Source organism: Aphis gossypii, chromosome 3 (genome assembly GCF_020184175.1).
Source record: "Aphis gossypii isolate Hap1 chromosome 3, ASM2018417v2, whole genome shotgun sequence".
Lineage (NCBI taxonomy): Eukaryota > Metazoa > Arthropoda > Insecta > Hemiptera > Aphididae > Aphis > Aphis gossypii.
The window spans coordinates 33,167,747-33,612,035 of NC_065532.1; the positions used below are offsets into that span (position 1 = coordinate 33,167,747).

The following is a 444,289-nucleotide window of genomic DNA, read 5'->3' on the forward strand; positions in this document are numbered from 1 at the left end:
GTTTCACCTTACCACTATTCTTATCCTAACTTTTGAAAAATATTGATTTAGGTACCTAAAAATTATTACAGCGATTCATATTAAAATTAATTCTGCACAAGTCATCCAAAAAAACTATATAATTTGGAAAATGAAAATATTATTGTATATAATTTAAAACAAAAAGTCAATTATACAGCACTAAAGTTGCACCATTGCTAAAATAAAATGTAATATGAAACATATTATAATAATTTTGTTTGTAACACAATAACAGTATTCAAACAATAATATTCTACTGGTTATATTCACATGTATACATAGATGTTTAAAAGCCACTTAAATGAATATTTATATGTATTAAATTACCACAGTTGAGTTTTCTTAGAATCTGGTTGCATAGTTGCTTTGGCTAACCTGAAGTCTAAAGTACTAAATTGACTAGTTAGAAACATTGGTCACGAAAACTATGATTATAAATTAATATTTATTTATATTATGTATCTTGTACCAATTATCTTTACTTTTCAATAACTTGCATTTTATAATATTTTCATTAATTGTTTTTGTACAATTCAAGACAGTGCACCTAAAAAATATGCATGAAAATGCAATGGAATTCGTTTTTGAAAAAAGTAAATCATATAAAATATGTGAACGCTTTCATATTTACCTGTAACAAAAAACTACCCAATCAGTAACCTCTCATAAGATATATCTTCTTATAGAATTATTATGTACCTACATTACATGATTTGTACGCATTTTCGTAGTATAATTGAATAGCAAAAAACAATACAACGATGCGTTTTTTAGTAGAATCTGAGAAAAAAATCTTTAGGATTTTTGGTTATAATATAGAGACCACCCTGGAATTTCTATACGCGGTTTATATTACGAGGTAGTAACATCAAAATATATTTTGATTTCAGTGTAGAACAATAATGTAAGTACCTATCTACTAATATTTTACCACTTTTTATGATTCTTGGATGATGAGATTGTTGGTTCTAATTTTTTTTTTTTAATGAACCATAGAAAAAAGTTAGCTATCTTTTTAAACTTAATAGTTAATTCCAATTCACTGAAAATAATATTAAGTAAAATGTTACGTATCAATGTACATTTTCTAGACATTTTACAAAATGTCTGGATTTGATAGATGTGTAATGTATAGGTATATTGTATATTACACTAAAACGGAAAACATTGACGGTTCTGATTATTTCTTTGGAAAAGAAATATAATTTTCTTTTGAAACTTTAGATATTTTAAGTCATTTTAATTGTGAAAAAAAAACAGTATGTTTCAAGTATCTTAATGTTGAATAAGAAACAAATATGTTGTGCCTTTGGCAGTAATGCAAACAAATGAATGGTTATTGAGTTCAACTTTTATGTATTCAATATTCATATTATATTAATAAATGTTTACTTATATAGACATAATTGTATCTACAAAGTTGCTATGCACTTATATACCTATTTGAAATATATTTCGTTATAACCACTCAACGTTGCTATTATAGTGTTGTTTATTCACCTCGCAGGTAATGAAAAATAAATTTATAATATAACATCGTATGATAATTGAAATTAGTATATTATTGTGTTATCTAAATTGTTTACATATAAAATATAAAATACAATATAATAGAATAATAGAATTTAAAGATTTCATAAAATCAATTACACAATTTTTTTTTAAAGGTTTTTTTTAATTAATTTCAAACGTTTTAAACTTCAGTTTTAAAAATATTTATAATATTAAAAATGAATGAACAATATTGGTTTAACGAGTGAATAAGAAACATGTTTAGGGCAGATTTATTAAAAAAGAAAACAATTAAAAGTAGATATAATGTAGAAAAATATTAATCGTAATACTCATACGTTTTATTTAGATATATCATATCTTAAAAATGCAATATATAATTAAAAGTATATCAACTTTTCAGTAATTTTTGTAATCTCACTTTTTCGTTTATTTTCTGATAATCTCGATGCATAAATGACTAGGTAGTAGGTACCTACTTAAAATGTAATTAGAAGCAAATTATTTACCTACATAATATAAAATTAATTTGTATAAACGGGCGATTGTAAACTTGGCCCGTGTTTTTTTCACGTAAACATAATTTAGATGTTAACTCGGCCCGAATAAAATTGTACATATAATTCTCTTATAATATTTCTGAGAACCATTTAGCATACAAAAAAACATTTTTTAAGTTATAAATATTTCGAAAATAAGTATTTTGGAAAATAATATTTCAAAAATAGTTTTTTGGTAAAAAATATTTCGAAAATAAATTTTTGGTACCTAAAAAATATTTCAAAAATAAGTTTGTTTGTAAAAAAATATTTCGAAAATAAGTTTAAATAGTCGAAAACATAACCATACACGTATTAATATTAAGTTTTAGTATACATAATTAGAATTATATAATTAAGTTTAAGTCTGATTATTGAAATATTTAAAATAAAAGTAGTTCTAGTAATCACACTTTATCGTCTATATTTCTGACAATCTTCCTGCAATTACGATGACTCAATATCTAATTAACATAAATTCATTTACAGAATAAATCCCATGGTTGTGAACGATATGAGTATATATTATCATCACCAACATTCTTAAAATTTCAAGAAATGAATAATACTGTGAGTTTATATTTTTTATTAGTAATCCATCAGATTCCAAAATATATGAAAAATTAATTAACCCTAAAATCTTGCCTAAAATTAATATAGGCTCGAGGGTTGTCTTGAAAACGGTTGACATTTTAGTAATGTGTATTGTAGGTAACTAGTACGGAAGGAGAATTAAATTATTGACTCATTAAAGTGAACTCATGAAAATTAATATTATCATACGTACATAATATAAGAATATACGATTATTTACATAATAAATATATATCGAGGTAAACAGTAGCTTGTAAGTTGTATGTAAATAAAATGTCTAATATTTTTATTTATTATAGATAATAAACGGATAATAGATATTTAATTTAGATTTTAATAATAAAATGATATAGGTATTTGTGGTATTTTTTTAATTTTTTAAAATTAAAAATGAAATATAATACACATATTTATGAGTTACGATTCATAATTAAATTAGTAATAAATATAATATAATAACTTTATCTATACAAATTGAAATAATATAATATAATGTATAAATACATGTCTAATATATTATATTATTAAACGTTTTTATTTACACTTAACCAGGAAATATCTACTTGAATAAATTTCTGATTAACATTAAAATTAATAAATCAATTACTATAGGTAATAGTTTAGTATTTCATTCAACAACTATACATCGCAAACTTAAATGACGTACGATGTGGTATTTTAACTACAGAACTTTTTATAATTATCATGTTTAACTATTGTTCTAAAATAGGTATATGTTTTTTTTTTTTAATTCCAACTTGTCGAAAGTGGTGTATTATTGTCTTGACATGCTGTTATACCAATTTTCCTAGAAAAAAAAATAATAACTATTTGAATAAATAATAATGTCAATTATACGTATCTAGAAGATTAATATTATTAATAATATACAGCTAGATTCCGCGTCTCATTGGTATTCTTCAAAACAAATATTTTTAAATTGACATTAAAAATATGTTTATATAGGTGTCGACTACATAGGTGCTCGGGGGCCTCAGTCCCCATCGAAAAGATTGAGATTTGAGTTTAATTTAAGAGGAAACAGTTAAAAATATAGACATAAGTTGTCCACTTCCTGCATCTCTACTATTTAACCACATATATTTAAATTATTTTGAAGGGCAAAAGTTAAGATAATAATTAGTAAATTCGGCTCCTGCTATTGGCATTTACAAAACCTGGCGCCTATGTATGTTTATAAATATAGATTTCGTAGAAATGTTAACACGCAATTATTAAAAAATTAAAAATTAATATATAAATTATCACATGCAGGTATTATTAAATAAAAAATCTTCTCTTTTAGATATAAAGTAAATTATAATAATTGTTTTTTTTTTTTTTGATTCAACTACAGAATCTAGATATTTAATTTAAGCGAGGTAAAATACAATAACTATTAATATTTAGTATTTACTATAGAATTAGATTCTATTAATTTTATATAATATTTTTTTTATAGATTCGAACCTATGATATCTTATAATCCATCATAGTTCTATATAATTATTGTACTTATTCATTATTGTTTTATTTATTATTAAACATACAAATTATTAAATGATTTTCTTTATCCAAATTAATTTTGTTACATAAAGAATACAGAAGATTCATCTTGAATTTGAAATATTAAAGAAGAACTTATTATTATCTTGAAGGTATCTACTTTTATCTTTGTTTTGATTTTAAGTATTTTGGATAAGATATTATTTTTATAAACAAATAAGTAGGGAGGTGCATGTTTATTATAAAAGAATTTTCATTAGTTTCTTACCCAATCTTTGAGATCCAAAAGAGTATTATTATAAAATTCCATTACAATGGAATGATTCTTCATCTGTAAAAATGTTATTATTCCAGTAATCAGTAATACAAGTATTTGCAAAATAAATATATATTTTAGGTTTTATTTTTAAGTATCATTAAGTCAAATGAAAAATAATCGATATTGTTCTTGATTTTTAAAGTAATATTTTTTTAATGTATATAACTCCAATAATAAATATCTCTTAAATAATTATAGCACTATTATAATACTCACTGATACAACTAGATTCAAATTTATGTTGAAAAATCCAATCGCACTTATTTCATCCCATTCCGAAATTGATAATTGAATCATAAACATTTTAATCTATTTAAACATTGACAAATAATTTATTATTTTTAATGAAATATTATAATAATTGTATTTTATTTGAGTTTTTATGTCAACGGGTAAATTAAAAATCCGAATTAATCATAAAAACGATATGATTTTCTTTTTCTATAATAACAATAATTAAGTTAAATAATGTTATACACTAAAATATTTAAAAAAAAACTACAAAGTTTAACTCAAATCCACGTTTATTTTTTATATGCGTTAGTAATTAAAATTTTGGCATTATTGAATATTTCTTATATACTTTTTAAAATATTCAGACTTCTTTCACCATGAACCTGTATAATTATATTGACACTATTATACATAGATATGGTCTCAATATTAAATTGACTAATAAAAACAATAATATGTAGGTAGGTACATATTTGTTGTTTTCATGAAAATATTCAATCCATTTCAATAAATTACAAATAAACAAATGAATTATTTATATTTATATAGGTACCTACCTGAAAACTATTTTAAAATATCAATAAATACATTTTATTCTGACACGCCAAATCTGCTTTGAATATTTTTTCGTGAGTAATTTCTTATCATTGAATTTAAATTAAATATATATATGTTACGGGCAAAGTATATAATTTGGGCATTTTACACAATGCCCGGGCATTTTATACATTGTCCGGACATTTTATACAATGCCCTTCGTATATTGGGCAATATAGAAAACGGATGAAATGATTTAACGAATAATGATAAATCGTAAAACATGGCTAAAGTAAAGTCAAATTATCATTTAAAAATTATTATCTGTCACTAGGTAGTTTGTTAGTAAGTTCTTATCGTATTTTTACAATGGGGATGTCCGCTTGTCCACATATTATACGTGTGTACGTGACATAATATATTACCTATAACTATATTTACTAATTTATAAGTTAAATTATATTATGTAGTTGTAGTGCTTATCATGGAGTGCCACAATCGGCCTTTTAACTATTCTCAAAAATAAACTATTTAGTAACCGCGAATCGTTTGTACGTTTATAGTGCAGGTTAATTGATTCAGTGCGTAACTATTGTTTCGAATATGGAAAAGTTTAATGAAGATTTAAACAATTTGTTAAAAAAAAAAGGTTAGCCAGCTAAGTTACACGAATAAAAAAAAAGTCTTCTCGTGTTCACGAAATGAGCCGATTTATTTTAATTATTAACAATACTGATTAAATGTCTAATGCAAAAAAAAATAAATAAATAAATAGAATTGTTTGACATAATGCACGATTACAATAATATAGGAGTAATGCCATAGATATATTGTATTATAAAACCAATTTAGCTATTTACATATAAATATATTCTGGCCACAAAAACAATAGAAATGTTGTCGTCAATGAAATGATTTTTCGGTGTTAAAATATATCTATTCATTCCTGTTAGACATAAAATTTCGTCAGTACTATTTTGAACGTTCAACCGTAGACATCTGCAGTATAAAATAAATTTAACTCGTCTATAATATAAAGAATTCATAATTTATATTTGCATTTCACATTTGACGTGGTATTCATAAAATATAATTTTGATTAATCATATTTAATTCGAGTATCTACTTTTCTTTTGGCATTCTAGCATCCTATTCGAATAGTAAGCAATATTGAACAATTGTTTAAATTGTAAGTATACATTTAATTATTTCAAGAGTGTGTTTTTCAATAATCAAACTCGCCTACGTAACTTTACACAGAGATAATTACTAAAATGTATTATTAACCTACTTTTATCAGTTAAATCAAAAATTGTATTTGTTTGAAGGTGCTATTTCAATTGTGCTTAATTCATTCAAGATGAATTTTTTGAACTCCTTGCAAAAAGTAAAGACGTGGTCGGCAGATTCATATTCGTTTATTCAACGGTTATTAGGAATCGTGTATTTATTCATTCTGGACTCACTCGTGCCCCGCGAAGTCGATGTCGCCGATGCGCCTCAATCGACAATTGACGAGCGCATCGGTGCACTGGAGGACGCCGTCCGGTCACTCTCGGCCGAGTTCGAGCAATTCAAGTTTAACCACGCGCTTACAAACCAGGCGCCAACAGTTCAAGGGTCAACAAATCGAGCGCCAACAGTTCAATCAGCAACAAATCGCGCTCCAACAAATCGCGCGACGCCAATTCAAGCGCCAACCAATCGCGCGCCAACAAATTGCGCGCCAACAAATAATATGTGGACAAGCGGACATCCCCATTGTAAAAATACGATAAGAACTTACTAACAAACTACCTAGTGACAGATAATAATTTTTAAATGATAATTTGACTTTACTTTAGCCATGTTTTACGATTTATCATTATTCGTTAAATCATTTCATCCGTTTTCTATATTGCCCAATATACGAAGGGCATTGTATAAAATGTCCGGACAATGTATAAAATGCCCGGGCATTGTGTAAAATGCCCAAATTATATACTTTGCCCGTAACATATACATATTACATAATGCATAACCAAGGGCACATTTGGAAAATTTGCGCCTCTGGGTAACATATTTTTACCACCCCACCCTCTCTCTCTCTCTCTCTCTCAAAAAAAAAAAAACAGTTAATCGTATTAAATTTGTAGTCTTTATTAATAATTATAAACATAATGTAGATTTTGAGTTAACTGAAAAGTTATAAAAAGTTATAAAACAGTTTTTTATTTTCTGGCAAAGACAAATATCAAGTACGTAATTTTTCAATTATTCTCACGACTCATTTTGTGAACCAGTGAGATTTTCTTCGATGTTATTATATTTGTATCTTGTCATACCTGAATTATACCATTTTATTTTTAGTTATACCAAGTTATAACTGAAAAGTAAATAGCACTAAACGACTAAACGTCTCAAACCCATCAAAACCGCATCAGCATAAATGCATAAAAAATGAAAAATTAATACAGACAACTTGCTTGTTCATGTGTACACAAATTAATTGATTGAGTATTGAAAAAAAACGTACTTTCGGGTTGAATAAAACTCAAAAATGTTAGTTGAAAAGAAAACTATTGAAATGTAAATCGAGTTGATGATGACCAACGTCAGATCACGCCTCCGGTCGTCTCCACTCCCCCGGTGGCGGTGGAGGCTACTGTGGCGTCTGCGTTTGCGCCCTGCGACTCAGCGTTTTTGCCTCGACGGCCGCGGCGTCTGCGGCGCCTGCGGATCGATGGCGTCCTTGGCATATCCTGCGGATAGACTCCAACTCGTTTTACTGTCATCACGGAAGTGACTACAGCCATGGAAGCGACTCCGGCCACCGCCGGGTCGGGCGTGGTATATTCGACGATGAAAGTTTGTGTAAACCGCTCGGTTGATGCCACGATAAGCAGCTGGCCAGACGGACACCGGACCGTCACTATCGACTGGACGAACAGCGATCGGCAATCACCGTTGTCGTCCTCGATAGTGCCGGTCTCCGGTGCCGCCACCTCATCAAACAGTTTCCGGATTTCGGATATTCCCGTTGCAACGTACCGCTTCCCATCCATGTCTAAAGTACAGATCGCGTTCTCAGCGTAAAAACGCCAGACGTCGTGTGGCTCGTTGTACCATTTGGTTAAAAAGCTTCCAACTAGCTGGTGGCCGGCCGCGTTGTCCAGTTCGTAGTCCTCGACCGATCCCAAGCCATCGCCGCCGCCGCTAGAATTCAGCTCCTTCACAAAGGCACGATGCTCGCGCCGTTCTTCTAGCGGCGGCGGGTCAGTCTGGACTTCGACGGTACTCGATAAAGCGGGAACAATATCTCCGCCGCAACCGTTCGTCCACCAAGATTTTCGGAAAACCGTTTGTCTCATTATAGTGTTACCCATTTTTGTTTGATTTTTATTTGCTGAGTGAATTATAACGATGTTACCTCCACGCAACGAAACAATTGACAGAGCAGTCGACCGTTGTTATTATTGAAACTATGGGTAACATACTCGTATAATTATTAGAAAATAATATTATACTAGCCAGCAGCGATCTCTCACGAATCAACATTCAGAGCGTTATTTTACCACATATTATTGACATTTTTATTGTTCGCGAGTTTTTCGATCTGATTCGCGGCAGTTTGTTATATGTTTCCGTTGGACAGATGAAAAAAAAATAATTACTTTTTATTCGTGATACTTCATAATTATATTATATAAGTCAACATTTTAATTGATAATTACTCATTGATTAATCGGCATTATGTTTTTGCTTAATGTTTAGTCTAGTTTTTTTTTGTGTTTGTGTACAGCACAACCTTTGGAAAAGTTATTGGAAAATTTATATTGGAAAAGTCAAATCAATGGTCCAGATCTAGAATGTTAGTAATCAAATAAGTAGGTATACTATGGACGTTGACACGTTGTATGATAGTAATATTATGTGAGTAAAGTCAATATATATTTAATTATTACTTATGTGTGTGGGTATAAATTTGTATTTAAATGATTATTTTTTACTTAAATATTTTCTTTTTCAGATAATAAATTCAAAGTGCTGCAGAGAAATTTCATTACTTAAAACTCAAAAACAAACCGTAAAATAAATCAATTCCATTACGAAAACAATACCATTACAAAGTTATAAACGTTCAAGCAAGATCCTATACATTATTATGTATTATACATAAATAGGTTTTAGCTGTATGTGTATATAATCATGAATTACTCGTAAAATACAACTTAATTTAAGTTTAATTTTTATATCTTTATAGATGAGCATTTCTAAATCGAAAAATAAGTAAATTAAAATTATCTACTTATACTATACCCGAAATAATGCGTTAACGACCAACGTAAGTAGGTACAATGTAATAATTTCGAGGAAATGACCGACATAATAACAGACTTGGGTAGTATTCTGAATATTTTTTTTTTAAGTATTCAATACGGTATTTTGAATACTTCTTACAAGTATTCTGAATACAGTATTCGAAATACTTTTTTAACGTCCAATCACACTTAAAAAATAATTGTACTACTTTTTTCGTTATTGAAGCTTTTGCACTTGTATATAACTATATAAATAAAACGAGATTATTATAATATTCATTTATAAACAATGAATTGAAAAAAAATATGTTTTTGTCATTGAAATCTAAATCTACTAAAAAAAGTATTCGAAAAATATTATTATAAAGTATTTGGAATATGTATTCAAAATACTTTTAAAATGTATTTTACCCAAGTCTGTATTTAATTAATATAGGCATACATTCGGTTTTGCAGTCATTAGTCACTCAACACCAACTCCATTTTTATTTGCTAATGCATAAACTCTATAATTTTTTCTAAAAATTATTTTAAAGTAGTTATCGTATAAAATAATAACAAAATCGTTTACAGCGTTTTCCCTCATTGACTCAGTATTAAGGCTGACCATTCATGGCAATTGAGGAATATGAATAACTATGTACAATATATTTATAATAGATATTAAATTATATAATAATATATAATATAATTATATAGTATTATATTATATTATTTTATATTAAAGTTCTATTATAAAACTTTATTATAGTTGACTTAATGTGTTCTAATTCTTCTTTAAGTGACATATTTTGGTACAGTCTTTGCACTTATATACTGCTTTAAAGATGTTTATTTTTTTACAATGCATACATTTTCTAAATCGATAAAAAAAAGAGTAGGTGGTTTTACAAAATCGTGTCTTCATTTATTTTTCAGTATTTACTAATATATTATGTCACGTACACACGTATAATATGTGGACAAGCGGACATCCCCATTGTAAAAATACGATAAGAACTTACTAACAAACTACCTAGTGACAGATAATAATTTTTAAATGATAATTTGACTTTATTTTAGCCATGTTTTACGATTTATCATTATTCATTAAATCATTTCATCCGTTTTCTATATTGCCCAATATACGAAGGGCATTGTATAAAATGTCCGGACAATGTATAAAATGCCCGGGTATTGTGTAAAATGCCCAAATTATATACTTTGCCCGTAACATATATATTACTTATACGGATATATTGAAAAATTACGTTTTTATTTTGGGTTATCATCAGGGATAGGATTTATATGCAACAGCATATTTTTTTGCGACTTCTGATTATTAATTTTGTCTGTACTATCCACGAATCACTTTATGATGAGATAGATGGTGGTGTTTTTATTTTGCATGTTTTTGCATATTTTGGATAAACTGCTTATTATTATTACATGTATTGAATAACATGAATATTATTGCATATTTCGATTATAATAATGCGAAAAATTCATGTTTTATAGTATATTTCGTATTTAATTCATTTATATTAGACAATTTAAAAAAATATGTTGTCGTAGCATGTAACACTATTGAATGTGAATTATAAATTTTATCTCTAAATTATTTTATTTCATTTCACAATTATATTATATAATAAAGATAGACAATTTTTTTTTGTTACTATATTTTTGTGTTTATCTTATAAAAATATTTTATCCACACTCAATTTATTCAATCAGGCTGGTTTTATAATTTTTTTTAAAAAAATGATGTTTTTGTAATTTAGTAGCTTATTAATTATTATATATTTATATGTTTGTTATAATTGTCGAAACTAATGGTTCAGATCAAGTTTCTCAATAAAAAAAAAAAAACAAATCTTATAAAAATTTAAATGCATATTTTTGCATATTTTGGTAAATAAAATACATATTTTACAATTTTTTATTGCATACAAATCCTAGCCCTGGTTATCATTATTATTGGACGATTTTTAAGATGAAAGTTCTCTGATTCGTTATACTACATTGCCACTTTTATCTACACATGGCTGAATTACTGCACTGGTTCATAAATAATTCAATAATACATTATAAAGTGTATCTATTTGTTTGTTTATAAATTTATCAAAATGTTAGTTAATTTTTAACTTATAAAATATGAATTTTTATTATTAATAATAAATTGTACCTTTACATCTATCAAGAAGCTTGCAACGATGATTGACATCATAAAAATTACTATTTGTAATTCATAAAAGTGTAATGGTAAACTACGTATAATAATTTCTATAAATCTAACATTCAGTTCCGAAAAATCATGCTTAATCACTACATAAAATGTAATCATAAAATCAATAAAATGAAATACAAAAAAATGTAAGAGCAATAAATGAATAAACCGTAACTCAAATTAAATAATTTTAAAATTTCAGATAACCTAACATGTAATATTATAATGTCTTCTATCCACATAACTATTTCATCATGAGTCCATTCTTCTGGAACAGCGATTAACCCATCTGGGAGGCATTTCCAATAATTATTTATTGTTTGAAATCTATATCCGATATTGACGAGAAAAAAAAATACTGTTATAAAAACCATTTAATCAGTAATATATGGTGTACCTACCAAAAAAATACATGGAAATAACGTAAATGTTAATTTTAATTGGTGGCCGTGCATTAAGTTGATATACTTCAAATCCAATAAAATATATGAACATTGAAATTAAGATATAATTCCAATTCGTTTTACTTAGTAACCACTGGCGATCATTGAATATTACTGGTGGTAGTAATAACTGCATTTTTTTATCGAATTCTATGATGCTATTGATTAACCTAAAAAAATAAAAATCGAAAAATCGAAAACATGACCATACACATATTTATTTAAAGTTTTAAGACGTATATACATAATTAAAAGAATCGATTTTAGTATACAACTGTGAACTGAATAATGAAATATTTAAAATATAAAAGTAATTTTAGTGGTCTCATTTTATCGTCCATTTTTCTGATATCCTTCCTGCAATTATGACGACCCAAAATTTAATTAATCGAAATTCATTCATATAATAAAATCCATGGTTGTGAATGATACATGTACAATGTACATATTATCAACACTAACATTCTTAAAATTTCAAGAAATGAATAATACTGTGAGTTTATATTTTTAATTAGTAATCCATCAGATTCTAAAGTGTATGAAAAATTTATCAACCCTAAAATCTTGCCTAAAATTAATATAGGCTTGAGGGTTGTTTTGAAAACAGTTGACATCTTAGTTATATGTTTTGTATGCAACTAGTACGGAAGGAAAATAAAATTACTTATTTTCAATAAATGTACTCATGAAAATTAAAATTATCATACATATGCATAATATATGAATATATATACGATTATTCACATTATAAATGTATACTTACCTATCTAAACCGTAGTTCATAGGTAAATAGTTTGTTTAATGTTCTTATTTATTTAAATACACACGGGTAGGTATTGAAAAATTTTATATCTTTGTTCATTTCATTATTTTACGAAATTATTGATATTATTGTGTACAGACTACAGATAAACAGACCAATTATTATTATTGTTATAATTTATATGAATTATGTAATAGTGCACAATATCAATAGTTTCATTGAATAAATAATTTATTTTAGAGCTAAATTAATAATTACATTTTTTTATCTTATTATTTTTTATTTAAAGCCATATTCAGTTGGGGAAGGGATTACAATTGACTACACACCCGGTCTTAGCTTCTTTTAAAGAGTTAGTATACAATTCAAGCGAATTTAATTTTAGATAAGGTAAGAGAGTGGGAAAAAACCACTCACCAGTAGGTACTGTAGGAGTGGGAAAAAACCACTCACCAGTAGGTACTGTAGTAGCTAAAATATCTGAATATGACTAATGCAAGTTTAAAATAGATATATTAATTTTGAAATAATCATACATCATTTTAATGATATAGGTAATACCTATGTATATAATTTACAATTTTAAGCAAAGGTGATCTACAGATTATCTTTATCGCTAAGTATAAATTCTGATATGTAGGTATTTTGATATTGATATTTAAGTACAAAACTTATTTTACTATTATAATTATTAATTATGGTAGAATAATTTAATTTTTGCTGAAAATATTGCATGTTTAATGTTATTTATATTTCATTATTTTAAGGATACTAGCCAATCGGTATGTATTTAAAATTAGTTGGGTACAATATAAAATGGTTGATATTAACTTTTCAGTCAGTATTATTTCACATTTTCACTATAAAACAGTGTGATTATGTCCTTGATTGAAATAGGCAATATATTTAAATTAATATTCATATTTTTAAAACTGTAGCTAAATTCATAATATATGTATAAGACTTATAAGTCCTTATGAAGTGTCAAAAAATATATTTTGAATTATGACAAATTACTCAACTAAAATATATATAATATATAAACACTTAATTATGTCAATGTACTCATATATTAAATAGTTTTAAACAACTATAATAACTTATAAGGAATCTTTTCTTAATTTTCAATATTATTGCAGACCATTCGAAAAATATAGTACAATTAATAAAATAAAAATGTTTTAACATGTGTAAATTATTATTTTATAAATGGATAAATCACAAAACACATGAATCTGTAAAATATATTCTTATTAAAAAAATAATAATATATACTATAGACATATTATATAATATATAAATGTTTATTTTAATTTAATATTCGTACATGTAAATAAAATATTATATATATTATAATGTTATTAAAGTCTGTTAGTTACAATTCTTATACAATTCAATTTGTTAACTTGAATTTTAAGTACATTTATTCACAAATAAAAAGCACAAATTTATTCCCCAGAACATTAAAGTAAACATATTAACTATAAATATATTTCAGTATATTTTTAGTGACACAGCCTCAAATGTAAAAAAGCATCAATTTCCACTCAAATTGTAAATTAAAAGGTATTAAAAATATATATATATATAATATGTTAAGACATCACTATGTTTCTTCATTTATGCAGTTTTTGAGCTTTAGGTACAGTACTTATTGAAGATTTTATAGCTGGGCCAATGGAGCGATTGAATATGGTACTAGTTATAGATAGAACCGGTGCAAATAGTTTCAATCTAAAAGTAAAGAAATAGTATTTATAACATTTAAAAAGTGTATTTTATTTTATACTTTTACATTTATGAAAATAACTCTTACCTAAATACTTTAATCTTAGATGGACTAACTTCATTTGCACTGATGATAAACACAGGAAATAGAATAGAAAATAGACAACCACTAGAAACAAGAAAACAAAAATAGAGTTAAATAAAATAATAAATTAAAAAATAAATAACCTATATTACCTAATAATATATGATTCTGGCAAAGATGTGACAACTGCTAGTGGTAGCCCAAATCCAAGGAAATATGGCCAACAGTTTTCAATAATGGATAACCTTGAGTTTAGCTCCATACCCATATTGCACCATTTATATTCAAACGAGTAAAGTGAATACAGTAATGATAAATGCAAAATACTGAGAATATTGCTAAGAATTGTTGATGGCACCATACTTACTAAGTAACTCTAAAATACACAATATTCAAAAGATAATAGATGGAAAATAAAATATTGATTTACTTGAATCAGAAATAAGAATTGAACAACTATACTGAACGAAAAGTCTGCAATCACTTTACTGATACGTGTCAACTGTTGTGGATCACCTTTTTTTTGTTTATATGCTATGTCTGCAATGTCCTAAAAAATCCTATAGTATAGTTGAGTATACAATCATGTATAAAATCATTTTAGATGTTCATATATAAATATACATTACTTGAAACCATAGGCTGTTTATTATTTTGCTTAACAAAAATATTGGTAAGACCCATACAGCTCCAAATGTCCATGATAATAGCGATCGGGTCCATAACCAAATATTTTCATTAAAATGCCCAAATATAATTGACATTATAGAACCTAGAGAAGGTAGAATAACATATTCAAAAATAACTATACTTAAACAAAATATGCCACCATTTAATGTACAACATTGAATTATTCGTTGTAACATTTTTTGATCTCTGAAAAAAAGTAAGTAACAAATCTAATATTAAAATACTAAAAAATAAGTATGTAAATTGAATGATTCAAAATTATCATATATTTCAAATATTATAAATTATTATTAATCAAAACTATAAAATAAATTTATTCTAAAATGTTCATTTTTATATACTTAAGTATAAACTATAGATGAACAACATATTTCAGTTGAACTGACTAATTATTTTATCAACTTAGTTATATTATTTCTTATAGTAATTTATACAAACGAAACTACAGGTCAGGCCATGGCCTGACCTAATACTGGCTAGATATCATAGTATCATACTGACTTAGTAGTTAGTAGAATTTAAAATAAAAAAAAAAATTAAGGTACGTTTTCCTTGTAGTGTCCTAACGCTGTACTATAAACATATGTATTTTGAATGTGACACAGCGTCTGGCGACAGCACTGGTCTCGGACCAGTATAGAGCGTCCAGCCGTGTCTGTATGCTACAAGGAAAACGTACCTTTAAAATTGTTTTTTCATATTTATCACTTGGCCTGTCTTAATAAAATTGTCTAGTTTCACCTATGGTAATTTACATAACTTATTAGAACTCATCAATACGGTTCATGGCATGGAACAATAACATTTAAGTATATAAAACTACTTTATGGTACACAAAAACTAAATAACTTTATAAATTAACATTCAATAACAATTTTTAATATTGAATTAAATAATAAATTCTCATATAGTTTCAAATTCAAAACATAATCATGTAACAAAATAATAAAGTACCTACTCCTTAAGATTGTAATCAATGATTAAGTCATTTGCTAAAAAAAAATTTTAAAATAACATAACCAAGATTTTAGTTAGGTATTATGTAATATTTAAAATTAAATTTATAAACAAATGGCTATGAAACAATTGAGAAGTTTATACTTAATTACCTAATAAATCATAATTTATTTTACATACTTTGGTGAGTTTACTGGTCTGCCAACTTTCTTTGGTCGTTTGTTTTGAACAAACAATACAGTGACACCTTTAAAACTGTCCATAACACCTTTAGACACCGTCCTAGATAATACCTGCAAATGAATATTGTGCCATTGACATCAAAACAGTATTGAGATAAATATATATACACGGCTAAATCACATGTTAATAACTTACAAATATATCATCCATTTTCAAAATAGATCTATAAGTAATGGTCGAATTTTAAACAAATATAATAAATATATAATAAATAATGAATAAATGGAGTCAAAAAAATAAAAAATAAATTAGTTGACGCGTTATCACTACGTTTTGATATATTATTGAAATATTAACATTATTATTTACAAATTATGAACCATTTTGTTCATGGCAGCAAAGTATACAGTATCTACTATTTAATTTCATTTTTTTTGACGATTTATTTTCAACTAATTCAACTTTACAAGTTTCAATTCTTTATACTATTTTTATGCATTATTTGACAATATTTGTTATCATAAACAATCGCAGTTAGTTATCAGTGTTATCACCAAGAATAAAATTACGCACATCAGTCCAGTATTGCCAAACCTGCGGGTGGTTGGCTAGACCATAAAATATCATCGATTGTTTGGTCAATCGCGTTTTTTAATCGTTTTCATGCGTTTATTATTTAATAATATAATATATTATATATTATTTGTTAAAATAATATAAAATATAATAACATAGTTCGGCTTTATCACCGTCAATATTGTCCTCACGCCTGTAACCGCTTAGAGTTGCGAATCTATTAATCTAAACGTGTGTTCGCCGTTTGTTGTCATCTATCAAATAGGTTCGCAGAGGTACGTATAACGATCAGCGAATAATAGTTATATAAAAAAAAAACCGGGAACTGTGGATAAATCTGTTGTCGACGGCCGTTCACCATGACCACGCACGCGGATATCGAAGCGCAAATACGCGAGATACAACAGCGCAAAAAAGATGAGAAACAGAAAGAGGACGACAGCGACGTGGGACTCGGGGCATCAGGATTTTTCGACCAAGACATCTATAACGGTGGTGGAAAGTTCGAGGGTTATGTCACGTCTATCGCCCCCAACGACGAGTACGATGTAAGTACTCACTTAACCGACATACTGAACTTAGTACATCCAACCTCATGTAATTCTCACGTACCTACAAGGTCTATGACTTAGGTTTATCAGGGTGTTACGTTGTGCCTGACCACCATCATTTTAAGTGTTATGTAGGTAGCTTGGTCGCGTTTTTGCAACTGACTGAGATTGTTATTGTTAGTTTTTAATCTCAATAATATTTTTTAATTATCTACATCTACTGTGTAAATTACTTGTGGTCAAAGTCAAGTTTTAACAGAGATTATATTTAATTGGTACATGTTAAGAAGAAATTAAGCATCAAATAAGTTTTATAATTGATTTAACTATGCAACTATAGTATTAAAAGGTTACACATTTCCATAAAAAATTATTTAAATTGTTTCCTTGTGTACTACTCAATAATAATAATTGGGTATGTTTAGTTGGAGTTTTGTTATTCATCTAATTCTTCAATATCTCTTGTCATTATTTCATTAAATTATACCAACTTTAAGTGAATCATTTCTGTATTATGTTCTCAATTGAATAAAATAGGTCATGTCCACAAAAAAAAAAAAGTCATGGGCGTAAAAAGATATATCCTAGTAAAATGAGTTATAGTTTGGACAAAATTTTATTGCCAAATACCACCATTAACCCTTAATATTGTATATTTTGAAAATAAGTTCTTTATTTTGTGAGTATCTATATAAGTTACGCTATGTGTATTTCTTAAATTATTGACAACTAATAAGTTACTAACATATTGATTTTACCTACCTACCTTCCTAAATTTATATCATACTTAATGTTTTAGGATGAAGATATTGATGATCAACATTATAGAAATAAAAAGCCTATAACAGCACCAGCAGCTGCTCTTAAAGAAATTGCACAGGTAAGCTAGTGAATTTCATATTATTTATTGTCACCTTGCATAGATCTATTTTTAAATTTAAAATGTTTTATATTTATATTAGGCTAGAGATGACGAAGATGACTATGATCCATTTGCCGAAAGAAAGCGTCTTCAAAAAGCAACAACAGACAAAGATGATGATACTCGTCAAGTTCGTAGACCTATGGTTATATCACCAGAACGTATTGACCCGTTTGCTGAAGGTAATGTTAATTTTTTGTTTTATTTAAACTAAATGAACTGTATATTATCATATAAGTCAGATTTTAATATTATTCTATGTTGGAATGGAATAATTTTAAACAATTTCTTTATGTAAAAAATGTTATTTGCTTTGTTTTCAATTATTATCCTACTATTATTGTTCTTTTCATTTAAATCAGCTTTTCCCAACCTTTTACCTTCGTAGCACACTAATCCAAACCCATATTTAGCCGTGGCACACTTGTCACTTACTAACAGTAAGTTCCCATTACAACAAACTCCAAAGTACTGAATTTTTTTTTCGATATAATGGAAATTCCGTTGTAACAAAATAGCTTTGGTATGTAGCTTTTTGGTAGGGAATCTCTATGACTTTCTTTATAACGGGATTTTTTGTTTTTTGGTATTTGTTGTAACGGGAACTTATTGTATATGTATACGTATTTTTTTATAGTAATCTTTCATCATATTAATTATTAATACTAAAGTAGTTATATATCAGAATATTACTATCAAACAATTTAAAATAGTATATTTATTTAGGATAGAAAAAAATATTATATTTTAACCAATTACCAAAATTTTATGTATGATTTAAATTCTTCATATGACCTTTTTGTTAGTAATAGTATGCATTATAAACATTTTGTTTTATTTTTTCTTAGGTGGCAAAACTCCAGATGTTGGATCTAGGACATATTCACAAATTATGCAAGAACAAAAATTAAAGGGTGAAGAGAATGAAGTACGAAAAACAATTATAGATAAAGCTAAAGACGGTAATCTTAAAACTAATGGCGATGCTAAAGGTACAGTCAGAAAAAGAGGACGATGGGATCAAGTTGTGCAAAATGGCGATTCTTCTGGAGTACCTGCCAAAAAGAAAACTAATTCTACTCCTTGGGAAGAAGTAAGTACATAACTAATTATTTTGAAAATATAAAACATAACATAGTAGAAACTAGAAATTATTATCAATTATCATTATTTATTTCAAATATGTATAATTTTTCAAATTAAATCTCAATCTATTTAATTTTAGACACCTAAAGGAGGTTTATCACGTTGGGATGAAACTCCTGGACCGACTAAAATGGGAGCAGAAACTCCTGGCGCCACACCTGGTCAAAGTACTAGAATGTGGGATGCAACTCCAGGTCATACTACTCCAGCTGCAGGAGCTGCAACTCCTGGTCGTGATACTCCAGGACATGTAGGAGCTACACAAACATCAGTGCGAAGAAATCGTTGGGATGAAACTCCTAAAACAGAAAGAGGTATTTTGTAATTATTGTGGTTAATCAGAAGAAACATTTTTTTTTTAAACTTTATTGTTTAGCTACACCTGGACATAATAGTGGATGGGCTGAAACTCCTCGTACAGATCGTGGAGGTATTGATTTAATTCAAGATACCCCAACACCATCAGCTAGTAAAAGACGTTCACGTTGGGATGAAACACCATCTCAAATGACTCCATCAGCTACACCAGGTAGTCTTACACCGGGAGCAGCAACCCCTAAAGTAGGAGTTACCCCATCTGGAGCTTCTATGACACCTACACCTGGTGGTATGACACCTGGTGCTACTCCTATGACACCAATGGTACCCCGTACTCCTGTACTTTCTAATAGTGCTGCTACACCAATTGGACATACTGCCATGGGTATGGCAACACCAACTCCAGGTATGCACGAAAACTATTATTGTAAAATATTAATATCTTTTACTATATTTAATTATTTGTTTAGGTCATTTGTTGTCGATGACCCCTGAACAATTACAGGCTTATAGGTGGGAACGTGAAATTGATGAACGCAATCGTCCATTGACTGATGATGAGTTAGATGCAATGTTTCCACCTGGTTATAAAGTACTTCAACCACCTGCTGGATACATACCAATTCGAACTCCAGCTCGTAAACTAACTGCTACTCCAACACCAATAGCTGGCACACCAACAGGGTTTTTCATGCAAGAATCTGTTGACCGTCCTACTAAATCACAAATAGTTGACAATCAACCTCCTGGTAATCTTCCTATGTTAAAACCTGAAGATGCCCAATATTTTGATAAATTGTTGATGGATGTCGATGAAGAAAGTTTAACATTAGAGGAACAAAAAGAAAGAAAAATTATGAAATTGCTTTTAAAAATTAAAAATGGTACCCCACCAATGAGAAAAGCTGCTTTAAGGCAAGTTACAGATAAGGCTAGAGAGTTGGGCGCTGGTCCATTATTTAATCAAATTTTGCCTTTACTTATGTCACCTACACTTGAAGACCAAGAACGACATTTATTGGTTAAAGTTATTGATAGAATTTTGTATAAACTTGATGACTTAGTCCGACCATATGTCCATAAAGTAAGTCATATTCAATTAATATTATACTAATTTACATATTATAATATTTATAGAATCAATTTTTTTTTTTTTTTTAATATTCAAAAATATTGAAGTTAAGTATCTAGTTATGCTAGTATTTAAAATTTGAATACTAAGTTACTAAATTTGATTTTTAACTAAAAATAATAGTTTTTGGTTCCTTGTTATTAACAAAATGAATTCTTTTTTCTTTATCAGTTATCTATAAACATATATCCCCCCCTTAATTTCTACTATGATTTTTTTGTTACTACCTTCAACTATAGATCAGGTATCACTATTTTAACATTTATTTTATATAGTAAAATTAAGTAAAAAAATAACCAACATTTTTGCTTATCATGCTATAATTGAAAACTGGTTAAAATTAAATATTCACATAACTACCCATTTTAAATATTAAATACATCAGCTAATAAAAATGTAAGTATTAACCAAATGATTTAAGTATTAATTTTTTCTTCAGATACTGGTTGTAATTGAACCACTTTTAATTGATGAAGATTACTATGCTCGTGTTGAAGGACGTGAAATTATTTCAAATTTAGCTAAGGCAGCTGGTTTAGCTACTATGATATCTACTATGAGACCTGATATTGATAATATTGATGAATACGTCCGTAATACAACAGCTCGTGCATTTGCAGTAGTTGCTTCAGCATTGGGTATTCCATCACTTTTGCCATTTTTAAAAGCTGTATGTAAAAGTAAAAAATCATGGCAAGCTCGCCATACAGGTAATAATTTTCATATTATTATATTATTGTCATTTTTATCTAATATTTTGATATATCTTATCTAAATGTAGGTATAAAAATTGTACAACAAATTGCAATTTTAATGGGATGTGCTATTCTACCTCATTTACGTTCTTTGGTGGAAATTATTGAACACGGTTTGGTAGACGAGCAACAAAAAGTGCGAACTATTACAGCTTTAGCTATAGCTGCGTTAGCTGAAGCTGCAACACCTTATGGTATTGAAAGTTTTGATTCTGTTCTTAAACCTTTATGGAAGGGTATAAGAACTCATAGAGGAAAAGTAAGCTTATATCATAAAAATTATAATTTTAAAATATTGTTAACTGTTTTATTTATGTTTTAGGGTTTAGCCGCATTTTTAAAAGCTATTGGATATTTAATACCTTTGATGGATGCTGAATATGCTAATTACTATACCAGAGAAGTGATGTTGATCTTAATTCGAGAGTTTCAGTCTCCGGACGAAGAAATGAAAAAGATTGTATTGAAGGTATTTGATAATAGTGTTTTTTTTTGTTTTTAACTATTCTTGACTAGTAATTTATATTTTTAGGTTGTCAAACAATGTTGTGGAACAGATGGTGTGGAACCACAATATATTCGTGAAGACATTTTACCTCATTTCTTTAGACATTTCTGGAACCACAGAATGGCTCTTGATAGACGAAATTATAGACAAGTATATTATACTATAATACATAATAATTATGAAAGTTATATTTTTATAAGTTTATTATTTATTATTATTTAGTTGGTTGATACTACCATGGAAATAGCAAATAAAGTTGGAGCATCGGAAATTATTAATCGCATAGTTGATGATTTAAAGGATGAAAATGAACAATATCGTAAAATGGTTATGGAAACTATTGAAAAAACAATTGGTAATTTAGGTGCTGCTGATATTGACTCTAGGCTTGAAGAACAGCTTATTGATGGTATTCTTTATGCTTTCCAAGAACAAACAAATGAAGTATGCATTAAAATTTCTTAAGTTTCTACTTAATGAATAATTATATGTATTTTATTAATCTAATTTTTATTTTATTAAGGATGTTGTTATGTTGAATGGTTTTGGTATGATTGTTAATCAACTGGGTCGACGTGTTAAACCCTATTTACCACAAATATGTGGTACAATTTTGTGGAGGTTAAATAATAAATCAGCTAAAATCAGACAACAAGCTGCAGATTTGATTGCTCGAATAGCATGTATTATGAAAATCTGTCAAGAAGTAAATACCTTATTACTTTATTAATTATTTTTGAACCTGGGTTTCTATAATTATTGTTGTATATGTTTTAGGAAAAGTTGATGGGGCATTTGGGTTTAGTGTTGTATGAATACTTGGGTGAAGAATATCCAGAAGTGTTGGGAAGCATTTTAGGAGCATTAAAAGGTATTGTAAACGTGATCGGAATGACAAGAATGACTCCGCCTATCAAAGACTTGTTACCTCGGCTAACGCCAATTTTGAAAAACAGACACGAGAAAGTCCAAGAGAATTGCATTGATCTTGTTGGTCGTATTGCTGATCGAGGACCAGAGTATGTACCTGCCAGAGAATGGATGCGAATATGTTTTGAACTACTTGAACTATTAAAAGCACACAAAAAAGCTATCCGGAGAGCAACAGTAAATACTTTTGGTTATATTGCTAAAGCCATTGGGTAAGCATTTAAAATAATTATCAAATCATTCACTTGATTTCTATGAATGGGAATATAATTTCATTGATTATTTTAAATAACATACTATTATTTGTCTACAGACCTCATGATGTATTAGCTACACTTTTGAATAATTTAAAAGTACAAGAACGACAGAATCGTGTTTGTACAACAGTTGCTATTGCTATAGTGGCTGAAACGTGTTCTCCATTTACTGTATTACCTGCATTAATGAATGAATACCGTGTACCTGAATTAAATGTTCAAAATGGTGTTCTTAAATCACTATCATTTTTGTTTCAATACATTGGTGAAATGGGCAAAGATTATATTTATGCTGTCACTCCTCTTTTAGAAGATGCTCTCATGGACAGGTAATAAAAATCAAATATTCAGATTTGGAAAATTTTTTAATTCAATTAAAATTCAATCTATCTATATTCTTGATTAACACTATAATTTTACAATACAGTAGAAACTTTTTAATGATACCGGTTGTAGTGATATACCAGGCTTAATAGCTTAAAATTAAAGACCTTAAGTTAAGCTAAAAGTTCCAGTAAAAAGTATGTTATTTATGTTTATTTATATCAGAAGTATTCAAACTGTGCGTCGCGGCTCCCAGGGGCATCTTGGGAGTTGTCGAAGGGAGCCACATCATATAATTGAAAACCAATAAATATTTTTAGGAAAAACGTTTATTATTATCATTGAGGCACATCAGTTAGGAAACGTTGAATTGTCTACAATAATCATTCGCTAAATATAGCTTTAATTTGTTTCTATAATGTTATGGCGATAGTGATAAATTGAAGTTTTATATTTATAGTACTTTATTATTACAACCAGTTACTATTATTATAGTAATATAGCGGCTAAATTGTTTTAATAATAATAGCCCACGTGTAAGTTTGTAACCATCGACCGTCATTGTTAAATTATCAGTGCGTATTTCGTGTTTGGCAGTACTAGTCACGAGTAATAAATAATTAATATAAATTATAAAATATAAATTACATTCATACAAACATTGATTTTTTTGTCATTTTTAATTTGGGAGTTGTCAATATTTTGTGAAGACTCAAAGGAGCCTTGGGATGAAAAAGTTTGAATACCTCTGATTTATATTGTTTGTTATGATACTCTTAATAATAATACATTTTACATGAAAAAGTAAAAACAGAAATACTACTCAATTTTTTTTTAAAAAAATATGTTGCTTACAAACAAATTAACAGATTTTTTAAATTTAATAATGAACAAACTCAACTTTTAATAATATGTTTATATAGGTAGAACGACTTGTAATTTAAATATAATAATATAATGTACTTTTTTGTAATAACTTTTTCACATTCTGGTAGTTTTGAGTTATAACTTATAATTATTGACTATTATGACCTATTTTTTACTAGTTTCTTGAATATTATTATAAACAATTTCTCTTGTAATATTCTAATATCCATGAGCATTAAAATAAAAATAGCAGTTTTTCTTTTTATGCCAGTTTTATAGTAAGTACTTCCAAAACCTAATTAATATATGTGTATATTTTTATAATAATTATTTAAATGAAATTAATAACTATACAAACAAAACTTGTGTTGACTTATAGTAATCAAGAATGTTATTTGTTCATTATACCAATATATTATTATGTTCAATTTCATAAATGACTATATATACTCTATTCATTGAAAAAATACACTGTTTTGCACTTTTTCACTAGACAGCATGCAATTATGCTATTAAGCCTAGTTCCCCAATGGAAGGGTGTTATGTGGGTAACATAATATATTCACCAGACAATGATGTATTTCCTCGCTGGATAGAGTATATACAATAAAAATAATCTTTATTTTTTTATCCATTTATGATATGTCTTTTAAAATTAATTTAAATGTGACATTTTTTAGAGATTTAGTACACAGACAAACAGCATGTGCAGCTATTAAACATATGGCTCTTGGAGTTTTTGGTTTCGGTTGTGAGGATGCCTTAATTCATTTGTTGAACTATGTCTGGCCTAACATTTTTGAAACATCTCCTCACTTGGTTCAAGCTTTTATGGAGGCTGTTGAAGGTTTGAGGGTTGCCCTTGGTCCTATAAAAATTTTACAGTATACACTTCAAGTAAGTAGCTACAATGAAATGTATTTTAGTTTTACAATATATTATTCTATCTTAGAGGTCTTTAACCTGTATCCTATAATACTTTTAAGCAGAAAATAATCAATCTTTAAACATTTGGTAATTACAATAAAATAATATGTAATATATATCTTATATTTTTAGTCTGTGAGATTAAGACTAGATATAAAAATAATTCTCTCCCAAAAACCCTTCATCTACTTGGAATAAAAATATGACAAAAAAAATATTGTGTGTTTGAGACTAAATAGAAATCAATTGAATATTTGGTTGTTAAACTATAAATCAAACTAATTTATTTTTAAATATGTTAAAATCTTAAAACATAAAAAGATGTTTTAAATAATTCCTATATTTATTATAATATTACTTCATGTGGACTTAGGATATCTGATGGCTCTTGAATTAAATGTTTCGTAGTGGCCTCACAGACTGAGATTAATAAACAGAACAATACATTCTTAGATTATTGAATAAAACTAAATGTTTTCAACTTGCTATTTATTTAATTTATTTTATAATAAATTATAAAAACTTTTACATACTTAATAATAATTAATAAGTAATACCTATAGTCTTAAATAAAATATTGTGTTCTTATACTCTTGTGAGGTGTTTAAATTAAATATATTTTTCTGTACTTATCATTAAACAATAAATTACAAAATTGGAACAGGCCATTCAATACCCCTAAAATTAGCTTTGACAATAAGAATGCATCTGTTAGTTGCTGGTCACTTACTGTTTTATTTTTTCAGGGACTTTTTCATCCTGCTCGGAAAGTACGTGATGTTTACTGGAAAATTTATAATTCACTTTACATTAGTGCCCAAGATGCTTTAGTCGCTGGATATCCACACATAGAAAATGATGTTAAGAATCAATATGTACGATATGAACTTATGTATACGTTATAATTCTGTTGCATTAATATTTCTTAAATAATTATTATTATCATTTTTTTTTTTTTTTTTGTAAATATTCTATTTTAATGTGTTATAATCCCATCACCCTTTTATGTATTTTACAATGTACAAAGGAAAGGAATATTGATATTTCAGTTAAATATATCTTATATATTCACCTTACATCATACATTATATATTTTTATATATATTTATTTTGAGGGTAGAATAGCTTAGGGTTCTATATTATGACAACAATATTGTCCACTATTATGTGTTTTTTTATGAATGTCCATTATTTGTATTGTGTTAAATACATTAATATAACCTTATAGGACAGCACTAATACTATTTATTTATTACAAAAGGGTTATAAATGATAATATGAACGTTACATATTTATTAATAATCTATAGTTTGTATTTAATATTAAATATTAATATGAAACTTTTATTTTTACATAGGTATATTGTAGTAGGTAATATTTTTACTTTTAATGTTTCATCGATGAAAAAACATTCTCGTAAAATAAAGTATTGATATTCATTCTAAACATATTGCTTTGATTAATTAGGTGTTTTAATTTTTTAATATGGTACCTATGGGTTATTTTTTCTATGGAAATATTTTAATTATTAACCTGTTACAGTAAAATCTCGATTATCTGAACTAATCAAAACCACACAGAGTTCGGATAACAGAAATTAAAAAAAATATATTATTTGTACAATGAATATAGAATTATTATTGTCGACTTATTATACTTATTATTCCACTTTACGTATTATGTTATTACTTATAACAATGAATATTATATATTATTAAATATTATAGACTTGTTTTGTTCCACATAATATTTATCATTATTTGTTTTTCACAAATTTTCAATACATGAATTAAAATGAAATAACATTCGGCAAATAGAGCGTTCGTGTAGTGGAGGTTCGAATAATCGAGGTTCTATTGTACCTAGTGTAAGTGTCCTTATTGTTGCTATAGTGCCTACTGTTTGTATTTATCTGTTTTAAAATGACTCAATTTTTCTTAATTATTTATTACAATTTTAAATGCAATGCAATTGATTACCTATTAAAATCGTTTTTAAAAATAAAACATTTTCCAAGGCGTTATCACTTATCACTAACCATTGTCTACATCCTTTTAAATGTATGAATTACAATGTAAATATTACATAATATAAACATAACAATTAATTATTGTATAATGTACAAGGAATATTAGTTAATAATTTTACCACCGATGTTGAGGGGAAGGGTAAAAATTGAATGTCGCACAGACACAATGATTGTATCAACAATTAGTGGGTACCTGATCGATAAAATAATTATTATTGCATAATGTTGTCTGTTTAACATCATTACAATTTATTATAAAAAAAAGCCTGTAGTCGTTATAATATTCGGTTCGAGGAGAGGAGAAACCGAACTGCCAAATATAAGATTTTTCAAGTATCTGGATCGCTGAATTTACGTAAGTGTCGACCCCTGAGCCGAGGTGTAACTATTATCTACTAGTACTTACACGACAAATCTTCACATAACAAGTATATTATAGTATATGTCTTTTTTATTATATTATATTTATGGATATATCTACCCAACACAAATGTGTGTGTTTATGCGGATGGCTAAAATATATTTAATTTGTTAGTACAATAAGTATAAAAGCATTACGTATTTACGTACCTATATTGATTATTATATTATTATATTTACTTTAGATAGCAATGGCATGCCTTCAGTATAGTAAGACTCGGCAATGCCCCGGGGCCCTGGACTTGGAAGGGACCTGGACCTTCGTAAACACAATTTTTATTTACAGAAATTTTTCGGTTAGTTAATTTATGTTTTTAAATGTTTTATTAATTAATAAGTCTTAATCGTAGAGTATGAAAAAATGTGTTTGTATTGACTTAAGTCCCAAATTTCTGTCTGAGGAAAAGATAAATGGTACATTGTACATAGGTATTTTACTATAATCTATGATCAAAATGGCTTTTTCGCCATCAAAAATAGCCACAGCTCGAGCTACCAACCTCACTAAATTTCTTAAATGTCTATTAAAGTCACGCCTTAGCTATTATGCTATTATCGTATTATTAGTACCTATTTATTATATGTGTATTGTGTGTGGCAGTGTCAACAAAAGCCAACCAATATTTAATACGGTTATGTGTTTATGACTTCGATGGCCGAAGATATAGGTCGTTTTGCGAACGAAATATTTAATATTAATTGACGCAATGGACCCTTTGTATGGTCAGAACGATTATGAATTACCTACCCATTTATTGTCAATAGCGACGAGTCTATACGTTGGTACATTATGACGTTCGATTGAACCGACTCAAACCAGACGTCTAATAAACTGCAAAAACACAAACTCGTATTATATATTTTAATATTTATATATATTATATATTACCTATCTCTTTAAACGGGCATAAATGTTTATCGCCAAAGTGACTTTCGACCATTATCTTCATATTCACTGTTTTTAATTCCATTAAATTGTAACAATTACGATACTTAGATGACTCGTTTTACCCATTATCTCGTATAGTTTCAATATCATAATATCGAAATCAATATAATATAGATAGTTTAGCCTTAAAATAATACATAAAATTAAACAAATAATAGTTGAATAAAATAATATTATTTGTACAGTAGGTACTGATGTTAATTAGGTATTACAAAAATCACTAGCTTAGACTTTAGAGTCAACATAATATTAGGTATAATAAATTTCAATGCCGTGCAAAAAGTACAACATATTGTTAATTCGTTAAAAGTGTTACATACTATAGGAAAATGAGACTTTATTTTTTGTAGCACTTTTCATCTCTCTCCATAGAATTGAAAACCATAGGATTTGTGTACAGGTAACTTAAACTATTTTAAACATGGTACATCATGTATATACGCACGTATGGAATGTCTGTATTTGTATCTGTTGAACACAGATAATTGATCAGTGCCGTACCGACGGGAAATTTTTTTTAGGGATTTAACCTCCCCGTACACTATAAGTAAAACATTTACCATAATGATTTCTTTTATTTACATTAATCCAATTTTTTATATGTATAAACCCCATAAACGAATTCTGAGTACGCGTTACTGTAATAATTGATTCGTATTTAAATTCGCGTCATATATGATATATATCATATTATCATTACCTATGTGTGTTTAACCAACGTGATTTCATGACAATCGTCCACGATGGTACGAGTGTGAATAGCGCTAAATTGTAAGCGTATAGAGTAGTATCATGAGTAGGACCGAAAAACTGTTAAGACTGTGCACGACAGGTGTTAAGACGTTTCATTACTTTTTTTATAATATTCGTAAAAGAATATATATATATATTAAAACTAACTAGAAGATTTATTGTAAAATTCCCTGTATTTTTTGTAGTACTTCGATTGTTGTTTTTAAATTAGCTAGGTAGGCACTGCAGAGAAAGTCATCAAAATGGTTCACTATTCTGTAATACGATCAATGAAAATTTATTTTACATTGAATATATTATTTAGACGTCGTATGAAATATTGAAATCTATAAGTTTCTTACTGATCTAAAAAACTTTTCAAGATTAACATATATTTTTATAAATGTATACACTAATAAATCGTATTCTGGATTTGACGTTGTTACTGGGATTTTCAATATTAAAGTGACTAGTGACATGATAAATATATATATATTATTATTATTATTGTATAATTGTACGCTTTATTATAATTTATAGGTATATACTTTTTAACAGTAGTCAATCGGAATTTAACCATCAGAGGATATTATATTTGACTACTTTTACTGTCCACAGAATCACACATTGTGAGTCTTGACTAACTCCTTATTCTGTATTCATCCCCTATTAAAACTATTCGTTTAGTCGTCGATCGCTGACGTTATAAGCACTGCCTCACTGCAGGGTGATTAAATCGCTCTTAAATATTTCGACTACTGCAAACTAGTTAGTGGTGGCTAATAAGATTTTAAATGTATATATTTATATCACGAGATGAATATTGTAAATTTTATAATATTTATCAATAATATAATTACATATAGGTTTAGCGTTCCGTCGGGAAATGTATGGTTGCTCTATTAAGACGAGGATATAATATACAAGGTATGAATTCGTTCGAGTTAATGATTTTTCATGAACTATTATAATTTATAATGTCAGAACGATAATGCTTCAGACGTATCTCTGTGTACCTATATGATTTGGTACACGCAACGCATATCTTGCATTTGATCGATTTTTCGTTGCGTTTGCACTGTTCGCAACAACCAGCTATTATATTACGAATTTAAGATATAATAATACATAGGTAGCGGATTAGACGCCTTTCTCATAATGAAGTAGGTACCTATGTATTAAGAATTCGAAAACTTAAATATATACCGTATCTATATTCCATATTATATAATAATAATAATAATAATAACATCTATAGGTATAGGTACATTTATAATAATACTATAGAATCAAATTCACGGACGAAAACATATTATCTTAGCAATCCGCATTCGATGATTAATTGTCAGCGATGAAATTACATATATTTTAAATTCAATTTGAAATTTAAAAACATTTTGATTCAAAAAAGTAACAAGAATACATGATATGATAGAATAAAAAACGTACTTATTCTATAATTAGTTATGTATAATAAAATATAAATTTAAGTTGTTATCGTTTGCCTCTAACTTGTACACCTTCAGTTATTAAAATATATAAAGTACTAAAGTATATACATATAATATGTAGGTGCATAGATTTTTTTAAACATGGTGCGTGTAAGAGAAACGTATCTTATATTATATAAGCGTAACGTAGAACATTTTGTCCCTTGCACAATTTTAAATATTTCATCTCAGTATTTTTTTTCGTGTTTATATTATGTATACAAATCTCTTAAATCCATTCTCTCTTGTCTATTTCATACAGTAGGTAAGTATTCTCACTGCATTGAATATTGTATCATAAGAACAATAATCTAATTCGTATTTCCACGTTGTAAATCTAGAATCCAGTAAAATAAAAAACATATTAAAAATAGCACATCAGCTACTGCAATTAAAAAAAAAAAAATTCTTCATAACACAACCGACCATTTTACTACACCATCTGTACCTACACAATTATACATACGATACGTATCTAATCATTTTAATGCAACTCAAACGATGGCCTACAACACGACTTAAAAATAATTATAATTTATAATCGTGTTTAAAATACTTGGGTATAAGATAACATAAAATAATATTAATTAAATAAATATTAATATTTATAATTAATACTTGATAACATCAAACACGTATATTATAATATATATTTAGAAGTCATAATATTTAACCCCATCCCATTCCAATGATTTCGTATATCGGGTCAACCACCCAATTTCATAAATTTTATATTCTAACGTAATACTATATGTACTATAATAATATTATGTGTAGGATAAAAACCAAATTAAACAGATAACCGATTGGGCCGTAATGTTTTTATAATATTAATACCTACCTATATATACGATGTTCCGTCGTGTCTGATCACATCATCATCATCATCATAAATTATTATGTGCCACGGATAAAACACAAGAGTTATATAATATTATATGACCCTGTACGCATATGCAGCTTAATCCAAACTAATCGAATAATTTGCACCACCGAAGAAATGTATATACATAATATATATACGCGCGCATATACATTTCATATAGGCACCTACACATAATAATGTATGATAACGACAATAATCGTGAAATTACTTTATTAAATTGTATACGTGCGTCGATATGACACGTAGTTCGACCGGAGGAATTGCAATTTTTTTCACCTACACAATACGCCTGGTATACTAATAATAATTGTATTTTATTCCTTCGTGACCGAACTAACAAACCGCATTTACATTGTGATACCATACCTACGTATTATAGGTGTATATAAGTACAAAACGTTCGTTTTATAGATTTTCAAGTGCCAGCGCGCAAGAGATCCCGCATGCATATAAGGCTGAATGAACCGCGCGATTGGTATATTTACACGAACGTATAATTTTATAATGCAGAAACACACGCGCGTATGTGGTTTTCCTACATATTATGGTGTCATCGGTCAATCGATGCGTGACGTAATAATATGTACATTTTAACTTAGATCTGTGCGGACCGGGGAACTTAACAAACACCAAAAATAAACTTAAAATCGACTTTAACTTTAAGCTCTACGACTTATAATATTTGTTTAGTGTAATTTTGGAAAAATAAGGGGAGAAAGCTTTACAGCGTGAAGTTGACCTCCACAATGCATCTTGTCTACAGTTTATTCGAATCGATAAACTTAAACATTTTTTTTTTTTAACGAGACAGTCTTAAAAAATCATCTTACAGTTTGTTTACTCGAAAAATTCATACTTAAATGTAATTAACCTTAAATAAGTGTTTCCAGAGACGTATTCAGACCGTTATTTTCCCACTAGCATGTCATTATATTATATTTTATTAGTCGGTACTAAAGGAACCATCGAGAACCAGACAAGCAGGTCCTAAACAGTCGACAGGCATTGCTTTTAGAGATGACCTATACTTAATTGACAAGACTACAGTAGTTTTCTTCGTACTTTACACAGGCTTAGGAGTGTCTAGAATAACTAAAGGTATGGTTAACACGTTCGTGTTGATACTTGCTAATAAAACTATATAAAGTATAAGTAATAGTAGCAAATATACATTATTTTTCAATACCTATAAACTGATAATAATAAAAGGTATGTTTACGATAATATTTAAGCCCAATATCAAAGAAGTCAAATGTGATAAAAATAAATATTAATAAAATAATAATAATGTGGTAAGTATACACATAAACAAAACGGTTTTTACGATTTGTAAACTTGAAATTTGGCGGTCGTTCAATTTTTTCATTTATTCTATTCATCAATTAACTTTTTCTTTTTGGTTGTTTTTCTTTACTTTAAGTGCAGTTCTTTGTTTTAGGATGTATTTCATATTGATCTCTTTAAATTTAATACAAATGTACACGGGTGAGCGAAACAAAATTCTGGATTAAGCTTTTCGGTTTGCAACAATAATATGTAATTAGCCCTATCGTAGAAGAAAATTATATCCACGTTTTTGGTGGAAAATCATGTCATCGGATGTTGGTAATACTACCTATTTTTATCTGTGGGAATCGATTTTAATAGTCAAGTCATATACAGTTATGATATAAGTATAACACGCACACCTAGAGAGCCTATATAGGCTCTCTACTCATACCCATAGTGTTGATTTTGACCTATGAAGTGGGTGGACTGTATTATTTTATATTCAGTATTATTTCCCGGTGAAATGATTCAAATGGTTGTAACGATGCACTTAATGATAACTGGATTGATGTACAACTTAAGTAAGATTAAATTCTTCGTTCTTAAATATGCAAAATTATATGGTGTTTACTTTTGAAGATTGTGATGGGTTCTTACTAACTATAAAATTCAGCCAATCGTGATTACTGGGAGTGACAATTTTTTGTTTTTGTTTTTCACGTGAGCGTGGAGTTTTTACATTTACGTAAACTATATAATTAACTGCAGTCGCCTTGACCCGTTACAAAATATATTCGGTGACGGCTGTTGGCTCGATCGATCAGAGTATAAATTTGGTGATCGCGTGCGATCAATATCGTAAGCTGTACGTGTATCTACATCAGTATACTCGATAGTGAGGATAATCGATACATTTTCCGTTTAAGTCACTATACCATGTCGTGTCTAGACAAATATCTTAGGTGTATGTTACCAATATATTTTGGTTACCACATATTTGATAAACAAAACACACAGAACGATACGCCTTACAGCAGTACCACGATGGTCACCACTGGTGAACACGCAATAGCATTATCGTTTTGTAGTTCGACCTTTTGTTTTCACTATGTCATCGTCGTCGGCTACTGTGTTAGTAACAATACATAATATTATAATGATATTATGTGTACAAAGTATGATAAAATTTAATCGGAACGAGTATATTGTCTGTATACTAATATAACGACATTTTTTTTTTTTTTGATTATTAAAATATTTTGTTTTTGTGAAATTATAACTTTTTATAAGATATTTTATTATTTATACTTAATATAGAAACATAATTACCACATAATGCATAAGCTACCATTTTATTTCATTGTTCAAGTATACTTAAAGCTTGTACACACCACATTACCGCAGTATACAATATATATCCTCCATACACACCTATTACCTACATAAATAAATAACACTACTCTACACCATTATAATATTATAATATATCTACTAGAAATCTTGGCAACTCCTTTGACGTACCTAAGTTTGATATATGCATAAATAGAACATATTTCATATACTCGTAAATTAAATACAAAATACAAATATTCACGTGCGCCGCTCGCTAAGTAATGCGTGAAAAAAATAGTTAACCTGATATACGAACTAAGGACTATAATATTATATATTCGTACTTGACCTAAACATATCCATATAAAATAGATTGGTACTTTAAAATTGTTTTATTTATTATGAATATGATGGGCGAGTGCGTAGGAATTTCTCTGTATGTATGTATCTATACAAGAACGTATTATTATTGGAACTTTGATTAATGTAGTACGTTTAAATATGTATACATAATAAGTACTAACGTAGAAATTAGTAGGTACTCTTTAGTCTATTCAGTTATTCTAGATCGTAAAGTTCATTGTTTCATTATATAGGCATCCAAATTACGGCAAAGTTCCATTATATGCATATAATAGTTAAGGTATTCATTTCACTATATTGTGTGTAATCACGCGAAGTGCAGTAGAAACCGCCATCGAGCTGTTTCATTTTGTAAAATAGATGCAAAAGTCGTCCATTTAACGAAATGGATAATTATGCGATATGGATTCTGTATACAATACACAAATAATATACATGCTTAGTACATACCGATCGTATATGTTAAGCTATACTTAAATGTTCAAATATTATGTTAAATATTTAATGATGATAATATACATATAATATAATTCACAGACTACTGCAGAGTCTTCCTCCCTACCTCTTTCTCGAATACGGTTGACTATATACGGCATAAAAGGCGTTTTTCTCGAATAAAAATATTTTTGCATTTATAAAAATGTTTGTCGACACAACGTTATTGCACTGCCGCGTTGTTGTTTATTATTTTTGTTTAGCGTACAAATGTTATTATAAATTATAATGGTCGTCGCTGTTCTATTCGTATATAATATTATTATGATACCAATTATACGTATTTTATGATATCTTTTTACGTTATTTCTCGTTTTTGTGATAAATAAAATCTTGTCATAAACAATTTTTTTTTTTTTTTTGTGGAATATATTTGAAAATAATGTAAATATACATTAAGTATACAAGAATTGTCTCTTTGTAGTTAGTTTGTTTGAAATTAAATCTAAACAAATAACAATTACTTACCACGAAATAGTCTTCATTCTACTGTATGGATTACGAGCCAAAATTAAAATCCCCCAGAGAGGTATACCTCGTATACGATGTATAGTGTATACGTTATAATATTATAGTATACATTGTAAAATAATTGATACATTTTTTTCTATTTTAGGATATATACTGGTAGCTATAATGAGACGTATATACATATTATATTATAGTATGTGAATATTTCGCTGTTCAGGAAAATTAATATAACGTAAGCCACGCATTCAGTATCAAAAAAACAATAATAAAAAAAAAAGTAAGTATGGAGTACGAATATATGAGTAGAAGTTTTATAATAAATATAATAAATTTTGTAGGTTTGTAAAATAAAGTCAACAAAATATTCAAGATTAAAAAACAATGTTATATGTTTCTTATTATGAAATAATAAAAATAAAAGAAATGAACGCAATGAGTTTTTCTAAAAGTTTTCGAACTTTATACTATATAAGTATAACGATATTTTATTGTAAAATGAACAAATGTTAATAACATTCATTTTAATGCACCTACTACTCGGATATTACTATAGCACAAAATAGCTATGATTGAAGTAGCTCATTCGGTATGATACTTAACTTCTTTATAATTTGACATTTTTTGTCATACTTTGAGTATGATTTGACATTGGTATAATATTATAAGCAGTATAAAACCTAATAAGTAGGTACGTGGAATATCGTTCGATCATATTGACAAGTAACATGATTAAGACATTTTTCTGATGGAGCATATTCTAATTATCCTCTATAAAAAGCTATATTAAGTATATTAACAATCTATTGACGTTAATTGAACCATCTGAATGTATTTGTGGCGTTCATTTTATTGCCAATGAATAGTTTTAAGAAAACACTAAAATGATTACGTGTTTTCTTGGAAACCGAAAAATCTTGACTTTATAAATTACACACCGCCGCCGTAATCCTCTTCCTTTTATTATTTTAATCGAATCAACTAAGCTAAAGTTTAGTGTTGCACTATTGCTAATAAGTTCATGCCCATCAGATCATTGGCATCTTAAAACGTCATCATGACGGGTCAATTCTCGTCAGCCACCTCATGCGTATTACAAACATCCTTGGGAAGATTTCCAAAAAAAAAAAAAATCCGACCACATTTAAAATATTTTTTTGATAAATAAACTTGTGTTAAAATTACCATAATAATCATTAGACCCGTAGTTATATTCATTATTTGTTTTATGTTTTTTTTTTATTTCTCTTTTAAATATATACAATCCTACATTACTTTTTTTAAATACCATTAATTGTGAACATATAATTTATTGTTTGTTGTAGAAAGCTCTAAAAAAAAAAAAAAAATTAAAACTTTATGTTTTAATCGAATAATATATAAAAAAATAGATAAACAGCTAGTTTTACAGAGTGATCATTTACTTGTTTATTATTAATTATCTTTTAATAATTAATTTATTCCAATTCTGATTTTTAGAGATTTAATTATAGTTAAGGAATATAATTATTAGGTATTTCATACAATTTTACGATTATCACAGGATACAGGATACAGGACACAGGACATTTTTTTTCTAAAACTGAAATTTCCCTATAATTATTTTGATGGATTTAGATATAAATTTATATGAACAGCTTTGTAGTTATTTAACTTTTGTATTCTAACAACAATGGGTTCATGATTATGAGCTCAAAAGATATATGAAGCTATATGATGATTTGAACATTTTATTAATTAATATTTAATATACCTATATAATACGTAGAATAAACTTTTTATATAATAAAAATATTGCCTTAGTATAATAAATAGTATATCCAATATTATATATAAATAATAAATATATGTATTACTAATAATCATTGTTAAGGACAATTATCTTTAGTATAATATACATAAATTACTTAGAACCGAAGTACACGTTTTTATGAAATTGATTTAGTTACATAAAAATGTTCAAAAAATCATCTACTCAACAATTTGTAGCGAAAAAGATTTGTTCTTATTTGAAAAAAATAAGTTGGTATCGTAATAGAAAACTTTCAAATGGTACAAAAACTTAAAATAATTAAAAATTTTGTAGTTTAAGTATACGTTAAAGTCACAAAAATCAAAATTCAAATAAATTCAAAAATAAAATGTTGTAATCTATTTTTAAAATTTCGAATAAATAGGTTATTATAATAACATAATTATCTAACACAATCGCATAATATGAGTTAGTTTGAATAAATGTCTAAGGTAAAATCAGTTCAAAATTATAGGTAGTTATCAATTTTAATAGTTCCAACAATTTATTAAAATATATAATGGTATAGGTAGAAGATATGCGTATATAAATGTTGTGCCTTCAAAGATATGTGGTAAAGTTGTACTAGACGTCAATAAATGGTTATCGTTTATTTAGCTTTAAGTATCTTTATTTTTTGACGACGATTGATGGCTGCACAGTGCATAGGTACATTGCTTATTTTACTGTGTAACGTACGTGTTCAGGCGCATAGATTATTATATAACTACTATCGTACGAATGATTGAGTGACTCGCCTTTAAAGTTCGGACCCATCTCGTTTGACAAATCTCGCCGAGCACAAATAATCAACAATGTCGATTTATGAAATTAGTTATGTAGTTAATTCATTACTTTTTTTCCAACTCATTTTTTTTCTTTCTTTTAAATTTGATTTCTGAAAATAATTATTGTTTGAAAGTATTAAAATCTATATTATTTTTACATTATTATACCAATTTGTTTTAAAACATGTCCCAGTTGAATTACCTAACTATATTTTTAAACTCTTATTTTTTTAAATAATACAAATGGTTGGAAAACAATTATTTCTGTTTTGAGTCAAAATAAAGACACACGACTTACTGCAGTATATTGTGTACTCATACTTAAGCTAAAATTAAAATATGCTATATTTTAAATAAAATATTATCGCATCTAACCTTATCCCAAATCATTGCCAACGGTTCGTTAAAGTTCATCGCGCTGGGTCGACGTACACATAATAGTTTACCCATTTGTTATTTATTTAAAGATTAAAGGTATCAATACTGCAGACAGAAAAATAATATACATTTTTTATAGGTGTCTAATAGTAATTAAAATGTGTAATTTTATCGTTTGTTTTATTATCCATTAACTGAGTACATAAAACACGACGACGTGACGTATAGAACAATAGCCGTGTATTTTTATAATATATTCCATTGACCATATAATACAGTACCTATAGTCGATATAGATATACCTAGTGTACCATATGGTATTATCTGTTCTCAATGATATCACGTTTATTGTTTTGCATACATGATACATGTATTGTATATTATAGTAGGTATATTAAAACTTATGTTTGTTCCGAATGCAAAACAATAATCGAATGTGTTAAATGTATAATAATATTATGCGTACGAATATTATACTAACCTTAACCTATCGATTCGACGCGATTCCAACAATACGTACTAATATATTATATTGTTGTCGTTAAACGTATATCTGACATTCTTAATGATTTAACAGTCGAGTGTATTTCCAGTATAATGTGTACACAGTGGCTAACCGCTGGATAATAGCCATATAATAGAGTATAGAGTATGATGGTCAGTCAAACGGAAACGACGGTATAGAGCCAACGACGTATATTTTCTCCAGTACTGTTTCAAACCCTTCCGAGTAAATTATTTTGAAATTATTCTCAAATCTTATTTCATTTTTTTTTTTTTTTGTAATTTATACTTTATTATAATTGGTTTTGTATTCATTGTTTTCGACTTATAGATCCCGTTTTATAACAGCAACCATCACGCTCAATTTTGAATCACCAATCAGATTAAATCATTTTTTCTAGTACATAACGTGAGTTCAGATACGTACACAAAAAAATATACATCGTTAATTATTTATCGATCCTTTAAAATGATGCTAGATTTATCAAAGTTATAAACACTGTTTTTTTAGCTAAAAGTAAACGTACATATATTGTTCATTATTAATCTCGATGGGTGTCTCAAATTTTATTGGCCTAAGAGATAAAAACAATTCCATAACAGTATCATGTCACTGCGCGTGATCCTTAAATTATTTCACTATTGAAAATCCAAATAGTTGAAAATATTTATTAATTTATATAATAGCCTATATAGTACATATAAATAAATATTGTAGTTGGTGAAGGATGCGTGAAACACAAGGGGTGTACGTAATACGTAGGTAATAAAACTTTATATTAATATTATAATTTATATTAAAGTGTGAGTACGTAAATATTATGTATTATTATGCATAATATACGCTTACTCCAAACTTGGTTTAACCATAACGGATTTGATAATATCAAACACAAACATTATGCATGAGTATACCGGTATGCACTATTGCATTATAATATTATATTACGTCGTTTTTAGATAATCGTTTTTCACTGTTATCCCTCAACTCTTTCAATAATACTTTGTCGTTAATCAATATTTTTGAAAAGTACTATACCCACTGTTAAGTCACGTTTATTGACATTTTAAATATTTGGTCCGTCCGTAATCCGTATTCAAAAGAAACAAGTATACCGTAATTTTGTTTCCGTGTTACATAAAAATGTAATCTTAACACAGAGCTGGTAATTTGAATAAAGTATAATATTTTAATAGTCAAGATTTTTATTTTTTATTAAGTACTCGGGTTGTCTAGTATATTAGTAGTCTAGCTAGCAAATCTAGTTGTGTAAGTTTTAAACTTTTTAGTCATGCGGTGTATTATAAGTACAGCAGCTATATATGTATTATGTGTAGGATAAGTAAGCGAACATATAGGAATGTATGAGAACAAACACCGCTCGAAACTATGGGCATCTACATTATACAGTACAAATTTCATTATATTAGCCGTAGGCGTCCCACGAACCGAAACAGCGTACGCGTAAAGTAGATACAGTAGAAATTAGTTAAGTAATACGTATTATACCTACATAACAATATGCATTTTTAATAAGAATTGCCGTATGCATTTCATCTCATTAACCGGGATCTAATAAACAATAATATATTGTTAGATCCAATATCAAGTCATAATATTATATTATAGTTGCATACTATTTATTAGGTATGTATGACCTACGTGCGGTATCACGTCTTAATGCCATCGAATTGCATATTATTGCTGATTTCTGCTGTAAATACCGATATCGTAATGGCACTCGAGACTTTCAAGCAGGTTTATAATATATTATAATATATAATGACATATTATTATCATTTGTCATTATGTATCATCGTGAGACCTGTAACACTTGCCAACCATAGAAATATTTAAAAGAAAATTGATTTTCTTCGTAAAAAAAAAGCAATAATAATAATAATAATACATCGATTATTAAATATAGATAGTAGCATGTGAGCGACAAGTATTGATTGGAGTTGCTAAAGCTGATTATTATAATAATATATATCTATTATACTAAGGCATTTCAATTTTGCTCAGTAATTTTATATTTTGATATTACTATTATTATTATTTTCATAATCATAACGTGGCCTTTGACACCGATGTTAAAAAAGTCAATTCTATTAGACAAAAAGTTTGTTAAAAATTTAAAATACACTACTTCTTAAATTATTAATATTATACTGTAATATAACATCATAATTATTGTTTACTTCATTTTTTATACCTTGACTCTCCTATTAATAATGACCTACTATGTTTTTTAATAGTCCTGGTGGTGAATTTTCCAGTTTATGTAAAATAAAGACGAATATGTAAATTAATGTCGATTAGCCGTGTCTTAGAAAGTTAGAAGCCTTTAAAACTATATTCTTTGTAATTTAAAATCGAATGGTGCGTTAAAATTTAAATGAACCATTTGGTTACTTTTATGGACACCTTAGTTTTGTACTAAAATTATATGTTTCTAATCTTAAGCTTCTTGGTTATCTTTAATTTTGTTTCTTCCGTGAGTTAGAAATTATTTTAATTTTTAGTTATCGTTCTGCATACTTTTCGTTTTCTTTTTTTAATCTAAACATCATATTTTTATTTCACGGAAATTTAAGCCGATTTCACGAATACGAAAATTTGGTTTTATTCAACTTTATAATTATTTATATTATTTATATAAATTATATATAACTATTATATTTTTATAAAATAGAAATCGAGACTTAGCCTCTCTAGAATCAACAGATTCTCATTATAGAAAATTTGCAAAATGGAAATACCATACTTATTTACATCTACAAATATATCTTTTATATGACATTTGTTATTATACAATTAAAGGTTCGACGCATCTGTTGCATGTAATGCATTACGGGTAATAATATCTTATTCTAAATATTAAACGATTTCAATCTGTTACTGTGTTATTATATTATTGTTAGTAAGTTCAACAGGTATGTGCAAATGAAGTAAAAAATCTAATAATTATTTTTATACTATGGCGAATGGTGATAATATAACGTGAACCTAAAAAACGGAAATACTATCATAGAGTTTGCATTTATCTTTAAAACTAAAATAACGTTTTGTTACGATACTCTTTTGTTTGTTAATATAATCCGTGAGAAAATAATAAATCACTGCAATTTACAGTCTACAATTAATGTAGATAATAACATATATTTACGCAATTCATAAAACCCATTTTGATATTAATTGCATAATTTAAACCACATTTAGTTTAGAAAAGTAATTTTCAGTAAGTGCACGATTCGAAAAACAAAAATATAAATATAAATCTAAAAAAGATATGTTTCGATTATTGAATAAAAAAATACCCTGTTCGAAAAAAATGTAATTTCCATTAGTGATACAATTCAACTTAAAAACGGGAAGTAAACGTTTATGGTAATTATAAATCAATATTGTATTTGATTGCTAACAACTTGTAGTATAACGTCGACGTGGTACATTTGTCGATTTGTGTTTGGCATTTGAACATTTATGAAAATACGATCCTACTACGACCAGATGCGTTAACCACGTCATGGAAATTTTCTCTCGAGGAAAATTACTACAGTTGTCAGTTATAGTTAAAAAAATAAAGCTTCCACTCTACATAAAATTTGACTAAATTCTGTTTATTGCAGAAGAAAAATTGACATGATATGCATACAAAATATACAATAATATTATTATCAATATCATGTTCATGTATGGTCGTATTATGGCATCCAAACTCAACGTGGTTTTAAGTTATTTAATAGTGTTGTCATTAAAAATTAAATGTTATTGTATCTTTATCATAAAAACAATGTTTTTTTAATCAACCCGTTAAATAGTTTTGTACACACTTTTCCGAAAACTATCTATGCGCATATTAGGTAGAAATATAGGTGGTCAAGCAAACTATGCAATATGGTCGTGAAATCGTGAAAACGAATAATGACTAAGAGTGAACAAAAAATAGAAATTCCGAGAAGATAGTGTAGGTACGTGCTGTTAATTATAATGACGCACGTTATTGTCTTGTGTTGATTGCCTGAACTTATGTAATAACAACAAAAATTAATATTTTCCAACGTTTCGAACGGATAATAGCGAAATTTCGTTATTATGATTTTTTCGAACGGTGCAGTGACGGTACTCTTATAACACTACACGAATAAAGTAATAAATAATACTTAGATTTTATATGTATTATTTTGTATAAGCCTGTGAGCTTTTATAGTGCATTGAAATTTCTTCAATCACTAAATAAAGAAAATAGCATCAAGGATAGTTTTTAAACTCAATTTTTTAGTTTTACGTTATAAATTGTATAAATAGATAATAAGTGAATTCATTAATAATTGTATTATAAATACATATTAAAATGCTTATTTATAAAGTAAAAATATTTCAGCTATAAATATTTAGTGTTACTTGGTAAGGACAGATTATGTTTAGCATTATGACATTTATAATGTATTAAGATTTAGCAGATTCTAGCTATATTTTCATACTTAAGAACAGAAATAGATATTAGTCAGTTTAATATTATTATAAACAGGATATGTTTGTATTGAAATAAACATTAGAGTAAGTACAATTTTGTTAATTATTATTGCTATAAAATATAAATGAAATTTCATTCAAAAATTATAAATTGTATTATTAATTATCACGTTCCCTGAGATTTTTTTAATAATATTTTCAATAATCAACATAATATAAAACTGCTATGGAAGCCAAATAGCTTCATCGATCACCAGAATATTTTCAAAATGATTGATTTTAATTATAAATTGATTTATAATAACCTAATGTTGTAAGTTAATAAGTTACGAGTATTTGATTCATTGTTGATATGTTGACACTGTTTAATAAGTCTACTGTAATTCTTCTATTGGTTTTATTTCTTCGTTACACCATACATTAATGTTGATTTCAAAGCCATTTATTTTTTGTAAATTTTATATTTGAAAGGTACCAAAAATTGAAATTTTATTTGATCATATAACAATATTTTCTATTTTTGTCGGGATTTATTTTTACTATTATTAAAATTAATATTAACGTATAAAAATTGGCTCTATTTGAATTATCAGACTCACTATATTTTGGTTGTGAAAATATTAATTTGCCATTTTTCACGTGTTTATATAACATTTTCACACTACAAATGTATTATACCAGGCTCAACTGGTGGTTAAGGATCGGTGCAAATTGGTTAAGCCCAATCCATTTTTGAAGTTGAACGTGAAGCCAGTTCGTCTAATTTTAGAGGAAATATCATTAGGTACGTACCGATACATCCTTGTAGTGCATGTCTATGAATATTTATATATATTATATTACGAGTACATTATACTAACATACATTAAACCTATACATAATATATTATGGAAAAATTACTATGAGATACTACAATTTATAATTAAATGTTGGTAATTAGAAAGCAAATCCAGCAATCGTATAAATTACGTTTTTTTTTTGCTCATAACAGCTGGTGCAGGCGTTGGCGTAAACACTACCTATATAACGTTAATAAATTTCGTCTGACACAATGACACGTGAAGATTTGTTGTAAACACGGTCCTAGTGGAAGTGTCAGAGGTTAAACGTTTGTCTTTTTCAGCTTTCTCGTAAATTCTTGCAGGACGTCGATAGTTCGCAGTGTAACGAAATATTATAATAATATGACTTTATGCCTGTTTTTTTTTTGCTATTAAATAATAACCATACACCATTTAACATGTCCATATAAAATAGTAAGTCTTAAAATGTTATGTCATTCTGAGTGGATTTACACATATGTTTGGAAAATAATAATCGTTCAAGGTTGCGGTACATCAGTTATTATTATAATATAATATTATTATACTTACGTATACCGCTATGACCGAGTATACAACTTCGCGTTCAAAACCAATTATTTTTGTTTCTAAGACGTATTTCTGAATGCATTTTTATCGGCAAAGTATGACATACATACACCTACTTATAAACAGTTTCATGGCATATACACGTAGAACACAAATACATAGACTTGTAAATATTATGTAAACATTATTAGTATACGTTATAACTTATAATTTATGATTTATAATTATTATTTTATGATTTCAGCCTGTATTAGTTTTAAATATAGTCGCAATATTTCAATAATACATATTTTAATCAACGTGGATCGATGATATTTATAGTTTTTACTTTTCTACTTAAAATTCAAATGCATTTTACTTAGTAACATGTAGGTATATGCATCGATAGATCTCTAATTAATATCTACTTTTTCTAGTATAATAAATATTTTAATATAACACGATGTTTTTTTTTTTATTCATAAGGGTGCGAGAAATTTCAACATTCATTAATAACGACAAACTTTATTACCTTGTTTCCTTGAACAATCAAAAAGCGTAATCACCTACGGATGATTCGTTTTCTTCTTTTTTTTTTTTTTATAACGACCTGTTGAATAATAACTATAACAAATCATTGTGTGGCGGAAAACGGTATGCAAACCAATTTAAAATAAAAAGCAGGTAGGTACGCAGACATAAATCATTACGATATATTATATAGGTCTGATGTTCTTGTTGTTTATACGCGTACACATGAAAAATAATAATCTATCATGTCAGTATAGTAATTACATTTAAACAGGATGACTGTGGTCTCTTTCAAAATATTCGTGATTCAAATTTGATTATTTACAATCCTCTCAAAGACAATCATCAGTATAATGGTAGTACTCACTTTTCCTTTTTAGCACAAATAACGATTGGTATAAGATATTGTGATTTTTTTAGAAGTTATTTTTCTCGGAATATTATTAGAATTAATATTTTGTTTTCAGATTTAATTTTAATTGGAAAAAATTATGTTTATAGAAAAAAACTTTTGTATCTGTCGTATAAGTTGTTATCACATTTTAAGATAGTACTATAATTAAAAACTGTCTTAAATCGTATTTTTGATGTAAAATGAAAAGATAAGTATTTTTAAATTGGTTACAGCTACAGTGTTGAACGTGTTTACCTATAATAACCCACAATATCGAAAAATCGTAGCTTCTTTTTATCATGATTCAACATTTTATTGTTGGGTTAAAAATAGGTATTGGACTGTGATACACTTTTAAGTGATTGGATTTTTTCGGCCGGTTGCCGGTAGAAAACTAAGCTACAGAGGTTGAATTGAGTGAAGTGACTCCAGTAAACGCACGGTCGAAGGATCGCAGTAACCGGCCGGCAAATCTGTCGTCTATTTGGAACCTATGAAATGGAAAGTCGCGACGAGATATAATTTTATTGAATTGGTATAAACACTATTAACATACTCAGATATAATATTTTATTGTAATATTTGGTATTGTTTTTGTTATTACTTATTATAACACTGTAATTATATTCATATATAATACTATATACGTGTATCGTGTATTATAGATACAGTACGTGGCTCGTCCATGCCAACGTATGATTTGGTTTCTGCTGTTGATTGCAACATTATAAGTATGTATATACGGTATGTATTATGTGGTGAAATCTAAAGTTTAACATAATAATCTAAAAATTGATGGTTTAATGCTCAATACGGAGTTGAAAATACTAATAGTCGTTTGACTATTCATGACTCGTTGTTCATATATTATTTAGTACAAAATCGCGTTACCTACCAATTTAGTTACTTTCAATATTGCATAATCTTATCCATTTAATTAGTAATTAGATATTATATCCTCTATGGCAAATATATAACCCTTATGGCTAATATATAGCCTTTATGGCTAATATATAGTCTCTATGGCATAAATATAACCTCTATGGCTAATATTTACCCTTTATGGCTAATATATAACATCTATGGTTAATATATAGCCTCTATGGCAAATATATTACCTCTATGGCAAATTTATAGCATCTATGGCATAAATATAAACTCTATGGCAAATATATTACCTCTATGGCAAATATATAAACTCTATGGCAAATTTATAGCATCTATGGCAAATTTATAGCATCTATGGCAAATATATAACCTCTATGGCAAATTTATAGCATCTATGGCAAATTTATAGCATCTATGGCAAATTTATAGCCTCTATGGCAAATTTATAGTATCTATGGCAAATTTATAGTTTCTATGGCAAATATATAACCTCTATGGCAAATTTATAGCATCTATGGCAAATTTCGAGCCTCTATGGCAAATTTATAGCATCTATGGCATAAATATAAACTCTATGGCAAATTTATAGCCTCTATGGCAAATTTATAGCATCTATGGCAAATTTATAGCCTCTATGGCAAATTTATAGCATCTATGGCAAATTTATAGCCTCTATGGCAAATTTATAGCATCTATGGCAAATTTATAGCATCTATGGCAAATTTATAGCCTCTATGGCAAATTTATAGCATCTTGGGCATAAATATAAACTCTATGGCAAATATATTACCTCTATGGCAAATTTATAGTTTCTATGGCAAATTTATAGCATCTATGGCATAAATATAAACTCTATGGCAAATATATTACCTCTATGACAAATTTATAGTCTCTATGGCAAATATATAACCTCTATGCAAATTTATAGCATCTATGGCAAATTTATAGTTTCTATGGCAAATATATAACCTCTATGGCAAATTTATAGCATCTATGGCATAAATATAAACTCTATGGCAAATATATTACCTCTATGGCAAATTTATAGCATCTATGGCAAATTTATAGCATCTATGGCAAATTTATAGCCTCTATGGCAAATTTATAGCATCTTGGGCATAAATATAAACTCTATGGCAAATATATTACCTCTATGGCAAATTTATAGTTTCTATGGCAAATTTATAACCTCTATGGCAATTTTATAGCATCTATGACAAATTTCGAGCCTCTATGGCAAATTTATAGCATCTATGGCATAAATATAAACTCTATGGCAAATATATTACCTCTATGGCAAATTTATAGCATCTATGGCAAATTTATAGTTTCTATGGCAAATATATAACCTCTATGGCAAATTTATAGCCTCTATGGCAAATTTATAGCATCTATGGCATAAATATAAACTCTATGGCAAATATATTACCTCTATGGCAAATTTATAGCATCTATGGCAAATTTCGAGCCTCTATGGCAAATTTATAGCATCTATGGCATAAATATAAACTCTATGGCAAATATATTACCTCTATGGCAAATTTATAGTTTCTATGGCAAAATTATAGTCTCTATGGCTAATATATAGCCTCTATGGCATAAATTTAAACTCTATGGCAAATATATAACCTCTATGGCAAAATTATAGCCTCTATGGCTAATATATAACCTCTTTGGCAAAATTATAGTCTCTATGGCTAATATATTACTTCTATGGCAAATTTATAGCATCTATGGCAAATGTATAAGCTCTATGGCAAATTTGTAGTCTCTATGGCTAATATATAGCCTCTATGGCTAATATATAACCTCTATGGCAAAATTATAGCCTCTATGGCATAAATTTAAACTCTATGGCAAATATATAACCTCTATGGCAAATTTATAGCCTCTATGGCATAAATATAAACTCTATGGCAAAATATGTATAACCTCTATGGCATAAATATAACTTCAATGGCAAATTTGTAGCCTCTATATATTATATAATTAGGTATAAAAAAAGTAAATATTGTTATCTTTTACTTTTGATAATTTATTGACAACTGTTTGGTCACTGATTGTCAAACTACCAAATACTTTTAAAATTATAATTTTCTTAACTCGCAAAAACTTTTACTAGGTAGTAGCCAACTTATATTTTTATTTAAAAATAATAACCTGTGGCCTATAGGCTTACATTACAAAAGAAAACATTGTGACTTTTTTTTGTACTACTGCTCTACAGTTTTATTTCTATTGGTTAAAATTATACATTTATCGGTATGCAATAATTTACCATGAATCTACTAATACAACTTCATGAAATGTTCATAACAATCATAACTTAATAATAAATACCGAGTAGAAATTATAATCATTAGTCGAAAATTAATAACAATTTGATGAAGTATTGAAGTGGTCTATTGATACATTTTGTGAAACCACTTTAACGATACATTAATTTATCATATTTCACAGTATTAATCAATATCAATATACTATCATACAAGATAAATGAAATAACACTATACTCAATGAAATAAATACGAATTTATTTAAAATCTTAATGAAATGGTAAGACTTTATTGAAACAAAATTATCATTTATATGTGACTATGTAAAACATTCGAAGTATTATTCATTAGAATAGTTTTTTTTTTTTATGTATTAAACATATTATATTTGTTATTCTTATTTGTTCACCAGGTATCTGCACGAAATTGTTATGTATATATTATATAACATTTATGTGTAGAAACAGTTTAAAACTTTCTGTTATCAACTTTTTAAGTCTGTATCGTTATATCTTAATGTTGAAAAAAGTTAAAAGTGAAGAGCTTAAAATACATTTTTGAACAATAATTACTATAATTAGTTTATAAAGTATTGAATACCTTCAGTTAATATATAAATGTTTCTGAAGACAATAATACAGTTTACTAAAATATTTATTTCATGATCATAATAAATTAGTTTCGTTTTGCGTATAGATATAATAACGAACAAAGTTTCCGAACGATAACCGTGACATTCTGTAAGCGTGCATGAAATCATCTATGACATTTCTGTCATGTCTTCTTGTATTTCCTTTCCTGTCGATTTTGTAGAAAACTCCTTCCTATCTTACTTACTGATCTATCTCTCGATATTAAACTTCTTCACAGCTCTTCTATAATTTCCTTTATTGATAGCCTTGACTTCATTTAGTTCATTCCCTAATTTCAGTATTTTAATTATATTTGGTTCTATTCAGTTAATGTACCACATTATCAACAGTCAAATTAATTTTACTGCTCAAATTCGATAAAAAGATAAAAACTCAATGACGTGAACATAACTAGATTCGTATCGAAATATTTAAAAAACATTTATTGTCATTATTCAAAAATTGATTAGTCTCAATTAAGGTGTTTAACTAATATTAAGTAGTCATTTTTTCTAAGGGATGTGCCTAAAAGCTACCTAAGTGTCATGCACTGGAATATAAAAGAGTGGAGACTTTAATATTCTCTTTTAATATTTTGAATAACTTTAATAGACTTTAACCATGTATTTTGTACTACTTGTAACATGGTGTGCAAATCTCTTACGCTCTCTGTTTTAAAACGTTTTTTACCCCTGTAAACCTGCACTTATAATATAATATTTAACGACGGAGAACAGAAATGCGAGACTAAATAAACGTAAACCATGATTTTTTTATTAATGCCAGTGGGTTTTGAGGTTTTGTTTTAATGTTTTATATAGTATACAGATACATATCAATCACTGTGAATATAATTTGAACAAAGTATCCGTGGAAACAAAACAGAAATTAGTTTACCATTTAATATAATTATTATACTAAGTGTTTTTCATTTTAGAGACAATAAAGTAGTATTATAGCTAGCTCTCTGGGACTTATTTAGATAGTATTTATGTACATTTTATATGGTTTATTTTGGCATATTTTAGACGATAACCAATGTAGTATAATATTTTTTATCCTAAAGGTTAGAAGTACTATAAGCTACATTATAGTAATATAATCATAATTGTATAATTATTCTTCTATTAAATTTATTTAATTTGTAGAAAATAAAAAAAGATAGAAAAGTTTTGGTCTGAATCATATCTTTGAACCTGAGGCATCAGGGTAACTAGTAGGAAACCTGAAAGTACGAGGAACCGGTAATAACAGAATATTTTGTTTATAGAAAACTATAGAAAATAAAATAGTTAATACTATTATGCTATTGCCTATTACTATGAACAAGTTTTACTGAGTGGTACTGGCGTAACTTACCTTAATACCAACGACTTATAATAGATTATGGAGACGGGATGTGTCGACTGCGAAGCGATTTTCTGATAAATATTTATAGTTTATACCCCGTATAAAAATATGGCCAACGGCGAGATGAATATTATGACGTAAAAAAATTGTGGGTGACCTCGTCTACGCGGCTCATCGAAGAGCACGACTATACGGTAAACGCAACGACTAGCTTTCTCCGACTGTTCAGCATCAGAAAGAGCCGCCCTTCTGATTTTATACAAAATAATGTTCTTAGAAGACCACTTGTCTCGCGTCCTTTGGGAGCACCTCGAGGCCGTTTCCGGTCCGCGAACCGCAAATACCGGTTTCCGTGGCATCCACCCGCACACTCCGGTAACTATTATGATGATCACCGTCTCGTCAATCTCACAGCTGACTGCTGCCACCACCTTCAACTCTTGATGGTTTTACACATCTATTTCATATTTCTGCTAGTGAAAGTATAAATATTAAAAAGCTTGAATACATATGTTTGCTTATTATTAATAAATATTAATTTATAATAGGAAATATTTTAACAAAAAATTAATAAAAATCGTCGTCTTACAGTTCAATTATTTTACCAGTTTTTAGTTTTTACTATTATTTTACTTTCTGAGCGGAGCAATGTATTATTAATGTTTCAATTTATTAAGTGAGTTTTTTTTTGTATGTGTAGAAAAAATGCTTTGATTTTAAACTTTGATATCTTTTCTGATAGGAAAAAAAATTTAGTACTCTTTAAAATAATCGAAAAAAAAATTAGGGAAAAACAAAAAACTTACTCGAACTAGTTTTTGATAAAATCGATTTTCTTATTTTCTTATAATTCATTAAATAATTTCTGTAATTATTTAAAATTTTCACCAAATATTTATACTTAGAATTGTCTATTCATTTATAATTTTCAAAATATTGTTTCCTTTTAAACTATAAATATTTAAATTTTTCGATTTTTTCCAAATAAATGTTGTTTTTTATGTATTTGAAGTTTATTATTTTATACAATTTTACAAAATGTAAATTATATAAACTTTTATGATATTAAAAATTTAAAAAATACACTAGCACTATTTTTTTTGTAGATATTTTAAGTTCAAATTCAGGTGAAACGTAGAATTATTATTAGGTATATGTAATATGTATATATATAAAAAAAATTAAACTGTTGTTGATCTTTACAAAAGTTCACTTAACCAGATTCCGGTCGAATGATAATTTTTCGACATTAAAATCACAATAAAATAATTTTATTATTTAATAGAAATCCTTTCCACAGTTTTATTATTATTGTGTTGTGTCCACGGCACGACCACCGCTCGCGTTACGCAACCGCACGTCTGCACTCAGGGAGCTAGGGAGCACCGCGTACGGTCGTCGTCGTACTGACACGTGTAATATATTTTTTATTACTTTTATATACATACCGCATATCGTATATTATTAGTTATTATATGCCGACCACCGACGAGCCTCGAGGTCGTATAATTACAATATTATAATATACCTACTTAGGTCCACGGGGATTTTCTTATGTCGCAGAGTCGATGCATACCGTCATTGTCTATGTATATAATATTATTATAACGAACGCAATAAGTTACGTGTTCGACTGCATCGCAGTAATATCACCCACATACGTATCACAGTATTAACACACACATATATTTTACTATTTATCTATATATATATATGTTATAATATTACGCTTTTTACGATCATTTGCTAGTTCGTGACCAGACCCTGCGCAGTGCTTATTGTGGTCTGTTTTGTAAGTTATGACGATTACTCGCATAACATTATTACGTCGAACGCCCGTGAGTTGGTACCCTCATCGTATAATACGATAGCCGATAGGTATGTGCGTGGACGGCGGCGCGTTGGTACGATTAGATTATTTTTTATTATATGTTCTTAAAAAAAAAAAAAAATCGCCGTACGCAGACGACGCAATAAAACGATCGCTGGTCCTTGCGGGCGGGTTAAAAAATAAATAAATAAAAAATAAAAACCGTAGTCCGTCATCGTTATGTAAGTGGAAACCGCACTGCTCTATTTGGTTGACGTGATAAAACATTAAATTCATTTCGTACGTGTGCTTATAATACTATTGGCTAGCCATAGTAACAAACATTTTTATCTCTACAAATCCCCGCTTAATGAAAAAGATTATACTATTATGCTCGAGGTAACCGCGTGACGCAACTATGATGACCTATAATATTGTACGTAAATACGCACGCGACACTGCTCCGCGTAGTATAAATAACGATAATTCATTCGTGTTTTACGTTGATTGAATAATCGTAATGGATAATAATATTTTCACAAATAAAATTGATGGGTAACGTAGTACGTGCAGTATTTCATGACGGACGTAAAAATATATATGTATATATTATAATTTAAGATCATTCTAATGGATATTGTCGAAAGTACCATTTTGTTTGTGGCACTGAAGTATGAAACTGCACTTTTTTTACAAATAGATAAGTCATATATATATATATATAAATTATGTCCACGATGGAATATATTCAAAATCGATCGGTTAAAAAAAACGTTAAAGATTTTTAATTATTTTTTCTCATCTTAGTATAATAATATTATATACATTTGTTGATCTCAACTAATTATGAATTTTGAGTCTAAAGTGTATATATGTGTTACATTCAATGAGAGATAGTATTCAAAACTTCTAAACTCGTTATTATATTAATCATATCGTATATTTGGTGAAATACAATTTTCGTATATAATTCGAAAATTCTACCTCATAATGAAGTGATCATCACAGCCATAACAGACGTACACTATTAAAATGATTATTAACTTATGTTAGATTAATCTTCGAGTTTATTTGACTTTAATTTCATCTGTAGATCTTTTTGAAGCTTTGTGAAATTGTGTTGTTAACTAAACTCAATCTAATTTTATGTAAACACATTTTTACTCGAGTAAAAAATGTCGAGAATTTTAAGATTGTACAACCTATAAAGTATTGTTATAATGGAGACTAGAGTATTTGATAAAATATGGACACTGTATATCGTTACTTGTGACTCTGTTAAGTATATATTTTATACGTAGGTAATACATATTATCAAAATATATTAATATTGTATGATTGCGTTTTAAAATTCAAAAAGATCCATAAAGATTAATATGTAAAAATTTGGAAAATCGCTAAATTGAATAAACACGATAGGTAACAGCTGATATAGTTGTAACTTAGACATAATATTATATAGTAATGTACACGGGAAATTTATAACTTAAACTAACTGCAAAGCGTTCTACTCATCTTAACTGACGGGTGGGCGTTTTAGACGGACATGCTACGAGTACGAGTATAGACGGTTTTAATCTAACCGGACGTATATAGGTGTAATGAAATACGCAGTTCGAGAGGAAATGATTCGGACCCGTCTCGAACACATCGCGGTCTGGTGGGTCAAGTAGGTACTCTTGCAAATACTGCAGGTATCATACCTGTGGGTAAACATCGTGGTGGTGGCGGGCAAGACAGACGCTTCGCCGTCGATTGATTTCACTCCGCGCCCATGAGTGCCGCAGTATAGGTACTTCAGGCCAAAAATAATATAATACTCTCGTTCTGTTTAGGCACGTCAATAATAAATTATAACATCATCGATGCGTATTGTGATGTAGTGTGCCCACGACGGACGTAAAATACGAGATTTAAAAGTTCGGTCGGTTCTTTAAAGAGAATCGAAAGCGTACGGGTGCAGCCATCACCACAAGCAACAGGTCGTCTCCCCGTCGTGATCCACGCGGAACGATCTATAGCACGATAAAGGGACACTCCTGCACACCTGTTACGCGAGCGTTGTTTTTTTTCCCACATGGCGTACGCGTAGGTCCCACGACACGCAGAAAATCCTATAAAAGGATCACGTACTGAACGCGTAGTGGTATTGTAATAATACGCTTGCGACGAACACTCGAACGGCGCTTTCGACACTTTCAGAATCGATGATGTTTAATATTATTATTATTATTACTATATAAGTGCCGTAAGTACTTGTCGACTCGATGGCGATGTTTAATCACGCGATACGCTGCCGTGGAATTTCCGGCGTTATAGTAAGTGTACGCGTGGTACATGCATTATATTATATTATAGCGTGTGCATACGGCGCACGCTTTGGGGCATTCAACGACGGAATCATTGTCGATCAGTACTATGTATAGTAGTATTATTATTATATTCCTCGTTGACTTTCTAATGGGTTATTATTATTACTTATATCGTCGTACAATGCCCGGTAGTGTGTATATGGAGTTTATTATGTATTTATTATTATTTTTTTTTTTTAATCGCGAATGTAAATTAATTATTCACACAATATATATGTAAAATACACATACTATATAATATTATGATGCACGTCTTCTGCGGCGTTGATGAACTTCGGAAGTATGTGCCAAAACACTGCCGCGCGTGTACGGCAAATTTCTATTTTACGTATCCGACATCACTACTCGTACTATGGATACGCGGATCCACATGCCTTTCTCACGCAACGCATCATACAGTGTTATAGTATCCCGTGACGTGTATGGGAAACGTTCGGCTGTGTTCACGAATTTTAAAACGCATCTATGAGCACTGAGATCGGTGGCTTTCTTCGTATTATTTGATCATTTCGTTGCAAGCCATCATCGCCGTCACCATCATTGTCTTCGTGTCTGTCTCGTCCGAGAACGGCTGAACGACACGTCATAATACAGAACTGACATTAAACGTCTTATAGTTAATGGTCGTTTAATTACGTATTTATTATAATTGGAGTGATGTTGTTGTAACTGTTAAATCTTTTAAAATTATCATTTAAGTTTGTAATTGGAAATTCTCTGTAAACCTACATTAACAATTTTCATCAGGGTAAGGCGTTAATAAACAAATAACTATAAAGTAATAATAATTTTTATATCACAATATTTGAGATTGGCGCTTTGAAATCTTTAACGTTTTAACAAAATCATTAAACTTTGTTTTGTACCGATACGGTACAATAATTAGTTCAAGATCGACATAATATTCTTAACAATCAAGTTCGTATATTATATTACAAGAAACGTAATCAACGGGAAATTTTGATTATAATTTATAAAATATAGACTTCCAACGAGCACTGATAAGGTGGCTACTAGATATTATTGTAGTACTAATAATTGCTAAACTATAATAAAACTTTGTCAGTCACAAAAAAGGTGTACCTATGTAGTATAATATACTATATTATAGTAGTTCAACATTGATGAAGGTTAAATTTGAAAATTTCATACATAACGAAAAATTATATAGTTGATTATACCTTAGTATTTGTACAACTGCCGTCGTATGTACCGATTTGAAATGACTGTTGACATATAAACTGTTCTTCAAAGGTAGGTAGTACCCAAAAGCATAAATCGACTTTTTTCGATAACCCAAATAAAGTGAAAAATGAATTTGCGCTTTTGTACCTTAGTAGTGGGATAAAAGCGTAAAAAAATGTATTACCTGATACCATATTTTACCCGTTTCACGACAGATTGTAACTACGGTTATTGCATTGTCTGTGTATTTTATCGTAACAAATTTATTACGATTACGAACACAAAAAATCTAGTTATCTACAGTACTATAACATGGAACTTGTCTACAGAAAAAAAAATTCCCGATTGGAATACTTGAAAACTGTGGGCTTCAAATTTAAGGTATCATGATACTTGTATACATTTAAAAAAATACTCATTATAATTTTTTTTCCTAACTAATTTTAATATCACTATATATGTTCAATTTAATATTAATAATAACTACTATTTCAATGAAAAACACTTTATTAAAAAAAAAAAAAATTATGGGTTGTTAAAAAGGTAATTTTTTTTACACTTGGCTATAACTGTTCGAACAACTTTTAACAAAAAAATTTAAAATATCCTCATGAACAAACGGGATATATACTACAGCTGCTGTAGAGAGTCTATTATGTTATGTGTATTGTGTACATAAATACAAACAAAGTATATGCAGTGGAGCATAACATCGTACTATTATGCCCAACGGCGACCGAGATGCACAAATAGTATATATACATGCTTGCTTGTTGTGGACGGAGATGCTTTTATTTAGTTTTAGCGCTATTACTAATTTTAACGTTGAACCTTATAGACATTTTTATACTTTTAATAAAATCGTGCTTAGAAAAATATTTTCAAAATTAATTCTCATACACGCGATAGAATACAATAACACCTGCACATATTTTGTTAGTACTGTAGGTTTAATCGTTTTATATTTTTGTATACACTCTCAATACACACACAAACACACACACACACACACGCACACATATATATATATATATATAAACACGTTATAACTTATACTAAATGCTTATTCAGTTCTCGCATGGACATAATAGTTGTGTATTGATATTTTGAACTATCGATATATTATGCACTTAATTAAAGCTTGCACAATATTTTAACGGTTGATTTTTGTAATATTGTTCATTATCTATCATCTGTTTACTATAACAACAATGATTATAATTGCTTGAACTGAAATAATATTCTTCAGTCCAATTCATCGAGAAATCGATGCTTAGTACACGTGGATTATATCGTATTTGACAGTTAGAAGAAAATTAAAATTGAAATTGATTTTTTTTAATTCATTATTTGACAGTGAAAATGAATTCTAAGCTCTAAATAGGTAATATAATCTAGTTTCTTGTAAGTAAAACATTAAATTCATTTCTGTAATCAATGTCTAAAAAATAATAACATCTGACTATTTACATAATATAATAAGCGTAATTGTCTATTGTAATATAAGTCGTCAAAGACAGGTGAATATATAAACCGAAATCGTTTGATATGGTGTGGACATATTTTCATAATGTAATAATGCTAAATTATATAGAGAACATCTAGGCCGACTCAGTAATTTGAAATGATACGTCTCGGAGATAACTAGCAGTTAATAATATTACACGTATGTACGATGTTATATATTTTATGTTGTATATTATGTTGAATGTTATATTATAGTGAATATATAAATGTATATATTGCAAGTAACTAGAAATGTATTTTTTAATCAAATTAACATCTCCGGTTCACTATGTCATAATCAACCACAAAGTTTACTTGCGGTGTAGTGTGCCCGACCTGTATAATACGTCCATTACACGTTTAAAATCGCATTTAAAAAAATTAACCATGATGAATATAATAAGTTTAATCGTTGTACTTATAAAGTGTCATCCATTAATAAGTCAGAATCGTTTACCTCCACTATTCATTTTCCTCTAAAACAATAGAAAAGTGCTTTTGACAATAATTTTAACTCAATCATATTTTTTTCTTTTAAGATAACGTGAGACTGTCATTTTGTCATGCCGAAAAATCTTTTTGGATAGGTACTTATCATAATACATTCTTAGGATCATAATTTTTAACACCATATAGTGGTTCTAAAACTATATATATTCGAATTGTGGCAACTGTAATATTACACTCACAAGGCGAACGTTCGTTACTACTATATAGTCTAGAAATCATTACTACACTGACCAGAGTTCGCGGAGATTTGACAAGAAGATTTGGCGAATTCGTAAAGTGTGTACAAATGTACATGCAATATAACGTGTATTTATTGTTCTGCCAGCAGAAACAATGACCGAAAATCTACCGGAATAATAGCTAAATAAAAAAAATAAATATATGTTAAGTCGCCAGTAGATACTTCGGTCAGTGTGGTTATACAATATTTTAATCTCATAGTTATGTAAGTGATTTTTATGAAAACTATACATTCAACGAACGGTGTGATTTTTTTTTCTTACGAATAATGATACTTTTTATGTTATTCTCCACGTACTAACATTTTTTGTATACCTACATAATAATATTACCATGATATATTAAACGCTTACTGCAGTAGTGTGTACATCATTCGTTTCAAACCATATAGGCATAATAAAATCTATTGGTATACGACGAGTTTTTATTACCTACCTAGCGAAATTGTGCGATCTAGGCGAAGGGGTCGTGTGAATAATGCATTATTATACAGGTATTATAGGTATGTTTCCACCGGACATCATGAACCTGTCTAACGTGTGAATATGTTCACAATTTACGATCGCGTATTCGCGTAAGTATTATACACCTAACCACATATAATTGTAATTATACCATAGTACTTGACGACAATGAATGAAATACCTTGGCAATAGAAGAAGAAAAACCACTGACGGCTCTTCTTTGTATAGTATTTGTTAATTTTTATTATAATATCACAATGTGATAGCAATGTATGCGACACCGATTCGAGCGAATTTAGTCCAAATGCAACAACGTCGTATTTATAATGCTTTACCATAAAAGTTACTTCCAGATAATAATAATATTATTTTATATATTGAATTTTCATCTCGGTCCTCCAAATTTCGAGTTATTCAGAGTCTACTGTCGAATTTTAAAAATAAATGTACAACACAGATAATGGATAATAATGACTTTTCCTTTGTAGAGAGTTTAAAACTTTGTATGTTTTTGGAAGACCAATTAGAATGAATTTCCTACGAAACATACAATGAACGTACTTTTGGTGTGAACACAACGTGAATAAGAACAATAAAAATTCCAATTTATTGAAATAACGCCAATAAATGAACTATAAGTATACAAAGTCTTTGTTATGGTTTTTAAACTGCTGCAGTTTATTTAGATTAGAAGTAGTTTGGCAAGTAAATCCCCAATATGATTTACAAACCAATTGTGACCAAAAATAAAATTGAATAATACTGTCAACTAAAGTTTTGTAATTTTTAATGGGCGTAACACTTCCCCCACCAAATGTGTTCCTTCCTCTTTTCCACTACTAATCGTTTTTACCAAATCAATGTTTATATCATTAAAAGCTGTAATACAGTAAGTGTATTTAAATAATTAAATAACTAGGTATATAAGAATAATATTGAAAAATATTAAATAATATAGGTACTATACCTTTGTGTTAGGTTATAGATGAAAAGACAATTCGTTGTCAGTTTACGTATCAACTGTTATATTATTGTCAATGAAACATACAATAGCTTAATTATGTAACTGGATACGCAAATATACAGGATACTAATCAGAGCATCACAATCACATTTTATTTTTTGGGTGTATAATCTGCTTTTATTTAATATGTGATTGTAACACGAAATAGTTATTATAGAATTTTTACAATTGTTAGAAATAAAGATTTTTTTTATGATACGGTAAAAACCAACCAAGTTACAAGAATTAACGATTATAGTATTTAATTCATAAAATATAATATTTAGAAAACAGGCTATACCGTTTGAGCAAACAATAAACACAGTTTAATATTATAACGCGTGCTCGTCAGACATTATTTAAATTTTCATTGTTTATATTTTGATCTGTCATATTTCATTTAAAATGACGTATTATCTTTTTGTATATTATTATTATTTATTATGTATACATGGTATCAAAGAATATGTAAATTATTCTATCTATACTATAACGTACTATAATAGAGGTTAAATTTATTCGGGTTCTGTGAGAAACATACCATATTTGAGTAATATAAATATATTACTTAATACCTATCCATTTTTTATTTAATAAACGTATAACATTTTGTTCAATACTATCAATTGTTTGAAAATGTCGTCATATATACCTATAGAAGATTAGGTTAGGTGTTTTTAGTGCTATATTTATTTTATATGAGTAGGTGTGTATTGAAAACATTGAACCGAATCAAAGAGACAATAACATATATATCCACAAACTATAAAAAGAAAACATAATATTAATGAGTAATCAGTGTGTTAAAATAATTTAGGTGCTTCGATAGATATATTAAATACTGCATCATTAAAAATATTTGAAACTTTATTGTATGTATGTAAATGCAAAATAATAATTATTATATTTTGAATGTTATCACTGTAGTTAAGCAGTAGATGTTGAGTATACCTTGTTATAAAAGACTAAGACATTGCATTAATGCATGTATTAAATTTGAACTCAATGATAAATAATTTGCATAAGAAAAGTGATTCTTAACGAATATGGGCCGTTAGTCTGTACTATTAAATATATTTTATGATATATTTTTATTTCTATTAAGGTAATTCATTTTACTAATATCGAGTAATATGGAAAGTTGAATAAATTAATATTAGTCAAAATGTTGTATTTTATAATGTTATAGAGTGTATAAAATACTTTAAAGGTTTCAATACTTTTATAAAAAAAAAAATTTGTTTAAACTTATTAAATTGGTAACAGAATGAATTACTTGAAAGAATATTTATAGAGTATTTATTTAATTACCTATAACATGTATAACATGATTTAAAAATTTTCGGAATTATGAAAATTTTTTTAATATTCTAATTTTATATATTTAAGAATCAAAAAAAATGCTTTATCAATTTATCTTTAATATTTTTGAATACCTAGTGTTTTAAATATTTTTGTGTAGAAACTTATGTTAAATTTGTGATGGATCAGAAAAAATACACATCGACACATCATTGAAAATCAATACCTACCTTAAGTTTAGTATCTAAGAAACTTTCTACATGTGTATTTGTAAATCTCTCATAAAATAATATAATATTAACGTTAGATTTTCACAAATTATTATTAACGTAACTATGCACACTACATTCACTGGGTAATGTGTAGTGGCTAGTATACTACGTATACTTAGGTACATTTTTATTTGTAATAGGTATTATTGCATTATATAAAAAAAAAAATTTAAATTAAAATATAGTAATTAAACCATAGATAACGAGTTTGAGTAGAAAAAAGTAAAATACTTAGAATTGTAATTATATATTTTGCTTGAAAATAACGTGAAATAATAATATATTAAATGTAAACTTATATATAAACAGCATAACTAATAGTAAATTATAAGTGAGCTATCCAAAATTCTTAAAGATTTCCTTTTTTTGTTTTTTTCTCAATCGGCGTTAGATATTCAAATTTTTTTCTACTAGGAACTCACATATTTGTATATTTTTTCTATTTTTATACAGGTATAGTCATTAAAATTTAAACCCTCTTCTTAGAAAACATTACTTTTAAACAAAGCTGAAAGTACTTTTATTAGCTTATTTATTCATGTATGTAAAAACAGCACTTGATATAACTCAAAACATAGATAAGTATACATATTTATATTTATAGCGTGAGTGCATATGTGTATAAAACTTTAAAAAATATATTATTCATTTTAACGTGAAAGTTTTTGTAAGCAATTTACAAATAAATAAATCATTTATGTAAAATCTTTGACATCGAATATGATTAATCTTATATTTGTATCTGTTGTAATACTCCATCGTCTCCATCGACAATTGACAAGTCCTTATGCTTGTGCAATCTATAAATTATTATAATTCATAAAAGATAAAAGGGTAGATAGAAATAAATGTACATTATATAATTGTTTAGTTTGAACGTTTTATTTTTAAACTAAGGAATATAATAACACATTTTAATATTAGCACAAAATAAATCGTACAATAGCAAATATTATTAGGTGTATAGTATTTACTAACTATTTTAGTTTATTGCAAAACACAAAAAGGTCATACTAAAATGTAAAACTAAAAACTGGTATATTTTTAGAATCATTTCTTATATTATAACGACTTTAATAAAGTTTGTCAGCTTGTCCTGAAAATCATGAATTATATACATATATAGCACCACAAATTTCACGAATATTTACAAATATAACCACGCATGAATAATTATAGAACTTTTGAGAAAACGACTCAGTTAAAAATATCAGGACAAGAATTAAGAACGAACACTATTACGCAAATTTCTATTACTTAACGACCATTCAAACTTTTGTTGTCTAGATTTTCGAACATTGATGATTTAACTTTTAAGTGAACCCGTGTAAAATATTTCACACGATAGGCATATATGTGAATGAGCAGAACGAGGAAAGTTATAAAATACCTAATTTACTTAACTATTAACTCTAATGGCCACTATTTGAAATTGTATCTATTAAAATTGATTACATATCATTTAATTTAATCAAACGATTAAAGTTGATTACATAGAATTTAATTCAATCAATATTTTCTAACCTAGTTACGAATTACAAGTAGATATTATAGATAGGTAGATAGGTACCTATTTTAGTTTAAATGTTTATGACTCTTAAAATAATTAATTCATATTTTGTATGTTGTAAAAACAATCTAGGATCGAATCGATCAATTTTCAAACATCGCAATGCGTAGTGTTAATCAGAAATTCGTATTATGATGTTACTTTAATTAAATTTCAGTCTCGAAAAAATCATTTACAACACATCGATTGCGGGTTACCGCGATAGTCAAAAAATGTATGTCGGACACGATGTATTATGAATGTTAGATTTTATAAATTTAGAACGTCTTGCAAGAATTTCACTTTTTCATCTACCTATATATCTCTTACAGTAAAAAAAAAAAAAAAATTGTATTATTTATCGTCGGTGTAATGATTCGGTATCGTCTAACGCGTGTAATAAAAGTTCCCTTTCTCTCGACCGGGTGCGACTTCCGTTGGACGGATCGTACTTTTTTTTCTTTTAAACATTTTTATTTTACATTTAATAACTTAAGGTTGGTTATCTTTACTACTATACGGACGGCATCATCGGTTGCAGTGGCGTTGGCGTCGGCCGCCGCGACGACGTTCGTCTGTAGTGCGCTTGTATATAGAAAGGCGGATAATAATTATACGGGCCAGCACTTACGTAAAATGCGGCGGTCAGCGGGGTCACACGACCGATGCCCGATGGCTTGCCTCCAGATGGACGGCGAAAAAAAATAAATAATATTATCTTCTCTTGAAAGGCGTGTGTGTAAATGTGTGCGAGTGTGTATTATAGTGGTTGAAATCGAGATACGCTTGTCCGGGGATAGTGGATGGCTAACGATATGGCAAATAATAATACACCGTTGGGAACAACATTGATACAATAATTGCACTGTGCATGACGTTATGCGGCGGTTGCTATTTTTTAGGCCCTCCGGGGTCGAACGATATAGGAAACGAACTCGCTAGATTATAATAAGTATATATATATATATATATATATACATATTCATGCACGACGTATACATAATAGTTAATATAATACACGTATATTTCGCGATCCCCGAAGCTCGTCGATAGCTACGTAATATTATTACCGCGATACGCGGATGTCATCGAACGGTTTAATATCTTACACGACTCGCAATATAAATAGATTTACTGATATCGGTGTACGTTTCAATTAATTATGGAAAACGTTGCTTTATAGGCTGTATTATATAAATTATGTTAGAGAGTTAGGTAAAAATATATATTTATCAAAAACTAAAAAACTAACGACAGGTATTAGGTCGTGAGGTATGTTACATCTGAATTACACGTCGAAAATGATTTCTTCAATTTATTAACCGGAGAAGAAACTGAACTCACCTATCAGTTTTACCCAAGATTGATCAACGAACGATTTTAAACGGAGTGGTATAAAATAATTTCTACGATAATATAAACATTTCAATTATATTTTAGTTAAAATATCCACACCACACGTCTTCATAATAATATAACATATTGTGTATAATTTTGTAAGTGCTTGTGACTGATATACACATACTTCGACTGATTTCAGTTATATCTGAGCAGAAAACAGGTGATAACGTTATAAAAATAAAACCGGTTAACTATTTTGGATTCACTGGTACGTTTTACAAACGTATAACCATGGAAAAGCTGTTTCAATTAAAATCCTTGGTCTCGTATATACATCAGGATAATAATATCGTAAACAGAAAGTGAATACTGAATATAGGTACCTAATAAAATAAGATGTTATTTAAACGTTGATGTGTAAGTTTAAACATTTAAATATACATAGATATATGCTTAATGTATATAATACATACGTCATACGTGTTAAGTTGCAGCTCACACAATATTTAATTGATCAATAAACCAGTGTTAATAATTATGTACTCGGCATTTTCCGGATGCGCACATCACGCACATAGGTATTTAAGTCTTTATATGCCAGTTAATGTCATAACTGGCCATCGTTTTGGATTATAATATACGATATATTATGTTTATATTTTTTCATATACTAAGACGTGGCTCTAAATGGATGCATATTATAGTAATTATTACTATCGAAATTAGTTTTTAGTCATAATCATTCATTTAAACCAGTTAGTGAAAGCGTAGCATCTTAGGTCGAATGGGATCAAAATTAAACCTATTGTAAACATAACATTATATAACTCAATTGCATCATGTTACTATATTGAATATTTGCTATTGCATGTAATTAATAAAAAAAAAATAGGATAATACTAAAAAACTTATGCATTTATTCATTTTAAGCTTTACTTGAATTTATTTTAATTTTATTATTATTTTTTTATTTCTATTTAACTTAAGTGTAATTTAAAAATAATTAGAACGAAATAGGTATAGAGTGAATTCAATCAGAACAAATCACTGAACAGCACTTATTATTCTTTTATAAACGGTTTATTGCATATTGACATGTAAGTACTAAGTAACAGAAAACACTTTATCATAACAATTGTTGTCAATAGATACGATTTGTAAGAGATAAAAACATTTTATTATAATGTAATTAGTTGTATTTTATTCAGTACCATTCATACTAGACTTTTTGGAAAAATGTGAATGTTTAAAAAAATAATAATAAAAAAAGACGTTAAGTCATCGTTATTATAGATAATAGAATAAAATGAGCTTTATAAGTATGGCATTCGAAAACTAATTCTGTTTAAAGATTGCATGCTACATGTTCATTTTTCTTTCTCCTTCTCTTTTTATATATTAAACTTCAATTTTTGATTTTTAAACTTCCATTATATCAACTGCTGTATATTGCTTAGACTTTAAGATTTGGACTTTATAAGATCATTATTATAAATAAAATTAATTAATTAATTAATTAACCTAACACTATGTTTTGAGATTTAATATATTACAGTACCAAATATTTATAAAATAGATATAAACAGTTGAAATTTTTTTTTAAAATTAACTCGTTATCAAAATTATGTATACAATATAAAAAAAAATAAAAAAAATAAAAATAATAATATAATTAAATAATTGTCCACCCGTATGTGGAATATTGTCATTTCCGCGCATTCCTCTGTTTCAATTTGTCAAGAAAGAATGCATCTGTGCTTCCCCTTGGCAATTCTCTAAATTTCAATTACTGTAACAAGAAAACACGCAATACCAAGACTTAGGATACGTCGTGATATTCAAGATATGCAATTACAGTAAATCATTATGTAGTTTTTCACATAAAATTACCGCCATTACTACCCGTTGAAAACAATTACTATACCAAAGTCTAGTCTTTATGTTTTCAGTTATATACAGTTACAAAACTATAGTGATTGTGGGTTTTGACTAAATTAAATTAATTGTATTGATTTATATTTTAATTAAATGTATGGTAACGACTTTAATATTATGTTAATTGTTTAATTATAGCGTTGTCTTGAGTTCCTTGACTTATAATAAGCTATTGATTTAACATTTTTGACTTTAAAATGACGTACTATTACTATTTTATTATGTAACAGAGAAGGTATTTAAATTCAAGTACCTATTTATATTTTTAAATACCTATGCTTCCACGAATAAAGTCATAGATACGTATTTTTAATACAATATAAATGGATCTAATTCTATCTTTGCTTTCTCCAACAAGATTCCTTTCTTATTCTTTAAAAGTGATTATCATTTATGATTTATATGAAAAGATAATATTATGTTCTTAAAAATGTACATTATAATTCTAGTATAATCTATGTTAATTATAACTTAAAATTATAATTAAACATTTTTAAAATAACTAACGAAAAATTTACATTCAATCGTATTTTATTTTTTTTATGATAACTAAATTCGAAATAAATAATATCGTTATCCTATTTAAAAAGTTTAAAGTAGTAATGTATACATCATAAATGCTATTTCAACGATGATTGCACTTCTTTTATATATGTTAAGTATTTTATTCAACCATGAAATAACTGTATAATTAATATTAAGTATATTGTAATTTTTTTTAAAAAAAAAAAACTTATGCTCAATGTTATATATTATGTAGTATTGTGCAATAATAGTCTATTAAATATTTTTATAAATATTTTAGATGTAGATCATAATTATTATTAAGTTTATCAAGTTGATCATGATAAAAGTTATTGTAGCAGATCTATATTCTAACGGTTTAACAACTTGGAGTGAGTACAGAAAAGTATAGGCGCCAGTGACCTATAAATTTGTTAGTTTGCAAGACTTTAAGATGAATGCAACAGACCGAACAATTTAAATGTATTGATTTTGCAATTTATACTAGACTTTATTTGGATTATTTCCAAAAAAAAAAAAAAAAATACACTCAAACCTAAATGGTATTAATAACTTCGCATTGTATTGAAAACCAACCATAATGCATAACGAGAGTTTGTCGTTTATTTCTAAAAATAATTTCCCAATGTTTATTGTTGTAGTTGTCGCGTTTCTATAACTTTTACGGGCTTTGCAACATATTACTATGGTTTAGCGCATAATTTAATCAATTATTTTTTACGGGACTTAACTAAAGCAACTGACCTATTTTTTTTAAATTCTTCAAAGTGTATCACTTTTTTTTTCGATGTTCATATCGTTAATCGAATCGACGACGACTATCATACAAATCGTATGTCGGTGAATATGTGAATATATCATGAAAAATATGGAGTATCTCAGTATCTGCGTACGTGACGCATAAAACTATTCGGTTGGGGAACGAGAAAATAATAATAATAAATAGGTACTCATATTTATATTAAAATACATTACGCAATGTAATATAGGTGTGCTCGTGACGGCCTCGCGTCGAAGATGATTTAATAGAGCCATTAACATCGGACATAATAATCGCAATTAATAATCATAATTACATCGATACAGTATATGGTCGCGGACACCGAGTCACAAACAATCGACTGTAGCAAAATCATACTACGTGTGTGTTTACGAGTGCCGATTACTTGCCCGCGTAGGGCCAAGACCACAGCTCAGAATATATACGACGGACGACCGCGACTTGTCCGAAATCCACGTGTTAAGGACTGTATTATTTGGGTATAATCGTAAGTTAATATAATATTGAAGAGAAAAAATATTAATTACACATCTGATACGAAAGTGCATGGCTGTGGCGTGTTCGGGGACGACGGAAGGCTATATAGACATACGAGTGGCGGTGGCGGCGTCAGACAGGAGTTAATATAATATATCTATCTATCCTTCTGTGGAAATTATGAAACGCGACTTATATAAATGTGTTTAATACGTATATATGTATATGTATTATTATATACTTGAGAAGTGTGCGTTTTTACTTTTTGCCGCAGATGCGGAGTAATAATAATAGTAATAATAATAATATAGTACGTTCGAAACGAAAATCGTGTCTCGCCGTGATATCATGACAGTCATATAACGATATATAGGTATATAGGTAACTATAATACCTATATATGCATACTCGTGAGCGTGTGCGATTATCTGGACGCGAAATCGGGAGGCCCGATTGGATAAGTAATTTATAATAACAGTTGCAGTACGGTCATCTCGAATATCCGGAAAAAACAAGTCCTCGAGTGGCCCAGGAAAGTAGGGGATTTTTAGAGGTGGGTGTTCTTCGGTCCGGGTCACCAATTCCTAAAAAAAAAAATTCGTCATTATTAATTATCTATGATTTTAACATTGTAACATTGGCTTATTAAAAGTATAATCACCTATAATTTTAATAAAATAAATGCTTATTAATCTAACCACACGTCATAAAATTATCTTAAGTAAAGTACAAACACGTTAATAAACATCAATGTACCTATAGAATAGAAAAATGCTTATATATTATGTTCCGGCATTATAGAAATATATGAAAGGATAATTGTAGGAAGCAGATGAATATTGATCATTTTTGTACTCAAATAAGTGTAAACTTGGTATAATTATTTAGGCTGAACACGGAATACGGATGGGACTTGAGATTCACGAGCTCCTTATACCCCTTTAATCCGGGATTATGCATATTATGATGTCGAATTATACCGATGCGTTCGGTCAAATGGTTTTCGATATTATCACTTACTGATGAGGAAGATATACGCGTAGAACTATATTATGCGTTCATTAAGTATATGTATCGATTATTTTAATCATTTTATATCAGATAATGTAGTAAGCCCGCAGTGTACCCTACATCCGAAACTAGACCGTGAAACAAACACTCCTATGTATTATAATATTATATAATACAATATTTTATTATAATTATTATGCTGGCGATATCGATAAGATCTCCAGACATAACACTTTGAACAATGTAGTCCGATTTTTCTGTACCCATTTTTACGCCGATATAATTATTATATCATCAGCACACCGTAACGTCAACAATATTAGGCGCATGTTGTATAGGTATATTATAACTTCGTGGCATATAAGATGCGCACGCGCCATTGCGCGTAGAAAGCCCGAAGCCGTTGTCCGATGGACAGTAATATGCAAAAATCATTTACATAAAACGAGTTTTAAAACAATAAAATTAGATTCACCTGTACGTCTGTAATTTACAACGTATATTGTATAGGCGTACGGTGTAGTCAGTATTCGTCTCGGTCATTGTAATACTCGCCTGAGCTAATAAATGATAATTTCTCACGGTGGTATATCATTACAATACATGCAATACGAAGTCAATAGAATATAGTTTATAACTTAAACGTAACGAGTGTAATTTTTCCAGTAAAAAGCACCTACGAGGGAATCGGACGTCGAGGTAGCTACAGCGACGCAGATTATTATACTGTGGGTCTAATATTATATAAACCGTATATTTCGATTGAGTATAATATTTTTTAACTCTGAAATAACTATATATCATATTTTTAGACTGGTTTATATCCTTTATTGAGTACATGATAATATAGTGTAATAAATTGTATGTCTGCCGAGGCATTTAAAAAATACTCAACTATTTCAATATCGAAAGGTCAATATAATATAATATTCATATTTCTGTTGGGAAAAAGTATAGGTACTCGTGTATTTTACTATTTCCTAGAATTATATAACAATATTACTAATGTATGTACATGAAACGTCGTTTTTTCTATACACAAACATTCTGTGCATTTTCAAAATGGAAACTAGTTTTTATGTTTTAGTATTCTTTAGAACTTCTTTTATGTTGAATATATTATTATTTACTTCTTAAATTCTATAAAACAGATCAACGAAAACGAGAGTACTTTATTATGGGGATAAAATCGTAGTCTTAGTTTATTTAAAAAAAAAGTCATTTTAATAGTATATAAATTATATTTTTTAAGTTTTAGATATTTAAATTTTTATTTGCAATCAAACTAGGTATAGGTACATTTTAATATTTTAATAGTTATATATTATAAAGTATATAATAATATGATTGAACTTTGTAATTTGTATTGTTGTTTCTTTACAAGCTTTAACAGATTTAGAGTTTACAGATAACTGATAAAGGGATTATTTTGACTGATATATACCTACTAATTTCTATCGAAAATCTTTCATTTATTTGCTCCTGTTTTTGTAGGAAATAAATAAAGTCTTTAAATTGTATTTTTCTATCACAGTCTATTGCTCTTCGTTTATATACTAAATCTGCTTATAATTATTTCAAATCAGTAGGATGCCCATGTTTTATATAGAAAAAAAAGATAATATCTAGTAGAACTTCCATTAAATGTACACATTTAGCTAACTTCAACTCTAGTATTTGTGAAATCTAATCTGATGTAATCAATTATTTATAGCACTAGTAATTTTTTCATTGTTTAAAAACTGTCTTCATATTTCAAGTCTCAGCCCCTGGCGATTTGACGATTTGAGATTTCTAAACATATTTACGTTATTATTATTCCATATATTATGTTAAGTCATTAATTGTAGCTTATACATATCTACGTATTTTTATTTTTAGACACACTTATTTATATTAAAATGTCGTATTGTACTTATGTACATAATATGACGTATTTATGTATTTTCGATATCTTATATACTGCCGGAAAAAAAAAAACTTATGAGGAATATTGTTTTGAATATTTAAGCTTTTTGTGAATTTAAACTGTGAACAAAAAAAAAAAAAAAAATATTAACACAAATAGGAAATCGCAAAAGTAAATAACTAGCTTCAAAAAAATTGCATTGAATGATCATTTTTTGATTTCAAGCATAAATCAAATTCAGCGATCTGTGATTAAAAATTGAAAAACTTATTAAATTTCTTCACCTATTAATTCGAAGTTTTTTATATAATTAGATATCGTTTAAACTTAATATTTAAGTTTATTTCAAATAATTATCATTATCTAAAGTTTTCATCTTTCAAATGAAAACATAAGCTTTTAATTTATTATTCCAAAGCAGAGTATTTTTCAGATTACTTCAATACATATATTGGTAGACTACACGTACAATTCTGAACGAGTAATTAAGTATTATGATTTATAGATATTTAAAGTTTTGATAAGAGAAGTTGGGAATCAAAATTTTATTGATACACAACTGTAACTATCACAACTCGTCGCTTATCTAAACTTGAAATACTTATAAGTAATATCAAATTAAATAATTGTTTAAAATGTGATTTTATGTATGAAAAAAACGTTAACAAATATTCTGTTTAGGAGTACAAGCATTAAATTATAAATGTATGCGTCATGAAAGTAAAAATTTAAAAAAACGATTACAATAAAAATTATAAAATAATACCTATATAATTTTTTCTAAAAATGTTTTTTTTCAATGACATTAAATGATGTACAAAACAATATTTTTCAATTGAACGTTCTTAGAATAATGAGTGTAGACCTTCAAGACCTTGTATAAATTCAATTTTATCTAACGATACTTTAATATAAGTTTTTAATTATTTAATAAATATAATACTATATTATTGTACTAAACCGTCGAAACTTAACCTTACCATGACACATAGACTGAGATTCGATCGTCTGTAGCGCGTTTTACTAGAAAACTCGTATAATAATACTATAATAAATTCAACTGAAGTCCGAAGATGCGCCATAATAATATTATTTGATACGCCACACGTGCAACGTTATTCACACGCACTCGAGAGTGCATAATAGTAGGTTTCAAGTGACAAATTTTTGTGAAATCGAAGTGACCAAGAAATAAAAATGTATTATATCGTGTATATAAATATACTATAAATATTATAATATTATATTACTGATTCTGTGGTTATCGCTATATGATAGGTAAAAAAAATCAAATTATTAGAATTGCGTATGGCCCCGAGATGACTACTAAACGCCTAATCAAGCTGTCTACGGGACCCGCTAAATATTTAATATGTAATGATAAGATGGTAGGTTAAAACACGTACGTTATACATTATGCCATGTCATGCATATACTTCGCTTGTTGTGATGCGCTGATTATTCGGTTGGACGTGACGGTATGACGTCAAATTACGATAAATTGAGAGAGTTGAACAATTACACTCCTCGTCTAAACCAAAATGGTCGAATTTGTTGTCATACAGTTATATTCGGTTTTGAATTACAAACACTAATTAGTAATTATATTTATTTTTTTTTTAATTTTCCTCTATTGTTACACTTAACGTAAAATGTTAATTGTTATTACTAATACCATTTAAATCATAAACAATATAGTACCTAATACTGAAAATTGCATTACGAGCGGGATCGTTCATGAACGACACAGCTCTCCTGCAATAATGGGTGCAAGTGTGCGGATAAAAATATTGTTCTGAATTATATACTAAAAAAATAAGTTTCTCTCACCGTTGTAGGACATTCTTTAATATATCTTTGTTTTTTTAGGATTCGAGTACTCAAATATATGAACTTTCCTTCACCACGAGCTTATTATACTGTAAGTTATGTCGGGCCAGTCGGGGTGTATGTATTCCACGCGGATAATTATTTACAAATAGATGACATATTAATGCGTTATTATATTGCTCACAAAAACAGTTTCAAGGACCAGAATTCGAACGAGTCCAAGAGATGAAAAACAAAAAAAAAACGGGAGCTATAGCGTCACGCTAGCGGTGAATCATCCAAAATACATTGTACGTACACCTAAACAGTGTATAATATTTAAAATATTTCGGGAACAATTTTATCGCCGTTGCAAAATGCTGGTGATGTGCGCAGTCATATATCATCTTATAATCTCAAAATTACATGTATATATATATATATATATATATATACGTTCACGTCGGTATAAATATTGTGCTGCAGTGTACTACACGCGTACGTCGCGCGAGTAGCTTTCACCCTCGGGTAGCGCTGCTCAGCACGGCTCTGATTTATGACGGCGTATTACGTTCGAAATAACAATGATTCGTAAAAAATTCACGTGCATAACTATACGCTACAATGGCAAAAATATTATTGCCGTATATGCACACAAACGTTTATGTATATATTATATATTGTGTAGAGGAACGGTCGCTTTTGTTTTCGTGCGATTCTCTCGCCGGTTATTTTCTCTCGACCCGTCGGCGCGGCGCTTTGCAGCTTGCTTGACCGTCGCCGTCTGCCCCGCGACGACGTTCAACAATATAATAATATGTGTAACACATAACACGTAACGATTTAACACTGCCGCGGCGGCGGTTGGCGCCAGGGTCATCGTTGCCCCGCGAAGCGCCAACATCGCCATAATAATAATGACGATATAGTAGATATAACGTATATACGGGCGCTAATTGTTTTATTACTAAACACTTATATTGTATCGATATTACATAAATATTTTATATTTGTTCGTGCAGTCGTTACGATTTTTATATTTTTTCTTTTTTCTAAACGGCAACGCGAAGTTTCGATTTCTAAGCAGAATATGATATTTTCTAAACGTTTCAATGTTAATTTTTCAAAATTTTAATGCGACTAATTTAGACGGAATACTTCTCAAGACTATAATTGTAAAAACGTCTCGCTTATTATGATTCACCGCGATCTTACTATCACGATTGTTTATCAAATCCATATATTATAATATTATACACTAATAATATTAAAAAAACATTAAAATATAACATCTTTTATTGTTTTTATCGCGGTATAATTACTGTAATAAAAACACGAACACACGCATCAGCAAGAAGATCGCTTCTTTTGTACACAGAACACGAACGCATTAAGAGATTTTCGTTGGTTTTATTATAACTATATACTTACAAAACGCATAGGCATACAAAATAATATAATTTATTTTTATATATTATGTGTGTGAAATTACATTTAGAACAAATTATGATGGGGATGAATGCAAAATACGCTACTATCTTCGACGTAATTCGTAAATTTACTCGTAAAAAGTGAATACTAATTTATTAAACGACCCGTGGTGGTCATAAAAATCCTGCATTTCCGAGAAACAGGTCTCGTTGTGTGGTTCGTATGATTCCTTATAAACGAGATTATTAACATCATTTCATAACGATGCAAGCTGGTTATATGTGTAGACCCACTAAAAACTTGCATTTCCTATATACAATAACAGAAACATTTAAAGTGCCAACGTATTATATTTTGTTAGAACGTTTTATTTTAAACAAACTAAAACGTGAAAGGAAATATGATTAAGTGTAGGGATATTTATATTGAAATGAAACAGTATAAATAATGTATTTTTTAATTTCTTGCTAATTATATTATTATATTATTTAAGCATCAACCATTATAATACATGGATAATGTGTGTATAATTATTATTAGTATACATTTCATAGTTAAAATTTAAAATATATCATAATATGTTATGGTAGGTAGGTATATCAAATATAAATTATTGAGATTGCTTAACTTTATTTAACTCAGTATCTAATAACACAACGATTAACTATAGTAGGTATACTCTAAGTTTATATTTTTACATACATAAATTATTTTTATTTTAAACCATTACAAATAATTATAATTGATAGTAATAATAATATTTTTAAATAGCTATAAATTCTATATTACAATAAAAAAACTTAAATCGCTTTTCTTCGTTTAAATATCTAATTTTGATCAAATTTAAACTTAAAATGTCTATACCTATATAAATATATATATTATATGTATAAAAAAAAAAAAGTGTTTTTATGTCTTGTGCTACAACATAAGTTCGGCTTTATAGTTTCATACCAATAAGTGAACAACAGTATTAATATAGATATTGATGAATTCAAAACCATTTAGATACTATGAGTATTTGTACTACCTGCTCATGCTCACTGTTGACACAATTTACAATTGCCGTGTAGTCGAGTTGCGCCTTTACAAGGATAAGTTAGGTTAGTGATTCAGCAAACTCAAGTATCACTCCACTCTTATTATTTTATAATTTCATACTTAATAATACAAATATAAAAGAATTATATAAAATATTATATGTAATACAAAAAGAGTAATTAACAAGTAGCCAATTAACAGGAACTACAGATATTTTTTTCATCATAACAGCCGTACAATTAATAATGTTACTTATGCGATTCACATATTCTATAGTGTGTTAGTGCGTATGCAATAAACAATAAATATCTAACTAAAATAATATATAATATTTAAATAGGTATTGCCATAATTATTATTATTAATAAACAATACCCGATGATTATTTTTACGAAACTTGATAAATTTTAACCGTAGGTATGGCATTTTGTTTTAAAGAATTATTTTATACGAAATAAATAAGTTATGATATTAATCATATGGTATTATACAACTAAAACATATATTAATAAGCAACTAAAAATTATTTTTTAAATTGTAATAGGTAATAATTAAATTTCTTTGATTCTTAAAAAGTTAACATGTGTTCATGAAACCGTACAACACACGATTTTCTATGCAATGAAATTAATTTTATTACAATTAATATAAAACGCATCTATGTCACGAATCATTATTTATAGTTATTTATAGCCTATAATACAATATTAGTGTTAAAATAGCATAAATTCGGAAATTGAATAATTATCCAATGAACATTTGAAGCCACACACAGTATTATAATATAATATATAAAGATCAATGCACTATTACTTGTGCAGTTTATGAACAAAATATACTCTTTAATTTCAACGATTTTAATACCGTTAAAGTTAAAAGTGCTAGTTTATTTATGTGGAATACACTTTTAGATCGAATGCAGTCATAATAGAATTTGGTGAATTAAATTTATTTCCAATATACATATATATTCAAAAAGTGTAATAAATATTACTACTGTTACCATGAATGACATAACAATAATTCATGCCATCCACTATTAAAGTAAAGACTGGCGTCCACCGTGAATAATTTTATAGAATTTGTAAAATGCTGTATTAGTTTATTTTATCAATTGTCGTTTTGTTTTTATACAACATTTTGTGTAGAACTTAATTTTAGATACCCATAAATGGAATGTATGAAAATTATGTAATAAACCTATATTAATTAGTAAGTTCAAAATAAAAATGTGTTAATCGCCTTAATAGCTGTGTAATATATATTATAAACAAGTACGTTATAATTTTATATAGTATGTAAATAACGCTTTATTACGTTAAAGGAATGTTCCAAGTTTTTTAATACCTATATAATCGTATAAACTTTTATCGCTTTTATGAGCAATTTAAAATATTTTAGTTTTTTTTTTTTTTTTTTTTTGTTATCTTTAATTTGACTATAATAATTTTTGTGATTTAACTTCAGAACAATCACCACATACAAGTAAAATATTTTTTATTTATTTAATAATATTAATCATAAAACAATATAATATTATATTTTATTAATTATCTAAAACTTGGAATAACTATTATATTTATAGCTATTAATTTTTATAATATAATAAATGTACATAGATAACTACTCAATTCTCAAGTATTGCAGAAAAAATAAACAAAATGGTATAGCTGCACTTGTCCTAAAACTATTGTAAAATTTTAACTTAGTAATTCTAATGTGTTATTGTTTTAGAAACTTCCATATTTTTATGTAAGCCTTTAAATATAAGAACGTGCAAAATGTATGTTATAATATTTACTGTGTAAGCATAAAAGAGTTATACATTTATAGTGTAAGACGTAAGTATACAATATTATTCTATTGAGTTTTATACATATCTCTATATTATTACAATGCATACTTACGATGAATAATCATAAACAAATGCATTTTGCTTAATTAGGTTATTAAAAAGTGACATTGGGGGAGGATTAAATGAATTATGTTAGATTAAAATAAACTATAGTGCAACAAAAGAATCATAAAAGTATAAAAGTAAGATTTTATTTATGAGATTTGTATTAACGTTTTAAAAACTTTTTTGTAAAATAATATTTTCAAATTATTTGTTTTATTGAGGAAAATAAGCTAATAAGCTAAATATGTATTTTCAAACATTAGATTTCTGTTTTAAGTAAACATTTTTCAATCGTTGTCGTTTTCTAAAATTCAATGGTACGTAAATAGTTATTACACTTGAAACCAATTTCAATGAAATTTATAGAGAATCATTATAATAATATAATAAATATAGCAATAGACGAGACAAATGAACTGAAGAGAAATTATTTTGAAGATTTAAGTAACAAATAATGTATTTGATTAATGCTCAAGACGCTAGACGACTGCTCACATTAAATGGAAACTTAATTTGTTATTAGTCTTTATTATACATAGAATCATTTAATTATATTTTAAAGTATTAAATTTGGAATTACTAACACTAATTTTTTTTTCAAGATTTAAACATTTTAACATACATACTGCAATCAACACAATTTCAGTTAGTTATGTGTATTTTATAAGATGTTAATATTTATTAACAGGTAGGTACTGTATTTTTGGATGATTCAGTTCGGTTGTTTTAAATCACAATTGTCTAATAATAACAAAATATTGATGTAATTTTATTATTTTTTAGGAAATATTATTCAAAATTAGGATAATATCTTACGATATATCTACGTAATTTAAAGAAGCATACTTATGTTCAATGGTAAATCGAATAATCCAATATACATTTTTATTAATAATTTCATTATTTAACGAACACTATTCTTAATAAAACAGTAAGATAGTATACATAGTTAAGAGTTATAAAAACAAATAAATAATAAATAATATTGAATAGACTTATTTAAAATATAATATTATGTCTAAATTGTATTTTTAGTTGTAAATGCATCATATACTTTTTACCTAATATTTAATGATTTGTTAATACCTACAAATAATAATGATTTTCGCAATTTCATTTAAAACCATTTTAAAATTGTAAAGAAGGAGGTATATCAATTTATAATTATTTATTCATTTTAAATCCTAAATGAAATATTATTGTAATTTCGTTAGTTATATCATATGATATTATATCTATCTACATAATAATATTATATTGTATTACATAAAGTTTAATATCTTCATACTGATTAATTCAATAGGTAATGCATAATAACATATATGATTATTCATGAATCATAATACCTACATTAATAAGTATTCAAATGTTTTATGTTTATTTGTATGTTAATTTTTTTAAAACTTTGTCTATTACTCAAGAGTTAAAATTTAGCATGAAATTATATTTTATAAATTACTAATGTTTAATATTGAAACTCTATTAATATGAAACTTCTTCAAATATTAATTTACAGCAGTTTTTATACTTTTTAAGTGAATAATATAACGGAGAGGGCAAAATAATACCAAGAAAAATGAACAGTTCTTTCCAAGCTCTATTTAACCTTTAAGTTTTTAGATTATTTTCATCAAAATATATTATTTTTTTCCAAAAACGCAATTTAATTCAAATAATACATGTGTACTGAATTATCACTGTTTTATAAATAATAACTTAAAATATTTAATCTATTTAAATGATATATTTTTGGTACTTAAGAAGTTTAAAAAAAAATCTTTTGAAAAAGTAAGGCAATTATTTTATCTTTATTTAAAATATATTTCAAGTGGTTGTGATTATTTAAATTATCTTTGAAGAAAGTAAAATCGTATGTGCTTTTTTGTTATCTTTACATTTAAATTGATATTTTAAAACACTTTTTGAAACAGTAATTTTACTCATTTTATCAACATCAATTTGAAAAAAATTTTGATCATTAGTAATTAAAATATTTCTTTGTAAATGCGAAAAAATAATATTATTACAAATTATATATACTTATAAAACTGTAAAACGTTGTATTTATAAATTTATATTCTTAACGATATTAAACAGATAGGAATTATTTTTTTTTATTTACAGTTAGTTATAACAAAACACCAAACGCACAAATTATTATTCCACAGATCTTATATAATATATACCTACGTCTTATACACATAAATAAATAGATAGTATAGAAAATATATTAAAAACATAAAAATTGACTAATATTATTAACATTTTTTAATTTAATTTTTTTTTTTTTTTTGCGGTATTTTATTAAATGTAGTTATTCCTATCTATTATTGTAAAATGGTGGTTGGCCGACAGGGTCAAAGAAGCGCACTATCACAAGGTGAACGAAAGAAAGAAAAATTGAGAAGGAGAGTGATAGTTGATGTTACTAAACGAATTACAAAAAGTGAATGTTTTGCCCGCATCCAAGTTGTCCGTTTCCCAGGTGTATAAGAAGCATCGTTAACTTTAGCTCATCATCAGTTAGCCGTTCTACCGTGAGTGAACAACTATCAGTTTATTCTAGTGGTGCATTTGTGTTTAGCTTGTGTTTAAAATATCCAGCATGATGAAGACACGCTTTGTAGTGAGTACCTACAACACCTTATAGATTTACAAACGTTAAATTCTTTAAGAGTTCGTTTTAAAATAAAAAAAATACTTAGATTTTTTCATCGTCAAAAACATTATTAGACACTTTATTTAAAATATAAAATTTTAACCGTACAGTTTTTATACTTACTACTTATTCAAGTAATAATTATTTAAAAAAAAAAAAAAAACAAAAAAACATTAACATTTTTCTAAAGCCAAATTTCATTCCAACTACAATAATATATTTTTATTGGCACAAGTTTGATCATGTTTTTAAAACGTAAAATCTCAAATCTGATTTTTATAAGTAGCAGGACAATTTGATGTTTAAAAAATAGTTTGGCATTGGTATCTAACTGTGGAATATTTCGTATTATTATAGGTGTTGGCGTCGCTCGCGACATTAGCACTGGCAAGACCCGAAGCTGGATACTCTTACAGCTCACCGTCTTCCTCAGGTGGCTACTCGTCTGGAAGCACCGGCCTGAGCTTCTTGGGCGGCGGTGGCGGCGGTGGTTACTCAAGCGGCGGCTCCGGTGGATACGCCAGCGGCAGCTCCGGTTACTCCAGCGGCCCAATCAGCTCCGGTGCATACTCCAGCGGCCCAGTCAGCTCTGGTGGATACTCCAGCGGTGGTAGCTCCGGCGGATACTCCAGCGGTGGTAGTTCCGGTGGATACTCCAGCGGCTCAATCAGCTCCGGCGGATACTCCAGCGGCGGTTCCGGATACTCCAGCGGTGGTTCCGGATTCTCCAGCGGTGGCGGATACGCCAGTGGATCTGGTTCCGGATACTCATCGGGCTACAACTACGCTCCGGCCGCCCCAGTCGTCCAGAAACACATCTACGTTCACGTTCCACCCCCAGAACAAGAATACGTCGCACCCCCACAAATCCAACAGGTCGCCCCACCCCAGAAACACTACAAGATCATCTTCATCAAGGCCCCAACTCCACCAACCCCAACTGCCCCGATCATACCACAAGTACAACAAGACTCTGAGAAGACCTTGATCTACGTTTTGGTCAAGAGGCCAGAAGACCAACCACAAATCTCCATCCCGACACCAGCACCAACTACGCCATCTAAACCGGAAGTATACTTCATCAAATACAAGACCCAAAAGGAAGCCGGTGGTTACGCTGCCAGCTCCGGCCCATCCAGCTACAGCGGACCCACATCGGCGGGTGGCTACAGCGGTGACTCAGTCGGACATTCCGGCATCTCATCCCTGTCATCCAGTGGTCCAGGTTCCAGCTACGCTAGCCCATCGCCGAGTTACGGATCCCCAAGCGCCGCCAGCCCATCATCCAGCTACGGTGCCCCAAGTTCCAGCGGATCTTACTAGGGTGCTCAATACGAACGTGATTTTATGATATCGTCATCATCTTTGCGTACACGCTTCGCACCGGTGGCCGCGGGAAACCGTTGATTGTTACTTTTCCACGGTCAGTGAATATTTCAAGAAGCGTGGCCACCCTCCAATCATAATTCTCCCCCAAACATCCTCTCCCCGTCCCTCCTTAATACTACATCCCTAGACTCAATTCCGGTGCTCCTCCCTCCCACAAATGCAATTGTAACATATTATCCATGTAAACTATTTTATTTGTGTTTTATATTTTATATATTTTTTTTAACGAAAATCGCGATTTTATATTATATTTTTATTAATGTTTATTAGTCTCAAGCTCAATTTTCTAAACGCGTATTTATACAATATAATACGCTATCGTAATTTTACTAGCTGACTTATATAAGAACACATAATATAATATTGTTGTCATGATTTATATATTAATACGAAATATACAATTCAATTTTTTTATAATTATTATTTTTATCTTTTACTCGTTTCTATGGTTGTATTGTTGTACATTTCCAGCGCGAAAAATCTCAATAATGTAAAAACCGATATAATTAGGCTCCCGCGATCGACAGTAGGTACTACGAGAAACGCCAACGCATAATGTTCTCAGGACCTATCGCAATAGCTGCATTGGTTTGCTGTTGGTATCGTAATTTGCATATTTTCTTTCGCTATACCTTGTCACAGTCATGTAAGATATTATTATATAGGTAGAGACAGCAACATCGCGGTGTACGAATATACAATTGTAGCCTATAATAGCTCTGCCGATTAGATCGGCCGGAAGACGAATCCTTCGAATTCCGTCCCACCGATTTAACCCGGAGACTTTCGCCTACCGCTCCGCGATTATGTATTTTTTTTATTTTTCATTTTTATTATAATAATTAATACGACAGCGGCGATCGGACCGTGGCGGCGAATCGCGCAATGGGAAACGCGAAATAATAATAATAATTTATACTATGGTTGCGTTCGCCCCGTAACGATATGGCGATGGCGCGCGGTGACCCGCCGCATATTATTATAATCACGCGCCGCGTTCGGGTGTCTGATAATGATAAAACAACAAAATAACAGAAATCAAATTAAATACGAAACAACACGAAATTTCATCCGAGCAGCACTTTCGCCCATCACGACTGCCGCACACACCTTTCTCCGCGCCGCGCAACTATACGGAATAAAATATAATGCGTATGCCGCTCGTATATACCTATACACATAATAATGTAATACATAACAGTGGCGACGCGACGACCCCGACCGGTGACCCGTGTGCGATGTGGGCGAAACGGAGTGAAAATACGAGATAAACATAATATATCATAATATTATTACCCGTCCATATTGCCGTGCGCATTTAGAATATAAGCCCATATACCCGTGCAGTGCCTTCAGTTGCTGTAATACCACTAAATATTACTATTACCAGATGAGCGTTTCCCGGTGACGACCTTCGGGTGCCATCTTCACGGATCGTCCGGCCGGCCGGCCTTCGTGAGAACTGTGACCTGAGATTGTACATGAAAACGAAATTACATAGTACTTATTATACACCCGTTACTGCGTAGACCGATTTACTGATGATTTTTCATTGCACGTCCGCGTCGCCGCGCTTCTCTGATGCTTAAGATATCGGATATACTATTAATATGTTTTGCCCGACAATTATATTGAGCTTTCTAAGGAGGTCAAAAAAATATACTACGTTTTTAAAGGGTCTTGTTTTTAATTTCCTAGGGATTTTATATAGAATCTAAGGATAATCCTCAAAAAGTCTGTTTCGGGATATTCCTTTTTTTCCTGAAATTATTCAACTTAGGCTATAAATGCATCATACATTCAATGATATAATATTCAAATATTAATAGACTGTCTAATTGACTTATCTACATAAATTAAAATCCTAACTCGTAACAAATTAAATTTGTTTAAACTTAAAAAAAAAAAAATAAAACATGTTGTTTGATTTATAAAAAAAGATTTTATGCTGCCAAAAGATAGTCTTTAAATGTAAAATAAGAAATCAAACTATTTTAAAAATAAAATAACGCATTGATTCTTAAAATGAGAATTTGAATAAATGCATAACAATGGGGTGATAATGCTTGACGTGGTCACGTACTCACGTTAATTCGTTAAACTCCATAATATTATATTAGCACCAGTCTGTGTGTGTGTGATTTGTGAATACAGAATATTGCGTAAGAAGTGGTTTTAATATTTTGAATTTATAATATAACATCTGAGTATTATGAGTAGATAACGAAACGCCCACTTGACACGTTTACAAATTACGTTAAACGGAAGACAATCTGCTATACACAATAATAATATTGTAGTTAAAACATGATTGTATAACATATATATTTTTTTAGTTAATAAAGTACCTACCTATAATAATCATATGTAATAGGATTATGTCTATTACCTACGGCGTCGCATTAAATATAGCATTATATACGCGTCGTATATAGTCAACACATATAAATGTTATTGAAATTGACACGGAATTCGCGTGCAATATAATAATGTGTGCGACTATTTAAGTGATTTCCGGATTAGTATGACTCGATGTACGTTATAGGTAATAATAATTAACCAACGTAATATATTATTATTGCTGTACACACAATATTATTACAAGCGTGTTTTTAAGATTATGTGATGTTATAACGGTCTAGAATGTCGAGACCATTTTTTTTTTTTTTTGGCGAAAAAACCAATGACTGATTGTGTTGGGTAGAAGAACGCACAGAAAAATAATCTAACATACAATCCATTTTAATTGGTACACAAACAAACGGTTGGTCACGATGTCAATATGCGTAGTTAATAGTTATAAGTTATAACTTTATACGATCACGAGCGGTGCTCGAGTTTGGTGGGAGGGGCGCGCAAGAGAACGCCCTATTACCTATATTGTTTTTACATTTTTTTTTTGCGTACACAATTATTTTATTTTTTACTTGGATGACTCAAGTTAATACCAAAAATAACTTTTTTTAAATGTGAATTTAAGGTTTTGTCATTTGTATAACAAATTAAGTAGAAGAAAAATATATTTGATGTGAAGCTTACAATTAAATAATGAGATTAATATAGACTAAAAAAAAATAAATAATATATGACATTGTTGTGTCAAATCATCTAATGAAGTATGTTGTTAGAAAAAAAAATATAAGGTGAACAACATACTTATCAAAATATGTAGTCGCTTCTGAATCAAAAACAATAATAGTTATCAATTTTTTTTATTTATTAATAATATTTTCATTTAGCTATTTTAGTATATTAAATAAATAAATTGATAGTTAATATTTATGTATTTTCTTCTGATCTACGTATGTAGGACCAAACTAAGGGGAAGTATGGTGATGTGGGGATTAACTATAGGTGGGCATGTATGGACGAGAAGACGAGGATACATCCTATATTATAATGTTAGTGCATGTATGTAACGTATATGATACATAATATTATACTATGCGTTAAACAGGCGTTATTTTCTTGCTGGGATTAAACACAAAATACACATTGTATTATTATTTTCACTTCAACAACTGTAAGTCTTATATAACAGCAACAGGTTAAGTAGATACCATTCGTTGAACCCCCGAGAAATATAAGAATGTACAATACGCATGGACTATATATTATCTATATGATTATGTATAGGTAATATTGTATATACTGACCTGCAAAAGGCCAACGACATCGTCACCGATGTTATATAGTGACATGAATAGTGGACACGATTGTTTTTAATACCTATTACCCATATCCGTAACTAATCCTAGTTGATTATTTATTTATACGCAATATTGTAAGTTGTGCAATATTTGCTTCTTATTATTATTCCAATATAATATACATCTACATGATGCACTTTTAAAAAGTTAACGTTATCTCTTTAAAATATAGAACTGTATTAGAGAATAGAGATCGCTATAATATCAATAGGTACGTACCTACTTACCTAAATTAAGTATTTTATGATTTTAGGTTATTATTTTTATTATTTTTTTTTTACCTAGGGAAAGATTATCTCATCATATTAATATACACAATACACAATAAACAATCATATTAAATTAATACAATAATATGTTAGTATATTATAGACCATACGATAAACATATTTAATGTAACAAATCTATTTATTCACTGTAAAATGTGAATAAATAACATAATATTATCTCACTCCATTTATCCATAAATGCGTTAAATTGTTATGTTTAAAAATAAGAAAAATGCTTAAATAAATAAATACATTTATCGGATTACTATAAACATATTATAATTTATTTTATCAAGTGACAAACTTATTATTTAATTATTTTTTTAATGGTAAAAATATTTTCAAAAATAAATAATTGTAAAACAGGTAAAACAGTATATTATTATGCTCTTGCTCTTGCATAATAGATAACTTAATTTTTTTTTAGAAATAAGTTAATATAATAAACTTAATGGAGATGATTATAATACAAATTTATAAGCGATGAAAATAAAACAAATTTTAGAGTTGTTAGCAACTTTCTTGCACAGTAATAAAAATTGTACTACTTTATAAAATTGAAGAATAATTTGTAGGCGAATATTGTATATAACACGTCATGAAAGTTTTGAAGTACTACTTTTTAATAAAAACCATATTTTCTAAAATAAAAATACATTAGGTACTTATCGTAAGACAAATTACTTTTTTACACCTAAAATTTTAAACGATTTTCATACGTAATTGAACACCAAGAATTCTCATAGGAAATAATAACCTTAATCTATTTTTTTCCTGTATTTATCTTAATAATAGCCATCACTTATTGATATTTTTAAAACGATACCTTTCACAATGACTTAGAAGTTTTATTGTAAACATTCTCTTTAATGTTTGTTATATATCATTTTAGATTCTTAGCGAAGAAAATTCTTAACCATTTGGTTTTACAATAATGTTCATAGTTTCATATTTTGGTAGACTAACACATTTAATTTTAAAAAAGTTCTTAAAAGGTAGAATGATAAATTAAAAAATTAATCTGAAAATACTTAAAATTCATTTTTCAATTTTCACAATATTCTCTAACTTCTAAAGGACCTAAAAATCTGAAGAAACTGTCAACAAAACCTTATTAAAAAAACTAGAACATTTTAGAATTTGTTTTTTAATTAATTGGTACCTATCATAATATAAGTGCATAATACTATTATATTTATATCAATACAATTTATATAACAAAATATTATAATGCATTTTCTTAGGTGTAATTAATACAGAAATTATAAAACCACAATATGTAATATAATATAGAGCGTTTTATAAATTTGAAAACGGTCATTAGACTAATTAGGACAGATGAACGTTAATAATATTATGATATAATTAATTAGGTGTTTGAATATTTTGCACTATAAATATACAACAGTGTTATCTGTTATTATTTCATGTAGCTATTAAAATATATTTACAGTAATTAAACATTTTCAAACTTATTGAACACCTGGTATTAGCGTTGAAATGGCTAACTGTAATTTAAAATATTCAATATGAATGAAACCGAAATTTATTTAACAAAACAAATTTATTTCGATTCTCAGTATTTAGTCTGAAATAATGTTTTCACATATATTACTTAGAAAATGGTTTGAACTTTATACTTTTTTATTGAATTGCGCTTAACAATAAATTGCTGTGCAATAAATATTATTACCAGACCGTATTCGATAGAATATATATATATATATATTATTTAAAAAAAAATAAAATGCAATTTGTTATAAAAGTATATACATATTAATAAACCTATCTTATATTTTAGTATATACTATAATACACTAAAGTATTGAACAGTGTAATTTGTTTGTATATACATTTCTTCTTTATGGTTCTGAGTTGCTTTTGTACTCAACACTTAAATTATTACTTATTGGTTCGTTGCACAATTTATTATAACTCAATTTATAAGTGATCTTTCCAGTACTCAATCCAGTTACGTTTAAAAATCAGAATCATAAATGAATACAATTATCTATTACTGATTTCAAATTATAAATCAAAAAAAAAACCTGTGATATTAACCTGATCTACACTAAATTAAATTATAAGATTATAAACACTCGGTATCAATAACTCGAGGAATGATTCATATCTAATGCTGAGAAATCAATTGTTATTAATTTAAAAACAATTACGGTACAAAAAAATATATTTGAAAAAATTCTTTAGGTAACTTATCAACGTACCCAAATAATTAAATTGAATAAATATGATAAATTTGTGATTGTAAAATATGTAGATTTATTTTACACAATATCTATTATAATACATTGTAGTTATTGTACATTTTAATATAAATAAAAAATATACATATATATATAATTATAATTTATAAGCAAAATTCATAATGGAGTACCCACATTCTAAGTAGAGTAGGTACTGCAACTAGGTACTACTACTTAAGGTTTGATACCTGAGTTTGTCTAAAAAATACATAGTATTAGATATAATAATTATATTTTCTTAATATAAGTATTACCTATTATAAATCGTATAAATCGTCATAAATTTAATGTTGAATCGGTAATAATACAATACAAGTACAGAGCAGGCCTACACAGCGTCCCTGGCCAGAATTTTGTTTGTTTCGTATGCCGATAAATTTTTTTTTATCAGCTTACATATTTTTAAAATTAAGATGATTATTATAATTATTTTTTCATATAAACGCGTTTCAGTATCATGCGTACATATAGCACTTAAAACTCACTTTACAAAGAATGTGGTAATCAAAACGTCCGATAAATGTACAAAATATAAAATAGGTTGGGCTTTTGCGTTTACGAGAAAACCGTCGTACTGTAATTACGGTAATTCAAAAAGAAAAACTAATCACAAAAGTTTTGATGAAGGCACAAAATGTAATTTAACAGAAAACAAATCAATTCGTGTGCAATATGCTTTATATCTAAAATCTACATAATATTTAATATAATAGTTATATAACTATTTATTAGTTTTTACCCCGTGACCTTCTCGAGTAGATTTCAAGGGTATAGTTTGTTTAGGTAACGTTTTTTAAAATATTTTTTTTCCATAGGTTAGGAATTATTTTTACTATTTATTTTTATCGTTATAAGTCTTAACTTGTTTGAACGAAATATACATTTTTACTTTAATCTTCTGAAGCAAAACCCTAAAATATGCTATTATTATGTAAAATAAAAATGTACTATGAATTCGCTGTGTTTCATGAATCGTAAATATATATATTGCTCCCATTTAACTGCATACACTAGAAATAAATACGTAAAAATCATAAAAATTCATCCTGTTATCATAAACTACTCATCCAAATTTTGATTTTTGTGTTCAAAAATACTTAAAATAATATTCCGATTCAGAATATGAAATTACAATTATAACAATAAGACGTATTTATCCTCAAGTATATATTTATAATATATAACCAAATTATAAACTGTTGAGTATTTTCATGTTCAAATGTTAAATAAAAACATGTTTTTACAACTATATGGTACTTTATAAAATATTATTATTATATTATCTGATAAAATATCGTTATAAGATTTTCACAATCATCATACTTTTAAGCTGTAGTACTCGTTGGTCAATCAATTATATAGTTACTGATTTACTCACTTTACCTCTACTGTGAGTTATTTCATTGTGAATATTTGTAAATGTTACAAAATTTTACTGCACGGAGTTGCTTAATTTTATATGTAGAAGCACAAGCCACAAAAAGTATAATAAACAATTTTCTCATCAGATTTCATAATCTGATAAAAAAAAAATGACAGTCATCAACTCATCAATCGATTAAATGTTTGTACAAAGTTATATAAGAAAACTTTATTGGACATAACCTTTTAATTTATTTTCCATACTTATTTAAATATTTTTATTTATTCATTAGATATTATTTGTCGCACTCATATAAATAATGTTATTTTATTTTGAATTTATAATAATTCTTAATAATATTCAAAAAAATGTATATAATTGTATAATTATTACCATACTAACTTACTGTTAGTAAAATTGTAAGAAGTTTAATTGGTAATTTAAATATGCAACAAATATTTAAAATTCTTTACAAATGTCTTATAGTTATTGTATAATTTAGTATATTTAGTAAGTGTCTATTTTTTTTTTTTTAGAAACCGTTTATCAATTACTGATTAACTTCTAGAAAGCGGTTGTATATTGATGAGAAAGTTCATCAGATAGAAAACAATATATTTAAAAATTAACACTTTAAAGGAAAATATTTCCGTACTTTAAGTATAAAATTATTGAACTATTTATTGATAAATATTTTATGTAACATAATAAGTAATAAGTGTCTGTACAGTCTTGGCCGGTTTCGGAGAATTCGGAAAACGTAGGTGACGGAATGATGATCCTAGAAGTAAAGGATGATAGTTGTTACACATTTAAACGTATACGGTGGCCAGTAGGTAGTATACTAGAAAAATATGTGGAACCACGGTTACTTATTAGTACGCAGTCTTCGATTTCTTTCCCCTAACGATTTCGATCATTATTCAACAGTGATAAATGAAGATTGGATGGAGTAGATATAAATTAGTAAAAGTGGTTGATTAAAAAAAAAAAAAAAAAACAGATAAAAATAAACACCAATGTTATAGTCACGTATATAAATTCATGTAATAGAGGTAACACGGCACTCTCACACACTCGCGTGAACAAACGCTATCTCACACATGCACAAAGTCCGAGACTCGTCAAAACGTATTTCACAACGATAATTCTCGGCCTCCCCACTGGTCCCGGCCAACGGTCTGACATCACGAATTCGATAAAAAGTTTCATAAACGTTTCCAATGATAAATCGCCCGGTTTATATACGGTCTGCAGTCCACTCTTTTCGGCCACCGGCTACCGTTTCGTTGCGTATAGTTACCTACGTATTTATAGATTTATCACGAACCATCGTTTTCACCATTATTCCATCGACTTTTGACAGTCAGCTACACACAAGAGGGCCATAATATTATGTGCACGCGCGTGTGTAGATGTTGTTATAACCACTACCGTGAGTAGGGTCAAGCATATACCACACTACACAAAGACGTGTATTGCACGCAGTTAGGGAGAAGATGAAAATATATTATATATCTAATACTCAAACATACTGAGCACGTGGTGAAAACTCGGAGGGAGTTCGAGAGTGAAGAGAGTTATTATATCCGTCGTAGATTGTTGTTGCAACTTGTAGTAGTAACAGTAGTAGTGGTGGTGGTGGTACTGTGATAGACGATGGTAAACGTCCATTTATAATATAATAAATCAATGTCATCGATATAAATATTATGTGCTACCTACGATTCTACTCTAGCCGTCAATCGATTGTCTTGTTATGAACAACGAGATAATATAATTATATAAGTAGGTACATAATATATTATATTATTAAAACATTGAATTTATCGAATAGGTAGTATAATGTTTTTGGAATTTTATTTATGTTTCATTTGACGTCATGACAAAATAATAATTTTAGAAAAAAGTTATTTCAGTACTTTGTTAATGATTCAATATAATATGTACCTAAATCTATAATTATTGTACCTACATTTCAAAGCAGAATATTTTTATAAGATTTAAGATAGATGTATAAAAATCCAATTTTAAAATTTGAACAAGTAAATTATAGTTCGTTATTATTAATTAGTTGTATAACTATAACCTATACCTATTAATTGCTTGGATGTGTGAAGTGGATTGGTATAAATGGCACAAGAAAATCCCGAAAAATGTAAGTCCAATACATGTGGTCTTCCTACATCCTCGTCATAATTTATTTCCTGGTTTAGTTTATTATTGTGTCTTCTTTGAATGATACTTGACGTCACATAAAATTTAATAGATAAATTAAATGACAAACGTAATTATATAAAATATTTTTTTTTATAATAAATTGGGTTTTTATATATCTATCTAAAAACTTATAAAAATAGTCTGCTTTGAAATATAGGTACAATTATAGATTTAGGTACATGTTATATTGAATCATTAGGTAACAAAGTACTGAAATAACTATTTTCTAAAAATATTATGACGTCAAATGAAACATAAATAAAATTTCAAACACATTATACTATTCGATAAATTCTATGTTTTAATAATATAATATAATATTATTATATTATCGCGTTGTACATAACAAGACAATCGGTTGACGACTAGAGTAGAACCGTAGGTAGTACGTATTTATATCGATGACATTGATTTATGACGTTTACCATCGTCTTTCACAATTGGGGTAATTTTGAATGCAAGTAATTGGGGTTTAACACTGTAAAGGTTTCAGTTTAACATTGTTTTTAATGGACATGGTCATCAGATTGTTCTTACATTTATAATATATTTGTATGAATATAATTTCATTTCGTCGACCTTTTTCAGATAATATGATAATATTGTTGTCGATATTACCTATTATTTATTATTATGTTTTTTGTTGTATTTGAGATCTAGAAACACCTCTAGAAGTTTGATACATTAATCGTACAATACCCTGTATAGTGTATATTTCATATTTGTTTTTCATTCTATCGATAATCAGTTATTGGATAATACTTCTTCTGCCCACAATAAAGTTTTCGTATACATACCAGTAAATTCTTATAATTTTCTTATATAAAACAATATATTGTCATTTATTGAAAGTAGTACATTATAATAAAATGTGTATAAAAAGTGTTTCACTTATCAGTTCTTTGGTTAACGCCTTGTTTTTTAGAAACCTAACCTCAACGTTAAATAAATAATTACTCTATAACTAACTTTTTTGGTTCAATATAAAATTCTATTTGTGACAAAAATATGTTTTATTATCAATAATATAATACATCCATAGATTTTATACACATACTATTTTCTTGTAATTCATCAAGTATTCTCACCCTCATTTTTCTTCCAGGATATTTTAATTATTCAAAATCTAATTTTTGAAGTTTTTAAATCTACCTACTGAAAGCCATACTTTTAATTTATTGAGATTTTTTTATGTATCTTGTAGTCATACAAATTCTCGTATTTTAAATGAGAATTCTCTTTTTTATTCTAACTATTAAGTGAAAAATTTTTCTGAACACTTTTGTCTCGATGATGTTATTTGTTATTTATATGAAAGTTATGGTAATTTGAAATTTGTTAAAGTTAATTTTAATCTATAAGTCCTTAAAATGTTTAAAAATTATAAAATATAAAATACACTATAGTCAATATCTTTGTAAAGCTATTTATAAGGGCTATAATTATTGATATAAACATATCCATAAATTTAAATTTACTCATTTAAATTTGAAATTAAGTACATAAACATTTAAAAAAAAATATGTATATTTATTAAATAGTTCCCAAAAAAGGGTCTATATTATTTGAAAAAAAAAACAAAAGTTTTGCACTATTTTGTGTCCACACACTTTTAATATAGTAAATTAATTAAAAAAATTTAAAAAACGGCTTTTAAGTATATTATAATATTCTAAGAATCAAAATCTGGATAGATTTATTATCAAATGAAAAAATTGAGTTGAGCATACTTGGTGAATCACTCTATATATTATATATTCATATATTTCAACTTAAATGAGGAAATGAGTATAAAACACTCTCTTTTCAAATATACAACATATTTCACCACAATTTATTTTAACAGGATTTTCCTATGTTATGGTTATGATCCAAATCATAAACATTTGCTTTGTTATTTACATTATATCGTATGAGTCACGAGTCACAAGTGTATAACAAACATAAACGAATATCGTTAACATCGCTGTTGTTTACCGAACTTACTCGCAGGATAATATCTAAATTCATTCAGACATTCTACATAAATAATTATTTTATAGCAGAAAAAAAATAAGGTATACTGTACCATGACTTTATTTTTAACTCATATATATGTTTTTTTTTTTTTTTACATATTTTATCAACACGAATATAGACATGTAGACGGCGACTTTGTGTTTAAAAGATTCAGTAATTTTTAAATTGTATTTTACCTAAAATCACTTCGTCATTAATCACTCACAAATTGCAACTATTCGCTTTCCTAATACCGAGCACAAGACGTTATAGAAATACATATATAATTTACCTTCGATATCTTTGGAATTGACATACTAATATATTATAGTATAGTTATATCATTTTTCATGTTTCTGTATTTTCTAGATTGCAGACATGAACATTTTTTTTATACTTTATAAATTATTTATTTTTATTTTGTAAACATTTTCAAAATATGTTGACAAATATTATACTCTTCAAAGTATTATAAATCATGAAAAATCAAAGCCGTTAGCTAATATGTAAATCTGTTATTATTATAACAGCAAAAATATTATCTATTTTGACTACTGAAAATATTTTATCTTTATCTTACATAATTCAAGTATAATATAACTCCATATTATTATAAGAAAGAACAATATTATTATTATTTTAATGTAAAATTAATGCAACATGTTAGTATAAATTAGCTGAGGAGAGCACATTAATTGTTTAATTAGTTATTATTAACTTGATAATACATGAATATATCTCATTTTAGAAAATTAAGGATAGGTAATATAATATATTATGCAGAACATCACATTTTTAAGTATTTTTTTTTTATTTAAATGTTATAAAATTAAATTTACTATTTTAGGTTATAAGATATATATAATCTTAAAATAAACGTAGTTTTTAAGAACAAAAATCAAATGTATTAGGAGTTAAAACTTGAATATAGATAGTTATAATAAATAAATGCACAATTTATAAAGCATTTATAATATGGAAAATATGACTTGTTTTAAACAAAAATACTTAATCTTTAAAAATCTTAACATTATGGTTGACTGGTTCTTATTAACCTAAATAAGAAAAACTAATTGTAATACTATACTTAAATAATTTACATTTTTATCGTAGTATTTTTAATATTTTTGGAAAATTAATTCATAATGCAGTAAATTTAGTAGCGATTTATTTAAAAGTTTAAAAATTAATTATTATCTATGCATCGTGAATACTGAAAAGACAATATAGGTTCCTGTATTATTGTTAAATTATTGTTTTAAAACGTATATGATAGTTAGGTATAATTCAAAACATATCACAATTTATTATCAAGAACGAATAATTAACAAAATATACCTATTTAATGTAAAGCATACATAATGCTAACTGTATTACATGTCCCCAACCAGTAAAGGGTTAGAAGTGAATATAGATATCTTGTTTTTAACGGGCAATCCTTTGTTAGTATACCTAGATAAGTGAACAAATTCGACCGAGATGAACAATCCACCTGTGGTGAATTGGATTCAGCGCTCGGTATGTTATGGTTTTCAAGTAATAACTTCATTAGCAAATCGGTTTAGATGATGTACGTTTACTTGGAAAAACAAAAACACAGATTATGTTCGATACGATAAAGTGAAAATGGTTCCGTAGACATTTTTTTTTTTTTTTAAAAACCATCGTACAATTATGACAAATAATTTACTATATATTATGGTTGCTGTATTCAAATTTGATCGCTAAATTTTCTGAGAAAAGTATTTGAAAATGGTGACAATGGTATATCTAAAATTTAACCAAGAAGGGATCAACATTTTGTAATTACTTCAATATATAGAGAACATTTAAGTTTTAAAAATACTTAATATTGAAATGTATTGAATAAAACTATTATATTAAACTTATTAATTAATAAATTTGTTTAACGCAAATGCATGAAATCCTTATAATATAATAATTTAATACCATATTGCAGATTATATGATAAAATCTTAATTAGTTATAAAGTTAAAGTCTTAATTTAATTGGCGCTCATAAACTGGTTATTGAAGTATGAAACTAGAATTGCTGGACTTTCTATTACTATGTTATAATTATATTAAATAATAAGTAATGATAAGACTGAATTAAATTATGCATTTTTTAGCAACGAATACCTACAATTTTATTTTTATTTTATTTTTTATAATGAACATTTATTATTCAGATAGTTAAATTAAATTTACATAATTTTACATTATATTTTATATTTTTACGTGGTGCAAGATAACTACTGATTTTATAATATATCTGTCTAATTTGGAAATTTAACTCTGATGTATATTGTACTTCAGTATGAACACATAAAATATATAACCTAAAAATGTTGACAATTTTTTGAATTAACCAGAATGGTTTTTAATTTTAAATTTAAAGATACTCTGTCTCAGCTTTTATATTACATTAATTATTATTTGATTAAAAATTGTAAAACACATATTTCACAATAGGTACTTAAATTATCATAATAATTATAAATATTAAAATATTTCAGAGAAATATAACTTAACCAATTTAACGTGATGGCACCTACCTACACAAAAAATGAAACAATTGTACAGCTTTATCTTTCCTTGTGATAGATAATTATTAAATATTTATTTTTAATACTTATAATTGGCTTAGTATAATAGTATCATACGTTATGAATAAATAAATAAAACTCTATCATAGTATGACCTAGGTTATAATATTATATTTTCCATGGTTTTTATAAGAATATTGTATATTTTCAAAAAAGAATATTAAACATTAATAATATTTTACTCGGGCATATGCAATATCCCATATTATGAAATTCACAGTTAAATCTAATAATAGTTTAATATTAAATTAATTCAAAATTGAAAATATACATAAAATAACTATATATATATATATATATATATATATATATATCAGGCCAGGTTTCCTTTTATTATTGACGTCTATTTTTTACTTATCGTACTTTTTCGTCTGCATACGAATCATGTGTTTACTAGGGTACTTATTACATAACTTAACCAAATTATATATTTCACTCATAATATAAGCCATCGATTTTCCATCATATGCCATTTGTATCATGCCTATTTAGATATTGTATTCATGACCAATATTACTAAAAGTCCAGAACTACTAACAGTCGTGAATCATTCCACTCTAAGTTTATTATTAATAATGCATTTAAATTATAATTCAATAATATATTCTATTCATTTCATCATATTCCGATTATTCGATATTTTAACAAAAAAACCAGAAATATTTAAAATATGTTCTCGTGTTAAACTGCGAAGTGTTCTCATAATTAACAGAATACATTAAATATTAGGAAAAATACGTACAAAACAAACGAATAAACAAATCAAGAGATAAAAATATATCGGGACATAATTCATTTTCTTAAAATAATAATGTACTTTTTGACAAAAAGGTTTGACTAAAACGCATATCATACTTATATATAATACTCGAATTAATCATTTTGTACATTATAACAACTCACAATAATATAATAGTATATAAGAACATCAAATAAATAATAATATTGTAGATAAAATAAAAGAATGTTTTTATTTACTCCAATAATATTAACTATACAATATAAAATAATTCAGTTTATTCGTCAATCCAAACAGCATCATATAGTTCTTCTATTTGTTTTTCTTATTTTTTTTTTAATTTGAGACGCTAATTAAATTTGTTTTCTCTCGTTATAATAATGTGGATAATATAATTTAGCCAGTACTACAGTGCAACACCACATTAGTGCGCCATATTATCTCAAAGTCAAGTCACAGCGATGAACAAACCGTATGAGCGCGTGTAGAGTGAGTGTGAGAGGTTATATAGTGTATATATATTTTTTCCTCGACCTTTTGGATGTCACTTGGGCGGTGAAACACTATAGCGCCAGAGCACAAGAGGGTCGTGTCGGTAGTTTGCGGCGCCGCCGGATTGTCTACTCGGACCCTGCCCACTGCGCGTTCTCTCACCCTCGTCTGTTTCCCTATCTCACCGTCGCCAGAACAGTATAATGTAACGGTGACCGAGGCACCGTTTTCTCCGTACATTTTCGCCTAGAGCGTAGGGGGTACGACGACGACGACATTCGCATGTTGTCTGCAAAAATTATTATATTGTTGCCGCAGAAAAAGAAAAGAAGGAAAAATAATAGTTTTATTTTCGTACGCTCACGCCAAAGGATTTATTTTCGCAACAAAAAGTGAATCAGATATATAATGCAGGACGCTTGAAACGTTTTTGTTTTACAAGGGTCGATAATTTTAATGATCGAAAATTTCCTGGTGGTTTCTTACGATTTTTCCTGGTAGGCTCCGACTTGGCGTCAGATACTATGACGAACAACAACAATAATCATTTACTACACAGTACGATACAATAATATATAAATTGATTAGTCGACGAATTCAGACGATTATTATTCGCCGAAAACATCATACTTAAAACTGTAGTATTATATAATAACGTCGAAATAATTGCTCGAGAACACAAACACACTCAAATGACATTATAATATGACGTGTACGTCTTGCACGTGCATGTGGGTAGGTAAAAATTGTGTGTTGATAAAAAATATATAAGGCATAATATAATATAATATTACGTACTATAGTTATGAGTTATGACTTGCCTAGTTGTGCTCTTATCTAGCACTAAGTACAAGTGACCGAAACATTAATATTTCTGTTAGTGCGTTTGAGATCATATTGTTCTGATTAGCATCTGATACACATATGATATATTATAATATGCAAGTACGCCCACGGTCAATTTATTACGACAATATACAAACGTAATCGCGTCGTAGATTTTCGGCCACGGTTGTTTTAATAATAATATCGTGTTACGTGATCTTGCTTGGGTCCCGAAGCGATGAAATAATTTTATCTCGTGCAATATGGAAGATTCGGCATAATAATATACAACACAATATTATTATGTACCTGTAATCATTGTATTATTATTATTATTTGTTATAAAGAACTGTATCACTGCATTCGGCTTCTCAATGATTCGTTAATAATAATATAATGACACTATTGTTTTTTTTCTTTTTTACATCGCTATATGTATTACGACAAAAGGTAGTTAAATAGGTACCTATTGTTTATCATACATAATATTTATACATGTGTATATTCTGTATAGATGATATTATCTAATAGGAGATTAACTTGTTGATGCAATAATAACAATACTAGATTTATTTTCATATTCGAGTAAATCTGATTTATTCGTTTGGCTCGATTACAATATATTTTATTATATTGCTCTTGCATATTTATATTTATATGAATCAGTATTTGCTTATTGCTTGCATCTTTTATATCTTCTAAAATAAAATAAATCTTGTAAAATCTTAAATCGTAAGTTTGGTTGTATACTAATATTTAAATCTATTTTAAAAGATTACAAAAGTTTAATGCGCGATGTATATCTATATATTTAAAAGTTATTTTTCTTGGTAAATAATTTTACAGTGTTCATGATATTTTTATTGGACGTATTGAAAAATTATGAACAAAAAGACAGAAAAAAATTGTAAAATTTTGATTATAAACATATAGAATAAATTTAAGTTCAATTATTATTTTTTTTAATTAAAAAAAATTAAAAATCACTAGGTTTAATTTTTCACAAGTTACACTATTATATAACGTTATATATTATAAACGTGATTTTTTTTTCTATCAGATGAATTAAAGTAAATAAATTAAGTATTTTATGTATATTATTTCATATTAATTTGTTTAAATCTAATTTATGTATTTTTATTTTAAAAATATAACTAAAAAGTTCAAATAGTTATATTGAAAATGATGATGTTCTTTATCATTTTATGATATAATTATACGATTTCTTTAGAATGTTATATTTTTTACAAACAAAAAACAATTTTCTTTATAAAACATTTGAAAAATATATTTTTTAATTGGATTTTTAAATCATTATAGGAACCAAATGGCATACATTTTGTTTGAAATTTTAAGTCTAAGAAATAAAGAAAACAAATAAAATAATAAAATCTAAAAAACATGATTTTTCGTAGCATTTAGAAAATATATTTACAAAGAAGATAGATGTAAAATAAACTTTATACAAGAAAACTAAATATCTAATTAAATGTTAATTTGTTTAATTAATTAAATAATAATTTATATCATACATATTTTGTAGTTTAAAATTAAGGTACGTTTATAACCTAGATAATAAAATTTAGTTATTGAATGTTTAAATTACCTGATTTTTAACTGTTATTAACAAATAATAAATACATATATATATATATATATATATATATATATTATATTATTATTACTTATTTTATTTACCAAATATATTTGTTTATTTAAAAATAACTTATAAAAAAAATTTCGAAAAATTTAACGGTAATGTTACATTTCTTAAAAGTAAATTATTTATTAATTTCAGTCTAGACATCCAAGTCAATTCAATTATCGTTAACATATTATAATATAATATAAGTATGAATTTGATCTCACAAAAAATATTATTCTTCATAAATTATACTTTATTGTTAACTTTAAAATGTAACAACAGTTATTTTGATAGACTAATTATTTCTTATTTTTATAAACTAACTTATAATTTATTTCATAGTGATAAAAGTTTTTTTTTTATATATCTTAATAATTTCATTACCAGCAATTATAATAAATTAGGTACTTATGCTGGTAATTTTCTTTTTCTTTATTTTCTTAAAGAACAATTTTATTTCTGAAATAAAATCTTTTTCTTTATCTAATACAAAAACTAAATTGATAGTCAAACATTAAATTTAAATGTAGTGAATAGTTAAAAGACAAAAAATGACGTTGTATTACATTTTTTATGTCGTACAATATCCTGGTACATATAAGTAGTATTAAAATTGTATAAAAAAACGATTTCAAAGTAAAGAAGGTAATAAAAATAAAATACACTGAAACAATTATTCAAATGTATATTATTCTAGAAAATATATTTTATACTATAATATTCGTAGATTATGTAAATAGCGGTATTATCTAATTTAATAGTTATGTATTTTATTAAACTTATGTTATTATGAAATATCATATTATTATAGATATAATTTTTGAATTTTTTCTTCACTAGTTCAAATATCTTGTATTTTGTTGAACATGCAGCAAACACGTTTAAATCAATTTTATAGTTTATGGTTCAACAAAAATATTTCACAGGATTAACAGTTTGTAAGGAGATCTGAATTGATAAGGTGCACTTTTAGCCGAGCATGGATCAGTGATGACTATAAAAAAATATTTATTTATTTATTGCATTTTAGGACCAGTGTAAAAATAATTGTGATTACATTTTTGTCTTTAACTAACTTTTACACAATTTCACATTCATACAAAGTAACTATTAATTGAAGCAATAAAATATAATACAATACAAAAAAATTATATTTTTGAATCATAATAACTATTTTACTATTTGTGACCACTGAAGACATTTTTGGTTTTCATGAGCTAAAATAATATCATGCGTGAGTCTAAAGTTGTCTAGATTCATTAAACGATACAACATCGATTAAAATAAAAAAACTAAAAGATGTTTGGTAAGTCGAAATAAGAACAATTCAAGTAATGGATTCAGTACATATAACCACTATATTTAAAATATCATTAATAATATCTCTATTTCATTAGATTTCTTAGAGGAATTTTCACTCATGTATCAATAATAATTAGAGATAAGACTTCATGCTTTAAAATAACTTAAAATATGCATACATTAAATCTTGAAAATTATCATATAATATGTTCTATAAAAAATTCAAAAATGCAAAAATATTTTATTTTTCATTAAAAACAAAAAATTATTAAATTAATTTATTATCAAGGTATTTTTCTTTAGGCATGTTAAATTAAATTAAAAAAAAAAAAACTACTAGACATCAATTGTCTATATTTAGCAAATTCATTTGTAATCGATTGTATGTTTTTCAAAATATACAAATAATTGAAAAACACGTGATACCTAGATTATTTAATAAATTTATATAATTATATTTAATAGTTTTAATTTATTTTTTCCCAATTTTTTTGAAAATAACTATTAAATGTAGTATAGTACGAATAACATATTATTCTCTATGTTATGTATTATTAATTTTTTTTTTAATAAATTTTATTAAATGTGTACTTACTTAAATACAAATTTAACAAAATTTGCACTTATGTGGAAAAAAGAGCTGAATTTGCAAAATATGCAAAATAATCATAACTTTAAACTTCTAGTAGATACTTGGCAACAAATTTATAAATTATTTTAAATTATTATTAAAAAAAATACAAACTTATAAGTCCCTTATAGCACTATTACTTAATAGTAATTAAAGTATTATTTAAATCTGAATTAATGTTAATATCAGTGATTTTACACAAACGGTGGAGTTTTTATTGTATTATAATCTACAGACCACAGGATTATTAACTATCATTCTTGGTAAACTATTTTATTAATAACAAATTAATTAGATCTTGTATTGGTGGTTAGTTTATATATTATAAAATATGTCATATACATTGACATAATATATTACTATTTTAGTCATTTATTGATTTGGGCATATAACATATTGTCAATCTAACATTAATAATAGTAATTATTATTATTCGTTCCGATATGAGAATTAATACTCATATATGTATACACAAATAAATCTAATTATTCATGTAATTGAAGAGTGCTTTAATATAACACAAAATATATATGTATACAATATACATACAAGTAAAAATTTTGAATTACATAGCATTATTATAATATAATAATATCTATCATGTTAAATTACATATTTATTTTAAAACATAATATTTTTAATTAATACTCATGGTTTAAACCCGTCACCTACGTTAAATATCTATTAAATATTATACCAATATACTTTCTATTAAAAATCAATAATATATTTAAACTTATTTAGGTAGATAATTTATTTTCGTAAAATTTTCTTTTCATTTATTATATGTTTAAGATATACTTAAAATTATATTTATGATAATATATACTAAATAAATATACGTAACACTGATCAGTTTTCTGGTGAATATGCTCTCTACACTCACTGCATTTATTCGATATAGTAGTGCTTTACGATCACGAGTAAAAACAATCCATAAGAAACTAAATTTTGCCCAAATGATGTACCTATTAACCTATTAACCTATTAACATTATAAATTATAGATAACTTGTTTGTATTATTATAAACCGTTTATGCTACTTTTTATTAATTACATCCGGAAAAAAAACCCACTTATGGTTTTACCTTATATTATGTTACATACCAAATTATTCGGTAATTGGTTTAAGTTTTCGATGATAATAGTAATATCATATAATACTTATAGAACGCGCAAATTATTACATGTTAATAATATAAGAATAAATTATTTCTCTATTACTTTAAATTTAATTAGCTGGAGAAAAAACGAAATCAAAATTTTAAATTCCTTCAATTTTTGATTGATTTTTTTTTTTTTTGACAACTCGATTCTATTATGATCATTATAATGATGGCAGTTTTTCTGCTTATTTAATATAAAAAAAAAAAAAAAAAACTATAAAATTTCGTAAACAAAATGTATATTTTAATTAATTATTTGAATATATCAGTAAAATACCAGTAACGTGTTAGTATTAAATGAAAAATAATTAATTTTATATTGGTTATGTATAATAATATTTACCGTGTATAAAATTATATAACAATTACAATGGTATTTATATGAATATAATATGTTCATTAAATTTAACTTTTCTTAACTACCTATAACAAATATTAACTGGTATTAAACTAAATTAATAACAGTACTGTGATATGACCAATATTTTTAAAAACATTCTTAGTGCTCAATAGTAAGTTATTTTTAATTTTTAAAAGCATACTATTTAATATTTAGAATTTCAGCCATTAATAGTGTTATTAAAGTATGTATCAATAAAATGAAACACCATAAATATAATATAATTATATAGAAAAGTAAAAAAATTATAAATACATTCCAATATAATAACATTACAAGTGTTTACTTTACAATACACAACTTCAGTTAGCTAACAACTGCATGGTGACGTACATGCATCTGTCTTGCCTACTCAGTACGCCGTATTAAACTTAAAGTTTAAAATGAATAATAAATGTTGATAATGCAGTACAATATTTTACTAGGCACAATAAAGTATAAACTTATAAACCGTTGCAAGTTGCAACTGAAAAATATTTTTACTTTTACTGAAACTTTTTAAATAGATAAATTACTTATAAAAAAAAAATGATAATATTACAAATAAAAAATAAAATGATATCATATTATAATTTAAATTTGGTATTTATAAATTATAAAATAATTTCACATCTATTTATTTTATTTTAAATAATTGGTGATATTATAATTAAAATAATACTAAAATATATATCATTGATTGATAGGTTGATAGTTAATTAATTCAATATAAGTATGTTGTGTTTTTTGTCATTTATTTTATTTAGTAAAACTTTCGGCATCAGCGGTTATAGTGTACTGAAATATTTATTTTGAAATTGTTGGTAAATTCTTGAGCTTAAAACATTTCTTCTACGAAATGTAATTTTTCAGACAGCTTCTTTTTCAAAATATTGGTCATATTTTTAGGAAAATAAAATTATATCATTCATGCTAAATTAATATCATATAATATTTAATTAAACCCTATTTTGACTTTATCAAATAAAATAATAATATATAAAATTCTTCTTGCTTCTCATAATCTCTAGTTCTTATACATGTCGTTTTTTATTTTTCTGTCAAAATTTACATTAATGGAATTAGAAACATTTATTGTTATTACACGTCATGTTGTTAATTTTAATTTTTAAATTTCCATGCATAATATCAAATATTTATGAAGTATTTACTTACAACGATATAACATTCATAAATGTTTCCATATCATCAATAACTAATTATCTAAATTATAAATAAAATTATTTTAATTAAAAAGTTTAAAATGTTACACAATATAAAAAAATATATATTCTTCCTTGCTTTTCTGAGTTAAGCTCCCCAGTTAAAAGTAAAGTAATAAATAGATAAAGTATAAAGTTGATCTGTACAAAAAGCAAATCTTAGGTATGGAATCTAAATTGGGAAATTTATTGGAAACATAATGTTTTTTGCTTCGCAATGATTTGTTTTTATAGGATGTATGACGTATATATTCGTAGAGGTTTATATAGTATCAATAAAACAAGAGAGATTTGTTAAGTATTAACCAAGATAATACACACACTAAAGAGATAAACCAAAGTTCTTAAGTGACTTTTCAATTACCTACATCGAACTATACACTTATTTCAAAACATTAACCATCTCTGAAGATCGAAAACATTTAAGATAATATCTAAATTGTTTTTTATTTGAATGATTGAACTGAAAACTCAGTGGTGATTGGTTAGGACAGTTTTATAGAAAATAAAAGGCCAATTTTTTTTTTAATAGTGTGATATAGTGAGTACTTAATTATTTTATTTTACTTTAAAATAGCTATTACGACTATAGTAGTTAACTGTTTAATAAAATAATACGTGATTTTCTATCCACAATGAATATAATAAGCATTTATTAATGTCATTACGTGTTTAGTGTCTTAGAACTAATAGGTATATCACGCTTTTAGAAAAAAACCATCATAATTCAAAATATAGCACTTTAGTGTTAGATATATATATCTATACTAGTCTATAAAATATATTGTATCAAATTTTTATTTAATGGAAAATCATTTTAAAAGACTATATCTTTATGATTCAAAAAGTTTATTAACTCTGAAACTCTATATACAAATTTCAAAATGTCAATTTATATGCATCTACATTAACAAATCTGCATAACAATTTACTGTGTAAAAAGTAATTAACTATCGATGAGTATTTTTGGTAAATCATCATTTAGATATATTAATTGAAATTTGAAAGTAATGTTTTTAAGATTTTAATTATAAATAGATAAAGTATTATTTTTCATTGTTAGAAATAGAAATTAAAGATACGCATTTCAAACTATAAGAAATTGAAATAAACAAACTTGTATACCTAACACTACTACTTATACAAATATGAAGTATGACATGTTAAAAATATTTACATATTGATCTTTAAAATTTATAATAAACCCAATGATTATATTGAAATAAATTTGAAGTAAAGAATAAAGATTTCCATCTAGTTATAAAAGGTTAATGATAAGTCTGTAAACTAATACTTTTTTGAATAACTTCAGATCTTCAGCACCAAATGTTATATGGCTGTACAGTTTGAGTTTGAGTATGTTTGAGCTACTTGGAGCACGTGGAAATTATATTGATACGAGCTCAACAAAATATACTTGATATTTTATTAGTAGGTACATCGAGACTTCTATAGTTCTAATTTATAAATTAATTTTATATTTTTATTAAAATAAAATATATTTGTTTATCGAAGCTAAAATCCAAAATCTTTGGTCAATATACAGAGTTGAATATAGATTGAATAGCTAAAATGCATTTTATACAAAAGTTTTGTACTGTCTAAATTATATATTTTTAAAATAAACACCTTTATTAATTTTTCAGCTATTTGCATGTATATATTTTATAAGTTATATTACCTGCACGAGATCAAAATACACAATAAACTGGCTGTAAAAATAAAGTCCCCATTTTCATGATAATTGAAAGTTGCATAATGTGGCCAAATGGCGCTAGAGGTTATTTTAAATTATGAATCATATGACCATCTTTATTTTGTTTTTTTTTTTTGAAATTACGTCATACACGAACACCGCACAGCTGACTAATTTTATAATCAACATATGTTACCAAACCGAGTCGGGGGCGTATACGAGTACCATTGCCCAGGGACAAAATATATATAATACACCCAAAAAACCTATTCCGTAACCAATTTCCCTTTCCAAATGTTTGATATTTTTTCTTCTTACATAACACGCAATTCGTTTTGATCAATTAACAAGAAATAAAATCACAAAAGTGTACCCATCAATTGATGTTAGTCTTCACAACGTTAGCTCCTTCGTAAATAATTACTACTGAATTGTGTCTAAAAATTATAAATAGGTATTTTATATATATACACGGACAGTAGTTTATATTAATTATTATTATTAAATGTTTTGTATTCGATTATAAAATATGTTAACCACATATGTATATCGTCAAATAACTCGCGTGTAGAGGATTTTTTGAGAATTGGTCATTATACTATTATATATGACGTACAGCTCTGTTCGTAAAACACGATTTACAAAATGTTAAAATAGATATAACGATTGTAATTTGTTTCGATTAATTATTTTCATTATAATCATTACGACAACACTCAACAATTACCTAATTGAAATCACACTCTATAGTGTTACTATAAAATGAACTAAAAACTTGTAATTAACTGAATTTTATGTTCATTTTAAAATTTAACATTGAACGGTAATGCATTTAATACAATTTGATTACAGTTTAAAAGATATATTTATAACTTTATCTACCTGAGAAACTAATTATAGCTGTAAGATTTACAATAATTAATTAATACGATTTAAATATAAATGTGTATCATTGATGTCGCAACAAAATAGTAGTGTGATAATATTATAACAACAATAAATATAATATTTAACACTAACTTATTCCATTTTGAACAGTTGATTGTCTTAAAGCTTACTTTTCCCGTACTTTATAAACACTGCAGTGTATGGACTTTATTTATAACAGTTTGCTAATAGAAAATAATTCTTTTGAATTTTGAATCGTTCAGTAAGTTCCGATAATAATGAGAATCACCTACAGTTTTATTAACATCACGTTGATTTTCAGTACTAATATAATTTTCCAATTGCAGTGATTTTTTTTATAAACAACAGTTATGATTTTTTATTTATAACTTCAATATAATAACAACTATAAAAATGTAATAATATATTTAAAATTTGTTTGTATAATTATATGAGCATTTATATCAATGTAGTATTACGTAAATATTAATTCATAAATAATTTAGTTTGAAAATATACTAGATTTTTTTGTTTTTATAATATTGAAATATTGTAAGTCAATTTCTTATAAAATTCAGTGTAGGAATACCAATACAATAAATGAAAGACGTGCACTTTGTTAGCCCTTAAATTTTATGTGAAACGTTTTTGAAAAATAATTTTAAATTGCAAATTATAATAAATTATTTAATTTTACTTCTTAAATAATTGCAATATTAATTACTGATAATAATTTAATGATCACTCGTGTCTCGCAATAGCACATTTTACGAAGGTTGTATATTTAATGTATAGGTTTACATATTGTTATAAAATAAATTTTATATTAAATGTATAAGGTTTGACCGTTTGTCTAATGAACGCGTGCTTTTATACTAAGTTATGTAAATACATGCATATTTATAATACATATAATATTATTATGATGTAAGTTTAGTTATTTAAGTATTACAAATAAGATATTCAAATTAACTGTTTGATTAATTTTAATTATTCAGTCAATGCGATTTCGTAAACCAATTAATTTCTAAATACAAAACTTAAAAAACTAACGAATATATAAATAATAAATTTGTATTTTATACTTGTAGTTTGTTCTTATTTGTTTTAATAATAATTATTATTATTACGTACCGTAATATTACAGGTGACGATTAATTTAATTTTCCTTCAAATAAAAAATCTCATTTTAAAATATTTTTTTTTTTCCCAGTTGTTTGCTAAAATCGTAAAAAAATACGTATGATAGTCTTTTATAATTCTTATTAAACACTTCTACGTCATAACCCAATTAAAAACATCCTAAAATAGTAATTTATTTTAGTACAGTACATCAATTAAATATTTTTACCAACCTTTAAGTAATTTTCTATTGATTTTTACTGTTACTTTCCAATATGAAAATGTATATCATAGTTTTAATCTCCCACTGACAACTACTATATTGTTTGTAATTAATGTTATATCACGGCCCAGTAATCCGTATAAGTATGTATTATTTGCTTGAATGATGGACTCTTGTAGTTTTGTATCTTTAAATGGATATTGGATAATACATAAAAAGTATTTCAAATCTATGATCTGCAAAAATATATTTTAATATTATTATAATTATAATATATAATTGCTAATTTCAATATAAATATACCATAAAATATTCTTGATAATATAGAATGACCGACAGTGTCAGTTCACAATCGTTTTTCGAATGGAATGATTGAATTAAAATGTAACACATTCGTTATACAGTAATACACTCACTGATAAAGTTTATTCAAATTTAAGAATAAAGTAGATTATCAATTTTTCTTATTTATCTTTAATATGACAGGTATGTATTACCTTGAGCTACATGACGTTTTCCAACAAGACTTAAATTATTTGCTTTTATAAATTAATAAATTATAGCAGTTAGCTACATGAAACATTCTTGTTCTAACTAAACAAATTACCCATTAAACACATATATTACACACATATATATATATATATATATATAAGCTTAATGAAAATAAGGCTAAAATCTACTCGGAATTTGTTAGATTGCTTCAATGTTTGAATTGAAAAAGGTAAAATATACTTAACAAAAGTATAATGTACTATACAGTATATGTTCTATAATGTATAGTTATACTGTTATAGTATAGTCATTTTGAAATAACTTATAAATTATGGTAATGTTTAATCATATTAGTAAGATACAATATTTTCTAAAAGTTAAATTCATATTTATGTAAAAATGTGGTCACTATAAAGTAAACAAACTTTTGTTACTGAAATTAATTAGTTATTTATTTAGTCTTATATAATATTATAATGCATATTGCATATGTAATGTATATTTAAGTATGTTGTGGTGTACAACTACATGATTTATGTGAAATAAATAAACAATTATATTTATGAAAATATTGATTTATATATAAAAAAAAACTATGTATAAAATCTTCATGAATAAAATAATTTATAAAAATATCATTAAGTAGAGATACTTCGTCAAGAAATACATTTTAAATAATATAAAAAAAAATATTAACAAAATAGTGAACATTTCACGTAAGTTCGAGATTTATCACACATGATTAATGATTTCGATTTCAATATCCGTTATTGCCGACCTCCATAACTTCTACAAATGTACTCCAATTCGAATTAAGAATGATAAAATCTAGTTAAATATAGTTAAAGCTAGTAAATGTAATCATAGATTTTTCGATGATTTATATTAAATGGATGTCCAAAATCCTGAAAACCAATCGAGATTAAAATATATATATGTATATGAAAAAAGTTAAAGAAAAGTAGCATTGAATGATAAGAAATTTTAATCTTAAAATTATGTGTAGTTCAATATTATAGTATATTTGTAACTGCTTTATAAGATAAGATAATAATAATTGCATTATTTGGTGAAAATGCTCAAATTATTTAATACTTATTTTATTTTATAGCATTCTTATTGGTAAGATACTATAAATTACAAATGATAATATTTCAAAAACGTTTATGTAATTATAATAAAATACATCGACTCATTAAATTCATGAATTTGAAAAAAAAAAACTAAATAAAATAATTAAAAATTATCTTTATAGACTAGCATAACTATATCGATAGAATAAACTATTAAAACATATAGCATTTCAGAATTTCATCCAAATATTTTATTTATAATATAAACGCATTAAGTTTTTATAGTCTAAATAGATATATGTACCGTCGATAAACGAATAATAATAATAATACGTGTCATTTTCAATTAAAATTATATTTGGTATAGATATATAAATATATACAATTATAAAACTCAAATCAAGTAAAAACCAATGTAAAAATCACCTCGCTTATTATGTAATTATGATGTGGCAATTCACTTTTAAGTATATAAAACTGAAAGTATTATTAGTTATTGCGAGCAATTATATGTCTCTTTTGATTTTAAATTTAACGAATTGACGTCTACAATATTACACCGGCAATAATGTACGCGAAACCTTGGTCTATTCTCTGCGTATATGACCTGTTTTGTCCTTTACGATTGCAATTTATACTTTACTCGTACATTTTTATGTATTTTAAAGTTTAGAAATTTAAGTTGCAATCTCACAAAACAAGTTGCACAATATACAAAATTATCTCAAAAAAAGAAACAAACAAGCGTTTTAATGGGTTTGTACATACTTTATAAACTAACAAATGGACCAAAGGTGAATCGTTGATTTTATTGTCATACATAAAAAAGACTAGTTATAGTGTTATACTCAACCCTAGCATAATTTACATAAGGGGCAACCAACTCAGAGCACCACTTGAAAATGTTTTGTCTATGCACCGTACACAAAGCGACCATTTCCGTTTTTGAACTTTTCTGAAACACATACGTGAAAAATCAACATTTGCCTCAATGTGTTGTTTTGTTTAAATTTTCGTACGTTGCGCAACGTATGTGTTAAGAAAATAAAACATTTCCTGTTAAAATATTATTATTATTGTTGTCGAGATAGAGAAAAGAAAGAATTGAATCTGTGACGTATACGAAATAACATTTTGGTTATATTTTCACCACGTACGAAACCAAACACTAGACTAAAATAAATTAATATTTTTATTTCAAAGACCCAATGACGGCAATCTAGTCTGACAACTAATATGACAGCTGTGTTTATGGAAAAAAGTATACTATCAGTGTAATTGTGTTTTTAAGGCGCCATTATTCCCTAGAACAAACTGTAGCTAACAATATTAACAAACGCGAAATGCAGCGGCACAGTGCACACTATATTATATTTTAGTGTTTTAATATTTCACAGTGACTATAATTTTCCCAAAAATAAATAAAAATTAATTTTTTTTTCATAATTTGGTATTATTCATTTAATAATATAAAATTGTGTATTCGTACATTGAATTATTACATTGTTACTTATAAACAAGACTAGTAGTCGATTAATCGTATTAAAAATGAATTAAAATTAACAATATTTAAACACAGTAGGTAAATAATTTGTAGAACCATGTAACTATGTTTTTAAAATATTAATTATTCGTTATTTAAAAGTATCATATTATTTTATATTTTGTACAGTTAGATAATGTTTCAATGAGATTAAAATATCATCATAAATCATAAAAATATTCCTTAAAACATGTAATTACTTTTCAACAATAACACGCCTACTTACATTTTGCCTACACGATACCCGCCAATTGTTTATAGTAATAAATTATTTATTAAACACAAACAAATTCATATAATCATAATTATTTATTACCTTTAATAATTGTTATGATCCAGATAAACGGTAATTTATTAATTTGGAATTTCACTGTTATAATATATTTTAGACACCTTGTATAATCATTATATTATATTATATTTATGATACTTGAATATCATAATAAAGTAACTTAACAATAGTACGTCACTCACAGTTTATATTACAACCATTCATATAATTGTTCAAGTATAATAATATATATTTAAATAATGTATTACATTTGCATATTTTTCACTACCTTATTCAGATTTATAATTTCCTGAATGAATCCCTAACCTTAATAAACTTTTATTATACTTAATTATTTGAGATTCTGTGAAGTAATTTATAAATTTTATTACTATCATTTATATTAGAAAATAATATTATGAATATTATACATCACGTAGTACGACTTATTATATTAGATTAAGTATTATTATATACACTATGTCATGAGATGTTTATGATAAAAACTAGTTTGATCTCCCATAACATCATTACTTATTACTAATATAAAAATTAATTAGTATTAGAAATATAAATCCTTAGAAATATAGATTGACGATTTATATTCATAATCGGTTTTTATATGGAATAATTTGTCATAAAATTTAAATTTAACACACATCCATTACACTGTTTCAGTCACTTCCTATCATTTCTTTAAAATTGTTTTCTCTATCATCGCCTTTAAAGAGCTTTTTGGTGTTAAATTTGATATAGTTCTAACTTCTGATAATTTTATTAGTTTAATAATATAAGTTTGAATAATATAAATGGTAATAATAAAAAAACAAATAGAAAAAGTTTTAAAAAGTAACAAGAGCTTTACTATGAGTTTTTTGAAATCAAATGAAAATATCGCAAATGTATACTCACAATTTTTTCTATAAACGTTTAAACTACAAAATTGAATTAAATTATACTATATAATTAATAATATTTAACTATTAACAAATAAATTTTCAAAATATAAAAACTAATTTTAATTTGTATCATGTTTATACAACGATTCATTTAATGATACTCAATATTGACTTATAAGTTAATAATAATAAATAATCATTTTCATATGATATTACAAAAACTATTAATACAATAATTAATGCGATATTTTTGGTAAAGATTATTTCACCATACTCCTCATTTAAAAAAAGAAATTACTAATACTACATAAATCAATTATAAAATATCCTTACAAATAGAAGATGACATACAAATCAAATCATTTTTCCCGTGCAATAAATAAATTTAAATTTAACACACATTCTACAGTGATCTATTCAATTTTTGATATTGATACACTTAAAACCTACCATACATCAGAACGATTTCCACAATATTAGTTATATGCTTTTATTAACGGTACTATAACATATGTTTTCATGTGACATTTATGTGATGTAATATTATGGTATTTGGTAAATTTATTTATTATGTTTATATATTTACGCTATTGGTTTTTAAATGTTGGTACAGATCGTAAAGCCCATTATACATTTTGCACAAATCGTGAATAAAAAATATCTAGTTATTGTGGCAACAATGTCCAAAGAAAAAAATGTCTCGTTTAATTCTCTTCTCTGATTAAAATAAGCATTACAAGCAATATTAAGTTTATTCACGTAACCATATTTTGAAAATATAACGATTATAATTTTTTTTTTTCTGAAAAAAAAAACGGTCGAATAATTTTTGTAATCAACTTATACAACTTATAATTTGATCACAAATGTTCCAGTTTGTAGCCTGTATATTATAAATATAATATTACTACATCATTATAACAATAAAATATTGGTAATTTATTCTGCATTTACTGCATTTAAAATAGAAGTAATTAAAAAATACTGCTCGTGATTCTACACCTATTGAATACAATTTAGGATTTTATATGCTTTTAAGGATTTTATAAAATATTAAAATTTATAAAATACCGAACACAAAATATTCAAAAATCATGCACAGCTTTAAACTTGGACCTAACTATAATGTATAGTTAAATGATTAATTTATAAAACGTTAAATACACATACAATAACTAAAAGACAAGCAACTTCTTTAATAAACTGTACAAATAGTTATATCTCTTATCTAAGTATTATTTATTATTTATACGTACAATCTACATAATTATACTACATAATATAGATGATGATTCACTTCTTTTGTAACGGATTTGTTCGAATTCTAATAATTTGAATTTTGAATTTACATATTTACATACTAGATTTTCAAAAGCTTATTATTTATTTTTATTATTTTTTTAAGAACTATATCACATATTATTACCTACATATTTTTTATATTTGATGTCAATTTTAAATTAATAAACAAGTATTATTATCCTTAATACGTATATCAAGTTTAATAACTTAAATACAACTCAAATTCCTACGAAGTGCATCAACATTTAAAAAATATTATCTGCAATAGGTTACAAATTTACAATGCGAAGGCTAGTTATGTATATATAAACGAACTAAGTATGTATTAAAAAAAGTATTTAAAAATAAAGAGTGTAATTATAATTGTAGTTTGTTTAAATGCATTATTTATGGTAAAAAAAGCAATAATCATACTTGATAAGTCGCTATTTAAAAAATAAACTATTGCATACACTTGAAAAATATAATACGTACTTTTATAATACATTAATAACTTAAATTTTTAATATGAATTGAGTTTTGAATACATTTTTCTAGAAAAACGTATGGTTAGGAATATAAAAAATATAGTGCATACTTGTAATAATATACCTACTTATGTTTGACGATCGCCGTTTAAATATTAATACTGGTATTATAATGAATAACATTTATTCAAAGTAAATAAAAACTTTTCTGTTTTTTTTCCAATTTTAATTTTTTTTTTAGTTAGTAAATTATAACTATAACTTTTGTTTTTATTATTATATTTATTAATAAATTAATTACATTTTTGGAGTTGGTTTTTATTAAAATTCTAAAAATTCAAGATTTAATTATGTAAAATGATGTTTTAATTTTATGTGTTTAAAAAACAACTTTATTGATTAGTCTATTATATATTATTATTCCGAGTAAAAAGTTGCATAATTTCTTTAATGTATAGGTAATAGATATAGAATTACATTATTATTATTATTATTATTCATGCTTTTCTTCGCCTGACATCAAAGTGCCCCTAAATTTCCATTCACCTACTGCATGTTATTAAATATCATATTTTTTAGTCTACAGTTAGTAGTTGATGCTAGATTCTTAATTTATGATTTTTTTCTATTTTGTTTTTTTTTTTTTATTTAATGGCAAATTATTGATACGTATTTTATATTATATCATATATTTATCATTTATAAAAAAAAATTGTAATTATGTTTAAGTATAGCCAATTTATATAAACAATTGACTTTTAAAAAAAAAAAACCAAATCACTGTTGTGATACTAAAGGAATGTAATAAAATTGTACTCTCATAATGAATAAATTAAATTAATTGTCATCGATTAGGTATAGTTTAATAATTTAAAAGTACTTACTGGTAATAGAATTTTTTTTATTCGACCAAAGTGCAATAATAGTATCGTGTGAAAAAAATAACATTATGTCAACGATAAATTGTAGATTTCAAAGAATCCAAAATTAATACTGTAACACGCAACACACCTATACGGCTATACAACACTTTAAAAATACACGCAGCACTCATACTCATAATTCATACGGACTTGAACGTACGTATTTTACTGTATGCATTTTACAAAATCACAATTTAATCTAATTGGAAAATGTAATGTTAGATTTTTATAATTAACGTTATTATTTTTTGCGAATTCATGTTGATAACTCGTATGTTAGTTAAGAGTTAAGTTGACGACAATACCATAGCCCAAAAAAATATAACCCTCGATATCCCTGATATTTTCATAAAAATATATTTCTTGTTATTTTGTTATTGCATGTTTATTGTTGGATTGAGTGCAGTCTTACGATTTTTGAAGCATCAACTATTTATTGCGTTATTTTGAAGTATTTTACCTAATGAATAGGTTACTGGATATGAAAGTTAGATAACTTGGATACTATTATTTTCATTCAACATATTACTCAATTAGACATAATTAAATAAATAACGACGTGTCTGTATTCAATACCGGTTACTTACATTGATCACAGCTAAGCTTCTTATTTTCTATAACTGCGACTTAACAGAAATTCGTAGTACATGTAGTTCTTTAAAAATAACTTTTTGTCTAATAATGAATAATGTCTTACATTTTTTTTATACCTGACATAATTTCTTAGATTTATTTAGAATACGACAATTCTGATTTATTGTGACACAACATAATATTATGTTTAGAATTTTAAATGCTTAGATTGTATAAGTATAGTGTATGCTATATGCATAATTCACATGATATTTTTATTACATCTACGCTGTGCATATTTATTCGTACAAAAAACAAAAAAAAATACAGTATAAGTACACCATACGTAATGTAGAAACAAAACCACGAATATCTAGGTACATAATTTAAGACATTATTTTGGAAGTTATTTATAATAAACTTCACATATACCGATATACCTAGTACATTATCTGTTCAAACTTAAAAAAAAAAAAAATATTTTAAAACAGTTTTTTTTTATCACATCTATGTAAACTCATTTTTTTTTTTAGCAACAAATAAATTAATTTAAAATAACCATTGGAGAACACATTCAATAATTTCGCGGTGTGAACTATTGTATTGTTATACCGATACACCACATGATGACTACTTAAAATATTTTTCAAATGTGTAAGCAATGTCATAATGGTGTTGGTTTCCCTTATAGCATCCCTCAAAGAAAACGATCTGTCGATATTTAGCGAAAACGACGACGACAAAGCACACGCAGCAGTAGATCTAAAACGTATATAATAATAATAATAATATCAATATCAATATCGTACGAGGGAGTATTATTTCGCGTGTGGTGGACTCCTCGTTTTGGACCATGAATGAACTTCTTTTCGGGGCGGAGACAATCAAAAGACGTGTATGTGTGTGTGTGTGTGTGTGTGTGTGTGTGTGTGTGTGTGTGTGTGTGTGTATATGTGGGTAGAGGTTGTAGGGCATACCGGAATAACAACGCTGCCACATATTTTATCGACTTACGAGACACGATAAAAATAAGAAAACAGTATCAGTGGGCAAATTGGTAGCGTTTGTACAACTTATATATATAACATAATAAGTCGACTGTACAATACACAGGCCATATTAACACACACACACACACACACACACACACACACACACACACACACACACACACACACATATATATATACATTTAATATACATAATAGTTGGTGGTGATAGCGTGCCCAGCGCTGGTCGCATACGACCCCGTCGTCGTGGGGGTGTGGCGCTTACTGGGTATGACTCACGGCCCGCATTGGCCGTTAAAGCACGTGATATCGGAGCACCGTTCATTCATCGCAGACCTTATATCGTACACCCACTCGCAACCCCGTGGAGTACGGCGGCCGTCACTATAAAAATCTGCACCCGAAGCTCGCGACTCGAACTCTTCCGATCGCACGGTCAGTCGGCGCTCGTGGTTGTACCCATAGAAGACAATAAGAATATAGCCTACGACAAATATATACATATATATATATATATATATTATTGCTGTTATTATTACGATTTGGTTTTCTCTCGTTGATACAAAGGTAGGTGTTTAATTTTTATCAATAGACGAAATCGTAGTGATACACACATTATGGTGTAATGATTGTCGTACATGACCGTGCAAACCCTCGTATCCTCGAATCGAAAGCTCTTACTTAAGATTTATATTTTTTCCCAATCCTGTGCACCTGTTACAAAAAAAATATATATATTTAATTATTAAATATTAACTTTTTTTTTTTTTTGTACTTTTTATTTTTATTCTATTTTTTTTTTTTCTAGACGATGGCAAGTAAATTTTCCGTGTTATTTGTCGGGTTCGTGGCCGCTGTGGTCGTCGCCCCGTACATGATGACAGAGGCGAGATACCTACCCACTCGGGGAAACGACGACCGGTTGACCAGATTAAAAGAACTGCTGACGGACGTAAGTAACTATTATGTTTCACCTTTTGGAGTAAATAAAAAATTATGCTGATCACGTCGTCAACGTTCGATTTGAGTAGGTTCACTAAAAAGTTATTTGTATGCAAAATATAAAATGGATCTTCGTAACTGATGTTTATAAAGTGTAAAATAATCATAAAAAAAATTAAATAATAAATACTTGCGTTATAACGACAAATTTAAAAATATATTCTTATAAATATATATATATATATTTATTTCGTACTTACCTTAACTTTTTTTAAAAATAGATAAATAGGTATTTTGTATAACACGTATGCTTTATTCTACGTAATAAGAAGTATAATAAAAAAAAAAGTTTGTTAAATTATACCTAAAAAACATATTTTTTTATTTTTATTTTTTAGAACTCGAAATTAATGGAAAAAATCAAATAACTGTTTGAATAATAAAAAATAAAAATAAACAACTTTTTTAATTCAATTCAATATTTTAATCATTCATAAATTCATTTCATATAAGCCATGAAATCAAGGCGTTTTATGATAATTTATATTTGTTGCATATTCCTATTTTATAAAAAAAAACTAATCCAAACAACGAATTTTTCATGCATTTTTTTTTTTTTTTATACAGACAACTATAATATTGACAATTTATTAGGTTGTATGGGTAACTAATGTAGTAATAATTTTTAATATTCATATTTTCCATTAATTATTTGTTCATCATTATTTTTTATATTGTAATATAATTCGAATATTAATAGTATTTTAATGTCAATGAAATAAATATAAAATAGAACTATCTTCATACTAAAAAATTAAAATGTTTAAGTAATTTTATGCTATTTAAAAATAATAATTGATGAATTTTCAACTACGTGAACACATTCAGTTTTATTTTTTGTTGTGCATAATACATATAAATATTTTTTAGCATAGTATAGTATAATAATATATGCATAATACACAGCATAAGACGTGATGAACTGTTGATCTATAAACGTTTTACCATTATGAAAAATGGTAATATTTAATGTATCCACACATGCAGTCTGGACATGCATTGTGTTTTTTTTAACAATACCTTTATAAAAATATTTTTAAAAAAAAAATAATCGTTGATGACTTAATTACTGTTGGGTGAATTTCTTTTCTTTTATTTTTAGAATCTTTTTGAGTTTTTGTTTATTGTTTTTTATTTTACTAATTGGTTACTATGCGAATTAGTGAAGCAGGTAGGTAAAATACTAGTACTAATTGTATCTACTTACAAGGTCAATACACGTATATAAATAATATGTAATTTATAATTATATAATTGTGTTTATCCTTTATTAAAACCATACAGGGAGAATTTGGGATAATATAAAATTATGGTTTTAGAACAAAAGACAAAATTGAATGACCAAATCAACATAGCATAGAATTTTGTAACATAAATATTGTCATTATTTTTAAACGTAATTACACCAGTACGTGTATAATAACTAATAAGCATCATAGAAATATCGTGTAATTGAATTACGAGTTATCTCTTACGTGTTTGCTATCTATAAAATAATTACATGGTCGATAAATTATAATTTTAATGCAAAAAATTATCATTTTTAATATGATCTCAACGCGTAGATAATACTTTATAAACTATGGAAATATTTGTTTTTAATACCTACTTATTAACAAGTATTATTAATTAATTATAATAAATAATGATATTTGATAATTATTATTTAGATACTATGATAATTATGTTGCATTTTTTCATTTTTAAGGGGTATTTATATATTTTATGCATTGTATTATCTGATGCCTGATGGATAGTAATTAACTATATGTAGTTATGCAAATTGAGAATTCAAATGCACTAAAATATAATATTGAATGAATTAAAAAAAATTCTGTTTTTTTTTTAGAATATTGAATTAAAAATATTTTTTAAAAGTTCCATTTTTACACTATAATATAACATAATCTAGCTCAACTTTAACTCGTTACCTGAATACAATTATTAATTCAGTACATCAAAATAAACGTAACAGAATCTCTGTACATTACATTTTATTCTAACACGACAATATGACCGAACGAGATATTATTTTTTATGGATATTTTACAAGCGACAAACAATGTGAATGTATTTTGAGAAGTTATTTGAGTATTCGAGGAACAAAATCATTGATTTTGACATTTTTTAATTACTTACTGTGTATGCTATGAAAGAAGACAAATGTTTTATAAATTATCTTTTAAATAATTACTAATTATTATGAGTTAGAGAAAAATGATTCGCCTAGACTGGCCAATTTCAAGTTAGATGGAGTAATGAGATATGTCATATATTGTGATGTATACTTATTATAATAATTTATAGGTTTATGGAATTATTAAATATTTATATGATTATATTTCGTATTAGAAGTCGAATGTTAATATTGTTTAAAAAAAAAGTTGTCACTTTATTGTACTCAAAATAATAAGAATCATGATACGAAGTCCTATTTATTTTATTTTTAAAATTGGAATAATTTATAATTTTTTATCCTACAAAGTACAAATAGGTATATATTAAAACCAAACGACACGTAAATGTATTTTATTTTCACCAATAAAAACAATTGAACTCTTGTAGAGTATATAACTGTAGCCCGGAGGATGATGTCCTGCGTGACTGTGTAAGACAGTTTTTTCATTATTTTATATCGTTTTGAGTTTGGTGACATAAATGATAACAAGTGATTTAGTTATAGAAAATAAAATCAACGTAAACTCTAAGTATGAAGTTTTTAAATTGTTTTTAGAAATTTACATAAATCATCTACCTATGTGCATTCAAACACAATTTTTGTTTTAACTTTTAGCCCATGTTTTAAATAATTCAAAAATTGATATACATATTCAAAGTTATTTTCTACCGTGCATTTAATTATAGTTATTTATTTTTATATGTTGAAATTAAATAGTATTCAATAATATTAGTGACCATAATACTGTATTAAAATTTAAATATCATATTCATGTTCAACGTTGGTATTTAATTTGTTGTAATCAGTTGTCAAGACGTATCGAGAACCAATATGAATGGAATTCGAACTGCATTTAGGGCGTTTAGGCAATACTATTTGCCTATCGAATATATAATAGTTTATATTCCCTAAAATCCTATACTACACAATATACATAATACATATTATAATAATATGTTAATTTTACTTGATAACTGAGTTTCAATAACCTGGTTGTCAATACGTAGAATCGTGAGTTTTTTTAATATCAAAGTTTATAAAATATGAGATTTTATTAATTTATTATTGTTGTCCAGAAGTTATGTAAACCGGCCGTTCTTTGCCAAAAAGCGTTTGTTATAAATTCCTGTTAATAAAAAGAATAAAATATTATTATTTTTTTCATAATTTTTAATTGTGTAATTTTTGTTGACTCATTATGAACAGTTTTCTCACGTGTAACTTTACAATGCAATTTTTACCCGGATATCGTTTATGTTGTCCAATTATATGGGTGCTTGCACAAAGTAGTTATTTAATTTATCTAATTAGCTGGTTAAGAACATATTTAATACAACTTTCACGTTAATAGTGAAGTAAATTAATTATAGAATTATATATTTTTTTGATACCAGGAAAAAATAGTAAAGAGTTAAAATCAAAATTCTAAAATAAACTAATTTCTAAAATATAATATTATAATTAAACAAGTATAATATTATTCTTTATTTCTTTTTTATACATATCTAAATATTTTATTTTATAATAATACAAAATGATTTTATATTAATTGAATAACTTACAAATACACAACCTGCAGTTGTATGTTTTATCTAGACAATAATGTTGAGTTAGTTAAAACAAGTATAATATAATTTATACTACTCAATAGATTTTTTAAAATGTTTTTTACCTATATATTGTGCGAGTATAATGGAAAACAATTATTTTAGAAATAAAAAATGCATAGATATATTATCATCAATTCATTAAGTTACTTCTTATGATTGAAAATTTCTACAGAATGCATTTTTAAATACAATGGCATAACATAAATCCACATTGTGTATGATATAAATGTATTATGTTATTGAAAAAATATTAACGGAAGGACAATAATAACTTTTCATCAAAATCTTATAAATAAAATAATTAAAAGCACAATTATTGTACTCTATATTTCTATCACGCTGAAATCAGGATTTTAAAAATTTTCTATGAACGATTTCGGAATTAGTCGAATATAATATAGTATACATATATTTCTATATACCGTATAATTATACAGCTAATATAACACAATATTAGGATGTAAAACTGAGTATGTCTGCAGACAATATATCTTTTTTTAATTGGTATGTTTATTTTATGGTGTGATTTCGGAAACGGAATACACAGTTTGACAGCTAAAGACCGATAACGTGATGCGATCTCATTTGATGAAATGTATAATCATTGGGAATGCCTGATTCATCCTTGAGACTTTTAGAAATAAAACCTAAAATAATAGTGTATTAATACTTAATAGAATATGTTATAGATTAGTGTGTTTTTAGTCACTTTTATAGTTTCACGTGGAATAGTTTATTGTAGATATTTTAGTCTTACACTAATTTATGGTTTTTTTTCAACTTATAAGTAGTTAGTCGGAACTTTTATTTCTGCACTGAAGTCGAGTCACGGAAAGAAACAATATCGTTATATGATTATCTATTATAAGAAAAAGCGTTTAAAACCTCTCAACCTATAAAATAAGTTATAAGAAAATAAAAATGAAAAATTCTACCATTGTATTATATGTTTTATTATTAATATTCAAAGAATTTGCTCGGGTTTTCAAGCAGTGCTTTTAATTGTTTACTATAAAAATGGTTATAAGCACTTAAATTCACTTAACGATACAGAATTCAAATTGAAATTATTCGTTATATTAATCTTAAAGTCACTGATCATCGTCACTAACTTCCTATATAGATGACGTAGGTGTATAATAAAAGTTATTATAAATGCATTTTATAATAGCTTTGTTTCAAAATATTTTCACATAAATTTATAAACTCGATACTATTCCATACAAGATCTTAATTCTAAATGATTATTGACTTCAATTATATTAAACAGTTTGATTCAATAGATTACTTAAGTTAAATATCATATTATCACTCTGAGTGGCATTCTAAATACAAATATATAATTGAAACACCATTTTTTTACACTTCCATTATAATATATATATATTTTACCAACTGTTACATATTTAAAATCATTGAATAAATTAAAAAAATAATGAACAATTATAAATTAAAAATGTAATTATTGAATACTTAACAAAAATTCAATAGTTATCACTAGCCAGAAAAATAATATAAATCTTAAATCATAATCAAATCTAAAGAAAAAGCTGTTTTTAAGACAATGTTATGTTAAGCTAATTGAACATTTGTGTACCATAATAATTACCATATCGTATTATAGTTTTAAACAAATTAAATAACTACTATTACAAAAAGTAATTTCATTTGTAGAAATAAACTTATAAATTTTGAAATTAGGACTCAAAGGGTATAATAAGAAAAAATTGTTATTTTGAACTGTTCTATAAATCACATGTTTTTATTTCTGACTACACGGTTTCATGTTTTCAAAAAAAAAAAATCTATGGATATTGGGTATGGATAAACTATTTATTTTTATATTTGAATTTTATTATTTTGACACCTAAATATTGAAGGAATGAATGAGTTGTTTATGATTAAAGAATAAGTTCATCTACGTAGGCGGTACATACAAAAGATCCCACTTCGCGATTAAGTCATAAATTATTTTTACCTGATATCTACACCTAATATATTTTACAAAAAAATAATTAGAGTGATAATTTATTTATATACAATATAGAGGTCAAACTGAAAGAGTACCTTACTAGTATAAAACTATTTGCTTTCAGATTAAAAGTTAAAATACACTGTCCAATGTCCACTGACATCTATAAAATAAAACTACTTTTCGTGTAATAAATAATAATAAAAAAAAAAATTAAAAGAAACACTTTCCAAAAGTATAAATTCACATGAGTTTAATCGTTTAAATCATTACAAAATTGTTTTATGAACAATGTAATCCAAATTTTCACTTTCTTCCGTACATCAACTTAGACGCACGCAACAATCTACAAACTTTTCAAGGAAATCTTTATTTCCCACGTTTATTATACGGGTTTACTTTGAATACATTCAAACCATTAAAGCATGTATTATTGTTATTAATTATTATATTATGTGATGTAGTATGCACTTATAATAGTTCGAATTTAAATGAAAATAATCAAAACTGTAGATTTAAGAAAAAAAATACACATTCACTTAAAAAAAAAATGAATTAAATAGTACGTAGTATCTTATTACGTGTGGGTATGAAATAAAAAAACTGACTTAACCATACTTATATTTTTAACTATAGACGTATAGTAATATTGGGTAATCACTTCTATTTTGGTTAAATAAATCCAGTCACATTATTATAATTTTTAAATTCATCTGGAACATTTTTTTTTAGAAAGTTCATATTTATGTTATATTTTTCGTCGTCAGTACACTATGGGGTATCATTATAGTATAGGTTTAAGTACTAATACCAGTTAATGTAAACAGCTACAACAATTTATTAATAAATTAACAAGTTAGTAAATATATTATAATATTAAAAATGTATTAAGTAGGTAATGTAGTTATTTTTCATTAATTACTTTAATTCTATAATAAATTATGGACTAAATTATTAATGATACGCTATAATATAAATAATAAATACTACTGTTCATTAAAAAATTGGAGTTATCCTTGCCTCGAATATTATTATTTCATAATTTGAACTAATATCATTACCAAACGAAAAAATAAAATAATTACTTAATTCACGAAATTAATAAGATATAATTATTAGTTACGTTAATGTACAAAGATGATAAAGGATAAAAGATAACTGTTATAATAGTATATATGTATAAATTAAGTACTTATGGAAATTATGTAACAATTGTACTACTTTTCATGAGCTGTTAAGTAGAGTACGAAAAAAAAATACTATACTTAAAAACAATAGTTGCAATCCTTTCAATATAATTAACATGTTCAGTCTTAAATATTTCGTGTATTATTTAAGCTATAATTGTATAGACGAAATAAAAAAAAACTATCATGATGCACCAGCAAAACTATTATAATTATAGTAAGTTGTCGAGTATCGTTAAAATTACAGGGTAAAAAAATTATAGTTATAATTTACACTGAATGTGTGGAACAGTAATACAGCATAATGTTGATTATAAAAAATAATATACAATTACATGCTTAAGTACAATAAGTACAGTTTTACACCTACTTGGTGATAATATTACATTACAGTTTATGAATTTCTATTGAACAAAACTACTGATTTTTATGTAAAGTAACTCGTTATAGAGTATACTGGATGATTTCATGAGCACGCTTAAGCCCCAAAAGAGTGATTTTTGCTTGAAAAAAAAAAAGTCAAAGATAAAATAAATCTAAGTATTTGAAAATGTTGTCCTTAATACTTCCTTAGTAATTTTTAAAATAATTAGAGTTTATATTATTTTGTTATTATAAATAAAATGAGAATGATGCTTGGTGAATCACTTTGAATATTTTATAATATATGATTAAAGTTTTGAAAAAAAACTGTTTATACTTTATCAATGTCATATTTTTATTTAAAAAAAAAAAAAATCAGGATATTTTTTCGTGGTGATAAATTAAAGCAACTAATCAAAATTCCTAAAACTACTATGGTAATACAAGTAGGTATATATATCTCAGATCAATGATCTCATTAAAATAGAGATAAGACTGTTTAAAGATTGAGCACAATTAAATATTACTAGATTTATAATTATAATGTATACCATGTAGTAGGACCATAATTATACTAAGCACTAGTTAGTAGTTGGTTTATAATATCTAGATGAAATTAGTAAAAAACGGCTAATATTAATATATATATATATTATTAAGTCTATATGTCTATTACAGAAATTCAAAAGTCAAAATTTGAATAAATGTATAATTGATGAGTGGGCGTGCTTGGCGAATACATATAGTTATTTTCGTGGCGTACTTTAGGCGCGAACGAGTCAGTAATAAAATTCGATTAAAAAATTTAATTGCAATATTGCATCGAGTCCACACATATCGACACTATAATTACTACACCCGATACAAGTAGGTAGGTAGTTTTATTATACCCGACACTATTTACTTGTTGTACATTAAAGGTGGATATAAAATAGTTCGGAGGGCCCGATAGGTACTCGATCAACGGGATTTACAATTATGTCGACATTTCAACGACGACAGCAATAACAATTATAACTATTGTAAATAATTAGTGTGACTAGTGCGATATTTTACCATTTGTGTGGTACACGTATGTGTATAGTGGAGAATACTGTTTGTATACTGTTTCGATTTTCGTCCGTATCATAATCTTATGTATTAAAATAGTGTATTGCGCACTGTTATAATATAATACGGTGTTGTCGAAGTCTCTGTCTCGCAGCGCTGAAATGGCCTAATGAATTAAAGCATACTTAATATCATTATTTATTTTTATCGATCAACAATCATAATGAAATTTTTATGAAACTCGCTGGCGGGTAATCGTTACGTTCTTTAGAACTGTATATTGTACTCGAACAAAATATAAGAATACTATAGGTACTATTATCAATGGTTATAGCTATATTATATCAGTTAAGTATAATCGATAATACTTATAAGTGTATTGTATACCATAATAATTATAGATGTAATTGCTGTGAATGATCGATTCAATAGGTTTTAAATGGATGTATTCTCGACCACTACTATTTTAAAACAAATTGCAATTTCCCAATAGTCTAAACTCTAAACATGGAATTAAGCATGGAATTAAGTTAATTGTTTGCTATTCGAAACTGCTAAACATTATTATATCCACATGGAGATTAAAAAAAAATCTCTATCGACTACTCGTATACAGCTACTTTTTTAAATGCGAACGAGATTCTGTACAATACATTTTTTTTTCAATACCACGATTAATGTATATTAAGCTTTACAAAGCTATACATACTTCCGCATTAATTATAATTTAACTTATATACATAAATATATCGATTTTTCTATGATGATAATAAATCGTTTTTGTCTTGTTATAAGTATCCCTCTCCAGCATTTAGATTTATAAAAAAGTATTTGTAATATAAAAATATACAAAAAAGAGAATAAATTATAAACAACCCTTTAAGTGATTAATTTTACAACTTATTTATTAACTTTGAAGCGATGATAAAATTGACTATTGACTTTGTTGCATCTTGGAAGGATAGTGATATGAAGTTTTTCTCTGAATGATTGCTTTTACTCTGAATTTTTCGTATGTAAGGCATTCCATTAGTGTGTATTAAATACTTAAGTTAACTTCGTATGAAAGACAAAAATATGGATCTTCTTTTTTAGAGAGTTTTAAAATATTTAAGAATTAATAATGAGAAGCCTGTTTATCACTACCTCAATTGTTATTGACATGTCCGGTGGATGTGGCAAAGGGCTAAGATGATATATTTTGATTTATCTTATGGAGTTTGATAAATTGAAGATTTGACATTACTTGTATGATAACATTTGATTTTAATAAAGAATTTAACATCATTTTTTAATATTATTGGAGTGGAGCATGGAAAGATCAATGATTTTTTTTTGGTTTTAGATCTGATTTTTCGTTTCTCTCTGTAAGTAGTATTAGATTTTATTTATCAAGATTTAAAATAAGTTATTAATTTTAATTAATTTCACCACTAAAATTGTAAGTACCTATACAGTATACTGTACATAAAAAATTATAAAGACAAGTATAATATAATAAAATTCCATTGTATCGTCATTTACCTGCATAAATTGTGTTACATATTTTAATATATTAATCATATAATCTAACAAATGAACTATAAAACAACAAATCTAATTCAGATTATTATTTTATTATTATTTATTACGATTATTCATGTTTAAATAGAAAGCCACTTATAATTGTAATTTTATAATTATTTTTTTTCAATTCTATATCAAAGAAAAAACAATTGAAGGCATCTTAAAAATATCTTAAGAAAATTAAGAACGACAATTCAAATGTATTTGGTGTCCAATACTGTATAGCGATGCAAATTTATTTCAGCAGTGTTTGCTTTTGGCATATTTACACTTTATAAAAGAAGACCAACCGATATACTATATATGTGCAGCACGTTTTTACTTTCACCAAAACGCTTTACAAATCCAAATCGACGTTTTGCGTTCGTGACCAAGGTTCAGACATGTGAAAATTGTTCATTTTAAATTAAAGAAAACAGTTTTGACTAAATTATTACTCATTAGTATTCCTAACAAGCATTGAGCTCAACAGGTTTCAAATTCCAATAAAAACAAATCAAAGAATTTCGTTTTCGAAAACTTACGTTTTTATTGAACTCCACATATTTAATAATAATCCAATAACTATATAAATATAATATTTAAATCTTAGTTTCTATAGTAGGTAATTAATTTTATTATTCTATTAATAATTATTGATTTATAACTAAAATTTAAAACTATAATGCATTAAAATTTTACTAGTTTTACAAAATATATTCTGCTCATATTATTGTATAATACTCAAAATTTAATTTATATTATATAAGAACCGATTAATCATCAAACTTTTTTCATTTTTTTTTTTTAAACTAATTAAGAAACTAAGTTTAGCTACTTTTCAAAAATTATATTAGCAAAAAAAGCCAAAAGGTGGCACTAAAAAACTATTTAAAAATATAATTGTTTTTTTTTTTTTTTTGTTTCTTATTAAGAAAAATGGTTGAACTTAAAACATTTACTTATGATGACATTAAAGTTTCTCTAACTAATTTTTCTTGACTTACACTGTTAAAAAAAATGAAAGAAAAAATGTAAGACATTATTAAATTTTTCAACGACATTATCAATTTCAAAATCAGATAAAATTACGTGTTATATTTACGAGTATAATAACCCATTCTCGTATTGTGTCAACTTCCAACGCTTAATTATTTTTATCTACAACAGATTCTGTGAACGAAAATTGGTTTGTTTACAATATAACACTAAATTGTTTATTTCAAAGTGTTATGATTAATAATATTCTTAGATCTTTGTTATGCAAAATTATGAAAACCTTGTGCAGTTGTACACGGAGAGTATAAGAATAGTTTATTTTCATTATTTTTAATTATGGAAATACTTACAATAAACTCTGCAACTTTTCAGAAGTTATTGTGATAAAATATAGAAAGGATGCGTTTATAGTTTTGATTCCTAATAAATAACAAAAAAATATATAAATAGCAATATTATAATTAAAATATTTATATACATTATTTTTTATAACTAAACATTAGAATTAACTACTTATTGTAGTTTTATCAAACATCATTCTGAACGTTAAAAAATTACGTTTATATTGATCGATTATTATTAATCATTATCTAAGAAATTCATTTTTTACAAATGATCGGTAATACTAGTCCCTCACCGAATATAGAAGAACCGTATTTTTGAGATATTCTTCATCGTTGAGTTAACGATGAAATATATATAAGCCGCGAACAAACTAGGTACTACTTATGTATTATTAAATACTAATATTGTTTTTTTTTTTTTTTTTATTGGGAATGTTTTAATACATTTAAGGATTGTACTTAAATGTAGTTATATTTTATGAGTATTTTCATTGATAAAAATGATGAATCGGTTCAACGTGTATAGATTTTTTTTTTTTAAGAGAAAAAAGTTTATCAAGTTAGTGAACTCACACGTAGACATGTTTACTTTGATTAAATAAAATTAGACCTTAAGCAGTTTGAATCGCCAACAAGTTCCACCGAGTCGAGCGTGGGTCAAAGTCGTACCAGTCTAATTAATCTGACCACAGCTGGTCACCATAAGTTGATTGAGGTCGGATCCTCTGGGGTCGTAACACACCAAGTTAGGCGAATCTACGTTTCACAGAATTATCAATTGGTACGACGCATCCCAGTAATACGTCTAGCTACTATAAAGGGTGAATTTTAGCAAGCAAGCATTACACGTAAGCGACTTCGGCTTGTACAATACCATGTAGTAGTATTCCTTTATTCGGTTATCATAGTAAACATTTACATTTAATTCGAAGAAATACATCTATTCCGTAGAATAATAAATGTATACCGAGATCGCGATGTTTCTATTTCCTTCATCAGACAAGCAATAGTTCTAGAGAATAATCATCTACCCACGCATTTAATCTATACATTATAAAACTTCATCTTTTATGACATACAAACGGCACACATTTCAACAAAATCCATCAAATTTCAAATTTGTCGTTGTCCGATGTTCGACTAGTATAATACAGTACGATCTCAATACGGATAAGCATACATATTTTTTGAAATTAAACGCGGACATTTATGTTTTGACTACTTACATTTTAAAGTATATAATATACTCATCTTTGTTTGTTAAGAGAAACCGGCGTGAATGATTTCTTAAATGATCTCCATTTTATACAAAACCGACTTCTCAGATTGAGATACGATATTTCAACCATAAATTAATTGAAAACTGTAAAACACATGGTTTTAAATTTTTATTAAAATAATATGTATGCTTTAAATATAATATTTTAATTTTATACCGATAACGATTTTTATTAAAACACAGAAAAAAAAATAATTGGTAATCTATTAAGGGATATCCATACGTATAATTATCTCGTCTATCTCGTATAACTTTTGTACACGTATTGCACTTTTGCACAGGATAACATTGACAAACAATTAATTATTATTGGAAAATGTCAAAGTAACCATAAAACGTATAATGTTTTTAAAAGAATTTAAAACGATGAAAAACTTTTTGAAATAATTATATCTCTAGTATACCGTTGATAAAAAGTGACGTCGTTCAATATTCTCACGCGATTAGATGGTTTTCATTTGTCTTCATGCGTAATCAACACACTATTAGATATAAATTATTACTGCTTTATAGAGATAAATATATTCCTTTACAACTAAATGCACAATGTATCGTGAACGTGACACGTATACGGCAAACGATTTCAATGAAAGTGTACGGAAAGCGAGCGTAATTTACATGTCCGTTTGATGATTTGTCCAGGCCAATGACATTCAATATTTTCGAACAAAAAATATGCATTTATGATTTATCATTGTTATGAATTGATTTTCTTCATTATTATTTTGTACCTATACCTTATGCGTGCGTATACCTATACCATCATATCGGTAGGTACATAAACGATAATTATTTAAGTCTAAAATAGAATTTTAATTGATTCCATAAATAACAAAAATACAAAGTATATTACGTTATATATTCATTTTCATCATAGACGTTTATTTAAATCCGTGAAATAGTGTACGCTGATATTCGAAGCAAAATTTAATAAACAATAATCTGCTTATTTTTATTGTTGTATTCTACATTTCTACCTACATAACAAATCAAAATTTTAACATATTATATCATTTTATATTTCTTTATTTCGCTTTTTTAAAAACTTTTTATTCAGAAACATTTTCTAACTGTAATTTTACGGTGTACACTCTAATGCTATACATATTATGTACCTGATAATACTCTCATTGAATTAATTTACAAAAAATTAACAATTCATTTCTAGCAGAATTAAAATAATTAAGAACAACTTTAATCATATTAATTCTTATTAAAAATTTACATATTATGATTACAACAATTAATATGATGTATATGAAAATTTTTTGTTGCGTTTTTTATATATTTATATGTATATATAATTATCACAATTTATGATTTCATACGTAATAATGATTAATAAATAATATTAAATATGTATAAAATATTATATTGAGTATAATTAAGGATTAATAGATAAGTATTATAGTTGTAATAGCCATATATAATTTGACTTAACTAATTTAACTATATATTATGTTTCATAAAAATATGTAAACTAATGCAAATTAAAATAATATGTCCAATATCCATCCGTGTAATAGGTATCTACTTATTTGTAAATTGTAATATTTGGGATCACATTTTATTATAATAGTGTACAGTTAAGATAACCAATAGGGTGATTAGGTAAGTTTTAAGGTGAATAGAAGATTAAACGAATGTTTTTCCAATGAAACCCGACTAGTAACCTAATGTGAGCAACATTATTACGAACTCCTACTACACTACAGTATCATAATTTTTAATTTTTAATTTTACGGTTAGAGTCCTTTTTTTCGCTGAATAAATAATAATAAAACATTGAACATGCAACAAGACCGCTATTTGACCATAATATTATATTATACGACGATACATATGTGCATAATATTTATTTGATTTTATATATATTCTGGTTTCTAGAGTTATGTAAGCTCCACATGAGCGCAAACCGGCATTAAAAAAATAATATTATTTTACTTTTTACTCTGTGCGACTTCCTGCTACTGAATACGTAATAACTAATTATATTAATGATAATTTTACCAAACAAAAATGGCATTGAAAACGATTTTGATTATTTGTGTCTCTCGATAAACCCATTGCGATGAACTGGGCAAATCTAATGAAAGTAATGATCAAATATGGATATGCACCATAAACGTAACAACACTCGAGAGCAAATTATTAACACTAAAATTATTTTAAATATTAACGGTCTTTACACACGTTTACGTAATTATACATAATAATATAATATTTTTAATGTTATTACTAGTTAAAATTATATATTATGCAAGTTTTCACCGTTATAATTATTATTATATTAAATACTTAAATACAAATTAATAATAATTAATATTTAATAAGAAATCGGTCGTGTTACACTGAAATTGCATTGTTAATTATTATTCATCATACACTTTGGTTCGTGAAAAATAAACTATCACAGACTTGTAGCACTTATAAATACTTAAGAAAAAATTTCAAATTATTTTATATTATTCTTAAATGTGGAAAAAGAGAATTAAACAACAGTTTATTTTTCTAGATTAATATAAAATATATAATTCTTTTTTATTACATTATACTGTTTTTCATTGCCTAGCAGTATTCTATATCGATTCTTGTTAAGACCTTGCGCATTCAGTTAAAAAAATCATAAAGTCACCACTGAACATACTGATATATATGATTATATAATATAAATAATATGACTTTTGAGCTTAAACCAGCCTTTTAGGTTAAATTGTCCAGTTTTATTCGATAGAGGGGTAAAAAATAAGATTTATTTTTATCGAATCGGATTCTATATTTATACGTCAAGCTGTGCTCGGTCAACCCGTAACGAATAAACTCTCAACGTATAATAAATAAACGTTTACAATTCACAGCCGATTTTCATTCCTGTAAATACATATTCCAGTATTATGACTTATTGTTGGCTGTCTCTCAAAAAGTAAATAATTTCCGCTTTCTGGTTGTACTGCAAGCACAACTGGCTAGGCAGTTAAGTGACGACCGCAATATTATGTTGTCCAACGCCTGAAGGATTTGACGGATTCTGCCACAATTAAAAAGCCGTCATTTTAGGGATTTCTATCTTCGTGTTGTTTTGAGTATTCATTTATTATTACAAAAAAAAAAGCATCAGTAAAGCTCTCAAAGCACACGCATGAACAGCATCAGTCAAAATAACGAGTAAAAACAGTTTTACACTCCTACATAATAATATATTGCCTACCTTCAGAAGGGAAAAAACGAAAAAAAATCCTGTCTAATGTTGTATTTTGCTCTCGTTACAACTATAATAGCTATTAGGCTGTGAATTTTAAATGCCACCTCGATAGTGTTCATTTTTCACGTTTCAAAAACAGAAGAAAACCACACAAATTACACAGTAGAAGTTTGTAGTTAAACTTTGATATTAAAAGATCTAAAAATAGTCTCATTTTATTTCATTAATTATTATTATACTTATGATAATAAGTTGTTATGCCGATTAAAATTTTTATTTCAGGCTTATTTGCACTTTTTTTTATTTAAAAATGTTATATCATGTATATTGTACACAGACTATAATCAATTTACGCGTGAAAACCAAAATTTTTAAAATTCGATAAATTCTGAGAACATTTTTTGTCAAAACACTACGTTTTTGGACAGCGCGACAGACATTATTTTTGCCACGGAGTTTTCACTTGCATCAGACATTCTAATGACACTTATAATGCTAGTGAGTAATATAAGAATAGTATGTATTACTGTTATTATGATATAATCGACTAATAATAAATCACATATGAGTTCACAATTCATATCTAATGATTGAAATGATTGAACATAAACATGATAATATACAGAGAGAACCTACGTCCTACAACATTCAATACGCACTGTAATATTGTAATAATATAAAACTATCGAGTATGTGTAATACAAGTTTCCTCACCTGTCATTTTCACCATATTGATACGGTATCACCAATTTTACACTACGAAATTTCTCTTATAAAATTCATTCGGTGCTTACAACAATGCCATTTTAATCACTTGTGATTGTTACGTTTATAGACTTAATGATGCCAACAAATCAAAATACACATATCCACTTGAAAATCTACATGCACAATTTCCTTTTAAATGGCGAGTAATATAAAATCGTATCTTTATTAATATGTACAGCACCTCAATAGTGTCTTTAATCAACAATTATTTACTGTCCTCTAATAGTTAAATAATGTGATATTGGTACAAATTTTCGGAGCAAACCTAAATGAGGTTTAGAATTATTCAAGAGTTAGATTATCAAGCGTAATTAATAAATAAATAAAATTATTAAATATAAATACATTTTTTCAATTTTTTTTTTTTTATATAATATCATATTATTATAAAAATGAAATGCGAGTATATTATACATTCAACGTATCGATTATTCATCATTAATTATATACCACTACATATTTTAATAAAGTTATAATATATGTTATTATTTATACTATTATATTTACCACATTTCAAAAATTTTGCAAAAAAGTATGTGAATAACTTAAGTTTAATATTTAACTCAATATACCTATATTGAAAATTATATTTAAATCAGCTCTTATTTTTCGAGTTTACATTTCATTATTTGCATTTTCACATACACATTTCACCTGAAACAATAATATACATATTATAAATACATAGAAATCGATATCAAAACTGAGATAGGTCTGGCCAAGTCAAATACCATTAAAAAATACAGTTGTCATCGTGATAACAATAATTTGAAATTATATCCAAATATAAAATATACCACTGAAACCGATCGTAAACAATAAACCACAATTCGTTTTACATGCAAAGCCATTATTTTATGTATTGTCTGAATTTTTTTTCTGATAATAATAAGAACATCTTTAAAACGACAAGTCATACCATAACCATACAAATCTTTAGTAGATTGAAATATTTTATTTTTTAACTTGATGAAATCATATTTATAGGTAATATCATCATTTCTAGGTAATTACAAATTTCTTTTTATTTTTTGATTGAATGAAATACACTTACTTTTAAAAATGGAAAATGGAAAATGGAAATAAATAAATTATGATTGATGAATAAATAATATTGACTGCAAAAATAAAGAGACATGGATACAGACACCGGATGTTGGACACTCACCTTTTTTCAATTGTCTCGCCGCAGAACAATGGCATTTTGTTTTATTATTTATTAATTATTATACATCTGGAAAGCAATAATAAATCAATTCATTTGATAAATTAATCTGAGTGGAACTTTATTTAAATCAAACTTGCCGAGATAACTTCAATATTTTCCACCAATAGTAGACAAATTTCTCCTCTTGCTTTAGAAACATTTTTGAAATTACAAAAAAAGTACTAATATAAGAATAAACTTCAATAGAGCTTTTTAAAATTATAAACTATAAAATATTGTCATAATAAAAATAATAACAAAAATATATATATATATTACAAACTAATACACTTTTTTAAGTGCCTAAAATTTAAAAATAAATAAAGAACTATTGAAAATAAATGTGCTTAAATAATTTAACTAAATAATTTCATATCAAACCAAGCTCTTTCAAGTTGTAAATTTAATATTTTAAAATTATTGTTTATTAAATTTAATATAGTTAAGTTTTAGATTACAATAATACTACACATTTATCTTAAATAATGTTGGTGACATAATTCTCCAAATAATTGCGTTTTTAAATAAATTCAAATATATGTAAAAAATGTCATAAATTATTGTGTAACAGAGAAAGTAAAAATAATATTACTTTTTAAATCGAAAATAATTTTGTTGATCCATTTTTAAACACAATAAATTAATTTATGAAATCATGTAATAAGGACACAGTTATAAAAGTACAAAGTGCTGAATTAAAAAATCTGCCATAAAAATGTATTTCTTTAACTATAAAAGAATATTTAGTAGATATTTTTTACAAATATAACATAATACTTAAATGATTAAAATTAAGAATACGTTTTTAATATTCATATTTAAATATTAACACTTGATGTAATTTAATGGAAATTTTAGCAGTGCAGAATATTCGCTTTATTATATAATTTGCTATACATTTTATAATAAACGGATACATTTCAAATTTAAAACGAATTATAAAACATTTTTAAATCATAATTTTTATTATGTGTATTTTAATTTTTAAATTTAAAACTATAAATAATTAATGTATGTATATTTTGATATTGTGTATAACTATATAAGTTACATTAGTTATAAAAGTCGTGTACGGTGTATAATGTGTATTAAATTATTCAAAATACTAATACATACTTCACAAATAATTTTAGATCAGATGATTTATGATTTAGGAATGATTTTTCAGTTTTATTTATTAAAATATGATATTTAACATTACATTTTAAAACCAGGCTTCTTAGAGTTTATAACAATGAATTAAAACTTGATAAACTACAAAAAATCTTTATATTTATTCATTACTATTTCAACTTTTAAACAATCATACAGTAGTACAGAACTGTTTGTGTTACCGACTGTTAAACGTTAAACATGTCTAAAGTTGAAAACAATTAGGAAAAAGGAAATGAACTCATAAATCTTTCTCTAGACGCAAGGCCACGATTTTTCTTCACTTAGAAATATTTTTCAGCATGTTGTCATTAAGAATAGTTTAAAAAACATTTACATTTTATGGTTTTAATTTAAAATGAGAATCTATACAATATATTTCATTTTTAAAATGAATGTTACTATATGAATGTAGGCACAATTTTCATAAAAAAGTACTTATATAAACATTTAGAATAATGTTATCCATATAAATATGTTGTTGCTTTTATAGGCAATCTATAGAATCTGCTCTCTACATTTAACTTAAAAATAAATCAAAATAAAGACATTTAGAATTAATGCACATACTATATATCATTTTAAAACGTGGGAATAAACCGACTCACAAATACAAAACAAATGATTTTTGAAGTGCTAATAATATTGACAAAGAATTGTGGCACCATACGAAACGTTTACAAAACGATAATTACATTCTAATATATGAATAATACAAATTTAATAATCTATTTTGTCGAGAAACTATTTAACTATGTGTTTAGGATTTCATAAATAGTAAAAGTCAGTTTGTTTTCGATACATTTTAAGCAATAGTGATAGAATTTAACGTGTTTATAAATGTTCGAATGAAATTATTGCTTGGAATCTTCGCGGTATTACAAGAATACGCGTGACTTCAGTGTATACACACAAAGGTACCTACAAACCGCTTGTATAGCGATTGCCAAATCATTTGCTAATAGATTGACATTTCCGGAGAACTCGGTTAATGGCACTATCGGCTTACGTAAAAAAAAAAATAGTATACAAGTGATTTTTTTTTTTTTTGACTTGCAATACGATATTATAAATTTATGTACACACACGCTTGTATATAAATGTATACATAATAATATATATATATATATCGTACACGTAAGGGTAAAGCAAATAAAACTACGTTGAATAGAAGAAAATCCATGTAACATCATGCAATTTCCTTTCCATTTAGCGCGCGTGTGTGTGTGTATTGAACAATGGGACACACATGGTTTTTGAAGATCTTAGTGAAAGGAAAAATGGATGTGAAACATGTTATGTTTGACAGGGTATTGTCTCAGATACACTGCAGGACACATGACGCTGTATAGATAGGAGAAGAAAAAATACACGTCGAAAAATCGACATGAAAATAATATTTAGGACGGACGTTATTAATATAATATTAAATATATGACGACGTGTTTGTTTATAGTATGTTTCACTATATAAATGGTGTTCCCTGGATGGGGACACGTTTTTCTTTGTACACGGCCACACGAGTCTATACAGATTTGAGCATTTGAGCCATTATTATATACAATATATATAAATAATTTACACTTACATATTGCAGTAAAATTAAAATTTGATCTATAAATTAATTAATTATATTATCAACTATCCAATGCATAATCAACTATTTTAATATTTAAAAAAAAAATTACGATTGTATTATATCTATAACGTAATATTGTATAAGTTTCCATACACATAAGTACATTATTAATAAATCGCATATGATGTTATTTATATCATATTTTAATGACTTAACAGCTTAGTAAAAAGTTTTTACACAATATAAGAAAACGAAAAATTATTAATCTAAATTATCTATTAGATATTTTTTAAATTAAGGTTTAAAAGTTACCGAGGAAATTAAATCAATTAAGTCCGTAAAATATTTGCTGTGTTTTTAATTTTAGCTAATCGTAATAATATTATATTCGTTAATTTTATACAAGATATTGTAAAAATCACGATTATAAAATATTATATAGGTTTTTATGTTTATAACTGGTAAGGTAGGCAGGTAAAAATGTAAAATACCTAAACATAAACTAAATATTTTTACTAACATCATGACATCCAGTATACGTTTTCACCATACATACGACTGTTCGCATAAAAATGTCGAGTTAAAAACACATTAACAACTTATATTTCTAAAGAAAAAGAAGCATCTAATTAAACCTGTGATATTTTAAGTAAACTATTATACATTATAATGAAAAATACATGTGTCAGATATTTGTTTATTTATGTGTATATTTCAGATAGTGTAAAATCTTCTATTCTAAATATCACCAGCACATAATTTATCATTGTAATTATTTATATAACATAAATATATTATTATAAACAATTAATGATATTAGTGTTAAGAGTCTATAATGTCATATCTCTGCCTATGACCCATATTGTTTCTGTAACAGATTGCATATTGTATTATTATGACATATATACACCATCAATATTTATATGGTAAAAAAATGACAGCATTTATAATTAAACTGATGATCTAGGTTTACTTTCGTGATTCTATTTAATAAGCACCACAATTTTCCAAACAAACAATTTATTCAACCATACTAAATCGGTTCAATATATCAAACTATAATCGATGCTTCTACCTATTTAATGTGTGTTTGATAAATTCGTCTGAGTGAACCCACACAACTAGAGTGGCTGTAGGGTAATAATGCGTGTTTATTTTGTCGGTGGCACCGTTTTTACATCGATACGACCGAAATTCAAAAACTCTGATTTAAAACATCGTTAATGGCGCTTAACGATATATTCTACAACGATACAATATAAAAACCTTTTAGAAAAGTTAACGAATAATACTAAAATGATTCATCAGTACATTAATTTAAAACACTTATTATATATTTTGGTCTTAATTCGAACACAAGGCAACTGTAGATTAATGTTTGTAGGCAATGCATTCAATTCAACACTGTAATAATATTAGTCTATCTGCTAACAATATAATAATTATAACTACGATTTCAGTTTACACGTATTCGGGCATTTTTTCTTCAGTTTTCATAATCCAATATACCTAATAAAGAAATACAAATTTAAACATTTTACCAACGTTGTTATGTAGGTTACTTAAAAACGTCCTGTGCCTGTAGCTATAATTTTTATTCATAAATCATAACATTATGAACGCCAAAAGTAAAATGTTAATCGTGTAACACCTAAAATGTTTACATCATTAGAAGTTTATATTCTACAATGCGTCAATAACTGCAATATTTTGCAATTTAAGTATGTCCTACAGACATGAAAAACAGTTCAATTATAATATAATATAGCTTATTTACAATAAGACGTAAATTTAGCTTATGGAAACGTACGAAGAATTCAAATACAATGATATTTGCATGGAATTATTACCTTCTTTATTTTCATATAACTACGATATAATACTTTTGAGGCAGTCTCTCGTACGTCATCTTTTGTTGAATAAAATTAGTGTCATTGTGATACTCCTTCACGAATTCGCAATAACCAAGTCGCCAAATCACTACCTATATAAATTGTATTACACAAATAAATTTAGGCAATCCATATTTTTAACTAATTATACTTTACAATTTATTATGTGGATAACACGGTTGAAATATATAATGTAATGTATTACAAATAGTTTGGCAACTTAAAGTAAAAACAAAAACAAAAATAATAATAAATTATTAATGATTATACATTTTATACGTCTGCAGTTGTTTAAATTACTTTTGGCTCCAATTTATTAAACGCACGTGGACGTAGTATGGAATCTCTAAGGACAGCATTACGTAATGATTGCACAGTCCAATATTTTACTGTAAAAATGATGTTCATCGCGTTGCACACGTCATGCAGTTACAACATTAAAATTTTCCAGACCCTACATGGAACTAATTAAATATTATTATTCAAACAATATTATTTCGGAGACATATTGATTCTACGAATATTTCATCGTCTTTCTCAGTACAAGTAATTTAAAAACAACGTTTCGTTCTTCCATTTTTTTCATTCTTCCAGATTATTATATTTATTCAGTAGGAGTATAATAAAATGCTTTATATACCTAATTGTTCATTTTCATACATGTTGTATTCAAGTGAGAACTTGTGATGAGATATTGTAAGCCAATTTAAATTTTTAAAAAATATTACTCTAGTTTTATAAGTACCTATATAAAAATTAATTTAGTATAACTAATATTAAATATTTTATATAATATACATAATATAACAACCTACAAAAAAATATGTGATTTAAAATATTAACACTCAATATAATATTTATAATTATTATTTTTTGATAAAAACAAATTCGCACTTACTTAGAACTTATTAAATTAGAGCAGCATTAGTTGTTCTAGTTACGCATCGTTTTTTGTGTTAGATTATTCAACAACTAACATCATAAGTTAGTTTTTCAGGAAAAAAATTCTATATCTTCATTATAGTATATCAATGTAACAAGGTATTGGACACAACAACCAGATAAATCCATAAGGTTCATAACTTTGAACTACTTTCATCTAAAAATAAAAAGTAATTTAACTATATTTTAAATCTTTATTAATCATCTGTTAATAGTTTAAAATGTCAGTTTTAATAATTTTAACATTGATTAATCAAAAAAATAAAACGTTTTTATCAGTCCTGAACAATTTCAAAAATTGGATTTATCTGATTGTTGTTTCCAATCCCTTCAATTACTATATGACATCAGGGTGAAATCTTAAATTAAACTTGTTTAATTTTAAATTTCTAGGTATAGCTGTTTAAATATTATTACCAATGACATAATATAAGTATGTATATACGAATCGATGATTGCAGAAACGTCACGAGTCACATATTTTATGAAATAGAAATATATTTAGTAAAAACGTCTTTAGTCGTACAACTAATATATGATATATTTAAATTAGCATTTATTTTTAATTTAATTTTTTTTTTTAATTATTTATATCATACAGTTTTTATCAATTATCCAAAAATTTTAATAACTGACTCATGACGTTTTTGATATATTATCGATTCGTACTTATTAAGTATTCCTATTTCCTACAACTCTGTCAATATCAACATTACGTAATAAGTACGTATATCACGACGAAAAATTAAAAATATGTTTATTGTCCGATAAGTACTCCATAATATATAATATGTGATTATGTAGGATGATTTTGGAAACTTTTAATTTTTTTTTTATTATTATAGTTATTTTTACTGGTCACCAATCACCATTACTATCGGTCGTCCAATAATGTATTCTTACGTACCGCCGGTGACGACCTACGCACACATTATACATAATATAATATGACTACAGTATTTTATCTTTGGAATATATATATATATATTATTACGTGTATTATGCATATAATTACAAAGAAGTCACGGGTCCAAATATCCTTAGATCCTCGAACACGACAACAAATTAAAAAAAAAAAAGTATATAAACTAAAATATTATAATAATACACACATAACACCTATTTAGCCGTGTAGTTATGTATATATAGGTATATATTATATTCTATTCTATTTCTCGATGAAATTCGGCGAGCAGTATTACGTGAAACCGGCGAATGTACAGGCCGCGTGTGTACAAGAGTGTGAATTACTCGCATAATAACTCACGTGTAGTAGGTACACTTGCCGTATGTTGGATAATAGTAAATAATAATAGTTATAAAATATAACACAACGACGACGTAGGTCCTTCATACACTTGCGCGAGCTCTCGCATAATATGTACAGCTATATATTTCTATATAATACATATGTACTATATAACAATAAGACCTGGCGACGCTACATAATAATAATATTATTATATTACATATATGTAACGATTTAATGTTGTTACGTGTTGTGTAACCGTCGACGGTGACTGATGAATTTCGAGATATCCTATATTGTTATAGTCAGTGTTATAATAACGACATAATAGGTACGTATTATTATTATGGTTATTACAATATTGCCGTGCGACGTTAAAGTATAGAGGTAACCGGGTGGATACGTTTCTTCGGAAGTTGTTTTGGCAATTATTTCATTTTTTACAAATTGTGTGTGTGTGCGTTTTTTCTTGTCTTGTCTGTAAACGGTGACCGATTGCACGCTGCACCGATCAGAGGAGGCCGAACTAACGAGAACTAAATTACGGCGATGCGATGACGATCACGGTATTATGCTTTAAAAAATTTAACTAATTATTCGTCGTAAGTGACGCTTTATTTGCTAGGAAAAAACTAGTATACATTATTATAGCAGCCGTATTATAATTTCGTATTATTTGATGAGTACAATTCTTGAGAACGCCACACACGTCTCCGCCTTACAACTAACTATAACGTTATATAAAAACAACTTTATGTAATAAATTAGATTTAATACGCAATAATAAATATTGATGTATTATAAAACTAAAAGTTGAGAAAAATATCTGCGTTTATACAAGTATGTCGATATTTTACAATATTTCAATTTTTCAGCGATATATTTCATTTTTAAAATGTTAAAGGTCTTTTAAATTTATACATGGGAATTCATAATTTACATACAAATGGAAATATCGTAAAAAGTCAAAGTACAAACTCAGATATAATATTCTTAACTTAAGGTTTAAAAGACGGTCAATTTTGAATTCACCCCGACATTATTATTATTATTGCACAATATGACATAATTTCGGCAAGTCGACATGAGCGTTTGGAGAACGCGATAAAATAAAATCAATATCAGAACTAAATAAATAAGTAAATAGATGGATTACATATGAAAATTAAATCGTACATACTGATTAGCGCGGTTATATCGATTTACGAAATCTATTAAACGCGATTCTGAATAGATTAGCGTGTTAACAAAACAAGAGTGGTCCTTCTAAATTTAAAATATTTAGCGTTGGTCAGTGACGGCAGAAAAAATTGAAATAATGCGCTGCTGACATCTTCACGAAAACGCGGACGTGCATCATCGAAATCGGTTAGAAAATAACGCGATTGCGTAAGTGCGTTGGCCGGAAACTGCATATAATTAATGCACGGAAGGTGCCAGCTCGTATCAACGATTTAATGTAACACCGTCGCCTTACGGTTAGCTCTGGTTCTCTGAACAACGACGATGGTTTCAATGGCGAGATAAAATGATGATACAGCTCTCGGTGCGATTTTCGTCGGATAACAACCGAACGAACGGTTCTCGCGCCGGCACTGCAAATTTACGTAACGCACATAATCCACGCGAGTTTTCTCTTTTTCGTTAACATTTTATATTATTATTATTATTTATCATATTATATTATATATATTATGTACAGGTACATTATGGGATATCAGGATATACATAATGTTTTGTGTACAATATAAACGCTTAATCGCAATTTCATTAGTGTGATTTATTTACTCGTTTAACGATTAACGTTTAATGGCTGTCGTCGCATTATGCCGGCGCGTAGGTGTGTATAATATTATTATATATTTACTGCCCTGAACGGCGCGACGACGTAAAAAAAAAAATGACACGGCGTAATGAAATTCGCGATGAATGAACATTTTCTAATTAAAACATTGCTACTACCTGTGTTATGGCCGTGTTTTTGCGATTCACGTCTGTCCGCCCGATCTCAGTACATCTATTTTCAAATTCAAACGGAATAAAATATAAATAATAAATAATATAATAATATAGTATTAAACGAGTGTATTTTTGTTGTTTTTTTTTCTTACAGCAATTCGAACACATCAAACACGAATGATTTATATGCTTAAACTAAAAAAAACACCGAATAAAATATTTAACATTGAGTAATAACTAGCCATAAATTACATACTATCCATTCCTATTGTCTATTACATAATGATATTGTTATTATATTAAAACTGTTCTTCATTAAATTCATTATATAATGTAGCTTTTTCTTTTTAATCGGTTGTTCTCGAAATTAAATTTAGTCGAAAAACATAAAATACAACAAAACCAGTGTGTCACAAAAACTTTAAACATACTCTCTGTGTAGAGATATACACACAAACATTTCATAACTTCATTAACTTAAGTACTTGAATCAGGAATAATAAAATAGACGAAAAATAGCTTCCCATTATTTCAAGTATTATATTTAAAATTACTTTTGGGGTTGTGGTTTATGCACTATACACACTATAATTGCACTTCTGCTTCGTATCTAAAACAAGCTATAATATACAACTTCCAATTGATATTATTCGTTTCGCTTTTTAAATAATACATACATTGTTATTTCCATTTTAAATTAAAATTATTTGTTAGTTATGAGCTCAATATCTATCTCATAGCTTTATTGTATTTAATACTATGTACCTGTAACTTATATAAATTTATGGTATTTTTCAATGTATTTTTTACGTATTTTAGTTATTATGTTAATTACTTAAAAACAATAAAAAAAAAACTAAACAAAACTAATTTGGGAATCATTGTTTTTAATTTTTTTTCCGGATTTTCAAAAATTAATATGATTACAGATTAATACCAACATATGCTTTAAGCAAAACTTGTTAGGCACTTTTCATACCCTAAAAATGTTATTTAAATAGAAAACTTATATAATTGATTATACTAACAATAATAGCTCATTCGGTTCCCCAGAATTAGAAATATGTATAAAAACGAACAGATAACAGTTATAAATTAAAAAAAAAAATATATGCTATTATTTATTACATTTAATATTAATGTATTCTAGCTACCAATTAGATTACAATCGAACAATAATTAAAATAACATTTAATTCAAAATTAATATGATTTTTAATAATAAATCAAGCCTAATTGGTAATATGGCAATTCAAATAAATCAGAGTACCAATAATTTAAAACTTTTCATGAATATTAAAAACTTTTCAAATTACATTTTACCAATAAATGTATGCATTTACTTGTAGTTTTTATGATTATTACTATTTACTAATATATATATATATAAATATATTATGTATTCATATACATAAAACAATTTATTTGTGTTATAAGTTTATATGTGACATATTCAGTACCTAATTTATCTAATACTAAAATCAAAACCAAAAGACTTAAGTATAACTTATAAAACTTCATATTATTTTTATTTTTATTTTCAAGTAAATTTAAGCTTGTTAAATCAGTAATAATAAATTGACACATTTTTCATCAACATTACATAAAATGTTGACGTTTACAAATCAAATTTACTGTAACGGTAAAAAGTTGTATCATCAAAGAAATTTCGACCATCGAAGTTATAAATTTCTGAACTGTGATGTATTATATTTTCGTGTTCCGGGTATGACAAACACGCATATATTATTATAGTTACGTAAATTACGTGCGTTGTGTGCACTGCCGCACTGTAGACAATGCAAAATAAAGTGGCTTATCCGTTGTCGTTATGATGTAGGAAGTAGCGCGTGAAAAATCGTATCATCCACAAATAGTTAACCTTATTACATTTTATATCCAGATCTAAATAAGGATTCGATTCGAACACTAATGCTAGAATATTTAAGTATCTATTTATAAAGAGAAATCGTAACATTGAAATTTACATATTATACCCACGTATAAAATCGTTATTATGATAAATGTATTATATTTTATTTGACGAAAAAAATAGAAAATATTGGCGTAAAATACCTATTTACTCAGTTAAGACATTTTACATCAGTCTGTATTTAAATACTTTATGATACAAGACTTCTAATCTTTGTAACGCGAATTATTTGTTTTTTTATTTTACGTTAATTATAAAAACCAAAGATTCTTAAACATTTAAAGTTAAATAAAATAAATATATATTAAATATTTGAAAAAAAATGTACATCAAGAAAACTTATAAGTAAATGGACAATAATTAATGGATAAACGCTTAGTTATATATTTATACATACATAAAACGGTTAAAATATATAGTAAAAATAAAGACGCGTTTATTCAATTTTTATGTTAATTAGTTAATATAAGAAGTTTTTTTTTTAATTTAATAATTTTAGTATAAACGTATCAACATTATTCCATACAATATATCAATATATTTATTATATACACGAATAACATGTATTTAGAAAAATATATATTATCATAACTAAAATTCGAACAAATCAAAAACTATAAGTACGTCTTCAATGTTTATATAAGAATTTATTAAATAACTCATTTCGAAGTGTATACATTTTATATATGATAAACTTGTGTACTTGATTATAAAACAATTTTGATATGTTATTAAATTTATTAAATACTTACCTATAATTAACACCAAAATTATGTATATTTTTTCAGTTATTGAATTCAGGTGCGCAGCCCAACTTGGATATGGAAAGACCATACGTGGAATTGGACGGTGATTTTAGCAGACTAAGACCTAGAGAGTACAACATACCTGAAAAGTCAATAATGGAACTATTCAACCCGACAGTACCACACCATCAGAGGCCTAGGTCTTAAAGATGCAAAACTAATTTTTAATTAAATATATACATATATACATTATACATATACTAACTGTCTTAAGTCCGTTTGTTTTTTTCCATTTAAATTATTTTATCGCTTTTTCAAGCCAAATAAATATTATTATAATTACCTATACTATTTTTCGTCATAAAATAAAAATGTAGACTGTAGGTATTACTGCGTGAACAATCTATTTTCCTCTTCAAAATGTGTTAACTAAAACTATAAAAGTTTGAATAATATATCTTATGTTTGAAATTTGAATTGTTCCTCATGTTAATGGAAAATAAATAAACATCCGCTAAAATAATGAAGTTTCATAATTTATTAAGAGTCAACGACAAATGAAAAATATCACAGTAATGTTAATATGTTTTTTAGAGACACAATCATATAAATAAATAATTTTTGAAAATTATTACAACAAAAAGAACGAGTACTATTCATGAAGTGCTTTTTAAAAGCTTTATTTGTGTGTATAAATTATTACAGTGTGAAGTTTTGAAGAATTTTATAATCTACTTCCATAAGTGGTTTTTCAATAAGGTATTTCCCCGTAAATTTCACTGAATAAAATTAATAGAAAGCGAGAAATAAATAGATAAAAATGTTAAAAAAATATAATTTTAGTATCCGTTCTATAGAATGGCAGTCACAATTTTATGTATATAGTCTGACTTTCACAAGAATAACATAACAGTTTTAAACAATAGGATTACGATTTACATTTGGATTATTACACTATATTATATATACTTCCGAAACATTCAACAATAATTATACATTTAAATAAGATTTTATGTTTGAGGGAAATTTTTATGTATATTATTATGTTTGCGTCATTAAATAATAATTATAATATACTTATACATTATCCAGATCAAGCATTATATATGTATTTGAAAAGTTAGTTTAAAATATTCTAATACTCTAATGTGTTTAAATTTTAATATTATTATCATTTTATACACAAATAGAGATCAATCAATGACTATAAATGTTTTTATAGAGTAAATAAACTGATAAGATAATTTTTTTTTAACTATAGGTATACGAGGTAAGGATTTTATTTAAAAGTTATTTTTAGATAATGAATTAAGTATTTATCAATAAATAACATTTGAAAACAAGTGAAAAACGTTCAATTTTAAATTGACTGAAACTAAAATAATACATAATTATTTATCAAATAATTTACGACCACGGGAGCGGTAAAAGTAAGTACAATACATATTATAGTACATTATGAAGTTGAAATAATATATACTATGGAGAAGATATAATAATACAAGATAACTATATTAACCAATGCTATGGTATAGGTTAAGGATACATAAGGTTTTAATTTTGACTTTCTGTCTATAAACTAATAAAACATTTTTTAATCTTAACATTTTATTCTTCGTAGAACGAAGGTTTTTGTTTATGGTTCAGTATAGAAACAACAAAAACATTGGAATTAAACTAGTTTAACTTGAAGATCATTAAATTACATAATTGGTAATAAATTTAGACTGTTAACGTTATACTATTCAAAAGTGTATACACAAATAAAACATCTATAAAATGTCGTCTAGATTTCAATAAATCATATTGCAATGACGTTTCATAACAAAAATTATATAGCTGAACAAATGAATTGTATGAGCTATCATACGAAGGAAACATCGTTAGCCCAATTTGTTTAAGGGCCCAAACAATTAACATGAGTTTTAGATCAGACCTAATTAATGCTTAGGAAATTAATTGTGTGCCAAGATCCATTTTTCATTCGAATTGCGTCCCGATACTACTTAATAACTACACTATTATAATTGCGTCCGATTTTGATGTCGATATATAATTTGATAATTTCCTATGAATTAGTTTTTACGGATTATCATAGAAATCGTCTATTGCTTTGTGTTTTAAATTATTGCTTAATTTTTGTCTATTTAATATAAGTATTTCAACAGAATAATTCACATGGTTATGCTCACTAGCATATTTAATATTGAATTTTAATTAAATTATGATTTACGTGTTTTTGTAGCAACACATGCAACACTGTACATCATTTTTTGATAATTTTTGAAAACAGAACAGCGCACGATATAGTTAACGACACACAATCGAAACACATACTAACCACCGTATAAATGAATTTAATGAGACGTTTCAAAGTATTATTAAATAGATAAAAGTAGTCATATTATCGATTATTGATTTAGAATTTAGATAATCATATATTCTGATACCAAATAACCGAGACGCAATTATTATATAGTATCGTGTAACTAGGGCGCAATTCGTCTAATATAATGTCACTTATCGCAATTTTTTTTATCGGAGACGCAATTCGTATACAGCAAATTAATGCATGAAACAAATTTATTAGGCAATGTACATTATCGAATCCTTCTTGATTCGTTTTAATAAATCCTAAATGTCTATATTATGTTTTGCATACATGACACTTTTATAATGTTATTATTTTCAGTATAACGACAATATACTATTGCACAAAATAGTATGAACACAATAAATTATACGTAGTAAAAACGCTCGATAACACTATATATATAGATATAAAATTACCATTACTGCTATGCTTTTCGGGTTTGGTCTAAATAAAAGCTATTTAACATACATTTCAGATATTTGGAATTGAATTATAATATTATATCATATAATATGTACATAATAATACATAAATAAAATGTATTTCATTATGTTTGTCCCCGCCGCTAGCGATTCATTATTTAATCATAAATTCAAATATTTATCTAAAAAAATCGTATTTCAGATTTTATTAAAATCTAAGATTTTCTGTAAACCTTATGATAAATAATTCATTTTTAACCCTTTTAAATTAATACAGTATGTGATTAAATAAAGAGGACCTATAAGGCTTTAAGTCATATAAGTCAAATCGAATCGTAGCGATCTCAGAAAACTGTGAACTGGATGCTACCTAATTAAAATTTTTGATTGAAAATAATATTAAGAATGTAATAGGTATACCTTTGTAAATGGTGTAACTGTGCGGAACCTTAACACCCGTTTAATTTGGATTTGTTGGGTCATTGTATAGAGCTGACGTATAATCAAAGATCATATTATACGTCTTGAAAGTACGAGCATTAGGCAATGGACGAGTTGAACCGATACAAATTCTAGGGATTATGCCATGACGAGGGTCTTGAAGTGAAATGAGAATTCGTGCTACAACAGAGAACAAATTAAGAAAAGATCTATTGGAATAAGCCATGGGTCGTAATAATATTATTTACAGCAAAAAAAGGTCACAGTGTCGGCATTCTCGACATCCGATACTTCTGCGTGGTCATAATTACTTATATATTTTAATAATAACATTATTTTAAATTTATTTTACTGTAGCTCACAACGATGTGTCTCTAGTTTCATAAATATTATAATTAATCTACTTAAAACAAAGGGGTATAAAAAATTATTTGTACACAAGAAAATTAGTAAAATTTAAAATAAAAAGTTAACTTATAGTAAATTTTGTAAAACAATTGGTTTTTCAAGTAGTTATTATACATAACAATATAACATGCAACGTATACAATATTATATAAACCATGTATATTATGTATTTTATAAACATGTTTAGTTTATTATTATATGAAAAAACAACTAAACGCTGAAATACAATTGGTTATTTGATTATGCCTAATTTATTCTTATATCCCAATAATATGTTCCGCCGTATTTCTCTCTCTTAATAAAATACAATAAATCAAGAGTTCGTTTTCTATTACAATCTTGTAACTAGATGTTTACATATATTATCGGATAAGTTGACCCGCACGTTTAAAATCGTTGTAAAGAATATTCTAACGATAAGCTATTCAACAATATCACTTGAGTTAAAGTAAAACATCGATTACCTAAAACTCCGTTATACGAAAATTTTATTATTCAAACGTCAATACACGTAAATGATGTATCCCGATGTTCTATTATCAAAACATTCTCGTCTTTATACCGATTTTATAATTTTTTTCACGATTTATTATTAGTGTATTACATGTACTGTTTACATATAATGTGATAAATTGATAAAATTTTCAAAAAAATATAATATGTACCCATTGTACCCTATGATAACTTTTTATTCATAAAAATGTAACGTGTAATAATAAATATTATATGATACATGTATACTATATAATATATTATATTAAATGTAAAATTACAATACAATTTTTAAAAAGTTCCTAGTTTCCGTACTTTCATTTATATGAACTAACCACTAGGTGGGCTATCCCAGTTAATTCGAATAGTCGAAGTTCAACTGTATTTCAAAAATATTGAAAGTATAATATATTATTATAGGTACTTCAGACAACATATTATAATAAATCAGACAATTAAAAAACATGACATTATTTAAAACGAAGAATATAATAATTAAATTGAGTTATTTTTTAGATTTTGCTGGAAATTTAAGTAAGTGAAATCTGGTAATTGTAATTAGAATTACGATTATTTTAAATATTATACAACCTGTTGCCTTATAAACTCATTTAAATTAATTTTAAGACTTTATGGTCTATGTCCAATTTAAATTGATAATTCAATTTTCAGAAATTGCCATGCGTGTTAAATATATATATTTATATGTAATAAGTAATCCGTGGCTATAATTATTACAAATATTTAATTATGTTAACAATAAGTTTCCATATAGTGTCAAAATAACTTGGTATGGTATATTGTAAAACAGTACCTACGACTCATTTATTGATATTATATCAATAATTATAATTTTACCAAACATAAATATATGATATAAATCACATAAAAAATAAATAAAACTGTATTATGATACTTTTGATACGAAGTATTGTGTTGATTCCATAGGTTAATTATTACTACATTATAATATTTCAAAATATGTAATTGCGTGCTAATATCAAAGTGATTTCAGAAGTTATTAAAACTACAAATCACAATAATATTGTGACAAAATAAAAACTAGTAATTTTAAATATTTTAGAAGCTCTTAAACATAGTAATTATAATATTGTTAAATTTTTAAGTGACGTTATATAAGTATAATCGAATAATATTTACATGAAGGAATTTAGGTACACGTACAAATAGTACAATTGAGTAACATGTGTGACATTTCACAACGACATGTCGAGAGCTAATTTAATTGTTTGATAAAAATACCTTAAAATGTAATGAAGAAAAATCCGGGTCATGGCTGTACAGGCAAAATCTATCTAAGTTTGCAATGATGATAGTGATTTTTGACATGCATAAAAAACAATTTTAATTGCAATTAAAAAAAAAAAACGCGAAAAAATAGTAAACCCATTATTTTTTTACGATATTAATTATTCATATAATACAATTTATGTGTATTTACACGTTACACTAGGAATAAATTTTATTAGAAAAACAAATGCCAATAACTATGTAAATTATTTTAATACTATAAAATATATAAAATAATTCCATGTACCTATTAACGTCAATAGACAATAAACGTGTATACCATAGTAATGTTTCATAATATTATAAATCAATTAATACGACTTAGTTGTATTTTTCCATATTTGCAAGTATTTTAAGGGTATTTATCGTGTTATAAATTATTTTTATTTAACTAAATTCAAAATCACATGAAAATAAATCATAGTTTTATAATACACCACCACCAAAACACGTTGGATTTTTTTTCAATCGTAAAAACATACAGTTTCCTATATGGTGAACAGTTAATACTAAACATAAGGAATTCTAAAACTCAACTCCCATCTTGTATACCATATCAATATTAAATCACACAAATCCAAAGGAAATATAATTCAAGCATAAAAATAATTTCTTTGATACAAACGATTTCAAAATATAAAAACACCTCTTCTAATTATTTGGGACAAAAACATGTTTATTGAAATTTGAGTTTTAAATCAGTAACAATACTATTCGTTGTATTCTATTTAATTAATTTTACATTATTGTAAAATACTAATACACTTAGTAAGTACCTACTTACTAACTACATACCTACATACCATAATCTACCTGCGAAACGACGGTTGCCAATCATGCATTGAAATTCGTGTGATTCGGCTCAGGAATGTCGATTCACCACTAACATATCCTCCGCCTAAATTAAATGTGAATTTAATTGTCTGTGTGCTATTAAGCCATATATAAATGTATAAATATACCTGATGGTGAATTAATAACTCAATAGCAGTGTAAAAGTCGAACAGTTCCAGAACACAACGCGTAGGAATATCACTTATCCAGGATTATTGATTTCATTCTTCAAGTAAGTAAATTATTGTTTTATTTTACTAGGTGTCATAAATCTACAGTTATTAATATTTATTATGGTACTATGTAATATCGATTTACACGTATATATTTATTTGATTTAAGCTTTTATTCAAATATCATAAATAATATCGTTTAAAATATTAAAATCGTCAAACATTTATTCGGTTTTTATTGACACTTTTAGTCATGTGCATTTTAGATTTAAAATTTTTTCTCAATCCAATACATTACATACTCTGTTTAAATAGAACGTTTAGTAAATATTATATATTTATACCAGGTTGATCAGTTTTTTCAAGAAGTTTATAAATAGATAATGAAGTATAATTTGTTCTATAAGTCATTAGAAAAATCGTTTTTATAACAAGCAATTATATAAAAATTACATATTTTATTAATATTATTTTTATCTTTAAAAAAAAAAAAATTATTATAGTTTTAAAACTAATGAAACGGAAATTAAGACAATCTAAGAAAACAATACAAATGCAAAATATATTTATTATATAGTTATTATTTGTTATTTATCAATATATTTAATCAATTTTCCAAACTAATCGATTTATAGAACAAAATTGAATAAAAATGTATTTATTTATTTTAAATTAAAATTTTATGGTATTTGTATAAAATAAAAATAAAGTTTTTTTCGTCAACTGAAGTATATTAATCTGTCAAAGGTATAAACTATGACAAACTTTTGATCATTTTAAAAGTTATTAAAGAAATAATAATAATTGACATTAACATACGTTACATACGTAATATGCTAATACCTATGTTATTAGTTATAACATATGAAAATATATACATACATCTTTTGTTCCTTTCTATAGAATTTAATAAGAATAAACAAGCTATAAAAACATATTTTATTTTAAACACATATTTTTAAATATCACTTAGGTATAATTAAAATTAATAATGCTAAGATTAAACTATTTTTTGACTAAAAAATGCAAATACCTGGATACAATAAATATGATATTTAATGTACCTATATAAATATAATTGTTTTATAAAGATATTAAATATATTTATGTAATAATATATTTTAACAGTCGATAATACAATATTATAGCGTAGTTATTGTAACTCAATTTCAGTTTTGGATAATTTGAATTTAAATTTGCAATAACCATTTTTGAAATAAAATATTTTCAAATTTAAATATTTTAATTCTAAAAAAAATTTAAAATATAATTTAGATTTATTAGTAATAGATAAATTTACAGTTGCAAAATGTGAGTTTAATTAAAAATCTAATTTTGATACATTTTGAAAATAATTAAAATATAGTCTATTACCAATAATATACATTTCATTTTATATAAAATATTATGGTATATATTTTATACTTTGGTTATTGAATTGATGTATTTATCTTATGAGAAACTGTGAATATCTATTATTTTTGTAAAACTATTTAGATAAACTATGAAGTTATACTTAAACTATTATACAAAAATAATATCAATTAGCAGTTAATATTTTTAAAAGTTAATATTCACAATAAAAAAAAATAATAATAATAAAATAAATAAATCATAAACATCAATGCAATAATACATTGACACCTATTGTTATAAAATTTAAATCAATAATAAAATCATTACATTAGAAGAAAAAACTTAATTCTGAATAGATTGATCTTTATTATTATGTTTACTGTTTATACGATGTCTTTTGATTTTGAGAGATAATAAAAATAATATTTAAGATATTATTTTATCGTAATAAATAATATGATATTATAACAAATAAATATATTTTAAACTGAAAATATAACTTATCTTGACTCAAAGAAATTAAACATTTAAAATGTTATAGAATGTTTAATGTAGTAAATTCAAGTAATCAAGACTATAAATTCAAAATTACACATTAAATATAGAAATTTTTTTTATTAATAATGTAATTTAAACGTACAGTTCAAATAACTAATTTATTTCTCAGTAATTGTTTTCAAACATAAAAGGACTTACATTAGATATTAAATACGAAAATTAGTTATGCTAAAATAAAATAGTTTATAACAATTATTCTGAAACAATTGTTAATTATTGATTTGAGAATAAACATATATATCATACTTTATTTTTCAATTTTGTCAGTATAGTTTCTCCAATTTAGAAATATGAAGTAGTAGAAATAACTTAACATATAACGCTATAAACAATAAATTGTATCATAGTTTAAAATATATGGACTATAAATGATTATGTTAGTGGTAGATAAAATTAAATTAAAAATTAAACCATATGAAAAACTTCATCTAATTAGAATTCAGTTTACCAAAAATATCCAATGTAATGAAAGGCTTATACTTATTTTCTTCGTTGATTTTTTAAATGTTCATGGTTAATGTTGAAAAATTCAAAAAGTACATTAATGTTTTTGTCACTTTTTTTTCCAATAAAACAATATGTGAAAAATAGTAGTAGGAACTTGCTTTAAAAAAAAAAAACCGTAAAATATATGTTATTGCATAAGTACTTTATCATTTAAACTCCTAAAAATATACAAAAATATAAAAATATGCTCTTAAAAATATTTTATTTTTCATTAAAAACCCAAAAACTACAAATTTATTTATTATTAAATAAAGCACTTTTAATTAAATTTTCAAAAAAAAAACAGTTCTTAGTCTAAAATATTACACTAACTATATTAATGCAACACGAAAACACATGCTATACAAACAGGTGAATTAACACCGACTGACTATCTTTTGAGTATTCCTTATCTATGTTCTTAAAAAAATACTCAAATAATTGGGAAAACCCACAGTAGATAATTTAATAATTTATACTTAATAATTTTAATCTATTTTTTTCCGATATCTTGAAAATGCATATTAAAAATTTTACAATGTAAATAATATATTATTATTTTTTATGTTACATGCTATTTTAAAATTTTTTTTAATAAATAATGTAAAATATGTTCTTAAAATTATAATATAATAAAATAAAACTATGGACTTGTAGGAAAAAGAGAGCCAAATATACAAAATAAAAATGATTGCTTGAAACTTATAGCACTATGAAAAAAAATGTATTTATCATTTAGCTATGTTTTGAATGATTATTGAAAAACACGCAAGCACCTAGTCATAGTACATTATCTATCTACATTTTGAAACTAAAAACTAGGTGTATCATAGTATACTCGTATTTCTCGATAAATTAAAAATGCAGTATATTTTATATTATAATATTTTTATTTATTAATTATTATTTAATTAGCGTTTAAATATTATGTTATGTATTCGATAAATAGCTAATTAATAGTTAATTTTACAACAACAATTATTTTATAAACATAATTATTATTTATTACAGACACTTTTAATTAAAAGGGTTTCTGTAAAATTCAAAATTAATAGCTATTACATAATAAGGGTGTACAATAAAATCATTTAGAAGCAAAGTTGAAAAAATTCCTTTTAAAAATAAACTTGTTTCTGTTGTAAAAATAGGAACATGTTCCCGTTCTTTTTATATTTATTTTCACTATTTTTTTTTTTTTTTATACAACTTATGGAGATTTTTCTAGTGAAGCTTTTTGACTAAGAATAACATTTTTTTGTTTATATTTATAAAAAAAATAACTTAAAAGAATAGAAAATTTCAAATGTCTATATAAAAAGTTCAAAGAGTCAAATATTTTGAAAACTATATTATAATGTATAAAAATGGTAGTATAAAATATATTTGCTAAAAATTTCAAACATCTACGATTATTTGTTTTAGATATTTTAGATTACAATATACCTAATAGCAAAATTAATTTGATCAATTAATGCTCTTTAAATATTCTCGTTTCCATATACATATATAATTCCCCCTCATCATAGGTACCATAGATAAGTTTTTGCTAGAAACCTTCTTTAAAGTTAAAGGTCAAATCATTTTACTAACAGAAAAATAAAAATCAGTTATAAGACACAGTAATGTAAAATCAATACATTCATTTGTGTCTCAGACAAAAATAGTTAAATATACTTTTAATATTTTAAATGGTTTTGAGTGTTTTGACCCTTAAAATGTATTATGATTTATTCCGTTACATATTTTAAGCATATTGGTAGATATATAGCATGTGTATTACGTGTACATAAAATAAAACCTTTTATTAATACCTGAATCATATGCATTTTCTAAGATTTCAGAATTCAAAGTAAACATTTTTGAAATTGTTTATTTCTAAATATTTTCAATTATAACATGTAGTACTAATCGCGTAATGGCTATTGACTTCAGTTATAAAGCATAAAATTGTTTTTCAATATAATATCGAATTGTTTTATTTTATAATATAATTGTTCAACAATATTTTTTTGTATTTTTCAGGTATCTAAAACATAATAAAAAAAAAATTGGTAAATTATTAACCGACACTTAAGTTTGACATTTATCAATTTTTGTATGGTTAATTTATCTAAAGTAAATTGCCTGGTTGTTGAAAAAAAATCAAAAAAAAATTAAATTTTTTAAAAAACAAAAAAAAATAATATATATTTATGTGTGTAAATATTTTAATAATTAAATGTATTACATAAATACACAATTAATTTTTATCAATAGTCTCATATATATTATAAATTATGACATAACCATTTAAAACTGAAGTCGTTGTTTTTATATTTATTTTAATGATATTAAAAATTTTTTTTATTATTTTTTAGGATGAAGTCAATGCGATTACTAATACTTCTGACGTTCATTTTATATGAAACACAGTGTGCGCCAAGTATAAAACCCTTGACGTTTTTAAAGTCCTTGTTATCAAAACATTTACCATCAATTACTGAACAGCCGCTTCCTGAAGAAGAAATATACCCCGCGTATAAATGTGAACCTGTCGAAGAAGGTGCCATCGACGATGAAGTTATTGATTGGAATCGCCAAGTGTTTATGGTGAATGATAAACCTATTTTAATAGAAGTCGGAAACGTTCAACCAATTCAAAATGTAAATCACGATGAAGTCGTTGATGTAAACCCAGAAATTAATCCCGAAGTAAACTGTGATGAAAATACCGAAGTAGATCTCGAAGTTATTACCAAAGATAACCTTGAACAAAATGTTGAATTAAGACCGGAAATTGAAAATAAGGATGTGTATGATAAAGATTTAAACACACAATGGTTATTGGGCGAGAACACGAGTGAAAGATTACCGGAAATCGATGTGACTATTGGTAAAAGTTCAATCAAAGATAAACTTATCAATAAAATTAACGTAATCAAATCGAAGTTAAAATTGAAAAACCGTCTAGTCATACCGATCGTAGAATCGATTGAGGAAAACAACAATAATGTCGAAATAACAAGCGGAAAACCAATCACCACTTTGGAACCCATCAAACCCCCTTCCTCTACTGTACAATACATCACCACTACACTTCAATATAGCACAACTGCACAACCCATTACTAGTACACATCAATATAGCACAACTGCACGACCCATTACCAGTACATATCAATATAGCACAACTGCACAACCCGTTACCAGTACACATCAATATAGCACAACTTTACAACCCGTTACCAGTACACAACAATATAGCACAACTGTGCAACCAATAAGCACTTCTGCACAACCAGTGCAATACACTAGTACTGTAAAACCCGACGGTTATACGCCCAACGTACAAGTAAATGGCGGAATCGAATCTCAAGAACCGATCATCACTATTCCCGCTCAGCATCAAATACCTCTGCAACAGCAACAAATCTACAACTCAGACTCGAGTTATCCACTGTGGCTTAATAACTGTCCCCCACCTCTATCCAATCAAATCTGTTTCCATCAAATTCCTTATTACGCTCCCAGTCCAATATACACCAGTGCGTTGAACGCAAATCAATTCACTCTCGAAAACTTACCCTATAACACACCCGACCGCCAAAATAAAAAAATCAACAGCGGATTGACCAAAGTGATTAACTACATCAAAATCGATGCAACTCAACCAGTGCAGCAGATCAAACCGAACCAAGACGAACAGTGGATTCGTTATACGTACGACGATTCAAACCCCGTTTATCAAAATCCTTCTTATTATATCTCTCAGCCTGCCAACTCAGAATCACAGCCAGAAAGTGCATTTCCTAGCTCAGATGATTTATACTCCACGTCAACCATGCAACCGATCGTCGTGTATCCTGTCGACGCCAATAGTAATGTACTACCTGTCAACCAAATAGATCAAACACAATATAAATGGGATCAGCTCTTAGAACCCGCAACGGTTAATTCTAACGCTGAAGGCTCTAAATACACGATGCGGGGAGATATTCCAATCGTTGAAGATTTCAACCCCAATACCAATTACGATCAATTAGAAGGAGACAGCGCTAAATACACGTTGAAAGAACGCAGACACGTAGGTCACTACAATGAGTTGGTGTCCAAGAAAACCAATCAGAAAATGCCGATTCCAGTATCGGAAATCTCTTCCGGTAAACCGGTAACTGAACTAGCTGAAACCGAAACTAAAGCCAATAAAATTGAAATTCCTGCAGCCACTGAAACTAAAATATCAACCACCAAAATCATCGAAACGCCTGTCACTAAAATTGAAAAACCTGTCGTCAAAATTGGAACACCTGCAATTACTGTAACCGAAACACCGCATCCTAAATCAAACAACGTCAACACGGGCGTTTAATATAATATTCATGGATGCCAAAATTAAAGTGATTTAATCATTGATTTCACTACATGTAAATTATCTTATTTATTTTGACTCAATAAACATTTAAAAAAATTATATACATTTATCTTTATCAAATTATTTTTCAACTAAACGTTTTCAAGTTCAAATTAGGTTAAATATTGTTATTTAAACAAGTCAGACTGATTTACAATTATGTTGTTTTTTATGTATAATTACATTATATGGTAAACGCAATCTCCAGTTTAAATAGGCGCCAGATTGAAATGTTTCTGGACCACACAATAGAAACGCATAATAAGCCAATTTTTATGAACAATAGTTATCATACGTGAAAAACCTCTAAAAATTCGTTACAGTCTGGCTGGTGAATATAGGCCACTTAAATTATTAAATTATACAAGTATGGTCTTGTTACGTTTTAAAAATAAAAATTACAATTTGTTCAATCAATAAAGTATGAATTAAATAATTACGTTTGTCCTTTCCAAAAATTTTAGGTTATATACATAAAATAAAAAATGTTACTACTCATTTATGACATTAAATTATAACCACTGTAATGTATATCATATAAATTGTAATATTTTATATTTACTTATTTTTACATCGGTAATATTTTATATTTTTTATTGTAGGTACATTTATTTATTATGCACTAATAAAATAAAAATAGTTTTGTAAAGACTGTTAAAAAAATAGTTTTACTTCTTATCAAGTAATATTAGTAGAGATAGGATGATGATGACCTAAAAAAACACACACAAATTTCCTAAAAAAATTCAAAAATGTTCTAAAAACTTCTATTAAAAAAATAACCAAACAAATCTACTTAAATAGGTAAGTGAAAAAAGTTTGATTTAAAAAAAAAAATTATTGATACATATAATGAGTGTTGGAGCAATTTAAAATACTAAGTTAAATTTTAAGTAAAAAGATTATTTCTGAATAAAAATAAGAATTTTGTAATTTTGCTTACCGACCTTCAGTTACACTTTGCAGTTAAAATGTAACTGATATTTTCAAATAAAATACGACGACTGTCAATTACTCAAGTTTATGGGTTCGCGATAAATTTAATCATAACAAAAAAAACCCACAATAATAAATATATATAATTATATTTTAATTATTTTTTTGAATATTATACAAATTTTCTTTTAAATCTAAAGTTTAAAATTAATGCCCCCACATTGAATACAACTACAAAAAAAACGATAAAATATGAAAAATGATGTAAAAATGTAAAAAAATTCAATTATAGCTAAAAGTGCAAAAAAAAAAAGAAAAATACAATCATTATATTCTGTATCAAAGAAGGATGGATTACATTTTTAGCTAAGATAGCGTTGTATAAGGTCAAAGGAAAAAAATTCAAAAGTCATAAACATCCTAACTTTACTTATTAATTATTATCAATCCAATTCAAAATAAGTTATTATATTACATCAAATATAATATTTCGAAATTAGAAAAAGTGCATCTATGTGCTTTATATCACAATATTGGAACATCAATCTCAAACAAATAAATAAATTATAAAGTATTCAATGATATAAATTTATAAATTTTCCTTTTTTTTCATCTATAAATTTAAAAATCAGTAATAATTATAGTTATTAAATAAAATAATCATCACTAGTGTTATAACAATAGTTAGTTAACAAATAGCTTGATAGCATGTGGGTAATCATCAATTGATATAGTAAACCAAATAAAACAATATATAATATTTATATTTAAATTACTCTATTTAAAGTTATCGAAAAATGTGAAAACATGATATCTATTTACATCTTTGACATATTGTATAATATGAATTCATAATAATCAGGTATAAAAATTTTTTAATTAAATATTTCTATAATTTTTTTTTTTTTTTTGTATATAAAATATAATGATATGAATGCACGATATATTTTAAAGTATATCTTAAATTTCAAAAATTAAATTAAACAGTTTAATACTAGCATACAATTATCACTGATTCGCAGCACATACATAACTAAATGAAAATGGCCAACTGTCAACATTATAGTGTTTTGCAGGTTTGCTCGTGTATAATAACAATAATGATAGTATGCATTCGCGTACCTGCAACTGAAATTAAATCATAAAAAATCGATTTCGTGATTAGAAATGAAGATTTTATGTTAAATCGAAAACGATTATAAGTAACTAATTGGCAACGGGTTGAAAACGAGAGTGAAAATTGACTGTTTGCCCGTTATAACGTTTTGGCACCTAAATACATGACGAGGAATGGTTCCGAAGACCGTAACAGTATACATAATAATATAATAACGTATGCATGTGTATTTCGGTGAAAAAAAAACAATATTAAAACAATTATACACGCGCCTATCGGCCAGGTTCATCTTTTCAGGTCATAATCGTCAACGAAAAAAGTAACCACCACTGTTGTACAAAAAAACGCGGTGGTGGAAATAATGGAAGGAGCAATTATATAAAAAGTGCTGTGAAAGCGGATCGTGGACCAAGTGATATTCAATCGCCTACCGAACGATGTGTCGTGTTACAGTTTTTGAATAAAACGTGAATCGTAACTTTTATAATTAATACCAGTCGTTCGATAAATCGTTTTGAAAAGTTGTCGCTGTACAAAAAAGCTTAACACAAAATACTATTCATTTTCGATATATTTTTTTTTTTTCATAAAAACTCGTTAAGACGCGAAGTGTATTCGCAGATAACATCAGTCAAAGGATTCTCAAGATGGCAACGTGGTGCTCTGCAGTAATGGTTAGTAAAAAGAAAAAATATTACAACAATAAGTCAGTGGTAACCCTATATAGGGACACTTAAATAATAAAGTGAATTTGCCTTCTCTTTATTTTTATTAAAATAATTGTTATTATTTCAAACGTAATTCAAAATTTAATTTCTCGCTAAATTATATTATATTATTTCGTCGTAACGACTACGACGTAGCTTATAGTTGTTGAGTATCGGTTACAAAATACAGAGTGTTGATTTGTAGTTGTTCTCCAAATGATATCGTAAAAGTCTTGTGACTCCATAATTTGTTCAAACTATATCAGATTTCCATTCACCATGTGTTGCAAATCGTCCATATGTTATTTGCTTTGCCGTTAACGGGACCTTTGGTCTTTCAACTTTCCGAAAACCTCAAATAATATTAAAAAGGAATAGTATAACAACATACGAAACAAAACAAAAGTATTATATTACGTTTGTGTTGGGAGAACTATTTATGTTGTTTAAACAGTAAAAACGATGAGCCCAAATCGAAGTACACGATATCCGGTAACGTTCTGCGTTTATAACGTGTGTATGTCATTATTAGCTTTATTGCATATATTCAGTCATTGTCGTGACATACAACACAACAGTAATAATTATTATTACGATGTATACTAATTCAGAAGAGTCTATCCGAATAATGATCACTTTTATCGGAGTTATTCTATAGCTCCGGTTTCTGTATTAAATAACGTTTATTTTATGTTCTGTTCATTATTGTCTGAACATCTATTTAATTATTTCAAATGTATATAGCAGCAGTTTCATGTTCAGTTCACATATTAGTGAATTATTATAAATTATTTAAAATGCACAATCCAAGTCCTGTTAACTATAATATTATTGTTTTTAATTAAATTACTATATTATCCACATTATTATCCAGTTAAAACCTATTATAGGTACATCGACTTACAGTAAAATGATTATGTTATTATTATTTATAAATATAAATTATACTTTTAACTCTCTATATTTCAAGATCGAAAACCTTTAACTTTTTAATTAGATGATTTCAATTCAGTATTTAAACAATTTTATTCAATCGTCACCGTTAATTATATAACTTTAATAAATACAATTAGTTTATGATGTATATTTTCAAGTATATTTTTCTCGAATTAAAAATCGTTATATAAGAAGTAAAGGACCATTAACGACTAAATAAATATAATTACTATAGCTTGAATTTGAAAATATTGAAAAATCAAAGGAACAAAAAAACGATGCCAAATAAAATGTTTTGTATAATACTAATGAATGGTTGAATATTTTAAATATTACAAAATGATGTAATATATGCGTAAAATTTATAATATTTAGCATATCAATCAATTTATTTTAAATTAATTTTTATTTTTAAAGCTTACAACAGATTATGAAAGTACGATAAATTTGTAAGAAATATTACCATACAATGGTTGAAAGATGGATATAAATCCCATATTAAATAAAATATCTAATTCGACATTTATATTTCAATAATAATAAAGAAAATATTAGATATAACACTTAAATACTTCAGAAAAGTATAAACTATACATTCAATATAAATACCTACTTGATTTTTTAGTGTAAATAAGTAAGATTCTCTAGTAAAAATAAGAATCTATGATTTTTATAAAACTTGTAACTTTTAAAACAGTTTATGTTATATCCAAGAAATATAAAACTTTAAATTTAATCTTCAACATTTAAATATTCGATATATTTATTTTTTTTTTGCATGAAAATCAATTTGTACAATATATCATATAAGCTAAATTGTAATCTGTTTTTTTATAGAAAACGCTGTTAACTAATCTTGAAACTGTCAATTTGAAAATACTGTAAACATATAATATTGAAAAGTGACATATTTGAATTACATAATAATATGATATATCGATTTTGTGACACGTACAACTAAGTTGTTTTTATATATCTTATAAGACTCCCAATAGACGATAAAATGAAAAAAAACAACCCTGTAAAACTAATGTTGTACCACATAATTTCTTAATTTCTCATTCGTATGTAACAAATAATCATTGATATTAAATTATATACAATTTTTTTCTGCATTAATCATTCTTTAAAATTACACAATAATATACACAATACACTCATATAAACCAGTTGAATGGATCAATAGAAACCTGTATTGCATATTTAAATAACCATTATTACAGTAGAAGTTGAATCTCTGGTACAAATAAATGACTCAAATTCATCAAAACGATAATATATACAAAGAAATAACACAAAATTATTTAACAAATATTTTAAGTTTAAGATCATTTCTGTAATTTTTCTGATATCTACAATAGCCGTTGTTGTCACGAATATACAATTAAAAAGAAAAAAATGACATTAAAAATAGTTGAAAAAATCACCAGAGTACCAGATTTGCCTATACGATACGCCGTGCCCTTTCTGGTTTCATTAAACTAAACGAAAAACTATCAATTTAAATTAGGTATATTATGCATTTTGTATCAGTTAAATAAAATACAACCCTAACGACCTAAAAAAACAAAATTATGTAATAATTTAATAATATATGTGATTATTTAAATTTATTTTTAATATAACATTATTCACATCCATTTAAAATAATAAATTATTAAATCACAAAACGCATGAGTATACTAGAAAAGTACAAAGTTCTATAATATAATTAAAAAATCAATATTTTTAAATATAATATTATTATGTAGGTGGCATTTAAAAAATACAATTTTACCTCTGAAAATCATGTATGCCAGCATGCCAACTGTAATTTGTGTTGGAGTAAAAATTATAATAATTTAATATAAAATATTTTATTGAAACAACTGTGTTAAATCAAAACGTTCACATCTCCGCATCAGTTGGCATTTACTTAAAACTAAAAATCATGGTACGAACCTTTATTTACAATGTGCTTATTTAGTTGAAATGTTGAGAAGTACATAAAAAAAACAACAGCACAGCATTGTTCTGTAATAATCACTGTCTGACGCAAATTGTTCCTATAGCTATAATGTCTTGAAATTTTCAACATAAATATTTATGTGGCTAGATTTGTGCATACCGATGTATCGCAAATATTAATGCAACTTCGTCTGAATACCCAAGTGAAAGATAATCCATAAACAATTGTATTTCGCCAAAAGAACCTTGTTGTTATTCGAAAAATTGAAAAATCGAAATCTTTCATCATTTTTTTGTTTTCACATAATATCTGAAAATAATAAATATACCAATGTATATAATGAAAAGTGTTCGAATCAACAGTTTTTGTTTACTGTATTCGTGCATATTTGTTATTTGAGGCGAAGTTAATTTACTGCATCACGACCATTAAGTACTTATATGACGTCAAACAATAAACGTCTCGAATTTTCAAACGAAAACAAAAATGACTAAAACGTAATATTTGGAATGGAATACACGAGCGATGGCTCAGATGTTTACCAGCCGCACCGCAAAAATGACATTACCAGTGAAAACTGTTCGAAGTACGTAGTAGTGGTATTAAGGAGTTGGTCTGAATGTGTTTTCATTCACCAGACTTTTGAAAGGTTTTAAATTAGATTATAATGACGAGGAAACATTTCTTTTAAAAGGCCAATTAAATTCTCTACGATGAAGGCCACTAAAGATTATAGAAAAGAACATTTTATATTTGCAAATAAAACGCACGTTTTATAATTTACAAGGCAATTTACTTACTTTTGAGTGCGCGTACCTGCCAGTTTTTTTGTCCGCAGAATTTAATATAACACATTTATACTCGCCTTAAGTTCTCCACTCGTGATTTGTTAAGTACAGCATCGACTTCAGACTACAGCAGCTTACCGGTTCGCACTACACATTAAAGTACATTCAAAAGATCCAAAGTCCGTTCTAATTTCCCGTTAGTTTCCACGTTGTTACTGATTTATTATTTAGAAAGGAAAATTTTTCATTTGAATACGATCGTAATATTATACAACATTGTAGTCGTCGACTGTTTGCATATTATAAAATATAATTAATAACTACTGTAAATCGAGACGTCTCGTCGGTGTTATCGTAGGTACAGAAAAAATAATAATGTCTTGTACAAACGCAACAAACACTTTCGGACGGTAATATAATAATTATTATTGTTATCGTATTATGACCATAATACTATACACGTAACGTCTATGAATATAATGTATCCACATTATTCGGCTGCATGGGTGCAATGACGAAAACGTTTGATTCAATAGTCTATATAATATAATCACATATTGATAATATTCGCTACGGTCGAGCAGAGAAATCAATAGCCTGTCAAAGCAAAATTATCGATGTTATTATGTGATATGGATGCAAATTTTATATAGGTAAGCGGACGACATATATATAACAATCGAAAGCGCTTACAAACTCCTGAAGTACGTATTATTTTATGATAAATATAATGAAAGTACATGACGTGTCATTAAACACGAAGTCGGAAAAGTTTACGAAAATACTAGTCTACGCGACGATAATATTATTAATATTTATTATTATTATAATGTTAATTCTCAGAAGATTGATTTAAAGAAAAATTTTGAAATTATAGCTTAACTAACTGTATATGTGATATCCATTGAGATGACATAATTATGATCGATTAAATACACAAATAATTACAAATTGATTACGTTTTGGGACGAAGGAGTTCACTGCATGCCAATTAGCTATGATATGCTTACGCAAATATGGTATTTGACCTGATAATAATATGTAAGTTATGACAATATGATCAAACCGATGCGAAACGCGCGTAACGTTTATGTTGGACGACAAACATTGTCTTTCGATCGACTATTGTAACGATAGTATTTTTTGTACAACCGACGTGAAACGATTTAGCCAATATCGAATCGTATGACAAGCTCGGTGCAGAAGATTGATGGTACACGAACGAATGGAGTAAATCGGGATATACATATATATATATATTCACTGAGAGTTGGTCGCGTCAACTATAGTATAGCATAGATCGTATATTATTTATTTTTGGATTTTTTTTTCACCACCGCCCGCCGTCTGTTTATTCTCCTATCTCCTAATTTGTGTGCAGACCAAAGTGGCGGGTCAATTACACACGCCAGAAAACCCGGATTGTTCGTGATCACGAAACCAATGGATTGGTCACGGAACGGTTATTCTCGCGTACAATCGACTACCTTCTTTATACTACCACTGATACTAATACTACTACTACAACAGGTGCACCGTGGTGTGTATACTGTGGAAAATGGGAAACAAAAACACGTTTAATGGGCCGCAATTTTTATCTCAACGGTTTGAGGTTTTTTTTTTTTTTGTTTATTTGTTTATTCTTATTTTTTTACGTAATCGATCCGATTTCCGTTTACATATCGAGCATTTTTTTTTTTATGATTTCTGACATCGGGAAACGATATACATTACCTCAACGTATATATTAATATAATATTATAATGGTTCCCTTTGTCGACGGCATACGCTCAAACGAAAAACCGAAAGTTCCGAAAACGGATATGTAGAGCTACACTAGTTATATGTATAATAATATAATATAATATAATACATTATATACGCGCGTCTATTATGCTTACAGTTGCACAAACACACTGCATACAAATTCAAACGTACAATGTATTAGTAACATTGTAAATTCCAGCGGGGCCACACATAATAAGCTAATTAAATAATATATACTTTCCAAAATACATATTATTATATCCTGCTCACATATAGTTAGCTACTCACGTTATGCTAAATACGTTATATCTGTACGTGTGCGTGCATTTAAAAACCAATAAAATATGTACTACCTACCTAAATATTACACGACATTTCAACAACGCGTAATGATAAAAGTTGAAAAAAAGTTTAATAATACAAAATTTTTGAAAACTGATGTTTTTGAGATCCACCGCTGATCTTTGAAATATCGGGTAACTATACCCGATAATACCCGAAATTATTTCGTGACTATGCATTGGGTAACACGTAGTTTCAAAGTAGTAAAATTTGTTCAGTAATTACTAATTACTCATACTAGCTATAACAATATTCAGATAAGAAAAATAATGTTATAACACTATTAATATATTCGATCAGTCATTATAAGATATAACAAAAATCATTTAGCATTATTGAAAAAAATCATTTAGATATTTATGATCAATAGTAACATGAAACGTTGATATATTACGTCTAATATAGGTCGAACTATTTTATAGGTTTATACTCACAGATTTTTAATGCACCCAGGGGACATATTTGAACGGTTTATTTCGGAAAAGATACGTTTAAATTAATTTTAACAAAATACCCATATACAAATATAACGATCGCTATACTTTTACTAGTTGTCTGTATTGATTAAATTGAAAAATAAAAATTAACAACCTACAAATAAAATTAATTATTATGAAATAATATTAAAATTAAATAAATGTTTAGTTCATTGTAATTTTTGTAATATTTTTATAAATTATAAGTTTTAAAATATTGTGGGTCATGTTACAGCCGTGTTAGACATTAACTAATAAAACAGGAGAAATCATTAATAATTTCCATATCAATTTTTTTTTTAATTTTTGGTGAAACTTCATAACCACGATCTAGCTCAATTCAAAACGTCAATAAATGTCAACTCCGAAACACGTAATTGGTAGTTCCCTAGGTTTTTCCATATGAAAAAAACCACAAATTACTTTAATGATTAAAAGTACATTACAAATAATATTTTTATTAGATCAGAAATTATAATAATTTTGCCCAAATGACTCAATACTGTTAGCTTTCCTGAACATAATAATATTCACATTTATCTAAACTAATTTTTACGTGATTAGATTATCCGATCATGACCAGACTTTAATTTGAGTGAATTAGACTGATCTCGTTAAAATATAACCGTACGATGCACTGAAATATTATCGAGGTGGTCCCATAGAATTACACAAGTTGTGTTCTGATGAAAAATAGGAATAACGATTTTTCAATATAAATACAAGATATTAAAATATAATACATGTTGTTAAATTATTATTAAGTATAAATATTAGACAAAAATAATTTAAATTAAACTGATTTATAAATTCAAATCGAGAAACGTAGGTATCAAATTTTAATTTTTTACTTATGAAAGTATAGCTTACATACAGCAGTGAATTATATTTAGAGTAAAACGTTTCACAACTTTTATAGTAGAACGAATTATAGAACTGGAAGATCCTACTCATATGTGGAAGATGGAAATACGGCATAGTTTATAACATAGTTATCCATTAAATAAGTTAGAATTTCGAGGTTATTTAGAACATCGTAAGACATGAGATCAAACACAAATTAGTTTTCAACTTTCTTTGGTCTGAGAAATAGTAAGCCAAAAATATACCTAAATAATTTGCTCATTTCGTAAATTTACATTCAGAGAAACACCAAAGTTTCACAGTTTATCTTTACCTATAACAATACGACAACTGTTCCTAGCAGAGTGTGACCATAAATGTAACAAGCTAATAATATTATCATTGTTTGATCTCCGTATGTTAATCCCGTAGCCGTATCATATGAAAACTTCGTCTTCATAAGCACATGGAAATTGTTATTCATATTATTTGTTTGATAATTTAGTCGTAATTCTCTAGTTTCTCACTTCTCCTATCATAAACTTTCCGGCTATAATAACGTATCATAATGTCTGCTTTAGTCATCGTCGCAAATAAGGGTGGGTGTCGAGCTATTAGGTCCATCATCTCAAAATGGCAAATGCATTCCTTTCGCGTAAAAATAAAATATTTATCATTATTTGTTCCTCGCCTTTTAATGATATCACCTCATATTATCAGCGTCGAGGGTTTTTGTCGTAAAAATCCGATCGTGTCCGTTTTCTTTGTTATATTTTCGAATAATACGGGTGACTGGTCGACTGACCCTGGCGCCCGAATGCGTGCGTTCCGCCCACTTTGCAAATACACCGGATGCTGCGCGTACAATTCTTGTCTGCGGTTTATTCGAACTGCTTAGTATGATACGGACGGAAAAAGTCATGGTTCCTGGGGAATGGGGGGCAGGACATCGAGGAGAAAACGTCCTAAATTGTTGGGGTCCGATGACGTCTACAGACGCCCCACGAAATTATATATATAAACGTAATTCGGCGCCATCGGCTACCCTATATTATACCAGATTCCCTCGCGCTGCAGTGTAACGATCGATAGTAATATTATGCCTTCATTATTTTTCTACTTCCGATAGCGCGTCTGTAATAGACAATAGTTATCTAATAATAATCAGACCAGCTGCACCGGTGCTATAATGACAATCTGTCTGTACCTATAACATTGTAACGATCAAACACGATAATGTCATCGATTCTATAGTTACGCTCATTATTGCGGTCAAATAATACAAGCAATATCGATGTAGGACAATAATAATGAAATCCATTTCTATTTATTGAGATGCAAATATAACAATAATAGTAATAATATTATAATAACTTACAACATTCCTTTTGAGACTGCAGTTTTCTTCTATAGTGTCTATACAGTGGCTATTAAATTGTATCGATTTTTTTGCAAAAACTACTCTTGGAAAAACCAAAACATAAATCTATAAAAACAATTAATAATATACTCGGTGAATGAAATCGATGTTCTGAGTAGCAAACATTTTTCGCTTATAAAATGATATATATAATATATGCATATTGATCGTTTGAGACGATGTATTGTTGTTGTAGTACTGTAATTTTTTCAATTGACACATACGAATTAAGTTCGCGGACGATTTGTCGGTTTGAACACATCACAAATATCTGCAATTCAACATCTCCGATTGAAACTAACACAAACGTTGAGGATCGATACGCATCGATGGATGTGTGGTATTATTTTTATTTATTCAAACTGCTAGTCCAATACGCGTTACGATGTTATTATGGAATAACTCTGCAGCTGCAGACTGCAGTCAAAGTATGTTGTATTCAATGCGGTGTAAACGATTTATATTTATTTTACTGGTAACGCGCGAAACGCCTTCGACAACAGCTTCAGACGTTTCTTCTCATTCACATCATTATAAACTGTCGATACAAATAAATGTCACCTTATTATATGTGAATAAAAACGATACATTAATATATATATATATATATATTTTTTTTTTTTTTTGGAAACAGTAAATATATATTTTATATATTGTTTCAAATGTTTAAATCTAGCTATAGGACATTCATCATTTTTAGCGATGGCCATGAGATTCAACATGTATAAAAATAATTTTAAGGTAGTAATAATGCTGTATAATTTTTACAGCATAATTTTGAATACTTCAAACAATTATGTGCTCATGTCACAAAATATTTTTTTTAATAGGAAGTAAAATTGAAACAATATGCTAAAAAGGGATCATAGAGTAAAAAAAAAAAGGACGGAAACCTCTATGCCTTTGGTGTATATAGTTCAGCGCTGTGTATTAAAAGAGGGATAAGACCTTCATAGTTTTTTGACTGTTCAACTTTTATCAGATAAATATAAATTATTAGTATATAGTATTTCCTGCAGTGTACTATCAACTCACGTGTCTTGTCCTTAACAGTTTCGAATTACTTGTCAATTATTCTGACCTCTGATAATGACACACGTAGTCAAAAATATCTGTACGAAATACGTCAACTCCCGCAGTTACGTAAGAAGGTCACGATGATACCTATGTCATAAACATAATATTATGTGTAATTCATTCATTTTTGTATTGTTTTGTCGATTTTTCTTTCAAAATATTTACCATTACTACGTGTAATGTATGTTATTTACATAATACTCATTATAGTACCTTACGAAATGCCGGACGGTATATCGGAACATATTATTATTTATTATGTATAATATATAACTGCAGCGTAATATCTGTGCAATAAATTTGATGAACCCGAAAGAACGATAAATTCGTTGTCGTCACCTTGGTGCCTTACAAATAATAATATAAATAATTATTTAGTAGATATAGACTAGATAGATGATGGTCCACCGCGACTTTCCGAAGGAAAACTGTACAGCCGGACCTAATTTTCAAATATGGACGGGGATAGAATGAGAGACGGAACGAAAAGAGAGTTTGCATATATTTGAATGTATTATGTATTTATAATAATATAAATAATTCTAATGATTCCGTACGGTTAGTTTAGTGCTATTTTCTTTTGATGTTTTTTCCCCTATAAGTTAAGATGAGAAAACAAAATATAAGCGACTAATATTACGGAGTCCAATCGTATATCTGTATAAATATATATTATAGGTATACGTTTAATACTGAGTTATGTTATATATGTATACATCGCGTTCCGCTCAGTAGTTAAAAAAGAAACGAAAAGCAAAATTAACAAACTCCGCTATAATAAATAATATAGCAATCACGTCACGGATTTGAATATGGTACGGGTATAACGGAGTTACGGAGACAAAATCTAAGGGAATTAAAAATTGTAAGATGGACGATAACAAATTGGTAGTTTTCACATTTTTGTCGTATACTTTTATAAAAACTTTAATATAAAAACCAATACACACGCGCGTATAGGTAATATAGTCTTATCAAACTTAACCATATGACGTGTATTATACAGAGTGATAGGTATTTCACCAAGCATCCTCACCAACATAAATTCATTATTACACATGACAGTAACAATAATTTATCAGCAATGGTTTTCTGGCCAATACCAGGTACCTACTTAATATATAAACAAAAAAACCGTTTTAGATTCGGATGAACTTGAGTTAAGTGATATAATCGCATAGTAGTTACAACAATTTTGAAAAAAAACTACCAACGGTACGTTCGAAATATATTTAACACATTAATTTACTATAAACAAAATAAACAGCATGGCATAATTATAATCATATACATTATACAGGTAAACTAAAACACTCACATTTTGTTCACATTGTTCTTCAATTTATCTTTTTCAAAACAATTTTTAGGGTGCTTTTAAAAAGCTGTCCATAAAACGTCACCTGGTTGCGGCCAAATTTAAAATAAAATATGTAGAGTATGTAATAGATATTTTTTTAATTTAAATAAGACTAAGTACTACGTAGAATAAAAAATGTAATAGGTATGTACATATATTATGATAGGTTTGTGGTTACATAATTACATAAATAAGGCGAATGGTTAACATGTTTGTGTATCATACCAAAATGTGCGTGATCAAAAAAATATCACAAAACAATCTAACTCTCCCTGATCTAACAAAATAAATGCACTATTCAGTTAAATTATAATATGCCGACCAAAGCTTAAAAAAAACGTGCAATTTCAAAAGTCAATCCAGCCATCCCAGGGGTGGGTTCTGTTGCAGTTGATATTGTTTTCATTCGACCACCGCGTTCGTAAAAAAAATAGTAAAAACAATTTTACATTTACAATCATCGTTCATCAATATACGCGATAATATGATATCGTTAAGACGTAAAACCCGTAGTTACGACTGTACAAATGATCATTTTATTGTTATAATATTATTATATTATACGCAGTGGACATTGAATTTATCATTCGTTGCCTCGTCGGGGATCGCACAGTCCGACGTATGAATCGCTCGTATAAAATCTTACATAATAATAAATCGTATTACTCCCGAAGAAATAGTATAAGAACTCAAACGCGTTTCATCGGAAATCGGTCGACATGTTTTATTTGTCCTACTTCCGACCTTTGCAGAGTTTGTACCGTCTTAAACGTATTAACAGACCCGAATTTTGAACGCAATAACAATATATTATCATGTTTTATTATGTTATAAACACAAACCTACTGCTTCTTCATAATATTGGCTGCCGGCAAATGATTTGAACGCATAAAGCACGATCGCAATAGTATAGTATAATATAATTTATTGTATTGTACTATTATCATGTTTTCGGAGAGCACTTTCGATTTGTTTTGCGAAGTATTATATAAAATCGTATTCTTTACGCAGTGTATTGTTATTCATACACCGGCCGAATAGATCAAAAATACGTCGTATTAATGTGAATATGATTATATAATACCTAATAACGATATAATATTCGTTTCCATTTTCCGGTCGACGAAAACCGCTTACGTGTAATATAGCATAATACGAGTATAATATATGCGTGTATAAAAACTGTTAGTACATAATTTATTTTTGATCGATTTAATTTGCATAGTCAATCGACTACAGCCGTTAACTTAAACGTGAAGAGTCAAGCGTTGAATGTATAATGTAAAATGATCTTTGAACTTGAAAAGACGTTTTATGTTTTTTTATCTCTTTCAAAAAGTCTCATATAACGCTTTCGCTATAATAGAAAAGAATTCGAGTCTTAATGATATTTTGAAGAGGTAACTTTTCTATTTTCTAAATAATTATTTAAATATTATTATACTACAACAGCGTAATATGGTACAATATTGTAGAATTATACTAATCGCTTTGCAACAATGTTCAATTAATGTGAGAAAGCTAAAAATCGTTTTCAAATGCAGCTATAATGAGTATAAACCTACATCATGGATTGTAATGTGATAGAATGACACTCGCCGTGATACCGTCCCTTTCTCCGAATTTTTAAATTACTATTTTTGCCTCATTCCATATGTATAATTATAGATGTATTAACTAGTTAAAAAGTTAAAGCTAAATTAAATAGTTTATCGATTAATACCAATAAATTGGATTTTAAGTACACTATATGTATAAATTTCAGTGTTTATGAATTCGTTTAATGGACAGTTAAATAAATATATTGGACATTAATTAAAATACATTATAATATTATACTAGGTAAGTATTAACAATGTAAATCAAAATAAAAGAAATTAAAAAAAATTAACTGTAGTTATTTCTTAGTTCTGGCAACAAAAAAACTCTTCTTAAAACAAACAAAAACTCAAAAACGATTTGATCTAATAATTCGATTGGAATAACGTTTAATCTCCAAGAATGTTTGGCGTAAACGGGCTTGGTTTCTCCGATTATAAGACACGAAAAAATAAAATATTTGTAACTTCACAAAAGTCCATTTTAACCACTATTCGATAACTATTATTAGTATTATTGACGTACCTACTACATAATATTATCAAACTAGAACGGTTAATATTTTTGTCATGTGTGTTTTTCGCAGGTATTGCTAGCTGTTGGCCGAGGTCTGGGCCGACCCGAAGCACCGCTCACCGGTTTCGGCGGAGGTGGTGGTGGATTCCCGGGGCTCACGCTGGACAGCTACGCGGCGCCGATCAGTGGCGGCAGCAGCAGTGGACCGTACCCTAGTGGCGGCCCACCACCACAATACGGACCACCGCAACAGGCGCCCGTCATACACAAGCACGTGTACGTGCACGTTCCACCCCCAGAGCCCACGTACTACGCTCCGAAAAAGCCCGTGCAGCCACCCCCACCACCCCAAAAACACTACAAGATCGTGTTCATTAAGGCACCCACACCACCACCGCCCACCGTTCCGGATATACCGGCAATCGCGCCGCCGGCCGAGCAGAAAACGCTCATCTACGTGCTAGTGAAGAAACCAGACGAAGCGCCAGAGATCCACATCCCGACTCCCGCGCCCACGCAGCCATCCAAACCGGAAGTCTACTTCATCAGATACAAGACACAGGTGATTATCGATTGTCGTCGTAGACAACAATTATTATATTATACCAAATGACGTCGACGGAACGGTTGACCCCCTAAAAAAAACAATGTTCTGATAGAGGTGCGCTGCATAAAAAAATTATTCGAAACACTATTTTTTTTTATTCATGAACGGTAAATAATATATTGTACAACCAGAAATTACAGTGTGGTCTTCTTCATGCTATATAATATTATTATGGTTCAAATGAAAGCCCTATAGACACTGACTATTAGTGATTACAGCATTTTATTAAATGCATATAAGGTTAATCTATATGGCCATCAAATAATTAAATCATGAAAAATTATGTAAGAAATCGATGTATAGAGAACCGCAAAAATTCGATCCACCCTCTCCCTATTGACGTAGAACGAACACTTTGTGCACTCGCGTCTCGTTAGTTAATAATGCTATGATTAATATTGAGTGACTACCTACTATGAATGGAACAAGTATAAAATAAAAACAAATTAAACCAAACCATAGGTGCTGTGTACCTATAATTAATTAAATACATTTTATTAAAAAAAAATGTTTTAAAAACCCGTCAAATACTCAAAAACTTAGTGAAGACAATGTTTACGTTTTCTTTTACTTTTCAATTTTCAGAAACAAGAAGGCTACCCCAACTCGGTGGCATCAGAGTACGGAGCCCCTGCGAGTCCGTCTCCATCGATTCCGTCGGACACGTACGGCTCCCCATCACCATCCACAGGATACGGCTCGCCCAGCGGTCCGGGATCACTGTACTGATGGAAAAATAAACTGCCACCGAATCAAGACCAAGACACGACGCTATGATATGATATTTAAGTCGTCTATTATATACATAGTTACTACACGGTCCGAAAATGAAAATGATTAGATTTTATTAAACAAGCAATATCAAATAAAATAAGGGTATATTTATAGGTTATGCACGCCGACACATTGCGCAGTTGTACATTATATTGTTGTTATTATTATTATTATATTAATTATATCCGAACGTAGGACGACGATAATAACTCGTATATATATATATATATATTATTATTATTATTATTAAATTTAGTGTTGCCATAAGAGAAAAAATCTTAGAATATGAGAAAAGTCAGTTTCAATAATAGGTAATGTATATTTAACGACCTATTATTGTTATTAAAAGAAAAAACAAGATGATCCCCAAAAGATTCCGTCTCGAAATTTACATAGTAATATAATAATAGCCAATAGATATATTATTGCAGTCAATACATACAACGACCGACCAGGGGCGGCTCGTCAGGGGAGACTTTGAGACTGAGTCTCCCCCTTAAAAAAACCCAGTTACTTGTAAATAATAATTAATTAAAATAATAATGCATAAAAATATTTTTATTCGAATTGAAAATATAATATTATATAATTTATATCGTTTTCTTTGTTTATTATTATAAATTGAAAGCAACCAAGTCTAAAACCTTTAAATAGTTATTTTAATAGAAATGCTATTCTAGTTTTATCGATGACGGTGACGGTCGCCGTTACAGTGAAACTGCCGCCCGACAGTCTCAATCATAACATGTAAAATGGTACGGCCGGTTTGATGGAGGGCCGGAGGGGGCAGGGAGAATAAGCTGCGTATTATAGACTCTATTGAGACTGGGTTCACTACAATAATTGCCGTACCGCGCGCCGTTCTTAGTCGCTGTCATAATTTAATGCATTTTTATAATTTAATAACTATAACACGTTTACTACAGGGTTTTATACTATCTTCTATTTGATATTTGTTATATTTCTAATTATTTTAAAAATGCAAAAAGACAATATAATAGACTATTATTAACTAGTGGTTTTAATACTTTAACTTACGAACAAAAAAATCAAATTAAACTTAAAAATATTAACTAAATATGTAATACTATAATATTATTAGATTTTCAATAACAGGGTTTTCTTATTCGTTGTTATACGTAGTTATGTTAAATAATTTTAAGTCTCCCCAGAATATTAACTCACGAGCCGCTACTGCGACCGACTAAAATATATAAAAAAAAACCATTTATAATATACATAAAAAAAAAAAATACTATTTATTATCATTAGTCCACCACCGCACCCTCATATACGTTTACACGAAAAAACGCACTTGCCATTTCCGCCACATTTAAAAGGACGACTTTTTATAATTATTATACGTCTTTTCATCTCATCCATATCCCCCCCCCCCCAACCGAGATACGTTGTTGTTATACATACACAATACACGCATTAATATATAGTGTAATAACGTACCTAAATAATCGTTATTGTTTACCTTATGTCCAGGCAATAATTATTCCATTATTATAAAAAGATGTATTGTCAGAGCAGTATCATATATACGTACTGAGCGTACCTTCCATAACGTGTGAGTATGTTCGCGTGAGTGCGTGACCATCACGATTTTTTCACTTTCTCTCGCTCTCTGCGTATACCTACCTACCTACTCAGAATTCTAAATTTTCGTAAAATTATTATGCAACTGGATTTTTTTCACTTTGACGGATTCCGTGATAACGCGTGTATGGATGTATAACATATTATAATATACGCACAACGCACTGTTGAACACCTATATTATACAATCGTATTCACATGATATTATAATACAAGTTGTGCTCTGTTAACTGCAACGACGTAGTTGTTGGATAATAAAATATTAAAAAAAAAATTAAACAGGTGTATATTTGGGTAATTAATGCAAACGCATCGGACTGTTATAGCAGAATTTAACAAAATCACGGATCTACGGTATTAAATAAAAAAATAATAATAAAATTAACACTTATAATAATATAATCACGACACCTTTACATTAGAGATAATATTATGTATTACTTATTTGTATAATATCCAACTGTTATTATACTATTGATTTTTTTATATTTTTTGTACATAATCATATTGTTATTATATTTCATAATATGTTAGCATGTATATATTTTATTGTGTGCATCATTTGTTTAATACTTAAATATAAACTTCATTACCTATATCTACTCTTTATATTGTATTATATTAACTACCTACACCGGCTACACCTATTACCTACTTCTATAAGATGAGTTGACTTCAATAGTTAACCGTTTCATATTTTATAACGGCACAACAAATACATTAAATATTTAAATATACCTAAGTATCTATACAATTTTATCGACTTTGCCTACTTACTAGCTGAATTACTCGGCATCGCCAGTGATCAGTTTTTGGTGATTCCATTTGATCCATATACAAATGCAAATCGTTTATAGTCCTTCTGCCATGTACCTACACAAACACTTACTACTTAGTAATTTGTTTAATTATTTAATTATTTCTCATTTGTCAACGATAGTAAGAACTAATCTGTTTTTAAATCCCCGTGGTGGTAGCACTTCTACTAACCTACAAGTACCAACCTCTTCCCAAAAATATGCTGGCACGTGTGTTATGAAAATTTGTGCACACATTGAGTTTTAAAACTTGGCGACGTTATAAAAAACAAAAATGTTCAAACCTAATGTCTCAAAGTCTTACCTTGACAAGATACTTAGGTTCTCAATAAAAATATTCTTGAGCATTTACCCCACTTAATGGTCGAGTTGGTTAGATTAAAATAAGTAAATCAAAATGTAAAATGTAAATTTGAATTAACACTGATAAAACACCGATAATGACCAAGTGTGCAATATTTTATTAAGACATCTATGACTAAGTCCACTAAGAACTTCATGACACAACACAGTCTTATAGAAGTGCGCAAGAATTTAGACATTTAGTATGTGGTGTGCTATTAAGAAAATTTTCCCTTTAATGGGACTTACCAAACCTAACCCAACTCTTCTCTAAAAAAGGATACATCTTATGAAAAATGTCAATTCATAAAAGCTCAAATTAGTTATTATAAGTACTTATGTTTCACAAAAACGTTTGCATATTTTTCAACAAATAGATAATTATAAAAAAAAAAAAACTAGATATATTTTTATGCCCATCATATGCATATTCATATAGTATCTATTTTGGGTAGCAATGTAGCGATACTTACAGTTTACTGTTTATAGCTTTAACTTAGAAAAATCTCCAAATTGATAAAAAATCGTACAAAAAGCCATGGGCCACCTATGAAGTCGGTACATACTAATTACTGCTCCGAGCAGTTTTGCTTTCTTATTGTACAAATGTAAAATCATAATAGGTATGTTTTATTATGACTAAATTCATTCAAACGATTTTGCTTTACCAATGCGAAGCTCGATTCATCTGGTATAAGGTGTAAAGGAGTGCATGCAGTACAAAGTATAAAATACATAGGTATAATATGATGTACCCAGTAACGATGTAGTAGAGCATTTACCTGCAGTTTACGTACAAGCCTAAGGCCATAAAGGAGGCAACCCAAGGGTATTCGTAACACTCCGAAAAAAATATATGTATAAACTTATAGTAATATTATTATACGCTCAGTTGTACAGTCGTATTATTTTCACACTCACCACAGGGTGAGACTAAAGACATAAAAGTTTTAAATCTGTCCTGAATGATGGTAATTTACTACGTGCTTTGATATTCTACGTATAGCATTACAACTAGATACTGTGACGTACTAGTAGGTAACACATTACAGAATACACCTAACGAGGCCACGGGGAATGGTAAAGTTCAACAAGACTACATAATATACATTACATATTACATTGTAAATTTGTAAGTACTTACGCCAATTATATACCTATAAGTAATGATTTACAGTCTCATAATATTATACTATAAAACGCGTTTCATATAGGAATAGTGCGACTAGGCGTAAGCAACGTACGCTGTAGTATTTAACCATATAGATGCTGTTGTGCATAAACATACAATGGCAATCAAAAGAATTTAGGTATAGGTTTGGATAAACGTCATCCAGACGCCAAAAGATAATAGAATTATTGCACGAACACATGAACTTGAAGACGCGTGAACTATGGGAACACGACGATGCACATCTCTTAACCAAGGGATATAACTAAGAATACTGGGCAAAGAACACGTAAAAGAGAACCCGAGATAGGACTTTTTGAGAAGTAATTTACCAGAATTAAACCTTACCTATTCAAATATAATATGTAATATTATAATATATAAAGACAATATTAAAATGTAAACCTTATTAGTTATTTGAGATTGTTTACATTAAATATACATTTTTGTTTTTAACTAAACAATTAACAATATTATAATATATTGATAGAAAAAAAAAAATATATTTATATACCTACATCAATAAACTATAATAATTTACTACATTGCATAGTTATCACTTAATTGCCTCATCTAAGGTAAATACATAGTTATAAATACACATGTCACATTATAAAATAGGTATAAAATGTACAATATTATAATAATAATTCATAGTAAAATTTAATCTGTTTTGATATAAAATATAGTAAGTATTATTAAAGTACTATACTACTATGGTAATTATTTTACCAATTCTATTTATATTAATACCAAATATTTATTTACCTTTATTTCAACATACCACGTTGTAAATTCATATGTTTTCTTTCTGATTATATACCTATATAAAATATTTAATTTGCAAAGAAAAATGCATGATTACTTTTTAATTAAAGCAATTAATAATGCATTTGCAATAAACATACAAAATGCTAAATGGTTTTAAGAAAAACATATTATAAAGACTTAACTTAAGTTGAATAAAAATTGAATTTAAAAGATAAATAAAAACATAAGGAAAGTATTTATTATATATTTGAATAGAAATATTAAAATTTCAAAGTATTTAAAACAACATAATAATTATTATTATCCAAATACTCACATTTAATTCTAGTAATTAAAATGTATTGTGAAAAATTGTTAATTATAATCACATTAAGATACCTCACAAGTAACTACTATATTTTAATTTGTTGTATAATGAAAGTAATATCTACAGTATTCCAATTATAAACATATCTATTGGTATTTTTATGTTGGTTTAATTGTAATGATAATTATTAATGTAAATAATTTACCACTAAAACCTAACCAAGTACCAACAAGTTGCCTCATACAATAAATACCATGAAACCAAATATATTATATAGTTATAAGAGAAGCATTTCAAATTCTCAAATTGAGATTCAACTTGAAATATATTTAAGATTTGTATTGTAATTGTTATAGATAAAACTGTACAATCCATATTGAAATACAAAATATTTAACATCTTTAAAAAAAAAACTATTAATTCTACAAGACAGAATTATTGTTTTAATAAAATATGTTTTAGGACAATAATTACATTGGCACCAGGTTCTTTAGTAAATACTTAAATAAAAAAACATACACATTATGTACTAAAATAAAATTACAATATATAATAGAAGTTATCTTTTTATAAATTGTACAATAAAAGTAAATAAAAATGTTGACAGGGTTAAATTTAAAACGTAAAAGGAAATTCTAATACACCAGGATGTTCTTCTGCAGATACGAGATCAACAACAAGTCTGAAAAATAATTTATAATGATGAGTGACTAAATTAAAAATATTATTACAACACAAAAAATATTCATGCCTGGATAATTTAAACATTATTTATCTAAATGTATACAAAAAAAAATTAAATTATTAAAAATAAGTTAATGAGCTATTTTTTATGTTTAAAAATCATGAATTTTTTAATTAACAGCACAAATAATTTAATTTTGAAATATTATAAAATTAATTATTAAATCCATATTAATTGAGAATTTAAGTACGTATAAGTATATAATTTATTAAATATTTTAATATTTACTTGAGTGCTTTCCCACTGCCTGAATTTGAATTAAAACTTATTTCTTCAGGATGTGACATTAAATGATCAATCAAAAACTTCAATCTTTTTCTTACTTGCTAAAAATATAAAGATCAATGATAGTATATAATTATATTAATTCATTAATGATTAGTATACATATTCAGTAACGTTTCCTGTGTAAAATATATTAAATGAGTCACTTTAAATTATTTATGAGTATTAAAGATAGTACTTTTTCAAGAAATAATAAACAGTAAGTATTAATATTGATGTATCAAATACTGTTGTTTTTGTCTAAACAAATAATTATTATTTAAGATTTTAAAAATTTATTTAGGAAAAAAATAAAAAAGTTATAAGAGTGTAAATAATTTCAGAATAACTATTATCTGTATATTTGTCTATTGAAAATATCAGTTTAATTTACTATCGGCTCAGTCTTTGCCTTCCTTATTTTCAAATTTCATATTACATCAAAAGTTAGTTTATACTGATTTTTTTGGTTATATTATATTATGTCCCGTCTTTATTTTACATCTATGAAACAAAAATATAATATGGTATAACAAAATAATTAATTATAATATATTAGTTAAAAATATGCATTTGAATAAAAATTATTGTTGAAACTGACAAATTTATACAAAACTAATGTAATCGAATAACTAAATTTAATATTTTAATATTTTTAATCGATCCTTAATAATAACAAACAAATTTATGTGTTAGATTCATTAATGTAGTATAATTATTAAATCTACAATATTATTAATAATTAAAAATTGTATAATCACCTTTATAAAAACTGCTGTCCTATTAGAGCAAGTGAAATTTATTTGAGGGTTAAGACTAAATGTAACATGGTCAGTTTTTTCACCATTTATTTTAAGGCTTTTTGCAAACAGCACAACAGGAAATGGATAAATCATAGTGGTATCATGTAAAAATATTGAAGTGGTCTTTAGTTTTGTGTGGTACAGTAATAAAGGACTCTCGTAGTAACTATCAATTGAATTCACAGACTTGGGATGAATTTCAACTTTTCCATCTTCAGCAGTAACAAATTTGGAAAATTTACGGCCATTTGACTTAATTTTGGGGCTTTGAAAAAAAATAATTATTAGTTTAGAAGTTATATATTATATTGTTTTAAAAACATTTTTAATTGATTTATTTTACTTACTTAGAAACAGCAATATTAGGGCACAAACCAGCAGCTAGAACACACTTCAAAAGCTTCACATTGTTTGAATTCTGATTGTATTCAGAATCTGTATAAATGGGCGTTTTAATAAATCCAAGATCACATAAATATTTAGCGTATTGAGATTTTAATTCATGCAGCATGTTCATTGTATTAAACATAAGGAAATTTTCTCTACAAAACTCCCATGCTCTATTCTCTTGTTTTGCTAATAAAAATTTACTCATAGCTCTTGTGACCATAAGATGATCACTTTGATGTCCTTCGTCCATTTCTTTTTTTATTTCACGACATTGATATTCTTTGTTTGCCTGTATGATAAATGTATATTTAACATACAAGAATAAGTAGTACCAGATAATGTAATTAATATATTACTTACTGGCATGACAAAAGGATCTTTAAAATTTAAACTAGCAGCAATTGTCATTATTGGACTCAAGCAACTAAACATTGCACCTAAGATAATCATTTTACCTTCAAGAGGCCCGATTGGTAACTTGGCTAAATGAAAACCTAATGGAGTCAAATTTTCTTTTTCATCCAAAGCATTCAAGTCTATCAATAGCTATAAAATAAAATAAATAGTTATTATGGTACATTTAATAATGTAAAATAAACCATAACATACTTTTAAAGCTACTTCAAGAGTTTTGGTTTCTGGCGGATTCATTACTTTCTCCAAGAACGGTGTTACCATACCAACTTGTAATATTTTAGCTTGAAGTATTACTTCTTCTAAGCTTGTTCGCATCATCTCAGGTAGTACATAATCATTAAATGATCTTTCACGCCCTCTTGTGTATAAATGATAACAAATACCAGGTCTCACACGACCTGCTCTACCCCGACGTTGTCTAGAATTAGCTAAGCTCACCCATTCTTCATTAAGAGTTCCAATATTATTTTCTGCATCAAATCCTTTTAACTTCATCCGACCATTATTAATTACATAAACCACATCATCTATAGTAACTGAAGTTTCTGCTATGTTTGTGGATAATATGATCTTACGAACACCTATTATAATTTTAAAATTATACACAAATATACATAAAAAATTTAAATAATTAAAGCTTACCCCGAGGTGGTGATTCAAAAACAGATTTTTGAGATACAGTTGGTAACATGGAATGCAAAGGAATTAATATATATCGAGCTGCAAAATAAAAAATAGTACATACACAAAATTTTATAAAAACAAATTATGATAGGTATTCTAAATGTATAAAATATATTTTACATGTATTTCCAAAGCCTTTATCTTTTAAAAGTTTAGTCAGTTTTGATATTTGGTCCCATCCTGAAAGAAACACAAGTATTGCACCATCATCTTTATTATTACAAATGTAATTAATGAGTTCTGAAATTAATTCATAATCTGTATCTTCAGATGATGGATTTTCCAGCCAATTTAATACTACTGAAGGACATTTTTTGAATCTCCTCATTTCACTACAAAAAATATTTATTATTTAAATATTAACATTGGTTATCTGTTCACAATATACATATAAATACATATCTTCTACAAGCCTACTTACTTTACATAAGGAATCACAAATTCACTAAATGGATCACCAGGTTTTATTTTGCGAGGTCTTTGTGTTTGTTTTTTAGGAAAATATCTAAACCTATAATCAGCAATAATTATTTTACAAATAAATAAAATTATCATTTATTAGCAATGATATAAAATATGAACAAACTTGTTTAATGTATAGATATCTTCTAGGTATAGTTCTTCAACTGGATATGTGAAACCAGGTATATTCAAAGATGGACAATCGTTGTAATATTTAGAAAATGCTGCAGCATTTAATGTTGCACTCATCAATATAACTTTAATATCAGGTCTCTGTATAAATAATATATAAAAAAAAAATTAATACAATAATTTAAAGAAATACCATGCATACAATACTATAATAAAAAGATTTATATAATTACAACAGGTATGATGCTCTTGAGAATAGTTAAAGTAAAATCACTAATGGTGTCACGTTCATGTATTTCATCAATAATAATATGTGAATAATAATTTAAAGCTGAATCTCTTTGGATATGTTGAAGTAAAATACCAGTGGTACAAAACAGTATGGATCCATATTCACGACCCAGTTTTCTAAAATATAATAAATCAATCTACAATTTACTTAACATTATAACCCTGTATCTTGAAAAATAAAACATTTATAGTGAATACCTTAGTATTTCTCAGCTTACATAAAAATATAATAATATGCTTTATAAAAATATGTATCATACCTTTCCAGTCTAATTTGATAACCAACACTTGCTTCTCCTATACGTTCAGCTCTTTCATCAGCAACGCGTTCAGCCACTGATATAGCACTGATTCTTCTTGGTTGAGTACAAACAATTCTACAAGTTGAACCACGGCCAGACATAATAGCATCATCAAGAATAAATTGGGCCATTTGGGTAGTTTTACCACAACCTATGTAGATTAAAAAAATATATATATATATATAATTTAATTTAACACAATAATACATATGTTTTTTTGAAGTTTTCACCCAGTATGTATGTAGCTTTTATAAAAATAAAATAAAAAATTGCTCCTGTATGGTTATAGGTTCAAACAGTATTTAAATATTAAATATATATTTTAAAACATGAGTTTAATAATGCTAAATAATAATAAAATAACATTCAGCAACGTGTAGGGAATAATAAACTATTTACTTTAAATATATATTGGACGCTAAATAGCGTCAAACACGTTGCTGAAAAATCGTCATGATGCTTTGGCTTCAGTACACAGTTAACATGTTAATAGAAATATTTATAGTATTAATCTGTTATATTTTATAAATTACATATTGAAAAAAGCCAAATGACATAAATTCATATAAAAAAATAAATAGTTATTATAACAATTACCTGTTTCACCACTTATCAGTATAACTTGATTCTTATGAATCAGTTCTAAAATTTCATCTTTTTTGGTATATGAAGGCAGTTTTTTTCTGATTTCACACATAGATCTATACTTGACACTTTTACGTTTATTTTCAAGTTCATTTCTCAAATATGCATTTTTTGATTCATCATTTTGAAGTTTCTAAAATTTATAAATTAGGTAAATATTTATTTATTTTTTGAATAACAAACAACAATCATATCAATTAATATATACATAATACATATTAAATGTAGAGCATTGATTAAAAGTATAATATTCATTAGTAAAGTACTTATCTAAATTGAATATATTTTTTTTAATTAAATAAATTTTAATAACTGGTACGCGGCCACAGTAGTACCATGAAAGTGCTAAGAGGACACTACATCCATATACATTGTCTCTGTTTTACAAACACATAACATAAAAAAATGGACCTATTAAGCAATTTAAAATTAAGAATATAATATAGATAATCTTACAGGTTTTTTTTTTAAAGTTTATGTTGTAAATTGTTTTGAAAATTTTAAAATGTTCATAACTTGTTTTAAAATTAAAATATAAAAAACTAATAATATTCTTACTTTTAATTTTGATATTAGATTAATTTTATTTGGTGTATTGTAGTATAAAAAATAACAGAATAAAATGGATTATTTAGAATGCATTATTTGTAATACATACGTTTTGTAAGCTGAAGACAATATTTAATTTATAACGAGAACATTACCATTGTACTTATTATCTGATTAGTGATTTAAAATCAGTATTTATTAGATAATTTCTTTTACATACAATATTCTTACACTACAGAATATAGTGTTTGGTATAACATTTTATTGCAAACTGAAGTTTTTTGAACATTTTATATACTTTTTTGTGGCCTTTGAAACAATTTGTAAATACTTTTAGTTCTTGGTGTTAAAAAGGTAGTCATATAGGACACTTAATCCTAAATCATTTATATTCTATTACCAACTGTAATCAAATAGACCCTAGCAGCCACACAGCAATCAATGAGTTAAACATTTTGAAACATACCATATTACTTTGAATAGATGCGACAAGATTTTCTTCCATGGATCCAGTAATATTATCTAAAAATTTTCTTTTAAAATTTGAATCTTCCAACTTTTTATATCTATCTATTATGTACTCGGCATTTTCATCTACATCTTCATCTTTTAATGTCAAAAGATTTAAAGCCCTATAACTTCATTAATTCATAAGTAACAACAATTGAAGTATTTAACAAAATCTATATAAAGCACTAAGCAAGCTTACTTATGATTGCTATAATCTTTTGTATTCAATTTGGAATTTGATGTAACAGACGGTTTAATGTTTTCATCAGGAATTGGCATTTCTTCTTCAAGTTGTTGAAATTGCATTTCCATACGACTAATTTCTTCAATTCTTAACTTAATAAACTAAAATAAGATAATTTCTTAAATAAGATTTTATTTTAACTAAGTATTATTACAACTAGCTACGACAATTAGGTATTAGCAAGAAACATAAAGGAACAATGATAATAACAATAATTAAGTTATATACAAAAAATAAAGAGAAGAATATAAAACTAAATTAAAAAGCATATATTATGGTTAAAAAATTATGATATAATAAGTATGATATTTTTGGTGTCAAAAGGAATATTAGAGGAACTGTAAATGAATAATAGATGATAATAGTAATAATTGGGATGATAGGCTGGGGCAGGTTAAGATGAAATATCTGAAATGCTAGAAGTCTGGCAAGAAATGTCATAAATCATAGGGTCATTTTAGAGTGTATAGAAAGGAAAAATTGTTCAATGAAAGTTTAAAAAAAAACAACAAAATATAGTAAAACTTCAGTTTCAAAAGTTTGATAATTTTAAATAAAAACTTACACATTTTCCTAGTTCTTTTTGTTGTTCTTTCTTTTTAGATTTTTGCCATATACGATTTTGTTCTTTATGCCACATATCTAATTCACGACCTCTTAAATGAGAAGGTGGCTTGACTTTAGGTCTTGCCATATCAAGCATTTCTTCATCCTCTCTCATACTTGCTTGTTTACGAGCATGCCATAAGCCTATAATTAAATAATATAATAATATAAAATTAATATAATATAAAAATGTAATACAGGTAGTCAATTAAAATTATATAATACCAATATCTCTTCCTTTTAAATGAGGAGGATGAGATGATCTTGATTTTTGTTTATCATTCGTATTTGATGGCCCACCATTGTCCAAAATGAAGTCATCATGATCATGCTGATTACTTTTAGATCCTTGTCTAGGTCCTTTATTTTTGTCTGAAATATCAAATAATAATACTTGTAAAAATAAATTATACGTATTATAAATACTTTTCAATGTAGTTATATATTTTACAATGTTATTTTTCATAGTTATATTGCTGAACATAATTGTAACAAAAAATAATTTATACAGATTATTTTAAGTTTAATAGTAATGAATCATAATTTCAGTATAACTAGACTATTACCAATCAGAGTAACAGAGTGTATTATAACACTATCTTAATAAATATAGAGATTTAGTTTATGTTCTAAACAAGAAAAACTACAAATAATTTCTAAAGTATTTATTGAATAGGTAATTAATTTACATGCAATGGAGATGTTTATTACAATAATTAAGAATTAAATCTTAATCATTACAAATATTAAGATTAACACAAGGGACAATCCAATATTACCTTTAGGCCCAGTTTGCTTATTAATTCTAAAAGGTTTCATTGGCGGCATGATGATGAAGAAGTTTAACAGCCAATTATTTTTTTATTATTACAGTATTTATAGTATAAGTAGTTTTTAATAATATTATCACATTTTCTGGTACAAACAGTTAATAATTAAAATGCATTTTTAACATCTAAGAATTATAGTTAACATAGTTCCGTCAATAGTCAAAATTTAAGCAACCTGTATCAGTTTAATATACTGTGAATATTCACTGTATATTGAAGTAACAAGTAAATCAGAAACTATTAAAACAGAGGACTGTAGACTGTAGAGATTAAAAAATGTTCTTTTCTAAAATAAGTAGCAACGTTATCAATAATTATCTTTATCATAAGTCGACCGATACCATACGGTGGTCACAGATTTAAAAAATAAAATAATATAGTATTATCATCTATAGTATATTATAGTATTTTTATATATCTGTTGTATTGTCACACTGTAGTCTCGAGAACGCGCGCCAAAATGTAATAATTACAAAAAACATAATATTACCCTATATTACCACAGTCCACAGAATAGAACATTATTACTGACTATGTAGTGTTAGTAAAATCCTATAGTAGAATAGTAGGTATTGCTATTTTTTAAAAACAGTAGATTTATGATCGGTTGCACAAACGACCAATAACTGCTTATCGAACCAATAATTAGGTTATCAAATCGATAAACATTTTATTGAACTCCAACTCTTTTTATTCATCGCTGAGGGTTATCGAAAAAATCGTAGATGGTCCTGGTAAAAAATAATGAAATGTGTAGATCAGTTGCCATCCACTTCAAACCTTCAAACTCCACTTGTCTTAACTCCAATAACAACATAAATTCAAAATTCAACAATAAACTGTGAACCTTCTAATGTGAGTAAAAGAAAACAAATTTACATACCTATTTCAGAGTGTATTTCGAGAAAAATGACATTTGATACCCAAAAACGAGTCGATGATGAGTTCTATTTTTAACTCCTTAAAAACAGTTGGTATTGAATTACAAACCATAATTATTGTCATATTTTAACAATTTTTTACGGGGCTTAGGGTAGACAATTTAAGATCATTAAAGTATATTTATTACACTTACACACGATATAATATTATAATAATACAATTACCAATATTAAATTATCTTAAAATCTTAAATAGTTTTATAAATTAACTAATAAAATATACACAGTGATTTAGGAGACATATTTGCCCCATTAAAAAAAAAAAATTATAATGAATGTTTTGAACTTTTAAATTTTTGCTTAATGGTCTTATATTCTAATATTATATTATTCTAATACCTGGGTATAATAAGTATGTAAACAGTAGACACTAGATTAAATATTATATATTTTATTTTATAGTTTCGTAAAACTATTTTTAATGACTATTATCCTTGGTATAAACACTTTTATAACTCACAAACTATACGTGTTAGAATCTCGATAAATAGATATACATACGTTTTCAGAAAAATCATTTTTATAATCCATAATAAAAACAATTGATTCTTATTAAAAAAAAAGTTTATATCACTACAAATTATTCGTAAAAACTGTATTAAATTCGACTAATTCAAGTATATGAAATTTTGGCCCTCAAGCCTCAATTATGTTTAAAAGTTGTAAAAATCCTATTATAAACATAAATAGGTACGTTGTTAAATGAAAAATGGAAGTACGCATAATCTTGGTAAATCACTCTGTATATTGATATATTTAATTATATTTTTTTATTATTACTTGGTAATAAATACTATTGCATAAATATTAAATACTATATTATGTTACATTGTATTGTAATTTGTGGTTCAAAAATAAATCACTCAAATCACTGAGTGGTCGAATATTATTTTATCACATAGTTACGATGCACATCAGCAACGTCATATTATAATGTGCAATTTTTATGTGAACATTTAAATATAATGAAGGTAATTATTTGTTTCCGTGTGTGCATATTGCATACATTTATATACCTACAGACTACATGCACTTATAAGTTATATTATAAATTGAATTCATGCAAGAGCGTCTCTGTCCCTATTTTCAAGGGGGGGGGCGACTTATTGATACAATTTAAAAAAAAAACCAAAAATACAAAAATGTATATGTTAACCTATTTAAACAACTAGGAGCGCTATTCCAAAATGTTTAATTATTTTACTTTATTCGGTGTACACTTTTTGTATCATAATTACATATAATTACGAAAATATTAAAGTAGGTACTATTAAATAGAAATAAAAACAGAGGCTCTGGGGAGGGCGATCGCCCCATCGCCCCCCCCCCCTAGAAATACGCCCTTGAATTCATGTAACAATGTTATTGTATCTCCCTGACTCCCTCACCCCACTAAACAATAATGACCAAATTATTCCACAGTAGAGTAACATGAAGATTTTTTAATTTTTTACTTTGTTAACTAAATTTAAGAAATATAAAAGTACAAGACATCAATTGTTTTGGTTTTTTGATAACCAATTACCTATTTATATTTTTATAACTTACGCAATAAATACACATGTCCTTCAATAAATTATATAATATTATGATGTAATATGTATTAATATCTAGCAGTATTATAGGTCTATATAGAAGTATCTCCTAGCTTATAAATATTTGTAGTCATTAGTGATGGAATTCAATAAATAATATGAAGTGTATAAATAGTTATCATACTTATCAAGTTTCGTTTAGAATCGTTTTACTTTTATGCGAAAGTATTTCAAAGCAATGATATAACATTTATGGCATTCGAGTTTAATGTAAGAACATAGGGATTTAAAATTTTTATAAAAAAAAAATGTGTTTACATTAAATTTATTAAATTATAATGTAAATATGTATAGGTATGGAATGTACGGATATTATAACAATATAGCAAAATCAGAAGAACGAGTCAGAGTCGTATATAGGATTTTCTTGATAAAGAGGATATGAAGAAAAATCAGTACTATTAATTGTATTAATAACCATACAATTAATAACAAGTGTATCTCACGTATCAATTCCTCATAATAAATATCATGTCACTGATTTGGATCTGAAATTCTGCAATTATAATGGTAAAATAAAAGTCACCCCGTTAATCGCCCATGTATACAATTTTTAATAATAAGTGTAGTAATGTAACGAAGATTAATATCTACGCATTTAAGCACACCATAACATAGGATAGACATAATATTCTACGCATTAAGTATATTATATATATATTTTTTTACGTATAATAACTATAAAAATACATCATTACTCATTAGTATATTATTATTATTATTATTATTATCATCTCTCTCACTTCTGGACATAGTGTGAGTAATAAAATAATAATGCAATATAATAATATTATATTTGAATAGTAAACGTTGACCAGATGAGGAATATTTTAATTTGTCACACTGATTTTTGGCCGCAATCGCTGTTATATAGTGGCACGTGTCCGTCGGTCGAATGCTGACAAACGTATAAAATAATAAAATATATTAAATGTTATTTATTTTATTTTTCAACTATGCTATCGCTATATATTGAAATAATCGGTAATCGGCATATATGTATAATAAATAATAATACAACATATATTACGCATTAGTATGTAAATATGCTATGATCGCCAATCGATCAGTGATTATACTGTATACAAAATACGTATATAATATAACATAGCTACCTAATATTATGCGTGTACCGAGTATGAGTCAAGTCCATGATACACGAAGGTCTCGCCAGTTTCAAGGTCATGGATCGAGTGTAGAGTATATTATTATTATTATTATTTCAAAACCTAATAATCGGTAACATAATATACATACGTGTTTGTAGAATAATATCTAATTTTCTAATTATATATAAATAATTAATGTTTCATTGTTTGTCTGCTATAGATCCAAAAACTACTGGATCTTTTCAATAAAAGATTTATTAATCAATTCCTTGAAACTCGGAGGGTGTATATAACTTTTTTTAATTCCTATAAATTATCATAGGTCGGTTACACGTCATATATTTAGTCATAACCAATTTTAATATTTCGGTGTAATTTAAAAACAAAATAATAACCATAGAATTTCATCAGAAATTTTGACCAAATGTTAATATTATTATATATTATACACACGGACGTGGTATATTTTTATTTTTAATATTTTATCTTTTTTTTAGCTAATTATTGTATGCATTTTCTATTTCTTTAAAGTATTTTGCTATAAAATAATGTTGAGCAATTCAATTCAAGGTTTCTAATGAGTTGTTATTATACATAGTTATTTAAAAATATTAAAAATATACAAGCAAGATTTTTTTATAAGTGAATATTGAACTGAATATGTAAATACCTACTCATTCATTCAAATACATATTAAAGTATTTTTTATAAGACTGATGATGATTGCTGTTCATTTAAAACATATTTTGGTTATCTGTTAACAATTTCAATTTATCATCATAAATAAGATAGGATATTTGTAAATGTTAAAATAAATTGTAATTATTTATAATAAAAATAATTTTTATTTTATGATCAAATAAATTACTCAACACTTAATTTTAAACAAAGTCAGCTTTATCATTTATCATAATTGGATGTCAGTACACTCATTGTTTTTTCTCATTAAATGCACACACAAGATATCAAATGTGTGCTCAGAAAAACCAAAATCAGCTTTCAAATTTAAGCGAATCGATCTGTTATGAAATTTAAAAATGAAAAATGCGCATTATGCCACATTATCTGTGATTGTACGCAGTGGCGTAGCCAGCAGGTAGGCCTGGGCCTACCCACTTTTCTTCAAAAATGAAAGTTTTATATCATGTTTTTTATTTAATAAAAATATTCAGTGATAATCCTTATTCCACCAAAATATTGGGCCTACCCAAGAAAAATTGTCTAGCTACGCCCCTGATTGTACGTTGGATTTTTAAGACATTGTAAAGTAGTTAATGCATGTTATAACTTTATGAGCATATAAAATATTATAATTTGAAAATTATCATTATATTAGGTATATAAGAATAATTTAAATATTGTAAAATACTAGTAAAAATTCAGATAGGTACTACAGACTTTAAGCTTGAAAATAGGTCAATTCATTCTTGTGTTAAAGCTGCTTATAACAATATAACAAAGTTGGTTCAGCTGAACACAAATTTCTTACAAATAATGTTGCATCTTGCAGCGCTATGCCGGAGAGAGAAATCAAAAATATTATTCGCTAATATACTCTTATTTTAATTCATATCATCCGTTATCGATTATTTTCTATTTGCATTTAGTCATCATTATTTTTTTTTTTTTTATTTTCTGTTGTAATTTATTTTGTGATGTGTCGGGGTAATAACCCCAACGCTCTCTCACAAGACAAGCCTGATCAATATTACGACAACGTATAAATAAAATGTGATATAAAAATGTTGTCAAGTATAAAAAATTATTTAAGTTAAATAAAAAAATAGTGTAAAGGATTCATGTCCGAGGGTCGGTTTGTCAGAAACTAATTCAGTCTTCCTCTTCAAATAAAATAAAATTACTCCCGTTAATGGTATAGTTGAATCAGGAGATAAGTAGGTATGAATGTTTATAATTACCTACTACCTACCTGTATAATAATTATTATAATATTCAATTGAGGTACCTATAAACTGATATATTTTTCTAATACAGCACTGTAATTGGCCATCCAATGTCGAGTGTCGACTATGTTCTTATGAACTCAGACCCGTTTTTAACCATTTCCACTCTTAGATAATCGTGATCTTTATCCTTTAGAGATCATTAAGATTTAAGACAGTTATAAAAAAGTATAAATATGACAACGTATAACATTTAATTTTCATAAGGAATCAAATATTGTAGACAGTAGTTAAACAGTTGGTATAAGCAACATAATATAGACGAAAATAGAATTGTCATACCGATATATAGGAATAGGACCTATGGAACAGAACATACATTAGGGTACGCGACATATTGGATTTTGGATAGTCAACACTTTATCAACAAAATACATTGTATTAAAAACACTTAATACTTCCAAAAGATTTCTGGTAAGTAGGTAGGTACCTATTTCATACTTTCACTTGTTACATTTTATAACAATAAGTTAACAAAGTCACATACAAAAAAAAAAAGCGACGAGATTGTTTTCGAGTTGTTGACGAATAGGTAATGTCGGTTATGCATGACTACATAAGCGGTTGAAAATTGGATTTGCCAAGTATCACCATTACGACAAATTATAAATCGGTATTTTAAAGCGGAAACGGTGCGATCTATAATCTTGACTCTTGAGTTATTATAAAGTCAATAGGTACGACTTGTGGACGAATAGATTGTGCATACCACGAAAGTCGTATTAAACGAAATGCAAATAAAACGGACGTCGTGGCTGCACTGCCGAACGGCGGTCGCCATTGTTCCGCGCGCACCCCGCCCGCCTACGCCAACGCTACCATCGCGCGTCGACGAACCGTTCGAATCGACCGACGCCGTGCCGCGGCTCGAAAATGCGCCGATCGCTGCAACACTTCGTCAGACGTGTCGTCCGCTGCCGCACTGTCCGCGCACACGCCGCCGTCCACAAACCCAAGTACGCTAACCCGCGGGTGTACCAGCCGCCGCCGCCGCCGCTAAACGTCGAGATACCCAACCGCCGAGAATCGATCAAATCGACCACAATGGTTCAACTCATCACCGACGCCGTGAGTATCTTTTTCAGTCTATTTTCGTCGGAACGAACGTTTCGATTGTTATTTTATTTTATTTTTTTTTTTGGAGACACGTTGTGCCCGTCTAACAACACAATAATATCGTTCGTCTCGACGATCGTCGTTCGCGGCTATCGTAAATCGCTCTGCGGAATGGGTTTTCGCGTTTCGAGGTCGTCGTCTTCGTCTCGTTTTTATTTTTTATTATCGCGTTGCCATTACGATTTGATATTATTATTATGTGCGTGTTGATGCTGCGACGACGAGACGACCGCCTCATAAATTCGAGTCCGCCGCCAGGACCTCACTGGGCGAGGTGAAGGGCTTTATTTAATTTGTCCTCGACCGCCAACAGTGGGTAATTGAAGTTTTTAATTTGGAGATATTCGTGCGAACGCGCTCGTGTGCGTACACACACTACACACACACACACACACACAGTCGACAGTCCTATCTCCTTTTTATGTGGTCATGGCCGTTTTTGTGTGTGTGTGTGTGTGCGCGTCAATTGAACGGACACGTTCTTATCTATGGTTTCCCGGTGTGTGTGTGTGTGTGTGTGTGTGGGATGACTGTAGGATAATAAATTGATAAACTCGTCGGTTGCCGTTGGATCGCAAGAATAATAATGTTGTGTCGGCGCTAGTAATTTAAAACGAATTCTCCGTCTTGCCCGGCGAACTCGCAGCAGTAGTATCGAACGTCAGTTATAATGGCGCTACCATTGATGGTTAAATCAAAAATTATAATTTTCCAATTACTTAATCAGTATGCGACCCGTATAGGTGTAGATTCCTAGAAAGTTGAAAGGTCGTCTCGATGACGTAAAACGCGGTAAACCTATATACCTAGCTGTGGTGTGTACAACTGTGTAGTAAAATAATAATATTATGTCGAGTTCGTTCGGTGTACACACGACGAGACGCCTCTAATTGCTTTGAAAAACCTACTTTTTTACCTCGATTTGACGTATTGTGTACTTTACTATTGTGCTGTCGTACGGGACTAGTGAATTTTTAATTAATTCTTACAGAGCGTTAATACGATCAAATCGTAAATATGGCCCAAACCGCTGTCGAATTCGCGCTAGATACACTGTATTTAAATTGAACAAAATCACTATTAGTTATGCAAAAAATTAACCTAATACGTAATATTTTTAAACTATACGAGTACCTAACAATTATTGTGTTAACTCTATACCAATACAGTTGAATTTATTTAATCAAATAGGTAGGCTAACTTATCTAATCAATCATGATTTAATTTCCAAATTATTTTTAAGTGTCCTGTTCAAACCGACGTATTTTTAATTATTTTAATGAATTTGTTTTAGGTAAATCTTAAAATAATTGATTTTGTTTGGTAAAACCAATTATGTTTTTATTATAATTTAAAATATGACTGTTATGAGTTATTTTAATTTGGGATAATTAAATTTTAAAATTTAAATTATATCTTAACCATTGATCAAATATATATATATATAATCAATGTCTTTACTCACCATTTCTAGATAATTAAATTAATAAACACCAAAATAATTGTATAGTTAAATATTTTATAATATTACCTAGTATTAATATTAATAAATTAAATATTACCAAGGCCATACATAACTTGATGTTTTTAATCATTATCTTTTAGTTGCCTTTTTCATTTCCATTTCCTAATAATGTCTGGATAATGTTTCCATTGATATAAATGTTGTGATTATTACAGTATCTTAATATATTATATGATAATAATTATCATCACCTATTGCACTTGAATATTAATTAAATTGATTTCCCTAGAAAAAGTGAAATAATGTGGGTACAATATTCAACTTTTTCTAAACACATTGCTTCAGTTTTCACAAATCACATAAACTGCTTGATATATTTTGATGTCCCTACACTAAATAATTAGGTATTATTGTATATTGAAATGTAATTTTTAAATTTGTATGTAGATAATTGAGAAAAGCTTTGCATATACCTATTTATCAATAAATATTTGTAAGTGTTAAATTTTTAAATTTTTAACAATATTTATTTATATTTCAAAACAATGTTCAAGTGATTTTATTCATAGCAACATAATCTAATACTTCAGCATTACACATAAGTTTATTGATAAGATTACATAATTTAATTGTTAGAAAAAAAAATAGCAGTTACTAGTGTCAATGTAATTTTCTATGTATTGTATAAGTGTATGTTAATAATTATCCTTCTGTTAACCTTGTTTGATGTATATGTCATATTTGAATTTGTTTAAAAAATTGTAATTAATAATACTTTGAATAATTCTATTATATTTAAAATATACACTATGATAATTACTTGAATAACTGGGTATATTATTCAGTTGATATGAAAAAAAATTAATAGTTCCCTTTAGATCATTATTATCTTGTTTTATTGATTAATAATTATATTAAAATCATTAAAAAGCTTTTAAATATGTAGGTAATTAATAGGTACATTACAATAGTCAATAATGTTTAAATTAATAATACTCTCTAAAATATTTTTAATATTTATGTATATTTTGTATTTTTCAGGCCGATTTGGCAACTAAATTAACTGATGCCAAAGAAAAATTAGTCATCATCGACTTTTTTGCCAAATGGTGTGGTCCATGCAAGTTGATGGCTCCATTCATTGAAGTAATTATTAAATTTTTGTTTCTTTTTAATAATAATATTATTAATATAATGACATTTTAATTATATATACATACATGAAAATGATATATATTACATATTTTTAACTAGTTTTTATTTAAAATGTATAGTATATATTCAAAAAAAAAATTGTTTATGACTAGTTAAAAGAAAGGAATTACAGTAGAACCCATCTAACTTGTCATCTTTATGACTGGGGGTGTAGTCAGAATGCATACAATATTAGATTATCAGAATATACAGAAATAATAGTAAACTGGCAATTAATTTTATAAATATATCTAGTAACATATTTTAAATTGAAAAATCCAAAAGTATTTTTTAAGTATTTATATTGATAATACTAAGGTCAGAGTTAGAGGACAAGAAGGGTTCTACTGTACCTATCTATTGAATTTCAAGGGAAAAATAATTTTTTTTTTTTTAGTAGTGATATTTTTCTAGTTTCAAAAACATAAACACATTTATTCAGGGTATTTTGATGATTAAAAACCCAAGTTTTTGGCTAGTTATTTATTAGGCAGTTAAAATTATTTAAGTAGAGATGAGTGGATTTCATTTTGTGGGTTATCTCTGTGCCACTCCTCTACACTAATTTGAACTTAAAATGCTTCTAAGTTATAAGTTATAACTTGTACAATTTTCATCTAAAATCTAATTTTTATGTATTCAAGTATTCTAAAACAATTTATACTTTATAATAGGGAATTAAAAATGTATTTTGTTATTAAAAAATAGAAATTTATGAACCAATGATAATAAAATTAAATTAAAATACTTTAAATGTTTATAGTTTTTGAAATAATGAATGTTCTTTGATTATTTACGTTAAATGTTTAAATTTAAGAATATAAATGTCATATACATTTATTTACTTTACATACCTAAGTATGAAGTAATCATCTTTCATAACTCAAACTTTTTAACAGTTTTATATATAAATTTAGTTTACATGTAGCACATTGAATATAATTAAAATTATTTTTTATAATATGTATGAAAAAGATTGACTAAAGCGTCTGAAGACCATGACACAATTATGAATGAACTAGTTTCTCTTTTTTTGAAATTACAAAGCTATGTGCTTGATTAATAAGGTCTGATTACTTAATACTTATAATATATTTTTTGTCTAATTAAAAATTAAATTAGATTTGAAAATTAATAATGTTTATAAATTTTTTTTAGGAACTGGCCAACGAGTACCCTGACGTAGTCATGTTGAAAGTTGATGTTGATGAATGCGAAGAAGCCGCTATTGAGTATAACATCCAATCTATGCCAACATTCGTCTTCCTAAAATCAAAAACCGAGGTAAAATACAATTAATACAATTTAAATATTTGAATTTATTTTATTTAACTATAAATATTTGATTTTTAGGTTGTTCGGTTTTCTGGTGCTAACAAAGATAAATTAAAGGAAAATTTATTGAAATTCAAATAATAATATCAAAATTGGCTTCAACCATAGTGTCTTAATGGACCTGCATATATTCAATGAAGTTTTTATTACAATGAAACAAAAATAAATTTTATACTGTCATTCACTATTGTATTTGGTTAATATCTTGGTTAAAATTATTACCTACAAAAAAAGTATTAATATATAAATATATATATATATATTTTTTTTTAAATACTATACAATATTCATATGTTATAATTTATTATATAATATTATAACCAAGCTATGCAATTTAAACTGAAATGTATACTTACACGTTACGTACTTACTTAGAAATAAAATAAAATGCACATTGAAATTGCTACCAACTAAATTAAAGTTTTTATTGGTTTTTTTGAGTATTTTGAATACTATCGAGTCAGTACATAATATATAATAAGTCACACCAATAGATATTTCAAGCTATTCAGGTATAAACATTTTATGTTAGTATAATTTACTATATTATTTGTTTATTATGTGATGAAAATTTCTTTCATTCTTTATTTTTATAAAAGTGTTCTGCTCTCTTAAAAACATCAATGATGAGTCATTTCATTTAACTGACTGTCACATTCTCTCTTCAACTACGTAGTATGCAACGAGGTTAAATTGATAAGATTGCAATTGATTGAGGTCATACCACTAAAATAATGAAACTATTTCGTTCTGTGATTGCATAAAAATGTGATACCACATAACGTTCCAAATGTTACATTTTGTATAATTTTAGATTATAATAGTACGCAAAGAGATGAATGTATAACTTAAATTCTTTTTTAGGTGCGGTATTAGAATATGATAATATATAAATAATTATTGTTATTGTTTTTAACTGCATATTTCTGGCTCAAAATTATTCATCCATAATTGAGAAATTTAAAAAAATTGTACATGGGAAGATACAGCATGTTCTTTTCTCTAGGTAATTTAATAACAATTCAATGAAATTGATAAATAATTGTGGTGAACATAAGTCTTTGATCGATTTTTGTCTGGGTTCAAATGTGATATTATTTAATTATTACCCCTATTATATTAATATGATATATACAATATAATATTTATACATGTTTATATTTTTAATTTTGTGTAAGTATATTATTTTTTCACAAAATAATGTCTTGGATATTAAATTGGATTTATAGTATGTATTTTAAAGAGGTTAAATTTTAAAATTCCCAGTGCTTATTTTTATAGTAGAGAAAAACAAACAAAAAATTAAGGAAAACCCGAATTATGTAAATCAGTTTATGACAATCGATTATGCTTTTTTTTTTTTATGTAGTTAACTCTAAAATGAATAATCGTTTGTACTTGATTTTTTTATTAGCCTCTAATAAAACAATATAACATAGCCAAATAGATATTTATAAAGTTGTAAATATAGGCTCATATTAAATACAATTATGGTATAAAATACCAAGTGTTAATACTATGGTTTTTTATATTTACGATAAGTTTTAAAATATTTTGAGCTATTTATTGCCTTGTTAGTTGTTATTGGCACAAAACATTTTTTTTAGTTTTTTTCTTTTAGAAATATTCAATAAAAAATATTTGCAGGTAGAAATGTTTGAAAATTTAATATGTTACTCCTCTTATTAAGTTGTTAATTTATTTTATAAAATATATCAAAAATTCATGAAAATTGCAAAAATGAGTGTTTTTTTTAATTAGTGGTTTAATTATTTAATACAATGTTCTTAATTAGTTGTTCAACTCATGTTTGAAAAAAAAATTCTACTGGAAATCCTCCAAATTAATTTTTTATGAGAATTTTAAGCTCAAACGTATATATGACATTGTCGACATTCGATGTTCATTCGTAAAATAATTATTTCTCCTCAAATACATTTTGATACTTGATTCTATATATGTAAAAAAAAAATAACTTACTATAAAACCTAATCTAACTTGAATTATTCATCAAATTTTTATATTATCATTTTCATTATACGACAAAACCATCAATATGATGTTTTTTTTGAGTTAATTATAGGTAGGTATGAGAAATTTTCATTTTTTTTTATGTTAAAAAACTGTTCACTGAGTCAAAATTCTTGTAAATTTAATATAAGGCCCCATAAAATATTAAAAATACGTAGGTACAATTTTTTTTCTATACACATATTTTGAAGTTAGACCAACATATTTTATCAAAATCAAATTATTTTTTAATTTTAATTTCTATACTTTTACAAACTATCCCACGGCATCGACTTCTAAATAATTATTTATTTTTAAAATTAATATAAGTAGTTATTGATTATGTTTAAAAATCATCATTAGACTAAATGAAGAGCTTTATAACAGATAGTTTCGTATGCAGAGGGAGTAGCTATGACAAAAGTTAACGTTATAGGAAAGAGAAGAAGAAATTCTTTATTTTCTTCAGAGATGGATAAACAGAGTAGAATATAGAGAATGACATAAAAAATATTGGTTTGAGTACCTATATAGATATCTCATATAGATAAGTGGTGGATGATGATGATTTAGAGGAGGTGTAAGACAAGCATTGCTGTCTCCATATAATTGGGAGCGGTGATCGCAGGGAAATAAAATAAAGTAACGTGATAGCTTAAGTGCCTATAAATTATATATAAAAATTATTTGGTCTCTAGACCTATAAAAATTTATTAACTTTTTCAAAAAACTGAAATTGAAATAAATTCATAGTTAGGTATTTTAAAATGGATTAATAATGTGTAAATAATACAGAGTAAAATTATTTTTGAATAAACCGAAGACATACGCAGAGATTAAGGAAGTACCAACCTATTCATGAGAACTTAATTGTATAATGTGTTGTTCGTTTAGCTTACATTCATCGTACGATTTTCAGTAGGTAACAAGTTCTGAAAAACGTAATTTTTATAATAACTTATGATGGTTTCATACTGAATGTTCATTTATAGTGTAGTCATCTTATTACATATTAACGACTTAACTATTTTGCATAGATGGATTATACCTATTACCTAATAGTAATTCATTTTTACATATTATATTTACTTAAGATTAAAAATATGATTTAACAATAATGACTATTGAGTAAATATGTTTATTGATAAATATTTTTAAATCGGGTACAACAAATATTGATTCAATAAAACGAAGATAAGATTTACTGTACAATAATTTTAAATTATATACATACATGTAATTATATAAACCTAATATTATAAACAAGTAAGTACAAAATAAATACTAAACATAAACTTGTTAGTTTTCTTAAAACAAAAACAAATCTTAAATTTTTTTATTTTATACATTTTAATATTTTATAGGTAACTTATTACTTTTTTTTTCTTTTAATAATGAAACACAGTGTTAAAGTTTTCTTCGTATAGGCTGTCACTGGGGAATTAAACGTTTCTTTCAAATACAATTCAGACTTATCAAAGATGATATTTATATATTATATTTATACATATTATAAGAAAACTGGACGTGAAAAGTTGACAATATAGATTATGGTGAAGTAAAAGTTGGATTTTATCTCAAAATACCGTTGTATAATAATAATATATCTGGTAACTAGGTATGTAATATAATTTATAACATTATTAATCATGATCTAAATATTAGATTCAGACGTATTTAGAAAAAAATATCTATGCTATATAATATTATTTACTTTATGCTAATAACTTTATTTTATACATATTGTAAGTATATAATTTATACTTTTAATTATCTAATAATAATAATAATAATAAAAATAAAAAAAAAAACAACAACTAGGTATATTTTATAAATTGTAAGTTTGTGTCAATCATACGTATAACTATTTTTTTTTTATACAAATAAATTAAATAATGATCGGTTTTATTCTCTTGGCGTGACAACCCTGTGTGTTGTGAGTGTTTGTTTGCGTATTTCATTCTAATTTAATTTAACAACATTATATATAAGTTTAAAAAACAAAAAAAAAGATCTTATAACAATAACGCTCGACGACAATAAAAACAGTATGTCTATACATTATATTGATGTATATTATAATGTACATAACAAAATATGTAAATATGTACATACATGTTTACATACCTTGAAAAAAAAAATGGTTTTTAGATATTCAAAAAATAAAAACTTTGTTGTCCGAGTCATAAAATGTAATTACTTTTACATGAATCGCGGTGAAAAAATAAAATGGTATCGTAATGCATAGACTGATAGCTGTTGAAGTGGTTTTAAATCAAATTATTTAGGTTTATTGCATGAAAGGTTAAAATCTTTTACAGTTTTAAAGTTTTTGTTTTTAATACTTTGTAAAAAATTACAGGACTAAACTGGCGAATCATAATTAATATAGTTTTTTTTTTTATACAGCGTATTATATTATAATCTAATTATATTTCTGTGATATGTAAATTGGTATAGTTAAGATTCTAATTTTAGGGAAACTTTGAAAAAAAAATATTCATACCACATTGACGATATTCTGATAATCTAGTGTAGAAATTGGAGGAAATATGTGTAAACTAAAACTAAACAACAACATAGATTTTAGGCCACTGATTTACTTATAGGCATCAGACATCTTTTAATGTTTAATCGTTATACTCATTATCATATTATAGACCTATAATTTTACGTTTTTATAAATACTTATAAGTAAGTGTCTTATACTATTCTAACAGGTTTTAGTTTTTAAGTCTTACACAATAAATGAGTGGTAAGAACTTTTTTTATTATTATTTTTCCACATTATTTGAGTTGTTTGGTTATCTCTTATCTATAATATAACCTATTTATCATAGGTCTTAACAAACAAATTGTTTTAGATTATTTTTTTTTATTATACGATTTTGAACAAACGGTTTTAAATATTGTAACATATACCTGTTGCGTAAAATATTTATTCGAATAATAATTATTATTGAAAAAGTATATGATTTATGCTGAACGTTAAGTTCTGGTGTGTTTAAATTAGGCATTGTCTTTATATTTTTAAACTTTAAACTTTTTATATTATTAAAAAATTATGTATTATATTATTATGCACTAAGTATTCAAGATATGGCCTGCGAGTGTCAAGCTCGTGTATTTATAATTTATATTATATTCATATATTATGTCTTTACGAATTTTTTCCTATAAAAACACCCAACATATAATATTTTGACTTGAAAGAATGCAAAGAAAATAATTACTAGGTAATTGTAACAATTTTATGATAGGTATCTCCAAACAAAACAATAATTAGTTTTATTTTCAATACAAAAGTATCGTTGAGTTTATTACATGAGATCGAATTGATGAAGTACTAATATTAATATATATAATAGGTATATATTATATAGTAGGTAGCTTTATAATACCATAGTCGTTTTACAATCAAAACCGTAAGAACTTTAAAGAAATATTTTATATTATTTATCGTTTTTGAAGTGTAAAAAATTAATTTTTGAACAATTGCTTGCTTTACAGCGATTAAATACGATTCACAGTGAAACGTCTGCCATGTCGGAATACGTGGGAATTCATATTACGAAGTCAATAATTGTATTATTGCGTTATAATGGGTTCGGATGTGTTCGCAATAATTAAGCACTATAGGTGCACCGTAGACATTTAAAGTCATTAAAACGGTGTTGTAAAATCTATTTTGAATGATTTTATAAATGAACTATGATGAAGAAATTTTGACGGCGTTGGTGACACACAAATATATCGTAGGTATACGTAGGCAGAGGGCACCTAACCGTACCTATCGCGTTGAACGGTCGCGCACGGTTCGACAATAAACGACGGTAATGTATAATAATATTAAGTAATATATTATTTTATATTATCGTTATACACATTTAGGTGGGTATGTTCAATATATTATAACGATGTCACTTTAGGGTAACGCAAAAAAAAAACTATCATCGACGGACGTGGCAATATTATTATGATAATAGGTAATATTACATTTAAATACGCGCTCGTGTGTCGCGCTAGCACGCCGTTTACAAGACGGACACGCGACGATGCAACGAAAACCGACCCAAAAGATAAAACATAAGATCTCACGTCAAAACGGTCCGTTGCATCGTCGACGTTTTTGAGCGCATTGCTCCATGAGTATACTCTATACACAGAGAATATATCTACACAATATTATATTATTATATCATATATGATAGGCATTTTACATTTAAATCAGAAACATTTTTCCCCCTATATCGTATTTTAATGTGTATTATTATTATTATTACACTTAAATATAATATAATAATATGTTAATATTAAATAGTTCGGGTACGTTGTCGGTACTATAGGTCTCTGGCAGTAAAGATGAGCAAAAACGGTACGATCATGGCGCTGATGATCGGCGGGCACAGCGGAATGCTGCCCTGGCCGTGGTGCATCGCGGCCGGATGTTCACCTGGAAACCATAATATTATTAAAACGATTTATTTAAACATTCATATGGATATTTGATTTTGGGTTTTCCGGGAGTTATCTCTACTTTTTCTATTGATCAACACGAAACTATATTATTATTTTTATTAACTACTCGTGTACTACTCTTATACGTTTTATATAGTATATTCGTACAGTTATCTATACGGTATAAAAAATATACGAGAGTACGTTTTTCTCTTTAAACGCCTTAAAACGTTATAGAGTGTTCTCGACGAGTTTTCGATGAACCGCGTAATTAAAAAAATATCGAAAATACGTTTTATAATATATTTTTACGAGCGTTTAAAGTTAGAATTTTGAAGAAATCGTTTAAAATCAATAATACTTGCAAATTATTTGGTAGTTGAAAACGTTCAATTTTTTTTTTTATATATTTATATGGCTTTAAAATGTAATACAAGGTTTCTCATGAGCAAATGATATAGAAACCGAAAAATCTAATATATAGAGAATTTTATCTTAAATTTCATTAAATCTAGATATTTATAGATTTCAAACGAAAAATAATGATATTAGTTAGTTTTTTGTAGTTGAAAAATATTATTCACGGAGACTAGAGACTTTTATATTATTATAATTTATACATATAATTATATTTTCAAATGTAATGTCTGTACAAATTTAATTCACCTTACTGTATTGCACTTAGCAATATAAGTTGACAGATTGTCTCCGTTCATATCTTCATTCGTGTGTAATGATTATCATTGAGTTAAAATTTAACACGGTATACGCATTACAGTGACTTACTCAATGACGTGGTACACTCGACACCCACGGAGTGGTTACCTACTTTCTCTCTTTTGTTTTTTTCTCGGTTTCGCATAGTTGTTTTTTTTTTTGTACAAAATTATTTTATAATATTATTGTAGAACCATCATTCGTGTTGAGAAATTTGACGCCCAGAGGATACAATTTGTAAGCTCATCTCTCCTCCATCGTACATACAGTGAGCTTGTGAGTATCGTGTCTCTCTAAATCACTAATCAGTCTACATAATATTATTATACTTTAAACAGGAAGAAAATAATTTGTTTAATTAGGCCCCTCGTAACATCTTTTCCTCGCTAAGAATTTTCTTTCCTCCAAACGTATAGATAGATAGATTAATATGTTTTATATTATCATACTTTCTAAATGTATAGTTTTTATTTGCAATACATTTGAGGGGACACTGATTGCATCGCGGTTTCTCGACTACTAACCCTACTAACCGTAGTTAGGATTTAGAACTATTTTGAATCGCACTTATCAACGACCGCACGCTGTAGTTCGCGGTTTCGCCCAATGATTTATTCAAATCGTATGTATAGTAACGGCGTTAATAATTTACATGTATCGCAGTTGATGTATCGTTTCCAATAATAGTTTTAATTATCTAATAATGTGCCTAAGCTCGGTGAAGTCGAGACGTTTCGGATCAGATATTCCTTTCCTTATTATTGCCGACCGCATTGTATTGCGTTATTATATTATTATTTGCATATATATTATTGTAGTACCTACCTATCCTATCTATACGCGCGGCGACTTACGATTATCGCGATCGGATCGGCTGGACGATCCGAGATCCGGATGACCGCGGAAGTCACGTTATTTAGCGGTTCGACTCGCGTTATTTTATATATTATATTATATTATATTATACGTTAAGAATATTATTATTATTGTAATAACCGATACCGCTGCAGGGAACAATAGCGACGGCGGCGCGTATTTGCCGTACACAATATATCATGCGACCCACGGCGGCAGCTCAGAACGCGAACCATTCTTCTTCGGCGTGTGCTCTATTATGATAATAACACAGGAACCTATAATATACTGTATATTATAGGTGTTATATATTATTATCCAGTAACCAATTGTGATTAATTGCGTACACATCAACAATGGGATTGAACTCTGCGCGAGATTATTGTTATCGTCGAGGCGCATCGCCGCGGCTATAATTCGTATATATATATAATATTATTATTATTATATTGCGTGTCACGTGCCTATATATTAATAATAATAATAATCATCATCGGCGAGGACGAGGGTCGACGCATCGTCGTCATATTGTTGTTGTTGTTGCTAAACCGCCAAAACGGCGGCGGCGGCATCGTTACTATTTATTACCATCGTGTGTATAACACTCATTTGGACCGGCGGCGGTTTAAGTATATTCTACAACAGTACAGTTGTCTAGATGCGGTTATTTAAATCTTCACGAAAAGATAATATATTCGGTTCTAATCGAATCCATAAACTGTATAAAAAATATATTATAACGTCGAATACTAAGGATAATTAATAACTAAACTTTAGACGACTTACACGGCAATACAATACAGCAGGCGTCGCGAACACGTTTTTTAAGGAAAACGACAGATTAGGCGATATAATATTATGTCATCGGCTTTTAGTGGGATTTAAATGTTTTGTTTTAAATAAAACAATTTTGCAATACATTTTTACAAATAATTGTTTTTTTTATTTTTTTTTATTCCCGATTATTTTAAAAATTTTAATATTTTACGAAATTGAGAAAATATTATGCAAACCATTTTTTAGATGAAAATTTTTTCAACTTTGTATTTTTTCAACTTAGAATTGTCAATATAATGCTATTTTCCTTGAAAATATTAAAAATTCATGTTTATAATTTTTTTTTATAGAAATTTCATGTTCGAAATTCAACGAAATTGATAATTAATCAAAAAATTAAGACTCGAGTTATTTTTTTAGAGCACAAAATGTATAAGAATGGAACATAATTGGTGTTGCGTGAGAAAGAATTCACTCATGAGTGAATTATGTGTTAATTAAAAAAATATTATTCACGGGAAATTGAAGCTTTTAAAATATATATAAATATATATATTACTGACTGTACAAAATTAAATTTTATTAATAATTTGATTATTTTTAAGCTGTTAATTTATACCACGAACCTATTCATACCATTCAAACGGTGAGCCGGTATTGATTTATAAGTTGCATAATAAATGCCAGGAATAATATATGACATAATTGAGTAATAAAATAATTATTATAATACATCATAATATGCATTTTTTTTTTTTTTTTTGATCAAAAACTAGTTCAACTTATCGTATTACTAATTGAAAAATAATTTAATATATTTATAGCATTATAAATTTGTTATAAAATATCTATAGAAGAAATGGCTGACAGTCTGTCTCCGCTTAGAATCATTTTTTCTATCGTAAATGATGATTTATTATTGAATTTAAATTAAAATTCAACATGTCCATTATAGTGACCTACTGCGCGGGGGATTTTTACTTATTAAATATATTTTTGTTTAAAATTATGAATATCATAAATTTATATGAACTATATCTATAACGTGTAATATTTTGAATAATTTTTAAATATAATAAATAAAAAAAAAATAAAAATAAATTTGACATTTCAAAAAAAGTTATTTATTAAATAAGGTTAATTATTAATTTATTATTATTTTTAAAATTTAATGTTCGCGTATTTGAATTTATCGGTAAGAAAATGAAAAGGTCTATACGGGTATAGTTTATCCGCCAAAGTAAACACGCACACGCCTATATAATATACACTCATCACACGCACACCTCGTTTAGCTCTGAAATGTTCTTTTCTATATTATGAATTATAACCTAATTTAAAAATTTCTACCGTCCCTTCGACGTTGTGTATGGTTTATGTTTTTTTACTAACCTAAGGTTTTTTTTTTATTTTTAGAAACGTACCTTCATTTATTTTAATAGTCTTCATAATTTTTCAATTGTCTAATTTTTGCGGGCGAAAAAAAAATTATGACCCAAATAGGATATATAATAACGGGGCATAATGTGAACAAAATAGTCCACCGTCTATGTATTTTCAAGTATAATTTAAGGCAACCAACCGTTTAATATATGAACCCTGATGGTGGCCGAATTTGCATTTGACGGATCGCAAGAGTAGTAGCCAGTATCTGAAGACGACGCCTTTTGAATTAATAATCTGCTGCTGGTGGTTGACCCTTTTTCCGTTACCAGGCTTATTCCGCCTCGTGGAGAATCGAAATTTATGGGCTGTGAACCGCACGCACACATTCATAAAAAAAAAAAAAAACATGTAGCAAAACGTATCATTTCGAAAACCAAATCCGAAAAGGACCATTCTTCTTAGTCAACGTTGTCGAAAATAGAACGTAAATTGTTCCACTCACTTGTTTTTCGTGCGTCCAGCCGACGGTCGGCGGAGGTTCCGGTGCGAACTGCACCAAACAGGTGAGGTTTATCGTGCTACCCTGATCAATGAACAGCTCTGGACCTCCCAGTATTTCGGTAGTCGGTTCTGAAATGAAAATAAACGTTTTTAAAACTATTTCGCAAACTAGACGTACATATTATATTATTTAGTCCTCCTAGCAAACTATAGTGGTTTATTTTATAATTGGGTATAGATTCGATTATGAATACGTATTAGTACCGTTCGAATAATTGTCGTCGTATTTATTTGAGCAACGCGCAGTTTATGCGTAATCGGATAATGATAAATACGACAGAATAGCTTGTGATAATATGCATGGAATAGTTAAAAGTTATTAATTAAGTTTATATAAGTTGTTAACACATTGTATAATAAGTACGAGAAAACGACTTAACAGCTATAAAATATAATACGTAGGTACATTAACCAAGAGTATTTTCTAAAATGTGTGTTATATACAAGCGATCGTTATTTCATTTCGGAAATTAAGTATTTAACTTACCGCAAAACTAAGAAATATATCAGCTATAAAACGTGATTTCAACGTTCCTAAAGATTATCCCACGACCGGTGTACTAAAAACATCATGCTGTAATATTATATTATTATAATATAATATTGTTAATAAAACAAATATGGTAACGCGGCGTCTTGGATAGGCAAATTAGCTACACTGCTGTCGTGGGTAAGTTTATTATCTAATATTGGAATTGTGTTGTGCATCAAACTATAATTTAAACGTTTATGTCAGTGCAACAGAATGTAATTATATAGTAAATTATATTATGTCTATAACGTTTGATAACTCTTTGAAATTAAAATAAATAGAAACCGTTTTTATTTGTCAATTATATAATTCGATATTTTATTACTGTACAGTATAACACAAATAGTGTTATACTAATGTTTTGATTTATTCGTTGCTCAAACTATACGATTTTTTTTAAAAAAAACCTACTTACATAATTTACGTATATACTTAATTTATCGACATTAGGTATATCTCTTTATTATACTGATATTAATTGCTTTATGTGGACAGTTTATTTTGTAATTTGTTTATGACATTTATGTGTTTATTTATAATTATGTATTATAACTATGCTATTGATTATTATGTAATAATGGTGTATTTTTCAAATGAAACAATTTCGTGTGAACTCACCCAATTGTTTAGGTTCTAATAATAATTATACCTATTTATGTTTCATAGAAACAATGATAACAAATAACTATATTATTGATTCCATATTTATAATGTATTAAATTAAAACCGTTATTCTATACATACTACTTACAGGTGACTAAAAATATACACTATACTACTATATTGTTATACATGTTGATTAAAGTTCATTTGATTTGAATATACAAAAAAGTGCTATTATTATGTGTATTTTATCGATTACAAAAAAAAAAAAAAAAAAATCGACTAGTGTAGGCAAATACAAATAATTACTAATTCTGAATATTAAATTTCTTTTTTTTTAAACAAAAACTAGAGTGCGTATAAATAATTCATAATATTTTACAACTTTAATACTAAACATTAACGTTCAATTTTTCTTTTTTTTTTAATAATAATATGGATTTTCAATGAATATGGTGAAATAATATTTTATATTTAAAAAGATTTTCAATAAGTATAGTAGTTATATAGTAAGATTTTATACATTATTATATATACAGTATACATATATACTGCGATTATTTTTTTTATAAACCTCAAGACAAAAAATATGTGATCAATAAAAACAACTGGAGTAATATTTTATTTACATAAAAACACAAAACTTACAGTAGAAAATTAAATCAAATGTCAATGAATGCGTATTTTGTGGATAACGATGGTGTAATTTTTAGAAAGGATTTTATTTCAATGTAATTTAGGATTATAATTTATTATTACATTGTTTTGTATACATTTGATTTAACAGTTCTATTGATTGATTACGATTTAAGTTAATGTGGTATATTGTGTACATTTTAATTGGATTTCTAACTAATTTGATTTGCGTTCATTATCATTCATAATTAAAATAAAAAAAAAAGTGCCATATTATCTACATAGTCAACAATATAATAATTATTTGTTTGACAGTAAATTCCCATCAAACAAGAACACTCTGGGAGGTTTAATTTGAACATTATGTAATTATAATAAGTAATGAAATGTAATTAGAAAAAAAATATTAATATAAAACAATACCAACAGTGTAATAGTATGAAAATAAAAAGTGTAACACTCATACACGTGTCGGTGTCACCAGTATTTTCTATTAAAAAACTGTCACACTCGATCTAGAATAGTGTCTCTACATCCTCGTAGGACCCAATATATTTTTTCACCGTAGTAATTGTCACCATGCGAATGTAATGCTCGGATAGAATACGATATCATTTTTTATACATATTTGTATTATATTTTCCCATTTTTATTTTTTAATATTTTTTACCTCGTGCACGGGATTTAATATTTATGTATAGTTTTGCATATACATATTATTATACCGAATAGATGGAAAGTGACAATGTTGAAATGCAATAAAAATCATTGCACGTTTAAACGCAGACTAAACATCAATAATTACTTGACCGATTGATTTCAAATCTAATTAGACAAAATAAAAGATAAGACATTTTATTTTACGATAGCATGAACCAATTTCTAGTTACAGTTTTTTTTTTGTAATAGTCGCAGAGAGTAAAATGTCTGGTGCCATTTTGATTAATTAAAAAAAGAAGAAAAACTGTCCAAGTTGTTCTATTACAGTGACTATACAGTTTGATTCGAATGGAAAAGAGTAAGAATACTAGGCGGTATATTTTTTGTTTTTAAGATGTATACCAAGATATGCGAAATAAAACTAAATTTAAATTTAATTTATTTTATGCATAAAGCAATTCAAAATGTATTGGACATTTTTTTCACAATTGTCCACCAACACAATAAAAAAGGCCGAAGGCATCATGTCAACGTCACAAAACTTTTGTTGAATGATTGCTGCGAAGTTTTAATAATAATAATAACATTTAAATGTATACATAATAGATTATAATACATATTTAATATTATTATATATATATATGTATAAATGCGTCAAAAGTATTTCGGGGGTTTTATAAATTCGCTGTTGCTCGTGGCATACATTTCATATTTAGGCGTATTACGGACAAAGTTTGAGCGTTATAGAATTATCTAAAAATTAATTTTATTACCACCTATACAAAATAAATAATGTTAAAAACCCTAAAAAGAATTCCTATAAAATAAATAGTTAATAAATAATAATATCAATAAAATTCGTATTGATAGGTATATGTACATTAACTTCATGAAATGTAAAGTATGTAAAAATAAATTAAATATATCAAAAAAAATTATTTCTTATTTATAATTTTCAAATTAGTGTGTAACTTATAGCAATATTAATACTACAAAAAATTCCATTTAGTTTTGTTTTTTTTTTTTTTTAAATATTTTTAATATTCTTCAAATATTTCAATTTATTGATGTTAGAAACTTGTTCACGATTTATAGCTTTTGAATTTTATAGTAATTAATGTATTTTATTCGAGATTATTTATGCGTGATCTAAATGCAAAATATATATTTAAATCACAATAACCCGTTGTGTTTGTATGTTTCATGTAATATCAAATAGGGGAAACTCCATAATCAGAATAAAGTCCATACACCGTCCGTGAAATCCCTTGCATATCCCAAGCAAAGTTGATTTTATAATTTGGTATTAAATATACAGCTCTGATGAATTTTGTAAGGTAAAACAGCATTTTCTACGTTAAGATGTAAAGTATTATTTGTTGTAGTAAACATTTTCTTTCTATAATGAACTGAAATCAATAAAATTGTATTTTTAATTTAAAAACATACAAATACGCTTATATGTTTATATATTTTATTTTAGTGTTTCGTTTTTATTTTTTCCGTTTTATTCTGAATAATTTAATTTATAATTTATAATTATTAATAAAAATAATGAAATGTTAACTTTATTTTTGTTCACAAAATCTGATGTAAATGATATTTATTTATTTTTTTTTTTTTTGTGAAGGAAAGCCATTTTTTTTGTAAACAATACACTATATAAAACTTGATTGTCGAGTATCGAATTTGATAATTAATATAATACTTACATTAAATTCGTCAATCGAAATTAATAGTTTATATTGTGATATCTACGACCACATCAATGACTATCGCGGTCGTTGAAGTTAGATCTTAAATAAGTGACCCAATGGAAACATCTGCTTGAATATTTTGTTTCTGCGCATTTCAGAATCCTATCGGTTGAACTAGTAAATACTCAATTAAAATGTAATGCGGTAGTTTACATTTCTATCATCTAAAGTGGGGTTGTCTGTTCGTGTGTGATGCGCATGATAATAATAATGTAATATTATAAAATGTTCTGTTGTAGTCGAAAATTGATGTCATTTCGTTTCGGTCACGATATACACTCCAATTATAATATTTTATTGTTGATGAGCTTAAAACGTATTAATAATAAAATACAAAATTGGCAAAACTTAAGATACGAAACTGTACATATATTATGTAATTGGTTTTGTATTAAATTGGAGTATTGAAGTTCAGGATTGGAAAGACGAGTGTAAAATAAAAGGTCCTTAAAGAATAGAACAATTTTAATCAATAAAAATGAATAGTATATTGCCCTTTTGAAAATTTACTATATTTGTTTACTGTGAATTGTGGTGTTAATAATTTTCGCCGAGAACCATTGAAGTGAAATTGATTAAAATATAAATATATTAAAAAAAAAAAAAATGAATTAACGAAAATAAAAAAAATCTATTTGTGATGGCGTTGGTGTAATTGTTCTGAGGTATAAAAAATATCAACGAACGAAATATTTATGTACCATAATTTCTTAAAATATATGTTGAACAATTATGTCTATTATAATGGTATAAAGTGTTTACAGACTATGTTTAAATAAATAAATAAACATATGTATAATATGTTACCTAATCTCATTGTGATCATGTGGGATGTAGAATAATTAGTATAATCTACAATCTACATTCCGTGGAAATACAAACGAACCGTTTTCCTACAATATAATACCATAGTTTCTCTATCTAGCAAAAACTACGTTACACACGATACATGTTATAAACTTACAGGCAATTTACGAAAATATCGGCGAATAAAAAACTATCCATACTTATTTTTAAGGCTTAAAATATAAGTATTTACTAGCATAATATGATTTAAATATTACATTAATTATTTATCACATAGATTGTTGTAGTTTATTTAAAATTTTAATTAGCTAGCCAAGATAGAACCCATCCAATTACTATAGTATTTATTGTATACTTATTACTTACGTTTATTAAGTTATTTAAAGCCTTCGAGACTATAATATACAGCTAAATAGTAATGTTCGAATATATATATTTACTTAGTTGACAATTGCTGCTGGTGTCACAAAAGTCTCAAACAAATTGTCAGGACGTAAAATTGAATAACCCATCAAGTTGTCGATCACGATAAAGATTAAGTCCTAGCTTGGGTCATTATACTATTATAGAGATATTAAACTAATATTGCATTAAAATTACTATCAGATCCGCACTCATCGTTAATAAAATATACATAAAATACAAACACATATTTTAAGCGGTGTTCGAATTACCTTAATTTTATGACAACAATGAACGTGAATGCATAACAATACATGTTATATAAATTGAATTAGGATACAAATAATATCGTAGAAGTAACGAACTCTGAGTACAATTGCATCAAGACATATCTCTGCAATCAGCTTAATATCACGCCGAGGGCAGAAGTAATTACAACTACCAAGGTAGTGTGTTAAATAACACAATATAATATATTGTATACATATAAGTTACACGCAGTAAAAATAAAGAAAAAACTACATAACGTTCACAACGATTTCAAATACTTAGACATACTCAAATACAACCAAAGTCTATAATACTATAGTTTAAAATTGCATTATAAAATATCTAGAGCCCTTACAATAAACACAATTATACCCTTAAAATCAACTACCCTTACCACACCGTTTACAGTTTCCGGCCTTCGTTCTTCCAAATTAAAATCTTGTATTTTATTCTATTACACTTGTTTATTAATTCATACAGTACGATTGGTTTAGTTGAAAAATAAATCTTAACTACATTTATTCATTGACTTTGTAAGAAGGCAGATGATTCAATGGTTGGGAAAGTCTGGAATCAAACATCAGTTATGAACTCATGAATACATGGAAAAAAATACCTAGAGGTTGGCACAGGGAAACATAGTTGGATGTTGTAAATTAATACCTTGATAGAATGAAAGTATAAAAATTGGTTGGTATAATTGTGGGCCGAGAGAAATGATGTGACACTCTAATGGCTGCAAAAACTCTGAGAGAGTATTAAATGTCAAAAGAAGAAGAATTATAATTATTTTGATTTCAGTTTTTCGGTATTATAATATTTATAATGTTTTGAATCTGTAGATTTAAAACAGCGGTCAAAATTATTCATTTATTCTCTTATAGAAATATAATACTAAAACTATGAATTTTATTTTAATAATTATTATGTTAAGTAAATATACGATTTTTGTGTATATAGGTTATAATAATATTGCTAAGTTAAAAGTTAAAATTATTATATGGAAGTGGCTTTAATTTATTTAATAAACATTTTTTTTTTTAGTATATTGTATCATAAAAATGGAAGGTTTATACATACAAAAAAAGTAATTAATTCATATCTCTGAACGTGTCGCTTTGGATTAAAAAAGAGAAAACATCCGGATATACTTTGCACGTAGGATAAGCCACATACACATGCAGGGCTTATGGTGGACGCATTGTCATTTTTAATTCAAAAGCGATGAATCTTTATGCTTTAAAAATATATATGCACAGAACTCGTTTACTGATAAATAAATCAAGTTTCCTAATAATTATACATTAAAGAAGTAATGAAGTAATTTTTATCTATTGGATTTTGGTTTTAAATACTTTCTTAGAGATGATCAACTCAAAAATATCAATTGATAAGTATTAGGTATATAATATTTATGTATCGTATATCCTATTTTCATCAAACACTATGATTGAATTTATTATTTAAATTTATTTACAAAAAAAAAATTAATTATATTATAATATATTGTATTTATTAAAAAAACGAAATTTGATTATTTTTTTTTAATAAACATAAAAAAAAGGTTTGCGTGTAAACATTAGTTGGCCATTTTAAAATAGATTATCGGATTATCGATATATAATAGTTTAACCTTATAAAATAGCTAATTTCAAGAGTTTTTTCTACACTTATAGATATATTATTTTATTTTGTGAATAAAATGATTAAAGTGCATAATTTTAAGTTAAAAAAATATAGTATATTTTGTTACGTACTCATTTGTCACAAACGTTACTACAATTATCTTTGTACAGATTACAATTTTTTTTAAATCCACTTTTGTTTAAACACTTCTGAAAGTTTTGATATAATCAGAATATTAAGTCGTACATGGATAATGTTACAATCATATCCGGTGTCTGATATAAGACACACATCATGAACTAATAATTATTATGATTATCGTTTAGTTATTTTGCCAACACATATAGGTATGGTTAGATATACTTATATTCAAAACTTATTCAAAACTATAGCACTAGGTACCTAAAAAATACACTATATTACGACGGTACGTCAGACCGAGCCTTGTTCTTCTTACCTCCGTAATTTCAAACGATATTCATGTCTATAAAATATAATTTGACAATTTGCAAACAACAGAGATATTTGTACGTAGACTATATGATATTATACTCCTACGGTAAACGTAAATACAGACAGAAAATTTAATAACACGTGCGTGTACCTATAGCGTTTACTATTATACGCGCGTTTCCGAAATAAGATTGCTGTAACGTATTATATTAGGGTATATGCAGCGTATGATAATATAGGTATGTACGCTATGCGCGCGGACATACATCACGCGTTTCGTTTCTTTAGACGATTGAATTATTTCCAATACGAATAAGTCGAATCACTGATGCGGACGCAAGCCGAATGTAAAGGAGCGTTGTAGTACATATAATATACAAACGGGAAAATTCGTATCAGGAAGTCACATAATAATATGAGTTGTATGCATATATATACGCGTCGTATATTTATACCTAAGCTTAATTTTATAGAGCAATATACTGCGTCGTTTTGTATATAATATTATGCGAACTGCGACCGTATACACATATTGCATACCTGTACAGTGCGAATGACGTCGCTATTTCGACAATTTACTTGTATCAAAGTCGCATAAAAATGCCATTTTCGGACGTCAAGTCTCAGTGATTATCCTAATTCCTGGAATCCTATAGCTGTGAAGGTACAATACGCGCCATTCGCCCGAACCGTCGTCGAGATAATTCGTAAAAGGCCGACGCGTCGGCACCAATAAGAAATGTACAAAAACGTGTTCCTGTTCTGAATAACAATTTTGGGCCTGAAATCGCAATAGCACTAGTGTCGAACCAAAACAAAGTTATTTTTTCTTTAAATACCACAATATAAGTTTTGAATTTAATTTTCTCCAAAGTAGAATATTTTATCGAAGACTTATGAATAAAAATTGATTTGAACACTAGCAGTTCATTAGTTTAGTATTTTAAGTTTAGTTAAACGGTATATAGTTAGTGTACAAACTTTTTTTTGGAATTTCCTTCTGCACCCACTCACTGTTTCGTCCTTGTACAGTTAAAAACATCAGAACAATATTTATTTTTGGAATATAAAACCAATAATGTTATTTAAATATGCTGATATTTACAAAGTTAAAACTTAAAAAATAGGCTGTAATGAACTAAAATTCCGGCAGAAAAAAAGTTTTTCAAAATACATTAATTTAATAACAGTATGCGTTTTTAATGAGATGATAACCATTTTGTATATGTACATAGGTAATATTATCATCGCGTTCGTATAAAATACGTTATAATGTGGCGTATTTCATCATACACACTATGTAGAGTGATTTACTCACCTAACGTTCAAAGTTGAGAATTAAAACATTTTTCCAGCTCTAAAAATTATGACATAATACGAATGAAAATAAAATTAATTTTTACAATGATGTGTGTGTCGTTCCATTGAAAATCTAAAATATCTGTGTATTAAATGTATATAATGTTTTTTTTATATTTTATGTGTAATTTTGGTTTAGGTTAGGGTCAAATATTTACGTTTATTATACACATATTTTCCACTTGAAAATATTAAATTGCCAATAAATAATGAAGTGGGTGTTTTTCTATTTTAACTAAAATGATGTATAAGTGGTTTGTTGTTATAAATTACAATTATTTTTTATAATATAAATAAATATGATAAATCAACAGTTCTGAATACAGGAATATAAATTACTTTCAGTTCAAAATGATGCGCAAAAGAATTAAAAAAAACAGTTATTTATTTTGTTTTTGAGGATAGCTTGTAATATTTAATCAAAAATATATTTATATTTTTAGATGTTTCAAAATAATCGTAAAAACCTATAATAATAATTAAATGTACTCAGTCACTACCAACTAAGAAAAAACTAATATGATAAAAATATTTTTACAAATTATATTATTGTGATTTGATTATAGAAATTATTCGCGTTTACAAATGAAGAAGTAAATGTTAAATCGTTTTTTCAATTAGTGTTTTTCACTCAGCAAGTACTTTTGTCGAGTATACCTAAAAATTAGAATCTAATAGAATACTTATTGTAAGATTGTAGGTTTCAAAATGTTATGAAAAGTGTTTTAAAACTGTAGTCTTATTATTATTAAGCTATTATTGTTATTGTTATTGTTTGGGTTCTGTACAGTATCTATACCAACCCTTGTTGAATAGTAATATATTATTATTTTTATTATGTTGGTTTATTGATATCAAATTTAGTTGGTACAACCACAGAATAACATTAATATATTAGTATCCATAATATTTATTCTACGATACAATTATTATTCCTTACATCTACTTCCATTATCTTACATTACAGCTATAGTAACAATTTTACTACTTAACTACTGATATTAGACGTTATTGTATTACGGCATTGTGCATTATAAAATTTAATAAGGTTAATTATCTATTCGTCGAGTTTTTTTTGTAAGGCATTATAAAGGAAAACGTTTTGAAATCATTCACTTACCATGCTTGTTCAGTGTTTTTACATTGCTTATTTTTTACTCATTTAAAAGATTACCAATGTTCATTTGTCAAAGATAATAAATACATAAATAAGATACTCCTTTTAAGTTTAATTTGTAATTTAAATGATATCTTTTTCTAGATTGTTTTCTCAATTGTTTTTTCCTGTAAAATAATAATATATTCAATACTTAATTAAAACGTAAAATAAATTAACCTACTGACCAATTTTTAACCCATTAAAAGTTTTTCTAGATACTATATTTTATAATTTATAGGATATCCCATTAAGAATATTGCATGTACCTAATTATTATTTTATGAAATAATTGTTTTCTTCTTTTTAGTAATGCTTTATTATTTTATATCTACTCTTGAATAACGTCTTACAAGAACTAAAAACGGTGTTTTGATTATTAAATATTTATCAAATTCGAAGAAGTTATAGTATTGTAAAAAAAGTCTTTTCAAATGTATGATTTTGATATTTTATCCATATTGTGAAACAAAACATTGTTTCAAAGAAAAATAACAAAACTTTAAATATTTTATTACATATATAATGAAAATTATATAAATACAATGCTTTTGAAAAATATTTTAGGTAGTAAGTAAAGTGAAGACATATTTTAAGTGTTTATTGACAGCATGAAAACAATAATATATACATTTAAAATAAAGTAGGTAATATGTTATTGAAGTACGTGGATTAACGTATATGTATTATGTATGTTATGGTTTTCTGTTTTTGAAAATGTCATTCTTTCATTAAATATTTGAGTACAAAACTCACTTATTATATAATATATTTATCTAAAGTATATGGCTATACAGCATAGACATAATGGGATATGATGCGCTCATGTATACAATTCAAAACAATAACTGGTTTATACAGTTAATATACATAACATTTGATACCTCCTGCCTATTAAAATTGCACTTTGAAACAGTATATAAATCGTAACAAGATATTTAACAAATTATTATGAAGCACAAAGGTATTACTATTTTAAAATTGTGAGATAAATAAACTAACTCATACAGAAATTAAAGTAATAAAAAAAATTCATATTATGAATTTTATGATATTAGTTTACTATTTATCAAGTAAACATAATAACTGAATAAAAAAATATTTATCAGTGAAATTATTTAAACACATGTCTACACATATTTGACTTAAACGTGTTTTAATATAAATTAGATTTCGAACGAAAAAAATAAATCAAATTTTAAATGTTTATATTAGTTTATTGCAATATTGCATTATCGCAGTACTGATTTATTGTACATAATATTATTCAGTACTTATAAACTATAAGACAGTTATCGTTGAATTTTGTACTGTTATGTGTGCTCGCATGTTTCATAATATTATATTATATAAACTTTTTTAAACTTTCCATTTTTTTTAAGTTATTTTTTTTGCTTCGGATCAATTATTACACCCGGGGGAAGTCAAACTTTTTTTTTCCAAATCCATACAGTTAAAAACGATTCGCAAATCATGCGTTAAATAAAAATTAAACTTCGAGCTCACCGTAACAACTCTAGGTCTACGGGAATGAAATAAATAATAGTTTATTGCTGAACGAGATGATTTTATTTATTCGTTATTTTTATGTCACACAATGATATGTATGTATACAGACTTCTATTACTATTCAAGTACATGTATATATTATGTAAAAAAAAAAAAAAAGGCGAAACATTATCATTTCAAGTAAAACGATTTGGATGTATTATGTATATTATTATCACCGTTCCTGTCTTGTACTTGGAATGCTGCGTTTGCCGCGATACGTATAATATATATATATATATATATAATAATACGAAGACCAAGGAAGCAATTTTCTTTTAACGTTCGAATCGGGGAAAAGCAAGGTATTCATTATAACACACACACACACGACCTCACAGAGAGGACACGATCACAGCAGTGAAAATGAAACGCACCATATACGTCGTATACAGCACTAAAGTGGTATAGTATTATGACAGCGTCGACATTGTCGCGTTGCCATGAACAGTTTCATTTCATTCGGTATATTATTATATTATATTTTACACCGATTGTACTTGAATTTTACGTTTTATTTTTCCAAGCTCGCGTGCGTGTCTCGCGCGCTTCAACACTACCCTAATCAGTAATCAATATTATACTATATAATACCGAGCGAGATGAGTTGATATTATAAATTATTATTTAATACGATATATTGTCTTATATTATAATATTAGATGGTGTTATAAAAATGGTCGTATGATAAGAGTTTTCCCGTGTCAGTACCTATGCGCACATTTTTCCGTTCGCCGGAGGAGTTTTCCTATTTTGGTTCACGACAATCTAAAATGCCGAATGCCGCCGGCAGGTTAAAAATATATATCAATGATATCGGTATTACAATATGTATGTGCACATGTGGGTGTGCGTGTGGGTGTCCGTATCGAAAAAAACAGTTATTCTAGTGACATTAAATCCACGATTACGGTATTAGTGGAATATTGCATCGAAATAAACCGATTAAATTATTAGTGCTTACAGTGCAGCGGTTCGATGTGTTTTTATAATATCGATAGGATACATATTCGGTTTAGTCGTTTCGCAAAAACCGATTACGCAAGACGTCGAATTCGATATTTATTAAGCCGTGAAAAATAACAGTGTTATCATCACAATTTGTATTGTATGGTAATACCGTGATTCGGAAATACACCTATTTTGCAGTTTAATGAATTATTATAATATGTAATTGAAATTATTACTCGGAAGCTCTCGGATTAGGTTATATACCGTTATACGTGTTTAATGAACGGAGGAATACGTATAATACTAAAAACTGTTTTTTTTTCTATCGATGTCAATCTAGCCCGGCACTAGTGAAAAATAATATTCAACGGTTATATGTATAATATCGCGTGTTTAAAGAAACCTATATAATTTCAATATAACTTATAAGTGTGATACTTTGCTATAGTTATTATATAATCGGAGTTTGATAAACTTATTTAGGGTGTTCTGAAAATCCCGGATCCATTTTTCATCAGAAATTGTCTGAGAGTTGCTTATAGAAGGTACCTATAATATTATTTTCTTTTAAAGTACCTCTGAAATCAGTTTTTTATTTCTTGGTACCAACATTCACTATACTAGAATATGTCTGTTTATTGTATATTTATATGGTATATAATGCCGGTAAAAAGCACATTCATGAAAAAAGTCAACAAAAGTTGAATTGAAAATAACTACAAGTTTCAACATATTATTGTAATATACTCGTATATATTTTGTTACATATATTTTACACATTTTTAGTAATATTTACTGTCCTGACGTACAATATGTAATGGAATACTTGCTAAATTCACTTTTATTGATCTTAATGAGATACTATAAACTTTAACAATAGGTAGTATACATTTATAGAATATATTTCTCAATTTTTATAATGTTAATATAAGTCTTTATATTTTACATTTTCTATTTTCCCATTCATATAATACAATTATTATCTGAAGCTTGAATTCTGTCTATAACGTTGAATTTTTTTTTTTATATATATATATTATTATATTATTCGTATAAATTAATTAATTATCGCTTAAGCTATTTAACGAAACGAATTTCACGAATGATTGTGAATGATCATTTTTTTCGTTGAAAGGACCCGCTCATCCATAGGTTGTCGTCAGATTTATTGGTTACATTAAACCAAAGAAAACTTTTTTCCAGCGTCGCATTTTTTACTTCATCCCACGAGACCAGGTTATATCGTCACATGCAAATTTATCTAGTGAAAAAAAAAAAGATATAACGTAAAAAAAAAAGTTTCCCGAGGATCCGAGTCACGCTCGTGTGTCCCCATACGATAATACTGACTCGCGCACAGTTTGTTTAATCGGATAACGGGGGTCTCCTAATTTACATTCAACTTGTTTCCCCATCCATGCATGTGTTTTCATGTTACTATATATATACTTATTCATATCGACGTACATAATAATATCTAGAATCGATGCAATGATTTAATTTATTTAAATGCCAAGAATCGTTTGTTATTTCTATTGTGTTGCAAAATATTTTGTTAAACCACTGAGGGTATATATTATTTTTGTAGAGACATTTTAACGACTATTATGTTATAGATTTTTTCGAAACACAATGAACGAATCGGCCGCTATAAAACTATATAATTTTAATATATAGGTTATATTAAAATATATTTCACATATTTGTAATATAATCTGCTAGTATGTATTATTGAAAACAATAACCTTTTTTTTTTTAAAAAATATTTTATCCCTTATACCTATATATATACGTATTTACAAGTTTGTATAATGTTCCTGTAACGTAAATATTGTATTTTCGTAAAGGATATTATACAAATTCAGACATAATCAAGACGTATAGCATCAATTTTCTCCACCAATGTCTTGTATGACTTTTAATTATTTTTTTTTATGAAAACGCTTATAAATAAGAAATTCAAAATATTATTTGCTATGGTAAGTAAACACACAATTTTACTAAGCAAATGAACGCCGAGCATAAATAAACCACGCTGAATATATATATTTATATTAAATAATATATATATCTTATATTCACTATTATTAACGCATCATTTATTTTCTAGGTTAGTACTTGTAGATAGAAAACGAATATCGATGAATAAACTGTATTATACAATGTTTACTATTCAGTCCAATAGGGTTTTCTTCAACCGATCTCCATACTATCACAAAAGGTATATATATATATAAATATATATATACATATATAACCACGAATTGATCGAAAAGTCACAATACATTATTGTCAATATATATATCGAGCATAGGTCTAATATTCATCGGTATAACGTGCAAGTCGATCAACACGATTTTATTCGAAATGTTGAAGGCAATATATTTACTAACTCATAGATTTAATGGTTTTCATTAATAAATTCAAAGAGTGATTAATCGATATTTGTTTCTTAACGCTAATTTATGTACGGCGGAGTGTTCTTAAAATAGCATTCAAAAATAAAGTACAATATATTATACTATTGCAACATAAAATAAAATACACGACAACAGCTTCCATAAATAGACCATAACGGCATTAAATAGTATGTATAATAATTTGTAATTCATGCTAAATAATACATTATATATTATTGCATTACGTTTTATTGTGCGTATTCGTAGTACTTTTCGCGTATTCAAAAGTTATAATGCTATTAATTTAGAATAGTTAATTCAGCAGTTATGTTTCTTCTTAAACGAGTTTTCTATTGAACTTTTAGTGTTAATTTAAGTAAGTTAATAATAAAAGTTTTTATAGTATACAAATTGTAATTATTACGACTTTGCAACAATTTAAAAAAATAAAAAATAATATTTATATTAAATATATATAAGCTATTCATTTTTATGATAGCAAAGAGGTATTACTTTTAGTCGTTTCATTTTCTGTGTAGAATTTTTTCTTTATCTTAAATTCAACTTCATTAATTACTTGCTATAAGAAACTAGCATAATATTGTTATGTTTTTGTATTATAATATACTTATAAAGATTTTTTTTTATAATTAATTACCTGAGATAACAGATTTCAGATTAATGTTATTTTAAATATTTGATTAGTAATATTGGTTATAATAATTAATTTGAAATTAATATTGTAAATTGAATTAAAAATCAGTAGAAATTGACACGGTACAAAACAACTAACCAATATTTCATTGTTATCAAAAAGTGTTTACAGATACAAAAAATAAAAATGTGCACACAGTTTATTGAAAAATCAATAGTTTTCACTTTTCTCGCTTCATTTAGGATTCGAAATTGTAAGTAATTGAATATTATTAGTGGACTGAAAACATAATATATAAATAGCTTAGCAAAATGATATCTCAAAATTTAGTTAATTTAATATACTTCTGGAAAAAAAAAACAATAATGCTTGTATTTGGCAACTCACGATTTTCGATTTTCGATTTTTAAAATGTATTTTATTAATTTAACACGAAGCCATAATTGATGTCATGTTTTCGTATGCCAATTTTAAAGGATATCATGAAATATACCACTACATTTATACTAAAATACGTTTTATAATTTATATTACAACAGAATGGTTTAATATGGACTTACCTAACACGGTTAAGTATACAGGATGTCCTATGGGTGGTGTTGTACTTATCTGACATTCGTATATACCAGAATCTTTTTTTTGTGGATATTTTATTCTTAACGACCAGTTTTCTGAATGCGGTTCATGAATGGCTTCAAACCGTTGGTCACTTGTATAGGTATACCTTCCCGCCGTGAGAAGATGTATGTCCCGATGCCGAATCCACGATACCTGAAACAAGTTTAGTATATTTTAAATAGAAGACAATCATTCGCGATCCATAAGATACGTTGTAAAATTATGATATTATGAAAACTTATTTTTGAAGAAAATAACAGATAAAGAGAACATGATAAGTTTTTTTTTTAAACAACTGAATGAAATATTTTAATTCATTTTTTTTTCTTGAAATTTGAACATATCTGAAACTATTTATCATGTTCTATCCTTGATTACAAATATTATAGGTTACTAAGCAAGGTTACTATTAAAGTACCTAACTACATAGTTAAATGTTTACACAAAATGAAGTGGGGACAACCACTCATCCATTGACCCAAGTAAAACTTTTACTGGGATTATATAATCTAATAATAAGTATATTGTATATTATAATACAATCAATGTTTATTTTATTAGTGCTTAAAAACTGTTAAAAAAATTACAGATTTTCTTATGGATTATACGTGGATTTCATAAATGGAGAATATTTTATAATATATCCATGCTAGTAATATTTAACCTATAATATAAAATGCTTGCGAGTTTGTGATACTTAGTTTTAATTCTACATTAATTCTGATTTATAATACTTTGATAATTTAAAACTGTTTCGTTAGTAAAATGTAATACTATATTATAATATATATCATATATTATATACATATATATTTAAACTTGTAATTCATACAACTATTAAAATGTATTTAAATCTATGCAGTGTGTATACTGCATGTGTATTAACAAAATGAACCTGAACATTTGTCTTTAACTATTTATAGTAACTTGGAAGCAATGGAAATACGTGTATGCAAAACTTGTTTCTTATTTGATTAGATGTAAAGAGTAAATCGATATTTTCGTAGAAGAAAAAAGAACAGCAATAATAATACAATATTAACTCTATAATTTCAAAAAATACTAAACTTGAAACATACGAATAAAGCTTTTATGTATATTTTAACATTTCTACTTGAACCAAACGATTTGGAAATATTTTTGAACAGAGCAGGTGTGAAATGGAATGAAGCCTCAGAAGTTGTTTCAACATGAAAGAACAACTGCAGATGTGCCGACGTGCTCGTGTATGTTTAATGTGTTTGTAGTTGTTGAGAATGAAAAAGAAAGAAGAGAGGTAAATTTGAAATCCTCAGAAAAAGTTGAAAACAACAAGTATTCAAAGAAAAAAATCTATAAAAAACTTTTCCAGCTCGGTCACTTGAATATATATGTATAAAAAACATTTGGTTTAAAGGTTATTGTGTATTTTTAATCTTAATGATTTGCGTATATGGTTATTTTCTTATTAAATTATTAAGTAATCATTTATCTATGGAAATCATTTTATTTTATAATCATACATTTTTATTATATTGTATTTACTTATTTTAATTTAACTATTTTATGCAAATTATGTAAAAGAAAAATAATAATTTAATGATACATCAATATAATAGTAATAATATTTAAAATACAGGCTTACTTTGTCAATGATTGATTTAACAATTAAATAACATTTATTTCTATAAAACTATAGAATGTCATTTATTTATGATGATTTAAAACCATTAGACCATTTTCGTTTTTGTTTATTTATTATCTTATTGATTTAAAGTAGAATAAACACAGTATATATAATATATTTATTTTATTATTTTTTAATAAAGTAGAGTATTTCAGTTTTTAATAGAAGGCAATAAAGTTGAGTTGAGTTTTTTTTTATAAACCAAAAATCTTGATTTATCTTATTATTGTATTTCTACTTAATTCCACAATATTTACAATATTTAATAACTATTTATATTTTATTTGTAAAATAAAGAAAGTAAAATACACGAATCGAATACCAACACTTTTAGAAGTATAAAACATAATCACAACTAAGTAGCCCAAACAGTCTGATGATCGGGCAGAAACCCGATAAAATCACGTCCATATAAACTCCTTTTAGGTAAAGTATAAGCATACATTCTCAATAGATAACACCAAGTAAGGTTTTCCATCATAATCTATTTATAATATGTTGACGGAAAACCACATATTTCTAGTATAACAGACCGACAGGTTCACAGCATTAACGCAGCTAAGGTTCTATAGGACAGGTAATCAATATCGATGATTAAAAACAGCAAACTGAGTAAGAAGATGTCAATATGTGTGAACATAACCCCCCAATAGTCAAACTCAATCTACAAATTAAACAAACAATTTCTACTTATTAAATCTCGTCAGAAAATTATCCATTTCAGACCAACAGGGCTTAATACAATTTGGTGCAGAAAAAGTTAATTTATTTTGGACACATACCAGTAACAATTTTCACTAAATGGTGATCAAATATTCTGACTTATTTACGAAATTCTAAAAAAATGAACCTATTTATTATGATGTTGCAAAGAAACATTTGAATTTCAGTATAATATTTTAAAATAGTATAAAATATTTTTAAATCGGTAATATTTTTCAGTATAAATATACATAGTTTTTCTTTGTTCTAATAATTTGATAATAATATATTACTTAAATATTTGAAATTTGTTCATAGCTAATTATATATGAGCATATAAATACATACAAGTATATTTTCATCTGCTTCAATATCTATAACTTTGACCAACAAATAATTCCTTATCAATAATTTTGGTTTTGAACAAGAAAAAGGAAAAACTATTAAACCTATTAAAATGTACAACTAATAAACAAGAATCTCTCATTAAGAGTAATTTTCTCTACAACTCGATCACATGAGTGCTACTTGTAGATAATGTCTATATATTTCCTACTGAACTAAGTCGATTAAATAAATGTAAGTCTTTCCCGTCATTTAGCTGCAACTGAAGACGATGAAACAAGTGCAATATTTGATTTTGATAAAACATTCACTCTTCTCAGTACGTAGAATAAGAAAAATCCTTATCCTCTTAAAAATTATTTTTGAAATTATAAAAGAGTTATATTTGCTTACACTAAAAAAAGGATTTTCACGCTCGATTTTTCAAACTGTTCAAATCATTCAGAACGCCACTGTAACTATGTAAAAATACGTTAAATAATCAGTTACTGTTATTTTTGTTATTTTTTTGAAAATTACAAGTTAAAAAAAAAAAATATAAAATTTATATTTATAAATGGATTTAAGTATAATATGAGCATCTTATTTGGTAATCATTATATTATTATTTTTTTTAAAAATTATTTCAAATTAGCTTCACATGATTCAAATGTTTAAAACAAATTAACATTTTTATTTATTTTATACATATTATACCTTAGAAAAATATAAAATTAGAATTACCGTTTTGATGTATATTTAAACTGACAATCCCTATGTAATATTAGATATTGTTGTAATCATCTACTGGTCGTGCTATTGCCGTCATCAGTACTCAACGGACCGATGCAAGGAATATAATTGAGACAATCCATTAAAATATGTACTTTATGTTGTGCAAACACGAACTTACATCGTCGACCACAAGTACTATTCCATTTATAGACACACTTATTCGAGGACAATTCTGAGTTCAAAAACGGCAAAGAAATGTGTCAAACGAGTTTCTCAGAAAATTATAGGGCATTATAATATAAAGCATTTATCAAATGGGTTTTCGAAATTATTCTATGGCAAAAATTATGTTTCACTTCCAAATCAAATTACTATATTGTATAATAGTATAATACTATAATGCATCTTATGCAAAACTAAATTTCGGTTCAAAAATATATTTGACATTATTCCTTAAAAAATAAAAATCTACATTTTTAGTAGTAATTTATGTTTATATTTTAAATTCCTTTTACAAAACTGCGTTATATGTTTAACGTAGTATAACAACAATAATGTATTATGTATTTTTTTAGTAATTACATTTTTATACATAAAAATTCGATCGCAAATTATACAAAATTGTATTATTTCTATAATAGTATAATATGTTGTAATTTTTTTTTTTTATTTATTATGTTCTTGTAAATTTATACTTTGTTTATGACTTATGTGTGCATGGGAAATATATATTTTTTTTAAAGCTACATATAAACGGTTATACAAATTTGCATGAGCAGCATTGAGCAAGATAGGTATGTAAAGTTTTTTTTAAAAAATATCATCTATATGTATACGAAATCAGAAAACCAAAAACATTTTGAATCACGCCCAATGTTAGTATTAGCCATATTATGTTAATATATTAGCTAGTATACAAATAATTTTCTCTATCTTAATAAATTATAAATAGGTAACCGTAAAAACAATAAATAATACTATTTCAGTAAAACTTATTGATTGTGACGATATGTGTTTGAAAATTGTGTTAAAAATTAATCACCAATTTTTTCTGTTAACATTTATTTTTATCAAATATGGATAAAATCAAAGCTTTTTGAGTTTCTATATGTTTGTAATATGTATTTGTATGCGGTGTGTTGGCTTCAGCGCACGTAGCTGATTCGTCGTCGTCGTCCACAATATTTCATATTTTCACTGACTGGTGACGATCATTTTACGTACGATGCGGTACCTAAACGTATTGTGAGTTGTGACGGTTTGACGCAAACTCAAAGCAATAATAATAATTTTCTGACTTTTTCATAAAGTGCATATAGCATACCATATTGCCACGGTAGTGTTAAAGTGTTGAAATTTTATTTTTCTGTGAACTAGCGAAAGAAAAAAAAAGGAAAGAAGAGGTTTCTTTTATTCTGCTGGTTTCAACGGGACAACTTCTGGTAGAGCGAAAGAACAACAGCAATTTCTTTTCTTCGGAGAATATATAAAATAATGGAAATATAAAACAAAAATAAAGTGAATGAGTCGACGTGCTCCTGTAATTTCCTTGTCTGCTTTTCGTATAACATTATGTGTATTCATCGTCATCGAAACACAATAATAGTTTACAACATAGTAATATAATATAATATAATATAAATAACATTAGTAATTATATTATTAGAATCGTTTATGCTTCTAAACTAAGCCAAAACAATTAGATTCAACGTCAAGGCGTTTAAGTCCGCGAGTGTTTTTATTATACGTCACCACAACCACCGCTTGTCGGTGTAAACCATAGTTTACGGAAAGTCTTCAGACAGCAGTGGTTGGAGGCCGTAGCAATAAATCTACTGTTATATTTTTACAGCCCTAAATTTTAACTAGCCCTGCAACGGTTTTAATTAAGATATTCGTTACGCCCCTCGTTGACTGCACCATCATGCTTTACCATCTATATCTCGTATTAAGTTAAGCCCACTCTCATAATATATATATATATATATATATAAAAAAAATCTTTCCTTAGTTATTATTATATTAGCTCATGAACAAGGGGCAGTTATCAATATTATAAATAATTTGTTTTTATAACATCATACAAATAGCTTAAATTTACTATTATTGGTATCATAAGAATTAATATAATGATATCAAATTATAAAATTTAATTTATTTTTATAATTTTAAAAAGTTTGTAGTTAAGTATCGAATTAATTGGGTATTATTTAAAACTTGGAATGTGTAGAAGATTCTGTACAACGCATTTTTTAGATTTTATTTTTATACTATACAGTAGTTTTTAATCATCAAATACACTATTTTTTTTTAAAAAAAACCTACATAAACTTTACAAAAACTTCCATGCTTTATTTTTTGAGTATTTCAACCCCTTGTATATTTTCAACTAACGATGTTTGACTCTTACCCTTATTTTATCAACTAAATCACGCGAGTGACTGAACTTATAGATTTTTTAAAATCTTAAAGTCAATTTTGAGAAGTTGACAATTTAAAACACAATGCCCTATTAATTATCACGATTAAAAATAATAATGTAAGTAAATTTATTGTATAAACAATAATCACATTAATGTTAACTCATAATCGTATTATTACATCGATGAGAATATAATTTTTCATAAAAAAATCATAATTTTTCTATGAAATTGAAAGTATTCTTGAGTTTTCTTGTATATTATGGCGTATTTTTATGTATAAAAAATGAATTACAATTAATTATGTACGTTTTTCTTTACTCTACAGTACAATACTATTAATGTTTATAATTCTTACTACAAGCAAACATTTAAAATAAAAAAGAAAATATATAGTTTGCACGTATTGTGTATACTTCTGTTTTCATAAACTATTTACGTACGTGTACATCAAATCACGAGCGTGTGCGGTTGCCCTCGCAAAGAAATAGGGGCGAACGGTGAGACAGAGACACAGAGAAGTTTCGACGCCACTTTTGTCGATAACCTGTAGCAATATGAGTTATGAATATACCCGGAAACGTTAAAATTACGCGTGCTCGGTGTCACCGTCAAACAACTCAAACAACGTTACTGTCGCCCCGTTGAATACTTCATAAGACTTTGGTGTCGTACACACCAAAGCTACTTGTTAAAAACCGCCGTACAGATTTCGTGATTTTTATTTTTTTTTTATTCTGACGAGAAAATATTATACGTATTACGCGACGCTGTAAAGTTTGATCGAATTCGTCACGTTTCCTATGTATTCTTTGATGGCGTCAAATTGGATTCTTAACCATAATAATTATTATAATGTTATCAAAATCGTGTGTGTGTGTGTGAATTATAGAATATGAAATGTACACACTGTAAGTACAAGTTCGTGTGTGTCGTACTCGGTATAACGTGATTTTATAATTTTTGTCGTGGTGTTTGATCAACTGAAGCCATCGCCGTGTCACTGAACTTTTACGTTTCATATTATAATGTACGAGCAGTTTTATTTTGCAGTGTTTGTTCTGCGGCAGAGTTGGGCGCAAATCGCTACACACGAAAACTTTGACGGTCGATCATTATTTTTCCGTCGGTGAATAGGTACCGTTTTCCCAATACTGCAGCTACGACGATCCTCGGGGATTTAACGCGCGGCGTTTCCATCAAATTTACAAGACAACATCAAATTATTGTTCACTACTGTTTGAGTTAAAAGATTACTTATTAATAGAGCGACTGTCAAGGAGCTCCGTAATAATTAATTATTACTCTATGATAATAATTCATTGATATGCACGAACCAGCCGCCGTAAAGTTATGATATTTTAGAAATGTACTATTGCATTTTTAAACTGCGTTAATTTATTTAAATCACGTGTAGCCGATTATTGTTAGCTTCGAGTTTAAAAATTGTTTCAAGTTGTACAGTGTTTACAGGCGTATTTCGATGAGAAATTTCAAAGGTTTATACAAAATGTATGGCGAACCAGTAAGTATTTTGGAATTTCTAGGGATACTACTACAAAATTAAAACGCTTCTAAGCAATAATGACGTAAAATAACAACTATTTACTTACTGTCGGTTAGTTTAACATTAATAAAAAAAAACTCGGTAAATTAGTAAACAATGAAATTATTGAATACGGAACTAATTTTTGTTCTAAGATTATTGTATTAAAGTTCAAGTAAAAAATAAACAAATACTTATTTTCCATAAAAATAAATTGAAAATATGAAGTATACATTTTTTTTTTGTAAGCTTTTTTGACAACATAATACTGTTTTTTCAGTAAATACTCTTAGAGTATTTTAGTCCCTTTTTATCTTCTTTAGCTTTTTATTATATATAATGAGTATAACTAAATAAACTATATTCCATAATTTTTCAAAATAATGTTTGTTATTTTCAATACTCTTGCAGTATTTTAAATATATTTTTTTGATACTTAATCTTCTGATCGACTTTTTTATCAAACCATGGAAAATTATAAGTAAACATTGTAGAATAATTCTGATTAAAAGTATTTTAAATAATTCAGAAATTTTATTCGTCTATATAATTTGAACTCAATCATTTTTTCTTCATAATTTTGTATAGTATTATTTTAATGCAGCATTAATTTCAGTTATTAACTAATATATATACCTATATAAATATTTTCTTGTAATGATTTACGCATTTATTGGGTATTATTTATTAAATAAAATTGTTCAATCTTATCTTTGTCAATAATAAAATATGCATAATAATATGCTTTATTTACTCAGAAGTTATGGAGATATTCATTAATATGTCAGAGATCTCAATATAAATATATTTACACTGTAAGCTAAATGTAATCTTGACGATTTACAAGAATATATATATTTTTTTATGTATACTTAAGCCCCGTACTGTGGTTAAAAATTATGGACTTTATTTTGGATTCACCTGCAACTTAACCATAACATAAAAACTTCCAATGTTTGCATAATCTGTAAAAAAAACACCCCGGAAGTGACACGGTAATACCCAGATCAAGGATCATAAAATCACGTCGCCGTTGTATTACTGGATAATCGATGAAGAAAGTTTTCCTTACAGCGCACCACGTCCCGTGCTTCCTGTCGGAAGAAAGAAGCATTATCGTACTACAGTTGCCAGTACACTCTCGGCCATTTAACATAAATCTCATTGTCGAATATATAACAATATCTCTTCTATAAACTCAAAGTAGATCGGTATGCAGGAGGGTAACTCAATGCCGCTGATTTCGTTCATTCAGCCGTCAAAAGTTTTCTACTGCTATCAATCATAGAAAGATTTCTAAAAACGAAGGCACTTAACTTGATCAAATGTATTAAGGTTTCTTTCTCCCGCTCTCTATCTCTCTCATTCTCATTTTTTTCTCACCTCTCTTTGCTCTTTAATTTTTTTTTTTTATCCAACCATGCATTTAGTGATTTTTATTTTTGAGCGTTTTATTAGATTAAATTCAGTCTAATGAATGATATCAATCAAATTTGTGTTAAATACATTAACACGTAATTGATAATGACGTGAAAACTTATTTAAATACTTTAAACTCTATATTCATTGAATGCATATCGATACATATTAACAATTACATGAAGCAAATCATTAAAAGTGTTAAGGATTTATTACGTTTCAGTATTTTGACACGTGGTTACAATAATTTTTCTGATCACATCACTGTACGCTTCATGCTGCCGTATACGTCATATTAATAATGCAAAATGACAATATTATAATGATGATTTTGTACAACGTGAACAAATAACCTATAAAATAGGTTTTTGTTTATTGTTATACATTTTATTAATGAAAACTTTATTGATATATTTTTACGATATTATAGATATTATAGATAACTACGTTCAAAGTTATATAAAACATGAAACACACTTTAATATTTTTTAAAATTGAAAGGTAGATATTATTTGTATACTGAAGTGTAAAGTAATATAATATCGTGTATATTATATTTTATGTAGAATCATACTTCCTTAAAGTATTTATCACATCATTTATAAGTTATAGTTAATATATATAACAAAAAACATATTTATACTGAAAAAAATAGATATTTTTTAAATTAAAATTTAATGCTATAATAAAATAGGTATACTTTAAGTACCTACCTATTCGTTTACATCGGAGATATTTGTAGCATAACTGGTATCTACAATACAAACGTTAAATAATAATTTATTATTGTTCAATGGTATAGTTGTACTCTACACATGTTATATTATAAACTTATAGATTTTTTGTGTTAAATCGACCTGAAAAGTTTTTATGATATAAATTAATATAATGTCATCGATAATCCCACAAAGCATTAGTAAATCAGTATTAAGAATTTTCGTAACCTAGTCAATCAAAATATTTTCAGTGTAGCACCTAACATATTATATTTAACTCGCTATTTAGAGTTTATAATGTAATAATAAATTGGTTGTTAAATTTAATACTCAATAAAGTAATTTTACCTATTGTTTTAGTTTTTTGCCCAACGATTATTATTAACGATTACCGTCGGTACCCATTTCATATAAATATTCTATAATAGATCACGTAAAATATAATTAATTTATACTAAGTTTTATAATTTTAATGCTGTATGTAATTTTTAAATTATTAAATATCATTATTTGTATTCTTTAAGTTATAATATATTCATAGTATATCTACTTACTATAGTTTATATTTTATTCAGATACTTGATTTTTGACAAAATAAATATAAATATTTACCAAGTAACATATTTTATACTCGTAGATAGGCGTGCCGTTGAGGATTTTTATTCGTTATAAGCAAAACAAAATAATAAATAATTCCTTGTTGTTTCTTTTAATGTATTTGCAAACAAAGTTTAAAGCCTCAGCGTAGTAGACGAATAAAACAATATATGAACCATAAAAGTAGCGTGCAAAGAAAATAATAAAGAAAGTAACCAAGCCAAGGCGTGAATGGTACAAAGGGAGAATATTTTAGCCTATTGAGATAGATTTTCATGGATGATTGGAACGGTCAAACTATCTTGGCACTGTCTCGGACTTGGACATAATATAATTTTGGATACCGTCCAAGATATGCAAATTGAATTAAAACGTTTTTATTTATTCACTCCTTGCGCTCGCCGTATCGGAAGCGAATTTCTCCGGAAACCGTTTACCTGACAATGATTAACCACATTAAAAAAAAAAAAAAAAAATTAAAAATTTTAACATTATTGTTGTTTTAGCCATTTATCATCAATATAACAATGAATAGCTTATTCTGAAATACCTGTAATTTATTAATTGGACCGAACTCAACACGTTATTAATCATTCATTAGGTACGGTTAAAAATCCGTGAAAATGATAAAATATTATAATGTTTTTCTACGTCACTATTGTTAAGAGAATCAGAGTATTTATAGGTGTATATTACATTTATTATTATTACGCAATTTATGAGTACAGCACTGATATTGTAATAATAACAATAATTATACTATAGATACTACACAATATTCGTGATAATAATTCCTGGGGTGTCAGATAGACAGCCGAGACCCAGTTTTGCAATGATCAAAATATGGCCAGCCCGTGTTAATGTGATAGGATATTACAATAAATAATTTTCCAAATCCGAATCATTGCCAGTTTTAAGGCTATAAATTACAACACGACAGAATACCGTTATTGGGTATATAGCTATATAACACTGGGCAATATTACATTTTAGGCGTATGATTAGTTGAAAATGTTTAAACAAAACTTATCGTCATATTAAACTTATTATAAGTAATTTATATAACACCGTTAACTATTTTTTTTTTTGTTTTTGAATTTTGAACTGTCAGGGATACAAGTTTTACGGTTCCTCAAAATATCGGATTAATTTTTTAAATTATAAAATTCATGTAAACGTATAGTGTTAAACGTATGTTAATGATTTATATCATTAAATTAAAGACAATCAGACAATCGCAAGGTGTTCACAGTTTTCGATGACATTCTTGGTTTTATCAAGGATAATAATTGTGTTATTAATTATAATAATTATACACTTGATAATAATGAGTTATTCGACATATTATAAGTTATATTATGATACATTTGCAACAAAAAGAGCTAAAATAGAAAGTTTGTTGTGTTTTATATATTATTAATATTGTATTATGGTCAATGCAATAATGGTAATATTTAACTGAAACGTACTACGAAAAAAGGCTTCGGTTAAAAAAAAATGTGACTGATTTAATAGCTTGTTTTAATGGTTACTCGCATTAAATTTTATTTTACATTTACATTTATATTATATGGTTTAAAAATAAGAAACATTAACAAGAAAACGTCATGCAAAGATAAACTATTGTGTAAATGAATTAAGTGAGAATAAACAAATAAATACTTAAAGAAATCATGAAACGACTGAAGCCGAATAATTATATTAAATAGTGCCCAAGTATAATACGGTACACTTATACAAAAATATTAAGTTTTTAGCGAAAATTCTCATTAATATTACAAAGTGGATATGCGTAACCTATACCTACTATTATACCCAAAAAATCCCCAAAATCTGTGATTTGTTTAATAATGACTTTTAGCCGTAATCTGAATATGGATATAGGCAACCCTATTTTTTTTAAGGTATAATTTAAAAAATTTAATTATAATTATAATTTTAACCTCAATATTTAAAAACTATAATTATATTGTACATCTTCACGATAACTGTTTTTTAACCGATCTAAATTATGATTTGATCTTATTTATGACTATATTATAATATGTTAATTAAATAATACGTTGTAATAGTTAAATAATGGATATCTTTATGATAATATTGTCTAATTACTCGTCATTAATTGGAAACGAAAAATCATTGAAATATTTTAGACTATAAAACATATATGATTGTCATTGATACACAAGTGTTATTATTTATGGAAGATTTATATTTTAGTAATTTTATTGATGATATTTACAGTTGTATAAGTTGTAATATGAATACATAATATATAAAATATTTCATAATATAAGATATTTGATGTTTCAATTAAAATGTATTTTATGTAGTTAAATAGTTCGAAATATTCAATTAGATAGATTTTGTTTAATCATACATATTATAAAAACTTCCTCGATATAGATAAAATGGAGTACCGTTTATAGTTGAATGTAATTTCTGAGAAAAATAATAAATGCTTAATTGGCAATAAATATTAAGTTTTATTAAACTATCGCATTATAATTCGCATTACCGATGAAAATATCTTTTGTAATTATTTATTTTTGTTTCGTTTTAAATTAAATGTTTCATGACTTGACATGTTTCGTTCTATCGTTTATTGTAAGATTAAATTAAATGTATTAATAAAAGCTCTAATACGAAGATTAACAAATATATATATATGTATATATAAATAAATAATAATAATACATAAAAAATCAATAGCTGTTAATACAATTTTAAGAGTCATAGGGTGTATAAAATCTATTATGATTTTCCTGCATCATTAGATGTTTCACAGACCTACATGGTGGGTAAGAAAATAATTGAAAGTCGCAAAACGATAAATCATGTTGGGGTCTGTGACGTTCTGCGCGGTAGTAATCCAAAAACTTTGGTTGCCTTAAAAACTTCGTTGGTAAAGTGAAAAAATAATATTACACCTCTTCCATAGACCTCTCATCAGCAGGTTTGGAGTGGTAATAACTAATATTGAAATTTTTTTCTAAAGAAGCTTTTAATTTTTTTGAAAATACACGCCTTTTGTTATTGATTAATCAGAATACGTCCAACAACGTTCATAAACATGTATATGGCGTTTAATAACAATGAAATAATATCTTTTACTTAATGATATTTGAAGAAAATTTAGACCAGTAGGAATGTGTGTGTTAATGTATAGTTAATAATATCATAGTATTTATTTTTATGCTACATTTTATAATAATTTTTATTTTGTTAATATTACCTATTAATTTTACTATGATAAAGAGAAGTATGTTTTACAATATTATATAATTTGTTATCAATAAAATCAAATTAAAATAAATATATACTTTTTTATTTATTTTACTCTTCTTATTAATAAAATTGATAATGATTAGGGCTCGGATTTTAAAAGCGAAATATAAGCGAAATTATAAGCGACTAAAAAAGCACAGGATCGTTTTAAAAAAGCAAAAAAAAGTATATTTAATTTTAAAAATAAGACCAAAAATTAACAAGAAATAGTTTTAATAATGAACAAAAAAAAATTTAAAAAATGTATTTACCTAAATTTACAGTGGTTTGAAACTGATTCTATTGTCCGATAGAATATTTGCCATTTAATATAGAAAACAAACTCTCTACATCCACTGAAGTGATCGTTGCATACTTCATAAAAGAGGTTTCAAATTACAATATTAAATCTTAAATTTTGAAATGGTCGATATCAATGTTATAGGTACAATGACAGTATAGGTACTGAGGGCTATATTATATAAATCGATAATCTATAAAAGCCGATAACGAAAACAATAATAATCAAATATAAACATTTAGTCCGCATTCTGGGTTTTTACGATTTTTTTTTTCAATTTTTTATTTTTACTATAGTAGCATAATAAAAATATAAAAATTATACGGCTAAACTAACTGAAAAAATCAAAAACAGCATTTATGCATATAAGAAAGCCGAAAAAAGTAAATTGGTTTAAATGGAATCAGAATGACGTGAAACAAATTTATAAAAATTAAATTTCTATCTCATTTATAAAAAAAGAAGTATATGATTTAAAATCCGAGCCCTAATAAAACACGAGACGAAAATAGTGCTTAAAAAAATATATATTATAATTTTTGTTTAGATATTTGGGGCTGGTAAATTATTTATTTTTTGATAGTAAATATTTTTTGATATAATATTTAGAAGTATTTTCCATAAAAAATAATATGAACAACATTGAATGTTGAATCTTCTAAGTAAAACTACTTTCAGAAGCCTATACTTAACTATCTAATATATTGTACAGACAAAAATTTGTATAAACATTAGGATAACATAATAAAAACAAGACGTAATTTGTGGTCTATATTGCTCTTATTGGAGTGGTGCACGTAACTTAAATAACGCAAAACGAATACAGTGCATATTTTTTCTTCCTCTTCAAACTTCATATATTTTAGACGTGTACATGTTTGAAGTGGTTTTACATCGTAATAAAATCAAGTTGAACTCGTATTGATGAATAACTATACGGACGAAGAATATTTCTATGGTTGGTTTTTTCTTGATCATCACATTTCAATGACACCGTTAACTCAGTTTGTATATTATATAATAATATGTTTATATAGAGAGATATATAAAATCGAGTGTGTATGTTGATAAAATAAACATAATCAATAAAGTTGAATACGACTTGTAAATGCTGTTGGACAGCATATAAAATAGTTACGCATCTAGTTATAATCGTTATAGAGAACAGAATATAAAACTAATTTTAGACGTCGTCTTCGTCTTTACTTAAAAACTTAAGCATAATGATAATAATAATAATAATAAAAAATAAATAAAAATAAGAGTTGGACAAGAAATATTAGAGTGTGAGCAATATTAAACATTGATATCAAACAGTAATAAAGAAAAATTTGAATTACATAAATAAATATTACGTTTTTCGTGGAAAATAAATAATATCATTTTGACATAATCGTTTATCGAGGGTACATTTATACTTTATGTACCCTACATATACACCTCTCGGGGATCACAGCATCACACACGTTGCATTTATGAATATAACAATAGAAAATTTATATAGCGTTCTTTTTCTTGGCACATCAATTGGAAAATGGGATGGAAACTTACTAAAACATAATAACACTTGGACATTAGAGCCGTTTTATAGGCGTGGCGGCGGAGAGTCCTTGGAAGTCGTTAGACCAAGTCCGCGTGTAATATTGATCACGGCGTATATTATAGTAGTGATTTTACTGGAAAACAGACGAGGGCCAGGACGGTCTGGCTATTATAATGCAGTTTAGAATTTATTTGATCTAGTGCGATAAATAACAAGATATTATTATTATTATTATTATTATACGCGGAGACCACAATATAATAAACGGGTATAATGCGTTTAATGGATTTTTTTCTTTACTGTTTTCATCGTGTTTTTTTTTTAGTTGACGGGAAATGAACGTTCATAAGTTGTGATAAAATTGTCCGTAGACTGGAATAACGGAGGAATAAACTATCGTTTAATTACATACGAACGCTGAAAGCATAATGTTTTGAAAACATTATGTGCTTTAATTATGTTCTAATTGAAGCATTATACTATGTGTAATGTGTGTATATATAATATTTTCGTAAATATTACATTAATTAATGTTGATTACATTTGTACAAAATATATATTATACTCTCAGTCATTTAAAAATAATAATATAATAGTCATTAATTTGAATTTTATACGTTTATAATAAATAAATATTAACAGCGTTAATACAGATTAAACACATCATATTTAACTAATATCATTGATTATACATATTATATAATATTATACATAAGTACTATAATCAATGCTAATAGTAAAATGGGTCTGTCACTCGAATTATTTTTTTATGTCGAAAATATATTTCGAAAAAAAATTTATTGTAACGTTTCTATCCTGCTATACAATATAATATTGTGGTAGTATGTACGGTATACCTATACGTAAATTAGCCGATTTCCTTTTTGAGCTCGTATACTGATGTAGGTTATAAAAAAAAATGTTGTATCTTATCATGTTCTTATAAAGTATAACACGATGTTTATTATATTAGTTTGAGGCAAGAACACTTTTTATTTTTTCGATGAATTTTCTCGAAACCATCAGCAAACCTATTGCGTCATAACGTCGGCTGATGCAATGTCAAAGTCAATAATAAGATACTAATGATAATGCGTTTATTTAAATTTTGATTTTTGGAAGTTTTGAGTATACATCTTTGAAATACATATTTTATTTTTATATTATTTATAGAGTGTTCTATATTTCTATGCCAGTACAGCATTTTCTTTCTAAATAATAAATAATAATTTTTACTGCAAGTTATTTATCAGATTATTATTATTATTTTTTTTAATGTTAATAGGTATACATTTAACCAAAATTAGAATGATAAGTTTTTGAGAGCCTTAATCTTGTGCATCTATTAAAGTTAATAGATTTTAAAACTAAAGTCATTAAGGTTTATTTATAAATGTTTAATAGTTTGTAAAAATTGTCGAGTATAATAAGTATTCGACTAAAATTATTAAATATACCTATTTCATATCTGATGAAAGACATATTTTGTTAATGTATATTATGTAATACCAACATAATATATTATAATAGTTCAGAAATTACTCATTAGAATTTTAATTTAGACACTTGCAAGTATATCGATATACAAAAAGCGTAAATTATCAGCTCAATAATTTATTGTAAAAATAATTTGTTTTCATTTGGAAAAAAAAAATAAGTTTTTTTCGTGACCAAAACTTCTTATATATAGTATAAAAAAGTAAAAATATGAACCATAATAAATTAGAACTTGTACTAAAAATAAGAATTTTAATAAATACACTTTTAAAGTAAAAGTTGGAGTGGACGTGTTTAGGCCGAGTCATATAATATAATAAATATATTTTAATTTATGTTATATTAGATACTATTACTATATACCTATTGTAATCGTGGACTCGTGTCCGTTTTTTCGTGTTCAATATATTAGAATATAGGGTATCTGGATATACGATTCGAGCTTCTGGCTGGCTATTTGATTTCACATCATGCCTCGCCGGTCATTGTGGAAAGTTGAGACCGCACAGATCGGAGATACGCGAGGAGTATGTGAAATCGGGCTCGCCGCACATTCAACCACCGTGCCATTAATACCCTCGTACAATATAGCAATAATATCGTAGTAATGGCACAAATTCCATACCTACGGTAATATAATAACGGCATTTGCAGCCAAAGACGGGTGGTCGTACCGAGTTTTAATAATTGCCGTTGGCGGGGTGATATCTCAATACAAGTCCACACACGCCCACGCGAACGCTAGTGGTGTACATGACGATATGATTTTCTCTAGTTGCGAGTATTGAAATACCGACGAAAGAAATTCAAGGCATTTTAATTTTTTTATATTTTAATTTAAATTAAAAACTCTGGCAGTGCTCGTGGTAAAACGTGAAACAGTATTATAGGTATGTTTATAAACGTAAATAATAAATGAACGAGTATACATTTATATTAGATTACTTTATAGTCGTCCCTGTCTTGCGAATTAAAATTACACAAATAATTAACGTTTAAACAGGTTATAGGTGGTAAGTGAGATTGGATTACCAGTCTCTAAATCATAAAGTTTAATTATATCTCTGACTATTCTATATTTAATAATTGTTTGATTAATGATTCGTTTTATTTTTAGTCATATTTTTTTAAATAGAACCTTAATATTGATGGGACATGATTCTCAACGCAAATAATCTTCCACATTATAGTGGTTCAAACTGAATAAAAAATAGAATTTTTCTAAAGCCCACATTTAACAGGTATGATAATTCTGGAAAAGCGAAAATTTATAATTAAAAAATTTTGTTTGTTGTTGTAAAAGAATATTACTTTATACTTATCCTCCCTCCCAAAAAAGGTTTTACAAGTTAAGATCAAAACCACAATTATTAAAACTGTTAAATTGATTCCCAATTTAATTTATAATTTATTTCAACGAAATAAGATTAAGAAAAAATAATAGTTTGAGGAACACAATTTAAAAATCAAACTAATAGTAAGTATACATATTATACGAAAAAATGTTTGCATAATTTATATTTATTTACTGATGTCATATTGATGATAGAAGCGTACCTGCATACACAATAGTACAGTACCAGATATGAAATTTTAGCAGCTGGATAGATGGTAAAGAAGAGAAAAACTCGCATGAGACTTATCCGTAAAAAGTCTTTTTGTTTAATTTATATTAAAAAAATATATGATATATACGGTGGGTTGGCATTTATTGACTAAACGATCGTTAAGCCTGTCACATTGTTACTGATGCATACTATGTGATTTTCCGATGGATGATGACAATATTTATTAATAAATGTACATCTACCAAAATGCCAACGACTATATTTATTTTCGAAACCATATAAACAAGTGAAAACACATATTTTGTAGACAGAAATAGATTTTATATAATATTATTATTATTTTATACAGTACACCGTATATAGTTACATAAAGCGTGAGAAACTAAGTATTTTCATTACATTTTCTTTGTGCAAACCCTGAAATTAGCCTAGTTTTTTTATGATTTTTCTTTTCTTTATAAGACTTAACTATCGTTGGCAGACAATTTCGAATCAAGAAATTTAATTTTGGACTTACATTTTATTAAATTACTTTTATACATATCATAAACAGTAAAAACAAAAAAAAAACTTTTTTTTATTATTATTTTTGTCACTATATACACCACACCATACAAATTACATAGATTATCCGTTCTAGTTGTATATTTTGTTTGAAGAATAAACAGGAAAAAAAATAGAAACTGTATGAAAACTACTAAAATGTAGTAAAATGCTATATTGTTGTCTGTGTAAAATAATACAAAAACTATAAAAAGTTACGGATTTGTTACGAAACTAAATGTTTAGTTTCAACATACTTTTCTACTGATGTGCATTATGCAACATTTTTACCATTGTATAATACAATATTATAAGATTAAAATAAATTGTTTTTTTTTCGTCGTAAGCCTCTAATGTAGTTTGATATTTTCTGTACTTGCATATAAAATATTTACTTATTATTATTGTTTTTTTTTTAACAACATTTTTTAATTTACAAAATTGTAAAACCTATACAGTATACATATGTGGTACAATAATAGTCTAAGTTATGATTCTTATTAACTAGCGTTTTAAAATCGTGTATCGTAAGTACGTTACACGAAAATAATTATAATTAAATGTTTTATCTATCAGTATAAAGCAACATGAATACAGAAGTTTTATCCTTAAGTATAAGACTTGTTGCATTATTCGTGTATAGATTTATTAATATTATTACTTTTGAGAACCATCGTGTTTACATTAATTTTCTTTATTTAAATAGCGTATATGGATAACATTTTTTTTTCGATAAAACGATTTAAAGGAAAATTGATTGAAAAATATCTATGTTATGTTGCCATTATTATGTTCTATGCACGATTATTACATTTTAAAGATACATATTTAGACTGATTTTAAGTTATTTATACCACCGATCTATATCTTAAACTTAAGGTACATCAGTATTGACTTTAATTTTAATTAATTTTAGTCACGAAGAGTAGAACCACATAATAATAATAATACGATTTACAGTATAGGTAGGTAGGGTATCCATAGCACTGAATTCGGTTCACCTCAATATAATCATATGATAATACAACATACCTAATTACTTTATTGAATTTGAATGTTCTAAAATTAAGTCGTCATTTACTCACGTCGCATTGGCGTAAAATCTGTCGCAAATCACGTTCCCGACGGGTATGAAATAAAATACGATAATACTAAATTTACAAACGCCGAGAGCACGGAATTTCAGCACTCGAACGGCATAATTGATACTAGATGATACAGGGTAGGAGGACTTCACACCCGTAGCTGTTAGCGAATGACGACATGACGTCCAAACGCGATTATACGAAGAAAACCTTAAAACTCGAGTGTTTTAAAACACCAACGACATAGACAGACGCACGTCGTATTGTATAAACCCAAAGAACTGTCTTGTTGTCATCGTCTGCACAGCTTCGTTTCAAACAGTATAAATACTCACAAACACACACACGCACACACACACACATGTATACACGCACGCGCACTTTCATGCATTGTGAAAAGTGGACGAGAAAAGGAGATTAATTTTCTTTGTCTCTGGTTGCAAACACGAGCGTAATGTGTGTTACATAAATAATACGAACACCCTTGTGCGCGAACCACGTAACAAACAACGTTACCAATATTTAATTAACAGTGGTCGTTGTCGGTAGAGCGACAAACAAAATAACATTTTTTCATTAGTACTCTTCACCGGATAGAATTTCTTCGTATATAGATGTATATAAGTTGAACTTGTATAGATATTGTACTTTGCAGGTAGGCAGTGGTGTCGCATGCGATCGGGAACGGACAATGGTCGTGTGGGGCTCCGTCAATCGCGTTTTAAATTAAAAATTAAAAAAAAAAAAAACTATTGAAAAAAAATATAAAAACGGTCGTGACTAGTTGAAAACGTGGAATTTAGTACCTAAGTGTATTACGGTAAAATTTAAGGAACGCGAGTGTTATGCATATATTTGTAAAAGTTACAGCGCTGTCGTGTGCAAGTCGACAGTTAATAATTAAGACATAGGAGAACTATCACTAAAAATAAAATACATTTTCTTACCAATATCAGTAAAAATATTGTTTTAAAACACTAAATAGGTAATAATCTTATTTTTATAAATGCATCATCAGCAGACGACTTATTATTTGTGCATGTTAAAATTTATAAAACGCAGTACATAAACGATTATTTGTAAGTACGATAAAACGCGACGGAGTAGCCAATAAACATTAACCGATAATTTAATGGTCCTAATTAAAAACTGAAACAAAGTATCAATCAGACGAATGCTGGTAAAACATTAGGTAGATCGCACCTGCTACACAATGAACTATAATGTAATTCTCTGGAAAATCGCCAACAATAACAATATTACAGTGTTATAAACAATTTTACGAAACTCGTCTCCGTCGTTTTAAATGTGAACTCGATATAATAATCACACTCGGATCCCGAATATTCTCATTTTACCTAACCTCACGTAGTCACGTCACAACAAATGTGCATATAATAGGCGAGCGTGTGTGTTGACGAGCTCGTTTAAATAATAGTGTATTAAACGTTCCTCGGGCCGTAGGCGACTGCTTATTAAGTAAATAGCCTTAATATGTCATATTATAATATGGGTCGTGTGTACATATATGTATATCCGCATCCGGTTTTGTGTGTCTAATTGTCCCCACTGGTGTGCATAAATTACTATAACGCACCCACATGACGGAATAACACACTCGCGCTCGCACACACTCTTAAAATACAGATGCACATACAGACGCACACGCGTGCAAAGACATACTTCATTAAATTGCACTTAATTCGTCAGTTAGACGACGACGGGTCTATATTATATATATATATATATAATAATAATAATATATATGATTATGCTGTGAACCCCCGAGGATAATAGGTTGCATTTCGTTGAGCTACTGCCAACTTTTTTCGGCTGCTGGCGGGATACAATATGTTAGGGTATCGGAGGGGTGAAGTATTATTAACGTACGAATTTAACGAAAAATTAATATTTTTTTATTCGAGTCGACTGAGTGTATAAACTACGAACGGTTTAACTATTTTAGACGATAAGTTAAATGACGGAAATAAATTAATGATGTCGACGGTGATTAGAGCAGTTTTGAGTGATTTAACTATATACAATATAATATAGTTACAGAATATAATTAGATATCGTTAGAGAAGCGCTGTGGAGTACCTACCTATATATTTTAGTGTATTGATTTTACGACAATATAACATTTCATTTGTTTCGAAAAAAAATATACAACGTTTTATGCGACTTTGTCGTTTTACAGTGTTATAGATTATCTAGAGCGGTAGACGTCAGACATAAATTAACACAATTTAAAAAATGACATTTGCGTTTCTCAGAAAACCGTACGGTTTTAAGACACTAATCACGCGATACTCACGGCCTCGCGTAGTGCACTGAAGCGATTGACGAGCGCTCGCTCCTGTTATTCTCGTCTGCACTTTACTCGCGTTTAATTCGATACGTACGCCATGTATGAAACCCACGCACGACGTGCCATCGGTTTATTCGACGAAATCGTAAGCGTTGGTATATTTTCCTACGTCAACAGACGATTCCGATTCGATATATCAATTGACATAGCCACTCTGTTCGTGATATATAAAAAAAATAAAAAAAATAATAATAAACTCGTACGGTTATTTATGCACCGCAGCTCTGAGAGAATCTCCAGTGTGTTTAGTTAGGCGTTTTCGAATACTACGCAACGATTAACTGCTGTAGACAACGGTGGTCGGCACATCGGTATTGATACACGTCGAATGCTATTATTTGTCTTGTGCGGTTGAGTATTGCGTCTGGGCAGGCGATCTTATTGTGGCCAGTAAATATAAGCTTCGAAGACAAAACACGTACAACGGATAAAACGACCCTGTTACTTATAGCACATGTTTGCTCTCCATTGGCCATCTGACTATAAATTGAAAATAATATAAGATAACACCAGTGTTTCGTGGGACAATTTATCACTTTGGAACAATATATTTTCATTAGGCGAATAATACACGCAGAATATATATATATATATTATATGTATGTAATATATAATATAAAATAAAATGTGTGAATGTTTGTTTTGGTATTAAAAAAAATGTACCTACACATAAAAATAATAAAATGATTTACAAAATGTTAGGTTAATATTAGTAGTCCTTATATTATAAGAATAAAACGTGATTGACATTAGATGAACGCATATTCTCTAAAAAGTACGTTAATGCATTTCGCTGTTGTAACAGAACTTATAAGTTATTATATAAGTCATATTCCGTGTAAGTTCTTTTTATTATTATTCGCGAAAAATATGAAAAAACGGTTATTTATCATTTTTTCGTACACGTCTCTTATTATGATTGTTTTATGTATTCCGTACCTGTACTCATTTTGAATAGGTAATAATAACCATAAATTGTTGTTATTATCGAATAGAGTATAGAGAAATATTACATAAATTAATGAATCGTGACTTAGTAACGTAATAGTTTTATTATGGAATGTCAAAGAATGATTATTTGGAGCTTTATACGAGTATAGAGCAATAATTTGTTACTTTTCACAAAAAATGACAAATTTCGTTCATTGTATTCTAAATGTTAGCGTACGAATGACATTCACACAAATCTTCTTCTTAAACATCTCTTTTTCTGCATGAATAATTAAATATTTACTCCAAAGAGCGTCAATTAACATTGCCTGCACGTCTTAAAGTTACGGTGTTCATTTTTTATAAATAATTTTAAAACTAAGATAACATTATAGGAAGTAACGTCACGTGACAGAATAATTTGTTATTTATATGTATTCTACAATGGATATTTTTTAGTTGTCGGTTTTATAATTTACAATTTAAATAATCTCAAAGCGTAATTTATACATAAATTTCTAATGTGCTAGGTAAACGTTTTTGTACAGCTACATCATTACTGAGAATAGTACCATCGCAGTAAGATATTTAAAACGTCACAGAGTATAATGCACGAAGCTCGGCAGGAGGTGTAATGTGTATATGCATGGAGAATCTTTTACAGGTAAACACTAATTTTCTCGAAAAGTATCAACGTTCCTTGGATATAATATACCTATTTAATATATATATATATACATACACCCACATTTTTTATATAATTTTAAGTCATTAAAAATTAACGGTTTTTTTTAAAAATATTTTTTTGCGTTATAATTTTTTAATGACACATAATAACATTTAATTGCATATTCTGAAGCATGAGATTATTCAACTAAAATTAAATATAATATACAATATACATTATATAATAAATTATAATTATAAATATATTAATCTATATTATAAGTTAAAAAATATTTTTTATAGATTTCATTTTTTGAAACACAGTAATTAAATTTTAAACTATACTTATTAAAAAAAACACCGTTTATCTAATCAAAAACGAAAAAGTGGAAAAACTTTTCACGGGATACTCATACTCCTGTACTACTTTAGTCTTCTCATCAACATTTTAAATACATATAACTAAATTCGATATTTATACATTGATATTTTCAGAAAAATATTCCACCTTAAAATTTTAATCCAAAAATGTAACTAATATTGAAATATTCAAAAACTTAAATACAGTAAGTTAAAAAATAACGAGTGTTTAAACTTTTTGACGTTATATTTTTTTTAATACAAACTTACATTCCACGAAATGAAAAGAAAGTATGAATTTTCTCCTTAAGGCTGTACATTAATTATTTTTATTATAAACCTCCAACAAATTTGATTTAAATAACAACAAATTAATGCATTTTAGATAAGTACCCAAGAATAAAAAAAAAATACAAAACGTAAGCACAGAAAAAAAAAAACACGAATCTAAAATCAATACAATCATCGCTGTGATCAGAATTCAAAACTACCAACCACAAGACGTGTGAAATAAGTATAGTATATCGATTTTAAGGTGTGAGGTTTTATTCGTATACTGGCCAGTGGCCATTGTAAAGTAGCTGCAAATTATTACCTTACCTAACGTTTTTACTTGAAGCAACAAAACGATTTTACAGTATTCAAATATATTTCAACTAGGGCAGAAGAAATTCAAAGTCGGAGGGTTGGTCAGACCCTATATATTTATAAGTTATATATTTTATTATCGCTATACTCACAACACACACACATAAATACAAGATGAATATATTTGTGTACCAGCAGATACAGAAGCTAATTTCTTAGATACAATAAAATTTTTCTACTAAATTATGCTCTCTTAAAAATATTTTGTTTTGTTCATGCATACTAATATGGACCAAATGAGCCTACGTTTGGAGGCGTGGCACATTTAAAATAAGTGGGTATTTTTGGCGGTAGTTTGGGAAAATTAATTTCGAAATATCTGAGTACGAGATCTCAGTCACCATTTTTTATCTAACAAAATTATAGACGTACATATTATGATAAAGTACGAACAGAACAAATTCGTTATAGGCAAAAACATAATTTATTATTATTTAAATTTCCCTTCAATTTATATCTAGGCTTATGAGGAGTCGGATTGAAAGTATTGTGTACTGAAGCAGTGGCGTGTTTAAAAGTTTGAAATCGCTTTATAGGTTTACCTAAAACTGTAATATATTTGTAAATCAATATTATATTCAGAACTTATTTATAATAATATAATAAAGTATAACACAGAAGTTAAATCCATAGGTATAAGGTTATAACACGTTATCAACCTCTGATTTGATTTAAGAGAGTTCTATAACTCAATGACAATATTTCGTGGTAGGAATTTAGAGCAGCTAAGTATAATAATATGATCGATGTATCCAACAATAATAAACAATAATAAATTTCAAAAACACGCTAGTCCTATGTGCAACATATTTTCCCCACACGTGTTATATTTGACCACGAATGGCACTTACAATTTCATGTGCATGTAGTTCGAAATAAATTGAGCGTAAATACTAAATGGTACATAAAAGGTGCCGGCCGCCAGTGTTCTGACCGCATCGGTGTCGAAACCCTTGAAACACGGATTACACGGTTTTTTTTCAACGCGTTGCAACTGTGGCAGAACGGGGTTGTGGCTATCGTTGTACGTTTTTTTTCTTTAAACGCTCATAGAAACAATTTCACGAGACATTTTTCTTTTGTCGGCAGAATGGAATGATTATGACTCTTACCGAATTAGTGTTCTGCACAATAACTCGAACAAATGGTAAATTGTAGAGCCACAGAATATCAGATCATAATACCTATATTATAGTCGTGCTTAGGGAAATTAGTCGCGTGCCGTTGCTTATCGTTTCAGTACGAAAACAGAATTCCAACGTACTTATTGTAGCTGTTTATTGCAAATCGTAATAATATTACGTTGAGCATTTGAACAACGTGTTATTATTTCCTTCCAATTACGACGTATCGACTTTCTGGTATTTATCAATCCACGAACTTAGAGTGTACATTTTGTTTATTTACTATAATTGTTATATCGTTATATCGAATTTCTTTAATTTTTAAACTTTTCAAGGATCACGCTTGGAGTTACATTATAAAATACTTTTATCCAATCCATTTGTATATCAATAGACGTTAGTATATTTTATACAATTTTACTTAGATATTTGTATTATATTTTAGATATAAATAACTTACTAATATAGATTTTATTCATAAAAGTAATTTTTTCTTTTTAAATTATTCACAGGCGTGATTGTAATATTTTAATAAGTAATGAGGTGCATAAAATCTGTAAAAACTATAAGAACTAAAAGCTAACTTATTTGAATAAAATATATAATATATAATTTGAAAAATCAATATTATTGTTTGATGTATATAATGTATGTTTTATCAAAATATACATTAAAAAAAAAAAAATTAGATTGAAAAACAAGTGAAATTAAAATAATTAATTTCACATTGAGAACGTATTACTTTCAGTTATAAATCAATGCATTTCATTCATCATTTTAATCATAAAAGTAAACACAAATTCTTTAAATATACAAATTTTAAGGTTATTAATTTAAATTTGTTGAATTTAAAACCATGCTCCGATTTACTTTAAATGTAATAAAATAAGTTTTAAATATACTAAGACAGTACCTATATTCATATTATCTTACCTGCTAAAAAATGGAAATAAATATTTTTTTACATACGATAATACAATTTTATAATAACACAAGGTAATATATAATAAGTACGCTATTTATGATAATATATAGTTTAACATATTATAAGTATAATGATATTCATAATTATTATGAAATCATAACTTTTATTAAATATGTATACAATAGAAATAATATTTCTAAGTAATAGGTAAGTAATTTACTTACCTACCTTTAACGATATAATTATATATTATGACAAAGGACATATATTTTTATCATGCTTATATGGGTCGATAAAAATAAAATTTATAAGTAAAAAAAAAAAAAAAACAATAATAATAACAATAATGCTTCATAAGTTATAGTAAAATAAATGAATATTTATTAAAATTAATAATTTATATATTAAAAATTAAATTGTTGATCTACGTATTTACATAATAGAATTTAGTTTTATATATGTTATATAGTACACTATGTCAAATATTTACACTTGTTCTTGTCCATTGCGCTATTTACCATATTTAGCTCAAAGTCCCAAATACATTCCATTATATTTACTGTTACACTTCTTGGTTTTAGTACTGTTAACAGTATAATTAATAATTATTGATTGCTAGTTTAATCCATAATTTGAATTCTCATCATTCTATATATTTTAATCACTCCTATGATTGACAATGACTACAAAAGCATTTATAATTGGTATGCACTAATTTAAAAAAGAATATTTAACATATATAATCATACAGCAAAATGTATAATTTCAAAAGAGCATTTTGAACGCTATAAATTTAGCCACAATTTACTTAATATCTAACACTGTAAAAATATACTTTTTTTTATTAATTTTTAATATTTATATAATATATTATTATATTAAATAAATGTATTAAGATTCGATTATTTAGTTGCACAAATTTAAATTTACGTATTTTATAGGTTGTATAGTAATAAATATTTTAATTTACAAAATGTGAAACTTGGATGAACAATATTATTGTCTCTATAGTGATATGCAACTTTTCGTCATCTTAATTTTTTTATCGACATCAATAATTATAAGTAAAATTGTTTTTATCCAACGGTAACACCTGGTCACTACAAGACCAAATTACTGGTCACAACCATAATAATGTTCATGAACAATTTGAAACAGATGTTCCCATATCACATAAAAAAATAATGGTTATATTTCACGGAGTTTTCAATTATCCGACTTAAATGCTTAAGTCGTTTGAAGTTTAAAAAATGTAATTGTTTCTTCTTAGAATAAAAATATACGATATGAACATAACCATTTTGCTGTTATTCCTATCATTAGTGTGGTGTACTTTAATTAAATTTAAAATATCTGAATACAAAATAAATATACGATTAAGGTTGTCTAAAAGTTATATTGTACTAGAGTTATCAGGCATAAATATTATACAGGTAAATTATATTTAATTAACAACCTAATCTATCGATTTCTTTAAATGTCTAAAGATATTATCATGAAATTAAGCAGGATTAAAACATTATTCAAAAATATTATTTCACAATATAATATAGTCACAATTTTCGATTGGTTTTCTGAAAAATCCAATCTAATGAGATATTAATTAAGTATTTTTGTTTTTATATTATAACTATTGTATCCGATTAACATTTAAATTTACATAGTCGAGATGGTTGTTTGGTAAACCATTATAATATAATGATGTTTATAAAAATCATAAAAAGATTAAAATTGGATTAAAACAATTTTTTTTTATCAAACTTTAATACTTAAAAAAAGTATAATATACCAGATGTTGAAAGATATAAAATACACAGTAAATTCAGAAACAATCGCTACAGATGTTTTTAGAAAAATGTTATTGTCCTCGCAATTTCAAAAGAGTTTCAACAAGTATAAATTGTTGCTTGGATATAAAATAAAATGTTTTATTTTTTATTTTATTACATTCGTATCGTTAATTATTATTTCTAGACTACTACTATTACTATTACTGTTATACTACTGCAGTTACTACTACAAAAAAAAGCTTAGCTTCGTTTAGTTCATTTTAGTGTTGTGAGTTTTTATTGCCATTGCAAACGGTTTCCATACAGTTTGATCAAAATATTATTAAAGCGGGGAAATATATGCTTTCCGCAATAATTGATTGTAAAAATATTATAATATTATTACAATGTCGTTATGCTCTTCTACTTAAAACAAACTAAAGGGGTTTCGTCGATTGCTTTAGACGATTCTTAGTAAATATTATTTAGAGACATTCGAATATCAAATACACTTACGGTTCGATTGCCCAAGTTCTTGACTCTACAATGTAAGTACGCAGTCCTACCAACTAAACCAGTCACGTTATTCGGCACAGTCTTGTCGAACACCGGGCCTATAATTGGTGGAGGGATATCCTGTAGAAACTCCTGCAGGAACTTTCTAGAAGCAGTGGTATCTGTAAACAGAAAAAAATAAACAGTAGTAAATAACAATTATTATCATTGTTGTAAATTACTATACTAAATTTATTATTGATTTCTAACTTTTTTTTTTTTTTTGAAAACGTATATGGAGCATCAATAACTAAGCGATCGACCATAATCGAAACGAACGGACTACCAAAGATATTTACAACAAAACCTTCTATTATTTGACAGGTTAGTCTAACGTAATTTGGCAAAGTGTATAGGATATAATTGTATTTTATTGTTTTCTCTATTCGCATTAACGTGTTTCAATTTTTTAGACATAAAAAATAATTTATTGTTGCGGAAATGAAAAATTGTAAAAACTTGGAGTGTAATTTGTTTACTTTTTCCGGATAGTAGTGAATCAAGTATTTTACCGAAAGTAAATATATTGTAAGAAAAATAAAATAAAATCTTATAAAATACATAAATTAGTTTAAATCTGTTAGGCTTTTGTTCATTATGGTTTTTGTAAATGAACAGTCATAGATATAAGCTCTGTGAATATTTTTAAGCGAAATATTGTAATATTGTTTGGAAGGATCATATAATGTCGATAGCATACACGACGAACATGAGGCGATAACATTTTTTCTAGTCTATAAAATTTCATATTTATTGCCAATTTAAAGATTAATTCTTTTATACTACAAAAATATAGATAAAATCATTAAAACGATTTGTGATATATTATTTTTATCGTTTACAGTGAAATATTGTTCAAGTAATATTCACATAGACTTTTGTTCTGTTTAATCATATTACTATAATCAGTATTTAGTAACCATTATGATTTAATAACTACAATACGTTATTAGCTTCTATATATATATATATAAAAAATAAATCGGTCAAATAAGTCTACTTAATCTCCTTAATAAAGAATAATATTTTACTTGGTTTTTAAATCGTTTGATATATTGATCGATTTAAAACGATTCAACCAATAATAACCACTGACTATAGCTGTATAAGTTATAACAACGATTCTTGCTATATGTTAGAAATATTTTGCTTATTTTTTGTCATTAAAAAAAGTTTGTTAAAAAAAATAAAATGGAAATTGTGATCAGGTAAACGTGGAAAAAATATAACGCTATTGAATTTATTTTGGTTTATAAACGTGCGTTATAACACTTAAAACTGTTACATCGTGCGCGAAGTCGTTGTTGCGTGTAAAATTGTCTCGCTTTATACTTAAAAAAAAAAAAATAAATAAACGATAAAATCGTTATATTTTTTTTTCCAAAGGTATTTACTTAAAAACACGATAACTCTTTCGCGATATTGACTTGATATTATATTAATGTATATTATTTACACGGTCGGTGTGTCACAATCAGCGATAGTGACGAGATTACGAAAAAATAGTCGACGAGTTGTTAAGATATTATTATTGTTGTAAAAAAAAACGGAAACTTTCTACAACGGTATATGTGTGGTGGAAACCATAATATAGGAACTTCTGCCACGCCGTCGTTGGTCCGGGACCGAACTCCGAGTCTAAAACCTATACGGTATTTGTCTATACGTGTAGCGAGATTTACCAAACCGGGACGGCCGGCACGACGCAAGCGGAATTCATAATCACGTATCGGGGGCACCGAAAAGTTCTACTCGACGCGACAAACGCTCGCGTATATATACATGCGGCAAAGTTGATAATTCCATTAATTCCTGACGCAGAAGTTATCTCACCGCGTGTACGTTGAATATTAAAAAGAGATGGCCCGCGGCTCGGTGCACCTTATACTTATATTATTATTATTATATTACTATGTTGTATGTATATATATATATTCGTAAAGGGTTGGAGGTAAAGGGTAATGGCAAGAAGGGTGGTGTTGTCGCGGGCGGCGAGGAAGACGTGTGCGATAATTATTGTTTATTTTGATATACATACGTCGGCTGTGACTTGCTGTGCGGCGGCGGCGGTCTTTTATATAAAACTTTTGCTCGACCCCATTAAAAATTCTTCGTGCGCCACTAAATATTATTTTATTATAATAACATTATAAACATGTAAATTTGCGGCAGTTTAGGGTTATAGGTGCCTATTAATATACCGATCATCGTCGATACCACCACCACCACCGCAGCCGCATAACCTCAGCTATTATACGCATAATAATAATATCCGTCGATAAATAGGTGTTATCGCGCGAGGCTCGTGTAAAATATGATTTATTATAATACCACGGACTTACGGGGGCACGATTACGATTTATTCCGAGCTGAACTTAAAATTGTTGTCGTCGAGTATTATCATGGCAAACGGTTTGAAAAGTCACCGCCACATTTTCAACAGACCGATATTTTGTAAAACCTTATAATATTATGGTAAGATTCCAAGTGGATAGAGAAATTTATTGGTCTTACGAATGACAGCATGTTTTGTTTCAGTCAGTCGACCGAGGGTGTGTCCATTTTTCGGTTGAAAATAGTTTTTTGAAAGTTTCGCGGAGAAACTTTTTATATGATGTCGGTAATAGAGCTGGTTTTTACGGTATATTTTTCTACGCGAAAAAAAAAATTAAAGGAAAATTGCAAAAATAACAAACAAACATGTCGAAATTTACGACATGCCAGTTTTACACAAAATCAATATTAGTTATGTGGGTCATCATTCAGAAAATAGTAAAAACTAATAACAATAATAATAAAAACATTATAAAAGGTATTAGTTATGATATTTTTTTCTTACTATCTTTGAATCAAATTTTATTTTTAGATTTATTACAAAAGAAAATATTTTGAACTAAAAATGTCAAAAAACGTATTTAATCTAAGTATTAATATTAATATAAATAATATATATAAAATAATATCATATCATACATATTATCCAAAGTCTTTTTAATTATTACTGAATAGTTATTGATTAATATTCTGAAAATACTTTGTATAGTAAATTGAAATTCAGTCAGAAGAATTTCATGCTATATTTCTATAGATTTATTACTAACGTGGGTTACTCACTACATAAGGACTTTATAATTTAATATTAATATTGTAGAGTAGCATTGTTAAATAAAAGTATGGATGTGTTGTAATAATATGGAAATGCTTATAATTAGAATTTAATAAAGTATTATTATTATAGGTAAGCAAACGATTCAATAAATCAAGACCATTATTTGAATACCTAAAAAGATTAAGTTTAATTATTTATTTCTTATTAACAAAAAATTATGAAAAAAATTATTAAGTTAGCAGTAACAAGACAATTGTATTAGAATCTTCCTTGTTTGATTTTTCAGTTCAAATTGAATAGATATCAGTAATCATAGTACCTATGTACTTAAAATCGAACATTTCACAGAAATAGCATAGAACTTGCAGGCTTTGTGATCACATTATATTATTATATTATTATTGTTCGAAAATCATTGGTAAACCATAAAAAAAAAAAAAAAACACTTCAGTTTCAAAATGAATAAATAATATTCTGCGTAGTACACAATTACGGTTCTTTGTATATTATATAGCCCATATTATTATTGTAAAGTGTACAGAGCTACAGAGCCACGTAGGGATTTGCTTGTTCAAACTTTTTTTGTGTCAACTAATAATGCGTATTATGGCTTTATTATCGATTCATTTGAAAGCATCACTTATACTTGATTTCACATTTTAATGATTATAGAATGGTTTGAGTACCCAATAACTATATGTATTGTAATATACAACTTAACATTATGAATTCAAAATAATTATTTACAATTAAAAGATAAAACCAAAAAAAAAAAAGATTGAAATTGCGCTTTTTGGCACGCTTTATTTATAATCACTCAGCTAGTATAATATTGTGTATATAAACTTGTATTTTCAAATTATGAGTATATAATTTTTTAATAAACATGTGTCTTATTATAGTCATATTAAACGACTAATAATGACAATAAAAAATATAGTTTTGTGTCACGGTCTACCTATGACACACATCTAAATCGTTGTAAGTAAATCGGTATTTCGGTAATTTTCAGATCCACTAAACTTTATAAAAACCAATACTATTTAAATTTATAGTCGTGGTTGTGAATATACAAATAAATACCAAGAAAATAAGCATGGCCCCAACATCACATATAAAAAATAATAAAACAAAAAAAAGTTTAGTAAATTGAATAGAGGTTTAGAATAATAATATTTATAAACGAAATTTCCCAAAATTTAATATTATTAAATAAGGACGAGTATTTGTGACTTTAATGGTACGGACTCACAGTCATAGTTTTTGTGAATAGTTTTGAATATTATTACTGTCACACATAGTTTAATCATTTCATAAATGGATATCGTACAGTTTTGTTTGTATATAAACTTGCCTTCTCTATGCTATATTAGTTCAACTTCAGACTACGAACGTTTCTATTAACAATAGGTCAAAAGCAAACTCGAAAGCATCACGTCCGTCATATACAAGATAATAATATATAATAATTCATAGTAAAATTAAATGACAATTGCAGATGGTGATCACCACTACAGCTGTAATATGAAATTTTAACATAGACGAATTAATATATATATTACCAGACATTTTAACGTGACTAAATATCTTAAGCTCAACTGTAGTGGAAGTGGTAATAATGTTATAATGTGAATAAATTTTATAACTAATAACCGATATTGGATGATAATATGCAATGACAGGTGAAGAAGTAAATTAATAAATAAGTTATGAACTTGCTATTAAATGAAATAAACGTTTAACGTAATAATTATGGTTATCTACTTGTCAAAAATAATGTAAAAGTTTGATAAAGTATTGGAAACTTTTAAGAATACTGTATAGTTAAATATATTATATATTACCAACTATAACAATGATATAATATATCAGCTAACAAAGTCGTTTTTGTATTAATTATCATAATAATTGTCGTTAAGTTACCTAATTTAATGGGTAGGAGTTTCGGATATTTAATGTTAACTCTCCGAAACTGATCCTGTAAACTTAGTGGCCGCCCAACAATTTTATTGGTCGAGGTAATTTTGTCGCAATGAAATGTGCTATATTTGTGGGTAATTTGGGTACGATAAGTCAGAATTAGTCGACATTTTATTGACTTGTAATCGCCGATAGATATTTTAGCCACACCTGCCGTTCAGCTGAATTAGGCTTAAATATAGTGAGCTTATCACATATTATTCCCACAAAGGTACTTCAATCCTTTGTTATTACAAGAACTTAAACTATCCTCCTCCCAGTTTCTTACAATAACTGTTTATATCAGACTTGTCAGTATAAAATAATTATATATTATAAAACATTTACAAAAATGTCTTGCTTTTTTAATCATATAATATATATTAATATATAATATAAACATTATTAAATAATTATTAAGATTAATATTAATTTAAATAAAATTTAAAATTAAATAACTTAAAATCTATTAGTGACAATAATATTATTTTAATAACTAAAAAAGTATTATAAGTAATATTACAATAATTTTACTGAAAATATTTTAACTTACATTTTTATAATATAACAACATTTTTATATTCTATTTATCTACATCAATTCAAGATATAATATAATATAAATAATAAAAATATTATAATAATATAATTAATATATAATATAATAAAATATCGAAAATTATTTATAATAAATAGAGTACACTAATTTTACCCGCATTTGGTTTTTAAAACATACATTAAACTACACATTGAAATTAAACCGATTATTTTTAGAAAGTTTTTAACTGGCAGCTCTATATAATATAAGGCGAAAAATAAAATCCAAATGTGTTTACTTTATTTTATTTATAAATTTTTAAAAAACGATGTATTGTGTGCTTCACAAAACGATAGTGAGATTGATAAATATATAACAAACATGTTTGTTTATACTGGAGATTTGTTGACAGATTTTATGAAAACTTATTGGACACCTTGTATTTTAGGTCATGCAAAATATTATGTCTGTGGGACAGAACACTTCATTTGGGAGAATAAAATTAGAAATAAGAATATAAATTCAGTTTCCTTCTAACTTGAATACCTTAGCCCATCACTTTAAATTGTATGTAAAGTGTGTTCCCTACCAACCTTTTTCGTGTTTGCGAAAATCGAATGGTTCACCTAAGACATAGTGTAATCCCATTTCGTTAGGTAGTTTTCCCTTGGGATAGACCGGTCGTTTGGCAAACGTTTATTTTCAATTTTTTTTTCTTAAACTAAATAGGTCATTGGTTTTTTAGTAGTTGAATTTTTGCTGGGTAGAGTGCATACAACACGCATCCAGAAATGTTCCCATGAGAAAGATTGGATGCAAATTCGATATAGTGTAATCAGTGAGTATAGTGCTGGTATTTGTCGGTGAACTGTTTTGTTGAAGAATGACTAGGTAAATTCTATCGAGATTTGTATTCAATGTGCAAAACGTCACGTTGAACCTTATTTAAAAAATTGTTTACATAGTAAATACACATTTAATGTAATTATATTCAGTATAACAAAAATCAAAATTTAAATCTGTTCGCGTTATAGACTTTATAGTTTTTGAATAGCGTTTTTATGAGATCATAATATTTCTATACACTAAAATATACTAACAGATTTTCCAAAGAAAATTATTTTGTATTAACATATAATATTATATATTCGTAAATCGAAACCGAGATCAAACTGTGATTTTGTTTTTTTGTTATAGTTCCAATGTAAAGCAACGAGTTAGTGCGTGCAAGGTGTTGTAACTCTATAGATTCGAAAAAATATGTCACATTTATTTTATAAAATATTTTCAAATACTTCAATCTAGTAGTATAAACGCATAATTATATTGTGTATAGGCGATTCGTTTTCTAGTTGTTTTGCTTACTATGATATGAATTATAATAATATGTTTATTAATTTTCAATCACACTACCTAAATAGTTCGCTTTATTTTATTTTAATTGAATCAAATATACTATTAATATCTTTTATTTATACAATCATTTAGTAATAGTTATTTTAAATTAATATTTACTTTAAACACGATCATGCTGATATGAAATAGGCATCTGAAAATAATATTTTAACTTTTTGGTATATTAGCTAAAATTAATATGCTTACAAAAAATATTTATAAGAATAATCTTTCAATATGTAGATAAAACAAATATTTAAAAAATGGAATAGCAATTTACGATGTCTTATGACTGTGTATTTATACCTTATAATGATTATTTTGTTTATTCGGGTTTTTTGAGAATGAAAAATAGTACGAATTTAAATAATTCACAAAATTGTAATAATTATTTTGTTTATTTGTTTTCATATTTCTAAAAGGAGAAGAAAAATATTTTTAAGATTTCATATAAAGATATTTAAAAAACACGTGTTTAACAAATAATAGTGTAAAAAAAAAATAATAACGATGTGAAATACATTTATTTTATTTCTTTGACGTGTACTTTTAATGATATCACATTGTCTGAAATATTAATTGGGAGCTTTTGTTAAAATTAATTTTACCGTATAATGAGTGTTGTCAATGAACGCTTTGATCATTAAAATAATAATAGGTATAATATGCTTTAAAATACATATACCATATACATTTAAGTCTAAAACAATCTTGATTTAAAAAAAAAAAAAAATCAAACTTATTTTTCGTTCATTACAACTGAAAAACATTGTTCATGGATTCTAATACAATTTGAAACTGTAGGTAAATAGGTAACTTAGTGTAACATATTTTTTTTTACACGCTCCAATGTAATTTTTAATTTTAATAGATAAAAATACAGTTTAATTATTAATTAATAAAATATCCCACTGTAAAATTTATTTATTGTTATACTATTTATTTATTTTCTTTGTTGTACAACACGACCTACATTTTTTACAATAATTAATATAAAATTAATTTTATTTATATAATATTAAATAGATTTAAACACAAATCAAATTAATAATTATTAAATACGTTTTTTTTTGAAATTTTTTTTTTGTTTTTGTAATCGATTCGACGAATATAATATGTATTGTAATATAAGACATAATAATTTGTGTATGCTTGAATTATATATATTCGTTATATTAGTACATGCTTTGTATTTGAGAGTTTTAGTACCATAAATACCAGCATTATGTTTTTTTTTTTTTTTTACCGCAATGCGAAGGTTAAATGTAGCTACCATTAAACTCTTTATCGTCTAAAGTCTAAGTATGGATGCTTGAATGTGTTATCAGTGACAGAAGAAACTATAGTATATGCCATATAATTTTTAGTAGATTAAAGGTTTTTTTTTTTATTTTCAGAATAACATTAAGTTAGAAAAAAACGCTTAAAGAATATTGCCGCAGTAAGTTCATAAAACAACTTTTGTCACTAGGTAGATATATTTAAAATAGGTACGTTTTTTTTATGATTATAAATTATATTATAAATTAATTAACTGAGCGATAAAAATATCTCTAGCGAAGAATCAAATCAAAGTTATGCGCATTAATTTAAAACTGATCAATGTACATTATTCAGTTAAGCACTCTATACATTTGAATCGTTTTTTTTTTTTGCCATAGTAATAAATAAAATATGAATATAGTATACCCATTGAAATACTAACATTGACTTAATAATATAATATAGCAGAAGATAGAAATATTATCTTTGTGCGATTATCATCCTTCCACCATATGACACACGAAGCGTATGTTTTTAGTGCTGAACAATAAGTAATACAATGGAAATGTATTGTGTGCACAATAAATCTCTTAAATTTCGGCAATGGTTTGAAACGTACAATTTTGGAACAATATCAATTTATGATATTGGAGTTTAGAAAAAAAAATAATGATATAAAATAAATAAACATGCTAAGTCTGAATGTGTCACCAAAAGTATGTCTTACAATAACAATATATTTTTTACAATATCTAAAGAAATATATACTTTATAAGTATTGTTTGACAAAACCAAATACAAAAACATATTTTTATACTTATACCTACTCAATAAAATTATAGAAAAATAAATGTATGTTTGGAAATTATTTTTCATGAATCGATTATTACTTATAAATTTATAAATAACAGTGCAATATAATATATCAATATTATGGGCATTATACCTTTTGAATATCACAAAATATAACCGAATACCTTATATAATACATTATATTACCGTTTAATAATCTGTTACCGACTTTTTACGACTGAACGAGGCTTTATGATATTTTTAAAAATTTAAAAGAAATAAAAAATCGTAGAGACGTTTTAATTCTTGATGATTCTTTTGTACTCAAGCGTAAAAAGTTTTTGAAAATATCAATAAAGCTTTTAGTTTAAAAAAAAGCTCTTTGCAAAGTTCTAAAACCTATTTTAAATAACTTGTTTAACGTTTTCTTTTGCTATAATATTGTAGGTTGTTGTGGTTTATTTATTCACGAGTCCTAGAAAATAGAGCAGTGTATTTCGAGAATTGAATACCTATCATTCGATTCGATTCTATAGACAAACTGTTAATATTGTTAATACTTAATAGTGTATTAAAATATGTATTATTAGTTGAAATACCTAAATCATATATTTTAAGAATAATATTAATATTTTAATTTAATATCCTACTGCGATGTATGACCCATGTTTAATTTTTCGTTCTCTCGCTGTATCGTGATATATTGCATTTTCTCTCTAAATATATGCTACAGGTTTTAGTTATAGATAATATTTACATTCATGTTCTTTAATAATTATAAAACTAGAGTTAGAACTTATAAGAATTGTCATGTATCGTTTTAAAAAAATTGTGAATGAATTTTATCATATATTTTAAATGAAAATTTTATGGTACTTACCTATATCTAAACGAAAGTACTGAAACATTTAATCCTACACAACATTTCGTTAATAATTTAAATTTCATAAAATCGTTATTTTTGTCTTCAATGAAACCGTTATAAAATATATTATTAAGAACGTTATTAATATATTTGAAAGTATGACTGACTATGATTTCAATTACATTACATAAAACGTAATATTGGTTTCCTTATTAAATGTATTTTTAAATTATAAGTTGTTTTCACTTAACTATAGTAGTTTGGAAATCATTGGTAATAATTTAATTGCGTATAATTTCATATTTTTATAAAAGTAAATGCATTGATTACTATTTTATATTTAATATTATATAAAGTAAATTCTATCACTTATAATAATTACTTTATTTATAATTTAAAAATAAATAGGTATGTCGTATTTACCGAACTGCTATAATACTTTGTAGATCAATTATTTAAAAGAATTGGTGTTTCTCATCAAATTGTTGAAATAAGTTTTGAATTATTAATCATATTAACCACACTACTATAATAGTTTTGTTAAATTAATGTTTTTTAAAAACATGGTCCCGATTTAATGGTTAACTTTCCAGTATCTCGTGTATGCATTTAATGTATTTATTTGCGAACTAGAAAGAATAATGTCTGGAATGAATTTTTTTAATTTCTTATCTAAACTCGTGGTCATTTCACGTAATTTTTTCAAAGTTTTATTTCACCATGAACCTTTACACGTTGATAATAATATATATATTTTTTCACCGCCGTAATAATAATTAACGTTAAGAGCTAAACGAAAACCGCCTGGATCCGCCATTGAATTACCACGCTTTTGGCCGCATAATCGCTGTTGCGAAAGTAAAAACAAGAAAACTTTTAACGATAACTGCTCCACCAACACTTTAGTATTGCACTCGATTTGCCGGCAACGATGGGTTGGAATAGGTATATATCGGTCGTAGCAGCGGAAGGGTGCGCAGTGTGATGAAGTCGTTCTGTAAAATAGGAAAACTTCCGGAAAGAGCACAACAAACAAACGACCGTTCAAAGGACAATTGTCATGTAATTACACGGTCGAGAAAAAACGAGCTGATCTTAAATTCGCCATCGACACTTGCCTACCTATATGTTTTCGCGTACGCGTTTCCGGCGACTGGATCGTAAACCACCGTTCCGCAAAGGTTAAAATATCAGTTTAATATTATTATTACGTTCGATGAAAAATGTGGTTTAAATATTGAAACCGAACGACTAAAAAAAAATCATACTCGTTGGAAAAAGTTCAGAGTTCAATAGTTCGGCCGTGTGTTAAATGATAATACCGACTCCTTGTTTTGGTGGAAAGCTATTAATCTATTATTGGTTCATCTGTGATTATATTTTGATAACAGAAAGCTATCGATTTATCGGTTCTATACTGAAATTATAATTTTATCACACCACGTTACATTTCGATCTATAATCTCAGGACTTAAGTATACCGTAGTTTTATATCGTTAATATTTAAAAGCGATTTTTTTTCTCATATTCTACATGTGAATAGGTATTATTTTATTATTAATGTGTAATAATATTGGAACGATTTGTTATTATTTTATATTTGAAACTATTTTGATCCATTTTCGGAATCGATGGTTTTTATCGTTGATTTGATACCATTCAAACATTCTATATGTTATTAAAAATGTTCAATAAACATTAAAAAATTAAACATATTTTTGATTTTATATCGTTATATTTTGTCTGCACAATAATTATAGGCATTAACTATATCGTAATAACGATATGGTGTTGGGCGAAAAAAATATTTGAAAATCGTACAGAAGATTTGTGTGGCTATATATATATATATTATTACAGTGTTTGCTCGTTTTATTTTGAGCTTCTTTTGTCGAAAAAATAATTCAATCACTCTCAATTTCGACTAAATATTCGCTGATGAGTTACACGCTCGCGCTTCGGTTCTTATATATTATTGTTTACGGATGTCGTGCATAATATTACATTATACTACAACGGTGAAGCGATCGAACACACACAAAACAGTATACGAACACATTATTATATTGTCGGAACGTCGTCACCATCGCATCGTACCTAATCCCACGTGTCGGCTGCGCCGCCGTCGGGGATTTCGGGCCGTACGCACAGTAATAATGTGGGAGAGTCGAGTGGAAAATAAAACGCCGACGACAGCGCGTCTATCCGTAGGATTACCGCAGAACACGCGACTATTATACACATTTATACATAATATATGTGCACATACACCCCTGTGACACGGAACATATCATTATTATTATTTTAATAGGTATCTATGCACCCGTGTTATCGACAAAATATCGTGTCATAATACGTGCGCTATTTATATTATAGCTGTTATGAGAGGCTCAGAGGATTGTTGTACACGTATCGTTCGAAAAATGTTGCGGGTACGAAAGTAAATAATCACTACCCCCGCCGACCACTCCAAAAACCTAATAATAATAATAATAGGTAATGATAGTTAAGTCATTCGTTGTTAAACTGTATATAAATATATTAATTAAAAATCTATATGATTATAACGATATACCTATAAAGAATAGTATATTATGATATTATATGGATGAGGCTAAATATTATAATTATTATAAGTCCATAAACCCTGCAAGTATTCAGTGACTTCACAACGCACGCCTTATCTTTCCTAAAATGTACTACCTACTTATTACACGAATCGCATTTTTTTTATAGATTGTAAAATTTTAATATTTTAAATAATAACAATAAAAAAAAAGTTCATGAGAAAGTTTAATAATATGAAAATGTGTGAGGCTACTCACGGGTTTGCGTGTTTTATGATCGCCTTAAGTTTTTGCCATAATATTCTACCTGTATGACGACGCGTATACAATACTGATGTATACACTGATGTCAATGATCACTATAATAATAATAGCAAAAACATTTTTTCAGCGTTGATATTACCCCGTTTCAGTATTTTTTTTTTCATTGCCACGATACGCAAAGCTTGCAACTAGCACTGCCTAGTAAACCTGCAGAAATTCCGTCCAATGTAAAACTAGTATTCGTAAATAATAATAATATATTAATGTCACGCTTGTATGTTGTATACAAACAATCAGTGTCTTGCAGCAGATATCGAAACCAATACCAACTTCAATAATATTTGATTAGGCGTAATGACAGTTTTAATAATTGATTTGTATATTCAAGAAATATGTCAATGAAATAATGTTAGTTCATATACATACAAACTGTCATAATATCTGAAATATCCACTGATTACTAATTTACGATCCCTGGCAGTGGCGTATTTAGGATTTATTTGAGGGGGATAAATGTGACTAAAATTGTTTTTCTCCCTCCACTCGAAAAACATACTATCAATTTAATAATATTTCATATTTGATATACATTATATATATTATGGCTTGAAAGTAAAAAAAAAAACACATGATTGTTTTAAAAATGTAAAAAATAAGCATATTTATAATTAAAAAAGCAACAAAAAAAAAAAAATTATCAAAAATTAACATGATCTAGTTATAAAAATGAATAAGACAATTTGAAAAATTAATTTAAATTAAAAAAATAATTATTTACCATGCATTTCTCTAGATTTGTAGTAGCGAAACTGACTCTATTATCCGACAGAATAATATGTTTATACATAGAAGACGAAATTTCTACGTCCACTGATCGGTGCATACTTCATACCAGTGATTTAAAATTATAACACTAAATCTTAAATTTTGAAACGATCGATATCGATGTTGTAGGCATACTGACAGTATAGGTACTACAGGGCGCAGGTTATATGTAAATCGATAATCTATACATTTAACACATATTTTAATATTATCAAGCCGATAACGAAAACAATAATAACCGAATATAACCATTTAGTCCACATTCTGGGTTTTTACATTTCTTATTGATACATTTGTTTTTATTAAAATAGCATAATAAACATATAAAAATTCACAGCTAGAATAATTTAAAAAAAAAATAAGTATTTACATAAAAAAGAAAAAAAAATGGTATATTTGGAATCAGAATGACGTGAAACGAACTTATGTATCTTATATAAAAAAGAAGCATATGCTTTAAAATCCTAGTCCTAATTATATATGTTCATAATAGGTGCATGAACCTTATTACAGTTATAAAATAATACAACATATTAAATAATGATAAATCATTTATTTATTTATCATTTACAAAACAAACTGTAGCCTTCTAGTTTTTTTAGTTATTTTGTCAATAATTTCTTCAACATCCATACTTATGTTGCTATGAATGTAAAGCTTGTAAGCCCATTCAATCTGGACTAAAATTTAAATAATATTCAAAATTTAAATAATACAACAAATATTTCATTAGTGAATAGGGAATATTTATCTCCTTCATAGAATTTCTTAAGTATGTTTTTAATCTTTTCATACAAGATAATGCAGTGATATAAGCTTAAAAAAAAGTCAAGAGGGGAGATATATCTCCCTCATCTCCCCCCCGTAAATACACCAATAATTCTTGGTATAAAATGTTAATATATATTTTTATATTTTACAGACAAATTATAATTACGTAATTTAAAAAGAAAAAAAAATTAAAAATTAATTATTATTATTACAAAGTTTATTTGGTGTAAAAACTAAGAAACATTCAACCAGAAGAAGTTTAGCTCTAAAATATTTTATGCTGTAATTATAAATAACATTATTTTACTGTTTGTAATCCAAATATTTTTATATCATAGTTATCGATGAACGATGAACGTACATTAAAACGATAACTTTAGTAAGATATAATCCAAAAGTTGTTCCACTTATGTATTCCTTCTAGTATTATTGTTTGGATTCCAACAAAGCGTAATTTTATGTGCATTTATAGTTGCTAATAATATATTTAAATACATTAGCCTTATGGAAGCGTTACATCCGTTTATTGTTTTCGTGAGCGTAAAAACATTTTATTTTCCTCATAATAATTCCAAATGTAGTAATTCTTTTCTGGTTTTTCCGGAATTCCAATAAATAAATATAATACACTTATATCCTATAGAATGTATGCATTAGTGATATGCCAGCGAAAAACATAATATTTCCAATTTCAGACTCTTATCAAAAGTGAAAAGCCACTACATGGAATTATCTCAATTCATTTTTTTTTATTGTTTTAGATATAGTGCATAAATAATTTTCTATTTTTCTCATCTCATAGTAGTTTTCTTTTCGTTGAATCATATCTATTGCAGTTATACTGCAATATTATATTCGTTAACGATCCTTCTCGCATCCTCGATTGTAAAACAGCTAAAAGTCATCAGATAAATGTATCTATTAAACATTCCACTGTAATTATGTTCGTTTCTCTAAACAAAATGTATTCTGCAAATCACATTGAATCAGGCATGCAATATAAAAATGTTTTCGACTATTTGAGTGAGTATAATTTTCTATACGTTGTACATGAAATATATATTATTTTTAATACGTGAAAATGTTTTTCAGTATTCTGGTTGACTGAAAAAAAATTGTGTTTTTTTTTTTTTTGATTCGATTACTTTACTCCATTCAGAGTTCTAGAAATTATCGTAATGTACTTTGGATGGTATACTGATCAATGTCTAAAACACAGGTGTTTATGGATTGAAATATCTACACATGTATTTCACATTTACGAGAAACGTATCTTTCAATTATATCTATCAACATTTTTTTTAATTTGTGTTCGGAAAAACATAATTCAATGCAAGTCTTAGCGCAGAAACTACTCTAAACCGTTTTCTGAATCGGTTCACATAAGTATGTATATTAAACTTCATATTATTAGAATAAAAAGTATAACTACAACCTGTGTATTATAATAAGGAATGAAATTGGAATTTTTATTCAAAGACATTATTTTATATTTATTTCTATAAGTTCACACGTACAACATGACTTTTCAACTTTTTTCTATTACGACGTCAGTAAGTACTATAATTGATTTAATTTTTTGGGTATTTCATATCCATAAATTATCTTACCAAAACACACTATTTAAATACATTTATAATATATTATAATATATTAAAAACAATATTACCTCAAAAATCAAATGGAAGTTATACTCTTAGAGGGTCACTTGAGCTTCTTCACACCCATTAAGTTTTTACCTCGGACCGATTAACAATATAATCCAATTATATTACGACGGTTTAGTCATTTAGTCATGTTCACTGTACAAATTTTAACAGTAGTGGTGGTAATAGCGATTCGCTCGACTTCAATGGTATCACGATATAGGTTACAGCAGTGATGATGCCGATGATAATTGAACGGTCGACACACGCCGTAACCACGGTTATAATAGTATTATTAACAAAATTTGCCCCGGCATTTGATATGACATATAACACCATATACGTATTAATATCGTTATCGTATAGTATAATAGTAATATAACGGTACAGGAGGCACTATACGAGCATATCGCATATTGTGGTGGACTGAGACGACGGCGAAATATACGTGCAGGCGACTAATTACTGTACACGCGGGGTGTGTATAGGTATCTGCGCGCTCGTGCATCGGACGCGACGGGATTTAGTGTCGAAACTTTCGTCGCGGCACGAGCTGTCGGGTCGGCCGGTTTCCAAGCGGTATTATGTGCGTAATATACATATTATATACGCGCGGCGGCGGGTACGTATAATATAGACTATAGAGTATTATTATTATTATTATGTTTACGTATACGCTCATACGTATATTATACCTACTGCTATGATATTATTATTATACATATATTAAATTATGTATAGCGTCGTGACGGAACGAAACGAGAACGGTCCGGGCACCCTCTGGGGAGTTAGCCCGGGCGCGTGCGACAAGTACGTGTACCTGTATAATATACGCCCATATCTAAAGAGAGGGAGAGACAGAGACAGAGAGTCGGCGTGCGTGTGTGTTTGCGCTAACACAGTCGATTGGTGAAGTGGTGTACGGAGTGAGAGAGAGTCGGCCAGAGGGAAAACGTTAATGCGCGTACGTGCGTACGTTCTAACAATATAATCATCAACTGTGCGTGTCCGCGTGCGTGCGCTCGGACCGAACGGCGGCAATCTTGTTTGGAAAATAAAAAAAAAGCGTCGCCGATCTCCGTAATGTGTATTATATCATACACGGAATATAGATGAAACCGTGTGTTTATATACGAGCAGCAGTGTCCGCGTCTTCCGGACAATGAGCGCAGATCTCCTCGTACGTCTTTTTTTTTTTTTTTGCTGCCTTAAAAAAACGGCGGGAAAACTGCCGGAGACGGGTCTCTCGTGCGAGCTGTGCGCGTCGATAAAACGGCAGTAAGTTTCTCTTCGCAGTATACTAAAATATATTTATTCGCGAATAACAACGAAAATGCTCGAACGATAATTATTATTAATGTTTTTTGTTACGGATTACGCGAATGATAGTTTTTTGAACTGTGAAACAGTCACTGTGAAGGCGCGCATCCCGACGAAATACTTTTGAAAACAGTGGTGCTGTTGCACGGCGTATCCTTTTTGAATATAGATGGTCACGAAGAACGTTCGCAAGAATCCTCTATCGACCACGGTGTACGGGATTAAGTGTTGGGTTCTCTGTAATCGGCGACACGGAATGATATTTTGTGTAAATTTCGTAACGTAATCTCATATTTTCATAGATTATTACATTATTCATATAAAACAGTATATTATTTTACCCTTCCGGTATAGGCTTTATGTATATCATTTATAATGTCATTACCATATGAAATCAATAATAATATATTTGTTGGTTTGCAATGTGCGTGTGGTATAGACGGGTTTCTACGAATCGTCGTGGAAATAAATGTGTTCTAAGATATTTCACAGGCTTCGTATATTCTAATATAGTTTTAATACAAATACAAAGTCCATGAATTCACAGCGCAACACGACCGAGTTTCTAACGTATATAGCGAATACCTAATTTGTCTACATCATCTACAGTATTATGCTATGCGTGAAATCTTCTCGTGTAATATATTATTACGATTATTATATAGGCTGTATAGGTAGAGGACACGTCATAATGTAACCCGCGGTTTATTCACACTTATTTTATTTTTTTGCGCTGATGCCATTTTTCAGTGCATTTCAACGCAATCTCTTCGTACTCCGTCTCTAACTTTTGAATAAATGTTATAATGTTAAATTGCACATGAATAAATATGCATACAAATATTATACAATGTGATCAACGGCATGCATACCGTTCGTAAAATGAAAAATATAAAAATATTTCTAGTCGCATAATAATACAAATTAAACACTGTAGATTTTTAATTAATTATTGGTATTGGCTTAAAAAACATTTTTTGAACCAAACTATATTTTATTATATCCGATTATCTATAAATCCCTAGTATCTTGCTGAAATTTTTACGTCACGGTAATATTATGATGTCGTATTAATATTTTATTTATCAACTAGAGGTGAACTGATGTTTTTAAAAGTACGCAACCTATTTGCAGAATTTTGTTTTCAAATATTTTACAGATTATTAGCTGTGCTGCAATCTAACATGAAAAAATAAAATCAGTAGTATGGGAGTTTTTTTATGGTCATTATTTGTTTGATTACGTCTTGAGAAAAAAAAAATTAAACAAAATCGTGAATTCAGAGTTTGCAACGTGCAGACTTGTATATTCGGGTTGTATATGTATTGAATTGCGCGTAAGAAAATACAAACATGCATTCAGATTAAACTCTGGACTTTAAAAATTGAGGAAACTTACGCTTTATAGGAAAACACGAGGGAAAAAATGTATTTTTATATTTCCAAACCCTCGTGAACTTTGGACATATAACCACCATTTGGCCTTTACTACGTGGTGGAGTTGAGGGGAAACATCACACACGTGCTTTCAACTATTCTATTTTCTCAAAGAATTATATTTGCTCACAGAGCTCCACAAAACGTTCATAGAATATGAATCATTCTGTTATTGCTTTACGTTGACCTTACAAAACTCTACATTTTATCTAATGAACCGTTCGTAACGAGTACCATTTACGAATAAAATATAAATGCTTGTGAAGTGGCTTTAATTTTAAATCCAATAAAAATTAAATGACGCATAGTCAAATATGGTTACAAATTACAATAATCTCACTCAGCCAGTATATTATACAAAATGTATTTTTATTATGATTATTAAATTTAAAGTTAAATGATACTTGCTACTAAAATAAATATAAACAATTTAATATTTTATTAATTGTCAATAGTCATCAACGTATTTAAAGACTTAAGTCTTATTGGTTTTTTTAGTTGTTTAAAATGATTAATAATTATTTATGGAACATTGAAATTAATCGGTTTAAAATTATTATTAATTTTTAACTGACTGTTCAAGTATATAATTGAATAATTGAAATAAAAGTATTTTTTAATAGTAAATTAATCAGAATTAAGATTAAAAAAAAAAATACCAATAATGTCATAAGTTATTAATAATTTGTGATAATATTTAATATCAAACGTAGTATTATTTCAAATTTTAAAATAAATTTACACAAAATATATCTCGTTTAAAAATAGTTTATACATAGGGCATATAAAGTATGTATAAATTTAAATTCTAGTTTATATTGTTCACCCCTCTCCGAGTATTTACTAGTATTAACTAGTTATGTATTTTTGTGAAGCGGTGGTTAGTTCTAAGCTAGAGTTATATTTCCCGTGTGTATTTACAAACGCCAGATCATATTTATCGAGATTAACAATAATAAACAACATGTTTGGTGGTGCTTTGGAAATGGAATAGTAGAACATAGCTATAATAATTTTGATTTGGCCTATCCCGAAATTAAATTATTCATTTTATCCCTTTAACAAGCTATCGGGAACAGATCCCGAATCCCTGTAGCTTCCCATGATTTCTATAATTCAGATCATTTTAATAATAATTTTAGAGTCAAATTCAATCGTATGGGAGGTGTGATTTACCAGTAATTTCATAGTTGATGAAATGAATAATTAATGGTTTTGATGGAAAACATAATATTTTAAATGAACTGTTGCCAAAATTAATAAATTATATTTAATTGTGACGAAAATATAATTAATTTTTTTTATTTATTTATGTTACTAGTATACTTTGATTTCAAATAATTAATGTAAATGTTTCAATTTATTTATACTTGGACTAAGTTATATATTTATAAAAAAATAATCAAAATGCGTATTAAATTTTAAATAAACAGAAACAGAAAGATTGTAATTTATATAATTGTTAAAGAATGAGACTGATGACATAATATTCTATAGATATTATATTGAAAAATAAAACAGTTTTAGTATCAGGTATGTAATTCAAATTTAATTATTTAAATGACTTATATACATTTAGTAAGTCTATAAAGGAGTTATAATGAAATATCTATTTATAAAAAAGAAAATTAAACATGAAATATTCAGAAAAACATATGTATTGTTTAGCATAATGAATGTAGACATTTTCAAGAAAATTGTTTTTTTTATCCTGTCATCAATTTATTCTTAAAATAAAAGTTTGATAAATATGTTAGTAGTAGATAATTGCACTTATATTCATATATTTTAAAAGTTAAAATCGATTATTCACATTAATACGAATAAATAAGTAAATGAATTATAAAACGGTCTATAGAAAAAAAAAATACGCCGAAAAATGATTCAATTAATTCGTCTTATTAACGCTTTTCAGCTTCAGATAAATAATACTAAATATTACTTATAACGCGCTTTACTAAATAATTGCATTTTTATTTTTTTTTTATCTGAACTGGCTTAATTTGCTTTATTTCTGGATATTTTACCATTAACATTTCTTTTTTAATTTTATAAATGGGTCAACGATTAAAAAAAGTTTGGACTAATCATATGAATCACACCCCTGAGGATAAAGTACGATGTTAATAAGTTAAAAAGGTGAACAATTATTTCAGGAGTATTTTTTAAGCAGCAAAAGCATACTATTCCAAATATGTATTTCAAATAAAATAATATATTTTTAAATTATTATAATTATTTTAGTTTTTTTTTTTTTTTTGTTTAGCTAGTTAATAATACCTAAAACCATGCACATAACAACTTATTTTGTCATAGTTTAATTTATATTATTAATTTAGTCGGTTAAAAAAAAAAACTATTAATAATTTTGGATTGATTTCATAATTTAGTTGGTGTATAATTTACAAAAATGTAGTGAAAACTCATTAACATTTATTACAGTAATTGTTTGATATATGCTAAGTACTCTATTTATAAATGTGTACTTTTAAACATTTTAAATAATGATTTTAGTTATGTTGAAATGGATAAAAGTTAACAAGAGTTTTTAGAACTAGGTTAATTTGATTTTATATTCTCCTAAATTATTAAAATTACTAATAATGTGGAAAATAATTTACAAATATAAATAATTTAAAAAATAAAAATATATTTTTAGAAAAATTGATGATGAAAATACATAGAAATTTGATATTATAAAATATAGAAATATTTGAATAAATAATTTCAAAGGAATATGAAATAGGTATTAATATTTTTGATGTTTAGCGTAACATATAATTAATATAATTGACTATAACCTATAATATTACCTCAAATAAATTTGATTATAAATGTTCCAATATTTAAAAAAAAAAAACAGATTTTATAACAGTTAAAAAATATAAAAATTAAACTAAAGTCTAATACGTGACGTTTAAATGTTATTGAAAATCATATTATGACATGTGTAGAGTGAAAAGAAGATAATTTTAAATTGAATAGAATCTGACTTGAGTTTTTATTTTTGTTTTTATTTTTTTTTTTTTTGAAGGGATTATTTCACCTAAATGAAAGAAGGATAGGAAACACGAAAAACAAGAAAACATGACATATGATTTTTTACATCGTTAAATGCAACATTTTTATCTAATAATCTTTTTTGTTTCCTTTTTTCTCAACATACAAGTACAATTTAAATCACTACAGCCTTATACTTGTATAGTACAGCTTGTAAAACGTTTTTTCCAATGAAAAAAAAACCAAATAGGTAGATATTATATTACTTGAAATATTTTTGAGAAATTCAAGAACGTTAATAAATTATGAACAATGAACTGAACATCATGCATGTCGACAAAATATTATTATAATTAGTACATGTAATATAACATTATAAATATTGCAAGATTACATCCTCCTTTTTTATTAACAAAAATATTAATTAATTTAAAAAAAAATATTAATTTTAAAGTAAATATTAATACAACTTTTATAAAATAACTAGCTTAAAAAAATTATGTTTATAATGATAAATATAAACTATAACTTATTATATTATTTACTTAACTTAATAAAAATATCGATCAATGATAAAGGAGGTAGGGAGTATTTTTTGTGGTGCTTACATTAATAATATTATAAATTACTTAAATAAATCTAAGAGCTATAGGTTATAATATTAATTTTTAATGACAAATAATAATATCACCAACCCAGTTGGTTTAAATGGCATATCAAGTGTATAAAATATAGGTACTGTTAATTCATAATACACAGACAATATTATTTTATTATTTTAGTTTACTGCTACTTATATAACAAAGTGCATATAAAGATGTACATTTATTTATTTATTTTTTAAATTATAAAAATAATCTTCTTAAAACATAGAGCCATTAAGCTCAAAGTTTTTTTTTTATTTTAGTTTTAATATTTGGCTTATTTAGTTCTTAGATTACTGTATATTATATTATGTATATATATATTTGTATAATACTTAATTGCGTTAACTTAAGAGTGGTTGAAATATTATATGAAAAAAAAATGCGATCAACCAGTTTTATAAAAAGTTAAATAGTATTTAACTAAGAGTAGATGAGTGGCATACAGTACCTCTCAAAACATTGATCCACTACTCCACACATCAAGGCTTTAAACATTTATAATTAATTAACGTATTAAAGTTTAAAATTTGATTTTTATGTATTGAAATACTCTGAAAAATATTACTATTTGGGGTATGAAATAAAAAATACATGTTGCTGTTCAAAATATTAAAAAACTAAAAACATTTTGTTTAAATTTACAAATTTGTAAAAAAATATTATGTTATAAAATTATTTAAAACAAAAAATGTTATGTTTTTTAATAAGTGTAGTGCCTTGTATGTGTATTATAAGTAATGACTATTTTTATGTATGTTATACTATAATATTGAGATCTAAGTAATTTTTTCGCCGTTGTATTATTAGTTTAAAAATAAAAATGCTGATCAATAAATTATCGACCTTAATTGTAGAAATCACTTTCCTAAACTTTTTAGACAGAATAACTAATTTGTATGTCATTGTATTGTTTATACATGTTTTAAAGCAATAATAAAACCATCGAATTTATAGAATAATTTTGAACGGAATTCTATAAAAACAACAAATATATTGACAGCTATTGCTTCAATTTCTAAAAAAATATTTGACGGCTGGTATCAATACAATTTTACTCACATTTGAAAAACTAAGGAAAATCGAAAATTGACCCAACTGATTCATTTTTGATCGTCAATTACAACCTTGATAGTGAGATAGATGTTACTAGTTACTACCTTTCTATACGTGACTATACTTTAATCACTCCTTTTACAGTTTTACCTAACATTCTTTAAACTTGAAATAAATGTGAAAATCCGCATATTTGTATCTATGAGTATAATTTTGTAGGATGATAATTATAAATAATTATCATTGAACTATAGAGAACCAATGGTATACTTTGTGTAAACAATTTAAAGAATCATTTTAAGCTTTAGAAAATAACGAGAATGCATTTTTGAAGAAATATAGAAAATAAATTAAAATTACTAAAATAATTACAAAACAGAAATCCTCGACAAAAAATTAAGTAAATTTTAATTAAAGTGACTTATAAATACTGCAAAGACTATCGCGGTAAGGTAACCTCCACCAAAGTAGTGTACCATCGAATGGTTTACTCGTCTGACTGCATTATGTTGCCGCACAATAACCACAAAACATGAATATTATTATTATTTCCAACGTAGTATTTTAACACCACATTAAATCTAAAGAATTATTGCGCAATATTTAATGTTATGCGCCATTGTCGTAGTAATTACATACAGTTATATTCTCAGTCCTTGATAATTTGAGTTTTAAAATAATATCTCGCAATGCACTAGTTTGATCAAATCGATCGATAGCTGACAATAATATTATATTTTATAATAGAATCATCGAACTACGAAAAATGTATTTAAAGTTACATTATCTAATAATAACGTAGTACATATGTATTTCTTATGTTCATACCTTAAGTGTATTTATATTTTTTCTCCTTCAAAAAACACTTAATATTTGATATTTTAAAGTCCTTTAGATTTGTAATGTTTCTAATAATATTTTTACGTTTCAGTAGTTTTTATACAAAAATGTATAACCAAAACTCCTTCCTCAAAATATTTTTTGGTGTAAGAGCCTTTATGGTTATATTACTCAATATTTTCATTTGTATTTCTATAAATAAAATGAAGATGTTTATATTTTTAGTATCTAATATTATTTAAGTTATAACAATATATTTTCCCTGTCCTATGAAAACGAATGGTGTTTTGATTGGTATATCTGAACGTGACTTACGTTCTGTTTGTGATAAATAATGAATCAAATGTAATAATTTAAAAATGGATCCGTTATAATAAAATAATGATACACTTTATGAAATGCACACGTATCGATTATTAACCATAGTAACTAAATCTAAAATCTATCATAGTTAATTTAACGACTTAATAAGCATATCTATTTTTTTCTGGGGTAGTACGAATCTACATAAAATTTTCATAAATATGAATCACTATAATATAATGCTAAATCGACTACAGAGTATGCTGTAATTAAGTCAAATGAATTTAATTTATTTTTAAATATATTAAAAAAAACCAATTATTGTAAAGACTGAAAAATAATAATAATGGTGATACGAATTGTATAAGAAATATTAATAATATTTTAAACGTTTTTCAGACGAACCAAACTCAACTAAAAATTGTTAAAAAAAATGTACATGCAACAGTGGTAATTTGAATGCCACGAACCGACCTCAATGTTACCTACTCGGTGATTTACAAAAACTCGTTTAATCAAAAATGTTTTTATTTTAATAATAGTTTTTTTTTTTTAATATATATATATGTCTTTATTGTTTGCATTGATTAGTGCCGGTGTTCGTCATAGTGTTCTATTTATTTACATTTTGGTCTGTTATATTTTTTTTTGTGCAATTGCTTTTTCATGAAAATACATCCATGGTGTGTTGTACTTCAATAACTCAAAATTCGAAATGTTGACTTTTCCAGTTAATGATGTTTGGAAGTGTTTTCGAGACACTTATTATAAATTTTTTTGTTTTTATACTTTATATACTATCAAAATGTTTTACGATTGGAAAAAAGTTTGAGTTTATTTATTTATATATAAATATTTTACAATATACGTATATATAGTTCTATAACACTATAATAACACTATATTTATTGTACACAACCATCGCAATTTTAAACTGCGAAGATAGAGATTTTCGTCAAAGTATGTGATTATCATTATTTAAAAAAATTGTTCAATGAGTTTTGAATATATTTTGAACAATACTCATACTTATTTATGTTTGTTTTTATTCAATAAGTATAAATTAATTTGTCGAATTGTATAACTGTCTAAAAATGTTGATATGAAATTTATTATTAAATCATTGTAGGAATATTGACATTTTTATTTTTATCGGGTTGTTTGGAATATTACTATTAATAGGTAGTAAGTATAGGTAAGATAAATTTTTTTCATCTACTTTCTATTTTTACTGGAAATATAAATTACAAATTTATTATCGAGCACTTTAATCAAATTGAAAACTGCGGCGTAAACGTTGTTTCGGATAAAAGTAAAATAAAATGCTAACACGTGACATTCTTGTGGCTTTTCCCGATGACATTTCGACTGCGTATCGAACAGAAGAATAATGGAAACCGCACAGACAGGAAAATTAAATAATGGATTTTCCGTGAGTACTGAACAATGTGAATACATGTTTGTTGCTGGTCGGGTCTTTCACTTCGACTTCGGTGTTCTGTCGTTGTCCGTTGCATGCATTTGATATAAGCATCACCGATGGACTTTTAATGTTACTTCCGTCAAAAATTCTAACCAACACAACATTAATGTCAGATGCATTTTGAAATGAATATAACTTTTTCTGTGGTATATTTTATTTTATTTTACGATCACTTCACAAACCCACCCACTTAAAGTGGTATATCATTTTTAAAATACGCTGTCATGTTGTTCAAATTTGTTTTAACCGTTGGAAAAAAACTCGTATTTCAATGGATTTACATTAACTTATAAAAAATATCGTATGTAATAATATAATATATTCACGAGTTATACTTTTTAATCGCTTTGGGTAAATCAATGATTATTTATAATAACTTATTTTTAATATGAAATAATATATAATAATATCTGATGGTTAGGAATCACACCATTTATCATACATAAGAGTGTTAGTATACTATCAACTGCATTGGCATTTTTTTTTTTTTTTTTGATATCCTGTAAAATGTCTAATGCTGAGATTGACAGTGTTGCTTTTAAAATAATACGTTTTTATTGAGAGTAGTTGTGATTTTAAAATTATTAGTTCACAAATTAATACTTGTAGAAGTCATAGGTTGACGATTATTTCAATATATTATTGTAAATGTATACAAAGCAATTCAAAAGATAATATATTGTACTTTTAAAATATAATTCTTCGTTTGATATTACATTTAATCATTCGATAGGAAAATTAATATATTCTCGAATGTTCCTATAAAGATGTTTTTAATATTGCGTTTTTTATAAACAACAGCGCGCAATAAGAGACATTTTTTTGTGAGAGATAGTCCATTAGGAAATTTAATTAACTCTTGTGGATTATAGTCATTTTAATATGAATATCTTTCTTATTTGCACAATGTATTACAGTTAAACCGTTTTTGTGAATAGTAAGAAACAATTTAATTTAACAATTATAATTCAGTGCGAATTGCAAATTGACAAACGAAAATTCAATCGTTTAATGTAAACGATTTAAATTTAAAACTGTTTAACATGTAACGTTTAAATCGGTTTCACATAGGAATGATAATAAAATGTACGACAGAATTGTATAGCGTTTGTTAACGGCGAGCATTTTCTGACTTGCCGAATAAAACGGAAATCCGTTTAAAACAAACGTATTACTGGCTCGCGTGTGATTTTATGCTTTAGACGGATTTATCATTACAACAGCAGAGCAATTTTTCCCAACGTTATTGTTTATAAACTCCGTGAAAACGCAGAATGCCGATTAAACGAAACTCGTAACGATTTTAGTTACGTCCGAAACTAACAATTTTAATGATGTTTTCTATTATGATAATCTTGTCGTTCCGTTATATTATCGTCTTTGTATCATTTATGATGTTTGCATATTGATAATGTAGTTTGTTGTTGATTCAAGGAAAGATAACTGGCATTTCCGGACTATATAATCTTTGTAATCGGATTGTGGTTAAAATGTTACCGTTAGTATAGTCTGTGGAATAATTTATGTCCCATAGCTTTTATGTGTTGCAAGCTCTAGTCTTAATTCTAATTTGTCGGAAATAACAATACTTTAGACCCGTGTTTACCTTACATCCGTTGGATAAGTCGAATTTCTTAAAGGTCCAGTTCGTATTAAATATGACTATTTTATACGTACTACCTATTTAAATAGTATAGCGCATCATATTTCAATCAATCGATAGAAATCACATAGACATAATATGAATTGTTCAATAACTTTTACCAACAATATCTTTGATTCTCAAATGAAAATTATAAGTACCTATATATATATATATATATGTATATAATTGTTGTTATTTACACAGGATTCTCTATGTAATTTTTATAGGTAAATCCTATATACATATTATAAAAAATACTGCGTAAATAACAAAACTTAAATATATAATTTATCAAGAAATATATAATTTTTGATAAGCTCAAAAAGAGTTGTAAATCGTATAATATGGCCTGGCAGTCTTGAAATAACGTCAATTTTTATGGGCTAATTATAATAGAAATAACTTTTAGTGTCATAAATCATTGTTAATCTATTACTTTCAAATCGACGTTCATTGTCCAACATCAATATACATGTTACAATATTTGTATAGCTTTAGTTTGTGTTCATCAACTTTTCATGGATGATTTTGGCAGAAAATTGGATCTAATTGGTGATTTTAGAAGGTAGAAATTTAGAATTGTTACTATAATAATCGGGAAAAATTAAAAAAAAATATATAAACATCAATATTGTTATAAAAATACTTGTTTAATAACTTCAGTTTGACCGCCTTCGCTTACATCATCTTAATTTTTTTTTCTTTAAATGTCTTTAAAACATGTTTTCGCCCAGTTAAATAGTTTAACAATTTTATATGAAATTTCGTATAAATTGTTAAAACTGGAAATAAAAAAAAAAAAACGATTCGAGCGTAAATCCATAGTAATGTTTTATGCGAATTCTAAGATAGAATTTTAAAGAATTTAGTAAAATCACGAAAATAATATAATAATTGATTTGCTAAGAATTTCTAATATTTTTAATATTAATTTTATTTAAAATATAATTCAAGATTTATAAGCAAGTTGTTTTTATTAAAATTAAATTTTTCTTGTCGTTTTTCTAAAAATATTAAAAAATAATTTACCTACCGTAATAATAATTGTAAAATAAATAACTTTAATAACAATATATTTATATATTATATAAAAAAAAATATGAATACATATTACGTATATACGTTTTAGTTTTACAATACGTGTAAGTGAAGCACAACGAAGAGAAATAATTCTTGGATTATTGAAGAGATCATCCATTAATGGAATTTCGGATAGAGAAGAGTTTAATTTTTATTAAACTAATAATAAGCCGTAGACCCAATTACGTTTTAGACGCTTTAAAGGGTCACCTGGAATAGAGGTAGATGATATTTCAGTGACTAGAGGATTTCAGAGATTTAGAAGACTTTAGTGATACCGTTCACTCAAAGCTTAATCAATAGTATACGAGTGTAGTAAGTTGGTCTCGTTAGAAAAGAAAAAGAGAACGATTCGGATGATAATGTGTGTCACCACTATTGCTTGTAACGTGGTTCTATAAATTATTAAATTGTAAGTAACATTTGTATAAAGAATTAAATTATTGTGGACACCTTATAATTTTAATGTAAGCACTTTAATAAATATTTCAGAGTTATTAATTAAGTAAATTGTTATTCTATAAATACTATCTAATCGAAATAGATTTACTAAGTTCTAATTAATTTTAAGTGACACTCGTTAAACGTTTTATGATGTACATGAACAATCTATAAATTGTTGCTTATGCTTTTTCGCATATTATTAATGCTTGATAATAATGAAATGTATTAGTGTTGTTGGTTAAATAATATATATGACGTATAAAATGTATTATAATATCATGATTATTATACCATTGATATCGATGTATGTTCATTTTGTATAACTTCGAGCCTTTGAAATTTGAATCGTTCATACAAATCAGATAATTGAAAATTGCACTGTTCGTTTTTTTTGTATTTTAATTTTGATTAACCATGCAATAGTTGTTATATTATATGAGATATATATGTGCGTGTGTGTATTTAATTAACTGTTATACAATTGGCTTTTTTTTTTATTATTATTATTATTTGCACAAATATTTTTTCCTGGTCACAAAAATATAATTATTACTTATATTAGGTACCTACCAATATTTTAAATTATAATGAATGTATTTACACATTTTACTTCTTGTATATTACTATATTATGTACAAATATTATTCTTCAAAGTTATGAGAACAATATCTTAAATATTTTTATATGTTATTTTTAAATTGATAAAGTTTATACATTTATAACATACTATATTATTGGTACGATATACACGTTGTTACAGCAAAAAATATCCTCAATAAAATATCTACTGAAGTGAAACTTTATATCACTAATATTAATCAAATAACGTCTTTTTTTTCATAAGAATACATAAGTCGCCACACTATTGTATCTGTATTTTTATGGATTCCACTTTCCTTTTAATTTAAAATCTCTGGAAAAGTATCTAATTTAAAATTACATTATAACAGCAATGTAAATAAATTCATTTAAAATGATTTTCCAGATAAAAAGATTATGCGGTTTTCAATAATTTAGCGACGTTATAAATTGAATTAATATTTATGCATATTTTCAACCAACGAAGTACACACTTGAATTTAAATAATCAATGGGGAACAGAGGTCTGCCACCTATATCACGTATATTTAGCTGAATTCTAGATTGATTGTTTAGGCAGTTTTTTTTATTAATGTATTAATAATTATAATTAATAGTGCATAATTTTATACTAGTATTAGTGTGGGTATATTATTTTGAAAATTGTCACCATCTACCACCAACCGAAAAAAATTTAAAAAATCGGCTATTATAAGTAATATTATATAATATAGGTACCTAATATGATATTAAAAGTTTGAATCGTTTTGAAATATAATGTTCTGCCTTGTTTAGGTACAGTTCACATAGTGTTAGATTCAAATCATTACTCATGAGTTATAGGCTATAAGCTATTAATTACTAATAAAAAATGTATCTTTTTATAAACTTCCAATTGTACTCACAAGATCGTCCCGTAAAAAAAATTATAAATTATCAATTAAAATCCTGTTCATAGCTCAAAATAAAATTGTAGTAATCGTCGTTGAAAATCCATAATGGAACGACCTCACCACGTTTTTCCCAGACGTTTCTAAATGTGCGGACCTATGGCCATTTATTAGAGCTGCGCGAATGATTACTACATCTGATTTACGAAGACGAACGCGCCAGGAAACGGTTGTGATTTATGTTCTCATTAATACGTTTCGTTCATTCTCGGAGGAGTTTAAATTATAGTCCGGATGCTGCAGTATGTAGTAGGTACATAAAAAATCTGAGGTTCTAAAAAAAAAAATAATAATAATAATAATAGTAGTAATAATAATAATAATAAAAGGTCGAACGTGCAGTAATATTTACAGAATGGTACAGCAAGTTGTACGCGTTTAGGATAGAATATGTGATTATGGGGATGGTTAAAGACGATAAAACAATACTGTTTCGTGCCAATCTTATTCGTTATTTTCGATTAAACGCGTAAAAATTCGGACTGAATATGAAGATGACTGGATATATTTTACTTTATGCAATGGACTATTTAAATTTGTAGACCAATTGATGCAAACTAAAAATAAGGGATTATTATTAATGGTTTTATAAATTCTAACAAAGAAATTCATATCGGTAATTTATTGAACGTTTAATATTTCACTTGTTAAAATGTATTTGATGCAGTTTGTGTAACCTGTTATTAGTTTTTCCTTACACTAAATTAAATCTTTCTGGGAAAACAAACTCTAAATTTTTATAAAATATACATCACAGCATATCTAATTTATATGATGTACATTTTTTGCATAGTTATCGAATGATATGATGAATAGAAAATAAAAATTTAAAGTTTCAAAGTTATAAAAAAAACGAAAAAATCCATTGTTTTATTTCCCTTGAAGTCAAAAAGTTTATCGTGTTAACGGAATTTTTTATTCTAAAAATGGATCATAAAAATATAATTCACCAATTATTATAATTCTCATTAAATGGATTGGAATTTTATAGGAATCTAAAGGTACAAAATTAAGAATATTTTGCTTGAAAATTTGCGTTTATGAAAACAAATACTTTTAAAATTATCTTTAATAACAATAACAGTTAATTCAGACTCAATGTATATGGTAAACGGTAAAATCCATTTTTCGTTTTATTGATCACCAATATAATATGATTGAGCCTTCGTTTTGCGTATACGAGTATAACTACGTTGACGATTAGGTATTTAATAGTAAGCTGAAACCGATCCAAATTTATCCAAAGCAAAATTCACTTATTAAATGATAAAATATAAAAGCATGCCTACCAAACATAAGTTTTAATGTCACTTATGACTTGTATAATTATCAAATCCAAATAAAGCAACAGAATACATAAATACAATTCTAAAATATTGATCATCTTAAGATGACTTTATTCTTGTATGACCTATATAATTGTGTTTCAAATTATTAAGGTCTGTGATAATATCATATCAATATAGAAAAATAATTTTTGCAAAAACCACTGCAATTACACTTTACATTAGAAATAATGTTACCTATTCCTAAACAATATTAAATTTTTTAGCATGAATATATTTTTTAAAATGCATTTTATCATTGCTGTAATTTATAATTTTTTAAAATACAAAAATATTAATTTTAAAGTGAGATTTTACAATTTTGACGTGAGGTTAAAGATAAGCTCAATTTATAAATTATTTCTATTTTTTCAAGATTTAAAAAAAAAAATTTAAGTTGACATTGACATAGTACTAAAATAAATTAAGGTATCTAAGTCAAAATAGTAAACACGTGCTTTATATTTTATTTGTTCTTCTTAATGTGTATCTTAATAAACTATATGTGCAATAATGAGATTTTAAGACAATCCAGACATAATAAATTAAAAATACAAATTACACTTTTAACTTTTAAGTATAACTAAAACTAACAACTACCTATATTATACAATATAGTACCCAAATTCATAAAATATAAACTAACTTATATCTTGTCACTAAATCTCACACGATGCCATTTTTTTACAAATAAATTTTACATATATATTTATTTTTTATCATGGGCCTTAATAAACCGATAGGCTATGTATATAATGTACGTACCTATTACTTTTATACTGTTGTACATATGTAACTTTTTAGATTATTTAGTTTCAATTAAATTATCCGAGATAATTTTGTGCAAGAAATATAATCTTGATTATTGTACCTAGTACTTATTTAAATAAACTATATTTGTTGATATGTATTTTTTTAATAAATTGTTTTTTTAATACGATTTCACATGATAATAATATTACCTTTTTTATGAGTATGTGTCAAAACAATAATTTAAATTGAGATGTGTATTATTATTACTTGTCAGTTTTCTTAATATCTACCAAATATTAACTTTCTACACAACGCTATTTAAAATTAATTAAACTTTGGATTACATTTAAAATTAATTAATTTGTTCAGTACGTGAATCATGAGTACATGAATTTAAATTAAAAATTAAAAACTCAATATACAAAGTATAAAAAATCAAAATAATATTTATCCAATTTTATTTACGTATAATAGAATAATACGTTTTAAAAATATATATATTTCTTATATAGGTGCTTTGTATGAACTGAAACTTTTTTAGCTGAGATCAACATATTAAAATTATTATTTATAGAATTTTTTTTTCCGAAAATAAAATGATTGGTTTCATGTAATAAAAAATAATAATATGTATTGCTAAAATATTTTCAAGATATAAGTTACAAAGAACAAAATATTTTCTCCCGTTAGTGTATACAAGTTATTGTATGGTTTTGTATAATATGGAAAATTTCAAATTATTTTGGAAGCTGCTGGTTTACCGAATCTTTAATTCGTATAGTTTTCAATAAACGCCTTTAAAGATCGGATCGAACTGATTTTTTTTTTAAATGTAAGTTAACGTCATTATCATAATTTATTTCTGATTTTAATTTAACGAAGGTTTTTGCTAAGTTATTGTTTATTATTTTATTTTCAAAATGTCTGTAAAACTAGAATATTATCAATAATATTATCATTTACGTATTTTGTTGATACATATTAAGGATGTTTAGAAAATTTAAGTTACTTGTATTTCTAAAAATGTGGGTGATTAAATTTTAAATTTACATATGAACAAAAATCTTTTTAATGAATGATGAATAAATTCAAATGAAAATTTATTTTCAAATTGTTATTATTGAACAAATACTTTATTTGCCCACGCTCATTGTACCTATATGTTGTGAATTTAGTAACAAACACAGTAAAACTCATTTAGTTTATCAGAATTTAATGTTTATTATTAGACATAAACACTTTATATAAAGCTGCATAATTTTGTTATCTACATTCAATATTATACCATCTATGATATTAATTTAATTTAAAATCCATTAGGATTTTAGTCGTATTGGGAAAAAAATGCACCAAGATGAAATATTTTCATTTCTGCATTTTAAATCATTATTGGTTTCATTGATTGTGGTTACAATTTTCTTATATATGTGATTTATTTAATCTTACTTTAAGAAAGAACATTATTTATTAAAATTTAATGTTTTAGATTTTAATTTATCTCAATAAATAGCTAAATAATTGATTACTTACATGTACGTGAGCTTAATTATTATAGATTCTTTAAATAATGTCTATCAAAACTATACAACCATTCATTATAACTTATAATATTTTTGTGAAGAATTGACCATAGTTCTCACTTTCAGCACTTTACTCTTGACCTGATTAGTAAAATACATTTAATTCAGTAAATTACATTTTGAATAATTTTTCTGTGCAAGTATTTTGTTTTGACATATGATTAAATTATTTATGACAACTTAATGAGTACCTAATACTATACATAATATAACACTGTAAAATCATAATAAACACCACAAAATGTGTTTGTAGAAGGCATGTCGATGAAACGTAATTTAACTAGAAATACCACATCAATCATTAAAAAATATTCATTTATAATTTTAACAGCTGGATAGATTCGTTTGTTTACTCATCAAACAACCCATTAATTAATTTTAACTATAAATATTGAAATGTTGAATAAATATCAATATTATTGTTGTTATTATTATCTTAAAATCGTTGTATTATAAATAAGAACATAATATTATATAATGAATTTGTTTTTTATGCAAAAAATATAGTACATTTTAACAATCGTATAATATATTTATACCGTACATATTTGCATTTTTTTGATAACGCGTTTGATAAAATACATAATACATGATAAAAATTGTTAAAAAACTATTCTTAATTTATAATATAATATGTTTAACGAAAACAAATTTTATAGAACACATAATTTTAGCAAAAATAACGATTTTAATTTTTGAATGACAAAAATAATCTAATGATCTTTTGCTATACGATAATCATTTAAAATTATTTTTTAATTTAGTCGATGTGTAAAAAAAAAAAAATATATTGTCATCCATTTATATTTTATACTATGTTCTTATGTTTTATGGTTTTGATGTTATAATAATGTTGATTTTAGATAGGTAGTGACATTAAATATATTAAGGTGTAATAATGATATCCGTGAATTACCAATGTTAATGAGCATATTAAAGGTTACCTGAGGGTTTAAAGAACCCTTTAAACCGCTTAGTGGCAACGGGCCTTTGAACACATTAATGAACCATCGAGACATGTATACCAAGTTAATGTGAACCAGCATTTAGAAGATATAATATGTTGAATTTATACTAAGTTTTGTATAATTGTTTGGGTGGATATTTATTATAGTGTTGGAAAACATCCAAAACAGACAAGTAAACAATATGTAAGTTTTAGTCAATATAAAGTAACACTGAAACCCTAATATCTCTGTATCTAGTATGTCTGTATAAATTGCTGATATTAAACTTAATAATAATATCATTATGATTTTTATTATAAGCATAAATAACAAAATAAAATCAAGATAGTGCAAAAAAAAAAAAAAAATAAATGGAACATTTTTTTGTGGATATAATTTAAAATAATAATATATTTGATATTTGAATATTTTTTAGAATTTTATCGTATCATAAATAAGTAAAAAAAATCTTATTATTTTTCTTGAAAATGAAAATAACTTAGGTAAACCGTATACCTTTAATATTAAAAAAAAAAATGTATCATTTGTTGAAGCTATATAAGAATATTATGATTATGTATATTGTTCTATCAAGAATAATACCTACCTTAGTTATCTATAAATAATGTTATTAATATTACGTAAAAAATACGTAATTTAGCATTTTTTTTTTTAATTGTTCATATGATAAATTATGTTATACATTGATAAGAAGATTTGAGACATTATATTATCGACTATTTTACAGTTCACAATTTTATCTAATAGTCTATTCTGACAAACGGGTTCCGTGGAGATGTATTGCTTTGAATATCGTTAATAATGGTTTAACAATGTTCCATTGTTAAAACGCAAGACCATTTACAATCTCTAAAAAAAAAATGTGCACCGAGAGCTCATCTGATTCAAATAATGTTAATAATAATACCATTATAAACATTTAAACTTTCTCAAATAATGAAAAAAAAAATTACAAAAACTACAAAATTAAACTAAGAACTCACTGGTAGAAGTCTTCTAAACCACGTCTTACTCAGTATCGCTGATCCGTTTTGGTTTTAAGTTTGAATAGAATCGTTAATATTCATGCCTGATAAAATAAAATAGAAACGCTCCTTGATAGGTTTTCTTTTGAAGTGAAGAACTGTGTGTACCTACTCTGTTACTGTTGATATACCGTTTCGGTTCATAATCATTGCATTGAGTTTCAATAAGAAAATTTGTTTCTTAGTTACTTAAGATTGAACCCTCGACTGAAATTTGAAAGGCTATCAATTGAAGTCAGGTATAAGAGAAAAAAACCGATAAAGGAAAAAAAAAACGGAAGCTTAAATGCTTTTTACAATTTACGTATTTAATAGCAATAGCTTTATATTTGATTAGACACAGTGAGTTTTTTATATTATTTTTAAAAATATAAATAAATCATTAATTCATCATTTATAAGTAAAATAAAGAAGGTTTATATACAATTTTTTTTTTTTTTTTTGAAATCATATAATACAGTTATTTAGAACCAAACATAATTAGTATAAGTATGATTTGTTTAATTATGTATTATTAATGTTAATGTTAAGATTTAATCTTATAAAAAATAAAACGTTTTAAGCATTTTTGTACTGGTTGATTTTTTACAAAGATAAACATATATTTTAATTTAAGTTAAAATCAGTTACGTGTATTAATTAGTTACCGTATTAAGTAGTTTAAACAACGCGTTAACAATGAAAGATAAACAGTTCATATAATATTATATTTTAACATTATTTTATTTATTTATTTATTTTTTTTTTGAAAGGAAAGACTAAGTTAAGTTAGGTAGTTAGACCAAGTTCAAAGACGTAAACATTCCTTGTGTACTTCGCTCATTGTTGTAAAATGCATTTTGTTTTATTTATTATCTGACATATACGACCTGTATGAAATAAAATGGATAGTATTGTTTCTTGGGTTTTTGTTTCGTATGTATGATGAATGCATATTAACCAAATAATAAATACTATATAGATATATTTATATTGTGTAATGTAACTATGCATTCTACATCACTATTTTATTATTAATACATGATATTTGAAAAATATGACTTATTGAGATGATTGAGCCACAAATTCATTCTTCCACATTAGTTTGAAAATGATGCAGATATACATTGTTTATTATTTTTATTTTTAACATCATAAACACGGAATTTGACGCATTGGGCATTTAAAACAAGTCGGTTGATAACTGCTAAGTGTCAGTTGTTATCACAATATAATTATATTGTAAGTTCTAGAAAAATAATATAATATTTATATGCATTTATTTGTTAGTTTATATTTTGAAATTTAAAGTATTTAAACATTTCTGAGAAACTTAGATCGAGTTCTATAAGTTAAATGTACGGAATTTACTTTACTCGAGAGGCTTACATTACACCTGAGATCTTAAAAATTGCTCACATTTCACGTATTCAAAATGATTTCTACTCATTTTAATACACTTAAATACATTTTAATGTGTTTGTAGAACGTACGATGGTAAAATGTCTATCTACTTGATGACTACACCATATTTTAAACAACGGAATTGTATTTCGTTAAATGATGTTGAACGCATATATTCTACTTTTGAAATACACTGTTGTGTTATAAATCAAAAATATTTTAATTCTATTTTCTCGAAAAACAAAAGTTAAAATGACGAACACTTTTGTTGTAGCATTAATAATATTTGTTTAGTGTACTATAGTTGCAAACAATGGACGACCAAAAAATGTTTGAAAATCTTAAGTATTCGTGTACTGCGCCAACAGATTCTCTATATGGTCGTGACAGTGTTTGCTTGCAAGTTTGACATTATAGTTGTGGTTTTAAGACACGTCCGTCTCCCGACACGTTGTGTGTTAGTATGGTGGGTGATGGAGGTCAACCACACGAAATGTTTGGACAGTTCAAACCTATTTCTCATGATTTCCAACATATGATTTAACGCATATTATGTTCTTCAATAATTCGCAGAGTTCTTTTGTCAACGGTCATATTATATACATATTATATGCCTCATATATTATTGGACACCTATTTATAATAATTATTTTATTCACAATTTCCATAAATTTGATTAATAAATAACTATACATTTTTTTTTTTTTATTATTATTATCGAGAAAGTATGAATTTTCTCATTTCCTCAATGTAAAACGAAATAAAACACCTATGGAAAAACCTCTCACTTTTCTATTCCACCTGCAACTATTCTTTACTTTTAGTTGACACCGAACTTTATGGTTCACTTTAACCGAATTTCAAACTATTTAAATACCATCACTTTGGACTGCTAGCAAATATTGCTATGGTGGTGACACGCATTCCTGAATGAACGGTAAACGGTATCCGTGTAAAAACCAGAGGGTTGTCGATATTTTTTCCAATCACTCAGGAATGTCGAAACGATGTTGGTTAGGGTGATGACGTATAATGAAACTGGAAATTATTATTAATGCTGAATCATAATTGAAATTCAGTAGATACGTCTTTTGTGCAATAAAGAATTGCCTGAATTTTAATGAATACTTCAAACCTCCAAACTAATTCATACCTACACTTATATATTTTCCATTATAATCGTATTGTTCGGGTAAAATACGTTATCTTATTTATTTATTTATTTGATAAACGCATCAAGCTTAGCACTTCCTCAATTTTTTTTCATAATATAGAACCAATTTTAATACAAATTACCTAGGTACTTTAATATTTTCTTATGGTAGAACTTTTTTGATGCTTGATTGCGAATTTTTAATTCATATATAAGTCGTTTAGTTAAAAATTCAATCGAAGTAATGTTGCAATTGTAACTTTGAAGTTCCAAGTTGGAACTATAATTATGTCAAATAAATAGAAAATGTTTAGAGTCATAAATCATTATATAGCTGATAAAAATGTAATTTTTCTTTATAGAAATATCATGCGAAAATAATTTTACTTCATCATAATTATACAAAATATATTATACATATATGATTTTTAACGTGATCTAATATTATATTATTATTCACGGATATAAGTACTTATCAATTGTTCCCTAGTTTAAATTAGTTTTATAAAATACAAAATTAGATACTTTATAGATATATTTAATAATTTCGTATTTCCATGACATATTTTGTATAGTTATGGAACTTCTGAAACCATTCAGTCAAATGTATACAATCATTTAAATTTAATATCTTCTAGTAACTACTTATATCGTTATCAAGAAACAAAATAGAAAAAAAAATGTTTTATTAATCCAATTTCGTATTTGTGATTTTAAATTTCATTTAGTTTTTTTTACATGTAATTTTATAATTTTGAAAGATAATGTTTATATTATTACGTATAACACTATATTCTAATAAAAATATCGATGATTTGTATTTAAATAAAAATTATTGGATAAAAAAATAAATATACGATAGATATTTTTAGAGTATGTACTTAACATGTATTGTTTCTACAGTGACTATTTAGCTGAAAAAAAAATTAAAAATTAAAATACTAACTATCGGTTTAAAATTTATATTCATATTATAGATGTTTGCGTTGTATATTATATAATAACCATGCTATAAAATATTAACCTACACAACATTATTAAATAAGCAATGACACATAATATCGTTATATTAGACAATAAAATCTTTAGTTGTAGAATTGGGTTATGAAACTTATGTTGGTTAATGAATGTGACATTTTTGAAAACTACAACTATTTTTGGTTCAAAAAGTTTAACAAACAATTTAGACAAAATGCTTAGATGACAAATGTTACAATTGAGAACGTTTACAAGATATGTATTCAAACAAAATAAGTTTTCAAAAAATTTGACTAAAAAGGTATATTTATAAAAGGGTAAATAAAAAAAAATTCTATGGTAAAAATTCTTGGAGAAATTTAGATTAAACCACAACTAATCTCTTATTTATATTTACATTTAAAATTACTATTACAGTTTTATAATATATTATACTATACAACTTTTTTTTAAATAAAAAAGTTTCACAGTTACAATTCTAAATGAAAAGCTTGGTTTTGTGAAAATGTAAACAATTGTGTATATGAAAATTTAAGAAAATATAAAGGTGTATTAAATTACTAATTCAGTTTTATGTTTAAATCAGTAAGTGTGGTAAAAAATCATCTTGTTTAATCATGTATATTGTATATATTATGAATACAACAAAAAAAAAAATTCTATAATAATTGTTAATTACATTAGCATCAACAGCAACAACAACAACAATATTATTATTGTTTTACTTATATGATCATTATTTTAAAAGTAATCGAGATTTTTCGGTCTGTTAATCAGAAATGATAAAAGTATAACAAGCGCAAACCATAATATAGTAATCCGGAGATTTATGGGTTTAGAATGAATTAAAAAAAACGCGAAAGTCGTCATTTATTTGAAAATTATTATGCAAATTAGTAGATACCTATTAGATATTACAGTGTATTTTTATGAATTTGTTCAATTATTATACTGGTAAAGAAATTTAATTATTGTTTCACTGTATACCTACTCAACAACAATAAAGGTAATAACGACAACTGCTACACAACGACGGACGTGTTACTGCATAAGGCGCGTGTGTTGTGGTACGAAATATTTCCTCCTACGTTTCTTCTCTTACATCTTATCCATGTAGTCACTAGTCAGACGTGACATGTTGATGTATGTAGAGCGTACGTTTCTGACGGCGTCTATACTTCTTAATTTTATAAACTTGATCAAAACCAAGCATGTATAGTTTTAATCTAGAAGTTTTTGCTGAGCACATTAATTATTCCCTTACTCCACTCCTATTAGACGTTTTTAAGAGACTATTTCCGGCTGTATACGTTGTAGGGGTCGTGGATGAGTGAATAAAAGTTGGGCTTTTAAAGACGCATGTGACTAACGAGCATGTTTCGCTACAACTTCATTATTAATAATATCCCGCAGTTAACTTTGTATTATCAATAAAACCCAATGTAAAAATAGACTAGTACAAATAAGTATGTATTAAACAATTTATAAATTGTATTATCTACATACCTATAGTATATTATACATTTGTATTGACATAGGTAAATTATTCGTGTTTTATAGTTAAAAAAAACATGTGTATAATCCCAAACTGAATAAATTTGATTAGAAACTAAACTGTAGGTGATCCAATACTCATTCTTATAAATATTAAAACCTGATTTTATTTGAGTTTTATATGAATATGTATCTTTATTATAATAAAATATGATTTTTGAAACAGTTGCATTGAAGATAATATTATCAGTTTCATCTGATGATTAAACGTAGAGTAATATTAGTGCTCAATAAATATTATACATAATTTGTATAAATGCAATTGTATTGATCATTAATTTTTAATTAGGTATACAAAGAACAGGATGAATGTAAAATTATTTCTTAAACATTAGTTAGTTTGATTTAAAAGATGGTATTTTTTAGTACTTCGAAATTAAAAACTTGTGATTAAAAATTTAACGCAGAGCCGTGTTTTTCAGTAAGTATACTTGTTTAAGAAATATACTTGACTAAAAATGAATAATACCCAAGCTAAATGAACAATTTACCTTATATTCAATTATTTATGTTTCAGATTTTTTAAAAAACTAAGGCAATAATTATATTTTTTAATAACTACATCTTCTATAAAATGTTTAAACAGAGTATCTTTATAAAAATCAATTTCACTCAAATAATATCTTTTACAAATTTCACTTTGTAGTGAAAATTTAAATATTATAAATAATAACTCATCCAAGGTTACAATATAAATAATATAATACAAAATGCATAGTTATAATAATACGTATATGAAAAATACTTTATAGTTCTATAATCTATGGTAAGTGTAACTAGGTTGGGCTGAATTCTACACATATTATGTTCTTTTAACTACAACTATATTATATTTTTATCTTAGATCTGTTTTTTTGATAAAATATCACTATATTTATAAAAAAAATTATATTTTAGATTATAAAAAATTCATCCGTATACAACTTAATATTATAAAATCATTACTTCATCATAAAATAATAAATATGTAATATTTTAATATTATAATAAAAAATATTAATATTAAGACAATTATAGAAGATTGTTTTAGATGGGATGTATGGATGTAAAAATAAAAATATATAATATCAATATAGGTTATGATATGATAATTTGATAATTTATTGCATCAAACCACGTAGTGTTCAGACGACAGTTCCTTGCCACACGCATGTTTAAGTTTGGTCGTATATCGTCAACTATTACGGTAATTCAGGATAATATTGTAATAAGAGGTTAGGAGGGATATAATCTTATATATTCTCCTCGTTAGGAGCGATAAAATTGTCTTCTGCGGTGGACCGTTACAGAGTTTGAATTCGACTACGCTAATCTAATTAAATATTGCGTCTGGTACGTATAAATGTTTGTAATAATGTAGTAAGGGTGACGTCGTGGTACGATGCACTCGCGTGTTTTGAAACTGGGTCGCTGCGAATGACGTATAATATGACGCTTTTTTACTTTTGGAATGATGATCGTTTTTCGAAAAATGCAGGGAAACATAATATTGAATTTATACACCATTACAACGAGTAGATAGAATATTTATTACTGGGCATAGCGAGGACATTAAAAGAGATATTTTCTGATGAATACTCAAAATTTTTACCTTGATGTAAGCATAAAATAATGTATTGAATTTTCATAAACTGTAAACAATTAACGGCAAATTGAATTCTATATGAAATTCGTTAACTCTAAATTGTTTTTTTTTATTTTAGAGCTCGGGAGCCGAGTAGAATTATTGTTCGTAGCATCTAAAGTTAGATACCATATCGATGAGTAGACAGACACAGAGTCACTTACTTGATTGGTTCGTTTAAATCGAAAACATGAGTGACTCGGTCGCCGAGAAAACCTGAGCCGGTTAAATAATAAAAGAAACAGTTTTGCAAAAATTCAATAATTTCACTAGTAAAATGTGCTACGACAGAAATCGACGGTGGAAAAACGTCCTTGGACATTATTATATCAATCTCGAATAGAGTATAGATGCATTTGGTAGTCTTTTTAGCGCAAGACCTAAGCTGGCCAAGGTTCGTGTCGAACTACAGGGTCGGCCTATTTCAGAGACAGTTAGGAACAAAACACACGTTTAGTCCCGAGAACATGGTTGGAGTTCGTTGGTCGAAAATTCGTTTACGTCTACTCTAGGGCAGGTGTAACCTCTAATTGAGTGTCTATAATTAACGCCAGTCGACACTGTTCTTTTAGTATTATGGTGCGAGCTAAAAGACTTATTTATTAATATTATTATTTTGTGTATAGAATATTAAATATTATACGGAACGTTAGCCGCGAGAATAACCGGACATATATAAGTCGGTGGCGACGGAAAAGGGGTGTGCACGCGAACACAAAAACCGTGCGACCGTCCCGTCCTGACGACGACGACGATGACGACGAGATAAACAGTAAACGGTTCGGCCGTTTCCAACCAACCCCTTCTCGTCACTCCGCCATTGACCGACTCGCCGCTCGTCTCGTCGCCACCGCCGTCATACTTAACAATGGCCACCAACAATGAACTCGGTGCCCGTCGTCTCCGACATTCTCGGCACGATGTTATTTTCTCGCCCGTATTATCTTTAAAAGCTTTTATGTTGTATCTACGGCCACTATATATATTATATACCACCACTAAGGTTCCCATACACACACATACGCACACCGTCGTGTACTTATATAAACGCAAGTGTAGTCGTTGTGTTGGTCGGTGGTAGGGAAAAGGTCCTACTATTTCCTTTCGCTATCAACAGCCGTTGTCAGCCATTATCGTTACCGAACTTACAACTATATGTACAATAATATAGAGCGAGTAAGTATTCTTTTCAGTTTTTTTTTCTGTCCGATAAGGACTAGTTGCAAGTTGAAAGTCACACATCGCGGTCGCCGAGTGAAGCAGGATTAGTGACGAAAAGAGAGAGATGAAAAAGGGAGAGAAAGAGAGTGAGACATGTTGCATTGATGACTTAGCTATATAGTAAGAAGAAAATGGATAAGACACACTTTACAAACATCGAGGTGGCTATGTCGGTCTATACCTATATTCTAGTGATACCGATCGTAGTTTAGGTTTTTATTATTATTTCTATTGTTATTGTCGAACAGTGTAAACATACTTTGCACTCAACTGACTTTTTAACACCTCAAAAAATTGATTTTATCGTCATTTTGTTATTGTTGTTGTTGGTTGTTGGTTGTTAATTTTTTTTTTTTGTTTTACAACTCATGATTTAAAATCACATAAAAGACTACGCGAATCGTTAAATGTTAAGTGTACGCTTATATATTAACATAATTTTCCACAAAGTTAACAACAACGGCCCATCCTTTAATGGCACTCTTACGCGTATTCCTATTAAAATATATGCTAATTATTGTTACCCGTGAGAAATTGTTTAAACTTATGGATTTTGCCGACAAGCTGAAGTTGTATTTCAACAAATAATATTTAATCACTATGTTTATCATCAAATTTATAAATTTTTTATATAACAAAAAAATTATTAACAGCACTCGCGTAATACTTAAATACTAAAAAATTAAAATCCATGGTCAAAAAATATGATACCTTTATAATGGAAATAATATGTTAGTTTAACAGTTTTATAAAATTGAAGTTATTAATTAAAATATTTATAATTTTTATGAGTTTTTAACTCAGTAAAAATTATATATTAGTATTTTAATATGGTAACACATCTATCAATATTATATTTTTTTGAATATACTATGATTTTAAATGCTTGTTTCTATAGTCAATAGTTATATACATTTTTAAATTAATTATTATGTATTGCATTTAATTATAATTTGATTTGAATTTCAGACTTTAATCTAAAAATAAATAAATTGAAGGTATATACATAGAATAAAATATATTATTTGCGTTAGTCAAATTAAAATTGTAATTCAGTATAATTTCAAGTTCTTGATTAATTATATGAATTAATATATTTTATTGTTTTTAATATTATTTAAAAAACATAGTTAATTTTATTGATTTAAACTATTCTCATATTGTAATTCTCAGAGTATTTCTGATTAATTTGTAGTCATAAGTATAGTTTTATTTAACTCTAAATTCGATTTATAGTTTATATTAATCATCCAAAATAGTAAATTAAAAATACAATATTTTATTGTATCGAGTAGATTTAGTCAAATTTATAATTTCATAAAATTCAATTACTATCTGGTTAGGTTATATATATTTAAATATTAATAGTTTACTTGAATAATACAAGAAATATGTAATAAATATTTTTAAAAAAACCACAATTTTATTATCTGTTCAAAAAAAATAATATATATATTATTAATAACAAAATCTATTAATGCATGAATAAATTTAAAACATATAAAAATGATGGTTACCTTAAAAAATGAGACAAGTTAATATTATTTGATTTTTAAATGCAATTAGGAAAAATTTTAAATACTAAATTTATATTAAAGTACTATCGATAATTACAGAAAAATGATTCAATTATTCAATTATATGTAGAATTTTAAAATGTTATTAAAGAATATTTAGAATAAAAAAAATATTGATGGTATTTTTTTTAAAAAAAAAATGAATGAATCATCATATTTTAAACTAAAGTGTTCAAATTTAACAATTTGTTCATGTTTACTCCAATTAATGGCTGATATCAGATCAAACACTTTGTATATTAGTATATAGGCATCATGTGTTGATTTTTAACGTATTGTTTTATGTTTATTAAAAATATTTTAACAATACATTATTTTTATTGATGTACATTAAACGGTTAACTTTATATTATATTACACCAGTAGTGTTACTGAACAAGTCTAAAACCGTAGACAGTGTAATTATGTGGCAATGTCGATGAGTTATTACAGCGGGTGTTGTATTATGCGACATCGTAAATCATCTCTTAAATTTATAGCCTCATTTTTGATTAAACTTAGGCCTCTACAACTAAACCCAACATGAATTGCTTTATTTTATCTTAGTGACAAACATCAACAACCAGATTAACTTTGTTTACGTATTTATATTGCTTTGTTCAAAAATATGATCAGTCTTGTGATTATATAAGAACCGGATATTAATCTAATTTAATATGTATATTTCAGTCTCGCCAGTTTTTAATATAACAAGTAGGTACACAGTGGACATTATAATATATTAAGAATAATATATTTTACTTTTATTAAAAAAAATGTATTTATGGATAATTCAAATAATATATATTTGGTTACATCTCTACAATAAAAATTTAAAAAAATATTGTGGTATAGAATACGATTTTATTATAGTAACAGGCTCAAATTAATTTTAATGGAATTTGTATGAATTTGTATTCTCTCTCTTCAGTCATTTATGATAATTATTATTTTTTTATATATATAATAATTATTAAATATTAAGAATATGATGTTTTTATAATTATTAAAAATTTAAAACTTTTACGAAATTGTATTTAAAACATGTATAAGTAAACATTTATTATTTATAATCCACCTGCCAAAACAGACCAAACATTTATTTTACTCAGTATCCCAGTATACTATATAATATAGATGTGTGTGTGTAATGTGTATAAAAAAAAAATCAAAATAAATACTTCAATTGTTAAAAACTGCGGTATTCTTATTTATAAATACTAATGCTTTTATAACTGATTACTTAATAAAATAGGTCAATTTTTTTGGTATTTTATTTAAAATTAGTACCAATATTTTTAAAATTAAAACTGTACATATCAGCTAATGGATATACAATACATAATTTAATATCTATTATATTTATGAATTTTTCATTGTGATTATATGAAGAACTATCAAAATTATCTACCTCTTTTTTCAGATTGTACATTGAAGTGGAAGTTTTAAATTCTTGCTTGATGGTAAAGTTTCATAACTAAAATATAGTATGACTCAAAACTGACATGATATAAAACTTGAAATAATGTCATTGAATAATTCATTATTTTAAAACTATAACATTTTTAAAATAAAATAATTATTATAAAACAATTGTTCGTATTTATTCTTTTATTATTTTCATTGAGTATCATTAACTATAGCTATTTTTAATTAATATATAATTTATCACCATTGCAGTTTTAATTATCTTTTGTATTATTTAATTTTAACTAATTAAATATTGGAGTGAGTTAATATAGTTATTACTGTACATAATTATATATTCAATAAATTAATTTATAATGGATATTTTAATAGTAATAATGAGGGACTAAACTACGAGTTGTATAAATATTTTTCCCCCCATAATAAACATATTTTTAATCACTTAAACTACTCGACATAATTTTAATGTTTTTTGGTATGGTTGGAATCTGAAATTTTAATGTAGGTATAATGCAATCTTTGATTATGTATTTAATTGTGTTTTTAAAAATAATGATTAAATATATGAAATGCACTACATTTATATAAAATAAGATATTAAAACCTACATATTTAAATTATCTTATTACTTTAATTCATAATTGTACAAGCATTTAAATTAAAATGAATTATATTATACAGTTAATATAATTTCTCCCAATATCTTCAATAAAATTCGACGATAATTCTTTGATAAAAATGTCATAGAGAAGATTTTATTCGAACATTATAGGTGGAGTAAACAAAACAAAATGAGTTTTAACGAATTTATTTATTTAATAACAAATAAATTATAATTTATTTTCATATCTAAGTTTTGATTTTGATTTTTTATAAACCGGGTTTTTTTTTATCAGGTACCTTATACTTGAAAAATGTATAATATGATTTTCCACAAGTTACAAACAGAATAATAATAACTTAAAATAATAGCATTTTAACAACCGAGAACCAAACGTCGTTGTTGTGGAGTGCATAGGTCATTAATTTTATCGTTGACTTTATTATATTACTAGCTATTAATACAAGAAGCTGCACTTGAGAAAATGACAACAGTTTTACATGCACATATAACTTAAATGTACTTTATAGTATACTATATATAAATTAGTTCTTCATTTATTGTATTTTATTTAAATATTGAATTTCAAACTTGGTACATTTAATAATTAATATTATTAACTGCAATATTCCAACATTTTAAAATGTATCTATTTATTTCATTATTTTTATTTATGTTTTACATACATCTAAATTAATGACTTATATTTATCATAATAACATATTTTTATTAATAGAAGTACTTAAAATGAAAAAAAAAATAGACGTTTATAATTTAAAAATTCCTAAAAAAATTAATGTTCATATTGTAATTGATTTATAATTTACGAATTTTTTGAGGAATATTCAATAATACTCCATTAGGATTTAACTACATCATTGATGTAGTTTGGTATTTAATTTCGTAATAGTTCTTTTTCTATTACGTATATATTATGTATATTATAGTTGTATATTAATAGCATATTTAAGTTTTAGGCATATTTATTATTTATATACATTATGATCAAATAATTTCTATTGCAGAACATGAAAGTTGAGGTAAAAATATTCTTTCACGATAAAAACAAGTAAAATAATTCGTTAAAATATCGAAAGATACCATTTTTTTTTTACACACTGCGTATATAATAATTTGAAGTACAATTATATGCCATTAAAATTATCTCTAGAGGGAAACAGTAAGCTATTAAGCTTTTCATCCTCGAAAATAACGCCGTTAACGCTGGTCGAGTTTCGTTTAAATGCGGTTGTTATGATTTATCGACATATTTATCGGATTTGGTATTGCTCGGATAAAAAATAAAACATTTCAAGAACAATCGATCAGACATTAAGTTTTAAACAATCATATTAATATATTAATAAGGTTTAAAAATAATGAGTCTTTAAAAAATAAATTCTAAAAATAAAGGTTTATGTACGTAGTTCTCGCCAATATGTATGTTTTAAAAAGGTACAATTGTTATCGAACAATAATAATAATATCATTGATAATAAATAGTAATTTATGACCAATCATAAAATTAATATGTTTTTTTTTTTTTTTTTTAAGTGAATAATATCGCAATATATAATGGGTAGTAAATTAAATTCGAGTTCAGATAAAGTGTCGTGGCTTCCGACAAATATATTATGCTTATATCCATATAGTGTTGAAATTTTGTTTTTAAATAACATTTACATAATTTTTATTTTGAATAGGTATTTTATAAATTTCGATGTACACAAGATATGCCAACATTAAACATAGGTAAAACTTTTACATTTAATATTGTCTATATTTATATAATTATATCTAATATTTAATGATAGTGTAATGTAAATAATAAATAATATTAAAGGAAATTTATTACTATTATATTAATATATAATGTAATATGTTAAGATTAAAAATCCTCGATAAAATATATAAGCACCAAGTCCTGTTTATTACGTTCTTACAAGAAAAAGTTAATCTTGTAATACATGTTCAACCATTAATTTGAAATTTGAAAATTGTATTCATTTTTAACCACTAAATGATTCTTAAAATGTTAGTTTAGCAAAATTTGTCATACCTAGCTTTAATTAATAATAAAAAAATGCGCATTTTGTATTTTCAATAATTTTTAATTGCTATTAGAACTCTATAAGAACTTATGTGGGCTTTGATATTAAATATTCAAGCTTTTTATTCTTGCAAAAAGGTTTTATCAACATTTATATAAAGATGACTAAAAAAAATAAACAATATTACCTATAAAATAAAAAAGCTATGAATTTTAAAAATTGTGTTGAGTATAGAAAGTGATAATTTGGTATTTTTAAGTTTCTATAATTAATATGATTTTGTTATGAAAAACAAATTATTTTATATTAAACCTTTGATATTCAACATTATTAAAATTTGATCGCTTCAATTCGTGTGTCTATTTTTTTTCAAGTTGAAAATCTTTTATTTTTACTAACCAAAAAATAATTAATTTATTGATTCAGAATTTCATATTTTAAATGGTATTTATCATTCATTATTATAAAGATGTAATGAAATTTAATTATTTTTAAGTCTAGATAATATAAATAATTTTTATAACAATAATAACAAAATGTATAAATATTATTGTTATGAAGATTTATAGACTATTAAAAGACTTTACGTACTATAAAAGCCGGATGAGTATAAATAATAGACAATGTTATGTTATAGAGATAAAGTAAAAAAGCAATATTATTCGCTCTTCTTAAATAATAAATATATTATAATTTTAAAACTCTAGTTATACTTGAATGAGGTTATTTCAACTGAAATGTATTTTTGGTTACTTAAACTTTCCCTTTCAACAAGTAAAGAAATTTATAAGTATTAATTTTGACGCAGAACTTTCATCATAGTTTTATATTTTCATCGAATAATCATCTTGTAATTTAAAGCCGTATCCCAAACAATGATTAAAAGTTCCTCAATTGTTACACAAAAAATAGAATATGTTATAATATATAATTTAACTATTCATATAATAATTATTAATATTGTAACTTATTATTATTATTGCGCATAACTAATCAAATAAATGTGATTGAGTGTATATTATTATTATTATTATTATACTGTTGAGATAGTAATCATAGAAATAAAATAATAAAGCTATTTATAATGAGATTGATATGATTGATTTAAATATGCAATCTAATCTTTTTTGTACATCACAGTCAATAAATAAATTATTAATAAGTCATATCAGAATTTTAGAATAACAGTTATTCTTTATTCATACCTATTTTACTTAAAATATGAAAAAAATGTGTGATATTATTATGTATTACTGTTTAATAATTAATTAAATCAATTTAAAATTTAAAAATCAATATTTATAGTAGATAATAACATAAAAATGCAGACACATTTTAATTTTTTTAAGCTAAAAGTTAAAAACCATATTATAGATGAATTATTGTCAAAAGTTATTTTATATTTTGTTTTAAATTATTATTTGATAATGATTTAATAGATAATAAAATATAAATATATTTAAAAAAAAAAAAAAATCTTATCAACTTAGAAAAATATTTTAAAATAATATGTACATACGTACAGTGGTATTTATACTCAAAGTGCTTAAGGTACACTTATGTGCATAAATTTTAGAAAAGAAATTTACATCAAGATATCATTATGGGACCACAAAAATGCATATCAAACTCTAATATCAGTATTTTTTTTAATCCTTCAATGATGTTTCAAACAAACGTCTCAAAGTTAATATTTAAGCGAAGCGTTACAATTACATGTTACCGATTAGCAAAACGAAAGATTAGCACAGCATAACATGGAGTATGAATTCAGCACAAATATATTTTAATTTTATCAATAAGAGAATATAAAATTTTATGGTTTTTTCGTTTAATTATTCTTAAATATTTTCAAAAAAAAACTTTTAATAAATATTAAAACATTGCATGTATCCATTATAATACAATATATATAATTTTTCTACTATTTTAACGTGCATCCATTATTTGTTTAACTAAAAAGTGTAAGCAGAATACTTAGTTATATATGTCGTATTAAAATATATTATGAGAAAAAAATATTTGAAGACTTGACATAACGAGTTATATCAATCATACAACAAAAGTTTGTAAAACAAAGATCCATTAATTCGTTTATCTGTATAGCTTTATAGATAACGTTAATTAATGAGTCTTGAATAAAAAAAAAATGAGAGTCACGTTTTGATTGTAAAAAACTGTATTATTATTAATTTAATATCCAAAACATTTTTTATAATAAATATTTTAAAATGAAAACAGTTTTATTCAAGAAAAATATAACTATGAAAAAAAAATATATATAATATCATTAAGTCAATATATATATTAGATAAGTAGTATAATAATTTATCAGTCAAATTAATATATAAGTTTACTAAGAAGTATAGTAGGTACCATTAGTTTTTTCGAATTGTATATTAGGACGTTATAACCATTACAGCAAATATATAAGAAAGTTAATACAGATGTTTTTATTTTTAATTATGCAACTCAACTCATTATTGCTTTCAATGTATATTTTCGTTATTCTACCATCATCGTACATCTACTATATCGATAAATTATTACATTTTTATTTTATGCACTTATATGTATAAATAGATACGGTGATTAATTTTTTTTTTTAAGTAAATATTATTTTTTTTTTAAAGTATTTAAGTTTTAGAAATAATTAATTTAATTCATGAAAGTATATTATTATTTTTTTTTATATATAACTATGTCCTATAGCGATATACTAGATAATTGCGACATACAATTTTATTTTAATATAATAATAGTGAAAAAAATATTTTTTTAACCATACATGAAAATCGAATACCTATTATTAGACCAGTAGATTATTAGATATCTATACGTATTTTAAGTTTACATGAGTATAGTAGATAGGTGTACTCTGCAAAATGTTGGCTAACTAATTTACCTGTCTAAACTTTAAATACAAAATACTTATAAGTTATAACTAATTATCTATATTTTTTAAATTCAATTGTTATACATTGAGATCATCAAGAAAGCTATTCTGCTTTATGAGTTTGAAATTAAAAATGTATAATGGCTATCTGAAAAGTGAAATACTAAAGAAAAAAAACATGTCAGTAACTTCTCTAATATTTCTCATATAGTAGATATTATATAAACACGTGATAAGAACTTTAAGTTTTTATGGTTATTCATTTTTTAATTATACCAAAATAAAGAAATTGATTTTATCGAAATCTGGTTTTGGTTTTTATTTTTTTCTATGGTCGTTATAAGAATGACTAGGTAATTCTAGGTACTCTTTACTCTCCTCATTAAAGTGGAAAATCAAATATTTTTATTGCCTAAAAAGGTAATGACAGATAGATATAAAAAAAAATAACACAGATAATTGTAAAATCAATATATTCACTGCTCCGCCCAAATTCTTATAATGAATACGATATATATATTTTTAAGAAGAATTCAAATTAAAAAAAAAAAAAAATGTTTTAAAAAACTTACTAGTTTTAAATCAAAAAAGTGTTCACCTTTTATAATAATCAGATTGTTTTTCGTGCTCCTATACACCAGACCGTCGCGTCGTGGCGTCTTATATTACACTCGGTCACGTCAACGGAAGTCTAATATTTTATAACAAAACTGTTAATTTTTATTATTATATTATTTTAATTTTTATTGTTTCAGCCGGAATGAGCTGCAGAAATCATACTTGGAAAGTTTGGTCGTATAGAGGTGTGTATCAGTGCAGAAACGCGTAAGACTATAACAACTCTAACGAGTTCACCTTCTCTCCCACGCGCACCTCGACCGTTAGCGTACCGACCGTATTTGGTAACGGGTTTTCTTAATCCCTGGATTTTAATCAATATTAACGGTGTACTGCAATGTGTAAGGTGCTGGGTGTTTAACGTACGTGTTTTGTGTTGTAAGAGCTGAGTTTTAAAAACGGCACCACTACTATCCGGGCGATCCAGACTGGCGGAAGGCCAGCAGAAAATTCATTTCTTTATTTTTTTTTTTTTCTTAAACCTTTGGGTCTTGCCGAACACACACACTTGATTTACCACATTGCGACGCAATTCACGAGCATAATAGTCCGCGTGTACCTATTGAGCCCCGGTAACGATATATTTTTACCGCCAAAATATTATTATTAAAAATAACAATACGACTATAAAAACCCATATAGTTATAATGAAATCCTGGCTGCTGTGATTTAACTTTTATCGTATGCTTATAACTTATAATGAATTTGGCTTCACATTACTGTCTATCGAATTGGTGTAATACATTGATGTATAAAAACAAATATATATATATTTATTAGAGAGGAGAACGTTATAACTTATAATGTATTCATGTAGTACGCATACTCAGTATATGATGAAATGCAATCATAGAAACAAAGAATATTTATTCTATCATTCTAAATACAATAACTAATCAGTAATCATGACTGAATATTTTGATTAAAATTATTTCAACAATAATAATATGCAAGTCCGAATAATTAAGGGTGAGCTTAAAATATAATGCTGATCGCATTTTGTAAACAAATAATCGCATAAGTGTGTATTGAAAATCAAATGATTAAATTTAATTAATTATGTAGATTTAGAATGTTATAGTGTATAAGATGCAAAATGGTTATTTTTTTCGAATGATAAATTTATCGCCATAAATGATTTCACATTACTATATTAATAAAATGCTTTAAATGTTAATATATAGGTAGTATATATACTTTTTTTATTGTCGAAATAAAAAAAAACTTTCATGGACATTTAATGAATTGTAACACTTCAATATAAATATTAAATATGAATATCTATAATCTGCAATAAAATTATCGTAACCACAGCATATTAAACAAAAATTAGACCCATTAATAAAAAACTACCATCATATATTGTAAGGTATTGTAATAGTTACAATATTAAACGGATCTCATTGTTAAATCTATAAATTAGGATAAAACTATTGAATAAAAAATAATATTTATGTCTCATCGGTCATAACTCACGGCAATGTTGTAGTATTGACGCAGTCCGTCCTCTGCGATAAACACGATATAAAGGGTACTCGGAAGCGAAACAATATGTGTCAGTAAAACATAAAATGAAATACACGATTATGCACACACACTTTAATAATAGAACGAATAAAATCAATTATAATAATTAAACACCGCACAAAAAATTGACTCGCGTCTAAATAATAAATCCCTTTTTGACTTTTACTCCTTGATTATTCGATGTATCGAATGGCGGCAAACGACTATATCTGTTTGTCGGATCGGCATTGTTCGTTGATCATGTTGTCGCACTGAATCTCACATGACCGTGTTAATATCGAATACCGTAGACTGGCGGACGAGAAGAAAATGTAAATATCGGTTGGTAGTATGTTTGATAATAAACGGCTGTTCAGGGACCATATAAAAATAGGACACGGACATTGGTGATGCGTCTTTAATTTTTAAAATAATTATATTAATTATACCTATAAAAACGAAATAGTGTAAAAATAAAAATCGAATGTCACAATTGTTGGACTATTATATTTGCATGGTTTTATTTTAAAACTTATCCATTGCTCTCAAAGTTATTAAATTTATCATATTATCGTCGATAAAAAAAAAAAAAAAAAACGATTAAAATAATCACATTTATAAATGACAGCATAAATCATCGCGTTCAAAACACCGCATTTGTTAACAATACTTCAAAACTGACCCTACTCGCATTTCTTCGAAAATTTCAGACGGTCGCAGGTAGTTATTTCCTAGGATAAACCGATGTTAACAAAGGAAAATGACCTTTTCAAAATCCATCACTCAGATTCGCGTGAAATTTTTTGTGTGCTTTTTCTGTTTGAATACAAGTACACCAACAATCGATCTATTTTCTAAATTATTTTTACAACATGTAAGAACTGAATTCCATAAATCTTATGTATGTATAAATGTGAAGAATTATATTCATACTATATTATAATATTACCTAGTGTTCATTTTTATTTAGCAATTTAACAATACGGTAAAACGTAATGACATTAATAGTATTAATACTAATAACGAAATTAGGTAATGATAAATTGTACTGTAATACGATTTTACCATATTAAACATAAATGTTGGTCCTTTTAACATTTTATCTCTTCTCATTTTTAAACATTTAAGATTGATAACAAAGTAAATAATTGTTATAATTAAAATATTAATTTAAACAAAAATAAAAAAATAAATACAATGATACTCACATCATATGATTAATTATCATGTTAGTTTAAACTACAAATCAAAGACCTCCGATAAACATACCACAATTCATATAAACAATTTTTTTATTTTTTATAATTTTATTTGAATACAATAATGTATTTTTCATGATTAATATCAATGTAAAATGATATTACCCAGCAAAATTTATTATAGAATACATATAATATATAAATACAAAAAAGAAAAACATACATGGTTAAGGAACAAAAAATATGTGATATTGGAATTTAAAATTTAGAAAATATAAATATTATTTTATTAATAACGCTAATACAAAATATAATATTGAATGCATTAAAATTAACACGATTTTATGATCCTATGTAATTAACATATTGTTGATATTTGATATGTTAGTTACCTCTCAGATAATAATCATAAAATATTCAGGGTCACTGGTATATATTATGTATTATATATCATGAAGTTAAAATTATTGATAATAAATTAAATTGGTATACTTTGGTATTTGTTTCAAATTTGACTTGAATATATTGGTAAAGATTTAGTAATTGATATTTCATTTGCATATTAGTCAAACTCTTATATATTATGTTTAATTCTATTTTAACATGTAATATTACATTGTTTATGAAGCTGAGATCGGCTTATAGTTACAGTACGTAGTTTATGTAAGTTTACTATCATAATAAATGGTGTAATAATAATACATTAAAATAACAAATTACAAAATTTAGGCATCGTGAATGTGGCAACGTCTCATAAAATATTCTATGTTCAATTGTGTTGCTAAAAATGTATATTATACTCAATTATGTTTTATAGCTTTATTGTATTTTTATCGGAAAAACACATTATTTTTTTATACATTATTATTTTTAAACAGTGTATTAGACAATTGTTAAATGGACAAAACCTATATGGAGTTCAAACATTGCGTTTTTTCGGGTAAAAATATAAAAGGGGCTAAACCGTATTACAGCTGATAATGTAAGTGTACTAATAATACAAAACTACCTTCAGATATTTTAGATAAAAAAATAAAAACGCTGAAAAATATTAATATCTGTTGTTTGTAATCAACAATTTTTGATCCTTATTACATTAATTATGTTAATTTTATGCTATCGTGGATGTGGTTTGATTAGATGAATATTAGAATAAGTTCTAAATTCTACGCATAGAGGAGATTCATTGATTCTACCAATAGATCCTGTTTTTAAAGGAAGTTTAATGTACTGTAAGTTTTAAAAGGACCAATAGTTGGTGGAGTTGATACACAATTAATAAATACATACAATGCAGATATCCTTCCGTGGTAGTGATTATAGTAATACATATTGATAATATGTTTAAAATCGATGTTGGTCCCGAAAAGGACCGATGATTAAATTACAATGTGGATTCGGATAATGTGTTACTTACACCATAAGACCACATCAAAAAGTGAATCGGAGGAAAACTTTATTTTTCAATGGTAACCGTACTGTGCCATATTATATATATATACACACACCGTGTATATTGTCATATACATTCGGTTTAACTTCCAACACGAACCTGTCAACGAGCGTGTTCAAACACACCGCGCCGACCGCGTCACAGTACGAGTAATTCCCACAGACCGCGGCTGGTTCCGATAGCGTTCGAGATAATGGATCGCGAACACATAGAAAGGGCGTGTATTTAGTTCCGAAATTCTCGCACGGCGTGTATATATGTAATATGTATATATACTATCGGCGTATACCCTAGTCCACATGCAATATGACGCATATATAGGTAAGTGCCAGCAGATCATGTTCCTCAAATTTGTAATGAACGTATATTTCATATAATTTACTCGTTACCGCTCGTATTCTGCTGGTAGTTCGATATTAACAATAATTGTTGTAATGATAATAATAAAAATATAAAACTGAACTACAATCCACCTAGACACGTATCTGTTGAAGTGTAAACAGACAAATCGAATGAGTGATATGTTGTAATTATTCATTATGAAATAATTATAGGAGAGATAGCGTGAAATGAGGTTGGATTTTTTAAATTTTATCCTACTTCGTGCAATAATAGAACAACTTATAAGTAAATAAAGAAATCACGATATGCGCCGAATCTATAATAATGAGGAGTGTACAAGAAAGACAGTGCTCGATTCTTAAGTTTGAAGTGTGTTTGGGTAGTAAATTGGGACCTATATCCTTTTCCTAAAGTATAATTTATACCTACTGTTATTTTTTGATTATATAACATGTCGGAGTTGGAAATATCGGAGGAAATTCACTTGTTAAAAGTTCTGTATGAGATAGGAGCAATTGACAGTTCAAGCTCTAAGAAGCTTTAAGAATGGGTTATTGAAGAAGAAGTAGGTAACATTAAGACCTATACGTAGAGACCAGTTAAGAGTGTATTGTTGGTGGAACTATCTAAAATTCTAGAAGATTAACACCGTATATTGCCTAGAATGCCAACATGACCATAAAAAGTTGGTATTCTATTGTTAAAAATATTTCTCAGCGATAAAGTGACTAAATCACGTTATACAAAGAGAGTTTTCATTGTCCATTTTGGATACTAGCCTCTCTTCCCTAAACGTTGGAAAAAACATACTGTTAAATATATTGCAGTACATGTAAGGTACAAAGATATATCAACAAAAATTAAACGTCTTAAGCTCTACCTACAAAAAATAACGGTCTAGTTATTGCGTGTTTGTGCTACCGATCCAAACAGCGTTAACGACAAATTGAGATGTATATAATATAATATGTTATTCATACTGACAGTCTCTATTCACAGATTTGTCACAATTCGTGAAACCTATACGTAGACTAAAATACTTTGCTATTATATTATTCTCCGCGTTCATTTGCGAATTAAGCAGCATAATTATTATAAATATATTTTTATCATTAACCGCATCCACAGCACGTAATAAATTTAATGTTCGTGTTTATTCGTTGTATAAATGATCAATACTTCTCTACGCCAAGGTCCGTATATTTTATATTACGGCAAACATCAATATGGAACATTAACGTCATTGACGAGTGATTTTAAAATAATCAAGTTCTGTCATGTTGTCCCAATTTAAGTAGTACCGAATATATTAAAATATCGTTGGCGGGATAGAAATCTATTTATACTGGCCCTCTGGACTAGTACGCTCCCTGCCGACACCCAACACAGACCAGTTGTCACAAAGTTTTCGCTTTTAAATAAAACTCTGTACAAGTTTTCGATAAAGGCTTTTCAAACAATAATTTAATCTACTACCAACATAGATGGCAAGTATGAAGAAAGTTTTAGGTTACATTTGAGTATTCACGATGAAAACAGCAATCAAGAACATTACAGTCACGAAATATTCATTGTAAATATACACAATTGAAAGGGAAGTAATATTTCGACTTAACCAAGCGTTTAAATATCGATTTTTATTTTCCTTACAGTATAAAATCAAATAATTAATGATTTATACAATGCATACAAAGGTATACTCTTAATGCCTTTTCAATTTAAATTGTTAAATTTCAACTAAATAAATAATAGACGCCTTTAAAAAATAGAACTGTCTTAGCAAAATATTAAACACATAATAATTATAAACATATGCAATGAAATATAAATAATGAAGTGTAACAAGAACTAGCGCATTTAATAATAAAACTAATATCGATGTATGAGAAAGGAATAATGAATAGCCTTAAGGGTATTAAAGTAAACAGAATAATAATCGTATTGCATATCATTTCCTTAATAGTTTAATGACAATCAAAATTCAAAATACACTTAATTTTTCAAAACATGAAAAATTAATCAATTTGAAAAAGATAAAAAATTGTACTTTATATTAATATAGGTAACATAGGCAATAAATAATAAGAATATAAATGACTGTTTGTATATATAATATATATTTTTATGTCTATATACCATTGTATACATTATGTAATAACTAATAATTCACAACAAATTGCCATTATATTATAATATCAAACACCTTAAAACAGCACGCATTATTCATAGCTATAATTTTAAAATAAAAAAAAAATACATGTTTATATTTTGTGCGTAATGTGTACTCATTATTTATTAATTTTTATGTTTGGAACTTCTTACAAGATGGTTTACTTTTAAATACATATCCAAGTGACACGAAGCTTCAACATTTTATGACAAACAAAAGGCATTGTTAAATTATTAAATTTGTAATTCTTATTACAAATAATTTTACATAATAATTTCATAGACGGTAAAAATACCTTTATGGTGCTGCATTATTACGATGTAAATACTATTTTAAGCCACAAAAATGTCATATCCAATATGCTTTCACTATAAAGTATCTACACTTTTAGTGTTAGTTAAGTTATTTTAGAAATAATTAACCAATTGCAATTATCATAAAATATTAAAATTTTACTACCTATATTTGATTATCGGAATATTGTAACAGAACCCCTTAATACAAATAACAAAACTATTTGTCATGAACAATAGTAGTTATTAGAATTACAAAAGATCTTAAACGCCATTTTATACCAATTTACTTTTATATACCAATCAACGTTTATTTTTATGTAGGTTTTTTGTTATACCTAATACAAAAAAATACATGGGTGCTGACACGTAGCCACGAGTCCTTTTGCAACTAACTTTACTTTAAAAGAATGTATAGAAAAACAAAATATAAAGGTTAATTGTGTGGCATATTATCCCGAAAATTTGCACTTTATAAAAAGAGTTATCAGTAATAACTGAACTACACCATATTTGTCATTTAAATTTCCAATCCTACCTGGATGTATCATAAGTGTATTATAACAGACGTTAGAAAATATAATGACATCTATACAAGATTGATTATTAAACAAAATTTCTTGATAGAATCGTCACAATGAAGGGAATGAACAGAAATTAAAATTACGGCATTAAATATAATAAATTCTAAGCCCATGTGGCTTTTTTTTATGGATCGCACCTTATGGCTATAATTTATATTGATTTTTAAGTTAAAATAAAATCTTTAATAAAAGTTAATTTTTGAAAATAATTAGATATAAATAACTATAGTTAACTAATATTTGTAAATCTTAATCGTGAAAACAACAAGAACGGTTAACGGTTAACATGTCAGCTTTCTGAAAATTTATTGTTTCTATTATCGTTTATAATAGGCTCATTTAAGTGGCCATGGATAAAATACATGACATAGTTATGGGATAACAACAAAAGAAAGAAAGGGAAAAAAAGAAGAAAGTGCGAACGCAGGATATTACCACACAAAAAAAGGACTACGGTGAAATTGGTTTTAGGACTTCAATAAAACGAAATTTGTCCATAAAATATGGTAAAATTATATTGCTTTTCATATTTGATGATACTGCATAATATATGTACAAGCAATGTGTAAACTAGTATGATGTGTCTATTAGTCTAACTAAACGATATTTGTTCCTTTACATTTGTTATTTTGATTTATTGAATAAAAGATTATTTGACTATATTGTAATATTAGAAGTTATATAGAACGTATAGCCATTTTTCATAATTTAATAAATAGGTAAATACAATATGACAATATATTACAATTCTTTGTAAAATTAAGCTATAAAATAAATTTTCAACTATACAATAATAATATGGTAATATATATTGGTTGTTTAGAGGATCTGTTGGTGCTTAAACATACAAAATATTATAGTATACCGACTTTAATGATCAAAGCCTTATAATTGTGTGATAAAATGTACATGTTGGAACATTTTTATGAGTAATTAAAAAAAAAACAAAAATAGTTGTATGGAACGAGTACAGTTATGAAGTACATATAGTCTTATATCCGATTCACCAACTGAATATTGAGGTACCTAAACATGTTTATTTAATGTGTTAGTTAAATTTATATTTTCTTATTTGGTGCATGTCATATTTATAAGGGCAGAGCGCAATTGAACTGGCAGTGTTTCTAACAATAACCAATTTTCTATTAGGCTTTTAACATACATAATATATGTTGTGTACACACGAGAATCTTTTGTCCCAAAATTCACATAAATCTGTCAGTGGAAAATAATTTCAAATAAAACGCTATAAAAGTAATCGCTTGTCGTTAAATTAAGACACATTAAATAATTGTCATGGTTTTGAAAAGAAAAAATGGAGTACATTGTCAACTATGTCTAATATAACTTCTAACTGTATAATATAAAATATAAGTTTTTATGTACATAAAAAAAATGTAACATTTAATGTGTGATAAGTATAGGAAAAATTGAATGTTTATAGCTTCAACAAAACGTTAATAGTATTTTTTTTAAATAAAAGAATTATAAATAATAAACACATCATACAATGTATCTTGTTTTATACCACATTGTTTAAATAGTACGTGAATATTATACCTCATAATATTAATATCGTATGCGCGCAATTTTAAGTCAAACATTTTGATGTACAAGAGGCAGTATAAATTATAATATTTGTTATTGTAAAACAGCGTTTTAATTATTTTAACTGCAATATTCTGGTAAAAGTTAGTTTTATTATACGTATCATAAATATTGTATTAAACAGTTATTAAACATTATTATAAGTTATGATAAAAAGTATGTTAACGATTTAATGCATCAAGAGATGCAAAAATAATAATAAACAGACTGAGAAGCAACCATACCCGTCTTACACGTAGAAATCTCATGAAAAATCGACCATCAAGAAAATATATTAAGTATTATTACTGTTGAATCTTAAGATTTACAAAATTAAAGTATAACACCTTGTTTATGTTTTATGACAAAGAAATGATATTGTGGTTATTTTGGTTTTATTTAAAATTTACGATTTAGTGAGAAATGTAGCTTATAATGTTCACTTAAATTTGAAGAAATGACAAATTATTTTTAGTTCTTTCTTTGGCCATAGATGTCCTATTGTCCTGATGTACTCATATATTGACAAATTTTATAACGAAAAGAAAAATTAAAAAAAAAAAACCATTTTAATGTAGTACAGTAAAATTTCCATAACTATCCAGTTAAGAAAACACAAGTATTGTATATTAAGAAAGCCTCACAGTTGTTTTCTTGAATGTGGAAAAATAAGTGTAAGTATTTTTGGAAAAAATAAATAAATAAAAATGCATTATATGGAAAATCAAAAATATTATTTAATCCGAATAATCGTCACTCACTCTTAAATTACTTAATTTAGTCTGATTTTTTTTTTTTTTTTTTGTAGAAAAATAAATAGTTGAAAGTAGAAATTCTAAAATGCATGATGAAAGTTTTGATTAACATAACAAAATTTTAAAATAATACCTAAAAATTTTTCGATAATAAATCTCTCCAGAATTTAATATAATTATGTCTTATTACAGCAGCTATATCATTATAGTTATACTAATTATTATATTTATAGAATATAGATTATTTGCATTGTGCTCGTGAGGAGATTAAATATTACATAATGCCGATTAGTTAGTTGGCAAGAAGCAACTGGATATGAACAACTGTTGTAAATGTCATTATAATAATACTATTCACAATTATTCATGACCATATTTAATTGTAATTCTGTTCCAACATATTTTCTTCTACACCTATAAATTATTCAGTCGTGATATACGGCTTAGAATACAGAGACTTCTTGTTTTCTCTGCATTTAGTCTTGATTCTTGGCTATAATTTATGTACTTCAGTAACGGCTGCACCACGAGAAAACATCTTTTATTCAAAACTACAAGACAGTTTGTAGGGTTTTCTAGAATTCGAAAGCTATAATGATCGATTTATGCAATTTAATGACAACACAATTACTTAATTTTAAAGTTCCTTCAATTTTTTCCTTGTTTTTTTTTATTTTTAATTAAAACCAATTTTCTGATCCTTAAATTTAGTGTTTGTTGTTCTATACACATAATACATTCATACATTGAGATAGCAATTTCAGTAAATATTTGAAAATGTTATTATAATATTATTATCATATTATATTCGTTGTTTTATTTTACCAGTATAATATTCTAGTAAAATTAATTCTTAATAAAATATCATAAAAATAGATCTACTAATTTTAAGTCAAAATACTTTATTTATTACCATAATACCTAATACTTCAATTTTAGTACACATCATTTATAGAATATCGACGTATTAATATTCATACGATTACAACACGGCGTGATAGATAGGCAAAATGACTACATGACTGCTTTGAAAACGTATATTAAACATAACTAAAATAATTAATATAATTTGACATTAAAAAAACAGTAAGATAAACTATATTCTGTTTTTAAATTGAAGTCACACTTAGAGTCATTATGATATTAATTACGACGATAAATGTGACGATTAGGATTTGGAACTTAGCGGGTCAACAATGCTATCTAATAACGTTGTTTGTGCGCTTAAGTTATAATTGTGTGCAAGTACCAGCAGAGCACTTATAAGTGACACCCATTTCCATAAAAATAAGTTAAACCGTTTGAAAGTGGTTAGAAGATTCAGAATCGGAATCGGAACAGAGTTTTTTGCATTCAAAAACAATTCTGAACTCGATAAACGCCATACGCCGTGACAAACACAAATGTGTGTTCAATGATCCGCCAACTTTAGGAAGACCTAATCATTGTTGAAATCAAAAATGCGCATGTGTGCCCCTAAGTGGTCTATCTATGACTATATATAATTATTTTTACAAACATTCTACTGTTTTTGACACGGACAAACATAATATTATATGTTGTTTTAAAACCGTTAAATGCATACCAATAATTATTAAAATATCAAAAGAACAATAAACTCCGTTTAATATTAGCAGAAATTGTTTTCAACTTCAGCATATTTTAATTGAAATATTTACCAGTTTTCAATAAACACAATATTTTTCTTGGAATTTATAAAGAAAGGAATACAATTTTCAAAATACATAAAATAAAATAATGTTGTAGCCAAATTTATCATCATTAAATATTTTATACTAAAATGTATTTATTTTGTAGTTGTTATATCCAATATAACTTTAATACGTATAGTTACCAATATATATAATATTAATACACTTTGCAATTATTAACAACTCATGCGTTTTTTTGAATTATAAAATAAAAATGACTTTACTATAATTATATTTAAAATAAAAAATAGTTATAGCAGTTAGAAGTTATAACATATAAAGTACAGAAAAACAGTTAAGTATTTAATTTTACAAATGTACGTACGGAATCTAATATCAATTGATTATAGTGATAGCTTTCACTCATCAAGTATCAAGGAAAATGGACATTGAATTAGGAAAACCGCTATTTAAGAATAATTTAATTGAAACTTTAAAAATCATTTGTTTTTGGTGTAAATTATTTTTCACCAGTATTTTCTAAGACGTTTCTATCATTCGTTGGCAAACTATACTCACTACGTTTATAGAATACCTGTTCAAAGTATACACTTGATTCAATTCCCAACCAAACCCAAGGGATACATGAAACTTTTTCGGATTTTTCACTGACTAAAAAGTGTTTTATAAAAAATATTACAGTAAAACCGTTGTTGTAACGTGTCTCACTTTCTCAAGTCGAAATCACTTCTACCTGGAAATTTATTGACTTGGTTAAAATTCTTCTTTCTTTTTTACAAATTCTTACGTCTTATATTATATATATTTAACAAGAGATATTGAAAACAAAATATATTTATAAGTTGATCAGAAAATTATAAGTTACCTACGTAACTTAATGGTTCCAAAAAATAACAAAAATAATTCTTACTTTTCAAAATTATTTTATTCCATTACTTTCAGTGGTTTGTCTATCGTGTAAGTAATAATATTATACACAATATATTATAACAGTGTCATTTTTTTTCTCTTGGCGCTTTATTCTATAAATAATTGCATCACGAACGCTAATAAGCAGTCACCATATAGTATATCTAATGTTCGTGTTGTATTTTTTTTATTTTTTATCTCATGCAATTACAAAATCCTAATGGCAATGACGTGGATACACTACAGACCGTGAAATTACTACGATAAACATTACGACTTCTTTCGTCTTTGCGACCGACGTCAAACAAGTCTGAATAATCAAATGCGATATTGATATAATATTTTAAATTATTATATTATTTATACATACATAATATATTATAAAAAAAAACTGTTTTATTTAGTTCCATTGATTTGTCTTGGAATATAATATGTAAATCACTGATCAGTTATCCCATGACCGGTTTGTAATCGGGATATTTCAAAATACCAAACTTCATTAAATCTTAATATGGACGACACTTAGATACTAATGTTTAAGTGTGGTGGTTTCGTGTAAAGTGATCCAATGAATAGTGATTTTATCTACGCACCAGTCAGGATGTTTAAAGCAACGACCCGTTAGCATATCCCCAGATCGACACTTGAACGGAACGGATAAGCGCATCAGACGACCGGAACACCCTAATGGACCGGTGTCTTTGTGTTCAGTATTATCGTCAGATTTCATCCAAAATTAACAATAGTACCCCATTTAATAATATTATTTATTTTATTGCTAATGCATGAGTAGAGTGTAGCATAGTTTTACCTTGTGTTTGCTTCAAGTACGTTTTAAAATTTCGGAAAGTGAACTAATCTATGGGCTATTAATTTGATTAAGTCCCGTATAAAACAATTATTCAATAATTGCATTTAAATAAATCCTTAAATAAAAAATACACAAGACAGACTAGTATTCATAAAATACCTAGTCTTGATTCAATTATTTTGACTTTCGAAATTTGACATTTTAAAATTCTAAGATAATTCATAATAGCATACACACATTTTGATTTATTGTCTTCGAGTTCTAAATATTAAAAATGATATGTAAAACTAAATAAAGATATAAAAATTAGGAATTTTTTTTTTAATATTACTAATATTTTATTTTGAAAATAATTTTTTCATTTACTGTTTTGTATTTTTTATTTAATACAAGTACGCACTTTCTACTTAAATTAAACTATAAATATAAGACTCAACAAAATTTTTAAGACACATCGGTAATAAATTAGTACATATTATATAAATTGTCTATAAAGCTTAATCTTATTTTATGATTGGAAGAAACAAAATTTTTTAAAAAAAAAGAAAGGTGTAAAAGTGTGTATCACTCTGCTATAGATAAGACGTGTGGAGTGGGTCACTATGATAGATGTGTTAAATTTGATAGCAATGATACATCATTCTACGCGTACACGAAAAATGATTCTTAGCTGAGAAGGTTTGTCAGTCTAAATCACAAGAACATTTCATGATATGTTTTTTTATAAATCTATTAAATCAAATTTTTTATTAGTATTATCACAGATTAATTTTAATTTTAGTCAAAAACATTGCATTTGTTTTATTATTAGTATTTAATTATTATAATATTTTTTATTTATACCAAATTACTATATCGTATATAATTATTACTCGTATTATTAAAACTAAATGCCATCTGAATGTAAAATGATATGAATTGGTAATGGTATAAAATAAATAGATAATATGTTATTATAATGAATATTACGTTATATATTATTATTAAATATTTTGAAAATGTCATTGTGTTTAGTAAAATAATTTAAAATAATACATGTACTTATCTTGAAAATATTATTTTTTCAATTAAAATGAAATAATTAACATAGTTATTCATCATTAAAATATTATAATTAGCTCAAATTTGTATTTCAAATATATTATATAAAAAATTATTTTCAATGCATATTTTTTTTTTCAATTATTAGTTTCAGTATTAACTTTTCTCATAATTATGTGGAATATGTTGTTTCATTCTCAAACCTTAAATATAAAAATTAAAGATTTTTAATATTTTACTAAAAAATAATTGTTGTTTTGTACATTTTGACGATTTTATAAAAATTCAAACTTCAAATAAACAAACAAAATTGTGCCAATATAAACATTAATTTTTTTTTTATGATTTTATATAAATATTATTAAGAACACTAGATACGTAGCGTATATCAAAATATACTACAACAACTGCTAGCAATTGAAATAAAGGATACATAAATTTATCAACCTCTCGGCTCTCATATTCTGTCTAGAACTTCTCAAGAGAAATCACAACTAAAACAAGAACACCTGAGGGAATTCCTAAGTAGTGCTGTTAAAGTCTTACTTCATTCCTTTATTAACAAAATTATTTAAGTTATCTTACAAGAAGATCAATTCACGCTATACACTAACATTTTTGGTTCCGAGTACAAATATAAATATACGTTTAATTAGATACATTTTTTTATTCTTAGATCAATAGTTAGTCATGTTATATATTTCTATATTTAACAAGCTTAAATAGATCATAAGACGTGTATTATTTATAAAAAAATAATTAAAAATATGAAAATATATTATAAATGAATCACTTATAAAAATATCAATGCATGTTAAAGAATATTTGATCGAATAAATTATCATCGTATTCGTAGAAAAAATGTAATAAAATGATTAGTTAGCTTAAAATATATTATATATTATATTACTATTTAATGTATACTTATATTTTTAAGTACATGTTATTAGGAAAAAAAGTTATGACAAACTATAAGTTACATGAAGTTTTTTTTTTTAAAAAAAAATCATTTTATTATAACTTAATTTTATTGAAATAGTTTTCATCATTTTCATATTATATTAATGTATTCTCTTTTATGCCCATCAATTATAATGCGCGTATGTAAGATCCGGTTAAGTTAAGTCATAAATTTACGTTTTTAACTGATGCAAGATAAAAATATTTATCCACATGATAATAGTATATAATACCGACAAATATTTAATTTTAAACACTCAAATAAGTTAAGTTAAAAAAGTATATAGATGTGCATAAAAAAATAATTGTTTTATGTAAACTGTTATGAATTGATAAATTTTATGTTAATAATTTATTATTTTCATTTTTAACTCATTTAAGTTAATAAAATGTTAGTTTTAGAAAAAATGTATACATAATATATATTTTTAACTGTACTTAAAATAATAAAAGATGTTAATATCAATAAATAAAGCTTTTAAAAATATATTTTTTTAAATAAACATACAATTCAATATATTAGACTTTTTGACTTTAATATAAATATTTTTATGTCATAAAACTTAAGTAAAGTCTATAAAAGTGATATAATGACACATTAAAAAAAAAAAAAAAAAACAATAATGTATTTTGGATTCGTTCCGAATTATTTAAAACATAAATACCTGTAGCAAGTAATTCTAAAAAAAAAAAAAACCCATTTATTTAAATAATGTGTCACAGAAATATTTCAATACGTTTGTTAGAAATAGTCTTTTATTTTTTTTATTCAATCTTATGAAAAAAAACATGTTTAAAATAAAAAAAAAATTAAAATACCATAACTCATAAGGGTTTTAGTTTCAAAACCAATATTCAACAAAAATGTTTGATGGTCAATGATAATTATTTTATATTTCGATAATATTAAAAAGATAATTATTATAGCTAGTATTAAAGTCACCATGCTGTTATGGATATTAAATAAAATAATTAAAACAAGTGAGATCTATGTTTTTTGTAAATATAAATATTTAAATATTTTTCCATAAATAATTTTTAGTTAATAATCTTCCTAAATGATAACATTTTATTCTTGATAATATACATATAATACAATATATATGTATATATTATATACATATATATTATATATGTATATATTAAAAATCCGTTTTCATATAAATGATAAAATTATTGAGAAATAAGAAATAATTTTTTTTGGGTTAGTATAGTAATGTGGCACGTAATTATTCAAGTATAAAACGACGGTGTCCTTCTTATAATTTATGTCATATATTGTAATATATAAAAATGCTATATAAAATTTGTATCAATTAACAACCCATCGATAATCAACATAGTTTGTTAAAGTTAGTCATGTGTAATGTGTGTACGTATGCATACGATTCCTGATTAGGGTCAAACAAGGCACAGTGTTAATGTGTATATGAATGGCTTGTAATGTATTTCCTCAATACGAAGTAATTTAACGAAAACAACTGTAAAACAAACAATCAAAACAACATACATACGTAGCATAATGTAATTTTTTTTTTTGTGTTAATGTTGTTTACATAATCCTATATACTAAATGCGTTTTTATTTTAAATGAAAAATATCTTGTGGAAAAAAAAGTGTTAATGGTTAAAAGCATATGGACATTATTTTGGTATGGGAAAACAATTAACAAATATAGTATTGTTTGGGGTGTGAAAAAAGGAGGAAATAAATAATTGGGTATGAATATTGAAATGAAATAGCCATTTCACCGACAAACCAAATACTAATTAATATTGACAAACAAGAGTAATATTTAGGCTATAAATATGTACCTAATCAATAATAGTATAAAATTGCGATGGTTGTAACTTATATAAAGTTCACATCTTGATTTGTGTATTATTCCCAATAATATATAAAAAAAATAAACTGCAATATATTTATACATTTATAGTCTGAAATAATATACGAGTATAGTATGTAATAATTTATAGACAAATTTTCCAATATTAATAGAAAACATTTTTAACATTGTAAGTATTCATTCTTCAGGATGAAATACGATTGTATTTTAATATACAAAAATGTTATTATGTGGATACATATAAATTATATTATTTTCTAGCAATAAAATAAAATGTATTTATTTCACAAAATGTGGAATAAAGAAAATTAAAAGTAACATATTAATATTATTAGTGAATGAATTATAATACTTAAATTCATATTTGATTATATAATATTATATGATACGTTGATATGAAATATGAATATATGAACGATAAATGGTTACAAATGTATTTTTTGAAAAGAACGCTATTGTAATGAAAAATGTTAAAAAGTAAAAATCTATTCAAAGTTGTATTACTCATAAAAGTAACAATCATGTTTATTGATGTTATTATCAACAGTTGAAATAAAACTTTTCAACATTTTTGTTTTGTCAAGTTAATAAAAAAAATACAAATTATTTTAAGAGATTTGCATTAAGAGGGATCAACGAAAAAAAAAGTAAACAGTATTTCATACAGTCAAAATAACATTGTTTGCTGTAATTTTGTCACCCACAATTTCGCTATTCTCATACTTTTTTTGACGACCACTGTAGGTTTTTTTTGTGCCATTCATCGAAGTTATTTCTTGATTATTTTTCAATACACGTGCGTGCGGGATTATTGTAGTAAGTTCGTCTACACGCCATACGCGCCACAGTTCAGTATAATATGTTATTGTACTATTATAGTATCTTGTAAATTCACAGGAATTCTTTGAGTACATATTGAAACTGTTTTTTTTTTTATTTATATGTTTTAATGTCAATATTGGTAAACAACGTATTATGTTTAGACCATTTTGAATATTGTCGTTCATGTCAAACAAATCGTTATATATAGCTAGGTAGTTATCGTAAATTTAACACTTACAATGTTAAAACGACTAAATACCTTACTTTATTATATAACCTAAACCTTTTAAATAACCTAACCTTACACCGAATCCTGATGGAATATACTTAATATATGTACGTTTTTTTTTTCTTTCATACGGCATATGTACGTAATGGCAAAAGGAACAACCTCGTGAGTGGTAAAAAATATGTAAGCATATATTAGAAGATTTAGTTGAGACAGTTTTACTGGACAGCTAAGGTTGTGTGTGTGAAAATGAGGACAGAGATGAAGATCGGAAAAAGTAGAAAAAGCCTAGAATCCATCCTTCCTTTCCGTGCTGTGACAAATGCGATACCAGTTGACGACCGGTCGGTGGAGTAAAGCACTGGTGCCAGGTGCGCTGCGAGTGGCCGGGTAACGCTTTTACCCGTTAAGGGGTGTGCAAGGGGCGCGGCGAGTGTAAGAAAAACGAGCGCAGGTTTTAAGCCACCCAGGAGAGATGTTAGTAATAAATAATAATAACGGAAATTTCGACCCAATGATATTCAACTTGTTTGGCTTCTACGTATAGTTGTGGTGACGATGGTGAGGTGTGGGCATAAGTCGAGAAAAAAAACATGACGAGGTTTCGCTGTAGACGAAAAGAAAAAACGTAATTTTTCAATACACAAACCGTCGAATCTCGAGTCTTATCTTTTTATAAACGGACAAAATATATATTTCAAATAACAGCAGGAATTTTTTTTTTTTATTTGATGTCTAGATACCACTGAAAGTTATTTCTTCGCACGGACGGAATCGTTTAGTCGAACATATTGAACTGTTGTTTGATAGTTTGTTCCATTACCCACTTCCATTGACAAAACTCAGTAAACGTATAATATTATAGCGATTTAACACGCCCGTTGCTTAGGCAACGTTTATTAATAAATATTAATTTTCTTATTCATCAGTTATTGATCACAAATAATTACAATGAATAAATTAATTTCCTATGCTAATAATTATTAATTATTAATGTTTATATAATATAATAACTTGAATTATATTTATAAAATATTGTTTAACTAGTACCTACGTCATCAGGTATAATTCAATACTTTCATTCTTGGTTTTAAACATTTTTATATTATTAGTTAGATATTGTTTAGTTGGCTCTCAAAATGTTAATATAATATATAGTATACTTTTAAGATAGCTTCAATAGAATACTTTAATTTGGAAAATATATACACTATACACAATGTTTATTAAAACTAATCTAATTTAAATTTCTCATATAATAAATACTAAATTCTTTACACACCTTGTCACTTATCTAGTATTATAAAAGAAGTTATAAACATTCAAATAATTATTTTATTGATTACATATTATAATATCTTTAAATTCTTGGTACTTATTAAAACTTTATTATAAAGTTAAACTTAATTTTGAAAATGAAATTCTTATTTTTGTTGGATTTTGATCATTAAAATAAATGTTGATATAATTAATACACAATATTATAAATATTTTTTAAAAAATGTGTACGAGAAAGAGGAATAATTTTTTTTTAAATAACAAACCAGAAATATGCTAAAAATGCGTCCAAACGTCATTGCACTCGTATTCGTACTTTTAATATTAATTTATAACACTGTACGTATAACTACAATTTATTAGAATACATAAAAAATAGTCTGATAGACTAATTATGGGTTTTACCATTAGTTATAAACAATATTAGTAGGTATTTATAATTTTTTTTTCTTTCAATTTCAAGATAACGAAGTTTGCTCAATCATCAAACACCAAAGTTGCTTAGAAGGTATAACTTTTCATTAATTTAATTTATGAAAATATATTATATAAATAAAAACTTGAGTAAAACACAGTTTTCATACTTATACATAAACTTAATTTCTGCCATGCACGATTGTTCTACATAAAACTACGTAACGTAGCACAACATTTACTAACATCTACTTGCCTACTTTACCGCATTACGCTGCAGAAACATCTTTAGAATTTTATTGGAGTATAGGTATATAATTTAATTTATTTCTCATAATTTATGGTTTATATATAAGTTAATCAATGTTATTTAATTTGTATTTTAAAATAAAAAACTCTATTTTTGCTATCCTTAAAATGTATCTTTTTAACTGTCAGGATTTTATGAATTAACATAGAATTTTAAATGTAATATCCTATGTAAATAAAAAAAATATAATTATGAAGTAGATATACGTTAATATCTTTAGGTATTAGTAGAACAAAATACAGTAATATATATATATATATGTATGTATGTATGATAAAACAATTTTTAATGTTATTTTAATAATGTTTATTTTATTCCTATACAACAGTTAAAACAATCAACATCACTTTAAATTTTTAAATAATAACCTATGGTATATTATTTGAATTTGAAATTAACAAAAAGAGAATATTTAAATAATCAGTTCGATATCCATTAATTTAAATATTTTAGACTAATGGTTTAATAATTATTGTTTTAAGTTTTTATTGAATAATTAGAGAAGAGTAGTTTAAAACGTACAAGTAAATCATATTATACTTTTCTCCGTATCCCCAGAACTTTCCTAACCTTTCCCAGGCTGAATATTAAATTATTATTATTATTATTATTATTATTGAATCGTATAGATTTTATATTTTATATTTGATTTATAGAGATACGTCATCAATATTAAAAAAAATCTTTTTTCTTTTAAAGTATATAGAATATAGATAAAACAATTTTAAGTTAAAATTTAATAATAAAAAAAGTTGATACCACTTTAAATATATATATATATAATTCAGAGGGAGGTAACAATAGTTATAAAAATAAATATTAATATGTTGTAGTACAATTAACAGTTTATAACAATTAAAACGAAATGTATGTATATTTTATTTAAAAATATTTACGTATTGGTTTCTAAAATAAATTCCATAAAGATATATTATGTATATATATTTAAGCTTGTTATTCCTATTAATAAACATAGCCCACTAACTTAATACAAATTACATGTTATAAATTATAATTATATGACGCGAGTAAGGTATTGGCGTAGTTCGAATATCCATGCATTATACGCTTTTCATTATTGCTGTTATCAGACTATAGACACGCCTATTATTGTGAGCTCGGTGAGTTATTTTATACGACAGCTGATGTTTCAGGATAATAATGTGTATATAATATGTTATCCCGAATTTATAGTTTCTCTGGGGTTTTCGACTACGCCACACAATGTTCACGCAACTGTCAGTGTTTCACACGATCCCGTCCACGGCATTTTTTCCACCATATTCAAGTTACCGATTCTTTGGATGAAAGTTTTCGCAAAAATTCGTAGATTATCCCTTATCCTATATATATATATATACGTATGTAACGTGAAACGTAATGGCAAAAGTGGAATAAACAAAAATAAATAAATAAAAATAAAAGTTGCGCAGCACGGCCTTGGATGGGTGGCTACTGGATGAGCGTTTTGTATCTAAAACGAAATTTTGTTTTTAACGATACTTTCCAGTTAACGCTTTATTTAGAGTGCTTCGCGGCATGTAAATAATTAACAACACGGCGTGACGTACGAAAACGCATACTCACTTACATGTATGCATTAAGTATCTGCTTATTAATGTGCTCATCCTGTACATGTGTTCGCCCGGAGAATAGATTTTCGATGTTTTTTTATTTATTTTACGGTTGGCGTAATTGATTGAACTCGACCGCACAAATTTCTCGTGAAATAGCGAATTTCGTCGGAATTTATCTCATACGCCTGCGGTGTAGTATACGGAAAACGGACATATAGTCCCATAGCAATGAAGTTTATAGGTGCCTTAAGACCAAACAACGTATATGATTCGTAAAACTAGATATTATTATCATCTTATATGGTGCTCAACGTTTTAGCGTGAGTGTTACTGAAGAGTTAAAGGTCCATCAATTTTTAATCATACATTTTATATGTGCGTAGGAAGAAAGTACTCTACGACTATGTCTCATATCGTAATTATTTTGTTCTTCACATTCGAACTAATTAATTAATCATGTGTTTTCTCTTACTTACGAACAAACACAGAGAACTTTTGGCGCCTCTGAGACATACAATTTTGTATGCACACGGCCCCTATAAAGTTTCAGGTTAAACGGTATATTATCAAGTATATAATAAATAATGAAATGAGTCTAAAACTGTACTAATTACTGCGATAAACGTGTATTATTATTCTGCGTTAATTACGATGAAAACAATAGTGCTATACTGCTATGAAATAGAGACGTTAAGTCCACTTAAATATATATTGTTGAAAAATATAGGTCGTGACCTGTTTCACATATGATATGTTTAACAACGCTACGGTGAACCGATGAAATACCACTTTAACCCCTTAGAATTCTTGTTATTAATACTCATGTTAAGACAAATATAATAATATTATAACCTAAGTCATTATTAATATTTAATTTTTGAACGATTGAAAAAATGTAATAAATAAATATATTTCCATAATATTTTGTTAGGTTTGACGGAATTCTAACTTGTAAAATAGTTATAAATCACAATTTTTTTCTAGTTAGAACCGTAATAAAACCTTATCTGTATTTTGTGACATTTTTTTTATGTATTTTACATCCTGTATAACTTATGTTAAAACAAAAATTATCACATATTCAATTGTGAATAACAAAATATAAAATAAGATAAATATTCTCTCTAAAAAAAAAGAAGATAAAATGCATATCGTTCTATTTAAAAAAAAAAAAGTAATTCTGTTTCTACGAGTCATAAACGATGAAATACGGAAACATGTTTTGACAGCAGGGTTTAGCCACTATTACGTCACATGAACCGAATCGTTATGAAATTATATTTTGTACTTTACATCGACTTAAAAAAAATGAACTGTTGTTATTTCTATAAAAGTTGTTTAAACAGACAATAAAAACTAAATACTAACAATTTCAAATATACTAATATATATTTATAATATAAAGTGGATATTTATTTATATTTATTTTTATTTCCAGTTAAAAGTTAAATGTTCACTGCATGATAAATAAATGAACCGTATTGCTAAAACCAAATTATTTATTTGTATACACTAAGAATAGTAAACTATAGATTTATTAATTTGTGTAAAATATCTAACCTGTAAGTTTCGCTGTATTGCAATTTACGAAGCATTACATTTTTTCTATCAATAATTAGTTCAGAAGTAAACAATAATAAGAATACGATTTATAATCGTTAGTATAAGCTTAAGCTTATTTTATGATAATTGCTTTGAAAATAAATATGTTTGCACTTACTTATTGCAGCCGTGTTTCCTGAAACAAAAATTAAAATCATAAAAAAAATGTCCAATAATATTATAATATAGTTGAGTAATTATTATAATCAGTGAACTAAAAACATATGAAATCAATAATAAAACCACCTATGTTCTGTATATAGTTTGTACCTACTCTGTATGCTAGTTATATAATTGCATACAAAGAAAAATATTTGATCAGTTAAAAAACTATTAAAATAAATTATAGTAGGTATAATATAATATATAAATAACATAATCAAATCAGTTTTGTTTAAGTGTATTGGTGTTTAAAATGTCTATAATTTAGTCAAAATTAAAGACCTCCTTAAAAAATCATTTCCAAACCATTGATAACCGATTTCCTAAATGAACTGCACAAAATTTTCACAAAAATATTATTACATTATTACATTGGGTAAGTTGTCGATTTTTTCTTTTTCAAAGAAATCTGTTTTATCATTCAATTAACAGTTTATTTATCATTGGGTAACAGTAAAGTTTACGGCAGTAAAAACACCTCCATTTGTTATTTGGTTGTTTTAGCTAACACAAATAGTGTGTCTTCCCAGAATATACAATTTTATTATGGTTATCACATTTTGTACGGTTTATACATACATACATATAGGTACCGTCTAATATTAACAATAAACAATACATTCTATATAGAGCTACGGTTATACATAGTGTGCTGTCAACATTCTTCTTCCGATTCGTATACACATTCGTTCTTTTTATCCGCAATCAGCAAATAAACGTATAATATATATTATATAATATATACTACAATTCCGCGACCGAAAATATATTACAGAAAATTATTATATATACTACATTATCATAAACACGTATTAAATATTTGTCATCATAATATATGTGTATTTTAAGTATGGCGTTCATACCAAAATTCTCATTCTATTATTTATAATTTTGAATATATTAATGTTGTATGCGTTAACACTAGCTAAAATAACCTTTTGTACTAAAAGTATTAGTATATTATTATTATTATTTTATTTAAAATAAACTTCAGCTACAATAATCACAATAATTTTGCTTAAACTAGGTTTTTCTCTTTCAGATTTCATTACTCATATAATATATTATAATTCTATGTCATTAAAAACAATGATATTAAGAAAATTATTTTTTTTAGATTTGAGTTTCCTAGTACTGTACCACCTTCTTATAAGTGCTAAGCATTTTACATGCTCTGAGCTACTCTTTGTATTTGAGATATACTATTAGTAGGTATTTGATCGTTAGTAGTACTCCTCAGGTTTCGCATTTAGGTAGATATTCCTTTGACATTATTAAATTTATACTTAGATACAACAATTTGACATACGTTTATCTTATCTATACAATGGTGTTCGGTGAATAAATGCTTAAACAAAAAATGGAAATAGCGTAACTACCAGATATAGTTACTACCTATAATATTTTACTGCGTCTGTAAGTAATTCTACATTTATTTTCAGTTGAAAAGGTAATTTTATAAAGTTTTTTGGAAGTCATTAAAAAATACTTAAAACTAAACACCCTTATACCTTAAAAAAATATATAATTTAATATTATAATACCAACTATTTATAACTCTTGGTGATAAATCAAAATCCATTAAATGTTAATTAAACCTGTATGTGTTTAATTTAGGCTGTTTAAATATAATTCAAAATTTGTCGATATTAATATATTATATAGAATAAAATTTAAACATATAAAAATAGCTTAAAATTCGATTTAATAATGGAGTAAAAAAAATGGTTTTCTCCGATATGAACATGTTATTCCGTTATTGATAGGGAAAAGCCGATTATAATTCTATATATGACTGCAGAGCGTCGAAGCGAACAGAATCGTCGCATTAATATTTAAATCCTGAATTGTCAGTTCGCAGTGCGCAATATCCTTGCAGCAGATAGCCAAATGGTCCCAATAAATACCCTTCCAGCACCAATTGCCATAGAAAGGTATCTATATTTTGTCACATGACATGAATTACAGCAGTTTGGCGATTTCCTTCATCTATATTATTATTCAGTATATATACTATGTGGTGCTATGCAACTATAATTCGACCGTGCGAATCGATCTACGCACACGCACACGATTTATGGGTTTTTAATTAAAAAGTGACGAGATCAGTTGTATATTTAGATGCACGAGTAGAAGTAGAAGTACAATGCAATTGTTGTATAAATTCAAATTGTATAATTATATCATCGAACATACCGCACTACTGTCAATGTAAATACTATCGTCGACCGAATCAACCGAAGACATTAGCACCTTCGCGTCAGAACTATTGTGAATAACTGACACGGTCCATCACCTAGTTCTGGTAAAATATATATAAAAAAAAAATACTGACCTATTCCAATTTAACCGTGTTTATCCATATTTGATAGGGGTTAAAAGTATTTATCCCCAACCAGCTCCTATTTAAAAAACAGATAAAGCAGAAACCTAAGTTCGCCAAACTATGTCAAACTCGATACAAGGTTTCAATACTTAATAATGACAATATACATATTGGAGATATAAAAGAAATTGTTGTTGTAAACAACGTAAATAAAAATATATAATTAAAATTATGGATTATTTATTATTGAAAAATCTTGGTTTTGCATAAAACTTGGATGTTGAAAATAAACTTAACTTAACAATTGCATTACATAAAGAAGATTCTAATTACTTATTCACGTGTTCCTAGTATAATAGCATAACATGTATGTATGGAATAATAATTTAAATTTTTCAAATAATATTTATTGATAATCATTTATAATAATTTCTTGTTTTAAACAAAAACTATGAAAAACGGTTTTTGAATTACACTCTTAATAGGAATCAGCAATATTTAAAAACTTATAAGTTTAAATCATCCAAGTTCATATTTAATAACATTGACTACAAAATGATTCTTAGTTAAAATTAGTTATTCAATACGCATTATACTTATATTAACGTATATACAGTAGTTCGTTTTAATTACTTACAAAATAAAAAAAAAAAAAAACAATTTTTTTTGAAACTAGTGCCGTGTAAAAAATTCATTTTTTATTAATTGTTTTGATGTTTTTTTCAATTATTTTTTTATGTCTGTATGTCCAAAGTATAAATTAAATCCAATTTTCTATGAAAAACCACTATCAAAGTTCAAAACTAATGGATTTTTCTATTATAAAAAGTGTTTTTAGATACATAAATAAATAAATAAAAAACTACACATCGTTGTAAATAAATACATTTATAGTACTCTAAATCGATTAAATCTATTATAAATATAATAAACACGGTATTTCCATTTTCCAGCATATTTCATGTGTACTTTCATGTTATATGAGTGTTTGACTAAGCTCGATTCAAGTATCGAACTAGTAATAAATTTTAGACTTTGATCATTAACATTTTTGTGTGAATACCAAAAATAATGGATATACTATTACGTTTGCTCAAATCTTCATATTAAATGATAAATTATGAAAAAAACTAGTGAAGTCCGTGTAAAAACATCTTTATTTTTCTGTTTTTATTTCTAACTTATACAATCTTTAAATATTTTTTTTCTTACAATAAGTATAATTAATAGTGAAGATGTATAATAATGGATATATATATCAGAATTTAAATTCCATACTCTCATAACCGTACAATCTAAATTTTTAAACAAGCAAATTCCCTATATAAATATATTTCTTGGGTCGTATCTGTCTCTCTTTATAATATATACATATATATATATATATATAATATACATTTTATTAAATTAAAATAAGCCAAGTTATTTGAAATATTTTATAATGATATTATCATAACTAATATTATAAATACAATTGTATCTATTTTTTAAAAATGTATTCTTCAGTTTGAATATGAATATATACCTATGGACTAAATTATGTATATATTATATTCTATAGGTAAATGTATGAATAAATAAACGTAGAATAAATCACAATGACGATGATATTATAATACTTGGAACATAACTGAAATTGTTTTCGTGAACTTTGAATAGGTAATTCAAAATTATGCATTATACAAGTGTTGATGCCAAGGACAGGCTAAAAAATAATATTCAAATAAAATGCACATTTTAAATTACACTTAACACATAATTTTCAACAAAAAAACTTATATACTGATTAACATCTACGATTTTTTTCATTGGAAAAATTGATTTGAAGAATAATAAACAATGTGTATTAGCATGTGTATTGGTTATAATAATAGTACCTACATGAAAAATATGGTAACGTGTTCAATTCCATGTTAAAATTGAAACAATTATCTGATTTTATTATTATATAATTTTTTTAAACAATATTTATTATGACTTATTATAAGATGAATAAAGATGAATATTGTTGTATTTATAAACCTATATCATTTATTAGTTACATTATTTCAACTTTTAAATTTATTTTTAAAATTATTAGTATAATATTGCTGTGAATAATTAATAAATACAGTGAAATAATATCCTAGATTAAACATAGTTTTAAACTAAGGAAATGCTTTGATTATGAATTTGCTTTTCTGTTTCTTAAAAACTATTAACTGTTGAGTTTTACTGATGAAATGATGTGTTAGTGCTATATTTTAAATCTAAACATTATTAGTTGCAAAACAAATATAACATGATGAATTGTTACACTAATAGTTAAATTAATTAAATTTTTCGACCGTTTCATTAACAAACCAACTCTAACATGTACCATAGTTTAATAACCATTACCAAATTTATAAAATAAATAATTATTCTTCATCGTAAATTAAAAATATTTATACAAAAAAAAAAAAAACATTTTAGGAGTTTTTAGTTGATTTTTAGCAGAATATATTTTTTTATCCCTTAAACTATATACTATACATACACCTATATATTTTTTAATTCTATCAGCTTAAATAGAATATACAAGCAATTTCCGGTCGTATTCACTTATAATATGTACTTATTAAAGCTTTTAGCCTTTATTTTCTTATTCAAAGATATGGGTGTATAAGTAACTCTTTACACTATCTTAAATTACATAATAAAGTTATATATTGATATATTGATTTAAATATACTTTTTTTTAAATTATTAGAATTTAGAATCGATATTTACAAACTATAAAACAACAATAAATAAATTTGATAGTTTACAAGAGTTTTGTACATAATTATACATTATAATATTACTGACTTCCACTTAATCTTAATAGAATCTATTTTCATTATTAACAAATATTTATTTTATAAATTTTATATCCCATTACTTTTTGAATAAAACGTATAATCATTTCATAAGACTGCTAATTTAATATTTTTTCATAATCTCTTATTTTTTTAATTGCATTCAATAAAGTAATTTACGATATGGTTGTTATAACATAGATAATGTATAAATTTGTTTCTTATAATAATTTTTATTGATAGTCAAATATTTCTTAATTTTTTATATTGAATATATTATTAACATTTTTAAAATAGAATACCTAATACCAATAGCAATAGTTACCATTTTCTTTCACTGTGATGCATTAAAAAAAAAAATACATATTTTTCAACATGTTGCATATTTTATTTATTTTAAATTTTTCTATTTTATTTTGACGTAAATGTAAAATATTAACGAATGTAAAAGTAGTGCTAAAATATAAAATACTTTTATGGAATGGATAATAAATTATGGTATGCTGGAATTGGATTAACCGACCATAGTTGGCCACTCCTGGCTTAAAGTGGCCGTTTATTATGAAGAATTAACATAATAAAATATAATATATATTACATTTTCTAATAAATTAAGTATACTATATATATTGTTTTATAAAATAATCACGAAAAAACTCATGAAATATATTTTTATTTAATTTCTCTAAACGCTTTTATATATTAAAACAATGTTAAAAAACAAATTACGAATATTTTTTTTTTGTGGTGTTTTTTGTTATCACCTTTTATCTTTTCTAGTAAAAAGTGAATTGAGTTAGTACTTGAGGATAAAAAGTAAAAATATTCTTAGAATTGTTTTAAGAAAATTAAGCGAGAAAAACAGACAAATAATTATAAAAAATGTTTTTTCAAAAGTATGTTTTTATAAAATCTATTTTCTAAAAATGTATACAAGTTTCCTTACATGTAATCCATACTGAAACCAATTAATAGAAATAATGTAATATGTGCACAATTCTTGTATAAACATTTTATTTTAAAATTGACGAAATCAGACAAAGAATTATAATTATAATCATTTTGAAGGAACTCTAAGAGATAATTAGTACTAATTTAATAGCAATAATAAATTATATAAATATATCATCATTATCACTGAAAATTGAACTCTATTAGAAGTTTTAATACCATCACTACATCCCTTCTATTTTTCCGTTGTTGAAAAATGTCCTTCCAATCATGCACTCCCAGAGAAGATCCTCTTCTACCATATCTAATCACCTCTTCTTGAGAATGACTTAGCATTATAAACATTATACCATTATCATAATTAAATACTAATAATAATATAAACGTAATATTAAAAATAAAAAATGTACAGTAATGCTAACAATAAAAACCATATCACAAAATGTACGTAGTAATATAGACAAACTACTGTCTTTGCTTAGAATCGTTTTTCGTATATGTATATACAATGATTTATCATTGACTTAAACAATATACATGTCAGTGAGTTGTTCAATGACTAGGGATATCTTCTCCCCCCATTTTCTTCTGTTATTCATAATGCATATAGAATTGTATTTTATACAATTTTAATTTGGCTTTCTATTCATCGTTAATTGAGATACACTCACTTGTCTAAGTCATTTTGCGATTTAAATGATTTATCATTGTTATTAATTATTGTAAAATGACAAAAACATATTACTAAGTGGCCTTTTCAAGACAATTGCTTTCATTACATGTAATACACCCTTTATAAATGAAATGAGTTAGCTTTGTTTGGTTTATATGTATTATATATTATATATATATGTAGGTATTTCATAGACCTTACATATTATTCAAACTTAATAAATAAAAGTAAAATTTAAATAGTAAAACATATTCTATTATAATTATATGCGTTTAAAGAAAACTATATTTAAATACACGTCTACATTATAATAATTCGAGTGTAAAACAAAACACGTCAAATCGTTGCAATACTATATATTATCATAAAGTAATAAATTTCTGTCAGACTCTTAGAAAAATTTCGAGAATTATTATGGCCGGATCGTGAATGCATGTAATATAACTGTTTTACATTCAACATAATCTTCGTGTGGAATCTCACTAAAAACTCACCAACATTAAATGCAATTTTATGACCGCTATATTAATATGTAAAAAACTATTTTTTCTTAATAATATAATCCTTAAATTAGTATAATACGAACAACTAAAATGACATGTAATAGGAATTTTTTAGTTAGAAGCCATACGCGAATTCCTTTTACAAAATTTGCATCATTGGATATGAAATAAGTAGCCTTTGGATAATATTGCATACCCAAAGACTAATATTGATATTATATAACTTAGTAGTTAGAAAAAGTGAATTGTAGTAACACAATATTCGTAATCTTTAGCTACACTGCAAATTCAAACAACACTTTAAGAATTTTTTCTTTGACACATTTATAAATCGATAATCACAAGTTTTAATAAAACTGCAATATTTAATTAAATACATACATTTGAATTATGCTATAATTTCGATTCATTTCTAGATATACTAAGTAAATAGTTTTTAAATATTTTAATTAAGATAAATCAATTTTAATTAATTTAAAGTATTTAAAAAGATTTTTAATGTTGAAAAAAAAAAATTATTAACTTTATTCTGAAATTATGTTCAAATTTGGTTATTGTTCATCACAGGTTTTAAAATTAAAATTTATTACAATACTTTAAATTAGTATTAAATACAATCGACAACTAAATCTTAAAACTAATTCAATAGAAAAAAATAAGGTTTTTTTTTTTTTTTTTGTAATGATACTATTGAATGAAATTACAATAAATTATGTTCAATTAAAACTCCATTGAAATCATTCGTTATTAAATCTTTTTAAGAATTTTTTTTTTCAATTAAAAGCTACAACATTTCATAATATGATAATTCTATTAGCTTATTATTAGTGGTATACCTATCTTATATGTATAGCATAATCTAAACAACTCTATAATCAAAAATTATTAACTGTATTAAATTTAAAGTAATTTATTTTGAATAATTAAAATACATGAAATTGAAAGTATCTTAAAAAATCTATTTTTTAAATGTAGGTATTATAGTAAGAACTATTATTTTAATAAACAATTTATAGTATTATGTAGCATTTAACTGATGGATTTCAGTTATTATTGATCAATATAGTTTATTTAATATTGCAATGCGCACCATTTTTTTTTTTTTTTTTTATCAAGATAATATTTGCCTTGTTACAGTTTAGGTTTTCACATGTATATACGTCATTTATTCACGTCTCAGTTCTTTAATTTAATGAACGTCATATTATAATAAAAAATATCAAAACTAAAAATATGAATGTTAGCATATGATGATGTACTTGTTCAAAGACAAACGCAAACAATGATTTTAAATAAAAGACATAAAAATTTGAATGAATAGATTTATCCTCATACGCATTTACTCGTCTGAAAATACAAAGTACTGGTACAATCGTTTACTATTTTTAAATGTACACAATAATATTATAAATTTCTCATTTTGTAAATAGATTGAACAACTATAAAAATTATGATTTTTCATTTTTTTTTAAATTAAGGAAACTAAAATAATTAAACTTATATTTTAGCAGAACTGAATTATAACATTTAAATAGCTTTATGAAGAAATTTGTTTCCATCCTATTATGAGGTCGTTAAAAAAATTTTACTACCCGACAGCCATCATTTGGGCTTCCGAAGTTGTTCATTGATGTCAAGAAAAAAAATTACAAACACATTACTGCTATACAACAAATATCAAACTTTTCTAAATCCCATTATTGGATACCATTTTAGGATTTAACTGAAATGATGTAGTAAAAAAAGCAATACTTTTTACGATTATTTGTTTTGAAGAAAAGCATCATATAAACACAACACCGTTTTCTTCAGTCAAGTTAAAATGTTTTTATATAACATATATAAAGATAAGTATCGTAAAAATACTTTTTAAAGGTTTGTTTTTAATTAAAACCATAAGTATTCAATATATATGCGACGGGCATACACCAACAAATTAATATTGTATTGAAAATTATTTACCTGTGATCTATATTTATACTTGTAGATAACCATTAAACACTGAGCTATATTTATTATTTGTGATATTATTTTATACATTTTTACTTAATAATAATATGTATATTAGTAATATAACCATTCAACAAGAAAAAGGTATTTTATGTGAATAGTTTTATATTATAAAATAAGAAATGAGATTAAAATATAATGATTAATATATTGAATGATTACGATTACATTATTATAATACGAGAAGAATACAATTTACATTATATTATACTTGTTTAAATGGCAATAACCGACAATAAAAGATTTTAAAAACTCGATATCATTTTAAATCGAAATTCAAATATGCCATCGTTTTGGAAACCCCTCGATATAAACACAATGAAATCGATTTCATACGTACGTTTAATCTAAAACGATTATAGTGGTTTACGTGAAAAACACAATGGTTCTAGTTATACTGATATTTTGCTAGAAGTACGCATGTTTCTCAGCCATCATCGCGCGTCGTTCGCGAAAATAACATTTCAACCAATCGGTATTCAACTTTTCATCGAGTATATTCAATAAAGGGATCCGCTCAAGGTAAAGAAAGTTATAGAAAAATGAAAACACATTTGGAAAGATAAGCGCGGCGGGATGGTATTTTTTCTAAAAAGGTGTTCGTTCGGATGCCAAAGTTGAGCTGGCCGTCATCCATCATTTCCATCTAACCCCGAAATACACTCACAAACATAGTAGGTATATATTGCGCTTTTACTAACAAAACCATCTACGCATATCTACATTTAGTATATTATGCCTGATAATAAATTAATACATTATATTGTGAATAAAAATGGAAGAAGACAAATTAAATACTATTTTTGCACAAACGAGAAAACAAATAACCGTTGATTTGGATGTAGAACTGAACGCATAAGGAGACGCCATTACCGGATGAATATTAAATGAAGTAGGTACAATCTACTCCGGTGGGTCATATAGCAGTGTGGTGTTTAATGTGGTCGCGTGACCTATAGGACACGAATAATATTTTCAAGATGGTTTAATTCCGATTGCGGGGCAGGGCTCATTTAGGACAAAAACAATAGGGAAGGGAAAAACCCCAAAGACAAGAGTGGTTTAAGCGTCTGTGCAAACGGTTAGAAGGCTTAACGAGGAGGGTTGTTTTCCATTTTCAGTATTGATACACCCACCCCGTGTTTCATTTGAAATGGATGTCATGAATAGATTTGAAATAACTTCAGTTTCTCATAAAAACATAAGTCCAAAGTATAATAAATACGTACAAAATAAATTTAATGTATGCATTAAAAATAATATTTCTCTCTAAAATAAATGTTGCTAAAAATTACACATTTACCTTACACCGGAAATCATTTTATAAGTATAATTCTAATTAACTTCCATAGTAGGCCAAAGTAATATTTTAATTGATACGATTTTAATAATAAGTTATAATTTTAAATAGTTTTAAATTTTTGTTGATAACGCCTAACACTAATAACAATAATAAAACTTTCTAGGATTAATAAATGTATAAATAATAAATCAACATACACGTATATGTTAGAGGATTCGTTTAAATTAGTTTTGATTAGGATACATTCGTAACATAAAATCTAGTTTAAATATTCACTTAGACAATTATTATTGGTATCACGTTAATATTGTGTATAAGCTAGATAATAATTATTAATCTATCATAATAATGTCCTAAAGTGTATATTATACTATATTATCATAAAGTTTCAGGCTAACTTTGCTGGCTCATAAGGTCATTTGTGGTTCAATAATTTACTGTAGACAAAGTGAACCTGGTTTAAACTATACAATTTATACACAGTGCGTTGTATAACAAAATATATTCTATATGAATAGCCATATTCGCTTATATCATATCATTTATTATTTATTTAACAAGTACAATACGTTTCATACTATAATTTCTTAGTCATTTTAGTAGGTACATAAAAACTTACTTATAGAAATAACGTACCTAGAAACAATTTTTTTGTTTTATATTATGTTTAGAAGTTGCGTTCAGTAATCCCTAACATAACCAATGTATTATGGTAACAAAACACAATAATTGTATATACATTTCTAAAACAAGTGACTAATCAATAACAGTATAATGTACTGTATCAAATCGAAGCATTTTATACAAATATTTAATACAGAATAATATGTTTTGTAATATATAGTTGTAACCAAATAAATATTAGTTAAATACCACCACTATAATATTTAATTCGTATATTATAAAGCATTTTTAATTAATTTATTAAAAATTCAGCCCAAGAAATGGATCAGATATTACCTATAGTTTTTAAATATTTACAATATATTTATTTCTCGTTAAAAATGCAAAAAAAAAAATAAATATTTTTATTATTCTTATAATGATTTTTTTATAATATGAATAATGTTTTTATTTATCTTGTCACAATTTATTTTCATAAATCTCAATAGTTGTGGACTCGTGGGGTGTGTATAAGGGGATCAATAGATGCAGTCACCCCCATTGTGCTTAAGATTAAATTTAATAAAACAATATTGCCAATAATTATGCTATAACTACAAATATTATAAAATATAAGTAAAATGCCTGTGGCGGATCGTCACTGAAGAATTAAATTAAATTGGATATTGGTTTAGAACTATTTTTGAAATGTTTTTCTGTTATATTACTATTATACTCATTTATGTATAACTATATATAAATATAAAATAATATGTGTGCTCGTGTGTGTGTTTGTGTATTGTTTAATTAAAAACCAATGAAACTATTAAATAATTGATTTGATTCCACTATGTCAACAAGTACATAGTTCAATATGCCTTAATGAAAATCAAAAATCGAGTAATAACTATAATTGTTAACATTAGTAATATGTACTTATCAAAAATGTATTTATTTATTAGTGACAAAATACATTTTTTCTCTTAAAATATTTACTAGAAATTAGAAAAATAAAATATCTAGACATTCGATGTATAGTTGAGTAATTGTAACCAAATTATCATTTCTAAATGTATACCCTTTTCTGTAACAAGTTGAATCATAAAACACATCATTGATGTATATATATATACATATAATTATTTTAAATGTAAGAATATATTTAATAAATTGTATTTTATTTACTCTAATTTGTAGAAAAATCACAAATACAATTTGAATTCAATTACTAATGATTGTATTGATAAATAATTTTGTAGTTTTTATCAAACATTAATAAAATATTTTTATAAGTGCGTTGTAATTATTTGATTAATTTTAAAACCAATAAATACTATAATAACAGTTACGTCACGCGAGCACCCAAAGTTTTGAATATTAATATGAAAGTTTCACAAGATTTTGAAACCATTTTTTAACGAAATGTAACCCAAAATTCAAGATTTTCAACCTATACAAATTACCGTAAAATCTGTTTTCAAATTGGCTGTATGCCACTGTGACGTCATCACAACACTTGGAAATACTTTAAAACGATTTTTTGACTTCAAATGCTCACAACCTTTTTTACCAAATGTAAATCAAAATCCAAGATCCCTGACTTGTTAAAGTTTCATAAAATGCAATCTCCATCTTTACGTCATACGGACACAACCAATTTTCAAAATTTATTTATTTGACTTATTATTTTTTTTTTTTAATGTTAAATAGTTTTTTAATAAAATCTAATACAAAATTCAGGAATTAAATATTAGATCTATTAAGAACAAAGTGACATCAGCATCATGATATCAAGTGCCTGTGCAATAACGAATTTAAAAGTATTTTTTTCGATTTTAAGTTTTAATATTTACTAATTTAAAATATATTTTTTGTGTATTATGTAGGTGCCTTGATTTATATTAAATTGTTATCTAATATGAATTAGCATGATTAAAAATGATTTAAAAATGATTAGATTTTAAACTTTAATATCTGATAAGAAAGTAAATCTAGTTAGTACATTGAGGCATTAAAAGTAAATCATTTCCATAATTTTTAATAATAAACGGAGAAAATAAAAACAAATACTTTTAAACAAAAACAGTTTTAATCAAAATCGATTTTCTTGTACTATGATTTTAATTCAACAACGAATACTGGTAAATATTTGAAAAATTCAATCAAATGTTTATAGTTACATAGTCTATACATGTAATAATTTTCAAAATATTTCAATATCTAACAACTATAATTACATAAATATTGATAATTTAATAAATGCGACGTTTTTGGAAAAAAATAATTCAACTTTTCGTATTAATAATAGATATAAATTACTATAATAACAATATAAATATATAATAAAATACACTAAATAATTGATAAACAGGCAGCTATCTTCGGTTAGAATCGTTGTTGTAGATATGCAAAGATTTATTATTGAATTCAAATTATTTACACATACTTCACGGTGATTTATTAAATGGTTACATAAACTCAACACCTACACACCAGACGGGTGAACTAATTTAGTGCAATTCCACTTTTTTGAAACACGTGGTTTTTACCACAGAATGTAGTTTCGACGACTAAAATCAGTTTAATTATGTAAAGTAAAATATTGCATAGAACTTTGTAACGTTATAATTTGTATCCCGAAAACCCACCAACGCTGTCCAAACGCCCGAAACACATATGCAAATTCATATTTTATAGGGCTTGAGACCCTAATTATTATTCATTACTGTGCTAAACATATACTTATCTGCAGTATCTCTCAAGTTTCGTACTTCGCCGAAGCGCAAGTCCACGCACATATTTTTTCGTCCGTTTTCATCTGTCCTCCAAACCTTTATTAATCCACTATTTTATGCCAGTTGACGATGTGATGGTTGTTGTTTTCGTTCATTAATCTGCGGACTACAGTGGAACCAACAACTAAAAACAACGTCTGTGATATGCTGCACTCTCAATTCGGTCATGAACTCGTCAACCGTACATTACATGTCTCCGGGAGAATACAACATTGTGTCCATCAATTACGTCAGTTGTTTAACTAGCTACTTCTCGTCCAACCAGGTACCTAATATCTGGTAGCCCGACACCACGGCGGAAATGGATTGATCGCAGAATATTAATCGTTACCTTCGCATATACATTAAAGTACCTACGTCCGTTTGACAGCGGCGCCGGCGTCGGCTCCGTCCGAATTTTATTTACAAAACCTCAAGCCACCCGATCGCAAAATAGGATTTTCAGATTTTTTCCGCCTTCGTGTGGATTACATTTATTACAATGCATTTACTGACTGGTGGATTAAAAGCGTTTAGGTAATAGGTAACCAGAAAGAAAGGTATACATGCGAGTTGTATAATACTCCAGACAACAATGTATTAATATTATATAAAGGACTTTTTTCAATTTCGAAACCTGTATTAATGTGTATTGTTGAATAAGACTTAAAATTAAATATGAAAACGATTATTGGGATATATCTTTTTTTCCTAAAAAAAAACATTGTTCGATATAGGAATGTACAGTAATAATTTGAATCTTTTGTTGTGGTGAATTACACTATGACGATAATAATATATTATATATAAGGGTAAATTGAATTTATTACTCCCACGAGTAAAAAAATAAATAAATTGCATTAAAAAGATCACAGATATCCTTTTTATGTGAATTTTTCATTATAATGTATTTATGTACATCGATATAATCCCGTTAAATAGTATACAATTTGTATTTTTTTTTACAAAGAAAGTAAAAAATTGAAATATATTTACATGCTTAATAATATATTTTTTTTTATGCGCAAAGCACAACATGACACTGATGATCATATACATTTAAAATTATTCTTATTCAATATTCATAACAAGTTATTAATTGTGTTATTACGAAATACACCTAAAGTTATTGTATGATTCACATTACGATTTAACGATATCCAAGAATATGTTATTTTAGAAAAATAATATTAATTTTATATTGATTTTTAATATTAAAAATTAATACATTTCATAAGTCATAACACGATATATTTTTGTGAATTATTTATATAAAATATTATTTTTATAGTATAATAGTGTATATATAATCAATAGTACCTATTAATTCATATTTTTAAATGTATTAATATACATGTCACATTAAATAAAAATATTGATCATTGGATTTTTACAACTAATATTATGTAATTTAAAAACATTATGGTAGCGTGGTTTCCGAGTTATCATTTAATATAATTTTGCTATGTATTAATTTTTGTTAGTTATTAAAAATTTTATATATTGTCTATACACCAGTAGCAGAAATTTTAAAAGTAAGCAAGTATACAATTATTAACAACACCAAAAAAAATTTTAAAAAAAACATAATACTATTAGTTCTTTAAATTACATTAGTATAAGGGATAATAGTTAATGAAATAGCGTTAAAGTTTATAAGTTTAATCCATATATTAACATAATTTATATTAGTATACATATTTTATATCATATAATATTATAATTTTTATTAACTTTTAAAATAATATAAACTTAATAATAAACTTATAGAACAGTGTTAATAGATTCGTAGTATAAAATAAGTAGGTTATAGTTTAAAATTAACCTAAACGTTTAAAAAAAATATATTGTGTTAATAAAACTTTTTTTTCTAGAAAATACTTAAAACCTATTCACTCTAGAACAATAAGAAAATATAAATGAAGAAAATATATAATTGAAACATTTGAAAAAAAAATGTAAAATAAATATTGTATTTATTTTATACCCAATAAAATGTTTTATCATAAATATATCTATTTAAAAGAACTAAAATACTATGAATAGCAACAAAATAATAAAAATACACACATATTTTTAAAATTATTTTATACAATCTTAACGTGAATAATTGGTGAATTTCTTTTTTTTTTGTGTGTTAAAGTATTTACCAATAACAATTATAGTTATCAATTATTAACAACTTGTTCGCCATGGATGCCAAATAATTATTATTTTAAAAACGATATTAGTATTTTAACAATTATTCGTAATTTGTGTTCCCCTATTATTTAAAAAAATCATTATTTATTATTATATATTTATTATTTATATTATTTATTTATTGAGAGTTTTCAATTTCGTCTCTCTCAAATTACCAACTAAAGCCGACTTGCTACAAGAGACCTCTATTAAAGTTGATCAGAATATTTTTTCTTTATTTTTCAAACATAAGAATAAAAATGATAAAAATCACTCATTATAAAAACAACAGATTTAGCACTTTGCTTAAAACTGTATATGAACATTTGTTAACATTTTAATATTAGTATAAAAATGATTGTTTAGTAATCTTGATAGTTGAATCGTATTAGATCAAGAACATGTTTTATAAAATACAATAAATTATTGTTGAATTTAAGTTTAACATATTCATTAGAGCCTACTTATTGACGAGATACATTTAATTTTTAAAAATTATGTGGTTATTTGCTGTTCTCTTCTTCTTTATTTCTTAGCCCAAAAAGTACTAATAAAATATAATATATCAAAAACCTTCCTCAAAGTTGAAAATCAAAGTATTTATACTTTTCCAAAAGAAGTTCACTGACACACAAAAGAAACACATAATTGAAAAATCAATCATTTATCGCTTCGCATAGAATTTAAAAGTACAATATAAGTTTTCAAGTAACTATCTACGTTATACTCAGTCATGTTATCGGTGTGGCGTTGTACTACGATACTCAAAAATAGTTTATTTTAAAAACACCAGTAAAAGGGGTTTTCTGAGCTTGAAACTTTCATTTAACCATAACAGATATTCATATATATTTACGAGCTCAAAGTACAATAAACATAATATAATCTCTGATCGATTAGTTTTACACGTGAATAGATTTGTGCATATTAAAAACGATTAAAGGTAAAAAAAAAAGTAATTCATTGCTGTTACTCTTTTCTGTTTAGCTTAGAACTGAAAGTTTCTTTCACGTTTCTGTACTTAAGCTTTACGGTCCATAATGAAATAATTTGAATGAAAACCAATAATAAATGCATAAAAGTAATATGTGTGAGCTAACCAATATACTTCCATTTGTGCACAAAAAATATTATCAAGAATTAAATTAAATAATATATATTTCAAAATTGTTTTTGAACCTAAATTATTGATTTTAGGCTAACAATAAAAATAAGACACAATTCATTATATACATGGGTGTGCGTGTTGACAGTTAAATGGCCATACCTAGTTATTCAAAATAATTTTTTTTCCTCTTTAATTATATATATTTTAACGGAGTCATAATAATAGTATTTTATTATTAATATTATTTCAGTATATACACTATACAGTAAATATTCAAGGCCATATTGAACTTAATTATCAGCAATTAATTTTTCAAATAGATTTTTTCATGTAATTATAAATTAAAACATTTTATTTAATTCACCATTAAAATTCGTCCAGTTTAAACGGTCAACATGCGTGGTCGCGTGTTGCTGATTGCTCTGTTATCTATTTAAACTTCGTTCGGGTTGGTAATTTATGTTTTAGTTGAACAATGCCAGATAAAACTGTTCCTCCCATAACAATTATTAATAGGAGCTTTGTAGTGCACAGAGTAAAATGGCAACGAAAATAACTTCGAGAACTACCAACATGTCGCTGATGGTAAGCGACATTAATAATCTCAACTTTCCTCTCCTAAAGTGGACGAAAAAAAACAAAATAAAAAAATATTCATTGTATAATACTGATACGCTCTCATTAAAAAAAGAAGTTGAGTTTAAATTATGCTTATATTTTATCTTATTAACATCCAAATCAAGTAATAATAATACGAATTGTATAATATTATATACATCTATCAACTTCAATTGTTATTAATACTCTTAATCAAACCCTAAGACTAAATATATCGAATGGGTTTTATTAGTTTTCATTGCAAGACTAGATTTATTTGGTGTGAGATCATTTAAAAAGCGAACAGTCTTTTTTGGATGATGAAAAATAATAATGAACGTGAGATTAGTTTATGCTGTTTAGATTGTACGTACACATCATTTTAGCGTTATACACACAAGCAGGTAAGGTTAAATTGAAATATTTAGGAAACGTCTAAAACTTCGTGCTCTAACTATTGCCTACAGACTCGTACAAATCTTACCCTATGTAATATAATATTTTGCAACTAATAAAATGTTTACTCAAACTGTATGACATGATCAGTTCATAAGAATTATTGTGAACTATATAAATTATACAAAGTATTTGGTTATTTAAAAATTACTTTAACAATATCTTAAAAATATAAATAATATAAAAAAAAACTAAAGAGAATCTACACTACATGCAGATACATCGGTACATGTATATGTCTTGTTTCTACTGAATATAGTTGACATAAGAATGTCAATGTCAATTTGGTATTAGAATAAAAAAAAAAATTAAAAATAGTAAAAATAAAAAAAATAAAAAATAGTTAAAAATAGTTAGATTAAACTAATAATATAATAATATATATATTTTTTTATACATTTTTACATAGCAACCGGTTGCTATAACAACCAGTTGATATAAACAATCACCGTCTCAAATGGTAACATTCTTGATGTCGTACAAATTAACAGAATGACCCCCAGCCCCAGCCATAAGACATGTCAATATATATTAAATTAAACTATAACTAGTTTGATTTATAATTGTCGGTCCTACAGTAAAAAATTGTTTGAAATGTAAAGCTTATTATTATTATAAAAAAAAAAATATTATTCCAAAACGGTTCCATCACTTCCATTCACTACCCAACAATACCATTCTCAGATGCTGTGTTTAGACTTTTGCTAAAATTATAATTCACTCATATTACAAAACTAAACACTAGATGTCTGTTAAGCTCACAGATAATAATATGTACTATATAGATACCACATTTTTGGAAAATCTTTATCATTATTTTAATGGATTGTGTTATAGATTTGCACTCAGTATTATTACTAAATTTTCACCTAACTCTAACTATCCCTCTCGAACATTTACATAGGTTTTCAATAACATTAAATATTAATTTTTTTTTCATATCAATACAGATAATACGAGTTAAAAATATTAAATTAAATTTGTAATACGCTGATAAAAATTGTAATATATAATTACATATTTACATAGGTACGACAAATATATTATTAATTTTTTATAACTTGAGCTTAATTGTATTGATGCTATTATGATATGCACATTTAAATATAATTATTAAGGTACTCATATTATACTTCCATTTTAATAAATAAATAATTTAGAATATAACAAATCAAGAAATTACACAATTTTAAATTGCTACCTAATTGATAGTTTTTTGTTTAAATAATTTATACTCTTAGTTATCTATTTATTATTATTTTTTATTATTTTTTATAAATACCTATAAAATACTATTATTTTTATACTTTTTTAATCATTAAAATTTCAACAAATTAATTTTTATTACCAGATTTGTCTAAGTCATTAGTAATTTTAATGTTCTTCATTTCTACGGTTTTCTTAATTAAAAATCGTTCTATATACATATGTAATATAGGTAATATTATATAACAGCAGGTAACCTGTCTTATTATTAACTTTAACACCTAAATATATATTTTTATATGCATAAATAAAATACTGTTGTTCAATTAAAACCTTTTTTTGATGTTAGAAGTTTGTTTAATAGCAAGTTATTTTGTTTTTTTTTTTTTTTTTTTAATTAAAAAAAGGTTTCTTTAATCTTTTATAAGTGTATACTTTATAGTGACTGCTTCTATTTGACTATAATTTATATATGATAGTGAATTATTAGCTTTTCATGTGTGCATTTCTGCATCTCATGTACTATTTTAATTTTTTATCTGTTATAGCTCACATGCTATAAAATTTAATTATAGTTAAAACTTAAAAATACGAGCTAAAAACAATCCAATAATATCACAAAATAACGAATAAATCATCAAAATTATTATTTATTATTATTTTTTTTTTTAGTCTAGTTATAATAAAATATTTTTTAATATAATATAAAATAAAAATAAAAATTATAATACATCTAATCCAATGTAATTTGATAGCATATGTTTATTTTAATATTTTACTTATTTCTAAATAATATTATAATTATGAATTCAGCATAAATTTCTCATATTAAAAAATATGGTTTTTTAAGTAATCTATCCCCCAAACAAACTTTTCACTGCATTTTTTTAGTAATAACAAAATTATGTTTAGTTAATGTATTGTGGTTCATAGACAATATCAAAATTGATTATTTATTATTGATATACAAACATGTGACCTTTAATATTTTATCCTTTAAATTTTACTTAATGTTAAAATCTAAAAAGTAGTTGGATTCGTTTTAAAACAAATATAATTGAATATTTTATACTATATTCAGTAATTCGTTTTTTTTTTAACTACTCGGAGGTTATATTGTTTTACGAAAATTAAGGCAATTTTTTATAATAAGCATATTAATTATAAAAATTTGGTTAATTATATTGTATTTATTATATTGGTAAATTTTAAATCACTTATAATTGGTCTATATTATCTGACCTAAATACAACTGTAAGCGTACATGAAAAGGATAATTTTATAGAAGTATAATTATGTATTAATAAATACTACTTAATATAAAAAATATAGAAAAATTGCGATTTACAAAGTATTGAATGACTAAGTCATTGATTTATGATTTGTAATCGGTTGATAATTTTAATAGGTTAACAGATACTACATTTTAGCATGTGACATACCTTACAAATACTTTAATGAACACCAATATGACATGTATTCATTTAAATTACGATGACACAATATTATGTATCCCATAGGATTTTAAAATTTTTTAATATACCTACTTTAATTAATGTTTAAATAGGTATTCTAGATGTATTACAACGTTTTGCTATTATTTACTAGCTTTATTATTACTGTAACAAATGCAACTTTTTTCCACGACTCTTACAATATTTCTTATTAAAATATTATATAATAATTTATGTATAGTAAATTGTACGTAAAAAATCGTATTTCTGAATTTGGACTAAGCGAGAAGACTGTTATTCTAAAGTATATAGATTATAGGTACTTCAAATATTTTACCATTTAAAATGTGCATTCTCTCTCCATAAACTATCGTCGTTTGGGCACGATGTGCGAGTCAAATTTCATGTCATGCATCGTTGTGCTCAAGTATCGAGAATCACGAGTAAGCAATTGAACTATAGTTGAATTTTTCATGTAATAATTTCGACAAAAGAAATAGAACAATATTTTATATGCACATAATACTACCATATAATACCACTAAAAGCGAATAGACAACACATTTTTGATGTATGATTTATTGGTTTGGTGGTACAAATAACGAGTTCAATATAAATATATTTTACGGTTTGTGCGTTTAAACTTCGAGGTGAAATATTGGAGAGGAAATATACATATATTATTATAAACGAGCATTCGGGCAAATACTTAAAAAAAAAAACCAAATAAATAAATGTTGTTGATCTAATATTGTAATAAAAAACTTATTGCATCAAATATATGTTTATTTATGACGAATAGTCAAATAAGCAATAATAATAAATAACATAATTACATTGAACATTTTTTTTGTAGAAATGAATAAATCATATTCTTTTCGATGAACAATGTTTTAATGTAATATAGCTTACCATATTTAAACATATATAGCTTTCAAATAAAATATAAGCATTTTGAAGTTTTTGAGGTGTATACTAAATAAATATGATTATTAAATTATCGATAATTTAAAATTATATTAAACAGTAGTTATAAATATCTTCAAGACGATATTCCTATGTGTTGTAAAATATTAAATAGGTGCACACTTCACTAAAAAAATGAATGTTATAACTCAAATAGTATGTTATTAATATATTATTTATGAAAATATATTTTATATAATGTATAACCAATAAGATTGAAAATTTGATTAAATTCGCTTTATTTCATCTATATAGTTGAGAAATATTACTTATTGTTAGTATATTTTTTTTTTTTTTTTTTTTTTTTAATATATTTGTATTTGATATAGTTAGTTAATTAACCATTGAGAAATATAAAATATTATTTTCTTTTTAACTTATTCCTGAAATATTTTTTTCTAACTTTCAATGATAATATTTATTGTATACGAAGTTTTTTTACATATTACAAGTATAAGGAGAATATCAATCTGTGTATTCTTTGTAAGCGAAGAGAGGCTTAATATTTATATGTATGAAAAACTTGTATGTCTGTGTTATCGCTTTAAATTTGAAAACGACAATGAATAATAGCATACAAAACTAAAATTCTGAGTAAAGCTGATTTACTGATCAATAAATCACGATATGTTAAACAACTTGAAAAAATGAAAAAGAAAAAATTCCAACTTTCAAATATTTGATATTTATAAAAATTTTTAAAAAGTGTGTCATATTCTTTTTTCGTGTGATATCACAGATGACGCTGGAAATACAAAAGTATTTTTTACAAAAATACAATTTACATATATGATAACACGAATAAGAAAATTGATTAGTTAGTAGAAATTTATAAAGTATTCAAGTCGTTTTTATGTTTGCTATACAACGAAATCAATAATACTAGAATATAATATATACAATGTATACAATGTCTATATAAATAATGTATAGTATGCACATAGTAAGTATTAATTGAGCAGTATAAATATTATTATGTAATAATTATTTTTTAAATATTAAGTTTTTTAAATTTTTTCTTCGTTTCAAGGCACTGAAGAGGGCGAAATAACTGTTAATAATCTTTGGAACACTATTTTAAATAGTTTATGTATAATTTATACGATCATTGTTTTAAAGACTTTTTTTTTACAATCAAACAATATTTTTTTATGTTTAATTTTATTTTTTTATAAGAATTAAATTATTTATAGTAAATGATTTTAGATTCTTAATATTTCATCAACATATTTAATAGTGAACTTTATAGAATATAATATATAATGCATGTGTCCAATACCCAGACACTATACATATATATCATAATATTATTTAGGTTTTATTTTATTTGGTCATGATTTTAGTTCTAAGATAAACATTAGTTTTTCATTCTAAATGTCAATAATAACATGTATTCTAGTTTGAATTTTTGAGAAATCTCAGATGAAATAATATGCGTTTGAATTATTTAAGATCATAGAAAATATTTTCAATTCTTCGAATATTGGTTAAAAAATAATGGGTATATTATTGTTATTTTTAATAAATACAATATAAATTATGAACCTTTTTGTAACGTTTCAAATGAAGTATGGTACAATTAGTGTATGATTGAATGGATATAAAATATTATTTTTGAATATTAACGAATACATGTTTAATTTAATTCAACCTCATTTCATCGAAAATCTAAAATAATATAGAATTTTAATTTGTATGACTTCTGTGTTATTATCATCACTTTAGACTTATAATCATTGTTAACGTGGAACTGAATCGTTTCTTCTCGTTATAACTAAATACGTATTTGTGTTCATGCATTTTCTTCGCTGGACAATTTATTTCCTTTCTCTCTTTTTTTTTTTTTTTTTTTTGATTCACTGCTTGTCATTTGTCTTATTTGACTTATTAGCGGAAGTGCTATATATATATACTATATATTTATTTTTTACACAATCCTCCTATTTAGTCTCAGTTAACCGGATAACTTACTATACCATGTTTTTCTAACCGCTCGTAGTAAATCGAATAAAGTGTATAAGAGGGATTTATGTCAATAACCATTTCACAAGGAGGTCTTAAACCTCCTATATTATACGCGAAAAAATAGTTAGGGTCGTTTGATATTTTGTGGTTTATGAACCTAGAGATATTTTATGAGAATCTCATTGATATTTTCGAAAGGATTTAAATCGTTTTATATTCATCAGTCATCTCATAAGAAATAAAACAATTAAATTCAGTTGATATTATTTAAAACTACATAGGTATATTTTATAAAAATGTACCACTTTCAAACTTGTTTTACTCATTTAATGTTAATAATAATGCATTCAGTACAAAATACGTCATTCATTTGATTTTCAATGCGCTTTAAATGTTTTTTTTTTTTTTTAAGAATTTTATATTTACGAATAACTAATATAGTATGATATGTTGAAAATTTACGAAAAAAATTAATAGGCTTCTAAAATTTTGCCTCCTGAATCATCAATACCATATTATAATATATAATTATTTTTATATATATTTTTTTTCAAATAATCACAATAACAATAACATTTGTTTAGTTAAATTCTAAATTAATTATAATTAATTTACAATTATTTAATCATTTGGGAAAAACACATCTAAAAATGATTTAATTATCATACGCAAGTCATGATATTTTATGGTAATTTCATTGGTTTAATAATAGACGCACCTTCATAAAATTAAAACAATAATAATAATAAACCAGTTTTGATATGTAAAATTTAATTATACGAGTATATAATTTTACTATTAATAATAGTAGATATTACACCTAATTGTTAATTGGCATTAATTGTTTTTAAATTATTTTCCTTTGATTATTATTATAAACTGATTTTTTTTTTATTTTTACAAGAAGTTGAACAAACATAAGATAATGGTGAACAAATTAAATAATACGAACTATGTATACATTCGTACTCATTTTAATCATTTTAAATCGCAAATGTTTCTGAAAGAGCAGTTTACTTGTTATGTTACAGAAGCTGTAAATTTATTTACATGTTTCTTAATTAAAATAACAAACATTTTTGAAAATTATTTAATTAATATTAACAAGCTATCTTAAGACATACATTTTGTATTATTTTGTATTATATTGTATTTTAAGCTTAATTATAATAAAAAATATCTACAAATACCTACGAAAATTATTTTAAGTTTCATTTTTTTTTAAAAACATTTAAAGGAATATGCATTGTTTATACATATAACATTACATAATAATATGGTAATAGTGATAACACACAAGTTACTTATTTAATAGTTAATGCCTAATTTAACGAGATTTTCATTTTATTATTATTACTATTTTAAAAATTAAGTTAGATATTTATCATCATATTTATGATTTCATTTATCATAAATATAATATAATATATATTTCTCAAGTTTTAATATATTATTTAAATAAAAAAAAACATTAAGATTAGAGCTAATTTAAATAAGTTTGCAAATATAGGTATTACGGATAAGTGAATATGTATCATAATTTATAACATTAAGTTTTAATGTTTTCATTAGGTACAATTAAATTAAATAAAAATTATATATTTATCATGAGATACAAAATAATAGTGTGCATATTATCACTTCCTTATATTATTTAATTTTAAACTATTAGATTCATCATATTGGTATGCTAATGTATTATAACATATTAAAATAAATTATTTATATTTAAAAAAATAAATAAAAAAAAAAAGGCAAAGTAAGAAACCGTTCTACTGTATAGTAGGTGTCGAGTGTATATTTCATCATTGAATAAGTCACTGTAATGTATGGGTTAAATTTAAATTCAATGATAAATCATTGCATACAAGTATAAAAACAATTCTGATCTGTCAGCCTACATTACTATTTATATTCTATGAAATATTTATATTGCTATTAAAGTAATTTATTTTACTATCTGTATGTTTTATACGGTTAGTTAAGTTATGTATTGTTATAATAATGTTAACTAACTAATAATGTTTACTAAATTATCAATAATTAAAAAAGAATATATCATTATAATATTTTATAATATCATATAATATTATTATTAACTTATGAATCGATACTGACTTAACAAAGAATAACGTTGTGATAGGATCGTGGTATAAATATTTTGGAAATACTATCGTATATAAATATTTTTTCTACATTTAAGAGTATAATAACAAATTTCAAATTTCGAATTTCCCCGAAAATTACTTTTGTTTTATGATAAAATGACTTAAGTTCTTATTATTTGTTTCAATATCTAAGATCGTCTTAATTTGAACATAAAATATTGTTAAATATTTGGATGTACTATGAAAAAATTTATATTATATAATCCATATTCAAGCTTAAGCTATAAAAATTTAAAATTGTACAAATTTTGTCAAGACGTAAACTTTAAATAATTATACATAACAAAAATGTTTGACTATGTATGTTTAATAATTTTATAAAACTTAAGATAAACCTTGAATTACATTTTCAAAGGCTTTTAACCGAGTTAAAATTGTTTATCAATGTTTTAAGAAAACGAAAAAAAAAATAAATAAAAAAATTGAAAATGTGAAATATCGGTATTACATAACTCAAAATATATATTTTGGGTTTTAAATAGTAATATAAAAAAAATTGTGAGAATTTCAAGTATCCACATAATATACTAAGAGCTTAAATAACCATTATTTTAATAATTTAACGTCAATCATGAATAATACGACATGAATAATTAATGTGCTTCTAAACTTCCTGTTAGTTTTTATTAAAAAATGTAATTCTTATTTAGTTTGATAAAACCATGGTTACATTTCAAATAAATTTTGTATTATTGCATATTAATCTTTCTATAATATTGATTATCTACATTTTTATTTTTTATAATCACGTATTTGAAATTGCTTCAATATTATTAGTTACAAACTATACTTTTTTATCAATCTTTATTTATGAATTATTCATTCAAATATCTAGATATTATTATTATTATCCTTAAATTTACATACCATACCAATATTTTTTAAACATAATATATACATTACACATATATATAATACATATTATACATATATATATATATTAATTAAAGCGTTTAAATTTTAAATAAACAATTTTTTTTTATATATATATGAAAAAACCAACTAAGAAATCTTTAATTTTTTATCGTTATTATTTTGAATAGAACTACGCATATTTTTATTTTCGATACTCGCCAAAAAGTATCAACTAGATCTAATTTTGTTCCTGAAATCACCTTTGAAATTTTCAACTGTAGGTATATTAAACTTTTTTTTTGTTCCTAAAGGTGCCATAAAAAAAAAACAAAAAGAACAAACATCATATATATTATCATTCACCAAATATATTTATCACACTCGTCAATTTTTTTAAGATTTTTTATTTTTTATTTAATTGCTTCTATTAATAAAAAAAATATTATAAAATACGTCAAATATCTATACGATTTACTTAAACATTGCTGAAAACGCGTGTTGCAGATTATTTAATTATACATGGAAATCGACACTACTATCGTATTTTCAAATATAATATCTTATTTGACAGCTTACAGTCATAATATTAAAAATAATAAGGGTTATGAACGTAGAAAAACTACCATTCATGGACGGTATACAACTCCAACGTATTAAATAACAACGGTCATTGTATCAAAGTAATATAATGCCTAGTATACGTTTTAATACAAAAAACGCATAAAATACAAAGTCTTAAAGCTCTCTAAGATCATCAACCCAGTCATAATGCTTTGAATGTAGCAAAGACTGAGGCACATCGCGAGTATAGTATGAATTTTTTTTTTGTCTGCTTTTTTTAGCATATATTTTAAATTCTACGTTCAGTAAGTTTTAATATAAATTAATAAATATATGCTTTAATATAATGTTTTTGAATATTAATTGAGTTTTGTAAATATTTAATTCAATATTTTTTAATCTACCATAAAAATGTAAGTACGGTACTATAATATTTACTTGCTCGCATATGTAATATAATTTTCTATAATCTTGTCTTATTAAATTTTTTAACATGTTATCAAATTGTATATATTTTTTGAATGCTGATTATATAATTACTTTAAAAATGCAAAGCTATCAAAACAATTTAGAAGAACATTGTATCTATAAAAAAAAAACACACTGTTTACAAACATAATGCATTTATTATTTACAGACAGCTTTTAAATATTTTAAAATTTAAATAGTTTTCATTTATAAATGTTTCCAATAATTTTATTTTAAATTTTCTTTAGTCAATAGGTATATTATTCTCTTTACGATAATGCATTAACATAGTACACCAAGCACGTATACAATTTGTTCACTTGAAATATTATTGTTTTTTTTCTTTTAGTTTGTTTACCTAGTGATATTAATGGATAAAATTCAAAAGTACGTCATTAATAATCCATTATATATGAGAATAAAAAAAATGAATTTATGAAACGACCTTGGCGGTTTTTTGGAACAACATTTTGCACTTTATTAACTCGCATAGGTACGGAAGTGGCAGTAATGATCAAAGAGTTAAAATTCCACAGAATTTAAATTAAAAATAAAATGCCAACCATTTACTAACATTCTAATGGGGCTTACAGTTTTTTTTTATTTTTTTACTATTTTTCTTGTGGTTTTTCCGATTTTTATTCCTTTTTTTATCTCGTGTATTGCCTATGGAACAATATGCCACCTCCTTTATGGTATAACCTTTATTTCCCTAGACCATTTATCATTGGTGCGACGGGCTTGAAATGAAAACAGTCCAAAAATAACGATACTCTTCTATTCCGGCTCGCATGTAAATTTATATACATGATGTATGTAAAAGAAAAAAAACATCTCAAGATTCAAGTTCTATAACAACAATCTAAGATTCAGCTGAATATTTTTTAGCATAAACAAAATGTGTTAGATCGAGGTGTGGTGTAAGGTTGGTTAAAATCTTTTTTTTATGTTTATGTATTGAAGAGTGAACTAATACTTGCTGGCCAGAAAAAAATTGAATGTGGTAGTCTTATATTTCCTTTAACACCTAAATTCTTATAACATGTCATGAGATACTATGATATTCTAAATGTTTTAATAGATTTTTCCGGCTGATATGTGTTTTTGTAATTGAATTTTGTAAAGTTTGATTAAGAAATGATTTCATAAACACCATGCAATGTTTGATGAAAATTGTTTAAATGATAAGATAGTTCAAAAAGAGTTTGTAAAAAAAAGGGTTCATATTATAACCATATAATACCTTTATTTTATCAATAGCCATAGATGTATCAAAACAATTCACATTTATATTTACTGAATGTATTGTATGTATGGAGACTTTTTTTTCTTTAAACTGGACTTATTTCAAAACGGAAATAGAAAATAGTCGTTTCAATTTGAAGGTGAAAATATCATAACAAGATATTTGGCCAGAATGATTATCATAATAACAACAATATAACATCACGGTAAATTATTAATAATTGCATGTACCACACAGATCCTATACGTCAAACCCACTACGTATATAATGTCGACGCACCGTTCAAACTTTTACTAACTTTTAATTTTTACTTATTGTGCGTATAATAATTAACTAGATGATTTTATACGCATTTAATATATATAATAATTTATAACTTCGCTGCCAGAACAATGCAGTATAACAAGACAATTGACGGTGCGAAAAATCAATATATGAGGATTCGTATATAGTGTCATATTGTATTATATGAACCATAATATATTGTTAAATATATATAAAGGGTGAAGCCAGTAGGTATCTCATATTCTAATAATTATAAAAATTTATATTTTAATCGAAGATATAGTTTTTATTCTGTATAATATTTATATACATATTATATATTTAGACATCACATAATTAATATTTAATATATACTTTTTACTTTTTTACTTTTTTTTTTCACAATGACCTTAAAGGTTTCAATAATTAATTTTGTTAAATAATAATCACCAATTAAGATTTCGGGTACATAAATAATATTTTAAATATTTTAAAAACATTAACAATAATACTTGGGCGTTTGCCCACATTAAGTTTTTAATAAAAATGATAATTAAATTAAATGTATCCATAAAAATAAGGTACCTAGGTATCTATATTGTGTAGTTTTAAACATATAACGCAACTTTTAATGATAATATTATTTATTATAAAATATGTTTGATTTCTAGACATATTAACATCTGATAGTTAACACACGAATAAAGTAGTAAGTACATAATTTTTTTTCATTTATAAATTTATTTTTTCAATTATTATTCTCAACAGTATCTAAAATATAATTTTTTAAATAGTATATACCTTGCTCAATCCCATATACGCATTGTGCAAATATACATAATATATAATATATTATGGTAGTAGAGTACCAAATATTATGTATATTAGTAGATGTATAATTATATTATAGATTGCCTATATGCATATAATATTAGGTATATAGTGGTGTACCGTACACGATTCCGGTGCGGTAAGTTCAGCATATTCCGACGAGAGGGAAAAAATATGTACAATAAATAATAATAAACAACGTACCACCGTTTTCATTAATGTCAAATTTAATAGTATACCTACTCGTCGTAAGTATACGGCTACCGTTGTAACAACCTATCTACGCAGGTTCGTGTAACTTTAGCCATGTACGAATACGTAAAGAGTGGGTGTGAAGTTTGTCGGTGTGAAAACTTTTGTCATGCGAACACGCGTGACGGCGTGGTCGCAGAAAGCGAAATTAAATCATCGCCACACCTCGTTATAATATTTTATTCGGTCCGAAAAATGAGTTTTTGGCAAAAATTCATAAACCCGTAGGTCAGTCGGTCGTTTACGTATTATAGCACTTAACCAAATTAAAATGATTCGTAGACTAACTCCGGCGGTACATAATATAATATTGCTAGTTGGCAGTGCATTACAGCAGAGAAAAATAATAACTATCATTAGGATAGTTGCGAAAACTACAGTGAACATAAATACAAGTATTCTATAGTGAAAACTAAAAATTGATTGACGAATTATTGACAGTTGTAAATACAGATAGAATACGCGTAGAGGCGTACGTCCGCAAGTGTGTATGATGGCGGATCTACATTTTGTCTAACGCGTGATGATTGATAAAAAATGAGTTAAACTCGGGTAAGTACGACTTCACTGCGGGCAATTAAAAACCCATGAAATAATATGTAATAATAAACTGTATTCCTTATATAATATATATAATATGTAAACAAACTATAATAAACAAATAGTATCGTGGTATTATAAATAATCCTTATCGAGTCTACCCACTCTAAATTTAATATACCTAATATAATTTTCCTTTAGCACTAATACAATGTATTATGTAATACAAAATGGCATTTTAATGTGACTGACCTGTTCATAAGAATAATATGCGACTCTGACGATCTGACATGCTCCGAAATTTTCGATGTGAGTTGAGCGATGACGGCGTGTGTACAAAGGACATATCCGTGTAACGCACCAAATGATTATACGCACCGAGTGTATATTAAAGAAAATATATCCGTATATCACAAACACAAACCTTTTACTCGGGTTAAAAGGTCTAAGATCACAAATTCATAAACGACGGCGGAATAACAACGAAAACGCGACATCACGGATCGGCATTCGGCCGGGCGTAGATTATAAGAATTTCACTGGCGGGAGGTGGAGACACCTGCACTGTGACATCGATGATAACGATTGATGCCATCGGTGACCGACTGAACAACAATAATTAATCGATAACTCGTTTTTGAGAATTTCGTTGTATTAGATATCATTGACGATATAAACTAAACGTAGGTAATAAATGCTTAAACGGTTATATACAAACGCTAAGTATTTATAAATTATTTTTAGATCACTCGTAAATTGGCAACAATGCGTAATAATTCGTACGCAATCCTGTAGTTAAAAATCAGGTAAAATCGTACACAATCGTAGTGCTTAAAAAGGTATCACCGATAACGAACGTACGCAACTGTGTTTTACCCGTAAATACAATATTTTAGGTGCATTTTTTCAAAATTATCAGCATAAGTTCTCACTAAAATGTTATAGAAACTCTTATTTATTTATTATTATTATTATTTTTTTTAGTTATAGTTTTCTATAATAAAAAATCTGTTCAATTTATAAGTCGAATATCGTATTAACTTTACAGTTTGCAAGTCTGATAAAGTGAAAAATATTGTTTGTTGTTTTATTTTTAAACGGAATTTGTGGGCTTGTTTTCGTGATCGGTCGTTCGTGTATATCTCTAATCCAATCTACTATATTATTAGTATTGTGCTCTACTGCTCTCCATGGACAATTTTCATTTCAAATTTGATGAAGATTTATACGCAATCGATTATATTATATAACTTAATTTTTCATGGTCTAAAATGTTTAACTTCCGTTTATTGTCACGCATTGTAAACGATCATAACCTGATGATATCTACGCTGCGAAATTTCAAGATTATGTGCATTAAGCAATGAAGTTACAGTAAGTTAATTTTTAGTTATAATGTATAGATGAGTAAATATTATATGTGTGGTAAACTGTTGTATATTTATCTAATATAAAGAATGCAAAAGTCGATGTTATAATATAATATACGTATTGTAGTTAATAACTAGATAATTTCATAAAATACATCGGGAAGTCGAGAATATAATATTATACAGTCTAGCAGTTAGACTAGACCTAACTTAACCTAACTTAGACTCTTGCTCACGCGAATTCTTAAGTATTTTAAATCGATACAATTATAGTTATAATAACTTAAGTATGAAGAACATAATCAACAAATAAAATATGATTATAATATGGCAATAATAATTTAAATATAAAAAACAACAAACATTTATTTTTGTTTATTGTAGGTGACAAGCTTATACATAGGTACGTATAGTATTATGATTGGTATCATGCATGATAAACATGAGAGTTAAGAGGTTGAATGTATATTCATAACTCACTTAATATTAACTTGCTATAATAAATTTTAATTATCGTAGTGATAACGGTAACTAGAAATTACAATTACTTACTAGGATCGAGTTGGTTTGTCATCCCTCCACCGACCGATGCGTGGCGACTGTGCCGTCTGTCTGAGGCCCATAAATCGGGGACTGAAAAAAAAAAAAATACCGAATAAGCTCACAAGCCAAATGAAAATAATAATGTATCTATTGTTATTATTATTTTATACATGGAGGAATTATTATAAATCATATCGTGATACATAGACGTGTAAGTTGTCGTAAATACGAAGTTCATGCAATAACGAGTTTTGGCTGCTCGTGATGTTTGACATTTAAAACTTGTCTTAGGTATATATATATATTATATACATATATCGAAATTTAATAATATTATACAACGCATCGAAAACTGATTATATGCATAGGTTCTATTATTGTACTCTGTAAATGTTTGGGCACTCCATTTACCCTATCAACGTTTTAGAAACGTAGTTGTACATCATTCACATGTTAACAATAATGAATTGATTTGTGTTTCACCATCGTCTTGTCAATAAGCAATTACAACGTTTATAATGACGTCTAATTGCATGTACTGTCACAGTGTCACTTTGAAGTGACCGCTAGTGAACAAATGTCAATTGATTTGTACAATAATTTTCACCGTATTGATTTTAATGCCTGCTATGTGTGCACATATTTAAAACATTTTGAAAAAAGCTTTTGACATTTTGGAAAATAAAATCCATTTGTTTTATAATTGATCGTTATTTTAATTACGAATAGTTTGAGACTCTCGAATTTTGTAAAATGTAATGTGCGGTTGTGTAATGGTGTAATGTTTCCATTTTTTTAGAAAACGATTAATTTATAGTAACTATAAAAAACAACTGTTGTTATTTTATATTATTTGAAATATATAACTATATACCTCTAATATTATTTTATATACGCTACCCGGCGTTTTGATTAGACAATATAATAATTGACGTACATAAGTGTGTAGGTGGCTTTCAAATGTAATATGAGAATTTTATGTTGATTGAAAGCATGTGTTTAAAAAATAGATTGAAAAATATTACACCTTTAAAATACTATAATCGAGATAAGTTATCATGCAATATGCATAGCTGATATGGGTACAATTATGTTTCAGACCTTTACGAGTAATAAATCCCGTACAGCATATTATACTATAGCCAATAATAAAGACAAACAAATTTATATTCAACTTCTTATTACAGATTGAATTTTATTTCATAAGTACACTTAAAAAAGGTTTTAAACTTACCACTGAAAATAAAAATACTTAAAGTGGATAACTCTGAATTAAATCGATTAAATTACTTCGTACATTGTAATTAATAAATTTCTGTTCTAAGTAAAATTAATTACTATGATGAAATTCACTGTAACCACAAAATAATGTAATGACGATATAATTTTTTTTTTTTTTATGTTTCAATTTAATATATAATTTTAGGTAGACTTTAACGGTGAATATTTTTATTTAAGCGATATTACTCATATGTATAATATTCAATACATTTTAAAAATTATTAGTCAGAAATTATTTTTACTAGTACTTAGATTAAAAAAAAAAAATACTATAAACACTGTAGCAGACAGAACTCCGTTCAGGTTTATTTTTTCGAATGGTTTTATCATTGTTTGAAAAAGTATAACAACAATACTATATTGTAAAGACGAGTAAAATAAAGAAAAAAAACTATAGTTCCTTCACAAATCATAGAATATCTAGGTCATAATTTGATTATTTAAGTATTTGACTTTCAATTTAGTCAAAATTGTAAAATATATACAAAATTATAATACACAAACTTCAAATTTAGTCTTTGTCTAACGAGTATACTTAAAAGGTTCATTAAAAAATCAATATAATTCATATTGTTCAAATAAAATAATTATGTCATATATATTTACAACCACGCATACTTTATATTATAGTTCTTACCATTAAAAAATGTAATACCTTTCATAATATTATTTAACAAAAGTTTGTTTATAGAAAATACAATTATAGGATCCTGTAAAATTTTACCTCATTATATATAGGTACTCTAATGTATAAATAAATGTACAAGCCTTTTTACTTGTGTAACCGTAACAAAAGAGACATAACATTATGACAATAATGTGTATCATATTTTTTTCACTAAAAGTTTCTCCTACAATACATTAAGTGTAAAAGAATGTTGTTATGGTTTTACGTTTGTATACTTTCATTTTAAATTGTTAATACAAAAATAATAATTAAGCTTTTAAAATGTGTAATCTAGTGAAAAGTCTAATGTTGTATTAAAGTATAAATGTAAATTATTAATAAAATCTACACAACAATTAATCATTTAAAAAAGCTTAATTTAAATACTAAATAAATCAATAATAAAGAAATATTTAGATGCTTCTATGCAGTATGCAATATACATAATATACAATATATAAATTATTATGATTTTCACAAATTATAAATTCCACATTCGCAAAATAATCCACAATTTAACTGTATTTCATACACACTATAATAATATAAATTTAGCATTCATGGCATGCAGTTTAGATGATGTATAAATATCCAATAAAATAAATCGTTTATTTAATGTGTTCACGGTTGGACATTATCAACAACATTTATTTCTTATGTGTAATCCATTACAATCAGGTCATTTCAGTCATCTGAGTACATGTTATTATGTGCAGATGTAATATCTGTATGAATATATATTTCAATTAATATTTACCACCATAATCTGTCTAAACACTATTTCAATGGCAGATGCGTTAAATAGTATAAGCCACAGAGGACAAATAGTTTATTTATTTAATTTTATGAAAATTTAAAAAAAAAAACTTTCATTAACCTTTTGCAGATATTACAAAGTTGTATTTTTTAAAATGTTTATCTAACATTAAATTTATTATTTTTGAAAATTATTTAGTACTATAAATTCTAAATCCAAATATTCAATATTAAGTACATACGAGTATAATTTATATTTTAAAATACTATTATTCTTAGTATAAATATCTTAATTATTGAAAAATTAATTTTGAATTAAATACATAACATTTCAAAAAAAAAATCTACTAAATGTTTTATAGTAAGAAAAGTGGATATTACTTAAAAAAAAGCTTGTATTACCATAGGGCATTCTATAAATGTTATAAAAACAATATAAAAAATTTAAAAAATATATCCATTAAGTTAATATGTGAAAATTCTAAAAATCAGAATATGATTCATTATTAAATGAAAAATAAAAATAATCATAAATGGTGAATCGACATAGTGGTGATTGAGTTATGTAGCTTGATTTCCATTTACCTTGGACGACCTAACCTTTGCACAAGTCATAATAGTTGTAATACTACCCGTGTTATTATTGATTAAGTCATGTTCATGCTCTGGCTGCTTGCATAAGTACCTACATTTAAACAATAGATATATTACGGGTTATTACCATATTATATTATACAGAAGAGTTATTCGTTCATGGAAAGGTATAGGTATTGTTATAAAAAAAATAATGAACTTTTATTGAGAATTATAACCAACAATAAACACTGTTCATAGTATCTCAATTGATATAACATAAATTATTATACTCTTGTTTTATTATAACACAATAATATATAAATGCATCCATAAATCGCCGGATAGTTTGTTTGTTATTAAAACAAGCATATGCAATATGTGTTATGTATATAAGCATTTATCGTATATTTCATCTGCAGAACTGTTTCCGAATTAAATTCAGATTTCTAATCCATTTGTTTAGATACCAACAAATGCTAACATGCGAATAGTATTATTTAATATATGTATAATGTACTAAATATCATTATAATAATTAATGATTTAATTGAAGGCCAAAGGGCGTATTATTTAATTCATTGGACAAGTATCATGTTTCATAAATGTGGATGCGCGACATAAGTGAGAGATTTATTGCTAAATATAAATAAATAAAATGTGTTCCAATCAGTATATTACTACTTAATAATAATATAGAATCAAAATTTAAAAATAATAATAATAATAAAAAAATACATAGCAAAAATCTTGAGTATATTTTAATAAATTTGAATTAAATATTGTAAAAAGTTAAGCGTTTATAGTATCCAAATTTATTCATTTTTTTTTTTACAAAAACTACTTCGAACTTTTATTGAAACTCGTTATTTTTGATTCAAAGATTGTAAATGCATTTGAATACGAATTGAACGATCGAATGTACCTATTCGTATACCATATAGTTGATGTATTTTACACACATATTTAGATAATTTTTCATAATTTTAAGACTTAACTAGATTTCTACATTATACATATAAATCAATCATCCATATATATGCTTAAAAAACTTTTTGGAATCAACATTGAAATACATTTTTTTAATACGATATGACCATAAGAAGTTTTTTCATAGAATTTTAATCTCTAATGTATTTTTGTAACTATCATATTATATTCGAAATCATCAGTAAAAATGTATTTAAATTATAACTGTATAATAGGTGTCATTTGGAAGGTAGCACATCTTGGCACCCCTATATTTTATCTATATCTTATTGCCATAATACGCAATTTTCTAACATATAGATAGCTTCAGATTCATAAAAGTTGAAATATTTTAGGACAACCATATAATATATTATGCAGATATAATATAATAAATTTACGAAGGAAATGTTTATTTTGTATTTATTATTTATAGATTTTAATCTATTACTTATAATTTTTTAATTTTTTAATTTATTATAATATTATATTAATAACTCATCAATCTCATACCTGCATTATATCTATATATATTATAAAAACCATGATGTTGCTATGACGAAATAAAACTAATCTAACAATAAAAAAGTATTGGCCTGCTAAATTTTGGCACTCCTACTAAATAACTAAAATAGTGCCACTTATCTAATAAGTGGGAGGATTAAAATTATCTTTAAAAAAAATGGTAGCCAAAATAAAAATATTAATGAATCAACTTTTTATGGCTATAAGGGTTGCCTTTTTTTAAGAATAGCTTAAATATACTTCAAAGTTGCACCAATTTTGAATTGTATTATATAATAAAATAGCAAAAAAAAATGTTTTTAAACATTTTTACTATGATATATATATTATTTGATACGTTGCTAATATAGTAATACGTAGATACTATATTGTGTTTTAAAATTTTTAATTTTTAATTCGATTATTTGTATTTTGATATTAAAATTCTGTATATGAAGACATGTAGAACTAATTTTTAGAGAAAATATTAATGGAATGGCTGATACTTTTTCTAAAAATATGAATAAAGTAATTTTCAAGTATTATTATCGATCTCTGAAAATTCACTTTGGCCGATAATGAATTTGTGTCTTATGGGACTATTGGAAATTAATTTCCTCAAATAAATAAAGTCTCAGAGTTCAATTTTCAAACCAAAAGTTAATAATAATAATAAAAAAAATAATGTGTGTCTCATACTTGTTTCGTTTCAAAAATATAGAACGCAATTTTACTGAATTAGTATTGTTGAAATTGATTACCTATCTCATTAGTTTCAAAATTAAAATTCAAGTTCTCGTATCATTATTGTCATAGCCAACTTACTTTTTGTAAAAACAAACCTGTATGATTGTATTAAAAATGTATCAACCATGTAGTATAATAAATAGCTGTTACGTTTTTTGTAAGAACGTGTTTGATCGCTAATCTAACCTAACCACTAATAGAGCAACACATGTATGTATTTATTGAGTAATTTTATATTGTTTCTGATTACATATCAGTTATTATTTCAACAAGCCAATTATTTAATTATTTTAATGACTATACATTTACAATTATTATATTCTATACCATACATATTACATAATTTATATCATACATCATTTAAAATCTACCTACATATAACAAACAAGTTACCTATACAACTTTTACATTTAATAACAACTCAATTGTCACCATCTAACGAAACATCTACTTTTCAAAATCTTATATGACCAAAACCCCTCAAAGTTATAATTTAACAAATACAAATAAAACTAATTCAAATATTAAGCTCACTTCTCGTTCAACCAACTTTTCTAACCCTCCTTCCCATTCCCACTGAATCAACTGTATACGAAAACAACAATGTCTCAGTTGCTGAGTTAACTAAGACAACTTACTATCAACTCTAACCCCACTACCGTCTTTTCTTCCACTGTCCCAACTATACGGACACAAGTACCTACCTTAGATGCCACTCACTATAGACTGAAAATACAGTCACTCAAAATCGCATACACGTAGTATCACACAAAATGACATAACAATAAATAAGTAATAACAATAATAATAATTTATACTACCACTATTAAAAATTACGAAATAACTCTAAAATGTAAACAAACCCTAGTATTCAATTCAATATATGGTATCACACAAAACTAGGTTGTGTATTATGTATAATAATAATTAATTGGCAAAAAATAAAATACCCATTTAATTTCCTCCTTGAACTTCAAGAAAAACTATTTATAAAAATGTATTTAAAAAGGAAAAACAAAGACCAAAATAAATTAATGTTAGGTTAGCAAAAAATAAATAATTTTTCTTACCACTTAATTATAAACAAAAACGTATTTCATCCTATTTATAATTCAAAACTACTAACGAATGTAAAAAAAAAAATACCTTGTGTTTAAACTTTTTTCTTAAAATTAACTAATTATTATAAGTCATAAACACGCTATTATCAAAAGAAACAAAAACATAACTTACATAAAAAAAAAAAATAATAATTACTCCTTTTTCCGCACGATAATAAAATAACTCATGATATTATTATATTTACAATATTATTATCGTTAATCATCAATAATGTTGAGTATCTTTTGTAAATATGAGTACCGCTATCTCAAATATTTATATTTTAAATTCGTTAGTAAAATAATATATTATTTCTTATTCACTTGGCCAGTAATTTGAGACAAAAATCTAATATTTTAAACCATGTATTCATTATGTCTACTCTTTGGTTATAGATTTTAAGCGTTGTATACAACTGCTCGATTGTATAATTCTTGGTAGGTACTTTAACTGCATAATGGTATTATGTTTCATCGTTTATTCATTTTTTTTTTTTTTTTTGTAAAAAGGTACCTACAACCATCCCCTGCTGGTAAATTCAAATCTTCTCATTGTGTAGAAATGTACCACATCGGTTATTACTGCTATTGCCGGTTCCCTAGATAACTACTATTGGGATGGTTCGCTCTTATGAAATATTCATGAAGTTTTAGATCGAAAACCGAAGGGACCGCTATGACACCACCTGAGCAAAATGTGATCGAAATGGGGTATTTTATTTTTGCTTTAATTATCGGAGTTATAGCTAGTAAAAGCAGTTTAAATAATCGATTTTCATATAAATATATCATCACATAATATTTCGTGTTAACGAATTAGATACATATTAAGTTAATGTGACAATGGCGCAATCATTCATTTAAACCAATCTCTAAAAATAAACCCTATAATAAGAGAGGTAGGTAAAAACAAATAAAACAGAAATTAAGTACACTGTTATTTTATTCGTTTTCCTGTAAGTACATGTGTATGATAATGTTTTATAATATGCAATTGATATTTAAGAAACCGTAATCATAACATATTAATGCTTTAAATATAAATAAATGATATATTTTGGAATTGTAAAGAAAATTAAGTTTATTTTTGATATTGTTTTAGAACAATTATAATTTTTTATAACACGATAGCAGGAGTAATAATATATTCGAATAAAAATAAAAACGTTACATTTTGAATAATTTTATGCATAACTGTTTTTTTATGTTTCTTTAATCAGCGTTAATATTAAAGTAACATAATATTTAAAATTGAACACACTGCAGTATACATTTTATATATTTTCACTTTGCGGTATAATGTATATAATAATAATAAAAATGTCTAAATTCAGAGTATTTTATACAACACGAAATTGTTTCAAATATTAGTAGATAAAATCGTTTTAAATAAAACTATCTATTATACATTGTGATATATCAGCTTATCAAGCTTATCAATTAAATGTATTATTTAATGTAATGTACTGCAGTCAGTGATAATATTTTTCGAAAGAGTTGCTTATGAATAATTGTCTAAAATTAGTTATACTAAAATAAATGGATAAGTTAAGTAAAATAAAAAAGTAAAATTACTAATATGAGTATATATATGGTTTGTGCATTCTGCCCAGTTCTTCATTTGTTAGGGGCACTAATTTTTTTGTATGAGTATAGTACAGCTGATAATAAATCACATATATCACTTAACTGCAGATGAAGAAACATTTATTAATGGATTTTTAAATATGATATTACGTAGTATGAAATTGTGATAATGAAAGTAAAACACATTTTTGTTTGAATGCATTAATTCTACCTAACGAAGACAATATTGTCTTTCTATCATTATATTTAGCTATTAGATAATTTGATAATTATAACTTTATAAGTTTGGTTTTTTATTTAAGTCAATTTATATTGAAAACGTGAAAATTATCTAAACATAATATACACGGGTTCAAGAAATTCTATTTAAGTTTACCAATATATTATATTATATATACCATTGCATACAACAAATTATTCTGAATCAATGTTGTATGATCGACTATAGTATTTTTATATTAAATAAATGTGTTTCCATAAAATGCAATAATAATTAGTTATTTGAATAAACTATTTTAAATAACTACTGAGAAATTTAAAAACTAAATTATTAAAATACTATTTTGTCAAATATTTATATCAGCTTTCAAAAATAAAAATAAAATACTTTCGATACCCATTCAACTCATTGAAAGTTGTAAATGTTGTATATTCTATTAACAATACAAATACAAATTATGTTTTTTAACGTAAAATATAATTTCTAAAAACTAAATTTTCTAATCTCAGTCATTCAAAAATCAAATCAAACAAAAGAACTTGTAATAAATATATTACTTCAATAGAAAAATTAAAAATAACATTGCAAATAATATACAATACACATTGTATTATTATAAATATGACAATATATATAAAAAATTCTTTATCGATTTGTTATATTTGTGAAATTATTATTTATGTACAAAACTTCCATATTAATACAAAATACCAACGAATCTCGATTTAAAAATGATAGATCATAATCATAAATTGTATTTAAAAATACAAACAGAATAAAATCTTTTAGAACAAATAAAATATAATTTAAAATAAATATAAGATCATTGTTTTTTTAAAAAAAAAAAAAAAAGAATTTTATTTATAGTAACCGGATATAATATAATTTAGACATAACTTCAAATTTGAATTCTTAATATGAATATAAAAATAATATATTGGTATTGGAAATACTAGAGTAAAATTGCTTGCAATTATTTATGATGAGTTTAATGTCTACCTGCTAGCCATTATAATATGAAATTATTTTTTATGAAAATAATCAAAACGTTAATGGTGTGTACAATATACTAAAGAAGGGTTTGACAAGTGTACCAAAATCGATACTTATCATAAAATAAATCACATCAAAGAATAAAACTAAGTGCCCATTTTGAGTGATTTTTATTTTATTTTATTTATTCGTTTTTCTATTAAGTGTAATTAAAAACGTAATCATGCATCATAGTATCTATTTATTGAACTATAAAATAAAGCATCATATGAGAGTTTTATAATATTATAACTAAATTTAAAAAATCTTGTACAATTGCCCTAATTTTTAGCAAGATAAACATTAATAGTTCAAAATTCTAAAAAAAAAACAATGTTTAATTATATGAAGTTTAAATTTGTTAATAAATACGCTAATGATTATATCATATTAGGTATGTAAGGAAGTTACATACATTTTTAATATTAAGATAAATTTAAATAATTGTACATATATTATCCATAATCTAATGAATATGTAAAAAATAAAAAATAAATAATAATAATATATATTAAATAATTTTATTTTTTATATCTGAATAATGATATTATCAAATAAAAAGATTTTTTTTAAACTTAAAAATACATTTTATTACATTTTATTTTTTTTTTTAGTATTTATCGTATTTATATATAGTATTAGTTATATGTTAAATGTTTTAACATATATTTTAGGTAGGTACCTATACAATTCAAGAAGTATAGCCAAAAAGAATGTAACTTTCACTATATCACATCAACACTAATAGAGAATAGAGTAATTTTAACACCACACTAAAATGGTTACATAGCCTATATATATTTGTATAATTAAAAATAACTAAAAATATTATTTGATTTCTGTAAAGACAAAATCTAACAATCTATAGCAATCAATTATTGAAACGATACTTTGAATATGTTTTACTTTGCAACTTGTTTTAAACGCATACCCAGAGCAAATAGTATAATTATGTATGCATATCAAGGGTTTGGATTCGAAGAATAAATAGGATGAGTAGAATATGTTCAAAGCACATCATTGTTAACAACCTTTGTCGAATTGGATATTACTTGAATGAATTGAATGACATTTTAAATTACATTAAAAACGAAATGAATTACAAAGTATTGGGTTTTCCGGATATTTTTACTTTTTTTTTATACCTGAGCACAATATAATATAACCGTTTTTCAATCACCGCCTTTTCAACGCTGTTACTTAAGTATCGGAGAAACATCAAGGACTGCTGAACCAATAGAAAAATTAGTTTGAGAATTCATTATTGCTTATTTTTGTGAATTATTATATTCTTGATTTTCAATCACAAAGTATTGAATTGGAACAAAACAACAGTAATGTACAAGTAATCATTCAAATGCAAAAAAAAATGATTTATAAGATGAATAACAATGTAAGTTTTATTGAAATCTATATAATGTTTATGAAATAAATAATAATAATTGGTATAAAATTATATTTTATTGGTTTGTGAAATAACTGCAAATTATCTAAATAAATATTTTACGGCGAGTAAAATATACAAAATATAATTAACTAAATATTATTACATATACAACATTACTATCATCTTAACTTATTTTAATATAGACATTTAATTATTTGCAATATCGTAAAATAGTATATTAAAGTTATTATTATAACTACATTTGATGTGTTTATATATAATATTTTTTTTCATTTTCATAAATAATTCATTTAGTTAACTATAAAATAATACTATTTTTTTAGTGTTGAGTTAAATTTTAAATTTTAATAATTAAACTTGTGCCAATTTACATTAAAATGTATTAGTTTCAAAATTATTCTGTATTTTACCGGTGGTAATATTTAATTGTTGTAGGTACCTATTATTTAACATTATTATATGCTAACAGCATTTTCATAACTAAATTATTCTAACTGAATAAAAATCCAAAAACTTATTATGTCGGTTGAATAAAATTGATTACACCTTTTCTTTAATTAGAGGTTTAAATTTAATATTTAAGTTGACAAAAATATTCATTCTAATTTAGTTAAAAGAATATAATAATAGTTATTTGTAATTTCATTAAATTAAAAAGATTTTCAACAAAACGCAAATACATTTTGTATACTTTTTAAAATTATTTATTAATTAAATTAATCATCTTACTATTCAAAGTGTAAGATTTGATAAGATATAGTCGTGAATGAAATATTAAAAGGAAATATTATTATCAAACAATTTTATTTTGTAGCCAAATGGAAAAATATATAAGCGGTAGACTTGAATGCTGAATGTAATAATTTATTATAGTATAAATTATATCTTTGAAATATTAAAATAAATTAACAGTAAGAACTAAAAGAATAAATATAGAATTAAATAAGGATTAGTATTAAACTGTAATAAAATAAAACAGTTTTTCCTGACTTTCCAATGTCTGCACATTTTAAATAATACTCAAGTTACCTCATTACGTATAAACAAATAGTCTAAAAAAATAAATAAATATTGTTTAAATTGTAGTTCCTATTTAATTTAATTTTAATATTACAAATAAATTAAAAGTATTGAAAAAATATCTTTACTCTACATAGATAGATACATATATTATCAAATATGTGAGAACGTTAGAAGTTTTTGGATATTTTTTTAAATAACAGTTGACATGTGTATGAGTATGTACGCGTGTGAGTGTGTGTGGCAGTTAAGTTCATAAAATGCACTCTTATAATAATATTATTGTACATGCCAACTGCATAGATTGTAATTTGTTAAACAGGTCATTATGCATTTGAAATCTCTCATGTAATTTTTTGTTTGTTTTTGTTATCTCTGATTGTACCAACAGTTACCTACGTGTTTCACTGAGTTAACAGCCTCAAGTCTCAATACATTAGTTTTTCATATTATATCTTGTGTTGTAATGATAGCGTGAGTATACGCATTATAATCTGAGATCCGCACTTGAAACTTCTAGATTAATAGCGCTAATAGCGTCGTAGAGTCGACTGACCTAATACGATACAACGTATTTCGATGGAACGTAACGAAACGTGTGTGAACATAAAATAGGTAGAATAATAAAAATAAATAAATAAACAGAAAAAAAATGTCCAACGATTGTAACTCTGATGTAAATCCAACGTCACAACATGGTACCCTTATTCCATTCGCTTATCTCGTTGGCGTCGCCCCTCAGCAATTTGCTCAACGAATTCCCCACTCAATCCCCGATTGTGCATTTTACCTCTATCAACCCTCGCGACTTGCACCGTACAAAATGCCATCTGTTCCTACAACATAAATGTTAAGCCTCAACGTTTTTTCCAGTAATAATGATTTTTATATATATTAGGTATACAATACAGTGTAATGATTTCCATTTGATATGTCAAAAAATTCGATCCATCTGTTGAAGGAAGTTCGTTTCCATTTTTTTCCATGTAATAAATGCATAATTTTAATACATTTCGATTTTTATACAATACACAACCCGTCATTTTTAATGTTGATTTACTACATGTCACCCAAAAGAATATTCTGAACCATAAAATATTTTATATTTTTTTTATTTTTTTTTTGACACGTTAGAATAACATTACTCTTAATTTATTATTAAGAGTAATATAAATTTAAAAATTTAGTTTATTCCATTATTTTAAATTACACGCTTTTAAGAGTTAATGAGCGTTAATGAAGTTAAGAATGAAAAAAAAAAATCAAAAAAATTGATCATGAGTTATAATTTTAATTATTTTAATATTTAAACTTTGTAAGCTCAACACCCATGAACTTTTTCGTTTGTTAATTAATGCAAACAATTATTTTTTGCCAGGTTGCCAAATATGTTTCTACATTGAAACTGATTAAATCGATTTAGATTAAATTATTATTATTACTATTGTGAATTTATTAAAGATATGTTAAAATTATTTACAGGATATTAATCACACACAACAAAAATTGATTAGAATTGATTATTTAATTATAATTTATAACTATGGTTACAACTTTTATGTATTTAGATTCAAACAAACATACAAAAATATTCTTAAAAAGTATTAAAATAAACATTTTATCTTAAAACAATCAGTTATAACATTATGATAATATGCTAAAAAATGGTATTATTTATTTAAAATATTTACTGTGTATCTTACAACCATAGTTATTTTCATAAATAAATGTAATAATAATTAATTTTAATAGAATGCGGTTTTTTATTTTAGCAATAAATTTACTGATTTTACAATATTTTGTTTTGTGTAATACTTTATACTTTATACTTTACCCCAATACTTTTCAAAGTAATAGGAAAAATAATAAAAAAAATTAAATTAAATAATGGAAATAATACGAGAATATATTTTTATTTAATTTTAATTAAAAAACTAAACACCATAGATACTTGACATTTAAACTAAACTATGCGTTTTACACATGGTATAATTTTCAAAATATTTTGAACTTTTTATAAACATTTGAATTTCAAATGTTGAAAAATGCAATGTTTAATCTAAGATTAACTATTTCTTATTCTGTTGCAATTCTAAATTATTCATTGGCACTTGGAATAATTACATATATTATTATATATTAACTATATGCAATGACATTTAAAAAATATTTAGATTAATCTTAAGCTATTGCCCATCTATTATTTATACTGTAGTAGTAAGCTAGAATACTAGTAAAATAAATTACCATAATAACTTATGTCAATAGAAAATATATGATTATAAAAATATATTTAGTAATATACTATGCTGATAGCTCGTCTTCATAAAACTGTTTTTCGTATTCAATAACTATAGGTAATCATTAGGCCACTCACGCCAAATGGATTTAAAATTTTGTCTGCATTTTGCATAATGCAATGAAAAAGAAATAATAAGTAAAACTTACAACTAGTCTGTTTCTATTTAAACACGATTTAATTATTAAGCAATAGCATTTGGAATGATTCAAGTTAGCCATATCACTGAATATTGTTAAGAGTAACTCACATAGTTTGTATTAATATATTATTTATTTAAAATTGAATTTTTATTAGTACTTCCTATGATAATATATTTTGACCAATTATCTTTTATATAGGATAGGCTGAAGTTTTTAACTTAAAACTTATTACTCGAAAAGATATAAAATGGTAAGAGTTCTATTATAATCCTCGACAACAAAAATAGTTATATAAATGTATATTGTATAACAATGAATATCTGTGATTGAAGACGTTGATTGAATTCGATTCGGGTACGAAAAAATAAATAAAGTAAGAAAATAGAAACTCGATCCCCTTGTGTTCAATCATTTACCGACAAGTCGTCGTCAATACGACATTATTCGGAATGAAATTGTAGTAAAAAAAAAGATATATATATATATATATCCCTCATTGAATTTTTAAAGTTTTCACCGTGTGTTTTCGATTATTATATCGCGAGATATATCTAGCAGTCTGGTAACTGTCAAATGGAATTTTCCAATTTCCCGTCGACCCAAAATCCCTTCAGATAACCGTTTTCAAAACAAACTAACCTGGCCGTCCCCGGGGCAGCGCGATCGACTAAACGCTTCTGCCCACCGGTCAGTGTTCCGATATTACGCATTACAAAAGTACATGACGTAATACGGTGAGCAACGTACGAGACTTTGGCGTCAGCCCATTGTCGTGCCTGACAAATAGACGTTCCACAACATTCGGTTCCGGCGGATAATGAAGTAACTTTTGTCACGAACTCCATTCAAGATTCTATACAATGCATACACGCACATATTTATTGTACACTATGTTTAATTCCGGTCACTTATATTATACCTCCGAAAACAGACCAAACAAACGCGTATTATGAGTCTTCAGTGCAAACTTTAATTTTTTTTTCTGCTTTTAATTAAAACATTAGAAACTCAAGGATAAACATTTTATTTTTCTTCCACATTTCGCTCATGTGCAAATCTATAATATTATACAAAACGCAATCATTTTATTAATACAATGTATAGTTATTTTTTTAATATATGCATAATTGAAAATCGTTGCAGCAAAACATAATATATATATATATATATATATATATATATTTAAGTAGTTAATTAATCACAAATGTAATTTAAATAATGATTAGATGAGCGCAGCAGTTTAACGCCAACGTTTAAAATATGTTTGATAATGACTGATGACAATGATAAAAAAATAATAAATCGTTGTATTAAAAAATATTGTGTTGATTTCAAAATGATTTCAAATTATGTAAAATGTATTCAAAAACATATTATACATGTACTGATAAAAACGATTGTTTATTGTTATGCACTGTTTACATGATAGAATAACCACTCTGTATATCATAATATATACCACATTTGGCTATATAAGTTTCCGTATGCTTTTGATTTTCTGTCGATACATCGACAGTACTGATAAAATAAGTTTTCCGATTTCTTCTCACCTTGTCATCGCGGTGTTATGGAATATTATAATTACTTATATAGAACTCGAAATGTTTGAATATTTTGTAAATATTGGAATTCAAATACATGTACATACTACACACGTTATGCCTAATACTCATATAATATGACACATCAATGTTTATTGATTTAATATCGAAAAAACTATCGAATATCTTCTAGTTTAGTCATATTAGTTTTACTAAATAATTCTTATTTTTAGTCATAATATTATAAATTATGATATATTTCAATAAAACATTTATATAATAATTTATAATTTATATTTACTGCATAACGGGTCAGATTATATAATAACATAATTAATATATTGAACAAGATTAAATGTTTTTCTGTCATACGGGCCTGGAGTACTGTTTTGATTTATTTTAGTTTTTTTTTTTAAGTAAGTGGCCCTGGAATACTAAATTACAGTTAAATTAAATGTGTAAAATATTATAGCTATTATGTACTGGTAAAACTGTCACAATATTAAAAGATGGCAGTCATATACCATATGACTTTTTTAATATTAACCAGATTAGGTATAATCATGACATGAACCAATATAAATATATGTATTTCTTTGATCTTTAAATAGTTATTGAATATTGAACAAAAATTTATTTACAATAATTTTACACTATTTCCGGTATTTTCACAATGATTTTAATGAAACGAGTATAATAAAAACTTTAATGACTTGAATGCAAATCAAATGCAATCTATGATTATCTGTCGTTGTATAGAGAAGATATATTTATGAATCGTTTTTTTTAAAACGACATAATATCTATTATATTTAGCGTTAGGTTTTAAACAAAAACATTAGTGTTTTAAAAACAATAATGAAAGTAAAAAAAAAAGAATAGAATTTTAATAGCATTTAACATTAGTTATATATACATAAAAATATTTACTGTTTTTTTTTTGCATCACAAAATTAAAGCAAGGAAATTAATTAAATCGAAATAATATATTTAAAATAAAATTGTAGTATATAATTTAATTTTATGTTATTATGTTACTGAAAAAAATTGAAAACAAAAAATATAATATTATGTAATATGTATGAACAATTAATAATTATATACCTACAAATTAAACTAAAAATCGCTTTTCGAGTAATGCAATAATAATAATTACATACAATTTGATAAAAAAAAATAATAATAATAATAATTCAATAAATTCCTAGTATAATTAAAAATGACAACAGAGGTATTACAATTTTAATTTTTTTTCTCATAATCTGGGAAAATTCAATGATGGGTATATGAGTTGAAAATAAATTAAAGCAGTCTATTTACAAACTATGACAATATTTTTTTATGTAGTATTCTTCTTTATTTTTATATTAAACCTGAATTGGCATTTAGATTACTATATTAATTACTGTACAATTAATTTAATTAATTTTAACCAAACTCAAATGATTAATATTTTATAACTTGTAGAAATATTAATATTGTACTTGGCTCTTTGTGAGATGATAAAATAATATTTCATAATATAAACTAATAACAATACTATTATAATATAAAATACATTTTTCTGAGTAATAATGTGATTTGTATTTTTTTAAATATATTTTATCCATGTTCTAGCTTTAAATCGTAAAATGTTCACTATACAGAGGATTATGAAAAACCACAATGAACAAACTCTAACTCCTGTTTAGCGTATATTATTGTGTTGGGCTGTGCGTTTTATTTTGTTTTATAATTAACCGTTAGGGATGAATATCATTATTATCATGTGATATGCCATATGCATTATACCTATTTGAAAAAAAAAATTAAAAAATACTATATATAAATTCATAACTACAACATTATCAAAGATCAAAAAATTAAAAATATATATATATATACATTTAAAATGTATATTGGTATTATTGCCTATTAAAACACTGTTAAGGAATTTAAAAAAATATATAATTATTGTTAGTTATAATTTAATATTGATAATTGTACTTAAAATACTACATTTTCTAGTATAATCATAATGTACATTTGTTCAACATTGTTAGGATTAAAATATTATATTTCAACGGTCAATTATATAGGAAAGGACTGCATATCAGCTAAACGATCAATCTTAAAGTATTATTTTTTTATTGTTATTGTTACTATTGATTTTTTTATATTTTATACAATCAGTATTTACATTACAATAAGTCATTTTTAATAATAAATAATGAAAAATAAACTCTGAGATAAAATAATAATGAATACTAAAACATATTGTTGAATATTATAATATGATTATGATATTACGAAGTTACCTATATTATTTCTAACATAAACTATTGAAAATTTTACTTATATAGTCGTCCAAAAATAACATATTGTTATAACCTACATATTTTAATTTACTAACAATTTAATTGAATCAATAGTATTTAAATTCGTACTTCTTTGAAATTCTAAGCGAGGCGATGTATTTTAATTGCTATACTATGTTTGAGTGAGTATTCTGTTTTTCGCCACCTTTTGAAACAGTAAAGATACTTCAATTTGAATGACAGTTCTTGGTACAAATTAGATGTACTTGATGCTTTAAAATGAGATTAAAAATAAAACAAATTCCATATTTCTTAAAATTATCAAAGAAAAAAGAACTAAGTTTTTGAAAATATAGAATTTCGTTTTTGTTGTTATTGAAAAAAAACGATTTCCTTTTTATTTTATTTTATTTAATATTTATTTATAACATTAAAGTCACGTCGAACATTATTAGTAAAATTAATTCAACCTACTATATTACTAATAGTAAAATAAACTACTATAAGTAGGTAATGGGAAACAATAAAATATACTTTGTAATATAAGCTGACATAATACTTATACATTTACCGCTTAGAATATAGTTTTTCGTTTGTGAATTAAAATTTGAAACATCCGTAATATTGATCTATTCTACAATGATGAGTCCAAATTGAGACCTATCATACAGTAGATAATTTTTTTCGTGATTTTATATTTTGTAATGTCTTTTAAAATAATATAATATCCTAAAATTACGTAGTATTTATTTTCATCTATATTATAAAAATATTATGTATAAATATTTAATTAGTTAAAATTATGTTTAAAAACATTACTTAAATAACTAATAAGCTGACGTCTCCGAATAAATTTGGTCATAAAATATTATTAAAAAAACGTAAAAACTAATAAGTATTTTATATAGTGTTAACATTATAGGTAGGCTATAACTTCGGTTCGTATGGCTTAATAAAACCCAGTTTGCTAAAATACTGTTAAAACAAAGACAATTTCCTGGATCCGATTTGAGTTCCAACGCGTATACCCGATGTAAGGTGGTAGGTATTCGAACCAATATCAGGGTAACGTATATATCTTATTATTGACAGTTTTACCCAACGCGTCGACCGGTAAATATAAGGCGTCATAATTAATACCATAACGGACTAGATAGATGTTAAAAGGACGTTTTTCAGGTGGCGGGGGTGGAAAAATTGTTTGAACCATCGTATTTAATGGATCACCATTCAACAGTGAACATGATGAATGTTTACACCGTCTCCACACGCGCAGTCATTATACGTTCACCTCAGCGTGGTGGTTAGGTATGAGTGAGTGACGTTTGATGTGTAGTAGTGAGGAGGAGGGTAAGATTGAAGTACGTTAGAAGCAGCCGTTCTTAATTGAGTCACGTGACACAGCATCGGTCAATGATGGATTGTATAGTATGTTTCGTACCCAAAACATACGCATACTCTCAGAAGGTGGTCATGGTGATTGTGATATTATTCATCATCGTTATATTTGAAGTATTAAATATTTTAAATTAATAACAAAACACGATTTGAAAACCAAATTACTATATTATAATGGTTCAATACTATGATATAAGAAAATATATCTTAAATAATGATTTAATTTAGTAGTTGTCATATAATTTGTTATACCTAATGTTTTTAGTTTAGTACCTATTATAATAGTAGGATAGAGAGAATAGAGTTACGCATAATTGTCCATGACAAAAATTCAATGAATTTTAATTATAGTTTAAGAGTTTAACAGTAAAGGTTATAGAATTTAAAGATTTTAACTTGAAAACTTACTGATTGTATTTTTTTTTTTTTTTTTTTTTAGTAGATATTTTAGAATAATTCAAAAACGAATACATCAAATATAGTGTGCTGTGGTGGCGGTTGTATAATAAAATCAAAAATGCACCTTTTGCATTCCAGTGATGAATAACTACAGTGATTTCATTGTTCAATTTCTAAAAGGTTTCCACGAGTATGAAATACTTTTTTGCATTCTACCTCATCTGAGCTATAGATAAACAGTATAGTAATATTGTTATTAAAGAAAAAATTTACTGATTACTGACAATCATTCAATAATATTAATTTGACGCAGTTTTAAATACGTCAACTGGTGAGTCGATATTTTATAGAATATCATTGTGTAATAATACTATTTAACTGATTTGGAATATTATCTTTTGAAAAATATATAATTATATACAAAAGAGATTTTATTTCACATAGTATTATTTTATTAATAGATTCAGTTGGGTAAAATGTCATAGAATTCTGTAGAGAATATTGGATTTGGCGGTTTTTATATTTTATGCATTTATTTATTTTAAAATAGCGATAAATTTTTATTCTATTTTGTAAAAAGGAATATTTTACATGAAAGTTCGTAATAATTCTAGAATTTATTCAATGAATTATTTATTTGTATGATATTTTTCGAAAGTAAAAATTTCTATAAATTATAACTACTTTAAAATGATAATTATAACTGTTTAAAAAATAACCATGGAAATATGTATTAATAAGGAGTGTATTTATACATGGTTAGTATCTAGAACAACATTTTTTCTGTTTAAATGTGGCGATTATTTAGTATCGTGATAAAATATATATTCCAAATTTGCATAAATAATAAATAAGAGAGGGATTTAGATTAAGTGATAACAAATAATTAAATTAGTTTCAAAACCTATATAGGTATTATAAACCATGTCAAACTATTTAAAAAATAAAAATCAATGTTTTTTAATTAAGTTATTGAATCAAACAATTAGTTATGGACCACGATTAAATGTTTGTATGGTATATTATTATTATATTGTAAAAATATATTGTTTGAGTTATTATTTAGGGATAGTTTTATTAAGAGGAGAAGGTCATTTGATAATAATTGTACACTAAAATATGCATTTTATTTAAATGTGGCTATCTATTATTTACTTAAAACATTATTTTTTTATATTGATCATATGTAATAATGTTTGCATTTAAAAAACACAATTGTGTTTTATATTAATACATGATAATTATATAATTTTTAAAAATCGATATGCCATATTAAATAAATTTAATTTTGGTGGTATGATATTTAAGTATAAATTATTTTAAAACCATTGAGAACAATTTCAGTGTTTTAAAAACAAATAATATTAATAATTTTTATTACCTTTCTTATTTACTAACAATAATTCCATATAAGTTGAAGAAACCGAATAATACGTATTCAAATTCATATATATATATAACAATAAAACAATGATACCTAATTATACAATTGAACTTCTACCGCTTCTCATATCATAACATTGTTTACATGGAGAAGAAGAAATACATCGTTAATACCTCAGTGGTTATTATTGACTTATCCAAGTAAAGTTAAGAGTTGGATGTGAAACGAAAATAAATAATATATACACAGCATAATGCGGACGTGCGACTCCTGCAAGGTTTATAATATCACGCACAGGCCATACAAAATGCAAATCATTGGCTGAATCACTCAATCAGACCTTCGGAAATTATTCTTACTACCATTAGTTTCGTAGTCTCAGTTAATATTTAAACGAGTAATAAGCTAAAGCATCTTTATAAGTACTGTATGTTAATAACACAGTAAATGACAACCGCTGCCGAGGGTATATTCAAATAAAAATAAAAAATTTCCAAACTGAAAAAGTCGATCTGCTGATAAATCTCAAATATACATAGTCATTGAGTAAGTCATTGTAAAGGATGCGTTAAGTTTAAATTCAATGATAATCGTAGTATTTAGCATAGTACATAAAAAGATTCTAAGCAGAAATAGCTATAAACAAACTTTATTTCTTAGGATTATGTAATATTTCCTATATTTCCTTTTTTTTTCTATTAGCAATATATAAAGTTAATTGAATTAACCTTCACTAAAACAAATTACATATCCTCATAAAACGTGTGAGGATTTTGCATTAAATTTTTGAAATTTGAGTGATAAATTCAACATTTTATGAATTTTTAACTTAAAAATAATTTGCGAATTTTTGTGATTTTGACAAATATCGAGCGATTATAAAAAAAGAATTATGACTATTTATTACTGTATTATTTTTTTGTTTTTTTTTGTATTAAATATAGTTTTATATTAAATGTTTTAGCTTTTTAACATGGTAAAATAGTTAATTAATTTAAGTAGAAAAATAATTAAAAAAAAAAAAACGAATTATTGAAAATTATATTAGGTTCATATAGAAAAAGCTAATGTAAATTATTAAGAGAATTTCAAATGTTTTTTTTTACATTATAATAAAGGTACAGAATCAAAATTTGGTTGTAAACTAGTTCTGCATTAATGAAATGTTAATATTCTGTTTTTTTTTTTAACTTAATTTTTTGGTTATTAAATAATATTCAAAAGAGAAAATTCTTCTTTGCAGTATTGCCTAAAGTACCAACAAGATTCAATTTCTCACCAGAAACTGCTCCAAAACATAATGATCAATATAAATATAATATTGTATGAAAAATAATACACACACATCATTATAATACCATTAATGCTAAAACATTCATAACTCTATTAAAAGTATCCAAAAGTTAATGAGAGAGTCTACAATAAAGCTTTAGTAACAGTTTATTGAATCGATGTTATTACTTATGGTTAAAATACGAAAAACACGGATGATTTTCACATGTTTGATCATTTTTACTATTAATTGTATTATAACCACTATAAAATTAATTAAATTCTGAAAAAATCAAAATTACTGTCACATACTGGTCTGAATTCTATTAATTCAATCCCAAAGATGAATTACCTAATTAAAAATAGTCACTCAAAGATGTCTCATAAACACTGAATATCTCATGCGAAGAAAGAAACAAAACTGTGCCAAACCTGTGAAGAACCTCTTACAGTTAAGCATTAATTTAGCATATTAATTATCAATAAGTTTAAACAAATAATAACAACTAATAAACAAATAAAATTTTTAATAGTTTTGTACGATTATATGAATTGTACAATGTATAAGAATAGTTTTGTCCCAGAATAAAATTGGTATATTATGCAATTTTATTATGATTAAAATAACATTGCTTCAATGTAAATATCTATAACTGCGTCGAATCGCATTATATAAATATTGTAATTAATTATACCATACATTTTTTTATGTTATTTAAGGTATTATATAAAATAATGAATTTGATATCATACTTATGAAAATTTAAAGTTTAATATTTTGGTGTTAAATACTATGATATAATATCTATACTTTTAATAATACCTATTGTTAAAGTTATTTGTTTAATATATAACTTAATATATTTAAATTATATTAAAAGGTTATTTATAAACTTGTTTACGTAATTATTTATTTATTTATGTATTTAACAAGCTAAGATTTAGTACTTTACCTAAAATAAATTATAGTATAACCCAAAATATAAAATAAGAACAATAATTATAATTTATAATTAATTTTAAAACTATTACAATGATCTAATTTGTTTGTAAAGATTTGAAAAAAAAATAAGAATAACCGTAATAATAAAATATGCTAAAAGGATCTTAAAAATTAAATTAAATAAAAATAATTAAAATATCCACACTTTAATAATATCGTCATGTGATATAGAGCACTCGCCATTCGAGTAAACAAAAACGAATTATAAATCATTTTTGACAGGGTTAAAACTTCTATCCAAAATCCAACGAAATAACTTTATTTGCCGTTGTTATATATCGATCCATGTCCATTATAAACGCACAGGAAAATGCACCAGTGAATTTTCCAATGACAGCCTTGTCTCTAATAACGAATTAAAGTGTATAATATGGGTCCTGTATGGGGTGATCGCAAACAAAAGTTTTTTGAGAATATTATATATTGTGTAAGGTACTACTTATTATTTCGTTCTCGTCCTCCTCTGGTTCACTTGTCAAGGGTTAAAACTGTGATCAAAAGTTCTTATTGTTTCTCTGATGGTATTTGATAAATGCGTCTTGCAAGTTGCAACCATACTATGAACAGCATCGATCATTTATATATTCTTTAGGTTGACAATAAACGTTTTGTCTTAAACTTAAAATATATTTAATTTAAAAAATTAAAATGATATAGTACAATTGCATTTACGTTTTTAACTAAGAAATTATTATTCTAAGATAACGAGAATACTGTGTTTTATGAGAGTATTGTACTAAAATATGAAAATTATTTTTGCATGGAATTTGACAGTAAAAATATTCAAAATACTTAAGCAGTATTTGTTACATAATATTTTTAAAAAAATGATAAATAACTTAAAAACTCCCAAAAATTATCAATGTACAAACAATATTTGTATTCAAAAATATAAAATAATTAATGTTTTATAAAAAGAAGATAGGGCGTTTTATAAAATCTTAATAAATTGTTATAAAAAATTAAAATGTAGTATTATTTAGGATTATCTAAGGTAATTCAGAATGTACTACCTATATTACATATTTTTATAGTTTACTTAGCATGCTTGTCTTTATTTATTCAATATTTTTTATGATATTTGGTGATTTTAAGTATTTTTAATGATCATAGTTTCAAATATTTAGTTATTATAATAGTTAAAGTCTAAAAAGTGTTCTGTGGTTACATAAACTACTTATATTGAAATAACAATTAACGATTTTTATAGTAAATAAAGCAGGTATTAAGCAGGTGATTTGTTTTTAATATTTAAATTTATCAAAATAAAAATTTATTAAGAGTAATTCCTAAGATTTTTAAATATATTAACGATAATAGTCTAGAATAATGGTGTTGTACTAAAATATAATATTTACTATAATACTATTTAAAATACTAATAGATTAATATTAATGACTATAATTTTAAAATCATCATAGTCCTTATAAATACCAAATTGGTGTTACCGTGAAATTATTCTTAGTACAAAGAGTTAAATATATCTCAAAACTTATCTTCTGAATTAAATAAAATTTTACAAAGTTTAGAAAACATTAGTCATCCGCCTAAAAATGTATAGTTTTTCATTTGAAAAAGTAGTTAGATTGCTGCAGAATACTTTAAATGGAAAAGCAAAATCTAATTACTTGAAAATAACTTCTATTACCTAAGTACACTTAAATATTCAAATCATAGTTTCTCTAGTCTCTTCTTTGATAAGGGGTAATTGCTACACACCGCACTCTACCCCTCTCAAGCGAAAAGACTTCGATAAAGACCTTGATGGTCGTTTCGATAAAACAAATTTCAAAAAAAAATGAAAAAAATACTTAATAATTATAGCTATGCATATATTTTTATAATGATTTTTACCACAAATAATACTTTTTATGAATACACTCTTTATGCTTATCATTAATTATATTATAGTATAAATATATATTATATATTATGAAAATATAATTATATAATACAATTTAATCATCAACTCATACTTAGATCTTCTACTCATTTTAAATTAAGATAAATATTACTTTATTTTAAATAAATTATTTTTACATAACACATTATTAGAGAAAATGCTAGGATATAAAAAAAGAAAAACTGTTTTTATCATATTATATATAAAACCAATTTGATGAAACAACTACTTACACTATTTTGTATTTTAATAAATAAATGAAATATATATTTGGGCGACTATTATAAGAATAATTAATTAATATTAATAAATATGTAGTTTTAAGTATAAAAATAGATGTATAACTTACCATTAATAAACAGTGCAACTATGAACAAATTTGGTACCATTTCCCTGAAACGTACGAAGGTCATCCGCCAAGAGTTATAAATTTAATTGGAAAGGTAAAGTACCAGTGACGATCATCTTGATCTTGGATCTCACTGAAACAAGACAAATCAATATATATTTTTTAGACTTTTCTATTAAAAAAATACATAAATATATTTTTTATTTTCGTTTAATAATGAAATCAAAATACCAATTAAAATGAATAGATTGGTTAAAAATTACTAATATAAGTGTTTTTAAAACGTACAATAGTATAGAATTTGTAATTAATACATTTTATACACAATTTTGTTTGAACACTATTATCCTAAAAATGTGGAATAAACATCAACAAATTAAATTTAAATATTAAATTAAATGTGGTAAGTTAGATAGAGACATGAAAAAAATGATACCAAAATTAAAACATTATAAAGAAAAAGTAACTGCGAAACTCAGCAAGCATGACCAAACAAAAACTCAAAACTAAGCTAAAACAACCTAAACCTGGCCAAAAATCAAAGACTTATTAATTAAACAGAATACTGCCTGAGTGTAAGAAAATCAAGAAAGAAAAACCATTGGTTCAATGATGAATACCAAGAAGTAATTAAAACCTTCAGGAAACAAGAAAAACTATGTTACAAGACCCTACTAAAGATAACGCAAAAAATTGCAGCAGGTTGCGTAATACAGCAAATAAAATAGTAAGACTACATAAAAGAATGGTTGAAAACAGAAAATAAAACAAATAAAAGTATACAAAATGATCCATAACTATTTTTTAAAAAATGTAAATGCATCAAAGAAAGTTTTAAAGCACGGACACATTAATCTAGTAACAAACCCTAAAATGATTGTAGAAAACTTCAAGGAATAATACTACGACAACCTTGTTAACGATAGTACCGATCAAAACACTAATTACAGGTCTTATGAAAAGCTAGTGTATCAAACATCTGAACCCGAATTCCTCGAACCTAGTATGGACAAAATTGAGTCAATAGTAAAGTCTCTAAAAATAACAAAGCACCAGAAGACGACAATATAAACTCGAACTTATAAAAATTACTGATAAAGACCTTTTAAAATCCATTCATCACCTTATTCCGTGGAAGAGTGAAGTAATTGAAAATGACTGGAACACAGCTATTCTATACCCCTCCGTTAGGAAAGGTGATCCAAAAAATACGGAAAACTATTAAAGGATAAACCTTCTGGACACTACTTACAAAATACCTGCTCTCTATCAATATATATAGTAAACATAACGGAAAATTATATCCATAGATAATCAGTGAAAATCAATCTGGCTTCCAGAAAGAAAAATTAACCAGCGACCATACATATATATTATATGTTTATTGAAATTCAGCAGATTTACGATGCCATTGTCTGCAAGAACCAACTATGGATAGCACTTGAAGATTTTGGTTTTCCAAAAAAAAATTGATAGTTAAAAATTGTAACTAACCTTCTGCAAAATACATTATTTTGGAGAAACTTCAAGTCCTTTTGAAGTTAAAAAGGGCCTAAAGCAAAAGGTCACGCTGTTCACCGCACTTTTTGACTTGACATTAGAAACTGTAGTAAAAGAAGTGCGAAACAGCAAGGAAATTGACGTAATCGGAAAGAATACGCTGTTGGCGTATGCAAATGATATCGTCTTTTTCGGAGAATATAAAACATATTTTATATTAAGCACGATTGATATATAAGAAAAGATTTTTAAAAAATTGGACTTTAAATAAATGAAAATAAAACAAAATACAAGCTTATTACGAAAAAGCCGACGGTTAAGCAAAATCTTTGAGTGGAAATCTCCTCATTCGAATAGGCTGAAAACTTCAAATATTTGGTAGTTAATATAAACCAAAAAAATAATATGCATAACGAAATAAGGCTGAGACTCGTGAAAATATATCGTCCCACACTAAATTCGAAATCAAGAAATTACAAAGGGAAGGAAAAATAAAGAGATTGAATGAATTTTCAATCGGCCAAATATACAAACATAATATCTGAAATGTATAAGACTAGAGAGGGGAGATTATGTATAGCGGGCAAAGGAAAAACTCATACATAAGGTATTGATTAACAAAACCAAGGGAAAAATACCAAGAGAAAGACCGCGCCAACATTGGTTATTGATAGTTAACAAAGATTTGGAAAACCTAGTAACTACAAGAATTGAAGACACCGATGATCGGGGAGTTAAGAGTGAACTCATTAAAGTGGCAAAAATCCTTAATGGCTTGTAAACACCAAAAAAAAAAAATCTCAAAAAGATAATTTTTTTTTTATTAACAAACAAAATGTAATAATATTAAATAAAACTAAGTATACTGACGTGACACCAAGTAAGAGAAAATTTCGTTCAAGGACAAAAAAAGTCGAGAAAAAGATTGGAGTAGTTTTCAGAAGTTTGTATTAAAACAAATATATAAATTTTAATCATAATATTGTATCTAATAATTGAATTCGTAAAAGATTATTCTTTTTATTTTGAAAATAAAACACAAGAACAAAATATAAAATAGATATTTGATTAAAACGCCATAATATCTAATTAAATTCCATTAAATAAAATATAACATTAGGTACTAAAATGTATTTGAAATAGTACTTGTTGGCAAAAAAAAAAAAAAACATAGTAGGTACCTATATAATATTATTGCACGCATTATTTTTCTAAATTATTTAATTAGTTTCTATTTATTTCATATCAATTTATTTTAGAAAACTGTATTTTTCTTGGATGAAACAATACTATAGAAAACGTTAGACTAAACATCATATTACAACTATTTTGTTTTTAAAGAACAATACTGCATTTATTTCGGTCGTATTAAAAGAGTTATTTTTATTCCATTTAAAGTTAATTTAAATTGTATTTATTGAATTCCAAAAATTTACTGACAACTAATACCTATTGTGAAGAAATAATTTTATAAAAATGTCATTTCGTTCTTCAATTTGCTAAGGTTTAAACAAATAATAGGATATTCTTCACAATTAGTTCATAAATCAATTAAAAAATAAATAATCGTCATTATTTTTTATAGATATTTTGAATTAAAATATGGACAAAATTACATATTACCTATTAACGAGAATTTAAAATTTTTACTTTATTATGAATTATATTATACGTAAAGATATTTTTAAAATACTTAAATAAATCTTATGGTATTTAATTTGGTAAGGTTAATATGGTATTTATTTTATATAAAATAAATATTCACATTATTTTTGGTAAGGTGATATTCACCTTACAAAAAAATTGAAATTTCAAAATAAATTACTTTAACAGCATATTAAAAAAAAAAAAAAAAAAAAAAAAACATAATTAAATTTACTTGGTTGTATAGGCTTATATACTACTAGGTATACCTCCGTAAATATCTCTGCTAAGAATCATTAAATACCAATCCTCAATTTAATTTTTTTTTATCTAAAAACAATCATGATTTGTTTTAAATTTACAATAGATTAAACCTTTTAGTTTTTTCGTTATCTCAACTTATTATAGTTATTATATTTTAAAGTTAAAAGAATATTTTGTATTCGATTTTCTTCATAGGGTTCTACATACAAGTTTAGTATAATATGTACTTTAATATGACCAATCGACAAAATATATTAAACTAAAGCCTAAACTGATATCTAAGTAATAAGTCATATGTTCAACACAAAATTAAAAAAAAAAACTATAGTTATTCATCTATTGGGTGAGTATATTGCACTATTTTAGTACAGTATTATGAAATAGTTAGAAAATTCCAAGTAAATGTTATTTTAAATGTCTAATAATCCTCTTAGTATCATTGGAGTGGGTATTTTTATGTTTTTTAACTAAAATAAATTATTAAGATTTATTTAAAAAGTTCTGTTATACCTATAGTATGTATATAATATGTTAATGGATACATTATGTTAACAAATAGCATGATCAATTTTATCTGTAATAATAAATTGCATACTACAATCAAAGTTTTTACATATATTAGTGAAGAACCAAATTGTTATAACACATTCAATATTGAAAAATAAAATAATATGTTTTACAAACACATGTTTTAGATTACGTTGGTATAATTTATAATAAAAGCAATTTAAATTGATACATTAAACACATTTTGTTGAATAAAATATTTATTTATCACATCACTGTTAAATTATATATTTTAATGTAATTTAAATATTGATAATGTTAATGCTGATATCTGCCAGAATCTCCTTGATTGATTTTGCAATGTCACAGGAAGTAGTGTGTTATCGTTCATAAATTATGTAGACTGTGGTTAATGCGTTGTATTGTTAGCGGTACTTAGCATGTGATTTGAAATAATGACTCGAAAAACAAAAACAAACTAAACTCTGTATGAAAACATTGTTAAACACGCGTATTCTCTATAGTGGTCAATAAATTATGAAAACCAATATTATTGTTCAACGTATAAAACATATTTTCAAAAGTAAAAAAGTAAACAATCCTGTAAATATTATGTAAAGCTAATGGCCTCTGTCGTTGAAGCTAGTGTTAGGTAAAAAAAAAAAAATCGAAAATAAAGACCGTTTGCAATTGTTAATCTAGAGAATGGTGGCCCATGCCCATAGAAAATCATTGTAAATTTGTAACACATGTATCTTATCGCTTTACTTGTATAATGTATATATATATATTATTATATATCATTAAACCATAATACGGTTAGCCGCCCTACAAACGTTTGACGATCACGTGTGAACCGTCCGTCATTAATTGTAATTTCTGTACGCGTGTATTGGATTCGTAATTATTTTTCTATAAATAAATAGTGAATACCGCTATTGTCCAAAATAGTATACTAATTTATAGATTCGGGTTGGTAACTTTTTTTTTTTCAATTCAAGTGTACGATGCATTGTACATCATAATATAACTATTTTACAACCTCAGAACGTACTTAAGTATTTTAATTAAATAAATATCATACAATAAATAATAATTATATTTTGTTTTTAAAAATATGTACATCATTATAATATAATCCGTGTCTTTCTAATTTTAATTCATTTTAATTTTTTATAGAATATAATAACGTCTTAAAATAGAAACATGAAATAAATTGACACTTTTTTTTTTATTTAGTTATTAAACTTCACTCTTAAACAGAGTTCATTCATTTTTCTGTGATATTTTATATGAATGTACAAAGGAGATTTAAAAATGAATACCTCCATTTTAAGTAAACAGCGTATTGAAAAAATGAAAAAAAAACTCATAAGTTATAACTTATAACTATATTTTTTTTAAATCGATACTTATTTTTAATTAACTTATTAAAATCATAATTAAAATATTAATTTGCACCAAATTTGATTGTTTTAGTAGAATAATATCGTATTCGAATGGCATATTTTGAGATATATTTTATTGAATTAGGTTTTGACTCAACATTTTGTGATGAATTACCTATAATATACCATTATAACGATATCAATAAAACAATATGAAATTTCTTCGAAATATGTATAATGTACTAAAATAATACGCAATATAATAGACAATAATTATTTTAAATTCAATTTTTTTTTTATAGTTTCCAGAATCTAAATTAACACAACTCAACAGTTACAACTATTCACACAAGTAAGCCAATAATACATATATATTATTATTTATGATCCTACTACCAATTTTGTGATGGCAAAGCCAATATAGCATAATAATGACTTAACATTTTTTTCGAAAAAATGTAGCATTATTGTAGAATTGTTTGTAATTATTTTTGAATTATTTGATTCGTAAAATGTATTTGTTTCTATTTTGTGTGATTAAAAATCATAGTGAACAATAAATAATATATTAAATTGAATTATTTTATCAGTGAATGCAACAGTGTTACACATCAAACAACACAATAGTTGAATTATCATAATTATATTATCGGCACACAAATCGTCTATTACGTGTAACTGCTGAGCTCTGCGCGTTCAATTGTATTATTGAAATATCTCAATCTCGATAAGAATGTTGGTTGTTACTATTATTCTTTTTTTTCTACAGAGAATTCCGTGCACAAAAAAAGGATTTTTATTTTTTATTCTACTGACAATGATATGTTCTCGAAGTCTAGAATATAGCATGATTCGATATTAAATCGTCATTTGTATTTTTATTATATTCTGTAAGCCCCATTCACGATTTCATGATAAGGTAACACTCACGAATTGTTTATCTTCCTGATTTCCGTGTACCTACCCCTATAAAAACATACAATTTGGCATGATGAGGACATTTTTTTTTCTCGTATATAGATCGTGGTAATTACTGGTTATATGGAACAAATTTTACAAAATTTATTTTTTATTTTTTAAAAATATAATACAACTATTAGTTTTATTAGAACTTTGTATTTTTGTGTTTTTCAATACAATTTTTATTGTTCTAATATTATCAAGTTTCAGAATACACTGGCGCAGTCATTATTTATAAGCTTTTTTTAATTATAAAATTTGTAGTAGTCAATAAATAAACTGTGCAGTAGTTGAGAATAATTTAAGAAAAATATGTTCAAATTAAAATAATTTAATTGCATATAAGTACCTTTAAAATATTAGAATAATTAATAAAAAAATTTCCATAAATAGGCAATCGAAGAAAATAAACAAGAAAAAATATCTGTTCATAACTTTGAACGTAAATTAAAATTTAAAACAAGACTGCTTTAGTGCCAACTTCAGGCAATATTACAGTAATATTGTTACATATAAATAATATAATCGTCTACCAGCGTATATTTACTTGTTTGTTCTTTGTTTACAATATTATTTTCGATTAAATTTATTCGTTTTCGTCTTCTGTCAGTTTATTGTTATTAGCAATATTTGATAATTTGTCATCTGATTATCTGATTAATTGCAGAAAAAAATATGTAAATAAAGATTACAAATTTATAAATTAATGTAGTCAGGCACATATACAAGGGTGGTTGGGGATTCAATCTCCCCCTCTCCCGAAAATTAATAGTTATGTAGTTTATTTATATCATACTTCATCGATAAATATTGATTATTGTAAATTTTTTTATAGCCCCCACCCCTCCCCCGGAAATTTTTTTGGTGTACCTGCCTGAATGTAGTAGTAAATTGGTATTTGCGATTTATTAATCAATATTAAACATAGTATTGCTCATAGTCTCCTAAATCCTCCCACTAGCACTGATGACTAAGACTAATTTCACAAAATAATGTATTTTTATAATAATATGTACTTATTATTATATATAAATATTTAATTCTATAGTACTTCACGCAACTTTATAATCTTTATATCACAAGCTCTATTGATAATAATATTGTCTAATTATTGTTTTTAAAAACAATTTAATATATTGTTGAAACTTTCATTATTTGAATTTACATAAACATTATGTCATTACTTTAAACGCTGTATAATGAAATCACCGTTGTTCAATCAACTACAACAGTCGCCTTCCTGGTCGACGTACAGGTCATATAAATAATATATAAATTATAGATACTTAAATAATGGGTTGATCGTGTTCGATATACAATGTGCACTGTATCCATTAAATATGTTATATGGTATTCGATTTTTGACCAAATTTGCTGTATGTTTTCATTAATGATTTAGTTGTGAATATTTTTTTACGCCCAGTTTGTAGTTTATACTATTTTAAATGGTTTTGTCATATCATCGATTGTTTAATAATTAATCGCGTTTCTCTTTACAAAGCTCGTTAATACCATTTTGTTAATTTCCAATGCTTGGCTGAATTGTATACATTTGACATAACGTTTGTATGTTAAAATTTTAAAATTAAAGACTATTTATGCAAAATTATACCATTGTGAAAGTTTAAAAATTGTTAAATAGTTTATTATTAAAAAGAAAAAAAATATTTTTCTTATAGTATACCTACGTAATTTAGATCTGTCTAGATTTAAACATGATAAAATATATTCTATGAAATTTTAAAGTTTTCTTATCTGTTAATGTGCAAATCAAATAATATTAGCAGTTTAGGTAGGTAATTAAAAAAGAAAACAACTTATATACAATACATTTATTAACTTTAAAATATTTTTTTTGGGGGGGGGGGGGGTGAATCCCCAAAACCCCCCTTTATATACTGTCTTGGATTCATCACTTTGTTTAGAATCGAACAAATAATGCTGTATACAGACAAAAAAAAATAATAAACATGTATATAATTATTGCTTGGATTGTGAATAGATGTAAGACTAGATTGATGTTGATAATTTTAATTCAAACATTATGAAATTTCAAATTTTAATATACATACTATCAAATATGAATTAAAATTAAAAAATTATATAATGTACTCTAACAAAGATTAGGGCAGATACGTAAATTTTTTATGTTACACTTAAGCTAAACAGATACATCATATGCTAACATGTCTTTCTATCATTTAATAAATACATGATGAAACGATAATTATTATCCATAAAACCATAGTAATCATATATATTTTTCGTATTATTATAGTTAAAATAAGTTCTAAGGTAATGTCTTATATATACTATTAAATGAAAATTACTTACGATATAACAAGTTAAGTGCTGTTGTTCTCACATTGTTACAAAATCAACCAAACATAATAATAATGTATTAATTAACCCTATTACATCCATCAACTGATTATTTGTAACGTCGAAATAGACTTAACGGATCAACCATAATATTTAATGTGAGTACACATATTACAATATAGTACCAGCGAAAGACATGAAATCCGTTGTATTAAAATTCGATGTGTCTTAATAAATCTATTACATTCAAATAGTTTATTTAATTTATGTAAATTTTATTAGACAAGAAAGTAGGAAGAACATAATCTTATCAACCATTCGAGATAAATATAAAGTTATTTTCGTTCTACTCAATTTTATATCCGAGAATCTGAGATAATAATATTATTATGTTTGACGAAAACGAACCTAAATTTTGACGATTGCATGATCATTGTATAGATTATAATATGGTACTATAGCAAAATTTATACATTATTGATTGTAAAAAAAAAACTATATCACACAAAATATAATCTTAACATTAAAACAATGACAGAATCACTACAACTGTCAATTATTGGGAATATTATATTAACAAACATATAAATAAGTACATTGAAAAAAAAGTTTTATTTGAAAGCTTTTCACAATAATAATATAAAATATGTTATTATTTCGAGTTTATTATCAGTTTATTAAATTACATTTAAAAGTTCATTCTAGTTTAAATAGTTTAAAGTTTGATAAACTTAACTAAAAGGAATTATAATATTATTTCCATTACTTTATCCAATCTAGATTTTAAAATTATTATTAAAATTAACCAAATAATGTTTTAAAAAATGAACTCCCAATGTCAAATTTATTTAATCCATCAATCGATTAATCAGACATACAGTTTAAAGACACGCTTCACTTCTAAACATAAAATATTTCTATAAATCTATGAAAATAAAACAAAATCTATTGTGAAAAAAACATTAAACTATTATAGTTTTTTGTTATAAGGTCAAAAGTCGTGTAAGTATTTAAGTAGATGTAAAATATTGTAAATATAGATATAAAAAATATAAAATTGATTTATCGTTAAATCATGTATTATATATAATAATATTTGACGAATAATAATAGTTGCCTAATTTAATAACAATATCTTATAAATACTTAATTGAATAAGAAACCTGAAATATTACGAATTATATTAGAATTATTATCTATAACGTACTAGGCAATGATACAATTTTTTGATCCATTATAAATATTTGATGATAATCGTTCTACGATTCATTTCCCAGTGTCTTAGAATCGGACAGAAAGTTTTAGAACATATATATTATTTTGTCTGCAGTGGTGATGCATATTGCTCATATTTTGACACATCCACAGCGTGTACAGAACAGTTGTGGTTCGCCACCCTTCGTCTTTCTTTTCGACCCAATCGCTCATGCACATGATGTGCAACTTACAATTATTCATACTCTACCGGGGCTGATATTGCGTAGATATTATTTATCGCCCCATTCATTCGCCGCCACCGCACGCAGTTCACCCGGTCCGTTTCATTTGATTCCCGGCCAAATCGGCATCGACCGGGCACACCCTTAAATAATAACAATTTTCATTCGAATGTATATTATATATGAATATATATACATATAAAAAAAAAAAAGTATCAAATAAAATAAAATAATGGTAAAAAATGCCCTGCTATCCCTTCCATCCGGTCCCGCTTGATGCGTCCGTCCATCGAGGCGGCTAGTCGTTAGAAAATTTTATAGCGGCGCCGTAGCGTCTGTTCTTATTGTTATTTCCTTTTCGATGTTCCATACCAAGTATATGAAAATATAGAAAAAACATTGGCATTTCTTTCACGCATCAATAATAACTATGTCGAAAAAAATGGTAGTCGTTTTGCTACGAGTTTTTGAAGTAGTCCATGAATGAATAGTATATACGTTTTCCGTGTACAAATGTATAATGCTATTATACGATGACTATAAATAGCATTAAATATCCGAACCCAGGTTTAAGTTTTCTGAGATTTGTTACATGCACTTTACTTAATCAAATTGTTTCAACCTGAAGAATTTTTACAGTTTTTACACATCACTCACAATATGTTCTGCCACACATCGAGGTTTAATTTTTCGTCTGTGTCTCACCATAATATCATATGCGTATTTATATTTTTTTTTTAAACGATGGCAGTGTATTTATGTGACAGTCATAATTTATAGTATTATAATAAACCAATTTTATACGTTTAACGACACCGGGGTGGATGAAATATGAAAGGGATTCATTCTCAAGTTCACGGTTCAAAAAATGAGGGGAAATATACTAATTATATATGGTTATACATAACATTGTTATTAAATGTTGTCACAAAGAGAATCAATCAAGATAACCAACCACTCATATCCCGTAAAAAAAGTCTGTGTATTGTATTATTATAAAACAACCGTTTAATAAAAGTTGGATTTTACAGGTATTTAAATTCAAGAACGATATTTATAAAATATTCATAAAATCTATACATTATTATGATATTCAATTTTGAAATTTTAAAATTGAAAATAAAAATTGTATATTTTGAATCTCAATGTCACACCATTAAAGGCCATAATATAGAATTTGCAGAAAAATAAATTATATAAACGATATTGTGTACATTTTTTTAATTTATACAATATTTAATATATTTACAAGCATATTTCAGAAAACAGTACAAATTTAAAAAAATAACAGGAATTCAGAAAATGATTTGTAATCAGGGACTTGCATCATTTTAGGAACGTTGGCAAGATAATATAGTTATTTAAATAGTTATTTATTTGTAATAATATTAAATTAAAAACCAATTTTAAACCATTGTTTATAAAAAAAATATTTTATACAAAGCATGCTTGCTGTTGTTTCTACCAAAATTATTTTTTCAAGATTTTTCTTAAATTTAAAAAGACTACTGAGAATCATAAAAGGACCTTTTCAAAGTTAATTTAGATTCAATTTCCGATTTATAAAGTGCTATATGAAACTTTTAAAGCACACCTTATATCCGAGAAAACGTTTATAGAAAAAAACAAAACAAAGTCATTTCTCATTTCATTCAGAATCCAAACACATTTTCGAAAAGGATTTTTCTAATTTTCTTCAATATTTTGTAATTATATTTTACCTAGGTATATCAATAATTTTTATAATGAATTCATTGGAAAAAAATATTTTATCAAATTTGATGTTTTCTGATTAAAATGTTTTTTATTATTTTTCCATAATTATGATTTAGTTTTTATACGATGAATGAATGAGTTAAAGCTACATAAAAAATAACCATATTAAACTTAACTTCCTAATAAATTTTTTATATAATATGTATTTCACTTTTTATTTTAGAAAATACCTAAATCGTGAGCAAAACTATTTGAAAACGTATAGATTATGTGTTAAAGTATCTCATTATCGATTGTTTGTCATCCTTAATTTCGATTAAAAAATATTTTTTCCAACTTTTTGTGCAAATTGTATAAAAAATTGATTTTATTTAAAAAAATTTCATATTCTCTAAATATTCTATGTTATGTATTATTCTTGTTTTATGACTCGTAATAATATTTCATATTGGACAGCTTGTCTTTACTCAATATTATATTTTAATTGACAGCTTTTTCTTTTGCAAACACTCAAAATATATATTTAATATAGATCAACTATTTATAATTTTCGGTTACCTCTAACAAACTCTATTTAAACTATAATAATGATAAACTAAATTTTTTTTTTTATGTGTATAATTTTATTAGAGAATATGCAATCTACACCCAAAAACATAATAAAAATATGTGCAACATTATATTAAAAAACATGAATGGAGTGAGTTATTTATTTTCCTAGTTAAAATAAGTAGATACATGTAGATAAAAATAAAAAATAACATTTTAACTTATTTTATCTTAAAAAATATATTTTAAATATAGTTGTGTGGAAAAAAGTCTCTAATTAAATTGAATTAAGTTTTGGAACTATAATAGATTGATATAAATAATGATTTCGAGTACCCAGGAAGATTAGAAATACAAATCAAGTGTACACTACACACCAATAGATAAAAGTTATAAGAAGCCTAAGGAAGGATGCAATTTTAAATTATTATATTATATTATTATATTTGCATCATAATTTTGAATAAGTGTTAACATTTTCATGATCTTACATTTTTAAAAATTGATCGATTGGTTAAAACTATAAACTACTTATGCATTCGAAGGAAAAAAATATATGTATGATTTATTTAATATGTAATACATTATTGTTCAAGCGAACTTAATAATATTATACAGCTTTTAATAATTTACTGTACAACATACAATAAAATATTATATGAATTGGCATAACAATATATATTCAAGAAGATAATTCAAAATAATTTTATTGTGCTAACCTAAATTACATATAATAAAATCTTATACTATTTCACGGGAAGTAATAAACTAATCTCGTTAGTTATAAAATAGAAGGCATCCCGTTAATTGTTCGTTATTTTTAGTTTTGTGTTTCTATTATAGTATTGGATTAAAAAAATCATTAAATAATAATCTTTTTGATATATATTTTTTTTAACTTAAGATCTTAATAATTGGACACTTGAGTGATGCAATTTTAATTTGTATTATATATTACTGTTCATTAATCATCATGTTAATTGAATAAGTATTTAAATAAGCTAAATAATATAACTAATATTTTTATTGAATGAAATACATATTATATTTGTTGTTTAATGTGAATTTTTTGTAAACATTTTAACTCAAATCTTTCAACGTGTAATATTTTTTTTTTATAATAAAATCCTTAATAATTGGATTAAAATCTAGATGTTTTTAATAAACTATATCACTATATCTTTAGATGTTTGGTTGTTTGGTAGGTAGTTATATATCGTGTAAGTAACTTTTACTCTTTAGATTTGAATTATTGAGTATTAAGTTATAAAGTGACATAAAACTTTTGCCACAACGCTATACGGATGAAATAGATACGTAAAACCAGTGCCGGATTCCAAAAGTCTGGGTGCTCCAGTGAAAAAAAAAAGAATTTTGGAACGGTTTCACAGATATTCACATTTGTATTTTAAATCATATAATAGTACTGAATATGACACTCAGTAGATAATTGAAATATCGTTATCATATGACGACGAGTTTATTTTATTTATGTTGGAATAACTAGCAACCCGAATTTAAATTACCATATATTTAATTTAGTTCGTTCAAAACTAAACAAACCTATATGTGACAAATGAATTATGTAAATAAATGTCCTTACTCGAACATATTCAGCTATCTACCATTAGGATATATGCTAAAAAAGCTATGAAAATAATTTACATGATGATGTATGTGTAGGTATTGTGTATTTAGATTGCGATATCTCTAATTATTTATTCATATTACTATAACTTATTTTTATAAACAAATTTTATGAAATGTACAAACGAATAAACCGTATACACTTTTATTCTTAATAATAAAGGTCGTTCCGTGAATATAAAATTATGTCTACAATCTAACGTGATCAGAGTAAATTCCAAGTTCTGATGAAAATATTGTTATTGCTACCTATAACTATAACGAGACGTGATTCGTAAGACGAGTTGTTAGATTTTAGAACCCAAATTAAAGGGTAGTTTTGATTGAAAAATAATATAAAAAGTTATAAAAATTTGACGTAGATACTTAACCAAATACTTAACATTTTGGTTTAAAAATACAACAGAATTGAGTAAATTAATATGTTTTTGATGTTTTTCGGCAACATTACCGATAGGTACATAATATAATAAGATCTAGATACAGCTAGTTTAAAAAGCAGGTATTCCTTTACATACTTAAAAGTATGAAATATTTTCAATTTGTCACTTAAAAATACAAATTTTCCATTTAAATACACGGTTCACTCTATAATATTATATAGTTCGTTATCAAAATAATACTTAGGTACATAAAATAAAGGTTAACGTTACTAACTAATAACCATATAATAATATAGTATTATGATGTATGTCATATAATATAATTAATACCTATGTAGTTATTATGAAGCCAGAGTATGTAATATGATAATTAATAATCATTTTTTTTTTCATTATTATTATGTATAAATACGTGCTAATAACAAATATGATGGCGTTTACTTAAATCTGAAATACTGCGATTTAAGTTCGTAATTCAATGTAGATGTTATAGTTATATGAAATCAATGATACATGTATGATAAAATAATGATAGCTTAAATTTAATACTATAATTCCGTTAATAATTATTAATCGTTGTAAACATTTTGTGAACAGAAATGGTTTCTGGATTTGATGCAAGAAATTCACTAAGATGCTACAGGGATTTTCTCGGAATTCTCGTTATTTGAGATATTCGGTGAAGATATGTACCTGGTATGGCACATGAGTCAGAGAGAGGTTGATCTTGTCCTGTCATCAAATTCTTGTATGTGTTAGATTAGTGTACCCAATTTTTTGCCATATTTTATCATCTAATCAATAATACGTTTTTATATAATAGGTATGTAGAATGTGTTATGAAATTAATTTTTGATAATTAATAATTATACAATTTTTGTTAAAGTATAGCAGACTTTGTTATTATTGCTACTGATGTTTCTGATCTCGATTGCCAAATATAATGTAGATACATTATATATATATTATTTTACTCGGCGATATGATAACTCATCAAATGTTAGCACGTTTTTAAATAAACTAAACGTGTGGAAATAAAATAATTTAAAAAAACTCGGACAGTTGTAAAAAAAAAAAAAAACTATTATAATCTACTACACACAATTGGTGCTGGGGCGTACTATACATTTTATGCCATCGCTGAGCTGTCGTTTTCACGAATGAAGTGAGCGCGTGTTTGCTGCTCGAGGTCGGTGGTATATTATAATATTATTAGGCCAAACATTATGCGAGAGAGACGGTTTTTTTTTTGTTTTTGTTTTCCCCTGCTCGACCGTGTTATTATAATAATAGATATATAATATCACGGACTGTAATCGAGATCGTAATAACAGACGCGCGTAACCGGTAAATTAACCGAATGATTGCGGGTGTTCTACATTATCAATTTTTGGTGTAATAAATAAAAGTATTTAGATAATAAACGCTTTTATTAAGTGGCTTTTGGTCCACTTTACGACACGATAATACTCTGCCAACTGCTCCGTTCGGCTTGCTCGGAGCGCAGTGGTAGGAACGACGACTTATGGTGGTACTCGGTGCTTTAATGCTTTATACATTAATATTATATTATGATATTTTACTATAGTTTTGTAGTATTATGCAATGTTTTTTTTTTTTTTATTTAAAGGGTGGATTTATAAATTTTAGAGCTGTATATTATAAAAGTTAAAGGAGATGAGTAGTATCGGTCATGAATAATACCACTTTAAAAAAATCTTAACATACGAGTGCATAGTTTTGGCATTAACACTGATGAGTGAAAAGTTAAGAACGATAAGAACCTATACAAAAATTACCCATCAAAACATTTTATTTTAAACTTGTTGTAATCTAATTTCATTTTTCTAATTGTTTTTCTTTCTTTAAAGTTACTTTTTGTTACTAAAAGTCTCATACAATTTTGTTTTCAAAAACACCAAGTGGAAGTGAGCTAGTTATTGGAGCTTATCGAATATATTTTGGTACCGTTAAAATAGTCTTGGGACTTTATCTAAAAGTGGTTACAGCATAATGCCCGTTAATTGATATAAATAAATAAATAAATATTATAATTTATAACCTATCATATTCATTATTATTTGTCAATAAGCACAGTATTGTATTAATTAAGTTTATTGTTTATTGTTTTTTTTTTTAATTTATTGAATAAGTTTTATAGCACTAATGTAACTAAGATATTAATCAAAAAGTAAATAAATACCGGAATTATATTGAAAAACAAAATAGTAAGCAACTTAATGTCTCTTTCTTTCTCTCTCTGAGCCTTTTATTTCAGATATTCGAGTTCTAAACCATAAACGCATAGAGTTTGTTATTGTTTATAAAATAAGCATTAAAGACAGCACAACATCAAATATATTATGTGTGTGAATGAGTGCGTGCCAATGTTATAATTTATATTATTGTTGGCGTTTTTACATTAACAACGAGCCGTGCACAGTTAATTGTGTTATAAGTATATTTCGCACCGGCAGCTATGTATAATAATATGATTTATAATAATATACTAATACAAATGTCGAGTTTATGAGGGCCTAGGTAGTACCGTTCGCTCGGGCGGTGTAAGTGGAATTGTACAAAGCTACTCTTCCGGGACACATCACAATTCTATTGGATTTGTGCAAAAGTATTCAGGAAATATATTATTACTATAAATGTTATTAAGCTTACATTATCGCGTGTATTTACATAAAGAATCTCATGTAAACAATGCCTTAATATTATCATTATGTTTATATAAAGGAATGGGTAATTCGCTTCTATCTTGGTTTAGGTCCTACCTTTCTGATAGGAAACAGTTTGTACAAATTCATAACACTCACTCTAACCTCACAAGTGTAACATCAGATAAATTTCAAGGTGGGCACTTAAGCCATATGCTGTTTAATTTGTTTGTCAATTCTATCTCTAATTACGTTTCTAATTCTCTATTTTTTTTTTTCCAATGTTTATGTTTCCTAATCGATATTCAAACGAGTAGTTAAAATAAGTCATTTTATGTTGATAATTATATAATATATATTTTAATATAGTATTATTATATTTTGCAGAATTTGTAAATATCAATAAATGATGAAAGCGGAGAAGTAGTATTGTTACACGTAGTCTGATTTATTGTCGCTTGTTGTTGATATATCATGATGTTTATTTATAACTAAATCAACTATCTTAAAAATATTTTTAAAATAATACTTGATAGTTCATAAGCATAGCGTAAATATAAATGTCAAACTAGTTATTTTCATCTCTATTGAACAAAATAATTGAAACGTCTATCTGAAAATTCTATATAATTTTTTTACTATAAAACTTTTTTGTTTATCAATACTGGATGATCTATTTAACATAGAACATTCATTATTTCAGAAAACACATACTCTGAAAATACTTCTTTTGCCTAGTTTTAAGGTGTTTAAAACAACATTTTTAAAAATAATTTTATATTTTTTATCAGGTGAGTTTTATTTTCTTTTGAATGACTAAATACAGGTTAGGTAGAATACTATTTCAATTATTTGGATTTATAAAAATACAATTTCAAACAAGTATTTAAAAATAAACTAGGCACCCACAACTTATTTAAACTTTAAAGTTTTAATAATTTGACAAGTGGGCTATTTTTAGGGTACCCCTATCGGGCCTTATATCCCTTCACATATTTAAACTTTAAATGATTTTACATCATAACTCATAAGCTGAAATTATATTTGCCTAAATATTAAGAAGGTTGTAAAAGATGACTATCGATTACATTTTTTTCCCCTTCTGCTAAAAGTATAATGAATATATTTTAGTTCTATACTATTTTCTATATAATTTTGTATTTATAAGTATCTGCTATCTACTATAGAAAAATGAACATTTTAAATAATGGTTTTTTTTTTATTAAGAATGATAATATTTAATGAACTTAGGATAACAAACCTTATATTTTTACCAATATAATATTAAACAATAATAAAAAAACTTGGAAATAAACAAGGATTTATAATGAAGATGCACATAAATACCCTAGTTTCTACTATATTATATAAGTAATTATATTATTTTTGCTCGCTTCTTACCGAAACTACTGTTTTATTTTTCGTATTATAAAATGTTGATCATAATCATAATATTTCACATAGTTGTGTCCAAACCACAAGATTCCTCATCGATATGTGGTTAACTGGTATAGTTAACAAAACGTTTCTAAAAATATACCAGTTTAACATTGATGTGGTATTCGAACGCAATATCAATTAATTGCAGTATACTTCAATTGCAGAAGGTTAAACGAGATGACAACCTTTGGTTAACCAGAAAATGTCCATTAGTTTATTTTTATCAAAGATATCATTTTTCTAAAATTCCAGAATTTACGAGTAACGACTAACATATAAAGTGTTTTAAGGGTCCTCCACACCAACATTTGTTTTCTCTGTTAATCTCCCATATAGTAAAGAACAAAAATACTCCGTACTTCCATGATTTCGACTCTCTGGTTCAGTTTAGAGTAAGGACATCTATTATAAATTTTATGAAGTACAATATTTTTTGTGCATTGACCGGATAGATTTTTAATATTTACATTTTTCATAAATATAAGTATATTTTAATTTAAAAATAGTACGATTATTTATAGCCATTAATATTCGAAAATTTAAATATTAAAAATTTATCCGGTCAGCGCACAAAAAATATTGTTCTTCATAAAATATATAATAGGTGGCTTTACTCTAAACTCAATCAGATAGTCGTAATCATAAAAATACGGAATATCATTGTTTCTATATTATGTGGTTTATATACAGAAAAAAACATATGTAGGTATAAAGGCCCCTTAAAACAAATACAATCATGTATAAAATGATATTGATTGCTCAAATGTGTTTCTTTTTCTTCTTAATTGACGTTTATCGTAATTTGTGAAAACACATATTAAAGTTTATCTATATGTTCGACCAAAATTTATCTATTCTTTATACTTTTTAGTTTTTTCTATTGCTGATGGAGTGATACTATTATGGTGCTGTTTAATAAAATGCATTTTTTAACTGATCTGAATAATGACTTTCATAATATTAAAAACTAAGATGAATCAACATTTTTTTTTATGAATCAAATTTTTTAGACGTAGTTTAACTTATTTGAGTGACAGAAAAAAAAACGAACAAAATAAGTTTTAATATTTCTATAATTGAACAAAAAAATTATAATAAGTAATCGGTGTTACTCTGATATGGTTCAGTGTTTATCGATAGCCACGTAACAATTTATTGATGAATGTCCACTCAAATAGAACATGCATAATATACCTATAATTGTAAATATTAATATATTAAAATATCAAATATATATTTATTTATTTTCAAAAGATACTTAGTTTAAAATATGTTAATATATTTTAATTAAAAAAAGTGTGTACTTGTTTAATACCTATATACTATCATCTAAGTGTATAGTACTTTACTAATTTATTCAAATTATATTGTATATAAAAAAAGCAAATTATAATCAATAAATCATATAATTTATTATTATCATAATGAAGTTAAATACAACAAAATATGTATTTCCATAGTTTTCAATCTTTTACCAAACATAATTCTGTATATAAATGTTTGAGTCAGTATTTAATTTATTTTTTTCAGTGACTACAGTAAATTTATTAAATAATTCTCATCGTAAAACACTTATTATTTTGAAAATTATTAATTGTTCTTAAAATAAACAATACAACATTTAAATATGTATATAAATATATTTGTATTATTTTTTATGTGAATAATTTTGTAAATATCGTCATACTATGTTGAATTAGAACATTAACTATTTATTTCATGAATAATGAATAACTAAATAATAATACTTTTTGGAGTGTTTTGATGTATACAGATCGAATTTTAGTAGTAGTTAATTAATAATTGTGTGTAGAGTTGTAAATCAAATAAATTAAAATTTCAAATAAATCAGTAAAAAATACATTTAAATCAAAATAAAATCAGTATAAAAATATATAGGATGTTTCATAAAGAACGCAGTTTTCAAAATGCTAGGTAATTTTTTGTTGTTAAGTTGGTGGCAATATATTCTTATGATTTCTTTCATTTATGATTGTTGAGGTTTTTATTTATTGTGTTTAGTGATAGTTATTTTGTTTATTTGTCGTCATGGAGCGGAATAAAATTTAATTAGTTAATTGGGTTTTAACGAATCAACGTTCTGTTGATTTTGTGAAAAAAAAATCATCCTTAGTGATAAGGCACATTTCCAGCTTAGTGGATATGTCAATAAACAAAATTGTCAAATTTGGAAAAATGAAAACCCAAGGGTAAGCATGATGGAGAAACAAATGCATCCTCAACGAGTAACCGTTTGGAGTGGCTTTTGGGCAGGTGGAGTGATAACAGTCACTGCGTGTCGGGCGATTAGAGGGGGCAGATGCACGATATTGTATTTTACGCTTAAACCTCAGTCATAGTGAGATAATATGTACCATTTAAAGTGTATTTCTTATGAAATAAAATTGATTTATAGCAAAATTAAAAATTGCGTCCTTTATGAAACACCTTGTAACACCCTGTATACTAAATAATTAAATTTAAAAAAAAGAATTTATCAAATATAAAATATAATATTCAAAATATATATGTTTGTCCGACTCTCTAGAAATTCTTGGTGACATATCTGTTCTTAAGAAGAAATGTTCCCGGTAATTTTCAAGGGTGTCACCTTAAGCCTAGAATATTATTAGGTCTATAAATATGTGTTGTTTTTGCTCGACATACTGTCATAAAGAATAATTCATATCCGACTGAGCAGGTTTGTGCATATTGTACCTTTTCGAAGGATGATATGTATCTTACACCCCCCCCCCCACACTACCACACCAATCTGTAAGATTTTACTGAATGTTGACACCAGCATGTAGCTTTATATAATAAATTCTAACATGTAGATGTAATCCAGAGAATTATTCACCTAGGTAGGCTAATCGACCTTGTTCGATGGCTCATGTATTGACTAAGTGTAACAATACAACAGTTAGTAGGCATATAAAATAAATAAGGATAATTTATTACTTTAATGAAAAATAATTATATACAACATATCTGATTTGTTATAAATAAATTTAGTGGAAAAAACAATACATCAATTTTGGTGAAAAAAAGTACAATCATTACTTATCAGCTCAATCAATGAAATATACAAAATTAATATTATACAATACTGATTTTCATCAAATGAATAAATTAAAAATATAATGATTATAATAGATGAAAAAAGTTACGATTTGTATTTATTTTTTATGTCATTATACTAGCCCCTGGTGTATCATAGTATACTGTTTACATTATTATTTTATATTTAAATATAAAATTGATATAAATCATACTAAATAGAATTATAAATACACAAATTAATATAACAGTATATTTTTTGTTTGTTTGGAATTTAAATGATTGAAATATTTTTATGATTGTTTTTTTTTTGTCATATATCAAATTATTAATTAAGCATCTAAACGTATCTGTATAGGTAGGTATACACTAAAAAAAAATAAATATCTACAGTCACAACACATGTATTATTTAGGAGTAAAGATAAACGTTTAATTGGGGACGTCCGTGTGTACATTATTATACGCAAATATAATGTAATCAAATACGTAAAAAATGTACTGAAAAAAAAATTAATTGAACAAATCAAATTAATAACACTAAATACGTGTAGAATAAAATAATAAAACATAAAAATTTAGTTAAGGAATAATAAAGTATATAATTACCTAAAAGTGTATAAATCCTTTAACGCCAAAATGAATAATATATGCCTATCATTATTTGTTGATTTTAATATATTGTGTTTAATAGTGAAAATTTAAGTTACAATGGTTTGTATACACTTATTGTTTAAAAGTTCTAAGAAAATATTGTGAAATATAATATTGATGTTATATAATGAAGAGAGTGAAATAAAAAATCTACAATATTTTCACGAACAAAATTCTTTAAGATAAGAAATCTTCTTTGTTCAGTAACTATTTATTATACATACATGTTAGCTCTTTGAAAATGTATCTTTTCAAAATTTATTATACGCATTAGAAAAGACTATAGATAAGTGTTGAAGACATATAAAAATTAAATTACTCGTGATTTTAACTGAATTCCAATGCGAGTTCTTTAAAACTTAGTGATTTATCGCAGATTTAAGAAGAAGTTTTATCACAACATAAATAAGACGTGGGCATAGCAATGACTTCACCAAAATTATACCTGTATAAGCTGTATTACTATTATTTCAGATTTCTTTATTTACTAATCAAAAACCAAAGACGGTCATAGAAATAAAAGTTGTTTTACTAAATTGGCACGAATAACAATACAAAACCAGACAACGTTAAACATTATAAAATATAAATAAAACAAGACATTGTACAAAGTTATTTTAAAAGTAAAATAAATTAAAACATTTCCTGAATAACTGAAGTATTTTGAAGATCTTGTTATACTTATAAATTTATAATAAGGAGATTTAAAAATAAATAAGCTCAAACTAATTGAAAATTGTTTATAAAACTATTAAAACTTCATGTGAATTGTAAGTTTTAATACCATATGCATTTTGTTCATTAAACAACTTTAAAAACATAAATTAATAAGAAAAATTGGGAGATAGGAATTAACAATTTTTTATTAAATTATCTATATACAATATTATGTATCATAAATTATAATATTATGAGTATATAATCTCAAGTTAATGAAAACATAAAATGAAATTCATATTAAATCTTATACCAGGCTAGTTTATTTTAGTAGTTATCTAGTAATCTGTATTATATATGGGAATTTATTATATTTAAATACAATATATTGCTAGATATTATTTGATAAATTTATATAACAACATGTCAAATATGACAAAAAATAACATTCATTTTAATTTATCATCTTTAAATCGTCATCATTTAAATTATAAGATACATTTTATTCTATTCCATTGAAAAAATTAAGAACTTACATAAGTACTACACCTTTGTTATTACACAATTAATTTATTAATTACTAAAATATGTTCTCATATTTTGATATTTCTACACACACGAAGAAGTTTTGTGGGTATATTATTCATTGAACCATAAATATACTATTATTCTATAAGGGACCAACATATTTTCTTATTTAAACCCTATTATTATAATTGTCTAAATACGATCCATGAGTATATATATTTTATTCATTTTTTTTTTTACAAAACTTCGAACTTATCTAAACGATTAGAGATACTAATTCATTATAATTGAAAATTTTAATTAGTAATATAATTATTGTATGTAAAACTGATTAATTATATAGTACACATTTTATAACTTCATGATTATTATTCAGTTTAACTATATTTTATAATGAGACATTTAAATGTATTTAAACATGTTCCCTTTTACTTTAACCATTTAAATGGTATTTTCTTATCACATATTTAAAATTATCATTTTTTTAATACCTATATTGTAAATCTAATCCAATTTATTTTAATACTAAAAAGAAATATTTTACCAAAGAAAAAATACAGTATCTGTCTCTTTTTTTTTTTTTTTGTTTTATTAAGATTTTCTTACAAGCATGAGCGAAATTGGAAAAATAAAACTTGTAAAGTAACTTCTACTCTGTACGTTACCCAATCTATGTGGAGTATGCCACTTGAAACTTTTGTATCTTTTTACTATTTTAAAATGTTTAAAAATATATGACTTCGAATAAGAATCAAAATTTCTGAAAATTTTAGAGAAAAAAATAGAAAAATTAAAGAATTTTATTTTTACGTTTAAAATATTTAAAGAGTATAAGAAATAACGCAATAAACAAAAACCAAAATATATTTTTTAATTAAAATAATTTTTGGTTATTGGTACATTAAGCTATAATATACTATTACAGTTTGTCAGTACGTACTAATTTTAAATTACTTTATCTTCACAACTAATGCCGAGCGTCAAATTTTAATCGTATCAATATTTAAAGCATAAAAATACATTTTTTTTTTAGAAATTTAAAGTATGTAAGTAAAATATAAAAAATAAATAAATATAGTTAACTAATTTAAAGTACTTTGTTCTCCATAAGATACGTCATCAATATAAATATATTATTTTTTTTAATATGACAATCTTATGAATTTATGTTTTTAATTATCATTAAATTGTAAATTAAAAATTCTGATTTAACATTATGAATTATGATACGTATGTTTCAATAGTGTTATATATGGATATTAATTACAATAAAATTTAGACACATGTAAGTATTTTATAAAATACGATGAGACACACAATTCAAGTAACTGTTGAAATACAACTACGTACCTACCTATGGTAATTTGATTTAACATACACCTAATAAGGATATCGTACTCAAAAATCTTACTCCTAGGCCCTACCCTTCTATGCTTAGAAGTTATTCTTAATTTCAATGACATTATAATTACCTATAATAATTTTAATATTGCAATATTGGTGAGTTTTTTAGACGTAACAAGATTTGTAGGTTAAGTGCACTTGTTCCAAATATTTTATTTTTAATAATACAAGTAAATATAACTGCGTTAGTATACATAGTTTATAGATTGAAACAAAAATTACGAACTATTTTTTATTAAATAATGAAATGTTTAAAATTATTGGCTCAAATTAAAAGTAAAGTATTTTATATTCGTACCTAATTACAGTATTTGATAGTTTAGCAAAACAACAAACTTCGCTTTTACAGCGTATTCTAGTGAAATTTTAAAGGAAATAAGTACAATTCAATATATTTATCATAATATAACATACTTTTTAAACATTATTTTTCTTGTTTAGAATAGAATATGTATTCGCAATTTTGTACAAATTTTATTTATAAATATTTTGTGACACAATAGAACAGTATGGGATATTTAAAGACGTCTTTTTTGTGCGTTGAGTTTCAATGCAATAGGTTATTTTTGTTTAAGTTTTCGATTTCTTAAATGTAGGTACAATTTTAACATTTCTCAACATAAAATGAATGCTAATGAATTATACAGTTGTAATGAAATTGGCTCATCTCAAAAGGATACTCAAAAGTATTTTTCAAATAAGTTGACAAGACTATATGCGTAAAAATGTTAACTAAAAAACTATTTTTGCATACCTACTTTAATCCTAAATTGTATTTAAAAATAATTAAAATAAATTAATATTAGTTTTATTTTCTATTATCGTGTTAAAAATTGTAAATATAGATATTCATCCACCATTATACTCCCACAATATCAAATCATGTTTTTTTGGTTTTCTTCCATAATAAAGTAAAACTTTGTTGATTTTTATTATTAAACGGAACTTTAATTTATGTTACTAAGCATTGATTTTTATGTCAATTGGAAGCTTTGTATTAAATAGGATGTTGTACAACTAGATTTCAGCACTAAATTCTACATTCAACCCCGAGTTCCCCCATCTTGTTTCATTAAGGGTTTTATTATCTTACTAGTTATACTATACAAATCATACAAATATTATTCTAAGGAAATAAAATATAAGATAAACTGAAAATTAACTGGTTGACTTTAAAAGATTTAAATTTAAATAAGATGAATATTAATAATCATTAAAAAAAAAAAAAAAAAATTAATAATATCTGTACTTAAAACACACATGATTAAAATTTGAACATACCGAAGTATTAAATAAATCAATCTCTAACCGTAAGTGATATTTAAACCTAAAAGTTATCATTTTTTTATAGTTTATCTAATCTTTGATAATAATAATAATCCACTGTTGAAGCAAATTGAATTATAAATAAGCGAGTGAGCATTTATATTTGTTATAAGTTTATAAGTTTCTTATAATCTTATCTGGCTTTTTTGGCTATTTTTTTGTAAGTTTTAGAAACTTCTTTGTTTATTATTCCTATTCATGTTCATATTTAATTAATAAAAAAGTTAAAATGTATACTTATTAATTATAAGTTAATTTACGAATTTATTTTTGTGCATAATTAAAAATAAATTTATATGCATAATATGCCTATTATATATATATACATAAAGCTATATAAATAAAACTATATATACCTACCTATAAACATATTTTGTATAAGTTGTTCGATAAAATATTTTAATTAAATAAGTAGCTTTATTTATTTATAAAAAACTATTTCATGTTGAATTTAATTCTTCACAATCAGTATGTTTCTCTAACTGGTTATACGAAATATATAATAAAATATTTTTATAAGGATGTCTCACATTCGTTACTTTTATAGATCAAATTATTTCTTATGGTTAATAACTGAATCTGATGTCAATTATTTAAATTTTTTTGTAGATGATGAAAATGTCACAAAAATAATTTTAGTTTGAAAACAAAAATGTCTTTGATAATGCACCAATAATGTTATTATCTATATCGTGTAAAATATGGTTTCTCAATTATTTTGTCTTCTGTCATGATTCGTGGAACGAAAAACTGATTTTATATACGATAGGTTCCAACAATCATGTGATAACTAATGATGCTTCTATAAGCCACGTAATTGCGTTAGAAATGGAAATTAAATATATTTTAAAATTTTAACTTGCAACATTTTCATTTACCCACCTTAATATTTCATAACATTAATTTACATAATTTTCTAGTAGTTATTAATTAATAGTTTTTTAATGTTATGCAAGATACAATTATTAAAGAACAAAAGTATCATAATTCGTGATACTTAAAATATTTAACAATTTAACAATTTATAATATTTATATTTTATAGTACAACATTTATGTTTCTGTTTTCTAATTAGAAATTCAGAAATTACGTATAATAATATTTGATATAATATTTTCTGTAGATAACTAGTATTCCGTATTGTTTATGGCCAATAATTATTCAAGTTTATCAACTTTTTTTTTAATTTATGAATATTAAGTAATAATTTAGTTTAATTATTTGGATAAGTAATATCAAAGAATAAATCATAATTAAGAAAATGAAAAGTATTTCATACGTGAAATTCGTAATCATTTTGTTAATTTAAAGTCACGGTTTTTGTTTAAATTTAAAAATGTAATGTTTGTACATTTTGTTTTTTAAATTGCACACTATAGTTGCATAGAATTAACTCGTTAAAACAAAGTAAAATAAATCAATTAAACACCTGTAGTACAAATTTACCGTATCAAAATTTATTATGTTAAGATAAACAATTTTTATGTATAATTTTTCATACATGTTAATGAAATGTATTAAGTTTGAAAGTAAAAATTAAAAAATGTTTCCTTAAGTACACAATACTCAAAAGAGATAAAATAAGCACATTTTCTAAAATGTATCTATACTTAATCTATAGTTCCTTACTATTATAATAATTTATAAAATAAAATAATAATAATAATTAAGAATAAAAAATAAAAGAATAAAACCACTTAAAAAAAAATCACGTAACGAGTCACTAGGTACTATAAATAAGTATATTAGTTACGTTGATTTTTAAATATAATTTAATGTAGGTTCTTCAATAGTATTTCGCAATGAGTATTCCAACACCAATAGGCAAAGAATTAGTAATACAACTAGGGAGAGCGAGAAACAATTAGGCTACTTAGTATTTAAAGTATGACATACCTAGCCTCCAAAAATGTTAAGATAAAAAAAAATTAATATTGTTGCAAATTATAAATTATAAGTTTTATTTTATTTTTCATTTCAATCAGAAATGTGTAAACGATACGACAAATTATTATTATGATCGTTCAATAGAAAATTCATTGCAGCTAATATCAGTTATCTCAATAAGATTAATATTAACTATTTGCATCATATTTCTACATTAACTACCTATTATCAACTCCTCGATATTGCATTAACCATAGCTATACGTAGCCTCTGAAAGATATTTTCCTTCGTTAAAAGTAATTAAATATGGCTATGTTCTACAATGTTAATGGAAGATTTTCAAAATTGGCAATAATTTATGTTGTAAAAAATTTATCAAATGATAAAAATAGGAATGATATTTTGGATTTTTTTTTTTTTTTTGCTCAAGTAGAGCATTATAAGTAAATTACATTAATGTAATAAAATTCTTACAAATAAAATTATTCAAAATAAAGTAAATTTTTACTGACTATCGTGTTGTGTCAGTTATGTTTTGGTTTAAATAATAAAATACATAAAGAATAATATCAGTATCATATACTGACCCAATATACAATTTGTTCTTACCATCAAGTCTATGCGTCTTATCGAGCTCAACATGTATAGCGATTGCCTTTTTATACGACTATGGGTAATGATAGAGTTGCCATTTCATTTACTGCCGCGAACTCAGCTTGTGATTTTGTGATTGTGCCTACCAACTTTAAACCTTAAAACTTTTGTAAATAAAGAATATGGTTATTTTTACTTTAATAAAATCAAATTAACACATTCTATTATTCTACTGAGTAATATAGGAGAAATCATTATTTAGAATCAAATAGTTTGCTTAGTAGTATTATATTTACAATACGAAATAATAATAATAATAATAATAATGCATATTATGTTTCCCACGTGTTTATTTGTATATAGTATTGCAATATCAACTACTATAATATTATGCCAGTTAGTTGAATAGTATAATAATATATTAATTAATAATTGATAATATTTTTTTTTTCATAAAATTTCTTATTCAACCAGTATCTTATAATAAATTTTCATTATTTATAATAATTTATTGGCTATATTTGATGTAGTGAACTTTAAGTGGCTCGTCTGAGAAGAAAATATTTAATATGTGCTTCAGAGGTTATGTGTTTTCAACAAACCACTGGACAAAAGTAAGCATATATTTAGAAATGCAGATAAATTACAGGACACTAGGATAGAAGTCATGCACTCATGCATCACATACTTAGTATTTTTTTTTTTTTTTTGCTTAAACATACCAAAGAGAATCCTATCACTACGATCTACAAGTATATAAAGTCACCAAAGGCAAGCGTGCATGTTTTTTGTTTGGGTCTATGAAGAGCAATCACATTACCTACTAGGTGAGTTAAAGCAAATGTATAATTTATATAATATACAAACCGATATTATCAACTCACAATTGTATTATGTTGTAAATGCATACTTCGTCAATAATTTTCAGAATAAGTGATCATTTATTTCATCATTAAAACATACATTGGATATTTTTTGTTGGTAGTGATCTTCTACATTATGTAGCTAGGAGATATTTGTAAGTTATTTTATTTTAACCTATTTTTTTTTTTTTTAGAACGATCAGTTCAAAAATATGTTGGAACGTATAAAAATATATATAAGCCAATACATTCAAAACCAATTCTTATTAGAAATAACTGTAACTAAATACTTTTTTTTTATTAATTTTTCATAATTTACCGTTTTAACCACTCAATGGGGTTCAAATTTTAATGGATATTATATAATATTATTGCTGTATTTGTTATTTACGATACATTCATTGTATTGTAAAAATAATTCATATATTTGAAAATAAAGATTTTGTAATATCATATTATTATAGTTTGGTAACAAGACAGAAGATCAACCTTTAATAGTTAAAATAGTTGAAATATTTAAAAATAATAACAAATGTTTACAAATTTTAATAATTATGCAGTTATGATTTTTTTCTTAACATTTCACTGATGCGTATCAATAACTCAAACACTTCCACGGCCTTTATTAAATGATATCACTATTAGTACTCATATTGTAAAGCATTCCCTCAGTATTTGGAAATTTAAAATTAAATAATATTTAATATTATATAGTAGGAATTTTATTTATTTATATTATATCATTTAGCCTTAATCATTATATAACATAAAACAGTTTTTGTTTGTTGTTGTATCTTAAATAAAGTAGATACTAAGTATATTTCTCGCTTATTAAAAGCGACTATAAATATATACTACACAGCAAGCAAATTTTTGTTGCCTGCAATATTTATTAACATAAAATTGTGTCAAATTATATAATGTCTTTTATAAGACTTCCATATTAGTTTAACGAGTTATATCTACTATTATAATTTTGAGTATAAATCTTATTATTACTAGAATTGCGCCAGATATATAGGTACCACTGGTTAATAATGGTTAATGATTGACATTTATTAACGTCGATACCATATGAAATTTTATTTAAAAAATTATTTGTATATTATGTGTTTGACGTTTCGTCGAGCTCCAATCCGAGTGTAGGTTTTCTTATTTTAATTTTAATGTATGAAACCAATTCTGTTGATTTTTATAAAACATCTTTATGTTTGCTTTCGTTTTTTGTAACATTAAATGTATTTATACTTGATTTTAAATTGTATAACCATTGAAATTTCTTTTCTTTATAGAAGGTATAGTGATCCGTATAGTTAATATGTAGTGAATTCAATGATTATCATCAAATACAAAAAACGATTCTAAGCGAAAACGGCCTGTCGGCTATATTATGCTTTTGCAAACCAAAAGTAGTTTGATTAATTAAAATATTTTGCGTTATATGTTTTATATAGTTAATATCAAAAGGTTAAAATAATAATAATGAAAATTGAACTGATTGAGTAGTTTAATGAAAAACGCAGTAAAAATCAATAATCTAATGAGGTTTCAATATTTTTTTGTTCAAGCCAAGAGGTAATTTTGTTTTATTTAATTTTTTCTTGAAATAATATAAATATGAGACCCTCATCGTGTACAAAACGTTGTTTTTTCACAAACCTGTATAACTAAGTCCATAAATAAATACCTAATTATGTATATACCGATATATCTAGTACATGTAACACTTAACGATAATAAGTTGTTTCAACATATAACACGAGACTATAAAACGAAATACCTATGATAATCAAAATAATGTTTATCAAGTCACTACCTATTTAAAAACAGATTTCATAAAACTTTTGTTAGGTAGCAGAAACTTATAAAATAGCGTAGTACTTTTATATGGCATTCTAGAATTTCGTATTACATAAAATTGTATTACTTACGTTCTAAGTTTTCATCATATATTCATATGAATTGTACTTAAGACTACGGAAGTACGGAATAAAAATGTTATAAACAGGTGAGATTAGTGTGTTTCAGTGTTTGTTTTTTTTTTTATAAACACATTGCGTGTTAAAAGATAACTTTAATGCACTGGTTTATAGAAATTCCAAGGCTGTAACAAGTTCTTTGTGCGTTTGTCTTTAGGGTTTACAAAAGAAAACTCGAGTTAATGAATGCGCACTAAACAAGTGATTATTTTATTTCATACTCGGTTAGGTACTCTCGAAACGTGTATCTCGTAAACACTGTTCGACATGGATATTGTCATAAAAATATACAAACATGGTAAGGCACGGGCAATACCATTTCGGTTGAGCGGCTGTCATCAATAAAACACTTTATGTTGTATTTCACAAAACTATATCACTGACTTTGCAGATCGACGTAAATGTAATACAAATAGACAGGTAATAGTAAATAATAATATTTTTATTATACTATCGCCGGGTCCGGCCGTAAAACGGTAATGTCACGTGGAAAAAAAATGTTTAACAGAATAAAATGTGTATTTACCGATTTTTTTGTTATGCGAGGTAGATATTATGTGCAAGTTGTGCGATCCAATCGTTGTCCGCACGAGTCTCGACGGAGGTGTCGTCTCTTACCGGTCCCCGATGTGCTGCAGCAGATTCCGCCGGAAACGTTAATGTTTAACGATATAATAATTGTTGTACACACCGATCACCATAAAACAAAACAAAACAAAAAAAAAAAAAAAAGCAACGATCGCGACGACCAAGATTACTGCATTTTCTACAGTTATAATATAACGCGCGGCAATGGTATATTATAATAATTTTATGTGTTAACACTAGCAGACGCACGGGCGTGCTTGAAACATTTACGATTTTTATTCATTCGGCTTTCATTTTTTCGACATAACCGTCACGGCGACGACGTTTGCGTGTGTGATAACGATATCGTCGGGCGGTGCACGTTTAACAATACTATATACGATATTATACCTACGGCGATTACGACGGCGACGGCGGTGGCGGTGGGCAACGAGACGTTCGCACGACCCGTACCGGCGGTGGTGGCTTTTTAGCAACTGAAACCGCAACGCGCTACGTTCCGGGGCATACGCCTTCGTTGTACTTACATGACGGCGCGCACCGGACCGGCGCACGCCACGGGTGCAGTTATAAACGCGCCGGCCGATATCTTTACGAATATTATATACAATGTTAATAATTTTCCGCCGGGATCTGGGCCTAAAATCACGTACCACAGACCTTATAAAATACAAAATGTTGAGTGCCGTGCGATGACTAACAAAATTCGTTATTTTTTCTCCTTAATTTTAAATTTTATTCGTATAGAGTTTAATGTAATTATTAGATAGTAAAAATAAAAAGGAACCCGAAAAACCATAGTTAACTATAAAAATATTCGGAACTTTATAATGAATGACATGGTGAAAAATTGAATACCTATAACTTTTTACATTTTAACTACTGTACCCCTTTCGTGGTTGTCGGGGTCGGCATACACGTGTGTCGGGTATGGTGTATTTTTTGGCATAATAGATAGACAAACAATATTCACGATTTCATTATTTACATTCTGTAACAATATTCAAGTCGAGATCAACCTCTTTTTTAAGTTATCTAAGAAATAGTTGTTCAATATTTAAAATTTAATTTTAATAAAATCTTCTGCTGATCTCTAAAGATTCGAATACTTATGTATCTTATTCGCTGATACAACTCTAACAGTCGAGCACCAAAAGCTATTTTGTATTTTATGAAATCAGGTGATGAATCATGGGAGAGAGGATAAAGATCATCTATGGTAATGTACAGTTTTATATATAAAGCGCTGTATAAAATATAGATTTTAGCCCCTGGGCAGAATTTATGCTATCAGAGACCAGAGTAATTGTTCAAAGGGTTTTTTTCTTAAACCAAGACGTAAAGAATATAATTTTCTTCTTTAATTTATTTTTGGTGATAAAAAAACCTATTTATATCTTTCAGTTTCCGAGTGCCAACAACGTATGCGAGAAACTTTAAATCTCATATTTTTTAAGGGACATGCGTAAATTAGGAAAACGAAAGAGTATGCCGATAGTAGAAAGGCTGCAAATACAATATGGTTTTTATTAAGCGGTGGTGGATTGTTTTATTTGTCTTAAGTTCTTAGTTAAGCATAACGGTTTTAGAACGATGTTGTTTGATTGTCTGTCAACACGTGTTAAAGCAGTATATTCGGTTAAATATTTATAATCCGGAAAGTTTTTTGAAAAAAAAATGATGTAGTTTGGTGCTTTTAGAACGATTTTGTTTTTTTATTGCAATAATTCTATAAGAAAAAACCGTATAAGTGTACATTTTCTGACTATCTTAAATATTTAGTTAAAATTTCGAAAATATTAGTCGTGGAAACTTGCAACTTTTCGTTCATATATATTTTATTCTATGCTAAATTAAAAGTGTAACATAAATATCATACAACATAAATTAACTATATGTAATATAATATGACGTGTATTTGTATCTATCCAAACAATATTGTTTTTTTCGACTACAATGGTTGATTATTGAATTCAATATTTATACATCTATGAGTCTTTTAGAGTCAATTACTCGAGTTGCAGGGTATTCAGCAAAAACGAGTTTCCTGTATTTTTATTATTATTTATAATTTTATTGTTCTTGTATAACGCAGATAATGTGGTATTCAGTTTAGAAAATGTACACGTACATTTCTCACAAACTCAGCGGGGCTTTGCTTACTCCGTCGTCTTACAATTTACATTATTTTAAGTGATTAACCAACAGAACGTTTAAATACATGTAACTAAAATATAAGAAATAAACTCACTTTATTTCTGAGATGCTAACTATTAAACCATTGTACCAAATTGGAATTCATCACCCAAACAACTATATACTGACTGAGTCATGACTAATGTTAGAGTTGTGATGTTAAACATTAAATATGATTTTAAATAGCGTAGTGAATAGTGATAATAATAGTTAATAATATTTTAGAATTATTATTATTATAATTTTTTTTTTATATAACATAATAATGTAACAAATAAATAAACCTAGTTCTATCCAGCAGGGGTGGTTTATGCCGGCGGGATATCCGGACTTTTTCCTGTGAGTTACGGTTAGCAGTGGGCAGCTGGTTGCTCATACAAATTATAATTAGAGGCGTTCTTGCTTATGGTTAAAAATGAAATAATATATTGAATAATATTGATGTTTAAGATATTATTATTGTCATAATTGTTAAAAATGAAATAATACTAATTTTTAGCTAAGCAATACTAAATAGCTAAATATATTTATTTTTTTTATTTAATATATTATTAGGTATTCTAATATGAGTTACTTCATTTATAGTTATTTCTATTTTTAGGGTAATATCTTATATTAAACTTCAAAAAAAGATCTCTTAAATACTAATATTGGTAATAAGTAATATTCATGATTCAGAATTAAATAAATCAATCTGAGAGTGGGTATAATTTTTTTATAATATTGCGAGTAGTGAGTACGAGTTTTTATACAAATATGCACGAGTTATAAAATCTAATAGGGTATATTAAATATATATAAATAATGTAATAGAATATTAACTAAGAAAAAATAATATCAATGATCTTAACATTCAATGTTGTTCAATGTATTGAATCAGTAGAAAATATTTTGTTATAATAATATGATATATAATGTTTTTTAAAGTTGAATCATTACGTGTTGGTGCCAACTTGATTGACATAGAAATATGGTATGACTAAAGTACACATTGAATATTGGATATCGACTTGAAAGATATATACCTACACAAGCAAGCAGAGTACAAAGTGAATAGGGTGAACAGAGAGTGGTAAAAAATATCATGCAAATTCTAGAAAATCAACTTCAATATTGTTCGATACAAATTTCGACATTTTAATGACAAATTAATACTTATATTGCCTAACAAACTTAAAATTCTTACCACACACATATGAACAAGTTAAAAATTTTAAAAACAAACTTAAACAATTTTTAGTATGAAAATCAACTTGATTTGAAAATTCAATTAAATAACTAGCGAAATATTATTAATGGTGAGAGCTTAATAATTTTAATGAAAAATTTTTTTTTCTACTTTCCCAGTTCAACCATAGATGTTTTGCTCTAGTGTATGCATTTTTTGACCGAACAAGTTGAAAACTACTAACAAGAGAATATATAATAAGTAATCACATATTATATCTGCTAAATGTGTACGACTAAAATTAAACAACATTTTCAAATATAACATTCTGATAAAACGAATCTATTTCATCACAATTATCTTATCAAAAAAAAAAAAAAAATAATTTCTATAAATAAATATAATAAAGATGTAATGTTATTACTCATGGGTCATATTTTTTCTCTCACTCATATATTTTGCTTTCTTCTGTTATAATTCCATGTATTTATTTTTTGGTGACCTAAATTATTTTTATAAATAATCATTAAAGAAAGACTAAACAAATGCAAAAATAGTATTTTTTTTGCATTTGAGTACAAGAATGGAAACCTATGCATTCTAATTAATTTTTCAGTACTTACTGCCATGTGTGAAAATTAAATTAATGAAATGAGTTAGAATAAGAGATTTCCTACGCAATATTATACATGATTTGATTTTAAACTTTATATTAACTAAGTTCTCATTTTGAAAATAATTTCGGTAAATTAATATTAACATACTAGAAGGTTGTAAATTGAGCACATATAATATTCATCAAACATACTTCAATTTTGGTTTAAATGAAATTATTGTCATTAAATAAATTATATTCATGTTGATATATTCTGGGGAATAATTTACTCATTAAACATAATCAATATATTTTCCAAACTTCATTCCTTTCTACGAGTAAATTATCACGAAACGCGTTGCGCTGAAAAGACGATTAACCTTTTTCGTTTCTGTAAATTTCTGGAAGTTACGAGGATTTAGTATTAAACTACTTTAAGTTTCACCAAAGAAATTTAGCTAACATAATTTAAACAGAATTGACATTTTGTATTATGTATAATATATCAGTAGGAAAATATTGAAACTTTACAGTAATTTTTATTTTAATTAATTAGCGCTTGATGTTTAACTTAATACTTCAATAAAAAAAAGTCCAAAGCAACAGTAAACTAATTTTAAAAAAAAATGACAATAATAATATAGTATACTTTAATATTAAACACGATTTGCGTCGAAAACAACTTGGAAATCACAATAATTTCAGTTAGTTCAGTTTGTGAGTCGGTCAATGATCATTGTTAATGTTATGTTTGATAATTTATATGCACTTTATTATAAAATATATTTTTAGATAAAAAGAGTAGCAACTTGGATTGTTTCTTGAAGCACAAATAAAAAATTGTAACTTGATAGCCTTTTAAAATTATAAGTTTACGATTTCCTCGATAGTTTCAAATGGCAAAACTACCTTCAACCGCCAAACAATTTTGATAAAATCTCAGAAATTGTGGTCGTATAACTTGTAACCAACTCCAGTCCGGAAACGTTTTTCAAATGCGATGATTTATCATTATTCATTTCTCTCTAGTTTAATATCACAACCACCACTGCCCTGCGCTTCAGTGCGCAAAACGGGATGAATGCCCAACAGACGGTCTTTGTGCCCCGTTTAATTTTTATTTTTTATTTACATATCATATATTAAAACTATATAGATTAGTATAATGACACTAGATACTATACAAGTTGCATATTATTATACAATAAATCCGATAATGATATTATGTATATTTATTACAAGTTTAACACACATTTTAAAAACTAAAAATGACGGATTATTATTCGTTATTATTAATTTAATTATTCGGAGATTACAGAGGATTATTGATAACTTGTATATTATCATACAATCAGAAAGCGATATAATGAGTATACATTTTAATCACTATAATGAATGAGTGATTGGAATGCGTTTTTAATAATAATAACAATAATACAACTGAAAAATAATGAAAACGAGTAATAACTAACAGAAAAACGTGTGCTCAATGTCACTTAGAGAAAAAAGAAAAATCATTGTAGGCTATGGAATACAACGATACAACATAATAATTGGTAAAATTAATAAATAACAATGAACAATGATAAAATATGAGGGTCGCTATAAAAGCAATGATAAATCATCTTATTCGTTAAAATAAAATGTACTGAAAATCGGTTAAAATCGAACTTTGTGATACGTTTTCAATATACTTTACAGATTGTGTGCTGATTTTCATTGCGTTCAAGAAAACTTAGAGAAAAACAAAAATAACCTTTTCACGATACCATAACGGTATTATTACTTATCTATAAAGATATTACAAGAAAGTTTTGAAACAGTTTTAGTACCCAAAAACAGTATACATGAAAATAAAACTTCCATTGGCAACATTATAACATGAATAAAATGCGCATGCACCTTTTAAAATGTTAAATAAATCATACATAATAGTATTATTTATAAAGTTTAACTTATAAATAATTAATATGGGTATACATAATATGATATTAATAAATATTAATAACTAAAAATAAATTTATATTATTGTACAAGCATAATGTCTAAGCAAAAAAATAAAAATAATTGAATAAATCTAATAAGTATAATGTGGTCGTGTTGGTAAATCATTGAATGTTTTCAAAAGTGAATTATAACTTTCTAACAGATGAAGAAGTAGATAATAGAGCCTATAAGAAGTAAGAAATGTCAATAATACAAATGGTGTTTAATTGCCGTTTATAATATGCTCCTAACTCGCCAATCGATTTAATAGAACGCATGAACGATTGCATACAGACGTAAACTTATTCTCACTCGGTATTCGTTGATTTATGAGGCTCAAAATTGTAGGTACGTGTAAGACTCGTCCCGCTGAAATTTCATATTTTCTGAAAATCTGTAATAAGAATTACTCGCTCGTAGCAGTTTACACGCAGCGATGTGAACAAATCTATCAACGTTCGTCACAACGGTGGTGTAGAAAAACAGCTGACTACGTCCAGGTTAGAACCATGTTTGGCATTATAACCAAGACCTACCGACGACCGAAATTATCTTGGTTAACCGCGAAACGGGTGTGCATACCAGATTTATATCACTGACGAGGTGACCGCCGTCCATATAGTATAGTAAAGTTTACGTTACTTACGAGCTGCTGTTAACCACGATATATTGTGTCAAAAGATAAACGGTCGCCACACCGACCGTGTTTTCACCGCATTCAGCGTGCAGCAGAGCAAGAGAAACAGTATTTATAGATGACGAAAAATAAGAAGAATTCATATATTAAGGTAGGTACTACGAAAAATATAGTGTAGAATGTTATTGTAATTAATTGTATTATATTCGTATAATTTACGTGTATAGATGTTATACGCATATTCTGGAATTCATAGAACATAATACAGTATACCTATTTTCAGTAATTTATTTATAGTCACCTATAATTGGTATTTTTGCGAAATTCATAATTGGGTAATTAGTTTGGTCAATATAATTTTATCATATTATTATTGTATAGTAAACAAACTATGCCTATTATTGTTATTCATAGTTATTTTTGGCCGGTCAAAGCCATTATTTCTTTCTCTGCGTGTCTACAAATTCTCGAAAATGCCATCGAGGCTGATAAACGATTAATATTAATCTGTCTGTAAAATACTTACATATACCATCAAACAAAATTAAAATTAAATATTTTTGGTACGAAATACAGATCAAATGGGCATTACGGGCTTAGGAAAAGATACAAACGTCGTTCGTAAATGAATGTGTTCCATATCGTTTACCGTGCAATCTGAAGGCAGATCATAGTTTGAATCGATGATGTTCAATATAAAATCGGTTATTGAATGCCGTCCAACTTTTGTATTGCATATTATATGAATACCATTAACAAAAATATCGATGCATGTTTCATAAAAATCGGTTTCTACTGTACAACTATAATCACTTATATTCGAAAAATATTTGTGTAATCATAATATATGCAAAGAATGTTACAGTAATTCATAATTATTGTTATTGAAAACATATGAAATATTAATGTTATATAAAAATATTCTTGAAAAAAAAATGCATACAATATGATGAAATCCTAGGCCTTGGTGTAACATTTCAAGATGTACACGCAAATACCTACCTGATATTTTATTTTGGTAGTTTAAATATCTCCTGATATAATACGTTCGTCACAAACATATTGTTTGATTTGTGGTGTAATTAATTCACAGTTCGGTTTACCTTAAATGAAATTTTTTTTTAAGTAATTAAAAATAAGTATTGAAACTTCGATATTGATTGTGTCATCTAAATCAACGAAAACATTAGTGTAAATGGACGACAGCCAAGTTGAAAAGGTATTGCAATGTGTAAATATCCTGCGCTCGTCGTGGAATTGTCTTTGTAGAACATATATAATCAAACATATAGTATTGTAATTTCTCTAGATCTACCTACCTCTCGGTAAATACACGTAATCGATTAAAATATATACTGCTACTGATATAAAATACGATGCCTATAATGTGTTTTGTAATGTATTTCAGAGTATAATCAACGATTCGCGAATGCAGAATTACCATCTATAGACTGTATAGGTATGGTTGTTCCAATTCACAACTATTAAACCCGAGTTCTATGACTGTATTGAAAATAATATTTTGTATGATTGAAAAATGTATTACATTTTTATGAGTAAATACTCTAACGTTAAATGCAAATACAATTGTATTCTTATCACTCGAATGTTATTCAAAAATAAAATTTAAGTCGATTCATAGTAGAACAATCGTAATTCAATATTATATTATTAATATTCATCGTGAATTACGAGTTACGACATAATGTATACTAACAAAGAAGGTACCGATTGAAATTCAAGTAGTGATAACAAAATATGCCAATTTCCAGTGGTACTGGATTGGAGTCGCTCAGGTCATTTCATTGTGTATATTACAACACCATAGTTAGGTAAGTGACTTATGGTTTATTAGCGATTAACTTGTAATTAGTCGATGTTTTCGTGATCACCTTGATTTGGAAAATTTTGAGAGAGATACAATTCAAGTATTTAAAAATAAAAATAATTATATATCAAATGTAATTTCTGATTTGTATTTAAATCATATTTTTAATATTATAATTTATAGTAACATGGGATTGGGTTTGGATTTCATCAAACAAAAACTAATTTTCAATATTATGATATTTTTTTCCAGATAGTAACCTGTAAAAACTGATATTTTATAACATAATATTAGCATATTAATATTTTCGAACGAGATTAATCATTGTTGATCAAATAATATAGAATTTTGTAGATAAAAGAACTGTTTACGAATATCGATGTTTCAAGTTATAGCACAATATCTTCTGAAATATTTTTTAAGAATATTAAAAATATTCAGTGGTATTTTTAACTCGTTGTTTCATAGAATAATGTTAACATTTTATAGAATGTTTGAAGATAAAAAATGTAAAACAACGCCTTTTTAAAATTGAATTTATCAAAAAAAAAAAAAATTAAAACAATCAGTATTGTATAAAACACATTTTCAATTTTAACAAACACAACAAAAATAATTGTATTTATAAAATTTTAGCCTAATTATCATAATATCATATTATAATCAAAAGCACTTCATTATTTTATTCTTAGTGATATAAAGTTTTGTATACGCAATAAAACATTATTTTTCATCCAATACAATGATTTATTTTCTACAGTTTTGAGTTTTTACATAATTTTTAATTCCCCAGTTATACCTAAAATTGTATAAATATATAATATCTATTTAAACAATATATTATACAACAGTTAACTGTTACAAGTTAAAGTCACCAGTATAACCATCATATGTATATAATCACATAAACATTAAACATGTAAACGCAAAGATTCGAATACCTAATAAAAAATTACATGGATTTTTAAATTTAAAAAAAACAAAATAATATAATAATGTTGTATATATATTATACACGCTTACTTATTATAGATTATGCCATAAAACCTACGAAGAAAAATCGTAGTCAGATATTGTACATGTACTCTGCTAATCAACCGATTTTGATGGTGTTACAGCTTCAGATTTAATATTATTATTTCTTTCATGCACGAGGTTTTGAGTATATGTTCTGCATTCTTTTTGCACAAACATATACATTTTATACCTTTTTTTTTTGTTACTTTTTTTGTATTTCATGTATATTCAAACATAGATTTTAGAAAAACAAACTTAAATACTTTGGAAGTTATCAAACGTGAGACAGCGTAAATCCCACCGTGTAATAAACAGGTCATATATTTTAGATACCTACATATTATAGTAACTATTTCCTATAAATTAATTATTTATTTAACTTCAATTTAACAATTATTTTCTTAATTATCTGTATTCATATAAATAAAAGCAAATTATATGAGTTAAAATAAAATAACCCGAATCGCTTGATACAATTCAAAACTTAGATAATAAACAAATTCGCACAGTACGCGTACCACCGTCGGTGTCTTCTACGAATAAAAGCGTTTTAAACACTGACGTTATTGCAGGGTGGGACATATAATGAATACTCACTTTTACACAAATATTAGTCCTTATACTACTTAGAATACCTAGCTAATTAAAACCAAAACCAAAATAAACTTTATTATACTTGGAATTCAATGAATCAAACAAATCGATCGATTCAATAAGAAGAAAATTAAAAATTAGGTTTTAAGAATAAATATTTAAAAATAATAATTTGAAAAAATTAATTAAATGATATTTAACAATTTAGCCTTCTAAGAATTTATTTGCATTAGCTATATAATTATATAATAGCAAACGTATTAAATTTCTCAAATTAAACCAACAGACGACTGTAAAATAGAAAAAATATTTTGTATATAATAAAGTTAGTCCAATGGCCAGTACTGCCGAGGACTTAGTTGTAAATAAAAATAAAAAATATTTCACAGGTGGTATGCTATTTGTCCTACAGGGTCGGATTGGTTATTTTTTTGGTGGGATTGCGTGTATCCCACAGTGCCAGAAAGAGTTATAGAGCGGGCGATAAGTTATAGTGAAACTAGTAACGTCGGTTTTGCTGCCGCTGTAATATAGCTGTATGTACGTTATGTTTAGAAGAGTGCTTGCAGCTTGATGTGCTTACAACTATAATAAGTCATACCTATGAAGAGATGTTGGGTGGAGCGTGAAAAACGCCTGATTGCCCTAAACAAACCATTTTGATCCATCGTACCTATAAAACGGATGTTGACAAAGGTGGAAGTAAGATAATCCGGATGAATTTTGAAATCAGCAAAAATGTTAGTTAAGACTTGAGAGTGTAACTTGCATTTCTATTGGTTTAACTATCTCTTGTTCTTTTAAGTGACGGATCCGGCATAAAATCGACGTATAATTGTATTTAGAATATATATTACATTTAAATCCTATGATAGTTGTGGGAACCATACGATACCAAATCAATAGGTTCTAAACATCAACCAACTTTCGAACCAATATAATCCATATAAATAATAAGGCTAGGTTTGAAAGATGGTTTCGTTTTATATTATAGGTTATACGTATATAATGTACATTTGTTATGATATGCTACTTGTCTTATAAAATAAATAATTTCTGTAGATTTATTTAAATCATACTTGTAAATGTAATATCTCGTATGATATTATTTTTATTTGACACCGTTCTGGTATTTATATAATATCCACTTATATATTATATACGTATCATAGACAAGTAGCTATAACTGAAAAAGTAGTTCTACAAAATTTAAACTGCACCGTTTTTTTAAAGTATATACTATTATAAAAAGTGCATGAGCATAATACTATTTTTCTATGCATGTATCTAAAACTAAATGTGATATTTATTCTGCACATAATAATATTTTCCACATAGTACCAACATTTTCCACCTAAAAGCAATATAAAAAAACATACTTTTTACTGAATTTAATAAAATATATAATTTCAGTATTATATATTTCTTGTAAAATTATAGCTTAATTTAATATTTGTATAATTCTTCATTATATCATCTGGAAAAAATTACGTACCTAGATTTTTTTAGCTTAACATTTTTTTAATTTAAACTACATTATATTAAAATAAATATGGTTTTATGTTAATATTATAATTTGTATACGGATCGCGGGGAATTAATAGCAAAACATTGTACGCCGGTTAATTTATTGTAGACCAATTGATCACAGATACAATTGGTGGCCAGGATACATTGATCGTCAAACGAAAATGTTTTAGTTTCTTGGTCATTTTATTATGTGAGTTATATATTTCCGTGTTTTTTGTTTATTATTTTAGAATATTCCGCAGTTGGTCAAATTAACAGTGGGATTGACAGATATTATACCTAATATACATAATGTTATATTATACTGACATTATATAAAACAATAATTAATTATTTTTAATAAAAAAAAGTTATTATTAATTTAAACTATAAAATACTCACCACACGAAATAACTGAACTTGACATCTTATAGTGTAGCTTACTAACTGGTATAGTGTGGCGATAACTTCGATAAGCTTATACGATTATAATCAACTTGTCTCATATATTCCTTCTGTCGTATCAATTAATTATTATTTGTTTGTTGGTAAATACCGGTGCGGTATTATGTGTATTGGTTTGATTCTTACTGTTTATAATAATGGAATTTATAAAGGGTTTAAAAAAATAAAAATAAATAAATATGTAGTAATAAAGTTATACATTATTTGTATTTATGAACATTTTGAAAAGTCTATATTATGTAAATGCGACCATTATAAAAAAAAATTAAATACAAAGGTCGTATTAATTCTAACAATGATCATATTATATTTAATAAAATAGTAGGTACATAATAATGTACCAGATTGTGGAAATATTGAAACAGTTATAGTCGTTAATTTGATAAAAAAAATATTTCCACAGAGAATATAGAATTGGGTAGCAGTGTTATAATTAGTTCAGCTTCTACCTTAGTTATATAAAATAAAATCCTCAGTATACTATTATAACCGAGGTATTTGCCCGTAAATTAATTATTTTAAACAATTTTCTAATTTTGGTGTAATTAAAAAACTAGTAATTTCAGATACTTTAAATTTTCAACAAAATGTTTATTTTATTATTTCCTACAAATGATTCAGTTTTCAAAATATTTTATCTTTTTGAGTTATTTATTTATTGATTTTTTAGGTTTCTTAGGAGTGGTTTTAATAGTAGTTAAAAATATCAAAGACATAAATAAACACGATTTTTTTTTTTTTTTATAATTTGATAGTTAAATAAAATAGATTATAATCTATTAACTCAAGTTTATTTTTGTAAATAATTGGTTAGTTAACAATTGTCGATTGCATGACAAATTACTTCAGTATCTATTTTAAAGAGAACAGTAGTTTATATTTTAAATAGTACTAGATTGCTAGGAAATAAAATAACTAAAAATATTTGTTAGACGATTATCCTGAGAACCAATTTTACTGGCGATCAATTAAAAAATTGTTCGCGACCACTAAGTCGGATACTTTTGTGTATATTCACTATGTATTCTATTATTTAATTATTTTTTTAAAATTAACATTTTAGAAACATGAAAAACAAATTTGCTACTATAATGGCAACATTTATTATCTCTGAATGTACACATTGTGTTTTATTTATTTCATAGATTATTTAAAACTGATTTTAAAAATAAAACAAGATTAAACTGTTTTTTCAAAATAGAACATAATATTGTAAATATTTTATGCGAACTTTACTTTTTGTGATTTTATTTCTTTTATAAATATATTATCATCACCAAGATATAAAATATCTAATAACCTAATAATATTAATTAATATTGATATATTTTTTTGTAACAGTATAAAAATGTTGTTAATTAATAATAACTATATATATTTTGTAGTTTTAGTTAAATATAATAAAATATTATACCCAAAAGCAAAGCTTTCACAACAATTTTGAGTTTTCAATTCAATGGTTCAATTTTGTGTGGTTCAAAAGCTTCAAAAACTAAATACTGTAAATGCCGAATCAGAATAAAATTATTGGTTCACAGAAATATACATTTATATTTCTAAACTTAAAACTTACAAAGTATAAAGTATAATTTAAATTGTAAATATGCACGGCCCGTTTCAATAATTTTCCAGTAAACGTATCAGCAATAAAAGAACTAAACTATAAACATAATTTGTTTGAAGAAAAAAAACATAAATGAGACAGTAACCATTAGTAAATAGTATTCACGGAAAAATCGTTTATCGTATATATATTTTTATTTATTCAGCAGTGCAAGATAAATTAACGAGTATGTTACTAAATGATAATATTTTACACGTAAAATTCAAATTAGACGCATTCTAGTTGGGCCCCAGCTTCAAATATTATGCTACATAGTTGAGCCACGTGTTAAAATGCATTCTGCACTAATAAGGTGTCAAAAAAAACATTTTCCTTCTAATTTCAACATATTATTTAGAACTGCCTGTAAAATGTAAGTATTAATGAAATAATTCATAATATGCAGTTGTAGTTTTTACTGTTGAAGGGTTTAAATTTAGATCATAATTTTAAAGGAAACTTTGTATCAGGATGAATATAATTGTTTGATAATAAATAATTTATCAAAAAAAAAAATTCCTAATTTATTTGACAAAATATTTTATTCAGACGTATCCGATTTCTACACAATCATATAGAACTGTTATTTTGTTTTTGCCCAATTAGGATTCAGTCATCAAAATGGGCTATTAAATTTATTGTTATCTACTAAAAATTATCACAGTATTGGTACAATTTTACACTGAAAAAATCATTAATAATAATTAATACTGAATTATGTGTATATTTTAATAACATTTTTCCAATTGATAATATGAGTTCATTAATTTTGGAATATGTTTCATATAATAGTTGTGTACGTGCGTTGTTTCTCTATGAAAATCCCAAGTTCTACTGAGATGTAAAAATAATTTTTATAAATATGAATTGCGTACCCAGCTAATCAAATTATTTAGGCAATAAGAAAATAATATACAGATATAAACACGTAGAATATAATTTTGCAAACAAATAGTTACCTACATCTATAATATTTTGTGCTCGCAACTAGTTATAGTTTAATATTGTAAATCGTAACAGACGGTTATTTTGTTTTTTACACCAGTTGTATCACAAATGTATGACGTTGCCTAATCGGTAGTCATTATACCGTTGTACTTTTAATTATAATATTAATATAATTTGGCTCTTATTCTTATGTTTGTTTTTACCTTCCCGCAATTTTGTTTCACGTTTTAGAACTCATCCGTCAGCCGGTATCTTATTAAATAAATAATGTATTAATTTACCATATAATTTTTACTTCGGTGCGATCAAATGTATACGTTGATACACAGTGGTCGACGACACACTTCCGTCGACGGTTTCACACTTCGTTCCGGATTCTCGACTTTTGTTGTAATTCGTTATTGTGAGTTTTACATTTATAATTCATATTATGCTCGACAACATAGTTCATGTGAGTAGTTATGTCAGTGAAGATGGAGCGTTAGGAGTGTCGCGTAATTATAAACCAATTACAATGCGTGGGTAGGATTTACAGGTGCGGCAGGTAAGTTTCGCACTATCGAGACACGACCATGGTTAGGGGATGACGGGTTCGTGCAAAAAGCAAACAACCGAAGATTACGACTGTGGGTGGGTACATCAATAGTGTACGGCAATCGTCTTGGCGGTCGGTTCGATCCCTCACTCCCACTACCACTCGCCACAACAGGGACGTCCACTCATCTAACCACGACCGCCATAATGGTTATTTCAAATCGAAAGTGGATGGAATTCCGCACCGAGCATAAATCGCGTGTGTCACGTCCGCTCGACGTTCTCACTTTATTTCACCAGGCCGGACACATCGCTAATTCCGAATTCCGAGTGTATTGTGGGTGTATATATACATAAATAGTGCCCGTATAATTCCTGAGTTAACGGTATATAATCTTCTCGTTACACATTTGTAGAATTGCGTAAGTATATATGTATTGCTGTATAGGTATATAATTGTACTTATGAGTTTATAATAGGGGTATAGTATTAGAAATAGTTGTTAAAGCATTAGAAATGAACCAAAGACTCCTCGCACTAATTTGTATTAACTAATTATAATGTGTAAGTAAATATTCGAATACTTACTCCAGTTTAGATGTATTAAGTTTTTGATTACTTATTTTGAAATCTATTTTTTTTTTCCTAACCATTTTAATACTTTTTCTAAATACTTTTCATTTTACTCAAGGATGTAATCAAAATATAAACCTACATTATCAAATTATTTTCACGTGTTTTCTTTTTTAATTTTTGATCGATGTGTACATCTTATACAATATTTTAATAGAACTATGTAATAAATAATACACATAATTATTATAATAGCTCAGGCAAATTAGCTCATATTCCATTGGTGTTGCTGGAAAAAAAGATATCTTGAACAAATAAATCGTTTGATGTGCAATGAATACAAACCATCATGAAATAATGTACAATTTACATCATCGAATAATATTATTCAATTATACCTACTATTACAGAAAATACAAAGTTTTAGTTTAAAGTTTAATTTTCAACGTTTTAAAAATTTAAAACATACTCATAGATAGTATTTCAAAACTAAAATACTTTGTTTTCTAAGATATTAATATATTATAGAGGTTTACAATAAAAAAAAAAGCTGATCCTATGCCTATAAAATAATATGTTCTGTATTGGGATCCTGCTGACAAGGTTTTCTAAAAAAAAAAAAAATGAAAAATTATACCTTTGTTATATTTCTTTTGTTTTTATGTAATGTGTAGGTACGGAAATTGAAATTTATTTTTGCTTAAAATTCAATGTACGATCATATGAATGGCAGATAGACAGGCACGACGTGACTCTACAATAATACTTTTATTGTAAAAACGCTAAGACCACTAAAAAATATTACATACTTCTCTGCATACATAATTTACGGACCAATATTACGTGTATCATACGGCAGACTCGTTTAGAGTAAAATTAGAGGTGAAAACTATAGCATCTTTATTCTTTATATCAAGTGAAACATTATATTATTTTTGACCGCTCAATGGTTAGTCATAAAAATTTAGTTAAAAATAAAACATTCATATTTTATAATCTAATCATAATTTGAATTACTTGTTAGCTGTTAATTTTAATAGTATAAATTTCAGTAAACACCTAGGTAATATTTTTAAAAATTGAAAAATAACAATATTATATATATTATTTTAAAATTGTTATGAATTCTTAATATTTTAGATATTAATATTTTACTAATAGTGTATCTATTAGCAAAAAACCATGGTTCAATATATTTCGATTTTAGATGATACCTTCGAGTCTTTAATGTCGATTAAACACAAATTGGTTTGTTTCATTTACATATTTTAATAAGCTTCAATTAGAACTGAACATTTTTATACTCGCAAAAAATAAATAGGTTACAAGTAGGAAGCTAGTAGAAATAATTTAAAAATTGAAATTGTAATCTAATAATATTTTATTTTTGATGAAAAATATTAAATATACATCCATTTTCATTTTAGACGTTAAACATGAAAAGATAACAGTATAGTGTCAATGTAAAAACACAGCAATACAATTTGATAAAGAGTTTTTGCTCCAATGGGTATAATATGAAATTAATGACCTTTTAGGGCTTTTTTCACCATTTAACATTGACAAGTGATGATATCCGTTACTTTTTAAAATATCTTAAATTATTGTATTTATTTGATCTAGCAAATATTATAGTATTTTGTAAAAGAAAACATAAAGAGAAGTCTCAAAAAATTTAAATAGATATAATATGATAACTACCTAGGTTATTAGTTATTAATTTATGAAAATGTATAATAAACCCTTTTTAATATTAATAAAAAACCCTCAAAAAAAAAAAAAAAACCAAGGCACAATTTTTAATAACAATTTAATTATTATCCCATTAAAATAACGTTTCATAATATACATTAAACATTTGTACATTTTGTTGGTAAACTGTTTTTAAAATATTATTTTATTTGCTAACAATAATTTATTAGTCAGGTACCTATATAAAATACTGCAAATCTGACTTTTTGTTCATTTGTGTGATAATATGTGAAATATAGTTTTTAAATTACTATTTGACCTACAGCAAGTATTTATATGTGTATAAAATAATGTATGATATTTTATTCATGTTTGTTTATGCTTACGTAGAATAATCCAGCTGTAAATAAATTATAATTGTTGTATTTGTTCAGATAACAAGGCGCCCCAGTGGTTGAGCCCAAATGTCTTGGCGCCAAGATGTTCTAGATTAACATAGAGAGGGTAAATTAGCTAGTGAATCGTTTTTCCTTTTGTTCCGCCATATGTATTATTTTCTCACAATGCCATAAAAAAAGACATAGACAACAAGATTAATTATTATTTTTACTATGAAAAAATAAATATAATCTTTGAGAAATGCCTTCAATTAGAATTTGCTACAGTGGAATTTTAACTTTTGTACTGCATGTTTAGCGAGAATTATGTTTTTAACGTGGATGAAAAATAAACTCAAATATAATTTTAACGCTGTGTCTTTAGGAAACAACTATTCACGTTTTTTTTGTCGGTGAACATTTTGTTGTTTTCAGAGTATCTCAAACTTTATTAAAACAAAAACGAATCTTCTTTGTCGGTATTCATACCTGAAGTTGGCGATTTATTATAACGGTACTAAACTTTCATCGTTAAACTTTTTTCTGTTATTATTATTTTTATATTGACTATATAGGTATGATTTTGCACAACGCTAAATTATATAGTAAGAAGATTTTATACTAAAAATCGATAAAATATAACGTTATATGATTTCGAGATTTAAAATTAAATTGTCAAACTAAAAA

General features: G+C 26.1%; 9 protein-coding genes, 4 long non-coding RNA genes and 1 pseudogene across 15 annotated transcripts; 8 read left to right on the forward strand and 6 right to left on the reverse strand.

Annotated features, from left to right (window-relative positions):
* Nucleotides 1-2,479: 2,479 nt before the first annotated feature.
* On the reverse strand, nucleotides 2,480-12,829 carry LOC114131413 (uncharacterized; annotated as a pseudogene).
* LOC126551376 (uncharacterized) lies at nucleotides 8,218-10,194 on the forward strand. The gene is made up of 4 exons (XR_007605269.1): nucleotides 8,218-8,729; nucleotides 9,044-9,174; nucleotides 9,272-9,434; nucleotides 9,506-10,194. It is a non-coding gene; the product is annotated as an uncharacterized LOC126551376 (long non-coding RNA).
* Nucleotides 12,830-14,212: 1,383 nt separating the features above from the next.
* Nucleotides 14,213-17,091, reverse strand: LOC114131439 (etoposide-induced protein 2.4 homolog). The gene is made up of 7 exons (XM_027996649.2): nucleotides 16,817-17,091; nucleotides 16,619-16,731; nucleotides 15,421-15,667; nucleotides 15,222-15,341; nucleotides 14,944-15,167; nucleotides 14,795-14,875; nucleotides 14,213-14,712 (listed from the first exon to the last, which is right to left on the reverse strand). Exons 1-7 carry the CDS (start codon nucleotides 16,829-16,831, stop codon nucleotides 14,595-14,597), a joined length of 918 nt encoding a protein of 305 aa, XP_027852450.1. The 5' UTR covers nucleotides 16,832-17,091; the 3' UTR covers nucleotides 14,213-14,594.
* Nucleotides 17,092-17,295: 204 nt separating this feature from the next.
* Nucleotides 17,296-27,857, forward strand: LOC114131452 (splicing factor 3B subunit 1). Of its 2 annotated transcripts, XM_027996670.2 has the most exons (17): nucleotides 17,296-17,745; nucleotides 18,548-18,628; nucleotides 18,711-18,852; nucleotides 19,519-19,763; nucleotides 19,896-20,130; nucleotides 20,193-20,540; nucleotides 20,605-21,218; nucleotides 21,706-21,976; nucleotides 22,048-22,280; nucleotides 22,344-22,490; nucleotides 22,554-22,679; nucleotides 22,752-22,973; nucleotides 23,053-23,235; nucleotides 23,307-23,671; nucleotides 23,773-24,045; nucleotides 25,588-25,804; nucleotides 26,581-27,857. In XM_027996670.2, the coding sequence occupies exons 1-17, from the start codon at nucleotides 17,557-17,559 to the stop codon at nucleotides 26,737-26,739; spliced, it is 4,050 nt and encodes a 1,349-aa protein (XP_027852471.2). In that variant the 5' UTR covers nucleotides 17,296-17,556; the 3' UTR covers nucleotides 26,740-27,857. The 2 variants fall into 2 exon arrangements, 1 of the variants encoding a protein (XP_027852471.2); XR_007604992.1 differs by lacking the exons at nucleotides 25,588-25,804; nucleotides 26,581-27,857 and having other exon boundaries at nucleotides 23,307-23,400; nucleotides 23,486-23,671; nucleotides 23,773-23,921.
* Nucleotides 27,858-80,461: 52,604 nt separating this feature from the next.
* LOC114118993 (secreted protein C) lies at nucleotides 80,462-82,467 on the forward strand. Its single transcript, XM_050203575.1, has 2 exons — nucleotides 80,462-80,628; nucleotides 81,019-82,467. The coding sequence occupies exons 1-2, from the start codon at nucleotides 80,608-80,610 to the stop codon at nucleotides 81,982-81,984; spliced, it is 987 nt and encodes a 328-aa protein (XP_050059532.1). The 5' UTR covers nucleotides 80,462-80,607; the 3' UTR covers nucleotides 81,985-82,467.
* Nucleotides 82,468-117,693: 35,226 nt separating this feature from the next.
* On the forward strand, nucleotides 117,694-148,050 carry LOC114118997 (uncharacterized). Its single transcript, XM_050203577.1, has 3 exons — nucleotides 117,694-117,936; nucleotides 118,178-118,321; nucleotides 147,570-148,050. Exons 2-3 carry the CDS (start codon nucleotides 118,181-118,183, stop codon nucleotides 147,732-147,734), a joined length of 306 nt encoding a protein of 101 aa, XP_050059534.1. The 5' UTR covers nucleotides 117,694-117,936; nucleotides 118,178-118,180; the 3' UTR covers nucleotides 147,735-148,050.
* On the reverse strand, nucleotides 147,913-154,468 carry LOC114118999 (uncharacterized). The gene is made up of 4 exons (XR_003591994.2): nucleotides 153,938-154,468; nucleotides 153,789-153,873; nucleotides 150,744-150,944; nucleotides 147,913-148,041 (listed from the first exon to the last, which is right to left on the reverse strand). It is a non-coding gene; the product is annotated as an uncharacterized LOC114118999 (long non-coding RNA).
* LOC114118996 (uncharacterized) lies at nucleotides 153,972-160,833 on the forward strand. Its single transcript, XM_027980449.2, has 2 exons — nucleotides 153,972-154,041; nucleotides 158,740-160,833. The coding sequence occupies exon 2, from the start codon at nucleotides 158,741-158,743 to the stop codon at nucleotides 160,727-160,729; it is 1,989 nt and encodes a 662-aa protein (XP_027836250.2). The 5' UTR covers nucleotides 153,972-154,041; nucleotide 158,740; the 3' UTR covers nucleotides 160,730-160,833.
* Nucleotides 160,834-163,219: 2,386 nt separating this feature from the next.
* LOC114118992 (uncharacterized) lies at nucleotides 163,220-178,433 on the forward strand. Its single transcript, XM_027980444.2, has 3 exons — nucleotides 163,220-163,498; nucleotides 176,671-177,162; nucleotides 177,793-178,433. Exons 1-3 carry the CDS (start codon nucleotides 163,472-163,474, stop codon nucleotides 177,934-177,936), a joined length of 663 nt encoding a protein of 220 aa, XP_027836245.2. The 5' UTR covers nucleotides 163,220-163,471; the 3' UTR covers nucleotides 177,937-178,433.
* A 4,982-nt stretch (nucleotides 178,434-183,415) lies between these two features.
* LOC114118994 (ATP-dependent DNA/RNA helicase DHX36-like) lies at nucleotides 183,416-191,160 on the reverse strand. The gene is made up of 18 exons (XM_027980447.2): nucleotides 190,819-191,160; nucleotides 190,265-190,411; nucleotides 189,999-190,183; nucleotides 189,389-189,534; nucleotides 189,146-189,317; nucleotides 188,083-188,263; nucleotides 187,444-187,636; nucleotides 187,126-187,300; nucleotides 186,885-187,033; nucleotides 186,720-186,809; nucleotides 186,419-186,630; nucleotides 186,257-186,334; nucleotides 185,807-186,195; nucleotides 185,558-185,743; nucleotides 185,155-185,486; nucleotides 184,766-185,072; nucleotides 183,969-184,066; nucleotides 183,416-183,677 (listed from the first exon to the last, which is right to left on the reverse strand). Exons 1-18 carry the CDS (start codon nucleotides 190,865-190,867, stop codon nucleotides 183,611-183,613), a joined length of 3,156 nt encoding a protein of 1,051 aa, XP_027836248.2. The 5' UTR covers nucleotides 190,868-191,160; the 3' UTR covers nucleotides 183,416-183,610.
* Nucleotides 191,161-197,331: 6,171 nt separating this feature from the next.
* LOC114119000 (thioredoxin-2-like) lies at nucleotides 197,332-201,772 on the forward strand. The gene is made up of 4 exons (XM_050203466.1): nucleotides 197,332-197,546; nucleotides 200,101-200,205; nucleotides 201,412-201,537; nucleotides 201,607-201,772. Exons 1-4 carry the CDS (start codon nucleotides 197,352-197,354, stop codon nucleotides 201,667-201,669), a joined length of 489 nt encoding a protein of 162 aa, XP_050059423.1. The 5' UTR covers nucleotides 197,332-197,351; the 3' UTR covers nucleotides 201,670-201,772.
* Nucleotides 201,773-204,782: 3,010 nt separating this feature from the next.
* LOC114118990 (zwei Ig domain protein zig-8-like) lies at nucleotides 204,783-426,369 on the reverse strand. Its single transcript, XM_050202814.1, has 9 exons — nucleotides 425,819-426,369; nucleotides 393,917-394,049; nucleotides 368,074-368,154; nucleotides 335,028-335,045; nucleotides 258,023-258,183; nucleotides 228,727-228,937; nucleotides 212,294-212,421; nucleotides 211,988-212,156; nucleotides 204,783-208,051 (listed from the first exon to the last, which is right to left on the reverse strand). The coding sequence occupies exons 2-9, from the start codon at nucleotides 393,978-393,980 to the stop codon at nucleotides 207,939-207,941; spliced, it is 945 nt and encodes a 314-aa protein (XP_050058771.1). The 5' UTR covers nucleotides 393,981-394,049; nucleotides 425,819-426,369; the 3' UTR covers nucleotides 204,783-207,938.
* LOC126550747 (uncharacterized) lies at nucleotides 232,012-232,405 on the forward strand. The gene is made up of 2 exons (XR_007604791.1): nucleotides 232,012-232,086; nucleotides 232,265-232,405. It is a non-coding gene; the product is annotated as an uncharacterized LOC126550747 (long non-coding RNA).
* LOC126550746 (uncharacterized) lies at nucleotides 284,950-297,233 on the reverse strand. 2 transcript variants are annotated; one of them, XR_007604790.1, is made up of 7 exons: nucleotides 295,133-297,233; nucleotides 294,444-294,692; nucleotides 292,443-292,573; nucleotides 289,187-289,391; nucleotides 288,790-289,108; nucleotides 286,428-286,563; nucleotides 284,950-286,326 (listed from the first exon to the last, which is right to left on the reverse strand). It is a non-coding gene; the product is annotated as an uncharacterized LOC126550746 (long non-coding RNA). The 2 variants fall into 2 exon arrangements; XR_007604789.1 differs by lacking the exon at nucleotides 295,133-297,233 and having other exon boundaries at nucleotides 294,444-294,955.
* Nucleotides 426,370-444,289: the final 17,920 nt, after the last annotated feature.

Coding starts and splice junctions, on each gene's coding strand:
- LOC114131439 (XM_027996649.2), bottom strand. Junction 15,342..15,420: donor TAAACAGCCTATGGTTTCAA/GTAATGTATATT, acceptor AGGATTTTTTAG/GACATTGCAGACATAGCATA. Junction 14,876..14,943: donor CCAGAATCATATATTATTAG/GTAATATAGGTT, acceptor TCTTGTTTCTAG/TGGTTGTCTATTTTCTATTC.
- LOC114131452 (XM_027996670.2), top strand. CDS start 17,557: ATGACCACGCACGCGGATATCGAAGCGCAAATACGCGAGATACAACAG. Junction 18,629..18,710: donor CTCTTAAAGAAATTGCACAG/GTAAGCTAGTGA, acceptor TATTTATATTAG/GCTAGAGATGACGAAGATGA. Junction 22,974..23,052: donor TCCAAGAACAAACAAATGAA/GTATGCATTAAA, acceptor TATTTTATTAAG/GATGTTGTTATGTTGAATGG.
- LOC114118993 (XM_050203575.1), top strand. CDS start 80,608: ATGATGAAGACACGCTTTGTA. Junction 80,629..81,018: donor TGATGAAGACACGCTTTGTA/GTGAGTACCTAC, acceptor GTATTATTATAG/GTGTTGGCGTCGCTCGCGAC.
- LOC114118997 (XM_050203577.1), top strand. CDS start 118,181: ATGGCAAGTAAATTTTCCGTGTTATTTGTCGGGTTCGTGGCCGCTGTG. Junction 118,322..147,569: donor TAAAAGAACTGCTGACGGAC/GTAAGTAACTAT, acceptor ATATTTTTTCAG/TTATTGAATTCAGGTGCGCA.
- LOC114118996 (XM_027980449.2), top strand. CDS start 158,741: ATGAAGTCAATGCGATTACTAATACTTCTGACGTTCATTTTATATGAA.
- LOC114118992 (XM_027980444.2), top strand. CDS start 163,472: ATGGCAACGTGGTGCTCTGCAGTAATG. Junction 163,499..176,670: donor CGTGGTGCTCTGCAGTAATG/GTTAGTAAAAAG, acceptor TGTTTTTCGCAG/GTATTGCTAGCTGTTGGCCG. Junction 177,163..177,792: donor TCATCAGATACAAGACACAG/GTGATTATCGAT, acceptor TTCAATTTTCAG/AAACAAGAAGGCTACCCCAA.
- LOC114118994 (XM_027980447.2), bottom strand. CDS start 190,867: ATGCCGCCAATGAAACCTTTTAGAATTAATAAGCAAACTGGGCCTAAA. Junction 190,184..190,264: donor TTTAAAAGGAAGAGATATTG/GTATTATATAAT, acceptor ATTTAATTATAG/GCTTATGGCATGCTCGTAAA. Junction 186,335..186,418: donor TAAAGGCTTTGGAAATACAT/GTAAAATATATT, acceptor TTTATTTTGCAG/CTCGATATATATTAATTCCT.
- LOC114119000 (XM_050203466.1), top strand. CDS start 197,352: ATGCGCCGATCGCTGCAACACTTCGTCAGACGTGTCGTCCGCTGCCGC. Junction 197,547..200,100: donor TTCAACTCATCACCGACGCC/GTGAGTATCTTT, acceptor TGTATTTTTCAG/GCCGATTTGGCAACTAAATT. Junction 201,538..201,606: donor TCCTAAAATCAAAAACCGAG/GTAAAATACAAT, acceptor TTTGATTTTTAG/GTTGTTCGGTTTTCTGGTGC.
- LOC114118990 (XM_050202814.1), bottom strand. CDS start 393,980: ATGACCTTCGTACGTTTCAGGGAAATGGTACCAAATTTGTTCATAGTT. Junction 212,157..212,293: donor GCTGGACGCACGAAAAACAA/GTGAGTGGAACA, acceptor TGCGGTTCACAG/CCCATAAATTTCGATTCTCC. Junction 208,052..211,987: donor CAGGGTTCATATATTAAACG/GTTGGTTGCCTT, acceptor TATGGTTTCCAG/GTGAACATCCGGCCGCGATG.